At 36.1% G+C, this 534,956-nt stretch overlaps 6 protein-coding genes, 2 non-coding genes and 1 pseudogene across 21 annotated transcripts; 5 read left to right on the forward strand and 4 right to left on the reverse strand.

Annotated features, from left to right (window-relative positions):
• Nucleotides 1–2,488: 2,488 nt before the first annotated feature.
• On the reverse strand, nt 2,489–157,699 carry Brip1 (BRCA1 interacting DNA helicase 1). Its single transcript, XM_071602934.1, has 19 exons — nt 157,583–157,699; nt 154,758–154,869; nt 152,172–152,345; nt 145,657–145,784; nt 143,495–143,590; nt 118,729–119,019; nt 111,997–112,218; nt 107,097–107,296; nt 103,695–103,827; nt 102,563–102,717; nt 99,095–99,260; nt 98,843–98,983; nt 94,707–94,868; nt 50,435–50,594; nt 48,979–49,100; nt 21,267–21,379; nt 12,894–12,976; nt 4,564–4,893; nt 2,489–3,269 (listed from the first exon to the last, which is right to left on the reverse strand). Exons 1-19 carry the CDS (start codon nt 157,673–157,675, stop codon nt 2,545–2,547), a joined length of 3,606 nt encoding a protein of 1,201 aa, XP_071459035.1. The 5' UTR covers nt 157,676–157,699; the 3' UTR covers nt 2,489–2,544.
• LOC114104225 (small ribosomal subunit protein eS6-like) lies at nt 8,227–12,311 on the forward strand (annotated as a pseudogene).
• Nucleotides 157,700–161,610: 3,911 nt separating the features above from the next.
• On the reverse strand, nt 161,611–211,854 carry Ints2 (integrator complex subunit 2). 4 transcript variants are annotated; one of them, XM_071603225.1, is made up of 26 exons: nt 211,812–211,854; nt 210,228–210,534; nt 209,486–209,624; nt 207,273–207,375; nt 206,169–206,282; nt 203,560–203,690; nt 203,146–203,319; nt 200,025–200,251; nt 197,085–197,210; nt 190,710–190,781; nt 190,509–190,623; nt 187,974–188,042; nt 186,241–186,375; nt 185,089–185,265; nt 183,882–183,990; nt 181,461–181,565; nt 178,238–178,402; nt 176,530–176,731; nt 171,861–171,986; nt 168,716–168,914; nt 165,771–166,022; nt 165,318–165,425; nt 164,866–164,971; nt 163,776–163,794; nt 163,618–163,677; nt 163,420–163,509 (listed from the first exon to the last, which is right to left on the reverse strand). In XM_071603225.1, exons 1-25 carry the CDS (start codon nt 211,828–211,830, stop codon nt 163,659–163,661), a joined length of 3,318 nt encoding a protein of 1,105 aa, XP_071459326.1. In that variant the 5' UTR covers nt 211,831–211,854; the 3' UTR covers nt 163,420–163,509; nt 163,618–163,658. The 4 variants fall into 4 exon arrangements, with proteins under 4 accessions (XP_071459324.1, XP_071459325.1, XP_027806148.1 ...); XM_071603223.1 differs by having other exon boundaries at nt 161,611–163,509; nt 163,618–163,794; XM_071603224.1 differs by having other exon boundaries at nt 161,611–163,509; nt 163,618–163,794; nt 211,719–211,846.
• A 5,676-nt stretch (nt 211,855–217,530) lies between these two features.
• Nucleotides 217,531–308,016, reverse strand: Med13 (mediator complex subunit 13). Of its 2 annotated transcripts, none has more exons than XM_027950263.2 (30): nt 307,817–308,016; nt 305,746–305,980; nt 295,721–295,889; nt 281,349–281,494; nt 280,433–280,630; nt 278,654–278,848; nt 277,883–278,045; nt 277,376–277,486; nt 269,844–270,527; nt 258,060–258,273; nt 256,885–256,966; nt 251,149–251,270; nt 249,525–249,615; nt 249,175–249,389; nt 248,570–248,766; nt 246,963–247,879; nt 243,212–243,373; nt 240,085–240,308; nt 238,526–238,715; nt 237,119–237,575; nt 234,783–235,002; nt 233,821–234,012; nt 233,415–233,638; nt 231,013–231,155; nt 230,453–230,611; nt 230,153–230,338; nt 227,661–227,809; nt 224,968–225,141; nt 222,100–222,200; nt 217,531–221,533 (listed from the first exon to the last, which is right to left on the reverse strand). In XM_027950263.2, exons 1-30 carry the CDS (start codon nt 307,880–307,882, stop codon nt 221,401–221,403), a joined length of 6,519 nt encoding a protein of 2,172 aa, XP_027806064.1. In that variant the 5' UTR covers nt 307,883–308,016; the 3' UTR covers nt 217,531–221,400. The 2 variants fall into 2 exon arrangements, with proteins under 2 accessions (XP_027806064.1, XP_027806063.1); XM_027950262.2 differs by having other exon boundaries at nt 246,963–247,882.
• Nucleotides 308,017–405,446: 97,430 nt separating this feature from the next.
• LOC114104294 (U2 spliceosomal RNA) lies at nt 405,447–405,639 on the forward strand. Its single transcript, XR_003584819.1, has one exon. It is a non-coding gene; the product is annotated as a U2 spliceosomal RNA (small nuclear RNA).
• Nucleotides 405,640–407,093: 1,454 nt separating this feature from the next.
• Nucleotides 407,094–501,313, reverse strand: Rps6kb1 (ribosomal protein S6 kinase B1). 8 transcript variants are annotated; one of them, XM_071603467.1, is made up of 15 exons: nt 501,088–501,312; nt 493,072–493,121; nt 491,021–491,141; nt 489,765–489,833; nt 476,931–477,078; nt 472,473–472,530; nt 470,927–471,027; nt 468,080–468,170; nt 467,809–467,899; nt 466,766–466,873; nt 466,099–466,161; nt 465,839–465,916; nt 461,551–461,658; nt 458,960–459,072; nt 407,094–407,130 (listed from the first exon to the last, which is right to left on the reverse strand). In XM_071603467.1, the coding sequence occupies exons 1-15, from the start codon at nt 501,226–501,228 to the stop codon at nt 407,109–407,111; spliced, it is 1,362 nt and encodes a 453-aa protein (XP_071459568.1). In that variant the 5' UTR covers nt 501,229–501,312; the 3' UTR covers nt 407,094–407,108. The 8 variants fall into 8 exon arrangements, with proteins under 8 accessions (XP_071459568.1, XP_071459570.1, XP_027806052.1 ...); XM_071603469.1 differs by lacking the exon at nt 407,094–407,130 and adding an exon at nt 429,570–429,591; XM_027950251.2 differs by lacking the exon at nt 407,094–407,130 and adding an exon at nt 454,194–457,678.
• On the forward strand, nt 439,715–453,792 carry Rnft1 (ring finger protein, transmembrane 1). 2 transcript variants are annotated; one of them, XM_071603471.1, is made up of 9 exons: nt 439,715–440,107; nt 441,539–441,997; nt 442,204–442,280; nt 443,758–443,858; nt 445,166–445,319; nt 446,188–446,346; nt 447,062–447,127; nt 450,214–450,315; nt 450,963–451,030. In XM_071603471.1, exons 2-9 carry the CDS (start codon nt 441,595–441,597, stop codon nt 450,993–450,995), a joined length of 1,095 nt encoding a protein of 364 aa, XP_071459572.1. In that variant the 5' UTR covers nt 439,715–440,107; nt 441,539–441,594; the 3' UTR covers nt 450,996–451,030. The 2 variants fall into 2 exon arrangements, with proteins under 2 accessions (XP_071459572.1, XP_027806053.1); XM_027950252.2 differs by having other exon boundaries at nt 439,718–440,107; nt 450,982–453,792.
• Nucleotides 492,616–492,691, forward strand: Trnav-cac (transfer RNA valine (anticodon CAC)). The gene has a single exon. It is a non-coding gene; the product is annotated as a tRNA-Val (tRNA).
• A 210-nt stretch (nt 501,314–501,523) lies between the features above and the next one.
• On the forward strand, nt 501,524–523,662 carry Tubd1 (tubulin delta 1). Of its 2 annotated transcripts, none has more exons than XM_071603308.1 (9): nt 501,524–501,603; nt 502,752–502,968; nt 505,070–505,217; nt 506,006–506,222; nt 507,379–507,610; nt 511,785–511,949; nt 517,390–517,530; nt 520,774–520,957; nt 522,750–523,662. In XM_071603308.1, exons 2-9 carry the CDS (start codon nt 502,797–502,799, stop codon nt 522,850–522,852), a joined length of 1,362 nt encoding a protein of 453 aa, XP_071459409.1. In that variant the 5' UTR covers nt 501,524–501,603; nt 502,752–502,796; the 3' UTR covers nt 522,853–523,662. The 2 variants fall into 2 exon arrangements, with proteins under 2 accessions (XP_071459409.1, XP_027806097.1); XM_027950296.2 differs by having other exon boundaries at nt 501,547–501,846.
• Nucleotides 523,663–534,956: the final 11,294 nt, after the last annotated feature.

Below are 534,956 nucleotides of genomic sequence, written 5' to 3' on the forward strand. Positions count from 1 at the left end.
CAAATGCTTTCATATGTTTTAACAATGATATAAACATCTTAAGAAAAAACATGTTATCAGTAATGAATACCTTCTATTCTACAAAAGCCAGTAGTTTACTTCTGGACTATCATCTTGGTCAAAATTGTGATTTGAGGAGTGACTATAGACCTATTTCAACAGTGATATCATTGTGCAAAATTTTTGAAACACCTTTTAGTTTTACTAAAGGCTTGTGGCACATGTCTATGCACATTCTCAGTAATGGAAAAATCTTAGCCTAAAAGGATTAGATTCTTGAAAGAATAAAAAAAAAATCTTATTTTGGGAAAGGGGATGATAAAATTGGGTAATAACAGTAGAATCTAACTACAAAATAATATGCTTGATTTCTTCATGTACTTTAGCAATTCTTCTAAAGTCAAATTTAAAAGTCCCCAAAATGTCTTAAGCTTTCCAAGTCATTATGTACCTATCCTATGCTCCCTAAATGTATGTTTTATTTTAAGCATTTTGGAATAAAAGCAAGTCAAAACTGACTCAGAGTAAAATGTCAACAGATATTCCTTTAAATCTTATATATTTAAAGTAGAAAGGGGTTTGTATGACTTTATAGTACTAAATTTTACATTTCATAGATAAAATTAATTCTGTGTAAGACATGGTATTGCCAATATGACTTAGCAAATTAGAGCCTGAGCAAGGAATAGAGTCCAAGTCTCCTATCTTCTACTTGGTACTCTTTCCCCTACCATGTTACCCTTATCTGTAGTTTAATCAATTTTAGAGGGGAATAATGGTTTCACTCTTTCAAAACAATGTAGCAATTATATTCTAATCTAATGTTTGGTATTTATTACTTACTGAACAACTAAGAAAAATACATAATATTAGGAATCTAGTATTGGGGTCTAATATATCCCAATATTTAGAGATAAATTCTTTAACTGATAAACTGTCAATTTAAATGTCTCTTAACTATTTTTAGGGTTGCAATAACCAATGCTATAGAAGGAGATAAGCTGTATTAAATAAAAATGCTATAAAAATGAAAGCAAAATATATGTATATGTAATAATTTCTCTAAATGAATGTTAAAAATATCTGACTACTAGTAATTCTGACTTGATAACATGCTATATGAACTACTTGCACAGCTCATAAAATTTCAGTTTTGTCTGGGAATGTAGAAGCCTTGAGTACCATATGCAAGGCCCTGGGTTCTATCACTAGGCGCAAACAAAACAATTCAAGTCACTCACAAGAAGTCCAAATTGCCCACTGAATAACAGATGTTTCTTAGAAAAAGATTAGTGTATGTATTTTTGGAATGAAGTCAGAAATGGCCACACCACCCAGCCCCCCTGCCTTTTGTGGTACTGAGGATTGAACCCAGGGGCACTCTACCACTAAGCTTCATCCTGAGTCCCACACCCGGACCCCAGCCACTTTTTTGAGACATGCGTCACTAAGTTGCGAAGGCTGGCCTCGAACTTGCGATTCGCTTGCCTTCACCTCCTAAATAACTTGGATTACGGGCATGCACCATCACGCCTGTTAAGAAGAACATCTTTTATAACCATTTTTGATCAGATGTATAATTTCATTCACTAAAGCATAAACACACTCAAAATTTACAGAAAGGATTCATGTCCTTTAAAGAAACATATTTCAGCTGTAGTACATATATGGGTTTGCTTATTAAATTTATACATCAAGTTTTCTATCTTTATAAAAGTTGTATAATTTAAGTTATATTATAAAATACCACTTTCTTCCCCTCTAGAGCTGGGGATCAATTATCACCTTTCCCTGTAATGATGATGAAGTTAAATAATTAAGAATTGAATATGTGGAATATTTCATTTGGCTTTTTTTTTTTTAACTTTACATAATTTTGTTCATGATGTTTAATTTTAGCTTTATCAAACGAAAGGTAAAACAACTTCAGTTAAGAATGCATGCTGTTGCTAGGTACAGTGGTGCACATCTGTAATCTCAGCTACTTGGGAGGCTGAGGCAGGAGGATCACAAGTTGGAGGTCAGCCTAGGAAACTTAGCAAAACTGTGCCTCAAAGTAAAGTTAAAAAGGGTTAGGGGTGGAGAAAGCATGTTATTTCCTTCCTTAATTTTTCTGACTTGGCAGTTTGGTTAGGGAATAAATTCTTCAAGACAAATTTTGATATCTAAGAAAAAAGTCAGACCAATTGAAAGTAAAACATATAGTGAAATGTAGCTGAGATTTGACTAGATGCAACTGCTACTAATATTTATATATCAGCGTGAAAATAAATGGATAAAGCGGACTACAAAATATGAACAGTTAATGTGAAATTGGAAGTGCCCTAGTAAACTGTAGATATCTTTCAGATTGATTAATTTTAAATTACATTTAGCTAAGTAAGACTTATTAGAGGAATAAACTTTGTATGAATCACTTTATCAAAATTTGAGAATAGTAAAATTTACATTTCTGAACATAAAATTAGATTAAAAAATCTGATAACAATGAATTAAAGTGAAAATTTAAAGTAAGACCATTTTATCGAATGCGTAAATTATTCTTTACATGTCATTAATTTTATTCTCTTCAATATGAGTGATTCTATTCAACTTTGTTTCTGTGTAATCCTCAGCTTTCACATCTCTGACTGAATTCACTCCTTTCATAGTTCTAATTTCAAAAAAGTCTCCAGCTAAAATGCAATTTGAATTATTACTGAATCCATCGGTTTCAACTAGCTTATTTTTTTCTTCATCTGTTTCTACAGAATCATAAAGTTCAGGTGTAAAATAGATAGATTCATCTTCTACTTCTGTTTCAAAAGTTGTATTTAAACTGGAATGTTTAGCTTCTTCACATTTCTGAGACAGTTCCAAATCTGGATCCTGGGCTTCTTTAGAGCAGAACAGTTGTTTTGAATGATCTTTTTTGGAAAGAGTAGTGTCAATCTTTATTGATGAAATAATGTTTTCCGATTGAGGGCATAGCCCAAACGGCATGTTTACTTTTATATTTGAGGAATCATATTTATCAGTAAGTGGCAAAGTAGTTTTATTTTCCTTATTTTCTTCTTTGAAAGTGGAAGAACTAGAGGCACAATTCTCTGATGTACTGAGCTGGGGTGTAACAGCCTGCATCTTGCCAGTAAAATACTGTCCTAAAGAATTAAAGTTAGACCAGCTAACTTTCTTTGTTTCTTTACTGAAAGTTGGGCTTGAGGATCTGGAAATCACAAATTTTTCAGCTTTCTTTGCTTGGACAGACTCTTCCAATAATACTGGATCATCTAGAAATACAAAAATTTAAAAACTTTAACTTTCTGCTCCTAGCTAACATAATAATTGTTATAAGTATTTCTTAAATTAGGAATGCTTAAACAACTATGTAGAATACATAATTTAGAGCCCAAGATCAGTAATGTTAGACTTTCATCTTAGAACTTAAAGAACAGAATTTTAATTCTGAAAGGAATATCAATCTCATTGTTTCCTAGCCCAAGTTATAATGCTGTCTTCTAAACTTCAAATTACACATCAGGGACCTCAATATTGAATGAGAAAAAGAGGGGTAAAAAGGAAAAGGGCTCAGTAAAGGAGGGAACAAGTCATAAAAATATGCCTTGAAAATTCACCAATCAATGATTGAGAAAAGCTGCCCTAGACTAATTCCTTATATAGCAAATAAGGAAACTAACAAGCACAGAACCATTATTATTTGTTCAAAGTTATAAAACTGGTTAGTAGTTAAGACCAGTACTAGAATCTAGGTTTCCTGATTACCAGTACAATAATCTTGGATTCACTATGACACTTACTCAGAAGCATATACCACAAAATAAATGTTTAAAAATCGATGTTAAGATACAATGCTATATGAATTAAAAAATTAAATTTATATACAATAACCAGAGTTTGGCAAACTTTTTCTATTACAGGCCAGATAGCAAATATTTTAGGCTTTGCAGGTCACACTCTGTTCCAATTACTTAATTGTACTACTCTAGTGAAATACACACACCTAGTCAACTTTGTTGTTGTTTGTAATTATGTAAATGAATGGTGTGGCTGAGTTCTGTTAAACTGATTTACAAAACCACAGCAGGTTTGTTTGCTAATCTGATACAGACTATTATTTCTAATACACTCTAAAATATTTATTTTATCATATGGCATAAAACAAAGAAGTTCATATGAGAAGCATCTCCAAATTAAACCAATTTTTACACAAACTTTAAAATAACAATCATCTCTACAATATGTCTTATTTGACCTTTATAACCCAAGCTGGAGGGATAGCTAGGCAGGTATACATTTTTTCTTTTATGACTCAAAAAGGTTAAGTGGCTTGCTAAGAATCACAAAGCTAGTAAAAGGCACAGCAGTTAACAGAAAACCAAAAAGCATGCCCTGACAAAGGTCTGTCCCCCATTCCAGTCCACCGTATTATTTCACTATTTTTGATAACAATTTCTATTATAAGTTTCAACATATTTAAGGAAATAAATCTATCCCAAAATAAATATCATTTCTCTATCATGAAAGACTTCTTTATCAAATATAAATGGGCAGAACTTTTCATACCTTTCTCTTTTCTAGAGATGATATCACTTGGTAGAAATGAGTTTTTAGTAATCACTTTAGGACACTGTAGTTCTTGGACACACATTTTTGTTTTACATTTCGTAGGATGTTCTGGTGGTAGATAACTTAATGTATCAAGTAAATAAGTAGGGCTATCATTCTCCAAATAGGACTCTTCAAGAGTAGATTTACTGTCTTGTATACACTTTTGGTCCTTTTTGGATATATCAATGATTTTTTGGTGCTTTTTGGAAAATTCAGCCAAGGATTCCAGTGCACTTTCAAAAGTTGAATGGTGCTGAATCTGCTGCCTTATCCATTTAGAAAGTCCTAAAGAAAAAGTAAACCCAGAGGTATGTGTAAGATAGTATGTATTAAGAAAAAACTTCATTTTTCTAATGAAGTAATCTAATTTGCATTTGAATATTCAGAATGATTTTCAATATTTTTTCCTTCAATTTTATTTTATATGCACATGATTTATAATGGGGTTATATCTTGGGAAACCCATCATTAAGCTGAAACTATTGTAAATTGAAAAAGCACTTAATGCATCTAACCTATCCTACATGATAGCTGAGCAACACAGTATATACTATAGAGTACCAGTTGTTTATTGGCATGATCACTTTGGCTGCGTAGGACATGCAGCTCACTGTTGCTGCCCAGTTTCACAAATGAGAATTATACCATGTATCACTTGTTAGAAAAATATCAAAATTGAAAAAGATCAAAAGTAAAGTATGGTTTCTGCTGAATGTGCATCTCTTTCATAATTGTAAAGTTGAAGAATTTTAAGTGGTACTATGGTTAAGTCAGGATATGTCTTTATTCACCTCGTTTGAGAATATCTAGGGAATAAAGCAAATAAATTATATCATAATTCCTCACAAAAAATGCCTACTTTTTTCATGGGAATCTAGAAGTTGTAAACAATATAATCCTCCATTCCATCCTTCCAAATTTGGCTCTATTTCAAAAAATAAACTTGCAATTCCAGTCTCAAAGGTTTTCTTGATCAATTCCAAATACATCTTAAACTATTGTGGAGGTGAAAGAAATAACACTCTTTTGTGGACAAATCATATCTGATTTTAATTTTTATTAAATAATTTTAAAATATATAAAAAATCAATGTATAGGATATGATTTGACCTGTGATATATGAAAACTACATAAAAATTAACCATATTCAGAGTATAAAGTATTATGGTTCACTTCACAATAAAAAAAATCTTGATTTTTATAAAATAAGTATTCCCTGCATAATGTTACTAAAACTAGTAGTTTTTTTTTTTTTTTTTGACCAATTAGTTTTAAAAGTCACTATGGTATTGTAAGTTCAGAGAAAGATAAAACAGGGTTTCAAGAAACCCAAATCATTATATTTCCATTTCAAATACATTCCTTTAATTTTTTAAATATATTTTTTAGTTGCCAATGGGTTTTTCACTTTATTTGTTTATTTATATGTGGTGCTGAGGATGAAACCCAGGGCCTCACACACGCCAGGCAAGTGTTCTACCACTGAGCCACAACCCCAGTCCCCTTTAATTTTTTTAATGGGAGCTTTTCTGTCAATTATCTATTTATGCAAATTGAATTTAAATAAAAAGTGGTTATCAAAATGAATTTGTATGCCACTCACAGTGGCACACACCTATAATCCCAGCAGCTCAGGAGGCTGAGGGAGGAGGATCACGAGTTTAAAACCAGCCTCAGCAACAGTGAGGCACTAAGCAATTCAGTGAGACCCTGTCTCTAAATAAAAAATACAAAATAGGGCTGGGGATGTGGCTCAGTGATAAAGTGCCCCTGAGTTCAATCCCGGGTACCCCACCAAAAAAAAAATTTTTGTTTGGTGTTGTCCCAATATTACCAGGAAAACATTTTACAATTTATGTCAGAAAAAGAAAATAAAAACCCTCTAGAAATAACAGGAAATATTTAATTCTAAAAATCTCTAAATAATTCTGAACTAGGAAGTAAAAGTTTAGATTCTAGATTTTAAAATTAAAGAAAAATTAAACAGATTTCCTCTAACCTTTTTTGTTTCCTAGGAAAAATGATTAGACCAAATAAAAATGAAATTCCCCCAAACTGAAAAATTTTAGCATTATATAGTTGCCTTTTCATTTTGACCTTTTTGCAATCAAAGAAAACCTTTTCAGTATAAGATGTCATTATTTGCTACCGAAAACTTGAAAGGATCTGAGCTCCACCTGGTGACTAAATACTAGGACTTAGTACTTTTACTTTTGGTTACTACTTAATCTAAACTACTGCTTGTTTTATATTGAAAGAAAATCAAGAAAAAAAAACTATTCTTACTTTAATCTTCAATTACTTTTTAATGTCAAAATATAGTAATTAGACTCTAAAATGGAAAGTTAGAGACCATGTCCACACATAGTTAGTGAAAAAAAAATCAGTTTAGCATGTCTTTATTATGGCATATTGAAAATTTTAGCTTAAAAAATAAAGTAATAAAGATGCAAGTAGGACTGGGGCTGTGGCTCAGCGGTAGCACACTTGCCTGGCATGTGTGAAGCACTGAGTTCGATTCTCAGCACCGCATATAAATAAATAAGTAAAGAAAGAAAAAAAAAAAAAGGAAAGAAGGAAGGAAGGATGGAAGGAAGGCAGAAAGAAAGGTCTATCAAAAACTTTTAAAAAATTTTTTAAAAAGATGCAAGTATATCCCACAGCTCTTTGAAAATGAGTGAATTCTTCATATTAGCTTCTGAACCAGAATGTCAACGCTGGATAAATACTAGAGGCACATATTTATTGATTTGAGCGGGGAAAAAATGACCCTCTACTTGATCTTGTCCCATGTAGTGGTGCTTTATTTCCTTTCAGAAATTTTGACTAACATAAACTCAAAACAACTAAAGCATCTCTAAAGTAGCAAATAAAAACCAACAAACTTCAATGTAACCTAAGACAAAAGAGAAACCTAAGTGGCCAAAAGAGACACACTTGCTTATTTAAATTTAAAAACAGTATTTCTTAGAAAATTCATTTCTGTGGAAGAGCTTTTACTCCGAAAATGGCAAACAAAGCATATTATAAAAATGCATATTATTGAATTATATCTCATATTCTATGAAACTAAAGAATCCTAGTTGATCTAATCTTTGTTGATAACCAAAATTCTCATTTACATAGAATTTTTATAAACATATGAGAATTAAAAGATTAGATTTCCAGTCCATGGGAATTGTCCATGTTTGATCTAATAATTCATATTTTCTGTTCAACTCTTTGTCTTTTAAAATAGAAGCCATTAAATACAAAGCCTTTAAGATGGTAGAACAGGAAGCCTCAGACCCACCTTCCATCTATGGAGACATGGATTCAACCATACACACCTCAAATTCCTTTACGAGATATCCAGAAACCAATTAAGAGGCTCCCGAACCTAGGTTAGTGCAAAACCAGATGCATCAAAGCAGGTAGGAAAATTTGTGGCACCTTCTCACCACAGTCCCTCCCTTGGAACAGTACCATATGATTGGGAGTAAAGTCCCAGCTCCTGCTTCTCCCGGGAGAGAAAGAAGACTGGACTGTATGTCCAAAGTTCTGACTTTTCAGATTGGCTGCATGAGGCACTTGCCTGTCTTGCTGTCTGGAAGTGCTGACATGACAAGCATAGTCCACATGACCGGGGACTACTGGGAACAGAAGAAGAACTGGGCAGCACAATGCTGCTCTGCAGGAACCATGATACAGGAGATGGAGGTTGATGTAGCTCAGTTGCCACTTCGGGGGTTGGGGGTAAGAGAAGATGAGTGTGTGTCCAAGGTTTTGGCTTTTCCATGAGCTACCCAGGGACTGGTTTCTGCTCACTCTGCCATGGAGCACTGGCAGAACCTGGCATACTCTATTATGCCTGGAACCCACTGAGAAAAGAGCTGGGCAGCAGGCTGCTGTTTACGAGACTCCACAACACAAGAGATTACTAGTCCATCCAAAAACAGAAAGAAAGGGAAAAAGAAACTAGCAAATTCCTCTAATTAGGAATCTAGGCACCTAAGTCCAGAGAAGACAGATCCACAGAAAAGGTTTGAGAGGCTCCCAGAATGCCTAGTAGACCTGAAGAGTAAAGGTCATTTCCTGTGTGAAGCTGTGAGAGGTGGCTGTTCTTTTAAATGTGTGAATGCCATGACAAAGCTGAAGAACAGAAACAGGTAAAACAGACCTACCCAAAAAACAAGACAAATCCTTAGAAACTAACTCTAAAGGAATAAATGTATGTGAATCACTTGACAAAGGACTTAAAATAAATGTCAAAGGGTGCTCACTCATGAACTCAGAAGATGGAGAGAGGGAGAGAGAGAGAGAGAGAGAGAGAGAGGAGGGAGAAAATAAATGAATATATTTTAACAAAGAGATAGAGAATACAATGTGATGGACATTATTATCCAAAGTACATGTATGAAGACACAAATTGGTGTGAATATACTTTGTATACAACCAGAGATATGAAAAATTATGCTCTATATGTGTAATAAGAATTGTAATGCATGCTGCTATCACATACAAATTAAAAAAAATTAATTAGAAAGAGGAAAAAAGAGCAGACAGCTTATTTACAGAAATAAAAATAAAAATTATCCCCAAACTAAGGGAAAGACTGACATCCAGGTTCAAGAAACCCAAAAAATCCAAATAATCTAAGATACATTATAACAAAACTGCCCAAAGGCAAAGAAAAAACAATTTTTAAAAGCAGGAAGAAAAAAGCAATTGATCACACATAAGTGAACTTCCATAAGACTGTAAATGGATTTTTTAGAAGAAACTCACAGGTCAGAACAGAGTGGCATGAAAGAAAACAAGAACAAAAGTAAATAACTGCTAATCAAAAGTAAATACTAGGCAATCTAAAAATATTTATAAATGGTCCTGAGAACTAGATGATAATTTTTCAGTAATCAATTAGGATATTTTAACATAAACATTTTTGTAACATCTTTTTTGATGTTACTGAGATCTCTTCCTGAATTGATTTCTATTTGGGGAAGAGGGATCCCCCAAAATACAGAATATGATGAAGATCATCTATAATAAATACTACCAAAAAAAAGAGAAAAAGATAGAAAGAATACTAGGCAAAACTGTCCATCTAAATGAAGAAGAGATAAAGACTTTCTCAGATAAATAAAAGCTGAGGAAGGTGGGGTGTGGTGTGGTGGTGTATGCCTGTAATCTCAGCGGCTTAGGAGGCCAATGTAGGAGGATCAGGAATTCAAAGCCAGCCTCAGTAATCTAGGAAGGTCCTAAGGAACTATCAAGACCCTGTCTCTAAATAAAATACAAAAAAGAGTTGGGGATGTGACTCAGTGGTTAAGTTCCCCTAGGTTCAATCTCCGGTAACACACATACACACACACATACAGCTGAGGAAGTTCATAACCACTAAGACCTGCCTTATAAGAAATGCTAAAGGAGGTTTACTAAACAACCACAGAAAGCATATGAATGTGTAATTTGTTGATAATGTTGTCTATAACAATGATACATAAACCTCTCCATCTCTTTTAGGAGTACTAGAGATCAAATCCAGGGAAATACGCATCCTGGGCAAGTGCTCTACCATTGATCTATCTATATTCCCAGTCCCATAAATCACTTTAAATGCTGATACAGAATTTAAAAGATGAAAGTATAAAAACTAATTATAAAAATATGTTAACAGATACACAGTACAAAAAGGGGGTAATTTGTGACTTTGATTATAGACTGTGTTGAGGGAAAATAAAAATGTAAATATTTTGTATGCAATTGAATTTATCAGCTAAAAATAGACTGTTATAACTATAAAATGTTTCATGTAAGACCCATGGTAACCACAAAGAAAATACCTAGAAAAGCCACGTAAAAGAAAATGAGAAAGGAATCAAAGCATGTCACTTCAAAAGAATCAATGAAATACAAAGGAAGACACAAAGTCAGGAAAAGAGGGACAAAAGAGCTATAAATCAGACAAAACAATGCACAAATAGCAACAGTAAATCCTTCTCTATCAATAATTCCCTTAATATAAGTGTATTTGCTCCCTGTCTTACTCTACTCAGGTTGCTATAACAAAGTACTCTAGAGTGAGTGATTTTAAAATAAAAATTTATCCTTTTCAGTTCTGGAGACTGGGAATTCCGAGATTAAGATACCAGCAGATCTGGTATTTTGATAAGCACTTATTTCCTTGTTCACAGATCCCTGTCACCATGCTTAATCTCACACAGAGAAAGGAATACTCCTCTGAATGGAATTATTGTCCTCCCAAGAGACAGTAGTGTGGACAATAATCCCATTGAGGAAGGTATTGCCTCCATGAACCAATCACCTCTCAAAGACTCCATGTCCTAATGGCATTGCCTTGCGGTTAAGGATTTCAACACTGAATGTTGGGTGGACCATACTAAAGCACTATCTAATCAAAAGCCATGGAGGGGCTGAATGGATCCAATATATGCTATATAAAAGATTCATTTAAGAAGATTTCAAGAAAAAGACAAACTGAAAGTGAAAGGATGGGAAAGATTTTGGGTGGCTATACTTTTACCAGAAAAAATAGACTTTAAATCAGAAACGGTCACAAGAGGGGCTATAGATGTAGCTCAGTGGTCAAATACTAGCCTAGCATGTATGAGGCCCTGGGTTCAATCTTCAGTATTGAGGAAAAAAAATTCTGTCACAAGAGATCACAAAAGATGTTATATAATAATAAATGTGTCAATCCACTAGGAAGATATAAAAATTACAAATATATATGCCCTTAATATTCTAGCAACCAAATATTTCTAAAGAAAATACTGACAACTAAAGGGAGAAATGACAATAATGAAAGATTTTAACACCCCCAGACAGAAAGTCAATATGAACCAATTGAATAAATCAATACTGTAAAACTCATAGAACAAAACAGGGGAAGAGCTGCTCCAAGATAAAGCTGAACATCTCCTTCCCAGCCACGGGCTGTTAGAAACTCATTGAAGTGGACGATGAACGCAAACTTCGTACTTTTTATGAGAAGCCGATGGTCATAGAAGTTGCTGCGGATGCTCTGGGTGAAGAATGGAAGGGTTATGTTGCCCAAATCAGTGGTGGAAACGACAAACAAGGTTTCCCCATGAAGCAGGGTGTCTTGACCCATGGCTGTGCTCGCTTACTACTGAGTAAGGGGCACTCGTTATAGGCCCAGGTGAACTGGAGAGAGAAAGTGCAAATCTGTTCGAGGTTGCATTGTGGATGCCAATCTGAGCGTTCTCAACTTGGTTATTGTAAAAAAAAGAGAGAGAAGGATATTCCTGGACTTACTGATACTACTGTACCTCAAAGACTGGGACCCAAAAGAGCTAGTAGAATCCGCAAACTTTTCAATCACTCTAAGGAAGACGATGTCTGCCAATATGTTGTCATTCCTTAAACAAGGAAGGTAAAAAACCCAGGACCAAAGCCCCAAAGATTCAGTGTCTTGTTACTCCACGTGTCCTGCAACACAAGTGCTGGCGTATTGCTCTGAAGAAACAGCGTACTAAGAATAAAGAAGAGGCTGCAGAATCTGCCAAACTTTTGGCCAAGAGAATGAAAGAAGCCAAAGAAAAACGCCAGGAACAAATTGCCAAGAGACATAGGCTGTCTTCTCTGAGAGCTTCTACTTCTAAGTCTGAGTCCAGTCAAAAATAAGAATTTTTATCAGTAACAAATAAATAAGATCAGACCTTCAAAAAAAAAGAAAACAGGGGAAGAACTTCATAATATTGTCTTGGTAAATACCTATTGTTCTATAATTATCATATGATCCAGGAATTTCACTCTTGGTGTTTATTCAAAAGAATAGAAATATGTTGAAGAGATATCTGTGTTCTCATGGTCACTGCAGTATTGTTCCCAATATCTAATAGGTAGAAACAACCTAAAAGTCTACTGCCAAATAAATAAAAAGAATAAGTATGTACATACAATTATTCAGTCATAGAAAGGAAAAAATCTGGTCAGATACTTGACATGGATGAAACTTGACATTGTGCTAAGTGAAATGAGCCAGTCACAGAAGGATAAATATAGCACAATTCAATTTATATGAGATATCTAAAATAATCAAACTCAAAGAAGCAGAAAGTGGTGGTTGCCAGGTTATGAGGTAGAGGGAAATAGGGTATTGCTTTGTACCTTTTAATTATATGAGATCTAGAGATCTGCTATAAGTATTGTGCTTATCTTAATGTTGCACTATTCGGGCAGATTTTAATGTTTTTTACTACAGTGAAAAAAAAAAAATTCTCACTAGTTTTTACTTTAAACCTAGCTTAGAATCTTACCAGATATATAGCGATTTGGGTTATTCCTGAAACGGTCATCCACTAGAATAAGAGCTCCCCAATCATTTCTGTGTCGAATACACCTACAAAAAATAGAAGGAAAATAAAATACATATAACATGAAAGATTAAAGCTAGGTTTCTAGAGGAATTGACAGAAAATTAAGAAAATCAATGGTGTATCAATTATACACACCTATAATCAAATCTGTTATTATAACAGTTACAGAAAAAGCTACCCAATATAATGTATCCAAGTAGGTAAAAAAAAATAATAATAATAAAAAATCCTCTGGGACTTGGGATGTAGCTCCGTGGTAGATTACTTAGTATATATAAGGCTCTGGGTTTAACCCCCAGAATCGGAAACAACAAGCTGCTGGGATTACAGGAGTGTACCACTGTGCCTGGCTCAGCTATAATTTCTACAAATATACTTTCTCTTTCTTTTTCTCTCTTTCCTCCTTTTGGGACTACTATTGTGTGTATAATATGCTTGATAGGATTCTACATATCTCTGGGATTGTTATTCTTCATTCTTTTTCTTTCTGTTCCTGAAAATGGATAATCTCAATTGATGTTAACTTTAAATAGCCAGATTCTTTCTTTTGACTATCAAAATCTGCTAATGAATTTTTCATTTCATTTATTGTCCTTTTTAACTCTAGAATTTATATTAGTTTTGTAAAAAAAAAAAAAAATTAGACCTTTATTGATAGTCTCTATTTGCTGAAGTGATCCATCATTCACATAGTTTCTTACAATTCTTTATTCATAGTTCTTGAATATGTTTAACTGACTTTGTCTACTAAGTAAAATGCCTGGGCTTCCTCAGGAAAAGTCTATTGATTACCTTTTTTCCCAGAGTGTTGAAGTACCTTATTCTTTCTTTGCCCATGTCATATTTTTTGTTAACAACAGTACATTTTACATAATATAATGTGGCAACTCTAGAAATCAGATTCCTCTCCTTCCTCACGGTTTTTTATTGCTGTTTTGTTGTTGTGATTTTTCTGAGATAATACTGGAAAGACTGTGTTCTGTTATGTGTGGCCATTGAAGACTACTTGGTTAGATTACTCATCAGCTAATGAGCATATAGAGATTTCTTTAAATGTCTGAAGCCCAATATGTCTCTCATTCTTTTTTTTTTTTTTGGTACCAGGGACTGAACTCAGGGGCACTCGACCACTGAGCCACATCCCCAGCCCTATTTTATATTTTATTTAGAGACACAGTCTCACTGATTTGTTTAGCACCTCACTTTTGCTGAGGCTAGCTCTGAACTTGCAATCCTCCTGCCTCAGCCTCCTGAGCCACTAGGATTATAGGAGTACACCACTATGCCCAGCATGTCTCCCATTCTTTACTAAAAAGCTCTGCATATGTACAGACATGTTTAGGCGGTAACAACTCTGCCTCAGTATGTACTTCCTGTTTCAACAGATCAAGATGATAGCTTAGGGTCTTCTCAGGTCTCCTGGGCATGTACAGATCTCCATGTCAGTGCAAAGTCCTACACGTATGTGTAGCCCAGTGAAATCCCAGGAATATGTAAGAACTTTTAATCTTCTATTGACATTTCCTCAGCTTTTCTCTCTAAAAGTTTTAGTTATCCTTATTTGACCAAATTTTACTCATTGCCTTATGCTACTATGAAGTTAAATAACTGCTTGGGTGAGCTCAGAGTTAAGTCAAATAAAGACGGCCTTGGGAGTGGGTTCTTCTAGGGAACCACCAAATAGGTCACATAACACTTTATAAGAATACTCTGTGAATAAACTTTTCTTTATTAATTTCTAATCTACACTGTGTTCTTTGCTCATAGTTACCTGTTATCTTTGAATTTCTAGTAGAAGTTCTCTTGAAGTGCTACTTGGATTTTGGCAAATCTGATTTGCTAAATTTGTATCCATATAAATATGAAGGAAATTAGATTGATCCAGTTAGAAGAGAAAAAAAAATACTCTGTGTATGCACTCTAGCCTAATTATATCCCATCCAATGGTTGGCACATTGCTGGTTTTCACCAAGACTATTGGCTGCTGGTTTTTAAGGGTACTGTGAATTTGGACAGAGTGGGATAGAAATGAGGTGAGCTAAAATGCCACAGAGATCACTGTTCTTGAAGGAGATTTCAGTCACTTATTATTGTGATAGTAGGAGCAAATGTGACTCCATTTTGTTTTATGACTTCATCCTGTAAAACAACCATGCCAAGTAGAAGAGTCATGACTGGAGCAAGATGTTCTTTTCCTTTTGCTATAGAAACCTTTAAGAACACGGAACTACCTAATGGGGTATTGTTTCTGCAACTAGGGTAACGGGGCTCTGTTTCTGTAACTGGGGTGACTGGGCTAACTTTGATTGGTTAGGCTTCCCTCCGCTTGACTGCACTGTCCCACTTCTGTAACCTGGCTTGCTTGCATTGGCTAGACCCCTTGAACATCCTTTTTGCGGTTTTCAGGCTTATAAGGAGTGCCCTTGCAATTGTTCGGGGCTGATCAGGGGAACAGCTTTATGTTCTGGTCAGCCGCCACCGGTGTGCTTCAATAAAGGCTTGATTCGATTATACGTGAGTGGTCTGGAAGTCAGTTTATGAAACCCTGGGACCAAGCTTTAACTATAACATCATGAATAAGTGCTTCCTGGAATGCTGTAACCTTTGGTTAATATCCAGAATTTTGAAAAAGATTTTTAACTATTTTTGTCTATTTTCTCACTGCTTTTAGAATTTTCAGTTTTCTGTTCTACCACTTTTGATGTTTTCAACCAATTTGTTAATACTTTGCTAAAGATATCTTCACCTAAGTTCAGAAGAGATAAAGGTCTGTAGTTTTTTTTTCCCTCTTACTTCTGTTTCCCACCCCCGCTCCTTTTTAGTACTAGGGATTGAATACAGGGTAATGTACACTGAGTTATATCTCTAGTCCTTTTTATTATTTGAGACAAGGTCTTACTAAGTTGCTGAGGATGGTTTCAAACTTGCAATCCTCCTGCTTCAGTCTCTCGAATCAGTGGGATTATAGGCTGTGAGCCACTTCACCCAACAACACCCCCCCACTTTTTTTTATACAGTTCTCATCTGGTTTTAGTAGCTGGTTAGTGATGGCCTCAAAAAATGAATTAGAAAGGGTTCCATCTTCTTCTATTTCCTAGAAGAAATCATATAGAATTGGTGTTATTTCTTCTTTAAATGTTTGGTAATATTTGCTGGTGAACCCATCTGGATGGAGATTTTTTTTTCACAAGGCTTTTAACTATGAATTCAATTTCTTTAATAGATTACTATTGAAGTTACCTATTTCACCTTGGGTAACTTTTGAAATTTTGAAGAATTAGTCCATTTAATCTAAGTTGTCAAATATGTACATACTGCATGGTCCACAATATTCCCATAGTCTTTTCATACCTGTGGGGTCTGTAGTAACATTACATCTTTTATTCCTGATATTAGTAATTGTGGCTTCTCTCTCTGAAGTCAATTTTTGTTAAAGGTATTAATTTTATTGTTCTTTTCAAAAGAGGCTGCTTTTATTTTTATTATTTCCTTTTTTCCCATTTATTATTGTTTTTCTTTTTCTAAAATGTTAAGATTGATTCCAGCTCTTTCTTCTTTTCTAAAATAATCATTTAATGGTTTAAATTTCCCTCTGAGCACTGCATTAGCTGCAAACTATACATTTTGATATGCTGTATTTTCATTTTTGGTCAGTCTGAAACATTTTCTAATTTTCCTTGAGACTTCCTGTTTTACTACAGATTATTTAGATGCATTCTGTTTAATTTCCAAGGATGTGAACATTTATCTGTTAGTGATTTCTAGTTTAACTGTTTTTTTAATATTTATTTTTTAGTTGGATACAATATCTTTATTTTATTTTATATTTATTTTTATGTGGTGCTGAGGATGGAACCCAGGGCCTCGCACATGCTAGGCGAGCGCTCTATGGCTAAGCCACAACCCCAGCCCTCTAGTTTAACTGTTAACTAAAAAAATAATCAATTGCTTATTATGGTTAGACAATATACTTAGTATGATTTTTTTGGTGATCTATATTCCATATGCATTTGAAATCAATGTTTATTTTCCTATTATTGGGTGGAGTGCTCTATAATGTCAATTTATCCAGTTGATTAATAATGTTCAAGGACTGGTCAAGGACTGGGGTTGCGGCTCAGTGGTAGAGGGATCGCCTTGCACTTGCGAGACCTGGGTTTGATCCTCAGCACCACATAAATAAGTGAAATAAAGGTATTTAAAAATATATAATGTTCAAGTCGTCTATATCATTATTAGTTTGTTGACTAGTTCAATTACTAAGAGAAATTTTAAAACCTCTCAACTATGATTATGGATTTACTTCTTTCTTTAGATCGGTCAGTTTTTGTTTCATGTATTTTAAAACTCTGCTTTTAGATAAATACGCATTTAGGATTGTTATGTCTTCTTGGTGACTTATTTGATTCTCAAACTTTGCCACAGCTTTAAAAACTTTTCTCAGTTTGGTCAAACCCTTTATGCTCTGAACCCAATTTATGATAACAGTCAGGCCTGCTGCACAGCTTTCATCTCAGAGCTTCCTTTCCTAATTATTTTGAGCATTCTCTTTGCCCTTCTTCAGAATTGGAACCTGTTCCCTGCATCCTTGATATTGTTCGTTCTAGATATTATTATAATTATTTTAATTATTATTATTATTTATTATTATTATTGCGGTGGTGTTGAGAATTGAACCCAGGGCCATCAGATTAATTCCTGGAAAAACTTAGAACTTGAGGCACTCTAAAATGTCAATGAAAGTGAAGTTAAAAACAGGAGTATCAGTTGTAGATACATATGTGAAGCAGATAGACAGTTCCCTCTTCCATCCAGATTAACTTTTTTTTTTTTTTAAAGAGAGAGTGAGAATTTTTTAATATTTATTTTTTAATTATCGGCGGACACAACATCTTTGTTTGTATGTGGTGCTGAGGATCGAACCCGGGCCGCACGCATGCCAGGCGAGCGCACTACCGCTTGAGCCACATCCCCAGCCCCAGATTAACTTTTTAAATAAATATTTTGGTATTATAGAATACCAAAATCAATGTAAAGTCAGGATACCATTCTATTTTGGGTCCACTTCTTTTTTTTTTTTCCCCCTGCAGTGCTAGGACAGAGCAAGCACTCTACCACTGAGCTATATCCCCAGTCCTTGATTTCTGTTTAAAGTATCCTATTGAGATATTTATGTTAATAAAACAATTAAGAGAAAAAAAGGCTCTATCTTTCCTTTTCCCATTGTTTTCATATTGCCTTGCTCAAATAAATTATGCTCACTTGAGAAAAGAGTTTACTTTTAGTAAAGCAGACTAGTGAAAAAACTCAGTGCAGTTGAAACCTGGTTACAAAACTATCTGGTATGTTTTTGAAGACTGTTATTATATTTCATAGAGTAATATTATTCCAAGTACTTTAATAATCCACATGGGCTTTAAAAAAAGACAGTATTAAAATAATCAATTGATTTTTGATTACTTTAGATTTTTAAGATGTATCACTTAAAAAAGAGCACCTCAGAATAGAAGTGCCTTTTCTATCAATTAACATACATTATGAGTCTCAACAAATAATGTGAAATATTTATTTGATCTTTACTTTTTTATTTAAACTTTTTTTTTGCGTGTGATATTGGTGATTGAACTCAGGGGTTCACACATGCTAAGGCTCATACATACATAAGAGCTCTACCACTGAGCCACATCATCAGACCTTTTTATTTTGAGACAGAATCTTGCTAAATTGCCCAGGCTGACTTCAAACTTGTGATCCTCCTGCCTTAGCCTACCAAGAAGCTGGGATTACAGGAATGTGCCACTACACCTAGATAATTGTTAAATTTTTTATTGATTATTAAAAGGATATGTTTCTTTCTAACAAATTGCTACTTTTAATGCTGTTTACCTGAAAAATCAGTAAAATGAGAGCTGGGTGTGTCCATGATTTTTATTTAATTTATTTATTTTGTGTGTGTGGTATTGTTTATTTGTGGAACTTAGGCCCTCACACATGCTAAACAAGCACTCTACCTCAGAGCCACATCCCCAGCCCACAAAGAAGGTTACTTTGGCTTCTCATGGTTTCTTGAAATCCAAGGTACTGTTTATACTAAAAAGAAAAAAAAAAATCAATTCAATTAAGAATATTTATTTTCCTGAAGCTGATTATAGTAACCGAAAGTAAAGAACTTTAAAATATAAAGCCAGACACGGTGGTACACACCTGTAATTCAAGTAACTGGGGAGGTTGATGCAGGAGGACTGCAAGTTTGAAGACAGCCTCAACAATTTAGATACCCTATCTCAATATAAAAAGTAAAAAAAGAACTAGGAATATAGCTCAGAGGTAAAGTGCCCCTGTGTTCAGTTCCCAGTACAATATATACAATATATATTGATTTTTTTCAAACCTCCCCTACAAACTATTAGCTGAATACTAAAATTCAAACAAAACAGGCAGAAAGGAAATGAAATATTTCAAGAACAATTTGCAGTGCAATTTGATGCCAAGTAAAATGGAATTTCTAGGCGGAAAAGGGTAGCAGGATATCAGTAGCTGAAAAATAGAACTCAGTCATTTAGTTTGAAGAGAAACACATACAAAATGCCAATTTGAAATGATGGGGAGAACAGTGGGTGAAAAAAAAATTTCTATGTAATTAGTAACATGCAAACTCAAAAACAACTTGCTTATGTGCAGAGTACACAAGTTGAAAAAAATCTAAATTCTGGATTTGGTTATGTCACATTAGTGTTAACTGTGAGTCTTTTGGTTGAATTGCAAATGCCATGTGATATGTTTGCATAATTTATTCTTAGCCTAATTTTTCATAATTTTATTTATTTATTTGTTTGTTTTGGTGCTGAGGATTGAATCCAGGGGTGCTTTACCACTATATCTCCAGCCCTTTTTAATTTTTATTTCAAAACAGGTTTTAAGTTGATGAGCATCTCATTAAGTTGCTGAGGTTGGCCTTGACTTTGTGATCCTCCTACCTTAGCCTCATATATCACTGGGAGTACAGGTATGTGCCCAGCTTTAACCTGTTTCTTTTATTTAAATTATTTCTAAATCTTACAGCTTCCTTGGAAACAAAATATTACATGAATAAGCTAATTACATTTTACAAATAGAGAATATAACATTTTAAATTAGTCTGTACAAAATCTGAGTATGATGTTTGAAATTTGGAAGTTGGACTACAATAAGAAATTATGGCATAAAATGTTGATTCAAAAACTTGTTTCACAAAGCACATATCTTGAAGGACCAGAATCCCTGGAAAAAGAAGTATTATGAGTAAATGTTAGCTGGGCAAAGTGGCACATACCTGCAATCCCAGCAACTGGAGAGGCAGAGGCAGGAAGATAGCAAGTCTGAGGCCTGCCTAAATAGAGACCCTGTCTCAAAAAATAAAAAGGGCTGAAGATATATAGCTCAGTAGTACAGTGTCCGTGGATTCAATCCCCAGTACCAGGGGTGGAGTGATTAAATGTTTCATTGGTGTTCTTCACTACTAGGACCATAGCTTTACTGCCAATTACACTATTTAAAAAGTAACTATTTTATCTTTTCTTTTTAAAATTATTCAATATTCTTCAGTTTCAAGGTTATCCATCAATATTATTACTATGCAGAGAAGACACTGACAATGTAGATTGCAGCCAATTGTTATCTAAACTTTAGAAATGACATTAAAATGAAAATACTTTTTTTTTATTAGTTGCCTTCTTTATATAAAAAAGAATAAAAATGATGTAACTTCAAGAGCTTACTGCGCTCTGTAATAGACGTATTTGTTAAGTAACTTTTATAAAATACAAAGTATTCTATACATCGTTAGTGACTGAGTATCCTTTGCAAACAGAATACTTCCTCTCACAGCTGGCATGTCACTTTTGTTCTCTGACATATTTTGGGTGAGATAAACAATTTTCACCTATAAAATTATTTATAGGTGAAATTATATTTTGTCTTATGAACATCAAAACCTCAGGGTTTTGATGTTCATAAGAAAATTTTTTGGTTTGTTGGTGAGCTTCTTTTAATAAACATTTACTAAGCTTCTGTATGCCACTCATTGCTTAGCCATTATAAACTTTCTTTAAACTTTAGCAAATTTTGAGGATTTTGGGGGGTCTAATTTACTCTATTTACTTTTTTCAAGCTTGATTTGGGACCTCTAACACTAAAAATATATCTTCTTAGGGTTCTAATTAAATAAAAATTTACCACACTTATTAAAGAGTAAAGTAGCAATGCTAGTTCTACATATAGTTGGGATCACAGATAGTATTAAAATAACATAATAATAAATTTTACTCTACTTACCTACCTAGGGCCTGGTTTAAGGCCCTATATGCTTGAATTTCATACCACTGACGGCCAGGTAAAAGACCTCTCAATTTTGAATGGTGGTCATTATATTGTCGCTTTAGTTCAACCTAATAATTTAAAAACATATTAGAAATGTGGTAGACAATTAAAGCTTAGTTTTAAAAATCATATTAACTTCTAACATTTAGAGTATTTTTTTTTTAGGGTGAAGAGATTTTTTTTTTTTTTTCACTTTTTTCCCCCATTCATTTAAAATAGTTTTATTCATCCTTTTATTCCCTTAAATCCCTCATGCATTTAATTGTGTGATGAGGTCAGGTTTGAGATAATATATATACAGTAAAATTCACATACTTGCAGTACGTGAGTAGGTGAGCTTTTTATTTTTATTTTTTTTGGGTGCTGGGGATTGAACCCAGGTCCTTGTGCATGCAAGGCAGGCAATATACCAACTGAGCTAGCCCCCAAGTAAATGAGTTTTGACAAACATATAGTTCTGTAACTACCATGATTGCATGGTATAAAACTTTTTATTGCCATTAAAAGTTCATTCTTATCTCTTTTCAGTTGATTTCCTTCCTCTACTACTGGCCCTGGTAACAAGTGATCTGCTTTGTTTTGCCTTTTCAAGAATGTCACGTAAATGTTATACAGTATGTAATCATTTGCAACTTTTTTTTGCTTAGCATTTTTATAATTAATTCATGTTAAAAAGTATATAAGTAGTTCATTCTTTTATATTTATCCAATCTGATAATTTCATCATCATCATCTTCTTCTTTTTTTTTTTTTGGTACTAGGATTGAACCCAGGGCACTTTATCACCGGGCTATGTACCCTGCCCCTTTTTATATATTGAGACAGGGTCTTGCTAAATGGCCTCAAACCTGTGATCCTCCTGCCTTAGCTCCCAAATCACTGGGATTACAGGTGTTCACCTATAATCTTTGCTTTTTAATTGGTATGTTTAGACTGTTTGACCTTGTAAATATTGCATCAATAGTTACTGGATTTTGTTGTATTATTTTAATAGTGTCGTATTTCTACTGGAGTGTAGCTAGGTTACTTGGAACCAGTTGATTTTTTCTGAGGGTTAATTTTACATGTTCTTAGGACAGATCCTGAGCAGCCTTTAGGGTTAATTTATCCCCAGCATAAGGGTGAAACTCTTCTGTTGATTATATTCCAAAATATTAATATGTATTATTAGGGTCCCTCCCTCTCACTCTGGCTAGTGAGAATACAAATTATTCCCATCCCTTTGTAAGTTCAAGAAATTGTTCTGACTCCTCTTCTTGGCCTCTTATGTATGTGCCAATTACTAGTCAACCAAAGAGTCAAGGGGACCTGTTTTCAGGCATTTGGAACTTTCTTTCTATATAGCTCCATCCTCTCTGGCACTCTGCAAATTCTTGTTGCCATGCCCTCCTTAAACTCTGTCTCTACCTCTCACTGAGACTGCGGAGCTCAGTTTGAGTTTATTCTCTTGCACTATGTAATGTGACCTGGTAACTATCTCCAGGAAATAATATGGTACAACTGGATGTTCATTTTCTATATTTTCTTCCTCTCAGGAATCTCTGTTCTATTGTGCATATTGTCCTATATCTAAACACTGTTTCAAGACATCCTCAACAATAAACTCATTCTGTAAATTGTACTGAACTGAATAAAATAACTCCAAAGTTAACTTTAAAAAATGGTATAAAATAAAAATGATTTTTCAGGTAGATGTCAAAACATATCCTTATTTAAATAGTGCAATACTGATATGGGACCTAATAAAAGAGAATATTGGAAAACAGAAGAGTTTGGAAACAGACCATTCCTTATTTTGCACATATTACAGATGGAATTTAAAATCAGAGAGAAAAAGATAAATGACTGAACATTAGGAATAACCTTTGAAAAAGTTATCACTAAAAAACAGTAAAGTTGGATATCTATCTTTTGTCATTGTTAAAATAAATCCAGGATATATTGAAAAACTATAGAAGTTATAAAGAAAATACAGAAAATAATTTTATAATCCTAAAGCAGGAAAGAGCATCCAAGCAAGACTATAAAACAAAAGCCACAGAGGAAGTTTTGATAAAACTCTCTACCTGAAAATTAAAATTTCTAAGGTAAAAGAAATCCAAAAATGAAGATTAAAAAAAGTGACACTGGGCTGGGGATGTGGCTCAAGCGGTAGCGCACTCGCCTGGCATGCAAGCGGCCCGGGTTCGATCCTCAGCACCACATACAAAGATGTTGTGTCCGCCGAAAACTAAAAAATAAATATTAAAAAATTCTCTCTCTCTCCTCTCCCTCTCTCTTTAAAAAAAAAAAGTGACACTACATAACATAAAGTATAAATAATATCTTTATACACAAAGAATTTCTACATATATTTTTTTAAAAGGCTCCTCCACCTCTCTGCCACTACTGGGGATTTAATCCAGGGCCTTCATAGGCTAGGCAAGTGTTCTACCACTGAGGTGCATTTCCAGCCCTTTTTACTTTTTAAATTTTAAGTCAGGGTTTCACTAAGGTTGCCCAAGCTGGCCTCAAATTTTTGATCTTCCTGCCTCAGCCTCCCGAGTCAGAGGGATTATAGGCATGTACCACCACACCTGTCTAAGACAAAATTCTAAAAAAAGTGGAAGTCATATGAAATTGTTATTAGTAGCAAAAATGCAAATAGCTTATATACACATAAATAAGATGCCTTACTAGTAACCAGGAATACTAAAATAAAATGCTACTTTTCATATATAAGAATGGCAAGTATTTTAAAGAAGGATAATTTCATTTCCATGCCAGTTATGATGAAGTAGCTAGGACTAAATTTCCTACCTTATACAACCACAAAATTGAACAAAGCATATGAGGCAATGCTGTCAGCAGCAAAGGACAAAGGGTCAACAGCACCTCATAAGAAAAGGAATACTCAAGAGGTAAGCATTTCAACCTTCCTATGGGTATAATTTCCCAATCACAGTGCAATGAGCTGCATTATAGAACACAGTGATTCTGTTGAGCTTATTTAGGAAGCTTTGGTTTAGAGCATTCGACGGTTCTGGTATTGGTAGGGCAAAGCAAATAAAGTAGTATGGAGAACAGTCCCATAGTCCACATGCAGGTCTTCTGAAGTTCCTGATTGAAGGTCTGGAAGCATGTCTATATGACAATACCACCCAAGACTTAACAGAAAGCACCTAATTAAAGTTGAGAGTAGAACAGAGAATAAAATAGTTAAGGAATGTCTGAAGATGTTGGAATTCTGGCTCAGCCAGACTAAAGATATGTTGTTACCACCTGTTAACCCCCAACCATCTGAAACATGAAAGGCCAAGTGTCAAGTTAGAAATAAGGATCACAATTCAGAGTGAATCCTATTCTAACCAACCCCAGTAAAGAATTAAACCAGGGCTGGGGTTGTGGCTCAGAGGTAGAGCGCTCACCTACCATGCATGAGGCACCAGGTTCAATCCTCAGCACCACATAAAAATAAAATAAAGATATTGTGTTCACCTATAACTAAAAAATAAATATTCAAAAAAAAAAAAAAAAAAAAAAAAGAATTAAACCAAACTGTGACAAGATCCACTGGGAAGAGGATGTTTAAGATCGGATGCTTTGAGTTTTCCCCAAGTCTCCCCTGATTAACTATTTCATTAAGTCATGCCCACACAAGTCCAAGATGATCAGACTCTAATTGAAATTCCTACAAAGAACAAAATTAATATTCTTCAGAGGAACACAATCCAGAATCTCTGTAATGTACCATCCACAATGTCTAGTATATAATAAAAATTATTAAGAAAAGTAACCCAAAATAGGGGAGAAATAAAAGAGAGCAGTCAATAGAAACCAGCCAAGAGGAAGACAACAGCAAAGACTTAAAAGTAGCTGTTATAAATACATATAAAAAATACTGTTTAATAAATGAAATTTAGGGAATCTCGGCAGAGTAAAAATTATTTTTAAAAAGTTCAAAGAAGAATGCTACAACAAAAAATACAGTAACTGAAATAAAAATTCATCCAACAAATTTAATAACAATTTTGAAGAAGGAAAAAGAATTTGAATTAAGAGTTAACAGAAGCAATAAAACACATAAATAAGAGAAAGAAACTTCACATACACGAAGACACATTTTTGGTGTAAAAGAATTAATATATAAATGCATTCACTATTGATCTAAACAAATAAAATTCAAAGCTGAAATAGCACTAATGCATTTGATATAATATGTAGTGTCTCAAAAGTTTCTACTCTTTTTAAAAATATTTATTTATAGGTGGATACAATCTTTATTTTATTATTATTTTTTTAATGTGGTGCTGAGGATTGAATCCAGTGCCTCATGCATGCTAGGTGAGTACTCTACCTCTGATCCACAATCCCAGCCCTCAAAGCCCTCTACTCTTAAATCTTTAAAACTTTATCATCACTAGAGTGAATTATTTTTAAAATGTTTATATGGCATACATGATTCAGACTAATCTACTCATACAAACACACACACACACACACACACACACACACAGATAAATTAATGAAATTTCCTTGTAAAAAAATTTATCCTTTAAAAAGTAAAATGCAAGTTCTGAGCGAAAGAGAAATATATTGTTGGGCTCTATATCAGTGGATTCAACCAATTGTAGAATGAAAATATTCAGAAAAAAATTGTGTCTTGTACTAAACATGTATAGACTTTTCCCCCTTGTTGTCATTCCCTAAACAATACCGTATAACAACTATTATGTAGCATTCATACTCACTGTATTAGGTATTATAAATAATATAGATGACCTGAAGTATATGAGAGGATATACATAGGATATAGGCAAATATTACACCTTTTACACAAGGGACTTGAGTATCTGTGTATTTTGATAACCACAGTGGGTTCTGAAACCAATCCCCGACAGATACTGAAAGATGAATGTATTATGATTTTAGACTTTTCACACTGAATGAAGGAAGTTTCAAGCATCTCTCAAGAATGCTGTAGACACTTTAAAAACAACATTCAAAGTAGAAAAACTGACATAATATGAAGAAAAAAATTTTTAGAGCTGAAAGGAAACTTGAATTCAGTTCAATATTTGTACTTTTGGGTTGGTGTAAGATATCTATGCTAGGTTTTAGGAATATAAAGGGGAGTTTAAAAATATTTTCTAGAACAGGCCCAGAGGCCCGCCGGCGTGGTAGGCACGTCACCCCAATTGGAGGAGGGGCAGAGCAGAGCTGTTGCCCGCGCCTGCAAGGTAGGCAGACCTGAGACCCACCGGAAGAACAGGACCAGAAGCCCGCCGGCGTGGTAGACACATCACCCCAATTGGAGGAGGGGCAGAGCCGCCGCCCGCGCCTGCAAGGTAGGCAGACCTGGAAACGACAGAGAGAACAGACCCAGCGGCCCGCCGGCGTGGTAGACACATCACCTCAATTGGAGGAGGGGCAGAATCGCCACCCGCGCCTGCAAGGTAGGCAGACCTGCGACCTACCGGGAGAACAGGCCCAGAAGCCCGCTGGCGTGGTAGACACATCACCCCAATTGGAGGAAGGGCCCAGCTGCCGCCCGCAAGGTAGGCAGACCGCGAGTCCCGGAGAAGGGGCCCAGCGGCCCGCCGGCCTAGTTGAAAGATCACCCCAATTGGAGGAGGGGCACAGCCGCCGCCCGCGCCTGCAAGGTAGGCAGACCTGCAACCTGGAGAACAGGCCCAGCGGCCCGCCATCATGGTAGATAGATCACCCCTATTGGAGGAGGGGCCCAGCTGTTGCCCGCAAGGTAGGCAGACCACGCGACCTCGAGAAGGGGCCCAGCGGTCCGCCGGCGTGATAGACAGATCACCCCAATTGGAGGAGGAGCACAGCCGCCGCCCGACCCTGCAAGGGAGACTTTGCAACTATACAAGAGCAATATAAATATATAGGGGGAAAATTCAATAACACAACAGTTTCACCAAGCAGAAAGAAACATGAGCAGTATGAAAAGACAAGGAAAGAAAGGACCACAAGCAATGCAGCCCAACGCAACTTTAGAAGAGGTAATAACTGCAGCAGATGGAATGTCAGATAAAGAATTCAGGATTTACATGCTTCAGATGATCTGGAGTCTCAAGGAAGACATTAGACAGCAAAATCAGACAATAAAAGATCACTTCGACAATGAATTACATAAACAAATCCAAGAAGCAAAAGATCAACTATACAGGGAGATAGAGGTTATAAAAAACAAACAAACAGAAATCCTAGAAATGCAGGAAGCAATAAACCAACTTAAAAACTCAATTGAGAATACTACCAGCAGAGTAGAACACTTAGAAGATAGAACATCAGACAATGAAGACAAAGTATTTCAACTTGAAAAGAACATAGACAGCTCAGCGAGACTCTTAAGAAACCATGAGCAGAACATCCAAGAAATATGGGATAACATAAAGAGACCAAACTTAAGAGTCATTGGGATACAGGAAGGTATAGAGGTCCAAACCAAAGGAATGAGCAATCTGTTCAACGAAATAATATGAGAAAACTTCCCAGACTTGAAGAATGAGACCGAATCCCAAATCCTAGAAGCCTAACGGACGCCGAATGTGCAAAATCATAAGAGATCCACACCCAGACACATTATAATGAAGATGCCCAACATACAGAATAAGGAGAGAATTTTAAAAGCTTCAAGAGAAAGGAAGCAGATTACATTTAGGGGTAAACCAATCAGGATAACAGCTGATCTTTCAACACAGACTCTGAAAGCTAGAAGATCCTGAAACAACATATTTCAAACGCTGAAAGAAAATGGGTTCCAACCAAGAATTGTGTATCCAGCGAAATTAAGCTTCAGGATGGAAGATGAAATTAAAACCTTCCACGATAAACAAAAGCTAAAAGAATTTGCAGCTAGAAAACCATCTCTTCAAAACATCCTCGGCAAAACATCACAGGAAGAGGAAATGGAAAATAACAATGAAAACCAACAGTGGGAGATAGTACAGTAAAGGGAAAAAATAATCAAAGAGGAAAAACAAACCATGTTAAGTAACATAAATAAACAAATATGGCTGGAAGAACAATCCATATCTCAATAATAACCCTAAATGTTAATGGCTTAAACTCACCAATTAAGAGAGACAGGCTAGTAGAATGGATCAAAAAAAAAAAAAAAAGACAATATGCTGCCTACAGGAGACGCATTTGATAGGAAAAGACATACGTAGACTGAAGGTGAAAGGTTGGGAAAAATCATATCACTCATATGGACTTCGGAAACAAGCAGGAGTGTCCATACTCATATCAAATAAAATAGATTTCAAGCCAAAGTTAATCAAAAGGGATAAAGAGGGACACTACATACTGCTCAAGGGAACCATACACCAACAAGACATAACAATCATAAATATATATGCTCCAAACAATGGTGCAGCTATGTTCATCAAACAAACTGTTCTCAAGTGCAAGAGTCTAATAGACCACCATACAATAATTATGGGAGACTTCAACTCACCTCTCTCACCACTGGACAGATCTTCCAAACAAAAGTTGAATAAGGAAACTATAGAACTCAATAACACAATTAATAACCTAGACTTAATTGACATATATAGAATATACCACCCAACATCAAGCAGTTACACTTTTTTCTCAGCAGCACATGGATCCTTCTCAAAAACAGATCATATATTATGTCACAGGGCAACTCTTAGACAATATAAAGGAGTAGAGATAATACCTTGCATCTTATCTGATCATAATGGAATGAAACTGAAAATCAACGATAAAAGAAGGAAGGAAAAATCATGCATCACTTGGAGAATGAACAATAGGTTACTGAATGATCAATGGGTTATAGAAGACATCAAGGAGGAAATTAAAAAATTCTTAGAGATAAATGAAAACACAGACACAACATATCGGAATCTATGGGACACATGGAAAGCAGTTCTAAGAGGAAAATTCATTGCTTGGAGTTCATTCCTTAAAAAAAGAAAAAAACCAACAAATAAATGATCTCATACTTCATCTCAAAATCCTAGAAAAAGAAGAGCAAAACAACAGCAAAAGAAGTAGAAGGCAAGAAATAATTAAAATCAGAGCTGAAATTAATGAAATCGAAACAAAAGAAACAATTGAAAAAATTGACAAAACTAAAAGTTGGTTCTTTGAAAAAATAAATAAAATCGACAGACCCTTAGCCATGCTAACGAAGAGAAGGAGAACTCAAATTACTAGCATACGGGATGAATAAGGCAATATCACAACAGACACTTCAGAAATACAGAAGATAATCAGAAATTATTTTGAATCCTTATACTCCAATAAAATAGAAGATAGTGAAGGCATCGATAAATTTCTTAAGTCATGATCTGCCCAGATTGAGTCAGGAGGATATAGACAACCTAAACAGACCAATATCAATTGAGGAAATAGAAGAAACCATCAAAAGACTACCAACTAAGAAAAGCCCAGGACCGGTTGGGTATACAGCAGAGTTTTACAAAACCTTTAAAGAGGAACTAATACCAATACTTTTCGAGCTATTTCAGGAAATAGAAAAAGAGGGAGAACTTCCAAATTCATTCTACGAGGCCAACATCACCCTGATTCCTAAACCAGACAAAGACACTTCAAAGAAAGAAAACTACAGACCAATATCTCTAATGAACCTAGATGCAAAAATCCTCAATAAAATTCTGGCGAATCGGATACAAAAACATATCAAAAAAATTGTGCACCATGATCAAGTAGGATTCATCCCTGGGATGCAAGGCTGGTTCAATATATGGAAATCAATAAATGTTATTCACCACATCAATAGACTTAAAAATAAGAACCATATGATCATCTCGATAGATGCAGAAAAAGCATTTGACAAAGTACAGCATCCCTTTATATTCAAAACTCTAGAAAAACTAGGGATAACAGGAACATACCTCACTATTGTAAAAGCAATCTATGCTAAGCCTCAGGCTAGCATCATTCTGAATGGAGAAAAATTGAAGGCATTCCCTCTAAAATCTGGAACAAGACAGGGATGCCCTCTCTCACCACTTCTGTTCAACATAGTTCTCGAAACACTGGCCAGAGCAATTAGACAGACGAAAGAAATTAAAGGCATAAAAATAGGAAAAGAAGAACTTAAATTATCACTATTTGCAGTTGACATGATTCTATACCTAGCAGACCCCAAATGATCTACAAAGAAACTATTAGAGCTAGTAAATGAATTCAGCAAAGTGGCAGGATATAAAATCAACACGCATAAATCAAAGGCATTCCTGTATATCAGCAACAAATCCTCTGAAATGGAAATGAGGACAACCACTCCATTCACAATATCCCCCCCAAAAATAAAATACTTGGGAATCAACCTAACATAAGAGGTGAAAGACTTATACAATGAAAACTACAGAACCCTAAAGAGAGAAATAGAAGAAGATCTTAGAAGATGGAAAAATATACCCTGTTCATGGATAGGCAGAACTAACATCAGCAAAATGGCGATATTTCCAAAAGTTCTCTATAGGTTTAATGCAATGCCAATCAAAATCCCAACGGCATTTCTTGTAGAAATAGAGAAAGCAATCATGAAATTCATATGGAAAAATAAAAGACCCAGAATAGCAAAAACAATGCTAAGCAGGAAGTGTGAATCAGGCGGTATAGCGATACCAGACTTCAAACTGTACTACAGAGCAATAGTAACAAAAACAGCATGGTACTGGTACCAAAACAGGCGGGTGGACCAGTGGTACAGAATAGAGGACATAGAAACCAATCCACAAAACTACAACTATCTTATATTTGATAAAGGGGCTAAAAGCATGCAATGGAGGAAGGATAGCATCTTCAACAAATGGTGTTGGGAAAACTGGAAATCCATATGCAACAAAATGAAACTGAATCCCTTTCTCTCACCATGCACAAAAGTTAACTCAAAATGGATCAAGGAGCTTGATATCAAATCAGAGACACGGCGTCTGATAGAAGAAAAAGTTGGCTACGATCTACATACTGTGGGGTCGGGCTCCAAATTCCTCAATAGGACACCCATAGCACAAGAGTTAATAACTAGAATCAACAAATGGGACTTACTCAAACTAAAAAGTTTTTTCTCAGCAAAAGAAACAATAAGAGAGGTAAATAGGGAGCCTACATCCTGGGAACAAATCTTTACTCCTCACACTTTAGATAGAGCCCTAATATCCAGAGTATACAAAGAACTCAAAAAATTAAACAATAAGAAAACAAATAACCCAATCAACAAATGGGACAAGGACCTGAACAGACACTTCTCAGAGGAGGACATACAATCAATCAACAAGTACATGAAAAAATGCTCACCATCTCTAGCAGTCAGAGAAATGCAAATCAAAACCACCCTAAGATACCATCTCACTCCAGTAAGATTGGCAGCCATTATGAAGTCAAACAACAACAAGTGCTGGCAAGGATGTGGGGAAAAGGGTACACTTGTACATTTCTGGTGGGACTGCAAATTGGTGCAGCCAGTTTGGAAAGCGGTATGGAGATTTCTTGGAAAGATGGGAATGGAGCCACCATTTGACCCAGCTATTCCCCTTCTCGGTCTATTCCCTAAAGACCTAAAAAGAGCATACTACAGGGACACTGCTACATCGATGTTCATAGCAGCACAATTCACAATAGCAAGACTGTGGAACCAACCTAGATGCCCTTCAATAGACAAATGGATAAAAAAAAAAAATGTGGCATTTATACACAATGGAGTATTACTTTGCATTAAAAAATGACAAATCATAGAATTTGCATTAGAGCAGATTATGCTAAGTGAAGCTAGCCAATCCCTAAAAAACAAATGCCAAATGTCTTCTTTGATATAAGGAGAGTAACTAAGATCAGAGTAGGGAGGAAGAGCATGAGAAGAAGAATAACATTAAACAGGGATGAGAGGTGGGAGGGAAAGGGAGAGAGAAGGGAAATTGCATGGAAATGGAAGGAGACCCTCAGGGTTATACAAAATTACATACAAGAGGAAGTGAGGGAAAAGGGGGAAAAAAAACAAGGGGGAGAAATGAATTACAGTAGATGGGGTAGAGAGAGAAGAGGGGAGGGGAGGGGAGGGGAGGGGAGGGGGGATAGTAGAGGATAGGAAAGGCAGCAGAATACAACAGACACTAGTATGGCAATATGTAAATCAGTGGATGTGTAATCGATGTGATTCTGCAATCTGTATACAGGGTAAAAATGGGAGTTCATAACCCACTTGAATCAAAGTGTGAAATATGATATATCAAGAACTATGTAATGTTTTGAACAACCAACAATAAAAATTAAAAAAATAAATAAAAAATAAAAGTAATAAAAAAAATATTTTCTGCCTAGCCACAGCTTACAGTAAATGGAAAAGAATATAAGCACAAATGACTATCAAATAAATGTATTAAACATTAATTTTTATTACAGTGTACAGAAGAAGTTAGGAGAGTTGAGAAATGAAGATATGTTATGAATTTGGTTCAATGGTAACGAGAGCCTGACTCCAAAGGATGAAGGAATGGAAAAGAGGTCCGGGTTGTTATACATTGTGGAGCTACAGGACCTACATGACCATGTAGATGTGGAACTTATTTAAGAGATAAAAAGCCAAAAATTTTTCTGATTTTCCAGCTACTAAGAGGAGTCCAATGATCCACCCAGAGAAGACAAAAAGACATATGTTTGAAGGAGAAGATAAATTTAGCTTAATGTTAAAGAAGAAATGTCTAAACTCTGAGCTAAAATTGACAGGAGTTAAAACAGTCAAAAATGGGAAAAACTGGGAGCCAAAGATCTTAGTAATGATAGGAACACTTATTGAGCTTTCATACAGGTTCATGCAAAATAGATGTTATTATTTCATTTTACAAATAAGAAAATTAAGATTAAAAACATTAAGGTAGAGCAAGGATTTGAATCTAGCAAGGATTTGTCTGACTTAAGAATGGAAACACTAGAGTCTGACATTGTATAGCTTTTCTGAGTTTCCTTAGGTAAGTTAAGTTTATTTTGCCTCTTTAAAAACTGAATGAGTGAAGAAATCTAAATTAAGTAAAAATGCCTGGTGCGGTGGCACACACTTGTAATCCCAGTGACTCAACAGGAGACTGAGACGGGAGGATTGCAAGTTTGAGCCTTAGCAACTTAGTGAGGCCTTAAGCAACTTAGCAAAACCCTGTCTCAAAATTTAAATATATATATATATATATATATATGAATAAAAAGGACTGGGGATATGGCTCAGTGGTTAAGGGCCTCCAGGTTCAATTCTTGGTACTTACTTACTAAATAAATAAATAAAGTAAGTAAAAAAAAAAATGGTTCCAAAATTTAAGGACAGTAATTTATTTACCTACAACAAACTGCTGCGATTGAAAGCTCACAGAAATTTACTATGATTTTTAGCAACTAGCTAACCTAATATTAAAAAGCAGGAGCTGCTTGGGCTCCCTTCAGCTAGTCAACTTAAAGGACATCTTCCATTTAGTATTCCTAGGCAAGTATATATTTTTGTAGTATTAGACTAATTAAACGTACATTCTCGGAAAAATTGTGGACTTTCAAGATAAATTACCAGAGTTTATACTCTCAGGAAGATGTAAAACTATGCAAGAAAAAGCAGTCTTTTCAGTGTAGGTTGAACATTCATAATCTGGAAATTTGAAAATGAAAATGCTCCCAAATCTGAAATCTCCTGGGCGCAGATACCAGACATCATGCAGTGGATTATAGTCATAATGCAAGCACATTAAAGGTATTGCACAAACTTCAAGCTATGTGGATACGGTGTACATGGAAATAAATTAATTTTGTATCTAGACTTGACCCTTATCCAAGAGATACCTAATTTTTATATTTACATATATATGTAAATAGACGTATGTGCACAAATATTCCAAATTTTTTTAAAACCCCAAAATAATCCAAAACCCAAAATTCTACTTATCCTAAGCATTTCAAATAAAAGATTGAAACTGTAATTTCATAACTTTTCAAACAAAAGGACATGCTTTAGAAAAGAAAATAGAACAATACACTCTGACAAAGAGCTTTCAAGTTGGTAGGGAAGACATATGATTTTATATCCTCTCAAAGGAACCTGTCAAATTTCTAAATTGAAGCTTCATATTTAGAATTTAAGAAAGTAAATTTGGTTTGTATAGTAAGATAAATAAGTAAAAAATATAGCACCATTAGATAATTTCACATACTAGATAATGTGAAAAAATTTCTGAAAATTCTGCAATAAGGCTCATTATAATATAATTCAAAATTCTATCCAACGAGAAAAAAAAAATTTCCTCTCTCTCGAAATGCACCTAAAGCACTTTTTCCTCTTTTTCTTCCTCAAAGAAACTGACTTCTATACTTTGTTAGACCTAACAGTTGAGGAGTTTTCAAAATTGCCTCTGCCACAGACTAATGCTTTGTAATGGTGATTGTTCCTATGACAATAGTTACTTTAGAAAGTATTTATAAATGAAATATTTAGAGATAATGTAGCAACTATTAGATTAAATAAGCAAAATTATGTCTTCTTGGTCTTTTGTTTTTGGTGCTGTGGATTGAACCCAGGGGTGCTTAACCATTGAGCCACATTCTCAGCCCTTTTTAAAAAATATATTTTTATTTAGAGACAGAGTCTTGCTAAGTTGTGGAGGCTGGCTTTGAACTTGCAATCTTCCTGCTGTGGCCTCTCAAAATGCGGGATTACAGGGTGTGCCACCATGCCTGGCTCGTCTTGGTCTTTTATCTTTCATTAAAATAAATGAATTTCTCTGTATAACTACTCTATATTATTACATTTCTTGCAAATTTTCAAACACTTTTTAGCAATCCAAAAGACCTTTAAAATACTGCCTGCCAATATTTTACCTTGGGGAATTATTTTATATGAAAAGTAAAAAACAAACAAACAAAAAAAACCAACAAAAACAAAACAAACTTGAAATGAACCATATATAAAGGTTAACTTTGAAATATTTTTATTATATTCATACTCTTTACATTAGTAAACAATTCATTAATTAATAAATTAAGTATCTTTGGGTAGTCATATTTAATTAGAAAAAAGATAACACTAATGCCTTAGAAAAGGTAGGAAGACAATACACCTTATTTTAATGACACCAGAATCTATTTTACATTGTAGATTTAGTGATTATCAGGCATGAAAATCAATGCTCAATTTAAAATGACATACAGCATATGTGAAAAAGCCAGTTTCTCCTGCCAGCAAAGAGCCTAAATGTTAAGTAAACCAAAGGCTGGAAGGGATTAGTTGAAATGTCAAAAGACAACCTTTTACTTTTACCTGCTCATCCTTATAAACACATTCTTATCCCTCAGGCATGCTTTCCAAACAAATAGTTTCAATATGAAGCAGCATAAGGCCCAAGGCAAGCTCTGCCATCTTGTAACTGTCAAAGAGATTAGTCTTTGATCTATTTGGGAGGTCACTGCCCACATTCACATTAGCTATATATAGTCTAACAATATTATACCTGTTGACCAATGCTTCTTTAATGCCTAATGAGACAGACATTTCATATTATGGAAGTTAACTGTGAATGTTTTTTCTGAGTTTTGACAAAAAGTAAACACCATAAATTGAGCTCAAGTGTGGTTTGGAAAGATGATCTTTTAGACCATTTAACATTACTTCTCAAATACATTTTACAAGCCTTTCCCAAAATAGAAAGCTATATTTAATTGTACTCTCTGGAAGGAGTTTCAATCATTTGCTCCCCAACCGTAATAAATTAGTGTATGTGTAAATTTGGAGGGGTGTGAGAACAGAAGGGTGAAGGCAAGTTATTTTATCCAAGGCTGCATATTCAAATGTTCACAGTTGTATTTTGTGTGGACCTTACCACAGCTTCGAATAATGAGCATTATTTGCCAAAATCTAAAAATCTGTCTGTTTTACCAGTGTCCTCAACTACCTCACTCATTTAAATAATCTATTTAACTCATGTAGCCACTGGAGTTTGCAACCCACCAGTTCAGATACTACATGAATTCACAAAAATTTTTGATAACTGGATCTCAAAGTTCATACAAAATAAAAAGCACCTTAATTTGGTAGTTTTTACACAACTAAAAACATATCTGAATCAAAATTTAACTTAAGTAGGAAATCCAAAATAGCAGACACTGACAATCAAGTTTGTCTGAGGGGGTACTTAGAGAATTTTGTAAAGATTTCCAGTAGACAGTATTTGAGTAGAAATTATATGACTTTGTATTCTGATTTTTACCATTATGATATACTTGAGATCAAACTTCAAGTTCCTTAAGTTCTCCATGTCTTAATTTTATTAGAAATGGTACAAGTAGTATACTACTTATAGCAGTAATAGACAACATAAAGTAATCAAAAATATTATATTCCATATGTCAACAACAAATTTAGGTCACAATTTTGAATACTGGATCATTTTTTCAACTTTCAGTCAAACCTAACCGTGTTGGCCTTAAACAGCTCTGTGCAAGAGTAGCCTTTTAGAAGTTTTATAACTAGCTTCTGAAGAAATAAATGGTGTGACAAATATGAGCTAAAACTATAAATGAATCTCTTCACTTTACCTCTACCTCACATGAAAAATGATGGATTTTATCCCATTTCAGATAAATATGCTGTGATTTCAGTAATAAATACTTTCCTGAAAGCAATCTACTTAGCTGAATATAGTTTTTTCTTTCATGTAAGCTTGAAGACAAAAGTTCAAGTCTCCAAATAAAATAAAGAACAAATAACCAGCTAAGCTCATTAATTAAAAATATTAAGAAAACTTTTCTTCAGAAAAATAAACACATTTGTCTAGCAAACACTCAGGAAGAACAGTTTTAACTCTAGCCAAGGTACAGGGCCTAAAACCTAAACATTTATAGCAAACTAAATCTGGAAGACAGAGACTGTGCATTAGAGACATTTACTACTCCATATCATTACAGTGTATAAACACTTTTATCATTGTATCACAATATAAATTCCGACAGTTAGAATTCTAAATTCAGCATCAGATCTCATATGTGAAATAATTTAGATAGATTAAAGGAATATAGCTGGTTTTATTTCATCTGGCATATTTTCAAGATTTTTAAGACATTGGTTAACCAAATATAGTACATATTTTTTCTAAATGAAGGGAAAAAAGGTTTCTGCTCAGAGTTAAGAAGTCAGGATCACTTTAAAAATGAAAACAAATTATATTAGAAATAGTTTTCAATTGGTACTTACTTTCTGTTACATTAGGACTTGACCAAAATAATCTACCAAGAAAGAAGACTCAAGACATAACAACAAAATAACTTATTTCACGCATGGATAAGATGCTTATTTAACAAATAAGATTAGTTAAATTAAACTTTGTGCTATAAATCGTCAGTGTTGTGGGGGAGGGACCTGAAAATTTCAAATTTAAGAAAATGGGCTGGGTGTATGGCTCAGGAGAAGAGGGCTAGCCCAGCATACACAAGGTCCTAGATTCAGTGCCCACCACACACAGAAAGAAAGGAAGGGAGGGAGGGAAAGAGACTAGAGAAAAAAAATATATTCAAGGCAGGTATCTTCTGGCCTCCACATATTCAACTTAATTGGTTAAAATAAGTTATCGTGTGGCTACTATCCAGAATAGTTTATTGGGTAACATTTAAACACTCCTGAGTAAATGCTTCAACAATAATAATACAAAAACATTTCAGTTGGGATGGAACATTAGATTTTAATTTTTTATTATTACAAAACAACTGTCAATATAAAAGCATGGGACAAAGTAAATATTAATATTTCCTACTAAAAAGAAAAATAATTTAAGACCTGCAAGAAATTTTAAATATGCTTATTCAATAAAGGGCTAAGTTTAAATTTTTTAAAAAGAGCAATAGGCTTGGGCTAGGGATATAACTCAGTTGGTAGAGTGCTTGCCTCACACGCACAAGGCCTGGCTTCAATTCCTAGGACCACCAAAAAAAAAAAAAAAAAAAGCAATAGACTTTGTGGCAATTTAGTTAGGCCATCCATATTAAAATACTGCTCAGATAAACCTGCAAATGCTTAAATTATCATCTCTAGAAAATGCCACCATGCATGCCATGGTCTATTTTGAAGAAAGGAAGTAGACTGGCAAAAGCACATGGCTTAAAGTCAAGGCTTTCGATACTCAGCAGTTGTTTGACCTTGGGTAGGCCACAGTACGGCCATATAGCTTTAGCTTCCTTTCTGAGTTTCTTCTTCTGTAAAAAGAGGAAAATAATTCCTGCCAACCTTATCTCAGAGTTGGATGCATAAATGACAATGAGCATGAAATAGTAAAGTATCCTATGTTAGGGAAAAGCAGGCTAGAAAGTCATTACTTATCTCATACTTCTGGAACCCACTGAAGGTTTCTGTGGACTTTACATTCGTTGTAATATACTATTTTAGGTATATAAAAAAAGTCATAGAACTATTTAGGCTATATGGTCATTATGTTATGTTATGGACCCCAAATCAGAGTTTTATAATGTATGAGAATTAGAGCATTAGGCTAAATATTGTTTCATTCAAATATCTTATTTCCTGGGTTTAATATCCAAGCACTAAAAAAAGAAGAAGAAAAAGAAAGAAAGAAAAAAAAAAGCACTGTAACGTTTAAAAGAATGAGCCAATATGAAGAGGCTTTGTTAAGGGAATGAGCAGTGCAGCATTCAGTGAGGGTCGGAGAACTACACCTACATCTATACCTACATCCATATAGCTCTGGAATGGGGTCAGATCTCTTATGGCAGAGGCTTGTGGAAGCCAAATGATGTAATAATAAGCATGATGGCCCTGGGGGAGTTTAACATAAAGATTTGTTGGCAATGGCAGGTGTAGAAAGCAGAAGTTAATTCCAATGACAGTGGGCTCAGGCAAGATCAAACATTTAACAACATCAGCAAGAGAAAATATATACGTTAAAAAAAAAAAAAAAAAAAAAAGATTAGATGACTATTTGAAAACACACCTAAAATGTTAAAACTCAGTTGATTACCTCCACTGGAGATTTCTATTTTTTTTTACTATTTACACCCAAATTATCTTCTAAATATAAGATCTGATTAAAAGATACTAGTACTTTCTACCTTTAAAATATTATTTCCAGAAATATACAATTCAGACCTTCTCAAATATGAATGTGAGAGTGTGAAAGTAAGGCATATGGAATCATAGCATTTTGAAAACTAATGCTTTATTTTAGAAAGTAATGAAGACTTCTGGTTTCAAGAACTAAAAAACAAAACAAAAAAGACATTGCCTCTTCCCTTCTCAAAAACTGCCCTTCATTAAAAGACAGAGAAACAATCTTCAACTTCAATTAAACTAAGTCACATCTAACTCCAATCCCCAATATATGAAAAGCAGATGGACAAATGGTAAATGTGCAGAAAGGAGAAAATTCAAACTGATGTACCTACAGAACTATTCTGGGAAGTAAGCCAGTTTGGCCTGCAGAAGTCCAGAAAGTCTCAGGAAATGGAAGTATAAGGAACTAACTCAGGAAACTGTTAGAAAATGTGTACCACAAAGATCAAAGAGCAGGCTGGGTATAGTGGTGTTCGCAAATACTTGGGAGGCTGAGACAGGAATATTGAAACTTTGACGCTGGGCTGGGCAACATAGGAGGACACTATCTCTTATAAGAAAAATAAGAAGGCTATACCAAGATTATTGGTAGAGTGCATGCTTGATAACCTAGGTTCATTCCCTAGCACTGCAAAAAGGGGAACAAAACAAAAACAAAAAATGAAAAAAATAAATGAGATGGGGGAAACCCAAGACCCAGGAAACTGGCGATCTAACAGAGAAAACATATGCAAATCAAATTCCTAGGATAATAGCAATGGAAAAAAAAATTTCTCAGGACACCAACACTTAGATGGGCTGAAAGAGCAACTTAGTCCTAACTGACGAAGCAGATCAGAGGCTTAAGAAGTGATAACTCCACTCCAGAGGGAGAAAATGACATATTATCTGATAGGCCAATTAAAAAAGAATTGTAGTGAGAGGCTTGTACAAATCTATTTGAAGAAGACAGAGTTAAATGAAGATGAAAGACCTAAAAAAAGAAAAACGGTGGGTTGAGGAGTATATTATTAACTTAACAGTTCAAAATAGGAAGGAAATCATTTGACTACAGTTAATAGTATTTTCATAATCATGGTAATGTGAATATTGATAATAGGCTTAATTTTAAAATTGTGACATAACTATATTTAGGTGATATATGGGAAAAGTAGAGTGAGCTAAATCCTTATTTCAATTAGGAAATTAATAATATGTCTAAAACCAATTAAATAAAAATAAAATATGGAGGTAAATACAGTTAAAAGAAGTGAAAAACCACACCTCTCAGAAGTAGGGGCTGGGAATGGGGTAGAAGCCAAGGGATTGTTATTATAAGAAGTCATCTACTATATTTAGTATATATTAGACTCTTAGTAAAAGCTTTATTGGACTTTTTTCAACTTGATAAAAAATAATTTAAAAATAAATGCAGATAGTTCATTTTAATTCATGACATACATTTGTATGTCTTACTATATAAAGCAGTGGTGCTTAACTGAGAGAAATTTTGCCTACCAGAAGGTATTTGAATCTCTAGAGATATTTTGGGTTGTTACAAATGGCAGGCATGGGGCTGGGGCTGTAGCTCAGTGGGAGAGTGCCTGCCTCACACATGTAAGGCACTGGACTCAATCCTCAGCACCACATAAAAATAAATAAATAAAGATATGTGTCCATCTACAACTAAAAAAATATTTAAGAGAAAAAAATGGCAGGCATGGATGAGGGGCCTGTTGCTACTGGCAGCTAGTAGGTAAAGGCCAGAGATGCCCCCAAAATGTCCTACAATGCATAGGACAGACCTCACAACAAAGAATTATCCTGTCCAAAATGTCAACAGTGCCAAACTTAAGAAACCCTGATGTAAAGTAATTTTAAGCCACAGTGATACAACAGGAAAAGACACTATGAGCTATTGTACAGTTTACTATTCTCTCTGGCATTTTGGTGTTATCTGTCCTACAGTTAGAAATCATTTTGTACGACAGTATAAACTGAACTATCTCAAAGTTTTAGTTTGAACTGTCTATGACAGTATAAACTCTCTCAAACTGAGCTCATTCTCAAAGTTTCAAACTTTTAATCTCAGTTAAAAACAAGAGGGACTGAAGTTGTAAACACTGAACAGAGATGTCTACTACAGTATAGTTTATCTGAGAATTTAAAACTTTATTGTTGGACAAACAAGTGACACAACACATCAAAAGCCCATCCACATGTCTGCACCCTGTCAGCTTTGAGGGTACCTGACGAGTAAACTGATTAAAACCTAAAACCAAATTTCTCCTCTGAAGAAAAATAATTCTTTTTAGAGAGACAAAAGTCAAACAATAATTCCACAGCTTTCTTTGAGGTATTGCTTGCTGTTCTGTTGTTATTTGTTCATTTTTTCAGAAGAGATGGGAAAAAAGCATTTTATTTTCTCAGTGTTCACTGCCCAGGTAGATATATAAGTTGTCAATTTGCTTAGATTCAAACTATTTTTTAATTTTAGAACTTCAAGATATACTTATGGACTGCTTTAGTAATACTTTGGGCCAAGTTTTTTTTTTTTTTTAAGCTGTAAAAAATGATCTAGGGAGGGAAAAAAGCATAAGTAATGAAAGCTAAACTTATTCTAGACTTTTAGAAGTGACAAGGTTTTTCTCCTCTATCTCTGATTTTGGCTGTTTCCAATAATTCTACCAGCAAGTTGCTGGACTCCTAAATGTTAAAGAGTTTAAGATTACAACTCTTTTAGTTTATATACATAGCATTTCCCTTGGGTAACCACATGTTATTATTATTGGAGCTAGATCCAGGTGGGTTTCTGTATCAGATGCTACACTATAACCAGAACTCCACTCCACTCTGACCTCAGGCTCTGTTCCTGGATCTGGTTTCCTACAGTTTAGAATAAACTCCCAAATCCTGAAAATGGCATATAGAGCCCTAAGTGATTTGGCTCCTAAATACCTCTCCTAGTCTGTATTCACATGCCAGTCTCCTAACTCTCTCTCTCTAACTCAGCTTCTTTCAATTTCTGAAAACTGCTATCCTCTTTCACACATTAGGACCTTAGCATATGCTGTTCTCTCTATTGAGAATACTATTTATCCATTCTGTTCACCTACATAATTCCCAGCCTTCTTTCCTGTGTCAGCTTAAATATCACTTCCTCAGGAAGCCTTTCTTGACCCATAAAGACCTGTTATAACATTCTCATGGTTCCTGTGACTTTTCTTATAGCCTTCATCATAACTGTGATTGTTTATTACATTAATGTGAACATTCCTTGCTAGACTGTAAACTCTATGAGAAAAGGGGCTATAATCTGTGTAGTATATCACCGTGTTCCCAGAGTCTACAATAGTACTTTCTACTTTAAGCCAGGTATTCGAAAAAAAGGAAAAAAAAAAAAAGGTTGTTTCATTATTCTGAGTAGTCTTAGAATTTGAAAAGTTTTTGTTGTAATCTGATCTCTAATGGGCCGATTCTACTTTATCATATGTTTGTATGTTTAAATTTCAGTGTTGACAACATTCAAATCTCACCTTTTTGGCTCTTCCATTCCTTTTAGGCAAGTCAATAGAAGCAAATTGATGTCTATAGAGAAGGTGAAAGGTGGTGATCAACTTCATTTTTCCTAAGCATCTGAGCACCTAGTTTGTATTCCACCAAAACAATGTTATATGTTCTTGTCCTTTACTAAATAATAGATATCACCAGTATAGAAACAGCATGTCCTCTACTAAATGATAGACATCACCAGAATCGAGATAGCATGTTGCTCACTTTTGTATCTACTGCATTTAGTACAAATTAGGTTTTTAGTAAATATTTGTTAAATGGATTAATAAATGAATAATGAAACACTCAAGATCATTAAAATAATTACGATATAAAAGTAATTCTAAAGAACTCAATGAATCTACTCGAAAAGGATAGATGAATCTGCTCAAAAAGTATGTTTTTAAAACTGATTGATATACTACAGTTCTTTGCATCCCTCCCCCTATTCATCTTCTCATGAATATTCACACTGCTGTCACAGCAACCAAAATAATGAAGGGACAAACTCATTCTCCTTATAAAGAAATCTGTCAGATTTAAGAACTCTAGTACTGCCATCATCTGACATTATATATATATATATATGGGGGGGGGTACCAGGGATTGAATCCAGGGGTGCTTAATCACTGAGCCACAACCCCAGCCCTTTTTTATATTTTTTATTTAGAGACAGGGTCTTGGTGAGTTGCTTAGGTCCTTGCTAAGTTGCTGAGGCTGGCTTTGAACTCACACTCCTCCTACCTCAACCTCCCAAAACACTGGACTTACAGGTGTGTGCCACCACGCCCGGCCATCTAATATTCTGATAAGTGAAAACAGTTTAATGTGTGCTGTATATTTATTAACTCTGTCATCCTTTAGGGCAAGGACTGCGTCTTATAAAATGTTTACAATGCATGGAAATCTAGTATGACAAGTGTGTGTTTGTTGGAGACAATATGATGTAACAAAATTAAAGTAGATGCTTGTTTTTTCAATTAGGAATGTAATTTTCTTTTTTATTTGTTATGAATGTAATTTTAAAAGATTGATTAAAATAATATATTCAAAGCTGTTTCCAAAATTAAAAAGAAACAAAACAAATCCAAATAGCTATTATAGGCTAATACTAAAATAGATATTTAGATCACTACTTTAATTTAATTTAATTTTATTTTTTAATATTTATTTTTCAGTTTTCGGTGGACACATCTTTACTCTGCTGAGAATCAAACCCAGCGCCCCGCGCATGCCAGGAGAGCGCATCACCGCTTGAGGCACATCCCCAGCCCCACTACCTTAATTTTAAGTAGTTTCCAAATAAAATCTACTTTGGGGTATGGGGATGTAGCTTAATGACAGAGTAAGCACTAGCCCAACCTGCAGATCCCTAGCACTTGGGAAAAAAAAAACAAACTTATTTTGGAAACTAAACATACCATACTGCTAAAACAAAACAAAACAAAACAAAATTATTACCTGAATACCTTATTTCCATCATTATAAAAGCACTTCTGACAATGAATATTACTATCAAATTTTATTAAGCCAATTATAAAAAGTTTAACATGCTACTTCATCCTTTTTAAAGTATAAAATTTTTTACCATGTGCTTAGTTTATTAATTTTTTTTCTCAGAGTAAAGGTACAAAACTCACAAAGGGAGAATATTTCTATTCTAGTACTAGATCATCTTTTTTTTTCCCATTAGACTACCTTAAGGAATACAAAACAGAGTTACATTTTAAAATCTAATATTTTATTTTATCATGTCTCACAAACTATGTCCATGTTACCAATTTGAGATGTGGGTGACTAAATCATAATGTTGAAGGCTTTTGTAATTATAATTGACCAAAGGGTTTGCTTTAAATACCCACTAAATAGGCAGTCTTATTATACTGTGACTTAATTGCATTAAAAGAAAACAACTTCTCTTTTAGTTATACTTTTCCACTGACATCTACTCATATAATAAACCTTGGTTCACTCTCATGCCCCTCAAATACTTCATTTTAATGCATAGAAAGTTTTCTTTTTAACTATTATACGATTAAGTATGTTCTTATAGAATGATCAGAAGCATCTGGGAAAGGTAGAAGAGAAAAAAATCCTCACTGGGAAAGTTAGCTTAATGCTTGCCCTTCAGAGTGGCCCATTATCAACATTTCATAGTGGGTTTCTTTATTTTCAGGTCCCTGAGGTATGTGCAATAAATTACGACTTGAACTAAACAAGTCACACTTGGCTCCAAAATGAAATTTTCCTACCTCTATTTTCTAGTCCCCAAGGTGGGAAGAGGAAATCCTGGTCACAGCCAAAGAAGTCGTATTTTTGACTCTAACATACATTTTCCTGCTTTTCTAAAAGCCAAACTCTGCTATTGAGACTCTAAAGTCTTAAGTTAGTATTTTAAACTGTAGTTTAATTTTTACTTCCATAATCTTTCTTAAATTTAAGAAAAAAAGCAAATATCATCAAATTAATGTCCCTGTCTTCTTTTTCCCACTCAAATCATTTTTCACTGATCTGAACCTTTTAAATGTGAAATAAAATGAAGTGGGAAAAATAATACTAAAATAGGTTGTTTCAATTCTATAAGATGGAATATTTAAATGTTCACTTCTAAATAAATTCTATTATTTTTGTATGTTAAACTGAGTATTAATGTAAAAGAAAATGTAAAAGTTCTAGCTTAAAGTCCAGTAATTTGAAGCATAGTTTTGGAAAAAGCATTTATGGAAATAATTTAGTCTGTCAACTCCTTTTACAGACTACAAGATGGCAGATACATCCTAAGGTGACACTTTATTTGCTCTTCCCTTAAGTGAGGGTAGAATTTTGACTTCCTTCTGGCCAACAGAATATGGCAAGAGTATGGGACAGTCATTCCCTTAAATTAGGTTGTGTTATATAGCAAAGGGATGGGAAGTAACTCTCATGATTAGAAGTTATTTAAGATTCTGTCTTAACTGACTGGTGTTAGAAAGCATCCTGTTGGTCTTGAAGAAGTAAACTACTATAAACTTCTCTTCTATCCCATAGGTGCATACAAATAAATATTATCAGTAACATGTTCTGCCTAGCCACTTCATAAATGTGTGATCTGTAACAAATGATTGTTGTTTTAAGTCACTGAATTTTAGAACTGTTACACAGGAAGGATTGGTCTAGACACATGGTAATAAGAAATACACTTCCCTTGCATTTCTCTCTTCCTGTCCCTGGATGCTACAGCTTAGACTATTCTTGGGTCCACTATATTTGCACCTTTTGGGAAACACTAGGGGAAAACCTTTAGAACCACCCTCTTTTTCTCTATCCAGAATCCAGTGACACTTCTGCTTTGTGATTTTATGCAATTGAGCCACTGGGATTTGGATAAACAGAACAATGACAAGTAGGATCATGACAGAACTGTCAGAGCAGGTCACCAGTGTTAGTTTTTTTTTTTTTTTTTGGCTGCCATAAGGTGGGCAATTTATTCTACCATGGGAAAATTGGGCAATTTCCCTTATCATAAGGTAAAAGTAGAGAAAATGGAAGGTAAAATGCCATATTCATAAATACACCTTTTAATTTTAAGAATTTTTGTAAAAAAAAAAAGAATAACAATAAATATTTTCATCATGTTTTCTTAACGCTTTTATTTTTAATTACAAATTATGGAAAAAGTTAAAGTCCCCTTTGATAACTATTTACAGTATCATCCCCATCTCGTCTCCTCAGATGTAATCAGTACTGTAAGCTTGATGTGAATCTTTCCAAGCTTCACCATTTTGTAAGTGTAATATTAGTCAGTAATATTTGACAGTCTACTATCAGTCATAAAGCTTATCCTCTTTTCCAGCTCTCAAGAACTCACATAGGTTTGAGAAGTAGAAGGATTAGCAAAAATGCACAAACTAATTCCAGAGGAAAAAATGTATATTTAAGTTATTGGAGCACAATTCACAATAGCTAAACTGTGGAACCAACCTAGATGCTCTTCAGTAGAGGAATGGATTAAAGAAAAATGTGGCATGTATACACAATGGAATATTAACAGCAATAAAAGAATAAAATCACGGCATTTGCAGTTAAATGAATGGTGTTGGAGAAGATAATGTTAAGTGAAGTTAGCCAATCCCAAAAAAACAAATGCTGAATGTTTTCTCTGATATAAGGAGGCTGATTCATAGTGGGGTAGGGAAGGGGAACATGGGAGGAACAGACGAATTCTAGATAGGGCAGAGGGATGGGAGGGGAAGGTAGAGGGCATGGGGTTAGCAAGGATGGTGGAATGTGATGGACATCACATTGGTGTGAACATACTTTATATACAACCAGAGATATGAAAAATTGTGCCATATATGTGTAGTAAGAATTGTAATGCATCATTTATTTTTTTTAAATCAATTAAAAAATTTTAAAAAGCAAAAAAAAAAAAAAAGATATTGGAATAACTTGTGGTATAAAGAGGAAAAAGGATTCTCCCACTTTAACAAAGCAGCAATAATGCAATAATGCAGTCACAGAGTAAAATGATAAGACATCAGAAAACAACAGTATCAGTGTCAATAGCAGTACTATCAGTAGCACTAGTGTGGGAACCCAGCACTAATGAATGTTGTTGAAGCAACAGTTTTCTAGAGTAGATGAGAACTGTTTCACCAGTATCAATGAAGGCAGAATAAGCCATTTTAGATTAGAAGTCATAGCCCAGCATGTGGCCATCAGTGCCCTCAGTGGTAGCACAAGTAGTTGGAGAAAGGTAGTAGAAGCTACCAAAGCCAGTAGAGGCTGAAAGGATTACATTATGAATTCTCAGGTGGGACTTTCAAAAGTTCTAAAGAGGCCCAGAGGGTACCAGAGGAGTCATGGCAAATAGTCCCAGAACCAGATCTGAACAAGAATGAGCATTGTTTTAGTCAGCTTTTTCACTGCTGTGACTAAAAAGACCCGACAAGAACAATTTTTGGGGAGGAAAAGTTTATTTGAATGGTCACAGCTTTAGAGATCTCAGTCCATAGACAGCTGGCTCCATTCTTCAGGGCTTGAGATGAGGCAGAACATCATGGCAGAAGGGTGGGGCAGAGGAAAGTGGCTGGAACTCCCATTTGCCAGATACAAAATACATATCCCAAAGGCACTCCCCCAGGGACCCATATCCTCTAGCCAAAACCCCACCACCTTCAGTTACCACTCAGTTAATCTCTTTCAGGAGATTAATTAATTGATTGAGTTAACGTTCTCATAACTCAATCATTTTGCCTCTAAACCTTGCATTGTCTCACACATGAGCTTTTGGGGGGACACCTAATATTTAAACCAAAACAGGCACTATCTAACCAGTTGAGAGCCAGGATGGAAGAGGAAAAGCTGCAGGGGGAAAACTTTATATGGTTCTTCCTTGTAGAGCTGGCAGGTTTCTGATACTACTGCCTTTAAATATCAGACTGCAGGGTACTTTGACCTTTGAATTCTGAGACTTGTACCAGAAGTCTTTGGCCTTAGACTGGATCATCAATATTCCTAATTCTAAGGCTTCCAGCTTTGACCGAGTCTTGAAAACAGCCTTTCAGTGGCCACTGTGGAACTTTCCAGCCTCTGTTAGCCATTATTTTCACCTCTCTGCTTGAGTATAATTTCCTGGCCACAGCATACAACACTTACCTACAATCAGAGTACAGTGGTGCTACTGGGGTGAAGTGGAAGAGATCAGAATTTGGTGGCAACTAAAATTGTGGAATAAGTAGGGCAGTGCATTATAGAGAGGACCCTAGAATTCCTTGGGGGATTTATGAGTCTAGAGCGAAGAGCTTATAAAACCAAAATTATGGGGCTCTACATCAAGCATTTCTGATTCAGCAGTTCTGAAACAGAGCCTAAAAAACTGTATTTCTACTAAGTTCCCTGGTAATACTGGTGCTCCTGACCTAGGACCACAATTTGAAAATCACATTTGTCAAGCAAAAGATAGTATGAGTTAAAAATAAAATAAACATTTTTCTACTAAACCTTTTTCAGATTCTTCATAAAGATAAAATGAAGATACAAGAAAAATGTATACTTCTTAAAGCTTTGATGGCCTACCTGTAGATCTTTGACATTTGGAAAAGGAATTCCTATTGTTATGACAGCACGGGCATTGTCATCTGAGAAATCCAGACCCTCACTCACTTTACCACGACAAACTGCTATTAGCAGGGCTCCATCTTAATCAACAGAAAATAAACATTTTTAAATAGCATATTCAAAATTCTCAGAAATAGCTTATTCTTGACATTTTGTAAAGACTAATTATTCTTCATATTTTAGGAGATATACTGTTAAAGTTCACTGTCTTAAATAAATAAGGAAAATAAGCTGGGTGGTGGTGCATGTCTGTAATACCACCTACTCAGGAGGCTGAGATGGGAGGACCTCAAGTTTGTAGTCAGCCTCAGAAACTTAGTGAGGGTTTGTTTCAAAATGAAAAAGGGCTAGAAGTATAGTTCAGTGCTAGAATGCTCCTGGGTTAAGTCCCCAGTACCACAAACAAATAAATATAAAGTCTGCGAATGTAGCTCAGTGATAGCTCAGTGATTGAACCTTGGTTCAACCCCCAACACTGCAAATAAATACATCCATACAAACAAAACAAAATTAGATGCAATATGGTAGTAAACTAATTTACAGATGTGTCTCCCAGATAAATTATGCAATAAAACTATACCAGAGTAGCAATTGTGTATGAACTGAGCAAGTATGAACTAAAAATTGAAGTTTCAATCATTACCTTTTACCACTACAAAGTAAAAGTCTCAGAACAATTTAAATAACTTATTTGTACTAATTATGAGACTGAATAAAAGTGCTCAAAACACTATATGTACTGTTAACATTAAAAGATATTGACAATTATAGTATTTTCATTGCTGCATTGTTCATAAATTATTGCTATTAGTCCTTCACATAAAACTGTAGGGAAATTCTCAAGCCTGGAAACTGAGTCCTCAGTTATTTTTTATTTATTTATTTTTTTAGTTGAAGGTGAATACAACACCTTTATTATATTTATTTATATGTGGTGTTGAGGATGGAACCCAGGGCCTCACACATACTAAGTGAGTGCTCTACCACTGAGCCACAACCCCAGCCCCCTCAGTTATGTTTTGAAAACTCAAAATGAATCTTATTTAATAGAATATAAGCAAAAAGTACATTATTTGCATAAAAATATATGTTCCATCTGGCTAGTAAGGAAATATTTATACATATCCTGACTGCCTTCTTGCACAAAATATTTCAGTTAGTGTAAGGAAAACCATGGGATACTGCCTGATTGCACGTTGTTTCTTAAAGTGGAATTGGCACACACAAGTGAAAATATCATAGGAGGATAATTCCAAACAAAAGAATTTCTTTTTTTCTTTTCCTAAGATTATAAAATATAAATTTTCTCCTAACTGCAATTCATTTAAAAATATAAGAAATGAAATTCTAATACCAACTTCTTACTTAATAATAAAAATATTTTGTCATTGACCATGAAATAACTTCTAGTTACCTTTCTCTCCTTTATACTTGATTGAGTCATAGTACACCTTCAACAATTCATCAAAATCAGTTTTTTCTCCTCCTTGTGGTTCTACAATGACTGTCTTCACCAACTCCAGATTATGCCACAAACCAGTATGGAGCCAACGTTCTCTTAATTTTTCTAATAGCTAAAACAGGGAAAGATAAAAAGATTAAATTTTTGTGCATTCAGCTGAACAAATTTACCATTTTTTATTCGTTTAAAGCTAATATGACTATAATGTAACCATGGCAAATGTATTAACCTTTCAGTGACTTTTCTCATCTATAAATAAGGTAAGCAATATCTCATTAAAGCTGTGATTGGTGAAATTCCTAATAAATATTATCAGCTGCTTCTGTTAACAATACTTTTGCCATTAACACTATTGCTGCTGCTGCTGCTGCTGCTGCTACTACTATTATTGCATTGTGGTGATTTCACAAGCCGAAAAAAAAATTACTTCTGTTAGAATTGTTTTTTTTCCCCACTTGTGGTGCTGGGGATTGAATTCAGGGTTTTGCACATGCTAAGTATGTGCTCTTCCACTAGCTACCCCCTCAAACTCTAATGTAAATATATTTTAAATTATTTAAGTCTTAAGGAAAAGTTCCTTAATATTCTTAACCCATCTTAAATGAAGATTCTTAAAATGATTTTACGAAGTACATAGGCAATTAAGCTCACTGTTTGAAAATGGGATCATCATTAATAACCCAAATCATTATGTGGCTCAGCGGTAGAGCGCTCGCCTATTACATGCAAGGCCCTGGGTTCGATCCTCAGCACCACATAAAAATAAATAAAATAAAGGTATTGTGCCCAACTACAACTAAAAAAATAAATATTTTAAAAAGGTGTTTAAAAAACCCAAATTGAATAGATATATAAATTGAACATATTTTAATAATAGAATGTTAGAGTAAAAATAAATAATACAAAGTTATTGAAAAAAAAAAGGAAGCCCAACACTAAACCTCATTCTTAAAAAAATACATGGATTGCAGAGAATCATCTTTAGATATGAATGATAAAAAACTTCACAATTCAAAACATATGAATGCAGCAAAGGCAACATTTAGAAATACTCTTACAGCTTAGAATACACTTATTTAAAATTTTTGAAAATAAAAGAACTACATTCTTTTCAAGGAGCTAGAAAGTGAAATAAAACAAATACAAAGTAGAAATAACAAACACAAAAGATAGATACATGCAAAAGACAAAAGCCAATGGTACAGAGTATAATTTAAGCTCAATTATTTTACCCATTGTTGTATGGCATGTGTTCTATACCATGTGGATCAGTTTTTACAATGTAGGCAAAAAAAAAAAAAAACGCAAATTCCCTAAAGAATGAAAATAAACCCATTTTTGTAAGATGGTAATGTAGGGTTATCATCAATCTAAAAGTCTTCCATTTTGAGTACCTCATGAATTGGCTATTAGAATCTGCTTTTGGATTGTGTCCTGTTTCTGAATCAAAGTCTCTCAGTGCTTACAAAGTATAGGCAAACAAAACAAAAAACCAACTCCTGACAGTATTTAGAGCAACTGTCACACTGGATTTTCAAGGAAGACTGAAAGAATCAAAACATTCATTGAAATTTATTAAATTATTTAAATTTCAACTAAAATTAGAAAAGGATAGTTGAGAAAAGCATAAAGTATCTTGAGAATATATAAAATCAGATGAACTACCATGAATTTGCATAACTATTAATACACAATGGAATTTTATCCATGATATACTGTTTTTCCTATATCTGAAAACATTGACAACATTTCATCTTTGATTCATTGATCCTGGAATAACAACTTTGAACACTGTAGTTCACAAATATTCAAGATCTGGAGAAAACCCTCTCATGCTACTTGGGTAAGATAATTAGGTTAATAACTCCAGGATATATACCACAACTAGATTAGAGAATTCTATTTTTAAAAGAAAGTTTGAGAAATAACAAAGAATTAGTTCAATGTGCAAATTTTCCACTAAAGAAATCCGGCGTAGATATTTTTCCCATTATATAGAAAATAATTCAGAATATTAGGGAACTAAACATGATTTAAAAAATGTAAAAGCAGGCATGATAAATCCAATTATTTCATATTTGTTATAAGAGTTGATTTCTTTTTATTTCTAAAAGAACTTCAGAAATTTATGCACAAGCAAATGGTCAGATTCATAAATAAATCTTGAACACAAAAATAACAAAGCACAATATGCAATATTGATTCCATTTTTAAATTTTTAAAGAAATATAAAATGTTTACATATTACTGGGTCTTTAAGAAATGTGTCTGCAAGATAATACTGTTGAGTTCATTGATAGATATCTGAGTTACTTCTAGCTCTAAAGTTTGTTGATTCTAGCTAATTTTTAAACAAAATTGTCAGTAAACTATATGTCAGGGATTAGGCAAGAACAAAAAGAAGAAAGCAGAAACACAGACTATATTTTTCTAATATTGGCCTAGAGGTTTGCATTACAACTTTAAAACTTTATTGTTAAATATAACTGGATTAAATATCCCAATCAGAAAACATAAAATTGCTGAACAGACCAAAACCTGATCCATAGATAAGTGACTCACTGTAGATTCAAGGTCACAAATAGGCTGAAAGTAAAAGGCTGGGAAAAAAGATATTCCTTATAAATAATAATTAAAATAAGGCAGGGGCAGCAATACTGATGTCATCAATTAAATAGATTTTAAGTCAAAAACTGTCATGAGAGACAAAAAAATTACACGAGGATAAACAAGTTAATTCATCAGGAACATTTAACAATTATATATGTACCCAACATCAAAGAATCCAAATATTTCAAGCAAATATTGACAGAACTGAAAGGAGAAACAGGAAGCTACATAATAAGGGGAGATTTCAATGTCGGCCTCTGATAAGAGATAAGACATCCAGGCAGAAGATCAATAAGGAAACAGAAAATCTAAACAAATCCAGAGACCAGAAGGACCTACCTAACAGACCTATGCAGAACATTTCTCCCAGCTGCAGTAGAATATACATTCTTCTCAACTGCATACAGAATGTTCTCTAGTATAGATCACATTATGTCACAAAACAAAATTTTAAGAAGACTAAAATCAGTATCATGAATCTTTTTCAACCACAATGGAATAAAAGTAGGAAGAAAACTGGACAATGCACAAATATGTGGAAATTAAGCAGAACAGTTTTGAATAGTATGTGCATGGCTTGCAAAAAAAAAAAAAAAAAGCACTTTGCATGATATTATCCAGTTCCATCTATTTACCAGCAAATGCCATAATTTCATTCTTCTTTATGGCTGAGTGAAACTCCATTGTGTACTTATACCACATTTTCTTTATCCATTCATCTGTTGTTGGGCACCTGAGCTGGTTCCATAACTTGGCTATTGTGAAATTGCACTGCTATAAACACCGATGTGCCTGTATCATTATAGCATGCTGATTTTAGTTCTTTTGGAATTTTAAATACCAAGAAGTGGGATAGTGTGGTCATACCATTCCTAATCTTTTGAGGAATCTCCACGCTGCTTTCCAAAGTAGTTGCACTAATTTACAGTCCCACCAAGAAGTATGAGTGGACCTTTTTCCCCACACTCTTACCAGCATGTATTATTATTTGTATTCTTGATGATTGCCATTCTGACTGCAGTGAAATGTGAAATAAACCAGACTCAGAAAGTCAAGGGTTGCATACTTTCTCTCACATGCAAAAACTAGAGTACAATAAGAAAAAAAAGTGGGGAAGGATCCCATGAAAACATAAGGGTGATCAGTGGAGTACAGGAAGGGAAGAGAAAGAGAGGGAACAACAGGAAAGGGGAAGAACTGCAGAATGATATTGACCAAACTATGCTATGTATATGTATGAACATACCACAGTAAATTTCACCTTTATGTATATTGTGAAGCACCAATTTAAAAAACTCTATAAATAAATAGAAGGAAGACCAGTAGAGTAGAGGAAGGAGAACAGAGGGAGGGAGGAGGAGAGTGAAAGAGAAAGTACTGGGGACTAAAGTGGAGAAAATTACATTCCATGCACGTGTTGTTATATCAAAATGAATCCCAAGATTATGTTTAACTATAATGTACTAATAAAAGCATTAAAAATAAATTTTAAAAAAGAAAATAATGAAATTATCTTCAGACCAACAAAAAAGGAAACGCAAGATACCAAGTTTAAGTATGCAACAAAAGCAATACTAAGATGAAAGTATATAGAAGTATAAATGCATACGTTAAAAAAGAAAGAAGATCTCAAGTAAATAAATCAAAGGTATACCTCAAGGAACTATTAAAAAGTTAGCAGAAGAAAGGAAATAAGAAGATGAGAACAGAAAATAGAAAAATATAAATGAATAAATCAATGTTATTTTTGAAAATACCAATAAAATTGATTAACTAGACTAAGAAAAAAGAGCTTAAAATTAGAAAAAAGGGAAATATTACAAATGATGCCACAGAAATAAAAAAATTTTTAAGAAATTAAAAAACAATGTCCTAACAAACTGGATAACCTAGAAATTGATGAATTCCTAAAAACGCATGATCAGCTTTTGGTAAAAAGCTGATCTTGAAGAAAGTCTGAGAGATCTTTACTTAGTAAGATTAAATTAGCAACAAAGTGTCCTACCAAAGAAAAACTTCAGTGATAAAGTCAACCAAACACTTAAAGAAAACCTAAAACAAATATAGATTTCATGCACTCTATTAAAATCCCAATGGTTTTTTTGCATAAGTCGAGAGGCAAAAATACATTTAACATTACTATCAACAATGCATAAGGATTCTTCTGATTTTTCAACTTGCCAATACTTGTTATTTCTTGTGTTTTGATAATGGCCTTTCTAAGAAGTATGTGGTGATATCTCATTGGTTTTAATTTGTATCTCCTAATGATTAATGATGTTGAGTGTCTTTACATATACTTGTAGACCATTTCTGTGTCATCTTTGGAGAAATGTTTATTCAAATCCTTTGCCCATTTTTTAATTGGGTTATTGATTTGGTACTGAGTTATAGGAATTCCTTATATGTTTTGGTTGCCATTGTAGAAAACAAAAGGAATAAGAAAGGAATCAAAATATTATACTACCAAAAAAATCAAATTTCTTTCAGCAGTGTTTTGCAGTTTTTAGTATACAAGTCTTTTACTTAGTTTATTCTAAAGTATTTTATTCATTTTAGTGGTGTTACAAATGGGATTGTTTCCCTAATTACCTTTTCAGATGGTTTATTGTTAGTATACAAAAATGCAACTGGGGTCTGGGGTTGTGGCTCAGTGGTAGAACATTCACCTAGCACACATGAGGCACTGGGTTCGATCCTCAGCACCACATAAAGATAAATAAATAAAGGTATTGTGTCCATCTACAACTAAAAAATATTTTTTAAACTGCATCTGATTTTTGTTTATTCACTTTGTATTCTGTAACTTTTCTGAATTTATTAGTTCTAATAGTTTTTTAAAAATATTTTATTAGTTGTTGGTGGACCTTTATTTATTTTTATGTGGTGCTGAGAATCTAACCCAGTACCTCACACATGCTAGGCAAGAACTCTTTCACTGACCCACAACCCCAGCCCCTCTAATAGATTTTTAATGGATTCTTTAGATTTTCTACATCTAAGATCATGTTGGCTATAAACAGCAACAATTTTACTTCTTTCTTTCCTACTCTGATGTCTTTAGTTTCTTTTTCTTGTTTAATTGCTCAGTCTAGGACTTCTAGTATTACACCATATTTAAGGGTGAGAGGCAATATCCTTGCCTTGTTACTGATCTTGAAGGAAAGTTTTCATCTTTTTCACCAGTGACTATATTGCTAGCTGTGAGCTTTACACATATGGCCTTTATTTGAGGTAATTTCCTTCCATACCAAGTTTATTGAAAGTTTTTTTTCATCATGCAAGAGGGCTGAATTTTTTCAAATGCTTTGTCTATGTCTACCAAGATAATGAATGACTCAGTCTTTTCACAAACAGAACTGGGAACACAAGATAATGACATGCCAAATAAAGTTAGATCTTGTCTTTACAATATGCACAAATTAACTCAAAATTAATAAAAAACCTTGGTATTAAGAACTAAAAATATAAAACTAATAGAGTAGTGAATACTCAGATGTTCATCTTATTGTTATTACTTTAAATGTCCACATTATATTTCACAGTTTTAAAAAAAAATCAAACTACATTACTCTGCTCTTAATATAAATAAGAGGAGTGATAAGAGTGGATACATTTAGGCTACTAATAAAGTAAGCCAAAGATAAAGGTGGTTTGAATTAGAAAGAGTTAAGGGAAAAAAAATCTAAAACTTGATAGGAAGGTAAAAAATACATAGCACAAATTTCTACAAACAGAGGAAAAGATTCCACTACAGATGTATCTAAGGAAATGCATTTTGTTGAATTTACCATTTATTATTAAGACCCAGACATAATGGAATTACATTTTAACTTGTATATTTTTGTCCAGTAGAAAATCAAATTATTCCTCTCCAAGAGAAAAGATAACACCAAAGGTTACAGTTTACTGGCCTACAGCACATTAACCTGTCTTGTATTCAAGGCCAGTAATCTTATATTCTATTCTTTTATTAAATTGCCTAAAGTATATTGTTCTTAAAATGTTTTCTGAATTGGCCTTACCATCATGTTCATTTCCTCATTAATCAGTGAGTTTAATAAAATCTCTGATGTCTCTACTTTTCATGTGAGTCATAATTTTACCTTTTTTTAAAAGGCCATAAAATTGTACCATAAAGAAAACAGATTATAAAAATATTTAAAATTTTGGGCTAGGCAGTATGGAGATTCCTGAGAAAGCTGGGAATGGAACCACCATTTGACCCAGCTATCACCCTTCTTGGACTATTCCCTGAGGATCTTAAAAGAGCGTACTATAGGGATACTGCCACATCAATGATCATAGCAGCACAATTCACAATAGCTAGACTGTGGAACCAACCTAGATGCCCTGCAATAGATGAATGGATAAAAAAAAATGTGCCATTTATACACAATGGAGTATTACGCAGCACTAAAAAATGACAAAATCATGGAATTTGCAGGGAAATGGATGGCATTAGAGCAGATTATGCTAAGCGAAGCTAGTCAATCCTTAAAAAACAAATGCCAAATGTCTTCTTTGATATAAGGAGAGCAACTAAGAACAGAACAGGGAGGAAGAGCATGAGGAAAAGATTAACATTAAACAGAGACGAGTGGGGGGAGGGAAAGGGAGAGAGAAGGGAAATCGTATGGAAATGGAAGGAGACCCTCAATGTTACACAAAATTACATATAAGAGGTTGTGAGGGGAAGGGGTGGGGAAACAAGGGAGAGAATTGAACAACAGCAGATGAGGTAGAGAGGGAAGATGGGAGGGGAGGGGAGGGGGGATAGTAGGGGATAGGAAAGGTAGCAGAATACAACAGTCACTAATATGGCATTATGTAAAAATGTGAATGTGTAACCGATGTGATTCTGCAATTTGTATTTGGGGTAAAAATGGGAGTTCATAACCCACTTGAGTCAAATGTATGAAAGATGATATGTCATGAGCTTTGTAATGTTTTGAACAACCAATAAAAAATAAATAAATAAATAAAAATTTTGGGCTAGGGTTGTGGCTCAGTGGTAGAGCACTCACCTAGCATGTGTGAGGCCCTGGGTTCAATCCTTAGCATCACATAATAATAAATAAATTAAGGTATTGTGTCCTACTACAACTAAAAAAAATAAATATTTAAAAAAATATATTTAAAATTTAAAATGAATAAGGTAGTTGGACTGGACAAAATAGGAAAGGGAGAAAAAGGTTCACAGATACCCCATTGGTATCTGAGTAATCCAAATATAGATTATGGTATCATTCACTCATATAGTCCACACTGAAAAAGGGCCAACATTAGAAGGAAAGATTACAAGTTTGCTGCCTTTAAGATACCTGAATTGAAACGTTGGTTGAATAATATGGGTGTGGTACTTAGGAGAAGTCAGAAATAAATTATAAATTGGGAAAACAAGATAAAAGGTGAAACTAAGAATGCATATAAATGAAATCAGATACAGAAATGGGTCCAGGGCTGGGGATATAGCTCAGTTAGTAGAGTGCTTGACTCATATGCATGAAGCCCTGGGTTCAATCCCCAGCACGAAAGAAAGAAAGGAAGGAAGGAAGGAAGGACCTTATCTTTTCTCTTTCTCTCATATTGCACACCTAGTTCATCAACAAACCTGCCAGCATTACCTTCAAATTATAGCTAAACTTCAAACAGTTCGTATTATCTTCACTTGTAAAACTAAGTCTAAATCATTCAATGGCTTCCTATTGCATGCAGAATAAAATCTAAATCCTTACCACGCCATGATTTTACCCCAACTATATGTCCTATTCTCCTTTTCTTACCCCAACACTGCTACAGTCACACTAATCTCCTAAATGCACATTATAATCAGGCCCTCTTCTACCTAACATTCCCTCTGTCTGAACATTCTCTCTTCCTCTCCTTTAGACCTTTATTCAATCTTACCTTCTCAGACAGGTCTTCCCAAAACATCCAATTAAAATTCTAAACCATCTCCTCAAGTGCCCAATATTATCTTTTCTTCTTTCCTTGTTTTTGTTTTCTACATAGCACTTATTACCATCTGTATTAGTGCTCTTGGGCTGCCATAACCAAAATATCACAGACTGGGTAGCTTAAACAACACAAATTTATTTCTTACCATTCTGGAGAATAAGAAATATAAAATCAGCATGTTGACAAACTTGATTTCTGGTGAGGGCTCTCCATCTGGCTTATAGACAGTGGCCTTTTCTCATGTTTTTTCCTCTGTGCTTGAGTAAGGGAGCTCTCTGGTGCTACTTCCTATAAGGACACTAATCCTATCAGATCAGAGTGCCACCCTCATAACCTCAGTTAACTTTAATTATGTTCTTAAAGGTTCCATCTTCAAATATAAATACACGGGGGTTAGGGATTCAATATAAGAAAAAATTTGGTAAGACACATTCAATTCATAGCATCATCTAACATACTGGTACCTTTCTGTGTATCTGTTTCTCTCTCTCTCTCTCTCTCTAAGAGGACAATAACTTTTGTTTGTTTTGCACACACCTGATTGTCTGGTACCTATAACAGTACCTGACAGGTAATAAATACTCAATAAATAATTATTAGATGAATTTAATAAATGAAGAAAAAAGGAAGGTCCAAAATAATGGAAAATTGGGAAGGAGAATAATGAAAGGTAAGAACAACTATGAAATCAGGAACCAAAATCCTTAAAAAAGAAGACTATTTGGGTGATTTGTAAGATAACCAAAAAAAGAAAGAAAAAAGAGGAAAGAGTGACAGGATTATAAGAATGTGCTCAAGAGACTACAGTTTTTAATTAATGAGTCCCAAAGCTTTCCACTTCCTTCCTTCTTTCTTCCTCCCTAACTCTCTCTTCTCTCTCTCTCTTTCCCTCCCTCCTCCCCTTCTTAATCAAGAAGAAAATACATATGTAAAGGTTCACAAAGCACAATATGGAGTAGATAGGATACTAAATCTGAGGTACTATAAGTTGTGAGAGGCAAAAATGGTCATGACAGCAGAGTGGCACACTCCCAGTGGCTCTGGAGGCTGCTTCAGGAGGATCACAAGTTCAAAGCCAGCCTCAGCAATTTAGGAAGGCCCTAAGCAACTCAGTGAGACCCTGTCCCCGCCCCCCCCCCCAAAAAAAAAAAAGGTGGGGATGTGGCTCAGTGGTTGATTGCCCCCGAGTTCAATCCTTGGTACCAAAAAAAAAAAAAAGCCATGACTTAAAAGAACTGACAAAGAAGTGGAATATTCTCTGGGTATGTCCAGATTTTAGTTCAGGTAAAGAAATATAAGGAATACTTTGAAAAGGGGGAAATTTGATGGTTATGAGACAATATTTACACAGAGTATAATGTGTTTATTTCAGTCTCTTCAGTGGAGGTTTTTCAAAAGTACTTTAAAAGCCTTCCATTAAAAACTTCACATGTGAACTGGGAGTATAGTTCTATAGCAAAAACATTTTGATTATTTACTTGAAAACGGTCTATAACAATTTTTCAATTTCAGATAACAGAATATTTAGTTCAACAGCTCTTCCAATATCATTGGAGGTAACATTCACATTGCATATTTATACAGCTGAATTATTTCTCTCTTATCAGAAAAATTACAGTAATAACTAAGCATACAAATAACTCAAACAATTATTAAATTCTCTTAAATATTCTAACCAGGTACCTAAAAATAAAATAAGTTAAAGAAAGTACACTGACACAGAGCTGTCTCTTAGGCCTTTAGGGCTTACATATGTGAAAAATATGAAATCTGTTACATACTATTTTATTTAATAGCTCATAAAGGGTAAATACTATCCATACAGAGAGACTAGCCAACACATAACGATGGAGATGATTTTAATTCAACAACTGGTATTCACATTACTTGAACTTGTTAATCTCAGAGGCGAAATTTTTTAAAGTTAAATCTCACAAATTAAAAGATATACTTTGGAATGTCTGTGTCTTATCTGGACATTGTCATTTTACTTTTTCAAACTTCTTTCAAAACCAGTATCTCACTAGGGAGGCAATAAGTAAGAATGCAAACTAGTGGGGAAATCCTGCATTTGCTCAATGTCCATAGCTTTTACACAGTTCCAGATGTTCGGTACATTAATAATACACTAACTCAAAGCCTCTTTTTGAAACTTTAGAAAGTGCAAATTGCATTAAGACCTCTTTGCCCTCATTAATGGTATTGTTACAATTCCAGACCTCTGGAAAATGTTTTTTGGCATGTGTTTAACTTTATAATATTGCCATTTACTCACTTTAATAGCTAGTACTCAAGTCTTAATGCTTTTAAATAGTTCTGCCAAAACAGACTACCATCTTTTGTAATCTTTTCACATAATTTATTTCATAGGTGAAATCTGTCATATTTTTCCACCTAAAGATGATTCTTAACTATTGATTTCATGAGATATTAATATTTGAGAAATGTTTATTTAGTTGACATATACTGTATGTAGGTGGTGTAAGTTGGAAATAAAACACAGAATATTTTAAATAGTAATCAAAATGAAAAAATAAGTATTTTTAAAAATAAATTTTTGCTTATTTAAAAAATAGGCATATTTTTAATTTTTTTTTCTTTTGCTACTGGGTACCCAGGGGTGCTTTACCACTGAGCTATATCCCTAGTCATTTTTACTTTTTATTTTGAGACAGGGTCTTGCTAAGTTGCTGAGGTTGACCTAAAATTTGTGATCCTCCTGCATCCCAAGTCACTGGGATTATAGGCAAAGCGCCAAACTATTCTTAATTCTTGCTCTATTAAAACAAATATGAGAAGGCAAAAAATATTATTTCCATTGAAACACTTTCCTATTTGGTTATATATGACATAGTATTTATACCTCAAGAGGCTGGGTTATATTTCAGGATCAAACTCTCAATAAATATACACACAGTCACAGACGTGGTGGAATAATATGGAAGAATCCTGCCTTGAAGTGAAAACAAGATCCTTTATGGGTCTTGACAACTAAGTGGAAATGAAAGAAAAGGAGCATTCTCTCAAAAATTAGTTAAATGATTGAGGACTATGAAAACATTAGATCTGCACTCCTGATAACACATTTATTTTTAGTCACTTACTCTTATATTTTAATAAAACTATGCAATATTTATAATACAAATTTTTTAAAATAGAATCTCTATTAAAAAAACCCTCACATTTCATTGTGACTATCTACTTTTTGAAATCTCTTAAACAGAAAACAGCAAGAATCAATATCTACTTACATATGGAAGAAATTCTGAACTCTTTGAAATGTGATTTCTGAATTTTTGTTGATTTATCAACATAATTGGATCATCCATGTCTAAAGTAACCATTTAGTTATTTTTACACATTTGAACAATTTTGCTATTTTAGAGTCAAGAAATGTTGGCTTAATAAATGTTAGCTGATACATGAATGAATAAATTTATTAACACACATTCAACTATATGCTTCATTCTCTGCCTGAGCAGATTAAGTAGAGACAAACCAGAAAACAACCAATCGACCATAACAGTATGTCTATACTTCTGTAAAAGGCTACAATTGATGTCAACTACAATGAGGTCAGTACATTTACACTATTGGAATCTAGATAGACTCTAAGCTGAGAGAAGCAAATGAATAATAAGCAACCACTACAATATTACCTAAAAGCTACTGCTTTGAAGTACTGTCAGCCTACATCTGCTATAAATCTATTGGCATAAAAATTGAAGGTGTAGGGCTGGGGCTGTAGTTCAGTGGCAGAGAACTTGCCAATCATGTGTGAGGCACTAGGTTCGATCCTCAGCACCACATTAAAAAGAAAAATTAAAAAAATAAAGGCATGCTGTCCCTCTACAACTATATAATTTTTTTTTAATTGAGGGTGCAATGTTTTGGGAAAAGCATCACTTCACAAACTAGTAGAGAAGACCCAAAAGAAAAATACTTGAAATACAAAGTAGTATTAAACAAAAATCAAAAGGATTCAAAGCATACCACTATAGAAAATCATTAAACCACAAAGGAAGGCATAGAGAGAAATAAACAATCTAGAAAAACTACCGGAAAAAAATTAACAAAATGGCAACAGCAAGTTTTTACCTATCAATAATTATCTTGAATATAAATGAATTAAATTATCCAGTAAAATGACACAGAAGAGACTAAATGAATTTTTACAAAACCAAGAACCAACTCTATGCTGTCTAGAAGAGACTTAAGTTACATCTAAGGACAAGACTGAAAATAATCTGGGCATGGTGGCACACACCTTTAATTCTAGAGACTAGAGAGGCTGAGAGATAGGAGGATCACAAGTTCGAGGTCAACTCAGCAATTTAGGGAGGCCATGTCTTGAAATAAAATTTAAAAAAGGGGGAAGGTTTGTAGATGTTCAGTGGTAGCTTGCCTAGAATGTCTGAGATCTCTAGTTCAATTCCTAGTAAAGCAGGGGTGGGGGGACAGGACTGAAAGTGAAGGAATCAAAAGATTCTATAGAAATGGAAACCAAGACATACAAGAGGTAGCTATACTTAGACAAAATAGACTTTAAGTCAAAAACTAAAAAGAGAAAGATGTTAGTTAATGATAAAGGGGGTCAACTCATCAAGAGGATAACAATTATAAATATATGCACCCAACATCAGAACATAAATATATAAAGCAAATATTTAAGGATCTGGAGGACAGATTATAATAAAATTACAGTAGAATATTCATCACAATTTTAACATTACACAGATTATCCAAACAGAAAATTACAAATGTGTCATCCAATAGCAATGGAATTCATTTCAAGCTCACATGGAATATTCTTCAGGATAGATTATATGGTATGCCACAAGACAAGTCTTGGAAGATTTAATAATATTGCAATCATTTTGAGTATCTTTTCCAGTCACAATGGTATGAAACTAGAAGTCAATAAGGAGGAGTTCTGGAAAATTCACAAATATATGACAATTAAGCTACATGCTTCTGAATAAACAATGGGTCCATGAAGAAATGAAAAGTGAAAGTCAAAAAAATACCTTGACATAAACAAAAATGGAAACATAACATACCAAAACTTATGAGATGTAGCAAAAACAGTTTATAGGGAAATTTTTTATCAAAAAAGAATATATCAAACATTGTTACTTCCCAAGAAACTATAAAAAGAATAAACCAAGCCCAAGATTAGCAGAAGGAAGGAAATAACAAAGATCAAAGAAGACATAAATGAAATAATGCAAAAAAAAAAAATCAACAAATCCAAGAATTAGTTCTTTAAAAACATGAAGATCAATAAACCTTCAGCTAGACTAAGAAAGAGAGAGTGGGGGGAAAGGCTCAAAATCAGAAACAAAAGGAGACAGAATTCATGCCACAGAAATACAAAGGATCACAAGTGATTATTATGAACAAGTTTATGTCAATTAATTGTATAGCCTAGAAGAAACAGGTAAATTCCTAGACATATACAACCTACCAAGACTGAATCATGAGGAAAGAGAAAATCTGAATCGATACATAACTTATAACAAGATACCTCCTCAAGGAAAAGCTCAGGACCTGATGGCTTCACTACTGAATCTCACCAACTATTAGAGAACTAATAGCAATATTTTTCAAATTCTTCCAAAATATTAAAGAGGAATATTTCCAAACTCTTTACAAGATCAGCATTACCCTGATCCTAAAGCCAGACAAGTATATTACAAGAAAAGAAAACTACAGGTGAATATCCCTAATGAGCATAGAAACAAAAATCATCAATAAAATATTAGCAAACCAGCATGAGAAGAAGATTAACATTAAACAGGGGTGAGAGGTGGGAGGGAAAAGGAAAGAGAAGGGAAATTGCATGGAAATGGAAGGAGACCCTCATGGTTATACAAAATTACATACAAGAGGAAGTGAGGGGAAAGGGGGAAAAAAAAAAACAAACAAGGGGGAGAAATGAATTACAGTAGATGGGGTAGAGAGAGAAGATGGGAGGGGAGGGGATGGGGGATAGTAGAGGATAGGAAAGGCAGCAGAATACAACAGACACTAGTATAGCAATATGTAAAACAGTGGATGTGTAACCGATGTGATGCTGCAATCTGTATACGGGGTAAAAATGGGAGTTCATAACCCACTTGAATCAAAGCGTGAAATATGATATGTCAAGAACTATGTAATGTTTTGAACAACCAACAATAAAAATTAAAGGAAAAAAAAATATTAGCAAACCAAATTCAAAAGCATCTTAAGAGGTTTAATCACCATGATCAAATGGGATTATCCATGGGAAGTAAGGATGGTTTAACATACAGAAATCAATAAATGTGATTGTATCACATTAATAGCATGAAGGACAAAAACCATATTATCATCTCATTACATGTAGAAAAAGCATTTGATAAAAATTCAACATGTTTGCTTGATAAAATTCTCATCAAATTAGAAATAGAAGGAATGTACCTCAACATGGCAAAGTCTATATATGATAAGCCCACACCTAACATTATACTGAACAATGAAAAACTGAAAGGCTTTCCTCTAGATCTAAAGTTAAGACAAAGATGTCTATTCTTGTCACTTCTATTCACCTAGTACTTTAACTCCTAGCTAGAGCAATTAGGCAGGAGAAAGATAAAAGACAACCAAATAAGAAAGAACTGAAGTTGTCACTGTTTGCTGACAACATAATCTTATATATAGAAAACCCAATACCCTGTTAAAGTAAATAAATAGAGCAAAGTTGCAGGATACAAAAATCAACACACAAAAATCTGTGGTGTTTCTTATATTAACTTGCAAAGGAAATCGAGAATAATTCCATTTAACACTATCACAAAAATAATAAAATGCTTACAGATAAATTTAAATAAGGAGGTAACATACTTGTACATTGAAAACTATAAAATATTAATGAAAGAAATTGAAAACAACACAAATAAATGGAAAGATATCCTAGGGCTGGGGTTGTGGCTCAGCGGTACAGCGCTTGCCTAGCACTCATGAGGCTCTGGGTTCGATCCTCAGTACCACATAAAAATAAGTAAATAAAATAAAGGTATTGTGTCCAACTACAACTAAAATATAAATATTAAAAAAAGAAAAGATATCTTATGTTTATGGATTAGAATATTGTCAAAATGTCCATACTAGCCAAAGTAATCTACAGACTCAATGCAAGCCCTGTCAAAATTCAAATGTCATTTTTCATTGAAATAGAAAAAATAATCCTTAAATTCTCAAATTGAACAACAACAACAAAAAAGCAGCAGCAACAGGAGCAGCAAACCAAGGTGTTCAGAAGCAAAAAGAACAAAGACAGAGGCATCACACTACCTTATTTTACACTATACTATAAATTATAACTGTTCCCTGGGCCCCCCCCAAAAAAAATTATAGCTGTTATAATTCTCTGTAACTGGAATAAAAACAGATATATTGGGGCTGGGGTTGTGGCTCAGTGGTAGAGTGCTCGCCTAGCATGCCCAAGGCACTGGGTTCGATCCTCAGCACCACATAAATGTCAAATAAAGATATTGTATCCAACTAAAACTTTTAAGAATAAATATTTTTTTAAAAAAACAGATATATCAACAATAGACTAAAGAACTAAGAAATTAACCCACAGGTATACAATCAATTAATTTTTGAAAATAATATACAATCCAAAAGGACACTCTTTCAAATAAAGGGTCCTGGGAAAACTGAATAGCCACATGCAGAAGGATGGAACTTCAGAAACCCTATCTAAGCCAACATACAAAAGTAACTCAAAATGGATTAGTCTTAAACCTAAGACCTGTAACTGAAAAACTATAAGAAAACCAAGGCAAAAAAAAAGACATTGGTCGAGGCAACATGTTTTTTAGATTTGATCCCCAAAGCAAAAGTAAATAAATGGGGTTACATCAAACTACAAAGCTTCTAAAAAGCATAAGAAACATTTAACAGAGTGAAGAGTCACTCTATAGTCACTCTATGAGAAAATATTTGTAAGCCATACATCCAATAAGGGGTTAACATCCAAAATATATAAGGAACTCAACTTAATAAAAAGAAAACAAGTATCTCCACTTAGAAAATGGGAGAGGGAGCCAAACAGATACTTCCCAAAAGATGACATAAAAATGTCTAATAGTCATAGAAAAAAAGGTGCAACATCACTAATCACTTAGGGAAATGCAAATTAAAACCACAATAAGATAATCACCTCATATCTGTTAGAATGGTTATGATCAAAGAGACGAAAGTATTGGGAAGGCAGTGGAGAAATGGAAACTCATGTACACTGTTGGTAAGAATGTATATTATATATTAGTACAGCTGTAAAACTGTATGGAGATTCCTCAAAAGACTAAAAAATTACCACATGATATAGCAATCCTCCTTATGGATATTTACCCAAGAGATTTGAATCAACATACTGAAGAGATGTCTGCAATCCCATGTTCACTATACCACTATTCACAATAGAAAGTTGTAGAATCAACCTAAATTGATTAACAGATGAACAGATAAAGACAATGTTGTGTATACGCATAATGTAACACTATTCAGATTTAAAAAGGAAAAAACTTCTGTCATTTGCAACAACATGAATGTAATTAGAGAACATTATGCTCAGTGAAATAAGCCAGGCACAAAAAGACACCACCACACAGTATCACTTATATGTGGAATCTAAAACAATCTAACTCACAGAAGCAGCGTAGAATGATATTTATTATAGGTTGTAAAGGGTTGGGGAGATGGTGATCAAAGCTACAAAGTCTCAGTTTGGGGGGGGGGGGTTAAATATTTTTTTTAGTTGCAGGTGGACACAATACCTTTATTTTATTTATTTTTATGTGGTGCTGAGGATCGAACCCAGGTCCTCGCACATGCTAGGCAAGCGTTCTACCACTGAGCCCCAACACCAGCTCCCAAAGTCCCAGTTTGACAGGAGGGATAAGGTTTCTTTTCTTTCTTTCGTTTGAGATCTACTATACAATAGAGTGCATACAGTCAGTAGTGTTGCTAAGGTTTGAATGTGTCCCCTCTAAAATTCTGGTGTTGAAATATAATATCCAATGTGATAGAAGTAAGTGATGAGGCCATGAGGGCTCTTTCTGTAGGAACAGGATTAGGCTCCTTACAAAAGAGGCTTTATGTAGCATTCAACTCACTCACTTTTCCACCATTCCACCCTTTCACCATGTGAGGACACAGCGTTCCTCCACTCTAGAGGATGTAAAAACAAGGAGTCATCTGGGAAACTGAACAGACCTCACCAGACAACCAAACATACTTGCACCTTAACTTTGGATTACCCAGTCTCCAGAACTGTGAAGGAATAAATTTCTGTTCTTTATAAATTACCCAGTCTGTGGTATTTTAAATAAGACAAGTATATCGCATTTTTCAAAATTGCCGACAGTAAATTCCAAATGTTCTCACTGAGAGTAAATTCCAAATGTTCTCACCAAAAAAATGCAAAGTACTTGAGGTGATAGATATGCAAATAGCTTAATTTAATCATTCCACTGTTAATCAGCTTTCTGTCACTGTGACAAAATACTTGAGATAAAAAACTTGGAAAGAGGACAGATTATTTTGACTCATGGTCTACATTCACGGTTGCTTGGCCCTGTTTCAAGACAGAACATCACAGTGGGGAGTACCTGACAGAGAAATCTGCTCACCCCATGACAGCAGGGAAGCAAAAAGGGAGAGAGAAGAAGGGCTGGGGGTTCCCAATATTCCCTTCGAGGACATGCCCCCAATGACCTTCCACTAGGCTCCACCTCTTAAAGGTTCTACCAGATCCCAATAGCACCATTAACTGGGACCAAGTGTGTAATTATGAGCCTTTAGAGGACACTGAAGATCCAAACCAGAATATCCACATTGTATTCATAAGTTATAAAATCACTTTGTACCCCATAAATATATACAATTATAAGTCAACAATTTAAAATAAACATTTTTTGGTAATGCTGGAATAAAAAAAATATTTTTTTAAAAATACAACATGGTAAGTAGTGTTAAAGCTATATATAAATGTGACCAGGTAGAAGAGAGAGTGGCTAACTTTGCCTGAGGGATAAAGATAGTTTAAAAGAGTAGACCTCTGAGCTGAATATAGAGAACAAAATGTCTGGATAATAAAAAAGTCAGAGAGTGAAGTCCAAGTAGACACAACACTATAAACAAATGCATTACATTTGTTTTCCATTGCTATATAACAAATTACCATAAAAATACATAACATAAAACTTACCATCTTAACCATTTTTAAGAAGATAGTTCAGTAGTCTTAAATACATTCACACTGTCATATAACCAATCTTCAGAACTCTTTGCAGCTAGCAAAACTGAAACTCTATACCCATTAAACAACTCTCCATTCTTCTTTTCTCCCATCCCCTGGCAAGATGATTCTACAATATATTTGAACTTGACTACTCAAGGTACTTCATAAAAGTGGAATTGTATGGTATTTGCCTTTTTGTGATTTACTTATTTCACTTAGTATATTATTCTACAATTTCATCTGCATAGTTGACCCATTTGTTATTTCAGTTTCTGTAGGTCAGAAGTTCAGGCACAGTATGGCTAGGTGTGCGATATTCATAGTAAGGGAGGTTGTACACATGTGGGGGCATTGGTTACATGAAAACTTTCTATAATGTCTAATCAATTTTGTTATGAACCTAAAACTAATCTAAAAATTAAAACTGATTTAAAAATAAGGTCACATAACCTATAGTCTTTTTTAAAAAAATATTTATTTTTTAGTTGTAGTTGGACACGATACCTTTATTTAATTTATTTATTTATATGTGGTGCTGAGGATCAAACCCAGGGCCTCACATGTGCTAGGCAGTGCTCCACGCTGAGCCACAACCCCAGCCCCACCTATAGTCTTTTATACACTGAGTTACCTGTAGAATCTTTTCCTTCATGATTTTTTTTCCTAAAATGATCTCTCATGCTAACATGACTTCGTAGTTACATCATCTTCAAGCTAACATTATCTCAACCAGGCAAATGATGCCTATTTTATTCTAAAAACTTCTTACACACAGTCCTTTGTACAAAGGCAAATACCAAACTGTGGATATGAGCTCTAATCATTCATTTACCATGTCCAATGGAAAGTACCATTTGTTTTAGAGCAGTTTTTAAAAATCCAATGACCCCTAAGTTAACCTAATACCTTAAAACTGAAGGCAAGATATTGGGAAATTTTACATAAGTGATTTGCCTTTGCCATAGTGTAAAACACAAAAACCCAAATGGATGGGTGAAATTCCTAAGATGTTAAAATCATAGAGGTTGGAAACCTTTAAGAAATGTTAAACAGATAAATACAGTATTTGTATCAGAACATAGATGAAAAGGAATTAAAAGACACTAAATATTCAAGATATACTACATGAAGACCAAATATTCAAGATATAGCAAATATACCTAAGGTATATAAAACATTCAGTATTCATGAAATCTTATTCAACCACCCAATTGCTGACAACTACTCTGGCTCCATGTATCTTCTGCCCAAGAAAAGCAAATAATATCTATAGTGGCCCCCAACAGGTGAACTGATAGATGACAGATGTAGCCCGGTACAGTTGCCTCTACCTTTCTTTATTAATATGACATTATCCTTGAGAACTGTGTCCTGCTATGGTTTGAGTGCATCCCCCCAAAAGCATCTGTTGGAAACTGGATCCCAATGGAGCTTTATCAGAGGTGTTTAGGTCATGGTGGATCCCTCATTAAAAGGTCAATGCCAGTTATAACAAGGCTTAAGGCTTTGAGTTCAATCACTTTTTGTTTTCTCTCAACTTCTCTCACTCTCACCTTTTACTATGGGATGATGCAACAAAAAGGTTCAGGCCAGATACCAGCACCTTGATACTGAACTTCCCAGCCCCCAGAAATTTGAGAAATTTTTATATAATTTGCCCAGTTGGTGGTATTCTATTACAGCAACACAAGTTAGGCCAAGATAGGCCCCTTGATAAAAGTCTCACTTCTATTCTTTTGGTACTAGGGATTGAACCCAGGGACATTTATCATTGAGCTACATCCTCATTCCTTTATATTTTTAATTTTTGTCACAGGGTCTCACTAAGATACCAAGGATGGCCTTGAATTGCAATCCTCTTCTAGGTATATGCCACCATGCCCACCCTCATTTCCAATCTCTGTAAACACACCATTAGCAAGAAAGCTGATGTGAGAAGACATGAACACAGGATTTAGGTAGTGTCATCCTCTGTCCACTTGTATTCTAGCTTAAATGTGTTACCTATCTCGAACTTTTTCCCTTTGCTTCCAGATGTGAGTTTTAAGTTTACTTAAACTACATAACCTTATAACAAACTATCATTGTTTTCTGCCATATTCAGAATTGGTTCTAAGTGACAAGCTATGATTTATATATTACCACTTTGTAGTACTTGTTATAATAACAAAACAATGATATTGTTATTTATATTTTCTAAGAAGGGTCACATGATATGTTTTATGTATTAGCTCCCCCCAAAATCCATATGAAATGGAAGCATTTTTGAACCACCATATTTGAACTAATATAGCAAAATCACTCTATAAATCCAGTTTCATTGAGTAAAAAAATAAACTACATGATCCATGTCTTCATTTGGTCTGTTATCTTTTTCATCCCATGACTTCTGGCATAGCCTCCTGACTTATTTGAAGTTTACTACTGCATCAAGGTAACTTCCCTCCAGACAACACCAAATCATCTAAACTCAAAAACTGCCAATCTGAAACTGTCAGCCTAAAAGAAAAATCAACTGGTTGCCATTATGAAGATTAATGACAGATTGATATTAAAGAACATAACATAGATATATAATGCCTGGAGCCTCCAAGATTTCCTAGCCCATGTCAAGTTCAAAATATTTGCTTTAATATAAAAAATGCTACGCTAATTAGTCATGTTATATTTAACCAATTTGCATTTTCATAAAGCACTTCTTAAAATATCTTTATTTTTATTTATTTATTTGTTTGTTTGTTTATTTATTTTATGTGGTGCTGAGGCTTGAACCCAGGGCTTCACACATGCAAGGCAAGTGCTCTACCACTGAGCCACAACACCAGCCCCTCATAAAGCACGTTTTTTTGGTTTTTTTTAGTTGTAGATAGACACAATACCTTTATTTTGTTTATCTTTATATGGTGCTGAGGATCAAACTCAGCACCTCATACATGCTAGACAAGCCCTCTAGCACTGAGCTACAACTCCAGTCCCATAAAGCACTTTATATGTCTATTTTTTTATTCTTGAAAAACATATTTTAGAACCAAAGAGGGGTCGGGGGTGGGGGGACAAGCACAGGGAGTTAGGATGAATTCAGCTTCAAATTTACTACTTGATCTCTGCCTCTTCAAACTAGGTTACCTGGACATCCTTAACTCTAGTAGTCTTAATTTCTCTGCCCTTATTATGCCTAAGTTTTTACTTTAAAAATTATAATCAATATATTTTTTATAGCCTGTTTAGAATCAGATGTGATACAAATACCTGAAGGATAGTAACAAATAAGTGGTATGAACAGTTACATACATGTACACATATACACAAAATAAAAAAAAAGCAAAAAGAAAAATAACTTGGTCATTTAAATTGCTACTTTCGGGCTGCCTTACTATTTTTCAGAATATTCAATCATTCACTCATTAAAACAGCTTTTCAGCCTACTAGTTCAGAGTAGCTCTTATATTTTATCTTCTCAGGATAACAGATTAACTCATAAGCAAAAAATAAATGTAAAAGCAAATATAAATATAGATACCAATATACAAGTATCTACATATCTTTGCAAACTATCCTCAATAAAAATTACAGGCCAAATTAATATTTATCAGATCAACCATACTTCATACATTAAACTTTAGAACGCTATTATAAAGATAAAATTGGACTAGAAAAATCAAGATTTCTAAGGCAAATGTTTTAAATAATTAATCATGTTACCTTGGCCAAGTCTTTTGAATTTTCTACACAGAATGTAGCATATGCCAAATAAATGTGTATCAAATGAATAAACAAAGGAATAAATGTTTGTTGTTTAGTATCAAGAAGAGATTCCTAAGAACTACATAGACACAACCTCTGACAAGTTGTATAACCTCCCTACTACATTCCAAAGGCTTCAACATCATGAAAATCCCTTCTACCTAACAGTTTTAGAAAACGTGTTTCTTGAAAAGGCTTAGTTGATCATCTGAAAATAAGGCAAATGTAACATATGCAGAAATTTCAACCATCTAAATATGTAAAATAATAACAACAATAACAGCAGCCCCTTTTCAGTGTAGCAATTTAGGGTTGGGGTAAAGCTCAGTGGCAGACGGGGCTGGGGATGTGGCTCAAGCGGTAGTGCGCTCGCCTGGCATGCGTGCAGCCCGGGTTCAATCCTCAGCACCACATACAAACAAAGATGTTGTGTCCGCCGAAAAATAAAACAAACAAACATAAATAAATAAATAAATATATAAATTCTCTCTCTCTCTTAAAAAAAAAAAAAAAAAAAGAGCTCAGTGGCAGAGCATTTGCCTAGCATGCTCAAGGTCCTGGGTTAGAACCTCAGTACCACAAAAAAAAAGTAACAATGCAAATTTCTCAACATACAAATTTAACAGTAAAGAATACTTATAAAAACTATAACTGGAGACTGAATAGAAGCATTTGTATTTGTATTTTGTTCCTTATCTGACATTCAGTGGAGAATGCAAAATGTTTCCTCAGAGAAAATGGTTTATACATCTTATTCACAAAGATAAAAGAAAATCAAAGTCTATAATGGACAAATAAAAAGATCCAAGTTGCTACTTTGGCACCAGAGTCTCTTTTCAAAAATTATTTAATGGAAACTTTCTATCCATATAAAAGTTTAAAAACTCTTCTACCCATAAAAATGATCTCTTGCAGAGTTGTAAAACAGTGGTGCTACCAGTTAAATGACAATAGAGTCAAAATCAAATTTATCTTAGTGGAGGAGTGGCATTCTTCATGAAACTTTTGCAATTTCTAGTAACTTTAGAAGGCCGTGAAAGAAATTCTGCTTGGGGGAAATCTAAAATGTTTCTCATCCCAAGCCTTACACAAATAATGCAGTTTATAATAAAATGAAATCAGTCTCATTTCTCTTAGTGAAAGAGTTGTGAATAAATCACTCATTCTAATTATCTAGACATGTAGGAAAAAAATAACACTGAAATGTGTGGCTTGAAAATGTTCAGACTTTTTACGTTTCTTTTATGAAAATGGGTAACTTCCTGTCCAGTCTTTCCAATGTACTTTTCACACAAGCTAAGCTATGATTATAAAAATATTTTCTATTACTTTGCTAATGTTATTATCTCTTTGGTCTAGAAAGCTATACTTCTCAATCCCACATCTACCAGTGGAAATCTAGCCAGCTTTCTGTAATACCCATTTCCTTAATTACATCCCTGATCATTCAATCAAATGTGATATTCTTTCCACTCTTACTTCCAATATCATTCTTCCCTCTCTCATGACTTTAGACTTTGCCAAGTACTACAGAAGTATGGACATCTATTTAATACCATAACCAAACTGAAATCTTCTTGAAGAGATAATAACTTGTTCGTGTTTGAATCTTCTTTTGTTGGGGAGGAGGTTAACAGGGATTGAACTCAGGGGCACTCAACCACTGACCCACATCCCCAGCCCTATTTTGTATTTTTTTATTCAGAGACAGGGTCTTGTTGAGTTGCTTAATGCCTCACTTTTTGCTGAGGCTGGCTTTAAACTCTTGATCCTCCTACCTCAGCCTCCTGAACCATGGGGATTACAAGCATGGGCCACCACACTGGTTTCATGTTTAAATCTTTAACAGGGTTTAGCAAAGTCCCTTATACAAAGTATATATCCAGTAATTACTTTCTCAATGGATTAATAAAAAATAAATGTGAAGTGGGGCTGGGGATATAGCTCAGTTGGTGGAGTGCTTGTCTTGCATGCACAAGGCCCTAGGTTTAATCCCCAGAACAACAAAAAAATAAATAAATAAAAATAAATATGGGGGGGTTGGGGATGTGGCTCAAGCAGTAGCGTGCGGCCCGGGTTCAATCCTCAGCACCACATACAAAAATCAAAGATGTTATGTCCGCTGAAAAACTAAAAAAAAAATAAATATTAAAATTCTCTCTCTCTCTTTAAAAAAAAAAAAAATAAATAAATAAATAAATATGGGGCTGGGGTTATGGCTAAGCGGTGGAGTGCTCGCCTAGCACGTGCGAGGCCCTGGGTTCGATCCTCAGCACCACATAAAAATAGATGGGTAAAATAAAGGAATTGTGTCCAAGTACAACTAAAAAAAATAAATATTAAAAAATTTAAAAAATTTAAAAAGTGTGAAATTAAGATCAAATTTCTTAGAAAGATCTTGAATGAAATATAAGCAAGTTTCTCAATGTAAATAATTTTTATATTTTAAAGAAATCTAATTAAAAATATTATATTAGTGTATGGAATTAGGATGTACTGCTCTATGGTGCCAATCACAGAGATTTTAGTTTGCAGTTGTAATAATACCTCTGATTTCAAAGGCATTAAAATGTGGAATAAGGGAAGTTAGTATACCTCCACGTGTGTGCTCATTTAACAAGTATTTATGGAAAGCTTATTATGTGCCAGTCATGGATGTTTTTGCCATCTAACTACATCTAGTAAATATCATATGATTTTTATCAATCTTCTTATACCACAGTAACAAATCTTTATTCTAATGCTTCTTTTTTTTTTTTAATATTTACCTTCTAGCTGTAGTTGGACATAATATCTTTATTTTATTTATTTATTTTTTTATGTGGTGCTGGGGATCGAACCCAAGGCCCTGAACATGCCAGGCAAGTGCTCTGCCACTGAGCCACAACCCCAGCCCCCTAATGATTCTTCTTAAACTAACAAATTAACCCTGGTGAAAGAAGACTAACATAAAATAGCCCCTAAGTTTCTCACCCCCATACCTATTCTGTGTAAATTCCTCCCCTGGAGTGAAACAATAAAATATAACAAGATTTCACTCCCGTGATTAGGTTATATTATGTGGCAAAAGTGAAAGCATTTCTGTGAATGGACCTGATTTGTCCTGGGTGGGACTGACTTACTCAGGTGAGAATCCTTAAAAGATAGATTGGTTCCCACTAAAAAGAGGCAACCTGTTGTCTTTGAAGAAGTAAATGGTCATGTTATTGAGAGGACCAAATGGCTAGGACCTGATGTAGCTTCTAAGACCTAAGAATGATCTCCAGACAACAGCCAGTAAGACACTGGTACTATAAACCTACCACTACAAGGAGATAAATTTTGCCAATAAACTATGGGACCATGGAAATGAAACCTTCCCCAATCCTCTAATGAGACTGCTGACCCCCAGCTGACCCCTGGTGGTCTTTTGATACAGTGAGCAGAAAATCCAGCTAAGTGGTGCCTAGACTCCTGACCCACAGAAAGAGATAATAAATGTGTAATTATTTTAAGGCACTAAGTTAGTGGCAATTTGTTATGCAACAATAGAAGATGAATATAACTCCTCTATTTATATTAATCCTGGTCCCTAATATCCCTCGAAAAGAAATTCTAATATAGGCTTTCTTGTCTCCTGTATGTTCGATGTCAAACCCTTTAAAATAAAAAACAGGTATAATACATTTTAAGTCCACATAAATTTAATTCTAGTAACTGTACTATGTGACCACTGGCAGAGACACTGACAAAATACCATTATAATGTGCTGGTCTGACATTTCAATAAATTATATGTACATTCTGAAAATCAGCTAAAAACACACTTTAAAAAAAGATAATAGAATTAGGACTTGAAATTTCAAATATGTAAAAAACTTAAAAGTCATCATGCCTACCTTACAATAAGGTAAAAACTAAACAAGCTAAATCAAATTTTTCTGGGATTCAAAGAATTGAAGTCACACAGCAAAATGCCACATGTAAATCACAAGAGATGGGTGAATACAGAGAATCATACTAAGGTATGCTTACAAGGGAGCAAAAGCCACTAAAATCATAAACTGATAGGCATAATTAAATTTTGACAAATTACAGGAAACAGAATACAGACTAGTTTAAAAGTGAGAAATTCTTGGGGGCTGTAGTTTTAGAGGGCCCTCACATTTCTAGGAACTCCACAGTTCTCACAGTAAAGAACCAAGAGAAACCCTCCTGATCTTGGCGTGGGAGGGAAAAAGAAACCATTTTGAAATACAGTCAAAGCATTACCCATAACAAAGGCCAGTCCACCAGTAAGGAAGACTTCTCCAAGGTTCCAGAGCCTTATTCAACATGAAAGAAGGGAGTATTACCTAAATTCCAGCTCCCTATAGATTCCCTGTCTCATGTAATTAGTTCAAAAATGAGTTGAGAAATACCTGCGAAGATCACAGGCAAGAGAGACATTTCCACTAAAAGACTGAGACATAATCATACTACTACAAGATACGTCCCATCTGCCCATACCTTAAGACCACCTGGATAGGTCTCCAGAATAATAGCAGTGGATTACAGCTGAGAGATGCAAGGTTTGGACTCTATTAAAAGAGAGTGGGTGTGGTGCATACATTTGTAAACCTAACAACTCAAGACGCTGAGGCAGGAGGATTGCAAGTTCCAGCCGAGCCTTAGCAATTTAGGGCCCCTGTATCAAAATAAAAACGGACTGGGGATGTAACTCAATGGTAAAGTGCCCATGGGTTCAGTCCCCAAGGCCAAAAAAAAAAAAAAAAAAAAGAGGTTTTAGAGACATTAGTAACTCAAGTTCACATTAAGAATTAAAGAACACTGGTTAAGATAATTACTTAGGTAAATGCAAAAGGTAGTATAAAATCTATTTTTTGTTTATAACTCTTGTCTCCTATCTGATTTTAAAAGTCAACTACATAAAACAGTAATTGTAAATTATATTCATAGGTATACAACATATAAGATTTGCTGAGACTGGTGTTTCACGCAGTTCCCAGTGACTCAGGAGGCTGAGGCAGGAGGATCACAATTTCAGGGTCAGCACCAGCAACTTAGTGAGAATCTGTCTCAAAATTAAAAAAAAAAAAAAAAAAAAAATTTAGAAAAGTGTGGGGGCACTGGGGATATAGCTCTATGGTAGAGTGCCTCTGGATTCAATCTCCAGTGCTGAAAAAATAAAAAAGTGTAAAGATGTAATTTTTATGACAATAAGTTTATAAAGGAAATAGGACAAAATATAGCGATCTGGAATCAAAGTTTTTGCCTACTATTGAAAGTTAAGTTAGTAGTAATGTAAACTACACTGTTAACAATTAAGATATATGATGTAATTCCCAGAAAAACCACTAAGAAAATAATTCCAAAATACACAGGGGGGTGGGGGAGTCAAGGTAATCAAATGGCACATTAAAAAAAAATTGGCATACTTGAAGATATCCATTTAACTCAAAGAGACAGTAATAAAAGAATAGAAAGGAAAAAGAAGCATCCAACACAGAGAAAGCAAAAAGCAAAATGACATTAATTAAAACTACTACATTAGTAATTAGATTAAATATAAGTGGAGTAAATACTCCATATAAAAGACAGAGATTGGTAGAACTGAAAAAAATGATCCAACTATGTTGTCTACAAAGACACATTTTATATTCAAAGACACAGAGTCTGTAAAAGGTTTATTATTCAATTGTAAAAAGGAAAAGTATTAATCATTCTACAATACAGATGAACCTTGAAAACAAATATGTGAAATGAAGAATTCAAACACAAAACCCCACATACTATATTATTCCACTTATATGAAATGTCCAGAAAAGGCAATTCTATAGAAACAGAAAGTAGATTAGTGGTTACAAGGGGATGGGGGGTGGGGGTGACACCCGGACAGGAGGAGGAAGTAGCAAATGAATGCAGAAGGGTTTCTGGGTAAGGTTTTCTTTTTGAAGTCAGAAAAATGTTCTGTGATTAGGTAGTGGTGATAGTTCACAATTTTGTGAATATACAGAAAACTACTGAATTCTATACTTTACATGAAAGATTTATGTGGTATGGGAATTATATATTAAGAGATCAGTCTGTTTTTAAAAATAGAAAGGAGAGTGACTTAAATTTTAAAAAAAATTAAAAGAGGTAATAATGGGGAATGATATTGGCCAAGTTATATTGTTACATTGTGTGCAGGTATGAATATGTAACAACCAATTCCACCATTATGTACAATTTAATGCACCAATAAAAAAATTCGGAGAAAAAAGGAAAAAATTTTTGATAAAAGGGAATTTAGGCTTCTATCTTAAATTTTCAGATTTTGAAAAAGAAAATTCAAGATTTTGAAAAAAAACTAGCCAAAATGAGTAATTAAATAATAGAGAATAACTCAAATTTATTAATTAATAAAAAACTTATCTACTCTATAGTATAATATTGATTCCTCAGGAATAATGCCTGCTTTAAATATATTTTTTAATGTAATGCAAAATAAATAAATTTAAAAAATCATTAAAATATATATATATATATTTTTTAAAACTGTGAAATAGTAATTGTTCTCAATATGACACACCAGCCAGTTTGGTGGTGCACAACTATAATCCCAGTGACTCAGGAAGTAGAAGTAAAAGGATTATAAGTTCCAGATCAGCTCCAGCTACTTAGTTAACTCTGTCCAGTATCGCTCCCCAAACCCCAAAAGTCAAAACTTTTCATGTCCTTAATGTTATATGCCTCAGGATGAATGAACTTTTAGTGTGGCATTTGCCTTCTTCATAGAAGAAATAACTAGTAACCCATCTATTATGAATTTAGACTACAGCATAACTATATGATATGAAAACGGTATTTCAACATAAAATTTACATTTGCAGTGTTTATTTAATAAATCAACATCTTATTGACTTAAATGTTTATCTATCTGGAAAGCAAACTTGTGATGATAATTTATGAATCAACTTACCTGTGCCATGGGATACCCAGGTATCTGTTTAAACATGTTTTGATAGGTCTATGATGGTTCTGGAGATAGTAACATTTGAATTGGTGAACTTAGTAATGTAGAAGGCCTTCCTAAACAGAAGGGAATCATCCCCTTGAGAACTTGAATAGAACAAAAAGGAAGAGAATGGATGAATTTTCTTTCCCTGTACCTTACGCTTGGACACTGACCTCTCCTGCCCTCGGTGTTTCTAGTTCTCAGACCTTCAGATTCACACTAGAATCATTAGCTCTAAGGCCTTTGAATTAGACCATGAGATTTCCTAGGTCTCCAGCTTACAGATGGCAAGCTATGGGACTTCTCAGCCTCTATAATCACAACTTTCTGTCTTTATCTTTCTGACTCTCTCAGTTCATTTCTCTAGAAAACCCTGACCAATACAGTCCCTTACTCATGATGTGTCATTTATAAGATTTATTTTAATTGTTAGAAAACAAGGTGAAGATATATTCAAAAGCGTATATATTTAAAACCTGTATATTTGAATGCAGTACGAATCCAATTCAAAAATGAATGTTGAGAAACGCCTACATGCTTTTTAGTTTTCAGGTAAATCAATATGCTATATTCCCAACAATCTCCTGCTTATCCTTTATAAAGTCTAGAATGTTTCATAATGTAGACAACAAGAAACAGGCACTTCAGCTGAAGTAAATTATTAGCCAGGAAGAAATTATACCGAAAGATATTTAAAGACTTTAAAATGAAACAGAAAATAATGAAATTCTGCTTTTAATTAATGAGTAATGTCTATATCTGTGACAATTCACTTCAAATGTTATTAATAACACACTATATACATACTTATGGCAATTTGCTAACAATGTTAGCAAAAAAAAAAAAACTATGAGTATCAGAAATAAAAATTGCTTAGAAATAGAAGACGCTTTTAAACATGACTGATATAAACCATTACTGTTCATGTTGCCAACCTGTCTGCAATAAGAGGCGGTAAGGCTTGGTAACTGGGACTCAGATGATTCATTCAATATATGTCTCATGAAAGACAAAATATCCAATAAAAAGAAAAATGCTAATGCCCATAAATTTTAGTGTTATTCTTCATCAGTGAGTTATTGACCTTTCTTTGGGAGTTATTTACAATGTTATCATAATCAGATATGTTTTAGAACTCTAAATTATGTGTACAGAAGACAACAACACTTTATTAATTGTGGCAGTTATGCCACCACTATGAAATGGTGTTTAATATTTAGAATAACTAATAATTTGCTTCAGCTGAACAGCCTGCTTCTTGTGTCTACATTATGAAACATTCTAGACTTCATAAAGGATAAGCAGGAGATTGTTGGGAATGTAAACAGATTGGTTTACCTGAAAACTCAAAGCATACCAATTTGCAAACAATTCTAAATATTCATTTTAGAATTGGATTTGTACTATATTCAAACATACAGATTTTCATGTCAAAAATAAAAATTTTTTTGTATTGAAACACCAGATAATCTAAGGAAAGGCAGAATAAATGGATATTTATATACTTCTGTCAAAAGGAAAGTGATAAAGACACTGTGGTTTAACTATTTCATTTTACTGAGGATATAAAACATTACAAAGTATAGAGATACATCATATTCCTGTGTGGGAAGATCTTATATCCTTTCCAGATAAACATATTTTAACGAACATTTTTTTTTTAATTTTTATTGTTGGTTGTTCAAAACATTACATAGTTCTTGATATATCATATTTCACACTTTGATTCAAGTGGGTTATGAACTCCCATTTTTACCCCATATACAGATTGCAGAATCACATCCGTTACACATCCATTGATTTACATATTGCCATACTAGTGTCTGTTGTATTCTGCTGCCTTTCCTATCCTCTACTATCCCCCCCTCCTCTCCCCTCCCCTCCCCTCTTCTCTCTCTACCCCCTCTACTGTAATTCATTTCTCCCCCTTGTATTATTTTTCCCTTTCCGCTCACTTCCTCTTGTATGTAATTTTGTATAACAATGAGGGTCTCCTTCCATTTCCATGCAATTTCCCTTCTCTCTCCCTTTCCCTCCCACCTCTCATCCCTGTTTAATGTTAATCTTCTTCTCCTGCTCTTCGTCCCTACTCTGTTCTTAGTTACTCTCCTTATATCAAAGAAGACATTTGGCATTTGTTTTTTAGGGATTGGCTAGCTTCACTTAGCATAATCTGCTCTAATGCCATCCATTTCCCTGCAAATTCTATGATTTTGTCATTTTTTAATGCAGAGTAATACTTCATTGTGTATAAATGCCACATTTTTTTTTAATCCATTCGTCTATTGAAGGGCATCTAGGTTGGTTCCACAGTCTTGCTATTGTGAATTGTGCTGCTATGAACATTGATGTAGCAGTGTCACTGTAGCATGCTCTTTTTAGGTTTTTAGGGAATACACCAAGAAGGGGAATAGCTGGGTCAAATGGTGGCTCCATTCCCAGCTTTCCAAGAAATCTCCATACTGCTTTCCAAATTGGCTGCACCAGTTTGCAGTCCCACCAGCAATGTACAAGAGTACCCTTTTGCCCACATCCTCGCCAGCACTTGTTGTTTGACTTCATAATGGCTGCCAATATTACTGGAGTGAGATGGTATCTTAGGGTGGTTTTGATTTGCATTTCTCTGACTGCTAGAGATGGTGAGCATTTTTTCATGTACTTGTTGATTGATTGTATGTCCTCCTCTGAGAAGTGTCTGTTCAGGTCCTTGGCCCATTTGTTGATTGGGTTATTTGTTATCTTATTGTCTAATTTTTTGAGTTCTTTCTTTAATCTGGATATTAGGGCTCTATCTGAAGTGTGAGGAGTAAAGATTTGTTCCCAGGATGTAGGCTCCCTATTTACCTCTCTTATTGTTTCTTTTGCTGAGAAAAAACTTTTTAGTTTGAGTAAGTCCCATTTGTTGATTCTAGTTATTAACTCTTGTGCTATGGGTGTCCTATTGAGGAATTTGGAGCCCGACCCCACAGTATATAGATCGTAGCCAACTTTTTCTTCTATCAGACGCCGTGTCTCTGATTTGATATCAAGCTCCTTGATCCATTTTGAGTTAACTTTTGTGCATGGTGAGAGAAAGGGATTCAGTTTCATTTTGTTGCATATGGATTTCCAGTTTTCCCAACACCATTTGTTGAAGATGCTATCCTTCCTCCACTGCATGCTTTTAGCCCCTTTATCAAATATAAGATAGTTGTAGTTTTGTGGATTGGTTTCTATGTCCTCTATTCTGTACCACTGGTCCACCCGCCTGTTTTGGTACCAGTACCATGCTGTTTTTGTTACTATTGCTCTGTAGTACAGTTTGAAGTCTGGTATCGCTATACCGCCTGATTCACACTTCCTGCTTAGCATTGTTTTTGCTATTCTGGGTCTTTTATTTTTCCATATGAATTTCATGATTGCTTTCTCTATTTCTACAAGAAATGCCGTTGGGATTTTGATTGGCATTGCATTAAACCTATAGAGAACTTTTGGAAATATCGCCATTTTGCTGATGTTAGTTCTGCCTATCCATGAACAGGGTATATTTTTCCATCTTCTAAGATCTTCTTCTATTTCTCTCTTTAGGGTTCTGTAGTTTTCATTGTATAAGTCTTTCACCTCTTATGTTAGGTTGATTCCCAAGTATTTTATTTTTGGGGGGGATATTGTGAATGGAGTGGTTGTCCTCATTTCCATTTCAGAGGATTTGTTGCTGATATACAGGAATGCCTTTGATTTATGCGTGTTGATTTTATATCCTGCCACTTTGCTGAATTCATTTACTAGCTCTAATAGTTTCTTTGTAGATCATTTGGGGTCTGCTAGGTATAGAATCATGTCAACTGCAAATAGTGATAATTTAAGTTCTTCTTTTCCTATTTTTATGCCTTTAATTTCTTTCGTCTGTCTAATTGCTCTGGCCAGTGTTTCGAGAACTATGTTGAACAGAAGTGGTGAGAGAGGGCATCCCTGTCTTGTTCCAGATTTTAGAGGGAATGCCTTCAATTTTTCTCCATTCAGAATGATGCTAGCCTGAGGCTTAGCATAGATTGCTTTTACAATAGTGAGGTATGTTCCTGTTATCCCTAGTTTTTCTAGAGTTTTGAATATAAAGGGATGCTGTACTTTGTCAAATGCTTTTTCCGCATCTATCGAGATGATCATATGGTTCTTATTTTTAAGTCTATTGATGTGGTGAATAACATTTATTGATTTCCGTATATTGAACCAGCCTTGCATCCCAGGGATGAATCCTACTTGATCATGGTGCACAATTTTTTTGATATGTTTTTGTATCCGATTCGCCAGAATTTTATTGAGGATTTTTGCATCTAGGTTCATTAGAGATATTGGTCTGTAGTTTTCTTTCTTTGAAGTGTCTTTGTCTGGTTTAGGAATCAGGGTGATGTTGGCCTCGTAGAATGAATTTGGAAGTTCTCCCTCTTTTTCTATTTCCTGAAATAGCTTGAAAAGTATTGGTATTAGTTCCTCTTTAAAGGTTTTGTAAAACTCTGCTGTATACCCATCCGGTCCTGGGCTTTTCTTAGTTGGTAGTCTTTTGATGGTTTCTTCTATTTCCTCAATTGATATTGGTCTGTTTAGGTTGTCTATATCCTCCTGACTCAATCTGGGCAGATCATGACTTAAGAAATTTATCGATGCCTTCACTATCTTCTATTTTATTGGAGTATAAGGATTCAAAATAATTTCTGATTATCTTCTGTATTTCTGAAGTGTCTGTTGTGATATTGCCTTATTCATCCCGTATGCTAGTAATTTGAGTTCTCCTTCTCTTCGTTAGCATGGCTAAGGGTCTGTCGATTTTATTTATTTTTTCAAAGAACCAACTTTTAGTTTTGTCAATTTTTTCAATTGTTTCTTTTGTTTCGATTTCATTAATTTCAGCTCTGATTTTAATTATTTCTTGCCTTCTACTTCTTTTGCTGTTGTTTTGCTCTTCTTTTTCTAGGATTTTGAGATGAAGTATGAGATCATTTATTTGTTGGTTTTTTTCTTTTTTTAAGGAATGAACTCCAAGCAATGAATTTTCCTCTTAGAACTGCTTTCCATGTGTCCCATAGATTCCGATATGTTGTGTCTGTGTTTTCATTTATCTCTAAGAATTTTTTAATTTCCTCCTTGATGTCTTCTATAACCCATTGATCATTCAGTAACCTATTGTTCATTCTCCAAGTGATGCATGATTTTTCCTTCCTTCTTTTATCGTTGATTTTCAGTTTCATTCCATTATGATCAGATAAGATGCAAGGTATTATCTCTACTCCTTTATATTGTCTAAGAGTTGCCCTGTGACATAATATATGATCTGTTTTTGAGAAGGATCCATGTGCTGCTGAGAAAAAAGTGTAACTGCTTGATGTTGGGTGGTATATTCTATATATGTCAATTAAGTCTAGGTTATTAATTGTGTTATTGAGTTCTATAGTTTCCTTATTCAACTTTTGTTTGGAAGATCTGTCCAGTGGTGAGAGAGGTGAGTTGAAGTCTCCCATAATTATTGTATGGTGGTCTATTAGACTCTTGCACTTGAGAACAGTTTGTTTGATGAACATAGCTGCACCATTGTTTGGAGCATATATATTTATGATTGTTATGTCTTGTTGGTGTATGGTTCCCTTGAGCAGTATGTAGTGTCCCTCTTTATCCCTTTTGATTAACTTTGGCTTGAAATCTATTTTATTTGATATGAGTATGGACACTCCTGCTTGTTTCCGAAGTCCATATGAGTGATATGATTTTTCCCAACCTTTCACCTTCAGTCTACGTATGTCTTTTCCTATCAAATGCGTCTCCTGTAGGCAGCATATTGTCTTTTTTTTTTTTTTTTGATCCATTCTACTAGCCTGTCTCTCTTAATTGGTGAGTTTAAGCCATTAACATTTAGGGTTATTATTGAGATATGGATTGTTCTTCCAGCCATATTTGTTTATTTATGTTACTTAACATGGTTTGTTTTTCCTCTTTGATTATTTTTTCCCTTTACTGTACTATCTCCCACTGTTGGTTTTCATTGTTATTTTCCATTTCCTCTTCCTGTGATGTTTTGCCGAGGATGTTTTGAAGAGATGGTTTTCTAGCTGCAAATTCTTTTAGCTTTTGTTTATCGTGGAAGGTTTTAATTTCATCTTCCATCCTGAAGCTTAATTTCGCTGGATACACAATTCTTGGTTGGAACCCATTTTCTTTCAGCGTTTGAAATATGTTGTTTCAGGATCTTCTAGCTTTCAGAGTCTGTGTTGAAAGATCAGCTGTTATCCTGATTGGTTTACCCCTAAATGTAATCTGCTTCCTTTCTCTTGAAGCTTTTAAAATTCTCTCCTTATTCTGTATGTTGGGCATCTTCATTATAATGTGTCTGGGTGTGGATCTCTTATGATTTTGCACATTCGGCGTCCTGTAGGCTTCTAGGATTTGGGATTCGGTCTCATTCTTCAAGTCTGGGAAGTTTTCTCATATTATTTCGTTGAACAGATTGCTCATTCCTTTGGTTTGGACCTCTATACCTTCCTGTATCCCAATGACTCTTAAGTTTGGTCTCTTTATGTTATCCCATATTTCTTGGATGTTCTGCTCATGGTTTCTTAAGAGTCTCGCTGAGCTGTCTATGTTCTTTTCAAGTTGAAATACTTTGTCTTCATTGTCTGATGTTCTATCTTCTAAGTGTTCTACTCTGCTGGTAGTATTCTCAATTGAGTTTTTAAGTTGGTTTATTGCTTCCTGCATTTCTAGGATTTCTGTTTGTTTGTTTTTTATAACCTCTATCTCCCTGTATAGTTGATCTTTTGCTTCTTGGATTTGTTTATGTAATTCATTGTCGAAGTGATCTTTTATTGTCTGATTTTGCTGTCTAATGTCTTCCTTGAGACTCCAGATCATCTGAAGCATGTAAATCCTGAATTCTTTATCTGACATTCCATCTGCTGCAGTTATTACCTCTTCTAAAGTTGCGTTGGGCTGCATTGCTTGTGGTCCTTTCTTTCCTTGTCTTTTCATACTGCTCATGTTTCTTTCTGCTTGGTGAAACTGTTGTGTTATTGAATTTTCCCCCTATATATTTATATTGCTCTTGTATAGTTGCAAAGTCTCCCTTGCAGGGGCGGGCGGCGGCTGTGCTCCTCCTCCAATTGGGGTGATCTGTCTATCACGCCGGCGGACCGCTGGGCCCCTTCTCGAGGTCACGTGGTCTGCCTACCTTGCGGGCAACAGCTGGGCCCCTCCTCCAATAGGGGTGATCTATCTACCACGATGGCGGGCCGCTGGGCCTGTTCTCCAGGTTGCAGGTCTGCCTACCTTGCAGGCGCAGGCGGCGGCTGTGCCCCTCCTCCAATTGGTGTGATCTTTCAACTAGGCCGGCGGGCCGCTGGGCCCCTTCTCCGGGACGCGTGGTCTGCCTTCCTTGAGGGTGGCAGCTGGGCCCTTCCTCCAATTGGGGTGATGTGTCTACCACACCAGCGGGCTTCTGGGCCTGTTCTCCCGGTAGGTCGCAGGTCTGCTTACCTTGCAGGTGCGGGCCGCGATTCTGCCCCTCCTCCAATTGGGGTGATGTGTCTACCACGCCGGCGGGCTGCTGGGCCTGTTGTCCCGGTAGGTCGCAGATCTGCCTACCTTGCAGGCACGGGCGGCGGCTCTGCCCCCCCCTCCAATTGGGGTGATGTGTCTACCATGCCGGTGGGCTGCTGGGCCTGTTCTGCCGGTGGGTCGCAGGTCTGCCTACCTTGCAGGCGTGGGTGGCGGCTCTGCCCCTCCTCCAATTGGGGTGATGTGTCTACCACGCCGACGGGCTGCTGGTCCTGTTCTGCCGGTGGGCCGCAGGTTTGCCTACCTTGCAGGCGCGGGCGACGGCTCTGCTCTGTCCCTCCTCCAATTGGGGTGACGTGCCTACCACTCCGCGGGCCGCTGGGTCTGTTCTAGAAAATATTTTTAAACTCCCCTTTATATTCCTAAAACCTAGCATAGATATCTTACACCAACCCAAAAGTACAAATATTGAACTGAATTCAAGTTTTCTTTCAGCTCTAAAAATTTTTTTCTTCATATTATGTCAGTTTTTCTACTTTGAATATTGTTTTTAAAGTGTCTACAGCATTCTTGAGAGATGCTTGAAACTTGTGTCTAGGTGTCTAGGTGTGGATCTCTTATGATTTTGCACATTCGGCGTCCTGTAGGCTTCTAGGATTTGGGATTCGGTCTCATTCTTCAAGTCTGGGAAGTTTTCTCATATTATTTCGTTGAATAGATTGCTCATTCCTTTGGTTTGGACCTCTATACCTTCCTGTATCCCAATGACTCTTAAGTTTGGTCTCTTTATGTTATCCCATATTTCTTGGATGTTCTGCTCATGGTTTCTTAAGAGTCTCGCTGAGCTGTCTATGTTCTTTTCAAGTTGAAATACTTTGTCTTCATTGTCTGATGTTCTATCTTCTAAGTGTTCTACTCTGCTGGTAGTATTCTCAATTGAGTTTTTAAGTTGGTTTATTGCTTCCTGCATTTCTAGGATTTCTGTTTGTTTGTTTTTTATAACCTCTATCTCCCTGTATAGTTGATCTTTTGCTTCTTGGATTTGTTTATGTAATTCATTGTCGAAGTGATCTTTCATTGTCTGATTTTGATGTCTAATGTCTTTGAGACTCCAGATCATCTGAAGCATGTAAATCCTGAATTCTTTATCTGACATTCCATCTGCTGCAGTTATTACCTCTTCTAACGTTGAGTTGACGTATATTGCTTGTGGTCCTTTCTTTCCTTATCTTTTCATACTGCTCGCGTTTCTTTCTGCTTGGTGAAACTGTTGTGTTTTTGAAATTTTCCCCCTATATATTTATATTGCTCTTGTATAGTTGAAAAGTATCCCTTGCAGGCGCAGGCGGCGGCTCTGCTCTGCCCCTCCTCCAATTGGTGTGACATGTCTACTACGCCCGCGGGGCCTGTTCTGCCGGTCGGTCGCAGGTATTTTAGCGAACTTTAAATCATATTTGCAATGCAATTTTTTATTTGGATTAACATTTTACTGTTTAAAAAGGTAACTTTAGTGAGGTATAATTTACATACAAAAATGCACTCATTTTAAGCTAATGAATTTTGACAAATACACTTTAAAAACTCCCACCATAATCAAAATACAAGATATTTACAATATCTGAAAAAGTTCTTTGTTCCGTGTTGTGGGCTGAATTGTCTCCCAAAATTTGTAGGGTAGAGCCTGAATTCCTAATACCTCAGAGTGCCACTGCATCTCGTTAGAAACAGAAAGTCCAGTGGTCCATTTTCAGAACACAGTATTCAGTTTTAAATGTAAAATTAAAGAGCTGGAGAGGAGAGCAGAATAAAAAGTTACAAGCAGTTGAACACAAGAGCACAAAAATTCACAGACCCTTGGGGCTGGGGATGTGGCTCAAGAGATAACGGCTCGCCTGGCATGCATGCGGCCCAGGTTCGATCCTCAGCACCACATACAAAGATGTTGTGTCTGCCAATAACTAAAAAAAAATAAATATTAAAAAATGCTCTCTCTCTCTCTCTCTCTCTCTCTTAAAAAAAAAAAAAATTCACAGCCCCTTGATAAACAGAAGGTAAGAAGGCAGAGGCCCAACTGTGTCCGTGACAAAAGGCACTCAATCCAAGGGAACTTTCCCACCTCAAGACAACAAAGGGAGATGGGGACAACTAAAGGTATATTTCTTTATAAAACCCAAGAGGGACAGAAAAACCTAGTGATGTGCTATGCACCCCACAGTACTCAGCCAATGAGGAACTGGGGGGATCTTGCACTCTAGGAGATAAAACACTGGTTATACACAATCTGACCACCAGGCACCCGATCCTGCAAGACCATCATTCAAATAAAGCCTTACTTTTTGTTGTTCCTGTGTCTCTTAATCCATTCTTTGGGCTTGGAAAGGTGAATGTGTTTCTCACAATGTGCCATTAAATTACCTTTTCATGTCTGTCAAAAGCCACTTGATAATAGATAGAATTTTGGACTATATTTTGTTGCATATGACAATCCTTAGGCTGATACCCAACTATCTTGATTTACTGTGCCTTCTGTTGAAACTAGGTATTTAACTCTTTCTATTCTATTCTCATTTATTTTCCTAAATGTCTTTTATAATCTATGCATTTTTGTGTGAATTACAGAATTAAAATGTCAGTTTCTTAAAAAAAAAAAAAGCCTAATGGAATATTTGCCCAAATCATCATGAACAGATAAAACAATTTCAGGAGAGTAGATACCTTAACAATATAGAGACTTCTAACCTATGAACACATTTCTCTACATTCACCTAGGCTTACATGTGTACTTTGAAATATTTCATCAGTATTTTGTACATTTTGGTACTTAGATCATGCATATCATGGACACATTTCATCACTTCATGCTTTACAGGCTAGTCTAACTAGTGTTATTTTTATTTCACTTCCCAATTGTTTATTACTATTATATACATATAATCTGTGAATACTGATTTACCTCCTTATTAATTGAGAGCTTGCTGAACTCTAACTGTAATAGTTCTTATATACTCCTTAGAATTTTTTAAGTATACAATCATGATGACTGAGGAGAGACAATTTTACTTCTTTTCAAATCTTTATATATTTAAATTATTTTTCTATCTTACTGAACTGAATATAGTACAAAAGTAGAGAACACAGACATCTGTATCTTATACCTAAGAGTAAGGAAAAAAAGCATTTAGACTTACAATATTAAGTAGGATGTTAACTGTGGTTTTTCATAAATGCCTTTAATCAGGTTGCTCTTTGTTTACTAAGAGTTTATATCATGAACAGGTGTTAAATTACATAAAACGCCTTATCAAGTTTTTTAGATGATATGTGGGTTTTCTCCTTTATCCTGTTGATTTGGTGAGTTACACTGATTGATTTTTGAAAACAAAACTGATTTCCTGGAATAAATCCTCCTGGGTCATGATGTATTAACCTCTTATATATTAATAGATCAGATTTACTAATTTGGAGGTAGCAATTTTTGAACTCACATTGGTTTCTTCCTGTTTCTTTTGGATGGTACTGAGTATTAAAGCCACAGGCACTTTACAACTGAGCAACATCCCCAGAGCACCTCGCCCCCCAGACATATTTTTCTTTATATTCTATTTTTGTTTTGAGACAGGGTATCATTTGGTTACCTAAGCTGACCTTGAACTTGTGATCCTCCTGTCTCACCTTCTGGAGTTTCCGGGATTAAAGGCATGCATTACTGTGCCCGTCCAACTCATATTGGTTTTTTTCCAAATGTTTCCTTGTAATATTCTTATTTGGTTTTGGTATCAGAGTAATAATGCTTGTGGGATGATGTAGGAGTTCCTCCTCCTCCATTTTCTGAGTTTTGAGTAGAAATGATACTTTTTCATGGTAGAATTCACCAATCAGAGCAATTGAGCCTACACTTTCCTTTGCTGAAAGATTTTAATTAATAGTTCAACTTATTCAGTGTACATGTTCAATGTATACGTTCTTTTTATTGAATTTTTAATATTTATTCTTCTAGTCTTTGGTGGATACAACATCTTTATTTTATTTTTATGTGGTGCTGAGGATTGAATTCAGCGTGCCGTGCATGCCAGGCGAGTGTGCCACCGCTTGAGCCACATCCCCAGCCTTCAAATTATATGTTCTTGAGCTGATTTTTTATAATCTGTTTCTTCCAGGGAATTTATTACATATAAATTGTTTAAATGCTTGACATAAGTTGTTGAGTATCCCTTTATTATCTTTGTAATGTCAATGGACTCTATAACGATGTTCCCTCTTAATTTCTGTTATCAGTAATTTGTCTTCTTTTTATCTTGTTTTGCTTGCTAGATTTATTAATTTTATTAATATATTTTCATAGTGAGGACAACTGTTGGTTTCATTGATTTGCTTCTATTATTTTGTAGTTTTCTACTTGATTTTCACTTTTATTTTATTTCCTTCCCTCTACTTAGTACTTATTTTCCATTTCCTTTTTTCTGGATTACTAGGGTAGAGGTATAGGTTATGATTTTTTAAGATTTTTCTTTTTTTCTAATAAGCATTAAAGACTACAAGTGTCCATAACCACAACTTGTGTTGCATTGCACAAAGTATACTTCGTATTTCCATTTTTACTCAATTCAAAATATTTCAGAAAAAAATGGCTGAAAATTCCCCCAATTTAATGAAAGGCACAAGTCTACATGAAAAGAGGCTCAATAAACTCAAAGGAGGGTAAACCGAAAGCATCCCAAACCATGAGACATGATTAAACTGTATAAAGCCAAAGATAAAGCCTGATTCTTGAAAGACGCAAGAGCAAAGAAACATCACATCAAAAGGATCCTCAATAACATCATCAGTCAGGCTCTCCTCAGAAATGTGGGCAGCCAAAAGAGCTAGGGAAGGTTCAATCATGTGGTGTTGGGGATTGAATTATCCTTTGAACATGAAAGAGAAATTATGACAACATATCCAGACAAATAAAAGCTGAGGGAATTCATTCTATTAAACCTACCCTACAAGAAATACTAAAAGGAATCCTTCATTTCAGAATCAAAGGACTGTAAGGGTTGGGAGTGTGGCTAAGTGGTAAAGCACTTCTCTAGCATGTACAAGGCCCTGGGTTCACTCCCCAACACCACAAGATAAAATAAAAGAAACACATATGTTGGAATTCCATTAAAACAAAATGAATCAAAGGACTCTAGACAGTAACTTCTATCATTAGAAATAAACAAAGATCAGCAGTAAATATAAGTACTGGCAAATATAAATTCAGTATTATAATAATTTTGGCTTATAACTCCATTTTTTTGTTTTTCTATAGGATTTAAAAGACAAATACATAAAAATAATAAATTTGTCACTGGGCACAGATGAAATCTGCAACATCAATAACATAAAGGTAGGGGGAGCAGTTTAGGAGTCTATATAGTTGAAATCAGGTGGGTATCAATTCAAATCAGATTATTATAACTTTAGGTTAATATATATATATATATATATATATATATGGTTAATATCTATAATCCCCATGGTAATCACAAAGAACTGTCTATAGAATATATATAAAATAAAATGAGAAGGAAACGCTAATGTGTCACTAGAAAAAAACATTAAATGAAAGAGAAGTGTTGATAGAGAAAGTAGTGGGGGAAAATCTATAATGCACAGATAAGATCAAAAGAAAAATGGCAGAAGTCTTTTGTTATCTGTAATTGTTTTATGTATAAATGTATTAAATTCTCCAATCAAAATGTTGATACTAACAATTAAAAAATTTAAAAATCCATGATCCAAATAAATTGACTCTAAGAGATTCATATTAGATCTAAGACCTGAAGGTTAAAAGAGAAAAGGAAGGCTGGGGATGTAGCTCAGTAGTAGAGTGCCTGCCTAGCTGTATGAGAACCAGGTTTCAATCTCTGGCACTGCCAAAAGAAAAGAAGGGATGGAAGGAGGGCTGAAAGAAGGAAAGAGTTAGTCTATATAAATGGTAACATCACACTTAATGATGAAATGCAGAAATCTTTCCCCATACCAATAAGGAACTCAACATCAATATCAGTTTATGCCACTTCAAGATAGTAGTGGAAGTTCTAGCCAGACATAAAAAAGAAATATAAGGTATACAAATTAGAAAGGAAACAGTAAAATTATCTCTGTTCATAGAGAACATGATCTTATATAATAAGAAAACCCTAAAGATTACACCCAAACATCCCTCTTAATATTCATTAATATTCAGCAAATTTATAGAATACAAGATAACCACAGAAAAATAGTTGCTTTTTTATACACTAGTACTAAACAACAGAAAAGGATATTAAGAAAACAATTTCATTTACAACAGCATAATAAAGAACAAAATACTTGGGGATAAACTTAACCAGAGAAGTCAAAGACTGTTCACTAAAAACCTAAACACTACTAAAAGAAATTAAGACATAATTCAAAGGAAAGACATTCTATGCTCATGAATTAGAAGACTTACTTTTTTTAGGATGATAATAATACACAAAGCAAAATTTATCCTTAAATGCACACGGAATCTCAAAAAACTCAACATAGTCAAAACAATCTTGAAAAAGAACAAATGCCACAATAAAAGAACAAATCTCTACAATAAAAGTTGACTTAGATTTTAATAAAATGTGATATTATTTTGGCAATTATATGTGACTTCAATGCTTTGCATAGTGGGAGGACCAAAATATACCATATAATTTCAATTTAACTAAAACAAAATTATTAAAAATCAGAGTGACTCTAAAAACAAGAAAAAAGTCTCTTCTGGCCAGATACAAGAAGCAAAATAATGGGCAACAAAGAAATCTGAATGTGAATGAAACATTTAAAAGTACAATTTGTGAAAATGAAAAAGAATACTCCTTTCCAATAATGAAAATACCAACTTGCCTCTAAAAATAAAAATCATATACACAAAAGTAGTACTCTTATATAACTAACATTACTTGCAGACTTTTATTCTCTTAGACTTTTAAGTAAATCATGATAGAACAATCAAGAAGTATCTTAATAAGTATATAAAATAATACATGATTTCAGAAAACTATAATTATTACCTTGTCACTTCTCACTCTAGGAAGTTTATCATGGTAATCCTACTTGATCTTTTCAGAGGCAAAGGAAACAATAATATTCTCTTACCTTATATGATGGTAAAAAACACAAAATTCCGTGGCTTACAGTCTGGCATACAGATAACAAAAGTGCTCCCACTTCATCCTGGAACTCAAATGTTTCGGTATGCTGGAAGGTAGCACAGAGATTCCGACCCTTAGGGCCTGAACCAATGGTACCAACCCAAACCTAGAATGCAAATACTTAAATATTAGAGTTATGCTTGAGGCAAGAAAATCAGTACTTGGGTGGAACTATTTACATATATAAAAAGAAGATCAAGCAACAAATTTAGCAGAAATTTATTTTAAAATTGTTGGGAGTTTTCTCTATTGTCTTTTGTTGCATACGATTATGTTGATGTCAATTCAGATCAGATTAAAACTTTAGGATAATATCTGTAATCCCCACAGATAACCACAAAGAAAATCTAAAAAATATACACAGGATAAGAAGAGAAGGAAATCACAATGTGTGAGTACAAAAAATTAAGTCAAAACAAAAGAAAACAATGATGAAGGAAATAAGAAAAAACTGTCAAACATATAGGCTTAGATCACTCAATTCTCTTAGAAAGGAAATTATTTGAAAGCAAAAAATTTCTCACTTATCTCTACTTTTTCAATACCTTTCTAAAAATTAAGCATATAACAAGTATTTGTGGTTAAATAAGTGAACACATAAAATTAATAAATTAGGTCTATATATCAACAGAGTAAGATAATTCCAAAATATTGGTAGCGAAAGCTGGTATGATTTGCCATAGGTAAGTCTAAATCTTAACAGGAACCATTTTCACAAATTCACTGGTATTCAAAGATACTCAGACGTAGAAAAGCAGACCCACCAAATTTTACATTTATTTGCAAATCATCTACATTCACAGATCTAGCTTTAGTCTGGTTATTTTAACTGGAAGAAAGAACAAACTGTATTAAGAATCTAAAGACAACATAATAATAGAGATTGCTGAAAAATAAAATATCCTGTATTTTGAAATTATATGAGATTGAGATACATTTTACAAGGTAGATCTTATGGGTACCACTTTAACCAAATCAACAAGTATTAAGACAAACTGATATTATTTATCTCCTGATATGAAGCAAGGGGAAATAGCAATGTTAACCTACACAGTATTCTTGCTCAATCATAATCTTATGAGTAAACATTAAGACAAATCCAGATCAGAAGATATGCCTCAGACAACTGGACACTTAAATCTTTAGAAATGTCTTGAAAAACATTAAAAAAAAAAAAAAGGCAAGAGAACTATTGTAGAGACTAAAGAGATATTAAAACTAAATGTAACATAGAATACTTAATTGCACCCTGGATTAAAAATAATATGAACAATTGTAAAAAAAATTGTTAATAATATTGGAAAAAATTTGGAAATAATTAGAGAATATGAATACTGACTTTATTGTATCAATATTAAATTTACTTGTGTATTATCACAGTATTTTGACTATGTGAGATAACATGTTTACTCTTAAAAGACACATGCAACTTTTTTTTGGGGTGTGTGTGTGTGTGTGTGTTACTGGGGATTGAACCCAGGACCTTGTGCATGCAAGGCAAGCACTCACTCTACCAACTGAGCTATAGCCCCAGCCTGAAACATGTAACTTTTAAGGGCAAAGTGTCATGATGTCTACAAATTACATTTAAAATAATTTAACTAAGGGCTGGGGTTGTGGCTCAGTGGCAGAGAGCTTGCCTCCCACTGGATTCAATCCCCAGCACCACATAAAAATAAATAAATAAAATGAAGGAATGCGTACATCTACAACTAAAAAAAATTTTTTTTAATAAAAAAATAATTTAACTAAAATGTGCAATATTTATATCTTCCAATATTTATCTACACATTACTTATCTACCAAAGTGTAGGCATACACGGAGGGAAAGAGGAAGACAGGGAAGCAAATATTACAAAATGCTAACAATTTGATGAATCTAGGTGAATAATACAAAGATATTTACTACATCAATACTATATTTCAACTTTTGTGAAATTTATAATTTTTCAAAATAAAAAGTTGAGGGAACCAATGAATGAATGGATAGGATATATAAGATATGGCAAGTACATAAAATAAACTACTATTCAGCCTTCAAAAGAAAATTCTGAAACATGCTCTAAAATAGATGAACTTTGAAGACAATATCTAATAATAGACATCCTTTACAATATTATGCCAAGTAAAATAAGTCAGTCACAAAAAGACAAACACTTTATGTTCCACAGATATAAAGTATCTAGAGTAACCAAAGTCATAGAAACAGAAAGCAGAATGATGATTACCAGGGTCTGGTGGGGAAGAGGAAATACAAAGTGTTTAATGAGAGTAGGCATTTGGTTTTGCAAGATGAAAAGTTCTTAGACTGGCTGTACATGTATGTGAATATACTTAACAAGACTAAGTTGGACGCTGAAAAATGGTTAAGATAGCCTGGCATGGCAATGCACACCTGCAATATCAGCTGTTTAGGAGGCTGAGGCAGGAGGATTGCAAGTTTAAGATCAGCCTGGGCAACTTAGTGAGACCTTGTCTCAAAATAAAATTTAAGAAAACATCTGATTATGTAGCTCAGTGGTAAAGCACTTGCCTAGCATGTGTGAGACTCTGGGTTCAATCCTCAGTATAAACAAAACAAAACATCTGGATAAGGTGGTGCAGGCCTGTACTCTCAGCAGTTTAGGAGACTGACTCAGGAAGATCTCAAGCCAACCTGAGCAACTTAGGGAGGCCCTAAGCAACTTAGTTAGACTCTGTTTCAAAATAAAAAATAAAAAGGGCTGGATGTAGCTCAATGGTTAAGTGCCTGTGGGTCCGATCCCTGGTACCAAAAAGATAAAAAATAAAAATAAATAAATGAGTAAAAGATGATAAATTTTTGTTGTATAGTTTACCATAATTAGAATTAAAAACTGTGGGGATTTTTGGTACCAGAGATTTAACCCAGAGGTGCTTAACCACTGAGTGAAATCCCCAGCCCTTTTTGTTTTGAGATGGTCTCACTGAGTTGCTGAGGACCTCACTAATCAGCATGCATCACTGTGCCTGGCATAAACAACTATTTTTAAGTTGGCAGATAGTATTATAGTATGACAGAATACAGCTGCACACTAAGAATTATTATTATTATAATTCAGTGATATAACAGATTAAATGGACTTTTGTGCAATAGATTGAGAACTTCGTGTGTTGGGGGAATTATTGTGTAGCTGGGATTATAGGGATGTGCAACCAGCTGAGAACATAATTAATTAAATTCTACAATAACTCTGTTATAAGAAAATATAACTTCATATATTTATTTGGGCCTCTAGGGAAGGTATACTGAAATGTGGAACCTGTATTCTTAACATCATTACTGTTTATTGTAATGTTTCTCAACAGGAACGTTTGGGATTTAGAAAGCAAATTCTCAGGGAATGATAGCTTATCATTCTAGGCTCCCAACTACTAAATGTCAATAGTTGCTTCCAAGTAATAGCAAGAACCAAAACTTTACTACATATAAATCAGTGTACACAGTTTTATAAAAAACTAGAATTCTATTAGGCACACAGATGGTATTAAGCATATAACTAACCACTTCATAAAAAGGAGTATATGGAATAATAAAAAAATGACAATTTAAACATTTCTAAGAAAAAATTTTAAAACAAATATTGTTATAATAAATTAAAATACTAAATCATAGGACTTATATGAGTATTTCTAGTTCATTTCTGTTATTCAAACATATACCTAACACTTGCTAAATGCCAGGTATTAATCTAGGTATAGAAGAAAAAGGGAGACATAAAAAGAAGAGTAAAGATACGCCATAATCTAATGGAAAAGAAAACACAAAAGTAATTTACTGTAGTTTCTACAATAACAAAGTCCAAATAATCTTGTTTTTAGATTTTACAGAAAAACAAAAAGTTATTTAAATGAATAATTTGTAATACAGCCTTTACATTCAAAGTTAATGAACTAAGGGAATACTAGTAATTAGTATTTCCTTTTATTAACAGGTTTTCTTTTATTATAAAGCTTAAATGTGAATTTCCTGTCAGGGCTTGTTTGTTGGCAATTCAGGTGCCTTCTAATTTGAAATTACACCGAGGTTGAAAATACTGTGAGCCTTAAAAAAAAACTAACCTGTGAGTTATTAATGACATGATTAGCCTCTAGTTGGATAGCAAATGTAACACCAAGCTCTGATGAAAAGGATTTCATTGGTGACAATGTACCAGATGTCAAAACAATTGTCCGAACTTTGCCATTAATATCTGAAAAGGCCTAAAAGAAGACATTAGATATATAAAATCATCTTTAAAAGAGTTGAACACATTCATTTAATTGTTGGCATTTACCAAGAAGAGAAAAATTTCATTTACAACACAAGCTTACCACAGCTGGATTTAAGCACCAAAAGTTTAGCACACGAACTGCAATTTTCTGTCGTGAACGTTTCTTATTTTTTGGTGGAGCAAAGAATCCATTTTTATCTGAAATATCAATCTGATTTGTCCAGGAGTAAGTCTGCTGAATAGCAATTTTATAATCATCTGCAAATCTGAATGCAAACAAATGCTAATTAAATGACAAAACATTATAACATACAATGACCCAGCTATATTGCACTACAAAAACTGATGATTATATTAAAACTGAATTGTGCAGGGTGTGTTGGCTCATCCTAGTAATTCCAGAAGTTTGAGATGTGGAAACAGGAGGATGTCAGCAAGTTTAAGGCCAGCCTGGGCAACTTAGTGAGGCCATCTCAAAATAAAATTTAAAATAAGGACCTGGGCCAGGTGCAATGGTGCATACCTGTTATCACAGAGGCTCAGGAGGCTGAGACAGGAGGATCCTGAGTTCAAAGCCAGCCTCAGCAACAGCAACTCAGTGAGACACTGTCTCTAAGTAAAATACAAAATAGGGCTGGGGGTGTGGTACTGTGGTTGAATGCCTCTGACTTCAATCCCTGGTATCAAAAAAAAAAAAAAAAGACCCAGGATGTATGTAGTTCTGTGGAAGAGAGCTTGCCTAGCATACTAAAAAGCACTGTATTCAATCCCTAGTACCACCACCCAAAAAAAAGAAACCCAGAAAGAAAGAAAGACTCAAACGAGAGAGCTGGCTTCCCCCTCAAAGACAACATTCTCTCCACATGAACTAAGCTAACTTCAATAATTCTGATGTAAATTAAGGCATCAGATCAGAATCTACCAATGCTTTTGGGAAATATTAGAAATCATCTCTCTTTCCCTCAACACACATTTCTCAATTCCATTCTTAAATATTACATAAATCATGGCAGAACTAGAATTAAAATTCAGGCCTCCTACCTCAAGTCAGAGTTCTTTATACTCTCTACTATATAATTTGTTACAAACCAAAACAGTATTATAGATAAATAAACTAAAAGGCAGGTTAAACTTTTTTAAATTACATGAGAAAATAATTTTTATTCAAAGTTTAAAAAACATTAAGCACATAGTTTTTAAGTCCCTTTAAAATCTGGGTTGTCTTCATCTTCTTTTAATGAAGGTACTGAAGCAAAAGACATATGATTCCATCCAGTTTATAACCTCTTTCAATAAGTCTATAAAATGCCCTAGGCTTAAACAGAACAAAATGTCCTCATTTCAATAATTCATTGCTAATTCACTCCTAGAAAGATTGATGTCAAAGTTTAAGTCAGGGTTGCAATAACTGGAGAAAATTTTATAAAAATGCCAGGAGCCCTAAATACAAATCTCTAGAAAAAAGCAAAGGGAAAAGCTTCGTGATATCAGATTATAACTTCCTACATGTGACACTAAGAGAAAGGCAACAGAAGAAAAAATAGATAGGTAGATGTCAAGATTTAAAAAAATCTTTTCTGCTCAAAGAACACTAACAAGACGTTGAAAAAAACAACACAGAGGATAGGAGAAAATAACTGTAAAGTATATATATGATTCAGGACTAATATCCAGAGTATATAAAGAACTATTACAACTCCATAATAAACAGTGAACAATTAAAAATGGGCAAAAGATATAAATAGATATTCTCTATAGAAGATACACAAGTGACCAATAAGAACGTGAAAAGATTCTCAACACTCTAGTCGTTAAGGAAATACAAATTAAAACCACAAGGAAATATCATTGAGTAACCATATATCTTTTAATATCCATTAAGATGGTGTGTGTATGGTAGTAATTAAAGAGTGAGCCAACGGGATCTTGACTACCAAGACACACTCCCAGCCCTTCTTATTTTTGACACAGGGTCTTGCTAAATTGCCAGGGCTGATGAAATCTTCCTGCTTCAGCCTCTGGAGACACTGGGATTACAGGTGTGTGCCACCATGCCTGGCCCATTAGGATGACTATTATACAAAAAGTGCAAAACAGTAAACATTAGCAAGAATGTAGAGAAATGAGAACCACTGTGCATTACTAATCGGAATGTAAAATGATGCTATGGAAAACACTATGGCAGGGCTGGGGTTGTAGCTCAGTGGTAGAGCGCTTGCCTAGCATGTGTGAGGCACCAGGTTTGATTCTTAGCACCACATACCAATAAATAAATAAAATTTAAAAATTCATCAACAATGAATAAAAATGTTAAAAAAAAAAAAAAAAGAAAACACTATGGCAGTTCCTTTAATGTAGGATGTAATCCTACATCCTAAATGTAGGATTATCATATTATCTTGCAAATTCTACTGCAAGGTAAATAATTCACCGAGAAGAACTGAAAGCAGGACTCAAATAGATACTGTACACCAATATTCATAATAGCATTATTCACAATAGCAAAAGAGAAAAAACCCAAATGTCCAATAACATAAAAATGAATTAGCAAAATATGGTAATATACATACAATGGAATATTATTCAGTCATTAAAAGGAATGAAGTTTTGATATATGCCTCTACAAGGATAAACCCTGAAAACATTACGCTAAGTGAAATGAAATAAGCCAGATACAAAGACAAATATTGTAGTACTGCTCTTATATGGGAAACCTACAAAGAGCAAATTCATAAGATGAAAGTACAATTACCTGGAAATTCAGGAAAGGAATCTAGAGTGTTGTTGTTTCATGAGTACAGAATTCCTGTTTGGAATGATGAAAAATTACTGGAAATGGATGGTGGTGATGACTGTAAATTGTGAAAAATCTTAGGGCATTCAATCGTATACTTAAAAATGATTTTGATGGTAAATGTTATGTTTATTTTGCCACAATTAAAAAAAAAACACTTTAAAAAATGCTGGAAGCAAGTAGTACTATAACTTGACAAGGTAGGATGAATTAGCTGTATTTTATTTTCCACAATTCATAAGGGAAAGGTTTCTACAACATAGGAAAGAGACTCTGACACTGGTAAATGCATATGCAAGTTATACTTAAAAGAAAATGTGTTGAAGTTTAGCACTGGAGGACCATAAACTGAAAGATGAATTAATTAACATATTTATTTAATCATTTCAATATTCATTTTCATTTTAAAAAAATATTTTTTAGGGAGGGGTTCTGGAGATTGAACCAAGAAATACTTTATCACTGAGTTACATTTCCAAGCCCTTTCAATTTTTTGAAATAGGGTCTCACTAAATTGCTTAGGGTCTCACTATATTGCTAAAGCTGGTCTCAAATTTATGATTCTCCTGCCTCGGATATAGATGTGAGCCAGCACACCCAGCTGGGTTGATCTTTTTTGATCAATTAATCTGAGTCTGTGCCAATAAATAAGAGCAAATACATCATAATAACTGTACCACTATTTTACCTAATATGTTAAACACATACTGGTATCCAATAAGGAATTAGGTCAATATTTTTAAGACGAAAAATACAGAAGAGATCTTCACTTACCTGCTGTTTTGCCTAAACAGATAGTCAAGCACCATAAAAAGTCCTTTGAGCATTATTTGAGTTGAAGCACTAAGAATAGGTACTTCTCTTGCCACCTCTTTACCCTGAACTGATGGGAGTTTTTCTTCTTTTTGAAGAACAGTAGAAAAATGCTCCTGTAAGAAATTATCATATTTCTCATGAAGAATGGGACAGGGTGAAGAGAGAAACTTCCATAAAGTATAATGAAACATGTTTTAAAATTTTAGGTTTAACATTATTAATACACAGTGCTAATTTGGATACTCATATTAACCAAATACTCCTCAGAGTCAAAGATACTTTAATAATAAATTATGCATTTTGAAGTTCAATACTTCCTCAGATAATTAGGGTACTATTTAGTGCCCTTCAGAAGTAATAAACTAAATAAAAAGGCAGTAAATTGTTCCTCTAATGGCCTTCAAAAATTGATATTTGCACTAAACATCTGAATTATTTCTAGGAAATAAATCTGATGTTAAGAATAATATGACTCTATATAAACAAAACTTAATTGACTCATAGAAATAATACATTCTATAAACAAAACATATGCTAGGGCTGGACTTACAGCTTAGTGGTAGAGTGATTACCTAGCAGGTGTGAGGCACTGGGTTCGTTCGATCCTCAGCACCACAGAAAAATAAATAAGTTAAATAAAGGTATTGTGTCCATCTACAACTAAAAATATTTTTTAAAATGATCCTTAATAAGGATCATAGTTCCCAAAGATCACACATAATCTCTAGCCATGAATCTCACTCAGGATTATAATTTCCAAATTAAGGTGAACAAAGTATGAGTTTCTTTTCATTTTCATTTTCCAAAATGTTAACTTTTTATAATTGACAAAATAAAATTTCCATATTGACTTTTTTAGCTTTGAACAAGACAACAAATCCCTTGAAAACCTTATTTTCTTCAAACCAAATAATGCTATTTTTTTTACCCATAACCTACTCATGCCATCACTTAAAGATTTTCAGATTAAGCTAATAAAATTTTTAAACAATTTTTTTTATAAATTCTGGGTAATTCACTGGATTTACTCACTATTAAATCAATTCTAGTTCATTAAATCAATTTCACAGGTAGAAAAAAAGAATCTTACCTGCAAAATGGGAAAAGTAGAAGTAGTGATGCCCATTTTATATAAGTTTAAGAGCATTTCATTTCCACTCCATATTTTACAAGATGATTCATAATCCCTTTCTACAAGATGTTCAGAGTTTGCTTCTAACCAACTAGAATAAAATAAAATAACTGTCAACCAGTATCATCCTTAAATGCATTATTTAACAACACAAGAGAATTGTTATTGTCACACTCTAATTTGTATTTCTTAAAGCTCCTAGGACATAAGAGTGGATTAATTAACACATCTTTAAAAAATGCATGTTTGGGGGCTGGGGTTGTGGCTCAGTGGTAGAGCACTCGCCTAGCACATGTGAAGCACTGGGTTCGATTCTCAGCACCACATATAAATAAATGAATAAAATAAAGGTCCATTGACAACTTAAAAAGATTTATGTATGTGTGTGTGTATGACCTATATATATGTATATATATAAAAAAACTAAAAAAATTTATATATATATGTGTGTGTGTGTATACATATATATAAAAGAACTAAAAAAAAATCCATGTTTCATACTATAAAATAAACCTTAAAAAAATTAAGCTTTATTCAGAAGAAAGTAACACACGTGATTTCCCAGCTGTATTAATGGATTCACACTGTTTTACTGACTAATTCTCTCCAACTGAAAGCCATGTTTAGGTGGTTATCCCAAATACACATAAGAAATGTAAAACAATCTAATAAATCAATATACTACATATATAACACAAGAGAATTATCTGAAAATATATAAATGTATTTATTGACATACAGACACATTTGTACATTCAATAACCATATTTCAATACCTATTTCACACCAGAAATTATTCTGAGTAGTAGAAATTATAATATTACATAGAATAGCAAGGTCCTTATTCTCACAGAAATTTTACTCTACTAAAGGGAGACAAAAATAAATGCAGAAATGAATACATAAACAAGAAAATACCTGATAGTGGTATATAATATAATGAAAATAAATTAGGTTAATATAACCTAGTTGCTACTTTAATTTGAATGTCTATAATATTCTTCCTAAAGTAACATATTTTAAAAATTGAATGCAAAAGTATCCAGTCATGGGAGGTGGGGGGGCATATTCCAAACAGGAGGGAGGTATACCTAATACACATTCTCAGGTAGTTAATACATGTACTTCTTGAGAACCTGAAAGAAAGCCATGTGGTTGTGACAAAGGGCAACAATGAATCAAGCCTTTAAAGACACTTAATTTCGTTCATATTAAGAGAAATAAATGAAAACTACATTGGGATTCCACTTTTTAACTATCAGTCAAGGAGGAAAAAAACAACTTTCATACTCACAAACACAGCTAGTAAAAGCATACATTAGTTCCCTCCACTTATCCACTGATTGTATAAATTTTAGCAATAATTATTGAAACTACAAATAGAACTATGCTTTGACTCAACAATTCAACTTCAAGGAATTTTATAGATGTAATTCTCATACACATGAAATGGTATATGTTCAAAGTTATTAACAACAGCAATGTACCATAATAGCAAAAGACTAGAAACAACTCCTATAACACTGTGAAATATATATTAGGTCTTATTCCCTGTTTCCTGGCATACAACTCCTAAAATCCTTGGACTCTTCAAAGTGATAATATCCTTTTGTTGAATGATAGAGACTATCACCAGAAAGATCAAGACAGGACAGGTAGGTTGTTGAATTATGATTTAATCAATCATGTATGTATAATGAGGTGTTCAAAAGGACAGGGTCTGGAGAACTTCCTAACAGCTAAACTACAAGGAGGTTCCCAAAGAGAAACACACTGGGATAGAGCATAGAAGCCCCATACACTGACCTATACATCTCTGTATCCTTTGTAAATTCTTTATAATAGACTAGTAGTAAATGTGTTTCCTTGAGTTCTGTGAGCTGCTTGAGCAAATTAACCAATCCCAAGAAGAGGATTATGGGAATCACAATTTATAGCAGTCAGTCAGAAGCACACATCAAATAACCTGAAGCTCACAAATGATATCGAAAGATAAGGGTTGGGAGCAGTCTTGGGATTGAGCCCTCAACCTGTGGAATCTCATGCCATCTCCAGGCAAATAATACTAGACTTGAAATGAGTTTAATTAAAGGACATCCAATTAATAGTCTAATGCTGCAGAACTGCTTGCTTCCTTGCAGGGAAAAATCCTCATACCTCCTAGAGCCATAGAGGCTTCTGTGCTAACTGGTGTGACAGCAGAGGAAACACTTTTTTTCCCAATACAATTCTTTCTATGAATCAGAGGCTAATTAAGAAAATTATTGTTATCTATTCAGTGCAATTCTAGGCAATTATTTTCTTTTTTGTGGTGCTAGGGATCAAACTCAAGGCCTTGTGCATGCTAGATAAGTGCTCTACCACTGAGCTACACGACCATTCCTAGGCAACTATTTTTTTAAATTACAAACACTTCCTATATCTTGATGCAGAAAGATCTCCAAAATACACTGTTAAATGAAAAAAAGCTGAATTAAGGGAAAAAAGTCCGTCTAGCATACCCACCATTTATGCAAAAAAAAATGATGACTAAGAGAATATATTTATATTGGCTCATATATACATAAATGTGCCCTGAAAATAAACTTGTTTAGAAGAACAGATACTAAGCAGATAGAAGACAGAATGGAAAGAAGGCTTTTACTATGTAAATTTGCAAGATTTTCTATTCAAACCATGTTACTTTATAACATTCAAATTTTTAAAAAATACACAATGCAGTAAACAAAATGTCACAATACATGGAATGAAATGTAGAGTTAGAGGAGGTTTCTCCTGAGATAACTAGATTCTAGATCTACAACTTAAAGTCTAATATAAGGAAAATTATCTAATGTAAATTTTAAGAAAATTGGCACTAAATCTTTTATTTAAGTATACTGAAGTCTTGGTTAATTAAAACCCATCAAACTAGAATCTTATTGAAACTGAAGGAAAAGTAATAAATAAAGTCACGATCCAGAATTTTATAATATATTAAATATGCCTAGCATGCATGGGGCTCTGGGTTTGATCCCCAGCACCATAAAAAAAAAATAAATAAAATAAATTAATCAAAACCATGTTTTCTATTCAATGTCCTACACACAGCAATTGGAGCTGTTGAATTATCCTGCTAAATTAGGAATGCCATTCACAATTATTAACTTAAAAAATCAATTATGTTCATTATATTCTTTTGACAAAGACAAAAGATTAGACTAGGCTTTTTTATTTTTTTAACCTTACTTAGTAAGGAACAACCCATTTCCCAAATAGCCCAATTAATCATAGTTTGCTAACTTTAAAATACCCTGCTGTAATCAAGCATATCTTTACTACAAAGCCAACCCAAATAAATTAATCGACAAATACTCTTACTTAATGAGGCTATAGCACACAGCTCGAAGGGGTTCATGGTCTTTCTTCCTTATATTATTGGTAACCAAAATATCTAGTTCATCTCGAGCAAACCGAAGCTGGACTTCTGTCACACTGTAACTTGCTGATTCCCGAGCACAGTCTTCAATGTTATGAGCTTCGTCTAAAATGACAACCTGTTCTTTCAGATTTATATCCATCTATAAGATAAAAGAATTTTCCTATAAAACATTCAGCAAAATTGATTTAACAGCAGCAGGCAAGAGATTTCATTTAAAAATTCACACTACATAAGCAAATTATTCTAGGCCTTAAAACTTCTGGAGCATTGAGGTCAACTGAATATCAGTTTTACTTGGTAGATTTTCCCATTGTTTTTACCCTCAAAATATTTTGCAGGGGGCTGAGGTTGTGGCTCAGTGGTAGAGTGCTTGCCTAGCATGTGTGAGGCACTGAGTTCAATTCTTAGCACCACATATAAATAAAAATAATAAAGGTCCATCAACAACTTTAAAAAAAAAAAACACTTTGTAAACCTATCAATTAAAAAAACACATATTAAGGGAGTATGGATCAAGGTACTACTAACTATATGGAAGGGTTTATAAAATCCCATGATGAATATGTTTCTAATGTAATTTTAAAACAGAGTACAGAACCTTTCAAAGTAAAATAACAACATAAGATTCAAATGAGTCCCTAAATACAACATAATAAAATAAAGTATTATATCTGTTTCATTTTAGTCTTTCCTACAACCCTTCATTTTGAGTACTGTTCTTCCTCAACTCCTATGTGATGCTGGTAGGACAATTTGTAATAAGGGACATCACCATTTTCACAACAGGGGTAAGGCTCATAACCTAGGGGTTAAATAACATAATCCATCCCTCTATTGTCACAGTGACTTGGTCAAGGAATGTAATTCAATCCAGGGCCAACCATAAAAATTTGAAGAGACAAATAAAAGGGCATGTTCTTTTCTCTAGATAAGCTAGCTGCTTATGGTTATCTTTCTTCCCACAAGAAAAGAGCTTGTCTGACAATAAAGTCATCACAAAAAGAGGAGTTAGATATTTTTGTAAACTTTTTAAGTTGGGTTCATGTCACCTGCAATTGAAATGAGTCCTGACTAATAATACAACAAGGAAATGCCAAAAAGCAATTGCCAATGAGATAATAATAATATTCTGAGACAATAATAATACACACAGAGCTGAAATGACTGATAAAGAATCATGGAAGAATACAAAATAGACTGGGGGTTTTAATTATGAGGAATTGGTGGCCCTATTACCAAAACTATTATACAGATTCAATGCAATCTCATCGAAATACCAAAGATATTCTTCACAGAACTAGAAAACACAGTCCTAAAATTCATTTAGTAGAATAAAAGACTCAAAATATACAAAGCAATCCTGAGCAAGAAAAGTGATGCTGGAGGCATCACAATACCTGATCTCAAATTATACAACAGAGCTGTAGTGACAAAAAACAGCATGGTACCAGTATCAAAACAGACACGAAGACCAATAGAATAGAAGACACACAGCACACCCACATAGTTACAGTCATTTGATACTTGACAAAGCTGCTAAAAATACATGTTGGAGAAAAGCCTTTTAAACAAATGGTGCTGAGAAAACTGGATATCCATATGTAGAAGAATGAAACTAGGTCCCTAACTCTCCCTCTGCACAAAAATCAAATCAAAGCAGACCAAAGACTTAAGAATTATAACAGAAACTTGCAACTACTAGAAGAAAAACCTCAACACTCCAACACCTTGGCGCAGGCATGATTTCCTTAAAAAGACCCCTAAAGCTCAAGAAATAAAATCAAGAACCCATAAGTGAGACAGCATCAAATTAAAAAGCTTCTGCACAGCAAAGGAAATGATGAAGGGGATGAAGAAAGAGGATACAGAATGGAAAAAAATCTTTGCCAGCTACTCTTCTGATAGGGAATTAATAATGAGAATATATGAAGAACCCAGAAAACTTAACACACACACACACACAAAAAAAAACCCTCACAAATAGCCCAATCAATAAATGGGCAAAAGAACTAAACAGATATTTTTTCAAAGAAAAAATACAGATCACCAACAAATATGTGAAAAAATGTGCACCCTAGCAACCAGGTAAATGCAAATCAAAACTACATTGCCACCTCACCCCAGATAGAAAGGCAATCATCACTACAAAAAAATTAATGCTGGCAAGAATGAGAGGGAAAAGGTACACTGGAATACTGCTGGTAGGACTACAAATTAGTACAACTACTATGAAAAGCAGCATAGGAATTCCTCAAAAGAACAGGAATAGATTCATAATACTACTTAGCTATCCTACTCTTCAAATTTTTCCACAAGAACTAAAACCAGCATACTCTAGTGAAACAGGCACATCAATGTTTATAGCAGCACAGTTCACAATAACCAGCCCAAGTGCCTGGCAAGAGATGAATGGATTAAGAAAATGTGGTATAAATACACAATGGAATTTTACTTGGCCATAAATAAGAATGAAATTATAGTATTTGTTGGTAAATGAATGAAACTGAAGAACATCACACTAAGTAAAATAAGCCAGACTCAGAAAATCAAGAGTTGAATGTTTTCTCTCTTATGCAGAATCTAGAGCAAAGTAAGAGGGAAAAAGAGAAGGCAGAGTTGGATATCATAAAGACAGAGGGAAGATCAGTGGAGTAGGAGGAGATCCAGGGAGAGAGAGGAAGGACAGGAAAGGGAAGGAAATGCAGAATGAAACTGACAAAGTTATGCTATGTACACATATAAATATACTACAATGAATTCCATCTTTATGTGTATCTATAAAGCACCAATTATTAATAAATAAATGCCAGTAGAGTAGAAGAAGGAGGATAGCAGAAGGAAGGAAGATGGGGGAGTAAGGAGGGGAGGGAAAGAGGCTGCACTGAGGACTGAAATGGAGCAAACTAAATTCCATGCATGATGCATATATGATTATGTCAAAATAAACACAACTATTGTATATAACTATAATGTAATAATAAAAGCATTTAAAAATGAGCATTTGGATTAGGACAAAGAAAGAAAGGGCACAGCATTATACTTCAACAGAGGTATCATCAAAACGAGACACATAGGAAAGAACAAGGTATCTTCAGGGAACTGTAAGATAATTTTTAAAAAAATTTTTTTAGTTGTCAATGGACCTTTGTTTTATTCATTTATATGTGGTGCTGAGAATTGAACTCAGTGCCTCGCACATGGTAGGCAAGCACTCTGCCACCGAGCCACAACCCCAGCCTCTGTAAGACAATTTTTGAAGGGTTCGAGTTGAGTATTTTAGTAGAGCTGTCTGAAAAAGTATCTTGAATGTCAATCTAACAAATATGGACTTCATCCCAGAGCAAAGAGAGCAACAGGAGATTTTTTTTTTCCAATTTAGATTAAAGGAATTTATTGCTTCACTTACAATTTACATACTTTCTCCCCTCTGATCTTCATTCTCTGTATACCTTCTCAGAGCTTATAAATGTACTTAGATTATTTCATCTTTTAAAAAAATTAATTTCTTTAATAATTCTACTCACATAATCCCATAATTCTATAGGTATTCTTATTCATCACATTTGAATTCCAAAGGGAATTTTTAAAACTTGTCATTCTTTGAAAAATTAATTACTTCTTCCATTATGCTCCATAGCATTTTCTATGTGCCATTATTCAAGCATTTGTTTCAGATAATAATTTTATCCACTGGTCTGCCTGATTATGAGAATGGGAACTCCACTGAGATAAGGATCATTTTTTATTTGTCCTTTAAGATTTTTAAGTTAGGAAAGGATATGACAAAAAAAGAAGATGACGACTGGTCTAGCATTGATACAACAATGGCTCTGAAGGAAGACAATGAGTTAAAAGGCAACCAATAGTCTGGCGCAGTGGCTCACACCTGTAATCCCAGCAGCTGGGGAGGCTGAGGCAGGAGGATCATGAGATCAAAGCCAGCCTCAGTAAAAGCGAGGCACTAAGCAACTCGTGAGACCCTGTCTCTAAATAAAATACAAAAGAGAGCTGGGGATGGGGCTCAGTAGTTAAGCGTCCCTGCATTCAATCACTGGTACCAAAAAAAAAAAAAAAAAGGCAACCAATAAGAGGTAGGATCACAGGGGTACCAGTAGGGGTGGCAAACACAATACCACTTAATTTTAAACTTAAAGAAATAGAAAGCTAGTAAGTAGAGTCAAACCTAAAGAAAGAAATAACATTTCAGTATATCAAGTTATTTACTTTTTGTTTTATCTGTTGTAACTGAATTTCTCTAAGAACAAAGCAAATAGAATCTGAAGTTCATTTCTCAAAAGCTCAAAATACCTAATTTTCATAGTATGTGCATTCTCTTAATACAAGTTCATCAAAACATATTTTTTCAGAAACAAAATTTTAAATAATTCTGACTATTCATTAGAATGGAAAGTTGGATATAAATGGGTCTTAAATGGGGACAACTGGCAACGTCTGGAGGCATTTTTGATGGTCACGACTGTAGGGATAGTACTAACATCTAGTAGGTAAAACCTGGGATGTTACCAAACACTTTACAATAAACAAGACAACCCCCCACAATAAAGAATTTTCAACCCAAAATGTCTACTGCTAAACCCTGCTATAATCCCACTTCAATCCCTAAATCCTTAAAATTGATGTTATTTTGAAAATTAAAAGATCTAAAATTCAGTTTTTAATACACCTTAGAATATGTTTTTAGTACTCTTTATGTAAATATATTAACAGAATCTGAATATAAAAAACAAAGACATTAAAATATCTAAAAGTTTTGCATTCAACATTTATATCCTCTTAAGTAGAAAAAAAAAGTTCTATTTTTTTTACATATATACTCACACTTTCCCTTATTTGTGCATCTAGAAGATAGTTATAGGGACAAAAGACGATGTCAGCATCTCCTATCAGTTCTCGAGCTGTGTAATATGGGCATGCCTTTAGTTTTTTCCCCAGGCTTACAAGTTCTTCTATATCCCAGGCTTTGCACATCCCATGAAGAGTCTGTAATGTGTGTTGATCACTAATTTTATGAACACCATGATAGAAATAGCAGGATTTTCCCTAAAAACAAATATTCATAATCAAAATATGAACCAATATTGGGATAGAAGGAAAAAACTAGTTCATTTCAGAATTCTAGGAACACTGTTAAAACCACAATGTTTTATGAAACCCCATATTTAAAACTGGAACTTCATATTCGCTTGTTGCTAAGAGATGAGGTCCCTCTATGTTGCCCATACTCCAGGGCTCAAATAATTCTCTTGCCTCACCCTCCTGTTAGCTGTTACCACCACATCTGGCTACAATCACAACCATTTTAAAGAAACAATAGTAGTTGACTCAATAGTAGTTGAGACATAGCTCCTGATAAGCTAAATTCCTGATATCCCATATTCACTTAAAAAAAATATTTTTTAATTATGTTTGTTGTGGCTTTGTTGTGACTAAAGTGATATTAGGAATAAAATATTTCTGGAAGGCAAAGAAAAATGATGTCACTTGTTGCTTTTAAGGAAGAGAATGAAGGAACTTGGGCACTGGCATAGGAATGATTTTTCTCTATAGACTCTTTTGTACCCTTTTGTGTGTGTGGTGCTGGGGATCAATTTTGAGTTGTGTAATAGTATTCAAATACAAATGAGAAGGAAGAAAGATAGGCTGGAACATTTTGGGAGATAAACTTAAGATCATTACAAAAAAAAATCAGAAAATACAAAAGAATACAACAGTTACTAATAGGGCATTATGTAAAAATGTGGATGTGTAACCGATGTGATTCTGCAATCTGTATTTGGGGTAAAATTGGGAGTTCATAACCAACTTGAATCTAATGTATGAAATATGATATGTCAAGAGCTTTATAATGTTTTGAACAACCAATAAAAAAAATAAATTAAAAAAAAGAAAATACAAAAGGATATCCCCCAAACTCCTAAATTATAATTCCATCACACAAAAAATGTACTATTAACATTTTGATGTATTTTATTTTGTATTTCTTCTATACATGTTATTTAATGATATATCTCTACAATGCAATTCAATGCTACAATAAGAATAAAATTTTCCCCAGGAACTGAGGATTATTAACAGTCTAACCAAAATAAATAAATATTTTTATTATTTTCCTCTGCTTATTTATTAAAGATGGTCAGAAAATTGCTCTTATAATGCCAGGTATTGTTTTATTGCTATATAAATATATGTATATAAATATATATGTATGTATATATGTACACACATATGTATATAGATACACATATACTCATATATAATAGATATTAATTTAACATATCTGTATATGTTAAATTAATGTGTCATAGTTCATTAATCAGTTTCCTTATTACCAGACATTTAGACTATTATCAATTTCTGCTTTAAAAATAATGCAGTAAATTACCTCATGCCCATTTCTTTTTTTTTTTTAATGTGCAATAACTTTTTAAAATTTTTTTTTGTTTTAATTAGTTACACATGACAGTACAATAATATTTCTTAGTACATATTTTTAGAAATGGCATTATGGGATCAAAAATAATAAAGCATTTTTAGGTTTCTTGAAAGCATATCACCAAATTACCTATCAGAAACTATATTCCATTTTACTTGGCCTATTTCCATATTCTTAACACCACTGATATTATCTTTTATTATCTGTCTATTTTAAAAGTGAAGAATAACATTTTCTTGTTTTTATTTGTATTTTTCAATAGTTTCTAGCAAGATTTAATATTATTTTGCCTGAATATTCACAAATTCAGCAACGTGGGACATGGTGGCACACACCTTCAACCCCAGCTACTCAGGAAGCTGAAGTAGGAAGATCACAAGTTCAAGACCAGCTTCAGAGATTTAGTGAGATTATGTCTCAAAACAAAATGAAAAAAGAAATAAATAAAATAATGGACTGGAGATGTAACTCTGGGTTCAACCCCTAGTATTGCAAAAAAAAGAAAACAAAAAAGTTCAATGGTAATTTCTATTTCTTTCGTTACATACTGAGATCATTTTATATTCTATTATTGGAAGTAAAAAATTTTATTACATGTATTAATAATAAAAGGTGTTTGATAAAACCCAGTCCTAGCAAGAGTATGTTATATACTATTTAAAAATGTACAAAATTAGTACAAATATAAATACACACCATTTAGTAGAAGTATAAACTTCTAATAGTAGAAAGTACACAGGCAATTTGTCAAATTTTCAAATTTTAAATTTTCCATTAATATATTATATATGTGCATGTATATAGCATATACATAATATATATATATATATATATAATACATACATGCTATACACACACACTAAATATATACATACGTACACAAAACACACAAATTGTACTGTTTAACAGATTAAAAAAACTGAAAACAAACCTAATGTCTACCACCTACAGCAGACATGTTAAATAAATTATGGTAAATTCACACAGAAGCTATAACTCTAAAACGAGTTAGATTTGTCTGTGTGATAATGTGTTCAGCTTCCTGAAGACATGTTGATGAAGAAAAATAGATACTGAATAATGTGCATAAAATTATTAAGTTCATAAAGCTATTATTTTAAATAAATGAGCATAGCCAGATACAGTGGCACATGCCTTTAATCCCAAAAACTCAGAAGGCTGAGGCAGGAAAATTGCAAGTTTGAGACCATCCTCAGAAAAAAAATTTTTTTAAACCTTTATTTTTATTTATTTTTTATGTGGTGCTACGGATTGAACACAGGGTCTCGCACATGCTAGGCAAGCGTTCTACCGCTGAGCCACAACCCAGTCCCCATCCTCAGAAATTTAATGAGGCCCTAACCAACTTAGTGAGACCCTGTCTCAAAATAAAAAGATACACAGGCCTGGGGATATAGCTGAGTGGTAGAGTGCCTCTGGGTTCAATCCCCAGTACCACAAAAGAAAAAAAAAAAGTAAAGAAAAGAAAAAACAATAAGTATGCATATATTACAGCAAATACATTTTCTAAATGTTTTGGCAGAATACACATAAAATTTCACAGTAGTTTCCTTGAAGTAACCAGTTAAAGGGCCAGGGGAATTCCTTTCTTTATTTTATCCTTTTCTAGAATTCTGGATTTTCTAACCATATTTACATGCATTAATTTTCTGTTTCAATTATTCAATGGTAAGTGGTAGAATAACAGGTCATTTTCATTTCTACTAATTCCATGTACTAATAAAAAATTAAAGATGATTTTGAAGTAAAAATCTCTCCCAGTGTATCCTTAACAAGTGAAAATATTTACACACACACACACACACACACAAATTATCTATGAATCATCCAAAAGGAGAATATGTTTTGAAAACATACACACATTATGTACATTCATATGCCCAATTGCTAGAAACAGAGTAAACCATAAAAGGTTCATAACCTACAAAGAAGACAAGACACTCCCAAAGACTAGTACTAGAAGTACTAGAAGACTAATACTTCCAAAGTTTTATATTCAGCCATGCTCAGAGAAAGTACCTGCTGCTTCTCCAAAGTATTAAAAATAATTAGGAGGAAAGACCTCTCCTAACTATATTTATTTAGTTCATTTTTACATTATTTTTCATTTACTTTGTCTAACATCTACTACTCTTTTTTTTCCCCTTTATACTGTGTCAACTTCCCCATACTTTAACAACTCCTTCAGTTTTGTTTCTAGTGTAAACAAAATAGCAGTGGGGGGGCTGGGGTTGTGACTCAGTGGTATGAGGCCCTGGGTTTGATCCGCAGTACCACATAAAAATAAATAAATAAAATAAAGGTATTGGGTCCAACTACAACTAAAAATTTAATTAATTAATTGATTGATTGATTAAAAAATAGCAGTGGGGTAGGTGTTAAAGAACTTGAGTTCTGGTTCCTCCTTTCTTGGTAATTACTTGTATGACTGGGCATACTTTAGGGCCCATTTTTTTCATGCGACTAAGCATCAAAAGAGTAACAGAATCAGATTTTAAACATTCCTTTTGACTCAGTGACTATACCATCTCTTGAGTTCCTTTCAGCTCTAAAATTCTGTGATTTGAGGATCCAGAGATACATGGAGATGTGCCAATTATCATTCATACCAAGTCTGGTATGAATGATAATACCAAGTCTGGTATGAATGATACCATTTTAAAAATTGAATGTTCACCGTTTCTAATTCCATTTGTCTTTCAGACAATTCCAAAGCTTATCTTTGTACAAAATGTTCACTAAGATACCTTGGAAATCTATGATTATGAACTGATAAGGCTACATTTTAACAAAAAACAGATATTCTATATCTAAGATATTATTTTATTATTCTCATTTCTGGTTCTAGTTAAAATCATTTTTTCTTAATTGAAATAAAAATTAATCTTTAATAGACAAGTGCATAATTTTCCAGTATGAGGGCACTTTAATAAAACAGTGAACAAAAACACATGCGCCTTCTGATCAAGCCAAAAAAATCAGAAAGTTTATACTTCGAGGGCACTTAGAAAGAGCCCTGAGCAGGCTGATAGCAAAACCAGAAAAGCTCATCCATTTTAGCAGTGTAACACAACCCTAAGGGGAGTCTGTCAATTGAAGCGTTATCACACTTTAAACTCTTTTCACTCAAACTGTCAGTTATCTATTTATCATTTCTCTTTGGTGATTCAGCCATAGTAAACACAGACACCTATGGTGACTTTGTAATTGGCCCCCATTACAATACCAAATTACTCTGAGGGCTTGGGAACAAGAAAAAGAATGTTCATTATGCCTATTAGGTACCATTCTGAGGCAGAATTAGGTCAAGGCAAACTGTAAGCAGGTATTTTCAATTATTCATATCACTAATATTCAAAAACAAAATACTTGTTGAAGACAAACTAAAGGTCAACAAAAAACTCTAAACTTTTTATTTTTACATGTTTCAAACTTGAGTGAATATCCATCAAAAACAAAACCAGCTACAGTATTCTAGAACGTTATATAAGACTTTATCTTGAAATTATAATCTTAAACTTTTTAAAGACTTTTTCCAAGGTATTTTATAACACATGTATTTGTTCATAAAAGAAGAATTTTCTCAGTAATGAGTTTAAATTTTTTTTTTAAATAACAATGCTAATGAATTTTCTTGTATAGAATACATAGCCAAAAAAGTACTCAGGTCATTGAGAAATTCAACGGATCAGGTAGCCAATTATAGAAAGATGTCTATTTAACAATGAAGGTCATGAACAATGTTTTCTTTATTTATATTTTTTAACATTTGCCTTTTTAATATTTTCATCTCTCTTCTAAGAGAACTTTTTAAATATATATAGTAAAAAGATGTCACAATTCCTTAGTTAGAAAGAATGTACATGGAAATAAACATAACTATAGGATTTCAATAATGGTTTTGATACAATAATTCTATATTTTCTTTCTGGCTCCAAATATGTCACTGGAGTTCCTTACAACTAATATTTTATAATCTCACAATCTTTGAATATCTATTAAGGTATATTTTGAATAGCTCTAAATAAAGCTTGAGTAAATTCTCATTTGATTTAAAAAAAAAAGCATTGGCGAAAGAAAAGCATAAGACAAAATAATTTACTCACACTATATAGTAGGCAGTGAACTACCATATCATATAATGTGAGGGCTGTAGCTGATAGTCTTTTGTGTAAATCAATCCAATAAAATAGTAGTGAGAGACAAAACAATTTTAAAAATAAGTTACAATATCATTGTTACAATATCATTTCATATACTGGTTCAATAATGATTTCTGAGTATAATTTCATTACTTACAACTTCAACTTTAGAGTAAATTAGTTATACTAGAACACAGACTCCCAAAATAATATTACCTCAAAGAATATTTTAAAATCATGCCTTTAGTTACCCAATATTCTAATTTCCTGGAAAATTTCAAAAGCATTTATGAAATCTTCTAAGTCAATAGTCTAATATAATTTTTAAAAGAGAAGTTTGTGCTAATTAGAATTAGGAAACAGGAATAATCATATTTTGCATTCAATTAAAATTATTTTCTAAATTTTTTCTAAGAAATAGCCTAAATAAACATCTTCTCTTTAGGTTTTTTGACATGTAAAACATAATAATTAGATCTAAATACAATAAATCATTTAAACTTTTTAATCTTTTCGTCTGACATCATCCACATATATTTTTGGTAGAGGAATTTAGAAATTATTACATCTGACTCCAATGGAAATTAATTTCAAGGAATTAAATACATGCAAGCTTTAGAACCAAAATCTATAATTCTAAACTTAAAGAAAATTTTCTTATGGTAAAACTATTTTTCAAAAAATATTAACACTGGGGCTAGGGGTGTGGCTCAATGGTGGGGCACTTTCCTGACACATGTGAGGCACTAGGTTTGATCTTCAGTATTGCATAAAAAATAAATAAACAAAATAAAGGTATATGCCATCTACAACTAAAAAACAAAAAATACTAGCAATTTAATTTGATTTGCATAAGTTATTTGATTATCACTAGAAAAGTACATATAAAATACTGTAAGTAATTTGAATCTGTTCAGCCTTATTTTTTCTCTAAAACAAAATAATTTTACTCACATTTTTTCCATCCAGAAATTCCATGCACTTTTCTTTTCTGTTGAAGTTACCAATGACTTCAGGATGGACACAAGTATGATCCCTGCTGGAAAGAATGGTCATTGGCACCCATGAATATGCTGTCCTCCGGAGCTCTTTAGTAATCTGAGCGATCTGCTTGTGTGTACGTGTCCCAAAATATATTTTGGGTCTCTTGAATTTCCCCCCTTGATCCTTCTTAATGGTATTTGAAGACTCTTGACTGTTTCCTTGTTTTGCAGAACAACAGCACTTAGAACACTGGCCAGGAGGCTGTAGTGAAGGAAAGAAATGGTAACGAATGTCTGGACTACCATATAAAATGTTGTCAAGCCTCTCACGGAATCAGAACCAATAATGAATCACAATTGTTAAAAAGGAAATTTCAAGATATTACAATATCTAAAACTTGCCATTAAATAAAAAATTACAAATTTCATTTCAAATTAGTCCTCTTTCAAAAGTTTCTAACATGTCACTTTAACTCTGTAATTCCAACTGTTTTAAGTATATTTTAACCCTTCTCTTTCATAAATTATAAAAATTATATGACAATGAAGAAGATAATTTTAATTTTTGCTTAAGTTTCATATGAACTTGTGGTTATAATTTAGAATTCATACTTTTGCTCATAGCATAGCTCACTAAAATATTTTATATTACACCAATGTTTTTAAAAGCACTTTAAATATAGTTTACAAAAGAACAGAAATATCAAGTTAAATCTCAAGTATCACTAAAAAAATGAGTAAATAAAATTCTTCTCCAGCAAAGGTATTAAATAAATGCAAAATACTAATATTTAAAATAAAAGCAGTTTGCTTATCTGAAAAAGTACACCTGAAAATCCAATTACCTGTCAAGGAATGCAAATCCATCAGTAAAAATTATTATAGAGTATTATAGGGCAAAGCTCTTCCTGGACAATTTCACTTATAATTCAGTTTCATCAGGGAAATAGTTATGTAAATGTCTCCTAAAATACACCACATATAACAAGGAATAAAGTCTAATATTTACCTGATATTTATCTCATTTCCAAATTGTCGAAAAAGTTGAATGCTATATATTAGAATTATTGGGTTCTTAATAACTCCTCCCTTTAAAGCCTCAATTATCACACCAAAGGAGAGATAATGAAGCTTCATTTAAGAGAAATACTGTGAAAATGGCCACTGATAGGGGGAAAAAAGGCAAACAGCACACTACCTTAAAAAAAAAAAAAAAAGTTTGTACTAGAAAGTTTTCATTTAGTAGAACAAATACTCTACTTACTGAAGTTCTTAGGGTTTTTTTCCTTTTTTTTTTTTTTTAATTGTAATCAGTAAGAGTAGTCTTCATGAACAAATACTAAGTCATAGTATGTTACACCACAATACTGGGATCAAGCTGTCTTTTAGCCTCAACTCAGTGGAAAAGCAAGTTCAAGTTACTCCCAGTCTCACTCAACCTTGTCCGCCATTAAATATTACAATACATGATAGAATGGATGTAAATGTGACCCTTCTGGAGCTGTCACTCACTGGGATAAAAGGTTCACTGATGTGCCAAATAAACAGTCAGTCAAAGCAGATAAAGTTACAGCCATGCTGGAATTGTTACATTGCCTTCTTAGGTTGCTAGTAAAGCAGATTTCATTACAGAGTGCTGCCACATTAAATAGCCAGTTCCAAATATCCTGCCTTCTATATTGAATAATTACTTATTCACTGAAAGGATAAAAAGAAGAGTTATGAATGGGGCTCTTGTCAACAGTGAAGCAGGAAACAGCTGATGTGTGGTTTATGTTACATATGTTGCAATATCCAACAACTTAGAGAAAATGGAATGCAAATCATATCATATTTTCAGTGAATTCTTTTGTGGTCTTTGCAATGAGCACATTAATTAATTAATATATTAAACAATTAAGGTTAACTCCAGGTAGAGAATTAGTTTACTTTTTCATACCTTCATTCTTTTTTTATTCAGTTTTACTATTTTTCTTCCTTGTGATACTGTTAAATTCACTTCAATATTAGAATACTAGGGCCTAATACATCAATAATTTTGTGCTATATGGATACATTATCCTCAGGCATCTAAGTAATCCAATAAAACGGTTGCTTCTCAGGGCTCAGAAAACCTACTTTTGATGTAACACTTTACAACATTAACTCCACTTAGTTTAGTAACACTTTACAACATTAACTCCACTTAGTTTACCACCTACACCTTTTAATTCTGACCAAATATTCAGACAATATAGAAACAAACTAAACCAACTCCCCATCACTAATTGTTTAGATATAACTTATAAATCTTCATAAACATTCTTTTGCATAACTTTTTTCTATTAAAAAGGGATGTTTCCAGGAGCAGTGGCGCATACCTATAATCCCAGCACCTTGGGAGGCTGAGACAGAAGTATCACAGGTTCAAAACCAGCCTCAGCAAAAGTAAGGTGCTAAGCAACTCAGCAAATCTGTCTCTAAAAAAAATACAAAAAAAGGGATGGAGACGTGGCTCAGTGGCAGAGTGCCCCTGAGTTCAAACCCCGGTACAAAAAAAAAGGATGTAACTACATAGTTTTATAACTTTCTACTTTGTATTCAAACTTTTAAATTTTTAAAATGGTGAATTTGCTAATGAATACTATGCTTATCTTAAAATGTCAGGCTAATAGCTGTACCAACAAAAATAAAAGATGGTGAATAAGTTTCAGAAAACTTTTACCACTAGTGGGGCTTTATTTAGGTACATCAAATTGATTTTTTAAACCATAATTCAGAAAAATTTAAACCATGCTTAATTTTATACCGAATAGATATTTGTTTGGTTTTTAAGTTGTAAAGTGATCTGAAGTCATTGTACCATTTATGAATTTGGGTAGAGTCCTTAAAAAATGGTAGTTAGGCAAGTAGAGTATAAGATGGAAATTTAAAAAGAAAGCTGATTCTTACTGTTTGCAATATTAAAGAGGAATTATTTCTTCAGAAATGATCTTCTATTAAAGTTTCCATCTACATGATTTGAAGAAGCTGAGGATGGAGCTTAGCAGTAACAGAGCACTGGCTTACCACGTGCAAGGCCCTGGGATTGATTCCCAGCACTGCAAACAACGTATTTAGCTAATTAAAAATAAAAGAGTTGGTATAATCTTATTTGCAAATGGAAAAACTGAATGTGGCAGTCAAAAAGAGGCTTCAACATTTATATAATAACAAGATAATTACTTATACCAAAATTAGAAACTTTCAATGCTATAAGAAAACAAGAGATAGGAGCTTGATGACGGTAACAAGAGATCAGACTATGCCCCTTTCTCTGAAACCCTTTGACCTAGGAGGCTTGAAACAATGAGACGACTAAAATTAAACAATTTTACACCTCTCACTAAGTAGCTCTCCTGCTAACAAATAATCAGGTCTATCTTTCAGAAGGATGTTTTCTCCTTTTCCTTTCACTCCTTAAATTTTAAAATTAGGAAACTGGATAATAAATTTAAAAGCATTCACTCTCATCCAAAATATCTGAAGGTCAAAAGGTAAAACACATAGGCTCCCCCACACCTGTGAATTCTAAGACATAAAAGTGATTATGATAAGTGGCAGAATCAAACTCTTCAAGAGATGGCTTCTTTTCCACAGCTAAAAATTGTCCAGAGTCCTCTTACTTCAACAAAAGGCAAGAAAACCTAAAATAAGTAACAATAAAAATGTCAACATTTAAAAAGAAATACAAGTTACATGTGTAACCATGACAGCTGCAGTGTTTCCATACTCAGAAGTCAATCATTCTGAAATATTTTTTAAGTTCACAATAGCCAAAAATGTTCTTAGAAGGTCAGCAACCAAGGACTTTTAGAAAATTTTCCATGTATTTAATAATTTCCATTTCTTCTCTTGTCCTATTACATAAAGACATTCTATATTCTTTTAAAGGGTGAATGATTAGAAGATTTGATCTTGAATGAATGGCCAACTGCTGAATCCTTGTCACCATTCCTTTCACAAAGTTATAATTGGAAAAATAGTAAGATATGACAATGTCAATTTCTAAAATTTCCTAATGGTTTTCTAAACTTTCCCCTGTCCTCCCAAAAAGCAGTATACCTAAATACTTGAAAACTAAAGTATACAAGTATAGTGATTAATATTTTTAGAAAAGGAAATTGATAAGGAATAGAAACTAAGTTCATTGCCAAGGAAGTTATTGTGCTAATCTGTACATTGGGGAGTTTCTAAAAGGCCACTATGAATTGAGTTCAAAAAGCAGGCACAAAAGGGTATAGTTAATATAAAAAATAAATACATACAGCTGGGGTTGTGGCTCAGTGGTAGAGCACTTGCCTACCATGTCTGAGGCACTGGGATCAATTCTCAGCACCGTGTATAAATAAATGAACAAAATAAAGGTCCATCAACAACGAAAAACAATTTTTTTAAATAAGTATATAAAGAAGTATAAAGGGGGACTGGGGTTGTGGCTCAGCGGTAGAGTGCTCACATAGCACATGCAAGATGCTGGGTTCGATCTCAGCACCACATAAAAATAAATAAAATAAAGGTATTGTGTCCAACAATAACTAAAAAAATATTTTAGAAAGAAAGAAGTAAAAAGGAAGAGACTTTTTAAAACTGATTTGTACAAAACAAAGGGAAAACTAAGTCAATAAAACAGTAACATTTTTCTATAAACTTCTATATGTACATGTTTGTCCTTCCAGCCATACTGCAAAGTCCTTAAGGACAGAAACTTTATATCTTATATCTCTTTATTAAACTCATTCATTGAGCATGGTGTTCTGTACATAACTATAACTTAATTTTTTTTTAATTGGTAAACTACTACTAAATGTCTAAACCAACTACTACACTCATACACATTTTTTAAAAAACTAATAGATGTGGGGCTGGGGTTGTAGCTCAATGGTAGAGCACTCACCTCACATGTGGAAGGCACTGGTTTCAATCCTCAACACCACATAAAAATAAAATAAAGGTATTGTGTCCATCTACAACCAAAAACATATTTTAAAAAAGAAACTGATAGATGTTTAAATGGTGTTCTAATTCGAAGTACTATAAGTGTCAAAAAACAACTTCAAAATCAAAAACTTCTTTTTGAAATAACAATTTATTATTTTTCAAAGCCAAAAAGAAAAATCCATTTATGACAACATTTGAGCCACTGTAGCTGACAAACATATATGGTGATATGTTGATTATTAATGATAATTACTATTATTGGGGCTGTCGGTGTACTAAGCACTTTATGTATACTATGTCATTTCAATAATCCATTCATTCAGGAAACATTAGAATCCCTGATATATCAAGCCAAATAGAAGACAATAATAAGGGTCACCTCATCTCACTGACATGAAGAGTTTCTCTCGTTAATTGTTCTACAAAGTGTAGTTTGGGGAGTTTATTAATACTGGTGTCAGTCATGAGTTAAGGAATTATTTGAAGTTAGTTCTAAGTGCATTACTTGCTGAATGCAATTATAAATATCCCTAAGAGCAAACTATAAACTTTGATTCATAAAAACTATTTAACTTAATATTTTTTGATGTTTAAATCAAATATTTTCTAACAAGATCCATACTATGTTCCACAAGGGAAAACAAAAACTTTCAACTCAGAGACTCTTCAGAGCATGAATCAGCAAACCTTTTTCGTAAAGGTACAGACAGTAAACATTTTTGGCTTTTGGGCTACATGCTCACTGTTCTTATATAGGTAATATATTTTATTGTCCAAATGTAGGAAAGGATTTCTTTTTCTTTTCTTTTTTTTTTTTTTGGGGGGGGGGTGGAGTGGGGTGGGGGGTAGGGGGATAGGATGGAGTGAATTGAACCAGGAATTAAACTCAGCAGCACTCAACCACTGAGCCACATTCCCAGCCCTTTTTTGTATTTTATTTAGACACAGGGTCTCCCTGAGTTGCTTGAGCTCACTAAGTTGCTGAGGCTTGCTTTGAACTCATGATCCCCCTGTCTCAGCCTCCCAAACTGCTGGGATTACAGGTGTGTGCCACCACACCCACCAGGAAAGGATTTCTTAAGACAATAAACCAATAAGCCAAAAGCTTATATAAGCTACTGAAAATACAACCTCATTAAAACATAAAGCTTCTCTTTTTTTTTATTGATTGTTCAAAACATTACAAATCTCTTGACATATCATATAAAGCTTCTCTTTAAAAACATATCCTTACCAAAAAAAAAGAGAGAGAAAGAGAGAAAGAAAAAGGTATGTTCTTTAAAAAAAAAATGATGAAAAGAAGGCAGACTGAGAGAAGATATTCGTAATGCACATAAACAACTGAGGATCAGTATCTATAACATACAAAGAATTCCAATAAATCTGTTTTTAAAAGACAAACCTAACAGATAACTAAGAACAAGCAGATTACAAAAGACAAATGTTGAAAGGTCAACAAACACCTGAAAAGATGTGTAACCTAGGGGGATAGTAGAGGACAGGAAAGGCAGCAGAATACAACAGACACTAGTATGGCAATATGTAAATCAATGGATGTGTAACTGATGTGATTCTGCAATCTGTATACAGGGTAAAAATGGGAGTTCATAACCCACTTGAATCAAAGTGTGAAATATGATATATCAAGAACTAGGTAATGTTTTGAACAACCAACAATAAAAATTAAAAAGATGTGTAACCTAATGTTAAACCTCATCAATTAAGAAAATGATAATTGAAACAATAATTTTCATTTCATATCTGATGTTGGAAAGACATGAAACAACTCTCACATACTGCTATATAAACTGGCATATCCAGTTTGAAGAAAAAAATTGATGATGTAGTGAAATCAATGATACATTTACCCTTTGACCCAGCATAACACTATCAAGTGCACATGCTAGAGACACATGCACATTAAAACAGATTAAGAGAAGAATATTAATTATCCCATTGTTTTAATAGTGAGATAAACATGCTAAATGTATCTACAGAAGAATGGACAAATAAATTGTATGAGTTTGGGGCTGGGGATGTGGTTCAAGCAGTAGCGCACTCGCCTGGCATGCGTGCGGCCCAGGTTGGATCCTCAGCACCACATACAAAGATGTTGTGTCCGCCGAAAAATAAAAAATAAATATTAAAAAATTCTCACTCTCTCTTAAAAAAGAAAAATTGTCACGACTTTCCCGAGTTCAGTTTCCTTTAAAAATAAATAAATAAATTGTATGAGTTTCATCAATGGAAAACTACATGTATATAAAAAACATGAGCAAGAATTATATGCATCAACATAAAATTACAATGTTGGGCAGGGTGAGTATGACTTGAATTTAATTCTCCCATAAAGTTCCAAATAAATTGATGATAGGAATAAAAGTATAAAACCTTCAAAAAGACAATCTGGAATCACCACTATGGTAGATAATCTTTGGAGCTAATAACTGTACTTCAAAAATGCTAGAAATGCTGCAAAAGAACATAATATGGCAAACACATTCTGGTTTCTCCTCAGATGCTTAAAAGCCCAGGAGACAGCTTTCATATTAACCCCTCCTCACCCAAAGTGTTCAATCCATTAGGAAACAGGTTCTTAAATCAGAGTCCATGGATTGTTACAGAGGGTTTGAGATCATCCAGAAACCATGACACAATTTTGTGTGCATTTCTAGAAAGTGAATTCATAACTATTATCAGATGCTCAAAGCAGATTGTGACTGATCTGGTAAGGGTATTTATTCCAGAATTTATGTCTGATTTTATAATGAGAATCAAATGGAAACAACATTTTCATTACAACTATGTTGGCTAAGACACATTCTTTCTTGTGAAAGAATAAACAAAGTGATAGTCAAAGAAGATAATTTCATAAAGATTCATACACTGTTTTTAAACACATTTCTATTTTGTGCTTGTTAATTACCCAATATTAACATAAGGCTAAAATACTTGGATTATTCACTAATATATATTTCTAACTTTTTTCACAGATCAAAAAAGTAACCTAAAGAATTCTTCAAGTTGTTACAAAACATAATTTGTACTGAAGCTGAAATTTATAATCTTTGCTTTAACAGGATCATTTTTATCTACTTTTTAACTAAACAAAATATTACCCTTTTTTCTTTTAGAAAGTCATGCACTGGGGCTGGGGATGTGGCTCAAGCGGTAGCACGCTCGCCTGGCATGCGTGCGGCCCGGGTTCGATCCTCAGCACCATATACAAAACCAAGATGTTGTGTCCGCCAAAAAAAAAAACTAAAAAATAAATATTAAAATTCTCTTTCTCTCTCTCTCTCTTTAAAAAAAAAAAAAAAGAAAGTCATGCACAGAAAGAGCTACTGGTAAAAGGCGAAAGAACACTGAATTATACAATCTTTGAGGCAAAAAAAGGTTTACTGTTAACTTTATCAATCTTTTGCAGTTGTCCAAGCCATCAAAACAGGTACTGAATGCCCGTTGTGCAAAATCTCACATAAGCACACACACTCTAGCAAGATAGCAAAAGTGACATAACTATACCTTTTCAACTATTCTTTTTTCAAAAAATTCAAACGGCAGTAGTACTCTATTGCCAGTTTCATGATTAGACTGCACAAAGCAGCTGTTTATCCACTCACAGCAACCAGCAGGTGAACCTGATTCAATATTTATCACAGGCTTTCACAGATCACTGCTAACCAAGCAAACGTTTTAATTAAGCTGGAACTTGCTTCAAAGAGCTCATTCAAGATGTCAATCAGCAGGTAAGGGATCAGATACAGTGTCAGGTGAGAGTGTGTAATACAAATCCACAACTTTCTTCATCCCATCGCTGTAAATTAGCCTGCTCTAAAGTTCAGACTCTGATTGTAACAGACTGCCAGTCTCCTGGAATGTGTAACTGAAGTCACTCATATTCTATTGTGAAGGTTGTAAGCAATATGTTAAACTGCAATGGGCTAGCACATTAAGACAGATCCTTTTCACGGTTGTTTTTTGATACCATAAGTGTTTGTTACCCTACTCTCCACTTACTGTTTACTTTCTTGCCTAGTGTAAATGGGAATTCCTTAACACAGTTACTGCAGTTTCTGAAAAGCCCATGTTTCAGTAGAATTAATCAAGAAAGATCCAAAGTGGGATAATTTTTATCTAAATTTATATTAGAACAATTTTATGCAATAAGAATTCTCAGTTTAACAAGTATATCATAAAGATGACGAAGCAATAATACAGCAAAAATTCTCCTGATCTAACAGCACTTTACAGACACAATTATAGCAAGAAGTCTTTAAAAGTAGTGATGAATCACACTGACTAACTTCATGATAAATACCTTGGGTGTTGAAAAAAAAAGATGGCAGAGCACTGGTAATCCCAACTACTCCTGAGAATAAGGCAGGAGGACCACAAATTTGAGGCCAGCCTGGGTGACTTAGTAAGACCTTATCTCAAAAAAAATTAAAAAAAATAAAAAAAGTTTTTTACAGAGCTGAAGATATAGCTCAGAGGTTAAGTACCCCTAGATCCAATGCCCAGTACAGTATAAAAGAAAAACAGAAGGAAAAATGAAGACACCAAGGAGAAAAGGAGGAGGGGAAGGCAAGAAATGCTCTTCTTTACAGAGAAATCCTGGCTAAAGATTGTAAATGGAATGACACATTTCTTAAAAATAAATAAATAATTTACCATTTCAGTTCTCATATAAAAACTGATTCAGGCAAGCTACAAAAAATAGATACTAAAATCACTGTGTGAAAAGTTGTTGGGGAAAAGAATATTCACATGCTCTCAAAGTGTCACCCCAGAGATTACACATTAATTATCAAAAGAAAATGTACCTTTACAAAGAAAAGACCTGGTTGTTACCACTTTAGCCTAGCAGCCAAATTTAGCATGAATAGTAATGAGACAAATTGGTATCATATGCCTCTTGGTGTAATATAAAAAACATTTATGTTCCTAGCTTGGTTACTAAATCAAAGCAACCAGGTTTAGGGTTGTAGATCAGAGGTAGAGCACTTCCCTTATATACGAGAGATCCTGGGTTCAATCCCCAGAACTACAATAAATAAAAACCAAACATGAATCAGAAAGAAACTGGAAAAAGAGAAACTGGTAAAAAGACCTATATGTATTATTTAGTTGGTGAAAATTAATCCAACTGTATACTTGTCATATGTGCACTTGTATATATTTCAAAAAGGCTTGTTGAAAATCCTTGGGATTATAGGTGATTTTTATTTTCTTCTTTATAGTATTTTGATATTTTTCAAATGTTCTCAATGAACTTGTTAAATGAGAAAACAATACTGTTCATTCAAGTTATTTTCCACATATTGACAAAATGCTATTAACAAAACTTATACAAAATAGTTTTGCTTTTTTCATACACATTGCAAATTAGATGTTGTCATGAACATACAAGCTCCTAACCCAGTGTCACCCAGTGGAATTTTCTCCCGTGATGGGATGTTCAATATCTGCATTATTTAATATACTTGCCATTAGCCACATGGGGCCATTGAGCACTTGAAATATGATTAGTGCACCTAAGTAAGTGAATTTTAATTTTAATTAATTGAAATAAATAGCCACAGTTGTCATCTAGTCTGGCTTTCCTGCAAGTAAGCATAAATCACTGGCTCAAAATATTTGTGAAACCAATCAGAAGAGATGTCTCTGATGACTCATGCCACTTTGTTAAAATAATGGACTGATTAAAAAAAATTCACTCCTTTAATAGGCTGCAGATGTAGTTCAGTAGTAGAGTACTTGCCTAGCACACAAAAGGCCCTAGGATTAATCCTTGGCACTGAAACAAAAAAAAAAAAAGAAAGAAAGAAAGAAAGAAATTCACTCCCTTAAAACAGCAAGGATGCAAGACTTAACCTATCACAAAAAAGTGTGCCTGCTAAATTAGCAGAGCCCAGCAGTGTTATTCTATCTTTGGCCGCCTTAATCCTGTAACAGCTGTGTCATTAGCTGTTAATCAGTCTCTTTCTGAGGCAATAACACCAAAACAGTGATATGTAATCAGCATTATATACTTGTTCTGGTGTCAAATTTTAATCAGCAATGACTTTGGCAAACTCATTAATGAATTTCTACACTGCTTTGTGGTCAGCAGATGTCTTATCACCACAAATCTTTAAAATTTTAATGTGTCTTTTCTTAAAGTTTTACAACCAGCCTGTTTAATATTCACAGTTCCCTTCAAGTTCCAATTTGTGATGATAGATCTTTGCTTCTTTCACAATCAGCATGCCTTTGAGTGGCAGGTTCACTGTGATTCTGACAGATCTACTCTTTCAATACATGATCAAGATCTTTATTTTAGCTTTATGCAATGTTTTTTCTATTTTTCATTAACTTCTATTTACCACTTTCAGCATGGAACTTTAATCATTTCTTCAAGTCATATGTGATGGTCATTCCAACACCATACTCTTGTGAAAGACATTTCACACACTACTGTCTAGTTTCTCTACTTGACGTTCTGGTGATTTAAAAAAAAAAAAAAAAGAAGCAGCAGCAGCATTTAAGTTTATCACCTATTGTGTAACAGTTTATCACTGTTACACAAACGGGTATTCTCAGGCCTTTAAAAAAAATAATAATATCCTTATACCAGAGAGCAGAGAATAAACAAACAAACAAAAATCACATAGGTCTTGGCCCCACGTGGGGCATCAAGAGGAATCTGCCATTGGTGCGTCCAACATGCATACATTCCATTTTACTATCCTTTATAAGGCTAGTTTGAGGGAATCTGGGCATGAATGCGTAACATATAACATAAAGAAAGCTGGGAGGGAATATTTTTTCCCCTGGAGACACTGAATAAATTATGTGTTGTGTATCCACGTTTTGACTGCAACCTGTTTTATGAGATATTTATATGTATTTTCCATTTTTTTCTATAATTCTGTAATTTTGAGTGTCAATTTTTGGGGGAGGGTGGTTTTTTTAAGACAGGGGTTCACTAAGTTGCCCAAGGCTAGCCTCAACTTGCAACCCTTGTGCCTCAGCCTCCCAAATTGCTGGGATTATGGGTATGCATCACTGAGTCCAGTGAGTGTCAAAATTTTTAAACATTGAACAATAAATTTATAAATCTTGAACTTACCAGATAATTGGTCAATGAACAAAGTACGTTTCTAAGGTAAAGTTATCTTTCCACACCCAGTACACATAAATAAAAAGCTTCTACGTGACAACTATAGATTCTACTATCAGTAAATATATACACTCATGTCAGCTGGATTGCTATATATATTTCATTAAGTGTACCTACATATTAAAAATCTAATTATCAGTCAGGTGCAATGGCACACACCTGTAATCCTAGCAACTTGGGAGGGCTGAGGCAGGGGGATTACAAGCCTGGACAACTTGGTGAGATTCTTTCTCTGAAAAATTTTTTAAAAGGGATGGGTATTTAACTCAATAAGTAGAGCATTTACCTATGCACAAGGGCCTGGATTCAATCACTAGAGAAAGAAAAAGAAAGAGAAAGGAAAAGAAGGAAGCAATTGTCAATGTTCTCTAAAATATTCTCCAAGATCCCTAAGCATGATAATGAGATTAAACATTTTTGAGAATTATTCTATTTCCACTACAGAAAACACTATTATGTTTTCTACAAGTTTTCAAAAATTGTAATTACTGGAGCTGAAGAAACTCATTCAAACAACTGCTCATTCATCTATCATCCTGCCCTTTGGTAAATGTGCAGATAAGGCAGAGTTCCCCACTAACTTCTGGCCTCACTAAGATTAAAACAGAATAGAACAAAAATTGGCAACCTTTTTCTTCTAAAGGGCAAAAAGTAAATGGGTTCTATCACAACTACTCAAATCTACTGCCACAAATAATATCTAAAGGAAAGTAAACTGTGTGTCCACGCCCCAAAACAACTTCTTTATAAAAACAGGCAGCAGGCTATAATGGTCCTGTGGGTAGTAGTTTGAAAACTACTGGCATAGAAAAAAAAGATCATATCAAAAAGTATGCATCAAAATAGACAAGTTAAAACTTGAATTTTAAAAGCCTTTACTATAAAAATGATATATTAGGTGAAAAATGAGTTATAACTATTATCCAAATTTTGTAAGAACAAAGTATATTTGTAATGTATGTTAAGTAGCAAAATGAAGACACAAATTGGAGTGAATATACTTTATATACAAACAGAGATATGAAAAAATGTGCTCTATAAGTATAATATGAATTGTAATGCATTGCGCTGTCATATATAAAAAAAAATGTGAAATAAAAAAGAGGGAAAAAATAGCAAAATGACTGCAAGTTTTGCCAACTTAGTATTACATAAACCCCTTTACATAAGCCCCTTAGCAAGGCTACTTTGAACCTCTTCCTGCCAAGACATGAACTCCACCCCCTGAATCTGGGTTTAGCTATGGGATTTGCTTTTGGTGACTGAACATTAGCAAACTTGAGATGGAGATTCAAAAGACATTTGCACTTTAAGGTTTGTTTTCTTGCGACTCTTGGAACCACCACATAGATAAGCTAGTATTAGCTTGCTAGATGATGAATGCTACTGGTATCTCAAAGTCTCAATCAAACTAACAGTCAATTCCCTGAAGCAGGGCTGCCTTCCTGATCTGCAGCTAACTGCAGCACATAAGCAGAACAGATGAGATCATCCATAAGAAACACCCAGCTAAGTAAGGCAAGCCTAAATTGCTGACCCCCCAACTAGTAAGCTAAATTACTGGATGTTTTGTTACACAGCAATGGATAACGATTTGTGTGTGTGTGTGTGTGTGCGCGTGCTCGCAAATATGTAAAAATAGAGAGCAGGCAAAATAATAGAGGCTGATAACAAGGGGGTAATTGAATTAAGATTAAGGGTAAAAACTTAACTATATATTTTGATGGTATCCAAATTTTCTCTAAGAAAAAAACACCATGCCTGTAATCCCAGTGACTACAGGCCAAGCCAAGAGGATAGTAAGTTTGAGACTAGTCTGGTAAACTGTGGAGAACTTGTTTCAAAATTAAAAAATTTAAAAAAAGGTATAGGGGGGACTGAGGTGGTGGCTCAGTGGTAGAGCGCTTGCCTAGCATGGGTGGGGCACTAGATTTGATCGCCGACACCACATAAAAATAAACAAATAAAATAAAGGCAAAAAAAAAAAATCAAAAAAGGGGGGGGCTAGGGTTGTGGCTCAAGTGGTTGCCTAGCATGCATGAGGCACTGGGTTCGATTCTCAGCACCATGTAAAAATAAAATAAATATATTGTGTCCACCTAAAACTAAAAAATAAATATTAAGAAAAAAGGATAGAGATGTAGCTCAGTGGTAGAGAGCCCCCAGATTCAATATTCAGTACAGGGACATACACATAATATACACACACACAAACACATACACACACACACACACACACACACGATAACACTTTTGTGTTCAGAAAAAAATCAATGTCATTAAAAAATATAAAAATAAGTTCAACATCAAAAAAAATTTTTTTCATTATTCCCACTAAATACTGAGTGTCCAATGGATGCACAGATTTTAAGTTCTATTTAACAGTTTAGGAACGAAAAGTTACAAGTGGATAGAACAACTATTAGCTCTAGAAAAAAATAAATCTTGGTTTGGGGAAAGAACTATAACCAGATGTGAATGATATGTTTACAGAATAATGCTTACAAAATAATGTAAACATCAAATATTGGGAGTCTAAGGGAGAGAAAGGTGGATAGTAGGAAGACAATAGAAAACATCTCTAAAACCAAAAATTCAAGACAAAAGCAGAATAAGAATGTTATTTTCAAAAAATAGATAAATAACAGACTAAAAAAAATATGATGATTGAAAAATCACCAACTTCAGATAATGGGAGGTGGTAAAGAACAGAAGTCAGGCAGGGTTCTGTTGCTTTTATGTTTGAAGCCATGTAGAACTACATACATATATATTTTGGAAAAAAATTATAACTTACAGAGAAAAAAGTCTAGGAATCAATCCAAACATAAATAACAACTTAGAATATAAAAAGAGCAAAAATAAATCCTATAAATAACAAAGCTAAATGCAAAACAATAAAATAATTATGAAAAATAAAATGTATGTTGTAAACTTATAAAAAAGAATTTTAAAAGAGTCTCATGAGTTTGTATTGTTTACTTCTAGGAAGCAGAAGGGGAAATGGAAACAATCTCTCTACTATCATAGATTGACTACTTAAGATATTTTAATGGCATATGTATTGAGTAATAAAATTTATTTTCTTATTATTTTGCTTTTTTCATTATCAGCTAACAACAAAAATTCCCAACCTTTTCCTCCCTTTTCCCTCATTTATCCACGAACTTATATTCATTCAATTTTAGAACTTTATTCAAATCATTTTTTCACCATTTACCTGCAGTATGACCATGGTCAAAGCATCTCATTTCTTTTGGCTTCAATTTTCTTACCTACAAGATGATACTAATATTTACTCTATTTTCCTCACAGTGCTGATATAAACAACAAATGAGAGAACATATAAATTATTTGGCACAAATATAGATATCAAAAATCTGTCATCATACTATTATTATTAACTTTTAAGAAATATAGGTTACTATTTTAAAGTGACTGAAATATAATGTTTCAAAAATTTTGCTCCCTTGAATAATTATAATACTTCAACTATTTTATTATTTAACAACTTGCTCCGATGGTAGCTACAAAACATAAAAGTTGTTTCTAATCTTTTGTTTATATTAAATATCAACTTACCTTTTAGTCCCTAAATCATTGTTCAGTCCTTTATTTCTGTATGTAAATACATTTAAAATGTACTGCAGAAGAAAGTTGAAAAAAAATTTAACCATACTGTCATATTACCTCAAGTACATGGATCTGAGAAAAAATTATAAGCTACAACTAGGGGTGAACTGTGCATTTCCCTAACTTAGACCATTCTTGATTTTTTAATTTTTTTTTTGGGGGGGGGGGTACCAGGGATTGAACTCAGGGGCACCAGACCACTGAGTCACATCCCCAGCCCTATTTTATATTTTATTTAGAGACAGGGTCTCACTGAGTTGCTTAGCGCCTTGCCATTGCTGAGGATGGCTTTGAACTCATGATCTTCTTGCTTCAGCCTCCCAAACTGCTGGGATTATAGGCATGCGCCACAATGCCCAGCTAAACCATGCTTTATTTATTCAACAAATATGTGTATCCTACTAAGTTCAGGCCTTGTGTTAGATGCTGATTATAAAAATGTGAGAGAGACATAACACTTATCCTTAAGGACTGCCTGGCAATAAGGCAAACAAAAAAAAATAGTTAAACCTACAGATAAATATAATTGCAAACTTTGTTAAGTATTGTAAGGAAAAAGGGTTGAGTGTTGGGAGACTGAAAGAAGAAATATCAAAATTATCCACACAGTACTGCATAAATATGACCTGTAACAATATAAAAATGAACTTTCACCGAAAGGTCATCTGAAAGAATTTATTCAGAGGTAGAATATTAGGGTGATTGAAAGGACCCTAGAGCCAGACTGCTTGTGGGTTTTTTGGTTTGTTTGTTTGTTTGGTTGGTTTTTTAAATATTTTTTAGTTGTCAATGGGTCTTTTTTTAATTTTTATTTATTTATTTATATGCCGCACTGAGGATTGAATCCAGGGCCTCATGCTTGCCAAGCAAGCGCTCTACCACTGAGCTACAACTCCAGTCCCAGGACTGCTTGTGTTTTAATCCAGCCTATACTCATCAGCTTTGTGATGTGAACAAATTACTTAAATACTCTGTGCCTGAATTTTCTCATGTATTACTAGGGAAAAATTGACACCATAAGAACTAAATTCTTTTATTTTGAAAACTGTGAAACCCAAAGAAAAGTTAAAAGAGCTTAACAAATAAGCATTCTCATATGAACCTGAATTTTCTAGGTGAACTAGTATTGCTAAAGTGCTAAATGTGCTGCAGTGAGACCCATTATTCTGTATAACTAAAATGTACTAATAAAAATATTTCTAAAGTGCTTAGAGGAGTATCTGGCAGACAGTAAGCATCATATCACCATTACCATATATATGCAATTATATTAATGAGTTATTTTAAATAAAGATAAATTAAAACTATGAGAGAATGACTTTTAAAATCTAGAGAACATCTTAAATAGAAAAAGAAAGAAATAAAGAAAGGGGAGGAGGGAGGAGAAAGGAAGAAAAAGTCCAAGGTCTTCCCACCATCATTTTATCAGAAGGTCAACAGCGCACTCTACTGGACCCAAGTTTCTCCTACACACCAGGCAATAATAATTAAAATATGCTGTTACATAAAATCAAATCTAAATATCCACCCAATTAACAAATTATTTAATAAATTATTAATTTGATTTTAATAAAATCAAATATAAATATTTATGAACAAATTAAAAGTTGACATAAGCATGTGTAAGAATACCTTGCCAATTATGAAAATGTATTAAAAATATAAATCCTAGAGAAAATAATGAGGTGAAACAAAATATCAGAATGTTAACATTAATTATTCTTAAAAATATAATTTTTAACAATATTTTGACCACATGGAAACTGATGATTCACTATATCTGTGACATGAATTATCAATATGAAAAAATGAATCTAAAATGTCATGAAAGGGAACAAGAAGTGGAAATTGGGGCTGGGGTTGTGGGTCAGTGGTAGAGCGCTTGCCTGGCATGTGTGAGGCACTGGGTTTGATTCTCAGCACACATATAAGTAAATAAATAAGGTTGATCAACAACTAAAAAACAAAAATTTAAAAAAAGAAATGGAAACTGGAAGACTATTCAATAAGAGACTGTACTGATACCACTTCTTTTTTTTTTTTTTTTTTTTCCTGTGCTAGGGATTAAAACTAGGGCCTCTGGTATACCAGAAACCAAAATAAGTTCATAAAAGGAAAGATACTACTCCTCTATGATACCCAAAGATCTCATTCTTTTTTTTTTTTAATTTTTTTAAGAGAGCGAGAGAGAGAATTTTTTTTTTAATATTTATTTATTTTTTAGTTTTTGGCGGACACAACATCTTTGTTTGTATGTGGTGCTGAGGATCTAACCCGGGCAGCACGCATGCCAGGCGAGCGCGCCACCACTTGAGCCACATCCCCAGCCCCAGATCTCATTCTTTAAATAAAGTAACTTTACTCATATCCCTATCATCTTTCCTGTCCAAAGAGATGATTAGTCCTAATTATCTGAAAAAGTAGATGTATTATTAATGATGAGCACCATAAGATATTCACTGTGTTTAATGATAATTCATTAAAATACAAAAGGGAAAAACATTCATACTCACTAAGACTATATACACTATATATACACATATATATGTGTATGTATATATATGCATATATGTATATATTTGTATGTATATGTGTATATATACATATGTAGTTTGTAATGATTATTTCAATTATAATTACTTATTCTAATTTTCTGTTTCAAGAAAAAAAATAAAATCATAATACCAACCATTTTACTTAAGAATTTATGGGGTTCTTTTATATACCCATTCAGAAAGCATGTACAATTACTTTATGTGTATGTGCTTTTCATTATAAACTCATTCTGTGTCACACAAATTAAACATTATCATTTGAGTTACTATACTGGGTGGGAGATTCAGGAGGTTTCATAAATCTTCAAACTTATAAAAAATTTATTAGAAGCCAAGACTCTTTATGAGTAATAAATTACCCACTCATAAAAAAATCATTGTATTTCTATAGAAACTGAGAGTCATATCACCTAAAGCCAAAGAAGAATACATGTAATTTCTGATATAAAAATAAAACTGTATAAAGATATACATACAGGGGGCTGGGGTTATAGCTCAGTGGTAGAGCTCTTGCCTCACATGTGTGAGGCACTGGGTTCGATCCTCAACACCACATAAAAATAAATAAATAAAGATATTGTGCCCATCTACAACTAAAAAAATTTTTTTTTAAAAAAAGATATACATACATAGCTAAAGATATAGTTATACTATAGATATTTATACTTAGTGAGAAGACCATAATATTAATAATGAACATGTAAACATGATACATAACCAAAAGGAGAAATCAATCAAAATACTTGGCTTAAGATCAAGGTATTTGGGGCTGGGGATGTAGCTCAAGTGGTAGCGCGCTTGCCTAGTATGCGTGCGGCCCGGGTTCGATCCTCAGCACCACATACAAACAAAGATGTTGTGTCCGCCGAGAACTAAAAAATAAATATTAAAATTCTCTCTCTTTAAAAAAAAAAAAGATCACTCAGCAAGAGAAACAATAAGAGAGGTAAATAGGGAGCCTACATCATGGGAACAAAGTTTTACTCCTCACACTTCAGATAGAGCCCTAATATCCAGAGTATACAAAGAACTCAAAAAATTAAACAATAAGAAAACAAATAACCCAATCAACAAATGGGCCAAAGACCTGAACAGACACTTCTCAGAGGAGGACATACAATCAATCAACAAGTACATGAAAAAATGCTCACCATCTCTAGCAGTCAGAGAAATGCAAATCAAAACCACCCTAAGATACCATCTCACTCCAGTAAGATTGGCAGCCATTATGAAGTCAAACAACAACAAGTGCTGGAGAGGATGTGGGGAAAAGGGTACTCTTGTACATTGCTGGTGGGACTGCAAACTGGTGCAGCCAATTTGGAAAGCAGTATGGAGATTCCTGGGAAAGCTGGGAATGGAACCACCATTTGACCCAGCTATTGCCCTTCTAGGAATATTCCCTGAAGACCTTAAAAGAGCGTACTACAGGGATACTGCTACATCGATGTTCATAGCAGCACAATTCACAATTGCTAGACTGTGGAACCAACCCAGATGCCCTTCAATAGATGAATGGATAAAAAAAAAATGTGGCATTTATACACCATGGAGCATTACGCAGCACTAAAAAATGACAAAATCATGGAATTTGCAGGGAAATGGATGGCACTAGAGCAGATTATGCTCAGTGAAGCTAGCCAATCCCTAAAAAACAAATACCAAATGTCTTCTTTGATATAATGAGAGCAACTAAGAACAGAGCAGGGAGGAAGAGCAGGAAGAAAAGATTAACATTAAACAGATACATGAGGTGGAAGGGGAAAGGGAGAGAAAAGGGAAATTGCATGGTAATGGAGGGAGACCCTCATTGTTATACAAAATTACATATAAGAGGTTTGTGAGGGGAATGGGAAAATAAACAAGGAGAGAAATGAATTACAGTAGATGGGGTAGAGAGAGAAGATGGGAGGGGAGGGGAGGGAGGATAGTAGAGGATAGGAAAGGTAGCAGAATACAACAGTTACTAATAGGGCATTATGTAAAAATGTGGATGTGTAACCGATGTGATTCTGCAATCTGTATTTGGGGTAAAATTGGGAGTTCAAAACCAACTTGAATCTAATGTATGAAATATGATATGTCAAGAGCTTTGCAACGTTTTGAACAACCAATAAAAAAAAAAAAAAAGATCAGTCAAGAACACAGCACTTTGCTTATGGTCAAGTGGTCTAGAATCAGGTTTCAGCCATAAACATTTAATTTCTTTTTACTTTAAAATTAACTTCTCAAAATTTATATTTATTGATACCATCAATAATAATATAATACCTTTTAACAGCACTTAAAAATTATAAATATGTAATATTATTAATCAGTATTATATATCTTTTATTAGCAATAGGTAAAGAACTTTGAATATGAACTGCAGGCAGAGCATCCCTGATCCAAAAACCTGAAACCCAAAATGCTCCAAAATCTGAAACTTTTTGAGCATTAACATGATGTCACAAATGGAATATTTCAAACTTGACTTCATGTGATAGGTCACTGTCAAAAGGCAAACATACTAAACATACTGCATAAAATCACCTTCAGACTATGTATATGTAGTACATATGAAACCCAAATAAATTTCATGTTTAGACTTTGGGCCCATCTCCAAGATACCTCACTGCATAGTCTATAAAATATAAAGTTTGCAAACATCCCTAAATCCAAAAAACTCCAAAAACTGAAACATTTCTGATTCCAAGCATTTCAGGGAAGAGCATTCAACCCGTATGCATACAAAAATATTCCAAAATCTGAAAACAATCCAAACCCCAGAACACTACAGATCCAAAAAATTTTGGATAATGAGTACTTAACCTATATTTGCTGCTGCAACTACTTCTACCATTACTTGCCACTCAAATTCTAAAACAGTCAGGTATATGCTAGGAAATTTGTATATATTAGCTTTAATCCTCACAAAAGCCTGTGAGATAGGCACTATTATTATCCCCCTTTGACAAATTGGAAAACTAAAGCACTTTGCCAAAAGTTTAAAAACCTAGTCAAGGTTACCCAGATAATAAAAAGCAGAGCTTATGATTAAAGCAGTCTCAGCCAGGAGTAATGGCACATATCTGTAATCCCAGCTATTCGGAAAGATAAAGCAGGAGGATTGCAAAGTAAAGGCCAGACTGGGCAATTTAGCAAGACTCTGTTTCAAAATAATTTTTTTTTTTTTTAAAAAGGGGGATGATGGTATAACTCAACAGAAGAGTGCTAATCTAGCATGCGCCAAAAGAAAAAAAGAAACAAACAAACAAACACCTCAGGCAATCTCATCATATGGCAACAACTTAAATGTCCATCAAAAAATGAATATACAACATATAGTGCAATATTATTCAGACTTTAAAAAAAAAAAAAAGGATATTCTGTTGCTTTCAACAATATGCATGAACTTGAAGGACATTGTGATACATGAAATAAGCCAGACACAGAAAAATACTACCAGATCTCACTTTGGAATGTGCAATCTACAAAAGTCAAACTCATGGAAGCAGAGAACAGACCCTACTAAAGGTGAAGAGGTGGGGGATTTGGAGAGATGTTGGTCAAAGGGTACAAAGTTACAGTTATGTAGGATCAATCAGGTCTAGAGATTTAGTCAATAGAATTATGATTATAGTTAATAATACTGTTTTGTCTACTGGAAATCTGCTAAGAGTAGGTGTACTCATCACATACAAAAAATATGGAAACCATGTGATGAGATGGATATTAATTAGCTTGACTTTATTAATAATTTCACTATATATATATATATATATATATATATATATATATATATGTATATCAAAACATATTGCAGACCCTTACTATATTTAATTTTAATTTAAAAATAAATAAACCAATCAGTCTGATTCCAGAGTTCATACAACTTAACAACAACAACAAAAGTCTAGCCTGGCATGGTGGAATGAGCCTGAAGTCCCAGATACTTCAGGGGAGGCTGAGGTGGGAGAATCACTTGAGCCCAGGAGTTCAAGTCCAGCCCGGGCAATATAGGGAATCCTATCCCTTTAAGAAAACAAAAACAAAATAAAATTTTTAAAAATCCTAAGAAAAAAATTGTATCTCTACCATAAACAATCACAGCTTATTCTACGCTTGATTTTTAAATCCCTAAATTCCTATATATTTCTTTCCTTACCTTGATGTTAGAACTCTGTTTAAATGGCTCCAGAACTTCTAAGAGGCATTTTTGAAATATTTTTAGTTGCAGTTGGACACAATACCTTCATTTTATTTATTTATTTTTATGTGGTGCTGAGGATCGAACCCAGTGCCTCTCGCATATGTGAGGCGAGCACTCTACCACCGAGCCACAACCCCAGCCCATCTAAGAGGCATTTTAGTGAGAATGTATAACAAAGTGATTAGAAAATTTACTAGAATATCACACTACCTCAGGATAATTTAGTTCTACTATTTACCAGTTTTCTGACACTAGGCAGGTTATTGCTAAGCTTCCTTTTATCTGCAAAATGATAATAGCAATAGTACCTGTTTCAAGACATTGTAAGAATTCAAGAAGATTCTACAGATATTTATTGGTTAATTAATATGTGCCATATGCTACTTCAGGTACTAGGATAGGTATGAGAAAGATTGACATTACACTCTATATGTATAACAAGAGTTGTAATACATTACACTGTTGTATATTTTAAAAAATAAAATCAGTTAAAAAAAAAAGAAAAAAGAAAGATTTTTTTTTTTTAATATTTATTTTTTAGGTGTAGATGAACATAATACAATGCCTTTATTTTTTTATGTGGTGCTGAGGATCATATCTGGGTCCCACCCGTGCGAGGCAAGCGCTCTACCGCTAAGCCACAATCCCAGCCCCTAGAAAGACTGACATTACATTCCAACAGGGCAGATAGATAATAAACATGTAAACAAATAAATTCAGATAATACTAAGGGTATGAAAAAAATAAGGTAGCATGAAAGAAAGCAATAAAACCTGGGAAAAGTCATTCATATAGCTTATTATTATGATGATTTTCAACATTTTAATTCTAGAAGCATCTAGTTGATTTTTCTAACCATAATGTTTCCATGAAGATCATCAACAGGGGCTGGGATGTGGCTCAAGTGGTAGCATACTCGCCTAGCATGCATGAGGCACTGGGTTCGATTCTTAGCACCACATAAAAATAAAATAAATATATTGTGTCCACCTAAAAACTAAAAAATAAATATTAAAAAAAAAAGATCATCAACAAAGTACAACTAAACTTAAAAACAAAACTGAAGTTGTAATTTCATCATAAAAGTTTAAAAGTACCAGAGAGCTGCCAAGGTCACAATAGTATATACATATTTTTCAAAATTCTAATTTTTACTTCGAAGTTCAAAATTTATCAACCTCACTTTATTATCAAGAGTTACCATAACTATTTAATTACATCCCCCCCCAGGTAAAAATGATGTCCCATGAAAAAAAGTGGCTAGTTTAGCTCACAAGCCAAACTATTCTACAAGTGCGTTTCTTCAAGATATCCACCCTGCCTCTGGATGTGAGAGTTTTATGGGTACCAGTAATTTTTTCACATAAAATGCTAAAAATTTTAAGGGCCAAGCCAGGCACCATGCCTGTAATCCAAGCAAATCAGGAGGCTGAGGCAGAAGGATCACAAATTTAAGGCCAGCCTTGGCAACTCAGTGAGACCCTGAGCAATTCAGTGAGACCCTTTCTCAAAATGAAAACTAAAAAGGACTGGAGATGTAACTGAGTAGTAAAGCACCCATTAGTTCAATCCCCAGTACAAAAAAAAAAAAAAAAATTCAAAACCTGAAATTTAATAAACTTAGTCATTTTTCACTGCTTCATCCAAGACATTCTTAAATGAAGCTGACTTTTTTTTTTTTTAAATGTAGATGAAGAAAATTACTATTAATACAGATTGGAGCCACTACCTTGATTTGTAGTAAGGCACCAACAATTTTACCACCACCGTTTTATCACTGCTTTTGCCCCACCAGTGCATATCAAAACAATTAAAAAGGCAAGTAACATCTTCATATTATTATGAAAATACTCCTGATCTCACAGATCACAAGGAAAAAAAAAAAAACCTTAGGAATCTCTGGAGTTGCTTGGTCTACTCCTTAAGAACTGCTGCCCTAAAAGAACTTTAGGGAACTGGAGTTCACAAACATTAGAATATACAAGAAAAAGAACTTCCAGATCTCTCGAGTCCAGTTTTTTTCATTTTATAAATGAAGAACTGAGGCACAGAGAGGATAGTTTACCATTAGTAAACACACATGTGACAGTACTTAGGACCTCTAACCTGTTTTTCATTATTCCTTAATGAATTTCACTCTTTACAAAAATGGAGTTAGAAAAGTCCACAATTTTCCTTCTTTAAACTAAACAATGATATAAACACATATATTTTGTGGAGAAAAAGCATTTACCTTTCCTAATGGAGAGTTGGGTTTTACAGTCTTTGCTGAAGAAACAGGTGTATCTAAATGGTATGCTTCCTTTTCAAAACACTGACGTTTTCTAATCTGTAAACACAGAACCAAAATGAAGTTTAATAAAAACACAAAGTTTGACAGGCTAATTGTTCTTAAAGGCCAAAATAGCTGTTTATAGTTTTCTGTTCTTTTTTTTTTTTTTTAACTAAAAAGACTATTTGTACCTGGCAATAATCAAATAATTTTTTAAAACACAAAGAGAACACCAGACATGGTGGCACACACCTATAATCCGAGGCTCAGGAGGCTGAGACAGGAGGATCACAAGTTCAAGGCCAGCCTCAGCAACTTAGTGAGACCCTAAGCAACTCAGTGAGACCCTGTCTCAAAATAAAAAACAAAAAGAGCTGGGGATGTAGCTCAGTGGTAAAGCACCTCTGGATTAAATCTCTAGTACCAAAACAAATAAACAAACAAGTAAGCAATAAAACCCACAAAACCCTAAAAACACAAAGAGGCACCTCATTACAACACTTTTTAGTAACAACTCTTAAATAGTAACCAAAATAACTTTAGTTACTGACATATCAAAATTATATAATCATCAAGTGACTTTCCCATAAAAGTCTTTCCATACAGATATCAAATACAGTATTATAGCAAAGTCCAGTCAATACTTAAGCCACATATTACATTGAAAAGAATTCAGAATAAAATTAAAAAAAAATTTTTTTAGATGTTGATGAACCTTTATTTTAGAGTCGAACCCAGTGCCTCATACATGGTAGGCAAGTGCTCTACCACTGTGCCACAACCCCAGACCTAAAATCTTTAAATGTAAATAGTCGTGATTCCCTACATGATAGGATAAATTACTTAATCACTATTATTACTTACTAGATATTTGATTAAAAAATTGCCTGATTATATTTCTTTTATAAATAGCATTAAGTTTTCTTTTCTTTCTTTCTTTTTTTTTGGTAATTGGGATTCAACTACGGAGATACATCCCAGTCTTTTTTATATTTTATTTTGAGACACGGTCTCACCTCTTGCCTCAGCCTCCTGAATAGCTAGGCATGTGTTACTGGCTCCTAGCTAAATAGCACATTTTCTTTCCAAACTGTATCCATGCTTTTTTTACTTGCCAATACCCTATTAAATCATTCCATTCCTACCACACCTGACACATCTTTTAATAATTTTTAAATACACATATTTTATCATGTATCAATATTAAGAAGTCAGTAAATATGAGTAAATCTTACCATTATACTTAAACTGTCAATACCATGAATATTCCTATCAAAGGTATTTTGGTGAAAAGAAAATGCCATTATTAGATTAAAATGTTGAAGGAGTTTGCTGGACACAGTGGAGCACAGATATAATCTCAGCAACTCAGGAGATCAAGGCAGGAGGATTGCAAGTGACAAGTCTTGGCAACTTAGTAAAAACCTGTCTCAAATTTTAAAAAAATTAGAAAGGGCTAGAGATGTAGCTCAGTGGTAGAGTACCCCTGGGTTCGAGCCCCAGTACTGGGGCAAAAAAAAAAAAAAATTGACTTTTTTTTTAAGTTGGGTATGGATACAATGCCTTTACTTTGTTTATTTTTATGTGGTACTAAGGATACAACCCAGTGCCTCACACATGCTAGGTAAGCACTCTACCACTAAGCTACTGCGACTCCAGCCCCATGAACTTTTAAAAAGTAGAATTTCTGGGCTGGGGTTCTAGCTCTGTGGTGGAGTGCTTGCCTAGCAGGTGTGAAGCACTGGGTTAAATCCTCATGAAAATAAATAAGTAGAAAAACAAAGGTATTGTGTCCATTTACAACTAAAAAAAAAAAAAATTTTTTTTTAATAAAATAGTTTCTTGCATTACCAAGATGCCTCACATTTTACTGTCAAATTCCTCATACGTAAGAAAGTACCAGGCAGTTTCACTTTTAAGACATGTTACTATGAATAACCTGTCACAATATCAAATTCCTTTACAACAAGTAACTGTATAAAATGAAGTTATAATAAATTCAATTTATGGCTGTGACACAACCTAACTAATCTGCTTATGCCACTGAAAACTTGATTGAATTTGACTATCATGTTTAGTTATAACTAATGGATTATTTCATTGCTAATAAACTCAATGTTTACCTGCTGTGTAGTTTCTACATGTCGAATTCTTTTCTTCTCTACTTGAAAATCATCATTTTCATCCCGACATGTGGATGCCTGTTTCTTGGCAGATAACTTTGCAGCCAGAGTGTTTTTTTCAGGAGAGTCTTATATAAGAAATAAAAAATTAGTATAAATAACTCACACTTAAGCAATTTTTTTAAAAGAGCACCAGAAATAAAAGTACTTTTTTACCACTCAGTTTTTACCAAAGATACAATGTTTTGAGAAACATGCCTGCAATAGGGAAAGTCAAGGTTTGATTTTTAAAACAGATTTATGGTTTTATAGACTATTTCCAATAACATGGTTGAAGAAATAGAACTGTCAAGAGTCAAGACTTAAGAAATGCATTTCATTTTTATAAAAATCTCAATGTTCCTTTCCTACTGAACTTCACCATGTTTTTTACGCTAAAAATATTGATTATGGAATCAAGCTCATATAATGTCTTAATCCCACAATCATGAGAGCTTTTTCAAGGCCATGAACAACCTCTTTAATCACCAAATAACATCAATTATCCCAGTTTACAAATGTGGAATTATAAATACACTAGGTATTAAGGTGAAGTAACTTGCCTAATATCACATAACTATAAGTGGCAGACTTGTGTGTGACAGATCTGTCAAATATTTGACTTCAATATCCATAAGTATAACCACTAAGCATAACGACAAACATAACACCCTGTGTTCTTAGAAAACAGCAAACACATTTCCTTTTCCCTTAATATCTTTAAAACTATTTTTAACTATTCCTATATATTGGTTTCTCCCTTTTCCTGAATGTGAGTGCTCTTAAAGGTACCGTCCTTCCTTTGGCCACTCTCGATGATTCTTTCCACTTCCATGGCTTGAATTCATTTAACAACCATTTATTATATTGAGTCCATAAACTGGTCAGATATCATGGAAAACCAATGAACAAAAACCACTGCCTCATCATAAAGGATTTACATACTATTTATGGGAGAGACCTACACAAACAATTCCCGCACCATTCTCAAAAAAACAAGTTTGGAGCCAAGCACAGTGGCACACACCTATAATCCCAGCGGCTCGGGAGGTTAAGGCAGGAGGATCAAGAGTTCAAAGCCAGCTTCAGCAATAGTGAGGTGCTAAGCAACTCAGTGAGACCATGTGTCTAAATAAAATAGAAAACAGAGCTGGGGATGTGGCTTAATGGCCAAGTTCCCCTGAGTTCAATCCCCAGTACAAAAAAAAAAAAAAAAAAAGTTTGGTCCTACACAAACACAAAAGTGAATATAAGCTGCATGGCATTACTTTTAAGCTTTTTTAATTATTAGAATTGGGGGGGGGGGGCGCGCAGGGATTGAACCTGGGACACTTTACTATTGAGCTACATCCTCAGCCTTAATTTTTTTTTTAATTTTGAAATACTGTCTAACTATATTGTCCACATTGGACTCAAACTTGCAATTATCCTGCTTTAGCTTCCTAGTCCATGGTATTACAGGGACTAAGTTGCTGAGGCTTAGGACTATTTTTTAAAATAAATATTGCTTAATATCTCTAAAGTAGTGATGAAAGACCTAGAACTTCCTTGATCCACTGTCCCCTTAACCTTATAAGATGTGTTTGAAGCATTGTTTGAAAATCACTATGGTTTTGTCTTTCATATCTAGATCTTCAATCTACCTACAATGGATTTTTATGTATGGTATAAAGTAGGGCTCTAATTTCAATTTTTTTCCATATCAATACCCAATAGTTTCAGAATCACTTATAGAAAAGTCACTCCTTTCCCCTATGCTCTGTAGGAGTACTTCCAATAACAAGTTTCTGGATACATGTGGGACTGAATTTGGATTCTCTATACTTTTACACTGGTTTATCACTGTGCTAATATCAAACTGTCTGAATTACTAAGTTTTATGTGTAATAAATTGAATATCTTATATATAAAGTTCTCTCTTTGACCTGTTTCTTTCAAATTGTGTTGGCTAGTCTTTAACATTTCCATATATTTTAGATAAGACATGCAATTTTTTTGCTTTGTTGTTTTGGTTTTTTGGTACAGAGGATTGAACCCAGTGGTGCTTAACCACTGGGGCACATCCCCAGCCCTTTTTAAATTTTATTTGGAGACACAGTCTCACTGAGTTGCTTGGCGCCTCGCCATTGCTGAGGCTGGCTTTGAATTCGCAATCTTCCTGCCTCAGCCTCCCGTGCTGCTGGGATTACAGGCATGTGCCACTGTGCAAAGCAAGACACGCTAATTTGAGTTCTGCAATTTTTAAATAAACCAGTAAAATAACTACAGAATAAGCTTATATTAGTAATTATCAACTGGAGCAATTTAAATATCACCACTCCCTACACTTTGGGATACTAAATAATGTCTGTACACATTTTTGGTTGTCACAAAAATGGGAAGGGAGGTAAGAGTATAGTTCAGTGATAGAGTGCATGTGTGAAACCTTGGGTTCAATCCTCAAAACCAAACGGGGTGGGGAAATGCTAGGAAGGGTGCTACTGTCATCTAGCATGTAGAAGGCCAGGGATATTGCTAAATATCTCACAATGCATGGGCAGATGCCATAAAAAAGAATTATCACACTCTAAAAGTTAACAGTACCACTATTATGCACTGTGCCATCAAGGAGCAAATTTGCACAGGCTCATTAAACATTTAAGAATTGTTTACTAAAAATAAAAATTTAGCCTGGCATGGTGGCACATGCCTGAAATCCAAGCAATTCAAGAGACTAAGGCAGGAGGATCACAAATTCTAGGTCAGCCTCAGCAACTTAGCAACACCCTATCTCAAAAGAAAAATAAAAAGGGCTAAGAATGTGGCTCAGTGATTGAAGCGCCTCTGGGTTCAATCCCCAGTACCCTTCCCCACCCCTCCCCCCCAAAACAATCAATAATTTAGTTTTACAAAAATTGATCTGCGATCCTGCAAATAAAAGTAACCCTGCCAGATGTGGTGGTATGAACCCACAGTATCAGATATTCAGGAAACAAAGCCACAAAAATTGTTAAGTTTGAGATCAGCACAGGCAACTTAGCAAGACTCTGTCTCAAAATTTTAAAAAATTTTAAAAAGAGCTAGAAATGTAGCTCAGTGGTTGAGGCCCTGGGTTAAATCCCCAGTACTGCACAAAAACAAACAAACAAAAAAAAAACAATGAAAAACAAGTAAGGGTAACCCCGATTCATAAAAACAAAAATCATACTATCATTACACATAAAATGACTTCATAGTGGGACAGTTCACAAGAAGCTTATCAAAAGGGTTAAATCTTTGAGATGCATGCTTTAAAAAGCAAGATACCAGTATCTCCCAAATATACTATAAAGAAAAAGAAACTCCTAGAAATCAGAAAAAAAAAAAAAAAAAAACAATAGATAAATTGGCAAACAACTTGAACTTGAACAGGCAATTCACTAAAGAAGATATTAAAAGATGAACAAACATAGAAGAAAATGTACATTGGTCACTAGACAAATACCAATTAAAAATCAGGGCCAACTGGGGCATGCCTACAATTACAGATAACTCTAGATACTGAGGCAACTTAGAGGCCAGCTAGCCTGGGCAACATAGTCAGACCCTGTCTCAAAAGTGAAGTTAAAAGGGTTGGGGATATAGTTCAGTAGTAGAGTGCTTGCCTAACACATATGAGGCCCTATGTTGAACCACTAGTACAGAAAAAAATTAAAGAACCTCAGCACTGGGATTAGGGTTGGCCCTGGGTTTGATCCTCAACACCAGAGAAAATGAAGCAAAACAAAAAATCTCAATGAGAACACCACACATGCACAAGAATGGCTAAAATTTTTAAAAACTGGAAATATCAAGTGCTAACAAGAATGATGATTTTCAGGGCTGGAGTTATAACTCCAGTGGTAGAGCACTTGCCAGGAATGTGTGAGGCACTGGGTTCAATTCTCAGCATCCCATATAAATAAATAAAATAAAGATCTATCAACAACTAAAAATAAATAAATAAAAGAATGATGAAGATTTTCATATACAGGCATACCTTGGAGATATGATGAGTTCAGTTTCAGACCATCTGAATAAAGCAAATATTGCAATATAGTGTCACAAGAAATTTTTGGTTTCCTAGTATATACAGAAGTTATGTTTAGCCAGATATGGTAGTGTATGCCTGTGAACCTAGCAACTGGGGGGCTAATGGAGGTAAGAGCATAAGCTCAAGGCCAGCCTCAGCAATTTAGCTGAGGCCCTAAGCAACTCAGAAAGACTCTGTTTTAAAATAGAAAGGCTTGGGGATGTGGTTCAGTGGTTAAGCATAAGTTCAAGGCCAGCCTCAGCAATTTAGCTGAGGCCCTAAGCAACTCAGAAAGACTCTGTTTTAAAATAGAAAGGCTTGGGGATGTGGTTCAATGGTTAAGTGCCCTAGGACAGGAAGGAAGGAAGGAAGGAAGAAAAAAGCGATGTTTATACAATACTATAGTCTATTAAGGCTACAATAGCGCTGTCAGAAAAAATATATATATACCTTAATTTAAACACACCTTATTATGCTGGGCACAGTGGCATACACCTATAATCCCAGCAGCCCGGGAGATTGAGGCAGGAGGATTGTGAGTTCAAAGCCAGCCTCAGCAATAGCGAGGGACTAAGCAACTCAGTGAGACCTTGTCTCTAAATAAAAATTTAAAAAGCACTGGCAATGTGGCTCAGTGGCTAAGTGCCCCTGACAATGCCTGGTGCCCTCCCCACAAAAAAACCTTACTATTAAAGAATTCTAATAATTATCTGAGCTGTCAGAAAAAAAATACCATCAACATTTTTTCAATGCCACAGAATTTCACTTTTTAAAAAAATAAAAACAAAAATACCACAGTATCTGCAAAGCATAATAAAGTGTGATATGAATGTACTGAGAACAGGTGTAGTGGTAGGAACTCATAAATTGGTTCAACCACTTTGGAAAATTTTGGCAGTATCTACTATAGTTGAATATACATAAAAACAGACCAGCAATTCCATTCTTAGGTATGTATCTAACAGAAAATACTTATTTGCACCAGTATGAAAAGGAAAAAAAAATTTTTTTTCATAATTACATTAAACAAAGGCAGAAACAATCCAATTGTCTAATGAACATAAAATAGATTAATAAATTCTGGTAATGTTCACACAAGAAAATAATATACTAAAACAAGAATTATGACCATATGAAAGAGCATGGATGACTCTCGCAAATACAGGTTAAGCAAAAGCAGACACTATAGAACATATATAATTCCATTTTTAAAAAAGCAAAATTCATCATTTCTGACAGAAGGTAGAATAAGTCACCTATGGAGAGAAGGCATAGTGCCCAAAAAAGAACAGGGGAGCCTATGAGGTGTGGGTAATGTCTTTTTTTTTTTTTTTTTTAAATCTAAGTGGTAGTTACATGAGTAAATATTCATTTTGTGAAAATTCAAGCTATATACTAAGGATTTGCACTTTTCTGTATTTAGGTTATATCCTGTCAAAGAATTTACTTACAAAGAGGGTATTAGAACACAACCCAGATTTACCCTATTTGGACAATTCTCAATAATCCCGACTAACAGTAGTAAAAAGCAGAAACACGTAATATTTTTAAAAATTTTATGGTAGTGTTACTATATTTCTCTTACTCTAATAAGAACTATTTAAGGGAGGCTGCAGTTGTAGCTCAGTGGTAGAGTGCTTGCCTAGCATGTGTGAGCACTGGGTTCGATCCTCAACGCCACATAAAAATAAATTTTAAAAAAAAGGTATGTGTCCATCTATAGCTAAAAAAATTTTAAAAATAAAAGAACAATTTAAGGACCATACATAAAACATACCTGATTCTTACACAGAACACTATTTTCAGAAGGCAGGCAAATTTATCAAGAATGAATAATGAGATTGTGTTTTAGGATACAAACACTATGTTTTATAAAAAAGTTTAGCATATAGGGCTGGGGATGTGGCTCAAGCGGTAGCGCACTCGCCTGGCATGTGTGCAGCCTGGGTTCAATCCTCAGCACCACATACAAACAAAGATGTTGTGTCCACCGAAAACCAAAAAAAAATAAATATTAAAAAATTCTCTCTCTCTCTTTAAAAAAAAAAAAGTTTAGCATAACAATACTGACTACGAATGATATAAATTTCTAATCTTTTTACAAGACCATATCAATTTCTAATCTTTTACTTTCCTTTAGATTCATCAAAAAACAATGTAAGCCAGCAAAATGTCTCAAAGGATTAAGTCAAACCAAGAATTGAAAAAGGCTGACGTTATTTTAAAATAATTCCAGCTGGGTACATAACTTAGTGGTGAAGCACATGCTTAGTATGCACGAGGCCCTAGGTTTCATCCCTAGCACCAAACATAAATAAATAAATAAATCCATAAAAATTATGTAGAGATACATAATTAATTATGCTAACTAAACTAAGCCTCATATCAGTAATAATTAAGGCTCCAATTACAAATAACCAGCAGATCCAAGAGAAATACAATTTACCTTGACAAGTCGATGAACTGCCATTTCTTTCAGAAGGTGGTGTGCTTGGACTATTGAAATGAGGTGAAGTTCCTTGGTTCAGGTCTCTGTGTGTGAAATTCTTTGAATGGCAGGTACAACAACATGACAATGGTACTTCAGTTTTTTTACTTAAGCCTTCATCCATTGGCTTCCCTAAAAATCAAAGAACCTTCATATGTAACATATGTAATTAAATAAATATTACTCTTTCTCTACAGCTAGGGGGAGCAACCACTTCAGTCCACCCAGGATTGGAAGATTTCACAGGATACAAATTTTTAGGGCAAAAACTAGGAAAGTACTAGACCTGGCAAACCTGGACAAGCTAGTCATACTATCTATAGCATTGAATTATGACAGGAGAGAAATGCTTATGTCAGAGTATTTATAGAGAAGTTACCATCAATTTCTATAATTGACAAAAATCTAAGAACAAAGATTAATAATATAATAAAAGCACAACCACTAAAATGTTCATTAATACTGAAATTTATTTTAAAAATCAAGCAGGAAGGAATAAAACAAAGACCTAAAGCATATTCTCTCTCATTTTTCCTCTCAGTACTGGGGACTGAACCCAGGGTCTCTATCATTGAGCTACATCCCCAATCTTTTCAAATTTTTATTCTAGACAGGGTCTCACTAAGTTACCCAAGCTAGCTTCAAACTTGCAATTCTCCTACCTCAGTCTCCCAAGCACCACCACCATGCCTGGCTCTGAAGCATATTCTTAATTACTACCATTTCGCTAAATGAAGAATCTCAAAGTTCAATACCCTAAATAATAATGTAAACACATAAGGGTAATGGCACTTTTTTTTCCTTCATTTTGAGATAGGGTCTTGCAAAGCTGCTTAGAGCCTCACTTAGCTGCTGAGGGTAGCTCTGAACTTGTGATCCTCCTGCCTCAGCCTTCTGAGCCAGTTGAATTACAGGCTTGCAACACCACAGCTGGCTAATAATTTCATTTTCTCCCCAAAGATTAACATTAGTAGAAATCAAAATGGATAATCCAAAGCTTATAATATATTTACTTTTTAACAGTCTTGTCAGTAATACAAACATTTCCTTTTGAAGATTTATCTATATACATACACACCCGAGGTTAAGTTCAAATTCTCCTAAAACTTTAGGTCAAAACCATCTAGTTAGGTACCTCATGTTAGGTGCAAGGCAGGCTGAACTAAGTTGTCTGCAGGGCAGGCTGAACGAATGTTAGCTGCAGGATAACCCAGGGACTCAACCCCGCCTCTGTCTGGTCCTTTATCATCTGTTTGCTTCAAGTCTGAACACTCAAACTCACTCAAGGCTGAACACTGGACCCCCACCTGTCTGGTGCAACAGAAACCACATCTGACACTTGCCTTGTCTGCCTGAAGGCCAACGATGGCACCCTTAGCAACCACTGTATGATCCAATCACTATACACCAACAAGGCAGCTTGCAGACCCAAAGACCCCATGAGATTTTGGCTATAAAAACTCCCTCCTGCTGGGCCCTTCTCTCTTGCTCGTGCTCTCTCTCTCTCTCTCTCTCTCTCTCTCTCTCTCTGGCGCGCGTTCTTTCTCCCTCTCAAGCTCACTCTCTCTCTCTTTCTTCTCTCACTTTCTTCTCTTGCGCACTCTCTTTTCTCTCTCTTTTCTTCTTTTTCGCATTGTTGCATCAAGATCTCTTGGTCACTCCGAGTGTTGTGGTCACTTTTCTTTCATCCCAGATGTATTCATTACTGCATCTTGAATTATATAATCTTTGAAAATTATATAATCTTCAAAAGAAGATTATAACATTTTCATAAAAGTAAATATTAATAAGCATTTTGTTAGCAAATAAAGTAAAATAGGAAATACTATGAATTCATACAAATAATACAATAAACCTCTGCTCACCTAATATCCAAACAAGCAGTTAGATCAACTAGAATTGTTTTTATGTATTCCATGTTCTAATGTTATGAAAGTCAGATAAGCAAATATAGTAGAGGATCTACTCAAAAAACCCAACAATATTAGAATTATGACAGCTTCATCCCTTGCATTTTTTACAAGCCAATTATCAACAAATTATTCTCATAATGAGTCTAGGCATCCAAAATACTCATGTACTCTTTTTCTTTTTCTTTTTGTGGTGCTGGGGATCGAACCCAGGGCCTTGTGCATGCATGGCAAGCACTCTACCAACTGAGCTATATCCCTAGCCCTTATGTACTCTAATCATCAAATAAAAGGACAAATTATATTCTTTTAGGATTAAACATATTTTGCTATATTGAAACTCTTTTGAAAGATATAGAACTTATTATAAAAAAACACCTTAGGAGCTGGAGATGTGGCTCAGTTGGTAGAGTGCTTACCTTGCATGCACAAGGCCCTGGGTTCAATCCCCAGCACCACACACACACACACACATACACACACACACACACAAAAAAAAAAAAAAGGAAAGAAACACCTTAATAGAGATTGTTCAAATTACCTAGAACATGGCTGACTCAGTCTGAATATAGTACTTTATCATATATTTTTCAGATCTCAATAAGCAACCTGAAGATATCAAGCAATTACTTACCATTAAGAGATTGCTGCCATGCTAAAGCAGAACAAAGTAAGGCTAAGCTTTTTCCACTTCCTGTGGGGCTCTCCAACAAACAATGTTGACTACCATTTAATCCTCTGACAATCTACAGATAAAGAAACCAATAAAAAGTCAATAAACAGGGCTAGGGATATAGCTCAGTTAGTAGAGTGCTTATCTCACATGCACAAGGCCTTGGGTTCAATCCCCAGCACCACAAAAAAAAAAAAAAAAAAAAAAAGAAAAAGAAAAAAGTCAATAAACATTTTACTTTATTAGGTTTCTCTATCAGAAGTACAAATAAACAGCAAGAAGAATCCCATGGAACATAAGAATAGCACAAGGAAGAACCAATATTTAATTAAAACTAGACTTTATTCCTTTATACCTCTCCCTAAAATTATTTTGATTTATAAGCATACCAAGCACAACAGAAGAAATGAAAAAAGCAATTTTTCCTTCAATTATACAAGCACCAATCATTTCTATAAAATTGAAATACATTAGTACCTATGAATATCTTTGATGAAAATAATGAAAGATACTGTTATACAAAGTGTTACAACCACTTTGTAAAAAAAATTAACACTTTGTAGTAAAGTTGAAGATGCCAAAATCCAGTCCTATTATATAACCCAAACCTTTTCTATATGAACACATAAAAGTTCATAGCAGCATTGCTTGCTTATTGCAAAAGAATGTAAACAACCTAAACACCCATAGGAAAATGGAGAGATAAATTCTAATATATTCATGCAATGAAATGCCATGCCACAATTAAAATGGATTAACAATCAATAGAGCTACATCTTATAAAGACTCTGGGCTAGGGATATAGCTTAATGGTAGAGTGCTTTTCCAATATGTGTGAAGTCTTCGGACTGATCCCCAGCACTGCAAAAAATAAAAAGTTCTACAGAAAAATCAAAGTTTAAAACTGCTAGGCACAAGTACATACCTGTAATCTCAGCAATTCAGAAAGCTGAGCTAGGAGGATTGCACGTTAGAGGACAGCATGGTCAATGTAACAAGACCTTGTTTCAAATTTTAAAAAAGCACTAGAAAGTAAAAATAATAATAAAAAAGCACTGGAAGAGGCTGGGATTTTAGCTCAGTAGTAGAGTGCTTGCCTTGACGTGTGAGGCACTGGGTTCAATCCTCAGCACTGCATAAAAATAAAGAAAGTAAAGGTATTGTGTTCATCTGCAACTAAAAAAAAATTTTTAAAAAAGAAAAAAAAAAAGCACTGGAGGGCTGGAATTGTAGTTCAGTGGTGGAGGGCTAGAGTCGTAGCTCAGTGGTGGAGCAATTGCCTTGTGGGGCACTGGGTTCAATTCTTAGCACTGCATATAAATAAGTAAAATAAATAAATAAATAAAATAAAGGTCCATCAACAACTAAAAAATTTTATAAAAAAGCACTGGAGAGAGGCTGGGGTTAAGGCCCAGTGGTGGAGTACTCACCTAGAACATGCGGGGCTCTGGGTTCGATCCTTAGTACCACATAGAAATAAATAAATAAAAATACAGGCATTGTGCCAACTACAACTAAGAAATATTTTTTTAAAAAAGCACTGGAGGGGCTGGGGATGTGGCTCAAGTGGTAGCACGCTCGCCTGGCATGCGTGCGGCCCGGATTCGATCCTCAGCACCACGTACAAACAAAGATGTTGGGTCCGCCGAGAACTAAAAAATAAATATTAAAAAATTCTCTCTCTTAAAAAAAAAAGCACTGGCGGGGTTGGGATTATGGTTCATCGGTAGAGCGCTCACCTCACACATGCAAGGCCCTGGGTTCGATCCTCAGCACCACATAAAATAAATAAATAAAATAAAGGTATTGTGTTCAACTACAAAAAAATCAATATTAAAAAAAAAGGGCTGGGGATGTGGCTCAAGCGGTAGCGTGCTTGCCTGGCATGCGTGCGGCCCAGGTTTGATCCTCAGCACCACATACAAACAAGGATGTTGTGTCCGCCAAAAACTAAGGAATAAATATTAAAAAATTCTCTCTCTCTCTCTTTAAAAAAAAAAGCACTGGAGATATATCTCAGTGGTAGAGCACCAATTAGTTCAATCCCCAGTACCACCAGAAGAAAATTCTAAAACCATTGGAAACACAAAGAACAAATTCAGAATATTAATAATCTGATATAGGGTAAATATGACCAAATATTAAGATTTAAAAGCTGGAAAGCTGATTTACTCAAATGTGCGTATTAATTTTCTAGATAATTAAAATACAATCAGCCTCTGTATATATGTTCTGAATTTATGGATTGAACAAACAGCAAATCAAAAATATTCATAAAACAACTATTTACACAGTATTTACATTGTATTAGGCATAGGTGATCTAGAGATTAAATGACCGATATATGCAAATAGTGTACTGTTTTATATATAATAATAATTAATAATATATATGAATATATATATATAATCTGCAGATTTTGGTATAAGAAGTAGGTCTTAGAACTAATCTTGCACAGATACTTAGATACTATACTGCAAAGAAAAATACTATTTGTAAAAGACAATGTTTTCTGTAGAAAACATTAATTTATTAAATAGAAATTCCAAATGAGCTGAGAACATTCTTCAGAAAGTTCTTCCCTGCATACTAACTATAGTCATATACAGTTCAGTAGTGATCAATATTAATTTTCCCAAAGGTTAGGTGTTTTTCCAAATGAACCCAGCAAATATTATCTATCTAAACACTATCTGAGAATATAACTATAGTCACATACTCAATGTATTATGTTACAAACCATAAGTATCTATATCTAAAAGACTTAACTGCTGAAAAACACTTACAGAATTCATCATAGCAAGCTGTGATGGGTAAGCTTTACAAGGAAATTTGATCTTCACTCCGCAAATTGTATATTCAGACCACATTGAGGACATCCTGCTTTCTTGTTTACTTTAGATTCCTAACTGCAACAGAAATGAAAATCAATACTGAAACAGTGTCATTCTAAGAAAACCAGACACCCAACAGTAAAACAGAAGTCTAGAAATAAAAAATGGGATTAGTGGATTAGTAAGTGTATAAACAAAACAAAGGGAAGCAAAATAAATTTCCTATACTTATAAATAAATCAGTGGTCAAGAACATGTTTTAAGAGTGACAGGTCTGACATGGTGGCACATGCCTGTAATCCAAGTAATTCAGAAAGATGAGGCAGGAGGATTGGAAGTTCAAGGTCAGCAACTTATCAAGACCCTTAGTAACTTAGTGAGACTCTGTCTCAAAATAAAACAAAAGGGATGGGGATACAGCTCAGTGGTAGAGCACCCCTTGGTTTAATCCCCAGTATCACCTAAAAAAGAAAAAAGTCTGACAAATCTGGATTTGTATCTCTACCCTACCATGTATTCATTGTGTGACTGTGGGGTTTACTTTTCTAGACTTTGATATCCTCATCCATAAAATAAAGATAGTAACAATATCTAACCCATAATACATAACTTAATAATTGTTATTCTTATTTTGGTTATATTGTTATTATCAATCTACCAATAGGTTCCTAAGGCAACTTTCTCCAATTCCATAGCACCACTCTTTTTCTCCTATTCTATTCCTGTTTCCTCTTCCTGAAGTTCTCCAATTAGAAGGGAAAAGCTGTGGACCAGGTTTCAGGAAGCATAGATTCTAGATGAGGTCCTGAAAGTTCTCATATAAATTATTTTTAACATGTCTTTTCACTTCTCTGGTCTAAGGTCCATGTCTGTAATAATCCCTAATTTAAAAATTGTTGCCAGGGAGAAAGTGCCTTCAGACATAGTAGGTACTCAATAATTCTTATTTAAAGGTCAGTAACTATAATGGAAAGAAGATGGGCCTTGGAGTAAGGTAAATCCAAGTTTGAATTCCAGTATGTGAATCACTTAACCTCTTTCTCAAACCTTGTTTGTGAAAATTAGCCAAGACAGAATGTGCATAACCCAGTATCTGACAGAGATATGATTTACTTTAATCCTCATCTCTTTTAAACCACTTTCTTAACCGAGAATCCATAGATGTTATTCTGAGAATGTAACCTCTTAAAATTGCATGCAGAAATTCCTCTGCATGATTGCATTTTTCTGAAGAGAAAGTTCATAGATCTCTCTTCCAATTCATATATCCTACAGAAACCAAAAAAGGGGAAAATTATATACATTTACACACACACACACACACACACACACACTTTTTATCAACTAAGGAATTTTTGCAATAGTGAAAAAAGTGTTAAATTCATCCTGGGGATAGAGATAGTTAAAATAGCTATTATGAAGCCAAAAACAGCCTTCACCAGTTTGTGTTTCAAAAGAAGTTAAGAATCACTGCATTTTCCAGTTCTAAAAAGGATTCTGTGATTCCATCTGTGAAGCTCTGAGAATGAGGTTTAGTGCAATCTAACATCAATCTGAATCAAGACGCAGGCCTACTAAACCTCATCCCTGGCCTGGCTGTGGCAACATTCCTCTCATAAAGAAGCAGCTTCCTCTACCGACAGCATAAAGGACAAACAAACCGTTCAGCCTCCCGCCAAGAGGCAAAGAGGGCCCAGGGCTCACGTCATGCCTGTGCTCACGTCATGCCTGTGCTCAAAGGAGGTAAAGATGGGTTCCCTTCCCCTTACCTCCCGCGGCCAACTGAGGTCCCGCGGCCTAGGTGATCTGGTCCACCCAGGAGAGCGGGAGAGGCTGCCAAGACCTTGGCAGAGGAACCCTGCTAGGCGCCCTACCCCCAGACCTCCCGCAGACATGCCGGTGCTGAGGGGAAACAGAAGCAACGCGGACTGGGCTCCAACTCATGGCGGGGAGGATAACATCTTTGAGAGCAAATAATGCAGACCTCCTAGCAGAGAAAAAATGGCGCAAGCCTTAATTCTCTCTTTTCCTCGCAGACTATTACTCCCTGGTGTGTCGCGAGTTCCAGCCGCTTTACCTTTTCCCGGCTCCAGCTCTCATTCCTCTCGGCACAACTCCGAATGAGTTCCCGCTTCCCACCCCCTTGACTCCCAACACCCAATCGCCGAGAGAGCTCACACAACCAATCACCCGCCAAGACCGGAAAGCAAATAGCCAATCCCAGCGAGAGGTTAGGGGGCGAAAACTCTAGCACCCAATGGAAACCTCCAAAATAAGAACCGACCCAATGTACTTGGAGGCGCCAGAAAGCAGCCACCGTAGAGGGAAGAGTGGACTGGAGTAAACCCCAGGGGCTTCTTTAAAGAAAAATTGCCTTCTCGGCTCATCTTTTCAAATTGATAGGGGTTAGCCGAGCAGCCAATTCCCTGGAAACTAACGCTCATTTTGAAGGTTCGTAAACCAAAGAAAGGATACATCTTTCTAAGCCTTGCCAAGCTATTCTCTGGTGCCGCTCAATTTGAATCTCCCAACTTTACAGGAGCCATAGTATAAAAAAAAAAGAAAAAAAAAACGGAATTGCTAGACTACAGAACCAAACTAGGCGAAAAGATTCTGACAATTGGCAGTTTAAAAATCAAGGCTTTCCCGGATGATAGAATCTGCCAGAGATAATGCTCTCCAAAATCTCCAGCAACAGATAGATCATTTCTACTTACTTTAACGCTTACTTGCTTTCTATGCTTCCTAAAACCAGTGTATTCTTCTTTGCCATGTACAATTCAGTTTCGTCGAGGTAGGGGGTTAGGGTTGATCTCGCCAAATTTATTTATTGTTGTTTAAATTCTGTATGACCAACAGGGTGCTTACCTGTAACCCCAGCTACTCAAAAGATTGAGGTAGGAGGATCTCAAAGTTTCCTGTCTCAAAAGTCTGGAGGCATAACTCAGTGGTAGAGCACCCCTGGGTTCGACTCCCAGTACTGGGGGAAAAAAATCTGTGTAACCTACACTTGACTCAAATACTATTATCCCAAAAAAGGCAAAAATCTGAGAGGGTTTCTTAAATTCATATGACTAGTTTGGGGAGGGAGGTTTGCTGGGAGTAGGGAGCAGAAGGCATTCACAGTTCAGTTGTGCATATCCTCAAAATAATAAAACTTGTCATATAAATAAATTATGCCCGTTGACCTAGTAATCTCAGACCCAGAAATGTGTCCCAAAGACATAATGTAAAAGAAAAAAAGGTGGTAATACCTCAATTCGTAACACTACTTACCTATTTGTAATACTGCCAAAAAAAAATTAGATTTCCCATTCTAGGAGATAGTTATATCAATTAAATAAATTATGAAGCCAATAAAATTATTTTAAAAATTAAACTACTTGCAAGAAAAAATATCTTATAAAGTGAAAAAATCAGACTCCATGTTGAATGTTAAGAATTTAGTAATGTGAAAATACATATGGATAAACACAAAGGAGTAATTTACTATTACAAAGGGATGAAGAATAATTTATCTTAAAAAAATCCTTAAAAGAAACTGCAGATTGTTATTTTCCTCTTACCATTTTTTAAAAGATCAAATAATTGAAGTAACTGCTCCAGGGTTAACTATCATATTCCTGACTTAAATTCCAAAGGCTTTCAATTAACTCTAACCTCTTATTGCCATTTAATGTGTGGGGCATAACAGAAAGTGATATACCTAACTTCTGGAACCAGGCAATCCTGGACTTCAATACCTTCAGCTGTTCCTTTCAGGGTTACAACTATTATGGAATGAAACACCAAAAACTAAGTTCATTTGATAAAGAATATGAATGTTTATAAATCAATATCCAAAATAGCTGCACACATCTGTTTTCACTTGAATAAAAAAAATCATTGTGACAAATTTTATAACCTTAACTTAAAATACATGAATATTAACATTTACTAATATATTTACACATTTATTTACATCATCATCAACAAAGCTGATGAAAAACAGCATGTTATTATTTTAACACAGCAGGTTTTGACCAATCTTTTGAAAAATCAATCCAGAAAATGTGCACTGCATTTAGTTAGAAAACATACTTCAACCTTTTCTGAAGTCCTAAGAGGTACCTATTCACACAAAATATTCCAAGGCCTCAGTTTAAAAATAAAACAGGAGCAGCTGTATTTAATCTTATGAGACTACAAAACTGCCTTGTTTAAAAATATGAAAATTCTTGTGGTATTTTTTCATCATACTCTTTTATTCTTCACATCAAAATTACTTAATTACATTAAGCATCTAATAAAAAGTTACAAATATTCTATCACGCATGATACTATACACTCCATGATTGGAAACAGCTACAAACTAGTTTTTATAGAATATCATTATGAGGTAGGGCCAGTAGTAACCCCATTTTACAAAGAAAGAAAATGAGATGTGACTATTTGCTAGTGAAAAGGTTTGAAGTTAAATTTCTTTCCTTAAAAAACACTTTATTAGCTTGCTTAACTTCTTTTACCAGCGAAAAGGCTTGTTTCAAGCCGGGGCAGGGTGGGTTGGGGTGGGGGACAATTGAGGTATATCCCAGAGAGCAAAGAGAAGTACCTTCTACAATGGACACTTAATTTTTTTTTTTTTTAAAGAAAAATGTAGATTATGGTTTTCTTAATGCACCTACCTAATCAATGGGAGTTACTAACAGAGAGCTGCAAAATCCTTCAGCAAGACAGTATTTGCCACATTTTAATTTTTCCTGAGGTTTAAACACTGTATAATATTTTCTCAAAGATCTTCTCAAAGGAAAATGTGAATCATAATCCTGATGATAAACCAAGAGCTCTTTAATCCAGTGGGGTTTATTGCTCTAAGTTTCTTTTAATTTGATATATATTCCCATCTCTGAGAATTAGATAAGTTAATAAAGCATTATAAAAATAAATGTAAAAAATAAAATAAATGAGACTTCCTTTCAGGTTCCTCTCCGCACAGAGATGTTTCTATAAACACTTTTAAACTAGTATCTTCAAATTCCAAATTATTCAAGTATCTCTTCAAACATATGGCTTCATACATTAGTAAAAATTAAAGCAAATATTTGAAATCTTTAAATCATCACCTGTAATTCTATGGAAATCACTTACAGAAGCTACTTGCCTTTTGTTTAAAGCCTTAATACTGTTTCTTGAGAACTAGAATATCAACCTGCATTACTATTACTTGTATTACAAGTCTTGGGATTTCTATTTGGATATTTAACTCCTAATTTTTCCTGAATTCTCCCTTTGCTTAATCCCTTTTTCACCCTCCCATCCTTTGATCTTTGTCATACTCTGTTACAAGCCCACGGGTAAAACACTAGGGCTACCCACACACTCATTTTTATGAGAAACATTAAATTAAAGGCATGGCAGTCTTTCTTTGCTTCAAAAGCTAAGTACAAGGCCAAATTCCCATTCCAGTAATGAGTTTCTTAAATGTGTTCCCAATGGTAAAAAAGCTCAGCTACAACATAAACATACCAGCAAAGTAGATCCAAAGACGTGCCAATCAAACACAAGCAAGCATAATTCTCAGAGAGTTCTAAATTGTATTCATGTTGAACTGAATCAATTCAGCAATTCCAAGACATTACTGCTCCCACTCAGTTTAGAGCTGCTATAAGATGCAGATTCATGATGGATATATGCAGTGAACAGCTTCGTTTTTTGTTTCAAAATTTTTTTTTAAATTCCACTAACACTCATGTTTATTATTTCAATTATTGTACTCTCAATACAATGACAGAGCTGTACATCAGGATCCATGCTTCCGGTGTCCCTGGATCCATTTTTGTAAGATGGATCTTTACAGATTCGAGACCATCCACTTGGTTTCTCCTTTATTTGTTGAAGACCTAAAACGCATAAAGAAAGAAAAACAAATTAAGCCAAGAAATCTGGAAAGTAATCTGCCTTCTCATTTAAAATACTTAGATGACTTCTGAGCGTGAGTTATCACTTACGTGTAATGATTGGGTCAATGTCTCTTGTCTGAGTGGCAACATCAGAGGCACAAACTTGTCCTATTTGAATCAGCAAAGACATAATATCCTCATACAGTGGAGGAAATGCTCGACAAAAAGACACTAAACTTGGAAGAGTTGGCATGAAAAAAGCATACCGTTTAGCCTGTGTTAAAACTGTTGGAAAGAAATCAAATAGAATTTTTTTTACTTTTCAAATATAAATTCTACATACACAGCTTATACAACAAACTAAGGCCCCTATTCTATACTAGAGATACTGTTAGAGCTCACAATCTAGTCAAACATCCAAGATATAAATATTTATTGTGCCCAAGCACTATGATAAGTGCACTGCCTGCTTTTAATTTTCACAATTTTATGAATGAGGAAAGTACTATTATGACATCCATTTTACATGAGAAAATTTAAATAAACCTTAGTTAAAAAAAAAAAAAAAAAAAAACTTGTTCCAAGTCACACAGCCATTTAGTGGTGAAACTGGGATTAAATTCAGGTAATATAAACTCTGAACCATTACAAATAATTATGAGGCAAATAAAATGAAAAGAAAAATGAACAGAGTAGCCTGGGGAACACAGAGAAAGAATACTAAATTAACTAAATTTAATTAATTAAATAACTTTAAAGGATTGAATTATTGTTCATATATATGTGTTGAAAATTTTTTTTAGTTGTAGACGAACACATACTTTTATTTATTTTTATTTGGTACTGAGGATTGAACCCAGTGCCTCACACATGCTAAGCACAGCCCAGTCCACATATTTTAAAGTAGTTTATTTTCATACTATTTTACTCTACAAACCCGAAAGTGGTAAAAATGTTAGGATATGTTTTAAAACTTAAGAAAGCAAATAAAGAGCATGTGTAATAAATCACAGCTTGTTTTCTACTGACATAATTATATTCACAAACTAAATTTGACTTCCATTTACAAGATTTGGAAAATTTAGTCTACTGTAAGTCTGTATTCTTACTCATTCACAAAATAAAAGATACAATTTGCCTACCTATTCATCTCTTCTATATAATAAATCACATTTCTAAATAGAAAATTTTTGAAAAGAAGAATAAAACAAAGATGGTGTAATTAAACCAATAATGAAATATATTCCATCATACTGTTTCACATTAACACACAAAAAAACAAGTCATTAAATTCAGAAAATACATGTACTAATGTATGTTAGAAATTTTTGTTATTGATGTTGACTGTCTACAAACCTGTCAGCAAAGTTCCCATGACATTTACAGCTAAGCGCGCCACACTAAGTGATTTTGGTAATGCATACTGGATACACAAGTGGGAAAGCAACTGGATAGCAAATATCTGTAATATAAAATCCAAGTGTTACATATTTCTCTTTTTTTTTTTTTTGGACCCAGGGGCACTTAACCACTGAGCCACATCCCTAGCCCTTTTCATTTTTAGTTTGATTAGAGTCTCACTAAATTGCTTAGGACCTCATAAAGTTGCTGAGGCTGACTTGGAACTTGTGATCTTCCTGCATCCCAAGATGCTGGGATTACAGGCATGTACTAACAACACCAACGAAAATGTTACATATTTCTCAAGAAAAAATTTTAAGTATTAAAAATTATAAAATGTTTTTATATAATTAGGAACATTCCAGAGTTAAATCAAAATTTTCTTAAAGCTCAAAAATGTTTATTACCTGTTTTTCAAGTTCTGGCTGTGCAATAAGCTCAGGTATAAAATCCAGACAGATGTGCATAGATGGAATACCTGCGACTGTCAGAGGCAAAAGTTCACATGGATAACCCTATCTCAACAAGAAAGGGGAAAAAGTTAAAAATAACTATGTCAAATAAATTAGATAAAAACATAAATGAAGGGTTTACTTCTTTTCTGCAAAAGATGTTCAGAAGGCTACAGTGCCCTACATGTATCCTGGCATTAAAATTTTCTGATGAACAAGAATAGAGATAAATTATTTGAATACTTTATTAGGTTGAAAAAAATCATAAAAATTTGAATTTTTCTCTATATTGTGAAGGACTATGATCATTTATATTACTCTAATTTCTAACTGACCTCTATTAAGTTAGTATTAAAAACACCCAATATATATAAAGTTCAACCACACAGGAACTCTTTGAAAACACACCTGAAAATGAACAAGTTTAGCAATGTTGGGATCTGCAATGTACATTTGGTGCAACAGACAACAGATAAGGCACTGAACTTCCCGGAGGTTACAGAGCAAATTGTCTTCTCCTTCCTCCATTTCCTTATTTGGCGTGCTGGTGGTAATGACACTTTGAACATTCCTTAGCAAACCGTCTGGATTGACACCTTTTGCTTTTTCCTCTTCAGTAGGTAAACAAATCTCTAAGAGAATCTGGACAGCTGCACTATCCTACAAGCAAATGAAACAGAATGAAGGTAAGAAGTTTTTGAAATGGTGGTTTCAAAACCCTATCTGTTTTTTCTTTTCACATGAACAGAAATTACAAAACAAGTAGTTTCTTAAAATACACACAAACTGCACATTTTAGAACAGAAGTGAGCGATTTATGGAGCACTTCTTTAGGGTCATGAACCCCTTAAGAATCAAAATAAAACTATATACTTTCTTCCCATAACATATATAAACAAACACAATGCATAGTCTCAGGGGTCATATATTTCTAAGGCAGATCCATAGACTCCAGTTTAAGAACTTGGACTAGAGGGGTACTCTGATTTACTGACATCCAAAACTGGCCCTAGCCCAAAATAACTTCTATCAAAATATCCCTTTCTTCTTCTTTATCTCCTACTTTTCCCAGGATCTGAATTATATTGCCCTCTTTTTCTCGTGTGGCTATCAATTAATTAATTTCTCTGAAATTAATAATAATAGTAATAATAATAATTAATGCGTAAGTCACTTCCCATATCTCTTTTCCATTTCAACTTGAAGACAGGGTCTTTAGTGGCCCTAGTTTTGCAAGAGATTATACCTCATAATCCCATCTACCTACACAGCTCACTGTGGCTCAGCCTATAAGCTTTTTTAAAAAAAAAAAAATATTTATTTTTTAGTTTTAGGTGGATACAATATCTTTATTTTACATTTATGTGGTGCTGAGGTTCGAACCCAGGGGCTCATGTATGGTAGGCGAGCACTCTACCACTGAGCCACAATCCCAGCCCTCAGCCTACAAGCTTGAATGTCATTTCATAGAACAACAGCTTGAGGGGTGATCTACTTGAGGCCACTACATATGAAGGACAGCTATAATCACCTTCATCTAGATGAAGGAATTTTAGAAAAGAGAGAAAAATACATATGACGTGCATCTCTGAAATCAGCCACTGCCTGAGATAGAAGAAAACCTGAGCTAAGTGTTTAAAAACCTGATGATTATAAAATAAGGTTAGTCTCACTTTACAGTCTGTGCTGTGGCTGAGGGATTTTTAGTTTCTGATATTCTGTTTAGTTTTGATTTTGTTTCCAGTCTGTGGAGCCAGAGTGCCTACACACGAACCCTAACTCTGCCATTTACCAAATGCATTATCTTGAGTAAAGCACTTAACCTGAGCCTCATTTTCCTCATCTGCGAAAATGAAAATAATACTTCATACCTCATAGGTTGGTTGTAAAAGTTAAGTGATAATATGTGTAAATAACTTAGACTAACACAACCTAAGTTTTATATAGGGGCTGGGGTTGTGGTTCAGTGGTAGAGCGCTCGCCTAGCACGTGCGAGGTCCTGGGTTGGATCCTCAGCACCACATAAAAATAAATAAATAAAATGAAGGTATTGTGTCCAACTACAACTAAAAAATTAAAAAATAATAAGTTTTATATAGACATTAATTATTATAATCCTTAATCTCTTATCCTCACTTTTAGGGAAAGATTTATTTTAGAAATTTTTTAATGTACTGTTGTGTGGATATCCAAAAAAGAAAGTGGGGCATCACCTTGTAAGCAAACATATTAATATTTCTACAGTAAAACATACCAATAGTCATATATTAAGTGAGAAAAAGACTTTATTTCAATATCACACACTAGGGATTGTGCACCCATATCATTACTCCTAATTCCCCTTATTGCCAATGAGCAAGTTTCAGAATATATATTTCAAACTAAAAGGCATGTCTAATTTGATGACCTCAAATTGCATTATTCAAAAATGACAACTTAAGCTGGGTGTGGTGGTGCACACTTGTAATCTCAATGACTCAGGAGGCTGAAGTAGTAGGACTGCAAGTTCAAGGCCAGTCTCAGCAACTTATAGAGACCCTATCTCAATATAAAAAATAAAAAGGTCCAGGAATGTGGCTCCATGATAAAGGACCCCTGGGTTCAATCCCTAGTACCAAAACAAAATACTACTTAAGAGTTTCAGGGAAATTATACATTGTTATAAAACTTTTCTAATAAAAACATGAATTACATATACTGTCATAATATTTATCACTGCCTAACATTTTACTATATATGTACTCATTTTTCTGTTTACGCTTTCTAATATTTAATTTCTTTTTCTAACATTTGCTCTTAAGAAATAAATAACCAAAGATTTTGTCTTCTTCACCAAGGTATCCCCAGTCTCTGGCACACAAATTTCCAATAAACATTTGTTGAATGAGTTCAAGAGATAACTATAAACCACTGAACTGTTAAAGCCTTATATTTTGTTAAAATATAAATCTTATCTATTCCTGGTTTCAGTCCATCCAATATACAAAAACAAAGGTCACATCATTATAATAGATTCTGTAACAAAAGAAACAGCAGAATAAAATAGACACTAGTATTGCTGTATGTATATACATGACTGTATGACCAATATGATTCTGCAACCTGTACACTCAGAATATTGAGAAATTATACCCCATTTGATTCAAATGTATGATATGTCAAGATCATTGTACTGTCATGTGCAACTAATTAAAACAAATAAAATACAAAGGTTAAAAGAAAGAAAAAAAAAAGGAATGCACGGCACAATATGTCACTGATATACACAGAGGACACAATATGTTATCTATTTCACTGATTTAGAAAGGAAGCCCTTGCCCTTTGGACCAAAATTTTATGTTAGTAAAATTTACCTGAGCAGCCAGTAATGCATTTTTCAGCTCTTCTCTGGTAACTTCTGGGGCATCAGTTTGTCCAACTAAACCTATTGTATTATTCTGGGAAGGCCTATCTTGCTCTGCTGTTTCCTTCAGGTGAGCACTAAGGTAAGCTTTAGATGCAAGAAGATATCCATTCAACATGTGTAGAGTAATATCCATTAGTGGGGGGCATCTAAACACAGAAAAAGGAGAAGAAAAATGTATCAGAAAGAATATAAATTAGTAACAACATGATGAATTCAGTTTAAATAATTAGAAAAACTTGAACAGCAGAGTAGTAACTTTTCCCACTGAAGTATTTGTTATCAAAAGTTTAATGAATCGGGGCTGGGGCTCAGCAGTAGCACACTTCCCTGGCATGTGTGAGGCACTGGGTTCGATTCTCAGTACCACATATAAATAAATAAAATAAAGATCTGTCAACAACTTAAGAAAAAATTTTTTTAAAAAAGTTTAATGAATCTTTCGTTTAATAATATCTTTCGTATTTGAAGGTAATATAAATAGTATTCTCTTTCAACTTATCAGCTACAATAAAATGCAGCGCAAGTGCTACTGAAGATATTCCTGTTTTGCCGAAAATGCCACTACCAATAGGTTTTTTAGATACAAGCCTGCAAAGCAGCTGTCCTCAAAAAGGCATATCCGTTATTGATAAGATGGAGACTAGATTTTTCTTTTTACTTGTCTTTGACAAAACAAGACAGCAAGACAACTTTTTATTCCAAGAGTGGTTCATCCACTAACCTGGGGAAGATATTTCCTAAGCTTCAGTCTCCTCATCTATAAAATAGGTACACAATTATTCATTCCTTGAAGATTGTTACAGATTAAACTTAAGTGAGGTAAAAATAAAAATGAAAAATAAATTTAAAAAAGAGAGAGAGAAATAATCTCTTGAATTTTAAATGCCAATTCCTTAGAAAAAAATAGAAATTTTATTTCTCAATGCAAAAAAGAATAAGTGTTTCTCATGTTTGAGGCAATGCAAGAAGGTTTAGAGGAGAAATGTTTCAGTTATGAGAGCCTTAACCCAATCAATTAGTGAATCAATTCTCTGGTGGGATTAACTAAGTATGACTGAAGGCAGGTAGGGTAGCTGGAGGAGGTGGGTTAGTGGAGGTGGGCCTTTGGGATATATATTTTGTTTCCCAGGAGTACAGTCTCTCTCTCTGCTATCTGATCATCATGTGAGCTGCTTCCCTCTGCCACATTCTTCCACCATGATGTTCTGACTTACTTCAAGCCTCAAGGAATGGAGTCAGCTGTCTATGGACTGAAACCTGTGAAACTGTGAGCCTCTAAATAAACCTTTCCTCCCCTAAAATTGTTCTTGTCAGGTCTTTTAGTCACAGCAGTGAAAAAGCTGACTAAAACACATCCAAAGCAAAAAATAATAATATTTACAAATGTATAAGTACACAGAAAAATAATGCTACATATACACCACTATAATAAAACCAGGATTAGTCCAAATGGCCAATGAGGAATTTGGTTTTACCAATGTGGGAATAACAAATATAAGAGCAAGACTTCTTACCATACATCTTTTCTTTGGTTAATCATTTTATATGTTACAAAGTGTTTACCTATTAATATATACACTATGAAAAATTTTATACTACACAAGGAAGATGGAATACTACAACGAACCCCTAAGAACTCATCACCCAGCCTGAACTGTTATCTACACATAGTTAGTCCTATTTCAGAAATACCCCAATCCACTTTCCAACCACTAACATTGGATTAATTCAAAGCAAATCCTGAGTGTTGTAATTTTTATATATGTATATGTTATATGTGCAATTTCATTTTTATTTTGTGTTTTCTGGTACTGGGGATTGAACCCAGGGGTGCTTAACCACTTAGTCACCTCCCTACACTTTTTGTTTTTTATTTTGAGATGGAGTCTCATCAAGTCGCAAAGGACCTTGCTAAGTTGCTAAGGCTGGCCTCAAACTTGCAACCCTTCTGCCTGAGCCTGCCAAGTCCCTGGGATCATGGTTGTGTACCACCACATCCAGCTATATGTGCAATTTCTTTTAAAACCATAAGAAGGACCACTTGGTAAAAATAAAATAAAATTTTAAAAGATGAAAAAAAATTAAAGCCAGGCACAGTGACACATGCCTGTACTCCCAGTGGCTCAGGAGGCTGAGGCAGGAGGATCATGGGTTCAAAGCCAGCCTCAGCAAAACTGAGGTGCTAAGCAACTCGGTGAGACCCTGTCTCTAAATAAAATACAAAGCAGAGCCGGGGATGTTGCTTAACTTCCAACTGTAAAGTATGCTCTTCTCAAAAATTAAGCCTCTGCTCCAAGCATTTTTCATTCTTGCTTCTATATCTTTGCTCATACTATTCTTCTCAACCTCCCTTGACTCCCTAGCCTCCACCATTACATTATTAGCTCATCTAAACTCACAGTCCTCTTTAAAATACTACTAGGTACAATCTCTTCAACATCCTTCCTGAGCTTTGCATAATATTCACTTACCAAACCATTCATCCACATATGATCACATCATTCAACTTTTCATGTAACTGTGTGCTTTCCCAATGAAGATCATAATCATTTAAAAGACTTATATATCTTATATGTACTCAACTTATATTCCTTGGATATTACTTATCACAACAACTCCAAATTCAAATATTAGTGATTTAATTAAATTCTACCTTTTGAAATGAAGCCACATCAAAGTAGTAGGCAAGGAATTAGAGGCAAATATGGAATCAATGTAGCTAACATCACAACTGAGGATGACAAAAAGGTCAGTTTTAAGGCAAGTAATGGTTCATAATGAACCAGGTTTTTAAAAGCCTTCTCCAACATGCTAGCTAAAACTGTTATTTTTCACTGATCTTGATAATGAGAGAGAGAAAAGACACTACTGATGGTTAACAAAACCAAGAACAACATTTCTTTAAAGCTATGTTTTATTAACTTCATATTAAATATTACACTGAACATACGGTTCATGAATATAAATAATATTAAAAAAAGACAAGAAATCACAGTTCATAGTGCTTAGTTATCTGCAAGAATATTAAGATAATCATTTAAACTAAATTTCTTCTATTTCTATAACAAAACTGAAACTCAAATGACACATACCTGTGAACCCTTTGATCACACCTTAGGACAATGAGAGGATCTATCATCAGGTCATTCTGAGTATACTTTTGTTGTCGTACAAACTTTATGGAAGGCTGAAGTGCATTAACTGTCATTACCCATAGCCTGATAAGAAAAGAATCACATGTTCAAAACAGCTATATTATAACTAAAATTTATAGACATCTAGTCTTCCTTCTTAGAAAGTTATTTTCAGGGGGGAAAAAACTAGGTATGTAAGCTTTGAAAAATTAAAAACTATACACATAAGCCTATTATTATATCTTTAAAACAAATGAAGATATAAAACAGTAAACACAAAGTAGTCTGAAAAGCTCTTCACTGTTGTAATGGAATAATCAAGACATCCAGAATAAAAACTTGAAGTAAAACTAAGACCCCCATTCTACCATTCTTGGTATATATGACTCTGTAAGTCACTGAGCTTCTCTGAACTGTTTCCTCATGTGAAAAAGAATAAGATAATAATCATAAATGAAATAATACCTACCAAAACACTTTGAAACTGTATCTGGCCCCATAAATATGTCATCATTTCAAATTTATTTTCATGAAGCCTCAATGTGAGATACCATTTTGAGATTAGACATTAATAGATTTATAAGTGGTTACTAGACTGTACCTAAGAATTACTAAGGAATATGCCAAAATGAAGGTATCTGATCTCTTATAGTGAAGCCTAGGAGTCCTCTACTCCCACCTCACACACAAAACGTTCCATTTTTAAAAATGAGAGGATAGGCAAGGATTATCACACATATACAAAAATGTTTACTTTGAAAAATATTAAAATACACAAACAGGAAAAAAAAATCTCAAAAGAAATAGAAAATGTAGAAATCAAAACAAAAAAAAATATTAAGCTTTATTGATATCCTGAAAGAATACAATACTTCAAAATGTGGAAAGAAATTTTTTTTTAATTTGTAATTATTTTTTTTTAAATATCATATATAAAACAGGAAAAAGGCATTTTAAAAAGTACAGGCAAAGGCCAGGAACAGGTCACCTATAATCCCAGCTACTCAGGAGGCTAAAGTAGGGGATCACAAGCTTAAGATCAGCCTGGGCAACTTAGCATGACTGTGTCTCAAAGTAAAATTCTTTTAGAAAGAGCTGGGGATGTATCTCAGTTATTAACACACTTGCCTAGCAGGCACAGGTTCTGGGTTCAATCCCTATTAGTAGGAAAAAAAAATGCAGATAAGAGCTCTTAGATGTGAAGAATATAAAAGAAATTTAAAAGTTCAAAGAAATGAGAAAATATAATCAAAAAGCAAAAATAAATAAGGGGGGGGGGGGGGGCAGAAAACCAGTGATTAAGTCTAAAGGTTTAAAATGCAAATTACAAAAAAGAATTTCAGGAAACAGGGGAAGTTACTCAACAAAGAAAACGTCCTAAAAATGAAAGCATTGCTCCTCAATACTACAAAGGCCCACAAAGTGCCTAGCACTATGAATGAGAAATAATAACCATCAAAATACATCATTATGGGGCTGGGGTTGTGGCTCAATGGTAGAGCGCTTGCCTAGTGTGTGGGAGGCACTGGATCCTATTCTCAGCACCACATATAAACAAATAAAATAAAGGTGCATTGACAACTGGAAAAAAATTTTTTTTAAATATTTCATTATGAAATTCCAGAAAACAAGGAGAGAAAAAACAATGGTCACACACAAGGATGATATGATGTCAATTACAAATAGCAATAATGGAAACTCTAAGTCAGTAGAATAATACCTTCAAATTTCTGGGAGCAAAAATGAACTAGATTTTTTTCTTTTCCTAATTAAGGAAATGTGGGAAAGAATTTGTTATTGGTTACTGAGAGCAACAACAACAAAAAAAATTGAACAAATGGGAAAAAGTAAAGTATTAGAGTATGTGTCAGGTATGTGAGAGAGCACTTGTGTAAGAAAAAAAATTATAGGAGGTTGGAATGTAGCTCAGTGGTAGAGCACTTGCCTTGCAGATTCAAGGGCCTGGTTTGAACCTTAGCACCAAAAGAAAAAATATAATCAAGGCTATCGCATTCAACTATAAATATCACTTATGTAGTCATAATAATGTGCACACTGAATATTGCTTTAACCAAAAAAATTTTCGGGGGATTGGGGGGGTACTAGAAATTGAACTCAGGGGCACTTGACCACTGAGCCACTTCCCCAGCCCTATTTTGTATTTTATTTAGAGACAGGGTCTCACTGAGTTGCTTAGCACCTCACTTTTGCTGAGGCTGGATTTGAACTCACAATCCTCCTGCCTCAGCCTCTCAAGCCACTGAGATTACAGACATGTGCAACAGCACCCTGCTTAACCAAAAATTTTGATAGACCTGTGTCAGGAGAAATGGGAAAAGGAGGATTCACAGGGGAGAAAGTAGATAAGAATGCTAAAACCTTCAACTTGTATAATAGGAAATCCACAGATAATTTCTAAATTGAAAAATTAAGAAATCATAGTTATTATAAAAATATTATTGAGAGCTAGGGCTGTAGCTCAGGGGCAGAGAACTAGCCTTGCACATGGGAGGCACTGGGTTCGATCCTTAGCACCACATAAAAATAAACAAATAAAACAAAGGCATGCTTTCCACTTACAACTACAAAAAAAAAAAATTTTTTTTTTAATATTATTGAGGGGCTAGGATTGTGACTCAGTGGTAGAGCGCCTGCCTTGCATACATGGGGCACTGGGTTCAATCCTCAGCACTACATAAATAAAAAATAAAATAAAATAAAGGTATTGTGTCCATCTACAGCTAAAACCTATATATATAAAATTGAGCTATATCAAAAGGATGTAAATGCTAGAATAAAAAAAACAAAACGGGGCTGGGGTTGTGGCTCAACGGTAGAGCACTTGCCTAGCATGTGTGAGGCACTGGGTTTGATCCTCAACACCACATAAAAGTAAATAAACAAAATAAAGGCACTGTGTCCATATACAACTAAAAAATATATATTAAAAAAAAAATTAAAAGAGGGCTAGGGGTGCACCTCAGTGGTCAAGTGCTTGCCTAGTATGCAAGAGGCTCTGAGTTTGATTCCTAAAACTACACACACAAAAAAGGTAAAAGCTGAAAAATAGTTGTTTCTGGGGAATAGGGTATAAAATAAAAGGTGTGAGGCAGACCATATATATTATTAGCTTCTTAAATTTTAGCACATTTGTTAATTTGACATTAAGTAAAACTTAAATTTAGAAAAATATAAATATTCCCAGATCCTACTCCATACCTATTGAATCTCAAGTAACTCAAACCCAGAACTGTGTTTTAGAGCTGATCAGGCATTAGTGATGTAATCTATGGACCAGCACAGTCCTTCTGACTAAAAATAAAGAGTAAATTCAGTGTTCTCATCGCTACATATTGGAATCACCTGGGGAAATCTAAAAATAGATACTGATACCTCACTCCACCACAGACATTCTGACTTAATTGGCATGGGATACAACCTGGGGATCGGGAATTTTAAAATCTCTCCAGGTGATTTCAATCTGTATTTGAACACCAAGCACCCTTACAGATGAATATTTAGATGAATACAGATGAATATTTAGACATCAGGAAGGGTGCATGGCATCCAAATATTAGTAAATTCATAGGAAAGTAGGCAAACAAACACTAAGACAAGCCAGGCGTGGTGGCCCACACCTGTAATCCCAGCGGCTCTGGAGGCTGAGGCAGAAGGATCTCGAGTTCAAAGCCAGCCTCAGCAACTTCAAGGTGCAAAACAACTCAGTGAGACCCTGTCTCTAAATAAAATACAAATTTGGGCTGCAGATGTGGCTCAGTGGTCAAGTGTCCCTGAGTTCAATCCCCAGTACCAAAAAAAAAGACAATTATTAATTTTGGGGGGAAAAAAAGTTGGGCTAGACAAGAAAGGTAATCACAAAAATAATATGTGGAAATATACTGAATACATTTTCCAATGTGTATATTATGCCACTGCTTGTAATTTTCTTAAAAGGATATTCAAGCTAGGCACAATGGCACACACCTGTAATCCCAATGGCTCAGGAAGCTGAGGCAGAAAGATCACAAGTTCAAAGCCAGCCTCAGCATAATACTTAGCAAAGCCCTACACAACTTAGTGAGAGCCTGTCTCAGTGGTTAAGCATCCTTGGGTTTAAAAAAAAAAAAAAAGATTCAAACACAGACACATGTATACATGCACAAAGAAGCTTTGGAAAATTAGTTAAGAATATTCTCAGGCAGAACCTCTGCAATGATATAAGACATAATGATCTAAATCAAAATTAGCCAAAAGTAACTATACATGAGAAATCCACTTTTAAAAGAAATGTTTCAAACTGGAAATAGGCTATCTATTAAAATTCATTTTTAGTAGTTATTGATAGACCTTTATTTTTTTATTTATATGTGGTGCTGAGAATCAAACCCAATGCCTCACACATGCTAGGCAAGTGGGCTACCACTGAGCCCCAGCCCCAGCCCCAGCCCCAACCCCTTATTCTTTTCCTTAAAAATAAAACAACTCTTTTGTAGCATTCCAAAAGAATTATATTGTCACATACTAAAAAAATATTGTAATAAGTGATCTTATGAAACTTATTTTCAACAATATAATAATATGACAGTATATTATCACTGCTATACTTTCTGTATTACAATGAATTTACCTTCTAGGCATCACAGTATTAAGAACCATCCATAATTTATTGACCGTTTGAAGAATTCTGCGTGGAACTCCTGAATTCAACAGCTGGTTCATATTGGAAGTTAATACTTCTGCATATGGTATAAGTTCGCTGGCAGAGAGCAGAGTCAAGTGTTCTATAATCTGCATCACTTGTGTGTGACTTACAGGAACAGCTGAAAACGCTAAAAAGAAAATTCAGCAGTCATAACCTAAATTCTATAGTTTACCAAGCAAGAAATATTCCTTCTCAGACTACTGGTCAAAGAAAACAAGGTTGCTAAAAGTAAAATTTTCAATGTAGCTATAGTTTTGATTAATCCTAAAAAAAAAAAAAGTGCAAGTGCAGTTATTTTATAAAGGACAACAACAGTAAAATCTCATTTTTTAAATCATATTAATGACTCAATAACTAATCTCATTTACTTGGGTGATTTACACTGATTTTAAAAGCAGGACTAAAATAGAAAAAGAAGCCAAAGTATTAGTTCTGATAGTTATTAATTTGAAAGGTCCAACTTCTTGATACTTTTTTCCAGGTGGCCCCCTTTTAGGATCCAGCAGATTGCTTTTACTAGCAAACATCTAGAAGTGTGCTTTCCAAAAGAGTAGTGAAATATCTTATTAATAATTTTATAAGATTACATGATAAAATAACAATATATTGGTAATGTCTGATAAAATAACTAAAATTATTTTTGTTTTTTCCTTCTCAGCTGCCTAAGGAGTACCTACCACCATGAACAAATACCTCTCTAGCCTAGGAAGTTTATGAAACAATGGTCATCAATTTCCTTAACCCTAAGAAAATAATAATAACTAAAACAGAAATTCAGGAAAAACTATCCAAAATTTACAACACCATGCCAGATATGGTCTTCATATTTGGATTTAGAACCCATGTTAGTGGTGGCAAGACACCTGGCTTTGGTATGATTTACAATTCCTTGGATTATGAAATGAAAAATAAACCCAAAAAGACTTGCAAGACACTGTGTCAAAAGAAATTGACCTGAAGAAAACAGTGAAAGGAAAAATTTTAAAAAGAAATAAAAAAAAAAAAAAACCCACAGCGAAAAGAATTTAAGAGAAGAAGAAAGGAAGACTGCAAAGGTCAATGCTAGTGCTAGCAAACAGGAGCAAAGATTCTGCAATACTTTTATTTTGCAGTGATTGCACAAATTGTTCACAAGAAAATAAATAAACTATAAAAAAGTTTAAAAATTAATTTTGCTGTTTTCTTTTTACTTTTTTAATAGGAAACTAGAAAGTTCATACATGTGGTTTGCATTTCAATTTAACAGTATTAATCCAGAATATTACCCATTAATGACAAGCACATTGCCTTCCTTATTCCAAAGCATTTATTTCTAACCAGTTTAGGACCTTTCTAAAACCACACCTTTTTAGTGATATAACATAGGATATGAAGGAAAAAACAGAAGTAATTTGATCCCCAGCCCTAGGAGATATAAATATATATCTCCCATACACACACACACACACACACACACACACACACACGTCAAAAAGAAATGGCTAAAACTCCTTCAACTCAGAGAAAATTACTTAAAATATACTCACCAAAACACCTATATTCCCAGGAAAATTCTGCATTATTATAAGGTTTCAATTAGCCTAGGATATTCTTGTACTATTAAAAGAGTAAGAAGAGGATCAATTTACTGTACCTTCTTGTAGTTGTTTAGGAGAGTGGTTTTTGGCATTATTAGTCAGGAGCATTCGCCGTAACAGAGCATCTGTCCCTGTGATTTCTTCTTCACAAATCCAGTCATCCACAATACATAAATGTGGGTAGTTAGTTGCAAGGAGACGTAGTAAAGCTGAATGCAACCCTTAAAAATTAACAGCAAGTCGATTAGATTTTCTGCTCTCAAAAAACATAAGTTTCCCCATCAAGGAATCTTTCCACGAAGAAAGATTATGCTTTAAAGCAGTGTTTCTCAAACACTGCTAGGGCATCTCTAGCATCAGAAGCTTGGGAAGCTTGTTTCATTTGCAGAGTAAGAGATTATATGCCAGATGACTATAGCAGAAACTCTGGAATAGAGCCTTAGGAATTTGCACTTCTGTGCATGCATAGCACAGTTTAAGAATTTCCATATAGTAGTTCAAGCAAGAGAATCCGGTTAAATCAATCTCCAAGTGATAAACAGTAAGTTGGAAACCATTATATCAAAAGTTCCCAAGAGCCAGGCTCCGTGGCACATGCCTATAATCACAGCAACTCGGGAGGCTGAGGCGGGAAGATTGCAAATGGATCTCAAGTATAAAGCCAGCTTCAGCAAAAGCAAGGTGCTGAGCAACTCAGTGAGACCCTACCTCCAAATAAAAATATAAAATAGGACTGGGGATGTGGCTCAGTGGTTGAGTGCCCCTGAGTTAAATCCCCAGTACCAAAAAAAAAAAAAAGTTCTCAAGCTTTCTTCTACCTCATCCCAACATAAACATTTCATCAGGAAAAGTTATTTGACATAGCAATGTTTCAAGAGTTGAAGGGAGTGAAAAAAAGAGGGTAAAAGAATGTCTGCTTGGCAGAGATCATACATGGTTTAAAAAAGGCCCACTGAGAAATGCAGATAAGCTTCTGTAAAGAATATACACTTTCTTCCAACCCCACTAAGAATCATTGCTATACATTGATAAAATTAAAACTGCCATTTTTGAGTATGTAAAAGTGATAACTTTTGCTGGGCGCAATGGCACATGCCTCTAATCCCAGCAGCTTGGGAGGCTGAGGCAGGTGGATCTGAAGTGAGACCCTAAGCAACTAAGTGAGACCCTGTCATTGAAAAAAAAAAAAAAAAAAGGGTTGGGGATTTGGCTCAGTGGTTAAGTACCCCTGGATTCAATCCCTGGTACCAAAAACAACAAAAAAGTGACAACTTTTAGTATAACCTACCTAAAACCTACTAAATCAAACTCTTTTTTCTAACATTTTGCCTATAGCATAGTTCGACTATTTACAACTGTTGTGTAATATTAGTAAAAAGAAAATAAATGATGATACGATAAAAATACTTACTCAGTTATATGAAGTACCACAAGCTAAGTGCTTGGCACATAAGTATCCAATAAATATTGATAATACTATATTATTACTATCATAATCAGAGTAGTAGTAAGAGTGTAGAAATAACAGTAGTAGTATCAAAGTATTTAAGATCAAATTGTCCCCTCATTATGCAACTTAAACCATACCCACAATTTAATCCCAATAATAATACCTGCTTCATTTCTCATGAAATCTGCTTAAAATTGATGCTAAATGTTTGCAAAGATTATAACAAAAAGTGATATTTTAAAGTTTAAATATAAATTATTCTATTGCGCATTTTTTTCTTTTTTTGGTACCAGAGATTGAACCCAGAGGCACCTAACCACTGAGCCACATTCCAAGGACTTTTTTCATATTTTATTTAGAGACAAGGTCTCAATGAGTTGTTTAGGGTCTTGCTAAGTCACTGAGGCTGGCTTTGAACTCAACAATCCTCCTGCCTCAGATTCCAAGCCACTGGTATTATGGGCATGTGCCCAGCTCCTTTGCTCTTTTTAATTTACAATTAAAACTACTCCCAACAGTCACAAAAGGACTGCTTACAATAGTATAAACTAATCTACATTTTATGATATTTTCAATAAAACATGTTAATTACTAAATGCTGCTAAATACTACATCATTTCTTTGGAAACATACCATGCAAAGTTATAAGTTAATAAATGCAGACATCTGGTTAAAGATGATCAATGAAGATTCATATTTCTCCTTAAGACCAATCACAACAAGAAAATTACAACTTTGAAAAAACGAAAAACAGAAACATTATAAAAACTGCCTAAGAAAACTAATTCCTAAAAATAGTACTATATTTCTATTTACAGTTAAACTACACTATATCTGTATCAATGTATTATAGAATATTATGAAACAATTGCAAATGATACGGTAAATCTACATGTATTAATATGAAAAAATATTCAAGTGTCCAAGGGGAAAAATTTCTCATGAGAAGGGTATAATATCATTCATAGATTTTTGGGTTTTTGGTTGGTTGGTTGGTTGGTTTTTTGAATATAAGAGTGCCCTTTTATTTTTTTATTTTGAGACAAGAGTCTCGCTAAGTTGCTTAGGGCCTCATAAAGTTGCCTAGGCTGGCTTTGAACTTGCAATCCTCCTGCCTCAGCATCACAAGTCACTAGGATTACAGGTTTGATCCACTACACCAAAATCATTCATAGATTTTTTTTTTAATACTATTAGTTGTTGATGGACACAATACCTTCATTTTATTTATTTATATTTATGTTGTACTGAGGATCGAACTCAGTTCCTCACACATGCTAGGCAAGTGTCCTAGCACTGAGCCACAACACCAGCCCCATCAATCATAAGTTAATGTAATTTTTTTTTTTTAATTCGTGTGTGTGTCTATTAGGTTCAACCACAAGAAACTGCTGTTTGAGTAGGTTAAAAATACAGATGGCTCTCAATTTATAATGACTAAAACTTTTCAACTTTAGTATGAAAGTGATACATGTTCAGTAGAAACTGCACTGTGAATTTTTATATAGTTTCCAGAGTTAGCAAAATGCAATTAAGGACTGGAGTTTTAACTCAGTGGCAGAGCCCTTGCCTAGCATGTGTGAGACACTGAGTTTGAACCTTGGCACCATATAATTAATTAACTGGGATTGTGTCCATCTACATCTAAAAATATTTTTTTTAAAAAGCAATTAAGATACTCTCACTTTTGCTAAGGCTGGCTTTTAACTCATAATCCTCCTACCTCAGCCTTCCAAACTGCTGGGATTATGGGTGTGCACCACCGTGCTCAGCTCAGTAAGTTTTCTTAACAGTAAACTTTGGCAGTAAAAAGCAAATAAAACAAATACCTCCCAACTCTTGCTGTAGCCCTTGGGCCTGCCGAATGAGGAACTTGATAGGAATCTGATCCATTAAAGAAGAAGAATACGATTTGGGTTTTCTCTGCATGGCAGCTGTTAGTTAAACATAAAAAACATGGGGAAAAAAGCGTCAGAATAAAAAAAAAAAAATCTTAACCTTCAACCCAAATGGAAACAAAAACAATGTTAAATTACTTTTAATTCACAATCTGTAAAGAGTATATAAGATGAAGAATCAATAACAAAATTGTGAATTATAGGAAAAGCAAGACATATCTAAGGGTAAAGTCTGGAACATGCCCTGAAATTGAAACCTGGGGAGAGAAAAATCACTATTAGTGAGAGAAGCTACATGCAGAAAAGCACTACACTAAAAGAACTCATAAGTGAGTCCAGACATTCCTAAATCTAATCAGGATGATCAAACGCAGTCATGAACACATGGCTTAGAGCTTCATGATTCTAATTTAACTCATAAAAAGAAGCCTTAATTTAATCACATTATATACATTGTAGTGATTCTTTTTTTTTTTTTTTTTTTTGTACCAGGGATTGAACTCAGGGACCACTCAACCACTGTGCCACATCCCAAACCCTTTTTTTGTATTTTATTTTAGAAACAGGGTCTTAGCACCTTACTACTTTGTTGAGGCTGGCTTAGAACTTGTGATCCTCCTGCCTAAGCTTCCTGAGCCGCTGGGATTACAGGCATGTGCCACCATGCCTGGCTAGTGACTTTTTTAAAAAAGTTAAGCAATATGGATTTGACTTCCTTCTCTTTTAACTCCTACCTTCAGCTAGCAATGTCTTTATTTTTTTAACAAGTCCATCTTGATTTCTATTCTTTTTCCTATAATCCAGTGTCTACTCATCCTTCATTTAAATATATACTATGACCAAACTTTCAGGCTTGTAATTTCTCATCTCTTTATTAATCATTCTTTATCCTGAAGCCCCAATGTTCTAATACAGAGTTGGCCAAATCATCTGTCTCCAGCTCTAGACTCTAAACTTTCAATGGATTCATAGATCACACAGTATAAAGATATTTGCCAATCAACACTACCTTTCTCTGTCTCATCTCTATCACATTCTATGTGCCTACCACATTAATTTCATTCTAACATAATCTGCTGTATACCACATGAACCTATTAGAATCTCAATCACAATGTCTACAGCATATCCAAAAAGGGTAAAACAGTGCACACCTGTAATTCCCAACAACTTGGGAGAATGAAGCAGGATTGCAAGTTGGAGGCCAACTTGAGCAACTTAAAGAGACCTTGTCTCAAAATAAAAAATAAAAAATCAGTGGTAGAGTGCCCCTGTGTTCAATCTCCAGTACATGATCCCCCAGAAAAAAACTTTATTAACATACACAAAAAAATAACTGGATCCGGATGCAGTGGTGCATGCCTGTAATCCCTGAAGCTCAGGAGGCTGAGACAGGAGGATCAGGAGTTCAAAGCCAGCCTCAGCAAAAGTGAGGTACTAAGCAACTCAGTGAGACCTTGTCTCTAAATAAAATACAAAAAAGCACTGGGGATGTGGCTCAGTGGCCGAGTGCCCCTGAGTTTAATCCCTGGTACCCAAAAAATAAATAAATAAATAAATAACTGGAGGGCTAGGGCTATAGCTCAGTGGTAAAATGCTTGCCTAGCATGCACATGGTTTGATCCCTAGCACCTCGCAAAGAAAACCTCGAAAAGAAAAAACAAAGAATAAATTCACTTATGTGTCAACAATTTTTTTTTTTTTTTGGTACTGGGGATTAGGGATTTAACCCTAAAGGGGTGCTTTACCACTGAGCTACATCCCCAGACCTCTACTGCTTTTGATTTGGTTATTACTCTTCACACTAATGTGTGACAGGACAAAGACTAAATTCAAGCAAAATGCCGGGTGTGGTGGCGCACGCCTATAATCCCAGGGGCTCAGAAGGCTGAGGCAGGAGGATTACATGTACAAAGCCAGCCTCAGCAATTTAGCAAGACTATAAGTGAGACCCTATCTCAAACTAAAAAATAAAAAGGGCTTGAGATGTGGCTCAGTAGTTAAGCAACCCTCGGTTCAATCCCTGGTACCAAAAAAAAAAAAGCAAAAAATTTCTTCAGTTTTACCTCTTAATTTATACTTAATGAATATGATTAATAAAAATTCTCAAAATATAGGTGATTCAGTTACCCATTAATTTAGCCTGCTAAACAGAGGATTGAGCCAGAGAAATGATTATGCGCCCACACATACTTATGCATTGAGAATACTTTGTCTTCACTGCAAATATTATAAAGTGACAGTAGAGTTTGTTAGAGTATTTGGCTTTATTTTATCATACAACACCTTAGAAAATAATGCATGCAGAAAATAATAATGAACTACTAGAACCACTCACCCACACAAAACTTACCTAAAGTCTTTGTGTTTGCTAGGAGAGCTTCTTCATAAGACAGTATGTAGTAAAGCACCAAAAGCTGCGCTGTGATACTGAAACGCTGATTAAGGCGGATATTGTCACCCTGGAGGTAATATTACAAACTTCAAAATACTGTTAAGTTGCATTAGTGCTTTTTCTTTTCTAATAGCAAAAGCATCAAAATAGACTATCCAGCACTGTTGCTCCCACAGTTGGATAAACTGGGAGAAATGTTGCTGAATTTGCACTAACTCAAAGAGATGACTTGAAGTTTAAGTGAAATATGAGATGGCATGACAGATGAACAGCATGTTACCTAGACTTTAATAGGAAAAAAAGAGACTTCAGCTACTACTACTCAGTAGCATTCCCAGCAAGTTGCTTCTGAAAGGCTTACACAATCTCAAGTATTATGTGAAATTTGTCATGAAGAAAACAATTCCTAGAAAAGATACTGACATTTAACTGTATTTGTGAAAAAATGCAACTCTTGCCAGGCACAGTGGCACACACCTGTAATCCCAGCAGCTCAGGAGGCTGAGACAGGAGGATTACGAGTTCAAAACCAATCTCAGCAAAAACTGAGGCACTAGGCAACTCAGACCCTGTCTCTAAATAAAACACAAAATAGGGCTGGGGATGTGGCTCAATGGTCAAGTGCCCCTAAGTTCAATTCCTGGTACCAAAAAAAAAAGAAAAAAAAAACAACTCTTTTTTTTCCCATCCAACAAAATGAGGAAAAAATACTTTAATCAAATTTTCATACACAATTTAGGTACATCTTAAGATTTCTGATAAGCTAACACTCTGCTGAATGTGCTGAAATGTCACACTGTTGACAAATACAAATACACAATCTCTATACTTTACCTGTACACTTTAAAACAAAGACTTTAAAAGACTCCTCAAAAAGTGCCTGTTTGAAATAAAAAGGACTGGAGATGTGGCTCAGTGGTTAAGCAACCCCTGGGTTCAATCCCCAGTACAAAAAAAAAAAGTGCCTATCTGACAAACCATTTGGAATAACATTATTTTGTTTAATTATTTTTGTATTTATGAGCTATCTAATGATATTTAATATTATTTTAATTTCAGAATCACCTAAAACTCTTCTGAGGAAGAAAAAAAATATATGGACTAAGTCAAAAGAACAAACTAAAAGAAAAAGAAGTTAGTAGATGTAAAGGAACCACTGTTTTACCCCAATGACTTCTTGAAAAATATTGAGTATCTCCTGCTCTGTAACTGGCTGATTTGTGGCTTCTGGATTAGATTTAGATGCTGGAGTAAGTATAGAATTTATGTACACATCAATCAGAGGAAGTAATTGAGGATGGAGTGGAGTGGAGGTTTCACACAGCTGTCTGTATATCCAGTCCTAAAAAAGAAGGTTATAGGTACCAAATAAATTATGACAATAAGAAAAAGCAAGTAAAATTATAAAAGCACATATACATGATTTATGAATCAGTGAAATTTACTCTTAACTTTGGCAGTTCCAAATATATTATTTAGTTCTATAACTGTCTTTGATTTAAAAATATGAACTACCTTTATATCCTTATTGAGAATACTGCCCATGAAAGATGAATCTAAATGATAAGAAGCCTGCTTTTTAATAGTAAGAAAAACATTTTAATCTCTACTATATCTCAGTTTAGAGTACCACATGTGTGTAAGTGAAGTAATTCATAGCAGACAGGAATTTAGGAAAAGCATCTTTCTTCAGAGCAAACACAGAGCAATAATGAAAGTAGCTCTGATAAGCACAAACAGTTCAGAAGATTTCTCTACCCTCTGGGTTTCAGTCTTGTCTTTGAAGACATTCTGTTTAATAAAGCCAAGTATAATAAACAGAAAACAATTTATATAAATGTTAGGTGTTAGGTATCCTTGCAATAAATTTATAAATAGTGGTCACAGCTGACCAACAACTTTCTCAATTTGGTGAACAGAACTAAACTTTAGGAGCTGAGGATATAGCTAAGTGATAGAGCACATGCCTAGCATGTGGAAGGCACTGGGTTCAATTCCCAGGTCCTCAAAAAACAAAAACCCAAAATAAAAAAACATGAAAATTTAGAAAACAGCAATTTCTTACTGTTAATGAAATAGGCAAGTGTTATTATTGAGAATTTAAATGGATAATATACATTTTATAAGTAAGAGATTATTCGAAACAACTGAAACTGGGATCCTAATAAATCTAACTGTATAAATTACAACTAATTTAGGTTAACACTACACTTTTCATACATAAAATCCTCAATAAAAACCTACATACTAAAACAAAACTAGCTATGAGGAAAGAATCAACTTAGATATAGTTTGAAACGTAAATGTAAGGTCATACTTTTATTGACACTTTGTGCTTGGTAAAGGAACGACTCCTGAGAAGCTGGTAAATACAATGAATAGGCAAAAACCCAGTGATGTTGGCACTCAGGTTGCTGGTGACAGGGACCCGAACTGCATGAGCTGTGACAACCTTAAAGGGAAAAATAATATAATACACATGGTAGAATGAAATATAAAATTATTTTGAAAAAAAGAGAATTAATGGGCAAATTAGTAATACATGCTGTACTTAGAAACAAATCATGAAAATCAATTATTACATGTTTTAAACATTTTAAATGATAAGGAAGTAAACATTTAGTGACTTTTACAGTTATTTACTTTTTAATTTATTTGTAAACACAAGATATGTACACAGTGGTATAATAAGGAAAAAAATATGTAAGTAATATTTAGAATCATATTATCTGGGCTCAATGACTTTGGAGAAGTTACTGAATCTTCTAAATCTATTTTCACATCTACAAAAAAAAAAAATCTATTTTCATGTCTTCAGTCTTACCTATCTAAAAGGGTTGTTTTGATGAAAAGAAAAGTTTTTTGAAAAAGCACTATCTGAATTATAAAGTTCCACATAAACCAATTTCTATTCTCAATATATCACATACAGGCCTCTAATTGGGTTTCAAAGACCCTCCCCATATTTGTCTTATTATTGGTTCAAAATTAAGCACAAAAAATTATGGTTCTCCTATGTCCTTTGTGTGACTGTTAGGTGGGAGAATGTGTGTGTATATATGTGGAAGGGAGAAGGAGAGTTTGATGTCCCAGAGATTAGGATGTTAATTACCATAAACACAGGAAGATTTATGGATCCATTAGTACTCTCAAATATTCTATTTTCTAGACGTATATATGTACATATATAGATATGGCATTTTATATTTAAATTTACTAATGAATCTAAGAATTAACCTTAAATTTTAGAATTAACTCCATTCAAAATAAAAATATTCTTAGCCACCCCCAGACAAAAGTGCTAAGACCAAATAAGAACATCCAAATGCAAGAAAAAGGAATTTAGACTCTAGCTTGAAACCTAGTTAGAAATGAATTTCACAACCTAAATATTTAAATAGGTTTCTATTTGTCTCCTAAGAAATCCAAATGATTACCCCATAAGACTACCAATATCTAAGGAATCTTAGGCATCTATTCATAGTCTCCAAAAACATACACATTTGAAACATAACTTTATTATATAATGAGCTTCTTCAAAAGTTTATTTCAGGGACTGTGGTTGTGGCTCAGTGGCAGAGTGCCCACCTAGCATATGTGAGGCACTGGGTTCAATCCTCAGCACCACATAAAAATAAATAAATAAAATAAAGGTACTGTGTCCATCTATAACCAAAAATACTTGATTAATTAATTTTTTAAAAGTGCATTTTAGGGCTGGCATTGTGGCTCAGTGGTAGCACGCTCGCCTAGCAAGCGTGAGGCCCTGGGTTCGATGCTCAGCACCACATACAATCAAGTAAAGGTACTGTGTCCAACTACAACTAAAAAAATAAAAAAAAACTTAAAAAAAAAAAAGTGCATTTTAAATGGATTATTTTTTACAGAAGTTTCAAAGATGAAATAAATCATCATTAAATACTACTGAGAACAAATGAGGGAAAATATATTATTCTTTTATTCTCTAAAAGAATGTTGTAAAATAAAGTTAAATCCGTTCCTAAGAATAAGAAGTATCTTTAAAAAATAAATAAATAAAATAAGAAGTACCTGCTCAGTAAAAATTTCCTGTGTGAAGATGGTCTTCATTCTGCTCAAGGAGCTTGGCTTTATTACAATCTAAAATAATCAAAAGAATTCCAACAGCATGTAAAAATATATGAAACACAATTTACTCTGGTGAATTTATTATCTAAAATGGTTACAATATACAATATTAATATTTGAACGTTCAAGTATTCTACTGTTTTATAAGTAACTTCTCAAACCCAACATTAAAGGGTGTTTTTCCTCAGAAATAGAACTAATATAAAAAATGCTTAGTAAAAGCAGGGTTGGGAATGTAACTCAGCTGTATCACACTTGCCTAGCCTGTGTGAGGCCCTGAGTTTTATCCCCAGCATGGAAGAAAAAAAAAAAAAAGCACTTAGTAAAAGCAGGGCATGGTGGTGCACACCTGTAGTCCCAGCTACTCGGGAGGCTGAGGCAGAAGGATCGCTTGAGCCCAGATGTTTGGGGTCAGCCTGGGCAACATAGCGAGACCCTGTCTCAAAAATAAATAAAGTAAGTTAGTTTTGAAAAAGTACTTAGTAAGTAGTACTAATTATTGGCATTTTAAGACAGTAATGGGGCAGTGGATTCTTCAATAAACAAAACAGAGATAGTTATCTTTGTGGAGGGACAGTTTTATTTTTGTACACATGAGACCATACACCAAAATAAACTTCAAATGTATTAAAGATTTAAATGCAAAATATGAAGCCACAAAAAAATTAAAAATTTAGAAGAAAACAAAGGTGACCACTTAGATAAACCTGAGGAAGGAAAAACATTTCTAAGCTTAACAATAAAATACAAACCCCAAAATAAAAAATATACTACATAAAACTAAAGACAAGAATTTCCACATGGCAAAATTAAATGGCAAAAAGGACTGGAAAAAGTCAGTCACAAAAACATTATACTTCTTCATTTTTAAAGATATGAAGATACATCACTGATTTAATACTTGCTTTTAAGGGGATAAAAACTATGGACAGCCCAGGCAAAGTGGTGCACACCTACGATCCCAGCAACTCATGAGGCTCAGGTAGGATAATTACAAGCTTGAGGACAATCCTAGTAACTAAGTGAGACCTTATTTCAAAATAAATTTAAAAAGGGTTAGGAATGCAGCTCAGTCATAAAGTGCCCCTGGGTTCAATTCCAAGCACTGCAAAAAAAAAAAAAGAGTGGGGACAGAACACTATCATATTCACAATACGACAGGTCAACTGAAAAATGAACCCCAATTTCAATATTGGGTAATATGTGTGTCTTAAACCAATGAGATATGATATAAAAGGAACTAAAACATGTTATTCATCTGAATATATATACATAAGCATATGTGAATATGTATGAATATATAAAAATATTATTTTTGAATCTGTAAAAGTAAAAATAAAATCCCTACAAAAAAATTGGGATAATAATAAATTTTTCAAAAAAAAAGAAATACTCAGCCAAAACACATTGATTTTTAAATTACAATTTCACTAATTATCAAGGAAATACAAAATAAATAAGATAAATTTTCATCAATCAAATTTGGAAACACAGGACTAGGGGTGTACCTCAGTGTCAGACCACTTGGCTAGCCTGCTTAGCCCTGAGTCCAATCCCTACTACAGCAAGAAAAAACAAAACAGATTTGCAAACATAAAATAAATGGAAATGCCACATTATGGTGAGAGTTTAGGAAAACTGGAGTTCTCATTGACTAATCAAAAACTTAAACTGGCATAATTTTTCTGAAAAATAATCTGGCAATACTCATGAAACACTTTAACATAATCATACTTTTCACTTAATTGCCATTCAGAGTTTTATATTTATCTATCTATCTATCTATTTATTTATTTTTGGTAGCAGGGATTGAACTTAGGGCACTTAACCACTGAGCCACACTCCCTGCCCTTTTTATTTCTTATTTCAAGACAGGGTCTCACTAAGATGCTTAGGGCCTCTCTAAATTGCTGAGGCTGGCTTTGAATTTCTGATCCTCCTGCTTTAGCCTCCTAAGCTGCTGGGGTTACAGGTGTGAGCCACTGTGTCCAACCTGTGTGTATATTAATACAAATGAGGATACTTTTATCTAAGCATTAAACAAAAACAAAAAAAACTACACAGCAAATAAAAAGCCCGTTAAAAAAAGTAAAATCAATCCAAATGATGACTTACTAAGCAGCCATCAAATAATCACACTGTATCAAATATTTATTGATATAAAGAAATATTCATGACATACTAGTAAGTTCCAATGTTTTTGGCTTTGTTTTTTGCAGGGGTAGGTAATAGGATTTTTTTTTTAATTACAAAATATATGTATATCATTTTAAGATTTTTTTCCCATTTTCTGTACTTTTTAAGCTTTCTGTACTGAATATCTATTATTCTTATAAATACATATTCTTAAAATGCATGTTTTCTAAGATCTACTGATAAAACTTCAATCTATTAAACAACCAAAATTACTTAAAACAACTATACTTATTTTACACTACAAAAATTAACCCCTTTTAGAAAGAAAATAAAGAAAATTACCTTCATTCCCAAAGTGGAACAGACTAAGTCAATGATAGCACTAAGCTGGTTGCTGTGAAAGTACATAGCCACCAACAATAACATCTCCCCAAAAGAAGCAGAGACGCCTGAAGTACTGTTGAAAAAAAAAAAAATTGAATTTCCAAAGGGGGAGATAAGAAAAGCTTTCTCAACTGAAAAAAACAAATTAAGTCACCTTACCTCTCAAAGTAAGCTTCTTCTTTTATCATCCAACTTAGCCACACCACCATTAGCTGTTCCTGTTCAGGTGTACTATATAAAACATACCAGAATATCACTGGTTTCGATCAGATATACTGACATATAAACCAGAAAGCATTGTGAAATTATTTTTGATAGGACTTTTTTTACCTTCCCTATTTTGAACAGTTTGCAGAATTAGACAATTATAATTGAGATATGAGGTAGTTCTAGAACTCAAGAAAAAGGTTTTTTGCTTTTCATCATGAAATCAAATATTAAAATTCTTTCAAAATCTTAGTTACCATATTTGCAAGTTAGAGAAAATGAACTTCCTCACATTCCTGGAAAAGCAAAGGCCCTTTGGGACTAAAAAGTTAAAAAAACTGTATCAACTTTTTCACACAGAAAAATCTAGTATTAAAACTTGGCATCAAGCTGGGCATGGAGGCACATGACTATAATCCCAGTGGCTTGGGAGACTGAGGTAAGAGGATCACAAGTTTGAGGCCAGCCTCAGCAACTCAGCAAGACACTGTCTCAAAATAAAATAAAAAGAGCTAGAGCTATATAGCTCAGTGGCAGAGTGCCAATGAGTTCAATCCTCAGTACGGTAAAAACAAACCAAAAATACTTAGCATCAAAAAGTAAGAAACTGGGGCTAGGACTGTAGCTCAGTGGTACGAGCACTTGCCTAGCATGTGTGAGGCACTGGGTTCAATCCTCAGCACCACATAGAAATAAACAAACGAAATAAAGGTATCGTGTCCATCTACAACAAAAAATATTTTTTTAAAAAAATGTAAGAAACTAAGTACTAGACAGTAAGAAGTCAGTCCATCTTTTATCTCAAAAATGGAATTCAAGGGCTAGGGGTACAGCTCAATGGTAGAATGCCTGATTACCATGCATGAGACACCACCACCAAAAAAAAAAAAAAAAAAAGAATTCAATTTATAAAAATCTTTTGAGTAGAATTCAACATTATAAAGAAATAAATTATTACTAACCATGACAAAGAATAGGACTCATCAGTTATGAAAAATGTAACAGTGGCAATAGCAATTTTAAAGCAATTCCTATATTTTAAATTGAAAGGTACAAGTTGACTCTGACTTGTGGAAAAAAGTTCTCATTATTTTCTTTCCACCTCACTGCAGTGAAAATAGTTAAAACCCTAAGTCACTAATGCCAGGCATGATGGAACAGGCCTGTAATCCCAGCAACTCTAGAGGCTGAGCCAAGAGGATCACAAGTTCAAGGGCAGCCTCAACAACTCAGGAAAGCCCTAAGCAATTAATGAGACCCTGTCTCAAAATTTAAAAATAAAATAAAAAAAGGGGGCAGGGCATGTGGCTCAGTGGTTAAGCAACCCTGGGTTTATTCCTCAACTAAAGAGCACGCTCTCTTACAGACCAAGCTAAGTAAATTAAAAAGGTCATTTTCAACTAACCTAAATCATTCCACTAATTAAAGACAATGATACAAAATAGAAAGGTGTCTTTAGAGCCTGCCAATCAGAGGAGAAATCCCATCCTTGCTAATTACTGGTAATGTAATCTTGAAAAAACTAAAAAATAAATAAATAAAAACTTTCTGAACTTTAGGTTTCCTACCAATTAAACCTGGACATTAGAGAGTAATGAAGATTAGAGGTAATGTTTAGAATAAACATTAATAGAGGTTGTGGCTCAGTGGCAGAGCACTTGCCTCGTATATGTGAGGCACTGGGTTCGATCCTCAGCACCATATAAAAATAAACAAAATAAAAATATTGTGTCCATCTATTAAAAAAAAAAAAGAATATACATTAACAGAATAAAAATACTTCAGGTAGAAAAAAATGAAGCACCTCACTTCACATACCTAATTATATACCCTACTGAAACCCAACTAAAACTACATTAAAAAAATTTTCTTAAAAGCAATATATGGGGCTGGGGTTGTGGCTTAGTTGGTAGAGTGCTTGCTTAGCATGTATGAGGCCCTGGGTTCGATCCTTAGTACCACATATAAGTAAATAAATAAAGTTCAATCAACAATTTTAAAAAAAGCAATGTATGTTTAAAAATAAATAATTAAATAAATAAAAATAAAAGCAATGTATGTTAAGAAAAGAGAATAAGACAAAAGATGAAAGCTTTAGAACATATAGATGAGAGGTAACCAACTTAGCAAACTTAAGGAAGAATACTAAACTAGTAGAAGAGAAAACCAGTCCATTTTATACCACAAAATTCCCAAAGGGCTAAGGAATTGACAATTCCATAGGAGTTCTGGGAGTGGGAGTAAAGAAAGATTAAAACAGAGGGAGCACCGGGGTTCTAACTCAGGGTAAGGCACTTGCCTGGCACCTGTGAGGCATTGGGTTTGATTCTCAGCACCACATAAAAATTAATAAATAAAATAAAGGTATTAAAAAGAGAGAGAGAGAGAGAGAGAGAGAGAGGGAGGCAGTCCATGTAAGTCATCAGCAGATTTCCAAATCACCTTCACCATTCTATACAATAGATGAATATTCTTCCCTTACAAAGACTGGATTTATTTACTTGAGATGGTGAAACAGTTTGTCTGAATTAAGGAACAACCAGGTATATATGGAGCACCATTGTAAAATCAGAACTAAATGAATGACTAGACTCTACCAGTCCTTAATCCTTACTTTTTATCTTTGTTCAAAGGTTTCTAGACAGGTCTTCACTTTCTGGACAAGAAAATATTCTTCTCTAAGACTCTGATCAGCTGAAGAGTTTCTCATAGGCCTATCGATGTACTTAGAGGTTCTAATTTGCTTTTTAATTCCCTACTAATCTAATCAAGCAATAAAAAATACCAATGAAAAGTTCCAAGTAGAAAATAGAGACAGGGCTGGGGTTGTGGCTCAGTGGTAGAGCACTTGCCTAGCACATGTGAGGCCCTGGGTTCGGTTCAGCACCACATAAAAATAAAATAAAGGCATTGTGTCTATCTACAACTAAAACTTAAAAAAAAGAAAAGAGAGACAAAAAGTCGCCTTAGCCTCTGAGTTCAATCCTATGTATCAAAAAAAAGAAAGAAACAAACAAGAAATCAAAAGCTGAATACAGAAGGATATAAATATCAAGTTGAGAAAAATCCTAATAGGTAGAATGGACAATTTATACCCAGAATGATGAAAATGCCCTGAAATTAGATTTTGTTGATGGTTATATAACACTATCCATATACCAAAAAATACTGAATTATATACTTTTTTTTTTTTTTGGTACTGGGGATTGAACCCAGAGGGGCTTTACTATCAAGCTACATTCCCAGCACTTTTTTTACTTTGAGACAGGGTCTAAGTTTCTGAGAGGCTTGCTAGATTGCCTAGGCTGAATCGAATGTTATCCTCCTGCCATAGCCTCCTGAGTCACTGGAATGACAGGCATGTGCCACTGTGCCCAGCAAATTGTAAATTTTTTTTATTTTTTTGGTACCAGGGATTGAACCCAGGGCACTTAACCACTGAGCCACATCCCCAGCCCTTTTTTATATTTTATTTAGAGACAAGGTCTCGATAAGTTGCTTAGGGCTGCACTAAGTTGCTGAGGCTGGCTCTGAATTCACAATTCTCCTGCCTCAGCCTCCCTAGTGGCTAGGATTACAGGCATGTGCCACCATGCCTGGCACAAACTGTACACTTTCAATGGGTGGTAAATACCTTTAAGCCAATGAACAAGAAACTGTCTGAAAATAAAAATATTAAAAGGGATAGGGATGTGGCTCAGTGGTTAAGTGCCCCTAGGTTCAGCCCCCCAAAAACCAAAAAGAGAGACAGAGAGAGGGGTGCAGAGAAAAAAAGATAAAGGTAAGGAAAATAAGATTATCATTACAAAGACAAATTTAAATAAAAAAGGTTTTAGACAAAGAAAACCCAAGGGAAAAATATAATCAACAAATTACTGGGGCTGGGGATGTGGCTCAAGCGGTAGCGCGCTCGCCTGGCATGCGTGCAGCCCGGGTTCGATCCTCAGCCCCACATATAAAACAAAGATGTTGTGTCCACCGATAACTAAAAAATAAATATTAAAATTCTCTCTCTCTCTCTCTCTCTTTAAAAAAAAAAAAAAAAACAAATTAATTCATGAAAATTCTCTAGAACTGAAAGACATGAGTTTCTAAGTTAAAAGGAATTACTGAAAGAACCATGAATAAAGAACAAATTCAGACCTGTAAATATCTTCTAGAAATTTCAAATCCTTAGTGATGAAAGCTAATCCTCAAGTTTCCACATTTAAATAAAATACACCACACAAAGGACCAGAAATCGGACTTCTCAACAACACTGGAAGTTAGAAGATAATGGGGCAACACTTTCAAAATTCTCAAAGGAAATTATTTCCAACTTAGAAGTTTATACACCAACAAATTAGCAATCAAACATCAGAGTAGAATAAAGGCATTTTCAGAAATCACTAGTCTCAAAAGAATTTAACTCCCATGTGCTTGTTTTCTAAAAAAGCAATGAGGAAGCAAATGAAAAGATGATGACATGAAATGCAGGAAACAGGAGATGTTACAAAGAAAAGAAGAGGCAAACCCTCAAAATAATGATAAAGAGCAATTCTTAGATGACAGTTGGGTACAATTCTGTATCACCATTAAGCAAGGAACCAGTTCAGATTGGTCCAAACGCTCTAGATGAGATTTTTTTTTTCTTTTTGTACTTTATTTTTTTATGTGGGGCTGAGGCTCAAACCCAGTGCCTCACATGTATTAGGTGAACGCTCTACCACTGAGCCACAATCCTAGCCCCTCTAGGTAAGATTTCTGAAAATGATTAAACTAATAGACTATCTCATAGGTGAGAACAACTTGAGAAAAGATTTAGATTGCAGAAAGTTTCAGGTTGCGTTAACAGAACACAGAACACCACGCACAGTGAAAACAAAAATAAAAAGGAAATTTATTAATGCAAAACAAAGAACTTTTAGAGGAAAAGAAATCATCTACTACATTGCTGAGCTCTCAGTAGTGTTTATATCATCATTATAATATAAACAACACTAGATTGACCTAATCAAAACCATATACCATTATACCTCTGGGGAGAATGAAAGGGAGGAAAAGAGTATGTGAATACATTTTAGGACAGAGAAGAAAAGGAACTAATTCTTTTTTTTTTTTTTTTTTTTTTTTGTAGAAGGGATTGAACCCAGGGGCACTTAACCACTGAGCCACATCCCAGCTCTTTTTATTTCTTATTTTGAGACAGGGTCTCGCTAAGTTGTTGAGGCTGGCTTTGAACTTACAATCTTCCTGCCTTAGCCTCCCAAGCCACTGGGATCACACATGTAATGCCACCACATTACATGTGGCTAGGAAACTCATTCTAGAATAAAGAGAACTAATTTCTCATGCTTGATAGAATGAACTCAACAACAACAACAAAAACCTAAAACAAAAAAATAAACATACATCAAACACAAAACTGTTATTAACAATGTACTAATAAAACCCAAAACAAGCTAAAACAACTGAAAGCCATTACCTTCAGGGAAGGGAAAACAGTGAGGAGGGGAATCAGGACTGCTACACTCTTAACAAATCTTTTTATTCTGCCCCGACCCGGATATTGAAGATTGAACCCAGAGGTGCTTTACCACTGAGCTACATCTCCAAACCTTCTTTTATTTTTGAGACAGGGTCTTGCTAAATTACCAAGGCCAGCTTCAAATTTGCAATTCTCCTCCTTAGCCTACAGAGTACCAGAGTTTATAGGCAAGTGCCATTGTATCTGGCTAGTCTTTGCAAATTTTGTAGACCAATTTTTATTTTATTTATTTGTTTGATTGTTTGTTATTTTTGGTACCAGCAACTGAAGCCTAGGGGTGCTTAAATACTGAGCCACAGTCACAGCCCTTTTAATTTTTTATTTTGAGACAGGGTCTGGCTAAGTTGCTTAGGGCTCCCTAAGTTGCTAAAGCTGTTCTCAAACTTGCAATCCTTGTGCCTCAGCCTCCTGAGTCACTGGGATTACAGGAATGTAACACCATGCTCAGCACTGAAGAATTGTTCTTATTCCTTTAAACAACATTCATAAGAACTGATAAAATGAATGACATATAGTAGATGCTAAAAATACCCTTGTATTTAAAGATACTACAATTGTCCGTATAGGTCAACTTTTGTACTGTCCCTGTGTAGGTCAATTTTAATTTAATACTATTCAGGCATTTTTGTTTTGTTTTTCCCTTTTTTTCCCATTTTCGGAGGAACTAGGCATCAAAACCAGGGCTCTATGCACGCATGCTAGGCAAGAATTCTGCCACTTAGCTACATCGCCAACCTCTTTGTATTTTGAATAAGTTAATAAAAGCAGACGTTGAGAAAAGACAGCCACCAGTGAGGTACCTGACAAGTGTTGAAAAGGCCAGTAGCATACAAAAGGAAAGGGAAACAAATCGAACCCCAGCCGGTGTAGCAGGAGGTCGGCTGGTCATCAACTGCAGTAATTGCTCAGCTTCTTCTTCAGTTGGTCTAAAAAGAAATAAACGATTAGACTTTACTTTTCTTAGTTGAGGGAAGACCAGGAAAAAAAAAATGAACTTGCCAACATTTTAACCATTCAGATAAAACTTTTTAACTTTATAATGATACCTCACTATAAAATCTTTAACATCTTAAGTTGTCAAAAGCAAAATTTATTTGTTTGTTTGTTTTTGTTTTTGTAGTGCTGGTGACAATACACAGGGCCACACACACACTGAAGAAGTAAGTGTTCTACCATTGAGTCACATCCCCAGCCCTCAAAAGCAAAACTTTTAAGAAAATACATTGGCTGGGTTATGGCTCAGTGGTAGAGCACTTGCCTAGCATGCGTGAGGCACTGGGTTCAATCCTCAGCACCACACAGAAATAAATGATTAAAATTAAAGGTCCATCAACAACTAAAAAAAATCTATATACATATATATTTTTAAAAAAGAAGAAGAAAATACATTGGAAAGCAGTATGGAGACTCCTCAGAAAACTTAGAATGGAACCACCATTTGACACAATTATCCCACTCTTTGGTATATACTCAAAGGATTTAAAGAGGATATACTTTGGTATATACCCAGCATACTAGAGTGACCAGCCACATCAATGTTCAAGCACCTCAATTCACAATAGCTAAGCTATTGAACCAACCTAGGTGCCCTTCAACAGATGAATGGATAAAGAAAATGTGGTACATATATACACAATGGAATATTACTCAGCCATAAAGAACAATGAAATTATGGCATTTGCCAGTAAATGACTAGAACTGGAAACTATCATGCTAAGTGAAATAAGCCAATCCCAAAAAAACAAAGGCTGAATATGTTTCTCTCTCTAATATATAAATGCTTACTCCCAATAGGCTGGGGAGAGAAGTGGGGGGAATATGGGGAAGGGGATGGAATGGGAAAGACAAGGTAGTAAAATGAATCAGAATTAACTTTCTTATGTTCATAAATGAATACACAACCAGTATAACTCCACATCATGTACAACCACAAGAATGGGAAATTATACTCCATGTATGTATGATATGTCTAAATATATTCTGTTATGTATAACTAAAAAGAAAAAATTAAAAATCAAATTAAAAAAAATATACTTAGTGTTTTTCCTAAGACACAAACACAAGCATGCCTTATATTACCCAGTAGTATGGGAACATAAAAATGAATGTGTAAGATAAAACCATGCAACAGGATCTTAATAGGCAATAGTGAAAATTATAATTACATTAAGAGTTTTAAGATTTGTCAAAACTTAACTGTCAGCTACAGTAAATATAAAAATGGGGAGAAAAAGTAAAACTAATATATATATATATATATATATATATATATATATATATATATATATATATATATGACTCTCTGTAACTGAAAACATTAGAAACATTCAAGTGTTTTATCTTTTTGTAAAATCCTTATCAAGAATAATTAGGTTGGGGGCTGGGAATATAGCTCAGTTGATACAATGCCTGCCTTGCATGCACAATCCCCAGCACCACACACACACACACACACACACACACACACACACACACAAAGAATAATTAGGTAAGGCCTGGTGACACATGCCTATAAGCCCAGCAACTCAGGAGGCTGAGGCAAAAGGATCACATGTCTACCACTGAGCTACAACTCCAGTCCTGCCATCTTCTTTTCATTGCACAATTTGTAATACAAAATGAGTATCTTTTCTAGGACTTGGTGAAGTGTCATACTGCCTTCTAGGTTTGGATCATCTTCCAACATTTCATCCTTTGTACCTTCGGGTCTGAAATGAAAGTTCCTTTAAGTATAAAGAAGTTTGCTAGCATCACATACTCTGGAACACTGTCATCACTTTGAAACAATGACTTTCCTCATTTGTCTAAATGTGCTCCTTCACTCTGTTCCTCTGGATGCAAATCTAGGATCTCGAAAATGGTGCCAGTGTCAACATTCTCACAGTAAGTCACTTTCCTAAACTTTTCCCTGTAACATTTTTTTCTTTACTACATTTTACCTTTATTGGCTAATTTCCTCTTTTGCTTATCTGTTTTTGTAAAATGTCATTCTATATTATTACTGGGAGAGGAGGAAACAATGTAATACCTATTTGGCTGTGTGAAATGAATAACAGATGTGCTGGGCTCATTCACCAACAGAAACTTAAAAGAAACGCTGATCATGATGCATTCATTATTTACATAGCTGAAGAGCTCACAGCAAAATTTATACTTTATGTAATTATTAAGTTAATAATGTACTGTGATAAGTGACATGTGAACCATATTGAGGAAATGGCATTTTTTAACTAAATTGTAGTAACTGAAATTCACATATATCAGACACATAAATTAAGAACCATACATATTAATACAGGGAGAAATTCTAAAGGTTTCATAAAACTGACTAAAAAACCTTGTGCATCATATCAATTTTAAAGACTTTATGACCTCAGTTGCAAAAGGAAATATATGAGAGATTCACTTTAGCTGCATGGATCAGGTAAAGGATCTCTCATTCAGTGATCTCGTTGAGCTGTGGTGAAATTAGTTTTCCTTTACAATGTAATTCGAAATTGACAAAATGCTCTGAGCCTTCCCATATTTACATAATTCTACTTGCAATCTGACCAAAATAGATACATACATCCCTGTATAGAAATGCTTGGCACAAGAACTTTAATCTTGATATATGCCAGCTATTACAGGAGCTGAATGAAATCTAAATCCTCAAAATAAAAGCCTTTGGTTCACTTTCTTGGGATTAGAAATAAGAAAGTAAAATGACAAAAAAGGGAAAATATCAAAGTATTGAATACTTGAGTCCAGCGATCCCCATCAAAGCACAGTACAGACGTAAGAGTGCACTGGCTTTCACAACATGCTCTTCTTTCAGTCCTGAATACACCGACACATTAGGCTCCATTTCCACATCAGCTTCTTCCACAATTCGGGTACTTCTTACTGTGGGAAGAATGCCCATCAACTCCAGAAGAAGCTGCCTCCTCATTTGCCAAAGGACAGAACTGCTGGTCTCTCTTTTTCTCTGTAAGAAATATGAACCAAGAAAAAAAGAAGGCATGAAGTATTTACTAAATTAGAAGAGTCTCAAACAGATCTGCCCCTCCCCCTCCTTTTTTTTTTTTTTTGTGTGTGTGTGTGTGTGGTACTAGGGATCAAACCCAGGGCTTTACACATGCTAGGCAAGTGTGAAGGCCCCAGATCTCCCTATTTAAACACTCGAAATTGATGCATGTGAGAAGGTTGTCATAACTTCAGAATCTCATTTTAACAAGCCAAGCAAACTAAAAATCCACTGGTTTGTCTGAAGACTACTCACACTCTAATTTGGATTGGTTGCAAAGGAAAGACTAAATAATGATAGAAGTTGTAGAATATTATTTAAATGATAGTTTCAAAATCATAATGTACCACAGTATAAAACAATCAGACTTTGGAGACAAAAGATCTTGGGTTTAAACCCTAGTACTATAATTAGATAATTATATACTTTAGATACATTAGTTAACCTCTCTGAACTACAATTCCCTTACTAACAAGAAAGCGAATACTTGATTAATATTAATCTTACACAGCTGTTATAATTAACAGTCTACAAGTCTATAATTACTACAGTTCTTCTGGCAAGAATGTTGTCTCAAGTCATTTTTTATCCTGCAGGGCCTAACACTATGTCTAACATGCAGGAAGTACTCAATGTCTATTAAGAAAATGAATGAACAAAGATAATAAATATGCAAGCAGTTCTAAACTAAAAAGGAGCCAAGTGCTCCTTTTTTCATATTGGAGTCAAATTTCCAATTTTTCATATTAGCATCAAATATGAAAAAAAGGGCTAGGAATGCAGCTCAGTGGATAAGGACCCCTGGGTTTAATCCCCAGGACCATAGGGAAAAAAAAAAAAAAAAAGAAAGATATTATTTGATTCCAATCATAAATTATCCAGAACAGGTAAATTAATTCAGACAGAAAGTAGAATAAAGGGATTTCCAAGGGAGAGGAGGGAAGGGAAGTTTAATGGGTATATATAATGAGTATAGTTTCTGTTTGGGATAATTAAAAGAAAAATCTCATGGTGATGATTGTCAAACACTGTAAATATTTTAATGCCACTGACCTGTATGCTTAAAAATTATTAATATGGGCCAGATGTGGTGATACATGCCTGTAATCCCAGCTACTGGGGTCAGGGTAATCGACTAAGGCAGGAAGATTCAGCCCCAACAATTTAATAAGGCCCTAAGCAATTTGGCAAGACTCTGTCTCTAAAAGAAATTTTTTAAAAGACCCTATCTCAAAATAAAAATCCAAAAAGGGCTGGCATGGGCTGGGGTTGTGGCTCAGCAGTAAAGTACTCTCCTAGCACATGTGAGGCCCTGGGTTCAATCCTCGGTACCACATATAAATTCACAGAACCACATATAAATAAATAAAATAAAGGTATTATTTGTCCAACTATAACTAAAAAAATAAATACTAAAAAAAAAAGGGCTGGCATGTGGCTTTTAGCTCAGTTGTAAAATGTGTGCCTAGCATTTGAGTTCTGGGGATCTCGACTACCACACAAAAAAAATAAAAGATTAAGTGGTAAACTTTATGTTATGTATCTTTTATCACTACATACATACACACACATACAAAAAAATACATTAAAATTATAGAATATAATTTCTTTAGATGATCCTATACAACAGTTGTCATGAGTCTGATCCACAATCCTGGTGATTTCCAAGATGCTTTCAGGAGGTCCCAGAAAGGCAAAAAATATTTCTTTTAGTAACACTAAGACAATGCCTTTTTTTTACACTATTCTCATAAGTATACAATGAATTTTTCCAAAGGTTTCTATTAAACCACAAGTTGAAAAGATTTGAAAAAAATCTCTATATTAAATAATATCACTACTCACAAAATTTTTTGTTTAGGAAAATATATTTTCCATTAAAAAGATACTATGTTCATATTTCATACTGGTACTATTCCTAATTTTTTTTTTGTAGTTGTAGATGGACAGCATGCATTCATTTTATTTATTTTTATGTGGTGCTAAGGATCGAACCCAGTGCCTCACATGTACAAGACAAGCACTCTGCCACTGAGCTACAGCCCCAGCTCTATTATTGCTATTTTTAATAAATTAAATACATAATACAAAAAAATTTTGGCTTTAATTTTCCCCCGCTTCCAGTACTAAGAAATTAGACCCAGGAGCATTCTTGTTTTTTGGTACTGGGGATTGAACTCAGGGGCCCTTAACCCCTGAGCCACATCCCAGCCCTATTTTGTATTTTATTGAGAGACAGGGTCTCATTGAGTTGCTAAGCACCTCACCATTGCTTGGGTTGACTTTGAACTCGCAGTCCTCCAGGAGCATTCTACTACTGAACTACATCCACAGGTCCCAAACACTTTTTTTGTTTGTTTGTTTGGAGACAGGGTCTCACTAAGTCTTAAGGTTGCCTGAAACTTGCAATTCTCCTACCTCAGCCTCCTTTCAAGTCATTACAGGCAGTATGATTACAGGCATGCACCACCACACCAGGCTACTGTTAATTTCTAACATGGGAAATATAAAAAGATAAAAATTACATAAACAAAAGTTCTTTCATTTCCTCAAGTATTCCTTAAAAGCTGAGAAAGTCCCTGAAATTAAGTTTAAGAACCATTATTCTGGGCTGGGGCTGTAGCTCAGTGGCAGAGAGCTTGCCTTGCACGTGTGAGGCACTGGGTTCAAACCTCAGCACCACAAGAAAATAAACATAAATAAAATAAAGGCATTCTGTCCATCTACAACTATTAAAAAATTTTTTAAAAAAGAACCATTATTCTAATAACATCTTCCTAAACATGTTTCTTCTTCCCCTTTTAGTAACTGCCAAAATATCCTGATCCTTAGCCTACAGGGATATATAATCTCACCTGCTGTCCATTTCGGATAAAAGTTCCAAACCATGTCCGGACTTTTGCATTTGTTCCAAGAAGCAAACCACTAACAAAACAAACCAAGTCACTCACTCCATCTTCACAAGCTTCGTTTTTAGTGTGATCCAATGTTAAAGCCACCCCAAGGCCTGGCAAGTGACATTCTTCCACCTAACACAGCAAAGAAAACAAACACAATATTAAAAGGAAAAGAGCCAAAATGTTTCAAAATCTAAAGCATCTAAGTTTAGAGAAAAAAATAAGACAAAACATAAAAACCCAGAGAGGAAGATAACACATCCAGTATGTAATTAAAATCTGCAACCTCTATAAGATTCTAAAACTATCTTAAGAAAAGTACTTTGTCCTAATATAAAGTGCTTTAATTCTTTAAACAATAGGGTCTCTTACCACCATGCCTCGGACCTTCAGGGCCTGAGAAGGATTCATTTTACATAAGAATCGTAAGGCATCCGTTCTGCGCCTTCCTCCAAGACTTTCTTCATCTTGTCGTTCTCCATTTTTTATCAGGCCTCTACAAACTAAATATTTAAGAATCTCTATTATTTTAAGATGTTTTTCACACCAGTCTTTTTAATTTTTTAAGACAGCGTCTCACTAAATTGCTTAGGGCCTTGCTAAGTTGTTGAGGCTGCCTCAAACTTGCAATCCTCCTGCGTTAGCCTCTCAAATCACTGGGATTACAGATGTACACCACCATGCCACGCGAACAGAAGAATTTTTTTTAATGTTGCTTTAAATTTTATACACACACACACACACACACAGGGGATGACTCAGGAGCAATTAACCACTAAGCTATAACATCCCCAGCCTATTCTTTTTGAGACAGGGCCTCACTAAATTGCTGAGTCTAGCCTTAAACTTGCCATCCTCCTGCCTTGCCTTCCAAATCACTGGGATTACAATGCCCAGCTGAAAAGAAGTGGATATCACACAAGGAGCAAACAGACAAAGTCAGGAATTATAACCCCAGATCCAGTACTTTTCCTCCCTGGAAAAATTACAATTCACAGATCACTTTGCTTAACAAAAGTTGTTTTTACTTTTATATTACTCAGACCCAAATAACAATCTTCAGTTATTAGTACTTTAAAAGAAAGGTGAAATTTCTTCATTGATTTTTCTAAATTTATACCCAGTACTTTTGGCAAACTGTCAGTAATAAAGCTTAAAAAAAATGGTCTGACTGTTGATATTTCTGATGACATATATCTCATATTGCTCTTTGACTGTATTGCAGATGTCTCCTCTTTGCTCCCTCAGCATAGAGATCACATCTTCTAGTTGTCTGACATATTTTACTGGTATAACATTGGGGTATAATGGCAAAAAGAAAAAAAATTAGGGCTACATACTCACTATACTTAAATTTGCAATGTCAATACAATTTTGAAATTCCTGAGCTTGGCATATCTATAATGAATACTCACTAAAAATTTTCAAAAGATAAAATCTGATGGGGCTGGGGTTGTGGCTCTCAGTGGTATAGCGCTTGTCTAGTATGTGTGACGCACTTGATTCGATCCCTAGCACCACATAAACAAATAAAATAAAGGTATTGTTTCCATCTACAAATTAAAAAAAATATTTAAAACAAAATGAAAAAATCTGAAATAGAATTCCATAAAATATCTCTTCCTAGAACTAAAAAAAAATGAAAGAAAGAAAATTAGGTCCTAGCTGAGCACAGTGGTGTATGACTATAGTCCCAGCCAGATACTAGAGCTACTAGGGACCTGCTGAGGTAACAAAGAGAGACCCACCCCACCTCAAAAAAAAAAAAAAAAAAAGATCCTACTGTGAGGATGGCCTTAGGCCTGAGTCTAAGCAAATCCATTTTAAAAACTCCAGCTTGAAACCTATAGTCTCACCAGGCATGCCTAACGGAGCCCACAAGTGTGGCCCTCAGGCAGAAACAAGTCACTTCCCCCATCCTAATAAACTGGTGAAAAGATCAGGGTGGGGATAAGATATTTTAACCCCTGGATAAATGATGTCACTTAGAAATCCGGTGGCAGCTGATAAGGACTGAAAGGGGAGTCGGAAGCCCCACAATTTGGTATAAATAATACAGCAAGTGAACAGACATTTAGCCAGCCAACAATGATGCCCTCACACTGAGATCCTAATGAGGTCTTAGACTGACACTCCAATTCTTCTGCCTGAACCTCTTGTGTTGTCCTCACTGCTCTCAAATTCTACAGCTATATCTTGAACCTGGTGAGAGCAGCAACTTCTCCTAGCCATCCTCTCCTCAACCTGCCGTCAGCTCCACCCCAGAAGAAGCCTCCCTTGGTTCCTAACCTGATCATGGCGGTCTGAGTGAGTGCCTATCTGCTGGACTAAGGCTTGCGACTTTTGATCTGACACTTGAACTTAGCACACAAAGGGAATGTCTGTCATTAGCCTGTCATGATTAAGTATGTTTGCAGTGCTTAGAATTAATTAATCTAGAAATGTTTGGTTGTGAATTAATTAATCTAGAATTGTTTGATATGAATTGATTCTGTCCATTGTAGTGCCTAGTATTAAGGATTGTTGTTTTCTTGATTAAGAACCTATAGAAGGCTGGGGATATGGTTCAAGCGGTAACACGCTCGCCTGGCATGCGCGGGGCACTGGGTTCGATCCTCAGCACCACATAAAATAAAATGAAGATGTTGTGTCCACCGAAAACTGAAGAGTGGGACTGGAGTTGCAGCTCATCAGTAGAGCGCTTGCCTAGCATATGTGAGGCATTGGGTTTGATTCTCAGCACCACATATAAATAAGTAAATAAAATAAAGGTCTACCAACAATTAAAAAAAAATAAAAAGAACCTATAGAGTAAAATTGTATTGAGTGATTTGAGTGAATAAAGCATTGAAAAGGGCAAAAGCACATGGACATTCTTTATTTCTCCCCCTCGACTGAGTAAGTTGCACCTTTTGCCCATCGCAACACCTATATATGCCCAACCAAATGTTTCCAATATTCCATTTTTAAATTATATTTACCTTCATTAAAACTATCAGGAACATTGGCCACCAAGAGACACAAGAACCAAGCACCATTTCTAACATGTAGCAAGGCTTCAGCTACATCAACTATAGGAAGCAAGGAAGGGAGCTCTATAAGAAAACAAAATCAATAGCACTATTAAAATAAGATATTGCATTATGTTAAATATAAATGTCTTTTGATATTTCAAAAATGCCACCAAAATGCAACTAAAATACTTATTTTTCATAGTCTAGAGCTGAGCTGTTCAGTAGGATAGCTATTAGCCACACATGAATAGTTAAATGATACTTAAAATAGTTCATTTCCTCAGTCACACTGCTAGATTTCAAATAATCCACAGTCACACATGGCCAATGGCTACTAACTGAATAGCACAACACAGAATATTGCAGAAAGTTTCATTGAATAATGTGGTTTAAAAAGAAATTTTCACAAAATTCTTTGCATTTTTATTTTATATCATACATATAGTATAAAAAATCTGGAAAATACAAAAAAGTAAATAAAATTAAAATTAGCTCTAATCCATTACTCAACATTAACATTAAATATTTTATTTAAATTCCTCCCATGGATATTGTTTTTGTCTTAAATTTTAACAACACTGGTACTATATTTTATTTACTACTCTGCCCTTTGCTTTTTTCATTTAAACATACTATAAACATTTTCCAAAATCATTAAGCAGTAAAATCATTAAACCAAATAAACCATCTTAATGTGTACATAATATTCCATACTATAGAAATAAAATAACTCACTTAATGATTGTTCTACCACTAGTCTTATTTATTTATTTATTTATTTTGGTACTAGGGAAATGAACCTAGAGGTGAGCTACATCCCCAGCCCTTTTTATTTTTAACTCAAGTTTTTACTAAGTTAAACTTGCCATACTCCTTTCTCAGCCTCCTAAGTCATTATAATTACATATATAGGCCACTGCACCCAGCCTACTAGTCACTTTTATCTTAAACTTTTCAGGCATATTTTTAGTAGATGATCCCTAAAATAACAACATTCCACCCCAAGGAGTTAAATAGTATCATTCAACAAGAAACTATATCTGAAATGTATCTTTGTACTAAATATAATACCTGCTTGTAAAATACAAAGTACATCTGCAGCTTCCTCCAAATAGACTGGACTCTCAAAAAGCTCAGAAGACTTGAAAAAAAATTCTCCATTGGATTCAGACACCTTTAAAAAAAAGAAACAATAATAACTGTATTAATATCAGACAATAAATTAAATCCCTATTTTTATAATTACTAGTTGAGCTCACAAAATATGTCTCTTAATATGTTACTAATATACTGTAACAGGATATACAATATTGGTTAATTTCAACCATTTTGAGCCACAATTACTATTCAGACATGGTAACATTAATCTCTAGCACTGATTTCTATATATATATTTGGAGTTATCCAAAATTAAAGACTAAGGCAAAGAAATTATCTAGGCATGCTATTAATATAAAATGAAGCTTAAGAAAGTCAAAAACTGGGCTGGGGTTGTGGCTCAGTGGTAGAGCACTTGCCTAGTATGTGTGAGGCACTGGGTTCGATTCTCAGCACCACATAAAAATAAATGAATAAAGTAAAAACATAATCAATGTCTTAAAAAAATAAAAAACAGAGTCAAAAACTGAGCCAAGCATAGTGGTGCACATCTGTAATCCCAGCTACTCTGGCAGCTGAGGTAGGAGGAGGCAAGCCTGTGCAATTTAATAAAATCCTGTCTCAAAATTAAAAAAAAAAAAAAATTTTTAAAGGGGCTTGCAGTGTAGAAAGTTGAAAAGCACCCCTGGATTCAATCCCCAGTATAACAACAAAAAATCTGTAAACTTAAAACAGCATTTTAACAATATAAATTCATGTTCAATTCTAAAAAATAAAACAAATAAAAAGGCTGGGATGTAGAGTCACTGAGTTCAATCTCCAGTACCACCAAAAGAAAAAAAAAAAAGATGCAGAAAAGTTTGGGTTGAAATTAAAGAAGATCAGTATAGTGGGAAAGAATTAAAGAATTACTTGTGATAGGAAAAATTTTTGAATGATTTGTAATATAACCTTAAAAACTTTAATCTAAAACTAGCTAAAAAGCTAGACATGGGGCTGGGGATGTGGTTCAAGCGGTAGCACACTCGCCTGGCATACGTGCAGCCCGGGTTCGATCCTCAGCACCACATACAAACAAAGATGTTGTATCCGCCGATAACTAAAAAATAAATATTAAAATTCTCTGTCTCTCTCTCTCTCTCTCTGTCTCTCTTTAAAAAAAAAAAAAAAAGCTAGACATGGTGGCACACACCTGTAATCCCAGTGACTTGGAAGGCTGAGGCAAGATGATCCCAAGTTGTAGGCCAGCCTCAGAAATTTAGTGAGACCCTGTCTCAAAATAAAAATCAAAAAGACTGGGGATGTAGATCAACACCCTTGGGTTCAATCCCAACTATGAAAAATAAAAAATAAAACTAACTACCCCAACCCCATGCACACACACAACAGTATCCTTTTTAAAAACAGAACTGAAATTTTTTTTATCCATAATTTTAAAACTACTGTATTTACTAAAAATTAACTGACCCCGAAATTCCAATAGTAAATAATTTTGCTTCTGAAACCTTGGGTCTAATCTCATATGTCATTTTAATATGAAAACCCAATTTAGTTCTTCACAGATTCCAGAAAATTTAGAACATTTAAATTCAAAGTTTCATTTAACCATAATTACCCAGAAGTCCATGACAAAGTAATGTATAATTTTTCTAAGAGAAGAACTTTAACTCTTTAGTATAGCAATTAAATCATCTAGTGAGGCTAGCCAATCAATCACCCTACATCCAAATTAGTTTTGTACTCCTTACTCAGTATCATATGACATATTTGATGCTTATCTAGTACCTAAATGAATTACACAATTTTTTCAGTTATATTTCACTACATTAAATGAGGCAAATTACATCTCTAAAGGTACTACCAAACTTGCTATTTTTACAAATTTTGAGATCAGTTCCTTTCTAAATGTCAAGCCCTTGTATGGATTCCATGGGGGGGGCGGGGGGGGGGGGTTGGCAATCCCTATGATAGAGGATGCAGAATGGGCATAAGTGGGGGAAAAAAAAAAAAAAAAAACTAGAGAAAGTCTTTAAGGCATGCTTTTAATCTCCTTTCAGTCGTTGAAAGGAAAACATATCAAATAGAAATACCATACTGCCTGCTTTCTTGCCTCCATTTTTGTCTACCTTTCTGGTATATAGACTTTAAATCATAAATATTTTGAGCTATGGTTAAAAATTAAGCACCTTGTTCATAATGGCCAACAGTTCACTAAGCACAAGACGCAATCGACGAGGTGAATCACTGTGTTCAAATTCTAATGTTAGTCCGTGTTGAAGTTGTGATACCAGGATGCTCTCTCCACTGCCTCCTCCAAGTTTATGCCTAATAAGTACAAACATATAAAACAACTATTATAGGAACAATGACATGGAAATAATTGCATAAAATTATCCATTACTAAAATACCCTAGGAATTATACACTTTAAATATTCACTATTACTTCTGAAATACTAGTTTGCCCATATATTTCAGAAATTCACAAGGTGTGTAAAGACTGCCTCACATAACTCATAGTTAACATTCACTTCCCTTAATAACACTGGCTTATTTCCGGATTCACAATGGGTAGGGAAGGTTATAATATCAGCCCAGAATCTTTAGATATCAGTGTGATGTTAAACACCTCCCAAGTGATTTCTATAAACCATTCTAATCTAGTGGAAGCTATCATACCCACTTCCCACCAAGAATTACTGACTAATCAGTTTACCCTAAACACAATAGTACACGGCCATATTTTCCTATGCAAGATTTTATAATACAGAACTCACAAGTTCCTACAATTTTAACTATAAATAGAAAAGACCTAAATAAAACACTCTCCAAAATTTACATTCTCTTTTTTCTCTCTGCTCTGAAAATTTTTGACGTTCTACTCTTTGGAACATTCAAATAAATCCAAATCCATATATTATACAACATACCTAAGCTGTTGTTCTTTGCTGGCATCTTGTTCTAAAGCATGAAAATCCACAGACAACAAAGCAACAATGGAGTTGACAGCTTCCACTCCAGAGAGAAGGCGAAGGATAAGTTTTTTATCCTGAGCCCAGCTTTGGCTCTGGTCAGCAGGAGCACAGAGTGCCATCCGCACCAAGCAGGGAAGCAGAAGTCTTAATTCTGGATCACTTAAAGATGCCAAGCGAACAACATCCACCTTCTGCATTGCCTCAAAAGCAAAAGGGCTGACAAACTGAAGGCTTGTGCACTCAGTCATTATCACTGTTGATCCTAATGATTAAAAATAAATAAATTAATAAAAAGTAGAGCTATAATTTCCACATGTATGTACACTCCTCTTTTAAAAAACCTGAAAAATGTGATAGATTATTAATAGGTCTCTATGTTGGCAATGTTCCTGGCAATGTTCCAAGACCAGCTTTCCCTGTATCCCTACCTTCTACTGCCATCTGGAAAATGAAAAAGAAAACAAGAATATACCAGTGTCTTTTCCAGCCTTAGGAGTCTTCTGCTCTAATACAGAAGAAGTATATAAAGTCCAGAGAATTAAGTTACAGGTCCAAAGTAGTATTAGTAGTTAATGGCGAAATCCCGAAGTTGAACCCTCATATACTATATACCATTTCAAGGCTTTCTTTTCTTCAACAGACCAGTCACATGAGATCCACAAAACGTGAATGAAAGTAAATGAATGGCCATAGCCATACTTTTGCAGCATCACCCGCCTAACCAACAGGTGTAAGGAATTGTTGGGCTTCTATTTCCCACACTACTGGACATGGAAACACTGGCCAACCACCTCACTGGCCAAAAATAATGTCAGAGTTAAGGCTCTATAGACCACAACACTATCCTATGTCTCCTGCGTTACTGGGTAAAAAAAAGCAGATGTTTGTGGGTGCAATTAGCTAAGAGAGAAAGGCGAGTGCCACTCTGGCAGTCGTGTATCTTCAGAAGTAATCAAAGACACCAAAAAAGGGAGAGGGGGCCACCGACCGAGCAGGTAGCCAAAGCCGTCCTCTCTTAAGACCGACCAACTAGCAGAACCATGGGAGGAAAGAGCCGTGGGAAGAAACGTTGCTTTGCTTTCAAGCAGGAGCAGCTGGTCTTTTAGTAGAGGGGTGGGCTGATGGAGCAGAGGCTCCAAGAACCAGCGTTCACAGGTCTTACTCCAGGGACAAGGAGAACCAACAAGTCCCTCAGGCTGAAATAAGTCTGACCGGCTGCCGACAAAGACCTGGGAACGCGCTGAGATCTGAGAAGCGGACGCTTCGTACCTTAAAATCTACCCTCCAGTCTCAAGGGACCCCTCTCGAATTCCGCGTCCTAGAGGCGGGACTCGGCAGAAATCTAGAGCGCGGTCCGAAGTTGGGCCTAGCGATAATCCGGATCCCCAAAACTCTAGCTGTGCCCGAGTCGATTCGGGCACCAAGAACTTAGACGGTGGGACCAACCGAGTCGTCGATAAGATGGGGACAGGCTGGGGACACCGCACAAAGGCAGAATCGAGCCGGGAGAGAGGGAAAAGCAGAGGAGCTTTTTTCAACCTGCACCCAGCACCTTCATTCATCCCCGGCGTCTGGCTCCCGCCGGCCACCGTACAGAACTGAGAGGAAGGGTGGCAGCAAAAGGAAACCCAGAGACGTCGGCGTCGACGCAGCGGTGCGCGTGCGCGTGCGCGGGCGCGGGCCCGCCCCTTCCTCCACCCTGCTTGTCCTGCCCAGGTTATTTAGATGACACACCGTGTAAATGTTGAAGTTATTCCTCCTCTTCTTGGACCGCAACCGAACTCTACCAGAGGCTGTGCCTACCCAGCACCAAAATTATAAAATCCAAGGATTTGTAGGAGAATTTGAAAAGTAATCTAACCCTAAGCCTTACATTCTTCGACCTCACACACCCAGGAGTCAAAGGAAAAAAACGCCTTTTGGATAAATTTAGTTTCCTTAGGTCCTTCCGGGAACGTGGGTAAAATTTCAGGAATTCTCTGGGACTCCTGTTCAAAATTGTTAGTGCCTGCAAAGAAGATCCAAAGCTTTGAACAACTTTTCAAAAGATGTCTGATCACCTAGAAGGTATCCACTAATCTATGTATCTTCAGCATTTATTTCAAACTATTTCTTGTTCTTCGTTTAGTCAGCATATATTTGGCACCTTCTATTTACCAGGTATTTTGCTAGGAGATGGAAACAAAAGTTTGGTTTGGTTTGGTACCAGCGATTAAACCCAGGAGCGCTCAACGACTGGGCCACATCCTCAGCCCCCTTTTATTTTCATGTTTTCTATTTTGAGACAGGATCTCGCTAAATGGCTTAGGGCTGAGTTGCTGAAGCTAGCCTCAAACATGAGATCCTCCTGCCTCAGACTCCTGAGTCGCTGGAATTACAGATGTGTGCCACCACACCTGGCCCAAACCAAAGTATTTTACAAAGATAAAGTACAGTGTACTTTCTAATTGACAGAGGGATAATCTCTAAAGGTTTGACTTTCAATTTACAAGAGCAGCACAGCAAGAAAAGAACTAATGGTGACGCATTGACTCTGGAGACTGAGACAGGAGGATGGCAAATTAAGGCCAGCCTCGGCAACTTAGTGAGATCCTGTCTCTAAACTAAAAAGAAGATGGGCTGGGGATATGGCTCAGTGGTTAAGGGCTGAGCACCTAGATTTCATCCTTGATACCAAAAAAAAAAAAAAAAGAAGAAGAAAATAATTGTGTGTTTGAGTGTTTTCCAATGTTTCTCAAAATTTTTTTCCACCTAACCCAAGTAATACATTTCACATTGTGACCCAGAACACACATTTGCATATATCCATATGTTGTATAAACTTATGTTCCATCTAAAACAGATAAAACACATACCCATATCTGCATGTAAACAAACATTCATAAAATAATACACATTCCACAGAATACATATTCTATTTCCTTTATTTAAATTGGCCAATCATTACATATTTAAATTGATTTCACAGTCTATTATTGGGTTACAAACTGTACAAAAAGAAAAAAATCTCTTTTTAACTTAAGGCCTCACACATGCTAAACACTAAACACATCGCTGAGTCACATCCCAGCTTTTTTTATACTTTATTTTGAGACAGGGTCTTACTAAGTTGCTGAGGGCCTTGCTAAATTGCTGAGACTGGTTTTGAATTTGGGATCCTTCTGCCTCAGATACCTAGTTGCTGGGATTACAGGCATGTGCCACCGCAACCAGCTCACTGTTCCTTTTTAAGCTAATAATTATTAATGACTTCTTTGTTGAAAAGTTGCTAGGCACTGTGATAAGTGTTTTATATCTAGTATATCATTTAATCCTTTGAAGTAGGTAAAAGTTTCCATTTTAGAATTGTGGAAATTAATCTCATAGGAATTAATCAATCTTCATAGGAAGAGTAAGGAGGATGAAAGTGGAAGAGATGGGTATGAATTACATGATTTTTCAGATACTTTCCAACACTGCTTATGATCCTGTGATCACTATGAAGAAACATGTGGATCCAGTATCTTCATCTAGCAAGTTATATTCACATAGATGAGGCTGACACGTAACTTTCTCAAAAAGTCTCCCTCTCTCCCTTTCCATTCTTAGTGAATTATCACCACCAGCTTGAGTTGCTCAAACTAGAAAGCTACAACTCACGACTCTATAACTATCAACTTTCTGAAGTCTTGTTTCTAGGGATCAAACCCAAGGACACTTGACCACTAAGCTGCATCTCCAGCACTATTTATTTATTTAGAGACAGGGTCTTGCTACATTGCCCAGGCTGGCCTCAAATTTGCAATCCTGCCTCAGGCTCTCAAGTCTCTGGGATCACAGACATGCACCACCATGCTGCTGTTCAAGTCTTTCAGATCCTTGAAACATCATGTTTACTTGTGAAATCATTTTGATAATCATTATATAGAATTTGGATACTTTTGTGAGAAAAGATTTAGCCAAGAACTTTTTTTTTCTTTGTGGTAATGAGGTTGAACCCATGGACTAAACTACAAATCTAGCCCTTTTTTTTGAGACAGGGTTTAGCTAAATTGCCCAAACTGGCCTCAGCCTTGCAGTCACTGGGATTACAGGAGGGTGCCACCATGAGCTTTTAAGTTTTAGTTGTTTCTTCTCAGGCCAACTATACTAAAATCAGTTTTTAAATAACCTTACAGTTTGTATGTTTAATTAGGCAGATTCTCATTGCAAATAGTAAGCCTACAGATTAACCCTAAATCTAGTTGCTTATAAATCCCATAATCTTTGATTTTCGTAGGACTAGCTTATATTATGATGGTGTACCTTTTTTTTATTAAATAAAGTATTTAAGGAAATAATCCTTTTTTTTTTTTTTTTTGGTACTGAGGATTGAACCCAGGGGAGCTCAACCACTGAGCCACATCCCCAGCCCTTTTTTATATTTTATTTAGAGACCGGGTCTCACTGAGTTGCTTAGTGCCTCACTAAATAGCTAAGGCTGGCTTTGAACTCTGGATCTTCCTGCTTCTGTCTCTGGAGCTGCTGGGATTACAGGCATGCGCTATTGCGCCCAGCCAAGAAAATATACTTTTACCAAATCTGTTTTTTTCTCACATTTTAATATCTCTGAAATTTTAATGTCTTAAAATGGCAGCATAAATAAATACAAGTTTTGGTGTCAGGTTTGATGAAACACATTATACAGTTCCTATATTTTGTTTAAGTCAAAGGAAAGACTTTCTTGGATAAACATTCTTTTGACTGGCTTTCTTGGATTTACTCTTCTCTACTTTATTTCTTAGACTGGAGGAATAAGGAAACAGAAAAAAAGAAGCAAAGCACATTTAACTACTGTTTCAGGTATACTATGTGCTTTTGTTTTTGCATAAATAAGCTTCAAAAAATCAATGCTCTTTGGAAATAAAATCTACAAGTACACACATAGACCTTAGAAGACATGTTTCTCAGCCTAGAACTCTTTTTTAGAGTTATTCTCAGTTTATAACTATTTGATCTTACATCTCCCTTGTTTTAGCCTGTCGAGATCTTTGACTTTTACACAAGCTTTCTGCTTTAGCTTTGGTTAAGCAGATCATATCTTCACTTGTAGTTCAACATGAGACATCCCTGGGGGTTGACAGTTCCACCAACCCAGTCTCTTTGGTCTGATTGTTTAACCAGTTAAGAAATCAACTCAGCTACTAAAATACTTTTCTACTGTGGAATAACGTTCAACTTCTTTATTGATGAGCTCAGAAGACAAGAGATTTTTTTATGGTCTGACTTCTCTCCAGCTTGGACTCCTTCCTTATGTGTCTCCAACTTGGGCTTCTGCCTGGTGTCTTTCATCAGTTTGAACTGCTCATTTCTCTTCCTTCTCCCTATTCCTGTACCTTTTCCCATGCAGGTCTTTCATTATCTTTTTCTGCAGTAAATTCCTTTGAATCTTTTTTTTTCCCCCGGGGGCGGGGCGGGGGGGGATTGCTAGGGATTGAACCCAGGGCCTTGTGCATGCAAGGCAAGCACTCTACCAACTGTTTACCTTTGTAAAGCACTCTACCAACTGTTCCCTTTTTACCTTTTTTAAGGTTCCTCCAGTGTTCCCATGTTAAGAAACCTTTTCCTGACAAACCATCTACCTTTCACTAGATTAGGTATCCCTCCACTATGTTTCCAGAAGACCCTTTGCTTCCTTCAGTCACAGTACTTTAGACATTGCACTTTAATAAAAAGACTTAACCAGAAAGTGAGTACTTTGAGGGCAGGAACCATGTTTTCTATGCCCATGGTAGACTATAGCACTTAATACTGATTGGTTGAATTTCATATTCAAACATATGAAACCTCACTAAATAAGCTATTAAATGTCTATTGCCATAATATATCAATTTATCAACGTTGTCAAAGGAATGAGATTGATGTCAGTTATTCCCTTTTGTATATGTACTGCATTATGTCATACCACTTTAAGGAGTTTAATTATGTTTACACAACTGTTTCCCAGTAAACTGAGGACTTACGATCAGAGATTTATTATACGTAATCAATTATTTTGTTATTTTAGTGAAACTATACCAGCTTTTAATGTTGGTTAAAATGTTGCTAGTAGTTTCTGGGACCTATCTTTTAAAAACCTTAAAAACTAGAAAAGTTGCCCCCCCCCCTTTTTTTAAAGTATCTTTAACTTTTCCACAGCATTTCTGAAATCATTTGCAAGTTCTTTCACAACCCAGGATATAATTCATGTGGATATGGAGATTTAAGCAAAAAATTCCTTGAAATAAGTTACCTTAGGTTGGAATTCCATTAAAAGCATAGTTCTTAAATTTTAGAGCTTGATAATTTCAAGTTTTTTTTTTGGAGGGGGGTAGGGGTGATGCTAGGGATCAAACACAGTCTTATACATGATAGCTCTACCACTGAGCTATATCCCCAGACCATGAATTTTCTTTTATTACTGATTGAAATCAGGGGATGCTACACCACTGAGCTTATCTCCAGCCCTTTACATACATACATTATATACATATATATCTTTTAATTTTTAAAATTGGAATGGGTTGAGACAGGAAGGAGGTAAAGTAGGGGGGTGGGTATGGTGGTGAATGCCTGTAATTCCAGTGACTTAGGAAGTCATGGAGGCAGGAGGATTGCAAGTTTCAAGGTCAGTCTCAGAGAAGACTGTCTCAAAATAATAAAAAGGGCAGTGGAAGTGGCTCTATGGTTAAAGTGCCCCTAGGTTCAATCCCCAGTACCAAAAAAACAAAAAGTGGGGGGGCTAAATTTGGACTAGTTTATGCTTTGTATGTTTTCCATCCTTTTTCTTGCTAAAAACATATTTTAAAATCCTTTTCACCACCTTTAAGCAGCTTTCTAAGTCTTTATTCTGGATTTGACTTTTCTAAGAACAATGGGTATTAAACAATCATCCTTCATACCTTTATAATTGTCAAAATTTGTTTTGCATCTTCCTTTGAGGTTCACAAAGCTGATTAGAAACATTGGTTATTGGGCTGGCGATATAGCTCAGTTGGTAAAGTGCTTGCCTTGCATGAACATTACCCTGGATTCAATTGCCAGCACCACCCCAAAAAAGAAAGGCTAGGCATTATTGTGTTCAATTACCAATGAGCAAATGGAAATTATAAAGATTAGGCGTTTTGCCTGAATTCACAGCCAGTCTGTGGCAAACCTTGGAGGAACTATTTCAAAATGACCACAATACTTTTGGTATATGTCCTTAAGAGACAAAAATGTTTTAAGATGGAAATATTTTCAACAGAATGAGACACCACAATGAAGGCTTCATGAATAATTTATTCCATTTGAAGTTTTTTGGTTTTTTTTTTGTTTTTTTTTTTTTAAAAAGTATAAACCTTTTCATTTCCTCAATCACAATTTGTACAACTCAGTGTTATGGCATTCGGCAGCAATAGTGTTTGTTCCTTATTCTTTTTTGTCACGTTAAAAAGAAAAGCAATTGGACCATATTAAATGTCACTGCTAAACAACAACTTTAAAACGCCCCTTCATAAAGTGACCAAGCCATTTTGAGAGGGTTGATGCTGACATGTCCAGTAATGACGTTACAATTTGTAGTTTAAACTCAGTAACTTTTAAGGTCCACATATCCAGTTTACTTTGAAAACTAAAGCTATTTTAAAACTTCATGAATATATCAACCTGAGGAGTATTTTAGGTCCCAAATCCAGTTTTTAAATTTATACTCCACAAAAAATAACATATATAAAAAATTTAAACCACAGTTCTGGGCCCATTAAAACACCAAGAAAAAACAAAAGTTTTAAGATTTCCAGCTGATTTTTGAGGGATGGGACAAAAATATATATGTTAAAACATTTTTTCCTTAATTTAGACAAACTAAAATATTAAGAGGAAACCCAGACCAAAATATCACTCATGCAACATTAAGTGTATTAATAGACTAATATGCAATGCCATAGTGGATGAGTAGCAAATTATATGATGCAATAGCATTTAAAAACTTCCTCTTAATCTATTCAATTTGAACATTTTAAATAATGCAACATAGTATTTTGATATTACAGTATTAACATAGTGCTTGATTAAAGATCTGCAAATCTTTGTAGTAACACATTAAGTTAAAAAATTACCTCAGAAGGTAAATATGAAGACGAAAAGAGAATATTTTAATACAGTAATCTGTGCCATACTGACAATTGAGTACGAATACAGCTGAGGATAGTTGACTAAGTAGTAAGAGCTTAATTTTAGTGGTTTAAGAAAAGTTTAGAAATATTTAAAAATTACAGCTACTTTAAAATTTAAGGATTACATATAAGTACACTTGGTGGCCTTCTGGCCAAATAATAAGGTGTACAGAAATTTATTCATACAGTGTTAATTCACAGTCCTGATAACTGAATGGCTTGCATAAGAAAGGTATGGCTAGATGTTTCTCACTGGCTGGAAGCAAACATTATATAACTAATCTTTTAAATGCCAAAATACTGAACTTCCACCCTGCTTCATAATGGATAACTGCACAAAGAACAGACATTAGCACTGTAACAAAGAAGTCAAGGTGTTCGTAACTCACTGGTACAAAGTATAATATTTTGCTTGCTTATTTAAGTAAAACAAAACTACCCATACTTGTCTGTGACCGTACATTAATAAGTCAGATCCATCATCCTGCACAAAATGCTTAATTTCTTTTTTTCTGAGATAAGTCAACTGACCTTTTCTAATGGCTATTTAATAACTTTCTATTTGAGTGTGAACCGATATATGAAGGGAAGAAAAGTTTTATCAGTAAATCCTGTATATTTGGGAACTATTCCCTGATTCCTACATAAAAAGGAATTGTATACTGGGTTCCCTCCTTATGGCTCCATATAAAAGAAACTGTCAGGGAATAATTTTTTAAAAAATCTATTTTCAAACTGAGGTTTGGTTACTGTAGGTTAGCAATTTTTCAAACAACTGAGAATATAACTTTTATTTTTTAAAGTCACTATTAGCTAAGTATATAAAAAAAATACTCTTTTTATAGAAATTCCAAATAAGCATCTTTTCCCTCAAATCTCAGACAAGTTTTTTTTTTTTTTTAAAGAAAGTACAGAACAAAACATGCCAACATATCTGTGGTGTGTTAGCATAATTGAAAAACAAATGCAGAGATGTGATCTTTAAATTTAATATCAAAATATGCTGACCACTGGGATTTCATTATAATCTTAATGATTGAAAACTTTTGTCACCAATTTTGTTTTTATAGAAAAAAGACTTGCTAATGTTTTCATGTACACAATTTGAAGAAGTTATACTGTTCATAAGAAAGTGATATTATGCTAAGCATATAGTACTTACAAAACAAGTTTCAGTTAAAAAAAAAAAAAACACTGAATTAGAGTTTTGTAAATACAACTGATTTCATCCTTATAGATAATTAGTGAACATACAAATAAGAATTTTGCTAGACTGCTTCCAAGAAAGATTAGGTAGACTTGGCGACTGTGAATTCAAGTCAGCAATGCAGGTAGAAAGCTAACTTGGGCTCTCTTGTGAGCAGCACTGTAGAAAGGATTTTTCAAGGGGGTAAAAGCCTGCATAAAAGCAGTTATATTGGCATGTGCAAACAAGAAGGGGGAAAGCTGTGTTGAAGGAAGGGGTGAATTAAAGTCCCTAAAATTCAAGTCCCTTCTTTAGGGAGGTGAGAACCTCCTTGGCATATGCCCTACCTTAATTTGAGCTGTGTTATAGAAAAGTACAGACTCTGGTGTTTGGGACTGCCATCTCCAAACCAAGAAAATTAAATAAATAAAAAGGCAAAGGGAAACAGGTTAAGTTTAGAAAATGGTTTTTTCACTAGTGGAATAGAGTCTGAATACCAGAATTCACTGAGAATCTATTTACACCACAGTTTGATTGCACACACACACCCATACATATGCATACTCTCACACACATTCCCAATCTTTAATTTAAAAAAAAAAAAAAAAAAAAGTCAAACAATCAAGAGTGACTGCTCTTAAAATAATTTGTAAAATGCCTAGAGCTGGGCTAAATTTCAACCTTATAGCAGATCCTGCAGATAAATTTCATAATTAATAATATTCCCATGCCTAAATTGCCACTATTAAAACTGAAAAAAATTTAAGCATGTAACATTAAACACCAAAATTAGTTTAAGCATTCAGTAGCAAATGTTTTTCTTGTAAAACTAAGTTTCTTTCACTGGAAATGGCCTGAAATATTAGTCATAGCCCTAAACCATAGTACAAAATATAACTGAAGAATTCTCATTTTATTCTAAGTTAAACCACCTAACAATATCACTTGTATATTGCCATCATGTTATTCTGTAAAGATGTGATATATAAAATGCTGTAAGACCCGGTACCTTTTCAATTTATAAACACAGTGAACTTCATTACTGTACATGTACTCTGCAACTACAGCTTAGCTGTAAATCCTCCACACACAATGGTATGGACATTATTTCCCCTCTATCCCCATTAAACTGTACATTGAGACAATACAAATTTACTGTCCCACCCACCCCGTTACAAAAAAATAATACTCTAAAAGCAACCCTACTGCAACTTTTTAATTAAGACGATTACATATATTTTAGACCAATTGCTTTAAAGCAAGAAGGCAGTATAAACCTTCTAGGAAAATTTTTATAAAAGAGGTTAAGAAATATAAGACAATTTATACATTTAAAAACTTACAATAAATAAGAGATGCAGGCATTTTTGAATACTAGATACTATAATCCAATACAAGAACATCTTGATGTTCTAAAGCCATATGTTGAAAATCATTGTTCCTCATGTTTCCTCTCCATGCTTTTAATATTCATTTAACATGACTGGGTACTATGGCTCATTACTTTTCACAAATACTGTGACCGGAAAAAAAAAAAAACGTTAATTTTTGCTACGAAAATGTTATAATACGTTTTGTATGATCAGTCATCATCCCTAAAGAGTTCAGTAGAGTCAATGAAAAATAGCAGGGTTATAGCCCCTCCCCCCAAGTCAAAACAATATTTGTTGAAGTAATAAGAATTAGACCCCATCACAAATGACTTTCACTGAGAAGATAATAACTTAATCCTGCAGCAAAATATCCTTTTTTCCTTGTTCTTTTCTTGCAAAGTTCCAACAAATGAAGATCACAGCATATTCATGATAAAGTTGTATAACTGATTCAGCACCACAAAATGAATTGGGAGACATGAGCGTCTGTCCTGGATTGCAGGGTCACAGGTTAGCCAGGAGAGTGCATTGTACTGTTCCAAAACAAACCTGAAAAGCAAATAAAACATGTAAGTCATTTATCTATTTCCAGTATAAATTTCAGAAGTAGTTTTCAATTACAGTATCTAAGATTCAAAGCTCCTCAAAAGTCCTTGGGGAGAAAGATAATTAATTTCATGAAAAACTGTTCTTAGGCGAGGGATGTTTGTAGCTCAATGGTACAGCACTTGCTCAGCATGTATAAGATCATAGATCCAATACCCAGCACCATTTAAAAAAAAAAAAAATCTCAAAAAGATCTAAGGGTAAACACCTATGAAATCTTGCCAAAACTGAGGAAAATGCATAAGAATCAAGAATCAACATTATATTCTTTGCTGTTGTTGTTTGGTACTGGGGATTTAACCCAGGGGCACTTTACCACTGAGCTACATTCCCAGTCCTTTTTTATTTTTTCTTTAGAGCTAAGCTGCTGAGGCTTATTTCAAACCTGGGATCCTCATGCCTCAGCCTCCCCAAGTCCCTGAGATTATAGGCCTGTGCCACCATGCCTGGCTTACATTATGTTCTTTTAAAGTTGCAATGGAGAACAAATAATGGTAAAAGAGCAGTACCTGAGGACATCTGAAGTCTGATTTGAGTCAAGTGGGTGGGAGTGTTTACTGTGAAGCAGCTCGTCAGATTGCACTGAAGGCACGTGGAGGTGCAAAGAGGCCTAAAAATGTGAACAGGGAATCAGTAAGCCACACGGGAAAAGACTGGTCCTCTAGTTTTACCTTACTCTCCCAATGTACCTTTCTTAATGAAATATATATTTTAGTACTATGTTATGAATGGAACCACTACAAAAATGCTTGCTCTCCTTGCTGATTTCATTCATTATTGAAGTAATTTTTAAGTGCAAAATATACTGAATCTTCCTGCTTACTTTAGTTTTACTGTTTATAAAACCTCGTACTAATCCTTAAAAAGGATTTCCAACTATTTTCTAAGTCTAATTTGCCTAGATGCATAAAGTAAATGTTTAAGGATGCAATAAACATAATAAATACATTTCATAACAGAGGCTTATTAAGAACTGGCATATCCATTTAAGTATGGCAGTGAACGGTGAGCGGAAGGACTCGCTACTTCTTCACATTTCAACTAAATGCAAGTAATAATTTGTAATTAAATATGTATAATAGTGTTAAAAAGTGTGACAAGATGGTGATGGTATTCACCACAAAAACTCTCCGTAGATCTTATTCTATATACTATAAAAAGTACTCATGGGTTAGCATTGTGGCTCAGAGGTAGAGTACTCGCCTAGCATGCATGAGGCACCACATAAAGTAAAATAAAGACACTGTGTCCACCTATAACTGAAAAATAAATATTAAAAAAAAAGTACTCAAAATTACAAGCTCTCTCCTTTCCAGTTGTATACATGTATAAACCCTTGTTAGGTATATTCAGGAATATAATTTAAAATGTTTATATCCGAACTATTTTGATTTTTGAGTTAAAAACAAGTCCCACATGGCAGATCACTACAAATTAAATGAATATTAATTAGTACCAGTGCTCTTAATCCCTATGATAAAATTATTTTTAACCATCTAGATAACAATCCACTATTTCTCCATGCATAGAGAAACACATCAGGTGGTTTTATTGCCTATAGTATACAACTAAAATGGGATGTATGAAAAACAAGGTGAACAAAATTATGGTAAGTTATGCCTTACCTGGTAATTCAGAATCAGAAGTCCTAATCTTGTTACACTGTATCTGAGGGTGAATGCTCACTTTACACTATCCTCTCTGCAAATAAATATTGAGTAGAAAAGAATCTGGATAGTCCCTTGGACTTTTTGTAAAGTAGTGTTTCCTAAAAAAAAATGTGCCCTGAAACACTAAGGTCATGAATTACAAATAGGTGTTAAACAATCCTATTCTTGTGTATTAAAATAGATTTGGGAATTGCTAGGTAAACAATGTTACTATTTTCAGAATCTGTAGTGTGTATACATGCACTGTGACTACAAAAGGGGGCAGAAAGCATGTATACCACTTCCCAAAGATCTAAAGAACCCTTTGTTTTGTGGAGACTCCAAGGACTATTCAGCAGAAAATCTCTTGGAAAGGTGTTCTTGCAAAGATATTTGCACATCTACTGGAAGAGGAAGAAATCATAGGATAAAACTACTACCTTGGCTGACACTCTTAAATATATTCTCTCATTAAATATTATCAAGGGCTGGGGATATAGCTCAATGGTAGAGTGATTATCTACCGTGCACGAGGCCCCTGGGTTCAATCCCACCTCACTATAAAAACAAAAAACAAAAAAAAACAAGTTCAGATCTTCAACTGTTGTATATATGAACATACTACAAAAGTTCAATATTGGCCAAGGGGATAAAGATTTAATAGCAACAGGAAGAGAAGACAGCAAGAAGGACTCAAGTGGAACAGGCCTGTAGTCCCACCTACTTGAAAGGCTGAAGTAAGAGAATCGCTTGAGCCAAGGTTTGAGGTCAGCATGGGCAACAAAGCAAGGCTCTGTCAAAGAAAGAAGAGGAATGGAAGGGACAGACAGGGAGGAGACGTAGGGAAAGAGCAAGAGGGCTATAGGTTTGATAACCACTAAAAATATAATATAAACTAAAGCATACTATCTAATTTTTGCCCTACAAGCAACAAGTACTCAACAAATACTTAAATTAGCATGACTAGTGAAATATGAAATAGAAACTTGGAATTCTCCTGCCTCAGTCTCTGGAGTAGCTGGGACCACAGGTATGTACCACCCCACCTGGCAAGACTGAATCTTTTAATCTTCAAAATAATGGAGAATAATGAAAATAAGATATGATGCAATTCAAAAAATAATTTAATAATAATTAAAAGATCCAGGTTTCAATCTTGAGTCTACTGCCAATTTATGACTTTGAATAGGTGAGTTTTTCTGAACTTACATTGTAATGAGATTTGTACATCTACTAGAAGAGGAAGAAATCATAGGATAAAACTACTACTTTGGCTGACACTCTTAAATATATTCTCTCATTAAATATTATCAAGGGCTGGGGATATAGCTTAATGGTAGAATGATTATCTACCATGTGTGAGGCGCTGGGTTCAATCCAGCAACCACAAAAAAAAAAAAAAAAGTTCAGATCTTCAACTGTTGTATATATGAACATGGTACGAAAGTTGAAACTAAAATATGCTCATCTAGAAAATGAGAAGGTTAGAAAGAAATAAGTTTTTCTAAGCTCTAGTGTGTACAGTTGAAAATACCACTACAATATAAATTTTAAAAATTAGAGTTGTTTCCTAAGTAGATAATTCTGTGTGTGATATTTAGAGTCATTTGCGGCAATTTAATTAAATACTTAAACAAGCTATAAAATTTCAAAAAGCCACTTCTGTATTTCTCATAAGTCAAGTTGTCAAATATGATTCTTTATAAATTGGCACAGAAATGGTAATACCTTAAGAAAAAGGGGACACTGATATTGTGCTTGAGGACATGCTGACCAGAACCAGTCAGGTAAAGGACCCGCTTTGGCAGTTGATACGAAGTATCCAAGGGCCAATGGTTGCTGAAGAATATTAGTTACTTCATCATGAGATTCTGTTGAAAGTAGCCGATCAGTACCCTGACCCTTAAAAAGACAAAATTAAAAGTATATTATTTCATTCAGTATACCTAAGTACTAGATATAAATACAAAATGGATTATGACAAATCAGTCTTATTGCATTATGACCTCAATTTTAAAAATACTAAAGGATATTGAAAAATTCAATGGGTTAAAAAAGAAAAACTCAATGGTTACATACTTCCCAGGGTGAATTGTATGTATATAAACATTCACAGCTGATTAAAAACCACAAAATGGTCAATCAAATTTCTAACTCATTTCGTAACAGTCTCTCAACTAATTCCTGACACTCATACCCCAATCCAAAGGGTAGATTCAATACACTTTTGTTCATCTACCACTATCTCTAAAATGCAGTTATAATGTTTTAGAAAGCATTATGGCAAAATGAAGAGACTACTCTCAAGTGGTATTAACAAACTCTGGATTAGTCAATTTATTTCTTGGTTTTTTGTTTTTTTGTGTTTTTTTTGGTGGTGGTGGGGTCACCAGGGATTGAACCCAGGAGTACTTAACCACTGAGCCTCATCCTCAATGCTCCATTTAAAAAAAAAAAAAAAAGTTTGTTTTTTGTTTTTTTAGTTGTAGGTGGACACAATACCTTTATTTTTATGCAGTGCAAGCGCTCTACCACTGAGTCCCAGTCCTCTCAACCCTTTTTATTTAATTAATTTATTTATTTTGGTACTGGAGATTTAACCCAGGGGTACTTTACCACTGAGCATAATATCCCCAGCCCTTTTTTTTTTTTTAAATATTTTTTTAGTTGCAAATGGACACAATACCTTTATTTATTTATCTTTATGTGGTGCTGAGTATCAAACTCAGGGCCTCACACATGCTAGGCAAGCGCTCTACCACTGAGCCACAACCCCAGCCCTTTTTATATTTTATTTAGAGACAGGGTCTCACTAAGTTGCTTAGGACCTCACTAAATTAATGAGGCTGACTTGAGATCCTCCTGCCTCAGCTTTCCAAGTTGCTGGGGTTACAGGTAGATTTGTGCCACTGTGCCTGGCTTCTTGGTATGTAAGTTAAATAAATAGAAAAAAGAAAACTAGGGGCTGGGGATGTGGCTCAAGCGGTGGCGCACTCGCCTGGCATGCGTGCAGGCCCGGGTTCAATCCTCAGCACCACATACAAACAAAGATGTTGTGTCCGCCGAAAAACTGAAAAATAAATATTAAAAAATGCTCTCTCTCTCTTTAAAAAAAAAAAGAAAGAAAACTAATATGCACAGAAACATTCATTATATCAGTAACTATAACAACAGCAACAACAACAAAAGCTTAAATGCCCAACATTTTAGGAATGATACAACAAATTATGGTGTCCATATTAGAAAGCTAAAGCTGGTCATGGAGGCACATAACCTGTAATCTGAGCTATTCAAGAGGCTTATTAGACAGGAGGATCCAAAGTGCAAAGCCAGTCCTGGCAACTTAGCAAGATCCTCCCTGAAATTTAAAAAGGGGACGGGTATATGGCTTAGTGATATAGCTAGTATCCCTGGGTTCAATCCCCAGTACAGAAAAAAATTTAAAAAAACTGATTAAACTTACTGAAATTTGAATATAAATACACACATACTTCAATCTTGCTTTTTTACATGTTTAAAAAGGAAGAGATGACAACATAAAATTCGACAAAGATCCTTTCTTAAATGAAAAAAAGTAAATTCTAAGCGTGGCATAATGGCACATGCCTGTTAATCCCAGGTTCTTGGGAGGCTGAGGAAGGAAAAATCACAAGATTGATGATAGCACTGGCAACTTTTAGTGAGAAGACCCTGTCTCAAAAAATAAAAGAGCTAGAAATGCAGTTTGGTGGTAGAGTATTCCTGGGTTCAATCCCAGGAACAATAACAACAACAACAAAAAAGGTAAATTCTAAACATATGCATACTGTAATAATCAAGTAATTACTAGATATAATTTCACTCAAAGATGTTATTCAATGAAGCCCTAATTGTTACTTCAGAGAGAAGCATAATATAGCCTGTTTTCATAAGTGCTAAAAATAAAAGGGACAGTGGGCATATTTTATCTGTTTCTATAAGAAAATTAATTTCTATTATATTCTTTGTCACAGCCCTGATGTGAATTACAGCTCTTACAGTCATATACTGATTATCTAAGATACTGTGATCCTACACCTGAAACTACAGTACTCTAGAAAATATGAATTCAGGGAACACACAGCCTCAGAGAACCTCTGCAGAATGTTTAAATCGAAGTATTAGTTTCTGTGAGGCAGAAGTATATGAATGTACTGTTAATCTCACCTGTTGCCAATTTCCAAGGAAAACAATGTTCTATTTCATTTATTCATTGCTTACCAAATGAATGAATGACATTTAGATAAACTAAATGTTTTAAAAAATGTTTTTTATAACTTTATTTTTTTACTTTTTATGTGGTGCTAAGGATCAAACCCAGTGCCTCATCCATGCTAGACAAGTGCTTTACCACTGAGCTACAGCCCCAGCCCCAATAAACTGAATTTTTATAATAGGATTACCTTGCCAGCATCACTTCCATGGGGGTAATGAGATCCTGGAGAATGTACGGGAGATGCAGTTGGAGATGCAGGAAGGATATTAATGATATCAGGATCAAGATCATCTCCTGTGCCTAACAAATCAAAGATAACCATTCCATCTGCTCCATCTATATAGAAGAAAGAAATTAAATATTCCATTATCCATATCCCATGACTATTCACAATTAAGGGTTAAAATAAATTTTAACCAAAATAAGTTTACTTAACCATCAAGTGTCTATCATGTACCAAGTATTGTGCTAATAGCCATTTAAACAATGCATAAATAAACATATACTAGTCTGAATAATGGCTCCCAAAAGATGTCCATACCCTAATCCCTGGAATTTATGAATATGTTATCATAAAGGATTTTGTAGATGTGATCATAAGAAGGGAAGATTATCCAGGTAGGTCCAGTGATCAGTTGTGCTTCTGATCAAAACCATGGCCTCACACGTTAGGCAAGTACTCTGCCACGGAGTTATACCACCAGTCCCAGAAGAATCCTCCATGAGAAAGAAGTGGCAGGGTCAAAGTCAAGAAAGAAGTGGCAGGGTCAAAGTCAATCAAGGAGGCTGACAACACTATACTGCTGGCATTCAAGACGGAGGAAGAGGCCACAAACAGGAATACAGGTGGCAAAGGCAAGGAAACAGATTCTTACCGAGAATCTCCAGAAAGAATCAACTCTGCTGACACCCTAACGTGAGCCCAGTAAGCCTGATTTTTGGATACCTCTAGAACTACAAGTAATACATGGACATTTTTGGTTTTGCTTTGCAGTACTAGACATTGCCCCGCAATGCTCTACCTTTTTATTTTTTGAGACAGGGTCTCACTAGGCTGCTAAGGGCCTCACTAAATTACTTAGGCTGGCTTTGAACTTGTGATCCTTCTGCCTCACAGATGTTCTTTTAAACCACTAATATACAGCAATTTGTTATAGCAACTGTAGGAAACGAATACAAAGCAAACACAGTATGCAGGAAATAGAAATGTGTTTAAAATTATACTACTCACAATTAATGCGCTAGTCAGGTTTTTTTTTTTTTCTTTATTTGTTTGTTTTTGTATCAGGGACTAAACCCAGGGACACTTAACCTCAGAGTCACATTCCCAGACTGTTTTGAGACGGGCCTCACAAAGTTGCTTGGGGCCTTGCTAAGTTGCTGAGGCTGACTTTGAACTTGCAGTCCTCCTGCCTAACCCTCCTAAGCCACTCCAATTACAGGCATATGCCCCAGCTCCAGATGTCCTAGTCTTCACTAAGTAAAACATTCAAGGTATTTCGCAATAAATTAAATGACAGATTAATACCTACAAGTGTGACTTTGACGATCTGATTATCATGTCTTATATTCTTTTTGTTTCTGAGGATTGAAACCAGGGGCACTTTATCAATTTATTTAATCCCCAGACTTTTTTATTTTGAGACAAGGTCTTGGTATATTGCTGAGGGCCTGGCTAAGTTGATGAGACTGACCTTGTGATCCTCCTGCCTCATACTCCCAAGTTGCTGGGACTATAGGCATGTGCCACTATACCCACCAATCTTTATATTCTAAGGTCACTCAAAAGTAATAATGAAATATCTTTATTTTTTCTTCTGCTAATCACAACCAACAAGGTTCACCAAAAATCACAACCCTACTCTGGCAATTTAAATAAAATATTATTTTGGCAAAGACGACCTAAATGAGTTATAAAGATTGATACAACTACCTCAAAAACAAAAGCATAAACCTATATAAAAATTTTATAATCAATTATTATCTTTTAAAATAAGATTTTAAGTTCCAGTATCAGTAAGATAGAATAATGATCTACTAGTTTCCTGGTACCATTTGTTTTATCATACAGTTGTTGACATAAAACAACACATATTTATCCTTTCACAGTTTGGGGGTCATAAGTCTCTAACTAGTTTCACTGAACTGAAATCAAGATACCAGCAAGGCTGCACCTCCTCTAAAGAGCTCATGACCCTTTCCTCAGTTTTTAAAGTGAGGGGCACAGCATATTCTTCCTCTGACTGCATCCTCTGCTCCATCACATGGCTTTCTTTTCTGTATATAATCCAAAACTGCCTTTGTCTTTCTTTCATAAAGGATACATGTAATTGCATTTAGGCCCACCTGCATAATCTAGTACAATCTCTTCCTCTAACTTAATCACATCAACTAAAAATTCTTCCTTCTTTTTTTAAAATAATGTAACATTCACAGGGTACAAGGACAGGACCCGGCTATCTTTGGAGACCATTATTCAGTCTAGCAAAATTGTCAATGATTAAAACCTTAGGCAAGACATGGTGGTACATAGTTGTAGTCCCTGCAGGCAGGGAGGCAAAAGCAGGATCACTTGAGCCCAGAAGTTCAAGGTCAACCAGGGCAACGTATTGAAATCCCAACACCCTGTTGCCACAAAACAAACAAACCAACAAAACTTTTCAGGAACAATTCACCTACCATTGTTGGGATTGAAAGCTAAGTCCAAATTTTCAGTGGTATAAGTAGCTGAAGCTACTTGCACAGAAGCAGAAGTAGGGAACACAAGTATATGAGTACATGATGTATCCTGTGGGGTATTTAGCTGAGATGTCTGCATATTTAGAGTGGTGCTTCTTCCAAATACAGAACCAGTTGACACAGAATCTACCAAGAGAATGAAAGACATTTTTCCTTTTAATAAATGGATAAATTTTATGTAATACTTGAAAACTTAAATACATAATGAATTAAATCTGATATAAACTAAAGATAGCTAACCTGGCATAATAACAAAAGAGCCTTGGGGTTCCATTGCTACTAAGCAAGCACTGAGAATGCTGGGAGAGTCTGCAGCAGATATACCACACATTCTACACATGTCTTTGAGCCTTTTACTTAGAGACTGCAGGTTTCGACGACTCAGCAAACAGCTCCAATCTATGGGTATCAACAGTAAAAAAAACACAAAAACCCAGTAACAACAGTTAAAATAACAGCATTTCTACTATGCATAGAACCATTATTAAAAATGAAAAACTTGATGGCATAAAAATTTTCTATGTATTTTCCCCAAACAAGAATCAAAACTCTTATGACCAATGCTATTAACATCCTTTATCCCTCTAACTTTAGTGAACACCACATAGCATCTGCTGAATAAAAAAAAGAATGGGGAAAAAAAGGAGGTCAACAAGAAAGAATAGTAGTAACTACCTGTATGTGGTTCCTGATTAAAAACAAAAGTTTTTAGTTTACTTTTGTATTTTTTATTCAGCACATATATTTGGATATTGTCTGAATGCTATATAAATTAACATAAAACAAATTTAAAATTTTACCTTTCAATTCTCCATGACCTATCCTTCCCAGACGACCAATTACAACTCTCCACGGTAATGAACTCATTTGTACAAGTCCTAAGCACCACTCCCAAAGTTTCTGCAGACCAAATCTCCTAGCAGAACCTTTTTTTCGACGTGCCCTATTGAGTGAAATAAAAAGAATCATAAATCTCTTTTTTTTTTTTTTGTAGTTATAGATGGACAGCATGCCTTTATTTTATTTTAGTATGAGGTGCTGAGGATAAAACACAGTGCCTCACACGTTAGGCAAGTGCTCTGCCACTGAGTCCCAGCCCCGACCCCTAGAATCATAAATATTTTTTAAATCCACATGACACTTTGAGAGAGCTCAAAATTAGTTCCTTAATTGAATTTTACTTCATTGACTGATCAGTGCCAGCACCTTGTTTATGTTAACTACACACTCTTTAACACTAAGCTACATCCCAAGACCTGGTTCCCTACTTAATTTTAATGTTTCACACTTTAAACAAGTCCTAAGCAAGAATATATATGAAATCAAAAAGTGTAGTCTATAAATGTTTGTGGTTTTCAATTGAGAAAGGGTCTCATTATGTTACTTAGGCTAACTTTGAGCTCCTAGACTCAAGCAATTGTCCTGCCTCTGCCTCCAACTACAGACATTCACAACCATGCCTGGCTAAGTTTATGTTGTTTGTTCTTGTCCACAGATTACCTCAGTTGACCAGAAATATTGCTCTACAACAGTAAACTTCTTTTTCAAAAGGCCAACACTTTAAGGTTTGCAGGCCATCAAGATTCTGTCAGAATAATTCAGCTCTGCCTGATAGGAACTAAAGAAACTGGGAATGTAGAGATTTGACCTATAAGCTATAGTAAACCAATCTCTGCTGTATACTGAAAAGTCAAAGAATACCCCCCACAAAAAAACAAAAAACCCACACTCTCAAACCAAACAATATAGGTATGTTTTCTACATACATGTCCTTTATTAGGTAAGTATATAATGTACATACACTGTGCCTGAGCAATGGTAGCTCTTACTATAGGTACTTACTATATACCAAGTACTTAAGTACTTTCTATATACCAAGCATCCTGCCCAATCAATTTATATGAAATAACCTCACTTCACCCTACCACTCCTATGAAACACATACCAGATATGACAGATTCCAACTTAGCTGGCTAAAGTAATTTTTCCCCAGGATCCCACGACCAGTAATTAGAAGGGTTGGTTGGCATTTGAACCCATTTTCCATTTCAACTTTTTTTTTTTTTAAATCTAGGTAGTAAATTGAAAGTACCATATTAATATTGGAAAGAGTGGTATTATTTATTCTCTACCCTCTCTTCCTTCAGAGGTACGCATTTCCCAAACATCATTTAAATAGCACTAAAATCCAAAGGAAAAAAATAACAATTACATCAAAAAAATAAGGTAAGAGGCCCTATTCCATGATTTATAATATAGTCAGTAAACATTTATAAACAATACTATAAAATTTTTTTGGTGGTAATGGGGCTTCAATCCAGGAGCACTCTACCACTGTACTACATCCCCAGCCCTTTTTATACTTTTTATTTTGAAACAGGGTCTCACAAAGTTGCCAAGGCTGGCCTCAAACTTGTGATCCTCCTGCCTCAAGTTTCCTGAGTATCTGAGAACAGCTGGGATCACAGGCATGTGCCACTGTACAGAGCATATCTCTCTCTATATATAAAATTTATGTTTCTATATTCTATTTCCCAGAGCCCAAAGATCTAATAATTATCAAATATTTCAGCATATAGACAATTTCCAAACATAAAGAAAAAGAATCTTTATTTAATCAAGAAGAAAATAAAGGCTAGAATCAAAATCTTAAAACTGAAAATTACTCCCAGTAAGTTCTCTTGAAATATATTACTAGAATATGTTTATCAAGTGGTAACTCAATATAAGGCTCACCTATTGTGACCTATTACATTCCATTTAATAACTGGACATGATACTTACTTACTGACAAGGAGAAATCTAAAAAGAAGGCCACCATTTTCAGAAAACAACCCACAATTAAATGGTAATATTTTCAGTTAATAATTTTAGAGGTTACATTTTAAATGTTATGTGAGAAAAGTTAATCACTGCCTGAAGGTTTATGATGCCGAAGTTAGAGTATGGACTTTAATAATTTTTGTTTGTATAAGAGATTAATCAAAATTATTTAACTATCTTAATTATCCAATGTGAAATTCATTACAAAAAAGTGAAAAGGACCCACATTTCCAAGTCTTAATAATATCTTATTGTATATAACCTTGCAAATGATTTTCATTCAACTCATTAAAAATGAAACATTGTATGTGACTATAGGTACACATATGAAACTTTAAATTGGGATGATATAATCATACATTTAGGAAAATATATGTACCTATTTGGAACATCGATGTTAATGATACAAGTTTCTAAAAGTTCTCCATATAGATCTGTGCAAGATGCAAGAATCCACCTTTGATCATGTGATAAACAGTAGCCCACAAAAAGAACATTATATTTCTGTCCAGCTTCTCCAAATGTTTCTCCTAATTCTGTCTGTTTGTCCTTTACCGGAGCCAGAATAAAAGGAGGTGTATAAAGTCGAATACACTCTGGTCTCTGTAAAACAAAAAATTAAGGTATTATAGTACGACATAATCTTAGAAAAACATGTATTATCTACTCAATAATTAGAAAACAAAATTTTCAAAATTCCTTCAATTTTTTGCACTTAGCTTTGCATAAAACCATAAAACATACAGTCTTTCAATAACTTTGGTCACGGAAAATAAAATACTCACATCAGGACTTTTAAGAGCAGTTTCCATGGCTAAACCTGGACCAAAGCCAGTCAATGTTTTTACATTGGTTGATGTTGGAAGTGGTCTCCGACATTGGGTAAAGACCGAAAAAGCAAGAGATTTTAAATGCTGGGTATAGATTTGTCTATCTTCATGCTTCACAGGTTGTAACAGGTATTGACAAGGAACAATCTAAGAGGTACAAGTAAATATTACACATGTTAAACTTCCAACAAAGAATAAAAGAAACTGTAGGACTAAAACTCCTTATTAGAAAATCTAAACAGAAGAACTTAAATGGTTATCTAAAGAATTAAGTTTTATTAGCTACCACCTAGGTTTTTAATAAATCAACAGTTTTAGCAAAGAGCCATCAATAAACTAAAAAATGTCTACACGGCAATTATATTAATTAATACTACCAGCAATACAATGAACAAGTTAAAATGAATTCAAAATTCCTTCAAACAACTTACTCTGGTTAATCTTCTGTTTTTTACTTAAAATTTGACTTTTAATTAGAACTCTAGCTTATATAGTGCATGTTATAAACTTTTCTGTTTAGGGTTATGGATTTAAAAATTGGCTTATATGGGACATTTGTTGTCCCCAAAGTAACTGGCAGCATGGCGTACCTGCAGTGCACCTTACAATATTAAAGCAAGGTATTTATTATAAACAGAATAAAATTGTTCAATTAAAAAAACCTGATTTATAAATTAATATGGAAGAGTATTTAATGTGTCCAATATAAATTTTTTACTACTCATTTTTACTATGGAAGTTTACCTTTTAGAAACTCTCTAAGATTTCTATTATAATATTAAAGTAAAATCATTAAAATAGAACCTGGCATTTAGAAAATTGATGTGAATATAGAAAAGTAGCATTTTTAAACTTCTGAAACATCAAAACTGGTTTTGATATGTATAAATTTCATTTAAAACAGTAATTACTCTTACCTGTACAGAAACAGTACTCTTGATATGAGGAGGAAGAGTCTGGACCATTTCTAGAAAGCATCGAAGTAGCCCCAAAGTCCACACATTAGACGAATTAGTGCTCTCATCCTTATTTTCATATGTAAAAGGATCAATTATATAAACAACAATTGCAGGTGGATAGGTAATTGCATGTGAATCACCATCTGTGGGGATTCCCACTTTATCTCGATCCATTGTGCTAAAAGTTGAGGTAAACAAAAAACCAAAAAAGTTGTACTATATTTGCTTGGGGTAGCATCAAACAGATGATTTTTTTTTTGGGGGGGTGGGGTACCGAAGACCAAATCCAGGGGCACTCAACCACTGAGACACATCCTCAGCTCTTTTTTATATTTATTTAGAAACAGAGTCTCACTGAGTCACTTAGGGCCTCAATAAGTTGCTGAGGCTGGCTTTGAACATATCTCCTGCTTCAGCCTCCTGAGCTGCTGGGATTACAGGTGTGCGCCACCATGCCCCGGCTCAGGGCAGATTTTTATGTCCCTCCTCTTCTTCTGGTGGGAGATATTAGAGAACCTCTCTGAAAATCAAGGATATCTCTTTCTCTCCAAAGAGAATCATAAACATTGCATGTAAGATTTCACACTGTACAAAAGTCCCTTGCATTACAATAATAAATAAACAAAAGGAACAGATTTCTTAAAAATCATAGTGTATCAGAAATGAAAGAGCTCACTTCCTCAGGGACAATGGAGACAAAGATGAGTCTTTACTTCATAAGCTTACCCAAATCACAAACTTGGCTAGGAAGAGAGCTAGACCAGAAAAAACAGGTTTCCAGACCTGCTCAATGTTCTAGTGCATTTTTAGACTATATACATTCATTTCATACTTTTTAATTTCAATGGTAAATAAGCTTCATTCTTTAATGGGTGATCTGATCTTTCTCTAAACTTCAAATCTGTTTAGACAGTCAAGATGGGTTTATTTTTACCTCTATTTATGAGTATAACTTTGGCACAAGGGCATCCTGAACAGTTGACAAAACTATAGCTAAGCTCAGACTAACCTAATCTGTAAATCAAAAGGGAACTCACTCAATACCTAAACCATAAAAAGAACAAGATATCATCATCAAAATAAACAACTTGGAAGCACTGTGTAAAGCTTTTAATTCATTTTATTATATTACTCCTACTTTGTAGATAAAGATACATGTTAAGAAAAGTTAGAATATCCCCCAAAGCACAAAGGTGGTAAATAGCAGAGCCAAAATTCAAAAGTTGGTAAAACTCTTAAAGCCCCTACAGTGAACACACTGGTTCAATAGTGACTTCTCAATTACAGAAGTGATTTTCATAGGCATTTTCTACTTGATGTCACAGGACAGATTCGTCATATGTATATTGAGTGTTTTGGTTTTTGTGGTACTGAAAAATGAACCCAGGAACTCATTCTAACATTAAGCTATATCCCCAATACTTTTTTTTTATTATTTTATTTTGAGATAGGTGTTGCTAAGTTTCCCAGGCTAACCTTGAACTTGCAATCCTTCTGCCTGAGCCTCCTGACTAGCTGGAATTATAAGTGTAAGCTAATACAACCAGCCTCGTATGAATATCTAGATATTTGCAGTAAAATAGCTTTCTTAAAAATCCTAATTATATTCATTAAAAATTTCTAATGCAACATTAAAAAATCCTAATTATAATTTTACAGATAAAATACTTAACATTATAAAAACTAACTTTCAAAGATAAGAGCAATAAGCATTTTGTTCATTCGCAATGTCTATTTTTAAAAAATAAGGCATCATAGTTAGAGCACTTTATTTTTATTTTGAGACAGCATCTAGCTAAGTGGCCAAGGCTGGCCTTGAACTTAGAATCCTCCTGCCTCAGCCTCCTGAATAGCTGGGATTATAGTAAAGCTTCACCATGCCCTCCTATCTATTTTTATTTATTCTTTTGGTTCTGGGAATTAATTCCAGGGCCTCACATACAGTAAGCATATACTTTATCACTAAGCTATCTCCCAACTCCAGAGACAAAGTTTTTTTTTAATATTCTTTTTAGTTTTAGATGATGCAATATCTCTGTTTTGTTTTTTAAATATTTATCTTTTAGTTGGACACAACAGTTTTATTTTGTTTATTTTTATGTGGTGCTGAGGATCAAACCCAGGGCCTCGAACGTGGTAGGCCAGCACTCTACTGCTGAGCCACAACCGCAGCTCAATACCTCCGTTTTTTAAAATTTACTTTTATGTGGTGCTGAGGATAGAACCGAATGCCTCATATGTGCTCTACTGCTGAGCCACAACCCCAGCCCTGAGACAAATATTTTTAGAGGTACCTTTCAGACACATCAGGGTGTGGTTGAGTGGGAAGTGAAGATGACTCTCCAGAAATCCCAGCTGTCTGTAGAGCTGATGACTGCTGCCCTCCTAGATGACCACTCTGAACTGTGTTTGCCTGTGTGGTCATGGTTCCAGTACCACTACTGTTCATACTGCCAAAGGGTGGAAATGAAGGGAGTTTATTCGATGATACTCCACTACTCAAGCTGGAGGATGAAGAAGATGAAGTTGTGGTCAAAGTTGAATTAGCTGTGGCAACTGAAGTAGATATGGCAACACCTGAAGTCATTGTCATAGTGTTGCTTGCTGCAGATGCTAAAGTGGCAGATGGAGTATTAGAAGTTCCAGTATTCGTCACATGAGGTGGAGTAATCAAAGACTGATTGGTAGGGGCAACTAAATTTGGCTGAGAAAGTAGAGAGCTATCCAGTGGTTGAGAAGCAAGATAAGGACCTAAAGAATAAAAACAGGACATTCTTTATTTAACTGGTTTTTTTAAAAAAAATTCTATTATATGAATAAAAGATTAGCTAATAGTGTAGAATGTACTGGCTTTTTCTATTTTACCCTAGAAACTGAAGAAACAAATCTAAAATGGAATAGTAACAAAACTAAACTAGCATTTTAAAAAAAAAATTAAATAAATGATAATAAAAGCATAATAAAATTCTTTCCTGACTACAATTCATTAAATGTTAAACAGTATCTTACAAATTTTCAAACCATTTCAAGTGTTCCTAAATCACAGAGTGAAAATATTGTCTACACAGATAGCCAATTAAAATATAAAATGAAAGAACTTTATCATGATGCTCAAATCATAGAAATCTGAAGAGATTCAATGTGTTGGTAGTGCATTTCTTCTTTGCTAAGGCTTTCTTTATAGTTAACCCTAAGAAATGCACTAAAGAAAGTTTTAGCAAAGAACTATTTCTTAGTGTTGTAGAGATAAACTAAAAATTGTTTTATCTCTAAACTACGAACCACTAAGAATTATAACAGCGGCTGGAGATGTAGCTCATGGTACAATGTTTTCAAGGCTCCCGGTTTGATCCCCAACCTGCCTTTAAAAAAAGAAAGGAAGGAAGGAAGAAAGACAGATCAAACTCTACAGAACCAACAACGGAAAAAAAAAAAAAAAAAAAAAAAGCAGTTTAGAATTCACAACTGCCCCCTGATGGAATCCCTACATCAGCAAACTTTTCTATAAAGACTCAGGTGTATTTTTCTGGCTTTGTAAACCACAGTCTCTGTCACAATTACTTAGCTCTGATTTTGCAGCACAAAAGTAGAGAAAATATATATAAATGAATGAACATGGCTGTATCCTATTAAGATTTTATTTATGAAATCAGCCTGTGGATCAGGCAATTGGCCCTATACAATAAATGCAAATTCAATACCTAAGTCATATCTGCAGACTTGTGCATAAAGCTTGAGTTTAGAAAATGCTTCGTTGTTACCATCAGCTGCCTGAGAAAACCATTCTGCTACCAACTTTTCTGATAGTTTCTTTGATGCAGTAGATCCAACTCTCATGATCCCATCCGTCAACAGTCGAGAAATAGGTCTATGTTGACCTAATCGACAGGACTACAAGTATATATATATATATACACAAAAAACAGAATTTTCAGTTAATTACAGTATTTGAGTACACACTATAAAATAAAAGTTATTTAACATAAGCTTAATTAATTGTAATTAACATTTGAAATAAAAATATCAAAGGTGAAAATTGAGCCACAGCTCTTTTTCATTTTCCTAAAAAAGTCATTAAATTTCTTTCAAAATTAAAATAACTGTAATGAAAAGACATCTAGGTATAATATTGGCACTGGAACCATTTGATTTGATTAATGAAAGCTTGTAGAATTCAGAAATAAGCATAAAAATACAATCTTTAAAAAGAAAAACCAGGTGAAGGGGCACATGCCTATAAATCCCATCTACCTGGAGGCTGAAGCAGGAGAATAGCTTGAGCCTGGGAGATCAAGGCCAGCCTAGGGAACATATAATGAGACTCCATCTCAAAAAACAAAAATTTACAAAAGCAGCCTTTTTAGATTGTGCATATACCTCAATTCACATACAGAAAATGTGCCAATTCTCCTTCTTTTGGGGGGTCATGATTTTTGTTTTAAAAGTTCAATATAGAATATATTTGCAATTGGATTAAGTAAATTTGTTTCTATACTTAAACCTTTCAAAGTCTTTAATAACAATATGAATTATGTATCTCTAAAAGATAATATAATATGCAGTGCTTCATCAAATCTATTTCATTGTGGAGTGTTTTTCATTCAGGACTAGGGTTCCAAATAATACTCCTCGGGAAATGTTCATTTATAAAAGACACTTCTTATTAAAAGGAAAATTTATAAGGAACCTAAACCATCACAGACTAACAAATTAAGATTGTAAAAGAAATTAAAATATAAGAATTGAATTTCCAAGCATTTACTGACAGTATAATGAAGAAAGGCTTTTTCTCACAATACATTCAATTTATAATCATTGTGCCTAGTGATACATACAGCATGAGAATTATAATGTAAAACAACAGTCAATAATTTCAAAACTGAAGTAGATTTTGGAGATAGTTAGCACAAATTTATTTTACATATTATCAGGAAACTGGACAAGAATTTTTTGTAAATGCAATTATTTTTCTGGCTATCCTGTTTTTTTTGTTTTTGTTTTGTTTTTTTTAAAGAAAAGATTACTTTAAATGAGATATATATGCCCACAACTTTTGCCCCTCCAAAGTGGTGTTTTTCCATTGTGACCCATGTTATGCCTACCTACCAAAGAGACTTGCTAATATGAGAATTAAATATCTATTATAGATCATCATCATCCTTACTTTGTCCCAATCAGTTGAACTTCTCAGTATATTTTATACATAAACATATAAATCATAAGGTAGTCTTAAAACGCCACCTCTTTTCAAAACACCTACCTCATATATTGCAGTAAGATCTCTAAAAAAGCTTTTGGCTCCATTTAACAAAGCTTCATTTTCTGGACATAGTACAACATAGGCTATATCTCTTTGAGATCCATAGGGTTCCAGCATAAGTCTCTCCCAATAAGGGAGAGCAAATGGAGAAAGCACCAAAAAATCATAATCATAACCCAACAAAAACGTGGGGATTGGCAGTGGTTCTGGAGATTCGTCAGTTCCTAAATAAGAAAGAGGTATTTTTTGAAGAAAAAAAGAAAAAAAAAAAAAAACACTTAAATGTAAGACATGTTTTTCTTATTGTAAATGTCAAAAGTAAATGATGTAATTATCAGTAAAACTACTTGATTAAAAACAAAAATACTTAAAGCAAATGACTGGTACTTTTCCAGTGTTAGATATTTCCTAAATGGTCTTCATAAAATATACTTGACTACCTTAATTTAAATGTAAAACATTATTTAAATAGAAAAACTTAAAAGTGTCAGAAAAAATGAATAGGAGTTTTAATTGTATTTTTAGTAAGTTTGGACTGGGTAAAGTATTTTTTCTTTTTTGGTGGTACTGGGGATTGAACCCAGCAATGCTATCTATACCACTGAGCTATATACCAGACATTTTTATTTTTTGAGACTTGATAATGCTACGTTGCCCAGACTGGCCTCCACTTTATGATCCACCTGCCTCAGCCTCCTGAATATCTGGGATTACAGGTGTGCACTATCATACCCAGCTGGGGAAAATATTTCTAATCATAACATAAAATCTATTCATTAAAAAACGGATTAATCTCTACCATGTCGTAAAGGTTCAATATCTAGTATCACAAATACAAACAAACAAACAAAAAACCCCACTTGACTATATAAATTTTTGGCATAAAAACACACCATAAGGGGCTAGGATTGTGGCTCAACGGTAGAGCGCTTGCCTAGCACGGGCAGGACCCGGGTTTGATCCTCAGCACCACATAAAAATAAAGGCATTATGTTGTGTCCATCTACACCTAAAAAATAAATATTAAAACAAAAACAAACAAACACACACACACACACACACCATAAGCAAAGCCAAATGATTAACAAACTGGAAAACAACATATGAGGAATATGACAAATATTAATTTCCTAATCATAGAAGGGGAACTACAAATCCATGAGAAAATAGCCAGTAAGATCACTAGTTATATCATTGTTCAGGAGTCCACAACACTGTCCTGAATACTTAAAAATGTGTTAAGAGGGTAAATTACAGGTTAGTGTTTGTATCACCAAATAAATTCTTTTAAAAATCAAAAATGACCAGCAATTTTATTTAGAAAAATGGTTAAAGGTCATGAACAAAGAATACAAAACAAAAATCTTTCACACCCACAAAGATACCAAATCATTTTAAAAATATTTTTAGTTATAAATAGCCATAATAATACGGGCTGGGGATGTGGCTCAAGCGGCAGCGCGCTCGCCTGGCATGCGTGCGGCCCAGGTTCGATCCTCAGCACCACATACAAAGATGTTGTGTCCGCTGAAAACTAAAAAATAAATATTAAAAAATTCTCTCTCTGTCTCTCTCTCCCTCTCTCACTCTCTCTTTAAAAAAGAAAAAAAGCCATAATACTTTTATGTCCAATATACAATCTATATGTCCAAAAACCATACACAGGTAAAAATACATTACTAAATGTAAAAAATAATGGAGTACTTGCAGCCATTAAAGAAAAAAAAAAGAAAGTTATCTCTATATGTAGTGCTAGAAATTATCTCCAAAATCAGTCAGGTACATAAATAAATAAATTTAAAAGAATTAAAAGAATGTAAAAGTTTATACTAAAATACATTACCATTAACCTGCATCTTCTACAGAATACAGAATATCAGCTTTTTGACATTTAAATCATTTAGCTACTTGAGCGTGGCGGTGCACACCTGTAATCCCAGCTGCTCAGGGGCTGAGACAGGAGAATTGTAAGTTTAAAGCCAGCCTCAGTAGCAAGACCCTAAGCAACTCCGTGAGACCCTGTTTCAAAATTTTAAAAAATTAAAAGAGCTGGGGATGTGGGGATGTGGCTCAGAGGTTGAGTACCCCTGGGTTCAGGGTGGGAAAATACACACACACACACACACACAAATATATACATATTAATGGAGATAAATTTCAATGATAAGAACTATTATTCCAAATATATTTTAAAAGCTATCCTACTTTTCAGAAACACTCTGTAGCAAATAATTCAAATATTCTAAATGTTGTTTTCCATTACAAGTGACAATAATTCTACTGTATACCTATCTTCGTCCTAATTTTTCTTTTCTTCCTTTTTTGTGGGGGTGGGGGTTTCCTGGAGATAGAACTCTGAGACACTTTACCACTAAGTTAAGTCCTCAGTCCTCTCACCGCCCCGAACGTACTTACGTTCGTACACACACACACACACACACACACACACACACAGTTTAGTTGTTAGATGGACACATACCTTTATTTTACTTATTTTTATGTGGTGTTAAGGATCAAATCCAGTGTCTCACACATGCTAAGCAAGTGCTCTACCACTGAGCCACAACCCAAGCCCCTATTTTTATATTTTTGAGAAAGGGTCCAGCTGAGTTGCTGAGGGTCTTGCTAAATGGTTGAGAATGGCCTCAAACTCACAATCTTCCTGTCTCAGTCTTCCAAGTTACTGGGATTATAGGCATGGTCCATAGCTTCTGGCTCTAATTTTATTTTAAAATGAAGACCTTCAGTTTTTTTAATAACTAAGATTATCCCTACCCCCATTACCCACTCAGTTTAGTAAAATGATAGCTTAAGGCAAAAGTAGTTTTGGGTTTTAAAAATATATTAGTTGTGTGAAGCTTTCTTCACATAAAATCTTATTGATAACAGGAATACATAAAAAAAAAAAAGACGTAAGTGAAACTATTCCTTTTTAAGTTACAGAACCCTGTAAACTGCATGTTGAAAATGTTGAAGTAAAGGCTAGAACTAGAACTGGACCCACAGTGGCTTAAGCTGAGTTTATGCCATAAAAATATTCAAGGAAATAATGTGCTTATTCAAGTTGGGCCATTAATCAGAGGACTAACATAAAACCAATCATTGCATTCCACTATAAATTACTTACCATAAGAGCCTCGGCCAGCCATTTTATGAAACTGTTGCCAAGTGAGAGGACCTTGAACCCCCCACGGTCTTACTGTTCTTTTTTTCTGAATAGCATCTTGAAGAACTGGCTGAAGAGAGAGGAGCATTCGAAGTATATCCTGTGAGCACTGCATACTCACATCTATAATCAGTTAAAAAAAAAAAAAAAAGTAAGAATTGCTATTGCCTGAACACAAATAAAACTTTAATAAGAAATAACACCTAGAGAAGTTTAGCCATTCATCATCAAGAATATTAAACATCTGCTCGTATAGAGAACTCTATAAAGTTCTATAGAAATGGTTTTACAGGGCTGGAGGTAGAGCTCAGAGGGAGAACATTTGCTTAACATGCATGAAGCATTGGTGTCAACATACTTTATATATAATCAGAGATAATTTATCTTAAGGATTGTAATACAAAAATAAATAAAATAAATAGATGGATAGATAGATAAATAAGTAAAATGCATGAAGCAGCAGAGCATGGTGGCACATGCTGTCATCCTACCAACTCAGGTGGCTGAGGCAGGATCATCATAAGTTCAAGGCCAGCCTTAGCAATTTAGCAAGTCCCTAAGCAACTTAACAAGACCCTGTCTCAAAACAGGGATGTGGCTCAGAATTAAGCACCCCTGGGTTCAATTCCAAGTGTCAAAAAACAAAACAAATAAAATGAATTAAGCATATCAGAATGGCATGCATACACGCACACACACAAAGGAATGGTACTTCCAGAAAATTACAGCTAAGAAGAAATCTTTGTCTCTGTAATTCACTTCCATAAAGTCATTAATTATAAATTTTTCTTTTCCCATTTATTTTACCAGAAAAAAAACTGTCACACTGAAATGGTTTATAAATTATGTCCCTTAATTACCAACCACTATGATAAAATAATCAGATGAGACTGATTATAAGAATTAACTAGGGGAAACTGTTAACAGTTCTGAAATACAGGCCTGGGGACTCACAGCTCAGTGACAGAACATTTGCTTGGCATGCATGAGGCCCTGGGTTCAATCCCCAGCACCAGAAAAGCAAAACAATTCTGTAATACAAAACTTGTACACAGATAAACTTGTTCACCATGCTAAAAGAAAATGTATTATCCACATTTTATTTTTAAAAACATTTATTTTTTAGTTGTAGTTGGACACAATACCTTTTATTTTATTTATTTTTATGTGGCACTGAGGATCAAACCCAGGGCCTCGTGTGTGCTAAGCAAGCGCTCTGCCACTGAGCTCCAGCTCCAGCCCATCCACGCATATTTAAAAACCTTAATTTTAAAAGTCCTGATCCAGAGAGTCACAGCCTTTGGGACAGGAGTCCCCTGTGTTTCTGGTTTGCTAGCAAATAAATAAAAATTTCTTTTTCTAAAAAAACAAAACAAAAACCCCACAACTCTAAGTTTAAAGATCCTGAAATTGTTTCACTTGCATTTCTGACCGACTATCAGCATGGCTATGACAGGTACTGCTCATAAATGTCAAGTGGCTAAAAGAAAGACCACTAAATGATATTGACATAATTAATCTGGCCCCCAGTGTGGTTCAGTTGTACCACCAAACTTGTTAAAGCATACCATTACATACCTTAATTATGACCATTGCCTAATTTATGACCGTTGGCTTTCATTTCCTATAACTAATAAACATTATACACAAACAGAAATAATTTAATTTCAAATATAACCCTTAGTAACAATTATGCTTAAACCAACACATAAAATATTATTTAGTCATTAGAAATGATAACAGAGCTACCTGACATAGACTAATGACTAACAGAGTGATAAAAATAAAAATCAGGGGGCTGGAGATATAGATCAGTTGGTAAACTGCTTGCCTCACATGTACAAGGCCCTGGGTTGGATCCCTGGCACCACCAAAAATAAATAAATAAATAAAAATCTGATTATAAAATTGGACTCTTTACCACTGAGCCACATCCCGTCCCTTTTTATTTTGAGACAGGGTCTCTCTCTAAGTTGCAGAGGGCTGGTCTCACTAAATTGCAGAGATTGACCTCAAACTTGTGATCCTCCTACCTGAGTCTTCCAAGTTGCTGAAATTGCAGATATGTGCCACTGTGACCAGCTTTAATTTTTTTTTTTTTTGGGGGGGGGGGTAGTGGTGGTGGTGGGACAGTAGAAATTAGGTAACTGGGGATTAAACCTAGGGGCACTTAACCACTGAGCACATTCCCAGCCCTTTTATATATTTCTTTATTTAGTGACAAGGTCTTGCTGAGTTTCGTGGTGCCTCACTAAATTGCTGAGGCTGGCTATGAAGTTGCAATCCTCCTGCCTCAGCCTCTGGAGCCACTGAGGATTACAGACACGTGCCACTGTGCCCAGCTCAGCTTGTATTTTGATTCTAATTAATGTGAAGCTCACAGACACTCACTAAAAAACACATATATTTATTAGAAAACCTACTATGGGCCAAGAACTATGCTAGCTGCTGAGTTATGTCTTCAGAGACCTAATAATCTTGGGGAAAGAAGGCTGACATGAAAAAGTCTTGTCATATAATTATAAGTGTTAAGGGATAAAAATCAGTATGTAAGCTGAGACCTAGTAGAAAAGCAGTAATCAAAAAGATATACATTGTAGGGCTGGGGATGTGGCTCAAGCGGTAGCGCGCTCGCCTGGCATGCGTGCGGCCTGGGTTCAATCCTCAGCACCACATACAAATAAAGATGTTGTGTCTGCCAAAAACTAAAAAATTAAAAAAAGATATACATTGTAACAACAAATCCCACCATCATGTGCAACTATAATGCAGCAATTTTTTTTAAAAAGTGGAAGAAAAAGATTACACTACCCAATGGATTCCACAACATTAGCTTCCTTCACGTTCCTCAAACAATATCAACAAGCACACAAAAATCTTCAAAGTCTTTGCATTTAGCATTGCCTGCAATAGTCCTCCATCAGTTACATACCATACATTCTCCCACTTTATGTAGGACTTTGACTAAATGCTAGCCCTCAATAATATCTTCTTTGACCATACATATAAAATAGCACACACTTTTTTTCTACTTTTTGCCCTGCTTTGTTTTTCTTTGAAGTACTTGTCATTATCTATTATGTGATTCCTTAATTTTCTGTGTAATATCTGCCCCTTCCACTAAATTATGAGCTCAAAAAAAGCAGGGACTATGCTTGCTTTGTTCAATAGTGATTGTAGAACAGTACTGGGCACACAGAAGGTACTTAATAAATATATAATGAGAAAGACTGTTGAAAAAATAGACAACCAGCAGTTTTCTACTAATTAACATGTGCAAAGTAACTTTTATATTCCAACATAAGCATATACTTACAGGTTATAAGTTAAACAATATAGCTAAGAAATCTCCCTTTAAAAATGTCATCCTTAAAATAGCTTAAAGGTGCCAGGCACAGTGGTGCACGCTTGTAAACCCAGCACCTAAGGAGGCTGAGACAGAAAGATAGAGTTCAAAGCCAACCTCAGCAAAAGTTGAGGTGCTTAAGCCACTCAGTGAGACTCTGTCTCTAAATATAATACAAAATAGGGCAGGGGATGTGGCTCAGTGGTTGAGTGCTCCCTGAGTTCAATCCCCGATACCACCCAAACCCCAAAGTTTAAAGTCCAAATTTAAGAGTCTCAATTAGCTTCATGAGAAGTTGCCTTTAATGCTTTTTCCTAAGAAAAGTCATACAACAAAAACAAGCGTACGTTTCATTAGTATACATACCATTTCGTTTGGACCAGGGGTGTAAGCATGAACTTTTCACAAGTGCTTCATCAACTTTTCCTCCTGACATATTATCCATAAACTGACGCCCATGTTCCAATGCAAGGTAGCAGTCATTGCAACAGTCCCGTTCTTCAACTCGCACCCAATTGCTAATCACACCAATTTTGGGAAAAGGATCTTGGTCTGCCGCTCCAAAGGGTGAAAATAAATTAGTGCACTGATCTTGTAGCAATAATATCAACTCATCAGGAAACTTTTCAGATTCCTTTAGACCTCCATTAACATGTTCAGTGGAGGTGGCCCTGAGAGCTTCAAAACGTTTTTCTGCTTCTTTGCCACAGTCTGTGTTGCGTCCTATGATATCTAATTCATCTTCAAGAAATAATCCTGAATTGTTTCCAAATTTTCTGTTCATGACAGCACTAAAGCCGCAGGCACACCTATATTGTGCTTCCTGCGTTGGATCTGGAATGTAAACTCCAACATCGGCACCCTTGATATTCATGTTGCAGACACATATACAGCAACTATCAAAGTTACAGTCTTTAAACAAATTCATAACTGATTCTGAAAGGATGAGGTTTACATAAAGACTGTGTGCTTCAGGGATGGAAGGGACTGTTGCAGGTTCAACAGAATTAAGGGGTCTGCATGTGGATGGGGTGGAAGCTGGTGAATACAAGTCTGAATTTTCATATTTGACTGAACCTTGAGCACTAGCAGGTCCACCAGCTCCACGAGGAGTCCTTGGAGTCCTTGGAGTCCTTGGAGTCGGAAACCTAGGAGTGGATGGAGAAGGAAGAATTCCTGCTCCGCTGTTACTAGGAGGTGCACTGCTAGGAGGCATCCCAAAAGAAGTATGGGTTTGTGGTGTATAAGCAGGGCCATATTCTTGATCCATATTACTTCCATCACTACTGTCACCGGGGAAAAAGAGATAATCAAATATATAAATAAAGCAACACTTTTGTGATGTGAAATACAAATAAAAATAACTCAAATGTTTTCAAGTAACACTGAAAACTGTGATAGAACAATCAATGCAAAAGTATAATTAGGACTTATTTCTGATTAATATGTCCACTGGTGACTGTTGTGGACTAAGGACCAATTAACTAATTTCAAAACTAAGAATAAAATTCTTATTTAATAACTTATCTGTACCTAGAGACTCATATTTACTATCTAGAAGTTTCTTATATTTCATTCATATTATGATGCCTCTAAGAATAATAATTCCTGATTTCAGAGACGTTCATGTGTAAAAAGGACAATATGATTTTATGAGGCTACCAATTACAACACACTCCAAATTCAGAAACATTGATGTAGAAAATGTGGGAAATATGGCAAATGCAAAAATGAGAATGATTTTGAATTACAGGTCAAAATAAAGATGCTTTTGAAGTCAAATAAAGTATAATGGTCTTATGTTTTCAAATAGTTTATCCTCACCTATTACCATTATAATCAACCAGAAAACAATTTCTAGAACTTTTAAAAACCAATATTGTTTTGCCATAATACCAAATGCTTCCACACACACACAAAAAAAAATTAAACCTATAAGCATTCATATAATACGATAAGAACATAAGTCATACCCTTCTTTGATGAATGGCATTGCAGGCCCTGAAGAAAGCAATTCCAATTTTCCAACAGTCCAGCTCTGGCGGTAAATACATTCTTCTGGCAATTTGATAGCGGGTAGACATTGGCTTGGTAGAGTTTTTAGAGGTGCAAACATGGAACATCCCACTAGAACTTGACAATTTTCAGGCTTATAGACATAAGAAAAATCCTACAATATAAAGGTCATGGATTATTAAAGATCTTATCTTCCAAGAACCAAAAACCAAAACAAAACAACACCCCCCAAAAAAGTACCCCCCCACAATCTTTCCTTTTTTCCTATTCTTTTATCAAAAGAAAATGTAAATATCAGTTCTATTCTAAAATGCATTCTTAATACTGTTGCCACATATCAGTCCTCAGATCTGTTAGCTACAAAACAAGGATCACTATGAAAGGATTTTTTAATATAGTAACAAGAAATTCCATAAGAAAATATAGGGGGGCTGGGGTTGGGGCTCAGAGGTAGAGCACTCGCCTAGCATGTGTGAGGCACTGGGTTCAATCCTCAGCACCACATAAAAAGAAAGAAAATATAGGAAGTGAATTATTTTTTCTAGAAAAATAAAATACTTACTTTAATTTCAGAAGGTTTTGGGCTACAGAATCCTTCATCAACCTCAATTTTGAACTGTGCTCCTATACTAGAACTATTTCCTTCTAGGACAGTTCCTCCAGGTGTTGTATCCATACTACCATATTCTTTATTATTCATATTCATTGGGGAAAATCCCATAATATGCTGTTCCAAAGATGGTGGTGTAGGATACATCTTATGAAGATCTGCAGTGCCTATATTTAATAAAACACACATTTTAACATAAGACTAAAAAGAGGTGAATCTATGTATAAAATAAAGGGAACAGAAAACTTTACTGAGATTACAAGTTTGCAAGTCTATCTGGAGCACAGAATTGGGAAGCTTACTTATGCAAGATAATGGATCCAGATTTCCTGTCTTTGATTCTTTGCAGCTGGCTTTATCATCTGATCCATTCGATGACTTTTTAGATCCAGGCTATTTAAAAAAAGCACATATTTATCTGAAACCCAATGTGATTTCAAAGTAGTAAATATTCAGACTCAACTTAAAAAGTAAAGCCCATTCATCAAAAGTAGTATTTTGAATCCGTGACAGAGCCAAATACATACTAGATATAGTTTAAGGACACAACAGTTATTTCATAAGCCTCCCAATTAACTAAATTGCCAAGGCTGGCCTTGAACTTATGATCCTCCTGCCTCAGTCTCCCTAGTGCATGGGATCACAGGCATGTGCCACCACGTCCAGCCAGGAAATAAGTTTTAATATGCTGAACAAAGCATCCTCAGTATAACACCAATGTTCTTAGAGTTGACATGTGTTCTATTGTCTCCTATTAGACACTTTGTGATACATATGTAGACCGAGCTCTTGAGTACAATTTCTTTATGTCAGAGGAGTCACAGCAAAAAAGTGTACCAAGGTATTCCAGGATATAGTCATCTAGTGAACAGTGTCCTGACATATACTACCTTATTAGATACAGATTTAAGAGTTCGTGAATAGCTATATCTGCCTTTTATACATAAAAGCATAGCTATAAATAAACCTATATTAGCTGGGCATGGTAGTGCATGCCCATAATACCAGTGGCTCAGGAGGCTGAGGCAGGAGGATCACAAGTTCAAAGTCAGCCTCAGCAAAACTGAGGTGCTACGCAACTCAGTGAGACCCTGTCTCTAAATAAAATACAAAATAAGGTTAAGGATATAGCTTAATAATCAAGTTCCTGAGTTCAATCCCTGATACCCCAAAAACAAAAACCTATATTACACACAGCTAGGATGAACAGCATATATTGTAATTAATAACATGTTACGTAAGAAAAGAAAAACTAAATGTGCCATACTTTCCAAGATACGTTTACGCAGAGGCAAAATGATTCCTTTTTCTGAATGCAGCACCCAATTCATTAATTTCCAAGAGGTTTGACATTCTAGAAAATCTCATTTTAAGCTTTAATTTCTTTAAAATTAAATTTCATCTTCCTCTGCACATAGGTGTTAAAAGGATTAAATATTAATTTTGTCTTCCTCTCATTGTTATGCTATGTATCTGTCTTATAATAACAGAGTGGTGCCAAAAAAATTCGAAAGTGATCTTCCTTAATAAAGTGATAAGGCATAACTTTTATTGCTAATTATTTATATATTCTCTACATAAGTCAATTTCAGAGTTATTTCATAAACTAGAGATCAAACAATAGGAAAATTATTCTTCTTCCTAAGGACTGGAGAAAAAGAACACATAGCACAACTTACATCAAATTTCACCGTATATCCTTCAAACATCATAACAAAACAGTAAAAAGTCACCTCAAAGTTTATAAAACTATGTCAAGATGATTCAAACATGAGATTAAAATGAAAAAAAAAAATGATATTTTATTATAAAATATTTCCTACTGTTTTGACCTAAAACAGTATTCAAGCAACAAATCACTTCCAAAGAACTTATATAAAACCCAAGAAAACAAGCTTAATCCTAAACAATTAATAGGATACTCACTGTCAATTCATCTTCATCAGAATTGAAGAGATTATCAAGGTCGGTATAAGAGACAGCCAGATCTGAGTCATATATCAAACTGGTTGATGGAGGACGTGCATGACTAGTAGGGCGTGGAGCATCTACCCGTTTCAATCAGAAACATAAAAAATTCAACTACAACCAAGTATTATTCCATTTATTTAAACAAGATATTAAATTTGAGAGAAGACTATACAACAAAGAATTCTAAGTTCTTATTTAAAATTTTAAAAACATTTTTCATGAAGTTGTAAATGAACGGTGGAAATCTTCCCCAGGAAGCACTAAAGGCTATGTAATCTATGTAAGTATTCTACATGAATAATAAAAATAAAACCCTACAGGACAACAGAATTAAGCATACTTTTTTCAATTTGAAATGAATAAATTTTATTCTATGTAAATTTATTTCAACAGAGATGCTGTTAAAATGGGCAGTTGTTCACTGGATACAAAGTTAGTTATAATGGTCATGGTGGCAAATGCAGTAATCTCCACTACTTTGAAGGGTGAGGCAGGAAGATCATAAGTTCACTTAGCTAGAACCTGTCTCAAAATGAAAATAAGAACAGCTGGGGATGGAGATAAGTGGCAGAGTACTTGCATAGTATATGCAAGGTTCAGGATTAAATCTCCAGCATGGAATGGAGGAATGAAGGAAGTTAGTTATGCAAAATTAGTAAGTTTCATCAATTAGTTTATAACAAAATAAAAGAAAGAGCTCCCTTTAGGACCAATTCTTCAAAAAAGCAAAAAAAAAAAAAAAAAGATTAATAAGTTCTACATACCCATTATATAACACAATACCTAGAGATATAACAATTCAACACTAGATTCTAGGAGGACAGATCTCACGTTGTGTTCTTTTACTGTGTTTGTGAGTGATTACTAGATGTGAGAAAGGAGCTAGAGGGAGGACAGATGAAGGGTACCAAAACAGAGTTAGATAGAAAGAAAAACCTAGTATATATTTTATGAAGAAGTAGAAAAGAGGAGCTTGAAGGTTCCAAACATAATGAAATAATAACAAAAAGAAAACATTAACTGGGCTGGATTCGAGGCTCAGTGGTAATGCGCTTGCCTAGCACATGTCAGGTACTGGGTTTGAGCCTCAGCACCACATAAAAATAAAGATATCGTGTCTGTCTACAACTATTTAACAATAACAACAACAACAAAAAAAACCCCACTAATTACCCTGATTTGACTAATACATATGGTATATGTGTATCATGTGTATTAAAATACACTGTATCCCTCAGATATGTACAATTATTAAATATTAATTTTTTTAAAAAGCGCATACAGATTTTTTATTTTTTCAACTTCCTGACATGTAAAAAAAGCATAGTACAATAATTATGAATTCTGGTTCTTAAGTCAGACAGATTATTAAATCAAACCCCAGCTCTTCCACCAACAATGTTTCTTGGTATACTGACAATCTCTCTGTGCCTTCATGTAGCCCAGAATTTAATGTGATAGAATAAAAGTATACTGCTTTGCCCAGAAATAGGCACTTAAAATACTCAATAAATATTAGCTCTTAGATAAGCTAGGTTTCAGTGCTCCCCACCCGCAGTTGGGAGGGGACGACGACATATGATTAAAAAATATACAAAAGCAATAAAAATTAAATTCCCCTTATATTACCACATAAGAAAAACAACTTATAGTAATAATATATAACCTTCCAAATCATCTGTATGTCAATTAACTTGAAATAGCCTTCAATTTCAGAAAAATAAGTTGCTTTCCCAGTGCCTCAGTGTGTCAGTTCTAAATATTCACCATAGCAGTAGTTCTAAAATTTCAGACTATGTAAAAATCATCTTAGGGTACTTATTAAAAACCAAGATTACAGGGGCTGGGGCTTGCCTACCATGTGCGAGGCACTGGGTTCAATCCTCAGCACCACATAAAAATAAATAAATAAAATAAAGGCATAAAAAAATGTCGTATCTGTTAGAATATTTAAAAACAAACAAACAAATCCAAGATTACAAAGCTCCACCTGAGATACTCTACAACGGGGTACATAGTTCACATTTTGAGAAATATACATCACAGGCACAGGGGATTCACAATTTCTGTATCCTAGAAAATACTTCAGGGGTGAGGGGAGCCAAAGAACTTATTTTTCGTGTGTGTGTGTGTGGGGGTGTATGTATGTATATATATATATATATTACGGAATGGTTAAATCAAATTATTTAATATATGCATTATCTCACTTTTTTTTTTTTTGTAGTATGGACATTTAAAATCTACTCTCGGCAATTTTCAAATACACAACAAGACTGTTACCAGTTTACAATGGTTCAGCTTATGATTTTTCAGTTTTATGTTGGTGCAAAAGCCATTTGCATTCAGTAGGAATGGTACTTCAAACTCTGAATCTGATCTTTTCCTGGAGTGACAGTATGTAGCATGATAACTCTTAAAATACTGAGAAGAGGCAGCAGTTCCCAGTCAGCCACATGATCATGAAGGTAAACAACTGATTCTCTATGGGCACTGTTTATTGGACACAGGTAGTAAAAATTTATAGGAGATATTCAACACTTTACAAGTTTTTGTTAGATGATTTTGCTCAAATCATCTAAGTATTCTTAGCACATATAAGGTAGACTAGGCTAAGTTATGATGTTAAGTAGGTTAGGTAAAATAGTACAGTTTTGACTTAAAATATTTCAACTTATAATGGTTTTAATTTAGGATGCCCACCATCATAATACAAGAAACCTATGTATGTTACCTGGAGACACCATGATATAACAGATCTCTTGTATTTATTTCTCCTAACTGAAATGTTATACCCCTTGGCCAACCTCTATCCCCCAGGCTCTGTTAACTTCCATTTAACTCTGACTTCATTTTGTGGCCCTAGAGATTGAACCCTAAGCCTCACACATGTTCATTGATTTTTATGAGTTGTACTTTAGATTCCACCTGTAAGTGAGATCATGCAGTATTTATCTTTCTGTGCCTGGCTTATTTCATCAAATATAATGTCCTCTAGTTTCATACATGTTGTCGCAAATAACATAATTTTTCTTTTTTAATCTTCATGCATACACCTGTTGATGGACACTAAGAATTATTCCATATCTTGCCTATTGTGTGTAATGCCACAACAAATAAAAGCATGCAGGTATCAGTATCAACACACTGGCTTCCTACCCTCTGAATATATGCTGAAGAGTGGGACTGATGTATCATAAGGCAGTTCTATGAAGAAAATTCCATACTTCATACTTATTAAATACCATAACAGCTCTAAAAATTTACATTTCCACAAATAATGTACAAGTGGTCCCTTTACTCCATGTCCTTGCCAAAACTTGCCATCTTCTATCTTTTTGATAAAACCCATTATAACAGGTATAAGGTGATATCTTATTACGGTTTTAATTTGCATTTTCCCAACAATCAGTAAAGTAGAATATTTTTCATAAATCTATTGTATTTTGTATAAATTCATTTGAGAAATGTCCTTTGCCCATTTTTAAATCAAGACATTTTCTTTCTATTGATTTGAGTTCCTTTATATATTGGATATTAACCCCTTATCAGATATGATTTGCAAATATAGTGTTTCCTCAGAATTATCTCCTCAGTCTGTTGACTGTTTGAATCATTATACAGAAGCTTTTTAGTCTGATGTAATCTCATTTGTCTATTTTTGCTTTTGTTGCCTGTACTTCTGGAATCAGATCCAAAAAAAAAAATCTTTGCCAAAACTAATCTCATGGAGTTTTCCCCCATGTTTTTTTCTAGTAGTTTTACATTATCAGGTCTTAGGTTTTATCAGGTCTTAGGTTTAAGTCTTTAATCCATTTTGAGTTGACTTTTATATATAACATAAGATTCTAATTTCATTCTTCTGCAAGAGGATATCCAGTTTTCCTAGTACTTACTGAAGAGACTTTCCCATTATGTATCTGAGGCATCTATGAATCAGTTGGATTTATTTCAAAACTTACTATTCACTTCTGCTGATCTAGGTACCTTTTTAAAATGCCTATACTTGCTGTTTTAATTACTATAGCTTTGTCATTGATTTTCAAATCAGGTAGTGTGATACCACTGGCTTTGATCTTTTTGCTCAAGATTGCCTTGCCTATTCAGATTATGTTGTGGTTCCATTCAAATTTTAGGATTGTTTCTTCTACTTCTGTGAAAATTGACACGGAAATTTTGATAGGGATGGCACTAAATCTTTAGATGGCGAAGAACCCAAATTGTTAACTCACCAAGTTACTTAAAACCATCAACCACTAAATTTACTTCATAAAAAGACCATCTGCTCCTTGCACACACAGACTTTCTTCTTATTCTTATTTCTTGTAACACAGAAACTGATCCTACTTATTCCAAATATTAAAGCAAAATTTTGTTTCAAAAAGCACATGCCGGAAAATATCTTCCTTTGCCCTTATCAAAAGTCAAGTAACTGGGGCTGGGGTTGTGGCTCAGCAATAGTGCACTTGCCTGGCATGTGTGAGGCACTGGGTTCGATTCTCAGCACCTTAGATAGATAGATAGACCGACAGACAGACAGATAGATAAAGGTCTATCAACAACTTAAAAAATATATATTAAAAAAAGTAATGGGAGGGCTATTGGTCAAATGTGCATGTACTAATATGTAAAAACAAATCATATCAGTATATACAACTATAATGCACCAATAACAAAATGTGGAGGGGAAAAAAGTTAAAAAAAAAAAAAAAGAACAGTTAAATGAATTCTGACTAAAGTTAATATTATACCTAACACTTACTAAGAAAGTAAATTTTAAGTCAGGTGAACTATAATCCCACCCACTCAGAAAGCTGAAGCAGGAAGATCATAAGTTTAATACCAGTCTCAGTACCTTTGAGGCCCTGTCACAAAATAAAAAAATAAAGAGGGGCTGGGATATGGCTCAGTGGTAAGCACCCTGGGTTCAATCCCCAGTACTGAAGGGAAAAAAAAATTGACAGATACATGTATATAGATACATACATACACACAAACACACACAGACACACACACACGTTAAGTGTTCTCATCACAGAACAGTAGTACTTATGTGAGGTGATGTATATTAAATTGCATGTGTTTTAAGTTTGATTTAGCAATTTCACAATATGTGTGTGTGTGTGTATCATAAATATTTACTTTTTACTTACTAATTAAGATAAATAATTTTTTTTAAACAAACTTGTTACACTGTGTCTCTATTCCATTCACAAGGAGTATAAGCCAGATAATTTTGAAGTGGAATCTTGATTACTTTATCCCCAATGCCTAGCACACATAACAGGTATTCAATAAATTGTTCAATTAAGGACCTTGGAAATAGCACTCTTAACACTTACGAAAGGTGGATGAAAAATATTTCAGAAAGTTTAATTGAAAAATTGAGTTTTTATATCTGAGGAACCTTAGGCAACATTCTTATCCAATCTACTAATTTCATGAGTAAGAACTATTTAAAGGAGAGGATAAAAAGTGTGTGTGGGGGGTGTTCTAACAATTCATAATGTAATTTTTGTCAACTCAACTTGCTCCTCCCAATAAAAGATAAATAATAAATTCATCCACACATCCTATAAAATATATAAATTTTGCAAGAAGAAACAGTAAAACTTCCAGCAGTATCAGAGATAAATTTGTAGAGACAACTCTGGATGCAATGATTTTTGAAAGGGAAATAAAAAGTTTTACCTTGCTTAATAGAGGGACTAAATAATGACATAGCATCTTCTTCATGTGATAAAACTGTAACAGTAGATGTTCCGTCTTCTACCTGCAAACAGTATTATATATTAGCCTAAAATGTTTTATTTACCAATAACAAAACCTACCAGTTTTTTGTCAAGTATTCTGATAAATGTTCTATGTACATTAACACTAATTTTTACCAACTTTTATAGTTAACAAATACATTGTATGCTTATGTTCAAATAAAAAGAGAAAAAATCTAAAGAGTCTGCCCCAGGAATCATGGCTGATAGTGGGAGCTGGAATTTTAATCTACATTTACAAAATTGTAGATTTGGCATTCTTTCTATTTCATAAAAAAGAACAACAGTTTAAGTATCATGCAAATAGTAGGGTTAAGTAAAACTAGTGAAATTAATTATTTGTACTAAACATATTATTGGGTCCTTTCCCCAGTTTTACAGCTTTCAATTCTCACATTTTGTATTTAAGGCAACTTTTTTTTAATCTAGTAGAGTGATCATAAGCTCAATTAATCCCCAAATGCTTAATTCTGAAATTTTTAATCAAAAAAATTTTTATGTCCTACATTTAATTAATGTTAAGTTTTTTACTTTTGGGGACACTATAAGTTAGTTCCTAAATCACATATTCAAAAACAACTTTTTAAAAAACTCAGTAATATATATTTTATCACTGAAAGCAGATAATTCACTTTTAACATATTCCTACTCAGTTTCAAAATAGTCTATACCATAATGCCCTGATTTTAGTTATGACAAAAATTAATATCTCTAGCTAGTCCAGAAACATCAGAAGTAAACAAAAAACATCTTTTGTCAGAGATCAGCCATAACGTGTACTATCCGCCTGATTTACTTATTTTTTTTAAAAAAGTAAGTGTACAATCAATTTTTCTAAAAGAAAAAAAGTGAGGGGGCCAGGATTGTGGCTCGGCAGTAGAGCGCTCACCTAGCATGTTCGAGGCTCTAGGTTCGATCCCTAGCACCACATAAAAATAAATAAATAAAATAAAAGTATTGTGTCTAACTACAACTAAATATATATATATTTTATAAAAAGAAGAAAAAAAGTGATAAGGTACATACTCAGCATGCTACTCTATGTTGTGCTACAAAATCATCAGTGAACCTTCAGTATACTGTGATTTCTCTTACCTTGTGTTTTTTCCCAGAGTCTCTCTCACTATTTTGTCTATCTTTTTTATCAGGAAAAAGGAATTCCTCATCTCCTTCAACAAATGCATATGGATCAATTTTAGGTTCTTGTTCTGCATCAGATGCTATTGCTGAAAGATACTGATTCTTCATTTGATATTGCTGAACTAATTCATCAGAAACTTTTAAACGTTTCTTACACTGCACCATTAATCTGCATGAAAAAAATAAAATCAGAAAATAATTATATTTACCAGAAAAGCATAAAAAGTTTCCAAACTTAAGCATCACGTGACTTAAAAAAATTAAACATTATCCAACCTGTAATCTCTGATTTTACAAATGAAAAAACTAATTATGCATCCTAAATTCAGCAGTAAAAAAATGGAACTAAAATCCAGGTCTCTTACATAGGGTCTTTCCTACCAAAATACATTATCCTTCAATAACTCATTCTATTCTCAAATCCTCAAGCACAATAACTAATCTAAATCCATTTACTGAAAGGGACTCTTAAATCTAAACTCTTCCAGGACAATGACTCTAAGTGTGGGCTTTATATAGTGAGACAGATACTTTGATTATACAATTTATACATTTAAACAGTGAAAATGATTAACCCTTTCTTACTGTCATGAATGGACATATTTTAAGTTTAAAATTTTGAGTTGTTTCATTTGTGTTCTGTGATGTTAGGGATCAAATCCCAGAAACTTGCTTAGGCAAGTGTTCTACCACTGAGCTATACCCCCAGTCAAAAATAAAATTTTTGAGGGCCTGATTGGGTGTTTCATCAAAGCAACATTATTACTGTATTATTATTCTTGACAAGATGAATTATAGGGTAAAGTGTCAGTGTTAAGCACTTCAGGTTTTTCTAAACACACTGGAAAATATAATAATTTTTATATTACCAGTCCTCTGGTTGAACTGGTGACTATAAAATGTATGTTTTTCTCTGCTCTACTAATGAAATGTATGTTTTTCTCTGCTCTCTATAAAATGACAAGGGAGGACAAAAGAAGAAAAAAAGCTGGGATGGTGGCACATGCCTATAATCCCACTGACTAGGGAGGCTGATTGCCAAGTTCAAGGGCAGCCTCAGCAATTTAGCAAGACTCCGTCTCAAAATAAAAAATAAAAAGAGCTGGGGATTCAGCTTAGTGGTTAAGCGCCCCTGGGTTCAATCCCTAGTATCCAAAGAAAGAAAAAAATGGAAGTGGGGGTGGGGACAACAATGAACTTGGAAAGATAAGTTGTAGAAACTGACAGATCAGAGAAGGCTGAAATATAAGGTTAAAAGAGAATTCATAACAAGCAGCAAGCTGATTTGTACCCAGAACTCTCAGAAGCATCAGGACATATGTCTCTCCAAAGACCAGAGTGTTCATGTTTCATGTCCCTGAAGACTAGAGTGTGAATACAAAATGACTATTTTATAGTTTGCATAAAAGCTTTTAAGACTCTCAAATTCCTGTTCTCTGAGGTTTACAAAGCTGAGGTTCCCAAGCTGTCAGAATAGTGGCAGCCAGGCTTCTAGCCATACATTTTTTCGAAGTCCTGCAAAGACTAGCTTGCTCGGAGTAAAAACAAAAATCCTTAGAATACCCTACCCACACCTTCCATTATCTGGTTCAACTTTTTTCCTCTTGAATGCCATCTGTTTCTACTGTAGTCCTCTCTCATTTACACCACTTCGAAAGGTTTCCTTGACGATCCTTAAACAGAATAGACACCTCTTAACCCTTCCCTTTGTTTGGGACATTCTTTCTCCAAATATCTGTATGGCCAATTTTTTTAATGCCTTCAAATCTTTGTCACCTTCTCTGTGAGATCTTTCTTATTATTGTCAACCTTATTTAAAATTGCAATATGATCACCTATCTATAACACTGATCCCTCTTACCATTCTCTATCTTCCCATTAGGAATTACCTTTTAACATATATAATTTATAACATTCATAGTTGGTTATCATTCCCATTGGAATAAAAGTCCCACAAGATCTGGAATCATTTTTGTTCACTGAATTATCTCAAATGGAAAGAGTGCCTGACACATAATAGGCAGTCAATAAATATTTGTTAATGAATAAGTAATATCTAAAAGAACTGAAATATTTTTGCATTAATAATTACAATTATCTGGTACTTTGAAATAAATTATCTTTACATCGTAGAAAGTACTGATGTCGGGTTGGGGTTGTGGCTCAGCGGTAGATCGCTTGCCTAGCACATGCGGGGCCCTGGGTTTGATCCTCAGCAGCATATAAAAACAAAATAAAGATATTGTGTTCATCTACAACTAAAAAATATTTAAAAAAAAAAGAAATATAGTTTATCTACTCTGAACATTTAGACAAATATATAAGGTTTGGGAATATTAGTCCAAATGTAAATTCTTTGAATGACGGATATAATATCTCATTCATCTATGCACTAATGCCTAGCGTTATCCATCACTCTGTCCTCTATGTGGAGGGGTGAAACAGCATGTATTATTCATATTCTGTTTATAACAGATTATTATGAACATTTATTCATTAAGAGCTCTATACCTCATCATATTGAATCCTAAATAACTACTGGCTGAAAACTGTGGGATACTATAATTTTTTAAAAAATAGTTTTATTTTGACATGTACTTTCTTATTTAATACTTTAAATAACATCATAAGATAGGAAATGGAGGGCAGTCCTTCTAACTTTGATGTGGAAGTTATGTAGAAACAAGAGGTTTTTCAAGGTCACGTAGTGGGCAAAGTTATGAATGGAAAAATTTAAATATTTACTAAAATAACTAACTATTAATAGGGAAAAAAGCATAAAGAAGCTCTTCCATCCACATCTTGACACTACTACTCTGTACAGGTAAATAAAACAACTGTTTTGCACATTAAGTTGTTCTCTGGCAGAAGCATAAAAACTGCCACACTGTTTACACACATAGGTGCTAAACTAGTGCACAGTAACATTGTTAAAAACACTAATCCTCCTTCACAAGGCTCTGTTAATAAAAAGGAGTAAACCAAATGCATTGCCTAAACACAAATTTTTGTTATTTTATTGAATCATTCTCACAGACATTGGGATATGCAAAGATTTTAAATGTAGTCAATATCAAATCACAATAAATTTTAAAATAAATAATTTACATTATACATTCTTCTGTATTAAAAGTTCATAAAAATAGAAATAAAAAATTGTGAGTTTTGAGGTGCCTGATTAAAAATTCAAATTTTTACTCTTAATATTCAATTATATAGTACACATAATACTTTCATATACAGGAACAAGAACACCTCTCCTTTAATAAAAAGAACTTTCATAGATAGCCAAATACTTAACTTGAGATAGTTTCAATTAGAAATAAAGCTAAGTACAGACAAACTGGAAGAGAATCAGGTACAGCCATAAGCAGAAGTGTTGAAAAGTCCAAAGCAAATTTTAATTTCCTTTGTATCATTAATTACATCTCCCACTTTTCACTCTGACAATAACACACTGACCTGAAATGCACTGATAAAAATTTAACATGGCTTAGGGTAGGAACTGCCTTTATGCCTTTATTTAATAAAAATTCCTCTACACAAGATATGACAGTATTTTAAGATTGACAATTATAGAAGGAGAAAAGCAATAGAAGGGAATGTTAAAGAACAGATGAATTTAATGAACCTTAAAATCTTTCCCTTTTCTTTAAATTAACTTATTCTAGTACCATCTCCCACATTCAGAATGAATCCTTGAACTGAATCAAACTATCAAAATTAGAGTTTTATTGCATTAAAATGAAATAGCAAATAGAGAAGACTTACTTAAAAGATTTAGAGTACAATCAAATCGAGTTTATTTCATCACAGGTTTCTTTCTATGAGACAAAGGCATTCAAAACTACCTTTTAGAGATCAAATAATGCATTCTATACTATACACATACAATAAAAATCTGGTAGATATAATACAACAAAGCAGTAGTTCTACTGATGAATATTAAAATAGTTAAAACATTGTAATGCACCCTGACTACAGAACAACATGGAAAGAACTATACTCAGGTATACATCTTTCTTTGCTCAGGGTTTAGAAAGGTTTCCATCTGAATTAGAATAGCAGATTATTTTAAACAATCACAAATTCTACTAAATCTAAGAACTAAACCCTTGAAAAACTATAATGCTTCTTGGCAAAACTTTTTGTCTTTAAATTTATAAGATCCATAGCCTCAGCCTCTATTCTAAAACAGACATTATCACTAACAGAGAAACTAAATACAATAAGGAACAAAATGAAGATTTTGTTTTAAAACCTGCCCAGATGTCTGTATATTCCATGTATGGGACATGCTGTGTTCCACCCCTAACATCTCCCTCCCACAATGAAATTCTAACAAATTAAAAAAGGAATTCAACTTTAACATAGCTGGTGAAAATATTTTCATAAGGTGCTACACATGTAAGTCTAAGACTAAGGGAAGTATTTAGAAATTATGCATTCTATTACCCTGTACTTGTTAGCCATTACTATCAAAAACTACACAGCAGAAAAATGAAGAGCAAAGCTTTCTTTCATTTATCCATTTATTATGGAAGCATAGTACATATCACCTTTCAATAGTGATCAACAGAAAACATCTATTTATACTAAATGGAAAATGGATTTCTACTCAACACAAATAAAACAAAACTCTAAATTTTCCTCCTACTATAATTCTCTATGAAATTCAACTATCATGAGAAAACTAATTGTTTAGATATATTCATGCCCTTTGAACTCTGTATCTACTCTGGGTTATTAACGGTTTCCTCTTAAGCTATATACACATGTTCCAACACCGGATGGAATCTGTCTAATCAGACAGTTCATACTGAATTCACATTTTGCAGTCTGCATATAATATACATAGCTAAGGTCACAGATGAAAAGGGTATCTCAAAGATATCACAATCCCTCTTCTTAAAAACTATTTATTTATTTATTTTAGTTTTAAGTTGACATGCCATTATTATTTAGCTAGACCTTAATTATTTAGCAAGACCATACTTAGTAAGGTATGCCAATAGTTATTTCAAGGTACTTATATTCTGGAAAGCAACTTCTAATAAAATCATAAAACTGAAGTTTGTTAAGATGTAGCCTAAAATAGGTAAAAAGGCTTGTAAAGAAGTCTTCAAACCTGTTCTTTCTCATCTTCCTCAAGAAATTAATATGTTTGTTAACTCTTCTGTCAGTCTACTACTAAACTTGCTGAAAAGATTTTTCAACTACATCATAGCATCTATAGCATTGATATATCCCTACATCTATTGCTATGTTTGTAATTTCCTAGAGATAACTTTACATCACTTTTTGTCTGAGTAGTTCAAACATGTCCAAATCAATCTCCTTGCTCATAAAGCTTGCAATAGTACTCCTGTTGTTTGAAGGATAATATATCAATTTATGAGCAATAACTTGCTATTCTATTGCCTTTAACCCACTTTTCAATCTCATTTCTCATCACAACACACTAAGCTACTAAGCAGGATCCCTATAATCTATCCAGGCCAAACTACATTAAAAGCTTCTGATCTCCATAAATGGAATTAAATTTTTCAACCAATTATGGCTCTGCATTCTTGCTGTTTTTCTTTGTTTTGGTATCAGGGATTGAGCCCCGTGGTGCTTCACCATGGAGCCACATCCCCAGCCCTTTTTATTTTTTGAGATAGGGTATTATTAAGTTACTTAGGGCTTTGATAAATTGCTGAGGCTAGCATCGAACTTGTGATTTTCCTGCCTCAGCCTCCTCAGCTGCTAGGATTACATGAGTACAGCACAGTGCCCAGCTTCTGCTATTTTTTATTCATTTTCTATAAGATAACTTAAAGTTATCTTCCATTATACAACAAGTTTGGAGCCTGGACCAAATTTACTTCACACCCCTACAGTGTCTCACAACATCTTGCACACAACAGAAATTTCAGTTTTATGCAAACTGATATAGAAAAAAAAAAAAATATATATATATATATATATATATATATATATATATATTTTAAATTGTTGATGGGCCTTTATTTTTATTTATTTGATACCAGGGATCAAACTCAGTGCCTCACACATGCTAGGCAAGCCTCTATCACTCACACCTCAGCCCTAGAATATATATCTTTTAAGAAAATGAATTTAAAAAGAAAGATAATTGTTTTAAGAAAGGAGAAAGAATTCAGGACTTGCAAAAAGTCTTCTAATTAACATCATTAAAATTAATTGCTACACATTTAAATACACTTTCAAAACTCAAAGGAAAGACAATAGAATTATCAGGTTCTTCCAAAAGATCCTTTTCACCATGGGGGAAAAAGGACTTTTATGCTTCAGTATGTGACAACAAAGATTATGCCAGTATTTTACTGTGGTTTAGGGGGACTAAAGTAATACTGGGAGACCTTCCTAATGAAGTTTATCATTAAACACAGTGGACCTAATAGCTATTAATAGCTACTATTAGAGTTAAAAGGTATTCATTACCTTAAAGCACTACAACGCTATTAAAATGTGGAGCTGTATAATTTTTTATTGTGGCGAGACTACACCTGCACTAGAAAGATATTTAGCAAGCCAGGTACAGTAATACATACCTGTAATCTCAGCTACTGGGGAAACTGAGGCAAGAGAATCACAAGTTTGAAGCCACTTTGGGCAACTCAGAGACCCTGTCTCAAAATAAAAAATAAAAAGGGCTAGGGATGAAGATCAGTGACAGAGTGCCCCCAGAGTCAATTCTCAGGACTGGGAAAAATAAAATTAAAAGGTATTTAGCATCTCTGGCCTCTACCTACCTCATGTCACTTGCATATCTCCAATTATGACAACCAAAAATTTCTCAAAATATTTTTATCATCCTGAGGATGATAAGACGGAAAATACCCCCAGTTAAGAATTACTGCCATAGGACAAGAATTCCAGGGAAAGGACAGAATCATCTAAATGACTGAAACATGAGGGAAAAAAAAAATTGTCAACCAAGTATAGAACTATTATAATCCACAAATGTTTCTTAGCGTGTACAGAAGCAAAACCTCTGATGGATGACCTATCTCCTAATCTATAACACTATAATAATGAGTAAATATTGACATACTACAAATTTTAGTAACTATCATAGTCTTAACAATGCTCAAGAGACAAAATAACACAAAAATTTTAAAAATTTATTCAATTGTTTGTTTTTCTTTTCTACGAGAGAAAAAATGATAGCCAGGCACAGGCAAAAGCAGAAGCATGTTGTTTCCTTAACTTACATAATCATGACCCAGTACCACTCTACTCTGCATGCTATTTTTCTATATTATGCTTCTTCATTCTCATTCTCATTCAGTAAGAAAAATGTCAAATCATTTTTAGAACAGATTCTAATGTTAAGCTGTATACTAAGGTTAAGCAGCCAAAGTATTTCTTTAAAGCTATAGCCAGAATTCTTAGATCTTATGAACAACAATGTGTCCATAAAAACTCACTCTTGAAGTTTTTATAATTGAAAATATTTATACCACATTTTTACATACATTAAATAGAAAATATAACTTGGGAAGTAAACAAGTTTTAAAGCAATAAAATGTTCTAGGACCAAACTGCTGTTTCATTCATCCAAACATTGTTGAATTTCTACTATATTCCTAAGATTGTTGTAGGCATGTTTGTGTTAATGCTAGAGGAATACAGCAGCAAACAAAGAGTCCTTGCCCTCATAGAGCTTACATTCTAGTAGGGAAAAGACAATTAACAAATACATAATTTCAGATGAGATATATTAAGGAGCAATTAAAAACCAATGTATAGTATAGACATGATTTGGGGGAGAAAAGATAGACCATATTTTGGACAGAATGATCAGGAAAATTCTATCTGAAAGGTTCTTAATGATAAGGAGTAAGTAGTTCCCCAAACTGTGTGATGCAATTTGGAAGGTCAAGAGGCAAGAGCTTAGCTTTTGGAAGGAATGGCAAGGAGGACAATGTGGCTAAATCAGAAAACAAACAGGGTGAAAACTAGTTAGGCAGAAGACTGTGTACAATTTTACATTATCATGAGAAAGACTTTGAATTTTATTCTTAGTATAAAGGCAAACTATTGGAGGGATTTAAGCAAATGAAGAACATCATTTAACTTATGGTCACTCTGGCTGTGGTATACAAAACATTCTTTAGACTAACAGTTTCAAGCAAGACCAGAAGTTGGCTTAGGTATTTGTATTTAGCACTGGATAAATTACTACCCTCCCTCTTCCCTAGTTAAATCCCACTCTTCCTGGGAATTGAACCCAGAGGTGCTCCACCACTGAGCCACACCCCCAGTCCATTTTATTTTGAGAGGCCTCACTAAATTGCTGTGGCTGGCCTCAAAGTTTCAATCTTCATGCCTCCCACCCTCCAAATTACTGGGATTATAGGTATGTGCCACCATGCCCAGCTAGATTATGATCTTTCTTTTAAAGCTGTTTCTAAGACATTAACTTCAAAAGATCCACTATTACACAAGTTAGTTGTCTTTATTGATCAGAAAAGTATTCTGAAGTTTCTTAATTCAAAATCCAGACTTTAATTAAAATCCTACAATTCTTTTAAATTCAAAGTGTTAGATGAAACACAAGGTGTCTGCTAAAATGATAGCAAAGGCATTTTAAGAGAGAATAAATCGCTTAACAGTAGGGAAAATGAGAGGGTATAAATGGAACAGACTAAATCTTAGGGAAGCTCAAAATCAGATGAAATACACAGAGAAAGTTCACAGTCTACAGGATGCAAAAGGAAACTGTAGGAAAACTATATGAACAATATAATACTCAAAATGCCTAGAAAAAAAATTTTTTTTTAAAATCTGGACTTAACATGTCTAGACGAAAATGAAAAGAGCTCAAAATGGGAAAACAGATTTTTTTTTTTAAATTCATAAAAGGTAATGGAGGTGCTGGGGTTGTGGCTCAGCAGTAGAATACTCGCCTAGCATGTGTGAGGCACTGAGTTCAATCGTCGGCACCATATAAAAATAAATAAATAAAATAAAGGTATTGCGTACAACTATAACTAAAAATTAAATAAATAAATAAATAGGTAATGGAAAATTGAACTCAGGGCACTCTACCACTGAGCTATATCCCTAGTCCCCACAGTCATTTAAAAAATTTTTTTGAAACAGGATCTCCTAAATTGCCTAGACTGACGCTGAACTTGTGGTCCTCCTGCCTCAGCCTCCCAAGCAGCTGAGATTTCAGGTGTATGCCACCACGCTTGATGGAAGAGTTTCTTTTCAAAGAAAACAAAGAGATTACCTTCTTCTTCATTCTGAAGTGAAGCAAGGCCTGCCAATCAAAAATGTTAGCCTATATACACAAACTTTCCAATCTATTCTCTCATTTTAAAGTGTCTATAAAAAATAATTATTATCAGAAATATAAGAAGAACAATGAAGATAAAAGATCAAAATAAGGTAATTCTACAGCAAAAAAAAAAAAAGTTTTTTAAACAAAGGAAAAGAAGGGGATGCTAATCTTTTATTTTAAAAAAAAATCTGTTTAGGGGCTGGGATTGCAGCTCAGCAGTAGAGCACTCGCCTAGCACATGCGAGGTCCTGGGTTCGTTCGATCCTCAGCATCACATAAAAGTAAATAAATAAAGATATCGTATCCAACTAAAAAAATAAATATTTTTAAAAAATCTGTTTAGAAAATTTTAGTAACGAGGGGCCCCAACATGGTGCACACCTATATAATCCCAGCTGTGAGTTCAAGGCCAGCATAGGCAATAGAGCAACACCCCTCTCATTCATTCATTCATTCAATCATTCATAAATAAATAAATAAGAGAAATTCTAGAAAGGGCTCTAAGAAACAAGGAATTTCCCCAGAACACAAAAGGGGAAAAAGATTTTAAAATGAGAAAATAAAGAAACTCACCATTGGAATCAAAGTTCCAAAGAGAATAGGGGGGAAAAAAGAGAGATGATATCCAAGAAAGAGATTTCCCAGTAGCAGGACAAAAAAAAAAGACTTCAAATTAAACAGTCTCTTCAAGTATTTAGTACAAGGACTAAAACAAAAAAGATTGCTATACTTAAACATATTCTTAGAATTTCACAATTCTAAATCTAAAACGAAAACCCTAAAGCCTCATGGAGGTAACAGATCACAATCTTTAAAAAGTGAGCCAGAATGAGACTCTTATTACATATTTTGTTGGAAGCCATTAGAAGACAAACAATGCCATAAGAGTTCCAAGAGAAAATGATATTTCACTGAAAATGCAATACATAGCCAAATTATCAATGAGTACAAGGACAAAAATCAAATCATTTTCAGAAATTCAAAGATGTTAAATATATATTTCCCACAATCTCTCACTCAAGAAGAGTATTGAAGATGTTTGTCAACAAAATAAGGGCAAATCCCAAGAGAAGCCACTAGTTATATTAACTTAGGCATCTATCTACTAAAATAAAATCTTAGAAAACATATCTAGTAAACAACACTAAAAAGTAAAAAATTCTATATAATAGTTACATAATAGGGAAAAAATACACAAATAATGGAGACATATGACATATGACATTTTAACCAACTAATAAAGTCTAAGATATCATTTAACCCTTGAGTAATTTTTAAACAATAAAAACATAATTGACTGAGAGAAGGAAATGTAATCTTTGCATACTACTTGGCCTTTGACTAACAAATAGGTAGACAGTTCTAAGGAATATAGTAGTAGCATTTTGTTGGATTTCATCTTTTAAAAAAACAAAAATGCAAAAGGCTTATTTGATAAGCTGTATATATATATATTAGAAAACAGAAAAAAAAAAGCCGCCTTATGCCCAAAGTATGTCATAAATATAGTGAACAAATAAGGCAAATCACAGATGAAGCAAAGTATCTATAGCACATGTTACTAACATAGGTAACCAGAATGTGAAAAGAACAAATCAGACAAAAGAGAGAGACTAAAAAAAAAAAAAAGACTCTGCAATTCACAGAAGAGGTAATCTAAATGATCAAAATATATTTTACAAGATGCTTAACCTCAGTAGGAATCTGGAAAATATGTATTAAAGACAATGAGATGCCACTTTGCATACAGCCAAATTCAAAGACTCCTAACACCAAGTATTGAGGAAAATGAAGAACAACAGTTTTTCTTATACTCTGCTGGTTCATTAGAGAAAAACTATATCAGCTATTTGGACAGCAACCCTTAAGATTGAAAATGGACAAACCTCATGGCCTAGCAACTCTAATTTTCAATGTATTTCCTAGAGTAATTCTTATACAAGTGCAGAAAGAAATGTGTACAGTTCAGTTACATCCTTTGTAACTGTGAAAAACTGAAAATGATCAACATATCCATCTTTTAGAGAGCAAATTAAATTATGATATAGTAACAAGGAAATACCATAAAGTCATTTAACGTGACTTAATTAGAGCTACACATATAAGGACATGTATAGAAATAATAAGCACCAATTCAGGAAGTGAAAAAAGAAAAATAGTACACTGGAGTTCTAACATTGGTTGGCTGATGGATATATGAGTGTTTATATATTATTTTCTCCACTTTTTTTTTGGTGACTAAACTATTCATAATGAAGAGGTTCCCTGAGGAAAAAAAAAGAAAAGAAATTATACAAATTTAATACTCAGAGGATTTATTATTGTAAATCCTATTCTGAAACAAATCCCGGAGTCCTAGTATTAAAAACTTAGATCATTTCCACCCTTAACTTATAGTAGTGACTATTAAAAAAAATACATACTCTGTAACTGATGTTACATTTTCCTGTCCAAAAGGTCCAACTGGATCATCCTTGAATTTATCACTTGGAAGTTGAGGTGGTAAAAACTCTACATCTTTTTTCTTTGGGACTTTGTAATACTTCCAGGCTATATTAGCTTCATCTTCTTCCAAGTTTACAGCTGTACCAATATATACTGTAGGCTCTACAGCTTCCTGGAATTGAGGTGGGAAAGACTGGGACAAACTGTCTATCCTATCCTCCATTGGTTTAGTAGGAACCAAGGGATCCGGTGTTGGCATTTGATAAAAATGTTGACTCTGAGGAGTTGAAGGTGTTTTAGTCACTCCTTCATCAACCACATCACATGGGTGAGGACTAAGTGGGGGTGGTTGAGGTGAATTTGTCATTTCAGTGCCATGCATCTGAGGAGTCTTTGCTACATCATTAGTTCGGATATTTGAAAATCTCACTTGACTATCTGAAGCAGAGATGACAAGTCTTTGGCTGGCTGAATCTGTGTCCATGCCAACATCATCACTGATAGATATACGATGGTGAAAAGGAGTCAAGGGGCGTTTCTGTGGCTTTTCACTCTTTTCTTGCTTCTCACTGGTCTTGTGCTTAGGAAGTACTTGTTGTTGCTGACCTAAAGATGGTACCTGTCCTTGTTGTCCAGAATTTCTTGGTTTGGGATTTTTGTGCCTGTAAGTTAAAATAAAGGGTTGATATTTAGAGAATCACTATTACAGCAAAGTGACATTTCAAATATTATTTGTTGTTTTTCATATAATCCTAAAAACAGAATAATCTGGCTGGGTACAGTGGCATATGTGGGTAATCCCAGTAAATTGGGAGGCTGAGGCAGAAGGATAGAAAGTTCAAGACCAGCCTCAGCAATTTAGCAAGGCCCTAAACAACTTAGCGAAAACCTGTCTCAAAATAAGAAATAATTGCCTGGGGTTGTAGCTCAGTGGTAGAGTGCTTGCTTTGCATGCATGAGGCACTGGGTTCGATCCTTAGCACCGCATAAAAATAAATGAAGATACTGTGTATTGTGTCCATCTACAACTAAAAATTAAAAAATAAGAAATAAAAGGGCTGGGGGTGTGGCTTAGTGGTTAAAGCACCCTGGATTCTATCCCTGGTACCAAAAAAAAAAAAAAAAAAAAGGAATATTAACTTCAAACATTTCTACTTTTATTGAAATAATTTAGCGAATACAAGAAGACAAGAAAAAGATGTCAAAAGACTTCATTAGTAAAGGAAGAAGAAAAACTTTATTTGCAGTTAACAGTGTTAGAAACTATTCAAGGTGATCAACAACCAATCGATCTTAAAACTATTAGAGGTGGGGGCTGGGGTTGTGGCTCAGTGGTAGAGTGCTCGCCTAACATGTGTGAGGCACTGAATTCAATCCTCAGCACCACATAAATGTAAACTAAAGATATTGTGTCCACTTAAAAGTAAAAAATAAATATCAGAAAGAAAAAAAAAATTAGGTGGGACATCCAAACGTTATGTCTCTTCTGATGCAACTACTACAAATCAACTACAACGCTGTCCATAAAATACTCTTGCCAAAAACATTGTACTTGAATCTAATCAAGGTTCTAGATGAGCATTGCCCACAAGAACTTTGTACTACGATGGAAATGTTCTGTAAGTGACTCTTGAGCACTTGAGGTTAATGCAACTGAGTAACTTAATTTTTATACTTCTTTAAATATAATTTTTATACTACTTTAAATAGCTACTAGTGGTTACTAACACACCTTGTACTGGGCAGCACAGCTGTAAGAGCTACCTTCAATTTATAGAAATATAAAAGTTAAAGAAGAAGTTAAATGACAGCGAAAACCAAATTTGGGTATACAAGGTAAATGATAAATTCAGAACATGGAACATCCTATAGGACAACTGACCTAGTTTCTCTAACCAAGTCAATGTCACATACAGGAAAGACTCAGAATACTTAAATAAGTAAGTACTACTTAAATTTGCATGCTAGTCAAACAAACCACCTATTCTGAGACAAATATTGACAGGGTATTATGACATCAAGGAATTATTGCTCATTTTATTGGGTATAATAACAGAATTATAAAATAACAGGGCCAGAGGTACAGCTCAGTGGTAGAGTACTGGCTTACCACGTGCAAGGTCCTGGGTTCAATTCCCAGCACCGTAAAAGGAAAAAATAAATAAACCTCACACAGAAAAGTACTATAGAGTTAAACGGTATCTTAGATTTGTTTGAAAAAACTTCATTAAGAAGCTAGACAAAGGCTGGGATGTAGCTAGCTCAGTGGCAAAGTGTCTCCCTTGCATTTGCAAAGCCCTGGGTTCGACTCCCAGTCCCCCACACTCCCCGCCAAAAAAAAAAAAAAAAAACAGCATCAGCAGCAGGTATACAATGAGGCACACCCCTGTAATGCCAACTACTCAGGAGGCCAAGGCAGGAAGATTGCTAGATCAAGATTAGCCTCAGCAACTTACTGAGGCCTTGATCAACTTAGTGAGACCCTCTCTCAAAAAATAAAAAAGGTCTGGGGATACGGCTCAGTGGTGAAGGAACCATTGGTTCAATTCCTAGTAACAACAACAAAAAAAAGGTGGGTGTGTATGTATGAATGTTTGCTACATATTAAAGTATAATGGCTGCTCTGAGGAAAAACACTTGTAGGAAAGCATTTGTACAACTATCTGAGGTACAAGATGAATTAGGCCTTTTTTTCACAGAACACCAATTTTATTTGAAAAACAATGAGTATCCATCCATATCTGACTGATTATTCAGGAAATCTATTTACTAAGTTACAAAAATGAACAAAACAAGTTTGTCATTTTAAGGAAGAAAAACTGATGAATCTGAACTTTAGAGTAAGATACAGAACTTTGGAAAATTTTATCTGCCACAGAGAACTCGACAATTTTCTAATATTTACTTTTCTGGTGAGATCATTAATGACATAAAAGAATAAAATTTTTGTTACCTTATAACAAAATGTTCAGAAGAGCCACATAATTTAATGAATTGATGTTTTCCAAATAACCAATGTAAGAAAAATAAAGCTTAAGTAAAATATCCAGTCATTAGTGGAGTATAAAAATTTCATTAACATGGCTTCAGATTCCACATTATAACTATCATTTAATAAACTATCATTTGCAAAGTTTGGTGCAGTATCAAAGGAGAATATCCATAATTATCTGAAAAAGTTATTAAAATATTATCTTCCCTCTTCCAACTGCACAGCTGTGTGGGCTGCATTTTCGTCATATATCTCAACCAAGACAATAAGAGGTTGAATGCAAAAGTAAATATGGGGGCTGGGGATGTGGCTCGAGCGGTAGCGCGCTTGCCTGGCATGCGTGCGGCCCGGGTTCGATCCTCAGCACCACATACAAAGATGTTGTTTCTGCCGAAAACTAAAAAAAAAAATAAATATTAAAAAAAAAAAAAGTAAATATGGGAAAATCCATCTATCTTATAATGCTCAACATTAAAGAGATTTTTTTAAAAACTGTAAAACAATGCCACTTATATAATTTTTTGTTTTAGAAAATACAGTTAATGTCTATAAAAATTTTTTATTCATGTTAATATACACTGGGCTTATTGTTGTTTTTAATAAATTAAGTAGTACTTCAAAATTTCTCTAAAATAAATATAAATAGATATAGCCCATATAAATAAAAGCACTTTAGGTATCATACATTTCTATTTTCTTTTTGATGGACTGGGTATCAGACCCAGAGGTAGGCAAGCAATCTACCCACTGAGCCATATCTTAGTCCCCACAATAATTGAGAGTGTAAATGAAATCTTAAAACCCAAATTTTGAGGTGTAGTCTACACAGTATTAAGAACACCTCCATTAAGGAAGTGAATTATTTTGTTATGTCACAAATACAAGGGATGTGAAAAATAAACAGCCATATATTTACTTATCCAGCTGTAAGAGTAGAAACTATATTCATTGAGGCTATATAATAATAATAATCCATTATTGGTATATACCATTATATGGATCTTCAAAAAAAATTTTTTTGTGGGGGGTACTGGGGATTGAACTAAGGGGCACTCAACCACTGAGCCACATCCCTAGACCCATTTTGTATTTCATTTAGAGACAGGGTCTCACTGAGTTGCTTAGCATCTCACTTTTGCTGAGGCTAGCTTTGAACTCGTGATCCTCCTGCCTCCATCTCCCAAGGTGCTGAGATTACAGGCATGTGCCACTGCACCAGGATAAAATTTTGACAACACTGTCATAGTCCGGTACAGACCTTTACTTTAAAACAACAACAACAAAAAAAGGTTTTTTAAAGACAACAATTCTAGAATCCTAGTATGAATTTCATACTAGAAACCAACCAACTTGGGAAATCTGTTTAATTTAGTGTTAACATCTGAAACTTAATTCCTTTTTTTGTCAAGTAACTTGGCTAAGTGTAAATTGTCTTATGAACATTCTATCAGACAAGTCTAATATCAATAAATGTGCACTATTCAAATCTCACTGGTGAATGATGCAACCAAAACAATTTTATGCTTCTCACTTACTATAACAACTTTAAAAACAATTTTGAGATAGTTCTAAGATGAGTGAAAGTATAAGAAAAACAAAAAAATGAGGAAATTTGGTAGAATCTTTTTGAATTCACAACTGTTTAAGCAGTCTTTTGCCCACAATCATCACCTAATCCACCTAATTTATATCCTATCCAGTATGCACCCTTAAATTTAAAAGTTCAAAAAAATCTAACTTGATAGTCACAGCAATAGCCATTTTTAAAAAGCTGATACAGTTAATACATATTAAAAAAGCCTCTGGAAACAACCTATATGTCCATCAAATAAAAAAACTCTTGGGCTGGGGTTTTGGCTCAAGAACACTTGCCTAGCATGTGTAAGGCACTGGATTTTTATTCTCAGCACAGCATATAAATAAATAAAATGAAGCCCACTGACAACTAAAACAAAAATTTTAAAAAAACAATTTTTGATACTTCCATTCAGTGCAATACCAAGAAGATATTTAAACAATGAGGCATATTTACAAGTAACTAACATGAACAGATCTAAGAAAAAAAATAAGACGTTAAATATATCAGAATAAGATGGGCAAAGTGGTACACACCTGTAATCCCAGTGACTCAGGAGGCAGAGGCAAAGGATTACAAACTCAAGGCCAGCCTCAGCAACTTAGCAAGACCCTGTCTCAAAGTAAAAACGGCTGGGGATATAGCTCAGTGCCTAAATGCCCCAGTTTCAATACCTAGCACCAAAAATAAATAAATAAAATAAAATCAGAATGTAAGCGTCAAAGGAAAATGTAATGCAAAATTACAGAAAAACTTGTAAAAGAATAATATCTAACTGGCAAAGAGCCACATATAGATAGGGAAAGGTAGTGGATATGGGGAGAATGGGCAAACTTCGTATGTGTAATTATAATTTTTTTAAAATTTATTTTTGCAAATCATTTGTTATATATTTATGCCATTTTTTAAAAAATCAGGTTCTTTAAAATAAATTTTTTTATTTAGTTTAGAATTTATTTATTTATTTATTTTAATGTGGTGCTGGGGATCAAACCAGTGCCTCACACATGCTAGGCAAGCTCTCTACCACTGAGCCACAATCCCAGCCCTTAAGAGAACCCAGCGTTAGTCAGGGTCCAGTCCTACCTTTCACTCAGAGGAAATTTACTATAGAGAACAGGTTACCAAAACAAAAAAAGAGAGAGCTACCAGGATAACAGTAACTTGAGACTGTGGCTTCAGACTAAAAGGACAATAAGATGAATTAGTCTCACCGTGTTTCGAAAGCCTGGGATGTGCTATAAACAAAGCAAGAAATGCAGCGTTTGGGACCATGGAGGAAGGGGCTATTAATAGGATACACGGGAGCTGCTGATGAAGCTGGCTCAAAAAAGTAGTGGCTTCTTCCCTCCTTCCACCCTCCAATCTTCTATTAACCAAAACCAGAAAGCAAGGGAGCCTAAGAAATTTAATTCTCTGAAATACAAAACAACGTAGGGAAAGGGTAGGAGCAAACTGGAGGCCAATTAGCATAGTTAGTTAGCAATATTTGTCCTATTTCCTATATTTCACGGCAAAGGAGGATACACACATATGGTTGCTCAAGGCCTCACTCTCATTTAATAATTAAATTAAAAATCAGGCCAGGCACTGTGGCACATGCCTGTAATCCCAGAGGCTTGGGAGGCTGAGGCAAGAACTCACAAGTTCAAAAGCCAGCCTCAGCAACAGTGAGGCGCTAAGCAACTCACTGAGACCCTGTCTAAAAATAAAATACAAAATAGGGCTGGGGATGTGGCTCAGTGGTCGAGTGACCCTGAGTTCAATCCCCAATACCCCCCAAAAAAAGAAAGAGCAGGTGCAATTGTTAACTACTTTAAACTGTAAAACAGCTAACATATCCATACTTTTTTAGTTGTAGATGGACACAATATTTATTTTTATGTGGTGATGAGGACTGAATGTGACCAGTGCCTCACACATGCAAAGCAAGCACTCTACCACTGGGCTACAATCCAGCCCTATATCCATATTTTTATTCCAATCTATCAACAAGAGGTAAGCTTTCAACAATATTGCCAGATATTAAAACATTACCATCCTTTAATCCAAAGAATCTAAGTAAGAACATTCAATATATACAGAAATACACGGCAAGGAGTCCGTCATTATACTCAAGTAGCTAAGGTAAGAAAAACCTTGGCCCTAACTTGCAGGCATTCCATTCTGTTGGCTCATTTCCATGGGGAAAAAGGGTAGCCACCTATTCAGTAACAAGTCCTGATTAGGGATGTCAAAGCCATTATTGTTTACTTGACTGTAAAAGCATGATTTACCTTTAATATGCAGAATAAAATAATAAACTTGGCAATGTAGTTTCAAAGCCTCTAATAAACCTCATCAAAAGTCCCCAATAAATAAAAGGCCTAAAGAATTCATTCTTCTACCAATCTTTCAACAATACAGTCGATTAGAAAGTCTGTATTTGGATAATAATATAGCTTTAGTCCCTTGCCAAAGCACATTTTCTGAATCTTATCCCAACAACTCACTTGCAGCTGCCCAAAGAAAAGAACCCGCTGCACAAAATCCAACAATGTATTTACCATAAAAAAAGAAAAATGACAGTGGAGATTTTTACTAAGTATATCACATATCATCTCTTTTATAAGAACCCTTGGGAGAAATTTCTCAGGCACAGTAATATTGAGGAACAGTTTTCTCAAGAGACATGCGTCTTTTATTTTTCAGATGCTGTGTATACCATAATCTAATAAAATCTCTTTTATTTGGCTGCTAGGAAAAACTTCCACAATCTACCTCTGGTATCTGGAAAATACATACATCTATAATCAGCTTCAAATTATTAAATTTTCTTTCTTATATTTCTCACTTCTGAAAAAACTTCTAACACAGTGTTTACATAAACATATCCCAAACAAAGTGAATAAGAAACAACATACATATACACACAACCATCAATCAACTAAAAAATAATCTACCTCAAACAACTGCAATTTGTTCTTTGTGTGGCTTCAACAAAGTCCCAGCATGCCACTTTATCAGGAGTTTCTTCTTCACACAGACCACCTGATGAAGCAGAATACTTCCTCCTAAAATTTGAAATTACAAAATTTCTTAAGATTCATAAAATTTTCTAATTTAAATTTAGCATTAAAAATAATTTTAAAAAACAAATTTCTGAGCTAAAGTCATATAAATGACTGTTTAACTCTTAATTATAAGTAATTATCCAACATGAGATTTTTTTTTTTTTAACGTGAAAATGAAAATATATGGCTGGGAACAGTGGCACATGCCTGTAATCCCCAGCCACTCAGGAGGCTGAGGCGAGAGGATCAAAATTTGAGGCCAGCCTCAGCAACTTTGCAAGACCCTGTCTCAAATTAAAAAATAAAAAGGTGTGGGGACGTAGTTCAGTAGTAGAACACCTTTGTGTTCATTACCCAGTATCGCTAATGAAAAATAAGAAAAACTAAAATACATACTTGTTCTGTGCTCTGTTCATATTACATTCTTGCCAAACTCTATCCACCACATGATTTGCTAACTTTCTGGGTATTTTCCCACCATGGTGGCTAGTACTATCAGAGTTGAAGCCATCAGACACTGAAGAAAATTTGACCCACTTCTGGGCAGACTGAGGATCAACTGCAAATAAACAACAACAAAAAAATAAGCTGTAGGAGAATAAAGTAGATTTAAAGTAACATTATTGAGGGTTATATTAATTTATGATACAACTTACTCAAGCTGTCTGGTAAACCTGTTCATATTTGAAACAAAAAAGAATATTAAATACTGATAGCAAAAAAATGTCAACAGGGGATGTAAATTGAATTATAGCATGTCAATTTGTTTTCCTGACTTAGAGAATCAAATAAAAATTATAGAGGCCAGGAGTATAGTTCAGTGGTAGAACACCTGCCTGACATATGTGAGGCCCTGGGTTCTTTTCCAGCACCACAAATAAGTCAATAAATTGTCTTAATTTTGGGAAATACACTAAGTATGTAGGAATGATGGGACATCATGTATGCAACTTGTTCTCAAATGGTTCAGAAAAGACTAGTGATAATGAATGTACACATACAGCGGGAATAATAAAGCAAACGTTAAATTTGGGAATCTAGAAGAGGGCGTTCTCGGTAACTTTTCAGTAAGTTTTAAATTATTCCAAAGTATACATATATTTTTTCCGTTCTTATGTATTCAATAGGTTTATCACCAGACTCGATGAAACAGACTAGTATTAATACCTGTTTGGACTTCCTCAGGAGAAGTAGGTGGTGTAAGAGTAACTGAAGACATAGCAGGATCTCTTGTGGAAGCAGGCACTTGGTGGACACCCAAGCAAGAAGCTGAACAGTGAGAGGATGCCACAGAACTAGGCGTAGGAATGTCTGACTGGGGGACTAGAACAAAGCATGCTGGGTAGATCATTCGAACACCAGCTGAAAGGGGAAAAAAATGAACAGGAAAATTGATGACTATTGTGACTGCAGTGGAATTAGTCTCAATTCAAGAGCATATAATAGAAAAGCAGGCATACTATGACCATGTTTGCACAGAAAAGGTTTTTATCAAAATACACTCTTGGCAGAAGCTATATTTTGTTTTTTAAAGAAAAGTCTTTTTGCATATTTGACCAACTAAACCATATAATTTTTAAAAATTATTACTAGAATTATGAACTATATTCTATTTTTAATCAACAGGTCTACTTTAATTTTTTCCAGTGCTAGAGACTGAAGCCAGGGCCTCACCCAAGCCAAATACTATCATTAGGTCACATTCCCAGTCCTATATAGCTCTGTTTTAAAAGCCTAATAAATGTCTGTGTTTTGTTTCTGTTTTTGCCACAAATGTTCTGGTAGTAATGTTTTTACTAAAACTGAATACTGCTAATGTTTCTAATTTAAAAAAAAAAAAATCAATGCAGCAATCTTTATATATAACATTAACATTAGATTCCACTAAATACTGTATTATAGTCTAATCCCAATTATCTGTTCAATTACACACTCTCCATGCTTTCCATGTCTCCTAAGGTACAGTACATATATGTCTTCACCCCACTGTGGGGCTTGGCTATGTGTCTTATTCTAAAATATATGCTATATCCTAATAGGAGTGTTAAATGTGCTTCCAGGGTCAGTAGCAGCCTCTTTTACTTCTGTCTTCTCCTAGTAGATTAGCATTCCCTAGTGTAAAGGTTACCTTGGTAACCTTGGTCCTTGAATGAGAAAACATACAGAATAGAGCCAATGTGAAAACAGCTGACCTAGGCAGAGTACACTAAAGCCACAAGTTCTTTAGAAACATTTTCTGTTATTGGAGATGAGAGTTTTATTAAATGTTCAAGCACTGTATAACACAAGTTTTCACTTTCCAGCCTCCAAATATTGATTTGTTCACAATTATTCTCTCCCATCTTTAGCATGCTTCCCTTCAGATAGAATATATTTCCCTATCTCAATGACTTTTGCATGGACAAGTAACTAATTTTTGTTTTGTTGGATACTGGAGGTTGAACCCCGGGGCACTTTTACCACTGAGCCACATCCTCAGCCCTTTTTATTTTGAGACAGGGTCTCACCAAGTTGCTGAGGCTAGCCTGGAACTTGTGATCCTCCTCCATCAGCCTCCCAAGTCACTGGGATTACCACCATGCCCAGCTATGTAACTAGTTTTGTCCAATGATAAGTGAGCAGATGTAATATACACCATATCCCAGCAAAAGCTTTAGCTATACTTATATGGTTAGGTTTGGTTCCTAATGTTTTGATTGTTACTTTTAAGATTAGTGTGTCCCAGATATTGGGACTCCTTTAATCTACATTACAGAATGAGAAGATATATGGTGCCAAACCATGGCCAAGTATCAGGCCTCTGTAATCCAAACGGGAAGTAGGCAACACACAGATGCTTGGTGCTGAAAGCCACTGAGGTATTAAAATTGTTTGTTACTCAGTAAAATCTAACTAATACAGACAGCCACATGGTTTCCCCTTCAGAATAATACTCAGAATCCATACCAACAAGAACTTCTACTGCAGCTAAAGAATCATCTTCCCAATCCATATCTTCCTGTTTTTCTTCAGACATCTCCTTCAAGGAACATGAAATAGGATAGAACTGTTTCCATTCACCAATCAATTTTTTTGTAGCTGAATCAGACATCTTGAATGCCTGTCCTGTGAGAGTGCCATTTAGTCCAAATGGGCTTAAGATAACTAGAAACCCAGAGCAGACATCAAGTAAGTAACTAAAACTATTACACCAAATAAGATCATGTTGAATAGTGTGACAAGTAATTATGCAATTCTAAAAACTATTAAAAATATGTCTACCCCCAACTCAGAAATACAAAGAATTCCATCAGGAACTGAGGTATCTGTAATATTCTTCAATTTCTCTCGACTAAAAAAGCAATTTGAGGAAAACAATGTGAATATACAACTCTTAAGTACTTACAATGGACTGCAACATAAATTTAAACAAACATTAGATTTTAAGATCAAATTAACACATTTCTAGTCCTTAAAACAAACCAGCAATCTTTTAAAACATTTTTCCTACTGGAGTTTAATGTTTTTATGGTATAAATGATATTGAAAGTTCCTGTGTAACAATGTTAAACATGGCTTACTTATATGACCTGACACACAGGATAATCTTGAAAAATTAACAGGTAATGATATTTAACAGAACACATTAAAACCTTAATATTTGTTTTCATGGATTTTAAAAAATAATTTTTACATTAGTAAACATACTTTGTTGACTTAATACTCTGAGAGAAAAGAAAGAAAGCTACATCAAAATCATCACTAGGCTAAAGATCAGGGGCAAAATTCCACCAAGCCCAATATGCAAAATTAGCAACTTCAATAAGAATATTCTTGAAATAACAATAAAAGATTAAATTCCTAAGCCAATAAAATAATCTACCTTGAAACGGGCTATTAGATTGCTGAGCAAGGGTGATGTGCTCTTCACTGAGAAGATATACAGGTTGATGTTGGTTAATTTCCACACTGGTACAAACATTGCTTTCTCCATGCAAGAAAAAGGTGAAAGAGCAGGACAAATGTTCACTAATAAAGAAGAAAAAGTTGTATTTTAGTGATGATTAACAGCAAAAAAAAAAAAAAAACATAAAAAAATAACTAGCTTTTCTTTATTAAGAAGGTATAACACAAAAAACGCATACTTTCTTTAACCCAGGAATGCTTCATCTGAAGGAAAAAAGTCATAGACGCAAGCAAATATTTAGTTGTAAGAAAGGTGGTTCACAGCACTATTTATGATTTTTTTAAAAAGCTGCAAAATAGATGAACCAGTTAAACAAGTTAGGTACACCCACATGTATATATATTATTATATAACCACAAAAATGTTGGGAGAGAGGGTTTAATAGAAAGTAGACGACTATCAAAATAGCATGGTCTTAATTATTTAGAAGAAATAAGAATTTTCCTTTATTAAAGAAGTATAGCAAAAAAAATTAATGGCCACAATTTTTATTTTGTTCATTTTCACCCTCTCTGTAAGAAATACAAATATATAAACAGGCCATGGTAGAGCTTGTCTGAAACCTCAGCACTTGGGAGGCTCAGGCAACAGATGACTTGGGCCCATGAGTTCAACATCAGCCTAGACAACACAGTAAGACCCCATCTAAAAATATACCTATTAATGCAAATATGTTTTCTTTTTTTATTATTTCTGAAATTGAGACATATCCAATTAATCATTTAATGAAATAATCTCTCAACCAATGAAATGATTTGAAAGCAATCCTAGAATCAAGGACAGATGTAAAATACTCTATGAGGTGTGTCTAGGTATACAGATTGGAAAATACAAATGCCTTAGGACAGAAGATGTATCCTTAAGACAGATTTAGACAGTGGCAGAGAAAGGAATGAGATTATACACTAAGAATCTACTTTTCTTATTTTTTCTCCACACATTTTAAGAAGTCCTTTAAAATATGATCATTAATCAAATCATAACCTGTTAAACATGAATAAACCCTCTTGAATTTTTTCCACACAAGGCAGAGCAAAATGAATTGTTATATTAAATTATAGGAAGTAATGCTAGAGCTAACAAAAGTGGAAAATAGAAAGCATAAGTGAAAACATAATGCTGAGGCAGGACTACAAGTTTGAGGTCAGTCTTAGCAACATTCCATCTCAAAAAACAAAAAGGGATGGGGATGGAGCTTATGGAGCTCAGTGGTAGAGCATCCTAGGGTTTAGTTCCCAATGCCACCAAAGGGGGGCTGGGGGAATGAAGAGAAAGAGAGGAACAGAGAGGGAAAAGAAAAATGTAAAAAAGAATAATAGAACTAAATATTTCATTTTTAAAAATTTTTTTAGTTGCCAATGAACCTTTATTTATTTGTATGTGGTGCTAAGAATCTAACCCAGTGCCTCACTCATGCTAGTCAAGCGCTCTACCACCGAGCCACAACCCCAGCTCCCAAGTATCTCTTTTTATTTATATTAGGGAGTCAACAATAATGTCTAAAGTTGATAGAACAAGAAATTGAAATCAATCATTCAAGTTATGAAAGTAATTTAGAGAAGCTGGTTTGAAGGTATTATTTATCTCAACTGAATATTCATAGACACAAACTGAACTTATCTCTGGAATTATGGTAGTAACCACCAGAAGCACTAAACAAAAAGTTTAAAAACAAAGTAACCTAGTTATTTCTGGGAATGGGAATGGAGTATTAGAGCAGGATTTTTTTTTTTAATCACACCATTCAGTGCTACTTGAATTAAAATTACTTTTAAATGTTTTAAAATACTGAATTCTACACATTATTCAGTAGTTAATATATCTTTTGGCTCTAATAGTTTTTAGTATTAAACACTGCAGAACTAACTAAATTTTTACAGAAAAATTGCAAAGATACTACAGAGAGATCCATATCCCTTCACCCAGTTTTCATTAACCATGCTACATCTGTCAAACAATAAACTTACATTGATATGTTATTATCAGCTGAACTCCAGTCTTTTATTTAAATTTTCCACTTAGGCTTTTTTTCCATCTCAGGATCCAATCCTGAGATTTGACACTACATTGCAGATACCATATTGCATTTAACGAATAATTTTGTTTTTTGTTTCTTTGGTTTTGTTGTGGTTCTAGGGATTGAATCTGGGGCACTCTACCACTGACCTACATCTCCAGCCCTTTCATTTTTTGAGACAGGCTTCTCTAAATGCCCAGGCTGAGCCTGAACTTACAATTCTGCCTCATTTTCTCAGATAGCATGCTCCACTTCACCCAAGATACCAGTATTTCTTTATTTTTTCATTTTTTGTTTGTTTGTTTCCGGGGATTGAACTCAGGGGCGCTCACTACTGAGCCACATCCCAGCCCTACTTTGTATTTTATTTGAGACAGGGTCTCACTGAGTTGCTTAGTGCCTCGCTGTTGCTGAGGCTAGTTTGAACTCACGATCTTCTTGTCTCAGTCTCCCAAGGTGCTAGGATTACAGGCGTGGGCCACCTCAACATTCCTAGGGGGAATAATTATTCTGATATACTACAGCACCTTATATCAACACACCTCCGATATCCATTACTTCTCTAACCTCATTTCTCACTAGACTTCCTCTGAAGGTACCATCTCTCTAACACTGGCCTCCCTGCTGTTCCTTAAATATAAGCAAGCCTCGCCAAGCATGGTGGCACACACCTATAAACTCAAGAGACTTGGAAGTATGAGGCAAGAGGATCACAAATGCAAGTCCCAGTAACTTAGTGAGGCCATAAACAATTTGGCCAGACCCAGGCTCAAAATAAAAAATTTAAAAAGAGGCTAGGGATGTAGCTCAGCAGTAAAGCACTGCTGGGTTCAATCCTTCATACCCCCCCCCCACAAAAAAAAAAAAAAAAGACCAAGGAGGACCTTATTCCCTACTTTTCAGCCTTAGCTAAATTTACCTTCTTCAGGTATTTATTCAAAAGATTTTGTCTACACAAGCATTTCACTGATGACTTGTATGCTTCTTGGTGATTTTTTTGTTTTTGTTTTTTTTTGGGGGGGTACCAGAGATTAAACTGAACCAAGGGGTACTTAACCCCTGAACCACATCCACAGCCCTTTTTATATTTTGAGACTGGGCCTCAGTAAATTGCTGAGGCTGACCTCAAACTTGCAATCCTCCTGCCTCAGCCTCTGGAGTTCCTGGTATTAGAGGGTTGTGCCACCACACCCCAGCCACTCTTCTGCTCTTGAGTGTCCTCTTTTTGATACAATTCTGTAATTAAAACTGAGTTGATTGTGGCTCAGTGGTAGCACATGTGAGGCCCTGGGTTCGATCCTCAGCACCACATATAAATAAATAAAATAAAGGTATTGTATCCAACTACAACTAAAATATAAATATTCTTAGAAAAAAATTAGAGATATAAATACATAATAATTTCTAAATAATATTTTAATCTTAGCAAACTACTGATGTTTAATTTCTGAGAGCAACATGCCCATCAAGCTCTTTATATGTATGGACAAAAATAGAAACCAATTTTCAAAGCATTTTCTCTCCACTATTAAAAAAAAAGGATGAGGGCTGGGGATGTGGCTCAAGCGGTATCACGCTTGCCTGGCATGCTCGGGGCGCGGGTTCAATCCTCAATATCACATAAATATTAAAAAAAAAAAGATATTGTGTCCACCTAAAACTAAAAAATAAATATTAAAAAATTTTTTTTAAAAAAAGGGATGAGGCTACATAACAGAATGCTAAAAAGTTAAAGAATAAATAAAAAATAATCTTCAACTGGTTAGAGTAACTATGCATTTTTCTTTTCTTTTTTTTAATTTATTTTTTAGTTTTAGGTGGACACAATATCTTTATTTAATTTTATGTGGTGCTGAGGATCGAACCCAGTGCCCCATGCGTGTTAGGCAAGCACTCTACCACTGAGCCACAACCCCAGGCCCGTGCATTTTTTCAATATGAAAAGCAATTACAGATTTTAGACTTTACAACACTTAAATATGTCTTAGTAGAGGGGTCAAATCTTTTCAGAGTAGAAAGGAGAAAAACTAACAATGGGTATGCCAAAGAAGACATTTATTAAGGAAAAGACTCAAGCAAGAATAAACTATTATACAGAGAAATTATAATTTGATTACTATTAGGGATCAAGTAAACATACTATAGAAACAATTATGAAAACTGTGTGCTTACTTAGTAACTGGAGATCAAATTTCAAAATGTGGGCTGTAAATACTCGTAAGAATATTTGCAAATATAAGCAATAACCTCAATAGTTCCTTAGCATTAAAAGACAAAAGGGGCTAGAAGACTTAATTTTGTATCTTCACATCTACTGCTCCTTTAATCAGTGTAGTTCTTAAAAATACTGTTTTCAGGCACAGTAGCATACACCTATAGTAAAACTACTCTGGAGGATTACAAATTCAATGCAGCTCAGTAGTTGGGTGTTTGCTTAGCGTGTGGGAGGTTTCTGAGTTCAATCCCACTGTGCACTTTCCCCCCAAAAAAGTGCTTTCATTTCACAGAAGAAATTTTTATTTATTTATTTTTGGTTCTGGGGTTTGAAAAGTCACTTTATCACTGAGTACATCCCTAGCCCTTTTAATTTTTTATTTTCAAACATGGTCTCCCTAAGTTGTTTAGGGTCTTGCCAAATTTCCGAGGCTGGCCTCAAACTTTCAATCCCACTCTGTCAAACTACCAAGTTGCTGGGACGTAGAAGAAATTTTAAATAAGAAAATGGATAGGAATCAAAATGGATATTTCTTATGACAATAAAACTAAATATGTGCCAGGCATGTGGCGCACACCTACAATACCAGCAGCTTGGGAGGCTGAGGCAGAAGAATGGTGAGTTCAAAGCCAGCCTCAGCAATAGGGAGGTGCTAAGAAACTCAGTGAGACCCTGTCCCAAAATAAAATACTAAACAGGGCTGCGGATGTGGCTCAGCAGTTGATTGCTCCTGAGTTCAATCCCCAGTACCAAAAAAAAAAAAAAGTAAATATGCTAAAAATTAGTTTCCTAAGTAGAGCACTGCAATATGAAAAATGTTTTAAAGAAATACATTCAACTAATCGTAAATGTTATTTAGGAATACAAAATTATGAAGATCATCTTTTAACTTTCCCAACAGTCTTTCCAGATGCCCAATGAGCACTTGATTCACTTTTTAAACTAGAAAAAAAATTTGGCTGTCTGATATAAATTTGACTCCCAGGGGTCTTTCTAAAGAGACTGCACCTCAGCCTTCTGAGATGCTGGGTTACAGGTGTTCGCCAGAGCAACAGGCCATTTTGTATTCCTTTTTTTTTTTTTAGTTGTAGTTGAACACAACACCTTTATTTCACTTGTTTATTTTTTTGTATATGGTGCTGAGGATCAAACCCAGGGTCTCCCACGTTCGAGGCGAGCGCTCTACAGCTGAGCCACAACCCCAGCCCCCCATTTTGTATTCTTAAACACAAAATGTTACCACTGCTCTCCACTCCCATTCTATCTATAACAGCTCTCAATTCCTACAGTCTGATCAAAGAAAAATATCACCACCTATGATACTAGCAAATGATCCAATATAGCCTTATCTTCTTGTAATTTAATGGTTTAAAGTAACCCATGTTTATACATGATATTGGAGAAAAAAATATTCTATAAATGGGATAATGATTTCTAACATTCTTATATTAAGGCAATATTCTAGTCAGAATGTTATCAAAGAATTTTAGGTTGATACTGACATAATAAATTCAGAATGGCTTTTCTTTCAGGGAGAAATATTATCATTTATAACATCATTCTATGAACCATGGCCCTTAGTACTTAAACAAGTAGTGGGACATGGTGATGCACACCTGTAATCCCAGAAGCATGAGAGGCTCAGGCAGGAAGATGATAAGTTCAAGGCCAGCCTCAGCAATTTAGTGAAATCATGTCTTAAAATAAAAACTAAAAAGAACTGGGGATGTAGTACAAAGGTAGAGGATCCTTGGGTCCCCAATACAAAAAAAAACTCAAATACATGATAAATATACCACTATGAATACAGTTTTTACATATCATACACTAATTAAAATAATAAAATTAGAGGAATTAGTTAAGTAAAACAAGCAAGTGCATCAAGGGAAAGGGAAAGTACAGGGAATGAGAATGGTCAGATTATGTTATGTGCATGTAAAAATACTGATTTCCACTGTTTTTAAAAAATATTTTTTAGTTTTAGGTGGACACATATCTTTATTTTACATTTATGTGGTGCTGAGGATCAAACCCTGTGCCTTGTGAATGCTAAGTGAGCGCCCTAGAACTGAGCCACAATCCCAGCCCCCTAATTTCCACTATTATGTATAATTATAATGCATCAATTTGAAAAAAACAACAAAAAATACATGTAACTACAATAACAAACTAAGGTACTGATAAGGTAAAAGATTGTAGAAAATACTACTCTTTTCCAGGAGCTAACACTATAATATATGAAACAAAAATGCACAAATGAGACAGAATTTTATAAATGAGATCTGAACACATAATTATATACTGATATTGACTTATACCAGATCAATATATATTATTCTATGTTCTTATCCCTACATAACTCATTCATTCTATCTAGCATCTACCTTTCCTTCTTTCTAAATCTCTCAATATAGTGCTATGTACAATATACTAATTTGGTCCTGTTTTCAAAACGTCAAGTATTTTAAAAATAAAAAAAAAATTTTCATTAAATAAGAAAATGTTGACTTAAAACCCTAGTTATCCAACTAAAAAATAGGGAAAAGACTTAGACATTTCTCCAAAAATGATGTTCAAATGGCCAGTAAAAAAATCATTCTTAGCAACACATTAAGAAAATAAAAATCAAAAATACATTAAGATACCACTTCACTCCTATAAAGATGGCTATTACTTTTTTAAAAACCAGAAAAATAACAAGTGGTGAGAATGTATAGAAATTGAAATTCTTTACAACACTGATGGGAATGTAAAATAGTGAAGCCACCATGGAAAATAGTATGGCAATTTCTCAAATAATTAAACTTAGGATTACTGTATCTAGAATTTTTCACTTTTGAGAGTGTACCCAAAGAAATGAAAACTACAACTTGAAGAGATAGCTGTACACCAATGTTTATAGCAGCATTATTCACAATAGCCAAATGCTGAAACCAACTCAAATGTCCAATGACAAATGGATAGATTAGCAAAATGTGGTAAATAACATAGAATGATTATTTAGCCTTTAAAAAAATACAGTCAAATGTTACAACATGGAAGAATCTTGAAAATATTATGCAAACTGAAATGACGTAAAAGAGCAAATACTACATGGTTCCATTTATATTAGGTATCTGGAATATTCAGATTCACAGAGAATTTATTATTTTATAGGCATATTTTCAGTTTGGGAAGATGAAAAAGTTCTGGAAATAGACAGTAGTGGGATGGTTGCACAATAACATTAATCTACTTAATGCCAGGAAGCTACACACTAAAAAATTATGAAAATTGAAAATTTTACATTACTTCTTTTTTGGGGAACTGGGGACTGAACCAAAGGTGCTTTACCACTAAGCTACATTCCAAGTCGTTTTTCAATTTTTTGAGACAGAGTCTCACTAAATTGCTGAGTCTGGCCTCAAACTTGTGATCCTTCTGCCACCAGTCACCTCCTGGTGACTCTAGAGGCACCAGCATTATAGGTATGAGCCACCACACCTAGCTATTACATATATTTTATCACAAAAAAAAACCCTAGTCATCTTAATTTCCAGAATATTACATGAGTTCATTTCCAAATGTTATCTTAAACATTAGAATCTTTTAAAATTCCAAAATATAAGCCTATCATAGTGACACACACTTGTAATCCCAGTTACCCAGGAGGATAAGGCAGAAGGTCTCTCTGGGCAACTCAGCAAGACTCTCTCAAATTTTTAATTAAAAGGCTGGGGATGTATGTCAGAGGTAAAACACTTGACTAGTATAGTATCAGAGGTCTAGGTCAATCCCCAATACGGTGGGGAGGGGAGAATCCAAATCCTAGGTCACAGACCCAAGTTAAGACACCAGTAGCAGTACTTTTCTGAAACTCTCCAGGTGGTTTTCATATCCAGACAAGTTTAGAAATCACTGTATTAGTCTATATGTCTGCAGCCTTCAGAATAATATTTTATTCATTTATAGGTATATCAGACATTCTTAAATATTTATATAAAAATATTTTGTTCATGGAGTTAATATAGATATATAATTAAAGATTTATATTAAAATCCTGAAGATAACACCTCATCTGTCAATCTTATACATATTTCCACTCATTTAGTGAACCCATTACTTAAAATTATACTGTAAAGAACCCTTGGAGCTGGGCGCAGTGGCGCACACCTGTAATCCCAGTGGCTTAGGAGGCTGAGGCAGGAGGATGGCGGGTTCAAAGTCAACCTCAGCAACAGCAAGGCGCTAAGCAACTCAGTGAGACCCTGTCTCTAAATAAAATATAAAATAGAGCTGGCAATGTGGCTCAGTGGCTGAAGGAAACAAAAAATCTGGTCAAAAACTTTATCCTCTACACTGCTCTTTTTTTGTAGCTGTTTTAAATTATTTTTACTATTTCTTACCATTTTAAAGATGTAAGTATTTGAGATATAATAGGCTACAGAGTATACAATCGATTGCATATTTTTCATGCCCTATAATCCAGCTACAATACTTAACAGCTGTAGGACTTTGGAAAAATTACTTAACTTCTCTATGCTTCAGGCTTATTACTCATAAAAATGGAGTAATGATAGACTGTAAGAATTTCATTAAAACAAATAAACCCTAATTGTGAATAATATCTGGCCAGTTCTGGTTAGGTAAGTTCCTTACTCTCTTCTTCCCTGCAGAAAAAAAATTCTATTATTCACTTCTCAAAGGAACAGCTGAAAAAGATTTGTATGTATCAACATAGCTAAAAACTACAGTAAGAAAAGCTCAAGGGGAGGGGAAAAAAAATGAGAATTTTTTTCTTAGCACTTAATTTTTCTCATAAACATTCTTGAAAAGCATTAACACGTTAAAATCTGATCGTGCTAATCCAAATGATTTAACAGAGAAATGCACAAGTATTATGGCTGTACTTCAGAAATGTGATACATGATAATCTGTTGACAGCCATTAAGGACAAACTAATACAGACAAACAACACAGGGGAGGGGCAGACAAAAGATGTGTCAAGCCTAAAGGAATTACACCTAACTCAGTAAATGGTGGGTACCCTGACATAGGTATGGCATTCTCCTGCCTTTAAAAACTCTTACACTATCACAATTTAGTAGACAATTCCAGGAAGGTTTACAGATCATCAGGTATTAGATATCTTTCGCCAATAAACATTACCAAGTTCAGTTAAGCTTGAAGCCCTAGAATCATGTTGTTAATAGCCAATATATCCATTTAACTACTGATGACTTAAAATGTGGCCAGTCCAAACTGAGATCCACTCAAGATAAAACACATGCTAGGAATTCAAAGACTCATTACAAAAAAACCCAACTATTTCATTAGTATCTTCTGTGGATTTAATTACATGCTGAAATATTATTTTAGATATACTATATTAAAAAATTGTTAAAATTAATTTCACCTGAATTTTGATTGTTTATTTTTGTTTTACTTTTAACCATCTAGCAGAAATTTTAAAATTACATATGTGGCTTACTTTGTATTTTTATTGAACAGTGCTACTCTGAAAGACAACAAAGGAAATAAGTCCTTAAAAAATATAATCGCAGTAGCTCTCAGCTTCTCCATAAGTTCAGGTTTTCAGAGAAAACCAATCAAAGGACACAGTAAAGCTACTAATAGCTACTATTTTTGTAGCACAAATTTACATCTCATGGCACTTTTTTCCCCCCCTGGCAGTACTGGGGACTGAAGCCAGGGGTGCTCTATCACTGACAGCCTAAGCCCTTTATATTTTTTTATCTTGAGACAGGGTCTTGCTAAGTTGGTGAGGATCTCAGTAAGCTGCTGAGCTGGCTTTGAATTTATAATCCTCTTGCCTCAGCCTCCCAATTTGGGATTAAAGGAGTGTGCCACTGTGCCAGGGTTTTATTTTTAATTAATTTTGGAGATCAGGAGATAATGTAAAAGCCTAGTGAGGCAGAAGATAAATACACCTTTATGGGTGAAACTTAAAGCATATTCTTTCATCTACTGTCTTTAAAACAAAAAACAAAAACACGTGGTTGCTCCTGCTCAGAACGACCTGTTCTCAGTCTTGAATGTACTCTTGCTTCCTATTTAATAAAATCTGCTTGCTGTCACAAAAAATAAATAAGTAAACCCGTGACCAACTTCTTTAATGAAGCACCAAATATGTTAATTATAAATTTAAGTGCTCTATGGATAAGAGACCATCTAAAAGAACTTCCTCCCATGACAGAAATGTCATACAATACTCAATACAAAAGCCACTAGTCATATAACAAGCACTTGAAAGGCAGTTTGCAAAACTGAAGTTTTTTTGTTTTTCGTTTTTCCCCCTCAGGTACTGGGGGAAAAAGGGTCTTGTGCATGTTAAGCAAGCACCATACCACTGAGCTATATCCCTAGCCCTAATTTCAATAAATTGAATTTAAATTGACACAAGTGGCTAGTGGACATCTTAGACAGCACAGGTCTAAGACATCTTTTTTTGCAGTACTGAGGATTGAACCCAGGGCCTTGAGCCTGCTAGGTAAGTACTACACTACTGAGTTACATTCCCAGCCCTAATTTCAATTAACTGAATTTAAAGAGCCACAAGTGGCTAGGGACTACCATACTTGGCAGCACAAATCTAAAATATCTTTATGCAGGTTTGAAGGAGGAGGACTAGGACTGAACCCAGGATTGCTACATTTGCAGCTTTTTAAATATTTTACTATTTTATTTGTTTGTTTGTTTACAGTACTAAGAATTGAACCCAGGAGTCCTTTATCACTTAGCTACATCACTGGCCCTTCTTTTTTTTTTTATTTTGAAATAAGGTCTTGCTAAGTTTCCCAGGCTGGCCTCAAACATGCCATCCTCCTGCCTCTCAGCCTCCCAAGTAGCTAGGATTACAAGTGTGTGCCAGTAGGCTAAACAAGACGTTTTTTCCTATAAGGATCCAGATACAGCTGAGCTGGGGAGGTAGATCAGTGGTAGAGCACCTGCCTACTACTTGTGATGCCCTGGGTTTGATTCCCAAAATCGCAAAAAATAAAATAAAAAGATCCAAATATATATTTCAAACTAAGTATTTTAGGCTTTGTAGGCCATCTGTCTGACATAGTTATTCAACTCTGCTATAATTTTTTGAGCACTTTTCAGGTAGGCTAAGGCCAGGTAAGGTGGCATACACCTTTAATCCCAGTTACATGGAGGCTAAGGCAGAAGAATTGAGAATTTGAAGCCAAACTGGACAACATAATAAGACCTTGTCTTGATAAATAAATAAATGAATATTGTTACAATAAAATAGGCTAGGCTAAGTTACAATATTCAGTAGGTTTAATCCATTTTTGGCATATTTTCAACTTATGGGTTTATTAGGACAAAAATCCCATCATAAGCCAAGAAGCATCTGTAAAATAGAACAAATATAATGAATACACTGTAATAAATTGTGTGAATGAGGACGGACTCTCTAATTTCTTATTATACTTTCACCTTTTCACCTAAAGAAAGCACTTTATGGCTTCTCTGTGGCATATCTGAATAGTTCCACTCTCTTATATTCTCATACTTTGGAGCCATTGTAAGTAAAATAAGGGTTACTTGAATACAAGCAGATGACAAGTGATCTGATAACTAAGAGGGCTACTAAAGGACTAACAAGAGGGTAGCTATATAGCATAAATATTCTGGACAAAGGAAAGAATCAGGTTCTGGGCTGGACAGAGTGGGACTGCACAAAATTTTACCATATTACTCAGAATGAGGCACAATTTTTAAAACTTATGAATTGTTTATTTCTGGAATTTTCCATTTAACATTTTCAGACCTCAGACACAAGCAAATAAAACTGTAGAAGAAGTAGTACTGTCTATGTGGACACTGCTAATTGCCTACCCAAAATCCACATTCCCTCCTTCTTTTGTCTATTCCCCTTTTCTTCTTCTTTTTTTTTTTTAGTTGACGGACCTTTATTTTATTCATATACTTATATGTGGTGCTGAGAATTGAACCCAGTGCCTCACACAAGTCAAGTGCTCTACACTGAGCCACAATCCCAGCCCCGCCTTTTAATCTTACTAAGAAAACTCCTACATTGTTCACAGTGGTTATTTTATTTTTCCAAATAAAAGGTACTTCTTTCTGATAGAATGGCCAGTGATACATCAGGTTTCCAATAACTAATCTTCTCTCTGCCCTCATCTTCTGCATATCAGGTGTGAAGGTTCAATATTCACTGGGAGTATAAGGATGAAGCTAAATATTGAAGATGTCCCAGCAGAAGAATATAAGGAACCTTAAATCCTTGACGACATTACTAAACTGATACACCAGAATTATCTACCTCCAGATTCCTTACTACTTGCCATGTAACCCAGGTACTTAAGTTTTCCTGCCATTTGCAGAATGTATTCCTATGTTATTTTGTTAACAATAAATTTGTCAATTTTCAGAAGGAGGGGAAATCAAAGAACTTTTATATTCCCAAAATTATCTACTCATCCAATCAACTAAAAAGAAAAGCTTGAAAAAAAACACCAGGTGTACATGAAAAGATGATAGGCATATATAATCATAACCAAATATTGACTTCATATCTTCCCACATCATTCAGAAAAACAAATTCCCTTAAGTATCTCTACTTGCCATTGGTTCATCTCAAAGCCTCACTAATTCAACAACTGCTTAGGACTGAATTTTCTGATAGACTATTTTGTATTATTCAAATCACAGAGAAATGTAGTGACCTGAAACTTTTAATTGAAGAAGAAAAGAGTTATCTAGGGGCTGGGGATGTGGCTTAAGCGGTAGCGCACTCGCTTGGCATGGGTGCAGCCCAGGTTCGATCCTCAGCACCACATACAAACAAAGATGTTGTGTCTTCTGAAAACTCTTTTCTTCTTTTTTTTAAATATTTTATTTACATTTTAGTTATCTATCTTAAAGCCTTCCATGCCAAACTCAGAAAGTTAAGTATTGTGTGCTTTCTCTCATATGTGGAAGCTAGAGAGGAAAAAGGAAAAGGAAACTGAGGGGAATCTCATGAAAATGGAAGGGAGACCAGCAGAGTAGAGAAAAGGAATGGTGGCGGGGAGGGAAGAAGAAGAAAAAGAGAAGGAGGGGGCAAGAAGGAGGGAAGGGCATGGGGGAATAATAAAGACGAAATTATATTATTTTTTTAAATATTTATTTTTTAGTTGTAGTTGGACACAATGCCTTCATTTTATTTATTTATTTATTTTTATGTGGTGCTGAGGTTCAAACCCAGGGTCTCGAACCTTCGAGGAAAGCGCTCTACCACTGAGCCACAACCCCAGCCGCAAATTATACTATTTTGTTTTTTCTTTTTTTGGTACTGAGGTAAGGTGCCCCTGGGTACTATTGTGCCACATCCCCAGTCTTTTTATTTTTTCTTTTGAGACAGGGACTAAGTTGTTGATGCTGAACTCAAACTTGTGACCCTCCCAAATCACTAAGACTACAGGCATGCACCAACACACCTAGTCAAATCATATTGTCATATTATGTGCATGTATGAATATGTAACAACAAATCCTACTAGTATGTATAATTATAATGCGCCAATTAAAATATGGGAAAAAATAAATAAAATTTTTTTAAAAAGACAGTTTTTTATAATGTATATGTTAAGGGGCAAGTAAAGTGGTCAACAAATGCTTGAGCCAGGCATGGTGGCATATACCTGCAGTCCCAGCTACTCAGAAGACTGATATAAGATCACTTGAACTCAGGAGTTTGAGGTCAGCCTGGGCAATTTAATGAAACGTTTCCCCAAAAACTGCTGGGCACAGTGGCACAGTCCTATCATCCTAGCTAGTAAGGATATTGAGAAAGAAGGATCACAAATTCAAGACCAGCCTCAGGAACATAGGGAAATGAAGCTCAGTGGCAAAGATCTATCCTGATACACTTGATGCCCTGAATTCAATCCCCAGTAGGACAAAGAAAAGGGAAAAGAAAAAAGAATAAAACAGAATACTTAGAGTGCTTTGCCAAAGTTAACTTCCTGAACACATGCATTCATTCTCTGTAGTTATAAAATGAAAAAGAAATATTAAAAAAAAGTTAATTAAGACAGCTTACCTTTTATTTATAGGTTTTTCATCTTTTTCATAAGGCTTTACAAACCACTTGCCAATACGTACAAAGTTCCGGTTCATTAAACACCGTTCCAACAGATTGTGAACTGCTTTGAAAAGCAGAGTACGGCATTCATAGGAAAGTCCATTCTCCCACACTCCATCTTCTTCTTCTAAAAAAGAAATGAAGGAAGCAAAAAGCATTAAATAAAAGATACAATTTAAATTCTATATTCATAATCCCTACTCTACCTAAGAAAATTAAACTACAATCATTCGATATATTTCTAGACATCAAAGTATCAGGTTTCAAAGTTACTCCCCAAGAAATAAAAGGCCTAATTGCTATGCATTCTATCAAGTTGCCTGAAGTTTATTTGCACAATGTAAAATATGGGAATGATATTATAAATGTACTGATTGATTTCTCTATCAATGAAAAGTCCACCTGCTTGTATAATTTGGAAAATATTAAACATACTCTATGATGCCAATTTCTAAACTGGCTCACTTACTAGTTACCTTCTCCTAATTCTTTCAATCATTTGACCTGCCCCCACTCCCTCCCCAAAAAAACAGCACTAGCCAATTAATAATTAAATTCAAAACATTTCATGTCCATTGGCATTCTAATTCACGACTCAACTATAAAATTAAGTGATGAATAAAAAGAAAGCCAGTGGCACAGAGCCTAACAAGCAACGCATTATCAGCTACCTTAGGTCTCATTTTAACCAAATGATTTCCATGATTATGATTCAGTACAGAATCTTTTATTAGGGGAAGAAACTTAAAAGATTTAGGCATTCCCAGCATTAAGTTATAGCTATCCTCACTAACTATTAGCCTTAATTTTTGACAGCCAATCTATTAATCACTCCAAGTTAATCTACCAAATAAATAAGTCATTTTGAGATAAGTTGGAATGAATTCAGTAACCAATTTTTTCCCTCTATCCATTTCCTGCCTATAACAAAGCATCCAATGAATTCCACTACAAATAATACCACTTTAACATTTTAAATTTTTATATTTCTTAATTATTTAATTCAAATATAAAAATCTTCCCATAGCCTTTATAACTTTATAAATATTTTCTGAATTTGAATCATCTTCATTCACTAAGTAAAAATAGAGAAAACATTTGTTGCCAAAATACATTTACTAAACCTATAGAAAAATAACATTTATACTATGAGCTTTTGAATAAAAGATATATGCATTAAGAGTAGAACATGGGCTGGGCACAGGGGCACACATCTGTAATCCCAGTACCTTGGGAGGCTGAGGCAGGAGGATTGTGAGTTCAAAGCCAACCTCAGAAAAAAGGGAGGTGCTAAGCAACTCAGTGAGACTCTGTCTAAATTAAACACAAAATAGGGGTGGGGATGTGGCTCAATGGTTTTGTGCCCCCAAGTTCAATCCTGGGTAAACACCCCCATCCTCCCCCAAAAGAGAGTAGCACATGGTATTCAGAGCTTATACAAAAATGAGTATAATAAACATTAACTAAAAAGTATAATGACAGTGGACTGTAACTGCACTAGAAACTCTGTGCCACTATAAAGGTTAATGATGATTTGTATTGTTCTTTCAAGTGTTTCCTAAATGCTAAAACTCTTTCAAAGCAACTAACTGGTTTTTCAAAAAGAAGTTTTAGAAAATTACAATACTTGAGAGTTGGAAAAACATTTCTAAACATTATAACATTAATCATTAACATCAAATAAGAAAACTTCACATTCTATGGAAGAGACACTCATTAACTTCCATTTAACGTTAAAATGCTTACAAGGTTTCATTTTATTAAAGAAAGTATTAGGCTAAGAGAAAAGGAAATTGGCACATAGTGACTTCACTTTAATTAGTTAAAGGTCTAAATCACAAATAAATTTGTAAGTTGCTGAGGAAAAAAAGAATCTTACTTGCTCTGCTGTCAGCTTAATGAAGACCTATCATTTAAAAATTAAATAGCTATGTTAAAACTTTTACCTCAAATTATGACTTACAATTTCTAGAAATAAGTTTCTAATTCCAGTAGTATTGTGTAGGAATATCTCTCCCAATTCTTAACCTCTTTATGACTTATTCAGTATCCTTTATTACCACTTACCTCAAAAATCCCTACCTTCTAAGAAGCACAATGGTTTTAACATCTGTCCTATACAAATAGCCTGTTAACAAGTTTTCCTAACTTCAGGTATGTTTTAAATCAAAGACCCAATACACAAAGTTGCTATTCTACATATAAAAGTTATACAGTTGCAATAAACCTCAAATAAATTATTCACTTAAAAATGAGGGACTGGGGATGTGGCTCAAGTGGTAACATGCTCGCCTGGCATGCACAAGGCACTGGGTTCGATCCTCGGCACCACATAAAAATAAAATAAAGATGTGTGTCCATCGAAAATTAAAAAATTCTCTCTAAAAGTAAATAAATTAATTAAAATAAAATAAAATAAAGATGTTTTGAAAGAAAAAAAAATTTTAAATGAGCTGGGTGTGGTGGCACACACCTGTAATCCCAGGGGCTCAGGAGGCTAAGGCAGGAGGATCAGGAGTTTCAAAGCCAGCTCCAGCAATTTAGTGAGACCCTAAGCAACTCAGTGATACTCTGTCTCTAAATATAATAAAAAACAGGGCTGGGGATGTGGCTTCATGGTTGAGTGTCCTTGAGTTCAATCACCGATACAAAAAAACCTTAAAAATGAATTTGCCTCATTCTGAAAAATAGTTTAAGTATAAAGTTGCAATTCATGAAACACCATCCAACAGATTGTGAATTCCTTTGAAATAATTAAAAATCTTTGGAATAAATTATAATTTATAAATTTCATATAAAATTCTGAAAATTTTATGGTGTAAAGAAATCCACTGCAGTCAAACTCACAGCTAAATAATTTAATACTAAATGTGGTTTAGGAATTAATCAGTATTAATTTGAAAGTACTTCTCTTTCCTTACTCTAAAATTTATCTGAAGAAACTCGTGTGAACTTAATGCTGTCAAGCAGACATCTCATGACCCCCAAATGCACACAATTCTCATTAACACTAAACAAATGTTATACAGAAAACAAAAGAGTAAAGCCCATCTGATGGGGTTTTCCAAAGCCAACAAATCTCTGAAGTATATCTTTACCTACAAGTGACTATGTAAACATTACACTTAAGTAATAGACTTTCAGTTTTTTGTTGAAGACATAATAAGTCCTAACAACGCTCCATGAAAAGTTTGAAGTTACTGGTTTTGTTTTTAGGGAGAGTGTCACTTAGAAACAAGAGGCCTACTGAGCCAAGTTTCTAATATTCTGATTTTGCAATAACAATAATAATGGTATTTTCTACATGTACTCACATATATAAAAGATGAAATGGTACAACCAACCCTCTAAGACATTAGAAATATGCAGCTCTAACACTAATTAAAAGAGGTTCTTAAATCTCAACACCAATATTATAACGGGGAGAAGGAAAATGGAACACATGGCAAATCTTTACCTAGTTCTTTTGAACTTAATCAACCATACTCTAATGAAAAAAGTCTGCTTAATGCCTTTAAATGTTTTTCTCCCCTTGTGTCTCTATCCCCACAGAATACAGTTTCAGTTTTGTTTTTAATAATATTTTTCCATTGCTATTAACACTATAACTTTTAAATCATCAGTATTACTTAAAATTTTTTACAAAGCATTTATTTGCAGAACACAAAAATTAAAATGCTAAATCTGATTACCATGTTTTTTCTGAGGCTACAAATTATAGTGGTGTCAAAGTGTGTCACAGGCCATCAAAATAATTCCTTCAACAACAAAAAAAATGAAGATCAAAACCAAAAAAGCTATATACCCAATACTCATCATTATTCTCAAAACTGACATCTTTAAATATCTCCATGGTATCAACTGCTTTTAAAAAAGCAATCTTCCTATAATTCTGCTGAACTATTAAAATACAACATGCATTAGTGAATACAGAAAGAATGGTTCCAAATTTAACATGGTAGAAAAATACTATGTATTTCCTAAAAGAATAAAGAAAAATCTTTAAAATGTTTAATCAGTGTTTGTCTTTAACAATAATTTCTCATTCATAATCAATTCATTCAACAAATACTACTGAGTGCCTTAAATTGGCAGTACTATTTATTTATGGCAAAACCTAGAAATTTTTAATTTAAAAACAGCTTGAGGGCTGGGGTTATAGTTCAGTGGTAGAGCACTTGTCTCCCATGCATGAGGCACTGGGTTCAATCCTCAGCACCACATAAATAAAATAAAGGTATTGTGCCCATCTACAACTAAAAACAAAAAAGAAAGAAAAAAAGAAAAAAAAAAACAGCTTGATATATTGATTATTTTCTTTTTCAAAAAGGACAGTCCTCACAAGAAATACAGCAAATGAAGTTATCACCTAAAAAACTAGCCAAATAAAGAACTGGGTCACAAGTAAAGTTTACAACATTAGACATTGGTGAATTAACTCTCTTTAGGCTACGTAAGGCAAAAAAAAACAATTGCTTTTTAGTTTGGCTAGCACTAGGTAACTACTATAGATGGTTGCTGTTTTGTATTTGTCAACCCTGTTAAAAGCTGTCACATGGTTATGGTCCACTATAATTAGTATCCTTCAACAACAGCATCCAAAATTAAATCTGGAACAATGGCCCACTTAAAATTTGAGTTGTACACATTATGATGGAATTCTGGTACAATAAAAATATTTGAATAGATTGCTAAAATCCAGTATACAGACCCCAAGAACTAGGAAAAAGAAGAAATATTTAGACTTGATTGAGTCTGTTTTTGAGTTCTCAAGATGACAGTTTTCTCTGAGAGCCTCATTGCAGCCTAACTTGGGAGTAGTTTTATTTTTATTTTAAGGGGAATAATAAAGCCAATGAGGATAGCAATAAATTCCAAAAAAGTCAGGCTACAAGTTGGATGCACTGACACATGCCTTGTGATCCCAACTACTCTCGGGAGGCTAAAGTTAGGAGTACCTCAAATTTGAAGACAGCCTGCATAGCATAGTGAGAATCCATCTCAAAAAAAAAAAAGAGAGAGAGAGAAAGCAGAAAGTACACAGAAAACTCTTCTCCTTCAAGGACAGACTGATGAAAATGGAACAATCTTGCTTTGCAGTATGCTTGAAAGAACCAATCAATGTCACCCACTAGAAACTTCTGACTGGAGGACTAGAGCTAAGATTTTTCCCAAGACCAGTTTTATAGTTCTCACCCACAATCACACAACCATTAAATAAAATGTGCTGCCAGGCATGACAATACATGCCTGTGACTCAGGGGCTGAGGTAGGAGGATTCAAGTTCAAGGCCAGCTTCAGCAACTTAGTGAGAGCCTGTCTCTAATACAAAAGAAGGACTAGGGATATGGCTCAGTGGTTAAGCACCCCTAAATTCAATTCAATCCCTGGTACAAAACAAAACAAAACAAAAAGCTGCTACAAAATTAAATTTAAAAAGAAAATCTGTACCCAAAAAGTTTTGTCCCTGATCCTTTTTCTATCAAAAAGATCAAAATGGATTCAGATTCTCCTCAGGAGAGTAAAGAGTGAAAAGTAATTATTCAGCTTTCAAATCAAAAGATTTTTTTGGAACAAATATCTTTCTGGAATATTATAGTTAGACTAACCCCAGTTAAAACAAATCCTAATTCAAAAGATCATCTGTTCTTTACAAATTACTTTGTTGAACAGTAGAGACAACTGATACAAAATGAATGAGGGTTTAAAGTAAGCATAAAATCACATTTGGTATGCTTTAGCTAATCTTTACTAATTAGCAATAAAATAAGTTAATATTCTATTTCTACATATCAGCTAAACTTGAAAGGAAGATGACTCAAACAAGTGCTAAGTGACATGAGAAGATGAAATTTAACATGTACTTTGGAACCTGACTAGATTCCTCAGAACTGTCAAAATGTAGCAATTTAGCTGGTATCCTAGAACAGAAAAAGAACATTAGGTTAAAAAAAAGGAAATCCAGATAAAGCACATACATACCTTAGTTAATAATAAAGTGTGTATACTAGTTCATTAGTTGTGAAAAATACATCATTCTAATACAGGTATTAACAATAAACTGAGAGAGTTACACAGGAACACTCTATACACCCTTTATAACTTTTATGTAAATATAACCTTTGTAACTTTTATGTAAATATAAAACTATCCAGGCTGAGTTATGGCTCAGTGGTAGAATGCTTGCCTTGCAAGTGTGAGGCACTGGATTTCATTCTCAGCACTTCGTACAAAATAAATAAACAAAAGTATTATGTCCATCTACAACTAAAAATGTTTAAAAAAAAAAACATAAAACTACCTTAAAATTAAAGATTTTTTTATTTAAAATATTTATTTTTTAGTTGTAGGTAGACACACAATACCTTCACTTATTTATCTCCATGTGGTGCTAAAGATCAAACCCAGGGCCCCGCATGTGCTAGGCAAGCGCTCTACCACTGAGCTACAACCCCAGGCCCTTAAGATTTATTTTTAAAAAATATACTATGGGTGACACAAAGATGTCAAAGAGGTTAAGCAAAAACAATTGTGTACTTTTATAATCAAACATTCCAGTTAGAAAAACTGAGACTTCTAGTCTTCTTTGCAAAAAGAAATACATTTCCTCCTCCCCATAAAAAGTGACAAACAGAGAAGGTGGGGAGGATATTATCAGCATAATCACAAACATTTCAGTAACAAGATGTGTTAGGTGCTGAACCAAACAGAAGGACACTGCCTGTGACAAGCAGGCTCAAGCTAAATTAATCAGCTTTTTAGTTGCCACCTGGGTCCTTCCGGTTCCCCTTTCCTCAGTCCTTCACCTCCACTTGGAACTCAGGATGCCTCCTGCAGCTGATGCCACCCCCACTGTCCAGCTGCTCTCTTCTCAGGGGAGCATAAAAGAAAGGAAAGGAATACAGTGCCACAGATGGGAAGAAATGAAAAAGAGTTAGAGAGAGAGAGAGAGAGAGAGAGAGAGAGACAGACAGAGACACTAATTGCCCCAAAAGGGAGGCAGACAGTGTCCCTGGAGCAAAGAAAAGGGCAAGACAAATATACTCCATCTGAAAAGTGCTTATTATTAGGATATGTTTGATTTAAGTAACAACAGTCTAAATTAAACGACAGGTTAAAACAAAAACTAAAACATAAATACCACTGAATATGTAAACTGTAATAGTACAGGACAAGCTTTTGAACAGTAAATATGATTTACATACTATTCTTGATTGAAATAGTAAAACAAAATAATTATTTCCACTTTGATACATCTTAAAGGTATTAACTATTAACAGCATTCAGCAAAATCTGACAAATAAAACCTAATCTCCCAAAATTGCTTTCAACACTTTCAGGATCAATATCTATTTTAAAGTATGGGTACTATCATTTTAAAAAGTTATGCTAAAAACCTAAGTTAACTAAAGGAGAAATTTTAAAAATGATAACTCAGTTTCATTAGAGAAAACATAGCTGACTGATAATATGAAACCTAGAAGGAAACAATGTCCACATACTGTAGTGTTTTAACAACATTACAGGGAAACAGCTCACATTTAACTTTAATAGACTTTTCACCTTCAAATTTAGTCCTTCTATGATAAAACTAAATACTATATATCAAAAAGTATCGTTGATTCCACAAAATGTATGTCATGAATTTTTTCTTTTTAAAGGTTTGTTCAGATGTTAACAAGATTCCAACTTAAGATTCCAACTTAAAAGCCAAAACCTACAAATCAGCATTATAGTTGTTTGGGGTTTTGTGTGTATCTGTATTGCTGGGAATTGAACTTAGGGTCCCATGCATGCTGGGCAAGTGCCCTACCACTAAGCTATAAACTCTCAGCTAACTGTTTGGAGACTTACATTAATAGAATATCCATAAATTATTAGAGACTTTTAATGTTAACAGATTACTATAAACTATTGACAAACTGCAATTTTGGATAATCCATAATTGTTGATAATACTGTAATGCTGCTGGGGATGTAGTTCAGTTGTAGAGCACTTGCCAAGCATGCATAAGGCCCTGGGTTCAAGCCCCAGCCCCACTAAAACCAAAAACTTTCAATACATTTTAGTGAAGTGACTTTAATGATCACTTAAAGATTAAATAACTCACATATGCCCAAGTCAATGAAAGAAAAAGGAAGCTGGTAGGCTTAGCTTTTGGCATAGCAATTAGAAAGCAACATCTTGCTAAAACTATTAGGAATTTTAAATCCTGACATACATGTATGATACATACATACAAACTAATTATTTTACATATTTAGAACAGTATTACATACTTAGAACTAAGTCTACACTCTGGTAGGCCATCTTAGAAAAGTTGAAAAGCTTTATCATAAAAGAACTGCAATCACTTCAAAAATAAGAACACTGAAAAATGTTTTCATGAGAAGGTAAAAAGCAATTATCAGAACAAACAAAATTAACACACACACATTCCTAAACAAATGTTAGTTTTACTAAGTACTAGTTCAAGATACAGACACCTGGATTACATTTCATTAAAAAAAATTTAAAAAAAACCTTCAGGCCAGACAATAACAGAAAACTTCAGAGTGCTCAATTTCGAATAGGAAAGCTTTTTTTAAATGATCTAAAGAAAGACAATAAAATGAATTAGGCATAACTTTCCTATGTTTATACATGAATATACCACCAGTGAAACTCCACATCATTTACAACCACAAGAATGGGATTCTAATTAGAATAAGCTACATTCCATACATGTATGTCAAAAATACTTTACTGTCATGTATATCTAAAAAGAACAAATAAAAAAGTAAAATGACCTAAAAATCCTAAATTTAACTGTCAAAAATCATTGAAATGGGCTGGGGATGTGGCTCAAGCGGTAGCGCGCTCGCCTAGCATGCGTGCGTGCGGCCCGGTTCCATCCTCAGCACCACATACAAACAACGATGTTGTGTCCGCCAAAAACTGAAATATAAATATTAAAATTCTCTCTCTCCTCTCTCTTAAAAAAAAAAAAAATCATTGAAATAACCGGCTAAAGTTATTTCTTGTTGCATTCAACTAATCATTTACATTCCTATCATCAAAGATTCAGTTAACAGACTCTTACAGTCTAAAGTAAACACAAGCCTCAGTAATTACATGAAGAGCTATAGTTTTTCTTTCTAAGTAGCATTTGGTCCTAAAAGTTGAGAAAATAAGAAGGAAGTAATCATTAATTTGCTCACAAAATTATTTATGTGTAATCTTCTAGATTATGACCCTCTGTCTTATAAAAGCTAAACAAGTTGGCTCTTGTCTCCTTATCTTTGATGTAACAGTATCTAAAAGAGTCACTTTCCAAAAATAACAAAATTAACATATGTCTTTACAAGCAAATAAAACAACAAAATAACTACATACCTTGAAAAATATATCAGAGAAAGCTACATTTCTAGATACTCCTACAATGTCTCTATATTCATGCAAAAGAGAGCAGTGGCAGAACTGACTCCAAGTTGAGTTACACTTGGTTTCAAAACTATTATGTAACTGTGCTAAAAACTTTATGTTCCTAGATTCCATTTTTCTTAGGTTACTGTTACATGCCTTCTTTAGATTTCTAAACACTTGTGAGAAATTAAAGAAGGAAGCTGTATATTGGAAGGAGACCGTAATTCAAAGATTAAAAAGCCTCCCACAGGACTCGGGGTATAGAACAATGCTACATCACTTACCTAGGACACAGGAAGCCCCGAGTTGAAGCCCCAAGTTCAATCCCCAGTGCAAGAGAAAAGTAAATAAAGCCTCCCATAACATGCATGAATGATTTAAATAAAATAATAATAGTAAATTGAAACATGAAACTGTATTTTTATCTGGCTTTGATATCTAACAGTGGTGTACACAGATGTGGCACCATGCACCAGCCCCCCCCCCACACACCACCTTAATTTGTAATACAAAAAGTATTTTGGGAAATGTATACAATGTTGTTAAATCATTGGCTAGAAATAGTAAATTGTTTTCACCTGATAAGTCATGGTGAATAAGGTCAGCAAAATTGGGATCTTCACCCCACCAAAATATCCATAACTCTCTTCTTCCAGGTCTTTGATCTCGCCGCCAAACACCAAGTACATCTGCCTTAAGACAGCGACTAAAACTGCTCAAAATGGGGTCTTCTTCTGTCACCGGAAACAGAATAGGGGCAGAAGTTGGACCTTGCCATACATATCTTTTCCATTTAATTCCTGTCAAGTCAGCCTAAAGAAAAGAAAGTATGATTTTTTTATTATTGTACATTCACTCAAAGTCAAAAAGTATTCAATACAAAGTCCCCAATTTCAATGGGACATTAAAATTTTTCAATGCTGCTTATAACGCTGAAAGCAGATTATGACAAAAAAAAAAAAAAAACTTTAATTCAACAACCAGGAATTTAAGGAAAAAAAGAAAAACAGTTAAAAATTAACACCAACATGCCACTGAACAGCACAACAAAAACAATGCATCTCAAGTAGAAATAAGAGGAACATTAAATAAAAACATGTTCTTTAGTACTGCACACTGAGTATACATTTCCTCTCCTAAATTCTAATCTGAACTGGTCACATTTGTTTCTTGGCATCAAACTTTGCACCAACAATTAATTCTTAAACTCATCACTCCAAGTTTACAGAAGTCATGGCTTTAAAGACATCTGAATAATTCTTTTAAAAAAGCCCTCTTAATTCTTCACTCACACACCTCTTCAGGAAAAGTCAAATAGCTGCTCCCAAAGAAATGTCAGATTTATGTTAGTCTATCTTCCAAGAACCTGATCCTAAAAGTACCAAAAATAGATCCGGGTTGGAGAAGATAGAAATGTTAAACCTGCTCTATGTCTTATTATATCTGAAGAGATGCTGATTAATGCACATTGTCAAGAAAACTAACATTTTATAATAGGTAAGTGCATTAAAGATCTCCATTTAGCATTATGAAAGAAATTCAACCAAGGCAATTCAATAATTTAACTTAAAGAGAGAAAGTGTAAGATGCCAAAAATGAAACTGCTGATACATGACTGGCAGCTTACACTTGCCAACTACTTGCGCTCCGCCCACTTCACTTACCTATCATATACTCTCAATATTTCTCACAGCACAGAAAAGATTTTTAAAGTCACTCAAACTTTAAGTCAATGATGAACCTAAGCTATTGTCCAATTCAGGACTTGATATTTGCAACAGTTGGCACTTTTGAAAGTCTTAACTGTTGGATGTTACTAAACCTGGAGCAACCTACACAATTGTAATGCCTACATCCAGCTTCCCCAGATTTTTCACTCCAATAAAAACAAGGAGCAGCCGGCTGAAAATACTCTTAAGCAGGCAAAACAGACAAATATAGAAACGTTTAGTGCAAAACCACTGCACCTCCTCCATTAGTCCCTCCACTCTCCCAAAAACATAATGTTCTAATAAAAGCAAGATGGCTTGAAATTGTCAAAATGGCAAACTGTTTCCAAAGTTTAAAAAAGAAAACAGCATCGACTGATTTTTACACAAAAATATGAAGTCACCAAGGAAGGCACTAACTCTGTGTGAGTTTGACTCATACAAAAATACATAAAACGAAAGGTTTTTAACGCAGAAATCCCGGGATCCTATTTATTGGGGGAAACCAAATTATCAGGATAAGGTATAAAGATAACGAAGTAAAAGTAATCATGTAAAGTGTGAAAAAGTGTACCCAATCAATAAGGAGAAAAGCGAGAGTTAAGCAAGAAACAGGAAAATGTTAAGTGTCCTGCCAGATAAGGAATCCAAGTTGAAGACAAGACTGCCGTGGGGGCGGGGGGGGGGGGGGAGTCCGAAACAAGACAGAAAAAAAGCCAGCACTCCTCGGGCAGAGCCCAGGATCGCGGCGGAGTGAATGCCGCCTCCCGGGGCTGGCCGCCGAGCGTCGCAGGGCGCGGGCTCCGGCTGGGCCTAGCCCGGGGACTCTGGCATCTGGATCCGACCCGGACCCCCTCCCCCACGGCCCAAGGGCGCACCTCGAGGCCCCCTCCCCCACCGCCCGCACGCCGCGGCCCCCGCCCGCCGCCCCGGCACTCACCAGACAGAAGAGGTTACAGTGACAATCTTCCAGGCTGGCCCCGTTCGCCACGAAGGAGGAACTCATCGTCCCTCACAGCAGCCGCCGCCGGCGCCACAACCCACCATCCGCCATTACCGCCGCCTCCGACCAGAGAGAGAAACACAGACACCGGGGAGGGCGGGGGGGTGGTGGTTGGGGGGGCGGTGGAAGAGGAGGCCGCCGGGCCGCCCGCCCTCCCCACCTACCCCCCCGCCGCCGCGAGCAGCCCCCGCCGCCCGGCCGGCACCCAGCCGCCCGGGGCCGAGGGCCGGAGGCGGGAGGGCCGCGCTGCGCTCGCCCCGCGGGCCGGACTGCGGAGCTCGCGGACGCTCGTCCCTCTCCGGAGGACCGAGGGGACGTGTGCCCCTTCCACGAGAAAAAATAATAAATTACACAATAAATAATCAAAATAGAGTCTGAGTCGGCAAAGCCCAAGCCCGGGAGGGTTCTCCCCGGCGGGGAGGCGCCCGCGGAGGGGCGGGAAGGGCGAGAACCGGGAGAGAAGCCCAGGCCCCCGGCCCGGCAGCTGCGATGTCCTTAAGCCCAGAGTCTCCTCAGTGGCGGAGGTGGTGGCGGCGTCTGCGGGCTCAGTCCATTCTCTGGTTGTGTCTCCGTGTTGTCCCTGGGCCGAGCCTGCCAAACGTCTGCTCTCCCGCGGCCTCACCGCCTGGACGCCGTAGTCTCCCCCATTTTGTGGGCCCAGCGGGCGGTGTTTTTCCCCCTTTAATCCGAATTCACGGGTTTTCCCTTCGCTTTAATGGCGGCCACAGGGACCAGCTCGCCCTCTCTGTTCGCCCATTGGCCGTCTTGAGGTCACGTGGGCCCGGGCTCCGTGGGGAGGGGGGGAGAGAAGGGAGTGAGGGAGGGCCGGGAAGCTTTCGGCCGAGGCGGTGAGCCCCGGGGACCGGGCAGCCAGCTGGTGCTACTGAGATAGCGCCATCTGCTGGGTGCCCCAGCCAGTGTAAAATGACCCAGGCCCTGGCCCTTTCTCCTGGCGGGGAATGAACCGTACAGGAGGGTTCACTCCAAAATCTGTGAAGATTCCATGAAATCAGTTTGAATTCTTTGAAAAAAAAAAAAAAAAGTTGGCAATAATTCCGAGATATTTTCATTTATTTCATGAGGCGTGCAGCGCAAACCCCAGGACTTAAGAGTTGGGGATCTGGATGAAAGTTGTTATATGGAGAAAGAAACAAGGAAACAATATAGCTTTGGGAGTAACAGCCTGGAAATTGGGGCCAAATTGACTGGGCTTGAGCCAATCACTTACCTCTGTGACTCAGTTTCCTCAATTGTAAAAATGGGAAAAAACATACTTCACTTCATAGGTTCCTTGTGATAGTATGAATTAAGCACACAGCTGATGCCTGGCACCGTTAAGCATTGAAAAAAGTTATCTACTATTGTTGTCCTCATTCCCTCCTGTAGTTACTGTGAACAGCAAGTGAACTCCTGTATGGAAAGTTGCCACATGAGAACCGGGACTTTGTTTTGTTTACCTCTGTCTTTCTAGTACCTTAAAAGTTTGCTAGCACACAGTGGGTGCTATATACTTGTAAATTTACAAATGCATGAGTGATAAGAAGTACGTTCCCTTTTCCATAAAACATTTACTTCTTGGTTGGATTTCACTTCAATGTAAGAATTCAAAATATTTTCCTTCAGAGTTTCAGAGTAATATAAGAAGGAAGGAAAAAAGATCTTCAAAAGATAGAAACATCAGGAGGTAAAATAATTTTAAATGATAATTATCTCTATAGAATAGAAGGCCTCATGCATATCACTTATTTAGATACAGAATAAAAAGGAATCTTCATCCATCCATTTGTTCATCTCTGCTGGTTAAGAGCTTGAAGCCAAAACCCTGTTAGAAAAGTTCTGCCACTTTCTAATTGACCCTAGATCAAATGTAACCTCACATCAAATCAATTTATCTTACTTTCAGTTATTATAAATTGGGAATCATAAAAGTATATTTCTCCTAAAGTATCTGGTGAATGAAACAATGTAGGTATAGTGCTTGCCACAGTGCTTAGTTAACCTTCATATAATCTTGGGGGGAGTGCCAGGGATTTGAACCCAAGGGCACTTTAACTAAACACTGAGCCACATCCCAGTCCTTTTTATTTTTTCATTTTGAGACAGGATCTCCCTAAATTGCTTAGGGCCTCACTATGTTGCTGAAGCTGGCTTTGAACTTGCAGTCCTCCTGCCTCAACCTCCCCAGCCTCTGGGATTACAGGTATATGCCACTGTGCCCAGTGATTCATATAATTATTAAAGTCATTTTTGAGCACCTGATGGCTCAATTGAGTGTTTCTGGTCTGTACTAGGCCTGGGATACAAATATTATTAAGATACATGCCTATTCCACAAAATTTCTGAAGAAACAATAAAGGGAATATTTCCTACAGAGTAAGATAAAACACAATAGGAGTAACTGCTTGAATAAAATATGTATCAAAATATATCAACAATAGGAGCACTAGAGAAGGAGCATCAAAGTTGAAAAGGCGTCATAAAGTAGGTAGCATTTGAAATCAGATTTGAAGGATAAAATGAATTCTTATAAAGCCCTTTGAAGCAGTTAAATCTTGTTAAACCCAATTCAGATCCAAAGGCCACATATCAAAGTCAATTATACAACCAGGACTAATTCAATCCAGGAGCTCAAATCAACTAAGGTCGGCATCCTTTATAACTGAGTGCCAGCACCAGGAGACAGGGATCCCCAGACCTAATAAGAGCTCCTCTGCTCATTTCTCTTTCCCAGAGAGAACCCTCGGGGCTTTGTTCTGCTGCTTTCCTCAGCCTGGAATATTCTCATATCCTCCCCCGACTCTTGATCTGCAGTAGACCCATCGGTTTAGTTTTGTCCCCCATTGTCCCCACCACCTAACTTGAGCACCTTCCTCAGGACTCCAGGGGCAGGTAGAATTTGCCTGAAACCTACTAGCGGGAAGTAAATTTTGGCCTTTCATTTGAATGTCAATATTCTCAAAAGAGGGGGAAAACAGAAGACAAGAAGACTCTGAGAATTCTAAGGAAGGGGGGGTATGGGAGGGGGGCAGAAGAAAAGTTGAGAGAAGGAATGAAGAAGCAAAGTGGAGGACAGAGACCCCAAGAGTAAGGGAAATGGAAACCTCATGGGGAGGAGAGGAGAAGAGAGCAATATCAGCCCATGGAGAGCCTATCAGGAACCACTTACACCTATTAAAAAGATATCCTGTGTGATTTAAAGAGTAACAGAAACGGGAACTTTGGACAAAAGAGAGTGATGGGGCAATGTAGGGTCATCAATTGTAAAAAACTATATAACACCCTGGCAGGGGGTGTTGATGACTGGAGAGGGTTTGCTTGTATGGAAACAGGGTATGGGACTTAAAAGAAAGAGAGAGTGTGTGTGTGTGTGTAAATAAGTACAAAGAGCACACACACATTTTCAGAGGTTTGGAAGACAGAGAAAAGTATAAAGGTGGAAATTTTAAATGTACATTACCCCCCCAAAAAAAATGCCCATAAAAGCATCATAATTAACTACCTTTTAACATTTTGATGTATTTCCTTCCAGATTTTCCCATATATTTTTTTCCTACATGTTTGAGTTCATACTATATACAGAGCTTACACACATTTATTGACCACTTAGTGTGTGTCTGGTCATGTATAGACAAGATAGAGGATATACAAGGAGCTTAAAATGCTATGTAAGGGACTGGGGACTTAGTTTAGTGAATCCAGTGCTTACCTAGCATGTATGAGGCCCTGGGTCCAATCCTCTGGTACCGGTTTAAAAAAAAAAAAAATCTTACTAGATACAATGCACTGGGACAAACTGGACTAATTAGGGCCAAAGCTTTAAGCAGGCTACCTCCCTAACTTTGATTTACCCATTTGTATTTGGGTGCATAGAATAGCACTAAAGCTGGGCAGAGTAGCACATGCCTGGGCACTTGGGAGGTTGAGGAAGGAGGATTGCAAGTTCCAGGTCAGCCTCAGCAACTTAGAGAGATCCTGCCCACAAAATAAAAAATAAAAAGGGCTGGGGATATATCTCAGTGGTAAAGAAACCCTAGGTTCAATCCCCAGTACAGAAAATAAAGAGAAGGAGCGGAAGGGAAGGGAAAGAAAAGCACTAAATGTCAGAATTGATGAAATGATTAAAAGAGAGATGCTAGGGGCTGGAGTTGTGTCTCAGTGGTAGAGCACTTGCCTGGCATGTGTGAGGCCCTGGGTTTGATCCTCAGCATCACATACAAATAAATAAAATAAAAGGTCCATTTACAACTAAGAGAGAGAGAGAGAGAGAGAGAGAGAGAGAGAGAGAGAGAGGCCAAATAAAATGAGAGTCACAAGGTTTTACCCCTAGTACTACCAAGAAATTACAATAATAATAGGAGAACCAGTGAAAAAATTTAGAGGAAGCCTTGGGCCATCTATTATTTTCTACTCTGAAATGTGGACCTACTCTGTGATCTATGTTTAAAATTTCTTAACTTCTTTATCCTTTTAAAGGCTCCATTCCGAATGGGATGGTGGAAGCACTGGCTTACAAACTACTATTGGCCTCCTTCTTGGACACAGTTATATCACTAGAGACAAGAAGTCCAGGAAAGTCCATGCCTCATCTCAGGGCTAACGCCCCAACCTGATTTTGAAAAACTGCAAGTTCTAGAGCAGAACAATCCAATAGAAATGTAATGAGAACTAAATAAATACTACGATTTGATTTTCTGCAGTAGCCACATTTAAAAAGTAAATAAAAAGTTATATTTATATTAATTATGTATTTCATTATCCTGATATATTGGAGATTGTACCATTTCACATATAGTCAATATAAAAATTTTAGTGAGATAGTTTGTCATCCTTTCTTAAATATTTTTTTTTGTTTTGTTTTTCAGGTGGACACAATACCTTTATTTTATTTTTATGTGGTGCTGAGGATCAAACCAGTGCCTCATGGGTGCTAGGCGAGTGCTCTACCACTTGGGCCACAACCCCAGCCCTTGCCATTATTTATTTATTTATTTATTTACCTACCTACCTAACCAAACCTTCAAAAATCCATGTGTTTTTTCACTTAAAGCACATTTCAATAAGGACTAGCCCCATTTCAAGTGCCAAACAGCCACATGTACCTAACGACTACTGTGTTGGATAGTACAAGTCTACAGTCCAAAGCTGAAAGCTAAGGAACCAATTAAATTGTGGAACTGAGTGGTCTTGAGCCTAGGGACAATATTGATTTTCTTAAGGTCATGTGGATGTCTTAATGTTGTACTTAATTCAATAGAAAAAAAGCCTAAGAAGTTGGAAAATAAAAAAAAAACCTTTTATTTAGTGAATGTGCAGACACTACTTCATTGACTATAGGAATGAGCAGACCTAAACAAAGTAAATCAGCCAGTTGAGACAATTAAGGATACACTTCAAGTCTATCTGTCAAATATCCTGAATTGTCTCAAAAGCTGCCCTGACTTGCCATTTTTCTAAGTAATGCAGCATCTACTCTCAACCTCAAGTTTTATTTCAAATGTTTCATTTAAACGTTAAATTTGAAGTCAATTTTCCTAATTTCCTTACTTTGAAATTAAGTTTGTAAACCTTCAAAACCAAATCAGACTGTTCCCCTTCCCCATCTTTATTCTCTTCCGGTCAGCCATTGAACCACTCTGGATCTCTATTTCCTCAAACATGATAAAGACATTGGATTCAATAATCACTACAACTTAGTATCTAATATGTGACACATAATATATGTCAGTCAGAGTGCTAAGTATCTTTGCCACAAGCTTCTGAGGTAAGTACTATATTAGACCAAGTTCCTAGATTGAGATACTTAGGTTTAGAGAACAGCTTGCCTGAAGCAAAAGAGGTCTCTAAAGTATGTTAAGGGAGCCTAATATATCAAGAGGGCTCAAAAGGTACTTCCTGGGGGGACAGTTGAAACTAAATCTTGAAGGATGAGGTGGGTTGAACCAGGAAAAGATTGATGGGTGAGGGGAAGAAGAGGCCCAGAAGAAAGGGGGGGGGGGGGGACTGGATGGCTTGGTATCAGTGGGAAAAGAGTTGACTGGAGAATTAATCCCAGGGTCGAATCATGAAGAGTTTGGATTTTATCCAGAAGAGAATGAGTAACCATTGAAAGACTAAACATGAGAGTGACGGAGTTCAGATTTGTTTTTAGAAACAAGATACCAGGAGGCTTGTTGGGGGCACTGTGGTAATCCAGGCAGGAAGTGAAGAGGACTGAACTAATTAAGAGGAGCTTGTCTAAAAACAACCTTTCTGTTTCCCATTTATTCCCTCTGTCAAGGCATCAGCAAGAAAGGTGGGAAAGTAGAGGAAATCACTTTCGCAAACTGTTGAGCATTCTTTTCTTACTGAACAGATGACTTTTCTGAGAGGCAGAAGCTGAGAGAGCAGATAAGTACAGTCCTTTGAACCTATTCCTCCTGCTTAAAAAAAAAAAAAAAAAAAAATAGTCCAGGCAGGACTTTGGTCTCACAGGATAATTATTCCTACCCAGATACAAACTGGTTTGCAATTTTATTGTTCTCTTCCTCAAGTAAAGGTTCATAGGGATTCAAAAAACATGACTAGCCAAGCAAAGAAGATTATTCTAGATATTCTAGAACCTCGTGATTTTACTAAGAGTTTGTAAGGTAATTAATAATAACATAAACCAGAGTTTTATGCCACCTATACCTCTGGTATTCAATACCTTTTGGTATTCAATCATTCATTCTCATTCACTTAATACAATGATATTTATTATGTGCAAGATTCTACACTAGGTGCTGTGGAGATGGGACAATAAGCCACAGCACATCAAAAATAGACCTGATCTTCCAGAATATAAATTCTCAGAAAATAAGACATGAACTGAATAACTGAAAGCTGTGTTTTAGAATGGTTAAAACACTTGCAGATCAAATGCTATTGCATTGACAGAAGAAGACAATACCCTGGGTGAGGAGGAAGAAAAGATTAGTAAAGAAGAACTTTGCATTTCAACTGGATATTAATTGATAAATAAGATTTGGTCTTGCAGAGACTTTTTTTTTTCCCTCTCTCTCTCTCTTTGTACCAGGGATTGAACCCAAAGGTGTTTTATTACTGAGCCATATCCCCAGTCCTTTTTCCTTTTTTAAATTTTGTTTTGTTTTGTTTTGTTTTAAGACAGGGTAATTTGCTTAGGGCCTTGCTGAATTGCTGAGGCTGGCTTTGAACTTTCAATTCTCCCATCTCAGCATCCTGAGTCACAGGGATTACAGGTGCATGTCATGGTCTTGCAGAGATTTTAGGCTGGTATTTCCCCAACTGGAATCTTAGGATAAGGTTCTAAAGAATGTTTATTGGAGATTCTAAATAAAAGGAGTTCTTGGGCATCAACAAGGTGACACAGGCCCGTAATCCCAGTGATGCCAGAGGTTAAGGCAGGAGGTTGGCAAGATCAAGGCCAGCCTCAGCAACTTTTCAAGACCCTCAGCAACTTAGTGAAACCCTGTCTCAAAACCCCAAAACCAAAGACCAAACAAAAAAAATAAAGACCATGGATATAGCTCAGTGGTAAAGCACCCCTGGGTTCAATCCCTAGTATCCAAAAAAAAAAAAAAAAAAAAGGTGGTCCTGGTAATTTGCCTATTTATTCTCAGATTCATTTCCCTCTCTCCCTCCCCTCACCCACTCCCTGCAAGAGGCTGCTCCTTGCAAATAACATGAGACTCCCTTCCTTACCAATTTCCTTGTGGTTTGTTTTGGCCAATGGAAGCATGGATAGCAGACAGGAGGCACATAAGGAGGCACCCTTTTTCTTCTTCTCCTTGTGCTTTAGGCAATATTCCTGGCATTGGCTGCATCTTCTTTGTGACTCCATCTACAGACAGAAAGTCCCTTTTGTGGTTTTTACTTTTGCCAGGCTATCCTGGCTCCTGGGCTGTGGCATATTTGTTATTTATTGCTATACAATAAGTTACCTGGAAATTTCACAGTTTAAAAGAACAAGCACTTTATCATCTCATGCAATTTCCAAAATTTAGTAATCTGAGGGTGACTTAGCCAGGAGGTTCTGGTCAGCCTCTTTCCTGAGGTTACAGTAAAGATATTGGTTGGGGCTTCAATCATCTCGAGGCTAGAGTAGGGGTGAAGAATTCAGTTCCATGCTGACTTACTGGTCCATGGCAGTACACAGTTCCTAGCTGACTGTTGGTCAGAAGCTTCAGTTTTCTGGGAGATGGACCTCTGTCTAAAGCTGTATGCAACATGGCCACTTATTTCTCCAAAACAATAATCCAAGATACAGAAATAGAGTAAAAGAGTGATCCAGATAGAAGCCACAGTCTTTTTGTAACCTAATCTCATATGTAACAAACCATCACTTCTGCCACATGCTGTTGGTCACACAGACCTACCGTGATACAGTGTGGGAGGGATACAGGGGTATAAATGCCAGGAGTCAAGGATAATTAGGGGCTAGCTATCTGGGAGACTAACTTCCACTATCCACCCTCTGGTCCCAATGATTCATATCTCTTCCTCATGCAAAATACACTCATTTCCTTCCTAAGTCACCAAAAGTCTCACTTCATAGCATCAGCTTGAAGCCCAGAATCTCATCATCTGATTCAAGTCCAGGGCAGCTGAGACTTCTTGGGTACCATTCCTTAAGTAGACCTTCTTGAATACAGTCTCTATTCTTTTGTGAAATCGAAGAGGCAGCTAATCTGCCCCTTCATACACTGAGCATACAATGACAAGATAGGTGTAACAGAGTAATCGTTACAGATATCCCTGCTTCCAAAAGTAGGCAAATAGCAGGCATAAAGGAGTTGCTGGTCCATTTTCGTTATGAAATTCAGAAAAGAAAATATCGAAAGTTCATTAAGTTCAAGGCCTGGGAATAATTCTCTTTGGTTCTCTGCTTTATGTTATGGGAACTTGATTCTGCATTTTTAAAAAAATTTTTCTTTTTTTTTTAAATTTTTTTGGGGGGGTACTTGTGATTGAACTTGGAAGCACTTAACCACTGACACTAGCTTTGAACTCACTATCCTCCTGCCTCAGATTCCCAAGCCACTGGGATTACAGGCAAGCACCACTACAACTAGCTCCTCCTTCCTTTTTCATGAAGATAGTTCATGTTTGCAGCTGAGGAGTTTTCTCAAAGTTTTGGTGTGTGTGTGTGTGTGTGTGTGTATGTGTGTGTGTGTGTGTGTGTGGTGCTGGTGATCAAACCAGGGCCTCACACCTGCTAGGCAAGTGCTCCACCACTGAACCAACATCCCCAGCCCTTCTCAACTTTTTTCTTGTCAGTAGAACTGGAGAGTCCAAAAGCCTCTTTTCATTTTGTGCTATTTTTGTTCAAGATGACAATGTATGTTTTTTTTTTAATTTAATGGGTCTTTGTGCATTTTTTAAAAAAATATTTTTTAGTTGTCAATGGACTTTTATTTTATTTATTTATATGTGGTGCTGAGGATCAAACCCAGTGCCTCACATATGCTAGGCAAGTGCTCTACCACTGAGCCACACCCCCAGCCCATCTTTGTGCATTTTACTGGGGCTCATTCCATTAGACTGAAGTCACATTCACAAATCTTTTTTTAGGAAATCCCTTCTCTGAGGGATAATGCCCTGAAGCTTCCTGGATGCTATATAATTTTATTGAGCGAATATGAATCACACCTTTAATTTCTTTAAAGGACCTTTTGTCTAACTAAATAGTACCCTGAGGTACTACCTTAAATCTTTCTGAGATTTTAACAAAAGGTCACATAGTTAGTTTCATCTTTAGACCACATTTTATTTGTTTGTTTGGTTTTAGTTTTCATCTTCTTTTTTTCTATTTTGCAGTGAAAAGTGATGTACTATTGAGCTACCCCGCCCCTGCCCCTTTACTCGGTGCTTTACTTGGCAAAGTCCAGTATTTGATTTTTGCTAGAGGTTACATCAATTGCAGCATTGTTTGTTAGAGAGGCTGAGTTTTTGTTTGTTTGTTTGGTTGGTTGGTTGGTTTGGTTTTTGTATCAGGGATTAAACCCAAGGGTCCTTAACCACTGAGCCACATCCCCAGCCCTTTTTATTTTTTATTTTGAGACAGGGTCTTACTAAATTACTGAGGGCCTCACTAAGTTGCTGAGGCTTGCCTCAAACTTGTAATCCTCCTGCCTCAGCCTCAGCTGCTGGGATTATAGGCATGCATCACTGTGTCCAGCTCCTGCTGTATTTTATCCATGCTTCCATCAGATAACTTTCTGTTTTCAGACAGGGTCTTACTAGGTTGCTTAACAGCATTGCTAAATTGCTAAGCCTGGCTTTGTACCTGCAATCCTCCTGCCTTAGTTTTCTGAGCCAATGGGATTACAGGCATGTGCCACCACATTGGGCAAGGCTGAGAATTTTCAAAACTAGCAAATTCTGTTTTCTTTTTGCTTAACCTTCTTCTTTTTTTTTTTTTTTTTTTTTTTTTTTTTAGTTTACCTCTCATATTTTACAGTAAGCTGCAAGAAGAAATTTTTTCTTGGAAATCTCCTTATCTTATTGCTTCTCGGCCTTTTGGCTAAGATCAAGTGTGGAAATCTCCTTATCTTAGATTATCTAGTTTATTAGACATATTTCTACTTTTCAGTTACTGAAGACAATAGGTGTTGCTGAACATTCTGCCAAGGAAAGGTTTCCCTTTCCTCCAGTTTTCAATAATATTACCATGCTTTCTTGCAAACTTTCACCTGCAGCACATGAAAGAACATGATATGTGTATTAATGGTTTCTTCAAGATACTTCAGACTTTGATCAGCACTCCTTAAAACCAACACTCACTTCCAAAACCACTTCTGAATTTAAGGGTTTTGCTACAACTGAACCCCACTTCCAGACACCAAATTCTGTATTAGTTATCCTTTCCTGTTTAACAAGTTACTTGGACACTTAGCAGCTTAAAACAACAAATATTCATTATCTTACAAGTTCCGGTGGATCAGGAATTCAAAACCTGAATTAGCTAGGTAGTTCTGGTTCAGAGTTTCTCAAAAGGTTGTAATCAAAATGTCAGTCGGGGTGGGGCGGGCTGGGGTTGTGGCTCAGTGGTAGAGCACTCACTTAGCACGTGCGAGGCGCTGGGTTCAATCCTCAGCACCACAAATAAATAAATAAGTAAAATAAAGATATTATATCCAACTAAAAAAAAATTTTTAAAAAGTCAGTCAGATTATACAATATATTCATGTATCAAAACATCACATTTAACCCATAAATATGCACAATATTATGTGCCAACAAGTTTTTTAAAATGTCAGCCAGGGCTCATGGCTTAACTAGAGCTGAGAATATGCACCCCCTCACACACACACACAATCTGTATCATATCTGAGTTAACAACACCTCCTCCTTCAATCCCTCCAGCCCTAGGAGTAACATCTTCATGTGTCTCATCTCTGGGTTATCCCACTGTTAGTAAGCTTTTGTTACTGTGACCCAAATAGCTGACCAAAAAAAAAAACTTTGAGGAGGAAAAGTTTATTTTAGGCTCACAGTTTCAGAGGTTCAGTACACGGTCTGCTGATTCCATCACTCTGAGTCCAAGATGAGGCAGAACATCGTGGCGGAAGGGTATGACAGAGGAAAGGTGCTCAGCTAATGGCAGCCAGAAAGGAGAGAAAGAGAGAGGGGGCAGAGGAGTGTGTGGGGGTAATGAGAGGAATTAGGGACAAGATACAATCCCCAAGGGCATGTCCCCAGTGACCTGCTTCCTCTAGCCACTTACCTACAGTTATCACCTAGTAGTCCACTATTAATTCATCAAATGGACTAATCCACTGATAAGTTTATAGCTTTCATCATTGTCTAAAAGCCCCACCCCTGAAACTTCCTGCATTGGGCACCAGGCTTTCAAAACATGAGCTTTTGGGGGGGAACATTTCTAGATCCAAACCATAAAAATCCATCATCCCCTATTTTTTTTTCTCTCTCTCACTCTCTCTTTAACAGTTTTTTTTTTTTTTTTTTAGAGAGGGAGATAGAGAGAGAGAATTTTTTTTATTTTTCAGTTCTCGAGGGACACAACATCTTTGTTTGTAAGTGGTGCTGAGGATCGAACCCGGGCCACACGCATGCCAGGCGAGCACACTACCACTTGAGCCACATCCCCCAGCCCCCATCATCCCCTATTTACCTTCAAAATCCTCCAAAAAAAATTCAAGTTAGTTTCTCATATTAGATTCCTATATTGAATTCCCTGGCATAGGTACTATTTTCTCGTCTGGATCCTGACTGATCCAACTAAGTCTTAGTGAGTTGAACATATTTCTTTACTGAAGGACTTCTTAGAGCTTTTAATGTGCTAATGTGCCTTATAAATCTCCTGGAGGAATCTATAACATGTGGTATTTCCTAAACTCTTTTGGTCACACACCCTGTTTTTACTTTGCTTTTACATGGAGCTCATAGCTAGTATGCAAGAGGCTTGGGTTAGAAACATCATAGTTTAGTTTGACTGAAACAATGAGTACACGAAGGAAAGCAGCAGCAAATATGGTTTAAAAAAAAAAGTGAAGTAGATGTGTGAATTATATTAAAGTAAGGCGATTGGCTTTGATCCCATAATCCCTAATGGTTGCTTTCTGCTAGGTGAAAAGTTAGAATTGTTGAGCTCAACTGTTTAATCATAATAACACACTGTTTCATTTGTATGTAGGATTATATACTACAACTAAAGGAGACTTACAAATGAAGGAGACTTACATTTTAAACATTTCTCTTTGTACCTTTACCTTTGGTTCAGTAGGGTTAAAGGACCTTGGCCCAAGCTTCATGAGCCCGATATTATTTGGCCTATGTTTTCAATATGGTACAAGAAGCAGAAGTGCTGGTACTCACCTATAATTCTGGTAATTTAGGAGGCTGAGGTAGAAGGATTGCAAATTTAAGGCCAGCCTGGGCCACTTTGAGAGACCCTGTTTCAAAATTAAAGAGAAAAAGGACTGGGGATATAGCTCAGTGGTAGAGCAACCCTAGGTTCAATTCTTAGTACTACTACAAGAAAAAAAAAAAAGGTAGAAGAGATTGAAAAAATATGAGGAGACCCTCAGGAGAGAAAGAAAAGGTTATAACATTCTCCCTCCCTAAAATATAGTATTGTCATAGGGGTTAAAAGATGGAAGAAGAGCCGGGCATGGTGGAACATGCCTATATACACAGTGCTCAGGAGGCTGAGGTGGAAAGATCATTTGAGCCCAGGAGTTGGAGGCCAGCTAAGCAACATAGGAAGAAAAGGGTAGGGGAAAGGGAAAGGAAAAAAAAAAAATGGAAGAATTAAATAGTGAGTTGAAAAGAATTGGTGCTAACAAAGAGAGATGGAAGCATATCTCAGGAAAATAATGAGCTAGTAATTAGGTAAAGAACCAACATCCTTTCTTAAAAGCAATATTGAAATGGTATCATTAGGGGCTGGGAATGTGGCTCAATATTAGAGCACATGTTTAGTATAGTATGCACAGAGTCCTGGGTTTCATTCCCAGCACCAAAAAAAAAAAAAAGAGTGGGGTAGGATGGAGAACATGTATACTAGTTATTTATGTTATAAAACAAATAAAAATTTTGTGGACCAAACAGCAGTAAATATTATCTCTCCAAATTTCTGTAACTGAATAGTTGCACAGTTGTAGTTTGAGTTTCTACGAGGGTCAGTCAGATGTGACTCTGACAGTAGTCACCTGAAAGCTTTCTTTTGACTAGCAGATCTGCTTCCAAGGGGGCTCACTCACATGGATGGCAAGTTGGTGTTGGCAGTTGGCAGGAGAACTCACTATCTCTTCCTATAAGTCTAACGTCAGGGGTCCTTGCATCCATGGCAACTGGCTTTCCCTAGAGCAAGGGATCCAAGAGGCCACGACAGAAATCCCAATGGCCTTTATTATCCAGCTGCAGAAACCCCACATTGTCACTACTATCTATAACAAGTCTGCCTGATTCACTGTGGGAGGAGACTATCAGGATATGAGGATTGTCCTAGGTTTTCTTGGAGGCTGGCTACTACTTTTTAGATTCCTTTGCTATTACTCTTTTCCTTAAAAAAGTGACTTACAAAATAGATACATCTTGAGTAGCCAAGTCCAATGTGTCATACTCAAAATTCATATTATCTGGTCAGATTGTAAAGAATTTCAGCCAGGCTTCTGGCCTTTTATCCTTTTTTTTTTTTTTTTAATATATGGGATTTCCTATTGCAAAAACTAAGCAAGTCAGAAATCTCTCAAGAACAAAGGCCAATCCAAAGGCTGAAAATGCAGCTTTAATGAAGAAAAGTAACATATGGTACCAGTTTTTTTATAATTCTGCTCCCTGTAAACAAATTCACCTGCTCCCACACACACACCTTGGGATAGGTAGGTGTTATAACTACCATGTTTGATTTTTTTTTTTTGGCACCAGGAATTGATTGAACCCAGGGGTGCTTAACTACCATATCCCCAGTCCTTTTTATTTCTTATTTTGAGATAGGGTCTCAATAAGTTGATGAGGAGGCTGGCCTTGAACTTGTGATCCTCCTGCCTCAGCCTCCCAAGCTGCCAGGATTACAGGCATAAACCACTGCACCTGGCTTCCGTGCTTGATTTTCAACAGCTTCTGTTCTAAAACGATAAAAACGGGCACCATGGCACACGCCAGCAATTCCAGTGACTCCAGAGACTGAGTTCAAGAGGATCGAAAGTTCAAGGCCAGCCTCTGCAACTTAACAAGGCCCTAAGCTACTTAGAGAGACCCTCATCTCAAAATTAAAAAAAAAAAAAAATGTTTTAAAAAAGGCTGGGGATGTAGCTCAATGGTAAAGCACCCCTGGGTTCAATTCCCAGTATCAAAACATTAAAAAAGTAAAAAAATTAAAAGCACCAGCTGCATTCATTCTTTGGATATGGAATAAGTTACTAAAAGTGTATGACAGGGGCTAGGGTTGAGGCTCAGTGATAGAGCACTTGCCTGGCTTGTGTGAGGCACTGGACTCAATTCTCAGTACCACATTTAAATAAGTAAATAAATAAAATAAAGGTCCATCGACAACTAAAAAAAAATTTTTTAAAAAAGTATATGACCAAAATTAATAAAATGATATATTCTCACGAGAACCACCTCTACCTTTACATAATTTCCCTCTTTTTTAAAACCTTTATTTATTTATGTATTTATTTATTTTCATGGGGTGCTGAGGATAGAACCCAGTGCCTCACATGTTCTAAGCAAGCGCTCTGCCACTGACCTACAACTCCAATTCTTAATCTCCCTCTTTGAGACTATTCCAAGAGTAAACTACAATGCTTTCCCTCAACAATCTTGAGAACAGAGGCAGTGTGGTATATGAAAAACATGAGCCCTGGAATTAGAAAAAGGTTTGTACAGTTACTTAATCTTTCCAAACCTCTGTTTGCTAATCTATAAAATGAGGAATGTATTTATAGTACTTAGCCTAATGCTTGGCACAGAAAAGGGTCAATGAATGATAGCTATTATTAGAAGTTGGGCACACAGTTCCACCCACAAAAAGTTCACTGTTCAGTCTGTTAGTTGTCTATTGGTTCTACGTGGTATTTACAATTACTGATTTCAAATGTGAAATGAAGGAACTGCAAAAACATCAATGAAAAAAGCTCAATTTATGGGCGTATTGTCCTTTATTTGTGAGTTTGATTTGGATATAAAGTGGTCTATATAAAGTGGTCTATTTAAACTGTGCACCCAATTCAAATGTGAACAGGGTTTTTTTTTTTTTTTTTAAATCTACTTTTTTTGCTGCCCACTGGATGCACACCTGAAGTCTAAGCTACTTTGGAAGTTGAAATGGGAGGATCACTTGAGCTTACCAGTTCAAGATCAGCCTAGGCAACATACTAACACACCTATCTCAAAAAAAAAAAAAAATTTGCTTTTCTTGTAATAATAAAAAGCAGATTTTTTAAAGAGAAACAAGACACAATAATAACAAAATGATTATTGGATTGTTATCATTTTGGACTTAATTTTAAATGCCATAAATCTTGAGATATTCTAGAAGATATGGAGCAAACTTTGGGGTTGTTCATCTTTGAAAGATTCTATTTTCCAGATGGGCAAGAGGAATAATACTCTTCAAAGTCTTGTTTTTTTTTTTATACTGGGGATTGAAACCAGGGGTCCTTTATCACTGAGCCATCATATCCCCAGTCCCTTTTTTTTTTTTTTTTTTTAATGTGAGACAGGGTCTTGCTAAACCACTGAGAGCCTCACTAAATTGCTGAGGTTGGCCTCAAATTTGTAATCCTCCTGCCTCAGCCTCCCACATTGCTGGGATTACAGGTGTGCACTACCACACCCATCTTTTTAAATTTTTTTTAAACTTTATTTTATTTATTTATTTTATTCGGTGGTGCTAAGGATAAAACCCAGTGCCTCACACATGCTAGGCAAGCTCTCTACCCCTAAGCCACAACCCCAGCTCCCAGCCCCCATTTTTTTGCATGTCTAAAAAGTCAAAGAGATAAGTTACAAAAAACAATCAGAAATCTAATTTTTAGATTTTGATTTAGTAGTAAATGGGTTTGACTTCAATGCAAAACCATTTCATATTTTGTATATTTTTATGCCTTAACCCTTTTTTATATACTTAAAACCTTAAAAATAACACTTTAAAGCATAAAAAAATCAGGCTCACTTTTAGAAAAGAAAAGAAAATATAAGTAATCAAGATTATTTACTTAGTTTAATTGGACATAACACCTTTATTTTATTGATTTATATGTGGTGCTGAGGATCAAACCCAGGGCCCTGTGTGTGCTAGGCAAGAGCTCTACCCTGAGCCCCAGATTATTTATTTATTTTTAAAATATTTTTTAATTGTAGATGGGCACAATTTATTTATGTATTGGTTTATTTATTTTTATGTGGTGCTAAGGATCGAACACAGTGCCTCACCCATATGAGGCAATCACTCTGCCACTGAGCCCCAATCCCAGCCCAGAGAATATTTTTTCACATAGTTTATTTACAAAGTCACTGCAGATATTATTTTACTTTTAAAGACAGTTAACACGGAATGTTAGTATTGGCTTGTCTTCTTTTTTGTGCAACTCAAGATGATGATTCAGAAAAGACCAATGCCTATATTGATATGATGGAATGTCATGTAGCTACTAAAAATGACAAGAATATGGCTTGTGTCCATACATGGAAATGTGCATACAGAGTAATGTAAATGCTGAAGAAGAGACCACAAAACAGAATATATATTCTGATTACATTATGGAGAAATGTATGTATGTATAAGAGTGCAGTGGAAAAGGAGAGTGGGAAGCCAAAGCACTGAATTTGTGGGGCGTGGTGGTGCATGTCTGTGATCCCAGCAACTCTGGAAGCTAAAGCAGGAGGATCACAAGTTCAAAGCCAGCCTCAGCAAATGAATGAGGCCCTAAGCAACTTGGTGACACTCTGTCTCAAAATAAAAATAAATAAATAAATAAATAAAAAGGACTGGGGATGGAGCTTAGTGGTAAAGTGCCCCTGGGTTAAATCTCCAATACCAAAAGGAGCGGGGAGCCAGGCATGGCTGTGCCCACTTTGGGAGGTTGAGGCAGGAGGATTTTGAGTTCAAGATCAGCCTGGATCATTTAGCAAGATGCTATCTTAAAAATAAAATGTTAACAAAAAGGCTGGGAATTAATGTAGTTTATTTGGAGAGCACTTGCCTAGCATGCAAAAACACCCTGCTTTCAATCAATTCCCAGTATCTTCCCCCTAAGAAAGAGAGAGAAAAGATAATCATGTTAGTCAATAAATAAGATTCAGTGACAAGTCTGTATACTGCTTTCTTTTTAACTTTACTAAAACAAAAGGCATTAGGAAGTCACTAAATATTTTGGAGTAGAATAGTAACATAATTACAGTATCACTTAAATCAGTGATAATGGTATGCATCATGCTTGACCCTGGTGGGGGCGGTCATCTAGTCATTTATCCAGCATTTAGGAGCTCCTCAATGCACTAAGTGCAAGGGGAGCAAAGATACTTTAAGTACACTATCATTTTCTAATCCCTCTCCCAACTTTATTTTTCTTCATAGAATTTATTACTACTTAATTTTTTACTTATGTTCCCTTTTTTAAAAAAAATCATCTATCTTACCCTCCAGGATAAAAGAAGTTCATAGATAGACAAGACCTTGTATATGAATACTTACTGAATGAAGGGATAAGTGAAAACTATATTGAATCTTAAAAAATGGAATAAAACATCTTTTCTGATACATTTCTATGGCTTTATAGCTTCACTCTAATTTAGCCCCAAAAGATCTTACTGACCCTCCCTGCTGTGTTTGTGAGAATATCAACTTTAGAAATTATTCCCATGACTGCCCCTCTTTTCAGCCTGCTACTAAAGTATTTCTCCATAAATTCTGCTCCTCCTCTGTTCAGAAATTCTTCTTCATCTGATACAAATGAAGCAGAAAATGATTATCTGTGTTTTACTCTCAGCTTATCTTCGAATAAAAATTACCTGTATCTAGATAATTGCTTATTAATTTAATATGATGATTAATATACTTAGTAGCTCTTTACCTTTAATTTCAATATACAAACTTGGTTGAAGATAAATGATACCAAACATTTTTCTCTCTTGAAGTTGTCAGGAGATAGGGCAGAAACAGGGTAAGACCCAGAGAGAGAACTTACAAGGTCAATGATTAGCAATGGTCTCTACCTCAGTCTTTCTGTGGTTTTTAAAACTCCTTCTTGTCCTTGGAATATAGAGGTATTATCAGTTTTGTCAGTCATGGGGCTCTGATACCCTTCTCTCTGAGCAACACTTCAATCTGAAGACAACGTTAGAGCCAGGCGTGGTGGCACATGCCTGTAATCCCAGCAGCTGGGGAGGCTGAGACAGGAGGATCACAAGTTCAAAGCCAGCCTCAGCAAAAAGCAAGGCACTAAGCAACTCAGTGAGACCCTGTCTCTAATAAAAATACAAAATAGAGCTGGGAATGTGGCTCAATGGTTGAGTGCCCCTGAGTTCAATTCCTGGTACAAAAAAAAAAAAAAAAAAAAAAATCACATTAGCTGGGTGCAGTGGTGCACACCTGTAATCCAGTTTACTTGGGAGGCTGAGGCAAGAGGATTGCTTGAACCTAGGAGTTTGAGGCCAACCTGGGCAATGTAGAGAGATCCCATCTTAAAATAACAACAATAATATTAAACATTGTACTTAAAATTAACAAAAAGTTTACAAAGTGCTTTTTATTTCCACAAACCATGTAAATCTTATTTAATCAGTTTGTCCTCAAACCTCAAATTTCTACCTTTTCTTGTGGTAGAACTAAGGGAGAAATTAGAATGACAGATAACAAGAGGAAAAAAAAAGTTTTAGAGTGTGAGTTGGTCTGACTCATTGCAAACACTGTAATCGCGATTGGATCGAAGCTGTTTGAATTGATTCTGGCATTTTGTTCTGGATAGAACTGATTTATTACCTTCTGAAGGCTTTTTTCTTTGTCTTCTGCTGTCCGGATCAACCATAAAGAGTTGTGCCAGAAGGCTGGAGCTACTCCAAGGGGAATGTTGACCCCGCTTGTCTGAAAGTCTAATTGGTACCTGGCTCTGTCTCTTGCAAGCTGGAGACGGCCTCTCCTCATCGCATTCCTCCCTTTGCAGGTGATCTTTCTCCCTAGGTTGGCTCCATTACCCTCTGGGGGCCTGTTGCTAAGAAGCGATTTTTCCTTTTGTTCTGATGTCTTCCCTACATTCGTTTTCCTATTCACCTGACCCCAGACTATGTCTGTTTTTTCTTGTTCTTGTTTTGATCCTTCCTGCGACTGCATTCGCTGCAATGTGGGCAGTTGATGACCTGTTCTGTTCCCACTATCTCGGTTAACCATTCCACCCACTTTCTTGGGTTTTAATCACTCAGGTGCCCTGGGGAACTATGACATCTCAAAGTCATCTCATTACATGTTTACTATGGCCTGTACAATACCTTGGGGACTCTGGTAATAAAATAAAAATAATTACCATTATCGAGTATTTATTGGCATATTGTGCTAGGCAATTTACATAGATGATTTTATCTAACCGTCTCTGCAGCCAGTGAGGTCAAATTTGAACAGATAGGTCAACAAAGGCGTGAAGTGCATGATTTTAAATTAAACCATGTACAAAAGACAGTGATAGGGAATGTTGAGGTGTATGACTAGCCCTATGCACAAAGACCCCCAAGTTCTTAGGGAACACTTCCTAGAGATTGTACCTTATACAGAAAAACACTTACCCTGAGCTGGGAGGGAGGTATGTTTTGGCACACATTTACTAAATCTAGTAACTGAAAATAAAACCGAAAACATCCTGAGCTTAGAGGGAGGTAAATTCTGGCTTAGATTTACTAAAACATAGCAACTGAAGAAAAAAAAAACCAATACTAATATTTCTTGTGGAAGTCAGTTATATTAATGGTCCCAATCCACTTTACCTTCTGGTACTCATACACTTTATAGTTCCCTCACCTTGAATCAGGGCTGCGACTATGACTTATTTTAAAGAATATAATATAGCAGCAGAGACTCTGTGCCCATCCTAAGCCTAAACCTTAAGAAGGCCTGACAACTTCCAATAGTATGCTTTGGGAGCCCCAAGTCACCACTGGAGAAGTTCAGGTGGAGAGAAAGACACCGAGAGACAGAGGTCTCTGCTTGCCTCATCCCAGCTGGGCCTGGCCTTCCAGACATCCCTGATATGGTGTGGGACACATGAGTGAAGCCATCTGACCTCAGCCCTGTGAGAGACACACGAGACCAGCAGAACCCACCAGCAAAACACCTACCTCTGGTCAACCTACGTGATCATGAGAAATTTTATCAAAAAATATTTTTAAGCCACAGTTATTAATTAACCACAATTAATTATGTTTTTCATTAAGCAGCAATAGATAACCAAAATACCACTAAATAATGTTAGAGATTATGGTTAGTTTGGGTCCAATTAGATAATATCAAGTCAAGGCACCCAAGAATGCCAGAATATTACCTCAGACAACAGCCATTACCTCATCCCAACTCTCACCAAGGTCCCGGAGGGAGAAATAGACACAGGACACATTGACACAGAAGAACAGGAGAGCCAGGGTCCTGCCTAGTCAAAACAGACACCAGCTAAGCCAAGCCATATCTTCACACTATGACTATCCATCTGGCTGTTTCTTCCTTCTAAGCCTGAGATCAGGCATGGCTGAGTGTCACTCAAGTCCTAGGGAAAAGAAGGCAGAGGAGCTCCAGATGGAGTCATACCCGTGTGCATGGTCCAAGCACATCATATATGATCCTGACCACTGGGGAAAATGGCTTGGTCAATGGCTTGGACTCTGATTAACCAGATTAGTCACTCCTCTCATGAAGGGGAAGAGAAACAAGAAAGGGTCTGAGGAAGAAACTGTGAACAATGTCTACTTCCCTAGACCCTAGACATATTGTCTTATTCCATCCTCACAATAACTCTCAAAGGTCAATATTTTTCTTTCCATATTACCCATCAGAAGATGAAGGATTAGAGACGTTGAGTAACTTGGTAAAGGTCATACAGCAAGTATTTGATATTATAGGGGTGAAGAGGGTTCCTGGCCAAAAAAAAAAAATGAGGAGAGATGATTTTTTGTTTTTAGTATGGCACATGGTTTAGTCACTCACATTGTCACCTCAGTTGCTTTTTGTTTAAGTGAAAAACAAACTCAAATGAAAGTGTTGTGCCGTTAGAGGCACCCAAGGAAATAGGACCTAAAGTCAACCTTTTTTGTGGCTTGATTATGGAGCAGGTGGGAGGAAGGCATCTCTCTCCACTTCGGCAAAGAAGTGGCTGCACAACAGCTGTGGTTGGTGAAATGAGTCAGTGAATAGCCACTTAGACGTGCATGTGAGGCTCCCTGCCCCCACATACCCTTGAGAAAGATACAGAAGGGACCTGAGGTTCCCATGATCTTGGGTGGGGCGCTGCTGACCATGTTCTCCAATTGTACTGCCAAACTGGAGGGACCTGGGGAACTGTGTTACACAAACATTACATCTCTGTCAGAAAACTCTATTTGTTCCACCCCCACATTCTCCATTCAAGTTCCCAGAAGTTTGCAATTATTCTTAAAAGATGTTTCCAGACAAGGCTTACTCAGCTTTGGTTTTCAGGAGAAAGAGAATGTTTGGTATTTTTTCATTGCTTTAATTTTGGCTGACCATTGTCCTTTTACCCTGGATTGGGACGGAAAGTCGAGTCGTAAACCACAGACTGTTTCCATTCTCCTCACCTGCTTGCTTTTCTCCTCCTGTCCCTGGATTCAAATCCCTATATACCAATCTGACATCTGCATCTCCATCTTTATTTTTGCCAACTCCACTCCATTTCCTATTGTACTCCCCTTCAGGCCTTTGAACTTTGACCTTTTGCTGAATTTCCTATTATAATAACTTCTCTGGCTTGGAGGGCATATAGACTTAGCTGAGGTTCTCCACACTAAGTCCCAGGACTGCAGGATTCCACCAGCCAACAGGAACTGGATGGCAGGTGTTGTTCAAGTCCTGTGCCTTGGGAAGAAACTGTAGCTGCAAAAAACAATGACAGAACAGAGGGAAGGGTTGCTTTTAAGCTGTACTCGCTGGCACTGCCAGCCAGGTTTCTACCTGCCTGACTCTACACCCCTTGCCTTATGGTTCCAGGAGATTTAAGAAACGCTGAAGAATCTTCTTAGTTACATCTTCAGAAAACTGTTTGGCAGTGTCTAACTAAAACTGAACATATGCAACAATTCTACTCCTAGATACATACCCAACAAAAAAGCATACATATGTTCATCTGAAGACATGCCCGAGAATGTTCATAGCAGGACTTTTCACAATAGCTAAAAACTAGAGACAATCCAAATGTACAACAGCCACAGAATGGATAAAGAAAAGCATGTCAGCCAGGCAAGGGATGCATGCCTGTAATCCCAGCTACTGGGGAGGCTGAGGCAGGAGGATTGCAAGTTTGAAGCCAGTCTGGGCAACCCAGCAAGACCCCATATCAAATATAAAATAAAAAGGACTGGGGATGTAGCTCAGTGGTAAAGCATTTGCCTAGGATGCATGAGGCCCTGGGTTCAATCTCCAATACTGTTAGAAGAAGAAGAAAAATAATATGTTCATACAATAGACTGTACAGCAATGAAAAGGTAAGTGAGCTATAGTTATGCATATGGATGAATCTTATGAGCACAAAGTTAAATGTTCTTTTAAAAAGCCACACAAAAATAATAATATATATTTTATATTCCATTTATATATAAATATATATATATATTCCATTTCCCATATATATGTAGAAATACTCTGTGTCTGTATATATGTGTATATATATGTGTGTATGTGTGTGTATATATATATATATATATATTTCATTTATGTGAAATTCTAAAATAGGCAAAATGAATCAATATTAGGGGTCAATCAAGTGGTTGTCATATGGGGTGAAGTATCCAGGTATGGACAGTACAGTACTAGGTGCTTCTTCTGGGTACAAATAAAATAAGTATGATCACTTCACAATAATTCAGCCAACTGCAGACCTGTGCTTCATGTATTTTCCTATATATATTGTAGACATGAATGAAGTGAATGGCAGAAAATTTCCTTGCTCTCTCCTGAAAATATAGTTACAGAGAATACTCAGGTTTAGTGCTGGGTAAATAAATTTTCTTGTGTTCCTGCATGTCATTTGGAGATGCCTAGCAATGTATGAATCCTCTGTTCTAATGTATACCTGCCCTATCTGCAAGTAGAGATCGTGGTGTTTGCAGGCTGTGACCAGGGATATGGTTCACAGCCAACATTACATAGGTCTCCACCTCTTAGTTCTCAGGTAGAATGGAAGGAACATCACCGCAGGCTTAGTTCTGAGAAGGGAGGTAGGGAGCGGGTGTTCTGGGGTGAGTTAACTTGGTTGGCTGGATGAGACAGCTTATGTGCTTCAGAGAACGGAGCCACAAAAATCCGAAGAACACTGTCAAGGGCTGAAGCTGGAACAGAGGACCAAAAATATTATTTAGTGAATTTCTTAACCAAAGTGATTAGGCAGGACAGCCAAAGCTAGGTACATGGTAACAGGATGGAAATGGAGACCATCAGAACAGAGCAAGTGGTTTAGGAAGAAAATAGGGTGTGAGAATCAGCAGTCACAGGCTTTCTATAGGGTTTTTATTTTTGTTTTTGTCTTGGTACTGGGACTGAACCCAGGGTACTTAACAATAGAGCCACATCCCTTTTTAAAAATAAAATATTTTTTAGAGACAGGGTCTCATTGAATTGCTTAGGGCCTTACTAATTTGCTGAGGCTGGCTTTGAACTTGTGATCCTCCGGCCTCAGCCTCCCAAACTGATGGGATTATAGGCATGCACCCACTGTGCCCAGCTTCTACAGGGTTTTTAAAGCTTCTATGTTCTGTGAAAGAGCTATGGAAGGACCAAGCTATTTTAGACAAAAATTATAATACTTCTCACTATCTACTTTCTGAATTCTTTGTTTTGGTGACATCCCCATTCACAACCCACCTCCAAACCCTCCTCCTAGTTTCAAGGATTTGGGTTCTTCAAACAATGATGGCTTCTAGGATTTGGATATTTTCCATTGTCTTAAGTGGAAATTCTACACTGTACCAACAGCACCTTGCTCTGACTCCTTATAGGCAAGGATACTCCTCTTCTTCAGTCACCATCAATCTATCAGGGTGAGGATCCTGGATAGAAAGAACAAGAACAACTGGAACCAAGCAACCTATCAGAATCCAGGCTCATTTCTTTGTTGCTAGGGCCGCCATACACCTTCTCTGAACTCTGCCCCTGCTCTGGTCGATTCCCTTGCAGACTGTTATTGAACTTGGCAAACCTAATGCAAGTTGGTTTGGATACAGTAAAGAGGTCCACTAGTATCTGTCCTACTTTGGGAATTCCTTCAGACTATGATCTTTTTGTCCCTTTGTTTCTTGTTTCTGTCTATACCTTGCCACCCCTCTAGGACACAAAGGATAACAGGCACGTCAGTCTGGTCCCTCTAGGCTGCTAACCTCCTTGGCCATCATAATCCCATTTTATCCTATCAGAAGAGAGTAATGGAAACCTTTTCATTTCTGTGATCTATGCTGTTTACCTGTTTGTTTATATGTTTGTTTTTTATATTCTGTTTCTAAAATGTGCAAACTGATGTCTTTTTATTTTTATTTTGTGGTGCTGGGGATCGAATCCATGGCCTTGTGCATGCAAGGCAAGTGCTCTACTAAATGAGCTACATCCCCAGCCCCAGCAAACTGATATCTTAACCAACAGCAGCAATAAAGCATAGCAGAAGTCTGCATTTTGGAAACGGATAAAATGAGGTTAAAATCCTTGATTTTGATCTACCACTTATAGCTAGGAAACTGTACAAGTTAGTTAACCATTAGTTTCCTCATGTCTGTAAAACACCATCAAGACTTGGAGGGCTGTTGGGAAGATTAAATAATATGTGAGTAAAACACTTGGTTCATATAAGCTACTTAATAAATGCTGGCTGTGGGACACTTTGTTATAAGAATGATCATTATCACCTTCCCAACACTGGATGGTGTTAAGGAGTCTAGCTGAACTGAGAAAGTGAATACATTTGCTGAGAAGCTTGCAAATGAATCCCTCTTTATGATTCTCAGTCAAGTGACATGTAGATAAACTCTGTAGGTAACACATTCTAAGTCACAGAGGAATGCAATTAGAGAATTCTAGTTAAACAACCAAGTGCAGTGACTCACACACCTGTAATCCCAGCTACTCAGGAGCCTGAGGCAGGAGGATCACAAGTTGGAGGCCAGCCTCTGCAACATAGCATGGCCCAGTCTCAAAATAAATAAAAAAAAAGAGCTGGGGGTGTAGCTCAGTGATAAAGCTTCCATGGGTTCTATCCCCAGTACTGATAAAGGGGGCTACAAATTAAATACCAATACATTACACAATAAAAAGGCACAAATGTATTAAGAAATTGAAAGAATCAAGAAAAAGTCACAGTCCTAGATTATTGCTGATCTCAATAAATAGCTTTTGATGAAAGAAGGACCAGAGGGAAACTGATACCTAAGTAGTATATGTTGGGTCGGCCTTTAAAGAATTCTGGAGAGAAATCTTAATCATGTCAAATGTGGTAGCAGCCTGAGGGTGTGAGAGAACAAGGTCACAACAAGAAATGCAAAGGTTTGGGCACTAATAAAGACAAAGGCCAATTAATCAACAGAAATCAAGAGTAAATAAGTATCAGAGGGCAGAACAAGATAGGATGACCAAAGTACATGCAAACAGTCTGCAGGGAGGAGAGCTGTTAACCAAACAGTCAGGCTTAGAGGTGGGTCATAGGAATTGTGGAAGCAGAGGCAGAGTTGCTGGGAGAACCCAACTCTAGGGTACCCAGGCCCAGCAGGGGAGAAAGGCTGGCAATACAGAAGCCACATCCTCTCTTAGCTTCAAAAACCATTAGAGTTCTTTCATCTGGGGGGAAAGCATCCTTAGTGAGCCTGGTCTAAACTTGTTGGAAATAGAAACTGGATGGATAGGCGTAAGAGTGAGACTTGATCTCTTGAAAAGTATTTCTGGCTTTCTTCATTGATTTCTTGGATCTAGATTCATCTGAGTGTTCATTGATAGAGAGGATTGGTTGGAGAATGGATTTGGCCAGTAAATCCCCATGGCAGTCCTCAGATCCATTAATAAAATGGCAGGATTATCCATGATCTTTCTGAAAAAATTAGGGTGTCTAGGAGTTGCTCTGATTATTCACTACAGCAGGGGAATAGAAGAATCAGTCTGTCTTGGGATCATGTTTTCTTTTAGGAATGCAATGCCAAGTGTATCTTTAGAGTCCAGCCAAGTGCACTGGCACACATCTGTAGTCCCAGCTACTTGGGAGGCAGTAGGATTGATGGAGCCCAGGAGTTCTAGACCAACCTGAGCAATAAGGCTGGCTTTTCCCTCATCTTACGGGGTTGGGGGTTGTGTGAGTGCAAGAAAGTCCATCTTAAAGCCCTTGAGAGAAACTTTTTTCAGGTGGTATATCCATTTTTATACAGATGAACTAACTTCCACAGAAAATCTGAGAAGCCATGTGACATAACGGAAAGTATATGGGTTTTAGTGCTTAACACATTTAATTGGAGCCAGGCATGGTCACACACACCGGTAATCCCAGTGGCTCAGGAGACTGAGGCAGAAGAATTGAGAGTTCAAAGCCAGTCTCAGCAAAAGTGAAGTGCTAAGCAATTCAGTGAGACCCTGTCTCTAAATAAAATAGGGCTGGGGATGTGGCTCAGTGGTCAAGTACCCCTGAGTTCAATCCCAGGTACCAAAAAAAGAAAAAAGAAAACAAATCTAGTTGGAATTCCAGCTTCACTGATAAGCTATGTTACTTTACACAATTTTTTTTTTTATTGATTGATTGATTGGGGTACTGGGCATTGAACCAAGAGGCACTCTACCATTCAGCTACACCCCTACCTTTTTTTTTTGGTGGTACCAGGGATTGAACCCAGAGGTGCTTAACCACTGAGCCACCTCCCCAGTCCTTTTTTTTTTTTTTATACTTTATTTAAATACAGAGTCTCCCTAAGTTGCTGAGGCTGGCTTTGAACTTGTGATCTTCCTGCCTCAGCCTCCCTAGCCTCTGGGATTACAGGTGTGTGTTATGGCTCCTGGCTTTTTTTGTTTGTTTGTTTGCTTTTTGAGGCAGGATGTCACTAAATTGCTGAGGCTACCCTCAAACTTGCAGTTCTTCTGCCTCAGCGTCCTGAGTAGCTGGGATTACAGGTGTGCATGGCACAACTTGAACTTTTTAGATATACTCAATGGCCATCTTGATCCTAGATGTTCTTATCAGAACATAGAAGGATTTGTTATTGTAGAGTGGTAAGCAGAATAATTGTTCCCTGAAAATATCCATGCCTCATTCCAAAGTAACCTGTGAATATGTTATCTTAATTGCCAAAAGGAACTTTGCAATTAAGGTGTGTAATTAAGGCTAAGAACTTTGGGGAAATTATTCTGGATTTTCCAGGTATGCCCAAGCTAATCTTACAGATCCTTAATAACAGAGAGACCCTTTCCTCGCTGATATTGGTTGGAGGGAAATGTTACTGTGAAAAATGATTGGAGAGATGCAACAGAAATAGGATTTGCCATCACTGGCTTTGAAAATGAAGAAAGGGAAGAATCATGAGCCCGTGATGCAGGAATCCTGTTGAAACCAAAAAAGGTTAAGAAATACATTCTTCCCTAAAACTTCTAGGGAAGAATGAAGCTCTGCTGATACTTTGAATTTTGCCCAGTGAGGTCCATATTCGACTTCTAACAAACAGAATTGTAAGATAGTTTGTGTTTTTAGGACACTCAGTCTATGCTGATTTGCTATAGCAGCAATAGAAACTAAAATACATAGGCACCAAAAACGGCTCAAGACCATGTTGGTACCTGATGGTTTGGCTATACAATTAACCAATTGGTGATTCATAATAATCAAGCAATAAGTATTGATGATGATGATCTGAGTGTTAATTCCATAAATATTATTCTAAGTAATATTTTTTTTCTAATCTTCATTTAAACATGCAGATGGGGCCAAGCAAACCTGTTTTCCCTTGCTTAAGAGTGAGGCAAGATTTTCTTAAAATGTGTGGGAATAAAAAATAGTGTGGCCAGGCATGGTGGCACATGCCTGCAATCCCAGCAACTGAGGAGGATCACAGTTTGAGGCTAGCCTCAGCAACATAGTGAAGCCCTAAGCAACTTAGTGAGATCCTGTCTCAAAATAAAAAATAAAAAGGACTGAGGATGTTGCTCAGTGGCATAGTGCTCCTGAGTTCAATCCCCAGTACCAAATAATACGGTATAAATGGCAGCGATCTAGATTGAGCCTGAGCAGAAACTATATTTTGAATTTTAAAATGTCAGAACATTCTATACAGGCTGACCACCATTTTACTCGCAGAAATACATAGTGTGCTTCATAATAATTGGATTCTTCAGTGCTCATCTGTTATCTCCAAGACTTCCCAAAGCCGAGATTACAAAAAAGGGACAATTCACTCTTTACCTTTAGTAATGAATGGTTTGTTATAAAGATGCATATTCATGGAAACCCAGGGAAGGATGAGCAATCAGGGTCAGGAAGAACTGGAATAGGAGGATGGTTATGAATTCAAGGTAATTCCAAGCCCTCCGCCACAGGATTTTGTGAATCTTGACTCTTCTGTGACTCATGATTCCCTTCACGATTGCCACACTCTCCTCGCTGCTGCTTAGCTCTCATATCGTCAGAGTTCTGCTTACTCATAACTTGGCTTACTTACCACTCGACTCAGTCAAACCTTTGATTCATTCAAGCCCCCTCCTGCTTCTCCAACTTCTCCTGACCTCTTTGCCTCTCAGTTCTATTCATGCATTGGTTCCTTAATTTGAATAGTAACTACAGAGCATCTACGACGGGCCCCCACGCAGCTTATTATCTAGTCATAGATATTAGCAATCAAATTAGTACAAAAATGCTCTAGGTGCTGGAAATGGAACCCAGCCTTGTGCATCCTAGGCAAGTGTGTTGCAGCTAAGCGACACCCCAGCCCACTTCAGATACAGTCTGATTGATTCAGCTTATTTGTTCAAATGAGGACTTAAGATCAGTCGCTGGATGTTGCACAAACTGGCTGCTTTCAGGAGCACCAGCAGTTGGCCGTCCTGTTTAAAACCGCATGACCCTCCCCTTTCCTTAAAGTCCAGACAGCTGATTAAACTAAGGGCTGGCATTTGACCAAGGAAAATTAATACATTGTGCAGCCAGCAACCTGTAGTTTAACTCTAATAAGCTTCCCTGAGAGGAAGAAATTACAGTGTAGCAGATGCTATATAGAATTGACTTGTTTACCATGGGGGGATAAACCTTGTACTCCAGAGAAGTGATTGTATATGTAGAAGGCCTTGATCCATAGGGAGTTTTCTCATTTGTGGAAGAGAAAGTTAAAGGGTACTTTTTTGATGCAGGAACTCTGAGAATGGTAAAGGGCAGAGACAGGGTGCTTTTGAACATAGAATAAGGCTGTGTTTATCACTCGATGGTGGCCAGAGTGAGGCTTAGGAAACTGTGCCAAGTTCCTTGTAGTAAAGTAGCGTAGCCCTGGATAGGGATAACTCAGTGACCATTTCCAGGAGATTTGTTTCTCAGGGATTCTCTGGGACAATCCTTGGTCTGGACCCAAGTGCATAGGTTTCAACATAGCACTGGGTCTTGTGTCAGGCTTTGGGCCATTGTGTTTATTTAGGCTGTTCTCAATGAAGCATTTTAGAGACGCTATGGCATTTTAGACAAGCCATTCAGACGCATTGTGGCACAACTATAGCACACGACCTTGAGTTCTTCTGTTGGAAACCACAGATAAGAGTTTTTGTAAGGAAGGTCAGATTGAAGGGGCAGTCCCTTACACTGTTGGTTGTGGGCTGGCAGTAGAGTTGGCATGGCTCAGTTGGCTACATGTTCTGTGTTGTTTTACTGGTGTGGCAGGAAAGGAGGTGAGGCCGCAGTGACACTGAATAGTAAAAGCATTCTCTAGGAGCCAGATTGATTAAAGGGCTGGTGGTTCTTGGGAGTTTGTATATTCTGAGTTTTGGAACAGGTTGTTGGCACATTTGTTCTGTTGTCTGAAGATGGGCTTCAATTTGAAATAAAAACACACAGAGAACTAATTTCCCTTTAGGACCATCTGGTAGAATGTCCCCAACCTGACTTAGAGAAGTATTTGGTGTTGGTCCAGGGTAACTTGAGGTTACGGTAGTTTATACAGACCCTAGTCACAGTCCTAGAACACAGAGGCAGGTTTCTGGAACACAGAAATAGGAATCCAGGAACTACAGATCTGCCAAGAATAGGAGAACACTAAACAGCAAATTGGGTGTATTAGGATTCATTGTGAAGCCCTGGGGGTGGGGAGGGACAAGAATAAAGGTACTTATGTGTCTGGAAGATCTCTAGCTTCTAGAGGCCATCAATCTTCCTTAGGTGACTACTTTGTGGTACCTTTTAGAGGTGGTCTGGTTCAACTTTTTCATAGCATTGGTGTAAATATCAAGACCCAAGAAAGACAACGAATCTTGCCTAGTTCAATCAATAGTTGAAACAAGAATAGGACTCATGGAATGACCTCCCTTTTAAATGAGGTCTGGCAGGGAATGATCATGCACAGAGCTGAAAAGCAGGCAATGAAATGTTTGTGTTGCGTGTGTGTGGGCTTCACATTTGCAAGAAGGCTGAGAATCCATGTGCTCAACAGTCTCTCAGCATATAGTGATGGTGTTGATAAAACTGTCCTATATCCTCTGTGACAACTGGTAAATGACATCATTTTATCAGCTTGGGCAAACCAAAAACCTCAGTGGCCCTTGATCCCCAGCCCATATCCAGTCCCATTGCCAAGTCTTGACCTTACCACTGCCAGCCACATTTTTTTTTCTCCATAACCACCCTGAGCTGAACTATCATCTTTTCTTGCCTGGACTTCTGGGATATCTATCTATCTATCTATCTATCTATCTATCTATCTATCTATCTATCTATCATCTTCCTTCCTTCCTATCCCCTTTTTCCTTCCTTCTTTTCTGCCTCCTCTTTCTCTGTCCCCCTCTTTTTTTTCTCACCATGATGCCTAGGATGACCTTGAACTCTTGGCCTCAAGCAGTCCTCCTGCTTCATTACCCCGAGTGACTGGGACTACAGGTGTGCACCACTGCGGCTGGCTTGGCTTGGGTCAGAGCCTTTCTTTCTTTCTTCCTTTCTTTCAGCACTGGGAATTGAATCCAAGGGTGTTCTACCACTGAGCTAAATTCTCAGCCTTCTTCTTATTATTTTTTTTTTATTTTGAGGTAGGGTATTGCTAAGTTGCTATTGCTGGTCTCAAACTTGCCATCATTCTTGCCTCAGCCTCCTGAGTTGCTAGGATGATAGGCTTGTGCCACCATGCCTGGCTTGGGACATGATCTAATGGTCTGCTCACATTTCCTCTGTCTCCAATCTCCTTTTCTTACAGCAAGCAGTGAACTTCCCATCACCTCTTAATAAAAGATAAATTACTATTATTCAATAAATATGTCTATTACACATTTATTGTGTGCCAGATACTATGCATATAATGATGCAGCTTTCCCAGTAAGCAATTCACAGCCTAGGAAGGAGACAAATTTAATAAATTAGTTAATAGATTTCATTTTTTAGAGCAGTTTTACAGATTTAGAGAAAATTGAGCACATAGTTCCGAGAGGTCCCTCATACCTGCTCTCTATTTCACTCAGTCTTTCCTTTTATTAATATCTTGCATTAGTGTGGTACTTTCGTTACAACTGATGAGCCAATATTGATTCTTTATTATTAACTAAAATCCATGTGGGTTTTATTTTTGTTTGTTTTTGTACCAGGGGTTGATCTCAGGGGCACTTTACCACTGATCTATATCCCTAACCCTTTTTATTTTTTTATTTTGAAACAGGGTCTCACTAAATTGCTTAAGGCCTGCTAAATTGCTGTGGCTGGCCTCAAACTCGTGATCCTCCTGCCTCAGCCTCCCACGCCACTGGGATTACAGGCATGCACCACAACACCCGGCTATTTTAATGTTTGCATATTTATATATATATGCTATATTTAATGTTTGCATTAAGGTTTGCATTTGTACAATTCTGTGGGTTTTGACAAATGTATAATGTTGTGTATCCATCGTTACAGTGTCTAACAAAATAGTCTCACTACCCGAAAAAAAAAAAAAAAAAAGAAGTGTTCAAAATCTCTCCCCTCACTCAGCTTCACCTTGTTCCACTCTAGCTTTCTGCCTCCAACCATGTAGCTCTATTTGTTTCACTTCCTCAAGCCATACTCCGTTCTGCCTCTGAGTTTTGCTCATGCTTTCTTCTTCCTGAAAACCTCCTTTCTACCCCTGGCCCCACCCCCAGGTCTTCTCACAGTTTATAATTATGTTCATGTGCACGATGATCAGACCTGCCTCCTCTCCAGGCTGTGAACTGCTCACTGGCGATGCTGTTGTCATCGTATCCACACTCCCTGCCACACTGTCACACGATGCATATTTGCCAAATAATAGTGATAAATAAATTAAGGAAGAAACACAACAGAACAGCAATGTGCTTGGTTGTGGGATGGTCAGGAAGAGTACTGAAGGTATGCGACCATCACCAGGAGATGATGGGAAACCCTTAAAAAAGTGCACCCTCTAGTCTGAGATCAGAGCTGAAACTTTGTAGAGGACTTCATCAATTTGATTGTGTCGGGAGAGGGAGCTGGATGAGTCCGGTGAGAGTTTAAAATTTCCAGCGTGGAATGGTTCCAGGGGTGATAAAGTACAGGGTGTGGCCACAGGAGTCCACTGAGGTGGAATATAAAGGAAGACGCTGATTGGAAAGGTCAAGGAAGGGAGAAACTGGGCCATTAGTGGATGGCCACAGTGTCAGCAAAAGCTCTTCCTCCCTCCACCCCCAGGATGAAGGAGTGAGGCAGGTGTAATGTAAGTTGGGAGATGACAGAGATGAAAGGCAACAAGTTGAATGCTTGGTCCTCAGGGGAGCAGAGGTTTTTCATACCAGGACAAAGGAGAAATTGCTTAGAAGGTTCTTGGGAAAGTAAAAGAATGTTGCTTCTGCCTCCCTATGTGGGGGGACATGGGAGAATAAATAACTTCTACAAGGGAAGTGGTAACCTCAGGGGAAAGCCAGGTTTCAGTTCAGGCTAGAAGGTGAAGTAGATTAGCTAGGTCTCTGGTTGCATTAACAGAAACCAATTTTGGCTGTCTGTGGCCAGGGAGTGGAGGGTTGGTGGGGGTTGGGTGTCTGTGCACACTGAAGCCACAAGACTACCAATATGGGTGGAGAGAGTGCTCTGAAGGTCCTTTTGAACTGAGCAGATATTCCAGAAAGGTGTCCACTATAAATAGCTCCATGAAGAAATTGAGGAAGTAAGAGAATTCGTTCACCAACAGGGGATTTATAGGACACAAATAGAATGTCTGCAGGAGTAGAGAGAAGCGGCTCAGAGAAGTGTGGGATTAGAGTGGGCTGTGAATTCCAAATGGTGGCATTAAGAAGTGTTATCCAGAACAGTAGATAATACAAGGACCTATAAACATGTGGTGACAATTGTCCTAGTTCCCCACTGCCTGAACTCTTGTTCCATTCCAGATTCCTGTCTGCTCCCTGATTCATTTTCCCTATTGAATTTGAATTTCTGACCTCCTTCACCTCAACCCCTTTCTTCTTGGAAGATCTCTCACATCTACACTGCCATTAAACCTTCTGCTACCTCCTAAGAAGCTGCACCCCTGGATATTTTAATTAAACTAACACCCAATATGTGGATTTGATGCTGACCTGTCCTGCGCCCCTGAGCCCTGTCAAGCCTCTTCCATTTCCAACTTACCACATGATATTGCAGACATTTTTATGTCTCTCTTGTGTTCTAATCTATGAGTCTCTTCAGACCAAGAATCATTTCCTATTCTTATTTCTATCCTCCCCTCCATGTAAATGGACTTTGATCTCTTATTACCTTGTTCCTGTAGCCTAGAAATGTGAGACTCTGCGAGGTGGTGAGACTTTCCCATTCTTGCCCACCCTTTTGTATGATTACTGATTTTCTGGCCTTGATTCCACATTTGCCAGACTTAGACCATCTGGCGGGCTAGACAAACTCAGCTCGAGAGACACCCTGTCCTGATTCTTCCTAGCCTGTCTTCCCAGCATCCTCCCAGAATATGGGGCTGACACATACTGTGTTTTCTCCATTTCCTAAAATGACATCTCTACAACATGGTTGAGTCTCCAACTTCCAACACATAGATTAGGGCCAGGATCACCTTGTCCATATTCCCTGGAGTGAGTCCCCCACACCCTGTGTATCTCTGCAATTCCAGCAGAGGGGAAGCCTGAGGTAAATGTATAGGATGAGACTTTGCATGGTCATGATAATCTCTGATTTCAGGAAAGTGACAGACTTTAGGGATTTCAACTGCATAGGTGATATTTTATTTCTAAAGATGGTACCTATGGGGCTGCAATTGTGGCTCAGTGGCAGAGCGCTTGCCTAGCACGGATGAGGCACTGGGTTTAATCCTCAGCACCACATAAAAATAAATAAAAGTGTTATGTCCATTTACAACTAAAAAAAATTTTTAAAGATGGTACCTATGTATTATATCCTTACATCTTTTTGTAATTCTGAAATATTTCAATGAAAACATTTAGTGGATGTGTAACCGATGTGATTCCGCAATCTGTATTTGGGGTAAAAATGGGAGTTCATAATCCACTTGAATCTAATGTATGAAATATGATATGTCAAGAGCTTTGTAAGGTTTTGAACAACCAATAAAAAAAAGAAAACATTTAGAATTGGAGGTACTTGGCTTTTACCCTACTGGATCCTTGTAGGTGGACCTGGGGATACAGATAGCACAGATAGACTCTGGGGGACTGGGGGGAGTTAAATCAGAACATTCAGCAGAGAGAGGACAAAGAGGTAGTGCAGGGCTTCCGGACTCAAAGCCAGCATTTCAGACCACAAAGCTGTGAGGTCAGTTTGACTGACTATGAAAGCATATGAATTTATTGTGCTTATGGGTGAAAAACCTCAAAATAGACAATTCCCAACTTATGAGTTTATTTGTTGGTCTGTTGCCTGGAATTGGGAACAAATTTTCCTATAGAAATAATATTACAAATGGTGGCCCTTTCCCAACACCAGCCCACAAAAGCTTACAGAACCCTAATGTACCTAAAATATTGTACTAATAACACTAAAGACCCCGACCACTTCATAACAGTGTTTCTGTGGCCAAGTGCATTTAGAGTTTTAATGCCAGTAATACACATTCCTCTGCCCTGCAATTCTTCAGGACTCTTGACCTTGTTCCCACAGAGCTGATTCTTATCAGAGTGGCTCCATATGTAGTGGAGGGCAGATTAGTTGCTTTCTCTTGTTGCTAGATTCAAGCTAGAGTTTCAAGCAATTTATCTTCACTGAGTTGACTCCAATCTCTACTATGTACCCAGATGTGTGATCTAAGTTCAGCCTTTATGCAATATGCAACTTCTTATGCACATGTGCTTTCCACACCCTAATACAAGCTATTCAAAAACTGTCACATTAGGGACTTAATTTGTGTTTCTCGTTTGTTAGGGAAGACAACCAGTAGTCCTCATTTTATGAGGGAAATGGCATGGAAGACTTTAGAACTAGTAAAATAAGTCCCTGAGACACTGGCAGGGGAGATAAGCCTGAAACAACCTTTGAATAGAGATCCTCAAGATCAAGAAAAGAAGTCACCCTGATGTTGGTTACAGTGAGAAGGAAAAACGTGCTCCGTGTTAGGACAGGGGGCTTTGGCAAGAAGCATCTCTGAATGTGCGACTGATACTCCAATACTCTCACTTGGAGAAATGAAAACTAAAAAATCCCCATGGCATGTGGGGGTGGGGGTTGCTAAATACAAAACTATCATTTTTTTTTTCATAGACCAAATGTCTTTCTGTTGACTATGAAAGTTGTTGTAGGAAACTTTCTCACTCCATCCAGAGTCCCAGTTTCAGTGGTGGGGGACAGTGCTATACAGTGGTCCTGGTGGCTTTTGGACAGTGGAGACTTAGAACCCTAGTATCACACAGGGCTTATTTTGTTAACACTCTGATTGCAACAATATCTTTCCTCTATTATATAGTTTTGATGGGATCATGAATCAAACCGCCTTGTTTTCCCCTAGCCAATGAGCTAGTCAAAGACAGTCTCCTGGAACTTGAATCAATCAATCAATCTCTCTCTACCCCCCCCCCCCCTTCTCTCTTTCTTACCTCCCTCCTTTCCTTCCTTCCTTCCTTTTTCTTTTCCTTTCTTTTTTCTCCTAGTGCTGGGGATGCAACCCAGGGCCTTGTGCATGCTAGGCAAATGAAATATGCATCTCTGGGACTTGAATGGTTTTTTTTTTTTTTTTTTTCTCTCTCTCTCTGTTTCTCTCTCTCTCTCTCAGTGTGTGTGTAGTACTGGGATTTAACTCAGGAGCACTTTACCAACGAGCATACCCCCAGCCTTTTTTATTTTTTTGAGATAGGGTCTTGCTAAATTGCTGAGGCTGACCTTGTGATATTCCTGCCTCCATCTCTCAGGTGGCTGGGATTATAGGTGTGCACCACCCTCCTGGCTGGGACTTGACTCTTGAATGCATAACTTAGACACTGAGCATCTGGTTGGCACCCATTAACTCAGTGCTATGCCCTCAGACTGTCAAGTGCTTCCTGCCACCTAAACCTCTGGACATGTCCTGCTTCCTGTCCTCCAGATTTCCCATTAGCTCCATCAGCTTCCTATCATCCTCCTAAATTACTTATTTTTAATCGAATTATCCAGAGTCTGTTTCTGTTGTGTATGAGTGAAGAACTCTAAATAATTGACACCCTGATGGCAGAAGGTTGATAGATGAGAACAAATCTGTTGCTTCAAAGCAACTCAAAGAATAAATTCACAGAAGTCATAGTTAATAGCATGTCAATCCCAAACACGAAATGAAAATCCACATCATCAAAATGTGATGAGCTCAACTTTTGTCTGAGAAGGCAAAGGTGGGTGCACAGAGGGAAGGTTACTATAAACATTAGCCAGGTATAGTGGCACATTCCTGTAGTCCCAGCTACTTGGGAGGTTGAAGCAGAAGGATCATTTGAGCCCAATTTGAGACCAACCTGGGCAACATAGTGAGACCCTATTTCAAAACAAAAACAAATATAAACATTTCCCTGGAAACAGGTTACCAATCCCTAGACCTACGCTGTGTTATTTACTTTAGCGACATAATAGTTATGATGGTGTATTCATTTGTAACCAGGGTTTTGACTCAATTATTTAAGGAAACAAATATATTAATTTATAGGGAATACATATATTTGTTTACATTAATGAAAAGATTTTTAGGAAAACGGGCAAATTGCAATGCCATTCCGTTGTCACCATTTAAAAGGACCAAATTAAGATTCAATGTTAATTTAAAAATAACAACTGAGACAAATGTGTCTGCTTAATTAAACCAAACAGTTGGCCAAATAAAGTGAGGTATGTTTCAACTCAACCAGTTGGCATTCTCTATTTGCTCCAGGATTAGTAGACTGGGTGACTGACCTTATCTAAGGGCAGACTACTTCATCCATTGATGCCTGGTCCAAAGAGTTACCATCAACCCCACCAGATGCTCTCTTTGGGGCCTCATCCCATGGGATATCCTGGTCCTGAGGCATAGGAGATGTTTCACATCCCAGTGGAGCTCGGGCTTGTGGGCTCCAGTCTTTGGACTGAAATGATGGTAGATTTAGGGGCCTCAGGCAGCTATTTCTGATCTCACTCATTTCTCTCCCACCTGACACAAGGCCACTGCAGCATACATAGAAACTAGGGACATTCAATGTGAATGCTGTCACTAGATTTCTGGCTCCAATTGGAGGCCCATGACCTTACCATGTTCTGGAAAACTCACTGCCTCTCCCCACTGACATATTTCTATCATAACAGAGCCCATGGCCTCTCCATATACCACTCCCAACCAAACCCAATCTCACCTGATCTTTGTTCCCAGATTCTAGTTGAGCAAGACTTGGAAAGAAGTGGTTTTTTGGTACCAGGGATTGAACTCAGGGGCACTTGACCACTGAGCCACATCCCCAGCCCTATTTTGTATTTTATTTAGAGACAAGGTCTCACTGAGTTGTTTAGGGCCTCGCTTTTGCTGAGGCTGGCTTTGAACTCATGACTTTCCTGCCTCAGCCTCCTGAGCTGCTGGGATCACAGGAGTGCCCCACCATGTCGGTCAGGAAGTGCTTTTAGACACAGAGGCAAAGAAGCTTTCCTGTTCCATAAGTGGGACCATACAACAGATCTGGTGCCATGTGATGATCCTTCCTGTATATTCCTTTCAGAGTCAAAGACCTTCAGCAGGTGTAAATGACCCCCTCTTTTTTTTTCTTCTTTTTTTAGCTGTAGTTGGACACAATACCTTTATTTTATTTATTTGTTTTTGTGAGGTGCTGAGGATCGAACCCAGGGCCTCATATGTGCTAGGCGAATGCTCTACTGCTGAGCCACAACCCTAGCCCTTGTAGTAGTTTTTATCAGCCTCTTCCCCTCCTTAATCCTCACCCCAGTGCCTCATAATAAGGAATAGAGAATTCTACCTCTACAGAATGACCGCTTCTGAGTCCTCCATCTGTGATCACTGTCTGCTCCAGTTGATCACTGACTTCAAGCACAGATCTTTACAAAATAAAAATTTCAAGGAGCCTACAATTTCATCCAGATCTGGAAGAAAAATGAAAGAAAAAGTGCCCTACAGACTGCTAAGTCTAAATCATGGTGTTGCCTTTTACCCACAGAGTCTTGGTCATTTAATGAACACCTTCTGTGTGACTTTGGGGAAGTCATGCTCTACCTACACAAGATACATCCCTGATCTGATATGAGCCCAGAAACCAGTTTTTTTTTTTTTTTTTTTTTCAATCACTGGCCATCTAGCAACATTCCAGGCCAACTCCAAGAATTGGCTCAGAGATCCCCATGGTTATCTACATGGTGGCCTTGTACTTTGTACTCAGGCAGGTTCACTAAAGGCATTGAGTTATTCCTGGGATTCTTACAGGCCTTTGCTTTCATTGGACCAAAACCAACCTTCCCAAAAGGAAGAAAAAGTTTCCCTTAAATAAAGAGTTAGATAAAGCATTCTAGTTGTTGAAGATTAAATTCTTTCTCAACTTTGGCTTACATGGTGCCTTTAACAGTGCAGTGTGGACTTGTTTCCTAGGATAAGAGATCCATAGCTCTGGCCATAATCAGTCCCAGTGGAGGAAGTTAATAGGAATTATGGCCTATGAGAGCTACCTTAGAGGTCTGGAAGCATCATGTCTAGGTATCCACCATCTTGTGGTAAGGTACTTGGACCATTAAAGCCTGGAGCAGCTGAGACAGACTCAAATGAACCCCTTTCTTTGACTATTTCAATTTTACCATCTCCTAAATTGGGCAACTACATGGAAAAGTGGGTTCCATATTTTAAAGTATCAGGGAGTGAAAGAAACATTTCTATTCTTGTAATTCCTCTTATGGTCATAACAAATGAAAGTAATCCAATGTCCGATGTTCATGGTGCATAGAATAAGCACCTAGCATAGAACCAGTCACCCAGAAATAAGACAGGGGAGACTCTGACCACTATAAAGCCACCTTATCGGAAGGGATTTCTGTCACAAACACTTTGTCTTTTTTTTTTTTTATACTAATTCTCACCTCATATGACACCTCAAAAGGAAATCCTGCAAAGTCAAGGGTCAAATGTTTTCTCTCTTATATGGAAGCTAAAGAGTAATAAGAAATTTTTTTTTTAAAAAAGGGAAACTTCATGAAAATAGAAAGGAGAACAGTGGCATAGAGGAAGCAGATTAAGGAGGAGGGAAGAGAAAAGGGAAAGGAGAGAGACTGAAATAAAATGCTATGCGAACATATGAATGTATCACAATGAATTCCACTTCTACGCACAATTATAATGTACCAATTAAAAAATAAATTAGTATAAGGAAGATCAATAGAGTAGAGGAAGAGGATGGGGCGGGGACTCTTGAAGGGGGTAATACTGGGGATTAAAATGGGAGCAAATTATGTTACATGCATTTATGAATATGTCAAAATGAACTCCCAGTTATGTATAATTATTGATAAATATAAAAAACAAAAAATGGAAAAACCACATATATGTATATATATATGGTTCACATATACGTGTGTGTGTATAAATGCTAAATGAAAGATGCCAAGATGCCAGACTGAAAAAACTACATAGTATTCATTACATTTGTTCCATTTAGAGAACATTCACGAAAAGAAGAAGTATAGAACCAGTAAAAACATCAATGATTGGCAGCAGTTCAAGGCGGGGTGTTGACTAGGTTAAGCATGTATGATTTATGAAGTGTTGAATTTATTCCATACCATACTGTATTGGTCAATACATAACCCTATGAATTTGTCACCCATAGAAATTTATAACACAGAGTGAACATTAATGCCTGTAAGATCAAAAAGCACATATTTAAGAGGTAGAGAAATACCATGATGGAATGCAGACTATGATAGAATAATTGTGTCAAAATGTTTATGAAATACAATCAAGGACGTGTGTTGTAAAAAAATAAAAATAAAACAAACAAACAAAAAATAGCACTGGGTGTGGTGGCATATGCCTGTAATCCCAGTGACTTGGGAGGCTGAGGCAGGAGGACTGTGGGTTCAAAGCAAGCCTCAACAACTTAGTGAGGCCCTATCTCAAAATTTAAAAAAATTAAAAGGGCTGGGGATGTAGCTCAGTGGTTAATACCCCTGAGTTCAATCCTCAGTACTAAAAATAAACAAACAAACAAATAAATCACACAAAATAAAAGGAATCCTGCTAAAAGAAAGCATTAGATATAAGAAGGTAAAATCTTAAAACACTAGAACAAAAATGTGATATATTTTATCTGTCTGTTAGATAAGGAAAAACCTTGTAATCACTAAATCAGTAGATGAAATATCAAATAAATTAATTCAATTACATAAAAGAAATATCTTCCCTATAGCAAGATATCATAATGAAAATAAATGCTAATAATTAGTCTGAGAAAAGTTATCCTATTTTAAAATCTTTATGTTGCATTTAAATAAATTCAGAAGAAAAAACATTGGGATCCAAGTTTAGAAAAATAAGTAAAGGACATGGACAGACAATTCAATAAACAAATGACTAAAAATATGAAAAAGTTTAATTTTACTAGTATCATTTATCAGAGATGTTAGCACCGACTTAGATAATATCCTGTGTTGGCAAGACTGCAGAAAGGAATGTGGATTTGACCAAATTTTCTGCAAAACAATTTGACCATATGTATCAAGAGTCTTAAAATACTCAGGCTCTTTGAGCTGATAATTTTATTTTCAAGAATAGCTTCTAAGGAAATAATCTGAAATGTGAACACAGTTTGATGGAAAAAAGTATTTACCATAGTATAATTTATAACTGAAAACAACCTAAGTATTCAACAATAGTGAGCGTGTTAAAGTAATTTATGACATAGCCACATGAAATTCATGGGCTCCCATATGTAGTTGTTAAAAATAATTTTGTTACAGAGATAATTGTGAGATGATAGTGGGTGTAAAAGACAGAATACCAGAATGAATATACTCATAAACTATATTTTAAAAATAAGAGTAAAAGACCAATCAAGATGGATGGGTGTACAAATAATGTTTTTTAAAAATTTTTTTTGTAGTTATAGATGGACAACATGCCTTTATTTTTTATTTTATTTTTATGTGGTGTTGAGGATTGAACCCAGTGCCTCACACACGTGAGGTAAGCACTCTGCCACTGAGCTATAGCCCCAGCCCCTGTTTTGTTTTAATCTCTATACTTATCTGTATTTTCCATATCCTTGTAACCCAAATTGTCTCTAGACTTCTGGCTAAGAGTGCTTTCTCTTTTTTCTACCACATTATACCATTATGGAGTTTCTGGTGGTACTTAAAGAACTACAGTTTAAATAATAACTGAAATACTTTATGCATATCAAACAAATGAACATTAGATAACTTTATGTTTTAATGTCTATTATCATGGTATATGAGTGAATTTTTTAATAATTTAAGACTGAAATGATAATTTCACCTTTGAATCTGAATTTTGGTAGAGTATCCCAGAGAGCAACCGGTAAGACAGATGTCTGTCCTGCTCATGATTCCTGGCCTCTGCTACATTTGCCTTGGGTCACATTTTTTAGATTCCATCTTTTATCTTGCTCTCTGGGCCTTATCTGACTTCTGTATAGGTTCTTCAAATCAAATCCAGTTCTTAATCTCCCACAATGCTTTTGCTCTTGTGTTGTGTGCGTGACTACACACTTGCTGTGGAGGATCAAACCCAGGGCCTGTGCGTGTCAGGCAAGCACTCTACCAGTGAGCTACACCCCAACCTAGTGCTCTTGATATCTAGAAGGCCCGCTGTCCTTGACATATGGTAGTTTGAGAACTCAACCCAGAGACAATGCAAGGATTTCCCAAGGCTCTGCATTTGCTTGGAGACTTAACCTGGTTCTCCAGGACTGTCTCATGGTTTGTTCCAGGTCTCTAGATCCCCCAGTTGGCAAGGCATTCCCAAGAAGTCAGTAAGGAATTCACTCCTTGATTGACTCTCTCTCTCTTTCCTTTTCCCTCTTCATTCAAAAACAGTCTCTTGGGGCCAGTAGAGAAGGTGTCTGGGCCTTTCTGGTGATCTGGCACCCTCCGGTGGCTGTGGGTAGGTGTGCCTGGGCTGGTAGTGAATTTTAGCACTAGGTCCTGCTGCAGTGTCCCCAGGCCTATTAGCGCCCTCCTGTGACAGTTTAAAGGAGCCATTATTAGAGATCTACAATCAGATCCTGGCAAGCCTTACTTTGGCCCAGTCTCTTAAAATTCACCACCTGCAATTTACTGATGGAGAAATTCACAAAAGACCCTGCCTTACTTTATCTTATAAAATGCATTTGTATCAAGATAGGCTAACGGGCTGGGGATGTGGCTCAATCGGTAGCGTGCTTGCCTGGCATGCGTGCGGCCCGGGTTCAATTCTCAGCACCACATACAAACAAAGATGTTGTGTTCGCCGGAAACTAAAAAAAGTAAATAAATATTAAAAAATTCAAAAAAATATATTTAAAAAAAAGATAGGCTAAGATCTATATTTTTTTAAAAATTCTTTTAGTTGTCATGGACCTTTATTTTATTTATTCATTTATATATGGTGCTGAGACTTGAATGCAGTGCCTCACATGAGCTAGGTTAAAGGAGAAGCCTTTTCTGGATTTGCATTTGGCAGGGAAGTAATAATAATTACTAACTTAATTAAGAACCAGATACTGAACTAAATGCTTTACATACATTAGCACCTAACACTTAGCAATAACCCTGGGAGGTAGGCACCTATTTTTAATCTCCATATTACAAAAGAGGAAGTCACAAAGAAGTCAAGGTTAAGCTTAAAGGTCAAGATCTCCCATTAGCTTGTTGTTAAGTTAGGATTCAAAACCAGAGCACCAGAATCAGGAGCCACGCATGCTTACGAATCACTAAACCGTACCATCTCTGTAGAAAATTGGAATGTCCTCAGAGGTCATATTCTCTGTCATACAGAGGAAATTAGTACTGTAGTAAGAAGGAAAGGAAAAAAAAAGTAGAGAGAAGCAGAGACAAGAGATAGAGCTAAAGTCCTAACAGGGTTTGAGTCCTTAGTTCCAGTTGTTTCTGAGGCCCCAGATCATCCTGTTCTTCTCCAGACTCAGTTGTGTTATCAGATATCCCAGTCCTTCCAATAAACTCCCCCATTTGATCCATGTGATGTGGCTTTTGGTCATTTATAATTCAAGGGCCCTACTGAAACAGAAAATAAGCAGAGTCAGGCATGGTGGTGTACACCTGTAATCCCAAAGACTTGAAAAGCTGAGACAAGAGGATCACAAGTTTGAGGCCAGCCTCAGCAACTTAGCAAAACCCTCAGCAACTTAGTGAGGCTCTGTCGCAAAATAAAAAATTTAAAAAAAAAAGTTGGGGATGTAGATCAGTGGTACAGTGTCCCTGGGTTTAATCCCCAGTACCAGAAGGAAGAAGGAAGGAAAGGAGGGAGGGAAGAAAACAGGCAGAGTATTTTTCAAGGGAATAAGAGAGTCTAAGTATTAACATCCAGAGCGACATGAAACAAAATATTCATGAATTGTCTGATCCAAACCGTGTTATCTTGGTTGCAAGAAACAGAGACTCAGTCAAGTTACTAGAGACAAAATACTCATTACTCAGAGAAAAATTTGGGGCTGGGGTTGTAGCTCAGTGGTAGAGCACTTGCCTAGCATGTGTGAGGCACTGGGTTTGATCCTCAGCACCACATAAAAAATAAATAAATAAAGGTATTGTGTTCATCTACAACTAAAAACATTTTTTTTTAAAAGGAGGGTGCATAGAAATGAAACACGTGTACTGAAACCTGGTTGAACTGAACTACAGTGGCTGCAGCAGAGTTGGAACTGCAGCTGTAGCACTAGGGAACAGCCACTGGCCCTCTTCTCAGGATTTTTTGACCTCTAGGTGAGTCAGCACCACCCTCCCTCGGGGCCCACTTTCTTAACCTACTCATCTTGCACCCAGCTGCAAAAATGACCACTCTAGCTTCTATGCTTCTACCAGTTTCAGCACATGTCAAAAGAGAAACTTCCCTTTGTATCTCTTATTGCAGGTTCCCAAAAGAGAAGACTTCACTTCTGCATATCTTTTTTTTTTTTTTAGTTTAAAATTTTTTTAAAAAAAATTTGTTCTAATTAGTTATATGTGACAATAAAATGCATTTTGATACATTGTACACAAATGAAGCACAACTTCTCCTTCCTCTGGGGGAACATGGTTCATTCAGAGTCACACCCGTAGTGTAATCATACATGGACACTGCTTATCTCTTAAAACCAAACTCCCTGAGGCAAAGGTGGCTGGATATAGTTTATAGCCACCCCCTTGGACCAGGTGTCCAATTGGCTGTGGTCATGGTCATGTGGCCCACTGCTTCCTTAGTAATGTGAGTGGTTCAGGATTTTACTAGAAAGGGCTATGGGCATGGCCAGTAATAATTGGCATCTCTAAACAAGCCAACTTAAATGTAATTTGAACTCTTGCCAATAAGAAAAATTAAACATGTTGTAAACATGGGCAACTCATTTCCCAAGGACCCTCTATAATTATCTCAGGTTGGTGAGAGAGTTCACCTTCTGCTGCTTGTGGGCATGTGTGCCATCCCCTACCTCAAAGTGCACCTTCTCCACGTCCCCAGTCCTGCCTGCACCTGTCTTAAACAGTCTGCAGTGAGCTAGACTTCTCCACTCACTTGGGAGTCTATTAATTTTTTTTTCTCCCCTTAACCACACTAAAGACTTTGCTTAGTAAAGCATTTTGAAGATTTAGAAAGTGACTGCTCAGTCTGCTTAGGATTTATATCTCAAACAGATGTGCCAAGAAGTCATAGGAATCAAACTGCTGTTCTGTGACTAGAATAATATATTAACTTGTCTTTTAGTAGTTTCAATTACACAGCTGTACAAATTGCAGTGGAGTTGTCACAGCTAAAGATGCTTTTATCAAAAGCACATCACTTCTTCAAGGGTAGAGGTTTTGGCATGGCAGCCACCTCGAGGGACATGCATGCATCTTTGCATATCACCAGGGACAAGTGATTTTTCTAAAGCTGCAAAAATAATTCTTATTACTTGAAAGAAAATCATCCAGGTAGTTGAGATATGGTAGTACTTAACTCACCCAGATGAACCCTCTGTCCCTCATCAATAATCACTAAACTAGATATTATTTCATAAGGAAAATAAGAAGCTTCTAAATAACAGGACCATCATCTAACACTTTTGGTCTCTCCGTGCCTCAGTTTCCTCAACTGTTAAATCAGAGTATTAGTACCTATCTTAAGGGGTTGTTGGAAAAGCCAATGAGACAATGTTTATAAAGAGCCTAAAAAACTGCCAAATAGGGCTGGAGGTGTGAATCAGTGGTAGAGCACTTGCTTAGCATATATGAGGCCAGGGTTTCAATCCTCAGCACTGTCAAAGAAAAAAGAAAGAAAAGAAAAAGAAAATTGCAAAACATAAATGATCAATGAATGTTAATCATTCTAATTATCATTACATTTCATTTCTTACCTTACTATTTAAGGTATTTCTAGCATATAGATTCTTTTTTTGGGGGGGGGTGCTGGGGTTGATCCCAGGACTTTGTACATAGAGATTCTCTTCAGCCTAAAAATAATGCATGGGTAGCATGGTGGTAATTATTCTTATTTTATACTATAACAAATAGAAAAAAAAGATGTCAGTTTACCAGGAATAGTGGTTTTTCTTCCTTTCTTTTTAAAAATATCTTTACTTATTTATTTATTTTTAACATGGTGCTGAGGATAGAACCCAGTGCCTCTTGCATGCTAGGCAAGCGCTCTGCCACTGAGCCACATCTCCAGGCCCCATTTGAGTGTTTCTTTTGCACAGAACTTAAGCGGTGACAGGGACATTGGTAAAGGGGAAGCTTAAAATCAGTAAAGGGGAATGAGGGGAAGGGAGCGGGTATGGGAATAGGAAGGACCCTAGAATGAATGGGACATAACTTTCCTATGTGAACATATGACCAGTGTATAATTCCACATCATGTACAACCACAAGTATGGGAAGTTATACTCCATGTACATATAATATGTCAAAATACATTCTACTGTCATGTACAACTAAAAAGAACAAGCTATAAAATTTTTTAAAAATATCATAGGAAAGGAAAAATTCTTCACAACTTTCACATAAGAATTGCTACTCAACTGGAAATATTGTGTGGTCATCTATTGTTAGCAGCCTGGAAAACTAAAGGGATCGTTAGCTACAATACAATAAAATACTGATTTGAATTACAACTAACATGCATTTAAAAGTTTTTCTGCCAGGCATCATAGTGCACACCTGTACTCCCAGCAGCTTGGGAGGCTGAGGCAGAAGGATCTTAAGTTTAAAGCCAGCCTCAGCAATGTAGTGAGGCACTTGGCAACTCAGCAAGATCCTGTCTCTAAATAAAATATTTAAAAAGGGCTGGGGATGCAGCTCAGTGGGTAAGTGCCCCTGAGTTCAATCTCCAGTACAAAAAAAAAAAAAAAAATTGGAGTCTCATGAAAGGGGTCAAAAAGAAGAATAAGAAGAAATTAAAAAAAAAAAACACCCAAGGAATTAACAGGCAAACATAAACATCAGAGTTGTAAGGGGGAAATGCTGGAACAGTCCTGAAAAAGGAGGCTAACCTTGGAAATATGCTGCAAAGTGTGGAATTACACCAGAGAGCCATTAAGCCTCATTCTGCAAGGGGAGCTTCAGAGATCCCTGATCAGTTGTACCCCGGAGCTCCCCATAGAATCAAATGCAAGTACTCTCTGGAGGAAAGCAATTCTCAACATGCATCTTAGGGATTTCCACAAATGAAGGTCAATAAGATATGAGCTCACACTGAAAAAAAAAAAAAAAATCAGCAACACATAAACACTTGAACTAGAATCAATAGAAACAACAAACAATAAATTTACATCTAGGAAGATGGAAGAATAAGAATTCAAATTATCATATACAGATTATTATCAAATTTTTATGAAACATTTTTTAAAATATGGAATAAAACAGAGTAAGAAATAAGGAAATTTAAAAATGACCAGAAAAACTAGTAAAAGACCCAAATAGAGATTTTAGATTTAATTGATATAGATTAGATATAGGTAGATGTAGATATAGATTTTTAAAATAACAATTCATTGTGAAAAAAAAAAAAAAACAGAATGAAAACAGCTAAAGATAGGATTGGTCACCTGGAAGTTATATCTGAGGAATGAAGAATGAAGAATGAAGCACAGAGACTACAGGAAATGGAAATATGAAAGACAGATTAAAAGACGTGGAAGGCAGGACAAAATTTAACATATGTCTAAGTAAAGTTCCAAAAGGAAAGAACAGAGAGAGTTGAAAACAGGCAATACTGAATTATATAATGGCCAAGAATTTTTCCTTAACTGATTAAAGATGAACCCACACATAAAGTACAGCATAGATCAAGCAGGACAAAGAGAAATCCACACCTGGTGATATTATAGTGAAACTGTACCAACACCTAAGATGAAGACCTTAAATTTCCAGAGAAAAAAATGCTGGGGCACCTTCAAAGAATAAGCAATAAACTATCTGGGGTGTGTGTGTGTGTGTGTGTTAGTGTGTGTGTGTGTGTGTTTTGTTTTGTTTTTTTTGGTACCAGGGATTGAACCCAGGGGTGCTAAATCACTGAGCCAAATTCCCAGCCCCACCCCCGCCTTTTTTTAACATTTTGAAACAGGGGCTCGCTAAGTTGTTGAGGCTGGCCTCAAACTTTCAATCCTCCTGCCTCAGCTTCCCAAGTCACTGGATTCAGGTTTGTTTTGTTTTTTTAAAAAGGACACACAACAATTATTTTCCAGTGCTCACAAGAATCCTACAGAGTAGTTACTATCTTATTTCTACCTCACAATAAGGAAATTCTGGCTGAGAGGGAAAGTAAGTTCCTACAGATACACGGCAACAAGGACTTAGCATAGAAACACAATGGTAAACGCAGATCCTAAAACTGCTTCAGCCATAGGCAACCACGTGGATGAAATCCTAGAAACTCAATACTGAGTAAAAAAAAAAGGAGGTGGCAGAAAACTATATACAGGATATGATTTTTATGAAACCTACAAATAAAACTAAATAATACATTGCTTAGAAATACATGCATACACGATTAAATGACTTTTAAAAAGGGAGAGTGAAACACAGTATGCAGGACTTGGGAGGAGGGACAGGAGAATGGAACAAGAAGTACATTTGCAGAGACAGAGTTAATGTGCCACTTCTCAGAGTGGTGGCAGGTAACAGGTATTCATTTTAATATGTTTCAAATTGACACATGTCACCCATACTCTTTTGTGTGCGTCAGATATTACACAAGAAAAAGAAATAAATTGACAGAGGACTAATTTTTAACTAGGTTTTTTACAATGTATATTTGAAAATCACTGACTAACCCTTATGATTTATGGTTAAGGGATTATAATCAGTCTCTAAAATTGAACTGCCAAATTTTTGAAGCAAATCTCAAAAAGCCTTTGTATCTAAGTCAATGATGGAAGTCTTTCCTGGCTTATGATGTTAAATTCTTGGTATTTTATGTTCACTCCAAATAGAACCATCTATTCACATGGTTCTAATGAGTGGGCTGTTCACATCTGGATCATCCTGGATGGGTATCTTCAACTTTGTTATTCAAGACGGAAAAAAAAATTCTACATTAAAAAATGTTCATGGGATAACTGTTAGAAAAACTAGCTTTGCTTTGTATTTGATGTCATGTGATTAAGTTGGTAACAAATTTTTTTAAAAAAAGGTCTTTTTGTTTTGGCATGAGAATTATAGCATCAATTCACTTTCTCATATCGAAAAATTTTATGAGCCAATTAGCTCAATTTTAACATAAATAAATCCACCTGGGTTACTATTATAGTAAGAGAGATTTACTGGATAAACTCTACATGGATGTATTTGTACTGGATTAAATTTACATATTAATCAAGTTCTAATTGCTTTTTTTAGTCAATTTTATGCAAATATATTTACTGCTATTTAAACATTTTCCAGAGTGTTTGGAAAGTGCCCAAACCAAAACCACTAATTAATAATTAGAAAGCAAAATCAGTGCTGGGGATGTGACTCAGTGGTAGAGCACTTGCCTAGCATAGGTTCTGGGTTTTATTCTCAGTGCTGCAAAAATGAATTTTAAAAGCAAAATGGTTAAATATTTTCACATCACATCTCAAGAGGAAGAATTCTTTGAAATGCTATTGTCTTATTTTTTCAACCTTTATAATAAATTCAGAATTAATAGACAATTTTAAAATGATTTATTCTATTCTCTATATTTCCCTCATACTTTCATAGTATGTAGTTACCACAAAGACATCTTTGAGTTGGATAGTTACTTGGCACCAACACTGAGTTTTGCTGGTGTGTCTATGTGGGTGTGTAGGCGTTTTCAATACAATAATAGAGATCTATATTATGAGTTCATAAATTCCATCTTCCCTCAAGAATTTCACTAAAAAAAATCTTAGTATCTCATGTTCTCTTAAAATGAGAGCATGTTTACTAGACAGACTCTGCAAACCCTTCACCAAAAATGAAGATTGCCTTGTTTTCATAGGGGTAAACCAGTTTAGTGATTTATTAGGTTTACTACCTTATGGTTGGAAGAAATAATTTAATAATTTTCTGTATAATTTTTCATTCCTTTGGTTAGTAATACAATTTTAAATTAGAATTATAATTTCTTAGAAGAATAGGATTTTTCTCATAGATTATTAAGATAAGCTCTCAAAAATGCATCCCTTTGAATCTGTTTTTACTAATATGTCCAGCCTCCTGTGTACTTTCTATGAAATGATCCTTACATAGTTGTTTTTCAGCTTTTAAAAGTGATATTGCCGGGTGCAGTGGCCCACGTGTGTGATCCCAGCAAATGGGGTGGCTGACCACCAACCAGATGCAGGAGGACCACAAATTTGAGGCCAGCCTGGGCAACTTAGTGAGACCCCATCTTAAAATAAAAAATTAAAAGGGCTCAAGATGTAGTTCATTGGTAGAGTGCCCCTGGGTTCAAGCCCTACTATCACACACACACACACACATACACACAAACCAAAAAACAAAACTTGACAGTTCACTTTAATTTATTGCCACTTTATTTTATTGCCACTTTAATTTATTGAAGCTTTGTGGCCTCCCTCCCTGAGAAAACTCAAATAATCATTAAAAACTTCTCTTGTTAGTTCTAAGCTACTTCAAGTTGGTTTCTGCACCCTGCACCAAGTATCCTAACTCACATGTTTATGCCAAAGTATCTACTTTTATAATGATTCATTGCATTGCATGGACCCAGTGAATCTCAGCTAATCTTTTTGATATCTGCTTATATCATGGCAGTAAGAATCCTTTCCTTAAAGAAAGATACCTAAACCAACCCACTCTGACTTTTGCAATTCAAGATCTCAATGAGCTCACCAAGTAAGGAGCATCCCTTACAGAACGCTGCTCCTTCTTATCCACAGGTGCCAGTAGACAGATTTGGGTGATAAATGAAAAGAGCAAAAGATTTTAATGAACCAGTTTTCTGCAATACAGGTAGAATCTCTATCTTTGAAGCTTAATACTGAAACCAGATGCTTGGCTTTATGACTTCCTTTTCTCAAACGACAAGAAGAAAAAAAATATACATAAGTCAGTGGTATCAGGAAGTGACTGTTAGTTTTGCTGCAAGCATAATGCCTTTGAGCCTTTGAATGAAAGTACTAATTTAAACTATTCCTGGAATGAATCAATATTCAAAAAGAGTAACACATAAAGTTTGCTTGTCTGAGGCTAACAGAAGTACTTCTAACTCTATCATGTGTGGTCTTTACAATCTTTATTTCTTTTTCTTTTGGGATTGAACCCAGGGGCTGCTTTACCACTGAGCTACACCTCACTCCTTTTTATTTATTTATTTGTTTTTCTTTTGAAACAGGGTCTTGATACATTGTCCAGGCTGGCCTCGAACCTGGGATCCTCCCACTTCAATCTCCCAAGTAGCTGGGGTTATAAGAGTGCACCGCTGCACCCAGTCTGCAATTTTTTCTTTTTTATCTGAAAAGGCATTCTTTCACCTAATAGCTTTTAGGAGTCCAAGCAATGGCAGTCTGGATTTTGCCATATGTAGAATAAATCAATCGATGTGACTCCTTTCCATTAAGAACAGTCCACTTTAAATTAACCCGATATGGAAGCACCAGTTAAGTTGTTAATCTATGAATAAAAGCTCACCATAACTGTGTTTTGAAAGAATTTCTTAAAGTGGGGCTGGGGTTGTGGCTCAGTGGTGGAGCACTTGCCTGCCATGTGTGAGGCACTGGGTTCGATTCTCAACACTGCATATAAAATAAAACAAATAAAATAAAGGTCCATCAACAACTAAAATAAATAAAACTAAATTTTAAAAAGAGAATTCCTTAAAATATGTACATTTTATAATTAACATTTTAGTAACATCAAGATTAAAATTAGGGGCTGGGGATGTGGCTCAAGTGGTAGCGCGCTTGCCTGGCATGCGTGCGGCCCAGGTTCGATCCTCAGCACCACATACAAGAACAAAGATGTTGTGTCCGCCAAAAACTAAAAAATAAATATTAAAAAAAATTCTCTCTCTCTCTTTAAAAAAAAAAAAGATTAAAATTACATGTAGTGTCTCCCAATTGGAATGAGGACTGTGTCTTTATTTATTTATTTTTGATCTTTTAACTCCAGAACCTGAAAGCTGGGGTGAATTTGGAGAGTTGTTTAGTAGTGTGTGATTCATAACAGTACTGAGAGAGTTGGGCCCGAAGAGAAGAAATGAAACAGTATGGAAATAATGTACCAGATTTAGCAAATGGCAGAGCCAAGGGCGAGGAGAACATGGGAACGATGTTGTAAGTGCCAAACATAATTTTGTTCATGCCAAAGTACAATTATACCTAGCTTGGGATTATAGGCAGGCGCCACCGTGCTTGGCTTGAATACTTTTTTAGAAATTGATGGACCTTTATTTTATTTTATTTATTTATATGTAGTACTGAGAATCGAACCCAGTTCCTCACACTTGCTAGGCAAGTGCTCTACCACTGAGCCACAACCCCAGCCCCTGAGCTCATATCTAATATTGATGCCCTCCTTCTTACTGAACTAGGGGTGGGGGCATCACAACCACAAATTCAGGTGCACAGGGAAGGTAGATTTATTTTCCTCTAACACTTAGTTTCTATTATAGGTTTCCATTTCATCAGGTGTATCAATCAGGATGTAGTAAGAAAACAGAAAACACTGGGCGTTTCTAGAAAGACCAAACGTCAGTGAAAACCACCCATCATCTGAGGAAAAAGGAAGTTGCAAAAATCTTGAAAGCTATCTCTGTTGGCTGCATGGCCAGGGTAGAGGAGTTCAGGAAGGTCTCTAGATACCATTGCAAAATTTTATTTTCTTGTTTGTTGAGGTTCACAGGTCTTTGATGTTGAAGGATCAATAATGGCTTCTGGTTTTCTTTTATCTTCCAAATCTCACCAGAATGCCTGTTGGTGATTACATCTAAACAAAGGCAACAGGAGAATGAGGGAAGTAGCGAGGCTCCTGCAATACTGGTAAGAGCTTGGAAGAAGAGGGATGATTTTGAGTACAGCAGACAATATCTGGCACATGGTGGAAGTTCAGTCCCAGTTCATTCACAGATTTCTCCAGGTTACAATTGAGTTACAGGCAAATAATACAGTGTTGGGCATGGAGGCAGGGAGTAGAAACAGGAATGGATTCAGATTCTATGGGACCTGAAGTTTATACAGTTGAGACAGCAGAGTCCATTAAGAAAAAGCATATACACATAGTAAATAGAAAATCAGGTGGAAATGGGAATTTTTATTTAGAATGAAAAAAATAATCACAATCTATTATATTTTTATTAATTTACTACCTGAGATTTTTTTTTCAGTTCATTATTGGTATGTCATATCAATGTTCATGATTATATTTGAGAACATTTTCATCAAGTTTTTTTTTTCATTTAAACTGAATATTTGGAATATTAATTTCAATCTTTAAGTTAACAAACTTATTAACCAATATATTGGGGTTTTTTAGGTGTTAACGGACCTTTATTTTATTCATTTATTTATATGTGGTGCTGAGAATCAAACCCAGTGCCTCACACATGCTAGGCAAGCGCTCTACCACTGAGCTACAGCCCCAGGCCCTTAGCCAATATATTGTTAATGTCCTCTTTACAGTAGCAGCATCTGGTGAGTTTTAGGTTACTTTGGTTGATATTAATCATTTCTGTCAAACCAGGAAAAAAATTAACTATGTTCTCAATGTGTTTATATGTTTCTTTCTCTTCATTAATTAGATGATCAAATAATCTAAAAGTCTATTCATTACTTTTATTTGAAATTTAATTTGGATCCTTAATGAATTACTGTTTTTGTTATAATCCAAAATTCAAACAATCAAGAATGTGAAGGAAGAGCCTACAGAATGGGAGAAAATTATTTTCCACCTGAACCTCAGATAGAGTATTAATCTCTAAGATACATAAAGAACTCAAAAAACTTAACACCAAAAAAACCCAAATAACCCAATCAGTAAGTAGGCAAAGGAATTGAAGTACTAATGGTCAACAAATATATGAAAAAATGTTCAACATCTCTAGCAATTAGAGAAACGCAAATTAAAACTACATTGAGATTTCATCTCATTCTAGTGAAAATGGCAATTATCAAGAATATAAGTAACAGGGCTGGGGATGTGGCTCAAGCGGTAGCACGCTCGCCTGGCATGCGTCCGGCCTGAGTTCGATCCTCAGCACCACATACAAACAAAGATATTGTGTCCGCCGAAAACTAAAAAATAAATATTAAAAAATTCTCTAAAAAAAAAAAAAGAATATAAGTAACAATAAATGTTGCAAGGATGTGGGGGGAAATGTACACTCCTACATTGCTGGTGGGATTGGTGCAACCACTCTGGAAAGCAGTATTGTGATTCCTCAGAAAACTTGGAATGGAAGCACTATTTGGCCCAGTTATCCAACTCGTCAGTATATACCCAAAGGACTTAAAATCAGCGTACTATAGTGACACGGCCACATCAATGTTTATAGAAGCCCAATTCACAATAGCTAAGCTATGGAACCAACCTAGATGCCTTTCAACAGATGAATGGATAAAGAAAATGTGGTGTAGGGGCTGGGGTTGTAGCTCAGCGGTAGAGCACTTGCCTAGCATGTGCGAGGCCCTGGGTTCGAACCTCAACACTACAAAAAAAATAAATAAATAGAATAAAGGTATTGTGTCCAACTAAAACTAAAAAATAAAATTAAAAAAAGAAAATGTGGTATATATATATATATATATATATATATATATATATATATATATACACACACACACACACACACATACATATACACACACACACATACATACAGTGGAATATTACTCAGCCATAAAGAACAATGAAATTATGGCATTTGCAGGTAAATGAATGGAACTGGAGACTATCATGCTAAGTGAAATAAACCAATCCCCAAAAAACAAAGGCTGAATGTTCTCTCTGATATGTGGATGCTAACACACAATAAGGTGGGGGGCAGGGGGAAAGTACTTTGGATTATACAAAGGCAAATGAAGGGAAGCAGGAATGGGAATAGGAAAGACAGTAGAATGAATCAGATATAACTTTCCTATGTTCATATATGAACACACGACCAGTGTAACTCCACGTCATGTTCAACCACAAGTATGGGAAGTTATACTCCATGTATGTATAACATGTCTAAATACATTCTACTGTCATGTATGACTAAAAATAACAACAAAAAAATTTAAAAATCCAAAATTTATTTTTGTTACAACTGGCTTCTTGGGTAGAAGAATGTCTATTGATTTAATTGCTAATCTTTATTACTCTGCTTTATATTTTATTAGTTTTTTCCAAAACTTTATTTTAATCTGAATTGTCTTCCATTTCTTAATAATATATTTAAATAATATATTTAAGCCAGGTATAGGAGGCTGAGGCAGGAGGATTACTTGAGGAACCCGAGACCAGCCTGGACAACATATCAAGACCCAGTCTCAAAAAAAGAAGAAAAATAAAAGCTGGATGTGGTGGCACACACCTGTAATCTCAGGTATTCAGAAGCTGAGGCAGGAGGATCTTAAGTTCAAGGCCAGCCTCAGCAACTTAGTGAGACCCTGTCTCAAAAAATAAAAAGGACTAAGGAATAATTCATTAGTAGAGGCCCCCTGGATTTCATCCCTAGTACCAAAAAGAAAAAAAAAAGTGGGGATGGTGGTGATACATTTAATGGTAACAATAAAAGCCATCTTCATATCTGTCTAAATTAGAGGACTCTAACTTCTCACTTGTTTTACTCAAAATGTCTTTCTATACTGCAGTTAAGATGATATCTTTCAAATTTCCCTTAGCTGAATCCCAAGAATGCCCACAGCCACTTCAATGTCACAGTACAGAAGGGAATGATGAAGGAAGAGAAGTCCAAGTGGGAAGATGTGGTGGTTTTAATTGACTGTACTTATGTTTTCAAATTTAACAAAACCACAGGACCATGACATTGCTAGAAAAAGGCCCAGGAATGTGCAGGTCTCTGGTTGGTAATTCCAGTCCAATTCATCATGGGTCTCCATTTTAAGTCTACCTAGCCTTTTTTCCCCCCTAAGGTTACTACTTAGCTGGCGCTCATTCGGTGCCACTCTTGGGTGCCCAGCTATCCCCTCCCAACCTCTTTAGACACAGTGTACAGGAAGCCCTTCTGGAGGGTCTTTGTACCTAGCTATTCTACTCAGCCATTTCTTGGGAGTCTTAATCTTCTCCCCATTCTCGGTTTGCAAGTTGAAGCTCAGGTTCTTACTGTACCAGGTTGTCTAATCCTCTTTGGAGACTGTTGTTCCCCAGTCTCCCTGGAGTAGACGCAGGTGGGGCAAGGCCTGACTCCATGCCTCTATTTCTCTTCAGATTCCTGTTCCTCCTCTGACCCAGGACACTTTTATCTCTTCTAGGGAAAAGAAGCCTTTGTCCCCTATGCCTTGAATTCTTTCCAGGTCAGTGCTTTTGAAACCTAAGCCTTTTATTCACCTTTTTCCCCCCTTCTTAAGGCAATGGAAACCACATCATCTAGCTAGTCAAATGGAGAAAGGGCTAAAGGAAGGAAGGAAAAAATAAAAAGGAAAAGATTAAAAATTTATATATAAACTGGGCCCACTGGCACACACCTGTAATCCCAGCTACTCAGGAAGTTAAGGCAAGAGATTGTTTGAGCCCAGGAGTTCAAGACCAGCCTCAGCAATACAGGAAGACCCTGTCTCAAAAACAGTTCTTTTTCTCTTTTGCAATCAAGGGATCAAACCTGGGGCCTCATGCGTGCTAGACAAGCACTCTACCACTGAGTTATATCTCCAGCCTTTTGTTTTGTTTTGTTTTGTTTTGTTCTGAGACAAGGTCCAGCTAAGCTGGCCAGGCTGGCCTTGAATTTGTGGTCCTCCTGCCTCAGTCTCCTGAGTAGCTGGGATTACAGGTGTGCGCCACAGGATCTGGTTCAAAATAAAAAACTTGTCATACTGGTATCAGCTTCTCCTAACTTGCCCCTCTGCCTTCCTGCATGTTACCATTCAGGAAGGGGGTGGGTTGCTGAGCAACATCTGTGCCTTCTCTCCTACATCCATGTTCAGTTTCCTTTCCTGCCCTACCTCAGTCACTGTCACTCCACTTGAGCCTGCCGCTTGTTCAGTACCTAGTTGTCTACTGTTGAAACCCTTCAAGTGAAATTGTACCCTTGGGAAAGATCCCCTACATACATATCAGAAAAATCTTGGGCTGAGGACGTCGCTCGGTGCTAGGGCACTTGCTTAGTATGCACAAGGCCCTCGGTTCAATCCCCAGCACCACACAAAAGTTTTTTTTTTGTTTTTTTTTAACAAATAAATCCTCCAATGTCCGTTGATTATCCTGGTCTCTCTCTCCTCTCTCTCTCCCTTTATTCTCACCTATGTCTCTCTAATTCACTCCATCTTCTCCAGCTGGCTCTGCAGCCACCACACCATCGGCTGAAGGTCACAGAAACAGTGCCTCCTTATGACGATGGCAGCAGCTGGGGAAGGCAAAGTCCAAAAGGCAAGCACTCTAGACCCAGGGAGAGAGCAGGGGGTTTCCTTGCTCTTCCTTGAGGCTCCCTTCCCCTTAGAATAGTCTGTATTGTGAGGTCCTGGGTGCCCTCTTATATTCTGCGGGACAAGGACATTTCGTCACTTGATGGCATCTCTTAGCCTCACCTTCTTCACAACTCGCTGTGTCTATTTCTAAAGATCCACCCTCCCATTGTCTTGTCTGAAGTCCCTGTCCCTGTTGTCTTCTAACCTGAAGACCCTTCCCTATCCCTCCTGCTCAGCCTTCAAGCTCCAACTCAAAGATCATCTTCAAACTTTCCGTATTCTTCACCTCACTTTCACCAATCTTCAGCTTAACTACCCCCACCACTGAATTTCTGGAACATTTCATTTATCCTTCTTCTACAACACAGATTACCTTAAACCTTGTGATATATATTTAAGCCCAAGCCTTATTGCCTCTGTGTGTGTGTGTGTGTGTGTGTGTGTGTGTTACCAGAGATTTAACCCAGGGGAGAATTACCATATTTTGAGACAGGACATTTTGAGTTGGATCCAGCTCAGTTACTGAGGCTGGCCTCAAACTTGTGATCCTCCTGCCTCAACCTTCTGAGTCACTGGGATTAGAGGCATTTGCCACTGTTCCTAGCTTCCTTATTGCCCTTGATAGAGGTTGGTGACCACCAGCACTCTTTGAACAGGATCCATGTCTGGTTTATATCATCTATGTTCCCCATGACACCTAGCACAGGGCATTTTACATGGCAGGTGCTCCGTAATGTTCCTTGAATCCACCACCTGGCCCTTGCTCTACTGCAGCAGCTTGGGGCTCTGACTGTATTCACAACTCCTTTGCCTACTTGGAAACCTCCCTCTACTCTTCTCCTCCTGTTTCCCTCTACAATTTCTATCTTCCACTCCTGCTGCCCTGACCAGTCTCCCTGTTAACCTCAGACCTTGCTCCTGTACAAATGTATCCTTTCAGCAGCAGCTGGTCAGCCCCTCCTCCTCCTGCTGTTTTCATCCTTAGCTCTACTGATACAGGCTGCCCTGGAGGCTTGCTCTCCCCAGATTTCACCTGTTCAAAAATGACAGGCAGAAAGGCCTCAAAGTTCAGCTTGCTCTTGGTCTCACTCAGCCCTAGGGAGGGCTCATCTCAGAACTGAGCCCAACATTAATAATACGGTGAAGAGGGGAGACAGGAGTAGCACCTGCCTTGTAATCATGACACATGAGCCTTTTTATGTAAGTACTTTTGCTTGTGGTCGGCAAGACCTAACTTGTTCTAGAGATGAATTCATGTAATGATAAGCTGAGTTCTATTGTAACTGATATTTAACCTTTTGATGATCTCAAAATACTGAACTTAAAAGAAGAAAATATTCCTGTGAGGACTGAATACTCCAAATTTTTCTAGTCAATGCCTAACACGCACACACACACATGTGCATGCACATGCACAAGTGTACACACACATACACACACACACACACACACTTTTTAGAGAATTTTTTTCTATGGCTCTGCACATACAGGTGTGGCACAGTGGCACACACTTGTAATCCCACCCAGCTTGGGGAGGCTGAGACAAGAGGATTGCTAAGCAACTCAGTGAAACCCTGTCTCTAAATAAAATACAAAATAGGACTGGGGATATGGCTCAGCGGTCAAATGCTCCTGAGTTCAATCCCCAGTAGCACACCGCCCCCCCTGAAAAAAAAAGAGAGAAGTTGTATCTACCACATTCTATGAATGAGACTCCTGGGTTCAGAAAGGTCTGCTGTCTGTTTCCAGGCCTACAGCAAGTAATGGAATCTGGCTAAAAAGATAATTTTGCACAGTAAATGATGTTAGAGCTTACTTTGAATGCCCATATTTCAGTTTTTATTCATTATATCGAATTTACTTTCTTATTTTTGCAGAAAATAATTTATTAGAAAATATGATGTAGGATGAGTAATTATAATCAAAATCATCAAAAGTATAGCAAATACTACTAGTTGTATACCCCAAATATAGTCTTTCCTTCTTCCTCACTAGTAGAATCTCTATGTAATTGAGGATATCAATGTGGTAGCTAAAAAACCAGCTTCCCCTAAACTATAGAATCAGCCTAGATGCCCTTCAATAGATGAATGGATAAAGAAAATATGGTACATATACACAATGGAATATTACTCAGTTCTTAAAGAAGAATGAAATTATAGCATTTGCAGGTAAATGGATGGAACTAGAAAATATCATGCTAAGTGAAATAAGCCAATCCCCCCAAACCAAAGGCTGAATAAAGTTTTCTCTGATAAGTGGATGCTGATCCGTAGTGGGGGGAGGGAAGAATGAAGGAACTTTGGATTGTGCAGAGGGGAGTTAGAGGAGGGGTAGGGCGTTGGGCATGGGAAGGACAGTAGAATGAAACAGTAATTATTACTCTACATACATGTATGATTACACTAGTGGTATGACTCGGCACCATGTACAATCAGAGGAATGAGAAGTTGTGCTCCATTTGTGTACATTGTGTCAAAATGTGTTCTACTGTCATATAGAACTAATTAGAATAAACTTAAAAAAAACCACCCAGCCTCCCTTAAAAACCACATAGCCTCAGGACTAAATTCTGAACAATTAGATAAAAGCAGAAATGTTATGAAGGACGTGGGAAGAGACTCTTTGTTTTGCCCTTTGCTGTCTGGAATGTGGATATGATGGAGTATAGACTATAAGCTTCATGGGACAGGGACTATGCTATTCTATTTCATTTATGTTACGCACACAGTGTCAGGCAAGTAGTGGCTTTTTCGGTACTGGTGATTGAACCCAGGGCCTTGCACTCCTAGGCAAGTGCTCTACCACTGAACTACTCCCCCATCCCTTTTTAATTTTTTTAGTTTTGAGACAGGGTCTTGCTAAGTTGCCCAGTTTGGCCTCCAACTTGCAATCCTCCCTGCCTCAGCCAGAGAGTAGCTGAGGTTACAAGTGTCCCAAAGAGTGGTTCTTAATGAAATGAATCACTGAGTGAATATATTATAAGTTAAATAACCTCTTGTGGATCATTAGAAAAAAATGTATTTCAAGTTCCAAAGTGATCTTTTGGAATTCACTTGTAAATTAGGGGCAATCTAGGGCTCTTCAATATTAAATCAGGAACTAGAAGTAAAATCCCAGTCAGTTTTCTTACAGCTTTAGAAATTATGTAGTCTTAAAACATAAGAGGGTGAAAATCATAATGCAATTATCACAAGAAACCATCAAAAGCCCTTAACTGCACTGGTTAAAAAGAGTGGAACAGATTAACTTCTTGATATCATAATGAAAATGCAAACACTCTGACTAACACATACCATATCAAAATAGAACATTTTCATTGCATGGCAAAAAAGAAAAAGATGTCTGTGTTTTAAGCAATCAAAGAACAAAATTGAAAATGCAAGCAACTGGAAAATGGCAGTCCATAGAAATTCTCTGTTGAAGAACAGTCAATGTATGACTATAAATTTTCAATGTAATTTAAAACATTCTCCGTGTTGGTTTTTAAAGATTATCTAGATTCAAAAAGAAAGCAGTATCAATTTGACAACCGTAGGAGACCTATTTTGGAGATGCAAACTTGGCCCACATCCTTTCTACTGAAACAAAAGGGCAAGCCAAGAGCTAATTGGACAACTGGAGAGCTCTCAACCTAAGCTGAACCAATCAGAATCTTTATCCCGAGAGGAGGAATCATTGTGTCTATAGAAAGTGGGGGATTCCAGAACTTGAGAGTAGCAGGAGTTGAGGCTGAGGCTGGCACCATGACTAGCCAAAATCTCACAAAAGCCAAGATTATGGGGGAGCAGAAAATTATAGCAAGAGAAGCACTTGAAACAAAGGAAAAAGGAAATATAAATGCAAAGAAGGGCAGAGACATGGCTGGAGGGCAGGGTGGGGGGAATAAGTTCTGTTTCTGAATTTTCAGTTCCCATGAACTCTGACTGACTTTGTTTCTTGCTTTTTAAAAATCATTCATTAGCCAATCCTCAGTCCCTGCCCAGTGCCCTGAACCTTGATTTTATTTGAATAAATACTTCTTCAGCACCCACCAGTTGTCACATACTGTTCTTTGCACAAAGGATGTAGTAGTAGTAAAAGAGGAAAAAAAGTAAGAGTTTATTGAGGTCAAATAGGAGAATTATAATGAATACATAAGATGATCACTATAATGCAGGGCCTGAAAGCAAGAGGAGAGATATATGCAAGGTATGAGAGGATATCTTACTTGATTTATAGTGAGCCTCACCCAACATTTTATTTAAAATAGCTCCAGAGCCGGTGCACCTGTAACCCTTGTGGCTTGGGAGGCTGAGGCAGGAGGATGGCAAGTTCAAAGCCAGCCTCAGCAAAAGCAAGGTGCTAAGCAACTCAGTGAGACCCTGTCTCTAAATAAAATACAAAATAGGGTGGGGATGTGCCTCAGTGGTTGAGTGTCCCTGAGTTCAATCCCAGGTACCCAAATAATTTATAAATAAAACAGCTGTGGGGTCGTTTTGTATCTGGTGACTAAAAGAAGCTCTGCTTGAACACCTTCTTTTAAATATATACATATTGTTTCCCTTGTGCGACTCCCCTCCCCAGGAGTGGTTAAGAAAGCAGAGAGTTTACCTAGGTTAGGATTTAGGTTCTAGCACTCATCAGCATATGACTTAGCACAAATTACATAATCTCTGTGGGCCTCGGGTGTGTTTTATTTTTTCCTTGTGGAATTGCTGTGAGGACTCAATGGGTGATTTATATGTACAGCTTTGGAAGTATCTCTGACATTTGATAAGTGCTCCACAAGTGCTAGTTGCTATTTTTATTATTGTTGTTGTTATGGCTGTTATGTTAATTTTGTGTTTGTCGCAATTTGAAGAAATGTCAGCAGGGAAAGTCTGGTAGCTGTATTTGTATATGATTGCTAGGTTTAGGGTCTGGTTCTCAGCCTTGTTAGATTTATTTTGTTAGTATGCACAATAACTAGCTCACCTGAGCCATACTGATTATATGTGCCAGTTATTTATCAAAATAAATTTCATTGTCATATAGGACATCCTAGTGAAAGTACTAGCTTTACTGACTCTGTTCTGAGACCCAAGCAGACCACTCTCTTCCCATTAATATATTCTAGTTACAAGGAGAATAAAATGTTATTTTTTCTTAGTAATAACCTCATTCCAGGCCTGCTCCCTGAGGGAACTCACAGGCCTCCTCAATTGGATTTCAGGTCTGCCCAAACTTTCAGTCTTATTTTAGCAACAGATTTCTTAGATCTGTCATTCCTGCTGACGGATGATCTCATCCATCACCTTTTGAGTCTTTTCTAATTTTATTTCTCACAGGAAAACCTTGACTTCAGCTTTAGGGGTGCAGTTATCCCTAATATGAAAGATCATGTCAATGATTTAAAAATAACTTTGTGCAATTTAAAATTACTATGTGCTTTCAGCCATGATAAAATGAACTAATATTCTTTAAGTTGAGTCTAAAATTATCTTCCTCCCACCTTCTTGGAATCCTTGCTATTTAGGTAACTCCAGAGGGACAAATGTTTAAAGCATTGATTGGTCTATGTGTGAGAGAGTGCTTGGTGCTTAAGTATGCTTTAATAGCTATCACTCTACAGAACAGATGTTTGTATGTTTCGTGGGCATCATAAATATTAAGAACGATATTATATGGTTTGGAAAGCATTTTTCCATTAATTGTTAATGCCCACTGTGTGGATAAGAGAGGGAAATAAATTCCTCGGGGGGAAAATCAAGATACATTTTTATGTCGAACACCACTGTATTTCAATTTCAGAGCTGAGGCTGGAGAGAATTGTTCTCCGATTGCTGAAGTATCCTGAAAATTCTAATTAATGTAATGCTTGAGTGTCTCTTGTTCCTTGTCACTCCATGTGGAGATCTATAATGTGCAACTATAGCAGGAGATATGGTGGAAGAAGGCAGAGGGAATTCAAAGGCCAGTTCCAGGGCTGGGGGTGCAGCTTAGTGGTAGAGCACTTCCCCAGCAGGACCACCCCAGAAAAAAAAAATGCCAGTTCCATTTCTGGTTCAGGAATCATGGACTTACTTAGCTTTTCCAAATTCAGTTATTTAATATAAAACGGAGGCTAATAGCACCTACCTCATAGGGCTGTTATGCTAAGTTATATATGTCTATGTTATATATATATATATATATATATATATATATATATATATATATATATACACACACACACACACATACATGCATATGAATTCCAGATCAGTTCCTGGATTGCAGTCAGTTCCATTTTTGCATCAAGTTAGAAATGGTAAGGATTTTATGTGGGTTATGACCCCAAATGGTCAATTTGTGCTTAAATTCTTTGAATTTTTATTAAGATTGCTCAGTGTTTCTGACCAATACATAGAAAGTTATTTATCAAAATAAATAACCAGCGAAACTTCAGATCCATCACTGACTTCCCACAGGCAGGTCTAGTGCCTATTGATCTTTCTTAGTTGCCCCTGATGTTATTCATTCACTTGTTGAGGGTCCACTAGGCACCAGGGAGACAACGTGGCCTCTGACCTAAACAAGCTCATAGTCTAGTAGAGGACATAGACACAATAGCAATCGCACTATGGTGGTATTAGAAAGATCAGAGAGAACACACAGTTCTGTTTAGGTAGGGGACAGAGGTGTATTAAGAAATAAGACATCTGGGAATCTGTCCTAGGCACCAAGTATATATGGGATGTCATGAGAATAAAAATGTGCCAGTTAACTCAAGTTTCTATACAAAACTTCTTACCTTCCTAGAGAATTATAATTTGATTCTGCTTGCACTAAAGACAATGCTTTCAGATGAAAATTAAAACAGAGTCAGAGAGAGAGAAAAAAAAAATCCTCTTCTGTAGAGCCGACCTATGTCTGTTGATTAGTTTTGCCATGAGCAGCTGCAGATGAAGTCAACTGAAATTCTGAAATCAAATCATGCATAGCACCAAGCTGTTTTTTCTGGAATGAATTTTAAACTGTTGCACAAAGTCTAAATTTTAAATCCTTTGGTGTATCTCCCAAATAGTCTTATTCAGTAAATTGCAAAAGAAAATAGAAATGAGAACAAGAATTACAAAAAAAAAAAAAGAGAGAGAGAGAAATTTTTTAAAAAGAACTTTGATTCCATATCAGCCAGTCGGAGTGGTTGAACCTCTCTTTTTAAGAATAGCCACACAAATATTGCTTTCTCCCTAGCCCCACCTAATAATGTTCAACATATTTATGTGTATTGATTTGAAGGATCAATTATTAGTCTGTTTTCATGTCCTGATCTTTCCCTGGAAGAGGGATGAGAAAGGCAGCAGAGAGGGGGTGACTCCCTCCAGGGATCAGTCTGAATTTACCAAGTGACAAAACGGGCAGATGCAAGAGAGGCCATCCAAAGAGAGAAAACAGTGCGTGTCAGAGCCTTGCCATGGTGCATCTCAGGGAATAGAGAACAACTGCTTTTCTCTTCCTCTTCCCACATGTCTTAGAGGATCTGTCAACACTTCTTTTTTTCCTCGCTTTCCGCTCACCCTCCCCACCCCCACCCTGCACCCTGGTGCCAGCGATCAAACCTGGGCAAGTGCTCTCCCCTGAGCTGAATGGACCCCAGCCCCACTCATTCTTTAGTTCACCACATTCTGGCTTCTGCCGGCACCACACGAAGGAAGGGCTCTTCCCACAGTTGTCAATGACATTCTGGTTGACAAATGCAGTGGGTCTTTTTCAGATCTTTATTGATTTTGGGAGCTGGGGGCTGGGAAGAGTACCAGGGATTGAACACTGGGGCACTGAACCACTGAGCCACATCCCCAGCCCTATTTTGTATTTTATTTAGAGACAGGGTCTCACTGAGTTGCTTAGCACCTTGCTTTTGCTGAGGCTGGCTTTGAACTCATGATCCTCCGGCCTCAGCCTCCCTAGCCCCTGGGATTACAGGCGTGTGCCACAGTGCCGGCTTCATTGATTATTCTACGTTAATTAGTTCCTCTATCTGGGATACTTTCTTCCCCTGGCTCCTTGGAATCATACTCTTCTTTCCGGTTGTCCTTCTCAGTCTCATTTTAAGTTCTTTTCCCTTGTTTGAATCTCAGTGTTCTTAGTTTGGGCCCCAAGTCATGGACATCACCCTCATGCCTGGGCATCTCACTCATTCCCATGGCTTTATTTTCTGTAAACAAATGACTCATAAATCTATAATGCCTAGCCCAGATTGCTCTCCTAAGGTCCAAATCCTGTATTTATCAACCCTCTGCATGGCCTAGAGACACCCCAAGTTCCAAAATAACATCGGTACACCTCAAAATCTATTTCTTCTATAATGTTACTTAACTCATTAAATGACACTACCATTAGACTCAGTTGATCAAACCAAAAACTTTGGAGTCCTTCAAATTGTCTGTCTCCCATATGCCATCCTGACCATCCTAGCCAAATACTGTTTTCATTTTTAACTCCTAAATATTTATTTTTTTGTTGTTGTTTATTTTTTATGTGGTGCTGAGGATCAAACCCAGGGCCTCATGCATGCAAGCAAGCACTCTACCACTGAGCTACAACCCTAGCCCCCTAAATATTTATTTTTTTAATTAAAAAAAAAACTGTGGTAAAATATACACAATAAAATTTGCCATTTCATTCATTTGTAAGAAGATTGTTGTTCCATGGTATTAAGTACATTCACATTATCACCACTGTCTATCTCCAAGAGATGGATTTTTCACCTTCCCTAACTGAAACTCTATACATATCAAACATTACCTCCTCACCTCACCACACACACAGCCCATGACACCATTTTTATCCTGTCTCTATAAATTTTTATTTATTTATTTATTTTTATGTGGTGCTGAGGATCGAACCCAGTTTCTCATGCGTGCCAGGCAAACACTCTACCACTGAGCTACAGCCCCAGCCGCTGTCTCTAAGAATATGACCCTTCTAGTTATCACAGATAAATGGAATCATACAGTCTGTCTTTATCACTGGCTTCTTTCACTTAGCGTGAGGTCCTCAAGTTTCGTCCATGTCATCATTTGATCCATGTCCAGTGCCTTCCTTTTCCCTCCTCTCCTCCCGAACCCAATCCACTTGCTCTGCTCTACTCATCTTCCATAATTATTATTTTAATTAGTATATTAAAATTATATGTATAAACAGGATTCAGTGTGGTATATTCCTACAAGGACATAGCCTAATTTGATAGGTTTTATTCCCTAGTACTTCCCCATGCTCTCTTATCCATCAGTTATTTTTTTTAATAATGGTCAACTTAATATATGTGAAGGGATGTCTCATTGTGGTGTTGATTTGCATTTCTCTAATGATTAAGGGTTTTAAGCATTTTTTCAAGTGTTTATTGGCCATTTATATACCCTCTTTGGAGGAATGTCTGTTTGAGTCCTTTGTCCTTTTTTTTTTTAAAGAGAGAGAGAGAGAGAGAATTTTAATATTTATTTATTTTTTTAGTTTTCTGCGGACACAACATCTTTGTTTGCATGTGGTGCTGAGGATCGAACTCAGGCCGCACGCATGCTAGGCGAGTGCGCTACCGCTTGAGCCACATCCCCAGCCCTGTCCTTTTTTTTAAATGCAGTCTTGGGGATGGAATCCAGGGCCTCCTATACACTAGGCGAGTACTCTACCACTCCCAGCCCCCTCCTTTGTCCTTTTTTCCCCTTTGGGACTACAGATTGAACCCAGGGACACTTAACCACTGAGCCACATCCTCAGACCTTTTTTTTTTTTTTTTTTAATCTTTTATTTAGAGACAGGGTCTCCCTGAGCTGCTTAGGGCCTTGCTAGATTGCTGAGGCTGCCTTTGAACATGAGATCCTCCTGCCTCAGCCTCCTGAACTGTTGGGATTACAGGCATGTGCCACCATGTCCAGCTCTCCATTTGTTACTTGGGTTGTTTGGGGATTTACTTTTATTGTTGAGATGTAGGGGTTATTTATAAATTCTAGATATCAATTCTTATGTATGTATCAGACATATGATTTGCAAATATTTCCTCCTGTTCAGTAGGTTGCCATTTCACTCTGTTGGGAATGTCCTTTGATATACAGAAAGCTTTAATTTTCATGAGGTCCAACATGTATCTTTGTTTTTCTTACTTTCTCAGTGTCACATCCGAGAAATCATTACCAAATTTCATGTCATGAAACTTTACCTTTCATGTTTTATAGTTTTAGCACTCATATTTAAAATTTTGATCCATTTACAGCAATGCTCTACTCCTTTTCAAACCCAAGGTCTGCACAGGTGGCCATGAGACCCCATCAGAGAGATGCAACTGTTTTACACTGTGGCTTCCGGAACCTCTCAAGTAGAGCTGTCAAGCCTTTTCAACTTTGAACTCCTACAGATACATCTGCAATGTCTGTGCCTTAGAATATCAAACAAATTGGTATTACTGCAGCCTACTAAGAAAAAAGGGATGATAAAAATGCTCCTTTATAATTTTAGAATAGTGCTTCTCAGAGGATCTCACCTTCTCCAGTTCCCTCATTGTACAGATGCTGAGGCCCAGAGAGGCAAATTGTCTTGGCCAAACTTACATAACTTCCTAGTGAAGGAATTAAGACTCTCACCTACAATTCCTTATCCAATCCCTTTTCACTCTTCCACTTGGACTTCCATCCAAAAATGCTGTGGAAATCATAATATCATAAGAGGGAAGACTTACGAAGAAGGTCAGCATGAGGAAAAGAGCCCAGGAGGGGAAATGGGAAGAACTGAGTTTGTCATTGTTACTGACCCCGAGTCTGTTTCCCCTTCTATAATTGTCTTATTATAAGGCTGCTAGGATGAAAGCACTTTGGAAATCCTGGAGCACTGGGAAAGCCCAAGATAGACAGGAGGGGTCTGAGGCAGGAGGGCGGGAAGAGACAACTTACACAGCTGGGTTTTGGGGTCCTGGAACTGTATGCAAAGCGTCTTGTGTTTGTATACTTTTCTGTGAAGAAGATCCTTAAGTAGTAACATGTTTTTATTTCCCAGAAAAAGTTAAGAAGGGACACTGGTGTGAGTATTCAATACCACTATCAATGACCCAAAAACTCTTCTAGTTCTATAGAGAGAAAAATGAACAAAACTTAATCCCTGTGCTAGAGGAATCCATTTTTGAGAAATTCACAGGTCTGCCTGAAAAAATAGATTGCCACTTACATTTTTTATTTCAACAACACTTTTTTTTAAGTATGTGCCATGTAACATTTATCTGAAGTTCAAGTTTAACTGGTCATCTTGTATTTTTGTTGTTGTTGTTGTTAAATCTGACAACCCTAAAATTTCATTCTTTACCAACAGAGAAAAGGTAACTTGTGTCCTGATGTGCTTGTCTTCTAGTCTTGTTGTAATAGTTTCCCATTGGCAGAGAGCAGGATTGAGAGGAGGAGGTGTTCAAGAAACAAAAATGAAAGTCGGACTGCAGGCATATTTGAAGACTAGACACCTTGAGGATGACTTTGAATTGAAGGTGCCACCTTGATACCACAGCAAAAACAGATTCAAGCTTTGCACAGCCGGAAAGCTGTGCTGTGTCAAGGGCCTCTCTTAAGAAAAAGAAAGAAAAATTGCCAGAACAAGATCAGGTAGTATTACGTATGTACATTCAACAGGAAGGAAGTATGAATTACTACAACCTTGAGACTTAGAAAAGCACTTGATACACAGTAAGTGCTCAATAGATTTTTAAAAAGGTAGAAATCAATGTTTCCTGTACATAACACAAATATTATGGCGTGGTCTAAAATGGCACTATTATTTTAGATTTATATAATTGATGAAGGATTAATGCTTTATAAAACAAGGGTACTTAATAAGTATTTGTTCGTGAATATTTAGTTTCTCGTAGGGACATTTGTCAAGAATGAAAAATGGAGACATGTCATAGGAAAATCTGTGTGTCACATTTCTGGATGTGGGAAAATATAAAATATATAAAATATAAAATATATAAAATATCTGTATGGATTTTTGAAAACAATATGTAAGTGTTACTTTTTCTCAACTGAACATCTGAGCATTTTGGATTATAACTGCCCAATAGAATTTAAATTTTTGAAATATTGGCTTTCATCTGTTATAAAGCCATTTTCCCATTTCCTTAAAAGAAAGGGCTGCCTATTATTTGAAAGAAACCATCTACAATGGGGTAATATGCTCATTATTAGTTCTACAATTTACTGGTAAATATAATGTGGTAATTTCCCTTTTGGTTTTTATATTAAATATGTGTATGGAATAAATACTACATTTTTTTAAAAAAGAAGCTGAATATTTCCCCTGTATGTTGCATAGTTGTTTTTTGTGGGGGTGGGCAGGTACCGGGGATTGGACACAGGGACATTCAGCCACTGAGCCACATCCCCACCCTATTTTGTATTTTATTTAGAGACAGGGTCTCACTGTGTTGCCTAGCACCTGGGTAAATTGCTGAGGCTGGCTTTGAACTTGTGATCCTCCTGCCTCCACCTCCTGAGCTACTGGGATTACAGACGTGTGCCATCACGCCTGGCTGTTGAACAGGTTTTTAAAAATGAAGGTTTTTTTCCTTCAGTCTAAACTCTGCTTTAAACAATACACACAGGCAAGTATGAAATAAAAACCAAGTTTTAATTTATTCTATGTGTCATAAGCAATAGTAATAGAGAAATTCTTGACACAGTTTCTTCTCATAGCATTTGAAAGTTGGTACAAATTTATGCATGGAAAATGCATGAAAGGGCACTCATCAAAATGCTAGTGATCATCATCTCTGTGTGATAGTGAAATTATAGGCAATTTTTATCTTCTTTTTCCCTGTCCACATTTTCTGATTTTTCTCAAGTAAACATATTAAAATGTAGAGCTAATTCTCGGGAAAAGGAAAGCTCTTGCGTGAGAAACAATCTTGAGGATATTAAACTTGACATTTGAAAGTCGGAGTTTTCACTTAGCATATTTTATCACCAGTAATGGATTGGAATTACCTGGCCATCTGCTCAATGGGAATGAAGGAAGCACCTTTCTCCATAGTTATTGTCAAAGCAGCAGAGAGTGTATTTAAAGCACCTTGCATGGCCTGTATTATTTGCTTAATGAACTGTGGCTTTTGTTATTATTAGTATATGCTAAGTATCTAAAAATAAGCTCCCCTGGTACTCTTTAAATGTTATTTAGACCTGTTCTCAAATCAACATGAGGTAAACATTAAGATCCTTTAGAAAAAGCAAGGAGAATTAAGCTGCACTTTTTTGTTGTTTTAAAATTTTCAACTAATGAAATGTTTTAAATCTATAGAAAATAACAAGGGAAATCCACCCCCCACCCATTCTTCCTACTGGTGAAATATTACGAACACAACTAAAGCCCTGACTGCTCCTCCCGCCCCCAGAGATAACCACCGTCCTAAAGCTGCCTCTGTTACTTCCACACATTTTTGTACTTTTTCTATTTATATTCATACTTTATGTACATACTATCCTACTTACAGCCAGGCTTTATGTTCATAAATAATATACGCAATTGTTTTTGTACTGGGAAATGAGAAGCCTAATTAGAAATTCCTTCTGCTTGGAATGCTTTTCTTCCCCATTTTTCCACTTAAACAATACTACATTTGTTTTTAATAAAACTTTGCTTTATCAAAATGTAATTACTCTAGTTATAAACTTTGCATTCTATATTAACACATGTTTAGCTTTAAACCAATAAAGTTACAGGAAGATAAGCCAAATCTCCCTGAAGGCTCTCTGTAGAATAGTTTGTAATCCACATTCTAATTATGACTTTTAAAACAGAACTCAGAAAAGTAATTACATCTTAATAAGTTTGTTCATTTATTAAATTAGGTTTTATTCTAAAATATTTATATTCTTATATAAACAAAACAGATCTAATTAGTCAATTTAACAAGGGACTGCAGTTACACATAACAATAAAGTCATTTTCTAATCCTTATTCAAATTTAAAGTGCCAAGTTATTATGGGGAATGAATTTCTAATTCTTCAAATTATTGTGACAATGTTATCCCTGTAAATAATGTTTTTCAATCTAAAAATATAATTTATGGAGAACTGGTACTGTAAACTATTAAATGGAATTAGCATATGCACAGAGGATACTAATAAATGAAAGTTAATTTGAATAGTGACCCATGTGTCTCCTAGTAAGTCACTCCTCCTCCGTAATCACAAATCACCAGGCACACTTGTGCACACCTGTAATCCAAGTAATCCTATAGTAAGTAACCCCATGGCTGGGGAGGCTGAAGAAGGAGGATTGCAAGTTAAGGCCAGCCTCAGCAATTTCATGAGGATTTTGTTGCAGTGGCTGCCAAGTTACCTTCTAGGACTGACAGAACTGAGCACTCTATTCATTTTGAAAAGCAGCAGGTCTACAGTCTTCCAGCATTTCTGTTGTGCACAATTTGGTGGAAATAATAATAATAACAACAACAACAACAAAAAAGAGTTATCTCATTTGTAAGATTTTTCATTCTCAACTCTAGTCTTTCTGGGCCAAGAACTTTAAATATTCTCCAAGCATCATCCCCCTGGGCAAGAACTTTGCTTATCTCTTAACCATGTTGCCACCCTTTCTGGTCAGGATACTATTTTTTTTTTCAGTTGTAGATGAACACTATACCTTATTTTATTTGTTTATTTTTATGTGGTGCCAGAGTTTGAACCCAGTGCCTCATGAATGCTAGGCAAGCGCTCTACAACTGAGCCACAACCCGGGCCCAGGATACTATTCTTGATAGCAGCAAAATAGGATCTGAGAAGATCCCTCATTTCTTGCTTTGGCTTTTCCCTTAACATTACATCATCCAATTCATAAAGTCTGGTCACTGATGTTGGTATTAAAAGCAAAAAACAAAAAAGGTAGTGGGTGGGGCTGAGGATGTGGCTTAGCGATAAGACACTTGTTAAGCACTTGAGAGGTTGATCCCCGCTCAGCCAAGCAACAAAATGCAAAGAAAATAAAAGAGCTGAGTAGCATTCTTCCAGTTCTTTCTGCCTCTGAGAAGTAAAACTCTTATAACTCAATAATTTAAAAAAAAAAATCAGCTGGGCGTTGCAGCACACACCTGTAAACCTAGAGGCTCAGGAGGCTGAGGCAGGAGGATCACAGGTTCAAAGCCAGCCTCAGCAACATAGTGATGCCCTAAGCGATTTAGTGAGATCCTGCCTCCAAATAAAATGCAGAAAGGGCTGGGGATGTGGCTCAGTGGTAAAGTGCCTCTCAGTTAAATCCCAGATACCCAAAAACTAAACAAACAAAGTATGAACAAAGGATCTGAGTAGACCTTTCTCCAAAAATCACAGTACAAATGGCCAATAAGCAAATGAAAAGATACTCAAGAACTAGTCACTAGCGAAATGCAAGTCAAAACCAACATAGATACCACTTTACAGGTTAGTTAAAAACTCAGATATGACAAGCAGTGTAATAGAAACCCTCATGCTCCTGGTCGGAATGTAAAATGGTGTGTTCACTTTGAAACAATCTGGCAGTTTCTTAAAAGATTATAAACATAGAGCCTCAATATGACCCAGCAAGTCCACTCAAGAGAAAAGAAAATATATGTTCAGATGAAAATGTATATATCAATGTTCACAATGCATTATAATATCCAAAAGGTAGAAACAACCCAAATGTCCATCAACTGGTGAATGTATGAACAAAGGGTGATGTATTTACAGAATGGAGTATTATGCAGCCATCAGAAGGAATGAAGCAGTGACACATGCCATGATATGGATAAATCTTGAAAATATCACTATGTGAAAGAAACCAGACACAAAAGACCACATATCATTCCATTTATATGAGATGTCTAGAGTGGGCACATCTATAGAGACGGAAAGTAGATTGGTAGTTGTATAGGGCTGCTGGGGGTTGTAAGTAAATGTGGAACGGCTTACTAAGGAAAATGGAGATGAGGTTTCTTTGGGGGGTGACAAAATAGTCTAAAATTGAATACAGAGATGGCTACACAAATTTGTGACTATACAAAAAGCCATGGAATTGTATGCTTTTTTAAATGGAGGAATCACGTGGTATATGAATTATATTTCAATAAAGCATGAACTTAGGAATAAATTCAGGAATTTAGAAAACTCCCAATGTTTAGGAAAGTTAAGAATTCAATCTTCTGCTTACGTCCAAGAAAGAAAATTGATGATAATTTTCTATGCATGATAACTCACTGTTTCTTCCCTGAGTAAAAATTCCTCTTTGCCTAACAATATAGAAATCTTATTGCAAGTTTTGTCTTTTTCTGGAAAATGCAGAAATAATTTATCGGCTTTGTTCCCTTGGTGATCTATCTATCTATCTATCTATCTATCTATCTATCTATCTATCTATCATCTCTCTAATCATCTATCCATCTACCTATACATACATCCAACCATCTATCTGTCCATCCATTTATCTATATTTTTTTAATCAGAAGGAAACTTGGGGAGAAAAATCTAGTTCCATCCCTTCATTTGATGGTTTATTTAGAAAGTCAAGATCCCATGAAGAAATGTACCCAAAAAATGAATTTGGTGAACCCATATTCTCAAAGCCATCACATTTTGCAAGCAGGATTTTCCTTCGACAAGGTAATAATTTGACTCAGGGCTTAGAGAACATTGAGGGTGAATGAGAAACAATACTATTGTGTTCAAAAAAGAAGCTGAAACTAGTTCTTGATATATTCTGCTGCCTTTCCTATCCTCTACTATCCCCCCTCTATGTAATGTTTTGAACAGCCAACAATAAAAAATTAAAAAAAAAAAAGAAGCTGAAACTATCGTGCTTGAACTCAACTGTTGCTGGTGGTGTTTTTTTTATGAAAACTGTGAGCTCCAGAGAGAAGAGTCCATGTCTTATATATCTTTGCTTTACATCACCTTTTACACATAACAGATGGATGTTTGAACAAAGAAAGGAATGATTAAATAAATAAGATTACTTTTAGTGGGGTTATGTTCTTGGTCCTTATTTAGATATGTACAGTTTTTCTAGTCCAATAAAAACTTTCTCAACTCTGATGCCTCCAACCAACATCTATATTTCCTTAATCCTAGTAATATTTTTTCAAAATGTAATACTTCTGTCTCTTATGACTTGGATAATGTAGTGTTATCTTTCCTGAAAAGCTGTTATTAAATCAATGGTGCATCTTGCAATCATTGACATCTTAGAGTTGAGGAAATTAACTTGCCAACAATAGCTTGCTGTAGAAGTTTTGCATCATCAGAAAATGTTGAAGGTGTATGTATAAGTCATTTGAAATTATTAAACAAGCAAAAGGAAAGGCAGAACTATTTAACAGAGATAAATATAAGATCCTGAATTGGAGTCTAAAAATCACCTGCACAGGTTCAAAGTGAGGGATATACAGCTCAATGGCAGTCCAAGGGCAACAGATTAGAGTTTCAGTGAACTTCATGCTTGGTAGGAATCAAGGATGTGATACAATTATGCAAAAAGCTATCTATGCAACTAGTTTCCTGCTCAAATTAAGACTGGGCTCCTCCCTTTTCTTTCTCTCCTCGATAAGTGCTAGACTACTTCTGCCCAAGTATTTGAAGAGTGAAGTTGTGCCCACAAACAAGAAAATGAAAAACTAGTCAAAACTCTTATTATATAAAAATAGTCAAAGAAGTTTGAGTTGCTTGTCTCTCCAATTAATTAAAAGGTGACATTTTCCCAAATATTTGAATGGTTGTCTTAAAGGGATTGAATTCAAACTGATGTATGGAAGTTACCAGAAATATTGCTCAGTATAAGTTAAATCATTTGCTCTTCAAAATTGTGTTGGGCTTCCTTCAAACTAATTTCCCATTTCTGGAGGTGTTTATGCAAAAATTAGATGTTGTCTTGTAGCCAGTCTCCAAGATGGTCCAATGGTCTGTACCTCTTGGTATTCATGTCTTTGTATCATCCCCTTCTTTTTTCTTTCTTCCTTTCCTTCTTTCTTTCTTTTTTTTAATTTTTAATTTTTATTTTTTATTTTTGGTACTGGGGTGAACCCAGGGACATTTAACCTCTGAGCCACATCCCCAACCCTTTTTTAAATATTTTTTTAGAGACAGGGTCTCACTGAGTTGCTTAGGTCCTTGCTAAGTTACTGAGGCTGGCTTTGAACTCAGGATCCTCCTACCTCAGCCTCCCAAGATGCTGGGATTACAGGCATGAGCCACCATGCTACCATGCCCCATGTGTCATTCCCTTCTTTAATCGAAAAATGGAATAATGACTCACTCCTAATGAATAGAATAAGTGTGCTGGGATATGACTTAGGACAAATCATTTAATGGCAAGGTGGCATTGTTCTCTTCACTTTGTATCTTTTGCTTCAGGGGAAGTTTAAAGGAGAGACCCATGAGATAAAGAACTGATATCTCATTCCAAAAGCCCCACGAGTGAGCTTGAAGTAGATCTTCCAGATTTGGTCAAACCTGAAGCTGACCCAGGTAACCAGTTTGACTGTAATCTCATGACAGACCCTGAATGAGAGCCACCCAGCTAAATTGCTGCAGGATTCCTGACCCTCTTGAACTGTGTGAGATTATAATTGTCTTTTAAGTTGCTAAAGTTTGGGGCAATTTGTTACACAACAATAGACAACAAATGAGGGTTGTTGTGGATAGTTCAAGCAGCTTTTTGGACTATTGTCTTTTATGGTCCCTTTGGCTTTGAGAGCCTGTGATCAGGAATGAGATGATATATTTATCTACAAGATTATTCCCCGATGAGAGCTAATGCTAAGCAGATGAAAACTAATCACCTGTGATATGCATTATTTTTAGACTACAGACAGCTTTATTGCGCAAAAGTTTGCTTTAGTTGTGGTAATAAAATTTTACCTCTATGGACTTGGTGTTAGCAAGAAGGTGTGACAAGAAAAGCTCCAGGCTCAGGAAGCTCCAGGATTCCAGGGGCGAGAAGCAGCACTGATGGGAAAATTTGGGCATGTAAAGAGCTATTCTGAGAATCCTGAGCACCCATTCCTATTCTCTGCCTGCTTCTTTTATGATCCTTCCTTTCCTGAATCCATTTCTGGTAACCTGGTTCAGACATTTTTATTTTCAGGTATTACTTAAGTCTTCCAACAACCCCTGGAGGTAGGCTTTATTGATATCATCCTTTTTGCTGAGGGTAATTGATCCTGGCTTCATCTCTGCTTCCTCATCCCAGCTCTCTACCCACTCATGACTACCATGTCCCTGCTCTTAGCATCCTTCCTAGAACCAGACCCACTGTCCAATTCAGCTCTACTATTTCTTTATTGTTGGTTCCACCTTCGCACCTCCATCTACCTGGGCCAGCTTGACTTCTCTGTGTTTGCTTAAAAGTAGGCTCTGCCCTACCCAGTACCTGTGAGGCCCATTCCTGATCTGCCAGATGCTGGGGATCATTATCCACTCCTAGCCATGTTCTAGGCCTCACCAGTATTCCAGCCCAGCCTCTCTCTTCTTGCTGTCCTGGTCACTTCGTCCTAGCACATGGGCTCTGACAAGCAAGAAGGTAGTGATCTTTTGTAGGGCTTTAGTGTCATCCATATTTTTTTAAGAGAGAGAGAATTTTTTAATATTTATTTATTTATTTATTTTAGTTTTTGGTGGACACAACATCTTTATTTTATTTTTATGTGGTGCTGAGGATCGAACCCAGCACCCTGCACATGCCAGGCAAGCGCACTACTGCTTGAGCCACATCCCCAGCCCCTTTTTTTTTTTAAATTTCTTTTTGTCATCCATATTTTGACCACTCTCAGGTAGGACAATCATCAAGGTGTGTTCTATCCTAGAAGTTTCTGTTTTTGTGACTTCTTATCTATTCCTTGTTGTATGTATTGGATCTTTCTTTTACTTAACATCTTAACTGATTATGCAAGATCTTCTCCTTCTTCTTCTTCTTTTTTTTTTTTTTGTATCAGGGATTGAACTCAGGGACACTCTCACTCGACTACTAAGTCCCATCCCCAGCCCCATTTTGTATTTTATTTAGAGACAGGGTCTCACTGAGTTGCTTAGTTCCTCACCATTGCTGAGGCTGGCTTTGAACTTGTGATCCTCCTGTCTCAGCCTCCTGAGCTGCTGGGATTACAGGTGTGTGCCATTGAACCCAGCTCAAGGTTTTCTTTTTAACAGAGAAAGATTGGAACAATCTTTGAGTATTCATTTTAATCATTCATTGATAAAACTTTAAAGATGCTATTTGAGGGGCTGGGGTTGTGGCTCAGTGGTACAGTGCTTGCCTACCATGTGTTTGATCCTGGGTTTGATCCTCAGTACCACATAAAAATAAATAAATAAAATAAAGGTATTTTGTCCAACTACAACTAAAAAATAAGTATTTTTTAAAAAGGGGGTTGGGGTTGTGGCTCAGTGGTAGAGTGCTTGCCTAGCATGTGTGAGGCACTGGATTAGATTCTTAGTACCACATATAATAAATAAGGTCCATTGACTATATATATATATATATATATATATATATATATATATATATATATATAGTATTTGAGATATGGCACTAGGGATTTCCTCTAAGGTACATAAGTTTAAAAAAATAGTAATGTTCCTACGAGTAAAAAAAAAAGTAGGCTGAGTCAGGCATAATGGTGCACACCTGTAATTTCAGTGGCTTCCAAGGCTGAGGCAGGAGGATCGCAAGTTCAAAGCCAGTCTGAGCAACTTAGTGGGACCCTGTCTCAATATAAAACATAAAAAGGGCTGAGGATGTAGCTCAGTGGTTAAGCACCTCTGGGTTCAGTCCCTGGTACAAAAAAAAAAAAAAAAAGGCAAAATAAGACCCAAAGAAATAGCTAGTAGCTACTTTTATAAACATGTTAAGATCTACTTGAAAGTAACTAATTCATGAATGTGTTTACCTTGGAAATGTCTACAGGATTCATGATTTCACTCCTGCTAATTTTCTTTTGCACTCCAATATGAAGGTAAATCAAGCAAATTCATACTTGTTTTTCTGAAGATTCTTGAACAAACTTGTGTACAAACCAATGCCAACAGCTGCATTAAAAGTTGATGAGAGACTTATTTTGGATGAGTTTAGCACCTATAAAATACTCAAGTATATTGTGACTATTACTTTCATTCAAATAGACGATCAAAGACATCCTCTCCTTTTGATCCTAGTTGTCCTGATTTCTTTTGCCTCCTCATCAGCAGAATTCACCAGGTCTGTAGATAAAATCTGTAGAAAGCTCAGTAATCAACAGGCAACTCCACCATCTTTTAACTACATTGCTCTGCCTCTTTTTAGCACCTTATATTTCCCTACCATGACATTTCTGCATTGAAATCATTATGTAAAATGAAACGTGAAGGGAAGCAGTTGTCAACCTCAGAAAGATCTGAGTATTTACACACCTGGCTCTTTCCAGTGGGCAGTTCAAAGGCAAAGCCATCTAGTCACAGAGGGAGGAGAGTTAAACTGAAATTATGACTATTCAGTGTCTATTACTTTGAAGACCAAAGTGTGTTTGATCCTTGTTCTGATACTTGCTTCCTGGGAACACTGAATGGAGCGCATTTATGCTTCTCGGCCTCCGAGTGAGCATTTATATCTTATGCAGATTTCAAGAAGGAAATACTGTGTTTAACAAATACAAGTGACAGTGAGGCAAATAAATATTTACTTATAATTGTAGGATTTTTAATTCACTTTGATCAATAGATGGCAATTACAAAATATTTTGAAAAGGTCAAAACTAAGAAAATTTTTTAAAAACCACATCCATACACCCTCCCTCCAAAAAAATCATCATCATCATCATCAATAATGTTTCAGTGCATTTTCTTTGAGCTTTTATTCAAGTACAGTTTTTTTTAAACAATGCTGTGATCATTCTAAATATATATATAGTACATACATACTTTTGTGCCCTATTTTCACTTCCAATTATAACACAAGCAAAAAAAATGCATACTTTGAAAGTTGATGTAAGTTCAGGGTTTAGTAAAAATCTGTGTTTCATTTGAATTGGAAGTTAGATTATAACATTACTTTGAATATCATACAGTGTATTTCCTCATCATCTACTACTTTCTTTTCCATGAGTAAAGTTGAACATTACATCTTTTCTAGATTTTAGAGAATGCTATTTTTTGAACAGTGACTACGATTCCTAGCAGTTCTTACATTTTATGACAAAAAAATTTTTGAATTGTTTTCAATCTGTTACTTTGCACTAGGTCTGACATTTATTATCAAGAAATAATGTTTATTAAATTCATTAGCATGTTCCCAAACATCTACCATTATCTTTGAAATGAAATTATTCTATTTTCTATAGTAATTGACTTTTGTAAAGCAATGATTTAAGACTCCATATTACAAATATTTATTAAACTCTTCAATGTTATATCAGTTTTCCTCCCACACACCCATACTGCATTCCTGGTATGAGACACATAAGGAGGAGTAATCAAAAATTAAATTTTTCTTTTTAAAAACTGTCAAAAGCTTGCTACATCAGCATCCAGCGACAGGAGGAGAAATGTCTCCAGTCTACTACACTCCCCAGCGAGCCAGGTTTTAATTTGTGAAGAACAGGGGAAAAAAGCCTATAAAAATCTTGGCAAAATACAGAGCTGCTAATTTAATCAATTTTAGTAGTTAAAGCAGTGATTTCAAGTGCTAACACAATCTGTTGGAAGAACTAATTTCCAAGGTAGGGGAGATTCATTTATTTCTACTTTTTCTTCCCAGTTTTCCAATCTAAGGATATGTGGGAAGCCATCATGCACTCACTGAAAGATCTTCTCTCAAGACTTAGGCAGCAGGCTCTGACTCCAGCCCTGAAGGAAAAACAGACTCGAGTTTTCCTGGGTAGGAGAGAGGGTCTTCTGGGTGCAGATGAAGTAGATCTCAACTGATTAGTACCTGATGTGACAAGAGATTTGCTGGAGAATGCAGAAAGAAGTAAAATCAAGCTGAGCCACAAGGAAGGGAATGCATTGTCCTTGAGAGAGAAGAGGTGTCCCACTTGATTCTGAAACCTGCCTGTTCTGATCACCTCTCATCATTGAATTTCTTTTACTGCAGTATAGTGGTACCATATTTTGAAAACCAACATATATTTCTTGGTACCGGAGATTGAACCCAGGGCCCCTCAACCACTGAGCCAAGTCCCCAGCCCTTTTTTATATTTTATTTAGAGACAGGGTCTCGCTGATTTGCTAAGTGTCTTACTAATCTATTGAGGCTGGCTTTGAACTCGTGATCCTCCTGCCTCAGCTTCCCAAGTTGCTGGGATTACAGGCGTGTGCTTCCATGCCCATCATAACATATGTTTCTAATTCTTGGTATTTTCTTTATATGGGCACTTACACCTATACTCTGAGTGAGGCCTCCAACCTGAGAAAGGTTGCTACAGCAGAAAAGACTTTTTGTGCATGGTAAAACCTTGGAGATCTCAGAGGAGGAACAATTTAGAAGATCTCTGTACTACCTCTGAGACCAAATAAAGTTTACTTGGACCAGAAGAATAAAAAGGGTATCAGAAGAAGAGAAGTTTAGCTGGGCATAGTGGTGTACACATGTAATCCCAGTGACTCAGGAAGCTGAGGCAGGAGGATCTCAAGTTCAAGGCCAGCCTCAGCAAATGAGCCAGATCCTGTCCCAAAATAAAAAATAAAAAGACTTGGGATGCAGCTCAGTAGTAGAGTGCCCCTGGGTTCAATCCCCAGTACCAAAAAAAGAAGAAGAAAAAGGAGAGGAGTTTAGATACTAGTGTGTCCCTAAAGAAGTGTCTAGGGACATTTCCCCGCTCCAAAAAGGAATCCAGGATGGAAGAATCTGTGATGCAGCTCCAGCAGAGAGCCCAGGGAGTTTTCAAAACACCAGGGTGTACACATGTAATCCCAGCTCACAACAGCATGGTGAGGAGGAAGTACCTGGGATGTCTGCCTCTGCAGGTAGGACAGAAGCAGGCTCAAGCCATCTGCTTGGGCCTTACTGGGGTATGGGGAGAAGTAAAATGCTTTCCACACAACTGAGAGTAACACAGACCTGGGGTGGGGTTGGGACCCCACCGGGTTGTCTGCAGTCCAGGGATAGTGAAGCAGGGAAGTGGGGAAAGAGATGTTCAAGAGAGATTCCAGTGTTTAGCTCAGTGGTACAGTGGTCACTGAGAGAGGAGGGGGGGAGACAGAGACAGAGAGAGTGAGGGAGAGGGGGAGAGAGAGAATCTGCTGTGAGGAGAGACAATGAAACAGCCATCTGTACTGAAGGGGGAAATGGGATAGGATATGGTACATCTGGCAGAAGCTGACACGGGCTGAGGAATGAGGACAAGACGCTACCCGTCCCCACCCCAATGATGTGGCACCATGTTCAGTCCCCAGATCTCAGAGGAAAAGAACAGTGGCAACCCTAAACTGACAAAGATTAAGTAATCTATCCTTGGCAGAATGACACTAAAAAAAGACACTGAATTGTAAAAATAAATAAATAAATAAAAATGGAGTAAGTCCATTTCTAACAAAATTGATATGTATCATAAGATTTATGCCAGTTATGCGTGCCCCACAGGCACCAATAAATGTACACCACAGACATGACACTTGTCATACATATTAGACCTTGAATAAGAGTCGGACATCATGTAGGAGTGGGAAGAAAGGAACATCTTTGTCGTATTCCAATCAATATTATCTTCAGGTTGGAATCACAGCTTTACTTCTTCAAGGGGTATAGTAACTATTTTCCTTAGGGTTTTAAAATAATCCCAAATGTCACCACCATCATTCACCTTTCTATCAACTTCTGTCTCTGCCTGGCCTGGAGGACCTGGGACAAAGACAGTGAGTGAGGCAGGTGTTGTCAGAAAAGGTAGATAAGACAAACCAGAGGAAACTCCAGAAGAGCATTTATTTCAGATCTTCAAGCTGGTCTGCAGCCAAAACGTTGAAGAAGAATGATGGTCTCTTCTATTTTTAAAGATCATCAAAGAAGGCAATCTCTAATAACCTGATTCAATGTTCAAACTATGTTTTGAAAATGTTCTTCCTCTTAATCAAATATACACCCAAACCTGTCTTTCTTTGTTCTCTTCTTAGTGAATTGTGATTTAAAAAAAAAAAAAAAAAAACACACATTATACAATTCCATTTTGAAATCCTGTTTTTGGCTTAACTATTGGATTTTGGCTCAAAGATAGCATTTATTCTGCCAGCGATGTTGGACCTTTTTGAAAAGAGTCTCTGGCTTAACTGGAGATTTTATAAATTGCTCTCTCAGAAGCAGATTACGGTGACCAAAGTGGTGATTTTGTCAGTGTGAGAAAGAAGGTGCTGGGGTGGCTGGACTCTTCTCTGACTTCTTGTCTGTCCCTCAGAAACTGCTGGGTGGAAAAACCCAGGAGAGGACAGAAAGAGCTGTGCAGTCCTGGCAGTTATAAGGAACAAGAAGCAGAATCTGAGGTGGGTCAACTCAGTGTCACCTGATGGGCAGTGGCTGTGACAGGGGAAGCCAGACAGAGATTTGGGGGGTAAAATATCTTGAAGTCTTCACATGAACCTTGGATGAGCATTACTCCGAGTCAAGGATTTAAGATGAATTAGAAAATAGTATTGACCCACAGGATTTTGAGTTCATTGATCTAGATGTCCCTATCCCAAATCTCAGGGTCCCATTTTTTTTCTCAGTCAGGGCCCTAACATTGCTATGGTAAACATGACATGATAGAAAATCCAACCTTCTTTGCAACTCTGCTACTTTTATAATTAAGTCCTGCTCTAGTTCCTCAGCATCTTCTGTCCCCCCTACCCCACCCCACCAAGGAGGGCCTCTGGTTTTCATACTTCACTTAGAATAGGTGATTAATGACCCTCAGCCTTCCATTGTCTTTCTCAATTGCATCAAATGCCAGGGAAACAGCCATTCAATTCCCAAGCCCTTATATAATTACAATTTCCCTTGAAACTCTCAAATGCCCCAGCAACCCAGCCCCTTCCACCAGTTTTCCATTCATATTTCCTACTGTTAGAAGTTTTAACAATTACAACACAACCTCTTGCCAAGGATCAACATCCTGCACTAGCAATCAAGGCTTCATTGTAATCCGAGGGCATGATCTTGGGTGAGACAGTTCTCTTCAGCTGCAGGTAATTCTTAGGTACTCACCTGAGAACCTCCATCTGTCCATATCCTCAGAAGACTAGGGAAGGAATGCCTCAGCACTGAAGGGGGAATCCTGACATAACCATTGCACCTGAATCAGAATCTGCATTTTAACAAGACCTTCACTTGATATTTATACATATTAAAATTTTAGAAGCATTGGTATATAGTCAGTTTCTATCACTATAATGAAATACCTGAGATAATTAACATAAAGAAAAAAGGTTTGTTTTAGCTCACAGTTTTGTAGGTTCCAGTCCAAGATTGTGTGAACTCATTGCTTTTGGCTTGAATAGGTGTCCAAGAGAACAATGTCAGGAAGCATATGGCCATGAAGCAAAATGCCGAAAGAGGTGAGGGTTCCATAATTCCCTGTGGGGGCACACCCACAGTGACCTAAGAACCTCTTACCAGGCCCTTCCTCTTAAAGGTCCACAGTACCTCCTAAAAGCCTGAAAGCACGACCCTGAGGACCAAGCCTTTTAGACCACTGGGGCTCATTCAACATCCAAACCATAGCACTGGGGGTATAGCTCAGTGGTAGAGCAGCTACCTCACATGTATGGGGCCCTGAGTTCAGGCCCCACCACTGCAAAAACAATAATATCCAAACTATAACAATTGGCTTGAGGCTAATTCTCAAACTTCTGCATATGCCAGGCATCACTCAGAAGACTTACTAGACCCCCAGTTTCTGGATTCTACCACTGCAACTTATGACTCTGTAGGTCTAGAGTGGCATTGAAGAATTTACTTTTTTTTTAGACAAGGTCTCTCTGAGTTACCCATTCTGGCCTCGAACTTGTGATCCTCCTGCCTCAGCCTTCAGAGTTGGTGGAATTACAGGCATGCGCCACCATGTGCAGCTGATTTTTTGTCTCTTGTATACTGTATTACAAGGACCTAAAACAGTGCCAGATACACAATAGACCCTCGTTAAATGTGTGAGAAAGTGCAAAATCCAAAAAGAATTATTAGCTTTATTCATATATTTAATTTTTTTGGTGCCGGGGATTGAACCCAGTGCCTTGTGCACGCTAAGCACATACTGTACCATTGAGCTACACAGAGTCCCTAGATTTATTTTTAAAGGTAAGCATATGTATTGGAATTTTCCAAAGAAACAGAACCAATAGAGAAAAATTTTGAAGAATTGACCCGTGATTGAAGGAGGATGGCATGCTGGAAAATTCAGTAAAGAGTTAATGCTGCATTACAATCTTGAATACAAATTCCTTAGGACAGTAGGCAGGAATCTTGGTAGGGCTTTGATGTTATGGTCTTAAGGAAAATTGCTTCCTCTTTGGAAACTTCAGCGCTTGCTCTTAGTGCCTTCAACTGATTAGATGGGGCCCATACACAGTGTAGAGAGTACTTGCCTTACTCAAAGCCTACTAATTTTAAATCTTACTTACATCTAAAAAGTACTTCTACACCAACATCTAGACTGGTATTTGGTCCAACAACTGGGCACCATAGGACAGGTAATTTGAAACATAAAATTAACCACCACAGCATGAGAAGGAAAATGAAAAGCTATACAATCCCTATTCTTGATGAGTAATGGGAAAAATGGGAAATAAAAAAGAATGAATCAAATGCTATGTTATAGAGGCACAAAGAAAGTTCTGTGAAAGCATTTTTTGTTTTTGTTTCGTTTTGGGGGAGATATTGGGAGTTGAACCCAAGGGTGCTTTACTGCTGAAACACATTCCCCAGCCCTTTTTTTATTTTTTATTTTGAGACAGGGTCCCACTAAGTTTCTGAGAGTTTTGCTAAGTTGCCCAGGCTGGCCTTGACCTTGTGATCCTCCTGCCTTGGCCTCCCAAGTCACTGGGATTACAGGTGTGCACCACCATGTCTGACAAAAGCATCGAGCTTGTAGTGGGGGCCAGCTGGGAAGTGGTCTTTGAATTGTTTCACAAGATAAATAGAATTTTATAGGAGGAAAGGGCATTTTAAACTAAAGAAATATAGAGGTCTGGAAATGCTTGGTATATTTGGTTAATGGCCAAGAGAATCCAGGAAGCAAATGCTTGTTACCATAGCATCCACCTCCTGTACCTTCAATTCGGTGCTAACATTATGCTGCCTTAATTTGTCCATTGTATTTATTTTCCTATGTATAAGTTTTGTTTCCTCATTCTTGAGAGAAAAGCATGTTATGCTTCTTTGTATCAATCATAATTCACAGTTCACAGAAAGTACTTAAAATTGTGTCTAATTAAAACAGCTACCTAAACTGGACTTACCTGTGCAGGATTTTGTCATGCGATCCTGTCATCTTTCTTTGAGAAACCTCCTTCCCCTGGTTAAGTCTGTGTCATTTCAGGGTATTTGATCCTTCCCAGGATGAGGAGTGGGCATGTGATATGACTTTGGCCAATCTCTCTGAGAAAGAGGACTTGGGTGGAGTGCCTGGGATAGAAAAGGATCAGAACTGTTTTGTTTTTTTTTTTTTTTTTTACAACAATTGACCCAAAGGAGTCTGCGACTAGATGCTCAGGGATGTCTTTTACAAAGTCAGTGTGTTCAACTTCTGTGAGTACATGAGCTACTCCACATCTTTCCAGTAAATTTCTTTCTTGTTTAATTTGGCCAGAAAACCCTAACTACTACAGTCTTATCCATGTAATTTTGCAAAACACCACCGTGTACATGATAGTGGCTAAATTTATATGGATAAAAAGTGTTCAAGAAGAAAATTAGGGGCTGGGGATGTGGCTCAAGCGGTGGCGCGCTCGCCTGGCATGCATGCGGCCCAGGTTCCATCCTCAGCACCACATACAAACAAAGATGTTGTGTCTGCTGAAAACTAAAAAAATAAATACTAAAAAAAGAAGAAAATCATAGCTTTTCAATTGAGGCATAATGTAAAAAGTTATTCATTGATAGAATGTGATATTGGGCTAATCTGTAAGTGATTGCATCTTGCTATGTTTTGGGGAGATACAAACATAAGCAAGGTGTAGTCTTTGCTGGCAGGAGTTCATAATCTAGTAGGAAAGAAAGGAGCCCCAAATCAAACAGTCACCAACTAAAGGGGCAAGCTCTTCTGTATTCCCAGCAAGTAGCAGCAACCAATTCACACCAGCTTAAGCAAAAAAGGGGATTTATGGGCTCACACAACTGGGAAGGATGTGGTAGGTGGACTGAGGGTCGAAATTGTTGGATTCTCTCACACACACCAAAAACAAAGCATCTCTAGGCTAATACCACATTAGTTTCTTTTTCTAGGGCTTCATGCATGCTAGCAGAGTCTGACGCAGAGAAGAGAGAATGTCTCCTCACTTCTATATATACCTATATAATTGCAGATCCTAGAGAAAGACTCTGTTCTGAATTGGTCCCACGTCCCTGCCCCTTGCCAATCATTGAGGCTGCCACCGTAGAGTGTAATGTTTGGCAATGCTGGGTGTGTGTTATCCCTTGCTTAATGGGGCTCTGTGATTGAAATCCACACCAAATTTCATGGCCGGAGGGGAAAAAAAGATGGAGGAAGTGGAAAGGAACATTGGGCATGTAAGACAAATGTCCAGTACTCTTGCTGGGAAAGTGGTTTCTAGTACTTGGGAGTTCAGAGCAGGGGGAGAGAGTTCACTTCTGGGGTCAGTGAAGGGACCTATAAAGGGGACCTTGGACCTGAGCAGTTAGATAGGATATTAGGAGGCAGAGATGATGAGGAGGTTTAGGTAAAGGAAGAACCATTTAAAAAGGCATTGCAAGAAAGCACAGGGCTGGCTTTGGATATGTTTCTATTTGGTGGGTTCTAGAGGGGTCACAAAGGAACTAAGGGATAGTAGGGTTCGACTCTGAGCCTAAACAGGGCCCAAGTAGGCTGATTCCAGAATTGGGGCAGGCCAGCCATCTACTTATATGAGACTGAGCAGCCTCTGAGAGAGAATTACCCTAACTCTAATAACCATGTCCTGGGGGATAGGGGGGGATTTGAACTTTTTTAAATAATTAATTCCTTATTTTTAATTAGGGTTGATTTTTTTTTTTTTTTTTTTGGTACTGGGAATTGAACTCAGTGGTGCTCTACCACTAAGCCACAACACACACACCCCCCCTTTGTTTTTAGACAGGACCTCTCTAAGTTGTCCAGGCTGGCCTTAAACTTGTGATCCTCCTACCTTAGCCTCCCGAGTAGCTGGGATTACAGGTGTGTGTCACCTCACTGGCTAACTAGATTTTTTTAAAAAAATATTTGTTTTAGTTGTAGATGTACACAATAACCTTTATTTTATTTTTATGTGGTACTGAGAATCGAATCCAGTGCCTCACGCATGCTAGGCAAGCGCTCTACTGCTGAGCCACAACTGTAGCCTCTAGATTTTTTCTTTTAATTGGAAAAGGAAAACGTGTGTTTTAACACTCCAAAGAAATATTCAACAACAACAAAAATTTCTCCCTTCCATACCAGTAGGGAGGGAATTGAGTTCTTTCTAGGGACCTCTGCTCACATTAGATCTTCCAGTGCCCCCATGGGCTTGTGTTCAGGTGCCAGGGAGCAAGAAGTGGTCTGAAGTTAAAAGTGAAAGATCTGTCTTTACTAAAACTTATGAAAGCATCCAGAGAGAAGATGGTCCAAGGTGGCCTGATATGTGAGTGTAGATCAAAGGGTGAGAATGTATTCTGCTCCCCTTGGTAGGGATCCCACAGGTCTGCGACAGTAGGAGGTTCAAGAGTGCAGAGGGAAGTTTGGATACACCACAGCTCCCAGCTGATAAGCGTCTCAAATGGTGCAGGTCCAGGCCTGAGGCTCTGGTGACATCAGGAATCAGTGACTTCTAAACAGGAGGAACAGCACCACAGAAGCAAGAGATGGCAATTTGTGGACGTGGCAGCTGTAGAAGTCCTCATCCTCAGTGGTCAGAGTGACGTCAGAAGGTGTACTCAATCAGTGGCACTCAGGAGCGTGGCTTCTGGACTTGGCTTTCCCTGGCTTTCTCCTAGCGTTGCTACTTACTAGCTCCTCCTGGTACCTTCTCCACAGGGCGCTGGAAGGATTTGCTCAGGTAACAACGCTCAGTTAAACCCAGGGTCTTGTTCATATTTATCTTTTAATATTCTTCTTAGGAAGGGGCTCAGTAGGATGTAGAGGCTCAGCAGAAGACACTGGGGAAGGACAATAGCTCAAAAGAAAAGAGAAAAGAGCCACAGAATGATTAGAAGTCTTTGCAGCAAAGAGGGGAGGAGGTGGGAGACTGTTGGGCTTTTTGGTGTGTGAGGGAATTCATCATTTTTACTCTCAGGCCTGTGAGACCTTTGGAGACATGAGCTATGTGGGCCAGACAGGAGGGAAGCTAGAATTCACAGTGGATTCTGAGCCTGAGCTGAGAAGGCTGGATTTCATTTAAGAGGGAACTGTATTAAGATTAATCCAGAGCTCTGTGCAAAGAAGTCAGAACAGGGAAAGCTTGGGGAAACACAGGCCGATGAAAAGATTACTGCCATAGACTGTGGGGGGAGGCATAGGAGCTGACAGAGGATGGTAGCACTGAGAATGGAAATGAGGGACAGATGTAAAAGAGACGCTTGGCGACAAACTATCCCAGGATGTATAAAGCATCTGCTTACCCACGACTTCAGTGTGTTCCAGTCCAAATCCTAGCATTCTAGAAACTATGCAGACCAGCACCTTGCCATATGCAATCCAATAAGCTATTAGGTTTGGTGTTCATATACATTGTTTTAAACAATTAAGTAGCTTTCCCAGACCAAACTGCTAATTATTTCATTGAACAACACATTGAATGGTAATTCTATAGCACAAATATCTGAATTGCTTTCCTATCCCAGATCATTTTACATGTGAGATCTCAAACTATTCCACCATCCGCTGATGCATTATAAATTCAATAAATTATTAATAAGGTATGTGATGAGCAGCAAATATACTTAACATCATTATTTCTGTACTATTGCTAACAAATGCCCATTTCTCACATCAGTGGTTTATTTTCTTTTCATATTGATTTAAAATATTTATTCTCCATACTAAGGAAAGCTAAATAAATGGAAGAAATCAGGAGGAAAAGAAATATGGCAAACAAATTTACTAACAAATTATACCCAGATCACCTGGATTTGAGAAAGGTATATTAACATTAATGGCTTCATTGTTGCCATTATTTGCCACTATCCTGGAATTCAGAATTATGATATTAATTTCACAAGCAAGAGTTAAAACTGTAGTGTATGTGCAAATCTAAGGCTACAATTTGTCCAGTTATTCAAGAATGAAACTATTTAGTACTACTATGCAATATTAAGCTTGATTTTTCCTCATTAGCCATGGGCAATAATACCTACCTCCCTACACTATCATGAGGATTACATGAAGTGACTTCTGTTAAACTATGGACTGTGACACACATGTAAAATGTTATCTTTCTTGTGCCCTAAAACAGAGACTTGGGGTATTTTTAATTAACATTCACTCTCATCCACCAGGAAAATAATACACACAGTAGGCAGGGAGCAGGTGAACCACAAATACTTTACCACTGGCATCAGCAGGCTTACAGCACAACAGGCTCTTTCTTTACAGGTATTCTCTGGATCCATTAAAAAGCAGTATCAGGGGCTGGGATTGTGGCTCGGCGGTAGAGCGCTCGCCTAGCATGTGAGATGCCCTGGGTTCCATCCTCAGCACCACATAAAAAAATAAAATAAAGATATTGTGTCCAACTACAATTAAAAAATAAATATTAAAAAAAAGCAGTATCAGGGCTGAATGTAGTGGAGCACTCCTGTAATCCCAGATACTCGGGAAGGCTGAGACAGGAAGATTGCAAGTTTGAGGCCAGCCTCAGCAATTTAGTAAGAATCTGTTTCAAAATAAAAAATAAAGGGCTGGGGATGTGGCTCAGTAGTAAAGTGCCTCTGGGTTAACCCCCTGGAAAGAAAGAAAAGAAAGAAAGAAAGAAGCTGATTCCACACTGTATTGGGATGATGTGAGAAGATAGACACTTTTTTATTTTTTTGGTACCAGGGATTGAACCCAGGGTGCTTAACCACTAAGCCACATCCCCAACCTTTTTTATTTTTCTGTTTTGAAAAGGGTCTCACTAAGTTGCTTAGGGCCTTGTTAAATTGCTGAGGCTTGCTTTGAACTTGTGATCCTCCTGCCTCAGCCTCCTAAGCTGCTGCTATTAGAGACATGCACCACCACACCTGGCTCTCATACACTTAAAAAGAAAAAAAAAAAAAAAAAAAAAAAAAATATATATATATATATATATATATATATTTAGTTGTAGGTTGAAATAATACCTTTATTTTATTTTTATGTGGTGCTGAGGATCAAATCCAGTGCCTTACACATGCCAGGCAAGCGTCTACCACTAAGCCACAACCCCAGCCCTCTCATACACTTTTGGAGGGAATGAAAACTGACATATCTTTATAGGCTAGGGCCATTAGGAAACATCTAGGATCTAGGAAGATTACACTTGCAAAAATCCATTTCTAGGAATTCATCTTGTAGATATACTTTCACTGTGCAATATAACGTGTACATAGATATCCACCATAGTATTGTTTATCACAGCAAAGCACTGGAGATTGTTTAAATAAAATTACAGGTATTCTCTGGATCCATTAAAAAGCAGTATCAGGGGCTGGGATTGTGGCTCAGCGGTAGAGCGCTTGCCTAGCATGTGATTACACTGTTCAAAAAACAGAATACTATCTACTGATTAAGAGAGAGAAGAGAGGGCTGGGGACGTGGCTCAAGCGGTAGCACGGTCGCCTGGCATGCGTGCAGCCTGGGTTCGATCCTCAGCACCACATACCAATAAAGATGTTGTATCCACCGAAAACTAAAAAATAAATATGAAAAAAAAAAGAGAGAGAGAAGAGAGAGAAAGGCTCTCTATATACAAATGTTCCTGTTATCTATATGATAACTTTCCTGATAATTCAGTGGATTAAAACAACTTATTATGCTCTCTCCTAGTTCTGTGGATTGGTTTGCTAGGCTGGGCAATTCTCTTCTGGAATCTTTCTGCCATATGATGGTAGCTGCGATAGGAGTCATTGGAAGGCTCTCTTGGGATGCATGTCCAAGAGGGCTTCTTCACTCAGGTTGTCTTGTGTGTTGGTTGGAGCACATGGAACAGCTGAGAACTAGCAAGAATCAATGTCTCTCTCCAGGCAACCTCTATGAGGCCTCCTCACAGTGTGGAGGACTTCTGACACTGGTGACTAGAGGGTGACTAGATTCTCTCAGAATGTGCATTTCAAGAGCAATTCCAAGAGATTGGGAACAGAAGCTGCCAGTCCTTTTAAAGCTGGCATAGTGTTACTTTGCTACATTTGATTGTGTAAAGAGTCACAGGGCCACACAAATTCAGGAGGAGGAGAAATGAACTCTATGAGGAGAATGACCAGGATTTTTGCAGCCATCTTTAATTTACAACTAATATAATCACTTCCTAGGTATATAGGGAAAAAAGGGATAAGTAAAGAATGTGTGTTTAGTAATGTATATTTGTAGGAAAAAAAAAGAATATTTTTAATGTCTTGGTATATGCATAGATAATATCCGCAGTGATATACATAAAACTGGGAATAGTGTTTTGAGGAAGGGGAATTATCTGACTGGGTGATACAGCTGAAGCATGGAGACTTTTATTGTATACCATTTTGTGTTTTAATTTTTTATCATATGCATGCATTACTTCTTCAAATTCTAAATCCATGTTTTGGTACAATATTTGGTACAATTTTTGTTACAAGTGAAATAAATGTTGCTTGTGGTGAATAATCTGACAATATTTCATGTAGTCAATTTTTAAAAATAAGTATTTTACCAACTTTGCAGCTTCTTGTTCTTCATTGTGAAAAGCCTGTCTAAAAAGTGATTCTGTTTAAATGGAACCAGTGGTCAAAGCCGCTATAACTGCATAATAGAACATAAAACACAAACAAATGTTAGCTCTTCAAAGAGTAATAAAAGGATTAATCCACATTCTTTACATTTTTCATATGCATAGTAAATGATTACCAAAAACTTCTTCCAACAAGTCACATGAATTTTCATTAGAAATAGTGCAAAGATGTCATGGCCACAGTGATCGCACCAGAGATTTGGAAGACTGAGGTGATAGGAGCTCTTGAGTCAAGAGGTTTGAGGTCAGCCTGGGCATCATAGTGAGACCTAGTAAGACCTGTCTCTAAAAAAAAAAAAAAAAGTGCAAAACTTCGTGTTTAACTAGTTAGTCAGAATTGGATGAGCAATGAGCAGGAGGGAGGAATGAAAGGACAGAAAAGGAGAAAAGAATGGGAAATCTTGTTCCTATCTCTGTGAAGTATTTAATGAAAATCCTGGAGTTACAAAACTAGGTGTTTGGGAGCTGGGAATGTAGCTTAGTAGTAGGGTGCACACACACACAGACACACACACACACAGACACACATGATCTTTTACTTGGTGTGACTGTGAATAGTTTCTTCACAGATTTTGAGCAAGGATAAGGCTTATTTATAAATTATTGGAATCTCAACTAATATTGCTAATTTGGAAGGCATTTAAAAAATAAGTATTAACAATCATTTTCCCCAAATTGTCAGATAATTGCAATAGAACAATAATGAGATTGACCTCGTTTTTAAAAATGTATGTTCATTTTTAACGATGGCATCTTAGTCCCATCCTGATGACAGGAAATAGTTCAACGTTTTGTCTTTCAAATAAATTAAGAAGTTGAATTCTTTGTGATTCTTTTTCCCTGAAATGCAATAAAAATGTCGCGTTAAAATACAAGATTGCCAGGACTGATACTGGCTTTTGAAAGAATACTAATAACTTTTTAGTTGCTAAGAATTTCTTTTTATACATAGAAAATACTCTTGCTATCCTTAAGAAGTATTTTCAAGATCCAAAGAAAGAATTTTGATTGCAGCTTTTATACAATGTTGCCATTATTTTTCATGATGCTGTTGCCAAAAAGGAGGGTACAGCATATGAGTACTATAAGCAGCTTGTGAATATCTTTGCTTACAACAGAATTTAGAAAAAGAAATGATAAATGTGTGCCATTTAAAGTAAGGATATTGTGAAAGAAAATTGCAATGCTTTATGGCAAAATGGATTCACTAAAATAGAAGTTTTAAGTAAAATGCAAAAGTAACTCACAATGGCTTCTCTTAATTTGCCTTGATTCAGTAGAAATAAGGGGAAGTTGAATGTAATGGACATCTGTTGGGTTTTTTTGGCTGTCCAGCATCCTACTCTTCTTTCTTTCCCCTTTCTGTGTAGGTCCCCCAGCACACACGTCCCCATGCAGATACCCACGGAACCACAAAGTCTTCTAGCTGCCCTCTGCTGAATAGACACATGTCCTGACTTGGGCAATAAAATACCAGGATTTTGCATTTTGAATGAGTGACCCAAAGACTGGGGAAATCTGGGATTGGATTGCTCTCAGCAGCAATAGCATGGTGCTGAGACTATGCAGTCTCTGGTATTTCACCTCCATGGCTACCTGAATCCAATTTTTTCCAAGCTCTCAAGCCATCTTTCATTTTGGTAAGTCCCTAATGCCTACTCACATATGGAGATATGGATGCAATTTCATGTAACAGAAACCAAAAATAATGGGAACTTAAACAAAGTACAAGTGTATGCCTCTTTCACATAATAGTTTGGTTAGAGGCTTTTATGATGCTATAGTGGCCCTTAGTCATTTGGAACCCAGAGGGCTTCCTAGATTTCTGTTTTGCCACCTTTAAAATATAAACCAAGCTGTCATACATGTGAGGGGATAAAAGGAAGAAGTGTACGCTTCTGTCCTTTAAGGATAAGTCCAGGAACTTGCACGCACTACTTCCACTTATATTCCATTAATCAGAAATTAGTCACATGCTCGGACCTAGCTGCAAGGGAAGCTGAGAAATGTGGTCTTTATTCTCATAGATCATGTCCCAAGTGCTGTACTACTGGGTAAAAAGGAAAAAAAAATATAGAAATTAAATAATAATATGCTCTCTCACCACACTTTCCATAATTACTTTTTTAAACTTATGATAGCCAGAGATGGTTTCTATCAATCAGAATCATGTCTGATTCAATGAGGAAACTCTAAATGGAATAACTTAACAAGGCAGCATTGCATTGCAACCCCAGGCATCACCACGTAGTGTCAAGGTGTAAATCTAAAATGGGGCGTTGGGCTGGGGTTGTGGCTCAGCGGTGGAGCACTCACCTAGCACGCGCAAGGACCTGGGTTTAATCCTCAGCACCTCAAAAACATAAATAAATAAAATAACTACAACTAAAAATAAATATTAAAAAATAAAAATAAACAAAATGGGGTGTCATCCTTATTATTTATTCTCCTTCCATATTCAATCAACTACCCAAGCATGTACTAGGCCCTGGATTCAATCCCCAGCACCATTAAAAACAAAACAAAACTCAGTTCTGCCCCTTTCACTTCATTCCTGCAGCGTTGCCTCAGACGGAACGTTTGTCATTCTTCCTACTCCTGCCCCCTCATCCCTCCAATTCCACTGCTGTCCTGTGGAACACATTCTAAAATCTAAATCTGCATAATGTGTCTCCAATTTCCCTGCATAATATTTCAATTAATTTGTCTTAAGGATAAAACCCAAACTTTCTGGTGTGGTAGACAAGGCCCTTCACTGTATGTCCCTTTGAGTCTTGTTTCTTGACATCCCCCATTGCCCATATGCCTGGTATCTTGGATATTTCCCCATCTTTCAAACGAATCTGCTTTGATAAGAACTCATTCCTGTTTGCACATACAAGTCAGGTAATCTGGAACTACAAATGGCTCAGTCTGGAAGGGAGAGAGACTGCGGAGCAGCATGCTGTCCAGACAGATAAGAGACTACATTACCCCCAGTTAAAGAGTATTTTATGAATGGGAGATGCAGCATGGTGACAGGAATGTTTGTGCAGGTTTCTACCCTCAATCCTAAATATTGTGCCAGACTCCAGCTACCATTCAACATCAGTAAAATGAAAGGTCACTATTATCACGCAGACAACAGTGGGTGATGATTTTCTCTGATCTATGTACATTTCAACATTCTTGATAATTTACTCAATGTATGTCATTTGTATGAACTCAAATTACTATCATCTAATATGGTCAGAAATTACATATAAATGCATGAAGACCATGTTTTTGTTTTGTCAAAATTTTGCACCATTTACACATATCAATTAAATGAGTGATGTAATAGACAATCATTATACTCTGATAAAATAGAAAAAAACATAGTTAATATGTGCAAATAACATTTATGATGAATATAAAGTAATGTTTTTGGCAATCCTCCTGGCTTAGCTTCCCAAGTCATTGGGATTACAGGCATGTGCCACAGTGCCCAGCTGATACAAACATTTATTGAAACTCATTGAACAGTATACTTAAAATATGTGCATTTTATTGTATGTAAGTTATATCTCAATCAAGTTTATTTAAAAATATTTGGGCTGGTAGTTAGTGGCTACCCATGTAATCTCAGTGACTGGGGAAGCTGAGGAAAGAGGACTGCAACTTCAAGGCCAGTCTCAGCAATTTAGCAAGGTTCTCCGCAACTTAGTGAGACTCTGTCTCAAAATAAAAAATAAAAAGGGCTGGGGATGTGGCTCAGTGGTAAAGCACCCCTAGGCTCAATTCCAGTAACATAAATAAATAATAAAAACATTTGGAAGCTGATGATGTAGTGGATATAAGGAAAATAATCATTAGGGTTAGAACCTAAATTTACTAAATCATGTCAATGATAGCTTCTAAATCTTTTTGGTTTATTTACAGCAAACTTTATTTTAAATGGCAAAATGTTAAAAATATTCTCTTTATTTTAAAATTTTTTCACATTTTTAAACTTGTGCAATATAGTTGAACATAATGATGGTATTTGTTGTTACGTATTCATATATGCACACAATATAACAATATAGTTTGGCCAATAGCTTCTCAGCCTTTTGGCTAAGATCATGTATACTGTCTCTTAATCAGTTTAACATCTGATACATCCTCCATCTGAGGACAATATATTAAGTGGATTTTTAGAGCAGAGAGATGGAATAAGGGCTTGCTCCATCCACTCCACACCACACATCAACATGGTATTGCAGTATCTTAGGAATTGTGCAATCTATCCACTTAAAAAAAAAAAGTAATGTTTTTCTCATTGGGGTGATGGTAAAAGGAAATGATGAGCAGGGTGTGGTGATGTATGCCATAATCCTGGCGGCTCAGGAGGCTGAGGCAGGAGGATTGTGAGTTCAAAGCCAGTCTCAGCAATTTGGCGAGGCCCTAAGCAACTCAGCGAAACCCTGTCTCTAAATAAAACACAAAATAGGGCTGGGAATGTGGCTTAGTGGTTAAATGCCCTTGGGTTGAATCCTCGGTATCAATCAATCAATCAATAAATAAATGATGACATAAGGACATTTATTGCATAAGCTTCCACAGTGGGATAAATTCCTGTATGTAGCAGAAAGTCAAATGAAATGGGATTAAACTGAAAGAAAACAGCAAAATCAGACATAGTAAAAAAAGTTTCTGGTGAAAGATCATTATAGAAAAGGATTACTGAACATGTTATAGACTCTCACTGGGATGGACAATTACCTGTCTAGGATGACTTAATTATGGTTTTTGCCTAGAGGCATGAGGCTGAGTTGATGACATCTGCACTAGGATTTTATAGTTCTATTTAAAAGAATATAAAACCTGCATAGTTTTAAATTTATTACAAGGCTTATGGTGGAATGCATTCACATAAAGATCAAGGTGTTGATTTACAGATAGGAAATCTATAACCTAGATTTTGTGGAATCCAGGTTCTAGGCAACCTTCATAGTATATTTCTCTATAAAAAGTCTGATATAAAAAGAATCATAAATTTCATAGTTCTTAGTAATCCAGTACTTTCCTTCATTTAAAAGCATATATTACATTGAAACAATATATTACATATAAAATACTCAGGTTGCTCTTGTATAACCAAATATAAAATTAATAATCTATAAATCTAGCTTTTTCTCCTATGCATGAGAAGAGTTAAAATCAGAACTCTTAGTCAGCTTGATGGTGCATGCTGTAATTCCAGCAGTTCAGGAAGCTGAGGCAGGAGGATTGCAAGTTCAAGGTCAGCCTCAGCAACTTGGCAAGACCCTGTATCAAAAAAAGAGGGGTGGAGTGGGGGAATGTAACTCAGTGGAAAAGCATACCTGAGTTCAATCCCCAGTACCAATAAATAAAATCAGAACTCTTCATTGTTCATTTTACTTATATGATTGATACAGGCAAATGGGTAATCATTTGCAAGTCAGTTTTAGATGAAAACAAAAGATTCTTTAACCATTATATTGATATAAACAATGAAAAAGGAAAGAGAAGCTGGGGTGTGGCAGAGTGTTGCCTAGCAAGGACAAGTCCTGGGTTTGATTCCCAGCACCACAACAAACAAACAAATAGCAGTCTGGTATGTTTCTTCCCAGTCTTTCATATTTGTAATATACAAATAAACAAATATCATGCTCGACTTTTTATCCTTCTGCTCTCTCTGTGAACCTTTTTAGAGTACCTTGATATATGATGATGCATGCCCCTTTACATCTCTTCAACCCTTCATTCTGTATTTCCTAAAAAGAAGAAATTGTTTTGCATTAACCACAGTACAATGATCAAAATCAGGAGATTAATATTGATACAAGACTATTATATAATTTTTGCCACATTTCACCAATTCTTGCAACAATGTCCTTTTTAACAAAAGAAAATCCTTGGTTATGCTTCATATTTGGTTGTATCTTTTTAATTTTCAGTCTTTCTTAGTGATTGTTTTTGAGATGGGGTCTTATGGTCTTACTATGTTGCCCAGCTGGATCTCCAACTCCTCCTGGGCTCAAGCAATCCTCCTGCTTCAGCTTCCCAAAACCCTGGGACTATAGGTGTGCACCACCCCACCCAGCAAGTATTTCTTAATATTGACCTATTTGAAGAATAAAGGCCACTTATTTTGCAGAATGTCCCTTAATTTGGAATTGTCTAATATTTTCTAATGACTATTCAAGTTGTCTTTTTTTTTTTCAAAAACACTGTAGAAATAATTCATTCTTCTCAGTGTATATGTCTGGGAAGCACATGATGGCAATTTGTCCCATTATGATGATGATAACTTTGACCACAAACAGTTTTGTATCCTACATTTTCATTTATGATAATATTAAAATTTATCATGTCCTTCAAAATTCTTGCAAACATCATGTTAGCATGTATAAAATATTTCATTTATGAATGTCATAATTTATTAACTGATCATATTTCTGTTTTATGTATCTTTGCATTGGTAAGAACTTCCAGAATAATGTCATATAACAATGGAGTCAGTAGACATTTTGTTGCACTCCTGATTTTAATGAAAATGTTTTCAGTATTTTAGCATTAAGTATTTTATTGGCTGTTGATTTGAAATAAGTTTTTTGTAATGTTAGGGTGTGATTAAAACTAAAGAGCCAGAAATCTCTAGTTGTTCAATTCATTTATTCACTCATGACCATAAATCCTTTATTGCTCAACCCCACCCAGTATAAACATGTTGCACCTATGTGTGTTTGAGCTATATTTCTTGACTATGTATTTTTTCTTGCCCTCTGGAAATTGTGTCCTTTTTATACCTTTGGAATTTGTAATTCAAAAACTGCTCTCTACTCTCCTTAGAATAAATCTATTTCATCACCAATTTCAAGTTCTCCCCTCTCTCTTCTAGGCTTTGTATAGTTGCTGATCTTTACTGAGAGGTGAAAGAAGAGGATTGATAGTTACCTTTATCTACTCAAGTATGGATTTAGGTTGCCTTCATTTCTCTGGTAAATATTACCTGGCCAAGGATGCTCTGCCAATTCAAGTCCTCCAAGAAGCAGATGCTGAGATGGAATTAAGAGTCAAGGGGACTGGAGTTGTGGCTCAGAGGTAGGGCGCTCACCTAGCATGCGTGAGGTACTGGTCGCCTAGCATGTGTGGGGTACTGGGTTCGATCCTCAGCACCACATAAATGTAAAATAAAGACATTGTGTCCACCTGTAACTAAAAAATAAATATTAAAAAAAAGAGTCAAGAAGTTTGCGTAGGCATAATACTTGCAAACAATAAAGGATGAGAGAATAAAAATCTAGCAGGGAGAACCTCAGCATATGATGTAGATCTGACAATGTCTTAGCCAACTCATGGGCAGCTGTGGAGCAAAGACTGCACATTACAGAAATCTTGCCTGGGGCTGAGATGCCAGACCATTGTGTTCTGCTGTGTTCTGTCACTGACTGAGGACTACCCAAGAAAAGCATTCTGAGGAGCTGTACAAGAAGGCTTATCACAGCTCACTGTACTCCCCACAGCTAAGGAGTTCTTTTATAAATAGTGATCTGGGCAGCTCACCAGCATGACCACCATAGGTATCTTCTGTGTGGAAGGTGCCCAATTGCCCTTTCCCTCCTGAGACTACTGTGTGGTTTCTTTGGAGGGCCTGGTGGGGCTGTCATAACTCCTTTCCCAGTTTTGGGAAGTCTGGTTTTGGCTTTACTTCTTTCACATCTGTCCCCATCTCCCACAGCACTAATGGATCCCACAGACTCTTGGTATCAGGGAATCTTTAGTCAGGGGGTGGCTCTCTTGAATAAATAGCTGCTTTCTGCAGGCTGTCTCCCTACAACCCTTGGAAAATGCTTGCACCCTTGTCCTGATACAGGGCAATGCAGGCTGCTCCACCACAGCCTGTCTCTGCCTAGACATCTCTCTCCCATTAGCTCTTCTCTTGTGTAGACAGGTACAGGCAGTAGGTCAGGTGTGCTGCTTAAGCTTATTAATACTAAATAAATATCAGTATTTAGGATACTGAAATGCCAATCACTCTTTCTTGCAGGCCCCTCCATAACACAGTCTACAAGTGATTCTCTAAGCATCTTCCACTTTACTTGTCTTGCTATGGGGAAGTGGGGGACTCACCCTTCACTATGACCACTGTACTCCCCAGCAGGCCCATGATAATCAGAAGTCCAAATATGTGCTTTCTTAAATGAGTGATAAAGGGGTAGAGTTCCTGAACACACTTCATGATTGCATGTATCCTAAGTACAAATTTATATGAAAATTGTTATGTGCCATAGCAAGGCGGAAAAAAAGAGTTGAAAGCTACGGTTGCAGAGAAAAGAAATATACAGGAGAGACATAAAAAGGAGTAAGGATCATAAGAACCCTCTTAAGACTTTTGGAAACAAATAGATAAGCAAACATGGGTAATTAGAACAGGGGACACTTGTATTTTGCTTCTCAAGCCCTTATTATTCCTTCTCCAAGTCACAACTAGTGTCACTGTATACATTTGCACAAGTTGTAAAGTACACAAGGGATGCCAGATACATTGCAAAGTGAATTGTGACCTTTGGAGCTGAGCCATGCAATCTACACAACATTCACAGTAGACCTGGTTACAGTCCTAGTTTTCCTTTGTGATACCCAGCTCAGCCTCTCATAGCACTATCTGATAGGATGCTAGCCCCGGTCCTAGAACTATAGCACATAAATAGGTCTAATCCATCCCATTCCCATGGCCTTGGACTCATTAGCAGCCATATCAATTATATCATAGGATACTTGGTGAAATGTACAACCTTGTGACATAACTTCCCAGAAGAAAAACTGATTTTCTTTTTACACTAATGATACTTAACGAAGACAGCAACTATCAATTAAAAGTGTCAAAATGAAGGACTTGTTTTTTCCAAGCAATGGTGCAGGCATCTTGACTAACTTAGCCTCTCTGGTATCTATTTTTTTTAAATATTTTTTAGTTGTCAATGGACCTTTATTTTATTTATTTATTTATATGTGGTGCTGAGAATCGAATCCAGTGCCTCACACATGCTAGGCAAACACTCTACCACTGAGCCAAAACCCCAGCCCTCTGGTATCTCTTGTGTCCATTGGGTACCACTGAAATTAAGCTGAAAATAATCTAGTAAATATATTTTTAGAGGAAAGTTTTTCTCTGACCAAGATGGAAACTCAACAACAAGCACTGCTGTAATCTCTAATCAGTCAAGGCTAGAATAAAACAGACCATGGTGTATTGGAAGGTAGTGAGTCCCCATCGCTGCAGGTGATCAAACCCAGGCTGGGCAATTAATTGCTTATAAAGCCTGAAGTACAGGGGATTCATATGCCCACTGGGGGCTTAGACTGTTGTTACATTGCCAAGGTGATGTCTTCCATGTGGGCTTTTAAAATAGTAAAGATATTCAAACATATGCACACAAACAGAAACATGATATTCCAAGAATTAAATAGATTGTGCTATAGATTTGCCTCCAAAATTTTTTGGAAGCATAAGAGTGTGAAGATTCTTTCCTTTGCAGGGTATCATTCAACTGAATTGTGATGCCAGTACGTCAAAATTATGAACCAGATTCTCGGGTGGTTTTCTTCACAATTTTGTTGAGACAGTCTATTTCTTTGTGCATTATGTTATTTTTATGTCACTAATTTAAAATTTTATGAGGCCTCCTCCCATATATTTTCCCCATATAGCTATCTAAAAAGCACATACACAACACAGAGACTAATTTTTTTGTCATTTATGTCTTTTGCTTCACCAATTTATTTACAGATTTATGGTTCATTGGCTTTTGGTTTGAAAATTAATGCTAAATCAATACTTTGTATAAATTTATTATGATTTCACTGTAAATTATTTTGCAATAGATTGTTTGACTGATGTGGTGTAAAACTCTATTGTATATAAATGAAAACATTAAGCAAGTTGAAGGCATAAAATCAGCTAGCACCCTAATATAGCAGTTTTTGAGTGAGAAACTATATAGCATTTTTATGTAGCATATGGGAAAACTGTGCAGCATGGGAGTTTTTAGCATTAATTCTACAGTTGTACTAAATCTAACATGTCAGTCTCTATCTCCACTCCAGCCAGATTTAAAGTGCGAAGTTTTCACTGCTGCACGGAATGCTGAAATCTAACATGGCAGTGTTCGAGGAAGCCCATCTTCATAAAGCAAGTCTAGACTATTTAGCATCTATACGTGGAAATCATCTTAACCACTGGGTATTTTGAAATGTAATTTTCTTCCAAATTACGGAATATTTCCAAAATTGCTCTAATGTTTTGAGCACTCTATTATCTTTTAAGTAAAAGGAAATTATCACTACAATGTAGAGCAAGACATTTTAATTCTAATCACATTTTCAGGGCTTACCTTTTATTTCTGACATATCTTTCTGTTTTTGACAAATGAAAAACTGGAAACTGTGCAGTTGACTCGCATAAGGAAGAAAGCATGCATAATAGCCGCAGTATTTTTAAAGGCACATATGTCATAACTCAATTGATTTTCACAAAGTGAACACACCCGTATAATCAAGACACAGAATGTTACTGGCTTTCAAGAAGCTCGCCTCCCATTTGTCTGCAGTCACTAGCCACTCTCATAAGGTAATCCTGACTTCTGATGGAGAGATTACTTTTGCCTGCTTTTATACTTTATACAACTGGAATAATACAATGGTTATTTTGAGAATGACCTCTTCCACTGGGTTTAGGTCTATGAAACATGGCCATGCTGTGGTCTCTTCCTGCTCTTTGCCATTATGCCATTCCATTATTGAAATGTTCTACAGTTTATTCTTTCCTCTGTTGGTGAGCATAGCTTCTACATTTTGTCCATTATAAACAGTATTGCTACATTCTAGAGCATGACTTTTAGTGAATAGAAGTAAATACTTTGTTGGGTATAAATCAAAGTACTATTTCTATAAATGTACGTTTAAAACATCTACCCCTTGTGCTCAGCCTTATGAACAATGGCATCTTTTTCTTTCTTTCCCCCGCCCTCCACCCTCCAGATGCTGGGGATCAAACCCAGGGCTTCACACATGCTAGGTAAGTGCTCTACCACTGAGTTATTTCCCAGCCCTAAAGACATCTTTTTTCTAGTCGTGATGTTAGGAAGGCAGCCTACAGTTTTTCTAATACAAAAAGAACATGACATTCAAAACATCCTGGTCCTTAAGGCTTTGGAACATATTTAGATCTTTATGGATTGAAAGCCTTAACTCAGCAGTATAAAAAATTAATTTTTATGTCATTGCACTTAATTTATATTTTAAGCCTACATTTTACCTGATGGCACAGATGATCACAGAGAATGTAAAATGTTCACCCTGCCTTTCCTCAGTTTCAGAGGCAAATATGATGCTGGCCATTTATTGCCATTTATTTAAACCAACATGTGCTGAGACACTGTCCTTCTTGCCTGTGATTTGCTGGGTATGCGGGCACCTTCCTGGTCCTGGCTACAAGCATCTTCAGGTCTGCTGGCCATTTAGCCTACAGGGAGCAGGTGGCCTCTGGATACCCATACATACATTCATGTGTACCCTTCTCTTGGGCCCATACCTTGCCAACCCATAGACACTATTAGCCCAGAGTACAGTAGGTAGACTGGCTCTTCATCCAGCCTTCTATATCTGTTCATGGCATGAACTCTATACCATGAATCTTCTGGACTTAAGTTTTTGAAAATCAAAAGCCCAGGTTTGGGCTGGGAATGTAGCTCAGTGGTAGAATGCTTGCCTAGCATGCAAAAGGGTTTGACCCTCAGTACTGGTGTGGAGGGGATCCCAGGTTTGTATACTTCAAAAGCTTTCCACCTGTATCACCCTTTGCTTGAGGCAGAGAATGGTGATGACCTGAGAGGAACAGAGGAAAAAAAGGTAGAAGGGAATATTGTTCCACCACTTAAATATATGTTTCAGGGATGTAGCTTAGTAGTAGAGCACTTGCCTACTATGCATGAGGCCCTGGGTTTGATCTGTGGTACAGAGAAAAATATGTGTGTGTGTGTGTGTGTGTGTGTGTGTGTTCCATTCTATCACTTCCTTAAACTCCCTTCATAACTTCTTGTGTGTGTGTGTGTGTTTGGGGGAGGGGTACTGGGGATTCAACCCAGGGGTATATTACCACTGAACCACATCTCCGGCGCTTTTGTTTGTTTATTTTTGGTTTTTGGTGCCAGGGATTGAAATCAAGAGTGCTCAAGTACTGAGCCATATTACCAGCCCTTTTAATTTTAAAATTTGGGGTGAGGGGTACTGGGGATTGAACTCAGGGACACTTGGCCACTGAGTCACATCCCCAGCCCTATTTTGTATTTTATTTAGAGACAGTGTCTCACTGAGTTGCCTAGTGCCCACTTGTGCTGAGGCTGGCCTTGAATTTGTGATCCTCCTGCCTTAGCCTCCTGAGCCTCTAGGATTACAGGCATGTGCCACCACAGCCTGCTCTTTTTATTTTTTATTTTTTAGACAGCATCTCACTAGGTTGCTTACAGCCTCTCTAGGTGGCTGAGACTGGCTTTGAACCTGCAATCTTCCTGCCTCAGTCTCCCAAGCTGCTGGGATTACAGGCGTGAGCCACCCCTTTTATTTTATTTTATTTTTTTATTTTGAGGAAAGTTCTCCCTGAGTTGCTTAGGGCCTCACTGATTTGCTGAGGGTGGCCTTGAACTTGTGATCCTCCCGAGCTGCTGGGATTATAGGCATGCACCACCATACCTGGCATAACTTCTGATTTAAAAAACAAACGAACAACAACAACAAAAAAAACTTTCACAATACCTTCAAGTTTACCATGATTACAATTAGACTTATATCAGATTGAATTCAGTATAGACTTTGAGAAAATTAATAGCTGTTTTTTGTTTCTGATAGTTTCACAATTCTGCAGAAAAGAAAATTCAATAATAGTGAATTACTATGAGCTACCATTTATTATTCCAGGTGTTTTGCTATAAACACTGTAAGTATTTCCTTAATTTTTATAGTAACCCCACGAAGGAGGGCATTATTTCTTCACTTTATGTATGAGCAAACTGAGGCATATGTAGGTGAACTAACTTGCTCAAAGTCACAAAACTAGGATTTGGGCCACTCAACCAAGTCAATGCAAAACAACCCCAAGTGCTACCATACTTGAGCAGATATCTTTAATGAAACTTATGTTTAGTTAATGCTTTCAAAAATAAAAGCAGCTTTTTTTTAATACTATTAATGAGGAAGTTTTGATTTAAAAACATTGGGTGAACTAAAAAACCCACAAAAAAAATATTTTAAAAGCATTGGGTGGAATTAAAAGTCATTTTTATTTTACAACAAACCCTCACATATTTACCTTTTGCTTCTAACTAAAGAAAACCTTGCTAATTGTAAAAACATTCAATTTCCCCATAAAATTATTTCCCCAAAGATTATGGTTACCAATAATATCATATATATTGCTGTAGTTTTTTTCCTATCTATATATGAAGTGGCTTCTATCTGTGGACATAGTTTTAAAAAACACAAGGGTTAGTTGGAGTGTAGCTAGTGGTATAGTGCATGTTTTAGTATGCATGAGACCTTGGATTCAATCCCCAGGACCAAAAATAAAATAATAAAATAATAATAATAATAATAATAATAATAATAATAATAATAAAATAAGCTGAGCCTGGCGATACATGTCTACTTGGGAGGCTGATGCAGAAGGATCATTTGAGCCCAAAAGTTCAAGACTAGCTTGAGCAACAGAGCAAGACCCTGTCTCAAATAAATAAGAACAAAGTAGTGATATATTCTACAGTAAGGATGAAACTTGAAAACTTAATGCTAAGAGAAAGAAGCCAATCACAATAGACAACATCACATCATCCAAGATTCCATTTGTATGAAATATCCTGGAATTATTCTGAGTATCCATCTGCTTTCTTGTCTGACCCTTACTAAACTAGATAGACAAGGCCCCTGCTATATTAGAGCTCTCATTTGAATGGTCAAAAAAAGAAAGAAAGAAAAAAAGAAACAAACAAACAAAGTAATAAGAATGTTGCAAGCAAAGAAAACAGAAGTACCATCCTGTTGTTCCAGACAGAAGCTTTTCATATTGGCTGTGCAGAAAGACCGGTGTGACAACATAGGATGACTCAGTAGAGTAAGTAAAAGAAGTGGATGACTCAGTAGAGTAAGTAATAAGAAGTGAGGACAAGTCCCATCTAATTGGAAGGTGGAGGCAGGAGGATCGCTTGAGCCCAGGAGTTCAAGGCCAGCCTAGACAACATAGTAAGACCATCTCAAGCAAAAAAAAAAAAAAATACAATAGAGTGGTGGGCAGGGGCTGGATCATACGCATACTGCTAATTTTTTTACTTGCCTGGTATATTGGGTAAATATAAATAAAACAAAGACACAACTTTTAGTGTTTATAATGTAACCTATCATTTTGCATTCTTGATTTTTATTTTTTTGCAGCCTTGATTTTTAAATCCTGTGCTTTTTATTACAGAATTGTCAATTACTTTTAGGACAGGAAATCTTTGACTTGTAAAATACAGATATATTTAGGCAATCAAATGTATGCCCATGTCTTGAACTGAAACATATACATACATAAGTCATTAATAAAAACAAAGCAAGACACAAGATTCCTATCACCTAGCCCCTCAAAGGAAAGATACTTTTCATTCACAGTTTTGTATTTTGTTTTGTTTCATTATTTACTTTTTCTTCTTTTTGAAAATAAAAGTTTATCTTTCTAAGAGGAAAAAAACTCCTTTGAAAAAGTAGAAATGTGTAACTAATCAGTGTATATTGATGTAATAAAGCAAATCTTCCTAAGAATATGGTACTTTAAGTTGAAGAAAATTTGCCTGTAAAACAGATTGCCATATATGAGCTTTTTTTTTTTTTTTTTTAATTCTGCATTCTAAATGCTTACTGTAGCTTCTCTTTAATAAAATCTTTGTGGGTCTTTATGGGCCTCCTCTGGAAAATCTACAGGTAGCCCAGTAGCTTTATATTTATATGAAAGTCAAAGAATAAACTGAAGATATCAGAAATGGGGTAAAGATTAAAGATCGTACCCAAAGAAATCAATTGAGAATCAGTTTTTGGTATAAATGAAGCATAATTAACATTTTTCTTTCTTTCTTTCTTTTTTAGTTGTTGATAGATCATAATTATTTCTTAATGCTTTTTTTTTCCCTTTTTTCAAATGCTGGGGATCAGACCCAGGGCCACGTATGTGCCAGGCAACCACTGAGCGGCATTCCCAGCTCTCTCCCTCCATCTTATAAATGCTATCACCAAACCCATTTAAGATTGGAAATAAATTATGTCATGCTGTGGTAACAATTTTAAAGAGTGGCCTGAATGAGAGTCAAAATTCTATAGCATTTCTTCACTGACAAGGAATTGTTGTCCAATCTTTTACAAATTGCTCAATTTATTATTTACTCTAAAGATTAGGTCAATGTGGAGTCATAATCTCTTTGGACCTTAATTTATTCATCTGTAAAATTACGGACTTCTTAAAAATTTAAGTTTGGACTTGTTATAAATCTAATTCCTAGCAGCAAATGTTCATGCATGCCGTTTCTGACTGATTAGAGCGCCCTCATGTGTGTCTTTGTTGTAATGTTTTAGATATTGAGAAAGTAGTATTAATCTCAGTGACAGCAATACAATTAATAATGTATTTTTGCATTTATGATAGCTTCAAGCATCACTCAGTAAATGCTAGAGTGTGGCTAATTTTACTAAAGTTCCCTATCAAACTTCTTCCATGCCAAATGTTATTCTAAAACAATGCAGTTACTACTGTTGCTTTGGTTTAAATTTTAATTAAATGACTTAAAGGGTCTTTTCCCTTTAGACTTCCAAGATAAATTTTTCATTATAATACTACTTTATTATCAGGCCTAAAAGAAAACATACAGGCAGTAAGTCATTTTTATGTGATAGCTTGACATCATATTTTTAGGGATAGATAATAAATTTTTTTAATACCTTTGTTTTATTTATTTTTATGTGGTGCTGAGGATTGAACCCATTGCTTCACACATGCTAGGCAAGCACTCTACCACTGAGCTATGACCCCAGCCCCAATAATAAAAATTTACTTATGTAAATCACTGAAAAAAAATTTTTGTCCTAATCAAAAAGACTACATTGGAGGGCACCAAAACAAAATCTCAGGTTTTTGTTTTTTGTTTTTAACAGAATACTTTATTTTTTTATTTTTATGCAGTGCTAAGGATCAAACCCAGTGCCTCACATGTGTGAGGCAAGCGCTCTCTGGCTGAGCTATAGTCCCAGCCCAGGAATCTCAGTTTTTTTAAAAACACACAAAAAATCAAAATCTCAAAAATCCATTCATATTTTAAATGAAATCAATTTAATAAATATTTATTAAGCATCCACTATGTTCCAGGATTGAAATGTCAAACTATAGTTTCCACAGACACTAAAGCAAAAATGTAGTTCTTTTCCTCCTGTAGAATGACCTTGTAAGAATGGCCTTGCCTAATATCTGCTGTAAAGACTTAATAACATAACATATAAGCATATTTTAAAGAGTGAGGTGTTATTAAAATGTTTACAAGAGAAACCTTGGTGACTCTGAGCACTTATCTTAAGAATTACTTTGCATGTGGGAAATTCCTGAATGTGAGGTTCCTCTGATTTTTTATTTAATTTTTTCTTCAAATTTTCCATGATAGGAGAGAAAGTAGGATGATAGGATTATGTCAACCTAAGAAGAGCGATCTAAACTATTCTTTATCACCTCTTATTCTTTCTCTTAGCAAGACATGGCATGGGCTGGTAGGAGATGGTAGCAGTTAAGCCAAGAGGTCAGACTGGCTATACTGGACTAGCTAGAATGAAGCAATGACTCCTCTGGCAGAAGCCAGAATTTTCACCTTCTAAAATTTCCTGAAACCAGATACCAGCAACCCTTGATATTCAAAAGAAAGCAGTATAAAAGATGATATAAGTGGTTCTGTGATACTAAGGAAAATTGATTAGAAATCCCCCCACTTTTTTTTTCCTGGTACTGGGGATCAAGAACTCAGGCCCTGTGCTTGCTAGGCAAGTGCCCTACCACTATTCTACATCCCCAGTTTTTCTTGAGGTTTCTAATGAGAAAAATTCTAAGGACCCAGAGTTTGTGAAAATTCTTGGGCTGAGAACACAGGAAGACTAAAGGGACAATGGCTAATCACAACCACCAACTACTTCACATCAAAATTAATCTCTGGAGCAATGTTGTATCAGATCTCAGATCTCAGAGGAAGGAACATTTCTGCTCTGTTTCCTCAAGGTTACCAATCAAAAAAGGCTTTCCCAGGCCTGTTGACTCCTCTTAAGAGGAGTGATTAATACCATGGTCAGAGTCTAAGATATTCATTCGGCCTTATTTACTTCTTCCGACTCAGATATCATTTCTTTTCTACCTCTTAAAGGTCTCCTCTATAGATTGTTTCGTGTTAGTTTCAGGAGGAAGAGAGAAAAGGTTTAATAAAACAGAGTTCTGTAGTGGGAGTTAATGAATTTTCATTCCCTGAATAGAGCTCCACATAGCTGCCTCAATCTGAATGTCCAAGGGAGCAGGGGACCCAGGCATTCTTTGTTCCCTGAATTAACACCATAATAATACTTCAGAACCTTATCTGAATCTTCTAATGTTTATTCTTTCCATAATGTAAAAAGATAACAAGAAAGTTCAAGATGCTTTTCTGTCATATCCAAACATGTGGGAAATAATCAGAGTTTTTCCAGGTTCATTTTCCTTATCTCAGAATAGAAGAAAAAATACTGAATTTGTAGGGAATTGGAAGTTATACATCTTGATGAAATCACCTATCACTCTAAGGAGACTAAATGTTTGCTGTATTAGTTTAAAAACAGAAAAGTAAAAATCCAAACAGGACCCAAACATATGCTTAATTTAGTATATGATAAAAACTAGGATTCCAGGGTTGGGGATATAGGTCAGCTATAGAGAACTTGCTTATGTGAAGTCCTGGGTTCGATCCCCAAAGCTACAAAAACAAAACAACACCACCACCACAACACCTAGCATTTCAGATCAGTGGGAGAGAGATGGCTTATTCAATAAATGTAATGAGATAATTCGTTATATCTCTTTTTAAAAGAAAGGTAAATAATTACTTTAGGCCAAAATAAACTCCATATATGTCAAAAATTAAAGATAAAATAAGAGACCATGAAAGTTCTAAGGGGAAACGTGGATGAATATTTCTGTGATATTGCAGTAAAAACAACAACAACAACAAAAGGCCTTTTTAAGCACGTATTACCAAATTCAGAAGCTATGAAGAAATTTTTTTTTGTCTACAGGAAAGAGACTAAAAGACACTAAAAAACAAAAACAAAAGCCTTTAGCCAGGTGCACCTGTAATCCCAGCAACTCAGGAGGCTGAGGTTAGAGGCTTGCAATTTTAAAGCCAGCCTCAGCAACCTAGCAAGGCCCTGTCTCAAAAAAAAAAAAAAAAAAAAAAAAAAAAAAAAAAAAAAAAAAAATTTAAAAAGGGGCTGAGGATGTGGCCCAATGGTTAAGCCTCCCTGGGTTCAATCTCTGCTACCAAAATAAAAGGCTTTTTAAAGTATGCATTACCAAACTCAGAAGATATGAAGAAATATATTTTTTTTTGTCTGTAGAAGAGACTAAAAAACATAAAATAATACCTTTAAAAAAGAGAAAAGAGGGGCTGGGGTTATGGCTCAGCAGTAGAGTGCTTGCCTAGCACATGTGAGGTGCTGGGTTCAATCCTCAGCAACACATAAAAATAAATAAATAAAATAAAGGTATTGTGTCCAATTATAACTAAAAAAGTATATATATATATATGACATATTATGTTCTTAAATTGGAATAATTAATATAAGAATGGCAATTCCTCCTAAATTAACAGGTATATGCAATTCCAATCAGAATTCCTTGATTTTTAAAAATCTGGATGGTAGCCAGACATGGTGGCACACACCTATAATCCCAGCCACTCTGGGAGGCTGAGATAGCAGGCTTGTAAGTTCCATCAGTCTCAGCAATTTAGTGAGACTCTGTCTCAAAATAAAACAAGAAAGGCTGGGGATGTGGCTCAGTAGTAGAGTACCCTGGGTTCAATATCCAATATGGGAGGAGGGTGGAGAGGTGAGGGAGAAGGAAGAAGAGTAGTACAGGGGAAGCAAGCAATAGAAAAATAGACAAAGGATACAAAAGGTAAATAGCAGGAGAGGAAATATTATGTAATCATTTAGGTAACATGTTAAGTGCTGAATTAGTAATGTGACTAAACTGAGAAGATTCCATATCACTTCTACAGAGGTTTGTTGGTTCTATCTTTCTCTTTTCTTTCCTTCCTCTCCTCCTCTCCTTTCCTTTCTCCTTTCTTTTCTCATAATTTTTGGCGTTGCTGAGGACTAAATCCAGGGGCACTTACCACTGAGCAACATCTCCAGCCATTTTTATTTTATTTTGAAACAGGATCTAATATTTTGATCTCTCAAATATGGGATCCTCCTGCCTCAGCCTCTGGGGACATGTTTGCAACTGGCCCCACAGTTGGTTAAAATGGAGCTATCTCTTTTCCCTCTCTTCTCCCTTCCCTTTTTCTCCTCTCCCACCCCCACCCCCTTTCTTTCTTTCCCTTCAGTGAATCAAAGTTTTCACCAGATTTGGACTTTTTTTTTCTCATTAGTTTGTTGACTCAGAGTGGAATAATAAAACTTGACCATTCCCCCAGACATGGTTTGGATTCTAATTTCTCTAGAGTGATTATTTCCTCTTTGAGATCAGTCCAGTGTTGGAAAGCAGACTTATTTTAGTCTCTAGGTAGAAAAGCCTCACTCTGGGTACCTGCTTTAAGGACCCAGTACGGAAAATTATCAGACTTTAATAACCACTTTCCTTCAGCCTAGAAAATATTTTAACAGATTAAAATATAAAAAAGAAGCCAGGCATGATGGCACATGCCTGTAATCCTAGTGTCTTGGGAGACTGAGGCAGGAGAATTGCAAGTTCAAAGCCAGCCTCAGCAAAAGTGAAGCACTAAACAACTTAGTGAGACCCTGTCTCTAAATAAAATACAAAATAGGGCTGGGGATGTGACTCAGTAGTCATATGCCCCTGAGTTCAATCCCCAACACCAAAAAAAAAAAAAAAAAAAAAAATATATATATATATATATATATATAAAACACCACATAAAAATGAATAAATAGAATGAAGGTGTTGTGTCCGTCTACAACTAAAAACAAAAAAATATTTCTTAAAAAAAAAGAAGAAATGTGATCAATAAAAATATTTAGTTAAGAGTGCTTCCAAGTTTAGTTGACCTTCAGCTGAGCTAGGAGACACCTCAGATATTGCTGATATACACAAAATACCAACAGTTAACTGATGTGGAAGCCCACGAGTGTAATCCCAATGATATGAGGTGGCTGATGCAGTAGGATCACAATTTTAAGGCCAGCCTCAGCAGTTTAGCAAGACCTTATCTCAGAAATAAAAGGTCTAGGAATGTGGCTCAGTGGTTGAGAGTTCCTGGGTTCAATTTTCAGTTAAAAATATTTTCAAAATTTCATGCCCTCATTAAATTAGGTCAAATCAGTCCAAATCTAGTCCACTAAAAAAAATTATGAAAATATTTCCACCCCACTATTGGGCTTTATCTCAGATAGGCGCCTCCTGAATATGAGCAATTTTTCATTATATAAAAGACAAGGCTATTTTCACTCTTTACATAGATAAGGGATTCAGCACATTCATCTACATAGGAGTGTTTTGTTGTTGTTTTAGTGCTAGGGACTGACCTCAGGGGTGCTTTACCACTGAGTATTTTTATTTTTGTTTTAAGACAGGGTCTTAAGTTGCTTAGGATCTCACTAAGTTGCTGAAGCTGGCATTGAAATCGCCATCCTCCTGCCTCAGCCTCCTGAGAGGCTGGGATTATAGGCATGCACCACTGCACCCAGCTATATAAAAGTATTTAAAATGTACAAGGGACATTTTAATTTTAATTCAGCATGGTAAAACAAGCAGACAAGAATACCTTGTCATGCAAAAAAAAATTTAATACTCACAGATCCCTAGAATCAGGTTGTATGCCACATGACATAGGTCACAGGTGAAAATACAAGCATTTGGGGCAGAAGGAATGGGGTGGAGTGGGGTGGGTGGGAAACATGGCAAGAGTTTTATCATGGCTTGGTGGGGAAGAACAGGCAAGGCAGGGTAAATAGGCTTAAGTTTGTCTAAATTGACTAATTTGGTGGGCTCTAGGGTGTAAGGGTTGTCTGTTACCTAGGGCAAGGGAACAGTGGTCTATAGTATAAGAACTCAATAAAGGGGCTAGGGCTGTGGCTCAGCGGTAGAGCACTTGACTAGCACATGCGAGGCACTGGGTTTGATCCTCAGCACTACATAAAAATAAATTAAAAAATAAAGTTATTGTGTCCAACTACAACTAAAAAATAAATATTTTTTTAATTCAATAAAGGAAGAAGTTGGGGGACCCCATCTTTGGTTTCCTTAGTTTACTGTCTCCAGGAATTAGCTTACTCTGGGAGGGGCAGCCCTTCCCCAGTCAGGATGCTTATGCCAGAGCATCAAGAGCAAGATAAAATACAGTTAGCCTGGCGAGGTGACGGTAATCCCAGCAGGAGGCTGCCAGCCTCAGCAACAGCGAGGTGCTAAGCAACTCAGTGAGACCCTGTCTCTAAATAAAATACAAAATAGGACTGGGGATGTGACTCAGTGGTCGACTGCCCCTGAATTCACTCCCCAGTACCAAAAAAAAAAAAAAAAAAAGTGAATACACATACCAATAATGCTATAGTGAGTAAAAGGCAGAAAATGCATGCAATTAGGAGAGACACCACACATTCATATGCTGTAAATTCAGGGAGCCAATAAACTGATAACTGAGATCCTGAAACTGGGCTTCAATAATTCAACTTCTATAAAAAATTAATTATAAATTTTTAAAAATTAAAAGGAGAAAAAAATCTTTGTTAAAATGGCACAATCATCAGCTAATCATTCTCAGATAGAACATTTAACTCATGATGTAGCACAGCTAACTCCTGAGGCTAACAAATTCATGTGGCTTGATGATCATATTATATCAGTGGCCACTTATAACCAAATACTTTTCAAATTTTACTTTTTACTCATCATTAATTGGTGGCTAAAGTATTTCTCTGAAAAACTGTGACAAATAAAATAAGTAAACAAAAATGTTTTAGAATCAGGATGAAAAAATAAGTAGAAAATGCCAGGTTTTTTTATCTAATGAAATATAAATAAGTTAATAAAGTGACTATATGTAAGGTGTTTTATCTTTTTGTCAGTAGTTGTTCATATTAATACAAATAGAAAAGGCAGAAAAATGATGTAACTATAAATGTGGGTTTGTGAGTAAAATAATAATATTTTTAAATACACTTATTTATTTTTATGTGGTGCTGAGGATTGAACTCAGTGCCTCAAGCATGCTAGGCAAGCCCTCTACCACTGAGCTACAAACCCCAGCACAAAATAATAATCTTAAACAGCAATATAGGAAAAAAAAGAGTATCTTAAGTATGTCTGTGCCAATTTTGAACAATCATGAACTAAAGTGGACAATTAATTGTTTTGTTTTTAGTACTGAGGATTGAGTCCACAGTTGCTTTACCACTGAGGTACATCCCAGTCCACAGTTACTTTACCACTGAGGTACATCCCAGTCCTTTTTATTGTGAGACAAGGTCTTTCTAAGTTGCTGAGGCTACCCTTGAACTTCTGATCCTCCTACCTCAGTCTCCTGAGTTGCTGGGATTTCAAGCATGCTTCACACGGGCTTTATTTTTTTTAAATTTTATTCACTGTCCAGCGTCACTCTTCCTATTTGGGAAACGTCTTCCATTGAACATGCTCGGGTGAGAATTAAGTTCCAGCTTTCTATTATGAAAACCTATAAGACTAGGTATTCCACCATTCCTTCCAGGCCATGCCACAAATGTACAGGAATCTGATCTAGGTTTGACCAATCAGATTATGTCACAAGGAATATGAAATGTTGAATGAAATTCACAATGACTCAAGGACAGTTGGAATTGTTTTGATGATGGCAGTAAGTGTCCAGATGCTGAGGTTGCAAGCCCTCACCAGGTTGTTAGGTGGCATACCCTCAGCTATGTCTTCTACAGCCTGGCCCCACTTAATTTTTGCATGTTTACCAAGCCTGATTCTCTAGCTCTCCTGATAATTTTGTGAGTTCCCCAGTATCCTTTCAATAGATCCTTTCACTGTTTGTCCATAAGAATTTATCAAATCAACTCTTCCTTTAGCAACATGACAATAGAAATATTTCACCAAATTTTATTCCGATTTTACAGGAGTAATTGATTCCAAAACAATATTACTAGTATGTTCACCCAAAACCTTTCACATTACAGTTTCAACAAATTTAAAGAACAGACTGAAATTTTTCCAGAGTATGAAACAGCCTTTAAGATCATAGGTGAGGGGCTGGGATTGTGGCTCAGCAATAGGCGCTCGCCTAGCGAGTCCAAGGCCCTGGGTTCAATCCTCAGCACCACACGAAAATAAATAAATAAAATAAAGGTATTTAAAAAAAAAAGATCGGGGCTGGGGATGTGGCTCAAGCGGTAGCGCGCTTGCCTGGCATGCCTGCGGCCCGGGTTTGATCCTCAGCACCACATATAAACAAAGATGTTGTGTCTGCCAATAACTAAAAAATAAATATTAAAATTATCTCTCTCTCTCTTAAAAAAAAAAAGAGAGAGATCATAGGTGAGCCAGGTTCAGTGACAAACCCCTGTACCCCTGTAACCCCAGTGGCTCTGGAGCTGAGGCAGGAGGATTGCAAGTTTAAGGCCAATCTCAGCAATCTGGCACCTCTGGGTTCAATCCCTGGTATAAAAAAATCATGGGTGAAAGTAAAATTATTTATTCGCATATATGAACTGATATATAAAATCCTAATGAATCCATAAAAATATTTATACTAGAATTAATAAACCAGTGTGGCACAGTTGCAGGATACAAGATCAGTAAGTAAAAACCACAGTGGCAGAACATTTGCCTAAGATGTGAGGTCCTGGGCTCAATCCAAAGCACTGCCAAAGAGACAGACGAGAGAGAGAGAGAGAGAGAGAGAGAGAGAATTTCAATACACTGGCAATGAATAATCCAACAATAAAATCAAGAAAATAGTTCCATTTATAATAGCATCAAAAGAACTAAATATAATGAAAGAAGTATAAGATTTATATACTGAAAACTACAAAAGACTACTGAAAGAAATTAAAGAAGACCTAAATAAATGGAAAGATAAATAAAGAGAGCCAGAAGACTTAATTTTTTTTTGGAGAGAGGGAGAGAGAATTTTTAGTATTTATTTTTTTAGTTTTCGGCGGATACAACATCTCTGTTTGTATGTGGTGCTAAGGCTCGAACCAGGGCCACATGCATGCCAAGCAAGTGCGCTACCGCTTGAGCCACATCCCCAGCCACGACTTAATATTCTTAACATGCTATTCCAGCCTCAAATTGATTTTCAGCTTCAAAGCAAGCCTATCAAAATCCCAGTACTGTTTCTTGAAGAAACTGTTAAATTGCCCCTATAAAATTCACATAAAGATACAAGGGAATCTAGGGCAATCACTGAAATTTTTTTTAAAATAAGTACAACCTGTACTGGTATATTAAGAAAAAAGAGAGAAATGGATTCATATAAAATGCTCAATTAAAACCTGTAAGCAGGGGCTGGGGATGTGGCTCAAGCGGTAGCGCGCTCGCTTGGCATGCGTGCGGCCTGGGTTCGAGCCTCAGCACCACATACAAACAAAGATGTTTGTCTGCCGAAAACTAAAACAATAAATATTAAAAAGTTAAAAAAACAAAACAAAAAAACCTGTAGGCAGACTTGTTTTCTGTAAACAAGTGAAAAAAAATGCAAGGGACTCAAAATGGCCCAAAGAATCTTTTTTTTTTTTTTTTTTTGGGGGGGGGGTGGTGGTGTACTGGGGATTTAACTCAGGAGCACTTATCACTAAGCCACATCCCCCAACCCCAGCTCTATTTTGCATTTTATTTAGAGACAGGGTCTCACTGAGTTGCTTACCACCCTGCTTTTCATGAGGCAGAAATATTAAGTCTTCTGGGTCTTTAACATGGACTGTCTTTCCATTTATTTAGGTCTTCTTTAATTTCTTTCAGTAGTCTTTTGTAGTTTTCAGTATATAAATCTTATACTCCATCCTCCTCCTCAGCCTCCTGAGCCACTGGGATTATATATAGGTGTGCACAACTGTGTCCAGCTGCCAAAACAATCTTGAAAAGGAGGAATATAGTTGAAAGATATTCTCAATTTCAAAACATATTACAAAGCTATAGTAATTAAAATAGCATGGCACTGGAATAAGAACATACATATAGATCACTGGAATAGAATTAGAGCCCTGAAATAAATGCTTATGTTTATGGTTGACTGACTTTTGACAAAGTTGCCAAAAAATTCAATGGGAAAGAGAAAGACTTTCAATAAATAGTATTAGGACAATTGGATTGCTATAAAATTTATCTGGGCTCTAACATTACACCATATGTAAAAATTAACTCATGCAGGTATAGTGGTGCATGCCTGAAATCTCAGCAGCTCAGGAGGCCGGAGCAGGAGGAGTGCTGTTCAAAGCCAGCCCTTGACAATTTAGTGAGACCCTGTCTCAAAATAAAAAAGGTTGGGGATGTTGCTTAGTGGTTAAGCATCCCTAAACACCCCTCCAAAAAAAAAAAAAAAGAAAGAAAAAAGGGGGGGGGGGGGGGAAGAAACCACCATCAAGAGGTGGCATTTGCCAATAATCCCAGTTACTCAGGCAGGAGGACTTATTAAGACCAGGAGTTCAAGGCCATCCTAGACAAATAGTAAGATATTGCTCAGGATAAAAAGAAAAAAAATAAAGAAATACCATCAAGAAAGTGAAAAGAAGGTTAAGAAGGATAGTAGAATAAAACAGACATTATTACCCTTTGTACATATATAACTATATGACCAAAGGGATTCTACCTCATGTATGACCAGAAGGAGGAGAAATTATACTCCATTATATACCATTATATATGTATGATGTATCAAAGTGCATTCTACTGTCATGTATAACTAATTAAAACAAAAAATGAAAAAAAAGAAGGTGAAAAGGGGGGCTGAGGTAGAGTGCTTGCCTCACACATGTGAGGTCCTGGTTTCAATCCTCAGCACCACATAAAAATAAATAAATAAAATAAAGACATTGTGTCCATCTACAATTAAAAAAATTAAAAGAAAAAAAAGTGAAAAGGGTTCAATCTCCAGTACTGAAAAAGAAAAAATAAAAGATAACCTATAGGCCAGGCATGGTGGCATATTCCTATAATCCTAAGGCTGAGGCAAAAGGATCACAAGTTCAAAGCCAGTCTCAACAATTCGGTGAGGCCCTAAGCAATTTAGTGAGCCCTGTCTCAAAAATAAAAAGGGCTGGGGATGTGGCTCAGTGGTAAAGCACTCCTGGCTTCAATCCCTATACCAATAAAAAAAAAAAAAAGGAGATGTCTCCATAGATATACAAAAGGACAATAGGCACATGAAAACATGTTCAACATCAGCAGTAATTCCATTCCTAGGTATGTACTCAAGAGAAATGAAAACATGTCCATCCAAAGACTTGTATACAAATGTTATTGTTCATATCAACCAACAAGCAAGAAACAACCCAAATGTCCACCATCTGATGAATGAATAAACAAAATGAAATATCCATACAATGGAACATTATTTGGCAAGAAAACTACTGATATATGATTCAACAGGGATAAACTCAAAAACATATGCAAAGTGAAAGAAGCCAGTCACAAAAAGGCCAAATATTTATGATTCCATTTGTACAAAAGATACAGAATACACAAATCCATGGAAAATAGGTCAGTGATTGCCAGTGCCTGGGGCAATGGGCAATGGAGAATGACTGCTAATGGATTCAGAGTTTCTTTTTTGAAGTGAAGAAAATGTTCTCAATTTGTAATGATGATGATTACACAACTCTGTGAACATACTAAATCCACTGAACTGTATACTCTAAAGGATGAATTTTATGCTATGTGAATAATAAAGTGTTAGTTAAAAAACACACTTGGGGGTTGCTGCCTGGTACACAGAGGTGACCTTCAGATTTGTGCTGGTAGCAAAAGAAGAAAAACAACTGCAAGTGCAGCAACTGCTGCTAAAGAAACACCAGCCGTTTCTAATTTTATACTGTCCTATATTTTGCTGTGAGTTTCGTCACTTTAGATAATGCTACACTAGAGGCCAAAACAGAAATGTCTTTTACATTTTATTATAACAGCTAAATTGGGAAATAAACTCACCAATTGCTTTTTAAAAAAGGAAATGAGCTAAAAACAACATAGAAGTAAGTGAGCTTAAATAAACCTTTGCTCAGTAAGATGAATGTGTCTCACAGGGGAGGAAGAGTTTGGTAGTAAAATTAGTTTAAAGTGTTACATTATTTTAAAAGACATTTTCTTTCATTTACTGCGGATGGCCAAACATCATTTTAAAACATATGGTAAATCTGTTGGATAGTAAAAAGAAATGACATCTTGTTTCCATTTTCCTATTTCTTCCATTTAATCTCTTTATTGCAAATCATTTTCCATTGTGGGAGGATATTAAATTTAAATCAAATTGATGGTAAAAAGCAGTGTCTATGTTCCCAAATTCATTTTTCTTAGTAGCACTGCCTCCTACAGCCATTTTATGAAGAATACTATAGCTGAGTAGTTAATATTTTTAAAGATTGTTCAAATTGGTCTGTTCTTCCTGGAAATCTACAAATTGGGGGTTTCTTTCTTGGCAAAAGTTCTTTTTGTAAGTTAAAAAAAGACTATTTACAAAAAATTTATGGAGTTAAGATATCAACATTTTAAATAATTTTAATATTCTTTCCTGAGAAAAGATCTAAAACTGATAAGCATTTAAGGAATGATATAAAGTTTTATTTATAAAGATTAAATAATAATTAACATGTATAGTGCTCACCATGTCTTTAATCTGTTCTAAATGTCAAACCCAAGAGTGAATACCCATATATAAACACATACTTAGGCATGTGGCTCAGTGGCTTCCTGAACATGCACGAGGTCCTGGCTTCAAGCACTAGGAAAACACAAATAAATGAATAAATACATATTCTTTACCATTACCCTATTAAGATATGGGAAAGAAGATAAAGTGAGGTTAAATAATTTGTACAGGCCAAACTCAAGGGAATTTGGCTTCAGAGTCTATGCTTTTGATGATTACTCTATGTGAGTATCAAGAGCTCTAAGGCGAACATTAAACAGCCAGCAGTTACTTCCTATCTCTTGTTCAATATTGACAAGTATAAAATAGCTAGTGTTTCCTTTGGATACAGGATACATTTAGCGCTTACTGTAAAGTTCTTTTACAGGAAAAGAGGTGACTAATTTCTGTTTTTCAACCCTCTTGATATATAATAAATTTTCGAGACATAGTGACTCATTTTAAGATTCCAAATAATTTTTAGTCTATAGTATATTAATTTAGGATAAAATGAAAATACATTAAAAATATATATTGAGGGCTGGGTTGTAGCTTACTGGTAGGGCCCTGACCTAGCATGTGTCAGGCACTGGATTCGATTACCAGCACTACGTATAAACAAATAAAATAAAGGTCCATTGAGGAAAAAAAAAAAAAAAAAACTATTGAAAATAAGTAAATAGGGGCTGGGGATGTGGCTCAAGCGGTAGTGCACTTGCCTGGCATGCGCATGGTGCTGGGTTCGATCCTCAGCACCACATACAAATAAAGATGTTGTGTCTGCCGAAAACTAAAAATAAATATTAAAAAAAAGAAAATAAGTAAATAAATCTATATACTTATATTTCAGAAGATTAATCACTGAGCTACATGATACATACAAACTTTTATATAATAAAGGTATCTACTTTGATAATTTGCATGGATTTTTTTTTAGCTTAAAAAGCAAAGGAAAACATACTTCATAATATTGTAAAAACAATCAACTCCATCCAACTAATTACTTTGGAACAACTCCCCAAAAACATTTTTATTTGAGGATAGAGACAAAAATTGCTCCCCTATACTCACATATACATTTCTAAGCCCATAAAATAATCTGATTGATTTTATTTAAAATATCAATTCTAGGGTTGGTGTTGTGGCTCACTGGTAGAGTGCTTGCCTAGAATGTGTGAGGCACTGGGTTCGCCTCAGTACCACATAAAAAAATAAATAACTAAAATAAAGGTATTATGTCCATCTACAACTAAAAAAATATATTAAAAAAATATCAACTCTAGAACCAGATTGGTCTATGACCAATCTTTATTCATTCAAAACTTTCATTTAAAACATTTTCATTTTGTGCCAACTTCAACTGACTGGTAATAGAAGCCTAGAATTTTGTGCTAAGAGGAAATCTGAGGCTGTTCAGGCTGCACAAGTATGACTTTGAAATCAGCTGTCAATATCTGCCATTGGTATGAGTAGGTGGAATGGTAACATAGGGCTATATATTTACCATCCCTGAATTAGTACATATAATTTCTATAAATAAAAAAGGATTAATTGTAGTTCCTACCCTAATGGGACTTAGATTAAAACTGGGAATATAAATATGCCAAACCAATAAAGCCCATTTTTCAGTAAAGAATAATATCATTTTGTTATCTCCCCAAATGAGAAACTAACACTTCATGTTATTCCTCAGATATTTAGGGAACAAATATCTGCGCCATCAGCTGTGTCACATACGGGTAAGAGAGTCAAGAAACAAATACTTGTGTGTTCAAAGAAAGTGAAAGGCCAAGATATAAAGAAAGTAGGAGATATAACTGGGTAAGAGGAGAGGAAAAACATTCTATGATGGAAGGAAGATGGGTATGAAAAGCAGGGGGAGAAGGAGAAAATGAACATGAAATGTCTTACTATCTGGGGTAAAGAGTATTTAAAAACATCCAAAACTTGGAAATAAGAGAAAGAGATTACTGGGGTCTTTTCACTGGGATGCAGGATGTCATTTAAACCCACTGGGAATTATCTGAGTATGGAGGAGTGTGCATCTGAATTAGAGTTTCTATGAACTAGGCCATAACTTTACAGGGGTAGTGTTAACATGTTAAAAACTGATGAAAATACAAATAGTTCTTGTCAGAAAGCGATGCAAAAGATTCTTGTCCTTAGCAAAACAAATGCAAATCAACTGTTTTGTATCTGGTAAAAGATGTCACTCCAGCTGGGTAAGGGAACACCTACCAGCAACTCAGGAGGCTGAGGCAAGAGAATCACAAGTTTGAGGCCAGCCATAGCAACTCAGGAAACCCTGTCTCAAAATAAAAGATTTTTTAAAAGCTAGGGATGTAGCTCAGTGATAAAGCACCCTTGGGTTCAATCTCTAGAGCCACAAAACAAAAACATAAATCCAAATATTATGTCTCCCGCTTTGTAGGAATTTGAAATCTATTAGCAAATTTATTATAGCATTCTTTTGACTGACCATATAAATTCTGTCAAAAATTTCTTTAAAGAAAATTAATATCTTAATATCTTAATGTTCTTTAGTGAACTTAATAAGTAATTTAACTTTTAGAAATTATATTTTAGTAAGAGTTGTGTAGGAAAGTAATGATAGGCTAGAAAGTGGGAATAAAAGAGTTGTAGTGGACTTAGCTGACTTTGGATCCAATAATAGTGGGTAACAGAGGAACAGTAAAGGAGCAGCATCATGCAGTTAATATCTACTCTTTTTTAGGGTGATGATGGTGAGAGAGCATTTATTACTCTACTGAAAATGAACACAGCCTCAGGAACCTGTGGGACAGTATCAGATTGACATTCATGTCACTGGAGTTCAAGGAGAAATATATTTTTTTCCTGTGAACACTGTCAAATTATGACAAACTTTATGGCTTAAAATAACAGGAATTTATTCTCTCAGTTCTGGAATCCAGATATCTGAAATTAAAGAAAGATCAGCAGGACTACATTCCTTCTGAGGCTCTATGGGAAAACCCACTCCTTGCCTTTTTTAGGCTGTCAGCATCTTGGCTTATGACCATATCTGTCTTTCAAAGAAGGTACACAAATGATCAACAACTCCATGAAAAGATGTTTATCACTAGTTATTAGGGAACTGCTAATCAAAACCAACAAGATATCAAGTCACGCCCATCGGGATGGATGGCTACCATCAAACATCCAGAAAATAATGGGTACTGGCAAAGATGTGGAGAAATTAGAACTGTTGTGCAGTTATAGGCTATTTCTAAAAATGGTGTAAACATACCAATTAAAAGCAGAAATTGTCGGATTGCATTTAAAGCAACCCATAAGCAGGTTAGGAGTAAAATTATTTTTAAAAATTATTTAAAATTATGAAAAACTAATCAAAAGAAATAGAGTTGCTATATATGGACAGGGATAAAAAAAAGTATTTATGCAATGTTAAATGATCAAATTTCCACAATGACATAACAATTATAAATGGGTAAGGACCTAACAACAGATCCTCAAAAACATATGAGGCTAAAACTGATAGTACTAAAATTCTAAAGAAAAATATATGAATTCATAATTATACATGGAGATTTCAATACTTCTCTCTCAGGAACTGAGAAGAAGCAGACAGAAAATCAGCAAAGACTCGGCAGACCTAAAAAACACCACCAATCAACTTGACCTAATAGACATTTGTAAAATACATTACCCTACAATAGCAGAATGCACATTCTTTTCAAGTATACACCTAGAACTTTACCAAGACACATGATATTCTAAATCACAAAACAAATTTTAAAGTATACATAGTAAAAAGTATACATATCTCTACATATATCAGAATTAAATTAGAAACCAATGATAGGAAAGTCAGGAGATCCCCAGATATTCAGAAATCAATTTTTTTTTTTTTTTTTTGTACCAGGGATTGAATCCAGGGGCACTTAACCAATGAACCACATCCCCAGCCCTTTTATTTAATTTATTTATTTATTTGAGACAGCATCTTGCTAAGTTGTGTAGGGCCTCACTAAACTGCTGAAAATGGCTTTCAACTTGTGATCCTCCTGCCTCAGCCTCCTAAGCTGATAGGATTACAGATGTGTGACACCACGCCTGATTAGACAACATATTTCTAAATGACACAGGAATCAAAAAAGAAACTGTAAGGGAAATTAGAAACTATTTTGAACTGAACAAAAATTTAAATACAACATATCAAACTTATGATATTCTGTTAAAACAATGCTTAGTGAGAAATCTATAAAAATATGTTTATATCAAAAAAGAAAAAGATCTTTCTAAATGCAGCAGTGCATACTTATAATCCCACAGATTTAGGAGGCTGAACTAGGAAGATCACGAGTTCAAGACCAATCACAGCAACTTAGTGAGACTCTGTTTCAAAATGAAAAGGGCTGGGGATGTAACTTGGTGGTAAAGCACCCTGAGTTTAATCCCCAGTATCACCAAAAATAATAAAGTAAAATTAAAAAGAAGTTAACTTATAAAATTCAACATCAATAAGACTAAAGAAATAAAATCATGTGATTTTCAATAAAGACAGAAAAAGCATTTGCCAAAATTCAACATCCATTCATAATAAAAAATTCTCATTTGCCTAGCATGGTGGTGCATGCCTGTAATTCCAACAGCTCAGGTTGGAGGCAGGAGGATCCCAAGTTCAAAGTCTGCTTCAGCAACTTAGTGAGACCCCGAATATTAAAAGAAGGGCTGGGAACATAGCTTAGTGGGAAAGTGTCCCTGGATTCAATACCCTGTACCAGACACACACACAAAAAGTTAAAAAAAAAACTCAGCTGTGCTAGTCTGCTGTCATTGTGACAAAATGCCTGAGATAATCTACTTAATAAAGAAAAAGGTTTGCCTTAGCTCATTGTTTCAGAGGTTTCAGTTCATGGTCTCTTGGCTCTATTACTTTGGGCCTGTGGCAGCACCATGTATCCTGGCAGGAATGTTTGACAGAGAAAACTTGTGACTTCATGACAGCCAGGAAGAAAGAAAGAAAAATGGGATCGGGTCCCAAAATCTTTTTCTAGGGCATGTTTCCAGTGATAGCTTCATCTCACTAGGCCCCACTTCTTATTTGTTTGTTTGTTTGTTATTTTTAGTTGTAAATGGACACCTTTATTTATTTGTTTGTTTATTTATTTATTTGTTTTATGTGATACTGAGGATTGAATCCAGAGCCTCACACAGTTGGCAAATGCTTTACCAATGAGCTGCAAACCTAGCTTTAGGCCCAACTTCTTAAAGGTTCTATCCCCTCCCTACAGAGCCACAGGCTAGGGACTAAGCTTTAATACATGGACTTCTGGGTACAATTATCCAAACAGTAGCATTAGCAATGTAGGAATAGAAGGGAGTTTATTTAATCTGACATAGGACACCTATAAAAACAATTTCTAGTTAACATACTTAATGGTGAAAGACTGAATGTTTTTCCCTTAAAATCGGGAACATGGCAAGGATGTCTACTCTACCAATCTTACTCAGCAGAGTACTGGCAGTTCTAGTTAATATAATAAAGCAAGAAGTAAAAGGCATATAGATCAGAAAGAAAGGAGAAGACTGTTCCTAGAAAACAAAGTCGATGACAATCTCCAAAAAAAACCTCTGAAAACAAATAAACATGAAATGGTTACTGTTACTTAAAAACCAGTTTTTACTCTGAATTTTCTACCTCTAGATCCTTACATCAAACTTCCAACTGGATATCTTTACCTATTTGTCTGAGGAACTCCTAAGGCTCAGATTTCTGAAGCTGATTTATTATTCTCTCTCCAAATTTGGCCTTTAAAAAACAATTCCCTCCTCAATTTGGTAATATATCCAATTTACTTACTCTAATTTTTATAGATTTCCAATATTGATTTATCTATCCACCTAAGCTATAAAAACATTCATCACAGACTCCCTTCTTTCTCACCCTCTAATTGGTCACTTAGAGTATCAGTTAATATGTTATGAAACAAGCTGCCCCAAGTCTAGAGGCTTAAAAAAAAAAAAAAATGGAGGTGAGTACCAGGTATTGAACTCAGGGGCACTCAACCACAAAGCCACTCCAGACCTATTTTGTATTTTATTTGGAGACAGGGTCTCACTGAGTTGCTTAGTGCCTCACTTTTTTGCTGAGGCTGGCTTTGAACTTGGGATTCTCCTTTCTCAGCTTCCTGAGCCATGGGGATTACAGGCGTGTGCCACTATGCCCTGCCAAAATATATTGTATGTTTTGTCTTTGTGTTGCCTCACTGACCCTTCTTGTTTGAACCATCTTAGTTGGAGCTGGATTGTCTAGGATGGCCTCATACATGTTTTGGGGTCCTCAACTGGGAAGACCAAGAGAGCTGAGACAGGGCCTCACTACAAATGATCCCTTATCTTCTAGGAGGCTAGCCTTGAGTTGCTCGCATGGTTGCCAGCAATAAGTGTTAAGTCTCAATGTGCAAGAATTTTTCAAGCCTCTACTAACATAACAATTACTATTACTGTGGTAAAAGGAAGTCATGTAAATTATTCTAAAAAGAGACTATTCAAGGGTTGTGGCTCAGTGGTAGAGCACTTGCCTAGCAAGTGTGAGGCCCTAGGTTCAATTCTCAGCACTGCATATAAATAAATAAAAAAATATAAGGATCTATTGACAACTAAAAAGGAAATTAAAAAATTAAATCCAAGGGTATGGATACAGGTTGGTGTGAAAAATTGGTGTGGGAAGTGGGAGGAGGTGAGGGGCATAACTGCAACAATCCACCACACTTAATCCTATTGATTCTTTCTCCTTTAAACTTCTCCAATCTCATACTTCCTTTTGAATTCTACTTGACTGACAAGTTCAAGACGTTATCTAACTGAACTACTTATAAAAGTCTCCTAATTCAGCTTGCATTGTTACACTGTTAGCATGTGAGTTTTCTGGAAAACAAATCTGGTCACAGATAACTGGTGTTTAAAACTCAGTATCTCAGCAGGACACAGTAATTGTTATGTTGCAGATGGCTATAACCCAGTGATTTGGGAGGCTGAGGCAGGAGGATCACAAGTTCAAAGACAGCCTCAGCAATTTAGCAAGACCCTGTCTCAAAATAAAAACTAAAAAGGACTGAGAATGTGGCTTGGTGGTTAAGGACCCCTAAGCTCAATCCCCAGTATGAAAAATAAATAGATCGAAAATAAATAAAACTCCACAATATCTTCCCTTTGGCCACTAGAATAAGCTCGGTAATAAACTTCTCCATGAAGCTCTTGAAATCTTTTATTTTCTAGCCCCCACTTTCCAAAGTTGAAAACTTAGTCCTTAAAGGGCCATGGTATTTTGTTTTTCTTTTTGGTACTGGGAACTGAACCCAAGGGCACTTCACCACTGAGCACATCCCTATTCCTTTTTTGTATTTTATATATGAGAGGGTCTGAGTTGCTTAGGGCCTTGCTAAATTGCTGAGACTGGCTTTGAACCTCCTGCCTCAGTCTCCTGAGCATCTGGGACTACAGGCATTTACTACTTTGCCCATCGGGCCACAGTATTTCAATACCATCACTCTCCACTTAATGTTGTTTCTTATCAAGAATGCCCAGCTCATGGGGCTGGGGTTGTGGCTCAGCTTGCCTAGCACATATGAGGCCCTGGGTTCTCTCCTCAGCACCATATAAAAAATAAACAAATAAAAAAGATATTTTTTAAAAAAGAAACTATAATTTAAAAAAAATGCCCAACTCAGAGGCACACACCTGTAACATCAGTGACTCAGGAGGCCAAGGCAAAAGGATGGCAAGTTCAAAACCAGCCTCAGCAACATAGGCCCTAAACTACTTAGTAAGATCATGTCTCAGAATAAAAAATAAATAAAAGAGTTGGGGATGTGGCTCAGTAGTAAAGGGTTCTCTGGGTTCAATCCCCAATAGCAAAAAAAAAAAAAAAAAAAAAAAGCCCATCATTGCTTGCATCCTGGCAAATTTCAAAGTTTTCCTCAGTCTTTCTCTCCAATGCCATAAATTTAATGAAGTGTTTCTTGCTTGACAAAGTTATAGGATCCCACCTTTTACTTCCAATGCATTTCACACAACCTTCAACAATTATACTCTTTACTTTAATACAATGTAATTATTTGTTTGTATGTCTAACCACTTGTTTTACTGTGGGATAGGGACATCTTTTTTTATCTGTTTCTCCCATGCCTAGTACAATTCTTGGCAGTAAGTATGCAGCAAGTGCTTTTTTTTTTTTTTTGGTAATGTTTTATTTTTTAGTTTTAGATGGACACAATATCTTTATTTTATTTTTATGTGGTGCTGAGGATCGAACCCAGTGCCTCATGGGTCCTAGGCGAGCATTCTACCACTTAGCCACAACCCCAGCTCACAAGTGCTTTTTGAATTAATCAAAATCAAATGCCCATTCCAGCATTCCAAATGCCAGTGGAAAGAAAATTTATCAAATATCTGTGGGCCACTAAGTCATATCTCAACTTGGTGCTCTTCTTCAAATACTACCTTTTAGTTGTTATTGAAATGCAGTACCAAATGCGCTAATAAACCTTCAATATTCACTGACATGCCTTCAGTGTGTTAGGTTAAAATGAGAATGCAAACATTAGATATGCTAAATTTACTAATGTGCCAAATATTTCAAAACTACTAATGTACTGACGGTATACTGGTTCTCCATTATGGCGGAGGCTAGACTGGGAGAGATTGCTTTATTTATTTTTTTCCTGTTTACTAAATCCTCACACATTTTCATGTTTAAAATAAAAATATTCAGGGTTGGGGATGTAGCTCAGTGGTGCAGTACTTGCCTAGTATGCACCAGGCCCTGGATTGGACCCCCAGTACTGCAATAAATAATATGATAAAAATAAAAATATCCATGTAGTTGGGATAGTAGACTATACGTAAATAAATTTTCCAAGAAAATTTACTACAGTTCAGAGCCTGGCCCTCAGGTTTACTGACCCAAAAATCTAATTTGTCAAGAAGCTCAGTGAAGCTTGGAGACTTAAGCACAAAAGGGGCGGGGACTAGAAAGAAAGCAGCAGCTGCAGAGGTTAATGTCTTAATCGACAGTGAGAGGCGGACTGGTTTTGAATTTTTTTAAACATGCTTTTCTACTCAAGGCAAATGATCTGGTAATAGAACTCATATGATTTAAGCACAGCCTCAAAGAAGATAACTGAGGTTAAACAGAGAATTCAATTGTACTGGGAGAAAATAAGGTACAATTTCATGGTTGAAAGTCACACAGCAGCAACTTTGGCAAGTGAATGGTTTTAAAGCAGGTAGTGACCAATAAAACAAAACATCATTTTCATTAGACATTTAATGATAGCATGTATGGGTATGTAAACTTATCTACTCTAGTGAGGAAAGACTGACCTGGCTCCCATTCTTCAGTCCACCTCACAAGGAATATTTAATTTCAAGAAATATGGAAGGCTTTTATTTATTTGACAGCAACTCTAGAAATGCCAGGTAATGCTTGGCGTGGTGGTGCACTCTTTTAATCCAAGCAGCTCAGGAGGCTAAGGCAGAAGGATCCCAAATTCGAGGCCAGCCTCCGCAATTTAGCGAGATTCTATCTCAAAATAAATTAAAAGGGCTAGGGAAGTAGCTCAGTGATTAAGTGCCCCTGGGTGCAATCCCCAGGCCAAAAGTAAAAATAAATAAATAAATAGCAAATAGAAGTACCAGGTATAAACAAAATGTAGAGAGCTGCAGTTTAGAACGGAAAGGCTATATTGGCGGCTGTGGAGGACACGCGAGGAATACATTCAGAACCACTTAAACTACATCTCCGTTTTTCTTCCTGTTAACCGCCCGCCCCCGCGCCCTTAGTAACCTTTCCACTTAGAACAATAGTGGATTAAGAGAATTACAGGAGGGCAGAAACGCTCTCCACACTCCGCGGAAGGCGGCTTTCTCAGTCTCTTCGGTCCCCCGCAAACCCTCCAGCACTTCAGATCCCGCGGGGCCTGGTTCGCTCGCCGCAACTTGGGCCTGAGAGAAAACCCAGTTTGGTTAAACTTCGCCGCCAGCCACAAGTGGGTCAGGAGCGTCGGTCGCGAAACCCGAACCCGGAAACCCCAGCGCTCCTGCCCCGCCCAGCGCCGCTCTTCCGGAGACGCGCCGAGCCCCGCCAACGTGGCTGCCCCGCTGGGGTTGCGGCAGGCGAGACGCCTCGGGAAGGGCGCGGGGGTAGGCTGGGACAGCCCTCAGCGTCAGGCCCCGCCTCCGGAGGCAGGTTCTGGAGCCTGCGCGCTTTTAACCTCAAAACGTCCAGCACCTCGGAACCGTGTGCCGTGCTAGACTGGCGGCATAGACTCAAGACGTGAGGCAACCAACTGTTAAGGGCACGCGTCCGCCGGCCGTCCCCAGGCGCAGGCCCTGGCAGCGGCGTGCTTCAGCCCCTCGCCTATCCTCGGCGCGGCGCAGCGCAGGCGGGGGCGGGCCGCGCGCCCGAGGACGTCCGGGGAGCGCGCGCGCCGCCGCCGAGCCGGGCCCGAGTTGCTGGTCGTGGGGCTTGAGCGTGATGGCTCTGACTCTAGGGCTGGGGGCGGCGTGCGCTGCTGTTCCTGCCGTCGCTGCCGAGGCCTCCGTCCGCTCCTGGTCATGAGAGGTCAGGCCTGGGGGAGGCGGGGGCAAGGGGTTCCAGGGAGAATAACCGGGGCGCCGGAGGCTTGGACGTGGGTGGAGACCTGTGCTCAGGGATTCCGGAAGAGTTGTTGATGTTCACTTTGATTCCTTTTCTCTCCTCTTTTTTATCTGTGCGTGGAGGAGAGTGGGAGGGGCCTGTTTTATTTATAGAAAACACATAAACCATCCTGTCCAAAGTCGCTCTTGAGATTTGAGGAAATAAAGCGCACCGTGGCATCGGAGCCTGGGTGCGAAGCCTTCCGCGAAAAGCATCAAAACCCAAACCGCCACAGGGTAACTGCACAGCGTTCAAGCCAAGGCATAAGACAGAATGACACAGAACATGCCCTGTCGTTAACTCTAGCTTCCTTCTAGAGAAACGGGAAAAGCAGACAGTCTGAGATAGGCTTTGCGTTTTGTCAGCTGGCATTGCGATTTCGGCATCGAGCTGCTAGGAGATCCACGCTGGGTCATTTAGGAACCTCCCTGCCAACGTCCTCATTTCTGATACCCTCACCCCACCTCCCGCAACACACACACCACCGATGGTGGCATTTTTATTCCATACACTGTGACTATCTTCATTCAGACTGAAGTATCACCTAGCATTATCACCCAACTTATCCCTAATTTGAAGATATTTAGGAAACATTCTTTTAGGAGGGAAAGTCGTATTCTTGGTAGCACCATTAATATATTCGCTTTGGGGAAGCTCTTTGAGCATAAGATAAAATTTATAGTTCATCTAAGTGAAATGTTTATTATCTATAATGATATTTAAAGCATTGAAGTTTAATAGAGTTTTTTCTTTCTTCCTAGCATTTCCAAGTATTAAAAAATACTGAATCAGAGCTGGGGTTGTGGCTCAGTGGTAGAGCACTTGCCTCACATGCATGGAGCGCTGGGTTTGGTCCTCAGCACCACATAAATAAACTATCGTGTCCATCTACAAATAAGAATTTTAAAATATTAGAAAAAAATACTGAATCACTCTTCATTCTGAAACTTCTTTGATGTAGAATCTACTCAGATGAAACTGCTCCAGTTGGGTGCTAAGTGAATGTGCCAAACTATTAAATATGAACACTAGTATTATATTAACATCTTCTGGGCCCCCCATACACCATGACTATTTTGCCAGTGTGTTCTGGCATTAGAGAAGTGGAGTCATCTGAAACTCGTCTTTTTTTTGTTAGTAAATGTTTCCTGAAATGATAATTTTTAAGCAGATTCTTGGCATTAAGGGAGGAGTTTAGAAATAAGTGCGATAATCTGAAAATTCATATGCTGTGACTATCAGCAACTCCTTTTATAAAGTGAATAAAGAACAACTGATGAGCAGTGTACTTACTTGTATTTAACTATTCCCTTGGAATATTTTCTGCTCTTGGATAATTTGTTTATTTATTTTTAGGAGACAAAACCTCCAAGCAAAGAAATCTGGATTAGAGAAAAAGTATTTTAAGGGCCATGCAAGCCAACTGTAACCAACTGCACAGTCCTCCAGGAACTGCAAGTGGTGAGGATGCCTCAGCCTCCCAGTGTACACATACAAGATTGACAGGAGAAGGTTCTTTTCTTGATTCTGGAGATGTTCATATCCAGATTAACCCCATATCTAAAGAATATGTTGAAAATCCAAGCTCCAGAAATATAAGGTCAGCTGTCCATAGCTGTACCCATGGATGTGCACATAGTCGTTTCCGGAGTCACTCCCACAGTGAAGCAAGGCAGCCTGAGGATACTGCCACGGAGTCTGGAGAACATGGAAGTAGCACCTTCTCAGAATTCCGCTATCTTTTCAAGTGGTTGCAGAAAAGTCTTCCATATATTTTGATTCTGGGTGTCAAACTTGTTATGCAGCATATAACAGGTAGGGGATAATAAAACAATGATTTGCTTAATTGGTAAATTCAGTTATTTTTCTTTATTGGAATTCTATTTTTACATATTATTTCAGTTACTTATTTTTCTGTTGGCTTTTAAAATTGTGTGTTTTCTTTTAATTCATATTATTAGCTTATATTGTCCTCTTTGTTTTTTTTTTCTTTCAATTAACTGGAACTTATTTTCTAACAGGCATTTCTCTTGGAATTGGGCTGCTAACAACTTTTATGTATGCAAACAAAAGCATTGTAAATCAGGTTTTTCTAAGAGTAAGTATAACAAGCAACTAAAAAATTATTAACTGTTTTCTCTCTATAGAATTATAGAGAAATAATTTTGTGAGAAATAGGAATAGCTTTTGAGAGAAGTAGGAAATCAAATATGTTGATCCATGACATATTTTATTTTGTTATCTAAATTATCTGTCCTAATACTGATTGCTTCACCTTATTCTCTTTATATATTTGGTTTCTAATAAAGAAAAAGCCAGGCACAACCATGCATGCCTGAAATCCCAGCAACTTGCGGGGGCTGAGGCAAGAGGTTCACAAGTCTGAGGCCAGCCTCAGCAATTTAGCAAGACCCTATCTCAAAATAAAAAAGTGCTGAGGATGTAGGGGAGTAGACAAAGGACTACACTATTTGATCTATTTGATCTGGTTTGGCAAGTACCTTTTTATTTTGTGAGCTAATTTAAACATAATTTCATTAAAATTTCAACTGATGGACTGACTATAATAAGATTTAAAATAACTAAATAAATTATGGAGCATTGAATAAATAGGTATTGAACTGTTTAGCTCTCTTATTTAAAGGAAATTTAATTCAAGAAGTTTTTCTATAATGTAAAAGTCCTAGTCATAAAAATCATGGGAAAAATAGGAAAAAGTTCATGAAATTTCACCATAAGGCCATATTAAAGGAAGATATCATACATTCTGACCTGGAAATTTATAGTAGAACCTGTAAACTAAAAAAACTTTAACTCATGGTTTCAAACTAGTACAGATTGAGTATTCTTTATTCCAAAATGCTTGAAACCAAAAGTGTTTCAGATTTGGGGGGATTTGGGAATATTTGTACATACATAATGAGATATCTTTGGAATGGGAACTCAAGTCTAAAGAGAATTCATTTCTATTTTATATAACTCATAGCCCAATTGTAATTTTATACAGTAATTTTAGTGTATCTGTGTTTTAATTTTAATAGGAGATCAGGTTTAAGAATTGTCCACTTGGGGCTTCACGTTGGTACACAAAAAGTTTTGGATTTTAGAGCATTTCAATTGCTAACTTTCAGATTAGGATGCTTAACCTATAAAACATTTAATTAAACTTGTAATTAAAACTTAACCTTAGATTAAAAATAAATTATTGAATATCTGTGAATCCTGATTTACTTAAATGCATTTTTGAAATTTGTCTTGTGGAAGATGCACAAAAAAGGGAACTGAACAGCTAAAGATTGTTTTGGGTAGGTCCTTTATGTCAACTTTTAGATGATTTGGTTTCTTTGAAACATCTTATTTTTCATACAGTGAAGAAATTGTATTTTTATAACTTGTTTCAAATTTTGTTCACTAAAGATAAATAAAACAATGTGGTATACAATTTAATAGATACTTTATATTTTAAGGTTAATCTAGAAAGTTAATGTTAATAAGCCATTAAATTTAAAGTTTAATAATATTTGAAATTCTGGCATAATTCAAAGTAACAAATTATAAAATTGTTTATTTTTCAGGAAAGATCTTCAAAGATTCAATGTGCTTGGTTATTGATATTCTTAGCAGGATCATCTGTTCTTCTGTATTATACCTTTCATTCTCAGTCACTTTATTACAGGTAATTACTAGTTCTAGTATACTTTTTAAAATGTAATCATATGTTCCGCAGCACTCTGCATATATCTTACTTACACATAATACTTATTGTAGTTCAATTTTTACCTGTCTTCTTTAGAGAGCTTTGAGTGACTTATTCAGACTTGTATCCTTAGTTCCTTGGCACATAGCAGGTGCTCAATAAATATTTAATTTTTTTGATAACTGCATTTTTGTTTAATCAGTACTTATTAAATACCAGTAGGTGGGTATTGTTGTCTTTTTCAGTTTCTAGAAATAAGGCAAAGATTCATTAAAAGACAATAGGTAACAAGTTTTTCTGAATTTTTAGCTTTAGTCAGAAAATAATTATGGACAAATGTGGGATATAGTTTAGAAGTAGAGCCAGTACATTGATATGGATAGGGCTGTGTGGGTGAATAGGTAGGGAATGCAAGAAAGACTTTGATGATGGTGTCATTTTATTGGGCTGGGGAAGGAACTAGATTTGAGAAGAAAATCAGTAATTTTGTTTTTAACATGTTAAGCATGAGAAGTCAAGTAGAATTGTTAAGAAAGCAGTTCTAGATATATCATGAGCTCAGGGTAGAGGTTAGAGCTATAAATTTTGGTATGTTAGCAAAGTAATCAGCATTTAAATATGACTGATATTTTAAAACCACAGGACTGAACAGAACTAATCTGGGTAATACAAATAACTATGTGGTAATACAAAGAAAATACAAAGAGGGCCCAGTCCTGGACAAGACCCATCATCAGAGTAGCAGCCACAAAGGAGACATATGAGAACAACCAGGAGAGAAAAAAGAAGTTTAGAAAGAACAAGCTACAGGTGCAGCTCAGTGCCTATCATGAATGAGGTCCTGGGTTCAATCCCCAACACCACAGAGGAAAAAAGGTCTACAAAGAAAATAATTTAGGATGAGTAAATGGAAAGAGAAGTGACCTTTAGGTCTAGTGATATAAAGGACAAAAGTAATTCAGTGGAAAAGAGGGGATGGAATCCTGATTGGAAATCGTTAGGAAGATAATGGCAGAAGTCTAGTATACAGGTTTTAGAGTTTATAGCCTACAAAAGTGTCAACATAATAAGCCAGGAAGACCTTTTTCTATATCATATAAAAGGAAAAGTCCCTTTAAAATAATAATAAAAAAAATCCTTCATTCCATTTATATGAACTCTGATGTTATCTTGCCAAACTCATTTCTACATATCAAATTAAAATATTTGTAGCAAATTTAACACCCTTTTCAATATTTTACCTTTGTACGTTGCTCTGGTAAATTTTGATGATTTTCTCTTGGTAGTTTAATTTTCTTAAATCCTACACTGGATCACTTGAGCTTCTGGGAAGTACTTTGGATTGTTGGAATTACGGACTTCATTCTAAAATTCCTCTTCATGGGCTTAAAATGCCTTGTTTTATTGGTGCCTCCTTTCATCATGCCTTTTAAGTCAAAGGTAAGAAACTAACTGATGCATTATTGGAATGATGTTGGCAAACACATTAATACTGTTTAATCTTTGCTTAAAGATTTTGTGATTTTTTTCATTTGCTAAATAATCTAGTTTTAATTATCTTCATTATCGCTTGGCAACATTTGTTCAAGGACTTGAACCAAAATATTAACCTATTTGGATAAAATGAGAATTACATTTGTTTCAAGGAGGGGAAGAATACAATTTCAGTAGATTAGTCAAGGGGGAATTAAGGGAATGGAGGGGGGACAGGAATAGGAAAAGAGTAGAATGACTCTGACATAACTTTCCTATGTACATACATGAATACACCAGTGAATCTCTACATCATGTACAACCATGAGACTGGGGTCCTAGTTAGAATAAAATGTACTCCATGTTTGTATAAATAAGTCAAATTAAACTGTACTGTCATGTATAACTAAAAAGAACAACAAACATTTGCTTCAGAACTGAAAAATCAGTCTCCACATCAAATAGGAGAAACTATTAATTTGTACTTCTGTTCTCCAACAGGGTACTATCAATTAATAATTGACTATATGCAGTTATTTAGTGGCTTCCCATATTCAATAAAAACAAATTTTTATAATCGGCAAAAACACAGTACATATAAAACATTTTACTATTTCATTCTGAGGAATACTTTAAAAGCACACTATGCAGTGACTGTAACATGGAAAAATCAGGTTGAAATTGTCAGTCATAATCATAATGAAGACTAATTTCACAGTTACTTATATTATTGCATCATGTACTCATGATGTTTTCAGTCCAATATTAAGGATTTTTGCTATGTGTTTAAGTGGCTTGGGTAGTTCTATTTATTTTCTTTTTCCTTTCTTTTTAGGGTTACTGGTATATGCTTTTAGAAGAATTGTGTCAGTATTACCGAACTTTTGTTCCCATACCAGTTTGGTTTCGTTACCTTATAAGTTATGAGGAGTTTGGTAATGGTACTAGATGGAGTCTTGGGATATTGCTGGCTTTACTCTACCTCATATTAAAAGTAAGTAACATTATAAATCTTGCCATTGTATAATGATTCATGTAATTATTGATTTTACATACTACTACTTTTCTCCTTAATTGTCTTAAGGCTTATCTTCATATCAGTAGTTTGCAGTAACCGCAGGTTCTTTATCAGTTTGTGGTGGCATGTAACTATAATCTCAGCTACTTGGGAGGCTGAGACAGGATTCTGAGTTTGAAGCCAACTTGGGTAACATATAAGACCCTGTCTCAGAAAGAGAGAGAGAAAGTGGAGTTCCACATAACATGGGTTATCTAAGGGGATAAACAAGTGGAAAAAAACATACCCATCCTCAACAGCAAAGTTTGTTGTACACATAACTCTTAAAACTAGTAGAGTGTCTTGTTCTGCTCCCTTTCTGCCTGATCATTTCAAATTAATAATCACTTTGAGACTTTAAAAATAAAAATGTTAATATATGAATCAGATGTAGTTGCTTTGTCTTTGACAGGTTTTTATTTATCTTGAACAAACTATAACTCTAGATTTTTATATGTACTTCTTGTTGGCTCAACCCCATAAATATTCATTAATTAGGCTTGAAATATATTTAGAATGAAATGATTATCTCTGAATGCAGTGAGCATTAGGGTAATATGGGAATTGAATATTGTAAGATTTCAGCTTTTGTCTTTGGGTTTAGCAGATAGGACTCTTGAATTAATAAATTATCTCTTATTTCCTCTTTCAGCTTTTGGACTTCTTTGGACATCTGAAAACTTTCAGACAGGTTTTGCGAATATTTTTTACACGACCAGTAAGTACTTTCTTGTTTTTTAAGGAAAAACACTTCTACCTTTCATTATAAAATGGTCTTTTTAGATTATTTGCTAGTACTCTGGCATTAGAAGTTTTAGTTCTATGTTCAGCTCATTACCAAAAATCATGTCCCTTGCAATTTTATCACTGGGGGAAATGTCCCCATTACACAGTTCTAAATATACAAATAATTTTCAGCATGGAATTTAATGATTGAGACTTCACTATCAATTATAAACTTGTTATTATGTGATTCTGTGGATGTTACAGAATACAGAGAAAGGGTATCATACAGAAGGGTAATTCATATTTAGTAGCCTCAAAGATTCCCAATACCTAGGTGTGGTCACCAAATTTCAAGGCTGATCTTCAGCTTTTTAGTCCATTAGGTCCTTAAACAGTTAACGGGACTGACTTACAAAAATGCCAATCTATTAATGTACTGTTAAAAGTAAAAAGGAGCCATACATAATGGTGCTTGCATGTAATCCCAGCAACTCAGGATGCTAAGACAGGAAGATGGCAAATTTGAAGCCAGCCTCAGCAACTTAATGAGACCTTGTCTCAAAATAAAAAATAAAAAGGGCTGGGGAATGGGGCTTAGTGGTATAGTGCCCCTGAGTTCAATCCATAGTATCCAAACAAAAAAGGATTGTCTAAAAAACTGTTCAGACTAACTAGCCAGGGTACCTTTTCTCTAAGAGAAATATGGAAACAAGTTTTGCTACATCTTATGCACACTTTTCTTTTGGAGAAGATACAGTATATCCAGAGAGTCTGGTTTTGTCCAGGTTAATACAATTGATTATATGAGAATCAGCCATTTTCCCATAATTGATCTAGTCAGGTTTGTGCTGAAATACCCTTAAGAAAATCTCCTGTGGGTTAGGGGTGTAGCTTAGTGGTAAAAGGTTTGCCTACCATGTGTGAGGCCCTGTGATCCAGATCCAGCATCACAAAACCCAATCAACACTTGAGATTCTTCTCTGTGAGACAAAGAAAGCACAGAGAATCAGTCATTGACACTTTTACCCCTGTCTCCCTGATATCCTGAACATGTACATACATGTTCTTTAACTTTATCATGGAAATGACAGTTGCCATCAGGATGTCTTCATCTAAAGGAAGTCTCCAAAATGCCAGACAAAAGTGATGTTTTAAAAGCTTGTCAACATAAATATTTGTAATGGACTCCTTTACTGAAGGGAAATTGGCACCAAGATCATTTAACACTGTCCTGACTGACTTCTGAAATCCTTAGTATCACCAGTCTCAAAAAAAAAAAACACAAAAAAAAAACCACACCTTAATTTTTAACATTTTTGTCAGGGCTGGGATTGTGGCTCAGTGGTATGGAAGAGTGCTGGCCTTGCATACAAGGGGCACTGGGTTTGATCCTCAGCGCCATATAGGTGGACTCCACCTAAAACTGAAGGATAAATTAATTTTTTTTGACCTTTGAGTTTTGTTAGCCCTAAACATTTAAGTACAGGAAGTTTAGATCATAATCAAATGTGTTTAAGTAAGTCACTCTTTACCTAACTTCCCATGACTACTACACTTAGGTGTTCTTAGCCACCCTTGCCACCATCATTTCTACAGAAAGCTCATCTCATTTGTAACATTTTGATTCTTTCAAATTTTGCTAAAGAGTCTTAATTGTCACATCTAGTTCATGACTAAGTCCTGCTGAATTTGGTGAGGAAGTTAAGATATTAAAGAGATCAGATCAGAATCTCCTAATTTTTTTTAGGACATTAGAATAAAGGGATATTCAGAGAATTGCACTATTGTTCATTCAGTTAGTTTTGACAGTTATCCCATCCCAGTGACATTTTACAGTTATTTTCTCTGAAAATTTGGTTTATCATTCTTTCAAAGTACTAAATTCTCTGACTTTATGATAATAAGAGGTAATTAAAAATTATTTTTAGTTTAGTGGTGAGAAACTGAAACCTCCTTCATGTTGAACTTACCTTGAAGACCTTTCAAAAAAAGATTCCTGAGTCATATTCCAGTGTCTGGGCCTACTGAAACTCCAGTGTAGAACCAGAGATTTTTTTTTTTTTCTTTTTCCCCCCTACATGCTGGGCCTCATACAACATCCCCAGCCAAATATTCTCTGTATGTGTGTGGTACTAAAAATTAGTTTAAAACTAAGGACCTTGTGCATGCTAGGCCAGTGCTCTATCACTGAACTACATCTCTAACCCCAGATACATATCACACACACAATTTTTTTTTTGTACCAGGGATTGAATCCAGGGGAAGTTAACCACTGAACCACATCCCCAGCCCTCTTTTATATTTAGACACAGGGTCTTTTTTAAATTTATTTTTATGTGGTGCTAAGGATTGAAACCAGTGCCTCATGCATGCTAGGCAAGTGCCCTATCACTGAGTCATAACCCTGGCCCCGCTAGAGACAGGGTCTTGCTAAGTTGCTTAATTAGTGCCTCACTGTTGTTGAGGCTGGCTTTGAAGTCCCGATCATCCTGTCTCAGCCTCCTGAGCTGCTGGGATTATAGCATGTGCCACCACGCCTGGCCCAGATACATATACTTTTTTTAAAAAATAACTTTATTTTTTTATTTCTATGTGGTTCTGAGGATTGAACCTAGCACCTCAACGTGTTAGGTGAGCCTTCCACTGAGCCACAACCCCAGCCCCCAGATACATATACTTTTAAAGTAAGCTCTCCACATGAATTACATTTAACTAGCAAAGTGCTAGACTGACTGCTTAATTTGGCAATCCTGGGCAACACTATACCCAGGAAGTATTTGTAAATATTTTTATAAATATTTAGTTATATTTCGAATTGTTTAGGTACTTATAGCCATTTGTGTTGAATTTGAAAACTATTACCGTTTGGGAATCCAGTGGATTTAACAATCTTCCATGATCCTGTTATTTACTATTTAATGATTTCACACTCATGTAGTAAAGATGTAGCTATAAAATGTATCCTATGGGAAAGTTTTGAAATGCCTGATTCCTGGGAGATTTGAGAAGTACAGTATCACCTATGTGTTCAACAAACAGGAAAAGAAATTTGTAATTGCAAATAATTTACCTTCACAGAGTTATGGTATAGCTGCCAGCAAGAGACAGTGTTCAGATGTGGATGATATTTGTTCAATATGTCAAGCTGAATTTCAGAAACCAATTCTTCTCATCTGTCAGGTAATTATATTTTTAAGCAAACTGAACACAGTACTTTTCTGTGAATTACAAGTAATATTTATGTTTGTTGAATGGCAAAAAATAATCTACACTGTTTAGTGGAAAGTAGCAGAGTACACACTCGTAATTTATTTATGATTAGGAGTTTAGTAGACTGGCTAAATCTTATCCTTTATGTTCTGATGATTTTTATGCAGGAATATATAAAAGGGGAAAGATAATTCAACTGGCAGATTGGATGCCAAAATGATTAGAAAACAGTCTATTTTTTATAATTAGATACTAGTATTCAAAATAGTACCAACAATGTTATGGAAGAATATATGGCTTTTTCTTAGACTTTACAGAAGTTACTACTAACTCAGAGATTTATTAAGCTCTTAAGTCACCATAATGAAAAATCACCTAGGGATATCACCTAGGGATAGCCACATTTTGTTAAAAAAAGGCTAAATGGATAGTAAAGTCAGAAGAATACTAGTGGCTCTACCATTAAAACTACTCTGTCTTTTTTAATACATACTACTTTCTCCATTTTCTCATTTGTAAAATGTGGGAATTAGTGTTTCCAAAATCCCTTTCAGCTCTAAAGAATAGGATTATCTACAATATGATGAATGTAAAGTGTTTGCTAATATAAAATCTAGTTCTTAATTCCCTTTACAGCATATATTTTGTGAAGAATGCATTACCTTATGGTTCAACAGAGAGAAAACATGTCCATTATGCAGAACTGTGATTTCAGATCGTATAAACAAATGGAATGATGGAGCCACTTCATCACACCTTCAAATATATTAAGTTGTACAACTGTTAAGGCCACAAACACTAATTTCATTTGGTAATAAGTGACTATTGATAAAGGCATTTGAACAGATTTTCAGGGCTGGAAGAAAACTGTTTCCAAGTGGTTTTAGAATATAATTTACATGTGTAGTCTGGTTTATCAAGATCAAATGAAAAACCCCTGTGTTTTAAAAAGTATATAATATTCAACCTAAAGAATACACAACATTTGTTCTATCCTAATTATCTGACAGATAATTGCAGTGTTAAATTGTAAATGTGTTCTCTTGTTGATGTTACCAAAACAGAAATTATAAACCGTAACTAGTAGTTTCAAAGGAATGCAGGTGGGTTGGGGATATTGCCCCAGTGGTAGAGTGCTGGTCTAGCACATGTAAGGCCCTGGATTCGTTCCCTACCCCAGAAAGAAAAAGAAGAAAATAGTAATAATAATAATTCAGGTATTCTTTCCTGACATTACAGTATATTTTTCACAGTATTTTAAGATACATATTATTTGAAACAATTTTCTTCAGCATTGACTTTTATAATTCCCATTCTAAAACTGCTTAAAATTTTTCACGAAATTTGTATTTTTCAATTAAATTTCTAAATGCTATATTTTACCTGTAAAAATTACATTTTCTAGATGAAGATTAATTTACTGAGGATGATATATTTTAATATTGTATTATTCTCTATAGTATAAGTAATCAGCAAGAATAAATTATTTAAATTCATTATTTGTGGACCTCATACATGCTTCCTACCATCAGCTTTAATGTTCACAATCTTGCTTTTTGTATAGTGCTATTAAGTATCTCAAAGTAACTATTAAAATAATTCATGCACTGCTCGAGGTGAAACTCAGTAGTACAGCACTTGCCTGGCATGTGAGAGGTTTTGGATTCAATCCCCAGCATCAAGCAGGGGAAAAAAAGCTTGTACTCAGGGGTGGTCATAGCTTTGGATAGTGTGGTTTGCCTGCCTCTAGGTAATTTGTTCAGGGTCATGGAAAAGAAAATAAGGCACTTTGTCTCTCCACTTGATACCTAAACATTAACAGAACAATAAAGGGCTGCTACTGGTTACATCTACAATTAGAGTACAAGGCTTCTGCCTATTTCTTTATTACTATCCATTTGTACACAAAGAAAGGATGGTGGGAAGCAAAAGTTAGGAGAAAGCTGAAAACATATTGTAGTATTGGTAAGACAAAGCCTAGACCAGAACATGCATTAATAAAGATAGTAGCCAAGTGATAATGCCTGGAGAACTACTCAAACTGACAAAGGTAACCTTTTACCCTAGGTAAACACTGCCAGGTTATAAGAGTAACTATTTTCTGTCTGTTTAGTCACAATATATTTAATTCTCTTTTTTACTTTGAGAATTACCACAAATATTTGAGCAAGTTTATTTGGCCTTAAATCACCTTCCTGGCTTTGTGGCAAAGCTCAGTTGTATTGTTTAGGTATATGGCAGGGAATGGGTGAGAAAAGGAATTTAGGATTAAAATTTGGCTGTGAAAAACAGCTGAAACGACTTCTAGTTCAGAACACAAGAATAGCATTCAGCCCTATTTACAATACCATTTAACCATACCTACTCGCCTCGTGGTTATTCAAACAGTTTGTATTGACTAAATAACAACAGAAGTTTGGACAGTGGTGGGGTTCTACTACAATGAACTGAAAACTGGGAAGATGTAATAAGAGAGCTATGCCATCTATTAAGACAGATGATGAACTAGAAGCATTTTGCTACTACTTTTTAGTCCTTTACCTCAAAGGGAACACAGCTCCAAAAACCCAATTATTCTGTGAATTCAGATCACAATCTCCAAAAGTTAAAGAGTACCAGCATTAAGAGATGCTACCATCTTTTATAAAAAATCAACATGAGTGAAAACTTTCTGTAGAGGTATTACCTAGGCAAGTGTGATATAAATGTTCATAGAAGAGATGTGGTTTGTACAAAATGGCCATTTTAGAGTAGATGTGAGACAATTAAAACAGTTTGTGGGGCTGGAGATGTAGTTCAATGGGAGAGTGCTTGCCTAGCATATCTAAGGCCCTGGGTTCAATCTCTAGCGAAGAAAAACAGATTTGTGCACATCAAACTATCAAATGTAGCCCGGTTGGACTGAGGATGTGGCTCAGTAATGGAGTGCTTGCCTAGCATGCAACAGGCCCTGGGCTTGATTCCAGCACTGCAAATGTTGCCAAGAAGCTGGGTGCAGTGGCACATGCCAGTAATCCCAGCTACTGAGGTAGCTAAGGCAGGAGGACTGTAAGCTGGAGACCAGCTGGGGGCAACACAGATTCGGTCTCCAAAAGATAAATATGGCTAAACAAAGAAGATATTTTGTTTGGGGGGAAAAAACTCATAACTTGTTGCATGAATTTTTTTAAAAAGCAAACAATTCTAGTTCTTCTACTTGATACAATTTGAAAATAAAAGATGTGTAACATCCAATATATAAAATCAATACTAAAGCTTGTTATATATTTAAATAGCTTCTATTCTCAGCAGAAACAGTTTTACAACTGTTATTCCTTACGTACATTAATAGTTTATTAAATATGAGCACATGAATACATCTGACTTGTTAATGAGAAAAAAACTATATAACTGATATGTACACAGTTGTTTCTTCCTCTGTTTAGGTAATAAAAAAAGTCACTTCTATTTTATGTTCATTCAAATTTGCATTTAATTTCTATTTACATTCATTCAATCTGAAACCAAATATCTTAATACAGTAAACTAAATACAAGATGAAAAGCAGAAAAGGTGTTACCCTCATAGCACTCCTAATAAGGCAGCTGAAGAGTTTATTATTTAATAGATGCAAAGCCAACTTGGGATAATAGAAACATAATAGTTTAAAGAGCAAACACAGAGATGAACCCGTCTTTTAGATGTTACTTCAGATATCAACTGAGATAATACTTGTGCTGTAGTGTTAAGAATCACACAAGAAAAGTACTGTATTAATCAGCAACAGACCACAGGTCATGTGTGACAAATACTTTTATGATAGTTTTGTCCAGCTTGCTAGTGTCTACTCCTATGAAAAAAGGCAGATGTTTGGATATTGATATTTTTATTTGAGAAGTTAACCATTTTCAAAGTTTCAAAGTCCATTCTTCATAAATTCAACATTTTTCATGGGGATAATCTTAGATCAAGCCCTTGTAAACTAGGAACCATATGACTAGCTGAATATTCAGAAAAGTAAGGTCCTATATTAAATATGAAATCCAAGGCTTAGGATATTAATACTATCTAAGATGCATCTTGTTTATAATCATTTATTACCTATTGGAAAGAATGTTGAATTTATGGAGTCTCAAACATGCATCCTTCTCCCCCACCCGTCAAATTATCTTCTATCTTGAAAACAGTATGGAAAAATCCTTGAAAGATTCAAATTATTTAAGACCATAAAGGGGAAAAAGAAATAAATAACATAATTTTCCTAAAAATCTGGTTCAAGTTCAATAATTAATACTTTACATTGTTAATCACAGCTGGTTTACAAATCCCAGTTTAGTTATTCTGTAATGCTACAAACCTTATAAAATCAAATTAGTAAACTTCAGTTCAGTGATTACATTTTAATTAAAAAACTGCATGTATAAAATAAAAAAAATCCCATAATAGCTGATTGTAAAGAAAATAATCAAGTGATGAAAGAAAAGCACTTAATCATTTTTATACACTTACCTGGAATAACCATAAAGAACCATCTTAGAAACTCAAGACTAGTAATATTGACATCATATATTTTAAACTATGCTTAAATTTTTACAAATAAATATAGGGTACGCCATATTGCATAGGTGTGTGCTTTCTGTCTGTGGCACTAATGTGACACTTGACATGTTTTCACAGTCATAGTAGGGGTATCCACTTTATGAAACACAATTTCTCAATAAACTTGACACAGCATGGGAAATTAATTTCACTTAATAAATGTTAAGTTAGAAAAACTAAATATCTGTGTGGATGGTAAGTGTGCAATTAATGCTTTTTATGCAAAAAAGTTGCAGTGTTCGCCCCTATTGCTGGCACTACTAATTATGAAAACAGATTAACTATAGGGTGTTATAGCCAGCCAATCACAGTGCACATGTTACTAGCAGATAGGACTGAGGAGGAATATTTTGGTGTAAAAGTTTCACTGGAATTTGGTCAGGCAGTCAACACTACAGTTAGTAAACACATTTGAAAACAAGTTATCAGGGTAGCACAAGCCATTTACAGTCTGAAATAATACCTATACATGTCACCATAGCTTTTTGGATTTGTTTTTTCCAGACATCACAATTGTCAGAGAACAAAGATCTGCACTTTTTAAGTACAATTTCTGCCCTTAATCATCATGTAGCTTCTAATTTACCAGTTACAATTATAAAATTCTTAGTAGGCTGCTGCAGTAAGAGGGTGGGGTACAGGGATTTTTTTGTTTGTTTTAATGGTTTTCTGTCCAAAGATGAACTTTTATCAGTTCTTTCCTTATTGCCACAATTGAAAGGTATATTTCCAATCATTTTTCATGGTTCTCTTTTGCTTACTGTCATCACATCTCACTTGAGTTGCAATTTAAATAAGCAAAGTTTTTCTCTTTTCTGACTGAATTCAACACGCATAAAGAATTTTATGGCTTGGATCCTATGGCTCAAAAAGGTTTGGAGAACATAGCAAGCAGCATCTATTTAAAAAAATTCTAGGGTTGCAAACTATTACAAATTGACTTTGACACTCAGACTGAATACATTATAAAAGACAAACAAAAAAGAAGTGGTAAGACTCAACTGCATGATCATCTACTTATACCAGTATGCGCTGAAATATATTTTTATAAAGCTCTGCAGATATTAAACCCTTTGACCAGCTAAAGTCATGGAAATGCTCTCTTTAAGGCAGGAAGTATTTAAGAAAGGTAAAGTCACCTTTATTTATTCTTTGTACCTGTAAATCACTTATGTAGATTTTGTTACAATTCAAAAACAGTGTCCTGTTAACATGTTCCCTAAATTAAGCCACTAAGTTTTCTTATTCACTGTGGAAGACATTCATCAAAAGGCCATCAAGTATTTTTACAATCAAAAAAGGTAGCCCCAGTATAGGAGAAAAAAATTAGACCTTTTTTCCTTTTTTAAAACTGTTAAGGAAAAAAATGTTAAAGAAGGTAGACAGCAAAAACAGTAAAACGAAGTAAAACTTAAAATTTTACCAATTTGCCATAAAGAGATTAGACAGAGAGTGGACCATGGCAACACCCTCTTCCCCTGGATATTCCTATCTTCCCCATTTTGCTGCCCTCAGTATGCATTTTATCCTGACTCTCTTCCATCCTTCCTCAGCCATGGGCTGAACACATTTGGTGTCTTGAACCAAATACTGGTATAAGAACAGGTGGTGACTTTTTTCCAGTGCAATGCAGGCCCAGTACAAGGATGAAATGTAGGACATACAATTTATGCCCATTCCAAGGCTTCCAGTTAAGCTTAGCACATAGCATCACTGCAAGTAGAAATGATTAAATAGATTGTTGCTGTTGTTTTCCTAGTATTACAGACAGGTATTGCAGCTGGGTTACTAAAAATAAACCCCAGGTCCACCCCAAGCCCTCAAAGGAGCCACAGCTGTGGTTAACAATGATTCATTTGCATTTTTTTATTTCATCAAGAGAAGAAACAAGCTGTCTGGCTTTCTTCACACCACCAATAATTTCGCATTTTAAAGTTTGGGATGTTTTCCATAATGAGCTGAATCAAAAATCTATTTGAAAAATATATATTTATATAAAAAAAAGATTCAGGTTGTTTGCACGTAAAACATCAATTGATAAGTTTGTCTTTGATTCCATGTTGCTGGAAAAAGTTTGACCAAGCTTGCATGCTAATTTGTCCTTAGTTGCAAGTATTATAGGCAATTTCATACTTTGCCTAATGAAAGGAAAACCCTTCTCCGACACAATCAGAATTTGACAGTGATTCAGAAGCAACATCCTATTCTTAATACTGTCAGTTTCCAGCCATCAACGTGAAAATCCTTGATAAGGTTGAGATGTTGCTAGGAACCAATTAATTGATGTGCCTAAGAGTTCTGAAATACTATTTTGCTCAAGTTTTTTTGTTTGCACCATTGATTGATTTTTAAAAATCCATGTTTGTTTTTCCTTTGTCCAAAGCATTCCAGGAAATGACACTGACTCTTTGAGACTGTCATTTTTAATTCTTCTTGTTTCATCTTGCAGGATGCTCACACATCCCTTTTCCCCTGCTTTTTTTGTTTTTGCCTCAAATTAATTAAAGCATTGCTTTGTCATAGATTCATTCGCAGGTGCTCTGGCCGTTTGGAGATCATGGGAAAAGCTTGTTTTTTGTATGGCCCGGAGTTCGGCTGTCGTATTGGAAGTGGTGCTGATGCTTCCCCACTCATTGTCACATCCATCTGCTCTATTCCACTTGTTTCCATTGGGTATTCCACAGGCGTCTGAGGATTTGCTGTGCTGGCTGAAGCACCTCTTGCCCAGAAATCCCCAGGAGAAAATTTGACGGGGCTTTAAGACAAGGAAGAGCTATCATTCATTTGTCTCAAGGATCATCTCAACAAGAAGTATTTCCCTTAGATTTAAAGGGAGAGGCACATATAACACTTTTTTCATTTAAATTTATTTTTATGTGGATTAGAAATGAAGGCAAAAATTTTGGTTGTACCATCTTTTCCCTAGACTAATTCCTGGAGTGTTCTAACTGGTCTCTAAGTCCCTGAGTGATAAACAGATATGCAGGTTTTTTTGTTTGTTTTTGCAGTGGTTGGGATCGAACCCACGGTCTCATGCAGGCTAGGCAAGCACTCTACCACTGAGCCACATCTCCAGACCTTATTTTTAAAACAATTTTACTCCCTTACTTCAAACAGCTTCCCAATGCATTTAAAATTAAAACACTTTTCCAAATTTCTGCCATTTTCCTCCTCACTCACCATACTCCAGAACACCAAGAAAAGGCCAAGTTTTTTTTCTCCCTCAGGGCTTGTTCACTTGCTGTTCTTTTGCCTGCAACATTTTGTACCTCCTATTTTTGCATAGCTGGCTCTTGCTCTTTATTCCTAGATGTTACTTCACCAGGAGGCCATTCTCTTATTCCTATAAGTAGAAGTCTCCTTGTTGTCTCCTCTGTTTGCTACTGCCTTTTTTTTTTTTTTGAGGGGTAGGTAACAAGGATTGAACCCAGGGGCATTTTACCACTGAGCTACATTCTCAGCCACCATCCCCCACCCTGTTAAACTTTGAGACAGTCTCCCCAGGTTGCTGAGGCTGGCTTCAAACTTGTGATCCTCTGCCTTGAAAGTTGCTGGGATTACAGGAATGCACCATTGTACCCAGCTTTTTTTTTTTTTTTTTTTTTTTAATAGCACTTGGCACTAGTGATAGTTACATATTTTTGTATGTATTTCCATCTTTGTTACTGTGACTCTCACTAAATTGTAAGCTCCATCAGGGCAGGGACAATTCCCATGTTATATGTACTATAAAAACATATAACATGCAGCCCAGCTCCTGGTGCACAATAAATGTTGAGTGAATGGAGTAAGAGGGTATTTGCCAGCATAGCAGTTTACTTTCAGGAGGGAAACATAAACTAGTGTGTGACTGATCTATCGTTAGACTAGTCCTTTGCAATTTGAGATGACATAGATGCTGTGATTACATTAACCAAAGAAAATATGACAAACTTTCATTTATTTTACTTGACATAAGTTTCTTAAGCAATGCTCTTCTAGGTTTAAGGAAAAAAACAAACGAACAAAAAAACCTGAGAATAACAGTCTGAAATACCTGACAGGTGTTCGTGGGCTGCCAATAAATCTTCGTGGTGATCGAATTTTTGGTTCAAAAGAAAACTTTTCTTTCACACTTTCAAGTACAGATGGAGCCACATATGTAAAACCCTGAAAGACAGTTAACAGTGAACTACAGAATGGCATTTTGACACATACATCAAGAAAATGGGTGTCCGGGGCCAGGGTTGTAGCTCAGTGGGAGAGTGCTTGCCTACCATGTGTGAGGCACTGGGTTCTATCCTCAGCACCACATAAAAATAATAAATAAAGGTATCGTGTCCATCTACAACTAAAAAAATATTGAAAGAAAAGAAAATGGGTGTCTAGTCGCTGACACACCAACACAATGATGCACAACTAAAATCACCAATGCTGGGCTAGTTGTGCACTCTCAAGAGTGCCTGCCTCACATGGGCAAGGCCTTGGATTCAATCCCTAGCACTGCAAAAAATATAAGTGTATTATTAAAGAATATTTAGTTTTTAGTTGTAGGTGGACACAATACCTTTATTTTTTTATTTTTATGTGGTGCTGAGGATCGAATCCAGTGTTTCATGCATGCTAAGAGAGCAGTCTACCACTGAGTAACAACTCCAGCCCAGGTGTATTTTTTAAAGTAAGGAAAATCCAGCAAACAAAACTCTACTTGGGGCTGGGATTGTGGCTCAGTGGTAGAGTGCTCGCCTAGCATGGGCGGGGGCGGGGCCGGGGTTAGATTCTCAGCACCACATAAAAATAAAGGCATTGGGTTAAAAAACCCCAAAAAACTCTACCCTATTGTTAGGAGTAGGAAAATAGGAAAAATATAGGTTCCACATTAAGATATTACAAACTGAAAGAAATGCAAAGGAAATGCATGTTTCCAGACATATGCATATAAGCAACCAAGATTATCACTCCCAAAATAATTTCTCTTCATTAGACCACAGTAAAACTAAAACCTTCAGACATGGAATGAGTGATTGTTCTGGTTTTGCACCAATGATTAGAAAGATTTTTTTTCCTTGTGGTACTAGGGATTAAACCCACAGGGCCATGCATGCTAGGCAAGCACTCCAACATTCCTACATACCATGCCCCAGATTTTTTTTTTTTTTTTTTGGTGAACAAGTATCGACATTACAAAACCCCTCAACTGTAAAGGGCAAAAATGCAATTTTATTAGTTTTAATTCTGTCTTGGACCTTGCTATTGGGCTACCAGCTGCCACTGTCCTTGCTGTGAACGTTCAATCTCTTACAATCAGTCTCAGGCCTATCTTTTCTCCTATTTATAATGAGTGAGAATATACATTACAGTAGGCTTAACAGGCTCTAGGTGAAGTCCTAAAGAGTAAGGTATGATTCTGCAATGAATATGCTTTGCGACTTCAGAGGTCATTTCTCTATATGTTCTAGTACAAAGTTGTAACTACCAAGAAGCCCCACTGCATCTTAATTATCTTTGAATTTCTTTTAATTCTATGATGGACTCTTACAATCGAATTTAAATTTTGATGACCTGCAGTTGCTAGAAACAAAATCTTCAGGTAGGTGGGATATCAATTTTTTATCCCCCTGGCAGTGCTGGAGATTGAACACAGAGCCTCACATGTTACCCACAGACTCTACCACTGAGTATACCTGCAGGCCCTATTTTTAAATTAATTTTTAAAGAGATCTTGGGAAGGATGGATAAGGGAAGATCAATGTATTAAGGGCGTAGGGTGGGAGAGTGAGGGAGGTGGGAGGGATCAGGACTGAAGGAGTGGGTCAGATTCCATGCATATATGATTTTTGTCAGGATAAGCTCAGCTACTATTTATACTATAATGCTCTAATTAAAAGAGAGAGAGATGTGTATGTGTGTATCCTGGAAGTCAGGCATGGTAGCACAAAACTATTCCCAGAAACTCAGACGGCTAAGGCAGGAGAATTTGAGGCCAGCCTAAGCAACTCAGTGAGACCCTGTCTTGAAATAAAAACATAAAAAAGGGTGGGGATGTAGTTCAGTGATAAAGCATCCCTGGGTTTAATCCCCAGTACTGGAAAAATGAATAATAACATAAACAGATCTTGTGGTTGGGGGCATAGCACATTTAAGTACTTCTACATGAAAGAATAATTATTACCACAAATGATCACTCTCTTCTGATGTCAAATATTCACAGTTGACATTATGGATCCCCTACAGACTTAGTTAAGACTACCAGCAATCTGCTGCTGTTCTGGAAAAAATTAAAAGCTTTTCTCCCATTTGCAATGGCTGTGTGGTTTTGGGTTGCAGTGCCAAGCCAAACATCATTTTAAGACAGTTGCTCAACCAAAAAAGAAATCATACATTGAAAAGAATCACAATTCACACTTTAATTGCTAAAATGGAGTGTTAGCTTATCAAAATAAATTTTGTAGGTACCAATGTTATTGTGGCTCAGCATTTGCCTAGTATGTATGAGGCACTGGGTTTGACTCTCAGCACTGCATATAAATAAATAAGTAAGCAAATAAATAAATAATAAAGGTCCATCAACAACTTGAAAAAAAAAACAAAAAAACCCATCCTTGTATTTAAATTTCCCATGGCCACATGGAAATTTTTTTTACTTACCAGAAAGACCTGGTTGGCACTTTCACTGAGAGTTGAGTCATCTGGGCTGTCAACAGGTGTCTGACGTGTAAACTTTGAATCAAACTGACTCACATCCTCTTCGGATTGCTTTATGAAAACAAAAGAATTAGAAAATGATGAACAGTATATTACATATGTCAACCAACTGTGTTTGTTGCAAGCTGTACAAAAAGCTCTTTTCGCGGGGGTTGACTGTAATAAAATATCAGAATAGTTTTTGGCACAGACTAAAGAAAAAATGCAGCTGGAAAGTATCAACAGTCAAATTACATCTTCACATTCTACATATGCATTGAAATAGATTCTAATATATAGTTATCATTCCTATTAAATATGTAAATATTAATTTTTCCCTTTCCCTCTTAGAAATCTTCAATTCTGTCTAGTCCACTGGCTAAATCCCTGTTGAGACTCAGAAAATTTGCTTAGCTGACTATGGCAGGTTTGTAATAAATCTAAAGACTTTTTTTTTTTTTTGGTGGTGGTGCTGGGGATCGAACCCAAGGCCCTGTAAATGCTACGGAGGCACTCTACCAACTGAGCTATATCCCCAGCCCCTAAAAGACTATTAGAGAAGAGTAAAGCCACACCTGTAAGATGCTCCAGTTAGGCGCTAAGGATGGAGTTTAATAGTAGAGTGCTTGCTTAGCATACTAGAGGCCCTAGATTCAATCTCTAGCACTACAAAACATAAATAAATAAATAAATAAATAGATAGATAGATAAATAAATAATAAAGTTTCCTTTCACAGCTTATTTCACTCCTTTATAGTTTTCAAGAAGCAAAAATAAGAGTCTACACAGCATGAGAATATTTTCTCATGAAAGAATAGTATCACCTATGTGCTAACCATCAGATATATTTCTTTCATTCATTCTCTCTTTCCTAATATAGTTAGACTTTTATAATAGACTGAACATTCAATCTCTTATACTCAGACTCAGGCCTATCTTTTCTCCTATTTATCATTGGCAATAAGTGAGAATATACATTACAGTAGGCTTAACAGGCTCTAGGTGAAGTCCTAAAGAGTAAGGTATGATCTACAATGAATATGCTTTGTGACTTCAGAAGTCATTTCTTCATATGTTCTAGTACACCAAAGTTGTAACTACCAAGAAGCCCCACTGCATCTTAATTATCTTTGAATTTCTTTTAATTCTATGATGGTCTCTTACAAAGAAAATAAATGTCAATTCAGAAAATTTGATTTAATACTAAAAGATTACAACAATAACCTTATTCACAAAATATATTTCTAAAGAAAGACATCAAGACATAGTAACAATGATCAATCCAGTAATATTGAGAACTCTTAGAGCCCAATGTCTCCACTTTCCACTAGGAGGAAGAATGAGCACTCCTTGGAGAAATAGCTAATTCCAGGTGTAGGGAAGAAAATGTACAAGATATACACAGAATATCAATTTCCTTGTTTTGCTCTCTAGAGCAATAGCAGAGAATGTAGTCATGTCAAATAAAAATTGGAAAAAGCATCAGTAAACTACAATGTATTGAAATGCAAATATGTTAAAATGCATGGATTCATGACACTAATTTTTTTTTTTTTTTAAATTCAAGTCAAGTTCAGGAAGATGCTAGGGAACTAATTCATTATTTTGAAAACTGGGAAAGAATCAATCATGTCTCTCCTGTATGAACTGCACTTTGGGTAACCAAACAAGTGATGAGAGTCTCTTTTTATTGAAAAATTCCAATATATAAATACATGACCAGTGTAACTCCACATCACATACAACCACAAGAATGTGATACCAATTGGAATGGGTTGTAACTCCATGTATGCATAATATGTCAAAATACACATTACTGTCATGTATACCTAAAAACAACAAATTAAAAAAAAAAAAAAAAAGAAAAATTCCAGCCAGGTTATGTGGTGCACATCTGTAATCCCAGTAGATTGGGAGGCTGAAGCCGGAGGATCACAAGTTCAAAGCCATCCTCAGCAATGGTGAGTCACTAAGCAACTCAGTAATATACTGTTTCTAAATAAAATACAAAATAGGGCTGGAGATGGGGCCCAGTGGTTGAGTGCTCCTGAGTTCAATCCCCAGAATCCTCTCACCCCCAAAAAGAAAAATTCCAGGGAATAAAAAATAAACATAAAAGAACAGACCATTTTGCAAACCATTAATGTAATCATGGAACTATGCTAGATTTTTCTCAATCTCAACACTATTGACATTTTGGGCTTGAAAAATCTTTGTTATAGGGGGCTGTCCTATTCTAGCCCCCATGTACTAGTTATTATCCTCTCCTTCAAACTGTGACAAACAAAATGTTTCTAGACATTGCCAAATTGCCACTGGCATGGGAATGGTGGTGCACGCCTATATTCCCAATGACTCTGGAGGCTGATTTAGGAGAATTTCAAATTCAAGGCCAAACTTGGTAACTTAGCAAACCCTGTCTCAAAATAAATAAAAAGGGTATGGAGTGTAGCTCAGGGGTAGAGTACACTGGGTTCTATCCCAAGTACCCACCACCAAAAATTACCCTTGGTTAAGAAATAATGACATAGGCATTGATCAAAGATCACTGGAAAAAATACAACTACACATTAGGCCTCCTTATCAAAGCATATAATACCAAGAGTTTAATCTAAATCAGATCAAGCACCTAAATCTAACAATCAGTTTTTGAAAATACAGGAAACTGGGCTGGGGCTGGGGCTCAGTGGTAGAGTGCTTGCCCAGCATTCGTGAGGCACTGGGTTCAATCCTCAGCACCACATAAATAAATAAAATAAAGGTATTGTGTCCATCTATAACTAAAAAAAAATATATATATATATATATATGAAACATGAACATGGTCAATGATGCCATGAGGATGAAGAGTTTCTTCAATAAATCCCTAAGGGAAGATTGGAAAGGGGCTATCTATAAAAGAAACATAGCAAACTATATATAGACTTGTGATTGAAACCTTATTAAAGAAGCCAATAGGATTTAAAAAATAAAAGGAAATAACTGGGGAAATTATCAACTTTTTAGGTGTGATGATAGCATAGTGGTCATGTTCATGTTTATGCTTAAACAAACTGAACACTTTGATTCTGGGCAGGAAGCATGTTAGTTGATTTTTCTCCTTACAATTGTACATGCCAACATTTTAAAGCAGGTCAACTTGTACTTTATAACCAAATCATCATTATCATCATCATCATCATCATCATCATTATCATTATCTTCCTCCTCTTCCTTCACCTACATCCCAAGAAACAGAAAAAGAAACTATCATTTTTTTCAGGTTCTGAGGTAGGAGGAAAGAACAAATACTCATTTATATATCAGCATATTATTATCAATTGAACTGTGTACTATCCCTAAATTCATATGCTGAAGTTCTAACCCCCAGTTCTTCAGAATGTGACCTTATCTGATAAGGGTTGTTGTAGAATGTGATCAGTAAAGATGAGGAAGGGACCCTAATCCAATATGATTGCTGTCCTTATTAAAAAAGAGAAATCTAGGCACAGATATGCACACAGGTAGAACATCATTTGATTTCATAGACAAATAAATCCAGGTGATGTGCCTAAAATCCAAACAATGAAAAAGATTGCCAGCATAGGGAGACAAGGAACAGTCTTGCTCATAATGAGCCTGTCCTGCCAACTTGATCTCAGACTTGTGGCTTCCAGATCAACAGAAAAATAAATTTCTGTCAAACCACCCACTTTGTGGCACTTTTTTTATGGTAAGGTTAGAAAAATAATTCATACATATTCTATATTTTGAAGAAAATGTTCCCAGAGAATCATATTTAAAATGGGGTTGAATTAAGCAAAACCAAATAAAGGAAAAATAAAAAATTCCCAACCTTTTTTTTTTTTTTTGGTACTGGGGATTGAACATAGGGGTGCTTTACCTCTGAGCAACATCCCCAGCCCTTTTGATTTTTGAGACAGGGCCTTGCTAAGTTACTGAGGCTGGTCTCAAACTCGAAATCCTCCTGCCTCAGCCTCCCAAGCCACTGAGATTACAGGTGTGTGCTACCATGCCCAGCAAGTCCCATCATCTTGAAATATTAAAATCAACTTTAAAATAACTAATAAAGTCATTGAATGCCAACCGGCATTAGTCCTTGAAAAGATAATACAAAAATTCTAAAAAGAGAGGACAGATCAATGTGCCTTTGAAATTTAATAAATGTAATGTTTCTGACTGTTCTGAAATTTTTTTCTTACCCTAAAAAAGTACCAGATCCCTCAAAGTATATGCTTTCATATATACATACCAACAGAGGTTTAAAGGGAGGCTCCACCTTCCGAGCCAGAAGTTCTTCCCAATTAATATGTCGGAAGAATGGATGAGCCTAGGAAAAAAGAACAGAAAAAGTCAAGGGGATTAGACTTTACAGAAATGACAAATAAACCACCTTTTTGAAGTTATAAATCACAAAACAAGCTAAACTGATAAGCAACTACATTCAACCTCACACATAAATAAAATTAGGCATCATCTTCTCCCAAAACATCAAACATGCCAATTCCCTACTTGAACTTCTCCAGCGTCCCCAGGACCAGCTCCAAGTCGAGAAGCAGCATTTCTTTTCAGCAGCTTTAGGGAGGAAAAAAGTACTAATGAAGAAACTTACTTAAATTGAATGCTTTTTTCTTTTTAGAATTTGTTTTCTATTTTGCCTTGAGCAAATGTAATTTATTCATAACTAACAAATATTGTTTGAGAACAAAAATAAAATCTTTAAATTTGTTCTTTATTTTCAAAAATTTCAGGCTTTTTGGTTCAATATTTATGTATGATTTTTTATTCAAAATATGTGACAAATCCTAACTAGTTAACTACAATTCTATTTATTGAGGTTTATAGTTTGCCTTTTTAAGAACTCTACCCATGATAGGAAGGGCAGCAGAATAAAATAGACATTATTATTGCTATATGTATATAGGTGACTGTATGACCAATGTGATTCTGCAACCTGTACAATCAGAAAAATGAGAAATTATACCCCATTTGATTCAAATGTATGAACTGTCAAGATCATTGTACTGTCATGTGTAACTAATTAAAAAAAAAAAAAAAAAAAAAGAACTCTACCCATGGATTAGGGATATAGTTCAGTGGTACAGTACTTGCCCAGCATGTGTGAGGCTCTAGGTTTTATTCCCAGCATTACAAAATAATAAAATAAAAAGAACCCTACCTTTTTAAGCAAATCTCTGGCTTCTTGTGTGAGGTAGGGAGGCAAATTGAGTTTACATTTGAGGATTTTGTCAATTGTTTTCTTTCTATTCTCCCCAGTGAATGGAGGCTAAAGGTAGAAAAGAGTGAGAAAAATTAGCATACAAAAAATATTAAATGATATTATCCATTTCTTGAATTAATCAATCATTTGTAGCGATCAAAAATATGTTGTGAAATGAGCTAACTACTAAAGACCTGTAGTTTTAAAGCAATGGTATAGAAGAAATATCAATGCCCAGTAAGGAAGACTGGGTTTCTTCTGTTAACTTGCCATGTGATTAGCAATGAGGCATGGAATTTTATGCTTTCATTCCTCCTTTTCTAAAATAACTCATTAGATAATCTCACATCTATTTCACGGGATTGCCATGACATAGATCATTTAAATAAAAATGTTTTTAAAAAAGTGTGGAATCCAGTAGGGCATGGTAGAGCATGCTGTAATCCCAGCAACTCAGGAGGCTGAGGCAGGAGGATCACAGGTTCAAAGCCAGCCTCAGCAACTTAGCGAGGCTATAAGCAACCTAGTGAGATCCTGTCTTGAAGTAAAAAATTTTAAAAAGGGGCTGAGGATATGACTCAGTGGTTAAGCACCCTTGGGTTCAATCCCTGGTACCAAAAAAAAAAAAGGCATGAAATCCTGATGGGTTCAGTGGTGCATGCTTATAATCCCGGCAACTTGGGAGCCTGCCAAGCAACTTAATATGAACCTCAGAAACTTGGTGAGAACCTGTCTCAAAATAAAATAAAAAACAATAAAAGGACTGAGAGTGTAGCTCAGTGGTAAAACACCCCTGAGTTCAATTCCCAGTACCAAAAAAAAGAATCCTATATAATCATAAAACATTACAAGTGTTAAACTGCTGATAAACAAATCTTTGGGTTTGAAAATAACTTTACTTGTGACATTTTCTGTAAGTAAAGGGAAGGTCTCTTGCTGTAGTGGTTTAATAACTATTTGACACAGATCTTAATACATGCAACTTTTAACTGTGCACCTACTGCTCCAGTCAGCATGTCATACATTAATGCTCCCAAACTCCACCAATCCACAGCACGATTGTGGCCACTTCTCATCAAGATTTCAGGGGCCCTATAATGAGAAAAACAAAAGGCTAAAAATTCATCCATTTGCATATTATCTGAATTACAATTTTAAAAATAATATAAAAGTCAATGATACTATAGAAAACTAACACACTATTACTTAAATCATGTAAAAGTTAGATATTACCCCCAAACCAGTTATATTTTCTTTTAACATGCAGCTCACATGTATTCTATTGTTCCACAAAATGTGTGTGTGACTGTTCCATCATGAATAGATTCTTTGCATAGTCCAAAGTCTGTTAATTTCACATGACCTACAATAAAAGATTAAAACATGATTATTCTGAGAGCTTTAAGTATATGCAGTGTTTGAACATATCATACAAGACAAGAAAATCTATCCATTTAACTTTTCCTTGCCTTCACCTTGACAATATCAAGAACTAATTAGGTGCTACTCATAAGATGGAGTGCTAATTCTTTAAGGTTAGGACAGAGTCATTTTTTTTTTGCCAATGATATAATCTAGTAAACATAAAACAGAAGAAGTGGAACAGCTTGTCTAAGGTTCTGCCTTTACCTATATGTAGAGTCCTTTTCCATTATGAAAAAAGGAAAGTATTAGGAAAGCCTCTTTCTGAAGTCTAGTTTAAGTACACAGAACCTAACAAACATATTCTGTACCTTTTAAATGAAAGTTGTGGGTGGAGCTGTCAAGTTCATTGTGATAAAGTGATAAAGCTATATCACAATGAACTTGAGAATTCTTAAAATGATCTCAAAAAGTCATTACAACATAATTTCTCTGCCAAATGCTTCCAGTTAAAGAAATGAAATGACTTACTGTCAAATTACTAGTAGTTAGGGGGAAGAATTAAAATTGGCATGGGAGGGCTGGAGTTGTGGCTCAGAGGTAGAGGGCTCTCCTACCATGCGTGAGGCACTGGGTTCAATCCTCAGCACCACATAAAAATAAAATAAAGATATTGCATCCACCTATAACTAAAAACTATAAATAAATAAATAAATTTGGCATGGATAATCGTCTCAGCTCCAGAAAGTGGAGTTCCACCTTTCACAAAGATCATTTTAGTTCAAGTTTAGCTTTGCTGAATTATCATTTGATCAACACCAGGGGCCCTGATATTTTAGGTTCATTTCAGAGAAAAGAAAAGGGAGTAGCCTATTAATTCCAAAGTAGATATATACTATATAATGACATAGAAGAGAATTATGGACTTTATTTTCATAGAACCACGTGATGTACTCAAACTCATGGATCAAAGAATTTTACCATTTCATCACTTCCCTATTTTATCTTTTGCCTTAGAATTATAGAATCAGAATCCAATTTTGGGGATAGGGGCTGATGGGAAGTGGGAGAAAGGTAAAGATACTGATTCTCATGATGTGCTTAGTTAACTATCATTTCTCTTAAAAAAAAAAAAAAAAAAAGCAGCACTATTTGGAACATTTATATTGACCCCAGTTGTCCATGCACCATTTTGTGCCCAAAAATCTGAAACAGTTAACTATCTCATGGATAATTTTGTAGACATTTTAGATCAGAAGCTTCTGCCAGCTTCCTTAGGTACTCTGGTCTGCTGCTTCCTCCTTTGGAGTGTGAGTGAACTGCTAAGTCTACCCAACCCAGATGACTACAGAATAAATTGAGCTATCTATAGTATCATGCAGTTGTAGTCAAAGATCACTTTGATATGCCTACAGCTGTAAAGACTATTAGTCTCTTGATGTTTATATTTGTTGTAACGAAACAACAAGAATTAACTGATGCTTACTAAACATTTTATTTCCAAGGCTCTATCACATACTTTGGTTCAATTTCAATTCTTTCCTTTTTCCAGCATCAGAAAAAATTATCATAAAAATGTTACTTCCAGCTGAGCATGGTGGTACACACCTATAATCTCAGCAACTCAGGAGCCTGAGGCAGGAGGACTACAAGTTCGATGCCAGCCTCAACAATTTACTAAGACCTGGCTCAAAATAAAAATAAACAGTGGGCTGGGGTTGTGGCTTAGTTGTGGAGCGCTTCCCTAGCATGTGTGATGCACTGGGTTCAATTCTCATTGTATAAACAAATAAATAAATTAAAAAACAATTAAATAAATTAAACAATTCTCATGTATAAACAAATAAATAAAATAAAGGTCCTTCAACAGCTAAACAAAATATATTTTTAAAAATTTTTTAAAAAATAATTAACAATGGTTGGGAGTCCTGTGTGGTGGCACACATCAGTAATCCCAACAACTCAGGAGGCTAAGGCAAGAGTATCTCAAGTTCCAGGACAGCCTCAGCTACTTAGCAAGACTCTCAGAAACTTAGTGAAACCCTGTCTCAAATTGAAAAAATAAAAAAAGGTAAAGTGCCCTTGGGTTAAATCCTCAGTACTAAAATAAATAAATAAAGGCTGGGAGTGTAGCTCAGTGGTGGAGTGCCCTTAGATTCAATCCCTAGTACCACTACACCAAAAACAAAAGTATTGCTTCTAATATTATTTTCACAACACAACATACAGATTTAAAAAGAAAAGAAAAGCTATAAAAAGTAGCTCCTTGGCTGGGGATGTGGCTTAGTGGTTAAGTACCCCTGTGTTCAATCCCTATACCCCCCACCCCCCCAAAAAAAAGAAAGAAAAGAGTAGCTCTTGTCAAGCATGGTGGCAATAATCCCATGTCAGGCAATAATCCCAGGGACTCTGAAGGTTGAGTCAGGAGGATTGCAAGTTTGAGGCCAGCCTCAACAATTTACCAAAAAACTGCGCCCCAAACATAAAAAAGGGCTGAGAATGTAGCTTCATTGTAGGATACCCTGAGTTTAATCCCCATGTGCCACCAAAAAAGAGGGGCTATTAGCTTCAACTTCTTTTACTCACATCTACCCTAACTACCTAAATACTTAAACATCAACTATGATTATGCCACAAATTCCAAGGAAGGAAATGCATAATAAAAGATGATATTGGGACTTTGAAAATGGACATGACCCATGTGGGAGAATTTTAAGATGATTATTTACTGCAGAACTATTTATAATATATCTCCACCTTGGTGATTAAGCATGATGTTCTCCGGCTTCAGGTCTCTGTAGATGATTCCCTTTTGATGTAAATGCCCCAAAGCCATGGAGATTTCTGCCAAGTAAAAGCTGGAAACAAAAGTGATTTAATAAAATTAAAAGAGTAATCTACCCAATGCAGTTTATGTATGGAGCAAAATTCCTTGAAAGAAACAGACATGCACCAAAGACCAAATTAGAGGGGTGAGGGGATGTATGCGGAAAAGAGATGGCATAGGATGCTGCCAAAGGCATGGGACATTTATGTTTCACTCATTTTAGTGAAATTATAAAACTTTTTATTTTGCCATTAGAATATACTGCTAAAAATGCAAAGATATTCAGGATATGCTAAACTGTCACTGATCATGTTCTGTTCTGTGTAGGAATTAGGTCAACAGTCATTCAGATCAAAGCAAATTCCTCCCACCCACCCTCAACTTTAAAATCCCACAGGAAACAGGAACTTTTTTCTCAGAGATCAAGTCTTGATTTTAAAAGTTACCTTATAATCTGACCCTTAAAACCCATTCATCCCTTATTTAATACAACTGTATATTTATAGACAGATGCCCACAGTACCTGCCCTCCCTCTTGCCAGCCAGCCCACAACTATAAACTGTGTTACACTCAAATTTATCTACCTCAAAAGAATAAAGGGCTGAATCAACCCTGTCTGGATTCGAAAAGCACAAGGCACTGCAATACTGGCTGCATAACAAGGTTGCAATCCTGCAGATTACTCCAGGATGGAGAGGGTGTGTCCTAGAGGACTGAGGCAGTTTCACAGCCAGCACGACCACAAATACAGCCTCCAACATGGCTCAGAGAGCCTCCTCCAAAAAAGGGCACTTCATCCCTAAGGCTCTTAAATGCAGCTTCTGTGTTAGAAAAGGCCTGAAATTAAACAATGGAATGCAGTTTGGTAATTAAGGTAGAAAAAACATTTAAGTGTTGTTTTCTATTCAATTAATGTGTAGGATAAACTGATTTATTGTTACCCAATACTGTCGCTTCACAAAAGGATGTGTATATTTTTAATTTGAAGCAGATGCCATCTTACAAATAGGAGGGTAGATCCCATTCTGGCTACATAACCAATCCACAGATGATATGTGCAGGCTTATCACCTCCCTAAGATTGCACCTTGGGAACTGGAAAGTCTAAAAAAAAGAGGAGATGATTTCTGATACTTTCCACTGTTCCACACATAAAGTTTCACTGGAAAAACCACACTCACCCACAGCCAAGGCAAGCAGCTTACCAATTCAAGGAAAGAAAGTCGCAATGAGAATGATTCTGTTAGGAACAACTGGTGTGAAGAGCCGTCCACCCAAGGCCTGGGGGCAAAGGAATGATGTGACCTCCAATAGCTGCCAGGTCCCAGAGCTAGTTCTCCCCCTTGAGGTTCTGAGTTACTGACTGGCTCCAGATCAATTTATTGAATCATGTGGCTGCCCACAGTAGGAATGGGGCTTTGCTTTTAATGATGTGAATCATCATCTAAATCCATGCAACCACAAAATTTCACTTACCAAGCTGTGTCTTCCATAAATATTCCCTCTCTTTCTAACTGCATAAATAGTTCTCCTCCTGTGAAGGAAAGGTAAAGACATTAGAAACAAAACCATCTTTAATTCCAATCCACTACTAATGAGAAAGTTTTTGCTTTCCTTTTAACCATGATTAAAAATAAAATCTTTAAAAATAAAACACAGAACCTAAAAATTATAGTTTTTAAAATAAAGTCTGCAGGATTCTATTTCTGGCAGTATTCATATTCCTCTATGAAACATATAAGGTTTTTTTTAATTTTTAAAAAATTTTTTTAGTTGTTGGTAGACACTATATTTTTTATTTATTTATTTATTTTTAATATGGTGCTGAGGATTGAACTCAGTGCCCCACCTGTGCTGGTGAGTGCTCTATCACTAAGCCACAACCCCAGCCCTGAAACATGAAACATGTAAGTTTAAAAGTAGAATACACTTAGAATTCTACGTTTTACATATACGAACTTCCAAATATATGTCAATATCAGACTTGAGAAAATAAAAAGAATCTTGATTAAATCCTCTTCAACATTTTATCCATAAGTAGAAAGACATTAGTAATTAAGCTACCCTCATTAATTTTAGTGAATAGTAGTAATATTCCATATTTTCAGAATACTTAAATAAACTGAAACAACACTGCAGTGGCCTTGTAAAATATGGCATAATTTGAGTATGAAAATAAATAATAAAGGACTATATTCTACCAAATAATCTTAAAATCCATGAGACCGTAGTGAAGTAAATAAATAATAAAATTTTATTGCAGTAGGATGCCAAATAATAAATGAAAGAGACATGATAGAATAAGGAAAAAAAATCACTTGGTAAACATTACAATTAATTATTACAGGCAAAAATCAATGGATGGGTAGGCGCAGAGGTGTATGCCTGTAATCTCAGCAACCCAGGAGACTAAAGGAAGAGGATCACAAATCTGAGACCAGCCTAGCAATGTAGCAAGACCCTGTCTCGAAAAAGGTCTGTGGATGTAACTTAATGGTAAACACCCCTGGGTTTAATTCTCATTACCACCCCCACCCCAATCAACAGATGAGAAAAGTGAACACGAAAACTCGATGAGAGATGTAAATTTAAATAATTTCAAAGTATGTCCTTAAAAGATACTTATCCAGAGACTCAGGAGGATGAGGCAAGAGGAGAGAAAGTTCCAGGCCAACCTCTGGAATTTAGTGAGATCCTGCCTCAAAATAAAATAAAATAAAGGACTAGGGATGTGGTAAAGTGCCCCTGGGTTCAATATCCAGTACCAAAACAAAAACAAAACAGCAGAAACCATCTTACATGTATGACCAAAGTGAACAAAATTATTAGTAATGGGGCAAAGATATAAACATCAGGGCTGGAGTTTTGGCTCAGCAGCAGAGCACTCGCCCAGCAGGTGCGCAGCCCTGGGTTCAATCCTCAGTGTCACATAAAAATAAATCAAAAAAATAAGGTATCATGTCCAACTACAACTAAAAAATAAATATTAAAAAAAAAGATATAAATATCTGATGCACTGAGAAAGACATGATATCACTCTAATGGTCCTGCCAAAAATGTATAACATGGAGCCAGGCATGGTAGTGCACACATGTAATCCCATCAATCCCTCAAGTTTGAGGCTAAAGATTGATAGTTCAAAATCAGCCTCAGTAACTTAGTAAGGCTCTAAACAACTCAGTGAAACCCTGTCTCAAAATAAAAAAAGAGGGAGCCAGGTGCAGTGGTGCATACCTGTAATCCCAGCAGCTCGGGAGGCTGAGGCAGGGAAGATTTTTGAGTTCAAAGCCAGACTCAGCAATTTAGTAAGTGAGACCAACTCAGTGAGACCCTGTCACTAAATAAAATATTAAAAAGGGCTGGGGACATGGCTCAGTGGTTAAGTGCCTCTGGGTTCAATCCCTAGTATCAAAAAATTAATTAATTAATTAATCCTACAGAAACATCAAATAAACCCAAATTGAGGGCTGGATAGCACAGTGGGAGAGTGCTTGCCTAGCATGTGTGAGGCACTGGGTTTGATCCTCTTAGTACCACATAAAATAAAGTTATTTTGTCCATCAACAACTACAAAAAACAATAACAACAAACTAAATTGACCCATTCTACAAAGTAACTGGCCTATATGCTTAAAAACTGTAAACATCGGGCTGGGACTGTAGCTCACTGGCAGAGCACTTGCCTTGCACATGTGAGGCACTGGGTTCAATCCTCAGCACCACATAAAAATAAATAAAATAAAGGTATGCTGTCCATCTACAACTACAAACAAATTTTTTAATGTAAATATCATGAGAGACAAAGAAAGACTGAATAACTATTCTAACTTAGACTACTAAAGAGAGAGATTATGTATCCATTTTAATTTCCTATTTTTTGATAATTTTAGTATAGTCATGTAAGACACTGTTCTTGATTTTAGAAAATAAACACTGAAGTTTTAGGGGTAAAGGGAAATCATGTCTACGAAATCCTTAAACAGTTCAAAACTTATGTAACTAGTGCTGGGGATGTGGTTCAGTGGTAGAGTGCTTGCCTGGTATGCATAAGGCCCTGAGTTTGCCTTGCCTGGGGGCACACACATAACCCCAGTGGCTGGGGAGGATGAGGCAAGAGTATCATGAGTTCAAAGCCAGCCACAAGCCGGGCAAGGTGGCCCATGCCTCTAATCCCAGAGGCTTGGGAGGCTGAGGCAGGAGGATCTTGAATTCAAAGCTAGCCTCAGCAATTTAGCAAGGCCCTAAGCAACACAGTGAGACCTTGTCTTAAATAAAATACAAAATAGGGTTGGAGATGTGGCTCAGTGGTAGAGTGCCTCTGGGGTTCAAGGCCAGGTGCCCCTCCCCCTCCAAAAATAGCCAGCCTCAGCAACTTATCAAGGCCCTAGGCCATTTACTGGGACCCTGTCTCTAAACAGAAAAATACAAAAAGGACTGGGGATGTGGTTCAGTAGCTAAGTGCCCCTGGATTCAATCCCGAGTACTAAAATAATGATAATAATAATAATAATGATGATGCCCTGTGTTTGATCCCTAGCACCACAAAAAGAAAAAAATTATGTAAGTGCATATGAGTGTGTGTGTATACATACATAGAGGAAGATAAAACAAAGAGTGGTAAAAATCTGATATCATCTGGAGAATCTAGGTGAGGGGTATATGAGAGTTTTTTGTATTATTGAGACTCTTTTTTTTTTTAAGTTGTAGATGGACACGATTTCTTTCTTTATTTTATGTGGTGCTCAGGTTCGAACCCAGGGCCTCACGCATGCAAGGCAAGCGCTCTACCACTACGGTAAAACCCCAGCCCCTATTGAGACTTTTTTAAAAATATGGGTTTGAAATTATGTGAAAATAAAGCTACAGGAAAAAATGGCAATAGTCACAAATATGTTGCTAAATTCTTCAGCTTTCTCTCCAAGTTATAAGCTATTGCAAAATCTCTGTTATTTTCTCCCAAATATTATTTGTTGGAAATAAGATACCTCTGATCTAGAAGTGATATGGGGAACAATGAGTTCCCAGCAGATGGTAGGCCCTGAAAAATGTGGACAATTCACACTGCAAACTGTATATCCTATCACCAACGATGCATCAACCAAACTTTTAAAAATATAATACAATAGTATACACTATCTCCCCCAACCCCCCACCAGTTCTGGGGATTGAACTGAGGTATGCTTTCCCTTTGAGGTACATCCCAACCCTTTTTTTGTTTGTTTGTTTTCATCATGAGACAGTGTCTCACTAAATTGTCCAGGTTGGCCTTGATCTTGAGATCCTCTTGCCTCTGCCTCTGGAGTTACTGGGATTAAAGGCATGTGCCACTGCCACTGGCAAGAATGAAGTATCTTAATACTTTCAGTAAGTTTTTTCAGTTCAGTTTATAAAGGACTAGTTTAATGGTTTGTTTGAATTTTAATATCTCAATTCTAGCATAAGTAGGTATTCTGCATTGAGTAGGTATTTGCATTTTTATAGTAATGAGGATTGAACCCAGGGATTCTTTATCACTGAGCTACATCCCCAGCCCTTTTTTAATTTTTATTTTGAGACAGGGTTTTGTTAAATTGCCCACCAGGCTGGCCTAGAACTTGTGACCCTCTTGCCTCAGCTTCCCAAGCTGCTGGGATTACAGGTGTGAGCCACCAGGACCCAACATGTTGTCTGTTATTATTTTTTTAATGATTGACTATGAAAGGCTTAAGACAAAATTTTACATATTGGGGAAAAAAATGTAAACTTCAAAGATTTTTTTCATATTTGTCTACAAATAGAAACATTTGCTTATATCTGAATTCCTTACTTCGATGTACTCATCAATTCTGAAAATTATTTGATAATGATAGGGAAAAGTATATTTTCCAATAGAAAATAATGTTTTAGCCCAGTTTCTAGAGCAAATGCAAACAATTACACCAAACTGTGTACTGACCACTGAGATACTCAAGGATGAGGTAGAGTTTTCCACCGGTCTGAAAGGCATAAATTAAATCCACAATGAAGGGATGCTTTACTTCCTCCAGAATATTCCGTTCTGCTTTTGTATGAGCTGTATCTTTAGCATTTCTTACTATCATTGCCTAAAGGAAAAGAGATGAACTATAAGAACAAAATAGTGAACATTTTTACTCTATAGTAACTGGAAATCTATTTTGTGCTTTTCTAACCAACATGGTATGGTTCCTACTAGAAACTGAGATGGGGTAATAAAACACATTCACTTCTACACATTTGAACTAGTTAGGGTTTTTTGCAGTAAACATGTAAATGAAACCTAGAGACACGTTTTCTAAAAAAAAAAAAAAATCTATAAACAAGATTAAGTCTATTCATATATTCACTAACTGTTACTACTATTTACTATGCTCCAGGCTCTGTGCCAAGAAAGCAGAACTAACAGAAGGAGTGCCCTATCCATAGGAGCCCAAAGTATCAGGGAGGAAAGTGAATTCATTGGACATAAACATATAGCATTATTGGTGAACAGGGCAACAGCATCTGACCTGGCAAGAAGTCTTTTTGGAAGTTACAATACCTAAACTATACTTTGAAAAGTTATTAAGATAAAATGTTGGGGCTGGGGTTGTGGCTCAGAGGTAAAGTGTTCGCCTAACACATGCAAAGCCCTGGATTTGATCCTTAGCACCACATAAAATAAAAATAAAATTATATCCAACTACAATTAAGAAATAAATATTTTTTTAAAATGTGGAAGGTGAAAAAAGCATTCCAGCCAGGTGCGGTGGCGCACACCTATAATCCCAGCAGCTTGGGAGGCTGACACAAGACAATCATGAGTTCAAAACCAGCCTCAGTAACTGTGAGGAGCTAAGCAACTCAGTGAGACTCTGCCTCTAAATAAAATATAAAATAGGGCTGGGGATGTGACTCAGTGGTCGAGTATCCCTGAGTTCAATCCCTGGTACCCACCCCCTCAAAGGCATTCTAGTGCAAAAGAGGCTTGACAGGACAGAATGTGCCTGAGGAATCTATAAACATTTCAGTATGGTAACAAGTGGTTAGAGATTAGGCTGGAGAAGTAGGCAGAGGCCAGGAAATGGCTTTGGCATCTAAGCAAAGGTATTGGAATCTTATTTTAGAGTCAAAGAAGATATGTTAAGATGAGTTAAATAATGTAATGTTTGGCTTTAAGAAAGTGCTAATAGTGGCTGGGCACAGTGGTGAATACCTATAATCCCAGCAGCTCAGGAAGCTGAGGCAGGAGGATCACAAGTTCAAAGTCAGCCTCAGCAACTTGGTGAGGCCCTGTCTCTAAATAAAAATATAAAAAGGGGCTGGGGATGTGGCCCAGTGGTTGGGGACCCCTGGTGAATAAAAAAAAAAAAAAAAAGAAAGTGCTAGTAATGGTATGGAATTTTAGTGAAGAAATGAGACTAGTTAGAACTTATAGTACAGGAAACTAAGAAGATGAGTAACTAAGAAAATCAAAGTAGAAAAAGAAAAAAAGAAAGGCTAAAGGTATATCAATTGTATTTTCTGAATAACTACATAAAAACAATGATAGCCTAGTTTCTGTTTAAATAATAGAAAATGGTATCAGTCAATAACAGGAAACGGAAGCGGGGCAAAAAAAGTTTTGGGAAAATAATGTACTGTTTGGACACACTAAGTTGAAGTTCTAGTACCCTAATGGTACACCTCTAGTAAGATGGGAAGTAAATACACAAGGTTGTTAGTTGCAACATTACTTGTAACAGTGAAACATTACAAACTTATTCTTAAATTTATATTCGTAAGCCCATTCTTAAGATATTGGTTGAAAACCTATAGTATCTACACAAGGTATTCTTCAAAAGCTATAAAAAGAATAAGGAACACTCTATTATAGCAAGATACAAAAGAGTATATGAGCTGGGTATGGTGGCCCATGCCTATAATCCCAGATACTAAGGAAGCTAAGGCAGGAGGATCACAAGTTTGAGATCACCCAGAGCAACTCAGAGAAAGACTCTGGCTCAAAAACAAAAAAAAAAGCGGGGTGGGGACTGACAATGTAGCTCAATGGTAAAGCACCCCTGGGTTCAATTCCTAGTACCCAAACAAAAAAACAGTAGTGAGCACCTGTATGAGTGTGTATGTATAATGCTGTCCTTTCGTGCAAGAAAGGGAAAATAAGAATCAGATATGTATCTGCTTACACCTGTAAAAGTGAACATAACAAAGACATACCCGAAGCTATTAAGAGTGGTAGGTCAGGAAAGAGACTAAGACTTTTGACTATCCATTTTTCCTGACAAAATCAAATATTATAATTATAGACATCTTGATTTCTGAAACATATTAATGTTTTACACATTCCTAGAATAAAATATCAACAAAGATGGAAATGGAAAATAAAACTGAATGTGACAGAAATGCATACATTTAATTGAATATTATGCTGATAACTTTACTTAAGAAAAAGAAACTTAACACTAGGCTGCACACACTTGATAATATGTGAATACAAAAAACATTACAAAGAAATCTTAAACCATACTTAGTATGCTTATAGCTTAGTAACAATATCGGTATTGCAATTCTCTTCTGTGTGTGTATGTGTGTGTGCCTGCACACGCGCACGCACACACACACACACATATGCAGTGGTGGGAATCGAACCCACAGTCTCTCACATGAGGGGCAAATGCTCTACCACTGAGTTGTATAATAACTGTATTGTATAACTGAACAAATGAGTACTTTTATTGATGTTGTTACCAAGGATGGGGATGTAGCTCAGTGCTAGAGTGCCTGCTTAGCATGTGTGAGACCTTGGCTTCAATTTCCACACTTAACAAAAAAGGACCAAGGGAAGAACAACCTTATAAAACTGGACTAGAATTAGGGTGGCAATATGAAGATATGGTTTTAAAAACAAAACAAAACAAAAAACAATTTTCTAGCTCTGTCTACTAAAAAGAGTCACTTTAGTAGCAAGAAACATAGCTAACATGCAGATATTGGTTTGTAAATATCATTCTTTGCCAATAGAAACCAGAGACCTTGGAGAAATGGATGATTTTAGGCCGGAGTCATGAAAAAGTGCAAGGAAAATCTAAAGAACTCCATTATACCAGAAAGTAAGGTACTGCTCAAAAATTGATGTGGATATAGTAAAAGCACAGAGAAGCCTTTTGAAAAGGGATCTCATTAGTGAAATTTAGGACAATTTGAGAACCAAAAATAATGATGACAAAAATAGGTAACACATTGAGATGGAAATACAAGTCCAAGACCAGACTGATTCTCTCTCTCTTTTTTTTTTTTTTAAGACCAGGTCTTGCTGTTACAAAGGCTTGTCTTCAATTCTTGGCCTCAAGTGATCCTCCTACCTCAGCCTATCGAGTCACTGAGACTACAGTTGCACAACACTGTACCTGGCTTTGAGTCTTAAAAAAACAAAGGGAAAAGTACTTCTTAACAGACAAATCACAAAATAGAAAACTATAAATAAATAGAAAAGTCTCTCACCAGGCACAGTGGCCCACGCCTGTAATCCCAGTGACTTGGGAGGCTGAAGCAGGAGGATTGCAAGTTTGAGCAAGGCCAGCCCATGAATTTAGTGAGACCCTATCTCAAAATAAAAAATAAAAAGGGCTGGGGATGTAGCACAGTGGTAAAGTGTCCTTGGATTCACCCTGCCCCCCAGTACTAGGGGGAAAAAAAGAAAAGAAAAATTAAAAAAAAATCTTCATCTTATAGTCACTACAGTAATATTTGAGTTGGGCAAGAAACAAGTGATTATAAAATCACTAGGTAAAAGATTATTAGGGGCCAGGTCTGGTGGTAATCCCAGCAACTCTGGAAGCTAAATGAGGAAGACTGCAAGGTGGAGGCCAGCCTCAGCAACTTAGCAAGACCCAGTCTCAAAATAAAAAATAAAAGGCCTGGGGATGGCTCAGTGGTAAAGTGCCTCTGGGTTCAATCCCCAGTAACTCCTCCCCACATAAAAGAGTATCAGGGGACAGGAAATTCACATTATCTTTAACAATCATCCCATAGATCACTTACTAGTTGCAAAAGGAAAAAACTATTTGTACAATGAAAAATCTAATGAACACTGTCTTAACCAAGTGATCAAACTTAGCTTAATCAAATAATAGAACAGACTGACATAATGTGCCTCCTAAGTCCATGCATGAAAACACAATGGAACCTATGTAACATTCTTCCAAGAGGTGATTAACCAATTTAAAATGTTATTTTCATGAGGAAATGATAACTCTAAGTTAAGGGATATTCTGTAAAATAACAGGCCTGGATTCTTAAAAAAATGTCAGTTATAAAAGATTAAAAAAAAAAGTGGGGGTGAGAGGGGACACAACTAAGTAGAACAAACAAAGAAAGAAAGAAAAAAAAGAAAGAAAGAAAGAAAGGTGGGGTGAGAGCTAGGTGTGGTGGCACATGCCTGTAATCTCAGCTCTCCGGAGATTGATGCAGGAGGATAGCAACTTCAAGGCCTATCTCAACAACTTATTGAGATCCCATCTCAAAATTATATTTATAAAAGATCTGCAGATGTAGCTTAATGGTAGAGTGCTTGCCTTGTGTTGAATACTAAGAACTGGAGAAAAAACAAAAGGATGAGAAATGACTCCAAAGTAAATTAAAGAGAGGATAATTCAATATAATGTGTGAGGCTTGATTAAATCATGGATATTAAAAACAAAACAGTTATAAATTATGTCAGTGAGACAACTGGGTAAGTTTGAATATGGACCAGATATTAGAAAACAAATTGTATATCAATGTTAAATTTTTCAAGTGTGATAATTGTAATGTGGTATCAAAATGCCCTTACTTTTAGCAGATACATATCAAAGAATTCAGGGATGAAATGCTCTGATGTCTTCAAACAGCTCTCAAAATTATACAACAAAAATTAATTAAACTTAAAAACTTAAATAATCATAAATACTTACACATATGTGGGGGCAGGGAATCAAGGAGGGACAGCTGACTATGAAAATATGACAAAACACAACTGTGATCACTGCACTATTCTTGGACTCTTTAGAAAGTGTGAAAATTTTCAAAGATACGTTATTTCTGAACTGCTTAGAAGGTTTCAATTTTTTAAATAAGCAATTACAGAAATGAGAAGCCAGGGAGTAAGATGCAAAAGTAGCAAAGTAGAATCACAGCAGTCAAGGGAGCTGACTTTAAAATGCTGTGCTTGGGCTGGGGTTGTAGTTCAGCAGCAGAACGTTTGCCTCACACGTCTGAGGCACTGGGTTCGATCCTCAGCACCACATAAAAATTTTAAAAAATAAAATAAAGATATTGTGTTTATCTACAACTAAAAAAATATTGGAAAATAAATAAATAGATAGATAGATACTGTGCTCTAAAGCTTCAATGCAACACAGCAATAAATTAAAGATGAACCAACTAAAGACCACTGGACTCAGCAATGGGGAAGTCAGTGATGATACAGGGGATAAAAGTTTAACTGAAATAGTAAAGTTATAAGTCACAATACAGTGAGTTAAAAAAAAAAAAAAGCGGGGGGCTGGGGATGTGGCTCAACAAAATAGTGAAGACTCCCAGCATGATAAGATGTGGATTTTGGAGGGAGGAATTTGGAGGGGACTTAACTATGAAGTCAAACCTTCATGAAAACAAAACATGGAGATGGTAGATAAACAGAGAAAGAGAGTGGTATAGGCTTAAATCTCAAAGGAGAAAGGGTTTTGACCAAAGGGCAGATGAGCAATTTAAAGTAAAAATTTGAGGATGTGGCTCAGTGGAGCACTTGCCTAGCATTCAATAGGCCCTAGTTTGATCCCTAGCACAAAATGGAACAGAACAAAACAAAGTATATCCATTCTTCCCTTGAATTACATTGTAAGTAAAGTAAGAGGCAGAACTACATTGTCTCAAATGGAAAATCCTAATATCTAGTATATATCCTGGAATATAGAAGGTTCTTAATTAGTTCAAAAAAGGACGGAATGGGAGAAGAATGGCTATTCACTTTTTAAAATATTTTTTTAGTTGTGGATGGACCTTTATTTTATTTATTTATATGCAGTGCTGAGAATCGAACCCAGTGCCTCATACATGCTAGGCAAGTGCTCTTATCACTGAGCTACAACCCCAGCTCAGAATGGCCATTCTTTGGAACCACAAACGTTTGGCCAAAGGTTCTAAAATTTATAATGCTTGTATTATATATTTTGCTTCCAGAATATATTTTTGTTTCAATCAGGAGGGTAGTGACATGGTTGTTTGTAGCCCTTTCCTCAACATTCTACCATGAGCAAATATCCAAATAAGACTTTTCCTGTAAGAAGTAAACAATTTGATTAAACCAAGCAGAATGTCCAGTTGCAAGCAACTCAGTTAATATAACAGGACATATGGTTCTTCTCTGATCATCTTTAAGGCTAGGAAGAGGACTTACAACATATGCAGGTCAGGGAGGTTAGTACTATCTCAAGAATAATAATAAAATGGGAAGGAAAAACCTCAAAAGGAGTCTACAGTCATCTAATCTAGGGATTTAGATATAAAAGCTCTGGACTTATAACCCTAAATAACCTCTTCACTTTCATTATTTTTGCTGTGAGCTTGTTTTCAAGGACAACCAACAAGGAAGGAGATGATATCTGATCCTCTAGACATGCTTGGGGGAAGAAACCCTAGGAGTGGGAAGGAATGATAACCAAGTAGGAGGGGTGAGAAGCTTATATCTAGATACCTGTGCCCCAAATTCAGATTTTCCAATATGCCACCAACACCATCACTGGGAAAAAAAACCACAATATTTTCTTCTTTTCAATAAGATACTTCTGTGAGAAACATATTTCATTCATGTATAATTATGTCTAATATGGACAGCCCTGTTTATCAAATATGAACAAGTAATATATCAAAAGGAATGGATTAAAAAAGAGAGAGAGAAAAGGAATAGATTACTTAAGAATCTTAATGGGGGGTGGGGAAGAATGACAGAACTTTGGATTGTGCAGAAGGGAGTGAGGGGAAGGGAGGGGGTGTGGGACAGAAAGGACTGTGGAATGAGATGGACATTATTACCCTACATACACATATGACTACTGGGGTGACTCTACACCATGTTCAGCTAGAGGAAGGAGAAGTTGTGTTCCATGTGTATAATATGTGAAATTGCATTCTACTGTCATGTATAACTAATTAGAACAAATAAAAAAATCTTAACCAATACTTCTTCCAACACACTTCTAAAACACACATTATTATTCTGTATCTAATATGTTTTACAGATTAAAATTCACTAAACTCAAATAATTCCAATATGAATGCCATATAGCAGCTACTTCAAATTGAGGAGTCATTTACATAGCTTAAATGAAAATCAGGAAGGAAGAAAAAAAAGACCAAAATAATACAAATTCTGTAATGTGTTTTTTAAAAGTCTATGATTTTTTTGTGGGAGTAGAGGAGTGCTGGGGATGACACCAAGGGACTCAAGCATACCAGGCATGCATGCGCTCTACCTCTAAGCAACACACTCCCAGCACACTGATTTGTCTTCCCCATTCCCCATACTGAGGATCAAATAAAGTGCTTCACATGTACTAGGCAAGTACTCTACCATTGAGCTACATATCCAGCCCTTTTTTCCTTTTTGTTTAAAAAAAAATTTTTAAGTTGTTAATGGACCTTTTTAACTTTTTTTTTTAAACATGTAGTGCTGAGAACCCAACTCCGTGCTTCACATACTATGCAAATGCTTTACCACTGTGTTATGATCCTAGGCCACCCCCCCGCCTTTTTTTTTTTTTTTACTTTGAGACAAGATCTGGTTAATTTGCCCAGGCTGCCTTCAAACTTGCAATCCTCTTGCCTCAGAATCTGAAGTAGATGGGATTACAGGCCTGCCTCACTGAGCCCAGTGCATTGACTGTCTTGAGGCTTTTATTTTAAGACAATAGACACTTTTTAGAAATCAGTCCCATACAAAAAGAACAAGAAACTGAACATAATTATTCCATCTGAAGTTAAACTAGGAGACACAAAGACCCTACATCTCAAAAGGTAATGACAGAGTGTGGATAAAACAATGGTCTGTGACTTAGTAGACTGGGGTCAGATCAAACCTAAGTACCAGTAAAGAACAAGATACAAAAAAGTTGATTCCATCTATAAAAACTTAAAAAGTTTCAAAAAACAGAGGCAAAAATATTTTTAAAAATTAGAGGCCAGGCACAGTGGCACATGCCTGTATTCACAGCAATACCGGAGGCTAAGGCAGGAGGATCACAAGTTTGAGTCTAGCCTCAGCAACTTAGCAAGACCCTCAACAAGTTAATGAGACTATGTCTGAAAATAAAATATAAAAAGGGCTGGGTGTGGGAGGATGGGGCTATGGCTCAGTGGAAGAGCTCTTGCATAGCACGTGTGAGGCCCTGAGTTTGATCCTTGGCACCACATAAAAATAAAAACAAATAAAATAAAGGCATGCTGTCCATCTACAACTACAAAAAAAAAAAAAAAAAAAATTTTTTTTTTTTTTAAAAGGACTGGGGCAGGGCTGGGATTGTAGCTCAGTGGTGGAATGCTTGCCTCATATGTGTGAGGCACTGGGTTCAATCCTCAGTACCAAATGAAAATAAATAACATAAAGGTATTGTGTCTGTCTACAACTAAAAAAAAAAAAAAAAAAAAAATGGCGGGGGTCGCCAGGGATGTAGCTCAGTGTAAAATGCCCCTGGGTTCAATCCCCAGTACAAGAGGAAAAAAACATTAAGGGTATTAAAGACTACAGAAAGCCAAAGGTAGAAAGCTAAAAATCTGAAAGTCTGTATAAGGAACAGAAAAAGCAAAAAGATTCGCATCCCTGCACTAAACAGGGAGCTAGTTCTAGGAAAGTATGCTCTCCAGGAAAAAAAAAAAAAAAAAAAAAAGAGTAAAGGATAAGATACAGAGTGAGATACTAAAGTAAAAAGGTGAATTTAGTCAAAGTCTACAAGTTGAAAGGTGAGCTCTCCATCTCTTCTCTCACCCAGTTCCAGAAAACTTTATAAAGACAAAAAGAATGGAGGACTTTCCCCAACTGATATGCCTCAGAAAAAAAGACTTAAAGACATTATTGCTTGGAGGTTCTTAGTTAATTAACAGCTAACTATTTAAATTCCCTACAATGAAGCCTACACATAGAACTTCAGATCAGCTTTTCAGAGTGCCACTCTTAAACAGGAACAATCAGTGAAGGATACCAGGCATCTAAAGAAAGCCTCTAACACCGACATGAGAGATAAACCAAAGTCAAAACAGAAACTCAGAAAAGACACAACACACGGAAGAAAAGACAACTTAAAGAATTATATGTGGCTCAGTGGTAGAGTGTCTGCCTGGTATGTATAATCCACAGCACTACAAAATAAATAAATAATTAAAACCTCAGCTGGGTGTGGTATGGCACACCTGTAATTCCAGTGGCTCAGAAGGCTGAGGTAGAAGGATTGCAAGTTCAAGGCTCACCTGAGCAATTTAGCGAGACTCTAAGCAACTTAATAAGACCCTGCCTCAAAATATAAAGCAAAAAGGGCTGGAGATGTGGCTCAGTAGTAAAGCGCCAGTTATGGGTTCAATCCCTGGCACCATAAACACAACAACAACAAAACAAAAACAAAAACCTCAGAAGGGGCTGCAGATGAAATGCAGCGATAGAGCACTTGCTTACAATATGGGAGGACCTGGGTTCAATTTCAAAAGAAAAAACAAATAAAAACCCTCCTCAGGGGGATAAGAGAAGATAATGTTTTCATAAAACAGTTTTCTATAAACAGAAAGCAACAAGGACTGAGTGTGCTGGTGCATGCCTATAATCCTTAGCAAGAGACTGAGGCAAGAGGATTCCAAGTTCAAGGCTGGCCTGGGGAACTTAAAAGACCCTGTATCAAAATAAAAGGGTCAGAGATACAGCTCAGTGGTAGAATATTCCTGGGTTCAATCCCTAGTACCATACCCACACATACACACACAACACAATCAGTGCTAAGATTGATCTCACAATAGTTTATAGTAGAATGAGGATTAACAGAGACTACAGAGAGTAGGATGAAGGGAGGGATAGGGAAAAGTTTATTAAATGGTATTTACTCATTTACAGATATAGGAGCAAGAAGTTCTGGTGTACTACTGCACAATAAGGTAACTATAGGTAAAAATAATATATTATACATTTCAAAAAGCTACAAGAGCCAGGGGTGGTGATATATAGCTATAGATCCAGCTACTTGAGAGGATGAAGCAAGATTATTTGATCACAACTGAGCCCAAGAGTTTAATCACCCCACCACCACCATTACCACTACCAAAAAAAAAAGAGTTAACAGAACTTTTGAATTTTCACCACAAAGAAATGACAAATGTTTGAAGAGATAAATATGTTAACTGGATTTAAACATTATGCAGGGGTGGGGATGTAACTCAGTGGTAGAGTGCTTGCCTAGCATGCACAAGGCCCCGAGTTCCATCCCCAGTCCCACACATATAGACACACAAGTACAAAGGTATAATAAAGAAATTCTCGAACATTCAAGATTTTTTAAAATATTTTTTTAGTTGTAGATGGATGCAATCCTTTTTTTTTTTATGTGATGATGAGGACCGAACATGTGCTAGGCAAGCACATGGGCTACAACAGCAGCTCCAAACATGCAATATTTTTTTAATGTTTACCATCATACACCCTTTTTCAAGGTGCTATTAGCAGAAGGAAACAAGGCATAACTAAGAAAAAGAATCATATGGGATCCAGAAAACAGGATCCAATATTGAAGGAGCCAACAATCAATTCTAAGGACCATAATGAAGAGACAGTAATGACAGGTCTATCCAGAGACCTACCAGTCCAGATGAAAACAGGGGAATAGAAGGTTTCTAAAGAGAGGTCTTTAAGAAAATAAATGGAACTGATAGATTATCTAATAAATCAGCCCAAATCCAAGACTTCAGGTGTTTCAAAGAGTTGTTGAAAGGTGTGAGAAGACATTAGTAAAATCAAAGCAAATGGAAATCACCAAAATGGCTAAGTGACTAGACTGCTACCACACAATGAATTCATGATAACTAGCCAAAACTCTACTTTTAAGTCTAGTAAATCTTCACCACTTGGTTTATTTGTAAAGAGTATATTTACAGTAATATACTGACATTGACTCTTTCTTTTTATTCTAACCCCATGGCGGGGGTGGGTGGGGGGTGAGGCTGAGTATTTATTTATTTATTTTGCGTGAACCTGGGACCTTGCGCAAGCCAGCAGAGCACTCTACCACTGAGCGTCCCCAGCCCCTAACATTGACTCTTACAAAATTATTTCTCTAGGCTAATGCCAATAATTGATGTTTTTATTTCAATTCCCTAAGCCTTTTCACATTATTCTACTCAACTAAAAACACTTTCTAATATCAGGCATTTAAAAATAAAAAAAGTTACACACACACACACACACACAGTCAAAGAAAATGAACCCAAATGAGAGGATATGAAAAAGGATATGAAAAGTGAGGAAAAAAAGAAATTAATATCCTTAATTATTATTTTTTTAAATCTTTATTTTTTAGATGAAGGTGGACACACAACATCTTTATTTCATTTTTTGTGGTGCTGAGGATGGAACCCAGTGCCTCACGCATGCTAAGCGCATACTCTACCACTGAGCCACAACCCCAGCCCCAAGATCCTTAATTATTATAATAGGAAGTCAACACATAATTCTAAAACTGAACTAAGAAATAGCAGTATATGCTTATTACTTAAAAATATGGACACTAGTCATGTGTGATGGCACACACCTATAAACCCAGCTACTCACTGAGGAGATGGATTTTAAGTTTGAGGCCAGTTTGAGCAACTTAGTGAGACCCAGTTTTAAAATAATATTTAAAAGGGGACTAGCAGGACTGGGGCTGTGGCTCAATGGTAGCTCACGTGCTTGGCATGTGTGAGGCATTGGGTTCAATTCTCAGCACCACATATAAATAAATAAAATAAAGGTCTATCAATAACTAAAAAAATATTTTAAAAGGGGGGCAGCACTAGGGCTCGGTGCAGTGGTGTACACCTTTAATCCCACCTGAGACAGAAGAATCTCGAGTTCAAAGCCAGCCTCAGCAACTCAGTGAGGCCCTAAGCAACTCAGCAAGACCCTGTCTCTGAATAAAATATAAAAAAGGGCTGAGGATGTAGCTCAGTGGTTAAACATCCCTGGGTTCCATCCCCAGTATCAAAAAACAAAAGGGGATGGGGTGGGCTTGGGATGTAGCTCCATGGCAGAATGCTTGCCTAGACCTGAGTTTAATACCTAGCACACACACCCCCCACCAAAAACAAGAAAAAGAAAAAAAGAGACCAAAACCAGCTAGATTTACTTCAGAGAACTGAAAGTGCTCTCCTTTCCACACTCACCAGGCAGAAATAAAACAGGAATAAACGTAACAAAACAGACCTCACTTTCTAAGAGGATAATTATTAGAAATAATTCCTCCCATCCTTTGGTGCTAGAGATTAAACCTAGGGCCTCATGCAAGCTAAGCACATGCTCTGCCACTGAGCTACAACTCGAGCCTCCAGAAACACATTTGCTTTTTTTCTTTTTTGGTGGTACTAGGGATTGAACCCAGGGCTCCCTACATCCTAGACAAGTCATCTACCACTGAACTATCTTTTCAGTCCCTAGAAATACATTTTTCTGACTGAGAATTCAAAGTCAAACTTTTATAGCAATAAAAAACATTGTGTGGAGGGAATAAAAGTAGGAGGAGGGAATCACCTTTTTAAGCACCTTCATGGCAAATATTTTCCCAGTATTTGCTCCTGTTACTTTTCGTACTTGAAAAACCTGAATAAAGAAATAAAAATTTGTGTTATTAAAAGCCAAATTATGTGAGTTATGCTCCCTTACTTGCTATTTATATGAAACAATTAACACAATAGTTTATATTGTAAAACTTAGCACCAAGAAGTAGTATGGGCAAAAATGATCAGCTGGAATAGACCATATTTTAAATTTTACTAGTGAAATCTGTTAAACATGGAACTTTCTTGTTTGTTCTGCTGCCATCTGTTGGCAATGATAGAAAGTGACCATCTAGTGATGAGAACTCTGTGCTACTTTAATACATAAAATCCCAGTTTACTTAGAATAAATTATAGTCAGGGTTTCCAAAAGCATAACAAACTCAAAAATTATAAAATACTTCATAAATTTATTCCAGAGATGCCACTGTTCTTGTTTCATATAAAACTATTTAATAATAGTTGATATGGAATTGCCATTTACCCATTCCATTAAAAAATAGCTATCTATAAAACATTTTCATACAACAGTTAAAATATATGAATTTGAAGTGCATGTGCTACACATTCAGAATGGTCAAAACATATGATATGTCCTTAAGCTAAAGAATAAACTACACATGTCACATTTGGCAAAAATTAATACTTTATAATAATATAAATAATTATTAAAACCTAATCCTAACCAAGATGTTACCTAAATTCTGTCTCTTGAAATAAAATGGCTGGATGTAAGTTTTCTTGGACAGAACACCTAATGGTGAGGTCTTGCCTACGGCAAAACTATGATAGTAAAATTTCGTCTGCTTTCTTATTTTTTCAGTTTCCCTAACTTGATTTCTCCAGGTAATTGCAAATCAAAGAAAATCAATTGAGATTAAGAGATCAATAACAGATAACTTAATGTGCATGCCTTTTGAAAGTAAGCAGTAGTTTGTAAAGGATACTTATACAAGGTATCATTTAACTAAAGGAAAGAATCCATCTTCTAATACTAGACTTTGCCTGGCACAGTGCCTACTTATTTAACAAATACTAAGCATCTATATGTGGCAGATTTTTACCTGTGTGGTAGTAGCAAGAAAGAAAATGGAACTATTTACATCCCTCAAGTCAAACCATATTCTTTGCTAATGGTTAACAAAGATTAAAGATAACTGCTAGAACAAGGGTATAAAAAGCAATCTAACCAATACAGACAACAGCTCTCATTTCAAAAATACTTCCTACCTTTCCATAGCCCCCTTTACCAAGTACCCGAAGTAGCTCAAAACATTCTGGTCTGATTTTTTCTGGCCCTTTGTTCACACTAGTTTCTGAGATTTCAAATTTCTCACAATGTTCCATGCCACTGGGAAGAAAAGCACAACCAAAAGTAAATTTGCAAAAAGTTAAATTATCTTCGTCACATTGTTAGAAAGCAATAAGAGAAATGGAATCCAATTAAGTAAAAGGAAAAAAGTACACAACAATAAAACTAGTTATCTGTGCTCTAAGAAAATTGATGATTTAATGACATGGCAGGTCATTATCAGGGTGGGCTGATAATTGTCTATCTGCTTGTTCACAGAATGCGCCATCATTTATTTTCATACGCATGAAGCACCTCCAAACTAAGGGAAATTAGAATAAGTTTATTAAGGTGACAAAGGAAAAAATCTTCTAGTTATTCAAATATAGTTGAATACTTATTCACATTTAGATTTCCTAGGATCTTTCAAAACCTATCCAATTCAAATGTCCATGAGAAAAGGTATTATATAACACCATTTGTCAACTTCAGCCGAAATCAAAGATCTTTCAAAATTTACAATTAGTTCATCCTTAGGCTACAAAAATTCTTGCTAATAAAATTTATCCATGGCCAGGCATGGTGGCACACACCTGTAATCCCTACAATTTGGGAGGCTGAGGAGGATAATCACAGGTTTGAGACTATCTTGGGCAACTTGATGAGATTCTGACTCAAAATAAAAAATTTAGCCAGGCATGGGAACACACAACTAATCCCAGCAGCTCAAGGCTGATGCAGGATGATCACAAGTTCAAAGCCAGCCTCAGCAACTTAGGGAGACCCTAAGCAACTCAGAGAGGTACTATCTCTAAAAAAATATATAAAACAAGGATTGGGAGCCCGGCACAGTGGCACACGATTGTAATCCCAGCTGCTCTGAAGGCTGAGGCAGGAGGATCACAAGTTCAAAGCCAGACTCAGCAAAAGTAAGGCACTAAGCAACTCAGTAAGACCCTGTCTCTAAATAAAATTTTTAAAAATAGGGCTGGGGATGTGGCTCAGTGGTTAAGTGCTCCTGAGCTCAATCCCTGGGAAACCGCCCCCCCCCCCCCCCCCCGCCACAAAAAAAGGTTGGGGATATGGTTCAGTGGTTAAGTGCCTCTGGTTTCAATCCTTGGTACCAAAAAAAAAAAAAAAAAAGAGCTGGGGATGTAGCTCAGTGGTAGAGCACCCCTTGGTTCAATCCCCAGTACTGGCACAAATAAATACTCCAAAAGGGGTGGCAATTGTGTCTGTCATTTATGTTTCCTATATGAGTGATCTATATTCTCAATCTCCTCCCATACCAAAGCTTTTTACCTGAGGGTCTGGTGCAGATAAGATTAATCACCATACTCACTGAATACAGCTTGTTTAAAATGATTTAAGACTGCATGAATATGTTTGAATGATGTATTAAAAAAAACTAGACACGTTTGATTTTTTTAATACAAATTTTTCAGTGAAAAAAATTTAGATTCACTCAATACACCATGAATTTGAATAAATAGCTTTTTATCAAAAGCTATACATAATATTAAAACTCTGGGGGGCTGGGGATATAGCTCAGTTGGTAGAGTGCTTGCCTCACGAGTGCAAGGCCCTGGGTTCAATCCCCAGCCCCAGCACCTGGAAAAAAAAAAAAAAACAACTCTGGATATGTTATTATATTGATCAGATTTTGGTGCCAAACTCAATAAACCAAGTCTATAAGAATGACTAGAGGGCTGGGGATGTGGCTCAAGCGGTAGCGCGCTCGCCTGGCATGCGTGCGGCCCGGATTCGATCCTCAGCACCACATACAAAGATGTTGTGTCCGCCGAGAACTAAAAAATAAATATTAAAAAATTCTCTCTCTCTCTCCCACTCTTTCTTAAAAAAAAAAAAAAAAAAAAGAATGACTAGATATTTAATGACAAGTTACTGGAATCACTTGATGGCTATGAACTAGAACTAGTATAACCTACTTGAAGGAAAGCACAATGAAAATCTTTTCATATAAACTTACAGTTCATATGGTCCAACTCCCCCATGGTCCATGCTTTCATTTAACTGACCCTGAAAAATATGTTAAAAATTTTAGAAGTAAATAATCACATACACATAAAATTAAAAAGTTTAATGTTTTATCTTTTTTTAATGTTTTATCTTATAACTGAAAAAGAATTAAGTAAATAAACCATCTTAAAAATTTTCTATACTTTAATAATCAGCAAATATGGTGGTGAACAAAATAAAGTACACAATACTATGGGGCTTCACTTTCAATTTTTTTTCTCTTTTAATTTCTTACTCCCCTCCACATTTTTCACTTTTAATTTCACATTATAACTATACTACAGAGTCCACTCATTCATTATTTCAAAACAAAATCAACTGGCATTTCCTTCAAAAATGACATATATCTATTAAAAATATATTCGTGTGCATGATGAAACTGAAGGCATTACATTCTGAGTTATTAAATCAAATTATTCACACAAAGTGCTATTCTGCTATGCTTCTGTCAGGAAGACTAACACAATGCTCTGAACTAAGTCTAAGATAATCACAACTAGTCTAAGATATGTAATGTACAATAGAGCTAATCAGGGAAAAATAATTAAGCAATGTACTCAAATATTTAGGATTCATGCTGACCATTCTGACTACAGAGTAAATGAGTAAAAAAATTTAATTAACCTTATATGCACTAGTAATGAACAATCCCCAAATGAAATTAGGAAAACTTCATTCACAATTGCATCTATAAGAATAGCTTAGAAGCCTGGTGTGGTGATGCACACCTATCATTTCAGTTACTTGGAAGAATGAGACAGGAGGATCACAAGTTTCAGGCCAGCCCTGGCAATTTAGCAACACCCTGTCTCAAAAAATAAATAAAAAGGTTGGGAATGAAGCTCAGTGACAGAGCACTCCTGGGTTCAATCCCTAGTATCCCTGCTCCCCAAAAATAATAGCTTAGGGGCTAGGGTTGTATCTCAGTGGAAGAGGGCTTGCCTAGCATGTGTGAGGCACTGGGTTAGATCCTCAGCACCACATAAATATAAATAAATAAAATAAAGGCATTGTGTCCATCTACAATGAAAAATATTTTAAAAATAGCTTAGAAAAAAATGTGTCAAAAGTGGCAAGACTTGTTAGAACAGTGAAAAGTATAATATAGCTGGGCACAGTGGCACACATCGGGAGGTTAAGGCAGGGGATTGCAAGTTTGAGGCCAGCCTCTCAAAATAAAAAATAAAAAGGGGTTGAGATGTAGCTCAGTGGTAAAGTGCCCCTGTGTTTAATCCCCAGTATCAAAAAGAAAAAAAAATTATAAAACATCACTGAGAAAATTTTTTTAAAGATCTAAATATTCCCTGGGGTGATGTATGCCTATAATCCCAGCATCTTGGGAGGCTGAGGCAAGAGGATTTTGAGTTCAAAGCCAGACTCAGCAAGGCAAGGAGCTAAGCAACTCAGCGAGATCCTGTCTCTAAAAAAATACAAAATAGGGCTGGGGATGTGACTCAGTGGTTGAGTGCCCCTGAGTTCAATCCCCAGTACCAAAAACTGAAAAAAAAAAAATCGAAATATTCCTGTTTAGGTTCCTTGTTTATAGATTAGAAGACTTAACATTGTCAAGTCACAATACTAACCAAGATGGTCTACAGAATAGATTGAATCCTATCAAAATCTGAGGTTCCATTCTTGAGGATGTAGACAAGTTCATTCTAAAATTCATATAGAAATGCAGGGAACCGGGCTAGGGTTGTAGCTCAGTGGTAGAGCACTTGCCTGGCCCATGTATGGAACACTGGGTTTGATTCTCAGCATTGAATATAAATAAAAAATAAAGGGCTGGGGTTGTGGCTCAAAGGTAGAGTGCTCGCCTAGCACATGCGAGGCCCTGGGTTTGATCCTCAGCACCCCATCAAATTAACTGAATAAAATAAAGGTATTGTGTCCAACTACAACTAAAAACTATTTTTAAAAAATAAAGTTTTTCCAACAACTAAAAAATGTATAATGTTATATATATACATACACATAAATATAAAATATTGTATATTAACGAAATGCGAGAGACCCCCAAAAGCCAAAACGATCTTGAAAAAGAACAATGTTGAAGGACTAACACTTCTCAATCTGAAAACTTAGCTGGGTGTGGTGGTGCATGCCTGTAATTCCAGCAATTTGGGAAGCTGAGGCAGGAGTATTCCAAGTTCCAGGCCAGTCTCGGCAAGTTGGTAAGGCCCTAAGCAACTCAGGGAGAACCTGTCTCCAAAAAAAAAAAAAAAAAAAAAAGGTGGGGGTGGTGGTGTTGGGAATGTGGGTGGTGGTGTTGGGAATGTGGTTCGGTGATTAAGTGCCCCTGGGTTCAATCCCCAATATCAAAAAACAAAACAAAACTTAATACACAGCTACAGCAATCAAGATAGTAGAGGCAAAGGACAGACATATGGATCAATGAAGTAGAATTGAGAACCCAGATATAAATCCTTTCATTTACAGTCATTGATTTCGACAAAGATGCCAAGAATATTCAGTTTGTTTTTCAATAAATGGTGCTGGGATAACTAGATATTCACATGAAAAAAAATAATTTGTATCCTTACTTTACAACATACATAAAAATTAACTCAAGATAGGTATGAAGGCACATACTTATAATCCCAGTCATGTGGGAGGCTGAGGCAGGAGCACTGCAAGTTGGAGGCCAGTCTCAGCAATTTAGTGAGGCCTTAAACAACTTAGTGGACACTGTCTCAAGAAAATAAAAAATAAAAAGGGTTGGGGATGTAGCTCGGTGGTCAAGTGCCTCTGGGTTCAATTCTCAGTAACAACAACAACAACAACAAAAACCTTCAAAATGGATCAAAGATTTAAACCTAAGAGATAAAATGCAGAATAAACACAGATAATGATGAAGTAGGTAATGATTTCTTAGATCCATCACTGAAAACACAAATGATTAAAGAAAAAGAACTGATCATCTAGATTCACTGAAAATTAAAAATCTTGGCCTTCAAAAAATACCATTAAGGGCTGGGGTTGTGGCTTAATGGTAGAGCACTTGCCTAGCATTGTGAGGCATTGGGTTTGATTCTCAGTATCACATAAAATAAAGTAAAAAAGGTCCATCAACAACTAAAAATATTTTTTAAAAAATACCATTAAGAAAGTGAAAAAAGTCAGGCACAGTAGCCCACGCCTATAATTCCAGCGACTCCAGAGGCTGAGGCAAGAGGATTGTGAGTTTGAAGCTAGCTTTGGCAATTCAGCAAGACCTATCTCAAAATTAAAAAAAAAAAAAAATGGGGGTTGGGGGTACTGGGGATTTAATCCAGGAGCAATTTACAATTAAGCTACATCCCCAGTCCTTTTCATTTTTTGAGACAGGGTCTCATTAATATGCTTAGGGCCTCACTAAATTGCTGAGGCTGGTCTTGAACTTAGGATCCTCCTGTCTCTCAGCCTCCTGAGCCACTGGGATTATAGGTGTACATCACTGCACCTGGCTCAAAATTAAAAAATTTAAAAAGGAAAAGGGGACTGGAGATATATAGTTCAGCGGTAGAGCACCTCTGAATTTAATTCCCCAGCACCAAAATAATAATAACAAAATTAGCAGCAGGAATTCAGTTATTGGTATAAAATACAGTTTTAAAATGAAAATTACTGAATAGTCGTTTTACACAAAAGAGTATCACTTTAGAAAAGGCTCTAAAAAATCAGAAGTCTTCAAGTTAAAATTTTAGAACAATTCCAAAGACATTTAGGCTAATATATCTTTAAAGTTACCAGTATACAGCCAAGATACACAATGAAACTGGTAGTATTCTTAAAGAATAGACATTCAAAAGCCTAAAAACACAAAATTTAGTCATAACTTGTTCATGGCGTAAACTTACTATCTTAGTCATAATTTGCTCATGTGTGAACAACTCAGGATGAAGTGTAAAACCAGGATGTATATATGTTTCATGACTGAACTGATGCAAATGGATAGGGCACTATCAAGCTGAAAAATAATTCTCACAGTTTCAACTGTATACAATTTTCGAACAGAAGTGGTATGAATGGCTATGGTTAGTTTCTTTGGTCACTGTTGCTCCATATAATCACCTCTGATGGCTTAAAGACAAAAGACTAACTTCTCCTAGATGTGATAAAAGTGGTATTACATAATTGTTTTTTTTAATGACCATTTTACTTAATTCTAAATTAAAGACCACAGAGTAGTTAACACAGAACCATTACTTTGAAGCCACCTCATAAGATATGCCCTTTGGCTATGCTTCATTTCCGGAGCTGGCCAGGCCTGTAACACCACCTGCATCTTTGCCTATAACTTCTACCCGTTACCTTCTAGGGCAAAGGCACAAAAGGTGTAATTCTTTCTGCTCCTCCTTTAGAAAAGTCTCACACCAGAACAATGAAGCTTACACTATATAACACACACTAAAGACATTCTTTCACAAGAAACTATTCAGAATTTTTTCTGCTCTCTTAAGCTTTATGATTCATCCAATACTTTTTCTGTGTGCCACTATGATTGACAAAAAAGGTACTATACAAGATACACTGTTTCAAACTAGTCCACCAGAATGACTATTTACAAAGTTTTAAATTAAAAATGTATACAAATTCAAATTAATATGCCTATACCCAATGCAAGAGAGTAGATTTTATAAAAGTTTAAATAAATTATCCTTAGTCCAGATATTTGTTAAATCATTTATCCATGGTTGGGATATAGCTCAGTGGTTAAGTACTTGGCCTAGCATGGGCAAACCAGGGGTTTGATTACCAGTGCACACAGGCACACACACTCTACAAAAGATTTTTAGGAAATCAATTATCCACTTGTCTGAATGTACACATATACTTCCTTTATGAGATTCAGTAATCCAGATGAACTGGGAGAAAGGGATAAACCTTGCCCAAAATCTCAGGCTATTTAAAAATAGTTGTTGCTTTATGTTAATTACATATTACAAGACAAGACAATTACTGATGAGATTTTTTTCTATAATTTTCAAAATCATGAATATTTAAGTATATACTACCTAGTACTTAGTTTTTCAAAAATATTAAACATTCTACTCAATAAAAATATGATATCCCAATCTGAAACTTGTATAGTAAGCCTCTATGATTATTATAATCCCTGGTACCAAAAAAAAAAGAAAGAAAAAAAAAGGGCTGGGGATATGGCTCAAGTTGGTAGAGTGCTTGCCTTGCTTGCACAAGGCCCTAGGTTCGATGCTCAGCATCACATACAAAAAAAATAATAATAATCCCCCATCAAAACTCTAACCCATTGGTTTTAATATACACTATTACATTCCTCTGGATGTTCAATCAGGGCTTGTTTTGTGTTTAATTAGATAACAGACATTCTTCTACTTTATCCATAAATGCATCAATTCAATCTCTTCATCATTTAGTCTCTGAAAATTTAATTAAGCATGTAAAAACCTATACTTACAGATTCACTCAGTGTAACATATCTAAAAAGGCATATAGGATCAATGATTAAAAGAAAAAAACCCTGATGTTACAGTTCTAAAAATACTATAACTGCATTTATAATTAAGTTTCTAGGTATGAATGAGGGTAAACTTGATTGATTGGTTCATTGCCAAGGAAATGAGTAGTACCTGTCAGTACTGCCATGAATCAGCTAACTTTTTAATGTACCAATGTTTTCTTTGATATAAGGAAGCTGATTCATAGGGAATAGGGAGCGGGAGCATGGAGGAACAAGCGAACTCTAGATAGGGCAGAGGGGTTGGAGGGGAAGAGAGGGGGCATGCATGGGGTTATTGATCATGGTGAAATGTGATGATCATTATTATCCAAAGTACAGGTATGAAGACACAAATTGGTGTGAATATACTATGCATACAACCAGAGAAATGAAAAATTGTGCTCTATATGTATAATAAGAATTGCAACGGGGACTGGGGTTCTGGCTCAGTGGTGGAGCACTTGCCTAGCACATGCGAGGCCCTGGGTTAGATCCTCAGCACCATGTAAAAATAAATAAATAAAATGAAGGTAATGAGTCCAACTACAACTGAAAAATGAATACTTAAAAAAAAAAGAACTGCAATGCTTTCTGCTGTCATATATTAAAATAAATAAACAGCACTGCTAAGTAAGACATTTTACTGAAGGCTCTCTCTCAAAATCTTTTGCTCTTAATTACCTTTGCTCTTTTTTGAAACTTCCTCTTCCTAAAGTAATGGCCACATTTCTTGGCTTTTCCATTTTTTCTGGTCCCCTCTGCCATAACCTATCAGAATCTTATAGTCCCCCTCCACCACATCCTATCAGAATTTTGCTATGCTCATCAAAACAAAAGCCCAGGAGTAAAGCTAACCTGTAACACTTAGTGTTTCTGAAACACATTTAGAATGTGAGAAGAAAAACAAAGTCCCCGTTCATATAAGGAATCTTAATACAATAGTATACTTTCAAAGGAGGATAAACCTGTAGTCTGGAAAATCGGTTCAACTAACAAAGACATAACACATTCTTTCTATCTAGTTTTCTCCCCTGCCCTACTCCACAGCCACTTCCATATGGAACCAATACAACAGAGTATATTAAACATAGAAAGTAATCTTGTATTTGTTTCAAACTGTATTTAGTGTTCACTATGTCCAATTAAGAGGCTAACTAGAATTCCATACAAAAATATATCAGTTTAAAAAAAATTTCTCAATACCCACCTTCTAAACTGTGTGACTTCGATTGAAACTCATTTGATTATGAAAAGAACAGTATTATTTTAGCCCACTTAGTTTCATGAAGTGTTCTAAGTTCTTTACATATAGCATCTCAATCTTTGGTCAGCAGTAGGACACAATTTACTTGCCAGAGGAGGAAAATTGGGGGTGAGAAAAGAGAAGGGAAGCCCTTTATGCGGTTACAGCAAACATCTGACAGCAGTCATAAGTTACATATACACAATGGAATTTAGGATCTAAATTGCCATGAGGTTAACTTTGAAGACCGTTTGTCCATAATCAGTAATAAACTACATCATTTTTGCACTGCAGGTGCAATTTGTTTTTTTTCCCATAAGTATCTTAGAAAAATTTATATTTCATAAAGAATAACCAATAGTATCACAGCAAAGGTAAAATTGAGACGTGCATTAGGAAAAACAACTCTAAATTTAGCACCCTAAATTACAGCAAGGAAAGTCCTCACACCACTATTCACAAGTCTCAGTTTAAGCAATTTATTTTTGGCAAGCCAAATCACAGCTGTCAACACTGGTTTTTTCCCACCCCAAAATTACATAAATTATTCTGAAAAAAAAATACAGACATCTTCAACTTGGAGGAAATTAAGTTACAAATGCCGTGTGTCATTATAGATACTTAAAAAAAAAAAAAGTCACACGGAAGGGGGTTTAAAAAAAAAAAAGGCAAACAAACAAACCCTGGAAGATGCAGCAGAGCCCCCTTGCTCCCGAAATAAAACTCCTGGTGGCTGTAACAGCAGCGGCAGTGCTACTCCCGACAGAAGTTTTCAGCTGTCACTTCTAACAGCTGAGCGCTTCCTAGGAGAGAAGCGACAGGCCGAGAAGAGAGGTGGTTGTGGGAGGTCTGAAGATTTAATACTTGAAATCTTACACTCCGAGGGAAACCCTTCCGCGCTTCACCTGCACTTACGGGACATTTGGCACCCCCATCCCCCAAACACACGCTCACACCACCCGTGCCCTGCCACACTCAAGTTCAACAGCTCCAGAAATCGACCACGCGCCCTCTTCTCCACCTCTCTACAGACAGATTGCTGGGGGCTCCGCTGATCTAGGGATAAGGGCGCGACCTGCACCTGCGAGCCCCGCAGAGGCCTCATACCTAGGGCCAGGTCCTCCCCGCCAGGTCCCCTGCGCGGCCGCGCGGCGCCTCAGCTAGTCCAGGAGACTACTCGCGCCCCCCAGGGTCTCCGTGCTCTAGGACACGCCGCCGCCCTGGCCCTGTCACCTCGGGCCCCCCGGGACCCCGGGCCTCACCCCCTCCTCCAGCTCATCCTCAGAGCCTGCGTCCTCTGGCTGGTCCAGGTCTATGTCAAACACTCCTGCCATGTCCTCAGCTTCCCTGTCTCGGAAGTCAGGCGCTGGGTAAAAGCCGTCCCGCCTCCGTCGTCGCCTCATGGGCCCGGACCCGCCGCAGCCACAGCCGCCGCTGCCGCCATCACCGGCTGCTTAGGCTTAGTGCGTCTGCGCCTAGGCCCCAGACTGGCTCTTCAAGTTCAGCGCTAGAGCATGCGCATAGAGTTCCATGAAGTCAAACTGTGGGCAGTGAACATGCGTAGAACTATCTCCAGGATCCAGGTACTGGCAGAAACATGCGCAAAATTCCACCCGAAGCCTCGCTGGGAGACTAAAGCATGCGCATTGTCAGCCAAAGAATTTGATGGACAATGAGCATGCGTAACATATCTGAAGTTGATAAATTGAAATCGAGCATGCGTAATTAACCTTTCTGAATAGAAACGGCGGGGAGTACAGCAAAATTCTTCGTTTAAGGCACATATGCTTTCGTTCTCTGTGGCTTTTTAGTTCCGGAAAGGAGCATGCGCATAGTGAGAGGGTTGATCCTCTGAAGTTTGAACTCGAAGGAAACCGCGGCGGAGTGGAGGGCTGTCAGTGAGTGGCGGTAGCCCGGAGCTCCGCCGGTGGGAAAACAGAGAGTCTTGGCTTTGCCACTTACTAGTTTGGTGGCCTTGAGAAAGTCACACAACATTTCAGAGCACCAGTTTTTCCTTATCGGTAAAATGAGAATAATATTACTTACTCTGAAGATTTGAAATTATGGGTACATAAGCTGGCTCAGAACTCCTTCCCCCCCACCACCACCCCGCGCTCATTTCCAGTGTTGCATGGACTTGATGTTAGTCTTTACCAAAATTGTCTTCATTAAAAATAATGAAGATCTAGCTGGGCTCGATGTTGCTCCCTCTAATCCAGCGACTGGGGAGGCAGAGGCAGAAAGATAAAAAATTTAAGGCCGACCTTTGGCAATTTATCGAAATCCTATCTCAAAAAATAAAAAGGGGTGGGGATGTAGCTAGGTGGTTAGAGAGCCCCTGTGTTCAATTTCTAAATGATCTTTACTATATCATATGATCTCCTTTCTCCAAATTCCATTTTTGCTGTATTACTTGAGCTAAACACAAAGACTTTCTTTAAAGTGTTAATTATGGTTTCCAGGCCAGAAGGGTGGTTGGTGGAAAGAGATTAAGTTTTTATTTTACCAGAGATAAAATTAACGTTAATTGAACTACGATTGTTGAGTCAACTTCTAGTGTCCGTGTGTTGTGAAGTGTTTGTTACTAATTCCTTCAATTCGCATTTCTTTTGATTTGTTTGCTTTGTTTTATTTTAAATGCATACATAGGAAAAAAAGTGAGTACAAATCAGATTTTTGAAACCATTAAGCTGTGTGTGAATGTATTTGGGAACAGAAAATCCCAAATCCTAAAACTAACTAGAGAAGAGAAGAACTTTCCTGAATGACTGGCTCTTTAGACAATAGACCTATTTTGTTTCACATATAATACCATATACATATAGGCATTTTTTAAAATTACTTTTTATTGATTTACAGTTAATGCACATGGCATCTCACTTTTTCTTATTAATAATGTAGTGATTCTGTATTTTTTCTGTTACAGGTTGCTCACTTTTTTTGAAGAAACAGGACTAGTTCATGGCTCAGCATGTCAATAGTAACAGTGCAGCTTGGTCAGTGTGGCAACCAGATTGGTTTTGAAGTGTTTAATACATTATTTAGTGACTCACATGATTTCCAAGGACTCTGCTCTAAAAAAGAAAATGAGGCATATCAAGCATCTTGCCAAGAAAGATTCTTCAGGGAGGAAGAAAATGGAGGTATGTGTAGTCCATAGTCCTTTTCTTTACTCTGACTTAAATTGCTTAATTTAAGATGTCTGTACCTGGTCCCTTCCAGTTTCACTAGGGAATAACTATGATTTTGGCCCTTTGTTTCTGTGTTAGCAACCTTTGTCTCTCCAGGACATCTTTCCTCCAGCAGGTAAGTATGCTTAGACTTTATGAATCTGAAACCACCCAAATGGGTTGGAATGTAGTGCTGAGGTGGATAGTTTACCTAGCATATGTGAGGCCTTGAGTTCAGTCCCCAACACCATAAAAAAATAAAAAATGAAACCAAACAACACTTATCTCTTGACTATACCTTTCTTATTCCTTCTTATGTCTTAGCATTTCCAACCAAGATTTCCAAAGGAGAGTCATGCTTAACCAACTGCAATCCTGCTTCTGCCCCACAACACACTGAAGCTGCTCAAAGAAGAGTTTCCAATGACTTCCTCATTACTGTTTTACTTTTCCTTCTTTCTTTTTTAAATTTTTATTAATTTATTTATTTTGGTACTGGAGATTGAACCCAGGGCCTTGCATATTCTAGGCAAATACTCCACCACTGAGCTACATTCTATGTAAATCTTATTTTTGAGACAGGGTCTTGCTAAGTGGCTGACACTGGCCTCAACCTTGCAATCTTCCTGCATCAGCCTCCTGAGTAGCTGGAACTGACAGTCCTGTACCACCACCACACCCAGCTGCATGATTTTCTTTTCTTCAATTAACTTCTCTACTGGATTTGATAACATTAACTACAAAACTGCCTCTTTGAAATTCCTCCTTCTTAGTCTCTGAACTCTTCTTATGAAGTAGTTTTTTTCCCCCCTCAGAATCTCCTCTTCTCCCACAGGTATATTTCTGAGTGATTTCAGTCACTATAATGTGCTATATTTTTTATACCACTGACTCTCAAACCTCTACCCCAGCCTCTCTTTCCAGCTGTAGATTGATTAGTGGACATCTCCTGTTGCATCTCCCATGTGAACCTCAAATGCAACATCTCCATACCCATGGCATTCATTATTTTGCCTTTAAAACTTACACTTACCAAAATCTGCTAATTTTGCCTCCCATATATCTCTGGAAGCTGTTCTGCCCTTCTCATCTCCACTGTCATTGACTTGGTTCTGGCTCTTTTCCTCTCTTGCCTAGAGTGTTTCAAAACACTCCTTCTAGGTTTCCTTGCCTAGAGTTTTGTATCTATCTCATCTGTCCTCCACTCTGCTGTATTAAAAAAGACATCCAATTTTCCTCACCTGCTTGAAAATGCTAGGTGGTTTATCATTGTCTAAAAGATCAAATTCAAGCTTTGTAGCATTGCCTACAAGAATTTCCAAGATCTGATCCCTGTCTGCTTTCCATTCCTGTCCTTCACTTCTGCCCCCTCCTCCATCCTCTGCTTTAACAATTTTGAGCTGCCTCTTGCACCAGTGGTATTTTGTACCTCTGAATATGCTGCTCCTTTGGCATGGATTCATTGTGGGTCATATGGTGCACTCTGATTAAGTTGTTGTTGTGTTTCATCTCTCCCAGGAGTCCTTCTAGGATTGGTTTGATGTTGTTTTCACCTCTGTATTCCCAGTACAGCACATTATAAGCATTCAATAGGTATTGCAGACCTGACCAAAGTGGCTGTTTTTGTGTGTATGTGGTACTGGGGATAGAACCCTGGGCCACACATTCTAGGCAAACACTGTATTACTGAGCCATATCCTTGCCCTTTCATTTTTCTTATTTTGAAACAGAGTCTGGCTAAGTTGCTTGGTCTATCCTCAAACCTGCAATCCTGCCTCAACCCCCTGAGTAGCTGGGATTATAGGCAGGTGCCACCACACCCAGCTAAAGTGACCATTTTATCCCACACTGATTCATCCCGCTTAGCAGAACTCTGGGCTTAATGTCTACATTTACCTGTTGCTGCAGTATTTCTATGCATTATGACAAATCTTTCTTTTCCCAATCTCTGATTTTCCCCCCCTCTGGACCTAAGGCAGGAGATGTAACTCAGTGACCTAGAAGTTTATGCTTTTAAGTTACCCAAATAAGACATATGAAATATTTTTTCTGTTGATTTTTTTCCCCTGTCTAGTTCCAGTTGCCCGGGCTGTGCTTATTGACATGGAACCTAAGGTTATCAATCAAACTCTGACAAAGGCTTCTCAGTCTGGCCGATGGAAATATGGTCAGCATGCATGCTTCTGTCAAAAACAAGGTTCTGGAAACAACTGGGCATATGGGTAAGAATAATTCCTCATGATTTTCAGTTTGGTTACAGCTAATAGTTAGTTAATAGACCCTGTAGTTACAACTGCACAGTTAATATGTGGAGCACACAATCTTGAAATTGTTGTTTTAAAATTGAGAATTTGACTTCACTGAGAAGAAATTTTCATTCTCTCTCTGCCTCAGATACAAGTACGGATGAAACCAAAGATCTTTTATAGCAGGGTTTTCCATCATCGCTGACCTGCTGCAAACTAACTTGTCAATGCAATATCCTTATTTGGCAGGAATATTAGTTCTAGAGAACACTACAAGGCAGTAGTTACAAACTTTACTGCAGTTTAACATTAGAATTTCCTGGGGGTCTTAGGTAAATCCTGCTATCTAGGGCTCACTTCTAGAGATTATGGTTTAATTGGTTTGGGGTGAAGCTCAAGTATTGAGATGTTCAAAGCTCCCATAACTCCCAATGTGCAGCAGAGTTTGAGAACCACTGCTTTAGGCCTGTTGTTATATATATAAAATATTATGTTCTACCATAAACTACCTGGTAATTGAAAGCTCTACCTCAATGAATGGCCTATAAGTGAGAACTTTCAGGATCCTGTAAATGCATTCTGCTAATAGTCATAATCACCTGTTAAATGTGTTTGACTAGTGTATTTTAGATTTTGTCCGTCAGGGACCTGAACCTTTCATGAGAGTTACTTCACTTTCAAAGCTTTGAAAAGACTTCTTTGTTCTGCATTGCATCTCTGTTTAAATTGAAAAGTGTTTGTGTTTGTTTCTTTTGCCATTGCAGTTACTCTGTACATGGACCTAGGCATGAAGAATCTATCATGAACCTAATCCAGAAGGAAGTGGAGAAATGTGACTCCTTGAGTGGTTTTTTCATCATAATGAGTATAGCTGGGGGCACAGGATCTGGGCTGGGAGCCTTCATTACACAGGATTTACAAGATCAGTACTCAAACTCTTTAAGAATGAATCAGATTATATGGCCCTATGGAACTGGTGAGGTATGAACATAATTAATGGAAAAGTTTATGTTTTCTATTCTTTGTAATTAAAATGAATGTGAGTAAAAGATGGCTCTCACCCTTTTTTGAAAATGTTAAGGTACTGGGGTGGTGGCTCAGTGGCAGAGCACTTGCCTACCATGTGTGAGGCACTGGGTTCAATTCTCAGCACCTCATATAAATAAATAAAAAATAAAGGTCCATTGAGAACGAAAAAATATTAAAAAAAAAAGAAAAGAAAACGTTAAGTTACAGCATCATATTACACAATATGGTACTTTTATGAACAATTCCTGTAACTTTGCTTAAACATTTCCATACAATTGAGTTTTTCTTATTTTTGTAACTTCCAAAGATGAAGTCTGGGGATATAGCTTAGTTGTAGAGCATGTGCTAAGCATGCACAAGGCTCTGGGTTCAGTCCCAAGCACTGAATGAACAAAATTCCAAAGATGACTGTGCTTCTTCTCTGAGAAACCCATTTATGAGATAATCCCTCTGGCTAGCGTATATAAAGCAGGGGCCTTGATCGCATGTTGGGGCCATTGCCAGCCTTCAAATAATTTTTTTTTTTAAATTGAACTCAGGGGTACTTGACCACTGAGCCTACATCCCCAGCCCTATTTTGTATTTTATTAGAGACAGGGTCTCACTGAGTTGCTTAGCACCTCGCTAAATTGTTGAAGCTGGCTTTGAACTCGAGATCCTCCTGCCTCAGCCTCCTGAGCTGCTGCGTTTGTAGGCATGCACCACCATGCCTAGCTCAAATAATTTCTTTCCATTGGGAGGAAATTTTCTATGCAGGCCAATTTCCTGTGATCAGCCTAGTAGTAAGATAAGTCATTCTAGGAAATGATGTAGGAAGGAGGCATAATAGTAATAGCTCATATTTGTCATGCCCTTACTGTGTACAAGGCATGATTCTAAGTGCTTTACTTGCATTATATTAATCTTTAGAACTGATGCTAGTGTAATTATTATCCCCATTTTTCAAATGCGGAAACTGAGGCATACAGACATTACAAAACTTGCCCGAAGTCATGCAGCTAGAAAATCACAGAGCCAGGATGTGAACCTAGACTTGTTATCTTTTGAATCTCTACCCTTAACCACTATTCTCTCCTGTCTTTCTTGTTTCTGACCTTTTCCTCCTCAGGTTATTGTTCAGAACTACAACTCCATTATGACTCTTTCTCACCTGTACCGATCTTCAGATGCCCTCCTTGTTCACGAGAACGATGCTGTCCATAAGATCTGTGCAAAACTCATGAATATCAAGCAGATATCCTTTAGTGATATAAATCAAGTCCTTGCGCATCAGCTGGGAAGTGTGTTTCAGCCTACTTATTCTGAAGAAGGCGCTTTTCACTACAGAAGAAACCCACTAGGTATTTATTCCTCTGTGTGCTATTTGTATGAAAGTCTCCTGCTCTGAAACCCTCAAAGTTATTTTTTTACTGTCTCCTCTCCTCCACCTGAAGATATACTCAGGTCTCCCTCATCTCAAAAACCTTCTCTCAGGCCTGCTTTTATCTCTGAACTGCTGTACTGAAATTCTCGAGAAGTTGCTAAATTTTTCAAGAGTGGTAGATACTATACACTAACTGAATCATTCAGGATCCTTTCTTCTTTCTTTTTTTTTTTTTTTGGTAGGTGGTTCTGGGAATCAAACCCAGGGCCTTGTGCATGCAAGACACTCTATCCCTATTTATATTTTATTTTAAAGACAGGTCTCACTATGTTACTGAGGCTGGCCTTGAACTTGTGATCCCCCTGCTGCATAGGGCCTCCCGAGTAACTGGAATTACAGGCATGCACCACCTCACCTAGCTGTGTGTTCTTTATATAGTCTGGATATAAGTCCCTTATCTAATATATTGATTTGCAAACATTTTCTTTCATTCTTGGGTTTTCTTTGGGTTTCTAGATGATATTTTTCCCTTTTTAATTTCTTGCCACTGGCCTTCTCTCTTTCTGTCTCTTGTACCACTGTAGTTGCCTATTCCCCAAATTCAGCAGACCTGTCTTAGCCTGAGTTTATGGCAGCATTTTATACTTGACAGCTCCCTTCTTGACCTTCCTTCCTGCACCTGTCAGCTTGAGGACTTCACTCTCCTTCTTCCTTCCTAATTGCTCTTGTATTTTCTGACCATTTTTATATTTCCCACCATTCTTCTTCAGTTCTTCTTCAAGTGGTACCTTATTAATTCAGATCATCTAAATGTAATTGAGGGCTGGGGATGAGGCTCAAGCGGTAGCGCGCTCTCCTGGCATGCGTGCGGCCCGGGTTCGATCCTCAGCACCACATACAAACAAAGATGTTGTGTCCACAGAAAACTAAAAATAAATAAATAAATAAATGTAATTGACTCTGTTATCTCTATCTCTTTTCTTTTTTTTAAAGAGAGAGAGAGAGAGAATTTTAATATTTATTTTTTAGTTTTCAGCAGACACAGCATCTTTATTTGTATGTGGTGCTGAGGATCGAACCTGGGCCGCACGCATGCCAGGCGAGCACACTACCGCTTGAGCCACATCCCCAGCCCTCTACCTCCATTTCTAATCTCCCCAAAAGTTGTATGTCCCAGTTTTCTTTCCTCTCTTTCTTTTCTCTTTTTGAGCTGCAGATGAAACCCAGGGCCTCACACTGAGCTGTATTCTTGCCAGTCCCAGTTTTTTACTTGCCTTCTGCTTCTTAAAATTTAGCATGTGTATTTTCTTTTTTTAAATTTTCTTTTCCTTTTTTGTTTTGAGACTATCTTGTCCCATGTTGCTGAGGCTGACCTTGAACTCCTGGTCTTAAGTTTTCATCTTGCCTCAGCCTCCCGAGTAGCTGGGACCACAAACATGGGCCACTGAGTTGTGCTAAAATCAGGATTTTTAAAAAACTTTTTTATTTGTTCTTTTTAGTTACACATGAAAGTAGACTGTACTTTGACATATTTTATACATAAATTATAAAATAAATTTTATATGAGATTAATTTTATTTACACACATATATGTATATATATATATAGAGAGAGAGAGAGAGAATGTGAGAGAGTGTGTGTGTGTGTGTGTGTGTACATCTTCCCATTCTGGTTGTACATGATGTGGAATTACATTGATCATGTAAATATGACCAATTACATTGGTCATATATGAACATAGGAAAGTAATGTCTAAAAAGTGAGAATTTTTGTTTAGTTTGTTTACCACTCTGTCTCAGTGCTTGAACAGTTTGTGGCGAATAGTAAACACTCAAGAAAATACTTGTTGGGTGGGGAGTATATGTATCTGAAGTTCATAAGTAGCGTGGACCTAAGTCATAAATCGGTGTTATGTTTAGGGATTGAGAACTCAAGGGGGTCCCAATCTGCCATGTGGTCTGATTTTCTTCAGTTGTGCTCTGACTGAGAATGTGAGGAGAGGGACTGATCCAAGACTGGGAGTTTGCCAGAAAGAAGAAGTCTGATGATTTGAGAAGGGAAGAGGTTGGTGGATTAGGCTCTCAGTGAGGTCCAAAAATGGATAAGGTGACAGCAGTTGAACAAGAAAGCTGGAGAGGAGGTCTGGGGATGTGGCTCAGTGCAGGAGTGATGGCTTTATAAGTAGAAGGCTCTGGGCTTAATTCCCAGGACTGCCAAAGAAAAAAAAATCCATGTGTTATTTGGTGACTGTGTTACTTTTTTTTTTTTTTTAGTTGTAGATGGACATATTATCTTTATTTTTATTTATTTATTTAAATATTTATTTTTAATTGTAGTTAAACACAATACCTTTATTTAATTTCTTTTTACATGGTGCTGAGGATCGAACCCAGGGCCCCGCATGTGCTAGGCAAGCGCTCTACCGCTGAGCCACAACTCCAGCTCTGTGTGTTACTTTTACTCTAGACTTTGACTCTAGGTGTTTTATAGAAAAGGATTTTTATGTTTAGAGGAAAGTCCACTAGTGTAAACCCATTTTTGCAGCATTTTGTAGATGTTTGTGTCAAAAATTTTCTTTTCACTAGGACATAGGACATGAGTATTCACTCAAAATGTCATAAAATTTACATTTTATATTATGGCAATACATTCTTCTCTCTCTCTGCTGTAGGTATTTTCTATAAATAAATAAAACAACTGTCAATGTAAAACAAATTAGCCTTTCTCCTTAATTCAATTTCATTACAAATATAAGTTTCTAAAAATAGGCACATTTCTGTCTCAAGGAATTTATTAATTTTGTCTTCTTTCCAAGTAGGGTTTCATGTTAGCAGGCTTTTTTCTTTCTCTTTTCTTTTCTTTCTTTTTTTTAATTTTTTTTTTTTTTTAATTCCAGTGCTGGGGATCAAACTCCAGCACACCTCTACTCCCCCACCCCCCCCATGGCCACTCACATTTGTTTCCTTCCTTTCTCTCCAAACAGTTGAGCACAGCTCTAACACTGAGCTACATCCCTAGCCTGCCTGATTTTGGGAGGTGGCAGGGATGGGAGATACTGGGGATTGAACTCAGGGGCACTTAACCACTGAGCCAGACCTCTAGCCCTATTTTGTATTTTATTTAGAGACAGGGTCTCACTCAGTTGCTTAGTACCTCGCTTTTGCTGAGGCTGGCTTTGAACTCACAATCCTCCTGCCTCAGCATCCTGAGCTGCTGGGATTACAGGCATGTCCCACTGCACCCTGCACCTGCCTAATTTTGATTATCATTTAACCAGATAAATAGAAGAACTAGAGGGATGGGGTTGTGGCTCAGTGGTGGAGCACTTGCCTAGCACATGTGAGGCACTGGGTTCAATCCTCAGCACCACATAAAAATAAGTAAATAAAGGTATCATGTTCATCTACAACTAAATTTTTTTTTAAATTTTAAATCTAGGGCTGGGGATGTGGCTCAAGTGGTAGCGCGCTCGCGTGCGGCCCAGGTTCGATCCTCAGCACCACATACAAACAAAGATGTTGTGTCCGCCGAAAACTAAAAAATAAATATTAAAAAAAATATTCTCTCCCTCTCTCTCTCTCTCTCAAAAAAAAAATTTAAATCTAGAAAATTTTCTGGGGCTGGGGATGTGGCTCAAGCGGTAGCGCGCTCGCCTGGTATGCGTGCGGCCCGGGTTCGATCCTCAGCACCACATACCAACATACCAACAAAGATGTTGTGTCTGCCGAGAACTAAAATAAATAAATAAATTTAAAAAAAAAAAAAAAAAAATAGAAAATTTTCTAACAAACTATTTAGTGAACACAAAAAGACAAGAAAAGTATATTAGCCCTCATGCTTTCTTTGTTTTCCTGGGATCTAGCTAAATATTCATTCACATTTTTCAGTTACTTGGCTTCTGAATTCTTGTTTCCTTTTTGGCAAACTGTATTTTCTCACCTGTGCTAAAATGGATGCCAAAATGAACCAGAGATGTGGTCTGTATTAGACATTTTCTCTGAATTTTTATTATTTTAAAGTTTAACCAATGCTGGCCTTTGAGAAAGCATTTGACCCAGAAAAACAAATCGTGATTGTATATAGGCCAATGTCAACAGTCTAGAATTTAAAAAAATTTACTTCAAATCTTTTTTTTTTTTTTTTCTTTATAGGAGACTTAATGGAGAATTTAGTTCCCCATCCTGAATTCAAGATGCTGGGTATTCGTAACATTCCTCAAATGTCTGAGAATTCACTGGCATATAGCACGTTTACTTGGACTGGCCTCCTCAAACATTTGAGACAGATGCTCATTTCTAATGCGAAAATGGAAGAAGGTAAAGGGTTTTTTAAAATACACAGTCCACAAGCTGAGAAAAGTGCCTGTCCTAGAGCTCTGAGAATAAACTGGGTTGGGCCAGTTGATATAAACATTCCTTCGTCTTGCCAGGGAGGCTACTGCAGAAACTCACCAGGACATCACAGGAAGGCTGCTGCTGCTTTTTCATTTCTTTCCCACCTCCCAGCTCTGTCCTCCTGTGCTGGGGACTGACCCCAAGGCGTGGTGCATGCTAGGCATGTGCTCTACCACTAAGCTCCATACCCAGACCCACATGAAGTCTTCTTTTTCTTCTTTTTTTTGAGACAGGGTCTTGCTAAGTTGCAGAAACTGGCATGAGCCACCAAGGCCTACAAGAAAACTTTCATTTCACCGTTTTGACATTACCAAAAAACATTTCGGATGAGTGCCATATGTTTTTTCAAATTTTTATTTTCTTTTAATTAAAGCAATATATGAATATGGTTTTCTTTTTCTTTTTTTTTTTTTTTTAACTATTTTTTAGTTGTAGCCAGACAGGATACCTTTATTTTATTTATTTATTTTTATGTGGTGCTGAGGATTGAACCCAGGGCCTCACATGTGGCAGGCGAGTAGAGTATTCTACCACTGAACAACAATCTCAGCCCTCAATATAGTTTTCAAATCAAGTAGTTAAAACTCATTTAAGGACTAGAGGGTAGTTTAGTGGTAGAGTGCATGCTTTGTATACATGCACGCACCCACAAGGTCCTGGATACCCCAATACCACAAACAAACAAAAAAAATCATTTTTTAAGAGTTTGAGTGTGCACTTAAGCTGGGTGCACTGGCACATGCATGTAACCCCAGTGACTCAGGAGGCTGAGGCAGGAGGATTGTAAAGTTCAAGGCCAGCCTCCACAATTTAGTGAGACCCTGTCACAAAATAAAAAATAAAAACTGGGGGCTGGGGATGTGGCTCAAGCGGTAGCGCGCTGGCCTGGCATGCGTGCGGCCCGGGTTCGATCATCAGCACCACATACAAACAAAGATGTTGTGTCCGTGAAAACTAAAAAAAATAATAAATATTTTAAAAAATAAAATATAAAAAAGTAAAATAAAAAGGGCTGGGGACATAGCTCAATGGTAAAGTGCCCCTGGTGCAAATTCTAACACCAGGAAAAATAAACAACAAACAAAAAAATCACAACTAAACATATACCTACAGTTATACATTGCAGTGTATGTAAATTACATCAATTTTTTAAAGTGAAGTAATTTTTCAGTATGAATTTATAATATCAAGAACAGTAGTCCCCTGTCCTACAACTGCTCCTTGCTCAGATGAAACTACTTTGTCTTTAGCTGTTTCTTCTGAAATCTGCTCCCAGATTTTTTAAATATCTTGCTTCTACCCTTTTTTGTCTTATTTTCTTGTTGTGGATATTCACCATTGTCTTCTTAACGTTTCATGTAGAATTTATTTTTTCCTTTTAGAGTTGTTAATAATTTTATTTATTTGGTCAGTATTCACTGTACCTATCACTGATCTACCTGACACTTTTCCATAAAAATGATTCCCTTCTTGGGCTGGGGCTGGGACTAAGTGGGAGAGCGCTTGCCAGGCAGGCACTGGGTTTCATCTTTAGCACCACATTAAAAAAAAAGGTAAATAAACAAAATAAAGGTATTGTGTCCATCTACAAAAAATGAATCCTTCTCAACATGTTAAGCCCTCAGGGAACAGTTTACTTTCACTATCTGCTTGGGGATGTGTCTCTGGAAAGCCCTCCTCCTCCTCTTTCTGTTGGGATTGGTTGCTCTGCAGGCTTGATAAACAGCCAGCAGGTGTCTCCATTTGCCTCATACTATATTATAGCCCCAGCTTAATGGATTTCAGATCCTCCTCTTTCTTGGTTTATTCCCTCATGTTGGTATACCCTCTAGGAGCTTCCTTAAAAAGAGTACTGGGAAGGTAAAGAATTTGAAGCTATAAATGTCATTATTCAGCTTTCCATTTGACCAGGCATAGGCTCTGAGGTTATGAATCATTTTCACTCAGTATTTTAGAAACAAAGGGGTTTTTTGGTTTTTTTTTTTTTTTGGTACTGGGGGTGAACTCAGGGGTGCTTTGCCACTGAGCTACATATGCAGCACTTTTTGTTTTTTATTTTGAAACACATTCTCCCTAAATTCCTGAGGGCCTCACTTAGTTTCTGAGGCTGGCCTCAAATTTGTAATCCTTCTGCTTCAGCCTCCCGAGTCACTGAGATTACAGGCCTGCACTACCACATCCAACTTAATCCTTTTTTTTTTTTGTACTAGGATTGAACCTAGGAACACTTAACCACTGAGCCACATCCCCAGCCCCCCCCGCTTTTTTTTTTTTTTTTTTTTTTTTGGTATTTTATTTAGAGATAGGGTCTCACTGAGTTGCTTAGGGCCTCGCTAAATTGCTAAGGCTGGCTTTGAACTCAAAATTTTCCTGTCTCAGCCTCCGGAGCTGTTGGGATTACATGCGTGCACCATGGCACCCAGCTTCAAGTCAATTTTGATACACCACAGAGAGGTACTATATGAACAAGACTAATGAATGCAATCAAGAATCTGTATAGTACTCCCAGCAGCCCAGGAGGCTGAGGAAGCAGGATCATAAGGTCAAAGCCAGCCTCAGCAACTTAGCAAGGCCCTAAGCAACTCAGTGAGACCCTGTCTCTAAATAAAATACAAAAAAAAGGGGGGGCATGGGCGGGCTGGGGTTGTGGCTCAGTGGTAGAGTGCCTGCCTAGCATGTGTGAGGCACTGGTTTCGATTCTCAGCACTGCATAAATGAATAAGATAAAGGTCCATCAACAACTAAAAAAAAATATATATATATATATATACATACATATATACATATATATATATATATATATATATATATATATATTTTTTTTTTTAATGTATGGGGATGTTGCTCAGTTGTTAAGTGCCTTAGGTTCATCTGTGTAGTACTGTACATAGTGGCACATGATTGTCATCTCAGAGCCTTGGGAGGCTGAGGCAAGTAGATCTCAAGTTTGAGTCTAGCCTTAGCAATTTAGAGAGACCCTATTTTAAAATACAAAATAGGAAGTAGTGGGAGCTGGCTCAGTGGTAAAGTGTGCCTGAGTTGAATCCCCAGTACCTGGAGAAGAAGAAACTGGGAATCTGTGCAGTGAGAAGTTGTAGTGGTGCTCACCTGTAATCCCAGCTGTTCAGGAGGTTGAGGCAAAAGGATGGTAAGTTCAAGGCCAAGCTCAGCAACTCAGCAAGGCCCTGTCTCAAAATTTTTTAAAAAATTTAAAAGAGTAAAAAAGAACTGGGATGTAACTTTGTGAAAGAAGTATTAAAAAAAAAATAGAAAAAGAAAAAATCCCTGTCCTCAAGAGTCCTGCATTCTTCTGAGATGGATGAAGGACCTATACCGAGTAATTTCAGAATGTCTGGGACAGAGAGAACCTTCTAAAGGCTTCTAGAGAGAATAAGACAGGATTAGAAATCAGAATAATATGGGAGGGGCTGGGGCTGTAGCTCAGTGATAGAGCATGTGCTTAGCTGTGCATGAGGTCCTAGGTGTGAACCACTAAACTTGGCTGCCAGTCTCTTCAGTACTGGTTCAGAAGAGCTTCCCCTTAGAGACCCCGTTTTTTGGTAAGGTTCACAGCATGGCTGTGCCTGGAGTCACTAAGGCTAGGGCCTCTGCTTTAACCTTTTCAGAGCAGAAACCTAGGATAGAGGAAGGTACTCCCTCTGCTGCAAGAAGTAGGAAGGAGCAAGGACTATTACTGCTTCTCATATAGATTTTTAACTAATCCTCTTGTTTGTCCACTTTTAGAAATGCCTAGCCTGCTTCTAGGACCCCAACAGTGCATGGGCGGAAGTTCTGGCTTTCCTAGTTGCTTACATTCATTAGCCAGTGGTTCATCTGCTGACCCTGCTTCCAAAATTTTGTTGATGTTATCTTCTCTCCTCTTATTCTTTATTTTCCCCTCTTATTTATGCATTTAAAGAAAGTCCCTATCGGGTCAGGGATGTTGCTTAGTGGTAGAGCACATGCCTATCATGTGGGAGGCCCTGTGTTTGATCTGTAGCACTGAAAACAAAATAAAAAGAAAATATATATATATATATATATATATATATATATATATATATTATTCCATTTTTGTGGAATTTGAAAAGAGAGAGGCAGTAAACTGGTATATGTTCAGTATTTCCTGTTTAACTAGAAATCACTATGTATTATTTTAGTAGCATATATTATATTGCAAAGTAAGATAACAGGTTTAAATACTATGAAAGTGGATTTTCTCTACATTTGCTTGTATTAGCATATAGATTTTTAGATTATAGTGCCAGAGGTTTGAAGATAAATAAAAAGTCCACATCTTAAAGTAGCACTTCCCGAAGTTTTTGGCCACAATACTTGTTTTTCTAGCAATACCTGTTAGTATCTCAAGGAACACAATGTTCCTTAGGGTAGTTTGAGACATTCTACTCCAAGCTGTCTTAAGTCAATAAACCACAGTTTGCTTAAGTCATTTTCCCATGTGGGACTTTAGGGTGTTAACAGTTTTTCACAATTATAGATAGAGTTTGAACATATAAATGTGTTTTTTGTTATTGTTTTGTGGTTGTGGGATTGAACCCAAGGCCTCACACATGCTAAGTAAGCACTCTACTACTGAGCTACACTCCTGGCCCCTGAATCTTTTCTTTTTTTAAATATATGAATATGTATATGAATAAATATATTTATGGCACAGGTCAGGTTGTAGGATCTAGTTTTATAACTGTTTCTATGTTATCAGATTCCTCTAAAGATTGGCCTTTTTTTTTTTTTTTTAATTGCTACTGGGAATTGGACCTAGGACCCAGGGACACTTTAGCACAGAGCTATATCTCCAGCCCTTTTTACTTTCTGTCTTGAGACTGGCATCTCATAAGTTACTGAGGGTCGCGCTAAATGGCTAAGGCTGGCCTCCAACTTGTGATCCTCCCGCCTCAGCCTCAGAAGTCTCTGGAATTACAGGCATATACCACCATGCCTGATTTTCAATGATGAATATTTCAGCCTTTTTTTTTTTTTAGGACTCAGCAGTTTAAATAATTCAACCAGATGAGAATTTTTAAATTCTAAAGGAAAAACACAAAGCTAGGCTCTGTGGCACATGCCTGGAATTCTAGCAGCTCAGGAGACTGAGACAGGAGGATTGCAAGTTCAAAGTCAGCCTCAGCAAAAGCAAGGGACTAAGCAACTCAGTGAGATCCTGTCTCTAAATAAAATACAAAACAGGGCTGGGGAGGTGGCTCAGTGATTAAGATTCCCTGAGTTAAATTTCTGGTACCAAAAAAAAAGAAAAGAAAGAAAGAAAAATCAACTTTTACATAGCTAATAAAAATTTATGTAAAATATATATGTCACAAGACATTTTTTCCCCTTCTTGCGGTAGGGATTGATTGGCAGGTACGACCTCCCATATCCGGACTTCCAGCTATTGGGAAAATGAGTCTCAAGAAGGAGCTGCATTTTAACACTTCCATTGCTAATTTGGTCATCCTTCGTGGGAAAGAGGTACAAAATGCAGATCTCGGTAAGCAGAAGTTAAGGTGAAAATTAAGGTGTACAATTCACATCCTGCAAGTGGTTGAAAAAGAAGTCCCACTGGGTATGCATGCCTGTAATCCCAGCAACTCAGGAAACTGAGGCAGGAGGATTCCAAGTTGGAGGTCAGCGTCACTGTCTCAAAAAATAAGAAGTTGGGGATATGAATCAGTGGTAAAGCACCCCGGTTCAATCCCAGGTACCAACAAGAAAAAAAACAATCCCACTTGTATATTTATTCTTAGAGAAAGAAACATATGATAAAAACTATGGAAAAAAAGAAAAAAAAAACAATTAAAAAATGGAGGAAAAAAATAATAAAAAAATCACCAATAAAAATATGGAGGGCTGGGGTTGTAGTTCAGTGGTTGAGTGCTTGCCTCACATGTATGAGGCACTGGGTTCGATCCTCAGCACTACATACAAAAATAAATAAATAAAACAAAGATATTGTGTCCATCTACAACTAAAAAAAAAAGTTGAAAAAATATGGAAAAAGAAAAGAAAGTAATAACTGTGTTTTAACATCAAACTAGAACTGTGGTAACAGTTTGTATATTACTGGACACCAAAATAGAAGTGGTTAAAACAAGATAAAAGTTTAATTCTTTTCTTCCAAACATCTGGTTGTTCTGCCGTCCTTCCCTTGGGGCTCCACATACATAGTCATGACACCTGCCAGAGCTTTGGCCATCAGATCACATAGGAATGGGCTGGCAGAGTAACTCAGTGCCAGAGTGCTTGTCCAGCATGCACGAAGACCTGGATTCAATCCCCAGCACCATACACACACAAAATCACATAGGAATGAGCAAAGAAAGGCATTCCTCCCCACTCTGAAAGTTGCACATCACCCTTCCATTTCTGTTTCATTGTCTGGGATTGAGTCATGTGCCACACCTAACTGTAAAGGTGGCTATGAGAAGAGTTAAAGTTTGGGGGTCTCCAGCAATTCAGGAGGCTGGGGCAGGAGGATTGCAAGTTTGAGACTAGACTCTACAATTTAGCAAGGCCCTAAGTAATTTAGTGAGACCCTGTTTCAAATTTTTTAAAAAAGGACTGGGGATGTGGCTCAGTAGTTAAATGCCCCTGGGTTCAGTCCCTAGTAGAAAAAAAAGGGGGGGGGGGAGGGAGGAGAAGGAGAGAGGAAGGCAGGAAAAAGAAAAGAAAGAAAAATAAATTGAGAGGTTAAAGGACTGGGGGTGTACCTCTGTGGTTTAAGTATCTGCCTACCATGTATAGGCACTGGGTTCAGCCTGAGCACTGGGAAAAAAACTAAGAGTCCTGCAACTAGGGAAGAAGGGGAAAATAGGAATCGTTGGACAATCAATGATCTCTATGACAAACTTTCTTTCCCCCAATACTGGGAATTGAACCCACGGGCACTTTACCACTGAGCTACATCCCCAGCCCTTTTATTTTGAGACAGGGTCTCCCTAAGTTGCTGAACTTGAACTTGTGATCCTCCTGTCTCGGCCTCCTGAATCACTGGGATTATAAGTGCTTGCCACTGCCCAGCAAGGGTTTGACTAGCACTTTGTTGCAGTTTTTTCTAGAAGTTGAAAGAGCAGTACTCTTATTAGTTTTTATCTGTGACTGTTTTCTAGATTTATTTTATCCTTATAATATAAACTGACTTCAGCAGTGTCAAACCTGCTATTTCTTATTACGTACAAAAAAAAAAAAAAAAAAACATGCAAGCTGGGTGTGATGGTGCATGCCTGTAGTCCTAAGAGGCTGAGGTAAGATGATCACAGGCTCCCAGTGAGCCTCAGCAATTTAGTAAGACCCTGTCTCAATATAAAAATAAGAAGGCCTGAAGATGTTGTTCAGTGGTAAGGTGCCCCTGCGTTCAATTCCCAGTACTGCAAAAAAAGAAGAAAGAAAGGGAAGAAAACAATTTGTCCTTGTAATATTTGCTTTTTTTTTTTTTTGGTACCAGTGATTGAACCCAGGGGCACTTAACCACTGAGCCACAGCCACGGCTCTTTTTATTTTTTTGAGCCAGGGTCTCACAAATTGCTTAGGTCTTTTCTAACTTGCAATCCTCCCGCCTCAGCATCCTGAGCTGCTGGGATTACAGGTGTGCACCACCACACCCAGCTAATATTTGCCACTTAAACAAAGAACTAATAATTTATAAAGGATCATTTCAAGTCAATTGGATGACATACCTACTTCATAGTCTTTTTTTTTTTGGTACCCGGGGGCACTTGTCCACGGAGCCACATCCCTAGCCTTTTTTTACATTTTATTTAGAGACAGGGTCTCACTGGGTTGCTTAGTGCGTCGCTGTTGCTGAGGCTGGCTTTGATTGTGAGCCTCTGCCTCAGCCTCCCAAACTGCTGGGATTACAGGCGTGCACCACTATACCTGGCAATATAGTTTTCATTTTAGATTTAAAAAAAAAATTTTAAACTATGCCTAAAATAATTTAATTTCTAAAAATTTAGCCATAGCAAATGACACAAATGCACAAGAGATGTTCAATGTAACATTTTTTTACAAAATGGGAATATTCTAAATGGCCAATGCTAGGAAATTTCTTCAATTTTGGCATGTTCATCTAAGAAGCCTTTAACATAAGTGATCCTTGATATGCAAACAAATTCACAACACATCAATGAAGAAAATACAGAATATGTATGAACCTGTGTGTAAAACTGAGCACACAGGGAGGTCCACAAAAGGTTCATAGCCATTATCTCTGGGGACATTTCAGCTGTCCTGATGAATTTCTTCTTCTTCTTTTTTTTTTTTTGTAGTGCTGGGGATTGAACCCAGGGCCTTGTGCATGTGAGATAAGCACTCTACCAACTGAGCTACATCCCTAACTCTGTCCTGGTGATTTTTAAATTTTGTTTTTAATACTTTTCTGAATGGTGTGAATTATTACTACTTATTTTTGGAACAATGAATGTAGATCATTTATCCAAAAGCCATATAAAGCTACATTTATGAGGCAAAGTGGGGCTGGGGTATTAGCCCTATTAGTGGTAGAGCATTTGCCTAGCATGTGCCAGGCTCCAGTTTAAATCCCTAGCACTGCAAAAAATGAATAAATAACCCCACCCCCAGCAAATAATAGAGTAAAAAATTAATAAATAAAAGGCAATTTCTAATGAAATGGATGAGAAAATGTTTATTCATTTATTTTTACAATTAATAATCTAGGCTGTAAAAAATAGCTCATGTCATTTTTTTTTTTTTTTTTTGTTTTTTTTTACTCTAGAGGGATTTAAAGATCCAGCTCTCTACACTTCCTGGTTACAGCCTGACATTGCCTTCAATGTGTGGAAAATCCAGCGAGCCTTTAACAGATATGAGAAGTCTGCAGCGCTCGTCAGCAATAGCCAGTTCTTAGTAAAGCCTCTTGATATGATTGTGGGCAAAGCGTGGAATATGTTTGCTTCAAAGTAAGTAAGAAAGAAATCTATAGACCTTCTCACCTTAGACACATAACAGTGTTAGAGCATGATCCATGAAGGATCGGAATAAGCCCAGATGCTACTTTATGGGTGGGAGGCCGTGGGCATGTAACTTCTGTGGCTCATCTGCATTATGGGTTTTAACTGAGAAACTCTGGTGAGGACTAAATGAGATAATCATGTAAAATACCTGGAACACTGTCCCACTAGTAAATGCTCAATAATTGCTCTACACTATTATCATTATATTGATATTGTTATTGTTGACTAAATGGGTACTTTCTAAGCCAAATTAAATTAGAGTAGAAATGAAATTAAAGTAGAAATTCCACCATAAGGCAGGGACGATAAGATAGTTTTTAAATATAAGACCCTTGGGAGAGTAGCCGGGTACAGTGCCACATGCCTATAATCCCAGTGGCTTGGGAGGTTGAGGCAGGAGGATCATGAGTTCATAGCCAGCCTCAGCAATGGTGAGGTCTAAGCAACTCAGTGAGACCCTGTCTCTAAATAAAATACAAAAAAAGGGCCAGGGATGTGGCTCAGTGATCGAGTGCCCCAGAGTTCAATCCCTGGTACCCCAACCGCACCCCCAGCCCCCCAAAAAAGATGCTTATGAGAGTAAAAGAGATTCAGATCTTCCTTAGTAATGTATATGGGAAGTTCAACTCTGCTTGACACTAAAGAATGTTCTAGCAGGTTATTGACCTCTACCAATTGACAATTACTTACTGTCAAAGTAAAATTCCTCAAATGATTGAACATATTCATATTCATGAGTTAGAAGTGGTCTATTTATTGTTCGTATATTGTTTGATTTCATTTGCCTGATTAGCTAGGATTAGCTAGGATTGATTAGCCAGGATTCCCAAGGGCCTGGTCATCCTGCACGTGGCCATTCCATAAGCCCTCACTCTTCTGATGTGAATGTTCTGTCCTCTTCTGGCCTCTTTCTTTCATTGACTCTTAATAAGAGGCAGCAGCCATTATTATGTCAACTAATGTCTGCCCTTGATAGTCTTTTTCTGGACATGACTCTATCTTAGAACATTGAGGTGGGGGAGAGACTGAGAAGACACCCTAGTATAGGTTCAAATTAAATGTTCTCTTAAAAGCACTTTGGGAGGCTTCACTACAGTCCTAAAATCAGATTGATGTGTTTCTAACTTCAAGCCTTAGATGAAATTTTTCAGACACTTTTTAGAGTTCATATTGAACCCAGTCATCTCCCATAGAGTGTTGAATATGTGCTGGATAGATGTCCAAACCTGAATATGCTTCTTTTTCTTCTTTTTCCTTTGTGCCTCTCTCCCTCCCTCCCTGTCTTTCTTTTCTTTTTCTCTCTCTCCCCGCTCCCCTCTTTGTACTGGGGATAAACCCAGGGGTGGTTAATCACTGAGTTACATTCCCAGCCCTTTTTATTTTTCAGTTTGAGACAGAGGCTCACTAAATTGCTGAGGGCCTCCCTAAATTGCTGTAGTTGGCCTTTGGCCTTGACTTTGCCATCCTCCTTCTGAGCAGCTGGGAGTACAGGTGTGTGCCAGGGCACCCAGCCCTTGTGTGCCTCTTCTTCTCACTCTGTTGGACGGTAAAAGGTCAGAAACTTGACAAGGTGGAAGTTCACGAATCTTTGGAGTAAACAATCAAATATAAGATTTCTGAGAGATTCTGTGATTTTTGAATATTCATGAGGTAGAAGTGGTCTATTTATTGTTTGTATATTGTTTGATTTCATTTGCCTGAAGTTTTTTATTTGTCAACTTCTTCTCTTTTTCACTAGAGCCTACGTTCATCAGTATACAAAATTTGGAATCGAAGAAGAGGACTTTTTGGACAGTTTCACATTGTTAGAACAAGTTGTTTCGAGTTACTCTAACATCTGATTTTGAAAACCTTAGGAATGTTTGGACTGAAATATGTTCAATACTACTGTTTTTAAAGTTTGATCTATGAACTATATCCCAGACTTTTTCTTTCTTTTTTTGGACCTGTGGATTTAACCCAGGGGTACTTAACCACTGAGCTATATCCTCAGCTTTTTTGATTTTTTATTTTGAGACAAGTTGCTTAGAGCCTCACTAAGTTGCCCAGAGCTGTCCTTGAACTTGGAATCTTCCTGCCTCAGCTTCTAGAGTTGCTGGGATTACAAGGGTGCATCACCGTACCACAGAGAATTTTTAAATAGGGAATAACAAGTTCTCAATGAAATCATCTACTTAGTAATTCATTTGTAAGAGACAAAAAAAAAAAAAAAAAAAATGTTACTCCTATAGAGAACTTTTGTTTTGTTGAGACAGAGTCTTGCCATGTTGCCCACGCTGCTCTATGAGGCTGAACTACTAGGCCCATGGCATTCTGTTGCCTCAGCCTCCCAAGCAGCTAGGACTGCAGGCACATGCCATAGTGCCCAATTTAAAAGAATTTTGGAAACATCTGCTGAGATCTTGGAACTCTGAAAGTATCTATGAAAAAGGAATATTCTATTGTCCTTCTTTACTCCAAAAAAGATTCACTAAACATTCACAGCACAATTGTAAACTAAGAATTTAAAATTCTGAGCCAGGTGTAGTGGTGCATGCCTGTAATTCCAGTGACTTGGGAGGGTGAGACAAGAAGATTGCAAGTTCGAGGCCAGCCTTGGCAATTTAGGGATACCCTGTCTCAAAATAAAAAATAAAAAGGACTGGGGATAACGGGTGTAGTGGCACACACCTCTAATCCCAGTGACTAGGGAGGCTGAGGCAGGAAGATCACAAGTTCAAAGCCAGCCTCAGCTCGGGATATGGCTCAGAGGGTAAGCACCCCTGCGTTCAATCCCCAGTAGCAAAAAAAAAAAAAAAAAAATTCTGTACTTATATTCATCTTTGAAATGAACGCTTTGAACCACAAGAGGGAGATGTTGTCATATTCTATTGTGTGATCATCTATTTTGAATATTCCATAACAGAGTAAGATTTTTCTACTTTAAGTAGCTATTTAAAAATAAATAGGCCAGGGGGCTGGGGTTGTGGCTCAGTGGTAGAGTGCTCTCGCCTTGCATGCACGAGATCCTGGGTTCGATCCTCAGCACCACATAAAAATGAATAAGTGAAATAAAGGTATTGTGTCCAACTACAACTAAAAAAATAAATATTAAAAAAATAAAATAAAAATAAATAAGCCAGGCTTGGTGGTGCATGCCTGTAATCCCAGCAACTCAAGAGGCTGAGGCAGGAAGATCACAAGTTGGAGGCCAGTCTCAGCAACTTAGAGAGACCTTGTCTCAAAAAGTAAAAAGGGCTGGGGATGTTGCTCAGTGGTAAAGTGGGCTTGAGTTAAATCCTGAGCCAAAAATAAATTAATTAATTAAAAAGTAAAAATAAATATCAGGATGGGTGGAGTGTGGTGGTGCAGGCTTGTAGTCCCAGTACTCTGGAGGCTGAGGCAGAAAGAGCACTTGAGCCCATGACTTAAGACCAGGTCCTGGGGATTGAATCCAGCCTTGACAACAGTGAAATTCTGTCTCGAACCCCAAAATTTTCCAGGCATGGTGGTACACGCCTGTAATTCCAGCAGTTTGGGAGGTTGACAGGAGGATTGAAGGTTCAAAGCCAGCCTCAACAATCTAGCAAGGCCCTGAGCAACATAGTGAGACCCTGTCTCAAAATAAAAAATATAAAAAAGGGCTGGGTATATGGCTCAGTGGCTAAGCACCCTTGGATTAAATCCCCTGTACAATAAAATAAAATTAAAAAGTCAGGGTTAGGGTTAGGGTTAGGTTGTAGAGCACTTGCCCAATGTGCATGAGGCCCTAGGTTCAATCTGCACCAAAATAAATAAATAAATGCCAAGGTTTTGGCAATGAATGTTTATCATGCCTAAATACAAAAAAATAAATGACTGAATGTGTACTTTTCTTTTTCATACAGGGGTTTGAACTTTACCAATGAATTACACCCCAACCCTTTTTATTTATTTTTTTTTTTTGAGACAGGGTCCCAGTAAGTTGCCCAGGGTGACCTCGAACTTGTGGTCCTCCTGTGTCAACCACCACATCTAGCTTGTTTGCTTTTCTTAAACTTTCTGGACATAAGAAAATTGGGTCAGATTCTTATTTGCTTTTCTTTTTGTGGTCCTTGGGGCTGAACCCAGGGTCTGGTGCGTTATATGCTTTCTAGTCAAAGGAGTTAGCACTTACACCCCAATTTTTCACTAAATTGAGAATTATCACCAAGGCAATATATAGTACTTGCTGAATGTAACACCCACAGTTTTGAGTTTCACTCAGGAGAACAAAATTCACTTGGAAATTGGCAAAAATTTGAGTTTGAGGGGGAATTGTGTATTTTGAAAAAACACATCACATGCAATGATTAACCAATGTAAAATGGGGAAGCCACAGGGATATGTGCCCTTTCTGCCAGATCGACAAGTAGTGACTTTTATTTTTATATGGAAAAATGACAGTTCACAGCTTCACTGGTTTCTCCTCTTTCTTTCCATGTGGAAATGATTACCTTTTCACTGTTTTTCTTATCAACTGTTGCTATGGTTTAAAATACTGGACTATATCTTAGTTCTAAAGAATGTAAAAAGTGGTCTGCTCCCTACTGAAAGGCACACCCACTGCTGAATTTTGCTAATCCAAGTATATTTGAAAAATAATTAGATCACAAATGTTATAAAACAATTGCTTCGCAGTGAGAAGATCCAAAGACTTAAACAATTGCCCAGATGAGACGAGCTTTAATGAAGATGTGTAACTAAATGATCTCACCAGGGTTAAGCCGATTCTGAGAAATCTTGCTAGAAATTAAGCATAAAGTCTTAGGTTGGAATCACTTGATATTTGAGAAAGGAATTTATGAGGCAGGAATGGGGCAAGTATATTTCTAACTTGGCAATTCATGGAATCATTAGTAGGTGAATATTAGTAGTAAACTCCAGCCCAGTGTGGTGGTGCATACCTATAATCCCAGCAACTCAGGAGGCTGAGGCAGGAGGATCACAAGTTTGAGGACAGCCTCAGCAACTTAAGGAGATCCTATCTATCTCAAAATAAGATGAAAAATAAAAAGAGGGCTGAGGATACAGCTTTATGGTAGAGGGCTTTGCATAGCACGTGTGATTAAACCTGAATTCAATCCTCAGTATCACAAAAAAAAATTTAAAAGAGCTGGGGGTATAGCTCAGCAGCCCTGGGTTCAGTACCCAGTATTGCAAACAAAATAGTAAACTTCAACTAGACAAAGCTCTGGGCCCATTCACTTATATGAGTTGACCCTTTTTCTTAATTTTATTTTAAGGTAGGGTCTTGCTTAATTATCCAGGCTGGACTCAAACTTGCAATCCTGCTTCAACCTTCCTAAATAGCTGGTATTACAGGTGTACACCACTGTGCCTGAATTGAGTTGACCCTTTTTTATTATCAACCAGTCCATTATTTGTCATATGTGGGTATCTAAATATTTTAAGCCTGTTTTACACATTTACATAGGAATTTTTTTTCTTGTGTTTTTGGAAAGCAAATTTTTTTATTTTAACAGATGGGACCAGATGTGGTGGTATGTATCTGCAGTATCAGCTTATGGGGGCGGTTGAGGCAGGAGAATCACTTGAGCCCAGGAGTTTCCAGGACACCCCACAACATAGCAAGACCCCATCTCAGAAAGAAAACAAAACCCACAGGGAAGCTAATGTCAAAGCTTCAAGATATAGGGTGGCACTGGAAATGTATTTTTGATGTATGTGGAGAAAATTACTAGTCAGCCAGGAAAACATCAGAATCATAAACTACTGGGTACAGATCCAGAAAATGTTGAAGATGTAATTTCTGGAGCTGGGGATGTAGCCCAAGTGATAGAGCTTTTGCCTAGAATGAATTATGGGTTTTATCCATAACTGGGTGGCGACAGGGTTTCTGTGTGTGTGTATGTGTGTGTGTAAACTGGTTAGTTGGTATCATGTCATCAATCAAACATTATCTTGCAGAGCCAGGAGGTACTCCTGTGGTTTGCAGGGTAATTCCTTATTTTCAAACCTTTTTCACTCTTTTATCTCTATCTGTGCCCCCTTCCCCCCCCTTCTATTTCCCTGGTGCTGGGGATTAAACCTGGGGCCTTGTGAATTGCTAGGCAAGTGTTCTACCGCTGAACCATACTCTCAGCCTGAGAGCTTTTTACTCTAAGCTTGTAGAACCTATTTCTTCCTGTACATTTCACTTTTCCAGCTTTGGGCTCCCCTCCTCCCTAAAGGATTCAGTCAATCCGCAGCATCTTTCTCCTTTATTTCACCCATCACTTGGAACCCACTGTCAGCAGCTCACTGTTCCCACCCAATTCATTCATTCATTCATTCAACTACTATCTATTCAGTGCAGGCATTGAGCAAGAAGTTAAGGATGCAGGGATCAATACCACATGGTCTATGTGAAGAAGCTTACCACATAGTTGAGTTTCTTTGGATGTATAGTGCTACAATTCTAGCTTCCTTATTATTGCTTATTATCTTGCCTTTGCATATATTCTTTTTTTTTTTTTTTTGGTTTCCAGTATCAGCAATTGAACTCCGGGGCTCATTACCACGACCTATATTCCCAGCCTTTATATGTTTATTTTTGTGCAGTGCTAGAGATCGATACTAGGTTTCATGCATTCCAAGTGAGCTACCACTGAGCCACATTCCCAGTCATTATTTTTTATTTTCAGACAAGGTCTTGCTGAATTGCTGAGACTGGCGTCAAACTTGTGATCCTCCTATCTCAGCCTCCTGAGTCTCTTGGATTATAGGCATGTGCCACCATGCCTAGCTGTATTCAGAATTTTTATGGGAAAAATGTGGTCCAAAAAAGAACAATGAATAGGGAGCCGTGGGCTAGGCTTTTAAAATGTTGAAATGTCTCCTCACTCTGTAGACTCTACTTTGCAGTGTGCATACCAGCCATTCTTCTCCTGACCACCATGTTTATCACACTTGAGTTCTTGTTCAACATTTTGTTTTAAAACATGCTCCATATGGCCTTATCCTACTTTTCTCTCCCCATGAGCCCAAGTTTGGCAGTCAACCCTTTTTTATCCTGCCACCTACGTACCAAATACTAACTTGTCATTTTTGGCAAACAATTATTTTAAGAGACACTTTCTCGTCTGCATCAATTACATTTTTTTTCCCTATGGGTTTCAGGAATGTGAGCTAAAAAAAAATCTGGCTTTATATTTTTAATTGAATAACTTCTTACTCCTACACTCTGAAATGACTTGGATGATGCAATGTCAGCCTTATTAACAGATGGAATCCCACGTCTGCAAGCAGGAATGCTTGCTCCAGGAGTTCAGATAAACAATGTAAATATTTCAAGTTTCTGGGAAACTGTCAGTTCAGAGTAGGAGAAAATATGGAATCAAGCTATGGAAAAGTGAGGGAGAGTGAGGAAAGACAGAGATGAAAAGAAAGGTAGGGGGAATGGATGAGGCCTGCAAAGAACTGCTAATGACTTACAAGCATTTCCAAAAAACTTGAATTATTTTTTTTTTTATTTTTTTATTTTTTGGTATCAGGGATTGAACTCTGGGGCTCTCAACCACTGAGCCACATCTGCAGACCTATTTTGTGTTTTATTTAGAGACAGGGTCTTTCTGAGTTGCTTAGCCCCTCACCCTTGCTAAGGCTGGCTTTGAACTCATGATCCTCCTGCCTCAGCCTCCAGAACTGCTGGGATTATAGGTGTGTGCCACTGCACCTGGCAACTATATGGTTTTTAATTGCAGGTTTACCTAATGGTGAGGTTTTTTTTTTTTTTGTACTGGGGATTGTATTCAGGGGTGCTTAATCACTGAGCCACATCCCCAGCCCATTTTATTTTTAATTTTGAGAAACAACTTCTCAACAAGTTGCTGAGGGCCTCCCTAAGTTGTTGAGGCTGGCTTTGAACTTGTGATTTCCCCAGCCTCACTTCTGGAGTTGCTGGGATTACAGCATGTGCCACCTTGCCCACCTATGGTGAAATATCTTAATAGTTTAAAAAGAAAGAATGAGATTACATATCACTTAGCAAGTAATTCTGTCTTTTTTTTAAAATGTTTTTTTAGTTGTAGATGGACACAATATCCTTATTTTTATTTGTTTATTTTTTTATATGGTGCTGGGGAACGAACCCAGGGCCTCACGCCTGCAAGGCAAGTGCTCTATCACTGAGCTACAACCCCAGCCCAGTAATTCTGTCTTGACTGAATTTCTCTCTTTTGCCAATGATGGATACTTCTGTGGCTTTCTCATTCTATTTGAATTTATTTATGTGGTGAGTACACAAAAATTAGAAGATTCTGTTATACCCATGTGATCCAAAAAGTTAGCCATTAACCACATGTGGTTAGTGCTGTACATGTAAAACATACATTGGCCTTCAAAGACAGTATGAATGAAAGGATGGAAGATATTAATAATGCAAAGCAATTATTGGATACTTTTTTTGACATATTAGGTTAAATTATTCAAATTAATTTACTTTTTTCTTTTCACTTTTCAAATTGCACCCACTAAAAATTTTTAAATTAGATATATGGTGTACATTATATATCTATGGGACAGGGCTGTTGTGAACATTTTAGGAGCAAAGCCCTAGGAATTGTAGGAACTGGAGTTGAACAAAGCTTTTCCTTATTAGGTGAGAGGGCATGGGAATATGATAGTAAGAAACATGACATAAGGCAAAAGATGGGAGTTTCCTTTTTGAAAAACAGAGGCCTTTGCTTAAGTTCGACTCATGAGATCAGTATGCGAGAGGCAGGATGTGAGTTTAATTCAACAAACATCCACTGAACACCTGCAAGGAAAGACATTGTGCTAAGACAGGATGACAGAAATAAGTTAAACCTGGCCCTTGTGTTCAGGGAGGTCACCACTTGGTATACTCTTTGCTGCCAAGCATATGCCAGGCTTATGATACAGACACCATGTTTATTAAACTAATGTCCAAAACTTTAGAAGAGCTGCCTGACTACAGGCACACAGGGAAGCCTGTTAAAGCTCATGTTATTAGCAACAGATTGCACAGCCATTAGATGAAATTTAGGGATCTGAAAACATATTTAAAAATATTTTATATTTGCTGGGCATAGTGGTGCATGCCTTTAATCCCAGCAGCTTGGAAGGCTAAGGCAAGAGTGAGTTCAAAGCCAGCCTCAGCAAAAAAAGTGAGGCACTAAGCAACTCAGTGAGACCCTGTCTCTAAATAAAATACAAAATAGGGCTGGGAATGTGGCTCAGGGGTCGAGTGCCCCTGAGTTCAATCCCTGATACAAAAAAAAAATAAATAAATAAAAATAAAAAAAATTTGGTGCCTAATAGAAGCCATTTAAGACAATATATTAAAAGAAATGAAGAATTGCCATTTCTTGCCTGTTTTTGACTGAAACCTAAACTCCTGTCCTGGAATTCAGTCTTCTAAAGTTTGGCCACTCCTCCATCTCCTACTGTTCCCCTTTATGTATGCAAAAGTAATGGAGGCATACAGAAATGGCTGCTGAAATGTCATCATGAAAACATGGATTTGTCTAGATGATGATGATTTATTTTAGGAAAAACTGGGAAAGAACAGTCTATCATTGCCCTGAAGATGAAGATGGCAGGCCCCACTGATCTTACCAGTTTCTGCTTTGCCCTATGATAGGTTTCCCAAGAACAAGAATGGGGGGGGGCGGTCACAGCATTTTTTATCAGGATATATACCAGCTGGGACTGTGTCTCAGTGGTACAGTGCTTACCTGGCATGTGTGAGGCTCTGGGTTTAATCTTCCACATGGTAAAAACAATAAGAAAATTTAAAAATCTACTGGTTTTCACAGTAATTTCTTATGAGAAGCAGATTTCTCAGCAGGAGGTGCTTTACCACTAAGCTACATCCCCAGTGCTTTTTATTTTTTTAAAAAATCTTAAAACAGGGTCTTGGGCTGGGGATGTGGCTCAAGCGGTAGCGCGCCCGCCTGGCATGCGAGCGGCCCGGGTTTGATCCTCAGCACCACATACAAAGATGTTGTGTCCGCCGAAAACTGAAAAATAAATATTAAAAAAAAAAAAATCTCTCTCTCTCTTTAAAAAAAAAGTTTCCTACTTAAAAAAAAATAATAAAATAAAATAAAACAGGGTCTTGCAAAGTTGCTGAGGCTGATGTTTTTTTTTGGTGGTGGTGCTAGGGATTGAACCCAGGGCGTTGTGCATTTGGGGCAAGCACTCTACCAACTGAGCTGTATCCCCATCCTGCTGAGCCTGATCTTGAACTTGAGATCCTCCTGCCTCAGCCTCCCAGCTCACTGAGATTATTACATGTGCCCAGCACTTTGTGCTGTGCATTTAAAAAAAAAATTTTTTTTGGTAGTTTTAGATGGACAGAATAGCTTTGTTTATTTTTAAAATTTATTTATTTATTGGTTACCAGGCACTTGACCACTGAGCCACATCCCCAACCCTATTTGTATTTTATTTAGAGACAGGGTCTCACCGAATTGCTTAGCACCTTGCTTTTGCTGAGGCTGGCTTTGAACTTGCCATCCTCCTGTCTCAGCCTCCTGAGCCATTGGGATTACAGGCCTGCATTACTGTGCCCTGCTTATTTTATTTTCATGTGGTGCTAAGGATCAAATCCAGTGCCTCACACGTGCCATGCAAGCGCTCTGCCACTGGGTAGAGCCCCAGCCCACTTTGTGCACTTTTTAATTTTTTTGGTACTGAGGATTGAACCCAGGGGTGCTTTACTAGTGAGCTATATCCACAGTCCTTCCCTGACTCAGCACATGCCCGGGCTGACCCCAAACTCTTGACCCCAAGCAATCCTGTTGCCTGGACGATTGGTGTACGACATTGCACTCAACTAAAATGATTTTTTTTAAAGGATGTTAACACCCACCTTGGAACAGTTTGAAGAATAGTGGCATAAAACTAGTGAGTCAGAAGGCAGTTACAGGGGTGGAAGAAGTTAAGAAGCATCTTTGTTGTAAACTATCAGATAAACAAGATGCAGGAACTACTGAATGCTCTGGGTTCATCCAGGAAGCAGGGGAAGGGAGAAATTAAAGACTGACTTTGGGATCTTAATGTGAACACCGCCTGCTCCAGGGACGACCAGTGAATATTACACATACACACACACACACACACACACACAGACACACACACATAGTCTAGGAACAGTCTAAAAGAAGTGCATAAAAGAGGAAAATTTGTATATGAAAGAACTTCTTACTTCCTCCTGCAGAGACCAGAGATATCTTTTATGCTCCAATGGATGTTTTTGCACTTGAAGAAGAAAATGTAGACCAATTGAAGATTTCTTTTATCTCTACATTTTTTAAAAGCACTGTTACTCAGCTATCTCCCTATTTCTTTCTGAAATTGTGCAAAGCACTCTTGATCACAACTTTTACCAGTCATCAAAGTATGCTGATTCCAGGAGGCCAGGGACAGTGACATCCTTCCTAATCCTTCCAGGCTTTGAAAACTGTGCACACACCTAAGTGTGGAATCTCTGTTTTCTACCTCTCTTCTCCAACCCAGGATTGTTACACAAGTCTCTCCTGCTGAACTCTGGTGCTCCTGCAGAGTGGTGTAATTACGGTCATGTGTTGTTTACTCTGAGCGCCTACTCAGCCAACTTCAATAAGCAATAACTCATTTACTGAAACATATAAACAACCCTAGCACCAAAGCAGCCAAATGGAAAGTTGCCATGACCACATGCTCTAGAAAGTGTAATAAAGCTGTGATTCTGCCATTTGGTTTGGCAAAGGCAGTTGGGATGATGCCCTCTCTCTGAATTTGGAACACTCAGGACATCTGGGCTCTAGGTGGCTGCACTGCTGTCTAGGCGAGCCCGGCCGGAATCTTGGACTGCAGTGGAAGAAACACAGGAAATCACAGTGCCAAACTTTTCTCCTTATAAAGACAATCTATCCAGGAATTACCATCTTCCCAGTGTCACAGGGAGGAGTAGCTGGTTAAGCCAGCAGGATACAACCAAGGAATGGAACTTCAGTTTCCTATGACTCCAAGGTCCAGTTACAGTGCCATCTCTTCAACAGTAGTGCTACATAACAAGTTAAGGTTTAGTTGGTCATTTATGAGGAAGTACAAAGGACATACTACCGTAGAGGATTCTCTGACAAAATCCAGCTTATTCACTCACATAAATTACAGTGTAGTCTGTGGAGAGCACATTCACTAGGAGGAGTTAGGAAACCTGAGATAGAGACCCATTCATTATAGGCTCTCCTGTTTTACCTGTGTTTTCAAAACAGAATAGTCTTGTTTTTTTCTTTTGCTACTAGGGATCAAATTCAGGGGCATTTTACCACTGAGTTACACCCCAGCCCTTTTATTTTTTATTTTGAGACAGGGTCTTCCTAAGTTGCTGAGGTTAGCCTCAAACTCCTGATCCTCCTGCCTCAGCCTCCCAAGTCTCTGGGATTACAGGCCTGTAGGTAGGTAGGGAGCGAGCAAAAACTAACAAAGCACTTGGGTAGAAAGATGAATTTTAGTTGGCTCACTGGTCTTGCCTCTTCTACCCACCTTACTCTTAGCTCCCCTATTCTTTCCTGGTTTTCCTTGGTAAGAAGACCTTTCTTCTTACTACTCCTATCCTGTCAATTCAAATGCTGACCCCTCAGGTAACCTTTTTCTGATCCTCCCTGGTCAGCAATTCTTTCTTTTTTCATTTCCTTTCTTATGGCATTTGCCTCATTCTATATCATACTCTTAAGAAGATTGTAGCCTGCCCCCCTCCTTCTCTCCCTCCCCTTCCTGACTGTCATAAATGAGCAGCTTTCCTTTACCTGGTGAGACCCTGCCTCAAAAGATAAAACAAAAAGAGCTGGGAATGTAGTTCAGTGGTCAAGTACCCTTGGTTTCGAGTCCCAGTATCCAAACAAAACCCTGTAAAACTCCTGAGTTAAGAGATCGATCATAGGTTAGTCTGTCATTAAATCAGAAGAGATTTTAAGGAGTGATTTTTTTTTTTTTTGAAAAAGTGTGTTTTAGGGGCTGGGGCTGTAGCTCAGTGATAGAGCACTTACTTGCCTACTATATGTGAGGCACTGGGTTCGATCCTCAGCACCACATAAAAATAAACAAATAAAAAATAAAAGGTATTGTGTCCATCTATAACTTTATAAAAAAAAATGTAGTTAACACCACTAGTGGGGACTTAATGATTTCAAAGGACTGTTACGAATATAAACAAACAAAAGATAGGTTTAGTCCCCAGTGTGTGGAGGAGGCCTGTATAAATAGAAATTGCTCTGTAATCATAATTACAGCAAACAGCAGCACTCTGGGAACCTTCCCACATAGGAAGGCGAGGAGCGGCTTTTCTAACCCCGTGATACAGGGAAGTGCAAAGGCTACACAACTTTGCAGGTTGTGCCCTTGATTTTGTTGTCTTCCTTTCTCCATCAGCCACTTCATGATCACAAGATGAAACCAATATGCTGAAGCTTGGACTTCTACACTGATTTCTACAGATACAGTGGTTAAGAGCCACAATGCCAAGGTCTAGGCTAGTCTACTTCCTTGTCCCCACCCTCCCACCCTCAGACAAATTACTGAAGCTCCCTGCCTTCAAGTCCTTATGGGGTTCCTGCAAGGATTAAATGGCTAAGCACAATACATAGGAAACAGCAGTGAAAACAGTGCCTGGTAGGAAGCAAGCCATCAGTATCAAAGTTCCAGTAATCCACAGCTTCCTTGTACAGGGCACGTCAGAGTTTCCTGAGAGCTAATCTTTGCTACTGTGCAGTGTGGTTGTATACAAAAAAAAAAAAAAAAAAATACCAGGGAGGGGACATAGGAGCAGGATGAGGCTGGTGCAATGGTTGGAGTGGAGCAGAGGTGTCTAAAGAGGCTTTAAGAGGGTGAAGAAACAATGTGAGGTTAGGAAAGTGGCTGCTGTGAGGTTTAGCAGTCTTTACCCACAAGTGACTATGAGGAGCACTAAAGAGTGAAAGGTAGGGTCGGGAGTGCA

The sequence above is a fragment of the Marmota flaviventris genome, chromosome 17 (genome assembly GCF_047511675.1).
Source record: "Marmota flaviventris isolate mMarFla1 chromosome 17, mMarFla1.hap1, whole genome shotgun sequence".
In the NCBI taxonomy this organism is placed as follows: domain Eukaryota; kingdom Metazoa; phylum Chordata; class Mammalia; order Rodentia; family Sciuridae; genus Marmota; species Marmota flaviventris.

Bases quoted from the DNA above. Each gene is read 5' to 3' on its own strand.
- Brip1 (XM_071602934.1), bottom strand. From the start codon at position 157,675: ATGTCCTCAATGTGGTCTGAATATACAATTTGCGGAGTGAAGATCAAA. The intron at 98,984-99,094 runs GTAAGCTTGTGT...GTCTTCTTTTAG, and splicing joins GGTGCTTAAATCCAGCTGTG to GCCTTTTCAGATATTAATGG. The intron at 94,869-98,842 runs GTTAGTTTTTTT...TTTGCATTCTAG, and splicing joins ATGTCATTAATAACTCACAG to GTTTGGGTTGGTACCATTGG.
- Ints2 (XM_071603223.1), bottom strand. The intron at 206,283-207,272 runs GTATTATATTTA...GTTTTCTTATAG, and splicing joins ACTTTGTATTTTACAAGCAG to AGCTCCCTTCCTTGCTTCCT. The intron at 203,320-203,559 runs GTAAGAGACCCT...TTGCTGTGTTAG, and splicing joins TGAAGGTCCGAGGCATGGTG to GTGGAAGAATGTCACTTGCC.
- Med13 (XM_027950262.2), bottom strand. From the start codon at position 307,882: ATGAGTTCCTCCTTCGTGGCGAACGGGGCCAGCCTGGAAGATTGTCAC. The intron at 249,616-251,148 runs GTGAGTATCCTA...TTTTTTAAATAG, and splicing joins CTGATGAAGATGAATTGACA to CCTGGATCTAAAAAGTCATC. The intron at 230,612-231,012 runs GTAAAATTTTAA...TGATACCCATAG, and splicing joins AGGTCATGGAGAATTGAAAG to ATTGGAGCTGTTTGCTGAGT.
- Rnft1 (XM_027950252.2), top strand. From the start codon at position 441,595: ATGCAAGCCAACTGTAACCAACTGCACAGTCCTCCAGGAACTGCAAGT. The intron at 442,281-443,757 runs GTAAGTATAACA...TTTATTTTTCAG, and splicing joins TAAATCAGGTTTTTCTAAGA to GAAAGATCTTCAAAGATTCA. The intron at 447,128-450,213 runs GTAAGTACTTTC...TTACCTTCACAG, and splicing joins GAATATTTTTTACACGACCA to AGTTATGGTATAGCTGCCAG.
- Rps6kb1 (XM_027950251.2), bottom strand. From the start codon at position 501,228: ATGAGGCGACGACGGAGGCGGGACGGCTTTTACCCAGCGCCTGACTTC. The intron at 468,171-470,926 runs GTGGAGATATAT...CTTTTATTGTAG, and splicing joins CATCATGCTTAATCACCAAG to GTCATGTGAAATTAACAGAC. The intron at 466,874-467,808 runs GTAGGTGCACAG...TTCTACCTTTAG, and splicing joins ATGACATGCTGACTGGAGCA to CCTCCATTCACTGGGGAGAA.
- Tubd1 (XM_071603308.1), top strand. From the start codon at position 502,797: ATGTCAATAGTAACAGTGCAGCTTGGTCAGTGTGGCAACCAGATTGGT. The intron at 507,611-511,784 runs GTATTTATTCCT...TTTTCTTTATAG, and splicing joins CTACAGAAGAAACCCACTAG to GAGACTTAATGGAGAATTTA. The intron at 511,950-517,389 runs GTAAAGGGTTTT...TTCTTGCGGTAG, and splicing joins TAATGCGAAAATGGAAGAAG to GGATTGATTGGCAGGTACGA.